The 526,579-nt window shown below is 39.5% G+C and overlaps 6 protein-coding genes and 1 long non-coding RNA gene across 7 annotated transcripts; 3 read left to right on the top strand and 4 right to left on the bottom strand.

Annotated features, from left to right (window-relative positions):
* Window positions 1–9,077: 9,077 nt before the first annotated feature.
* LOC124776619 (endonuclease III-like protein 1) lies at window positions 9,078–48,243 on the top strand. Its single transcript, XM_047251707.1, has 4 exons — window positions 9,078–9,700; window positions 9,768–9,938; window positions 18,987–19,146; window positions 47,668–48,243. The coding sequence occupies exons 1-4, from the start codon at window positions 9,290–9,292 to the stop codon at window positions 47,910–47,912; spliced, it is 987 nt and encodes a 328-aa protein (XP_047107663.1). The 5' UTR covers window positions 9,078–9,289; the 3' UTR covers window positions 47,913–48,243.
* Window positions 42,926–44,850, bottom strand: LOC124776620. The gene is made up of 3 exons (XR_007015638.1): window positions 44,746–44,850; window positions 43,170–43,229; window positions 42,926–42,952 (listed from the first exon to the last, which is right to left on the bottom strand). It is a non-coding gene; the product is annotated as an uncharacterized LOC124776620 (long non-coding RNA).
* A 49,335-nt stretch (window positions 48,244–97,578) lies between the features above and the next one.
* LOC124775608 (general transcription factor II-I repeat domain-containing protein 2B-like) lies at window positions 97,579–98,119 on the bottom strand. The gene is made up of 2 exons (XM_047250437.1): window positions 98,039–98,119; window positions 97,579–97,920 (listed from the first exon to the last, which is right to left on the bottom strand). The coding sequence occupies exons 1-2, from the start codon at window positions 98,117–98,119 to the stop codon at window positions 97,579–97,581; spliced, it is 423 nt and encodes a 140-aa protein (XP_047106393.1).
* Window positions 98,120–113,809: 15,690 nt separating this feature from the next.
* LOC124777783 (ribosomal RNA-processing protein 17) lies at window positions 113,810–162,073 on the bottom strand. Its single transcript, XM_047253294.1, has 4 exons — window positions 161,593–162,073; window positions 148,177–148,282; window positions 147,264–147,425; window positions 113,810–114,168 (listed from the first exon to the last, which is right to left on the bottom strand). The coding sequence occupies exons 1-4, from the start codon at window positions 161,688–161,690 to the stop codon at window positions 113,884–113,886; spliced, it is 651 nt and encodes a 216-aa protein (XP_047109250.1). The 5' UTR covers window positions 161,691–162,073; the 3' UTR covers window positions 113,810–113,883.
* A 223-nt stretch (window positions 162,074–162,296) lies between these two features.
* Window positions 162,297–469,708, top strand: LOC124774960 (TATA-binding protein-associated factor 172). Its single transcript, XM_047249684.1, has 36 exons — window positions 162,297–162,423; window positions 162,767–162,818; window positions 163,210–163,451; window positions 181,837–181,977; window positions 189,391–189,557; window positions 204,526–204,813; window positions 208,548–208,706; window positions 208,799–208,934; window positions 213,631–213,767; window positions 219,478–219,746; window positions 234,151–234,379; window positions 236,026–236,175; window positions 236,536–236,716; window positions 247,129–247,302; window positions 252,819–252,991; window positions 257,207–257,373; window positions 283,870–283,987; window positions 284,232–284,363; window positions 293,695–293,817; window positions 293,926–294,036; window positions 303,885–304,038; window positions 350,218–350,324; window positions 354,507–354,774; window positions 361,979–362,214; window positions 364,862–364,999; window positions 369,583–369,734; window positions 370,111–370,252; window positions 374,699–374,906; window positions 378,995–379,095; window positions 395,659–395,799; window positions 398,028–398,176; window positions 408,693–408,827; window positions 416,924–417,086; window positions 448,844–448,980; window positions 461,484–461,565; window positions 467,931–469,708. The coding sequence occupies exons 2-36, from the start codon at window positions 162,808–162,810 to the stop codon at window positions 468,114–468,116; spliced, it is 5,607 nt and encodes a 1,868-aa protein (XP_047105640.1). The 5' UTR covers window positions 162,297–162,423; window positions 162,767–162,807; the 3' UTR covers window positions 468,117–469,708.
* A 29,285-nt stretch (window positions 469,709–498,993) lies between these two features.
* LOC124775030 (ruvB-like helicase 1) lies at window positions 498,994–501,307 on the bottom strand. Its single transcript, XM_047249798.1, has one exon. It carries the CDS (start codon window positions 501,181–501,183, stop codon window positions 499,813–499,815), a length of 1,371 nt encoding a protein of 456 aa, XP_047105754.1. The 5' UTR covers window positions 501,184–501,307; the 3' UTR covers window positions 498,994–499,812.
* A 253-nt stretch (window positions 501,308–501,560) lies between these two features.
* LOC124774977 (peptidyl-tRNA hydrolase ICT1, mitochondrial) lies at window positions 501,561–514,800 on the top strand. The gene is made up of 5 exons (XM_047249718.1): window positions 501,561–501,825; window positions 501,923–501,962; window positions 506,334–506,476; window positions 513,614–513,783; window positions 514,533–514,800. Exons 1-5 carry the CDS (start codon window positions 501,673–501,675, stop codon window positions 514,621–514,623), a joined length of 597 nt encoding a protein of 198 aa, XP_047105674.1. The 5' UTR covers window positions 501,561–501,672; the 3' UTR covers window positions 514,624–514,800.
* The last annotated feature ends 11,779 nt before the right edge of the window (window positions 514,801–526,579 follow it).

Here is a 526,579-nt window from a genome sequence, read left to right as displayed (position 1 = left end):
CATTCCTATTCGTGCACTTCTTGGTGATTTGGAATTGTCATGGTATGAGGTCGTGATGGCAGAGGTCACTGCCTCTGCTACCTCCTCAAACTCTACTGGATTCGTTATTGAAGTACTGACTTCTGATAGGCTTGAGTCGAGGTCCCTCCTATATGCCGCCCACTCCATTTTTCTGGGATTCCTATAGGACATGGTCTGTCTAATGCCCATTTCTACCTCAAACTTAATACACATGTGGTCTGATGAGGATGGCTCTAAGGTCACATGTTATTGTTTGACATAACTGTCCATCAAAGTAGAACTGAACGTTATGTCAATTACCTCCTCCCTTATTATATTCCTAAATGTAGGTTCCCTGCCCCTTTTGAGAATCTCTAAGTTATTAGCTAGAAGAAATCCTAGAAGGTAGTCACCTCTACTGTTGGTGTTGGTGCTGCCCCACACTAAGTTGTGGGCATTAGCATTGCATGGTACCAATAGTTGGTCGCCCTGTTGTGCACAGGTTTCTGTCAATCTCCTCACCTCCTAGAAGAAGGAGTACTGTCATTTACATTTATGAGATAGCTAGAGCACATATGCAGAAATACATCAAACATTATTTGTAATGGAATAAATAGAGCCTGCTTACCTTATCCATTACGTTGGTTTTTCCCCTTCCACAGTTAATAACCTGATAAACAACTGTATTTTTCTCCTTCATTAGAGCTGACTTTCACTTAAAATGTTATTTGATGAAAACTGCTTCATCAACTTTATTTCTAATTTATTCACACTATGGACAATAGCTTCGGTCTGATTTTATATATATATATATATATATATATATATATATATCCTACACAATAATCAACGCGCATGCACTGACTAATGACTACAACAGGAAAAACCCGGGCGAAATTGATGACTTCTGGACGACAATGGAAGAAACTATCAGAAAAACTCTTGCACATAGAGTCAAAATAATACTGGGAGACTTCAACGCTAAACTCGGAAAAGAAAAGATATACAGACATATCACAAGAAAACAAACTCCACACAAGGACACCAACCAAAACGGAAAACATCTGATACACTTTTGCAAAAGCCACGACCTCGCCATTATGTCAACAAAATTCAAGAAACCAACATGAAAACTTACCACATGGAAATTCCTCAGCGGAAAGCAAGTACTACAAATCGACCACGTAATAGTCCAGAAAGACTCACAAAAAGAAATTTTGAACATAGACACCCGTAAAGGCTACTTCGACTCAGACCACCACCTACAACAGATCGGGATTCGTCTTTGGCCCAAGAAAAAGCTCCAGAAGAACAAAATTGTTAGACCAGATCCAGAATACGTTACTTTAAACCAGACACAAATATTACACAAAATTAAAATGGAGAAAACGACAGACTGGACACAACTTTCACGAAGAATCCGAGAGGCCATGAAACTAGTACAAGCACCACGCGACGTGAAGTCGTGGCCCAAGAACTTTTCTGCTCCTTACGTTTCGTCCAGGACTGCACTGGACTTCCTCAGAGGCGCTGCTCTGCTGAGTCTTGCCGACTGACTGGTCGGGTGTCTGAGAGCGACTTATATATTGTGAGAAAGGGGGGTGTGGTTCAGGTGACACGTGATGAGCAGTGATAATCCATAGCAAAGATAAGGTTGACTATCGATTACCACCTTGTCAAAGATAAAAATTGTTAGCAATTTTGTAGAGCCACTGTCCATATATCGCTAAGTTTCATAGCCTCCTGTTTCCTATTAAAATTATCGTGATGTTTATAAATTTCGATAGCTTCTCTATATAGCTATGGATAGTAATTTAACGTTGTAGATAAAACTTCGGTATCCGAAAACTTCACTTGGTGGTTGCCTGGTTGAAGAGCATGTTCCGCTGCAGCTGACTTTTCTATTTTTCCAAGTCGACAAAGACTTTTATGCTCTTTCAGTCGCGTGTTTACGCTTCTTTTGGTAGTACCAATGTAAACTTTACCACAGGTACATGGAATTTTATACACACCACATGTCGACAGGGGAGGGCGTTTATCCTTCACAGATCGTAGTACTTGACTTATTTTCTTTGTTGGTTTAAAGATCGGTTTTATGTCATGTTTTCGTAAAATCTTACCAATCCGATCTGTTACTTTTTTAATAAAAGGGAGAACTACTGTATTTTCCCATCGTTGTGATTCATTCTTATCTTTTGGGTTTCTGTTCCTTGGATGCAAAAATCTATTCATCTCTTTTCTTGAATAGCCGTTTTTTTCAAAAGCCTGCTTCAGATGTTTCACTTCAGCATCCAAATGTTCAGGTGTACATATCCGTTCCGCTCGATCGACAAGACGTTTTATGACACCTCTTTTTTGTTGAGGATGATGATTAGAATTTTTATGTAAATATCTGTCTGTATGTGTTGCCTTCCGAAAAACTTTATATTCCAAGCTTCTATCGGACCATCTCATAACTAAGACATCCAAGGAAGATATTCTGTTATCCTTTTCTATTTCCATGGTAAACTGTATTTTTGGGTGAATTTTATTTGGATAATCAAAGAAATCGTCCAAGGCCTTTCTGCCATGGGACCAAACCACAAATGTGTCATCTACATATCGATACCAACGAGATGGTTTGTTATTAGCTTTGTCTAGGGCTGATTGTTCAAATTTCTCCATATAAAGATTGGCAATCGCAGGGCTTAATGGATTACCCATTGCTACTCCATCAAGTTGTCCATAAAATTCATTATCCCACTGGAACTGACTTGATGTAAGACAATGTCTGAAAAGAACAGTCAAATCTTCTGGAAAAATATCCGCTATGAAAATCATAACTTTGTTAACAGGAATCATTGTGAATAAGGACACAATGTCAAAACTTACAAGAATATCTTCAGGGGCCATAGTTAGTCCCTCTAGTTTTTCAATAAAATGACGCAAGTCTTTTATATATGAGTCAGTTTCTCCCACTTATGAAATAGCAAGATATTTAACAACTTGTTTACAGCCATTTATTTTTCAATAAAATGACGCGAGTCTTTTATATATGAGTCAGTTTCTCCCACTTATGAAATAGCAAGATATTTAACAACTTGTTTACAGCCATTTATTGGAAAAACTGACTCATATATAAAAGACTCGTGTCATTTTATTGAAAAATTAGAGGGACTAACTCTGGCCCCTGAAGATATTCTTGTAAGTTTTGACATTGTGTCCTTATTCACAATGATTCCTGTTAACGAAGCTATGATTTTCATAGCGGATATTTTTCCAGAAGATTTGACTGTTCTTTTCAGACATTGTCTTACATCAAGTCAGTTCCAGTGGGATAATGAATTTTATGAACAACTTGATGGAGTAGCAATGGGTAATCCATTAAGCCCTGCGATTGCCAATCTTTATATGGAGAAATTTGAACAGTTAGCCCTAGACAAAGCTAATAACAAACCATCTCGCTGGTATCGATATGTAGATGACACATTTGTGGTTTGGTCCCATGGCAGAAAGGCCTTGGACGATTTCTTTGATTATCTAAATAAAATTCTCCCAAAAATACAGTTTACCATGGAAATAGAAAAGGATAACAGAATATCTTTCTTGGATGTCTTGGTTATGAGATGGTCCGATAGAAGCTTGGAATATAAAGTTTTTCGGAAGGCAACACATACGGACAGATATTTACATAAAAATTCTAATCATCATCCTCAACAAGAAAGAGGTGTCATAAAACGTCTTGTCGATCGAGCGGAACGGATATGTACACCTGAACATTTGGATGCTGAAGTGAAACATCTGAAGCAGGCTTTTGAAAAAAAACGGCTATTCAAGAAAAGAGATAAACAGATTTTTGCATCCAAGGAACAGAAACCCAAAAGATAAGAATGAACCACAACGACGGGAAAATACAGTAGTTCTCCCTTTTATTAAAAAAGTAACAGATCGGCTTGGTAAGATTTTACGAAAACATGACATAAAACCGATCTTTAAACCAACAAAGAAAATAAGTCAAGTACTACGATCTGTGAAGGATAAACGCCCTCCCCTGTCGACATGTGGTGTGTATAAAATTCCATGTACCTGTGGTAAAGTTTACATTGGTACTACCAAAAGAAGCGTAAACACGCGACTGAAAGAGCATAAAAGTCTTTGTCGACTTGGAAAAATAGAAAAGTCAGCTGCAGCGGAACATGCTCTTCAACCAGGCAACCACCAAGTGAAGTTTTCGGATACCGAAGTTTTATCCACAACGTTAAATTACTATCCACGGTTATATAGAGAAGCTATCGAAATTTATAAACATCACAATAATTTTAATAGGAAACAGGAGGCTATGAAACTTAGCGATATATGGACAGTGGCTCTACAAAATTGCTAACAATTTTTATCTTTGACAAGGTGGTAATCGATAGTCAACCTTATCTTTGCTATGGATTATCACTGCTCATCACGTGTCACCTGAACCACGCCTCCCTTTCTCACAATATATAAGTCGCTCTCAGACACCCGACGGCTTCCAAGGTCCTGATGTTCAGGAAGCCGGAGAAAGACCACAGCCTCCCACAAAATTACCGACCCATCAGCCTTCTGAGCTCGCTCAGTAAGATTGTTGAGAAGGTGATTCTCAAACGCATCACTAGGCACTGCATAACAAATGACATCCTGAGACCGGAGCAATTCGGTTTCAGGAATCACCACTCCACAACACAACAACTCCTACGGGTCGTTGAACATATAACACATGGCTTCAACATAAACAAAGCTACAGGGGCAGTGTTCCTGGGCATCGAAAAGGCTTTCGACCGTCTATGGCACAACGGCCTCATCCGCAAACTCAGCGACGCGGGATTCCCTGACGGGCTGCTGCGTCTAATACACTCATACCTCACAGACAGGAGTTTCAACACTGACGTGCAGGGAAAACAATCAACACAACACGGTATACACGCGGGAGTACCCCAAGGAAGCATCCTAGGGCCCCTGCTGTTTAACCTCTACATAAACGATCTCCCAACCACACACAACACAATGATGGCAATCTACGCGGATGACACAGCCATCCTTGCGCAAGATTGGAAACCATCAAACATTACGTCATGCCTACAGACTGCACTCAGAGTGGCCGAGCCTTGGTTGGAGAAATGGCATGTTAGAGTAAACGTCGACAAGAGCGAAGCCGTTCTGTTCACTAGAAGACCGAAGCAACTGCGCAAACACCGCTACTGCAGACCAATAACTCTACCTGCACGCCCAATACGTTTCCGTGAGAAAGTCAAATACTTCGGTGTCTGGCTGGACCGGAAATTACTCTGGGGGGACCACATACAACACATGACCAACCGAGCTAGCGCGAGGCTCAAACAGCTCTATCCTATGCTCAACAGGCGAAGCACACTGAACAGAAGGGTGTCGAGGTCCATTTACATGACACTTATCCGACCCCTGATGACGTACGCAGCTCCTGTCTGGGGATACGCTGCGCCTACACGTCTGCGCCGTCTGCAGCTCATACAAAGCAAAGTACTCAAAATCATAAGCAATGCTCCACGATACACACGCATCGCGGACCTTCACCAGGAATACCGACTTGAGACTCTCACGGAGGTAATCCACAAACTCACCACAAGACTATACAGAAACTCCAGACATTCGCAGAACCCGTTTATTCTGAATCTGGGGAACTACGACCACAACCATAGATGGAAACATAAAAGACCAAAAGACATACTTGTAAGGACATAACATCTATGGCCAAGCATACGCAAACATAACGGCACAGGCGAGCCCCTGTTAATCAGACCCATTACTGGATATCCAGCTGGAATACACTGCCGAATAACTGGCACAACACAGGGAAGCCGTACCGTACACTGCATGTGAACAAGCTCCACACATCCCCCACACAGTGAGATGATCTATGGCCGATCTCCCACTACTGAATAACGATCTTGATTGTTCCAGGAATGCAGCAGCAGCAACAACTGGGACACATCGCCATCGCTTGTCATGGTAATGATGCATGATACCTATACTAACTAATCCAACCTTGCATGAACTATCGCAGCTAGTAAGCCACTTCTGCTCTTACTACCCATCCCACTGTCGCAGAGGTTTTTTTTCCCACGGCACGAGCCATGGCACTTTTTTTTCCTCTGCTCTTCAAATCGCTACCCTCACTCGCGTTTCGTCCACTATCTATCACCTGATGGACTGTGTTAATGCGTAGCCTTACCCAGACGCACGGACAACATCACAGCCCAGCATCCTGTGATCCACATACTAGACAACTAACATGTTTACGGAGGTGACAGTAGAACTTTTGGTTTGGTCACCACGTTGGTGCGGGCGTGGAGGGGCCCCATCTCTCCTACCCGACCAGTCAGTCGGCAAGACTCAGCGGAGCAGCGCCCCTGAGGAAGTCCAGCGCAGTCCTGGACGAAACGTAAGGAGCAGAAAAGTTCTTGGACCACGACCTCACATCCCGGAAAGTATATCAACAGCCATGTCACCCGGCCGTGAAAGCCTTCATTCTACGAATTGGATGAACTTCTTGAAAACACAGAAGCAATCAAGCAAGATCATTCGCAGTGAAAAACTACAGTATGACAAATGGCGACTGACAGAGATCGAATCGGACTTCATGAAGAACAATACAAGAAACTTCTACTGAACGTTCAGAGATAATATGACTGGATATCAACCACCCAACTTGTGCTTCAGAAGACCGGATGGAACCCTAGAAACCAATACCACAAACAATTGTGACATTCTGGCAAAGTACTTTGAAAAACTGCTCAACACGGACCCCCCTATGGAAGAAATGATGACAGAAGCGAGCACATACATTCCAGATAGTGAACATCCAACTCTAGAAGAAGTTAAAGAAATAATCAAGTCACTCAATAATCGTAGAGCACCAGGAGAAGATGGCATCATCGTGGAAATCTGGAAGTTACAAGACCTAGAACTCACCAAAGACATCCACAGGATCTTAGAAGACATCTGGAAGACCATGAAAATTCCTGACGACTGGAAAACTGCCCTGATACACCCACTACACAAAAAAGGTGACAAGACTGACCCGAACAACTACAGAGGAATATCCCTACTACCGGTCACATACAAGATCCTCTGTAAAGCTTTACTGAACAGACTAGAATGCCAGACCGACCACTTGATTGGGGAATACCAAGGAGGCTTCCGTAAAGGGCGGGCTTGTGCGGAACAAATTTGGAACCTGAAAATGATTTTACAACACAAACAGAACCTGATCATTACCTTTGTTGACTTCAAAAAGGCGTACGACTCTATCGACCGGAAAACTCTCTTCAAAATTCTAGCAGAATACAAAGTAGACAACAAAACACGGGCTATCATAGAGCAAACTTTAACCAACACGACCTCCAAAGTAAAGTTCTGTGGGGAACTATCAGAGCCCTTTGAAATTCGCACAGGTGTCTGACAAGGCGATGGCCTCTCACCTCTCCTTTCCAATCTGGTGTTAGATAAGGTCATAAAAGAATGGGAAACATCACAACAGGGGATAGCCTTAGGAAACCCACAGATTAAATGCCTGGCTTTTGCAGACGATTTGGCAATTCTCACGAAAGATATAAAGGAAACAAAAGAAGCTATTGAAAAACTGCACGAAATCGCTTCCAAAACTGGACTACAGATCTCTTACGAAAAGACACAGTTTATGAGCACAAAGAAACTCTCGTCTCTGAATACAAAGTATGGCACGATTTACAAAACGGCAAACTTCAAATACCTCGGTGAAACACTACAAATGAGTGGACTAACAGAGACTCAAACGAAGAAAGAAAGACTAAACTGGACAAGACATACAAAGTAGTGTGGAATCATTACAACAAGAAGTTGCCACACACCGTTGGGTGGCTTGCGGAGTATCAATGTAGATGTAGAAGTCTATCTCACAAAAAGCCAAATTACGCCATTACGACACGGTGGTGCTCCCCGAGGCACTATATGCAGCAGAGACCACACTAATCCTAGGGCATACACGTATCAGACAATTAGAAAAAGTAGAACGAAAAATACTTAGGAAAATATTTGGCGCAACTAACAACAATGGAATATGGATCAAGAAACCTACAGAGGAACTGTACAAACATACGGAGACAATCACAGAAAAGATTAGAAAACGCAGACTACAATTCTATGGACACCTACACAGAATGCCATCACACAGGCTGACCAAACAGATCTTTGACTGGGTAACCACTAGAAACAACAAATGGGTAGCAGAGGTAGAAAACGACCTAAACCAACTCAAAATAACAGCAGACACAATAAATGACAGAATAAAATTCAGAAACAACATTAAGAAAAGTAAACTACATGAGATACAATGTGACAAACGAACAGGCATAAAATGGACCGAAGAACGCAAGCAAGATCACAGCCAGAAGATGAAAGAAATATGGGCAACCAAAAAGGCAATCAAGATGAAGCCGAAGACACAAAGCCAACAAGAAACATGGAGAGAGGGCCGGAAACAGAAACACAGCGAGCGAATGAGGGAAGTTTGGGCAGCAAGGAAGGCAGCAAAAGGAACTGGCCATGTAGTTTAGTCCAAATGCGCTCTTTAAGGGCAAAACACCAATAATATATATATGGGAAGGAAGCACGAATTCCACTACTATAAGACGAATGTGCACGTGAAATTAGCCTATCCGATGTTAGTAGACGACACCAGCGACGAAACTTTCTTGCTGAGAAAACCTTCACGTGATGCGGCGATGCCATAACGGCCGATGTGAATGCCACAACTAGACATGCATTGTAGTGTTTTGACGTGATGTGATGCGACGACTGGTGTGAATTGGCCTTACCTCTTTAAAATGTAGCAGTTTACATGCATCTATACGGAGAAGTAGCTGTAGTGTACTCAAGGTGTTCTCGTTTATATAAGTTTGAATATCTGGGTGAAAATAAAACTATAAATGTGTCTTGCACAAGGCCGAATTCTTCTCCAGGTTTCTCAGCAAGTACGGAAATAAGAAGACCTTCCAAATTCACAAGGTGATTAACTTAGAATTATGTAGAGTTTGCCACACTACACACGTAAAGGATTAAAAGACTTGAGGACTTACTGCTGCAGAATGATTTGTAACGGGTTATTTCAATTTTGTGCCGCGGATCTTTGGACTCGAAGTATCAAGGGCACTTAGTAGTATTGTAAGTAAATATGGTGATGTTGTTATGGGTTTGAAAGTGTTGGCGCTAATTGTGATTTCAGACATTCTTCAAAGAGCGCTGCCATTGTTTACTTTCTGGTAGCATGGAAGATAAACAAGAAATGAACAGGGTAAATGAAACAACAAAAGTGGTAATCAGAGGTACGGCTAGGTATACATTACGTTCAAAGAGAGATGACGTTAAAACCGGCAATGTGAAAGAAAATTCGAAGGAAACGAAAGAGCTTAAAAAGCCAGCTGCTGTGAGGAAACGAAGTCATTTGAAAATAAATTATGAGGTAGGAGAAACTTCTCAGTATTTTGATAATACACAGTCAAGTCAAGAAATAGTTGTAACTGATGCACATGATGCAGACCAGGCGAAGAAAGGAAAATGGGAACCCCAAAATTGGCAACAAATATTGGCTAACATACGTGAGATGAGAAAAAACAGAGATGCGCCTGTAGATGACATGGGATGTGACAAGTGTATGGATGAGGAGGCTGCCCCAGAGGTAACATGATCATCATATGGTTTGAAGCTGTAAATTCAGCAGTATTTTAATTATTATACTATTCCAGGTAATGAGGTATCAGTCCCTCATCTCATTGATGTTGTCGAGCCAAACAAAAGATCAGATTACACATGCTGCAATGATGAAGCTACGAAAGCATGGACTGACAGTGTCCAATATATTAGCCACTGATGATAAAGTACTAGGCGAACTGATATATCCTGTTGGGTTTTGGAAGGTAAATGTAATCCTTTTATGGTAAACGATTAAGTTAATCTCATCACCCAACTTATGATTGTATCACAACTGTGTGGAAGTATTGCAGTATACATAGGCCTACTATTTTCAGGTCATTGATTTATTCTAGCTACTGATGCTATTTCTAATACTTTGCTTATTCAGGAATAAAATGTGCACGATTGAATTTGGAAATGCAATTAACATTTTCCCATGCTTTATATTCCTGCACATGGGCAAGTATCATAATTTTCGCAGCCTCATAGACGGATAGCAATGAAGTTTTATATCACATTAACAATTAATATTAACTGAAAGCACTTGACTTAACTCCTTATGGGAAATACCAAAATAGTGATAGTGCGGTGTTGGGTGTGTGCTTTTCGGTGCCTCTTTGTAAGTGTGAATATGAGTACTTTTACTATAGGAAGAACAAGAGCTCTAAAATTAGTGTGAATACTGTTTTCTGTTGCATATTCTTTGCGCCGCATGTCAGTCTGGTATAGGTGAGTTGTTGCCTTTCCTTTATATTGTGTATTTAAGTGATAATTGTTTTACATATTGGCTGACTATGTGATATCAACATTTTAAAACTTGCAGCTGGAATGAACAATGTTTATTTAAGTAATATTGAATTAACTGATAGCTTATTGATTATATTACTACCATTGGAAATAACATTTACTTTTTCTTTTGTGTGTGATCCCCATATCCCATCATCGAAGAAGTACTTCTTTTTTATTACTATATTGTGCAAGCACAGTGGGCAATGTGTGTTCAAAATGGCTTTAATAAGAAACTTGGCAAGGTAGTCTTTAGCAGTTGTCATAGTATAGGGGTTGCAATTTATTCCCATTTGTGTTTATTGTAGTATTCATCCAAAGAAATAAGAGCACATTTCTGCAAAGCCAGTCTTGCAAAGGAACTGCAAGAAGGTGACTAACCTGACTGATGGACAAGTGGTAATTGATGGCAAGCATTATGACAATTACAGATGGGGGTACAGAGGGGATTCCACCCTCAAAAGGGGATGGCCTAGACAAGATTATCTCTCCTCTAAAAGTTAATTGTTGTGTGGAGCCATGTCTTTGTCGAGGTTCCAAATAGCATCATGTGACAAACGGCGATCTTGTAAGTGCTTTGATGGGGCAGCCCACCACAGCTTCCTCTCATGTGCCAACCTTTTGATCTCTGAGTAGTACTTTACACAGCATCCTCAATTATTTGATTGAAGTATTTCAATATTTGTGGTCCGTAACTGTTTTTGCCCCTGTGGCTCCCTCTTTGTACCATTAAAGTTATTCACTGTTGTTTTAACACAAGTCCTAACAGCCTGCCCTTTTGTCTAGTCAGTGTTTCCCACATATCCCTTTCCTCACCAATGCTGTGGAGAACATCCACATTTATTATCAGGCCACTTAATATTCAGGAGCTTCTGTTAGCCAGACCTGGAACATTTTGATTCTCTCCTTTTATAGTTTTCCTGCAGACCACGATTCACTTCTGTGTTATGCCGTTCTCCAAATGTACATTCTTAGAACTTTCCCAGATGAATGCATGTGTATTAATATATTTCTTTTGTCTTGCAAGTCTGTTTCCTGTATATTTCTTGCGTTGTTCTTTAATGCTCTCTTTGGCTTCAAAAATAACTTAATTCCTTCCCTTTGTCATCTATATGGTACCCAATTTCCATGTCAAGTTTATGACTTAGTTCTTTTTCTGCTACTACTCATTACTGTTGATTCACGTTCTGTTCGCATTATACTGTTCATGCAATTCAGCAGGTCCTGTAATTCTTCCTCACCTTCACTGAGGATAGCTGTCATCGAAGAATCGTACCATATATGTTCCGCCACCATGAATTTTAAACTCGCTTCTGAATCCTTCTTTTGTTTGCATCATTGTTTCTTCATTGTGCAGATTGAGCTGCAGGAGAGAAAGTCTGCCATATGTCCTTTTTAATACAAGCATGTCTGTCTTGAGCTTCCAGTCTCGTTGTTACCTTTTGATTCTTGTACCTGGTTTGTATTGCCCAGTTTTCCCCATAGCTTATACTTATTTTTCTGAGAATTCCAAAGTTTTGCATCATTTTACTTTATCAAATGCCTTTTTGAGGTCAGCAAATACTTTTAATGTGTCTTGATTTTACTTCAGTCATGCCCTCATTATCAAACACAATATCAGAACTGCCCCTCTGGCTGCTTTACTATTCCTAAGACCACACTGACCTCAGTTTTCTTTTCCCTTCTTCTGTGTATCATTATTGTCAATGACAGTCCATAAGCTCTTGTGTGATAGTTCTTATATTTATCTGCCCTGTCTGTTGATAATACCCTTCCTCAAGCCCACTGGTATGTCTTTAGTCCCAATTCTATACGCTAACTTGAATAATCATTTGGTTGCAAATTCCCTCAGTGATTTTTTAGAAATTTTTGAGGTATGTTATCTATCTTTTCTGTCTTGTTTCATGGTTAGTCTTTCACAGCTATGATGAGCTTTTAATGATAATACTGGACTCCTTATGTCATTAAAACTAACACTCATTTCTTCATCTATATAAGCAGCTGACAGTTCCTCTCCTTCATAGTGGCCCTCAATATACTCTTTCCGCCTATCTGCTCCCTCCTCTGCATTAAATGTGAAAGTGCTTTGGCACTTTTTAAATAAACACCGTTGCTTTTAATTTTATCAGAAATTGTTCTTGACTTTTCTATACATTGGATCAGTCCTTCCAGTGACCATTTCTCATTAAGATTTCCTCAAGTTTTTCCTGCAGCCATTTGGTTTTAGCTTCACAGCTGATTTCATTCTTAAGTGACTTATGTTGAACATTTTTGTGTTTAATTCTTCAAAGTATTTCTTCTGAAGCCCAAGTTTTCTTTCTTAATTGACTTCCTGGTATCTATGTTTGTCTGTCCAATATCTGTGATTACCATTCCTTTTCAACTCGTATATCTATTGTGGCATTTATTATCACAGTATTTATTACCTCAGAGATTGTCAAACACATATCATCTTTCCTCAGAGCTTCAGTATCCCACTTCTTTACACATTGATCTTTCCAAAAAAACTCTTGAACTTTAGCCTACTAAATTGTAATTTCCGTCCATATCTGCTTTTGCCCCCCCCATGAACCATGGACCTTGCTGTTGGTGGGGAGGCTTGCGTGCCTCAACGATACAGATAGCTGTACCGTAGGTGCAACCACAATGGAGGGGTATCTGTTGAGAGGCCAGACAGATGTGTGGTTCCTGAAGAGGGGCAGCAGCCTTTTCAGTAGTTGCAGGGGCAACAGTCTGGATGATTGACTGATCTGGCCTTGTAACGCTAACCAAAATGGCCTTGCTGTTCTGGTACTGCGAACAGCTGAAAGCAAGGGGAAACTACAGCCGTAATTTTTCCCGAGGGCATGCAGCTTTACTGTATGATTAAATGATGATTGCGTCCTCTTGGGTAAAATATTCCGGAGGTAAAATAGTCCCCCATTCGGATCTCCGGGCGGGAACTACTCAGGAGGACGTCGTTATCAGGAGAAAGAAAACTGGCGTTCTACGGATCGGAGTGTGGAATGTGAGATCCCTTAATCGGGCAGGTAGGTTAGAAAATTTAAAAAGGGAAATGGATAGGTTAAAGTTAGATATAGTGGGAATTAGTGAAGTTCGGTGGCAGGAGGAACAAGACTTTTGGTCGGGTGAATACAGGGTTATGAATACAAAATCAAATAGTGGTAAATCTGGAGTAGGTTTAATAATAAATAGAAAAATAGGAGTGCGGGTAAGCTACTACAAACAGCATAGTGAATGCTTTATTGTGGCCGACGCCAACAACAGTAGTAAAAGTTTATATGCCAACTAGCTCCACAGATGACAAAGAGATTGATGAATTGTACGATGTGATAAAGGAAATTATTGAGATAAGGGAGATGAAAATTTAATAGTCATGGGTGACTGGAATTCGAGAGTAGGAAAAGGGAGAGAAGGAAACATAGTAGGTGAATATGGATTGGGGCTAAGAAATGAAAGAGGAAGCCACCTGGTAGAATTTTGTGCAGAGCTTAACTTAATCATAGCTAACACTTGGTTCAAGAATCATAAAAGAAGGTTGTATACATGGAAGAACCCTGGAGATACTAAAAGGTATCAGATAGATTATATAATGGTAAGACAGAGATTTAGGAACCAGGTTTTAAATTGCAAGACATTTCCAGGGGCAGATGTGGACTCCGACCACAATCTATTGGTTATGAACTGTAGATTACAACTGAAGAAACTGCAAAAAGGTGGGAATTTAAGGAGATGGAACCTGGATAAACTGAAAGAACTAGAGGTTGTACAGAGTTTCAGGGGGAGCATAAGAGAACAATTGACAGGAATGGGGGAAAGAAATACAGTAGAAGAAGAATGGGTAGCTTTGAGGGATGAAATAGTGAAGGCAGCAGAGGATCAAATAGGTAAAAAGACGAGGGCTAGTAGAAACCCTTGGGTAACAGAAGAAATATTGAATTTAATTGATGAAAGGAGAAAATATAAAAATGCAGTAAATGAAGCAGGCAAAAAGGAATACAAACGTCTCAAAAATGAGATTGATAGGAAGTGCAAAATGGCTAAGCAGGGACGGATAGAGGACAAATATAAGGATGTAGAGGCTTATCTCACTAGGGGCAAGATAGATACTGCCTACAGGAAAATTAAAGAGACCTTTGGAGAAAGGAGAACCACTTGCATGAATATCAAGAGCTCAGATGGAACCCAGTTCTAAGCAAAGAAGGGAAAGCAGGAAGGTGAAAGGAGTATATAGAGGGTCTATACAAGGGCGATGTACTGGAATTGGAAGAGGATGTAGATGAAGATGAAATGGGAGATATGATACTGTGTGAAGAGTTTGATAGAGCACTGAAAGACCTGAGTCGAAACAAGGCCCCCGGAGCAGACAACATTCCATTAGAACTACTGACAGCCTTGGGAGGGCCAGTCCTGACAAAACTCTACCATCTGGTGAACAAGATGTATGAGACAGGTGAAATACCCTCAGACTTCAAGAAGAATATAATAATTCCAATCCCAAAGAAAGCAGGTGTTGACAGATGTGAAAATTACCGAACTATCAGTTTAATAAGTCACAGCTGCAAAATACTAATGCGAATTCTTTACAGACAAATGGAAAAACTGATAGAAGCCAACCTCGGGGAAGATTAGTTTGGATTCCGTAGAAATGTTGGAACACGTGAGGCAATACTGACCCTACGACTTATCTTAGAAGAAAGATTAAGGAAAGGCAAACCTATGTTTCTAGCATTTGTAGACATAGAGAAAGCTTTTGACAATGTTGATTGGAATACTCTCTTTCAAATTCTGAAAGTGACGGGTAAAATACAGGGAGTGAAAGGCTATTTACAATTTGTACAGAAAGCAGATGGCAGTTATAACAGTCGAGGGGTATGAAAGGGAATTAGTGGTTGGGAAGGGAGTGAGACAGGGTTGTAGCCTATCCCCAATGTTATTCAATCTGTATATTGAACAAGCAATAAAGGAAACAAAAGAAAAGTTTGGAGTAGGTATTAAAATCCATGGAGAAGAAATAAAAACTTTGAGGTTCACCAATGTCATTGTAATTCGGTCAGAGACAGCAAAGGAGTTGGGAGAGCAGTTGAACGGAATGGACAGTGTCTTGAAAGGAGGGTATAAGATGAACATCAACAAAAGCAAAATGAGAATAATGGAAGGTAGTCGAATTAAATCGGGTGATGCTGAGGGAATTAGATTAGGAAATGAGACACTTAAAGTAGTAAAGGGGTTTTGCTATTCGGGGAGCAAAATAACTGATGATGGTCGAAGTAGAGAGGATATAAAATGTAGGCTGGCAATGGCAAAGAAAGCGTTTCTGAAGTAGAAAAATTTGTTAACATCGAGTATAGATTTAAACGTCAGGAAGTCGTTTCTGAAAGTATTTGTATGGAGTGTAGCCATGTATGGAAGTGAAATGTGGACGATAAATAGTTTAGACAAGAAGAAAATAGAAGCTTTCGAAATGTGGTGCTACAGAAGAATGATGAAGATTAGATGGGTAGATCACATAACTAATGAGGAGGTATTGAATAGAACTGGGGAAAAGAGGAGCTTGTGGCACAACTTGACTAGAAGAAGGAATCGGTTGGTAGGATATGTTCTGAGACATCGAGGGATCACCAATTTAGTATTGGAGGGCAGCGTGGAGGGTAAAAATCGTAGAGGGAGACCAAGAGATGAATACACTACGCAGTTTCAGAAGGATGTAGGCTGCAGTAGGTACTGGGAGATGAAGAAGCTTGCCCAGGATAGAGTAGCATGGAGAGCTGCATCAAACCAGTCTCAGGACTGAAGACCACAACAACAATAATCTGCTTTTGGGTACACCTTACGATCCTAATATCTTACTTGAGAATCTGTCTCACTATTATGATATCTTCCGTTGTCTCCAGGCATTTGCAGACATACCTCCTTCTCTTGTGATTGTTGAACCATACATTTACTATTACTAATTGAAATTTATTGTGATACTGTAGGAGTCTTTCTCCTCTCTCTCCTGCTACCGAGCACATTTTCTTCTGTTAAATCTCTTCTGTTCCCTCTCCCGTTACATACTGAACTACCTGTTCATGTTCGGTGTTCTTAGACACTCCCTCTATTGCATCCTGTTATGCTTATGATGTCGGTAAGTATACTTGAACTACTGTTGTTGACATTAGTTTGGTGTCAGTTCTGATCAGAATAATCTTGTCATTTCATTGTTCATTTTAACTCATTCTTTGTGCTACCTTCCTAATCACAACTAATCCTAGTTCCGATTTACCATATTCTGCTGCTGTTGATATTTCCCTTTATTCATTTTACAAGTAAACCTCATCTTCTGATTAGAAAACCGTATCTTTTTCCCATTTCACTTCACTGACCCCTAACATACCCAAATTGAGCCTTTGCATTTTTCTTCTCTTCTTCCCATTTTACTTCACTGTTTCCTTCTACATTCAAATTGAGCCTCTGCATTTTTATTCAGAGAAATTATAGTTTTTGTGCCACAGCCAGGCTTTTATTGTCCTTGCTCTGAGTTGTATAATGTTACTGTTTCATTGCTTTTTCCCATAGTCCCCTCCTCCTTTCCAGACCCAGATAATTGAATGGGAGGTTAATTCAGTTCACTCCCCCCCTATTACAAAACTTCTTCAGTTGCAGGCCACATGTTCTCTGGATAGGTATTCTGTGTGTGTCTTTAATGCAGCAATTTCCACTGCCTTCTGAGTCTTGTACTGTTGATCCTTACTGATTCTTCAACCTTTAGTGGCAGTTCCCCAACCCAAGGTAAGAGGTTGTCCTGAACCCCTACTTATTCCACTCTTTCACCTTCTCTAGTAAGGTCATTGGCAGAATGAGGGTGACACCCTGTATCAGATTGATGTGGCTACCTTGCTAATGACTTTTTTATTCAGAATTGAAGCAGTAGCTGGGATGGAATCTGGAACATGGCATGTTGATTAGTAGCCAAAGAAACTACCCCTAATCAATGCTTAGGCAGAACTATTGTCAGCATTGTTGAACCTCACAAACGTTTGCCTCAATTTCAAGTGCACTAAACCATACTCGAGAGTAGAAAAATGACAATTTAACTTAGCGGCTTGTAAGACTGACTGAAATAGTTTCTTATAAGATAGGTCAGTTATAGTAAATGTGTAAGTGGCTATCAAATGAAAATGAGGTAGACGGAAAGAAGCAAGTCAAATGTTTGTATTTTCAAAAGTAATCGCCACAACTGTTATTACATTCATCCCACTGTGAGACAAGATGGTCATTGCCTTCATGGAGAAATGTTTGCGGTCACTACAGAGCCATGATAGCATACAGGCATGCACCTCTTCATCGGAAGCAAGTTGATGATCACAAATGTTTTTCTGCAGGGCTCCAAAAATATGGAAACCAGTGGGGAGAGATCAGGACTGTATGGAGGATGTGTAAGGGCTTCCCAGTGAAACTTTTGCAGTGTAATTGAAACAACGTTGGCAACATGTGGGTGAAGGGGTGCACACCTGGGTAGTTGTCGTTCCCTATGGAAACACAAACATTTTTCCATGAAGGCATTGACCATCTTGTTTAACAGTGGGATAAATGTATTAACAGTTATGACAATTAGTTTTGAAATAATAAACAGCTTACTTTTTCCATCTGTCTTGTTTACATTTGACCGCCCGCTTATAACATGTGTTTATGTGTATAACCCTTACCACATCCCCAGTGAATAGTTCTCAGTCATAAAAGGATTCTGTTCACAAACAAATACAGCTTCCTAAGATGATGCTCTGCTTCTTAGTAGATCATTATTAAGTGAACCTCTAACTACTTGTGCTATTAATGCCACAAAATTTAAATTTTTTCTATAACTTGTCTTTTTTGTAATCAAATGTATTGGCAGCTGTCAGTGGTCTACAGTGCTACGTGACTTGTAAGTAATGGTCTGCAGTACTACATCTACCCATGTGCCACTTCCATGTAATTGGTGTTTAATCACCAACTTTGTTTGTATTGTAGTGATTTTGTTTTGTAGACCATTTTGGGAATTCAGCATAGGCTCTGTTAATTTATAAGGCATATAAAATAGATGATTTGGCGCTCATTTTATATTTAAAAATAAAGTGAGAGCTTCTTTAGGTACAGTGCCAATTGTTGGAATTGCTTCATATGCATATGAAGAGGAGGTTCTTTTTTGCAGCAGGGTATTAATGATTAGGAGAATTCAGAAGTATGGGAGGGGGAGGTGGAACGGAACATCATTAATTTATAATGACCTCTTAATGTATAGCTATTTCAATAAAATGAGTTGTTTCAAAGCTAATTTTATACTGCGAAAGATGAATTCTTGGTTGTACTACTTGCTTTTCTGCAGCAGTAGTTAATTTGTGTTGTAGCTTCCAAGTGCTTTTGTAATATTAATCAGTCTACATTAATATATGTTTTATATGAAGTCTGGTGTTGCAATGAGGTTTTTTAATTGTGTTTGTACATGGATTTTTTTGTTGTTACAGAGTAAGGTTAATTACATTAAGAAGACTACACAAATACTAAAAGATGAATTTGGAGGTGACATTCCAAATACTGTTGAAGGTCTTTGCAAACTTCCTGGTGTAGGTCCTAAGATGGCACATCTCTGCATGCAGGTGGCTTGGAATGTAGTAAGCGGAATAGGTGAGTGTTCGTCCCCGTTCTTTTTTACTCATTTCCTTTTTTCATGTTTATTATGTGATGCAACAGTGATTATGTGAGTGAGGTACAGTTGAAATGGCTCAACTTACACAAATACAAGGATGTAACATTTTATAGGTATATGAAATGGAACAATTACATAGTCTCAGTCCTAGGTAAAGCAGGTGACTACTAAAATGCTAGGGAAATGCAGTCAGCCTATGAAGGAGATTGGCTATGAAGCACTTATGTCACATATCTGATTTGCTCAGATGTTGGGGGGGGGGGGGGGCTGTACCACATAGGCCTAACAGGAGTATTGAATGGATACAAAGAAGGGTTGCACAAATGGTCACAGATTTGTCTGTCCAGTGGGAAAGTGTCATAAAGATGATGGAAGAACTGAACTGGCTGACGCTTGAAGATGGATGCATAGTAACCCATGAAAGACTACTTAGAAAGTTTCTCGAACAAACTTTAACCCTGCTGTTCTGTTCGGGTCTATATGACCCGAAACGAATATGAACGTTATTTTACATTATGTAAATACCAATATATATTTATGAAACTTTGTGACTTTGTCTGAAAATGGATGAGCAGCATGTGTTTTAAAAGGTTTTAAAAAAGTTTAAGAAGTTTGGGCTTCAACTGTAATAGTTGCATATGTAATGTTCGGGTCATAATGACCCGACACAAATATGTTTAGTGTAACTCGTATTTATTTCTAAAATCTGGAAATGGCGAAAATTATTTTTGTTGTGTTGTGTGGGAATAGTGACTGCATCATTCCAACTTACTCTCAACAATCACCTAAAGCTCCATGCGTTCACAACAATGGGCTTGTTTGTTGCTTTCCCCAGGAAATAATAATTGGCAGTTCTCAATAATTGGAATGCTTTGTTTCTGCCCAGTTTGACTTGTGACACCATGGCGATGAGACCATTGAATGATCGTGAGTTGGAAGAAATAGTAAATGCCTCACCAGATGAAGGATCACTTTCTGAGTTTGAAGATCACATCAGCAATGCATCTGAAAGCGAGTGTTCCGATGACAGTTACGACAGTCCACAGCCCATACAAAATAGTGTAGAGACTTTTCTTTCTAAAAATGGGAATATAGAATGGCAGTTGCATCCACCAGCACAACATGGTCGCCTACCAGCTTCGAACATCATCAAGAGTACCCCAGGAGTTACCAGGTATGCAGTCAGCAGAATATCTGATGTAAAATGTTCATTTGAAGCAGTATTTCACACAGCGCTTCAAAATGAAATAATAGAGATGACAAATATTGAAGGGCAGCGAGTTTATGGTGAACAGTGGACAGATATTGATGGTTCTGTTTTCCATGCATACTTAGGACTCTTACTCCTAGCGGGTGTATATCGATCTCATGGGGAGTCTACAAAAAGTTTGTGGGATAAAGATACTGGGCGAAACATATTTCGAGCAACCATGTCTCATGAAACATTCTGTAAGATATCACGTGTCCTGCGATTTGACAAGAAATCTACTAGAGAGGAAAGACGACGTACTGACAAACTTGCCGCAATTCGTAGTATTTGGGAGAAGTGGGTAGAGGTCCTTCCTAAACTGTATAATCCAGGAGAAAATGTTACTGTTGACGAGCAGTTAGTAGCATTTAGAGGTCGCTGTCCATTCAAGCAGTATATCCCAAGTAAACCGGCAAAATATGGGATCAAAATATGGACCATGTGTGACAGCAAAACTTCATACGTACTGAAAGCCCAAATTTATACAGGAAAGGTGAGTGGAGCGGCACCAGAAAGAAATCAGGGAATGAGGGTGGTATCTGATCTCACTTCTGAGTTACGTGGTCAGAATATCACGTGTGACAACTTTTTTACGTCGTACAATTTGGGGCAGCTGCTTCTGAAAAGGAAATTGACTATGTTGGGAACTATACGGAAAAATAAGCCGGAGCTTCCACACAAAATGACCAACAAGGAGGTACACAGCTCTTCATTTTACTTCACAAATGACACTACTGTGGTTAATTATATTCCTAAGAGACACAAGAATGTTGTACTTATGAGCACTCTCCACCATGATGCGGAAATCAGTGACAGGGCTGATAAGAAGCCAAAAATGATTTTGGACTATAATTCAACCAAAGGTGCTGTAGACACGCTTGATCAGTTATTAGGTACATATACATGCAAACGAAAAAGTAATAGGTGGCCAATGATAGTTTTCTACAATATTCTTGATGTTTCTGCTTATAATGCATACGTTTTGTGGATTTCGGTTGACCCTAATTGGAATGCAAGCAAATTGACTAGAAGGAGAATATTCTTGGAGGAACTTGGAAAGTCACTGATAAAAGAACATATTGCATCAAGAACGCATTTCCCAAGAACAGAAGATTCTTTGAGAATGGTCACAAGCATCCAAAACCCGAATGATGTGGGTGGTGTGTCAGAATCGGTAACAACAAGAAAATCTACAAAACGTGCACGCTGTAAGTTCTGTCCATCAAGTAATGACAATAAAACAAACATGGTGTGTGGAAAATGTAGTAAACATATTTGCAAGAAACATGTAACCTACTTGTGTCCACAGTGCAAGCAGTAAGAAAAGAACTGTAGTATTTTATAAGATGATTGTATTGAAAATTCTGTTGTTTCAAATTTATGTGAATACTTGTGCCTAAACTACAATCAGTAAGAAGAGAGGATTCTAAAGTTGTAGTGCTTTCTATGTTGGAATGTAATAAAAAAACTGTAGTGTGTTCTGTACTGTAGTGTGCTCTAAGATGAATATCTGTAATGACAACTGTCTGTTGTTAGAAAATGTCAATACTTACGTCTAAACTGTCAACAATAAGAATAGAAGTATGGAAAAACTGTAGTGCTTTCTAAGTTGAATGCCTGTAATGGAAACTGTCTGTTGTTTCAAATTTATGTGCATATTTAAATGAAAAATATCCCTCAATAAAGTTGTATGCATTGTTATTATTATTATTATTACCATTATTATTATTATTATTATTATTATTATTATTACTAACAAGGTACTGGAATAGAACAACAATGTCGATAGCTAAAACTGTACCAAAATTTATGTTTCTAAAGCATTTTGATATGTCGGGTCATATTGACCCGAACAGTATATATGTCAAGTAAAAGTGAACAGAACAGCAGGGTTAAGTGAGGAACCTAGGAGTATAGTAAAATCCCCTACAACCACATCCATAGGAATTACACATATAAGATTAGACTAATTACAGTGTGCACAGAGGTGTTTAAGCAGTCACTGTTCCAGTGTTCCACAAGAGTCTGGAACAGTAAAAAGCTCTAATAACTGGTTCAATAGGAAGTACCCTTCGTCATTCACTTCAGAGTGGTTTACAGAGAGTAGGAGTAGGTGACAAGATACAGAACCAATTGCATTTTTGGTTACAGTATTATACAGTTCCTGGGTATGTCAATTATAATTTTACGATAAAAACTACTATCTAAAATCCTTGATTATAAATTTTCAAAACTGTTACGCATAGTCAAAACAGAGAATAAAGTACAACAATAATATAATGATTAAATTTAGCACATTAATCCACTGCGATTTTGCCTGGTTTCATTGCCTCTGTTAGTTTTTGTGAATCATTCACAGTTTTTTTTTTTTCTTTAAATCATGGTAATCATTCTAGCAATAAAACTGCAGGAATGTGAAATGTACTTAATTAAACTGAGAAACAAATATATCACAGTACTTTATTCTAAATTACCATATGCTTACTGCATGCTGTTGCATGTTTGTGTGTTAAAGTATTATTGCGTGTATTGGTTTATACTAAATAGGTCTAATATTCAGCTTGTGGAGACTACGAATGTGCAAAGTATAGGAGCCAAAGTCAAATAAAAGCACTCCATTGCGTCCTCATTGGAGCCCCCGTATGTTGTTTTAACATTATGGTAAAAACAATTAATTAATTAGTATACTTTGTGTGCATGTGGTGTCCAAAGTACAAGCATCACAAATATGGCATTTACATCTACTGATTAATTAATAATTTTAAGAATAATGATTATGATGGAAATTTGCTGACACTGCTCAAGAAGCGCTACAATAGTGAGTTCGTTCAGGAGAGTGTGTCAGCTAATTTACACACAGTGTCGCACACCTCCAGACAGTCAGACTTATGATTTTTCGTGTACACGGAAAATGTGTAACATATAATATTGGGTTATTGGATGATAGTTCTTCAAGTGTTGAAGTTATTTACCCCCTCTTCTTCATTGAAGACAATGTTACACCCTCCAGCTTGCTCTGCTCAAGTTTCTTGCATCTCCGAAGTATTTCAGACACCAGTAACCCAGGTAGATAGACCAGCTGAAATAAGGAACTAGTAAATGAAGTTGACTTCGTACTATCAGAATTAATGTCTTTCACATTATTGTTGAGCTAAAGAGAAATTCACATTCTCTCTCTGTCATAGATGGGAAAAGAAGGACAGTACAAGATCAATGAAACATGCAATAAGAGTTTTTACAAACGTAAGAAAATTAATGTTCCTCTTTTCTTGCTAGCTCCACAGGCTTGATTGCTGCAGGCTTATCACATTTTAAACTTTGCCATAAACTACTTAGCGAATGAGTGGATAAAAATATACAGAAATACAGGTAAACTATCATAATTTCCAATACAACTGCGCCCCTGCTTTATACAGGCATGGTCCACTATTACTGAATGACAGTATACAGTAGTGGTGCTCTTTCTACATACAATCATAATGTATTAAAATCTGTTTTCAGTTATAACTCTTATTGTATCTTTGGCCTGGCCGGGGTTTATAATACCTTTATTGATGTCCAGTCTTGCTTTAATGTATACACTAGGCATGCCAGTTCTTTTATTTTACAGTTTTATTTACATATTCTGAAAGTTTAATTACCCAGGTCTATATTGCAACAAAGGACATGTTCAAAGATAAGAGTCTGCAGCTCCATTATTGCAGAGTAACTGCTACACGCCTCTTGCAGGGCTTTGCTCACACACATTAAGCAACGTTTGTTGTGCATGCACCTTGTGAGTCCGTTGGTGCAACATGGCTAGGTGGTACTGTTTGTTTTCACAGTTTTTAGATAACAACAAATTTCATGTGATCAAAATGTCATAGAGCTGCTCCATAAGATAGTGTATATAGGCAAGTACATGAGTTACCAATGCTGCAACGCAATGGTCCAACGTTTCCAACCTGTGATACTGAACCCATGCCATGCGTAACATATTTCATTGTCCAAGGCCAGTCTGTACATTCAGCATCATGTTGAGAGCTCACCAAGTTTCAGGTTAAGTCCATAAACATTTTCGCCTTATATGGTCGCTTGTGGCAAAGTCTAGCGTCCCTCGCTGCTACAAAAGAACCGAAAAGTTTGGCTCATAGTAAGCACCTGCACCTTCAGTCACTATAACACATGTAAATATAACCTTTTTAGAGTACATGCCAAACGCCTGGTAATTGAATAATTCCTCTTGATGTCTGTTTTGTCAAAACACATATGGTCTCACATAACATGCACAAAATAAGCATTACAGTTCAGTATCACTTGATTTAAACTAAGCATACATAAGCCTATTTGTACATACAGGGTACAATTTATACATATTCAAGTATACATTCAGTATAACATTTATAACTTGTGCAGAAAACAACATTTCAGTACCACTGTATGTCCTTTAACATTTCGTTTTTGTCGTGAGGATGCATATAACATCATGTTATGACTTTTTAAATAGACAGTACGTGACATTTTCTCCAAGCACTCAAAGGCTTCTTGTCTCGTACAGAATTGTCATGAGCAGGTAACTCTTAATGTCTTGAGTTCATGCAGTAGTATTACGATACACTGAATATTTTTTTTTTTTCCTATTTTAAGGTTGAAAGAACAATATACATATATACAGTTTGATAATATGCATAAATCACTGTCCTCGCATTTCATCCAATTCCTGTGCCTATAAATACAGATTGCTAGTGAAAGAGAAGAAATCTTCAATAAGCGTTAACCAATACAAGCAAATATAGCTACGCTTAGCCCCACCTCTCTCAAGTCTGTTAGGAATGCATGTACTTATCTTCAAGGAATGGTGGCAGGAGGTGGAGAGAAGTCTTTTTTTCTGCTGCTGAAATCCATCGTCTACATACCATGGAATAATTGAGTAAACTCTTTCTATCTTTGTGAAACAACGTACTTCTTGTTTGCCGAACTGATTGCAGAATTCTAAAAGTGCAGTGGTCATAAGTTTTCAATATTACTTGTTTGAAAATACCTGTAGTGAGTGTGATTCAGTGTATTTAACTTATATCCATATTTTCAGGATACCAGTGTTGTGTATATAATATACTTAAATATGTCACTATGAGGACAATACCAAGAAAATATTGTAGAAGAACATTCGGATAAGTCGCGATCCCATGTAAATGTATCGTGAATTCTCATATTTGGTGCTCATATCAGTAGCTTGCACTTTCTAATATGCAGTCTGACCCCTTTCTGCTGTGGTAGTACTAGACCTAAACACAAATTTAACAACATTCTGCATTCTGTAATATCTTCATATACACACATTCATTCACACTGTCACGTTCGTACACATGTTTATATTCATATAATTACTCATATTGCGGTGTGACCCATTTTGTTTTGTACGAACTACCTAAATTCTCCTTTCCGCATTTACCAGGGCATGTCCTCGCATCATTACCTGGAAGACAAACTTAATAACAACTTTATAAACTAAGAACATAATCGCTCCATGAATAACTAATGTATCATTTTTCTCCACACAAACACACATCTTTAAAGTAAAAAGGTACATGTAAATGTGTAACGTCAACTCCTTTTTAGTTCTCAAAACCGATCATTCTGTTATTAGAGCTCAAATACTCATTGTGTGTCTATCATTTTGACTTACCTTTTTCAGTCCTTCCACATGTATACTACAATTACACGTGCAGTTAATAAGTGTTGTTGTAGAGGGGTACAACCTCATTATCTTACGTAGTTTATTCAGAATGTGACCATACTCCTACACATTGTGCTGCTTCCCTACAACATGTTCTTTCTTTTGTTGTGTATAGATACTTTCCTTATAGTGTTTTATTTGTTTGCATGTAACTTCAGTTTACATTTGTATACACTGTAAATAGTAGTGTAGTGTGTAGATATGTTTCTGTACGTAGTCATTCTTTCTTCCTCTGTGAATTTCCTCTTTAAATGTCCATATTGTATTAGTTTTATCCTTATAGTATACACTCCCTCATTTTAATAGTAATTAACTTATATCAAAGCCTCCAGAATAAATCTTATTTTGCAGCTATATGCCAAGTTTGCGTTGCATCCAGCATGCTAAGCGGCATGTTTGACTAAACAGTTTCTTGGATGCACTGAGGGTGCTGACCTGTGTGTTTGCTCCTAGTATGCCTGCACATTTCCCTCTCATAATGTTGCTTCACATGTTTACATCTCAAGTGCATTATCACAGTATATTTGGGAAAAGTACATTTTGTAGAATGAGTCAGCACCATTACGATTGTGTTAGATTTTCAGACTTCGCATAACCTTTTGACATTAAACAGAATCTTAAATTACTATAACTTATTTTGCTTCCATGTAGAAACATATAAATAAAATGAAAATTTTTTTCTTAAAATGAAACAATTGTTACATACATATTATATTGAAATTTTGCACTTGTTCTTGTACAGTGTTTAAAGTGAGATTTGACCTTTGTCCAATCGTTTTAGTGTGCATCTTCTCTTAGGTCCTTGTGTGGATAAAGTCCCATGTGCTTTCCACTGTTAAGGTAGGCTAATCTATATGCACCTGGATGTGGGATTTCTGGAACTACAATTGGCCCAGTGTACAGATGCTGCCATTTCCAATTGAGCTTCCCATATTCTGTAGGTTTAGAGTGCACTTGTAGTAATACATCTCGTGCTACTTCAAATTGTACAGTGTGCCCTAATCTCTTGTCGCATGACTTTTTCCTTTGTTCAGCATTTCCTCCAGATTAATCAAAGCCTGCCGTACTTTTTCTTTGAATGACATCTCTCCCCTGGGTATCTTGGGCAATGGTTTTTCTCACTCATTGACTTCTCTTTTAAACATCAATTCAGTTGATGTAAAACCAGTTGAAGTTTGTGGTAAGTTGTTAATGACTTGTTGAAATGGTGAGACAACTCCACCTGTTTCGTGTGTTTCTGAGGTGCATAGATGCGTTTTGAATATCCTTTCTATTGGGCGCTCTCCTTGGGGTGAAATGTGAATACAAATATATATTTTATCTTGTTTGTATTAGTAAATTCCTTCCATCTATTGCCTACAAAGTATGATGCATTGTCCGTTAACAATATCTGCAGCTTTGCCACTCTCAGGAGATAATCTTCTGTAATCCTCCTGATAATAGAACCTGCACTTACCGACGACACTGCATACAACTTTACATATTTTGTGAAAACTTCATACAAGGCAAAAACATATTTGACACCTCCCGTCCCTTGCGGATATGGTCCGGCAACATTCAAGGACATTAATTTTTAAAGATTCTGTGGGCACTGTACGATGTAGCTCAGTCAAATTGGACTTGTTGACTGCTTCATCTTTTGGAAAGTAATGCACTTCCGAATTACTTGGAGAAATCTTCTTCGCGAGTTGGGAAAATAGTACATATTTATCTTGTTGGTGCATTTAGAAACCCCATGGCAATTCCATACATTGTGAGTGTACAAAATGAAAACACACACACCTGTTCTTGATTCGGTGTATGCTGATGAAACAGGACTCCCATATATAGAATTTCTTAAAATTCTAATCATTATTTTCAGGCAGTTTCAACCTTATCTTTCTCCATCGCAGGTCTTCCTCTTGCAGTTGCTCTAAACTCTTACACATCTCTACATAATATGGTTTTTGTGTTTTCTCCTGCATAAGTAGAACTCTAATTTAGAATTCTGTTTTCTGAATTCTAAGAATTCATCAACCCCTTGAGGTAACATTCAGAAGGAGTCTGCGATTATGTTTTGTTTACCCTTGATGTATATGATTTTAAAACTGCACTCCTGCAAGTACATGCACTGCCTAGATCACCTTCGATATTCTGCAAATCGGTGTAACACCTTTGTCAAAAACCTCACATGTTCTTCCCATGTTGCAGCAGATATTAATAGGTCATCAACATAGAGAGTGACTCTACTGAGAAGTTCTGGTCCCAGAACTTTGTCCAATGCAGAAATGAAAACGCCTGTGTTCACGTTCAATGGCAAAACGCAAAATTCGGAGCTCCTGCCCCCTACTATCTTCATGTAATACTATTTGCCAATACAACGTCTTTAAATCAACTACAGTGAGGTTTTTAACATTATGAAATTTCAGTAACTGTTCTTTAAGGTTGTTAGGGTGTGTCCTGACAGGAACAATGATTCTGTTTATACTTCAGGTGTCAAGTACAAGCCTGATGCTATTGTCATGCTTGGTGACAGCAAAAATAGGGCTACAATATGGGGGTTGTATGATTTTCCAATTTATCATCGTTTCAATTTCTATGCTCACAGCTTCTCTTTTTGCCCAAGTAATTAGATATGAAGAAAAGCAGAATGTTTCATTACCCTGGGGCATCTTCTACATATTTGTGCATGATGAAGTATTACTTCTTGTAACTCGCCTTCTGATCCTTTGACAAACAATCAGATCCACTTATCTTGATTTGGACAGTGTCCAGGTTTGTGTCTTTTCCAGACAGCTGCTCGCCTCTTTGTGTATCAAGAAACAGTACATTTGGGTATGACAGTTGTACTCTGATATCAGCTCTCAGTATGAGTGTATTGTCAGTTGTGCTGGTTTCAAGTAAATTTACTGACAACCTCTGTTCATTCATTATAAAGAACATTTTCCTTGCCCTATGTCAATCTGTACTTTGTATTGTCTAAAGGTATCTATTCCAGTAAGACAGTTTACTACAAGTTTTTCCACTACCAGAAAGGTACACGTTAGAGAAAAATTGCTGATGGTGGTGGATATTCGTGCCTGAAGTTTAAATTCTTTTGACTTGCTCCCCTCTGCAGTCAGAATACGACAGTTCTGCATCTTTGCAGCTCGCTAAGCAGACCTTGTGATATTACATTTGTCAAAGCACCCGTGTCAAGTCCCACAGGTACATCTAGATCACACATCTTGGCATTAATTAAAGCTTGTACTGACTCCTCATTATCCGTGTCTGCACTCACTGGTCATACCGGACTCGAGAGTCCATTACCGCAGCAACGTATTTTCTCCATCTGTTCCTATCTTGGGCTATTTCCTTCCATTCACCTTTAATACCTAGGCTCCTCAAATCAGCCTTCACATTGTCCTCCCATCTACGCCTCGGTCTCCCCACAGGACATTTTCCCTCTAAGCGCCCTACCAGTACTCTGCGCGCTGCCCTGCCCTGCCCTCATCCATTCGAGCTACGTGACCCACCCATCGCAGCGTACGTGATTTAATAATACTGATTATGTCAGGGCTTGAATAGAGTTTGTGAACCTCTTCGTTATGCAGTTTTCGCCACTCTCCGCTAATGTCATCCCTTTTTGCTCCAAAAATTTTCCTCAAAATTTTGTTTTCAAATACTCAAAACGGCTTTTCATTTTGCACAGTGAGAGACCAAGTCTCACACCCATACAGCATAACTGGTAGAATAATAGTTTTGTATATTCTAATCTTTAAATTCCTAGATAATATCCGTGATGAAAGTAATCTATTCAGTGGCAAGTAGCATGCATTTCCCGCCTGTAATCTCATCTTCAGTTCGGATTCAATCTCATTTCTTGAAGTGATGTCCATGCCTAGATACTTAAATCATCATCATCATCATCATCATCATCATCATCATTTAAGACTGATTATGCCTTTCAGCGTTCAGTCTGGAGCATAGTCCCCTTTATAAAATTCCTCCATGATCCCCTATTCTGTGCTAACATTGGTGCCTCTTCTGATGTTAAGCCTATTACTTCAAAATCATTCTTAACCGAATCCAGGTACCTTCTCCTTGGTCTGCCCCGACTCCTCCTACCCTCTACTGCTGAATCCATGAGTCTCTTGGGTAACCTTGCTTCTCCCATGCGTGTAACATGACCCCACCATCTAAGCCTGTTCGCGCTGACTGCTACATCTATAGAGTTCACTCCCAGTTTTTCTTTGATTTCCTCATTGTGGACACCCTCCTGCCATTGTTCCCATCTACTAGTACCTGCAATCATCCTAGCTACTTTCATATCCATTACCTCAACCTTATTGATAAGGTACCCTGAATCCACCCAGCTTTCGCTCCCATACAACAAAGTTGGTCGAAAGATTGAACGGTGCACAGATAACTTAGTCTTGGTACTGACTTCCTTCTTGCAGAAGAGAGTAGATCGTAGCTGAGCACTCACTGCATTAGCTTTGCTACACCTCGCTTCCAGTTCTTTCACTATGTTGCCATCCTGTGAGAATATGCATCCTAAGTACTTGAAACTGTCCACCTGTTCTAACTTTGTTCCTCCTATTTGGCACTCAATCCGTTTATCTCTCTTTCCCACTGACATTACTTTCGTTTTGGAGATGCTAACCTTCATACCATACTCCTTACATTTCTGATCTAGCTCTGAAATATTACTTTGCAAACTTTCAATCGAATCTGCCATCACAACTAAGTCATCCGCATATGCAAGACTGCTTATTTTGTGTTCACACATCTTAATCTCACCCAGCCAGTCTATTGTTTTCAACATATGATCCATATATAATATGAACAACAGTGGAGACAGGTTGCAGCCTTGTCTTACCCCTGAAACTACTCTGAACCATGAACTCAATTTACCATCAACTCTAACTGCTGCCTGACTATCCATGTAAAGACCTTTAATTGCTTGCAAAAGTTTGCCTCCTATTCCATAATCTCGTAGAACAGACAATAACTTCCTCCTAGGAACCTGGTCATATGCCTTTTCTAGATCTATAAAGCATAGATACAATTCCCTGTTCATTCATAACACTTCTCCATTATTTGCCGTAAGCTAAAGATCTGGTCCTGACAACCTCTAAGAGGCCTAAACCCACACTGATTTTCATCCAATTGGTCCTCAACTAATACTCGCATTTTCCTTTCAACAATACCTAAGAAGATTTTACCCACAACGCTGATTAAAGAGATACCTCTGTAGTTGTTACAATCTTTTCTGTTTCCATGTTTAAAGGTTGGTGTGATTACTGCTTTTGTCCAGTCTGATGGAACCTGTCCCGACTCCCAGGCCATTTCAATTATCCTGTGTAGCCATTTAAGACCTGACATTCCACTGTATTTGATGAGTTCCGACTTAATTTCATCCACCCCAGCTGCTTTATTGCACTGCAATCTATTGACCATTTTCACCACTTCCTCAAATGTGATCCTATTTCCATCCTCATTCCTATCCCATTGTACATCAAAATCTGAAACATACTGATCGTATTTTCACCTACATTGAGCAACTCTTCAAAATATTCCCTCCATCTGCCCAAGGCATCCACAGGATTCACCAGCAGTTTTCCTGACCTGTCCAAAATACTTGTCATTTCCTTCTTACCTCCCTTTCGAAGACTGCTAATTACACTCCAGAATGGTTTTTCCAGCAGCTTGACCCACAGTCTCCAACCTGTTTCCAAAGTCTTCCCAAGATTTCTTCTTGGATGCTGCAATTATCTGTTTGGCTTTGTTTCTTTCTTCACCATAACTTTCTCTGTCTACCTGAGTTCTAGTATGTAACCATTTTTGATACGCCTTCTTTTTCCTTTTACAGGCTGCCTTGACTGTGTCATTCCACCAAGCTGTTTGCTTCAGGCTATCTTTACTCACTACTGTTCCAAGACATTCTTTAGCCACTTCTAGTACTGTGTCCCTTTACCTTGTCCATTCCTTTTCCAGACTGTAATTGACTACATTCAAGTAACTGATACCTTTCTGAGGTCATTGTTATGTACTTGTGCCTGATTTCCTTATCCTGAAGTTTCTCCACTCTTATCCTCCTACATATGGACCTGACCTCCTGCACTTTTGGCCTCACAATACCAATTTCGCTGCAGATTAAATAATGATCAGTGTCATCAAAGAATCCCCTGAATACACGTGTGTCCCTTACAGCCTTCCTAAATTCCTGATCTGTTATTATATAGTCAATGACAGATCTGGTTCCCCTGCCTTCCCAAGTATACCGGTGAATGTTCTTATGTTTAAAAAAGGAGTTTGTGATTACTTAAATGTGTTCACTTTTTCAAACTGCATATCTCCAACTCTTAACATTTCCTGATCTACTGCTGTTGGCATTCTTCCAGGAAGTGGACTCAGGCAAAGTTTAACATTTAATTAGTTTGTACAAGAAAGGGCCAGTATTATGAAATGTATGGACCCTAGATAAGAAGCAAAGTTGATTGGCTGAAATGGCTACGGTTTCTAACATCTCCACAGAGGAAATTTACCAGAATATCCACAGTTAAAGGAATTGGACAAAGTAGTTTTATAGCATAGAGAAACAAGTACACATCTACAACAGTAGTACTGCATAATAAGGTGGACAAACGTGGTGTAAGCAATCTCTTTAGTAGACCTGTTGCACCTTTTAAGTGTTCTGCCAATGAATCGCAGTCTTTGGTTTGCTCTACCCACAACACTATCTATGTGATCGTTCCAATTTAGGTTATTTGTAATTGTAATCCCTAAGTATTTAGTTGAATTTAAAGCCTTCAGGTTTGTGTTACTTGCCACGTAATCAAAATTTAGCGGATTCCTTATAGTACTCATGTGAACAACTTCACACTTTTCTTTATTCCAGGTCAATTTCCACTTTTCGCACCATACAGATATCGTATCTAAATGATTTTGCAATTCGTTTTAGTCATCTGATAACTTTATGAGATGGTAAAGACAGCATCATCTGCAAACAATCTAAGAGAGTCTCCTATTTAGTTAATACAGATCAGGAACAACAGAGGGTTATAACACTTCCTTGGAGAATGCCAGATACTACTACAATTTTACTTGATGACTTTCCATCTGTTACAACGAATTGTGACCTTTCTGACAGGAAACCATGAATCCAGTCGCACAACTGAGGTGATACTCCATAGGCACTTAGTTTCGTTAGAAGACGCTTGTGAGGAACGGTGTCGAAAGCCTTCTGGAAATCTAAAAATATGGAGAATCAATTTGACATGCCCTGTTGATAGCACTCATTACGTCGTGAGTATAGAGAGCTAGTTGTGTTCCACAAGAATGTTATTTTCTGAATCCGTGCTGTGTGTCAATAAATAATTTTCTTCGAGGTAATTCATAATGTTCAAACACAGTATATGTTCCAAAACCCTACTGCAAATTGACGTTAGTGATATGGACCTGTAATTCAGCAGATTACTCCTATTTCCCTTTTTGGGTGTTTGTGTGACTTGAGCAATTTTCCAGTCTTTAGGTGCAGATCTATCTGTGTGCAAGCAGTTGTATATAATTGCTAAATATGGAGCTGTTGTATCAGCATACTCTGAAAGGAACCTGACTGGTATACAATCTGGACCGGAGGCATTGCCACTATTAACTGATTTAAGCTGCTTTTCTACACCAAGGATATCTACTTTTGTTTCTCATCTTGGCAGTTGTTCTTGATTGGAATTCAGGAATATTTACTTTGTCTTCTTTGGTGAAGGAGTTTCGGAAAACCGTGTTTAATAACCCTGCTTTTGTGACGCTGTCATCAGTGACTTCACCGTTGTTATCATGCAGTGAAGGTATTGATTGCGTCTTGCCACTGGTGTGCTTTAAGTATGACCAGAATCTCTTTGGGTTTTCTGCCAGATTCTGAGACAGAGTTTTGTTGTGGAAATTAATATAAGCCTCTCTCATTGAAGTACGCGCTATCTTTCGAACTTCTGCAAAACTTTACCAATTTTGGGGATTTTGCTTTCTTTTAAATTTGGCATGCTTTTTTCATTGCTTCTGCAACAGCAATCTGACCCATTGTGTGTACCATGGGGGATCAGTACCATCACTTATAAATTTATGTGGTATATATATCTCTCAATTGCTGTCGATACTATTTCAAATCATTCCACATCTTTTTGTGCTTACATGATCGGAATGGAAGGGGTGGAGACTGTTTCTTAAAAAGGCATTGATAGTATTTTTACTAGCTTTTTTAAATACATGTACTTGGTGTTTCTTTTTGATGATTGAGTGTGTTAAGGTATTCAGCCTAGCAGCAACTGTGTTGTGGTTGCTAATCCCTGTTACCGTCATGATACTCCCTATTTGTCCAGTATTATTTGTTGCTAAGAAGTCAAGTATATTTCGCAACCATTTACGCTTTGAGTGGGCTCATGTGCTAATTGTTCAAAATAATTTTCTGAGAAAGCATTCAGTACAATTTTGGATGATGTTACCACAGACTTTAAACATATAATTTTTCCAGCATATTGAGGGTAGATTGAAGTCACCACCGACTATAATTGTATGATTGGGTTACCTATTTGAAATGAGACTCAAGTTTTCTTTTAACTGTTCAGCAACTATACCTTTTGAGTCTGGAAGGGGGGGGGGGGGTCGGTGAAACACTCTAGCGGTTGGGGGGGGGGGGGGGGTCAGTAATAGTTTAGTCCGATTGGCAGTTTCGCTACAAGGTAAACTACTTCTGACAGCAATAAATACTCCTCCATCGACTGTGTTTAATCTATCCATTCTGAACACTGTTAGATCGTTTGAAAAAATTTCAGCTAAACTTATTTCCGGCTTTAGCCAGCTCTCTGTACCTACAACTATTTGAGCTTCAGTGCTTTCTATTAGGGCTTGGAGCTCTGGTTCTACGACAATTTGCAACTACAATACCAATCGTTTCTACAACTACTTTACTGTGTTTTACCTGCCCTCTTTTAGACGAACCCCCTTTCTGTGGTTTCCTGAGACCCTCTAACCCGAACAACCACCTAGTCCCTTCCACACAGCCCCCACTACCCGTGTAGCCGCTTCCTGTGTTTGGTGGACTCCTGACGTCTTAAGTGGAACCCGGAAACCCACCACCTGATGGCGCAAGTCAAGGAATCTGCAACCTACACAATCACATAACCACCTGATCCTCTGATTCAGACCCTCCACTCAGTTCTGCACCAAAGGACCACAGTCGGTTCTATTGACGATGCTGCAGATGGTGAGCTCTGCCTTAATCTCGCAAGCAAGACAGGCAGTCTTCACCATTTCCCCTAGCCGCCCGAAACCAGAGAGAATCTCCTCCGATCCAAAGTGACACACGTCATTGGTATCAACATGAGCCACCACCTGCAATTGGCTGCTCCGTGTACTCTTCATGGCATCTGGAAGCACCCTTTCCTTATCGGGAACGACTCCTCCAGGTATGCCCACCGAGTTCGCACTGGCTTCCTTCCCCTCCTTGTGAGCCATGTTCCTAAGGGGCCCAATACACTTCTAGTGTTGGAGCTCCCAACTACCAGCAAGCCCATCCTCTGTGAATGCCCAGATCTTGTGGGCTGAGGAGCTTCCTATGGAACAGGGTGGACGACTGCATCCGGCTCAGAGACTTCGTCAGCCACAGATAACGCCAAAAACCTGTACGTCAAGCAAACTGGGGAGGCCCTATGATTGGCCCCTCAGAAAGTCTTTCACTGCCTGCCAAACTTTGGAATGATCTCCCACTCGACCACGGCTGAGGGGTCAACCTCATTGCAGGTAGTACCTGGGGCAGTCACAGCAGTGGACCGATCGGGGGACATGTGGAACATGCTCAACGGCCCTAGCATCCCCACACCCAAACACCCCCCCCCCCCCCCTCCTTCCATGCATTCTATTCAGTGACGAAGCGTCCTTCACCAACAGCAGTAACGTGAACCGGCATAATATGCACTATTGGGCAATGGACAATCCACGATGGCTGCGACAAGTGGAACATCAGCGACCTTGGCAGGTTAATGTATGATGCGGCATTATGGGAAAAGGATAATTGTCCCCCATTTTATCGATGGCAATCTAAATGGTGCAATGTATGCTGATTTCCTACGTAATGTTCTACCGATGTTACTACAAGATGTTTCACTGCATGACAGAATGGCGATGTACTTGCAACATGATGGATGTCCGGCATATAGCTCGCATGCAGTTGAAGCGGTATTGAATAGCATATTTCATGACACATAGATTGGTCATCGAAGCACCATACCATGGCCCGCACGTTCACCAGATCTGACGTCCCCTGATTTCTTTCTGTGGGGAAAGTTGAAGGATACTTGCTATCGTGATCCACCGACAACGCCTGACAACATGCCTCAGCGCACCGTCAGTGCGTGTGTGAACATTACAGAAGGCAAACTACTCACTGTTGAGAGAAATGTCGTTACCCGTATTGCCAAATGCATTGAGGTTGACGGACATCATTTTGAGCATTTATTGCATTAATGTGGTATTTACAGGTGATCACGCTGTAACAGCATGTGTTCTCAGAAATGATAAGTTCACAGAGGTACATGTATCATGTGGGAACGACCAAAATAAAATGTTAGAATGTATCTACATTCTGTATTTTAATTTAAAAAACCTACCTGTTACCAACAGCTCGTCTAAAATTGTGGCCATATGTTTGTGACTATTACAGCACCATCTATCAAAAAGCGAAAAAAGTTATCCAACTAAAACATTCATATTTATTTATGTACTGCACGAATATGTAATAAAAAATGAGGGTTCCTATTTTTAAAAAATGCAGTTGATATCTGTTTGACCTATGGCAGCGCAATCTAGCGGGCCAACCGTAGTGCCATCTGGTTTCCCCCCTTGAAGCTAGACAAGTTTCGTTCTTTGTAGTTTTTTCGTTTGACACTTATTTCGTGAGATATTTGGCCCGGTCACGATCAATGGACCACCCTGTATATATCGCAGCTCTAAACTTTATGCCATGAAGTTACTTTCTCTACACAAGAACTTCTGTCCCATTAATTCTCAATAGTGGCCCCTGGTCGCATGCAATTACATGGCTGAAGGCCACTACTGGAGGAAACAAAACCATTACATAAATCTCAATAGTGTTCTTAAGTATTTAAAACATGCCTGTTTACTTTCACACTCTGAGCAATCAATCCATAGTCACAACTACATATTGGCACATCCTATGCACTCCTGTGAGTGCTTGGTCACATCCTTATATCACTGTTCTCCTATTTACGCAAACTAGTTAATCACACAAAAATTACAAATGGAATTCTTATCCTACTATATACACATGAAATTGAAAGCTGTCTCTTAGTTAAATCTTTAATGTGATCATTTCTTGCTACTTCTACATTGTTTCTGCATTAGGTTCACTCTTAAGACTGAAGATCTTATTAAGGCCATTCCTTATTATACGTCTACAGCTCGTGGTCTCAAGGTCGTGTTTTCGCTTCCCGAGCACGGGATCCCGCGTTCGATTCCCGGCGGGTTCAGGGATTTTCACCTGCCTCGAGATGACTTGGTGTTTGTGTAGTCCTCATCATTTCATCATCATTCATGAAAGTGGCGAGATTGGGCTGAGAAAAGGTTGGGAGTTGAGCACCCCACAAACCAAACATCATCATCCTTATTATACAACTACAAACTATTTTACAACACACGAATATAAAAAGTTTTAATTCACTAAAGTATTTTACTATACAAATTTCAAGAACAAATATTATTTTTAATTATTTATCCTTCCCTATATGTACATTTTCAAACCATGGTGTGGGTATAACCCGTGTATTTTTCCTGATTCTGGATACCCCAGAATATAGCATCCTTCATTCGGAATTCTCATTATTCTGTAAGGTCCTGTATAGGTCATCTGCCATTTCCAGTTTATTTTCTTCCACACATCTTTACGTTTACTCCACGGCACTGAATAGTAAGCACGACAGAACGTCTGGTGTGGATATACCTGCATGTCATGTACATATCCTTGAATTATTCCGGGTTTTTCCGAAAATGTGCTTGCATATGTACTCAATAATTGAGAAAGCTCATGCTGCTATTCCCCCATTAAATATTCTGACTCCTTAACCTTCAATTGAATCTCTTGATGTATTTTAACGATTTCATCATCATACTGTTCATTTATTTCAGAATATGCCTTCAGTGGTACATTATCCTGTATATTAAGTAAAAAGGGTACCACCTCTATGTGTTCAAAACACTGACAATACCTATTGTGCCTCACCAATATTGCCAATGTTTTAATCAATGGTAATTGCAAATTTTTGGCAGGCGTTTGTAGGAAACACAAGCTCTGGCGATGTCGATCATAGCGCTTTCTTCCCTTAGTATGTCCCATCCCATGATGCAAGTTGCAGCTAAATTCTTAACAATAAGGAACCTGCATAATATCGCATCATTTCCTATTTCTATTCATGCCTGCACCTGTGCTTTGACATTTTGTGACTTTCCCTTTATTGCCCCCATAATTTTGCAATTTTGAACCTGCAATATAGGCAGTCTTTTCTTTTCATTAATAACATTGAAGAAACTTTCAGACATCACTGACAGCCGCTCCTGTGTCAATTAAAACTTTTGTGGGTGCGCCATTTACTTTTATGTGTACCGCAGCGTGCACAATCTTGGTTTATGGGTCAGAACATTTATGAGGTTCGGTAAGTAATTCCTTCTGCAAATCCTGTCCATCATTCTACCGCAGCATAGCAATCTGATTATTGTCCTTTTTCTAATTTGCTTTCGCTTCCATTCTGAATTGTTGAGTGCCGAAGGCTTACATCGACCCCCTGTAGTTTGTTAGCTGTTTGTCCCCGTTAACCTATACTATCTGCATATTGTACTGTTTGTTCGTATTATTTTGTGTGGTGCCTGGGTTATTAACCCATGCTAATGTTGAAGTATTCGCCAGCATAGGAATAGCTTCGACATGATTGATCGGGGCTCCCTGTCCCTGTCAGCTTGATAGTGCCGACCAGTTAGCAGCCATATTTTGCCGCCACTGGCTACCTCCTTGTTTCTTACTTTTTGGCTGAATATTACTTCCGTAATTTTCCTCATTCCTCCTTTTCCTATTTCATCATATCGTTATTATTCTTATTGGGAGAGCTATTACCGCTCGACATACCATTCCCCCTATTTCCGTTCCCTCCTTTCTGTCCATTTGGTTTCTCATAATTATAACCACCACATTTGTGTCCCCCAGTTATTATTCCAGTTTTGATTTCCATAACCGTTATTCCTATGTCTGTAGTTATTACTTATTTCCTCACCGTTATTATTTTGTTGTCACTCATCCTCTTGTATCAGATCCAAAGAATCCACAACCGACATGAATGTCTGTAAGTCATTGTCGGGTACATGTACCAGTTATCTACGTATTGCGATAGGCAACTTAGATTTCAATATCATAAGCACGTTGCATGTGGCAATCGGCTCTGACTAGTTTGTATACTTCTCAAAGTATTTTCTGAGGGTTCCTAGCTTGCAGTTGTACATCTCAGGATTGTATACATGTTTCCATCGTCTCTGTTGTATGCTATCTGGCCAAAAAATATTGCTCGAACTCACTGAAGTTCTCGCAACCTCTGATACCCATAATGCGGCATCTCCGGTAGTATATGAGATAACAAACTGTATCTTTTGCCTTTCCTGCCACAATGCAGGTAACACATTTTTAAAACTCTTTATGAATTTTACCAGATGAACAGATCTCCTTTCTTCAGAAAATACTTGAAATTATCTGTGTTTCAACAATGACTCTTCCTGTTTTAGGGTAGCAAGAGTAGGTACTCCATTGCGAACAACCACTAGATTATTTCTACATGTATCCACTGCATATGTACAGGGTTATTACAAATGATTGAAGCGATTTCACAGCTCTACAATAACTTTATTATTTGAGATATTTTCACAATGCTTTGCACACACATACAAAAACTCAAAAAGTTTTATTAGGCATTCACAAATGTTCGATATGTGCCCCTTTAGTGATTCAGCAGACATCAAGCTGATAATCAAGTTCCTTCCACACTCGGCGCAGCATGTCCCCATCAATGAGTTCGAAAGCATCGTTGATGCGAGCTCGCAGTTCTGGCACATTGTGTCTGTTCACTTCACCATTAAGAAAAAAAGGTGCTTCATCACTGAAAACAAGTTTCGCACTGAACGCATCCTTTTCCATGAGCTGTTGCAACCGCGCCGAAAATTCAAAGCGTTTGATTTTGTCATCAAGTGTCAGGGCTTGTAGCAATTGTAAACGGTAAGGCTTCTGCTTTAGCCTTTTCCGTAAGATTTTCCAAACCGTCGGCTGTGGTACGTTTAGCTCCCTGCTTGCTTTATTCGTCGACTTCCGTGGGCTACGCGTGAAACTTGCCTGCACGCGTTCAACCGTTTCTTCACTCACTGCAGGCCGACCCGTTGATTTCCCCTTACAGAGGCATCCAGAAGCTTTAAACTGCGCATACCATCGCCAAATGGAGTGGATCTTTGTTGAACTTTGTCCTGAAGTGTCGTTGCACTGTTATGACTGACTGATGTGAGTGCATTTCAAGCACGACATACGCTTTCTCGGCTCCTGTCGCCATTTTGTCTCACTGCGCTCTCGAGCGCTCTGGCGGCAGAAACCTGAAGTGCGGCTTGAGCCAAACAAAACTTTATGAGTTTTTCTACGTATCTGTAGTGTGTCGTGACCATATGTCAATGAATGGAGCTAAAGTGAATTTATGAAATCGCTTCAATCATTTGTAATAGCCCTGTACTAACGCTCACATTATTTTATGGTGAATTTCTGTACACATCTCGGTTTGACATATTGTTTCCGCCCTGCTGCACATTACGTGAACCACGGCTGCCTGAACTAGGCGTGACACAGTTTGATTCTATTATTGCAGTCACTTAATGGTTATTCTATAATCTTGGGTGATAAAGGTTCGTGATTTATGGTTGTACCTTCATGACTCTTGTGTCTAACTTGGTCAAGCATTACTAATTTCACTTCCACTTCTACCTTTTGTTCAGTATTTAAAGAAATCTCCTCGATACCCTTGGTTAATTGCTTGACCTTGGTATCGAGAGATTCCTGGACCTCTTTGACCTCAGATACCTCTCCAGCCAAATTATTTTGTCGGGTAAATCCTGCAAATTTTTCTTAACTTCAGATACTTCCAACTCTACCTTTTCTAATTCTTTGTTAATATTTTCTAATATATGTTGATCCCTGTCATCTAAAGCATGATTAAGTTTCTGTATTAATGCTTGTTCGCATTTGACTAACATCTTGTCCACTTTGGCGATTATGTTAGTCTCAATCTTTTTAAAAAACCCCATCTGGCGTTGGACATCTTCCTCGCGCTCTATTTTTCTCTGCTGTTCCATTAATTCCAATCTCTGAAACAGAACTGCAAGCATATTGCTTGGATTCGCTAGTTCTACCTGTGTTCATTCACTTTTGTCTGCTCTCTTGCAGCTGAATTTGCTCGTGGGTCTGACCGTCTCTTGTCCTCTCAGTACTTGTAAATTCTGTTGACAAATATCAGTCTGTGATCCTACATTATCCGGTGGGGTCGTGGTTTGTTCAGCCTCAGTAACTACATTTCCTCCCACCAACGATCCAGGAATATTCTCAAACTGTTTGTCACTCTTGTAATTTTCTATGTCTACACGGTAACGTCTAGTGTTTGGTATAACCATGTTGCTAGCTAATGTCAGTCCCATCACACAAAAATCAGATACTAACTGCACAACACTTTCTATACTAATGGTCACAATCGAAATACTACAAGGCCACTATGTTGAAAGTTTGTTATTAATTGCATGTGGTCAGGTGGTACAGACTAACTTCAATTAGAAACCTGTTTGCGTTCATTTGATTCCTTACATCACAGTCTCTTTTGGATGTAGTGAGCAGCATGGGTCTGCGATCACTCATTCAGTTTCTCTGTCAGTTTGTCGTCATTCCCATGCATGTGATACATGTAACGGAAACGTTTTGTTCATTAGTTACAATTCACTATGTGCTTTTGTACATACATTTAATCAGTGACAACAATTAAATTCGGTCAGAGGGTTCTAGTTTCAATTTCGGCCCCATGAGTAAGTGTTCAATGCAATCAGCTGCTGTTGTATGTGCAGCGCACTGTTTGAATGCAAAACATAGGTCCTGTAGTGATGATGATTGTCCCTGAACATTCAGTTACACATAGTGCAGAATACTTACTACCGGAGCCAATGTAATGTAATAAAAATAATAATAGTTGTGAATCTTTTTCTTTACTATCCATGTAATGTAATACAATGAATATGAGCCATGACTTATATAAAAAAGAAACACACATTAATGTAATGGCTCAGCATAAAAACTAAATAACTAATGTAGGAATATTATTAACTGTGTAATATGTTGTTTAATTTAGCCCGACGCGTATAAGCACTCAGTAAACTAGCTCAGTTCTCAGGGGTTATGGAATTGTAAATACTCATTTGTTTAACTATTAAAACACCACAGATATTCCTCAATATATGCCTAGTTAACATCAAGTTAAAAGTCATTTGCTTATAGCACCAGAGAATATTTCACCAGTCTGTTCACTGTACAACAATAAATTCCATAACTCAAAATTGTGGTGTTGTCTTGATTCCCAATATAAGATACCAAGTGTAGCTTTTGCTAATGAAATCTTATACCAGAACTAGAACCCTGTGACCAGGCCTTCCTGCCTTGAATGTTATCTCGCAACTTTGAGAAAATCTGAAAGTGAATCTTATTAAATTATTTGCAGCGGCCCCAGGCTCGTAGAATCTGAAAGAAAGGTTTAGTTTTTTAACTGGCGGCACATCTCGACGATGAGCTAAAAGAAAGTTCTTAATTATTTTTAAGATGGTGCCTAACAATGAAGAATTTCTGTTAAGGCCCATGTCTACTCTAGACAAGCAAGTTTAGGATTACAGATGATTTCAACATGGACATAATTTTTCAGTCACAAACTACTCTATTTTTAGTTTTGTTAATAACTTACATTGGCTGATACAGCTGGATAATCCTTTGTTAAATGCTCCTTACGGTTCACGTCCAGATCCTAAGGCAAGAAGAAGAATAGTAATGGCAAAAGAGATCAGAGTTCAAACACAGAATCTCAATTCCATGGAATAGGCATACATTGTAGCATAATATATTGTTCTTTGATAAAACTCGCAAGTTACTGATACAATACTTATCATAAAAACATGTGATCTATACATTTCACATTCATGTCTACGCAGCAGAAACAGTACAGTGCTCTGAAATGCTTCATTTACCAGATATTCGCCCTGTTTGGCTTTTAAACAAGTATGTCTACCAAAATGAAATCTGGTGTAGTGTTACTTCATCGTAATTGTTACTTTACAAAATATTAAAAAGAATAAACATACATGAAGCTAAAAATGTTAGTATCACAAGCAGTCTGTCTTTCACACTGATGGGTTTTTGCATAATGATGTCTTGCTTGGCAAATTGTGGGTCCAGTTTTAAGGAGTATTTTTTCCATCTCCATCACAGTCATTCTTGTAAAATTATGATATTGTTGTGAATCTTTCATCACAGCCTCTACAGTGAGATTCTTGAGTGCTTCAAAATCATCCCACCGAGTCTAGGAGTAATTATAGGTGAAAAGGTAAATTGGACTGAGCAAGAACTGCAACATGGAAGAAGGAATCAGCAATGCTCCATACCCTACAAAAATATTAAAAGCTCATCCCTCTTCAACTGATAAAGAAACTTATACAAACACTTATACTTGACCATGAAAGGCAAAGGTCCCGAGTTCGAGTCTTAGTCCAGTTAGATTCGTATCTACTCACATTTTGCTGTAGAGTGAAAATTTCATTCTGGACTTGTACTTCCAATTATTGATTGCAGTAGTGTTATCCTAAAAGGCTTCTCAGGAAAGCTCACAGTGCCTGGAAATAGTTATGAATGCCTGTGTTCATTATATCTGCGATGTTCGACTTTTTGATCGCATTTCACCATCATATGCACAGCTATCCTGGTCCTCTGCAGACTAGTGCAGAAATGTCCATACCCTCCGTCTTCTTTACTGTCTTATCAATAAAGACTGCCTCTCATATCTCTGTTTGAAGTTAATGCTCTTGTCTGAACAACATAGCAAAAATATTTACTCCCATTAGAGCAAAATCCTCTCTAAACTACTCAAAATTGTGGTGTTGTCTTGATTCCCAATATAAGATACCAAGTGTAGCTTTTGCAAATGAAATCTTATACCAGAACTAGAACCCTGTGACCAGGCCTTCCTGCCTGGAATGTTATCTCGCAACTTTGAGAAAATCTGAAAGTGAATCTTATTAAATTATTTGCAGCGACCCCAGGCTCGTAGAATCTGAAAGAAAGGTTTAGTTTTTTAACTGGCGGCACATCTCGACGATGAGCTAAAAGAAAGTTCTTAATTATTTTTAAGATGGTGCCTAACAATGAAGAATTTCTGTTAAGGCCCATGTCTACTCTAGACAAGCAAGTTTAGGATTACAGATGATTTCAACATGGACATAATTTTTCAGTCACAAACTACTCTATTTTTAGTTTTGTTAATAACTTACATTGGCTGATACAGCTGGAAAATCCTTTGTTAAATGCTCCTTACGGTTCATGTCCAGATCCTAAGGCAAGAAGAAGAATAGTAATGGCAAGAGAGATCATCCAGCTACTTTCTCCTAGTCCTTCAGCAGTGCGAACCTGACAACGGAACAACCTTCTGCATTACATTAGACAACTAAATAACATCTCCAGCTTCAGAAGACAGTTAATGACATATCTACTAAAGCAGAAATAAAGGATTACCGTTGTCTCTGTATGCACTCATTACCCTTGTAAAGCACTCTCTCCGATCTGATATTCCTCATTTCCCAGGATTCTTAGCCAATGCAGTATCCTTAAATTTCCTTTTCCCAGAGCTGGATGTGTCAGAAATCATCTTAATTTGTGTACCTATGTTTTCTTCTTCTCATATGTGTCATAATAATAATAATAATTATTATTATTATTATTATTATTATTATTATTATTATTATTATTATTATTATTATTGCAACACCAAATCATAAACATGTGGAGACACACATTTGCTGTTACATCTTGCCAATATGCTGAATGACTTCCTTTTGCATCTGTCTGCATATACACCAAACAAAGGCACTCAGAGTGCGAAATTCCACATTTGACAATGGTCTAAACCACATTTTCAGTTTCCACGAACATCTTTTGTTAGCCTAAGTGAGTAAGTGGATCATGGTCGTCCATAGAAATCCAAGTTACACACATTGGCTGTGGAACTGTACGAACAGTTTTTATACCAATAATACCAACGATACCCACAGACTTACCTTTCCTGTTCAAACAGCTCCAGATCCCCATCAAACTCGCCTTTGTTATGATGATTAACAAAGCACAGAGTGAGACACCGGACATTTCTGGAACTGACCGAAGCATGCAGTGTCTTTCACATGGTCAATTTTACATGGGCCTGTCACCTGTGGTATTAAATCATAAAATGTTCATTTTCTCACCTAATCCTGAAAAGGTTATCAGTGTAGTATCCAAAGAAATACTTTAAATACATATAAATATTTTGGTAGGCCACAGTTAAAACATGAATAAGGGCATCTCACAGCAGTTAAATGCAACAAATTTTGTTCTACTCTCTATACAAATATGATCTCTGTTAGAATTTGGAAATAATATTCAGTTACCTTCTCATAACGTCGTTTTCCAATTTTTAATTGTAACTTGATGCTGTGGCCTGTAGAAGAAAATAACGCATCAGACGAGCCATCCAACTGTAGATATTAGCAGTACCCATGTGAAGGCAGGTGGCTCAGTAGTATTTGGTATAATTGTGATACAAATCTTAACATCCTAAATTGTTTACTAAATCTTAACTGTTCTAAATGCTATATTTCCCTTTGAAGTTCAGTTTTTTTCTTCATGATAATATTGATCCTTTGGATAAGGTTGTCGATTGGTGCCTGTAGTGCAGATACCACTGGTCATATTGGCACTTCTGGTTGGTGGAGTTTGGGTGACCCATGTAGATGGAGTCATTTGAAAAATAATCTTACAATCATATTCCTGAAAAAAAAAATTAGAAGACCTATTTAGTAACTCCTTAGCTTGATAATTGTTTCTTTCTGTAGTTTTAGTAGGTGAACTGACTAGAAAATTTCTTCCACTTCATTTATATCATCTGTTTTATTTAACAGCACTAAAGACCATCCTTTATCTGTGTAGTAATGATCACATTATGGCCCTCAGCCCTAATTTTAAGTTTCTTGATGACTATGAACTCATGGTTGTTGTCATTGTGCCTGCTTTATTTCCTCTGTTCGGTGTACATTTGCAGCTATATCTTTCTGAAGGGATGGGTCTAGATCTGCTCTTAGATGATCTAACACTTGGGGTTTTGGTATCATGTCGAGCATATTTTAACTTCTTGATAGTAACTTCTCTTCCTGTTAAGACAGGATAAATTTGATAACATGAGACTCATGTTCAATTGTTTACCTTATTTATATAATATTACACCTTTTGCTTAAGAATGGAATCTTGGTGCCTTCATTCATAAATAGGTAATCATACAAATATAATAGAAGGAAACATTCCACGTGGGAAAAATTATATATAAAAACAAAGATGAGGTGACTTACCGAACGAAAGCGCTGGCAGGTCGATAGACACACAAACATACACACAAAATTCAAGCTTTCGCAACACACTGTTGCCTCATCAGGAAAGAGGGAAGGAGAGGGGAAGACGAAAGGAAGTGGGTTTTAAGGGAGAGGGTAAGGAGTCATTCCAATCCCGGGAGCGGAAAGACTTACCTTTGGGGGAAAAAAGGACAGGTATACACTCGCACACAGTCTGTATGTGTGGATGGATATGTGCGTGTGTGCGAGTGTATACCTGTCCTTTTTTCCCCCAAAGGTAAGTCTTTCCGCTCCCGGGATTGGAATGACTCCTTACCCTCTTTCCTGATGAGGCAAGAGTGTGTTGCGAAAGCTTGAATTTTGTGTGTATGTTTGTGTTTGTTTGTGTGTCTATCGACCTGCCAGCGCTTTCGTTCGGTAAGTCACCTCATCTTTGTTTTTATATATAATCATACAAATACCCATTCTTGTACACATAGCTCTATCCCAATGTATAGTTAAAGTAAATGTTATCTTAATGAATGTCATAAGACTGTAGTAACTGTTCCAAAATAGTCATCAGAGATATTTTTTACAAACTCAAAAAGCAACAGAATAAAATGTTGACACGTGTTCAGTTGTGTAATGAAAAATGAGACAACCCAAAAGCTAGGTTGTGCAAAAATTATAAAGTTTTATGCAACAAGCCAAAAAAGTGTTTTGTTTAGTTAACACAAAATACATTGTTTCTTCAATAACCCACAATTGAATCAGTTAAAATGACCACAATGGTATGTTATGTTGAAGCTGAGTAATGAAATACATCATTTGTTTTGACAGGTGTTGATACACATGTGCACCGGATATCAAATCGCATTGGCTGGGTGAGGAAACCAACAAAAACACCAGAAGAGACTCGTGTTGCTTTGGAATCCTGGCTGCCTCGAGATCTGTGGACAGAAGTTAATCACTTGTTGGTTGGATTTGGACAGCAGATATGTCTACCAGTAAAACCACAGTGTTCCAGCTGTCTAAATCAGCAGTTGTGTCCCTTTGGGCGCACGCAGACCAAAACAAAAAAATGAAACGCACACATCAAAGGTGTGATCTCTGAGTAATCTGTTCAGCATTAGCAATATAATTAAATGTGAAATGTGTGTGAATGGATTTTAAAACACTTTAGAGTGAAAACAGTAATGAAATAGCTGTACTTATTAACATATCTGCATTTCTTATCTCTATTATCACACCGATCGTGTGGGCATTTCTATTGACATTTAATGTGAGAGATGACTTGAGCAGCTTCTTTATTTTTTGAATACTTTTAGATTTGTAGTGACTTTTTTTGTGTCACTTATGGAGAACCCTGTGAGTGTTACAATATTTCAATAAAGCTATATGTTTTTTTATGGAAAACAGTGTCAGTTCATTGTGATTAATAAGATAATCAAAGAAGTTAAAACTGCTGGGCTCACATTACATGGTGCCTAAGATACAAAACTAAAGAACTATTATAAATTACAATATAAACTTTTGAACAATAAACAAAAATAAGGAATCACTACTATATACCTGCAACTGACTAGTATACAGTACAGAAAAGCAGGCTTTTAGTACAAATCAAAAACTTTCAATTTTGAAGTATGCAACCATTCAGGACAGTAGTGACTGCTCAGACTGATATGTCGAGAAAGGACAGGGTGGAGACGTAGTGTGAGGCAAGAGAGGGAAAGACAGGTGACATCTTGAAAGTATAGAAAAGAGTACTGAATTATCTTACATTCACAAAACTGGAATGGGGGGGGGGGGGGGGGGGTTCGTGAGTACAAGATCTCATGAGAAGAGAGGGCAAAGGGATCAGCAGTGTTCTAATCCAGAAGGATTTCAAGAATAGAAGATATACTGGACGGAGTTCCCACCCTGTACCCTATATATTTCTGGAGTGCTGTGAGAGGGGAGGTGTTAATGGGTATTGAAGTTGTTGTTGGACTCCTTTGTGATGTGAATGCTGTCACACATTATCTACTGTGATAGACTGGGGAATTTTCGTGAGTAGTTTGCAGGAGGATACGATGGGCATGTAACTGACTGTAGAGATCAGATCTTGTAAATGATTTTTGCTTTTGGGAAGTGACCTATTGGATGTAGGCTGTGTGAGTGGCTGAAAACTACTTTGGGTGATACAATATCCTTCATCCCAGGGAACTGAGATTGTTAATGGACCTTCAATGAAAGGTGTTTCCGTTATTATCTAGACCTGTGTGAAAATAGAAGTACTGATCAGTGACTGGTCCCCAGTAACAATGGGTTTGCTGATGTAGCAAATCTGTTCCTCACTAGTTTTGTAAAGCATTTCCAGCCTGTAGCAATGTTATCAACCTTCTTACTGCAGATGCAGTGTCCAGTGGTGATAAGGATACAGGGAAAGAACTTTTCAGCATAGAACAGATCACAGCTGTCAAAACTGATGTTTGATGTGTATGAATGGGCACATTATGTGGAGCAATATGAGAGGTGGACACCAACATTTTGAGATTATTGTAATATTGTATCTGTGCAGTACCTGCACACCAAAGTATAAGTTAATGGAAACTGAACATACACTGTGCTGATAGTGAGTGTGATGAGAGATTGTAGAAGAGTGTAATTAATCAGCAGAGTGAAATGAAATGGAATAACAATAAGTTGGAAAAAATCAGTCCCCTTTATTCTTAAATTGTACTCATTGAATTTTCCTTGATATGTGAAGTGTGTGTTATCCATCTTGTGGTGCAATCATATTTTGTGAATGAAGGCGAGCTAGATTACTTAATATATTAAATAAAGGAAAGCCCAGTATGGTATAATGACAATATTGTGTGAGTTGCAATCCACCCTTTTCATAATGTTGTCACTTAATGTATTTATTTATTTGGTTATAATGTCATTTCTAATACTGCCATCGTCAGGTGAAAACTTCTATAACAACAATGAGTGTCAATTATCAATAAATGTATGCTTAAGTGCAACATCAACTGTTGACATGCTGCTGAGGCATACATTTTATTGATGCTTGACACTGAATATTGTTTTAAAAGTTTTATGAGGTTTGATCTGATGGTAGCATTATCCAAAACAACATTATCAATAAAGAAATATGCAGGATGTCCCAGGAGGAATGGTCAGTATTCAGCAATGTGATAGGAACGATCATTTGAAGCAAAAAGGTCTAGTAAACATGGGACCTAAAATGCATACCTTAAGAGCTGTGAACACTTGTTCAATAGAAGAGATGTTTCACAGTAGCAAAGATGAGTAAGTGCTCACAGCTGTTATGCTATGCACTTTACAGTCTGTTTACTAGACATTTTTTCCTTGTTTTGGATTATATTACCACTTCTCAAAATGTGAAAACCAAAGAGCTTGCAGCAGAAGAGATTTGTTTAACAGTATCGAAGATGACGTGGTGCTCATAGCTCTTAAGGTATGCATTTGAAAGCCCATGTGTACTAGAATTTTTTGCTTTGAATGATTGTTCCTGTCATATCTCTGAATATTGACCATTCCTTCTGGGACACACTGTATTAAGTGATCTAGTCATCTTTATTCACAAAATATCCACCATAATGCAGTGGTTTGTCAGATGTAGGTCTGCATACAGTTCTGGATATCATCAGTATAGAGTGTAGCATGTTCAGATCTTTCAGGAAGAAAAGGAAGATTCATTTAATGGTGAGATGAAGAAAATATACAAAAATCAGCATTCTTAAAATGCTACAAGAAGTCAGTAATTAGTAAGAACCATAACAGCAATTACTCTGCATACCATAGACCTACAACAACAAAAATCTCTTCAAAAGCATGTTCCCATCTAGACATTAACCCATCTTCATTGAAACAAAGGAAAAAGTGAGAAACAGGAAAGAAATTAACACTTATGCTATCAAACAGAAAAACTCTGTGGTTGTCTTACAAAATTTATTTCCTGTTAACTGTGTCCACAGTATCTGATAAATGAGTTGTACACCCTGGACTGATGTTGACAGTAATGGTCCAGATGGAGCGTGATGTTTCTGAAGTGATGGCAGCATATCTAGAGGTGTACTGCACTTGTAACACATGGTAAGGAAGTAATAGCTAGAGCAAAAAGTTCCAACATTTTTGGTACTGGTATTCATATTGACGAGAATTTAAACTAGAAGAAACATTTTGGAATTCTTAAAACAACTTAATTCAGCCATATTGGTACTTCGAAACATTGCAAATCTTGGGGGGACAAATCAGTTAGTTAATATATTTTGTGTATTTTCATTCGATGATGTATGAAAAGCCAGTGTCCTTGCAGCAGTGGTAACACCGGTTCCTGTCATATCACCGAAGTTAAGTACTGTCAGGCTTGGTTAGCACTTAGGTGGATGATTGTCTGGTTCTGCTGAGCACTGTTGGCAAGCGGCATGTACTCAGCGCTTGGGAGGCAAATTGAGGTGCTACTTGATCGGGAAGCAGTGGCTCCGGCCACAAAAACTGACAATGGTCGGGAGAGCACTATGTTTACCACATGCCCCTCTGTATCCACATCTAGTGATGCGTATCAGCTGAGAATGACACAGTGGTTGGTTAGTACCATTGTGTCTCCCAAGCCCTGTTCAGAGTTTAGTTTTGGTTTTCTTAGATGTTGTATGAAGTAGAGTTCCAGTGTAACTCATCTATAAAGAAGAAAGTTTTCAGTGCCCAAAAATGTGGTAATACATTCAATTCTCTTGTAGACATCTTTTCAGAGAGTTAGGCATTTTGGTGCTGCTTTACAGTATATGCATTACCTCATATAGTTTGTTGTAAATAACCCACTGCAATTCAAAAGGAAGAATGACGTACACAAATGAGATATCAGAAAAAAATGCTTTTATTATTCCACAGTAAGGTTGAATTTAACACAAAAATTAGTGCAGTGTGCTGCCACCGAAATTTTTGTTCAGTTGCACAGTGATATAAAACATCTGACAGACAACAAAGTTAAATTTAAAAACAAACTGCTGAGTTTCTCCTTGACAACACCTGTTCTGTAGAAGAATTTCTATTTATGTAATATGTATAATGTGGTAGGTAGAAATTACTAATTCAGATCTGTATTTAAAGAACAGTAACACACACCTTGTAAACAGCCAACATGTTGCCAAATTTAAATATGAATGAAAAACTGCTTGTTCCACATCATTACGGTTAATTGTATAAATGATACATGGAACATGAAACAAAGTAACAAAGCTCCTACAATGCTATGAAAATGAAATGTAAACAATTGAAGAAAACATCTGGAGGAACTCAGTATCTTAGTGGAGGCTACACAGATACACTCTTTCCAATCTCTGGACATCTTTTGTACTATAAAGGTACAGTCTCTAGTCAAAGGGTGACATTTATGGCAAGGAACAGTCTTAGTAGATGTGCTTGTACATGTCAAATACTTACCTACAAAAACCAGATTTGGACATGTAGCCAGATGCGATTGCCTTATCGGCACAATATTCTGATGATGTGTTCTATTGTCGTCATCAGGGGTTACTAAAATGTCAAAATGTTCCTCCTTGCTTGTAAACTCTGTGTGGTGCATTGAATACTCGTTCTACTCACATTCACCCTTGAACACCTGTACTGCGCACTACCACAGCAAGCATTGGGAGACCTGGTGTTCTGTATTTGGTTCATTCACGCTCATTTGCATGTCTGTGACTGGTTCACCCATGTAACTCACGGTGGGCACAATGTGTTTCTCTGTCCACCGTAGAGCTTGTATATGAGGTCTGCTCCAATCGCAAATACTGGGATGGCAGAAGTTCAGATGTCCCCATATGCATCTACATATGTACTCTGCAAGCCACCATACAGTGCGTGGCAGAGGGTGTGTTATACTACTGCTAGTCTTTTCCCTTCCTGTTCCACTTGCAAAAAGAATGAGGGGAAAAAGACTATCTATATGCCTCTGTACGAGCCCTAATGTCTCTTAACTTACCTTTGTGATCTTTACACAGAATGCACATTAGTGCCAGTAGGATCATTCTGCAGTCAGCTTTAAATGCTGGTTCTTTAAATTTTTCCATCAGGATTCCTCAAAGAGAATATCACCTCCCCTCCAGGAATCCTCATTTGGGTTCTCAAGGCATCTCAGCAATACTTGAGTGTTGATTGAATCTACTGGTAACAAATATAGCAGCCCGCCTTTGAACTGCTTCGACGGCATTCTTTAATCTGACCTTGTGGGGTTCCCACGCACTTCAGCAGTACTCAAGAATAGGTTGCACTAGTGTTCTGTATGTGGTCTCCTTTACAGCTGAACCATGCTTTCCTAAAACTCTCCCAATAAACCGAAGTTGACCATTCGCCTTCTCCACTACAGTCTTTACAAACTCGTTCCAGTTCATATCGCTTTGCAGCATTACACCTAGATATTTAAATGACCTGACTGTCACTTAACACCCTACTAATGCTTTAATCAAACATTATAGGATTGTTTCTCCTACTCATCTGCATTCACTTACTTTTTCTGCATTTACAGCTAGCTGCCATTCATCGCACCGACTAGAAATAATGTCAAGTCATCTTGTACCTTCCTACAGTCACTTAATGATGACACCTTCCCGAACACCTCAGCATCATCAACTAACAGCCATAGAATGCTGCTCACCCTGTAACACCATGAGTAGAGAACACAGTGTGGCAGATCTATTAGTGTGATGTGGTCTAAGTTAGCTTTGATTGTTCTTCCACCATTACAGTTGCATTTTAGTTTTGTTCTTGTGGACTGGCCACTCCGTAAGAGGGTTGTGCGTGAACTTATTCCTCTTGACTTCATATCCAGACAGAATGATTCTATAAGGGAGTGTCTCAGTACTTTGAACTATTGAATGACGAACACATCTTCAGGGATAATTTTCTGTACTGTTCCAACAATTTACATCAGTTGTGAAGACAGATCCAAATATCAGTAACTCAAATACTTCGATCAATACATCCGACCTCATTGGACTCGACTTAAGATCTAAGACTTACAATCTTCATTTGCCTTGAGCGTACACCTTGTAGTATGTCTGTTTTTTCTGAGGTGTTCATGACACCTTTGAAGGGCATCACTAAGGCATAAATTCCCATGTTCAGCAAGTGCTGCTGCACTCACCATGCCATGCCTAGCTCCTGCGTATGCACAGTCCACAGATCGGAGTGTGCACAGTGAATTGTTTCCAATACACAAAATGTGAGAGACAGCAATCTTTCACCAGTGTGAGCATCCTCAGTGAAACATAGGTCATTCTCACAAATAACCCTTGTTACACTACAGATTCCCCCACTGAGACTAAATATACACTCCTGGAAATGGAAAAAAGAACACATTGACGCCGGTGTGTCAGACCCACCATACTTGCTCCGGACACTGCGAGAGGGCTGTACAAGCAATGATCACACGCACGGCACAGCGGACACACCAGGAACCGCGGTGTTGGCCGTCGAATGGCGCTAGCTGCGCAGCATTTGTGCACCGCCGCCGTCAGTGTCAGCCAGTTTGCCGTGGCATACGGAGCTCCATCGCAGTCTTTAACACTGGTAGCATGTCGCGACAGCGTGGACGTGAACCGTATGTGCAGTTGACGGACTTCGAGCGAGGGCGTATAGTGGGCATGCGGGAGGCCAGGTGGACGTACCGCCGAATTGCTCAACACGTGGGGCGTGAGGTCTCCACAGTACATCGATGTTGTCGCCAGTGGTCGGCGGAAGGTGCACGTGCCCGTCGACCTGGGACCGGACCGAAGCGACGCACGGATGCACGCCAAGACCGTAGGATCCTACGCAGTGCCGTAGGGGACCGCACCGCCACTTCCCAGCAAATTAGGGACACTGTTGCTCCTGGGGTATCGGCGAGGACCATTCGCAACCGTCTCCATGAAGCTGGGCTACGGTCCCGCATACCGTTAGGCCGTCTTCCGCTCACGCCCCAACATCGTGCAGCCCGCCTCCAGTGGTGTCGCGACAGGCGTGAATGGAGGGACGAATGGAGACGTGTCGTCTTCAGCGATGAGAGTTGCTTCTGCCTTGGTGCCAATGATGGTCGTATGCGTGTTTGGCGCCGTGCAGGTGAGCGCCACAATCAGGACTGCGTACGACCGAGGCACACAGGGCCAACACCCGGCATCATGGTGTGGGGAGCGATCTCCTACACTGGCCGTACACCACTGGTGATCGTCGAGGGGACACTGAATAGTGCACGGTACATCCAAACCGTCATCGAACCCATCGTTCTACCATTCCTAGACCGGCAAGGGAACTTGCTGTTCCAACAGGACAATGCACGTCCGCATGTATCCCGTGCCACCCAACGTGCTCTAGAAGGTGTAAGTCAACTACCCTGGCCAGCAAGATCTCCGGATCTGTCCCCCGTTGAGCATGTTTGGGACTGGATGAAGCGTCGTCTCATGCGGTCTGCACGTCCAGCACGAACGCTGGTCCAACTGAGGCGCCAGGTGGAAATGGCATGGCAAGCCGTTCCACAGGACTACATCCAGCATCTCTACGATTGTCTCCATGGGAGAATAGCAGCCTGCATTGCTGCGAAAGGTGGATATACACTGTACTAGTGCCGACATTGTGCATGCTCTGTTGCCTGTGTCTATGTGCCTGTGGTTCTGTCAGTGTGATCATGTGATGTATCTGACCCCAGGAATGTGTCAATAAAGTTTCCCCTTCCTGGGACAATGAATTCGCGGTGTTCTTATTTCAATTTCCAGGAGTGTATCATGCAATACTCCTTTAACGCACTCATTACAATTAAATGCTGAATATCTGGTATCATATTACAATTTGTTATCTGTTTCATTTATCTTTAATAAATAAATTGAATGTTTTCTTTAAATATTCATGCATGATTATTTATTTGGTCTTGAAGATTTATCATGGTAGATGTCTCTTAGTAATTGAGCATACCATGGTGTTCATACTCAGTCATTACACAATCCATAACATTAACTGCATATACTGTAGTTTCAATAGTTAAGGCTTTCTTTTAACTGGTACTTGTATTACTGTCCATGTTTAACACCCCTTGTAGTTGTCTCATCAAATACTGTTCATATTTTACTTTGCTCATTTATTTAATGAAAACTGTTACACAGCCACTGCTTTGATTATAATGTTAATGTTACAATTAAATACCACCACAATCTCAAACTGTAGGTTCCCTCAAACACCACCATTTTCCTGCAGTTATTTATTTCTGTTTATTGTGTTGATATTGCTTAAGTTCCTTATGTATTCTGTAGTTACATTGATAATTGTCTCTTCTTTTAATTGGTTTGTGTATCACTCCCCATGTTTCATACCTCCTGATGTAGCCTTGTGTAGTACTAATTTTATTTTATTTTATTTTATTAGTTTTGTTTATTAATAGAAACTGTTATGTACACATGCTATTCCTATTTTGTGCTAAAGGTTTTCCTGTCTACTCCGTTGTTATTTATGTACTGTTCAATTTTTACTTTTTCATTGCAAAGATGTTACTTACTGTATGTTTCTACTTCAGTCTAGATATGTTACTTCTCTTCCAATGTTGTTTGCAAACATTTAACTTCTTTGGTGATAATACTCAATAAATGTCTGAAGGTGTTCTTGTAAGCCGAAAATCATTTAACAATAAAAGTAATGTTGTAGAACAAAAGTAAACTGGTGCTTTTCATTTATTATTAACTGCACTCTTAACTTATAAGAGTGTGGAATACATTTTCTTTATTTAAACTGAAATACATTGTTAGATGACACTAGTGGTTTAACATTAGCAGTATACTTAATGTCATCCGTATCCATCCAAATGTCAGATCTGAAAACATATGGAATACAGATTACCACACATTGGTTCCTAGGTAAATTTGTTTTCTCATAACTAGTTTTGATATCTCTTTGACTAAGTGATCAACTGTCACTCAACATGTCTTCTCCAACCTTAATAAATGAGTTCAATCATTACTACAGGCAGATACTGTACAACAATTCTTCCTTTCAGATGAAAGTCCCCTATTCATTCCCTAAACAAAAATGGTTAACCAAAGGACTCGGCCTCTCAATTTGACATACCTATTCTCAGGCTCTTCTATGCAAAATGCGGAATAGGTCATTTAATTGTTTAATCCATTTGATCTCAGGCATACAGCCTCTCTATTAGTCTGCTTACCCATTCCACCACACCAAAAACAGGGTAAATTTCATCACATAAAATCTGTCTGGACAGTACCTCAGTTTCATTTCTCACATCCTAACAGGACTTCAGCGTTTGTGTGTGTGTGTGTGTGTGTGTGTGTGTGTGTGTGTGTGCCCCAGTTTTAAACATACCACACCATACTCATTATACAACATTGCTTTTACCTACATCTTTGTTGCTGTATGAAAGCAGTTCTGCGGTAGTATGTAACTTTGGGTAAAGGGCCTTTTCTCGAGATCATTTAGATCTGCTACTATAATTGTATTTAAAATTATCCAAGCCAACACACACAACTAGATTTATCATTAAAAATTCCACAGGGCATAACAAAGCAAGGACTGAAATTGCCAGTTTCATCCTTTGAATACTCAAAGGAATTTACATTGACGACAGAACCTGCAATGGTATCAAGATGACTCTATGTTCTTTATTCCATTCTCACTTATTTTATTAAACACTTACATCATAATATACATCCAGGTGGTTAATTATCATTTATGTCTTCTCACGCCAATTGAATGTTATGTTACTGACATACAGCCTGATTTTGGTCTCCTACTCCCATCCCTTGTGTAGTGCCTACTCTCTATTTAAAACTGACAAAACAATCTTGTTTTATTGTCACACAATATGTGTATCGCGTTAAAAATTACATCCATTTTTGCCAAGTCATATCATCATGTGTTGCTTTCCTCGGCCATCCTGGGACAAGAAGTTGTGGTAGAAACTTGCGTAAAAGAGAAGGGTTGTCACTGATAGAAACACAAATATGGACAGTGGGGAAGATAGAACTGGTACTCCTGGCAGAGAACGAAGAAAAGAAAAACAAGAATAGATTTGTTAAGGTCAAAGAAAGAAAGGACATAGGCCCGAAAGACAGAATCTCTTACTACCCCCCACGTCCGCTGAAGTTCTTCATTGTGAGGCGGGATGGAGAAAGTATTCGACTCTCCCTACTGGACAGACAGGTCACAACTACATCGTCGCAGACCCAGAAAACTGACCTTAGCAAATCTCTCTCGTTAGCATAAAGAATAAAAACAACAAAATGTGAAAGAAAGAAAAAAAAATAGTAAATCATCAGTCGTCGTCATCACGAGTCAGTCCGTCTATTGTCATCTCTATCAACTACCCATAAAGGATCTCCGTATAAAACCAATTCTGGTGGCTTCCAGCAATTAAAGGAAGCAGTGTGGTGCTGGTGTGCAAGACTCACACGTCCCCTTCATCACTGGACTTACTTGGAGGTGCTTTGCCGATCTTATTTTCAGGATAGCCGGCTGCGCCGATCTTCCCAACTTCTTCTCTGAAGATATGATGCTGTTTGGAGGAATTTTCTCTACTCTTAAAATGATTCCATACACTCAAGATACTTTTAAATCAACCCCACTATATTTTCACTTCCACAAACAGAACACCACATAACAGTTTTCACATAAATGAATCATATTTCATAAGCCGAATGACTCACGATCTGTCAGAAACTATTAAGTAGTTTTACAGTAAATACAGTTCCAGAAATCTCTCAAAGTTCTCACAAGTCCACCATCAGCATCTCAAGAGAGTAAGTAAGTAATTAAGTGTCTTGTTCTTTTCTTATAACATAATTCAACTGTTTACAATAATGACTGACATAGCACAGTCACGGAGTAAGGCACGCTTGCTCCTTGTGCTGGGCATGTAGCTTCTGTGGCGAGTGTAGCAACCACGTGCCCGTGTCGATCAACCATCCACATCGTAGCATTCTATTGATACATGTCCACATCCACCCTGCGCACACAGAAAACCAGTGCGAGGTAGACACTCTCCCGTCTCTCTCGTACATGAAATATCGGGTGTTCGAGATGGTGGAAAGCCGAGGGTCTCTAGAATTTGCATCGAAATTCTCGAGGCACTACATATTCCTCCCCTTAGCTCGAACACTAGATATTTTATACATATTCAATATATACATTGAAATCATACTTAATGACAATTCACCTCTCTAAGATATTCATTTAGTCCATAATTCTAGATATATATGTATTTTTCATAAATTCTTGAACTTCACAGGGTAAGCTCCCTTTATTTGTCTTCCCACTGACTCTTTACTCTATTTTGGTAGCTTTGAAGAATATAAACCTTTATTTACTACTTCAGTCCGCATTACTCTTACTTCTGTATTTTGAGGACTCTCCTTTCAATTCCACTCATAAATTCCAGGTGTCATGGACCCTTAAACCTTTTATCCTTTACCCTTAATCCTTTATGCTACTCCTTCCTTTGTTCGTAGGGACTAGTACTATCCTATACAGCTTTATGTAGTCTGGAGGAACTCTGGAGAAAATTCATGAGCATGTTCTTTCCAACATCCATAAATCTTGATAACATTACAGGTATTAAGAATTCAAACTTACCAGAATAATTCCTACTAAATATGTGATTTCTATCACTATACTGCCCTTTTCCCCCTTAGGAACAGTACTTATCCCTTACCTATGGGCTGATCCTATGGGTAACCTTCCTCCTGCTGTTCTGGTAGGTACGCCCCTTTCTTCTTCCTATATTCTATGGTACAGGTCAGTCCCCTTCTTGGTGTCCCTGCCCGCACAGTGTAGGTCAGCCTCTCTTTGGTCTGCTTGTCTGCTCTTTTTTCCATTCACTAAAAGCTGGGTGCCCCCCCCCCCCTCCCCCTCCCTTTTGTGAGTAGGCCCCACAATTCATCACCCTAGTGTACATCTTCATGTATACTGTCACTAAATATTATCCAGTAAAATTAAAAGATCTGTTACAATCTCCAGCATTGCTCATTAATACTTCATTTTGTATCCTAGAGTCCTCCTTTAGTTTTCAACCTCACTACCATACCTCTATATACCATTCGTTACTTATTATATATACTTAGGTTATCAAAGGGTATATCATCTTTATTTAGGTTATATGAGAGTGTCCACTATTCAACAAGTTGTCAAGTCATTCTTATTTATATACACATATATATTTTTAGAATTAGTCGATTTAGAACCATCACCTGTAATACCATGTGCTCATGTTTTACCATGTGCACGTACTTCCCCTACAACACTTGATGGTTCTTACAAGCTATTGCCCTGTATTCTTATTTATTGTTCGTGTTTCCGTCTTTGATTGGATGTATGTGGGAGTGTATTAGTGTAGCCTGATTCTTCAGCCTACTTATGTAAAATAAGTTGAAGGTTATAGGAAACCACGCAAAGTAAGAAGGACTTTCAGCAATAGAAGGGTATGCATATGGAAAGAGGGAAAGACAGACCGATACTCAGATGAGAAGTAAGAAAGGAAAAAATAGAAACGGTTGCTAACATTGAAGAAGCAAGAGAAGATAGCCCCAAAGACGAGAAACCCTTCCCACTCCCCTTCCCCAGGCTCCCTACTTTGTCGGTACTTGAGTGAGAAGCCAGAAGAGGTATGGTGTTAAACATCTCCTGCAGAACGGACATTCTCACCTTCACCTTTGAAGTCCCCAAAAAAAGATCTTAGCAACTCCTATGGAACAGCAAATGGTGAAGAATCGGTTACACTTGTCTGTGAGGGTCGTTTTAAAGGTCTGTGGGTGTGTGTGTGTGTGTGTGTGTGTGTGTGTGTGTGTGTGTGTGTGTGTAGTGTTAGTCATGTTTTTACCTACACTACCCACACCTTTCAAAATCGATATAAACCCTCCCCGTCTACATCATCTCTCGTAAAAGGTATAAAATATTCTATACTAAATAGACAATTATACACTATAATCAAATAGTTATTTCCTCAGTCCCTTCATATTATATTATTCTTAAATATAATACTCTTTTCTGTTCATTCCAACTTGGTGTCACTCTGTTTACATAATACCATCATATGAGACCTTCTACTAGAATATTATTCTGTGTGTTTCATTTTATGTCTAGAGATCACTGTTTATTCGAGATTCTCTTAAATTAGTCACAATCTTTTAGTCATATTCGGTCACTTAAATACTAACATGATAGGATAGTTTAAGAGGTTATGAATAGATTACAGAATAGATGAAGATTTGAAGGTAATTCGGCGTAGGAAAACTAATGTGGAAGTAACACTAAAAACAACTCGGGAACCGACGGTCATCACTCTGCCCGTTAACACAGAATGTTAAAGTCCCTAGGGGATATATGTGACCCCGCCCGGATCCCATGGATCTGAAATTAACTTCACTTGAGCAAGCGCAGACCAGTACTTCTCGTTAAATTTTGTGTGAAAGTTTCCCCACGGCAAAACAATCACCGCTTTACTAGGTAACACAACATCAGGTAAAGTTATTCTGTTTTCTACTCTATCCTGCATAAATTTGAATCCTTTCCACAAATTATCTATACCTCTCCTAGCATCATTCAGTTCAGAAAACAAATTTGGAGACGCATTGTCGGAGGTTACTCTCGCGGCCACTTTTCGGTCTATCATTTCCTCTACCTGTTCCTCCAGGTGTCTGAAGTTGCCAGTTTTTCCTTAAAATTTCTCTCTATGTCATCGACTCGAGTGTTGATGCCTGCAATTTGCGATTGGACAATAAGGATCAGCTTATCCTGTCTTTCTGCACTATCATTTAAGGTATGTATTCCTTGTTTCACTGTGTCGAACGTAACATTGCATACATTCTGAAATGATCCAATTTTTTCATTAAACTCTGATTCTACATTGTTGTACTTATCTTCAATGTCAAATTCTAATTTCTTACTTATATCTTTAAATTGCACCTCCTGTCTCTGTTTAAATTCAGTAAATAGTTGATTAACGTGAGTATTTAAAGAACTGGATAGTTCACTCTTTAAATCTACCTTCAGATTCTCGACTTTATTATTCAGAGCGTCAAATTCAGTCTTTAACAGACTTATGTTTGTTGCTTGACTGTTTAAGATTTCATTTTGGCTACTTAAAACCTCACTCTGAATATGAGTTGTCTTCAGTGTTACTTCCACATTAGTTTTCCTACACCGAATTACCTTCAAATCTTCATCTATTCTGTAATCTATTCATAACCTCTTAAACTATCTGATCATGTTAGTATTTAAGAGAATCTCGAATAAACAGTGATCTCTAGACATAAAATGAAACAAACAGAATAATATTCTAGTAGAAGGTCTCATATGATGGTATTATGTAAACAGAGTGTCATCAAGTTGGAATGAACAGAAAAGAGTATTATATTTAAGAATAATATAATATGAAGGGACTGAGGAAATAACTATTCGATTATAGTGTATAATTGTCTATTTAGTATAGAATATTTTATACCTTTTTTTATCTAGTTTGATGTTCAATTGTGTATTTACTGAATGTAACTTAAGACTTTGAGCACGTAAAATTTCATTCAGTTCCTTTCTTAAAGAAACGCTCACTCAGGTCCTGTCTTAGCGAAGCATTTTGAGCATTTAGTTCTTGTCTTACAGAAGCTGAATCTGCTCTCTGAGTGTCTAACTTAATATTTAGTTCTTTTCTTGAAGAAGAAGTTTGATCACTTAGTTCCTTCCATAAAGCTGCTCTCTGGGCTTTAAGTAAATTCAGTACTTCAGTCCAGTCTGGCGCCTCTTTAGTCACTGTCATAGCCATGGCTGGGTCTGGAGTTTCCCCTGTTTTCTGAATGCTATGCATATCCCAATTGATTTTCGACCTAGTGTTCATCTAAAACAACTTCACCTCTAACTGTACTAGCTACAGTACTATAGTCTTTGAACAGTTTTTTTTTTTTTTTTTTTTTTTTTTTTTTTCGCTCACCTGATGTAAAGTTTTAGACTGCGTCAGTGAGCAGGTGTAGAATCGGCACCGGTGAATAGCACAGGCACTGGCAACGTCAAACATTGGTTGCGACGTTGGCAAGCGGACACGAAGTCAGCAACGGTGAACGGCAGCTGTTGCAGTCAGCAATGGTGGGGGGTTACTGCGCCGGTGTCGTCAACTGGTTACTGCTTTGACGTCGGTGGCAGGTTATTGTGTGTGTCAGAATTGCTTCCTCCCCACACACAAATCTTCTTATCCGAAGTATTTTCTTCATCTTCTTTTGTGTAGTATTTATTAAATCATTCACCCCTTTTTCTGTTTGGACTGCATCCAATTCTGCGGAACAATTTCTCAGTCTCGTTACTATTGGTTGCTATGGCAACTCCCAATATCTTCTTGTCTCAGTTTACTTAAAAAATCCCTCCTTTTCAAGTCCTGATCACGTCGGTCGCCATGTTCTTGCAGTTTCCGGGGATTAGAGGAAGCAGTGTGATGCTCGTGTGCAAGACTCGCACATCCCCTTCATCACTGGACTTACTTGGAAGTGCTTCGCTGATCTTTTCAGGATAGCCGGCTGCATCAATCTCCCCAACTTCTTCTCCGAAGATATGATGCTGTTTGGAGGAATTTTCTCTATTCTTAAAATGATTCCGTACACTCAAGATACTTTTAAATCAACCTCACTATATTTTCACTTCCACAAACAGAACACCACATAACAGTTTTCACATAAATGAATCATATTTCATAAGCCCAATGACTCATGGTCCGTCAGAAGCTATTCTACATCTACATCTACATTTACATTTATACTCCGCAAGCCACCCAACAGTGTGTGGCGGAGGGCACTTTACGTGCCACTGTCATTACCTCCCTTTCCGGTTCCAGTCACGTATGGTTCGCCGGAAGAACGACTGCCGGAAAGCCTCCGTGCGCTCTCGAATCTCTCTAGTTTTACATTCGTGATCTCCTCGGGAGGTATAAGTAGGAGCTGGGTTTCCAGAAATGACATGATATGCCAGCAAAAAACATGTTCTAAAATTCTACAACAGATCAATGTTAGAGATATAGGCCTATAGTTTTGCGCATCTGCTCGACGACCCTTCTTGGAAACTGGAACTACCTGTGCTCTTTTCCAGTCATTTGGAACCTTCCGTTCCTCTAGAGACTTGCGGTACACGGCTGTTAGAAGGGGGGCAAGTTCTTGTGTAGAATCGAATTGGTATCCTATTAGGTCCAGTGGACTTTCCTCTGTTGAGTTATTTCAGTTGCTTTTCTATTCCTTGGACACTTATTTCGATGTCAGCCATTTTTTCATTCGTGCGAGGATTTAGAGAAGGAACTGCAGTGTGGTCTTCCTCTGTGAAACAGCTTTGGAAAAAGGTGTTCTTACTTTGTTTATCAGGCGACAGTGCGGAACTGTATCGAACGCCTTCTGGAAGTCAAGGAAAATGGCATCTACCTGGGAGCCTGTATCTAATATTTTCTGGTTCTCATGAACAAATAAAGCGAGTTAGGTCTCACACGGTCGCTGTTTCCGGAATCCATGTTGATTCCTACAGAGTATTAAGTACTTTTACAATAAATACAGTTCCAGAAATCTCCCAAAGTTCTCACAAGTCCACCATCAGCATCTCAACAGAGTGAGTTAGAAAGTGTCTTTTTCTTTTCTTATAACATAATTCAGCTGTTCACAATAATGACCGATGTAGCACCATCACGGAGTAAGGCGTGCTTGCTCCTTGTACTGGGCATGCAGCTCCTGTGGCGAGTGCAGCAACCACTTGCCCACATCGATCAACCGTCCACATCATAGCATTCTCTTGATACACATCCACACTGCGCACACAGAAAACCGGCGCAATGTAGACACTATCTCATCTCTCTCCCTCTCTCGTATGTAAAATATTGGGTGTTGGAGATGGTGGAAAGCCGAGGGTCTCTAGAATTTGCATTGAAAACTTCGAAATTCTCAAGGCACTACACAACAGAAACCCTATCATTTTGAATTGTTCCTCTTAAAAACTTTAAAAGCCCAATTATACATAGATAAGATACATATGTATCTTTTTTTGTAAGAAACATACTACATATTATTAATACTTTAAAACAAAGGATAATTTTAGTTATCTGCAAAGCAACTTTCAATGCTATGTTTTTGCTTTTACAAACAAGGATACAATTTAGTTGTTAAATAAGATAGAGTAGTAAGAGGTACAGAATATAGAATAGTGTAAGACAAGGGAATGGCTTTGAAGAAACGAAAGAAGAAATACCAAAGCCATTAACTTGGACCTCCAGTGGGCATTATTCTGCCCAATTTGCAAGTATGAACACTGTATAGACCCTTTTTCTGGCCTGTATCTGGATCAATCAGGAACAATGCCTTAGGATGTGGTATTCCCTCCACCTTAAAAAGGTGGAGGGCATCTTTCTTCCTGTTGGAAATGTGCTGGACATCTTTTACAAATACTAAGTCATCTACACTACCTATAGGCACATCTGCTGTATTGTTAAACTTACGTAGTCTACTCTGGGATGACTTGTGTAACTTGCTTCTTATCTTACTGTCTATTACTGCTGCCTCATTTTTTTCTTTGAAGGAGACTGTCTAAAGAATTTTAATAATGGCTTTCCTATAAATTTCTTGTGCATTATCCCTACTGGTTATAACCCAGTGGGTGGATGGGGTAACTCATTCAGTATCACCCGGAATTTTAGTATTGTTTGGTCATGTGGTATGTATGTGGGAGCAATATTTTCTGGATAATCAGCCAATTCTTCCATTACTCTCTCACATGGATTGCATTGCAGGTGACACTCTCAGAAAAAACTTGCAACACCAAAAAGGAGTTGTGAAACACAAACGGAAAGTTGGTATGTGTTTCTATATCTGAAAGACAATGTCTATTCAAATTTCACACCATTCCCATAAGACTTGCACTAGTAGCGCCACTATGAGGATGCTTTAAGTACGCACTGTAACAGTCATGAGCATTAGTTACCTTTGAGATTGCATGTGGTGAGTTGATGTTAGGCAAGAATGCATTTAAGGTAGCAGAGATGTCATTATCAACACCTCACTGAGTTTGAACGAGATCGTGTAATAGAGCTATGAGAAACTGGATGTTTCTTTTGCAATATTGCGTGAAGACTTGGCAGAAATGTAACCACTGAACATGATTGTTTGCAATGGTGGTCACAAGAATGTATAGCCACCAGAAGTCCAGGCTCCAGATGGCATGTGGCACTACCAAGAGGTAAGTGTTTGGCATATGGCTCTGGCACATCTTGCTGCATCTGCAGCAGCACTCGGCACAACAGTGACACAATGAACTGTTACAAATCAGTTACTTCAAGGACAGCTCCAAGCCAGATGCTCTGTAGTGTGCAGTCCACTGACCACAAGCCACCACCATTTGTGATGTCAGTGGTATGAAGTGAGAGCACATTGAAGGGCAGGATGGATGTCTGTGGCGTTTTCTGATGAAAGCTGGTTCTGCCTCAGTGCCAGCGTTGGCCATGTGTTGCTTAGGAGGAGGCCAGTTGAGGGCCTGCAACCAACCTGCCTGCATGTTAGACACACTGGATGTACACCTGGAGTTATGGACTGAGGTGTGAGTAGGAGCACTCTTGTTATCTCACACAACCTGATTGCAAACCTGTATGTCAGTTTGTTGATTCAACTCATTGTGCTGCCATTCATGAACAGCATTCCAGTGGGTGTTATCCAACTGCATAATGCTTACCCACATACTGCTATTGTAACCCCACATGCTCTACAGGATGTCAACATGTTGCCTGGGCCTGCTCAATCACGAGGTCTGTCTTCAATCGAGCACATATGGGACATCATCGGACAACAGCTCCAGCGTCATCCACGAACAGCATTAACCATTGCTGTACTGATCTTAAGAGCTAATACCCTAGAAATTTATTGTGAATATCACCCCAGGGCCCTTAGTACATTTCATACCATCCATATCTAATGGTAGTCTACATAATGGATCGGGAAGGTGCTTCTCCACTCATTTTATATAGTTAATCTCTAGTGAAGTTGCTGTAAAAGAGAACCCACCTCATCAAGCGATCACATAGCAGGCTGCTCTCGATGAGAAAGGTGACACTTGAATAGTCCTATATATAAATTTTTCAGCCCTATATCAAAGTTTGAAATTTCTTTATGCTCCAGACTATGGCAGTTGATTCCTTCTCTCTTGCTGTATAATTCATCTTGTTTTTACTTAAATTACGAATTGCCAATGCAATTCCCATTCTCCTTTGAATAATTCTGTGGCTACACCATATTCTGAGGCAACTGTTGCTAATTTTATAGGTTCATGCATCACAAGATGCTTCACAATAGGTGCATTCGTAAGTGAATGTCTGATATTACCGAATTCTTCCGCTGTACCTTCATTTCATATCCTTTAGCCCTTATCCTACTGAGGTCTGGCATTATACCATTTACCCCTACCAAATGTCCCAAAAACATAAGCTTTTTCCTACCAAAATGAGATTTTGCTAGCTTAATTGTAACACCTTTTTCATAAAACTTCTGTAGTTAACAGCACACAATGTTCTTCCCACATTTTCAACAGCAACTTCCCATCAACATATACAAGTAGTCCCTGTGGTCATTCTCTTACTAATGCATGACCCAGAGCTAAAAAAAAACTGACAGAGAGAGATTCAAACCAGAAAGTAAGATGAGAAAATGATAAGCTTTTCCATGAAATAAAGTGTATATTTCTTGGAGTTTTTACATAGCCTTGACTGCCAGAACCCAGGAAGTTAAATTTGAGCTAAAATAGTGGGCCTGCTGAGATTTGGCTCACACTTTGTGATACAAGTCTGTCCCTTTCCATTTCTGTGTGTTCATTAAGAGTACAGGCATTTAAACCTAAACACACACCTGTGGCTTTTTTAACCTCTAACAGTGGGTTATCATAAACACTATTACTCTATTCAATCGCCTGATTACCAACTATCTTGTTAATTTTGTCTTCCACCACCGATCTTAAACTTGAAGGCACCGGATAATGGCTGCAAGAGAATAGGTTACTATTCTTGATCTTAAATTAGCACATATAATCTCCTATGATTTCTGGCTCATATGAGGACACAGATTTGTAATATGATAGAATATGATACAATGCCATTTTCTGATTGCCCATTAACAGCTTAGACTCATAAGCTTTAATATATATATCATCACCACTCAGATTTTGTGCCAGTGTATTTGATTCATCCTCTTTTAGTACTTTTAGATTTGTGATTAACCAAATACTCAGTATGATCATATTATGAGTAATAACTTCATGATTTAAACAGTGGAAAATCTGGATGGAATGTAACAGTATAATGAAAAGGATGCTTGCTCCTCACCATATAGCGGAGATGCTGAGTCGCAGAAAGGCACAGCAAAAAGACACACAATTAGCTTTCAGCCAATAAGGCCTTTGTCAAAATTAAATGCGCACCCTCACGTAAACGCAACTCACACACACATGACCACAGTCTCTGGCAGCTGGTGCCAGACTGTGAGCAGCAGGACATTATGGGAGAGGCAAGTGGGTGGGGGTAAGGAAGAGGCTGGGGCAGGGAGGAGGAGGGATAGCAGGGTAGGGGTGGGAGATGGTAAATTGATGCTGGGAGCGTGCAGGGACGAAGTGGAGAGTGAGGCAGCTAGCTGCAGTGGGGATGTTAGACAGTGGGCGGGAGGGGGGAGGGGGGAGGCAGGGGTAGTGGGAAAGGGGAGAAGTAAAAGACCTGGGTGGATTGGTGGAATAGAGGTCTGTGTAGTGCTGGAATGGGAACAGGGAGGGGATAGATGGGTAAGAAAAATGACTAACGGAGGTTGAGACCAGGAGCATTAGGGAACATAGGATATATTGCAGGGAGAGTTCCCACCTGCACATTTTAGGAAAGTTGGTGTTGATGGGAAGGATCCATATGGCACAGGCTGTGAAGCAGTCATTGAAATGAAGGACTTTTTACTTCTGCCCTTTTCTGCTAACTCCCCCTCCCCTCCCCCTCTCTCCTCCATCCCTGTGTCTAATCTCTAAACTGCACCTAGCTGCCCCATTCTCCACTGTCCCTGCATGCTCCCAGCAGCACTTTACCATCCCCCACCTGCTATCCCTTCCCCTTCCCACCGCAGCCACATCCTTACCCCCACTCAGATGCCTCTTCCATAATGCCCTGCTGCTCGCAGTCTGGCTTCAGCTGCCAGAGATTATGGCCATGTGTGTGTGTGAGTTGCATTTGCATGGGTGAGTGTATGTTATCTAATTTTGACAAAGACCTTGTTGCCCGAAAGCTAATTGTGTGACAGCCTTTTTGTTGTGCCTTTCTGCGACTCAGCATCTTTGCTATGTGGTGAGTAGCAACTATCCTTCTCATTAACTTCATACATTGAAACTGGCCCAGTTTTGTAGAGGCTTTCATTTCAGACTTAACTGACTTACCTTTCCTTCAGGTAACAAATACAATATACGAGGGGGGACCCAAAAGAAACCGGATTGTTGTCATAAAAATTTATTGATGAACCTTTTTACAAAATTACTTCAGTCACTTTCAAAATACTCACCATTACATGTGATGCACTTGTCAAGTCTCTTTTCCCACTGTTGGAAGCATGTTTGAAACTCTTCAAGTTTGATATTGTCCAGTGCCCTTTGCAAAGCTGTTTTTACCGCCTCCACATTGTCATAACGCTCCCCTTTTAGTGGTTTTTTCATTCTTGGAAATAGGAAAAAGTCGCATGGGGCTAGGTCCGGCGAATACAGAGCGTGGGGAATGACAGACCACCTCTGAGATGCCAAATAGTGGGTCACTCGTAATGCCATGTGTGCTGGAGCGTTGTCGTGATGCAGAAACCAGTTACCTGATCGTCAAAGTTCCGGGCGTTTCTCCTCACATCCTCTCGCAGATGTCTTAAAACATCCAAGTAAAAGTGCTGGTTAACAGTCTGGCCAGGGGGTACGAATTCCCGATGCATAATTCCACGAACATCAAAAAAGACAATGATCATTGTCTTCACATTTTACCTCACTTGACTTGCTTTTTTTGGTCTGGGAGAGTTGGGAGTCCTCCACTGGCGTGACGCTTGCTTGGTTTCTGGGTCATACCCATAACACCACCTCTCATCCCTTGTAATGACTTCGTTCAAGAAGTTTGGATCACGTGCAATCTCTGTTTTCAAGTCCTGACACACATTCATGCAGATGGTTTTTTGCTCCTGTGTGAGAAGGCGTGGAACAAATTTAGCAGCAACACCTCTCATGTGCAAATCCTCAGGCACGAGCTCCAACTGATTCCTGTCTCTGCTGAAATTTGGTCGATCGTTTGGCGATGATCCTCGTTGATCTTTTGGTGGACCTTTTCAATGTTCCCCTCATTTCACGATTTTGAAGGGTGTCCAGAACGAGCTTGGTCTTCAACACACATCTCACCACGTTTAAAGTGCCCAAACCACTCGAAAACCTGTGTGCGACTCATAGCATCCTCCTGGAAAGCTTCCTGAAGCATTTGGTGTGTCTCCATTGCAGTTTTTTTTAAGCAGGAAACAAAATTTCACACACACTCTTTGTTCTTTTAAAGTTGCCATAACGACTTCGCAGAGGTAACCCACCAACAGTCAGACAAACACAATACCACACTTGCACGTTCAGCTCTACACTGACACCGTCTGCACAGCTGTTTCATGAAGGTCTCTACTAACACCATCTAGTGTGAGAATCCTGCACTACGTCTACGAGTGGCGGCGCCCTCGGAGTCCGGTTTCTTTTGGGTCCCCCCTCGTACACTACAGTAACTGGTAGTACAGGAACCAATTGTTTCTGTTTTGTAGTTTGTAATAAGTCTTCAAGTATCAATGGCACTTCACTACTTGAATTGATGTATATATCTACCTTATGGTCATGTACCTCTCCTAAGGCAATACATTTTGGTGGTATACCCTCAGTTCCACCTTCATCCGCCTCTAGTAACCAGTCTTTACTGGAATTGTATGGGTGTAGGCCACTAATTTTTGTATACACTAATCGGACAGAACATTGTGACCAACTAGTTAATAGCCAGTATTTCCATGTTTGACAAGAATAACAGTGGCGATTACCAGGATACAGGTTGGCTGGCAGCTTTTCTAGGAGCTCTTTGCGGTGTGGGGGAGTAGCCATGTATGTGAAAAACGGCATCCCATTTGAGTCAATTGATGCTTTAAAGTACTGCACTGAAAAGGGGTTTGAATGTTGTGCAGGTGTGGTTAAATTTAGTGGAGCTAAACTTCTAACTGTTATTTATAGATCCCCAGACTCTGATTTCACAACATTTTTGCTAAAGCTAGAGGAGGTTCTTGGTTCACTTTATAGGAAATACAAAAAGTTAGTTATATGTGGTGACTTCAATGTTAATTTTATAAGTGACTGGATAAGGAAAAGGATGCTGTTAGACCTCCTTAATTCATATAATCTTTGTTGTTGTTGTTGTTGTTGTTGTTGTTGTGGACTTCAGTCGAGAGACTGGTTTGATGCAGCTCTCCATGCTACTCTATCCTGTGCAAGCTTCTTCATCTCCCAGTACCTACTGCAACCTACATCCTTCTGAATCTGCTTAGTGTATTCATCTCTTGGAATCCCTCCATAATTTTTACCCTTGACACTGCCCCCTAATACCAAATAAGTGATCCCTTGATGCCTCAGAATGTGTCCTACCAACCAATCCCTTCTTCTAGTCAAGTTGTGCCACAAATTTCTCTTCTCCTCAATTCTGTTCAGTACCTCCTCATTAGTTGTGTGATCTACCAATCTAATATTCAGCATTCTTCTGTAGCACCACATTTCGAAAGCTTCTATTCTCTTCTTGTCTAAACTATTTATTGTCCATGTTTCACTTCCATACATGGCTACACTCCATACAAATACTTTCATAAACGACTTCCTGACACTTAAATCTGTACTCGATGTTAACAAATTTCTCTTCTTCAGAAACACTTTCCTTGCCATTGCCAGTCTACATTTTATACCCTCTCTACTTCGACCATCATCAGTTATTTTGCTCCCCAAATAGCAAAACTCCTTTACTACTTTAAGTGTCTCATTTCCTAATCTAATTCCCTCAGCATCACGTGACTTAATTCGACTACATTCCATTATCCTCTTTTTGCTTTTGTTGATGTTCATCTTATACCCTCCTTTCAAGACACTGTCCATTCCGTTCAACTGCTCTACCAGGTCCTTTGTTGTCTCTGACAGAATTACAATGTCATCGGGAAAACTCAAAGTTTTTATTTCTTCTCCATGGATTTTAATTCCTACTCCGAATTTTTCTTTTGTTTCCTTTACTGCTTGCTCAATATACAGATTGAATAACGTTGGGGATAGGCTACAACCCTCTCTCACTCCCTTCCCAACCACTGCTTCCCTTTCATACCCCTTGGCACTTATAACTGCCATCTGGTTTCTGTACAAATTCTAAATATCCTTTCGCTCCCTGTATTTGACCCCTGCCACCTTCAGTCAACATTGTCGAAAGCTTTCTCTAAGTCTACAAATGCTAGAAATGTAGGTTTGCCTTTCCTTAATCTATCTTCTAAGATAAGTCATAGGGTCAGTATTGCCTCACGTGTTCCAACATTGTTACGGAATCCAAACTAATCTTCCCCGAGGTGAGCTTCTACCAGTTTTTCCATTCATCTGTAAAGAATTCGTTTCAGTATTTTGTAGCTGTGACTTATTAAACTGATAGTTCAGTAATTTTCACATCTGTTAACACCTGCTTTCTTTGGGATTGGAATTATTATATTCTTCTTGAAGTCTGAGGGTATTTCATCTGTCTTATACATCTTGCTCACCATAGGGAAGAATTTTGTCAAGGCTGGCTCTCCCAAGGCTGTCAGTAGGTCTAATGGAATGTTGTCTACTCCCGGGCCATGTTTCAACTTAGGTCTTTCAGTGCTCTGTCAAACTCTTCACACAGTATCATATCTTCCATTTCATCTTCATCTACGTCCTCAGCCATTTCCATAATATTGTCATCAAGTACATCGCCCTTGTATAGACCCTCTATATACTCCTTCCACCTTTCTGCTTTCCCTTCTTTGCTTAAAACTGGGTTTCCATCCGAGCTCTTGATATTCATACAAGTGGCTCTCTTTTCTCCAAAGGTCTCTTTAATTTTCCTGTAGGCAGTATCTATCTTACCCCTAGTGATATATGCCTCTACATCCTTACATTTGTCCTCTAGCCATCCCTGCTTAGCCATTTTGCACTTCCTGTCGGTCTCATTTTTGAGACGTTTGTATTCCTTTTTGCCTGCTTCATTTACTGCACTTTCATATTTTCTCCTTTCTTCAATTAAATTCAATATTTTTCTTCTGTTGCCCAAGGATTTCTACTAATCCTCGTCTTTTTACCAACTTGATCCTCTTCTGCCTTCACTATTTCATCTCTTCTTCTACTGTATTTCTTTCCCCTGTTCTTGTCAGTCGTTCCCTAATGCTCTCCCTGAAACTCTCTACAACCTCTGGTTTCTTCAGTTTATCAATGTCTCATCTCCTTAAATTTCCAACTTTTTGCAGTTTCTTCTGTTTTAATCTACAGTTCATAACCAATAGATGGTGGTCAGAGGCCACATCTGCCCCTGGAAATGTCTTACAATTTAAAACCTGGTTCCTAAATCTCTGTCTTGCCATTATATAATCTATTCAAACCTTCCGGTGTCTCCAGGCCTCTTCCATGTATACAACCTTCTTTCATTATGCTTGAACCAAGTGTTAGCTATGATTAAGTTATGCTCTGTGCAAAATTCTACCAGGCAGCTTCCTCTTTCATTTCTTAGCCCCAATCCATATTCACCCTGTCCACATTCCCTCAGAACCTCAACACCTTCTCCCCAATTTGCTTCACCTGGTACCACATGACCCAACAAGCTACCTTCCTCCATGTTGACATCCACCTCAAAGATGACTGCATCAATATCTCCGTCCATGTCAAGCCTACCAACCACCCACAATACCTCCACTTCCACAGCTGCCACCCATTCAATACCAAGAAGTCCTTTCCATATAGCCAAGTCACCTGTGGCCATTGCACGTGTAGTCCCTCTCAAAATATACCAACAGTCTCACTGAGGCCTTCACAGACTGTAATTACCCTCACAACCTTGTACAGAAACAGAAATCCCCTGCTTTATCTCTCTGGACACCCACCACCTCCCAAAGTCCCACTGTCCAGCCACAGAGGAGCACTTCCCCTGTGACTCAGTACCACCCAGAACTGGAGCAACTGAAATCACATTCTCTGTGAAGGTTTTAACTACCTCTCCTCATGCCCCGAAATGAGGAACATCCTACCCACTACCCTCACCACCCCTCCCACGGTGGTATTCTGCTACCCACTGAACTTGTACAATATTCTTGTCCATCCCTACTACACAACCCCTGCTCCCAAACCATTGTCTTATGGTTCATTTCCCTGCAAAAGACCTCTCCCATACATTCTCCCACCGCCACCTATTCCAGCCTGGTCACAAGCATCACCTATCTCATCAAAGGCAGAGCTACATGTGGAAACAGTCATGTGATCTACAAGCTAAGCTGCAGCAACTGTGCTGTATTCTATGTGGCCCTGACAACCCACAAGCTGTCTGTCCGCATGACTGGCCACCGACAAACTGTGGCCAAGAAACAGCTGAACCACCCAGCTGCTGAGTACACTGACTGACACACCATTCTTCATTTTAATGGCTGCTTCATGGCCTGTGAGATCTGCATCCTTCCCACCAGCACCAGCTTTTATGACTTGCACAGGTGGGAATCTCATTGCAATATACCCTACATTCCCATAACCCTCCTGGCCTTAACCTTTGTTAGTCATTGTTATTCATCTACCTATTCCTTTCCCTGTCCCACTCCAGCACTACACAGCCCTCTACTCCACCAATGTACCCACAGCTTTTTTACTTGTCTCCTTTCCTGTTTCCCACCAACCCCCTCCCCACCCTCCCCCCCCTACCCCCACCCCCTACCCTATCAACCTCCGTTCAACTTCCCAACTGCAACTACCTGTCCTACCCCCTCTCCATTTCGTTCCTGTATGCTCTCAGAAGCAGCACTTTACTGTACCCCACCTCTATCTTGCTATCCCACCCCTCCCCCACCTCACCCCATCATCCTCCTTACCCCACCATCCAGACTGCTTGTCCCATCATGTGCAGCTGCTTGCAGTCTGGCCTTGGCAGTGGTCATGTGTGTGTGAGTTGCATTTATGCGAATGTGTGTGTGTATGTTGTTTATATTATTTCCTTTATATTTGAAAATCTCTTCATACATATTCTAATCTATTATCTGAAAGCTTCAATTGTCATCAGCAAAGTGTCTTTACTGTTCCAGGAGTCAACAACTTATGTTTTCTGAACAAACACAAGTTATTAAATACCTGTTGTAAAAATCTATATTTAATAATTACCCAATAAAATATATTTTACAAAATGTGCTAAGCTTTAAATAATTATTTCTACGTAGATTTCATTCCAGTTAAACTCTATCGATGTTAATGAAAGTATGTGATCTGTTGAAATTTAACATCTGTCTTTGCTTTATGTGACTCTCTGAAGATTATTTGTGGGGGGTAGGAATCATAATGTGACAGTGGAGTCAAAAAGAGGTCTGTTTTGAGTGTTGATGGTGGATGGACATAGGGAGGCAATACTGTAACTTGTCTCCATTGCATCCATGCGACATGTGCAAGAAATATCATCTATGTACAAAAGGTGTGAGCAATCAATATGTGTTTTATCAGGTGTGTGCTTTCAAAAGTGTTTTATTGAATGGTATTTCAGGTTTACCCATTTACATCATTTTGGTAACTCAACAGTCCATCATTGATCAAACTGTTTGATGAAAGAATTATGCCAGAACAATGATACCAGGCAGAGAGATGAATGTTGTTCCCAAGTATGATAAAACCTGGCGTGTTGCACCAAGATCACACCTCATTTATTTTCAAGACAATGAAGCAACATCAATTACAACAACATCAAGATAACTAAGATGAGTATGACTTTTTTAGTATTGATTTCATCGATAATGTAAGTACTGTTGTTCTACTACCTATGCCCCACAAAGTGAATAAATCATTTCTATGTATATTTCCCTTACACACATATGTTAGTTTAATTTTACTTATGCTTTAAATTGTGTATATTATTATTATTATTATTATTATTATTATTATTATTATTATTTCCTTTTACGGCCTCATTGGACCACTTTAGTCAATCATTTCTTGGTCCTCTTCTTCAGTAAGCACATGTTTCATTCTTTCTTAACTGCCCAGTATCTTTTCGTTCATTCTGATCTTTCCTGCTTTCCTCATCCGTAAATACCCCTTTTCATTGTGTGTCATTTGTCTATTTTTAGTTTAAATCTTACTTTCTTGCCTTTCAGTTTCTTGAGATTTTCTGTCTTGTTCTGAATATCATCCAAAGTTATATATAGTTCTCCCATATCCTCTTTAATTTCCTTGATCCATCCCAACTGCTTCAGATTCCACAGTTTCTGCATAATTTTTCATGTTAGTCTGGTATCTGGTGTCTTCATTATGTGGCCAAAGGAAGAAATCCTCTTTTTACATATAGTATCCATGATGGGCTCCAGTTCTCTGTACACTACTTCATTCGGCACTATCTGCCATTGTCCTTCCTTCTGGTATTTTTTATTTTTGCATGTTCTAGCTATTCTTCTATCTGCATTTAGTATTTTGTCGACTCTGTTTCTCTGAGTGACTTTAAAAAGAGTCTTGCTTGTGTATGTTACCTCTGGCTGAACCAGCATCTTGTAGCATTTTAGTTTTGTTTGAACTGATAGACATTTCTTATTGTATGTAGACCACATTAGTTTTTGAGCTTTTATCATTTTATTGGTTCTCTCTTGCCAAGCAGGATTTTCATCCAAGTTGTGTGTTATAATCTCTCCAAGATATTTAATTTGCTTCACTATCTTAATTTTCCTGTTGTCTACTGTTATGTGGTCTATTACTAGGAGGTCTGTTACCATCATCTCAGTCTTTTCAAAAGATATCTGGAGTCCTACTTTTTGCACTATATTTTGCAGGCTCATTATTTGATTTCTAGCTTCTTGTACATTATTAGCTAGTAATGCCAAGTCATCTGCGAATCCCAAACAATTTAGGTTTATATCATCTTTCTTGGTTCCACCTGTTATGTTTTTAGTATTCTCTTTGTACCATTCTCTCATCAAGTATTGAAGAGCACAGTTGAAGAGCTGTGGTAATAGACTATCTCCTTGTCTTAACCCTCTTTTAATTGTAAATGGCTCAGATAGTTCTCCTCTGAATTTTACTTTGGACTTGGTGTTTGTAAGGGTTAATTTTATCATTTTTATTAATTTGGGATGAAGTTCAAAATTCCTTAGTATGTCCAGCATAGAAGATCTGTGGATGCAATCATAAGCTTTTTTAAAGTCTACAAAGGTTATGACTAGTTGCTTCTGTCTCCTCCTGTTGGCACCCATTATTAATTTTAATGTGATGATCTGTTCTGAGCAGCTTCTCCAGGATCTAAATCCTCCTTGATATTCTCCTAGCTCCTTTTCAAGTTGATCATTACAGAGATTGTAGAGAATTCGTGACAATATTTTACATGTGCAATCCAATTGGGAAATCCCTCTGTAGTAGTCCGGATTTGATTTTTCTCCTTTTTTGTGTAATGGGTGTATGATAGCTGTGGTCCAATGTTCTGGTAGCTCTTCTCCGATCCAGATTTTAACTGTGCATTGATGTAATGATATCTTCATGGGTTCTGCTGCATATTTCCAGAGTTCTGCAAATTTGTGATCTTCTCTATTTGCTTTGTAGTTATTGAGCTCACCAAAGCTTTGTAGACTTCCTGAAGTGTTGGTGAGTTTATATTTTCTGGTGGGATTTTTATATGTGTTTCTGTGTTTATTTCAAGAAGCTCAGGAGGATCCTCGCAATTTAGTAGTTCATTAAATGTTTCTGCTAAAATTTTTTAATTTCTTTTATCACTATGGACCATCTTTCTGTTTTTATCTTTTAGCATTAGTCTTGGGGTATCATATCTTTGGAGTTGTCCACTAAATTTTTTGTAGTAATCTTGTGAGTTTGTTTTCTTACTATTTGTTTCTACCATAGAAAGTATATCTTTTTGATATTGATGTTTAACTCCCATTAATGCTTTTTGAGTCATCTTTCTTTGTTTTGTGAGTTCCAAGTAAGATTCTTCTGTTTTATTGGGGCTACTTGTTCAGCTATTTGTTTCAGTTGGGGACTTATTTCATCCAGATCATCTGTTATTTTTATATTTCTAGTTTGTTCTTCATATTCCTTGTTCTTTATCAATTTATGAGGGTCATAGGTTCTTTTCTTTTTTGGGTGGGATTTTTTCTTTCTCAGTGGGGTGAATTTAATTTTTATTTTTATCTAGTAATGATCTGATCTGGTGTCAGTTCCTCTCAGGACTTTCACATTGTAGATTTCCTTAAGGTAGTTCTTATCCATGCAGACATGATCCAACTGCCATTCTCCTTTTGTCCAGTCTGGGTGTTTCCAAGTTTTAAGTTTATTTGGTCTTCTCATGAAGTATATTGATTTTGAGACCATGTCATGGTTTCTATGGAATTCCACCAATCTTGTGCCATTCTGGTTTCTTCGTCGTTGTGCTGGCCATTTCCCAATTACATCTCTGTATCTCTTTTCCCCTCCTAATTGGGCATTACAGTCTCCAATTAAATTTTTTGTGTGATTTTTGTTGATGTTTGTTGCTGTTTGATCAAAAAGCTCCCAAAAATTCATCCACACCTTCTCTGTAGCCTTTTCTATTATTTTTGTCATTAGTGGGAACCTGGGCATTTATTATTGTGTATGTTCTAGTTGCTGCTTTTATAGTTAATGTTAAGAGCCTAGGTGATTGTGCTTTGAATTCTATTATGGAATCCATCATTTAGAGATTGACCACAAATCCTGTTCCGAATTGCGGGCATTGCTTCATTGCTCTTTTCCCTGGTATTCCCTTGTAAATTCTATATCCTTGTGATTCCATTGGTTCTTGATCAGTGTTTCTCTTTTCTTGAAGCCCAGTTATCAGAATCCCCTGTTGATCTATTTCGTCTGTCAGAATTTTGAGTTTACCTGGTTGAATGAGAGAATTTATATTGTGCGTCACTATGTTACTTATCTGTCCTGTCTTGAATCTAAGTTACTGTCTGCCGTCAGTCTTGGGTATTTTCAGATGCTCCAATTCATCTCAGTTATCTTTTAAGAGACTGTCCACCGTATCTGAATGCAGTCTTTCCTGGCTGTTGCCAGGCTGTGGAATTCTCCTTAAAAGATTTCCTTCCATGGTCTTCCTGCCAATATATTAAAGGAAATATTGCAATGAAAAGGTGACAAAATTACTGGATCCAGATGTGAAATGTGTGGATAATAATATCTTTAAGAATTAAGAAACCAACAAATGATTATTAAAAGGATGGAGGACTAACACATAACAAACCAAGAATGGAGACAAGTACAAGCCTAAAATTACGTTTTTCCTCTTTCTTTTTTTGGTTTGAATTTTATAATTACATCAGCAATTATGATTATAACTGAAGATATGAAGCAGACATAGGGGGGAGGGGCATCGCACACAAATCAATCTGATGTGAGTGAAAACTTAGATGATTCAAAATTTGGGAAAAAAGTGGACCTGAGTGAACTGATAAGATCAGTGTTAGCACAAATGGGGAATCTAGCTTCTCAAAGTGGGAAGATGCAAATATTAATGATAACCAACAATGATCAGATTAACTCCAAATTATAAAACATGGACTCAGTTATAAAAACCAGCAGCGTCCAGTTAGGTTCCAGAATAGAAAACGGAACCAATTATAAAATCCAATAATGATATTTTGAAACCAGAATTGTCAGTGTTAAAAAATTGACTGGTAGAAGGCATGAAAGATGCTAACTGCAGAGCAGACTTAGTTGAGAATAAAGTTATAATTCTAGAAAATGAGTTGGTCAAAGTAAGTTCACATCAAGGTCACGGAGGAATTAAAATCTCTACAATAAGCAGTAGAGAAAAAAGTTGTTAAGTTCTGCCACAGAGGGTAAATTAATTAAACAATGGAAACTCCAGGTAGGAATATGAGCAATGTAGGAAAAGATAAGTTGCTACTTACTGTAAGATAAGATGCTAAGTTGCAGACAGAAAAGAAAAAGGGAAACGCACACCATTCATTCACACAAGCAAGCACACCTCTCGCACACATAACCGCTAACTCTGGCAGCTTGGGCCAGAATGCAACTATCACGTGCGATGATAGCAGCAATCTGGAGGGGGCAGGGAAGGAAAAGGGACAACACTGTATGGGTGGGAGAAAAGAAAAGTGCTGTCTGGCAGAGTGTGCAGCAACTAGGCTGCCAACAGGCACAGCCCCTGATAAGACTGAGCCATCTGTAAAGGCAGACATGTCATTTACCATCTCTGCTGCAATCATTGCACACCTTTTTTATATTGTTATTGCTACTAGCCAGCTGTTTACCAGCCTGAATGGCCACCACCAAACTGTGGCTAAGAGCAAAGCAGACCATCCTGTGGCACAATAGCTGAACTTAACATGCTTGATTTCAATGACTGCTTCTGTCCCCGAGCCATCTGGATCCTACCCTCCACCACTAGTTGTTTTTTTGAACTGTACAGATGTGAGTCATCCTTATAACACATTCTCCACCTCTGTAACCATCCCGACGCCAACCTACAGAAGCATACTGTCCCCATGCACTCAACCCAACAGTTTCCACTCCCTCTGTCCTATCACCTCCTCCCCATTCCCATCTGCTACAATCTTTGTCTGCTGATCTCTGCCAACGTGCACACCCATATTTCCTCACTCCTCTCCTTCTTTGCTCCATTTCCCTCAACAACCTGCCTCACAAACTCCTGACACTGTGCCTGTTGGCATTCTAGTTCCAGCACACACTGCCAGATAGCGCCCCTCCCATCTCCCACCCATACACTGCTATCCCTTCCCCTTCCCTGCCCCCTTGGGAAGTACTGCTACCATCCCATGTGACAGTTGCATTCTGGCCCGAGTTACTGGTGTTGGCGGTAATGTGTGTGTAAGGTGTACTTACTTATGTGAATAAATGGTGTGTGTTTTTCTTTTTCCAACAAAGGCTGTGGCCAAAAGCTTACGTGTAAGTGTTTTTTAATTGTGCCTGTCTGCAACTTAGCATGTTAGCTTTATGGTAAGTGGAAAATTAATTAAGTTAGATTCAAAAGTACATGAGATACATGAAACTGCAACAAATAATCTAAATGTATTAGACAAAAAAGGTAATGGAATTCAGGAAAATTTGGTATCAAGAAATACGTTCATGAATAGTAGCACTATTTGGTGTAGTGTACCTGAGACAAATGTTCCTTGTGATAATTTACACAGTGTTGATTTCTTGTAGCATTGCAAAGGTAATTTCATACTTGGTATGTCAAATGCTTTAGAAGTAAAATTTGTAAAAGATTTTTTTAAGGAAAGGCGCTGTCTTGAGTCAACCAATACTTTGATCAATGGGAAACCTTCAGTGATTTTAAGTGAAGTTTTTTAAATAAGTTTTGTTCTAAGTCTGAACAAGGTAGAATCACGAGTGGATTCTTAAATGGGCCCTTTTCCAGATGTAGGAATGGTACAATGAAAGACTTTTGTAAAAACCAAATGAAGAAATCAATACTCTTGGACAATACCTTTGATGAAATTACTCAAACAGTTGCTCTTAAGAGAAGGTTGCCAGAAAGATCACAGTGGTATATAGTTCAAGGGCCTGACAATTCACTTGATCAGTTTCTAAAATATGTGGACACATCAAGATAGAGCTATGGAAAGGAACATTTCACACAACTTTGGTAATGAACTTCATCATAATGGTGTTGTAATTCTTGTTATTATGGGAAGAATTTTAGAAGAAGAGATAATGGGAACTTCAGACAAGAAAATCAGGACAACAGGGTATGAGAGTATAATGGTAATGGACGAGAAGGCTGGGTAAAGAATGGTGATAATAGAAATGGAAGATAATATCGAGGGAACAGAATGCAAACTAATTGGAGGCACGAGAAAAAGGGAAACCATCCAGAAAAATCCAGACTGCCTTACTGAGGGTCTACAGCTTTGGGACAAACAGATCAAATCATAACAGGTCCTCTAACTTATACTGAAAACCATACTGGCAAAATAATTACATAAAACAGAATCTGATTAAGCATGGCGAGCATCAGGTAAATCGTATAGGTAAGTTTTAATAAAAATGTGTGGGATACCCTGAGGAACAGCAGTCCTTCACAGAATAAGTGTATTGAAAAACAAGCAGAAAATCCAGATTTGCACGTAGAGGGCACTTTCACAACTGGGCTGAAAGTAAGGTACAAAATAAACATAAATATTTTAATGAGTACACTGGTTCTGAACGGGAGGGGAGGGGGGTGTTTGGAACAGAGGATGATGATAACTTGGTTAATGTTAGTACTGAGCCACAAGAAACTGTAGTCTGTAATGATGATGCAAATGGAAACGAGGTGACAGTAGTGATGTTACAGATGACTTTTGAGAAAGCAAAGATGTTAAAGATATTATTGTGGAGAAGACACGTTGAGGAGTCTAAAGGTGACTAATGCATTTTTACTGAAATAAATGATAACAAAATGTTGAAACCAAGTGATGACAATATTGTTTTAGTGAACTCAAGAATGGTGTAGTAACTGATGAAGTTGCATCAGAAAACCAGCTGTTACCTGCCCATACTGATCAATCCATAGTAACTGAAGCACGTTGTGGTAGAAATAGAAACAACAAGTGTAATTTTTATAGGTTAATTTGGTACCAATTAGCAAAAATTAAAGCTCACGTCATGGAAGAAGGCGGCTCAATTTTCAGCCATTCAGCACATCCCCCTCCACTAGCCATTTTCAGCCAATAACACTCATTCTCTTTCTGAGCGACAAGCAGGGAATTACACCTAGGGAGCATGAATCTCGCTCCTAAATGCTGCACTGTTGCCGGACGTCGCGACAACCAAATCATTCATTCAACTATCAATTTTTTTTGTTTCATTTTTTTCTTGCGGCAGTATAGCTGTGAATGTGTATCCGTGGCCCCATACACGCCACTGCATGCTCCTGCATGCTTGACAATCACGCTTGCGCAAGCATGCTTGCTCAAGTTGCACAAATTCCTCGCGCCTCCACACGACTCATGTACGCACGTACAAGCATCAGTTTGTTTACATTGGAAAATGTCGAGCACAGACGAAGATGCGCTTGCTGTTGCAGCCTTTTTGCTTGTTTTACAGACAAAACAATAGAGGAAACGTGATATCTGGAGTAAAGCGTGGCTTAAAAAACGAATATCGTATTTTCATATAAACAGTTATGCATGTAATTTCTAAGACTTTCCCGGCGATTTGTTGTAATCTCGTAGACTCGGGTGTACTGCCGGTGGTCCGCGTCTTCCCAACACGATATTTCGACGATGACAAATATGCATGTGTCATGGCGACACGGAAGGGTAGTGAGAAAGATCGTGTCCCGATTTCGTTACTATGTGACAGTTCCGTATGCAAAATATGCTCGAAAAAGGTCGCAAGAGGCATTCTGTGCATGGAGTGTATGTGTTGGTATCACGATAAGTGCGTCAAAATTAATGTGAAATTCATAAACGATGAAGATCAGTGGCAATGCCGTACATGTGTCGAACGTTTAGCAGAAAACAATTTAAAAGTCTCCCTAACCCTTCAAGAAAAGGAAATTACCGCATTAAAAGAAGAACTAGCTGCAATACACTCTGAACACAAGGATCTCTTGAACAAACTCAAAATACTGAAGAAGAAACTGTCTGTCGAGTACATAATAGTGAGCTATCTCGAGGTTATGTTGGCGTCCCAGGAAGGGAAAAACGATGCTTTAAGAACTGGCTGCTGCACACTCGGAACATGAAGAAGTAAAGAAGAAAATGGCTACAGTGGAAAGTGATCAACAAAATACTCGTGTATTGTGTTCGTGTAACTCACGTGTGACCGGGAATACCGGAAATAACAAGTTTGTTATTGGAAATAAGGAATGTGATTTTAGTGCTACAATCAATCGCTCCAGTAATGATGCACATAGCACCATAACTCAAAAGGTAAAGAGCAACCATGTCTAATGTCAGGTAAGACAATCATACATCATAAAAGGCCGCAAACACATCTTACAAACTCATGTTTACCCACCAATGATCCGCAAAACAAAGTGGAAATGGTTACGAAATTCCGTGAAAAACAAAAAAGGAGTGAACAAAAGTTTAAGGCAATCATCTTGGGCGACAGCCAAGGCCGTAATATATCGAAATTTCTAAATGAAAGTGACCACATTCAAATTTTGGTTACGTCTGTCCCAAAGCAAATGAAAGTGTTGTCCTAAAAAACATTGATCAAAACTCTCTAAAAACTTTCATATCTGATATTGTTGTAATCGCAGCAGGAACAAACGATGTCGTCTGCAATAACAGCCAGAATCTGCTAAAAACACTAAGAAACAAAACCCCGTGCATTTCATCAAAGAAATTATAGTGACCTATTTCTGACAATCGATCCCTACAAGTGTACAGTGCTTCATAAACATTCCGTGAAGTGTTAATTTACGTGCAGTGATGTAGTTATTCTTTGACTTAGCTTTTGTTAGTTATTCCGTGCTGTTCATGTTTACACAATTCATTCATGTGTGTAGTGTTAAGTTATTGCTAAATATATGTGGGAATAAAAGAATTGTTTTCTCCAACACCCACATTTGGTGACCCCGACGAACTACGTTAACATCCGCGTCGGCTTCAGCGTTTAACGAAGTTCTGCCACGTTCACGTTTGTAACTTCATCGCCAGCCGCGTCACGCTCGTTTCAGCACGATAATGACCGATTCGCCAGTCTCAATTCAACCTGAAACCAGCAGTGCAAGTAACAGGGTGACGATAAAATCTCCACCATTCTGGTTACATAATCCTCTATTGTGGTTTGCCCAGTTAGAAAGCCAGTTCGTCCTCCACAAATATCGGCGGACGAAACTAAGTACAGCTATGTGGTTGCAGCGCTTACAGAAGATCTAGCAGCAGAAGTACAAGGTATCCTAGACGCACCACCGGATACCGATCGCTATGCATCCATTAAAAACGCATTAATAACGCGTTTGTCACAATCAGAGACAAAACGGCTAGAGAAGCTAGTGCGCACTGAAGAACTCGGAGATCGCACTCCATCACAACTCTTACGACGTTTGCGCACACTGGCAAGTAACACTGTAACTGATGATGTGCTACGAAATATATGGTCGTCTCGCTTGCCATCAGATACTCAAAAAATTCACACGGTATGTGCGGGCGATTTAAACGCACTGCCACAAACGGCCGACAGGTTAATTGAAATGTATCCCACGTCAAGTGTCTCAACATTAACGCCACAACAAGAAAATTCGCCCACAGTGACGCTAGTCTCCCTACAATCACAACTGGCAGAGTTGACCGCACAGGGAGCTGCATTACAAACAACACACAACCGCCAACGGCCACGCCGCCGACGGTCACGAAGTCGCAATCGATCACCATCACTACAGAACATATGCTGGTACCACAAGACATTTGGTAATGATGCACGAAAGTGTACGCCACCTTGCAAGTGGAAACATGAAGCAGACACCGTAGCAACGCTAACTTCCAGTGCAAACACTCGCCGACTTTTTGTGACAGACCGCGAAACAAAACTACAGTTTCTCGTCGATAGAGGCGCAGAAGTGTCCGTATATGCAGCAAACCGCCTATCACGCCGTAGCTGCGACGACTGTTATCTATTCGCCGCCAATGACTCCAAAATTAGAACATACGGTCGAGTAACATTATTCCTTAACTTGGGACTACGCCGTATGTTTGAATGGCAATTTACGGTGGCAGATATATCACAGCCTATTATCGGAGCAGATTTTTTGTCCTTCTACGACTTACTGCCAGATCTGCGACGTCAGCGACTAATAGATTTGACTACTAGTCTGCATACAACAGGAAAAGTCTGTTGTATCACACTTTAATATTTTTTTGTGGGATCTTTCCTAATTTAAAAAACCTCTCTCACACCGGCCTGATTTAGCTTCACTGACCAGGATAGTAAAAAACGTGTATATTAAGGGAATTTTCATTCACAAAGCAGGCTTATCACATTCACACAGTTCAATACTGTTCTATCCTGATTAAATTGGGCTTAACTTAAATTCCATAATGCAGTGAAGCAATTTCGAAGTCTCGGTGCGACGAAAATCGTCAGTCGATCTCCTAAAAACATTTGTAATAATTATTAACTTTCGGTGATCACATGGGGAAGACTGGAGATCTGCTGGTAAGACCGTGTTAGCCTATTTATTTGAAGTAATAAACTGGATATCTTGAGCATACAAAACGGCAGGCTCGTCCAGTGTAAATCAGACATTCCCCACTGATCCCGTGCAACACGGCGTAGTAAGCAGACACTGTCAATAATAATCAGTTAAGTAATACACGAACACACTTACTTTTAGTTTAGTTCATGTATTAAATTCCTTCTCATACAGAATCTCATCAAGATGGCGACTAATTCAACAATACATATATATACATCCTCCTCCTTTTTACGGCTAATCGGCAAGATCTCCCTCATTCTTTTCATAAGAGAAAACAGATAGCAGATAAGCTATTCCATGGAGTAAATGGACGCTCCAAGGAATAATAGGGCTTGAAACTACTTTGCATTGATAATCATCGTATATTAAAGTTTAGGAATCGATAAGATAAGAAGAGATATTTCGAGATATGTACTGAGTTATACAATTTATAAAATTTCTGAAAATATCGCGGAGAGACCGCTGCAAGAGACATTACAACACCACTAGAGGTACGCAGTCACAGGCGACACACCATATATATGATTACTGAAAGGATTCCCCGAGATCACACAGCAATCGCCTACTCTCCCACCAGTCAAACATACAACTGTCCACCACATTTTCACCACGCCAGGGCCGCCAACTCACACTCGGCCTAGACATTTAACGGCCAAAAAGCTAAAAGTGGTAAAGCAGGAATTTCGCAGTATGCTGTCACAAGGTATCTGCAGAGTTTCTAGCAGCAGTTGGGCATCCCCAATTCACATCATGCCTAAAAAGAAGAATGGATGGCGCCCCTGCGGTGACTATCGCCAACGCAATGCAACGACCATTCCAGACCGGTACCCAGTTCCACATATAGAAGATTTTTCTGCAAATGTTCACGGTAAGACTATATTTTCTACCATTGATCTAGTTCGAGCTTACTATCAGATCACTATAGCTGCAGAAGACATTCCTAAAACAGCGGTGACGCCATGCGGTCTATTTGAATTCACTCGAATGACACTTGGACTATGTAATGCCGCCCAGACCTTTCAACGTTTTATGGATGAGGTTACAAGAGATTTAGATTTTTGCTTTGTGTATATACACTCCTGGAAATTGAAATAAGAACACCGTGAATTCATTGTCCCAGGAAGGGGAAACTTTATTGACACATTCCTGGGGTCAGATACATCACATGATCACACTGACAGAACCACAGGCACATAGACACAGGCAACAGAGCATGCACAATGTCGGCACTAGTACAGTGTATATCCACCTTTCGCAGCAATGCAGGCTGCTATTCTCCCATGGAGACGATCGTAGAGATGCTGGATGTAGTCCTGTGGAACGGCTTGCCATGCCATTTCCACCTGGCGCCTCAGTTGGACCAGCGTTCGTGCTGGACGTGCAGGCCGCGTGAGACGACGCTTCATCCAGTCCCAAACATGCTCAATGGGGGACAGATCCAGAGATCTTGCTGGCCAGGGTAGTTGACTTACACCTTCTAGAGCACATTGGGTGGCACGGGATACATGCGGACGTGCATTGTCCTGTTGGAACAGCAAGTTCCCTTGCCGGTCTAGGAATGGTAGAACGATGGGTTCGATGACGGTTTCGATGTACCGTGCACTATTCAGTGTCCCCTCGACGATCACCAGTGGTGTACGGCCAGTGTAGGAGATCGCTCCCCACACCATGATGCCGGGTATTGGCCCTGTGTGCCTCGGTCGTATGCAGTCCTGATTGTGGCGCTCACCTGCACGGCGCCAAACACGCATACGACCATCATTGGCACCAAGGCAGAAGCAACTCTCATCGCTGAAGACGACACGTCTCCATTCGTCCCTCCATTCACGCCTGTCGCGACACCACTGGAGGCGGGCTGCACGATGTTGGGGCGTGAGCGGAAGACGGCCTAACGGTGTGCGGGACCGTAGCCCAGCTTCATGGAGACGGTTGCGAATGGTCCTCGCCGATACCCCAGGAGCAACAGTGTCCCTAATTTGCTGGGAAGTGGCGGTGCGGTCCCCTACGGCACTGCGTAGGATCCTACGGTCTTGGCGTGCATCCGTGCGTCGCTGCGGTCCGGTCCCAGGTCGACGGGCACGTGCACCTTCCGCCGACCACTGGCGACAACATCGATGTACTGTGGAGACCTCACGCCCCACGTGTTGAGCAATTCGGCGGTACGTCCACCCGGCGTCCCGCATGCCCACTATACGCCCTCGCTCAAAGTCCGTCAACTGCACATACGGTTCACGTCCACGCTGTCGCGGCATGCTACCAGTGTTAAAGACTGCGATGGAGCTCCGTATGCCACGGCAAACTGGCTGACACTGATGGCGGCGGTGCACAAATGCTGCGCAGCTAGCGCCATTCGACGGCCAACACCGCGGTTCCTGGTGTGTCCGCTGTGCCGTGCGTGTGATCATTGCTTGTACAGCCCTCTCGCAGTGTCCGGAGCAAGTATGGTGGGTCTGACACACCGGTGTCAATGTGTTCTTTTTTCCATTTCCAGGAGTGTAGATGATTTACTGGTGATGTCTGCATCAGAAGAGGAGCACTTACAGCATTTGGCACAAGTGTTTGACTGCCTAGGCACACATGGACTAGTAATTAATCCTGCCAAGTGTGTATTTGGTGAGAAAGAGGTCCACTTTCTAGGACATTTGGTGAATGCACAGGGTATTCGACCGCCACACAGTAAAGTATAGGCCATAAACAAATACCCCCACCCTGTTACAGTGAGAGAATTACGACGATTCATTGGAGTAGTGAATTTCTACCAACGCTGCATTCGCAATCATGCACTGATAACTGCGCCATTGAATGAACTACTTAAAGGCGCACCTAAACCTAACCACAGTGTGTATTGGACTATCGAGGCGGACACCGTATTTCACGCTATAAAAAAAGCTATAGCAGAAGCTGCACAATTAGTACACCTGGTTGCGCATGCTCCACTCACTCTCATGGTTGATGCTTCGTCCACTCCCATTGGTGCCGTATTTCAGCAACAAATTGATCAGTTATGGCAGCCCATTGCATTCTATAGTCGTAAGTTGTCACCATCTCAGCAACACTGGGCAACATATGACCGTGAGCTGTACGCCGCTTATGCGGCAATAAAAAAATTCAGACACGCACTAGAAGGGCGAAAGTTCACGATTTACACAGATAATAAACCGCTTACCTATGCCTTTAAGGTAAAGCTAGAGAAAGCATCGCCCAGGCAGCTGCGACACTTAGATTATATCAGCCAGTTCGCGACCAGCATTGTGTATGTGGAAGGGAAGCTAAATGTTCCAGCTGATGCACTTTCTTGCATAGAAGCAGTGTCCACAGTAGCAGATGACATCGCACAGGTGGAAGCAGTGACAAAGGCTATTGATTACGACGTCCTCGCGCATGCGTAACAATGAGATAGTGAGTTGCGTGATCTATTGCAACAAGAGAGAGGACTGAAGCTATAGCTTGTGACATTTCCTGAAGCAAGCATTGAGTTGTACTGTGACGTAGTAAGAGGAAAGATACGTCCATTTGTGCCACAGCAATTCAGAACACAGGCAATTGCATCAATGCACAATCTGTCACACCCAGGAGTAAGAGCCACACTCAGATTGGTCAAACAAAAATTTGTATGGCCATGTATGCAGATTGTAAAACATTTGTGTAGCAATGCTTGGTGTGCCAGAGGAATAAAATCACACAGGACGTCAGGGCACCATTAGGCACATTTCTTCCACCAAATCAGCGTTTTGACCATGCGCATGTTGACATCATACGGCCCACTCTCGACATCGGAAGGCTACAGTTATTGCCTCACTGTGATTGACAGATTTACTAGGTGGCCTGAGGCATTTCTAATGAAGGACATCACTGCAGAAACCATAGCTCAAACATTTTTTCGTGGTTGGGTTGCCCAGTTTGGAGTTCCACTGAGAATTACAACTGATCAAGGACGATAATTTGAAGCCTACGTTTTCAAAGCATTGGCTACATTATTAGGTACGAAACGCATACACACCATGGCATACCACCCCGCATCAAATGGCATGGTTGAGCGTCTTCATCGATAGTTAAAGGCAGCACTGAGATGTCACGAAACACCGAATTGGACAGAGACACTACCTATCGTACTTTTGGGTCTACGAACGTCATTCAAAAGTGATCTGAAAGCAACAGTAGCAGAACTGGTATATGGAAAAACGTTACGCCTACCTGGAGAATTTTTGCACAGCATGGCAGATGATACAATCACAGCCTCAGAATTCGCCACAAGATTAAGAGAGCATATACGCCAATTGAGACCAACAATGCCTAGAAACCAGCTTCGAAGACACTCGTTCGTTTTTGCAGAGCTAGACAAGTGCACGCATATATTCTTACGCAATGATACTGTGCGTAAACCACTGCAGCCACCATATGACGGACCATATCTGGTAGTCAGTAGGGATACAAACATAACAATCAAGGACATATCGAAACATACTACTCTGACTATTGCAATATTACACAAGGCATGCCCCCAAGGCTCAATACTTGGACCAGTGATTTTCCTTGTGTATGTAAATGACCTACTGTCAAACATCAATGCCAGCACCAGTACACTCTTCCCAGATGACACCAGTATCCTCATAACAAGCAAAAATGAACATGAACTCCAAGAGGCCATAAATGGAAATACAGACGAACTTGGTGATTGGTTTGAGAAAAACAAGCTCATAGTTAACTCAAAGAAAACCACTTACCTAAACTTCCACCTAAGAACAAATACAATTATGCCTGATATGGAATTACATAGTTCCCAAATATCCTCAAATACAGAAACAAGATTTCTTGGCCTATGGATTCAGGATAATCTAAAATGGCAATCACACATTAATAAAACTAATAGTAAGCTAAACAAAGTGTGCTATGCCCTATGAAACCTTGCATACTGCACAAGCCCAGAAATTGTTCACACACCCTACTATGCACAATTCCACAGTGTAATGCAGTATGGTATCATATTCTAGGGAGACTATACACACATCCCAAACATTCTCCTCACCCAAAAGAGAGCTATAAGAATAATGAATAAGGCAAAGCAGCACCTGCAGACCCCTCTTCCAAAAGTTGTTCATCCTACCCATTGGCAGCCCGTATATACTAGAACTATGCAAATTTGTAAAAAGTAATATTACAAAATTTAATAAAGTTCTAAATGTCCATGACTATGGTACTAGGGAGAAAATAAACTCCATATTAAAGAAATGCGCACCTCTCCCTTCAACAAAGGCATTAAAATATACAATAGCCTGCCATAAGAACTAAAAAACAGCAAGTCCCTGACTGCATTTAATAAAAAATTAAAATCATTCCTACTTGATCAATGTTTCTACAGTGCAAGTTAATTTCTGCTCCACATGGGTGGAAAGAAACATGAAAGAAATTGCAGCAAAGAATTTTGTAAAAGAGTTAAACATTAATGCAAGTATGTGCAAAAATCTTGCATCTATATCATCTGCAACTAAGAAAATTTAGTGCAGAAAGAATATCCAACCAGGTACTGTTGTGTATATGTGTGAGAGAAATTACAACACTAAAATACAAATGTGTAACTGAGTATATAATTTATGTGTTCATAAATTTGCGTGTCCATAACTTCTCAGGGAATATGTATGTAAACTCATGAATTTGTGTGTTCATAGCTTCTCAGAAAATATGTATGTAAACTCTTGTTTGAGTAAAGTTTAGGCATATTACTTCACGCCAGCAAATTCTCATATTATCCAACATCAAATGTATGTATGTGCATCACCTTGTGCATGTCATGTGCAGTATTGATTCAGAGGACAATAAATAAATAAATTTACTGAGTGAATTGAAGATATATCGTCGTGATTTGCATAATAACCTCAGGATGAATGAGGAAACGTATCTGAATCTTTTGTCCCTCGTGACGCCTTTCATTAAGAAGCAGGATACAGTCATGAGGGAGGCTATAACACCACACGAAAGGCTAACAGTAACATTATGATTTTTCATAACAGGAAGGAGTTGTGAAGACTGCAAATACACTTCTGTAATTTCACCACAGGCACTAAGTATCATAGTGCCTGAAACCTGCCATGCTATTTATTTAATTTACATCCTGAATCTTTGAGGTATATATACTATACTCTATATGTTGGACAAAATGACATTTTATTAATATAATACTGTTACATTGATTATATACATTACATTTATAAATTGTTACATTGTTATATTGCTACATTGTTACATTACATTTTTATATTGTTACAACAGAAATTAACTTATTTTCCAAGATACTGTGTTACTGAGTAAATCAGTTTTCCAAGACATATGAAGTTACAGATTTTTTAAAGCTATAGATTTTGTTTATGGCCTTTAAATTACTTGGCAGCTAATTAAACAAATGTGAACCTGAGTGATATACACCTTTCTTGCACAGTGTGGTATAACAATGATGTCTGTGTATGTCACTATTTGCCCTTGTATGGTGTTCATGTACATATTTATTTTGAATAAATACATTTCCATTTTTTTAGCATGCTTTTTTTCAGGTACATGACAACTTCTAGTATATAGATACATGGTAGAGGTAGAATCCCCAGTTCTTTAAAGAATGGTTTGCATGATTTTCGGCTGTTAGCTTTTTTCATTATCCTCATAATCTTTTTTTTGTTTCTAGAATGTTGTTATGCTATGAGGAGAATTTACACAGAATATGATGCCATATCTCAATAGGGAGTGTATGCAAGCATAATACACGGCTCTAACTGTTTCAGGACTTGTGTTGTTCCATATAACCCTCAACGCATAAGTCATTTTCGATACTTTAGAATTTAATGATGTGATGTAGGAATTCCATTTAAGATCGTCTTATAAGTACATGCTAAGAAATTTTGTTTCAGTGACACTGTTAATTCTTTGGTTTTCCATGGACATGTTTGGTTTTAATGGGTTTTCATTTTGTTGCATATGGAAGTGTAAGACAACTATTTTTTGAGGGTTTATCAGTAATTTAGTCCCCATAAACCACTCTGCGACATTTTTATTTGTGAGTTTAGCATTTAAACTTAGAGCCATTTCGTTTTCACCTTCAATTAATATGCTCATGTCATTTGCAAATAGCACTGGTTCGGAGTGTTGAATGTGTAGGAGGAAGTCGTTTATGAAAATTGGCAAGAGAAAGGGACCTAAAATTGACCCTTGTGGTACACCGTGGGTTAATGTGGGAGGTTTCGATTGATAAGCTTGGAGTTCGGTGGTTTTCAATGTTACCAGTCAATGTTATTGGTCAGCATTCCCTGGAGTTATTCGCAGACGATGGTTATTTGTTTGCTTCTTCAATAGATTATAAATGCGGTCTGTCACTTTAATGTCAAACATGTTAGTTTACACTCATAATGCTCGTTAACAGCGAAAAATAGAACAAGTTACTGACCATTTTTATGAGAGTCTTTTACATTAGTTTTTTCTTCCACTAACTCTTTTTCACATGCAGTGATTACACATAACTATATTCAGACACACACACACACACACACACACACACACACACACACACACACCATACACATTTTTAAAAATTCTATTTAGTAGAAGCAGTTGGAAAGCAAAAACAATGGTTTTTGTTTGTGGCTGAAGTTAATTTCGTTGTGTATTTTACTTTTGCTTATGTTGTTGTTGTGATCTTCAGTCCTGAGACTGGTTTGATGCAGCTCTCCATGCTACTCTATCCTGTGCAAGCTTCTTCATCTCCCAGTACTTGCTGCAACCTATGTCCTTCTGAATCTGCTTCGTGTATTCATTTCTTGGTCTCCCTCTACGATTTTTACCCTCCACGCTGCCCTCCAATGCTAAATTTGAGATCCCTTGATGCCTCAGAACATGTCCTACCAACCGGTTCCTGCTTCTAGTCAAGTTGTGCCACAAACTCCTCTCTCCCCAATTCTATTTAATACCTCTTCATTAGTTATGTGGTCTACACATATAATCTTCAGCAGTCTTCTGTAACACCACAATTCGAAAGCTTCTATTCTCTTCTTGTCCAAACTATTTATCGTCCATGTTTCACTTCCATACATGGCTACACTCCATACAAATACTTTCATAAACGACTTCCTGACACTTAAATCTATAATTGATGTTAACAAATTTCTCTTCTTCAGAAACGCTTTCCTTACCATTGCCAGTCTACATTTTATATCTTCTCTACTTCGACCATCATCAGTTATTTTGCTCCCCAAACAGCAAAACTCCTTTACTACTTTAAGTGACTCATTTCCTAATCTAATCCCCTCAGCATCACCCAACTTAATTCGACTACATTCCATTATCCTCGTTTTGCTTTTGTTTATGTTCATCTTATATCCTCCTTTCAAGACACTGTCCATTCCTTTCAACTGCTCTTCCAAGTCCTTTCTGGGTACGTAATTGTAAACTATCAACTACGACAAGGAGATATTCATGTGACCCGCTATTTTATTTACGTGTCCCGATGCCGGGTCGCGACCCTCCAGTTGAGGAATTCTGTCTTAAAGAATTTTTCCACGACTTGGTCCTTCTTCGCAAATTGGGCAAAAAACCACGAGATAAATGATAAAAGGCGATTAACACTAGCGTCATTTAACAAATAAACAGACGTACACAATTCTGAGCTGAACTTTCCACTCTTTATGCCAACTGCGAGATAATTCGCAGGCTCTGTTTTCTCATCAATAATTGTTTTTAAAAAAAATCGGAAACAGGTGGACTACAACTGAGATGACAAGTCAAACTGTATGAACCGTTTAATGTGGATTCTGGGAGCAGTTCGCTCACTTTGGCCATGGCTATCAATGTGTTTAAATTAAAGTCTTCAAGAATGTATGTTTATCTTATACATCTGACCAACGATGATAATTTCTGTCTTTGGAAGTTGCTCATGTCAGCACTTACAGAGCAGAAAAAAAACAGGAAATCATAAACATGTATATTCATCAGAACAATTGTTTTACATAAAAAATAAATAAATAAAAAGGTGGTCTGATAGACCCCTACGTAGTAATTGTGTTCCTCTAGACATCCATAGATAGTAGAAATCAAATTTAAGCGAACAAACACTCATACACTGTCATTTATTTACATTTGATACAGGTATCCATTCATACTAAAAGGATGGAGAACAGTCCACGATGACTGTTGCATGAAATGTGGAGGAGATTTTTCTGTTTCTCATGGAGGGATGTATCACTAGAAAATGACCAAACACAAGTCATCAGATACCAGTGCCACATCTTCGAGAAGTTGAACAAACGTCTTTCGGCAAAATGTTCCAAGTGACGACAAACTTAAACTAGCTGCAGTGGAAGGAACATAGGTCTTCCATTTAGTACAAGAGAACCATAGCTTTCGTTCAAGTGACTGTACGTCTAAACTCATCCAAAGTGCTTCGAGTCTAAGTACACTTGTGGCTGTGATGAATTGCAACGAGAAATGTGCAAAGTGTACTTCATTACTATTCTTTCTGATGCATCTATTCATGGAAACACAAAGCTCTTCCCTGTTCTTGTTCGGTATTTCTTGTCTCTTGAAGTCATGTGTGTGAAAATTCTACAGTTAAAAGAGCAGCATGGTGAAACTGCAGGTATTGTTGGAAATTATCTATGTGATACCATCATAGAATATAATTTGAATGGTAAGGTTGTAGCATCCTGGGGGGACAATGCCAACATAAACTTTGGTGGATGGTCTCGAATAGGGGCAAACAATATTTTCCACAAGTTAAAGAGTAGGCTTGGTTGTGACATCATTGGTGTAGGATGTGCAGCGTACATAGTGCATAATGCTATAAAGACAGCTATAGATTGTTTACCAGTCTATTTAGACTGTGTCATTCACAAGATTTATTATTACTTCAACATATATATGCTGTGTGTGTAGAAAGCCTAAAAGAATTTTGTTCATTTTTATACATGAAGTACAAACAATTACTTCCATACAGCAGTTTTGGTTGGTTGGCCTTGATATCAGCCATTCAGCGAGTTTTACAGCTCTATGGACCACTAAAATAGGATATTTTGAGTGACGAAAAATGTCCAATAACACTAAAGATTTTTTTTGAAAACCATACTCTGAAGTCCTCCTTATGTTTTTACATAATAAAGCGTAAATTTTCATGCAGCAGTATGGATGATAGAAGGCCAGCATGTTGCATATGGAGAGGGTGGAGAAGCTCTTCATGATTTAAAAGTGAATATGACAGAAAAACGAAAAACCAGATTCGTGCCACATGTTATAAGAAGTGCTTTAAGCAAACTTGAATCTGTGGGGGGCATAAACGTTATTAAGTTCACTGAAACCATCTGTGAATTTTATTATAGCAGTGCACAATACATTGAGAAGTGGACAGATCATTTTAATGCCTTTTCGGACTTCAAACGGGTTCTTTTAAACAAATATGGACTGAGGTCCAAAAATACCACTAATCTCTCATAAACGTATTGCCAAACTATAACATCAGCGACTATGAATTATTTCAAGAGTGTCTTAATATGCAGCAGTTTGTCACCCCTAAGAAATTAGACGAATGGAACACAGAAAAAAATGACACTGATATGCATTGGGTACAGATGTTTCAGCACTTCATAACGAAACAAATTCCTTATGAGAATATTTCAAGAATTGTGGAATTTGAGTTGTGTCTTCCCGGTCAAATGCAGAGGTCGAGTGTGTCTTTTCTTTGACGAATAAGATATGGACGTCTGGGAAAACTCAAATGAAAATAGAGACTTTGAAATGAATTCTGACATTAAAATTAATCTGAAATACAGTTGTTCAGAATACTATGATTTTCTAAACTTAAAATTGTTAAATAAAATTCATTCATCACAGAAATATGGGACATGAGCAACTGAATAGTTGTATATAGTTATATAAGCAAATGTTTGATTAATTTTTAATATTTTGCTGCATCTGTGAATGTGTCTTATGTTTATATTACATTTGTTATATTGTCATTTGATGCTTGTTTCTTATTTCGGTGTAAACATTAATAAAGTCCAACAATGATACAATGCTGTTGTATTCTGAGTAGTGAGTAGTTACTACAAAAAATTGGCCCCCAAGAACGCCCATTTCATAGTTTGCAGGGCGAGCTTAACTTTTTAATAAATTTCTTGAACTAAATTCATGTGACTGCAGCATATTTTTTTCGTTTCCCTGAAATCTGGGGGGCACGGCCTCCCTTGCACTCCTGTATGGGCATCCATGTTGGTCCCAGCTTCGGCTTCCAAAAATATGGTCATCTTAATACAGTGGTTTGTTGATTTTAAACAATATTCAACAGCAGATTAATGTGAGCTCCGAGTTTGAATTTTTAGCACAAGGTTGTTGATATCTGGATTTATATCACCTATACTGAGTCTTAACGTATTTTCCGGGTTGTTGTCTGTTAACCTTGTACATATGTTGCATTTATTTGTTTTCATAAGAGAAAAAAGTTGTTCACACTTGTATGTGCTTCCAAAAAGGCAAATTTCCCTTCTTGCAAATGATCTCAGTTGCAGATATTTCTCTTCGGTCAAATAAGTTTTATAACATTCGACCAGGTTTATTTCTTCAGATTTACATTTTACCGACAAATCTTCCTGAAGTTCAATAAGTACCTTTTGAAGGTTACCTGGGGACCTTTTCTACATCAGATGTTATTGGGTTAGCAAATATAGCAAACATACTGTCTGCATTCCTGAAATCAGAAAAACTTGTGGTAAATTGCAGTAATAATTATTTCAGCTCGTCAGCTTAAGTAACATAATCAACATTTTCATGAGTTGGCAGTGTGGGAAAGTGGTAACAGTTTTCAGTTCTCATCTTCATTTCCCAAAAGCGCATCTTTGTCTGAAAAAGCTTCTAAATGGCTGTATAATTCGTGAATTAACTGCCCTTGTTTCTGGAGTTTGTAATTTAAGTCATTAAATGGGATGTGCGTCAACCACAAATGATGGCCATAAAATTTGCTATTGCTTGTCAAAGATCACAAAAACGTTTTAGCATTTTGCCCCATCTTCGCAATGGTAGGCTAAATCTTCATGTTCGGAGCATAGGTAGTCCAAATACTGTTCGAATTGGTGCAGATTTATACCCTGATCATCATAAGAATAAACCTGATGTAAGCTTTACACCATGTATTCTTCCACTTTTGCTTGAATCTCATTGGATTTCGTTTCACGAAGAGTGAAAGACAAGCTGTGACCAGTACAGTAAAGTGCGATCATAAGGATATGTTTTATGCTGTGTTACACGCACATATACTGAGCAATAATGCGGGACAACAGCTTACCGGCCCATTACACTTGGTTAGCACTGGCCAGCCAGCAGTCCAACTAACCTGCAATGATGTGAGCAGTTGCAGTTCAGACGTAAAAGAGACGAGCAAAGAAACAATATGGCTTGGAAGGTCATTTATTTTTTAAAGAGAATGAAATAATATTTGGAGAAACTCCAGAACTACAGTGCGTTTCTTAGGTGACCAGACGGAAAGCATAAAATGCACTCGTTCTCACCTGATATAGTATTCTAATTACAAACAAAAGTGAAGAAAATTTCTAACTTAAACATAGGGTAATTTTTCTGTGTGAGTTGTGTGCAATGCAAAAGCATACTGTAGGGACTTCACCGCACTGTTGGATGGTGAAGCAATTGAAGGTATTAATTACAATCAGTTGTCTGGTAATCTCTTAGCTCCTTCCTTCCTTATCCGAATCTGAGAGATACAGTTCAGTTCGGGAAGGGTCACCTGCTACGTTGATAACGAGCCTATCAACAACAGAATCCACGGAGCCAACCAGGCACCGCATTTTCTCTTCTTCTTCTTCTTCTGTGACGAGCCGTTCTCTATCCCGCAAGCGTTCGGCAGTGACGTGTGAAAAAGCTGCGTGCGTTAGTTATAGTATGTCTAGCAGCCTAACAGTCTTGTAGCCAAATCCCATAACTTGGTTCCAGATCAATTCTGTTGGGTTCATATTGTAATGGGACAGTAGGAAATGTAAAAATTCAGCACTTATACCAGGTGCGTGATGCTGTGAAAATGATTGTTTTTCATGTTTCTACGATACTTATCTACCTCTGTAGTATAAAACGAGGAGGACTTAGTCCAAATAGAGAGGATTTGGTTTTTCATTTTTGCCTTAAAAATTAAATTTTTATTTTTTCTTAATTTAAGCAACTTTTATGAACAGTCTTTCAGAAAAAATTGATAATTAATAATTTGTATTTGAAATTAAAACAGGAATGTGGCGTCCAATATGTAATTAGATAGGCCTACCGTACAAGGAGAGGTGCATCATTAATACAAGATTATGATGAGCTTTATGATTACGAGACGTAGGTATTTCAAATTGAACGAGGAAAAACGAACCATTAACTGTATTATGGTTAACATTCAATTATGCTACCAGTTGCCCTACACATACAATGTAGGATTGTATATCAACTGTATTACGTACAGTGGCTGGGAAAACTTCAAAGCCAATTAGCTCCGTAAATTTATGAAAAGCATTAAGAACAGCCCATTTCTCGGCACTTTTTAACCATATTCCACATGTGTGTTTCACTACGGAACAAAAAGCAGCCTCAGCCATTTTCATACTGCGCATTAACAGCTCGACAATCTGAGCGCAACGCTGCAGAGGCTGTGACTGTACATTACTACATAGCTAAAACGTGATTAAGAAAAACGTTTATGGCTGTTAATACATTTTAATATCTTTAAGTTTCATTTAAGTTAGTAATAATACGTCTAATATATAAGTAGGAGCTACTTCCAAGAACGTAACAACACCAGTGTACATGTGCTACAGCTTCTGACCAATCATCACATTTGTGTTTACATTAGGTTTATTCTTATGATGAATGGGTTATAGTGCATGGGTCTTAATGAAACTGATGCTCATGGTAACCTCGTCCATGATATGTTTTGCTTTAATTGATTTAGCACACAAATTTTGTTGGTGAATAATGATGTGAAGAATTGTTAAATTTTCGTTGTCAATATTTAAGACAGAAGGATTTTCATTTAATATGCAATAAAACATTTTCGTGAACCGACCATCCCAGGTGCTCCATCAGAACAAACTCCATCAAGTTGACTCCACTGCAGGGTGAAGGTTTCGATGATTTTTTCCATCTTCGTGAAAAACATCACCATCAGTAGCGGATCCTTTTAATAGCTGTAATGCTAGTAATTCTTCCATTATTTTGAAGTCCACATTTATGTCACGAATAAAAATCGCTAATTAAGCTGTCCCTGACAAATCAATCCTCTCATCTAAAGCACTGGAAATGCTTCGAATGTGACAGCATGATCACACAAACTTTAATGTCACCAGCCATCATCTCAATTTGTCAAACAACTGTTCATCGTGACAAACTTGTTTGTTCGAATACTTTTTTTAAATCAAGACATAGTATGTCTGCAATGTCCAAGAAGCACGTTGTCACGAATTCCCTTTCAGAAAAAGGCTTCCATCACTTGACAATATTTCTGATTACTATAAAAGTAGCTTTAACCAAATTGTCGCACTGCGTCCTCAGTTTGGCAAGCATTTGCTGCTGCTTGTCCAAATTGGAAATTAATAACTTAATTTTGTCTTTTCGCAGTTGCCCTGTAAGCTGTTGTTGGGCAGAGTCTTTTTATGTTACATTCTTTCACAACAGATGATGATTCACTACACAGCAACCAAACAAGTTTATTGTTGTACACTGAAGAAGTAATCCTCAGTCCATTTCTCCTGGAATTGACAACATTCAGCATCTACTTTCCTCTTCTTAACTCCACACATTTTGTGAGTAAACTCGACGCACACAGACATTTACTCGAAATTAACACTCTGATGCTGACACTGGATCGCACAGATCCACTAGGTAGTGTTTCTGTGTCTACGTCTCAACATCTGAGGTGTTATTTAACCCCTCTCGTCTATCCCCCTGACTCGGACATTCACAACACGCAGTAGTGTGTTCACTACCGCCAGACCAACACCTTAGCTACAGAGGAGCGACGGATTGCACAGATACCAAGCCAGCATCGCCATAAGTATTCATAGTTCATTGAATTTTTTTCAGTGTAATGTCTCTTTGTGTTTTACATTCAAGCATTCTACGTGTCAAGTGGAAATTATTGTTGTGCACTTATGTAATAGAAACTGGTACTGGATCTCTTCGAGCCAGCGCCAGCATTTACCTTCTGGTCTTCCCGTTCCTTTACAACAGTATCAACTACTCTTTTTATTTTGTGTTGCAACTATAGAATGTTAACATTGTTTACAGGTCTGTTGTTTGTCTGGACATGGGCTCAAATGAAATTCGGGATACACACAATCCAGAAGTTACAGATTTCAGACAAATTTTGTTTGATGGCAGCAATGATGAGAGCGAACATGCTGCACACAGGGCTCCTATTCTCGATCTGGGAGACGAAGAGATCGATACTGATGCCTCAGAAAGCATAGAAGGAAGAGACGACTCAGAGACCGAACAGAGTGACACAGACGTAAGTTGGAGGATGCTAAGTTCACCGGACTTGGATACGATGTGACGTCATTATGACGTATACACGCCACATCGAAAACGATAGAAACCGTATATCGACTATACGACTTTTGTGAACTTTCGAGAGATTGTGACAGGGGGGCGCTGTGCTCTGCGCCATTCGTTTAAATGTGTTTTGCGTTCCTTGCGTTTAAATCGTGTATTGTACTGTGTTTGTGTCCTGTGCGTTGTTTTTCGTTTGCTCGTCTCTAATTACGTGTTCAGCATTCGAGAGACTAATGAGAGAAAAGCTTACCACCATGGAATGCTTTGACACTATCATACCACCATGGAATGCTTTGACACTGCATTCAATAATTTCATACGTCAATCAGTGCTAGACACTAACCTTTGGTTAAGATTACATTGAGAAATCCACTTCCCCGCGAATTACATCTCCGGTCGACGATTTTTCTTCAACAATGCTTCATATTTTTCTTTTTAAGTTCGAAATTCAATTATTCTACACATCAGTCATTACTGGACACTAAGGTACCTGTCTCTGCGGTCCGAGTGTAAAATTACTTGGAATTTTGGTTGATAAAAGACTATCTTGGGATGGACATATAAATTACTTAGCTAACAAACTCTTTCAGCTATATAAATTAAGAAAAAAAAGTCAGCAAGAGTATACTGCTACAATCTAATACGTACTGACAAGACCAATTGTATGAAATCATACTAAAATGTTGATAATAAATAAATATTATTTTCGGCGTAAGCATTCAATACAACAATCACACAATCTAATCTGGTGGGGACATAAGAAGACTTCACTTTTTTACGTGGCGTTTTCAAGGCCACGGTCAGGAATATTTCTATTAATATCCAGCTCTTTTACTTTTATTTTGGCGAAATACATATACGCTACCACACTGAGCTGTTTTCAGAATCGCACGTGTCAAAACAAACCACTAGCTGACGACAGTTTAGAATCTCGAACGTTCGTAAAAAAGTCGATAGGTGTGTTAATCGACTAAAGCGTATATACGTCATAATGACGTCACATCATATAAAGGTTGGGTGAACTTAGCATCATCCACGTAAGTTCAGGTGAGGAAGATGGCGACATGTAGCATTGTTATAGGAAGAGAGGAAAGAAAAAAATCGAATCATTCGATTGGAAAAAGACACCATACATAAACCGCAGGAAAACCCAAAAACACAATATTCTCTGCATAAGACTTCCAGTTGTCACTGGGAAAGCAAAAAATATTGAAGGAATTTCTAAAACGGGGGAATATATATTTGACCAGAAAATGCTGGAAATGATTGTAAAGTACACGAACCTATACACTGAAATTATCCGAAGCAATTACCAGCGACAACGAAACACTCACCCAACGGACATAGTCGAGATAGAAGCCTTCATTGGACTTCTATACATAGCTGGAATGCACAAGGCGAGAACGAAAATTCTTCAAGATTTGTGGGATTCCCAGGGGTTCAGAGTCGAGATATTTCGGTTGACCATGTGTGAGTATAGGTTTCGTTTTCTGCTACAAGCTCTGCGATTTGATGATAAGACAATCACGTAGTGGACGCATAGTAGTGGACCGCCTGGCGGAAATTCGAGATTTATTTCAAAAGTTTGTGAAGAACTGCCAATCTTGTTACGTTGTAGGCCAAAACGTCACCATTGACGAGACAGATGAGGCCTTCAGAGGACGTTGCTCTTTTATCCAATACATACCGCCGAAACAAAATATGAAATAAAAATATTTGCTGCAGTTGATTCCAAACTGTTTTACACCTGCAACGTGGAGATCTATACTGGCAGACAGCTCTTTTCAGCTTAACAAGAAAAGCAATGACGTGGTTGAATGTTTGGTTGCCAATCTCACTAATTCAGGACGCAATGTCTGTGCTGACACCTCGTTGAGCGATGTGAATCTGCTCCGTGACTTGTCAGAGAAGACCCGGCTGCCATAATTCGGGGAAAAAAAAGCAGATCTCGAAAGAAATGAAGGACGTGAAAACCAGGGCTGCAAATTCTAGCATATTTTCGTAGAGAAAAGAAGGTATGATCGTTTCTTACGTACACAAAATAATAAAAAAAAATGTTTTATTGATCTCAAGTATGCATTATGACACTGACGAAAACACAGGAGATAAAAGAAAACCTATTATGATAACATATTATAACACACATGAAATTTGAGTTAATATGGTTGACAAACTGTCTACAACGTTCAGAGGGGTACATGACAATGGCCCATGGTTGTATTTTATTCGATACTGAATGTTGCTGGTATAAATTCCAGATAATTTATATGGGAAATGGCAACGAAGTCCCCGCAGACAGGCAGAACAAAAGAACTGTCAAACAAGTAAGCTTTCGGTTAAAAGGCCGTCTTCCGAATTAGAAAAAATCACACACACACAAACCAACCACAACTTTCACACACGTGACCACTGTCTATGGATGCTGAGGCCAGCCAGAAACAGAGGTCGCGTATGTGTGTGCGTGTGTGTGTGTGTGTGTGTGTGCTGTTTCATTCAGAAGAAGGCCTTTGGCTGAAAGCTCACTTGTTTGACAGTCTTTTCGTTGAGCCTATCTGCAACTAAGCATCCCCACTATATGGTGAATAGCAATCTAAACTTTTCATATTGTTGTCAGAAATTCATTTGTTTTATCTTGAAACAAATTTGTGTTATACTGTCTGTATAAACCTATCTTGTATTAGGTAAGAACATCCAAACACTTTTGATCATTTAATTGCATTTAGTTTTAGAAATTGCTGGAATTCACAGCTCACCCTAAGCCTTTCTTCTAACATGAACAATTATCTATTTGTAATGTCATACCTAGTACAAAAGTAATCTTAAGATGGACGTACCATATATTTCCAAATCCTTAACAAAGATTTACCCCTGAAGTTTCATGCCAAGAAGTAGGAGGTCTTCTTGCTTTTGTGGCATATACTGTGGGGTTTTTCTTTCCTTGAACAAATAGAACCTCGAGTTTCCATTAATCTGTAACTCTACTCTCAGCCATACCTACCACTTTACCCTTGAATATACACTTGCATTTTCGAGCATGAGGTGTTTGTTGAGGGAAATTTTTTTTCAGTTGTTGTTTGATTTCAAGATCCCACTTCTAAACTCTGTAGTAAAGTGTGTAATGGATCATGGTGTGGAACAAATCAACGGGATGCAGGTGTTATTAGGATGCAAATTTCAAAATCATCATTATTTGGCACGCAGAAGCAACAATTTCACAACTTCAAGGAAGTATGGAGTCAAAGAGCCAATGTTCAGAAGTGGCAAAAGAATAAAGGATGTATAAAAATGCAAAGTTGCCTAGGAAAGCTTTCAGTAGCACACAGAGTGGAAGATTCAAAAATATGCCACTAGCATTTGTGCGGAGAAACATATAGAAGGAATGGCAATTTCCCATGAAGTCATACGAAACAAAGCAAGTGAACTGGCACAGGAACACACTGTCATATTTAAAGCCAGCTCTGGGTGGTGTAAAAGGATGATGCAACACAATGGATTTGTGCTGCAGCATCGAACATCCCTACCTCAGCATTGTATGTGAAGAAGTTGATCGAGTAACAGCTAAACGTTGTAAGACTGAGAAAGGAACGTAACAGGACTCCTGTTTACTTCAACATGCCATGCAGTACAACAGTAGAAAAGAAAGATGCCAAAAGTGGATTGCTTCACATTATGAGCAATGAGAAATCACAAATCACCATGCTGAGTCTTCTGTGGAACAAAAATGGGACCCTACGTCATCCTCTATTGTAAAACAATGCCAAAAGAAAACATGCTGCCTTGTGTCGTATTTTGTGGCAACAGAAAACGACGGATAAACAATGAGTTGATTACAGACTGGCACCATACAATCTGGAGCAGGAGACCAAGTGCTCTTCTAAATAATTTTGGTATATTGATCCTTGATGTTTTCAAGGGACATCTGATGTCTGCAGTGAAGGCAGAAATCTTCAAATTAAACACATATTTTTACGTCATTCCAGGAGGAAAGATTTCACAATTAACACCTTTAGATATGGTGAACAGGCCATTTGAAGACCACCTGAAGCAACTGTACAGCAAGTAGTTATTTTACAGTGGTCAGGCCTGACCCTTACCAGGAAGTTGATGAAGTCTTCAGTATCTCTACTTGCGGAGTGGATCCAGATTGCTTGGACATGCATATCCAGTGCATTGGTTGTTTACAGCTTTAAGAATTTCCATGTAACCTTTAGATGAGAGTAAGGACAAGCGACTAAGGGAAGAAATCCAAGAAAACCATGACTGTGGCAGCAGGGGAGACATCTTGCATTCGAAGATATACGATATTTTTAAAAATCTATGTTTGACTGGGCTGTAATGATGAAACTGCTAAAAAGGTCATATTGAGGGCAATCCAAATGATGGTACAAGTAAGGAACACAAAAGTGAATGAAGTGAATAATTGACAGTGCTTTGGATACCAAGTGGACTAGAAAGGATATGAGTAAATAATAAGAATTTTATACTTAGTACAAATATGACCTATAATAAGTTGGTCATTGGAATCCAGATCTTGTAATCTTGTACTGTATATTTTATTTGTGCTAGTTCAACTGTATAAACAATGATGAGAAGTGAAAAAAAAAACATAATTTTTAATACAAATCAGTTACACATATTATGCATTCTCATTGTCTGTGTTTTGGGGAAAGTCAAGTGTAAACTTCACATTCTTGTAAACTATCCTGACATAAAGAGTAGGAATATCAGTAAAAGATTTTTGTGATAACTTTGTACATATGCTATTATACTACTGTCAAGCTAGCAAGAATCATATAATCTGAAGTCATGCCAAAATCTGTTTACAAATTTTGAAATTGGGGTCAGTATAAAAGAAGAAATTAAAGTCCATAGTATATTCATTGTTATTAAAATATACTTATGTTCCATAGAGTCACACAATCCCATACATCTTTGTGCATAGTGTGTGTATTTAGGGGAGTGGTACTGCAATGAGCCTACACCTTTATAATTCCTGTGGACAGTGATACAGATGTGTCTAATGTACATCTCAACACACTTCTTGTTCTTACTGTATTTCTTGGCTGTTGCAAAACACATTTTCTCTGTGTGACCTTACAGATCTATTTTGATGTTTGAGGACCTATACCGGATATTTCATTTATTATTTTATATCATTTCCTTTATATTTGAAAATCTCTACATACATATTCTCACTTGTTATCTGAAAGCTTTAACTGCTTCAGGCAAACTGTCTTTAGTTACCAAATACCAATAGCTGGTCTTATTCAGAACAATCACAAATTATTAAAAATCTGATTTAAAAAGCTATATTCAATAATTATGTACAAATTATATTTTACAAAATGTGCTCATGATTATATAATTTCTACATAAATGTCATTATAGTTAAACTATCTATATTAATGAAAGTCTGTGCTCTCTTCAAATATAACATCTCTGTCTTTGCTTTATGTGACACTCTGGTTTGTATGTAGCACTAGCAGTCATAATATGCAGTGGAGTCAAAAAGAGATCTGCTTTGAGCATTGATGGCGGGCAGATATGGGAAGGCTAGACTGTAACTTGTCTCCATTGTACCCATGTCAGATGTATGTAAAAAGTATCATCAATGTATGAAAAGTGTGCACAATCGACATATGCTTTATCAAGTGTATCAAAAATACACTGAAGCACCGAAGAAACTGATATAGGCATGCATATTCAAATACAGAGATACGTAAATGGGCAGAATATGGCGCTGCAGTCAGCAATGCCTACATAAGACAATAGTCTGGCGTAGTTGTTAGATCAATTATTGCTGGTATAATGGCAGGTTATCAAGATTTATGAGTTTGAACGGCACAAGAGTGATGGGACACAGCACCTTCGAGGTAGCGATGAAACGGGAATTTTCCCATACGACCATTTCACAAGTGTACCATGAATATTAGGAATCTGGAAAACATCAAATCTCCAACATCACTGAGGCTGGAGAAATATCCTGCACAAACAGGGCCAACGACAACTAAAGAGAATCATTCAATGTGACAGAAAAGCAACACTTCCGCAAATTGCTGCAGATTTCAATGCTGGGGCCATCAACAAGTGTCAGCGTACGAATCATTCAGCGAAACATCATCAATATGGGCTTTCGGAGACTAAGGCCCAATTGTGTACCATTGATGACTGAACAACACAAAACTTTATGCCTCGCCTGGGCCCGTCAACACCGACATTGGACTGTTGATGACTGGAAACATGTTGCCTGGTCAGATGAGTCTCATTTCAAATTGTAACAAGCTGATGGATGTGTACAGATATGGAGAAAACCTCGTGAATCCATGGACCCTGCATGTCAGCAGGGGAGGCTCTCTAATGGTGTCAGGTGTGTGCAATTGGAGTGATACGGGACTCCTGATATGTCTAGATATGACTCTGACAGGTGACATGTATGCAAGCATCCTGCCTGATCACCCGCATCCATTCATGTCCATTGTGCATTCCGACAGATGAGGGCAGTTTCAGCAGGAGAATGTGACACCCCAAATGTCCAGTATTGTTACAGAGTGGCTCCAGGACCACTATTCTGCATTTAAACACTTCCGCTGGTCATCAATCTCCCCAGACATAAACATTATTGAGCTTATCTGGGATGCCTTGCAATGTGCTATTCAGAAGAGATCTCCACCCCCTTGTACTCTTATGGATTTATGGACAACTCTGCAGGATTCATGGTGTCAATTCCCTCCAGCACTACTTCAGACATTAATTGACTCCATGCCACATCGTGTTGTGGCACTTCTGCATGCTCGCGGGGGCCCTACACGATATTAGGCACATGTACCAGTTTCTTTGGTTCTTCAGTGTATAACAATGGTGCTTTAAAAGGTGTTTTATTGAAAAGTGTTTCAAGTTTACCCATTTACATTATTTTGGGAGCTCGACAATACTTCATTATTGATCAAACTGCTCTATGAAAGGATTACACCAGAACACTGATGCCAGGAAGAGATATGAATATTGTTCTTAAATGTCATAAAATCTCATTTCTTGCACTGAGATCATACCCCATTTATTTTCAGGACAATGAACAACAACAATTATGACAACATCAAGATAATTAAGGGGAGTATAAATTTTTAAATATTGACTTCATCAATAAACAGTGTAGGTGATGCAGTTCTAGACCCTACGACCCACAAACAGAATAAATCAGTTCTGTGTCTATTTCTCTTAGACAGAAATGTTAGTGAACCTTATTTTTCTCATTTAATCAACAATATTTTTAGTTAGACAGTGGGACTGGGTTTTTTAGAACATGTTACGATTAACATTTCTTCAGGTCTGTCAACTTACAGAACATCAATACTCACATCTGCAACATAACACCCATCCACATCGGTGGTTTCATTTATGGACACCAGACTTTTTGACCAGCAACACCAATTCCTATATTGTTGAGCACCTCCTTGAAGCACACAAGTAAACAGTTCGTTCTTGATGTAGATTCATCTGGAAGTGGCACTTCTCCAGGAACGGTCTGAAGCGTGGATTCTTGAGCTTCCCCAATGGGATGTTGCAAGACACCATCATCTGACACAAGTCATTGAAGAATGATTGCATAGCTGAAGAAGGACCTGTCTGCTCAAATAACAGTGCCTGTCTGCTGTTATTTTCTGCACCTCTCTCCACAAATCTGTTGTCTGGTGGTATTACAGTGCTGTTGCATGTTAAAGCACTTTTCTGCACTAAGTTTAACTTCACACAGTTTATACAATATTATTTCCCCTCAGTGCTAAAGAACTTCTCTCCAAAATCACAAACAAAACCTCACAAATTCATGCTGTTGGAGCACTTAGTCAGACCAAGTTTGTATCCAAAAACGGAAGGATGGAAGATTGGGCTTTATGTCTCACTGACATTGAGGTCATTAGAGACAGTTTGCATTCAAACTGAGTAGTGTGACCACATGTCCAATGTTTATTACGTCAGAAGCCACTTTTGTTGGCTTTGACAGGGTTTTGTCCACCCTGCACAACAATGTATTACGTCAATGAACAAATTAGCGTGTTATGCTGCTTGTCTATCACAGTGCTGATAAATGAAGCTTTGTACTTACTGTTGTATTTAGGTATGACAATATCATCTGAAACAGTCATGTGTGAGCAACATTTTCATGTTTTTATTCTAATGTACTTAAAGATATACCAAATATATGCATTTTTTGGCAAAAGGTGGCCAAAATATGACCTATTACTAAAAGAGATGTAAATATGACTTTACAAGCACAATAAAAATAATTTTTGCTACACTACAATGTCAGGATGCATGCATAAATTATTGTAAAATTCACACGCAGGGAAAAAAATGACTTGTCATTAAAATCCGGGCCCTATCAGTGACATATTTTTAATTTTCTACTCCATTCATAAGAGTTCTATATTTTGTGTTTCAGCCAACTGGAGTCTTCCTGGAGGTCCTAGCAACAACATGCAGAACTGCACCTGTTAATAAGGATGTTAATAATGGTGTGAAGTCTTCATGGAAATTACTTTTATCTTGTATTGTGGAAATGTAAGTCATAAACAAACAAATTTTCATTCCTTGCTACAAACACTATTAAAGATTAAATGAACTGGCAACAAAGTGTGAGAATTCCAAGATTTTCAAAGAGGCACAGTTATCTACTTTAAACAGAACTCTTCATGATCCTTCAGGTTTTTGGAGTTTGAAGCCAAATTGTTTTCCATTTCCATGATATTTTGACAACTTACCTACCTGCCGGAGGTTACCCTGTACCACTCCTGGTCATTTCCTTTCCTGTTCCACTCGCAAATAGAGCAAGAGAGAAATGACAGTCTATATCCCTCCATATGAGCCCCAATTTCTCGTAGCTTACCTTCGTGGTCCTTACACACAATGAATGTTGGTGACAGTAGAATCATTCATCAGTCAGCTTCAAATGCCGATTCTCTAAATTTTCTCAAGAGCATTTCTCGAAAAGAACATTGCCTTCCCCCCAGAGATACCCATTTGAGTTCCTGAAGCATCTCTGTAACACTTTTGTGTTGTTTACACCTACTGGTAACAAACATAGCAGCCAATCTCTGAATTGCTTCAATGTGTTTCTTCAATCCAACCAGCTATGGATCCTAGACACTGAAGCAGTACTCAAGAATATGTTGCAACAGAGTCCTATATGCGGTCTTCTTTACAGGTGAACCACTCTTTCCTAAAATTCTCCCAATAAATCAAAGTTGACCATTCGCCTTTCCTACCACAGTTGTCACATGCTTGTTGCATGTCATATCACTTTGCAACGTTACGTCCAGATATTTAGATGAGTTGACTGTGTGAAGCAGGACACTAGTAACACTGAATCCAAACGTTACAGGTATGCTCTTCCTACTCATCCGCATTAACCTACATTTTTCCACATTTAGAGCTAGCTACCATTCATCACACCAACTGGAAGTTGTATAGTATCTTCCTACAGTCACTCAACTTCGACACCTTACCGTGCACAATGGCATTATCAGCAAACAACTGCAGATTACTGCCCACACCATCCCCCAAATCATTTATGTATATAGAGAACAGCAGTAGTTCTATCACAATTCCTTGGGGCACTCCTGATGGTACCCTTTTCTGTGTTGAACACTCGCTGTCGAGGACAACATAGTGGGTTCTATTGCTTAAGAAGTCTTTGAGCCACTTTAACATACCTGTGAACTTATTCCATATGCTTGTACCTTCATTAACAGCCTGCAATGGGGCACTGTGCCAAATGCTTTCCAGAAATCTAGAAATATGGAATCCGCCTGTTGCCCTTCATCCATAGTTCACAGTCTATCTTGTGAGAAATAGGTAAGTTGAGTTTCGTGCAAGTGATGCCTTCTAAAACTGTGTACATAAACTTCTCAGTCTCAAGAAAGTTTATTATATTCAGACTGAGAATATGTTCAAGGATTCTGCAGCAAACAGAAGTTAAGGATATTGGTATGTAATTTTGCAGGACTGTTCTTTTACCCTTCTTATATACCCTCTTATATACCTGTGCCTTTTTCCAGTTGCTTGGGACTTTGTGCTGGACAGAAGATTCACAACAAATGCAAGCTAGGTAAGGGGCCAGTGCTGTAGGTGATTTCTTTGCTTTCGAATCTTCCAGTTGTTTCTTTACACTAAGGATGCTTAATACTACATCGTCCATACAGGAGTCTGTCAATGGTCGAACGACAATATGTTTGTATGGTTCTACTTTGTGAACAATTTCTTGAAAGTGAAATTTAAAACTTTGGCTTTCATTTTGCTGTCTTCAACTGCCACACAAGATTGCTCAACAAGGGACTGAATGGAAGCCTTAGACCTGCTTAGCGATTTTACATAAGACCAGAATTTCCTCGGGTTCTCTGCCAGATCTATTGCTAAGGTGTGACGGGGTAGTAGTTGTACACTTCATGCATAGATCTTTTCACAGACGCACAAACCCTAACCTCCGCTTGTCGTCGTCTGGGTGCTCCCTTTTGAACCAACATAGCAATAGCCTCTGCTTCCCCTCTGAATTTCGTTATTAAATCATGGTGGTCTATTCCATCCTTTATCCACTTACTAGGCTCATAACCCTCCAGACCATGATTTACAATCTGCTCAAACTTTGCCCATAATTCCTTTACATCCATCTTACTGGAACTAAGTGATGCCAATTTACTGTCTAAGTGAGATACTAATAACTGGTCTATCTAGTAGGGACACTCTCCTAGCCTTCTTGACTGATTTATTAACTTTCATAATTATAGTAGTTATAATGACATCATAATCACTAATACCGGTTTCTATACTGATGTTGTCAATAAGATCCGGCCTATTTGTAGCTACAAGGTCTAAGATATTTACATTACGTGTGGGCTGCCTAGGTAGCTGCTCGAAACAGCTTTCAGAAAATGTGTTCAAAAGTATTTCACATGACAGTCTGTACCTCCCACAATGAATCCATAGATATCCCAGTCTATACTCGGTAGGTTAAAGTCGCTCCAACTAGTATAGCATGATCTGGGTATTTACGTGCTACGGTCTACGCTCATGTAGACTTTCTTTGAATGGCTCTGAAACTGTCACAGCAGAATCACATGGTCGGTAAAAACATCCAACAATTAACTTGGTTTCACCTACACCTATTATACGTGACCAGATAACTTCACTGTCACACCAACTTCGACCTCACTAGAGACAATATTTTTGTCAACTGCAATGAACACTCCTCCTCCTATGGCCTCTAATCTATCTTTCTGATATATGTTTCATGCCTCGGAAAATATCTCAGAGCTCCTCACTTTGAGTTTCAGCCAGCTCTCAGTACCAAGAATAATTTGGGCATAAGAACTTTCCTGGAGGGCAATAAATTCGGGAACTCCAACCAAACAGCAAGGAACAAAACCTGCTGTCGACACCCACAGGGAGGTTGAAGATATATCATATAAAGAGTATTATTACTGCTTGACAAGGTACTAGCTTTCTTAATGTAGCTGCAATGTCTCAGAATATAATCCATCAGACAACAGGGAGTGCAAGTATTTGAAATAAGCCAACTTCTTGGTCTTCGAGTCAACGCAACAACTCTGTAATTGACCTGTTGGATCATTACTGAAAGAGCTGAAGCTATGTGGCTTAAAATGTAAGTCCACACATTACGTACCAGTCCATATAACTTGCTCTCCCTAAAAAAGCTAAACAAAATGTGCTTGCATGAGGCATGAGCTATCTGATATACAATACCAAAAGGCACTGTGATGGGAAATCCAAAAATAGAAGAAATACTGGTATAAAACTTAATGATCCTTCTTGAGCCAGAGCTGCACTCACAGTGTACATTTATACTGTCAATACAAATAAGTCTGTTGTGATTAACTAAATGAAGAGTTACAAAGATATTAGTGCCTTGAAAACTGTTGTGAAATGGTGCATCACAAGGAATGTCAATCACATTCATTAAACTTCTAAGTCTGATCCTTTATCTCATGTAAATCATTTATTAACACAAAGTGTATTGGCATCAATATAAATAACATATTGCATACAAATAATCATCTTTGTTTATGCTGTTGCTTATGCTTATTTTTTTTACTACGGTTCTGCAATTTTAGCCTACGTTTCTTTTCTTGAAGTGATTTTCTCTTGTTTTTAAATCGCTCGATCTTACTTTTTACCTGAAAAGCTTTACTTTTTTTCACTTGTTTTGTAGCTTGTTTCTTGATAGCCTTTTTAATCTCTTTCTTGGTCTTCATCTGCATCCCAGGAATATCATCAACTGTTTTATTATTCACACCATCCTCATCCTCTTCCTCATCTTCTTCATTGTCATACTCAACCTGTATAAGAGATTTAAAAAAGTCAACTGATCTGTTATATAATTTACCCATCCCCAAATAATATACAAATACAGTGATACTGCAACACTACTGGCAAAAATCAATGCAAAAGCAGTAGTAGTGTGTGAGATCTCAAGGCATCACCACTTGTCACCAGCAACATTACTTGCAGTGCTTCTGGACACAAGCAGCAACTGATTTTTGACTGCTTAATTCTTTTAAATTCCTTACCTATTTCTGCCTTTACACAAGGTCTGTTCTCATGCAGACAGAAAGATATGGCTAAGGATTGAGACCAGCACAGAATCCTTGTGGAGTAATTGACAGCTGTTAGTGAACAGCAAGTTGCTTTGCCACCTGTGAATTGTGCTTGTTGTTTTAAACACACGACAAATCTTGCCAATTACATTTCTAGCCAACATAGTCCACAGAGAACCTTGATATAACACCAAAGTGGTGGAGGAGGATCAGGATGGTTCGAGTGTTTATTAACCTTGTTGCAGCTTACTATGACTTCAAGGATAGTTGCCACGGCAGCAGGTATGTAGAACCAGGTAGTTGACTGTCATGGAACCATAGAGGCATTGAAAAATAACAATAAGTTTATTGATCACAATTTGTATAGCGGTCGAAGGTGTTTTCTTGCTGTGGTCCACGCAAAGCATTGCAGGCTGGTCCTGGTTGGTTGTGCTTGCTTATCTCACCAAGAGGCGGCCAGTGCACAGAATCACAAGGCTGGACTACTGTTTGCTGGGTTCGCTTATCTTCCCACTTCAACTTCAACGCTTATCTTCTAATATTGTTTGATTGAATCTGAAACATGTCTGTACAAAATTTTGTTGAGACTGAAGCTCTGTAACCCATGTCAACTTCAGCACAAATGTGCATGAGGAACATGATCTTCCACACTGTTTACAGATGTTTTGCTGACGTCATCTCAGCTTATCAATAAGTGCACTTGCAGTACAGTCAGTTTTTTTTAATTAGTTATGAATTGTGTTGCACATATTTTCCAGTCATTATCTAAGATGTCATGTCAATTACAGAGTGCCAAGGAATGTGAGCTTTTACTGGAGATATAAAATACCAAATAACTGGACACAAATTACTATCAAATCGACAAGTGTTGGAAGTTTCATTTTATAACATATGGGGAGTAAAATTAACCACTAGTGAAAGTGCTAATCTTGCAGTTCACAAGCTCATTATATTTTGGGAGAAAGCACAATTCCACCTTGGTCACTAAACTTATTTACTTGCATTCGGAGTGAAGAAATTGCAAAAAAACAAAATGCAAAAAGTGTCAAGATGTGTTTAAGTGCCATGAAGAGAAGTTTATAAATAATCTGGACAATTTATTTGCTCTCCACTCTACAAACAACGAAGTTGGAAAAAGGGAGGATGTTTTTACTCTGACAGAGAGAGCCTGAGCATAAAGGCAGCCTTGCGGGAGTACACCAAGTACTTACGCATAAAGAAAAAAAAGGGCATGGCTGAGAAAACTGGAAGAAGAGAAAAGGCAAGAGAAACAAATGTGCACAGCATCCACTTCTACGCCTTCTCTTGTACTTCCTTCATCATCATCTGAAGAATCATATTTGGCATTTTCAAGTTCAGATGAAATTAATACTGGTGATGGTGAGCATTTAGAATGCACTTCTGAGACAGTTCATTGGAGACTGCTGCAATCCAAGGTACCAATGATTTTATTACTGAAGAAATAAAATACAATAAATTAATATAAAATAGCAGCTGGCTTGGATTAATACCAGCTGAGTGTACATACAGAAGAAGAGAAGACAACAGCCTGAAATAATAAAATCAGCTTCTGAGAATGGTATTCCTCCAGTTCTTACTGTTCACTGGAATGGTAAACTGCTGCCACCTTTAAATGACAGGGCCCCAAGAGAAGACACACTCCCAATCATTGTTACATTTGGGGACAGTGAAGAGCTCACTGGCATTCCAAAATTACAGAATAGTTCTGTAAAGAGCAAGCTAATGGTACTTGGAGAGCATTAACCTATACGGATATTGAGACAAAGTACAAATTCTCTGCAGCCACCTAACTGTCTCAAACACCATCATCAAATATATGAACTTACTTTAAAAAGTGTAGTTTGAATGGAAAGTACATGGTGTAACAAGCAGGCCTAACTTACCAGTTTTTAAACATTTAAGAGAAAACTAGAAAAGTATGAATGCCAGCAATTTTAATACTGGCAGCAAGGTGCTGCTGGGGCATATCGTGGTGTAAAACCCAAGTCAGTGTCTTGGCGGGCACATAGAGCTGCATTAGCCAGAGCAGGGAACAGGCCCACCAAGACAGCAAACCTCGAAGTAAACTGGCCACCCAGTTTGGTGCAAATACCAGACCAGCTGACAGTCTGTTTTGGACCCAGATCAGGAGGCACCAGAGCACAACTGCAAACCAAGGACCCCCAACACAGGATGTGACATTAGCAACCTACAGACAAAAGCCTGCAGTAGCAGAGCGCATACATGCAGGGCAGGCTGCAGCAAGCCCAGTGTGGGTGGTGCCCGAGCACACATTGCAATCATGCATCTTCAGCTAGGCGCTCTGATGTTGGTTCACATGAGAAATGACCTTTAACGGTCAGAACATAGTGGTTACCCACTGGTGTCTCACTACAAGTGCTTGTCTCACTAAAAGGTTGTAATCAGTCTACCCTGATTATTTCAGAATGTTTACTAGCTTCTGGCAACCTCTATACCAGCACACATTGATGGCTCAACTCCATTCATTATGCACATGCCATACAGTTTTTAAGATACTGCTCTATGTCTTGTCTGTGTGTTCTCCAACTGTAACATTTGGCTACTCTTCTGTCTGTAGTTCTATATTCTCCATGGCCATATACCATGTGCTTGTTTCCATTATTTCTTCTCACAGCATGACAGGAACTACTACATGAAGCACAAACCTTCTCGTCTTCCACAATACACCGCCATGAATGGCAAACTGTGGTTGTGTTGCAAATACTTTGCAACCTGCAACACCAGCTTATGCTGTTTTTAATTTTTTATTAATTTTACACGTCTAGTTCCATAGGACCAAATTGAGGAGCAAATTCCAAGGTCATGGAACATGTTAGTACATGAAATTACAACATAAAAGTAATAACAGATAAAATAAAATGTTTATGAACGCAAAGAAAGACAAGCCATGTAAATGCAATCAACAATATAACAAAGAAATTAGCTTAATTTTTAAAGGAACTCCTCGACAGAATAAAAGGTGTTACCCATGAGGAAATTCTTCAGTTTCAATTTGAAAGCACATGTATTACTGCTACGAGTTTTGAATTTTTGTGGGAGCTTATTGAAAATGGATACACCAGCAAGCTGATATTGTTAACAAGAAATGACAGTAAAGAATATATATATATTGAGAGTCCAATGTCAGAATATTCAGACTAATGAACAGTGGTTGACAAGAGGTTAGCAAACTTACACCACTTATTGCCTGAACTCCCCATTTCTGAGCCAAAAATATCCTTTGAGAAAGGGGAAGAGTTACCCCAAAATATAATACCATATGTCATAAGTGAATGAAAGTAAGCAAAGTAGACTATTTTTTGTGTTGAACTATCACTTGCTTCAGATACTGTTTGAATAGTAAAAATGGCAGCATTAAGTCTTTGAACAAGATCCTGAATGTGGGCCCCAACAGTTTACCATTCATCTGAACACCTAGAAATTTGAACTGTTAAGTTTCATTAATCATACGTCCATTCTACAAAATTAAAATGTTGGGGTTTGTTGAATTGTATGTTGGAAACTATAAAAACTGAGTCTTACTGTGATTTAGCATTAGTTTATTTTCTACAAGTCATGAGCTTATGTCACGAATTGCACTATTTAAATTCCAATATTGCACTCAGCATTATTTACTACCAAGACAGTGTCATCAGCAAATAGAAATATTTTAGAATCACCTATAATACTAGAGGGCACATCATTTACATAAATAAGGAACAAGGGTGGTCCCGGCACTGATTCCTGGGGCACCCCCTATTTAACTGTGCTCCACTACTCAAGACCCCAATAATAGCCATTCTCAGCACTGTTTACAATGACCTTTTGCTGTCTGTTATTAAAGTAAGAGGTGAACCAATTGTGAGCTACTCCCCATATGCCATAATGGTCCAACTTCTGGAGCAATGTTTTGTGAACAACACAATCAAATGCCTTAGTTAAATAAAAAAAAAAAAAGGCCTAGCATTTGAAACCTTTTGTTTAATCCATCCTGTACATCTGAGAGAAAAGAGAATATAGCCTTTTCAGTTGTTAAAGCACTTCTAAAACCAAACTATACATTTGACAGGAAATTATGTGAAATATAATGATCAATTACCCTTACATACACAGCCTTTTCAATAACTTTAGCAAACACTGATGGCATAGAAATAGGTCTAAAATTGTCTACATTATTCCTTTCTCCTTTTTTATAAAGCGGTTTGACTATTGAATACTTTAATCGTTCCACTGACTCAATCTCCCCCTTGTCAGTATCACAGAAGAGTATTTCAGACATCAGTATCGGAAAGACATTTTCTAAAAGTTATATAATTACCTTTATAAACTAAGAGAAGTACAAGCCGAACTGCATATGGCCTTTATTCATATTGATAAGGCATGTGACAGAGTGCCGAGGCAAGAGATATGGGGATGTCTGAGAAGTAAATGCCTGCCAGAAAAATATATCAGGGTGGTAGAAGACATGTATGAAGGCGCAATGACAGAAGTCAGGAGCAGTGCAGGTGCAACAAAGGCATTTCCAGTGAGAGTAGGACTACATCAGGGATCTGCTCTCAGCCCCTCTTTGGCTTTGTCATGGATGTACTAGTCAAAGATGTGAAAAGAGAGGCACCTTGGAGCGTGATGTTTGCCGATGATGTTGTAATCTGTGAACCCACCTAGGAGGCACTTCAAGGCAAGCTTGAACAGTGAAGAAAAGCTCTAGAGGAAAGGGGAATGAGAATTACCAGGGTGAAAACAGAATATGTGTGCACAAAGGATGCCAAAGATCTATATATTAACCTGCAAGGAGAAGAACTAATGCTGGTCAAGAAATTTAACTACCTAGGCTCTTACATGCAAAGTGATGGAGGACTGGAGGCTGAAATACAGCACAGGATAAATAGTGGATACATGAACTGGAGGAAACTGGGCGGAGTACTGTGTAATAAGAAGGTTAGCTGCAGAATGAAAGGAAAGCTTTACAAGTCTGTGGTGAGGCCTGCAATGCTGTATAGTGCAGAAACTTGGCCAATTACAAAAGCCCAAGAGAAAAAGATGGAAGTGGCAGAAATTAGAATGTTAAGGTGGAAGAGTGGGGTGACACGAAAGAGTAGGCTAAGGAATGAGTACATGAGGGGAACAGTGAAAGTAGGGAACATAGGGAAGAAGATATAAGAAACTAGGCTAAGATGGTATGGACATGTGCAGAGAAGAGGGGAATACTACGTGGGGAGAAGAGTTGAAGACCTAGCAATTGAAGGATCAAGGAGAAGAGGAAGACCAAAATTGAGAGAGAAAGACAAGGTAGCAGGGGACCTTTGGGAGAAAGGATGGCTCAGAGAATTAGTACCGGATAGGCATGTATGGAAGAGAACGATCCAGCAAAGCAATGCCGACCCCACATGATGTGGGAAAAGACTGAGATGGTGCTGGTGCTGCTGCTGCTGCTGATGATGATGATAAACTAAGTTTTTATTTAATTCACCAGTAATGCTCAGAAAGTGACTGTTAAATACTGTACATATATATGACTTATCAGTATTTTTACTATGAACTGACTTTATATTGCCAATCTTGTGCTGCTGATCAGACACTTCCTTCATGACTGACCACACAGTTTTAATTTTATCCTATGTGTTAGCTATTCTATATGCATACCACATAATCTTTGCCTTCTCAATAACATTTTTAAGCACCTTACAATACCCCTTAGGGGTCCACCAGCTCTTTCTAGGGGGTCTGCAGCCACCTCTCATCAAATCACGTAAAATAACGAGTAAAATTATTGAATAAAAATGTGAAAATCAAATTCATCACTATTTTTTTTTGTGTGTGAAAAACATGGTTGTATTCCCAAGCAGCCTTTGCGGTTCCCAAGTGAGAATGCATACACAGTTTAGTGCTGGAGGCATACACAGTTTAGTGCTGGAGAATGCGGCTTCTCTGATTGACTGTTAAGCAACAATACAGGGGTCGTTTGTGCGCTGGCTCATGGCGCTAGATGCACTGAAATCTTTTACGCATGTGCGGAGCAAGCTTTATCGCACAATCACAGAGGTCGCTGGCATGTATGCGGCCGCAGGCATCATTAAATGTTAAACTTGCTTTGTCAGTGCACTGCCTATTTCGTAAGTCAATTTTTTACCAGTTTATTACTTCTAACATGGATCGGTGGCTGAAGTCAGGATCATTGAAGAAGGGTGCAGTTTCTCCATCGCCTGCACAACAAGCGAAGTTTCCAGTTGAAATGAATGAGGAGGGAGGACGACCAAAGGAAGAACAATCACAAGAAGCCCCACAGCCAGATTTATTATGTGAAAACGCTGCAAGTACTCCACTGGTTGCAACATCCTGTGAAAGTGGAATAAACAAGAAGCGTAAGTACAAAGCTATTTAGAAATGGGCTTTATGGAGAAAAAGGAGGATAAAGCTCAGTGTGTAATTTGTGTGCGCCCTTCTGAACAGTTCAATGGTTCCAGTTAAATTGCACCGTCATTTTGAAGGTACTCACCCGGATTTCCAGGCTAAAGACACCGATTTTTTCAAAAGTAAGAGTGCTGAACTATCTGCTTCTCAACATTGCATGAAAACTCATGCAAAAACAATAGATGAAAATTCACTGAAAGCTTCTTTCTTGGTTAGTTATCGAGTGGCAAAAACAGGCAAAGCTCATACCATTGCAGAAAATCTCATAAAGCCATGTGTTAATGATATTGTTTCTTGCATGCTAGACGAAAAGGCAGTAAAGCCTGTATCTTCGGTGCCATTGTCAAACAATACTGGCAAGAGACGCACTGTTGACAAGTCAAATGATGTGAAAGACACTCTTGTTTCTCACATCCACCACAATTCATTTTCTCTGCAGATGGATGAATCCATTGATGTTGCAGGATTAGCGATTTTATTGGCTTTTGTCCATTATGAATATTCTGGATGTTTTGAGGAGGACTTCTTATTGTGCAGACCACTACCTGCCAACACAACAGGTGCTGAAATATTCCGTCTATTGGATGATTTTTTAAGGACTAACGAAGTTTCATGGTCTAATTGCATAGAAGTGTGCACAGATAGTGCAAAAGCTATGACGGGTCCTACAGTCGGAGCAATAACGAAAATAAAAGAAAATGCCAAGAATTGCAGCAGTAGTCATTGTCTCTCCACAGATACCCTCCTTGTTGAAAAGGCAAAACATGTACTTCTTCCGTGTGCCACAACACACATGTGAATCTGGATTCTTGATCTATAGTGTCCACAAAACTAAGTACCGAAGCTGTCTAGATGCGGAACCAGACATCCATCTCCAGTTGTCAAGAACTGAACCCAACTTTTCAAAATTGTGTCAGCAGAAGCACCCTCAACCATCACATTAGGATTCCATTATTATTCCTACAGACTCATCTATAGTAAAGAAGTAAGTATTTTTCTTCGTAGATGCTCAGTGAACGTACCTGAACTGTAACTCTGTAGGAATTTTGTTTCTGTCTTCTATCATTTAAAAAATAATTATTAATTGAATTCTGTTGGCATTGATATTTTTGTTACAAAAATTAAAATGATCTCTAAAGCTAATTTCTTTTCTTTATAATATATTCCATCCTCTCAGTTAAAAATATAGCCTGCCTATACTTCAATTACAATTACTTGCTATTATTCTGACACTATATTGTGGCAACTGACTGCGAGCGTAAACAAATGAGTACTTTTCACGTGCCACCTTGTAAAAGGTAAACCTCCTCTGCCAGAATTTGTTTCCTTTGAGAAAAAAAGTCTTACATTCTGTGAAATGCTTTGTCTTCTTATATAGAAATAAGAGAGTCGGTTTGTTTGTTTGCCTAATTTGTTTACAGTCAAGGCTCACTGCCACAATATAGTGTCCAAGTAGTAGTTGAAGTTGTCAGCTGTAGCTAAATTGTTGCCACGTCGCCTGCTAGCTGCTGGCTATGGACTGACAGCTGCCGTTCAGTAGATACGCAAAGACGTAAAAATAGCTAGACTTTCCGAGCTGTCTACATGGACACGAAAATCGATTGTGGAACTGGAAAACAGTTTTATAAAAGCAGATTTCTAGAATCGATTTAGAAGTGTTTACCTGACCAACCAAAAGTGGAACTGGGATATCAGCTTACGAAATACGGTTTTGGAAACGCATGTAAACTGGGTGAATGTATTCCCACACATTGCACAACAGATGTCACAGTAGTCCTTTAAAGGCAATTCCTTGGCCTCTTTTCTTTCGTGATGTGTTTGTATCCTGAATCATGGGTCTGCCTCTTTTCTTCACAGCCGCACGGAATGGCTGCGCAGTCTACGCCACCATGTCGTCGTGGATTGCGCGGCCGCTCTCACCGGAGGTTCGAGTCCTCCCTCGAGAATGTGTGTGTGTGTGTGTGTTGTCCTTAGCGGAAGTTAAACTTAGGTTAATAGTGTGCAAGACTAGGGACTGATGACCTCAGCAGTTAAGTCCCATAGACTTTCGATACATTTGAACATTTTTCTTCGGATTTCACAAAAAACCACACACACACACACACACACACACACACACACACACGACTGTTACGAAATATGTATGCTCCTTATATAACAGTAGCCAAACAGTGGAAGTGAACACCGAACAGTTTGGACATGATGATGATTGCTCTTGGAGGAAGGCAGCTCCAAAGTGTGAAATGTCAATTACCACGTAATTTTAATCAGGCTATAGTGTGTTGAACAAAGGAAGTAAATCCACTAGCAAGTGTCTGGATACAGTGGGAATTCAAATTGGATTGTTAATTTTAAGATGTTTTCATTCATCTCTAAACCAAAGACTATTGATACCGTGTGTGTGTGTGTGGGGGGGGGGGGCTGGAGGGGGGGGGGGGAGGTCATTGAGAACATGGTACTTGCATTAAGAAGCTTTCAGTTTCCATGTGTTTTGCTCTGAAATTTAAAGTTACTGTGCTCTTGACTGACTAGGGGCTGCCATGGATTTTCGACTGAAGAAGGGGTCTGCCAGCTGAAAAGGTTGGGAAGTCCTGTTCTAATGGAAAGCAACTTTCAAAGAGCAAAAGAAATGTGTTACAGAAAGCATTACATTTGTCCTCAATGTTATTGGCACTATAAAAATGCTGCCACTCTTGTTCCTTAATGAGGTTGAAAAAATCCTCTATTGCATCTGAATTAGCTTTTCTACATAGCATGTAGTTATATATAACATTTGTTTGACTGCAAAAAGCTTTTACTGTTAAAATTTGTGCATCATGGTCTGAAAGGCCATTTACCCTTTTACAAATGGAATGTGCATCTAGTAATAAAGAATGAATAAAAATATTATCTATGGCTGTGCTACTGTTGCCCTGCACCCTGGTTAGAAAAAACAGTCTGCATCAGATCATATGAATTTAGGAGATCTTCCAACATCCTTTTTCTTGCACTACCACATACAAAATGAATATTGAAGTCACCACATTAAACTAATCTTTGATACTTCCTATAAAATGAATCAAGAAGCCTCTTTAGCTTGAGAAAGAAAGCTCTGAATTCAGAGTTAGGGGGCCTATAAACAACAATAATTAGAAGTTTAGTTTCATTAAATTCAACTGTCCTTGCAAAACATTCAAATAGCTCTTCAGTGCAGTACAATGCGGAATCAAGTGGAGTACTGTTTTTTCATATACATGGCAACTCCCCCACTACACGAAGAACTCCTTGAGAAACTGCCAGCTAATCTGTATTCTGATAAAGGAAGCCCCTAAATAGTCAAATTATTTAAGTGGTGCCCCAATATACCAATAATGTCAGAGTCAATGTCTATAAGCAGTTCACTAACTTTATCTCTAGTACCTCTCATATTCTGATGAAATACACTAATTCCTTCACTACTTGGATACCTGACCTCCCTTGAAAGTGATTCCTTTGTTAGAGAGACTTCTTTAAGCAGGGATACCTATCAGCTGACTTCAACCTAAAAAAGGTGCAGTTCTAACACCACCTACTACAGCAATTTTCCCATGACTGATCCCACCACCACCCACTTAACTGTCATTTATAAGCTTTGCCAGCCTCCTCTTCCCCTACCTATTGAGGTGCAGGCCATGCCTAGTGAAACCCAATCTATTGATGGATTCAACTGGCACCACTGTAATGTGAGCACACTCTCCGCCATTAGTGCCGTCTCCAGCCCCATGTTAACATGCTTAACAGCAGCATTAAGATGAGGCCGATTGTGATGCTAAAACAGTTGCATGAAGTGCACAGTTGTGCCATCAGTTTGAGTCACTACCTTTACCAGGTCACCGCCTACATCATACGCCCCGTCCCTATCAAGACTATTCCCACCTCCACCCACAATCATTACCTGATCCTTTTTCATAAAATTCCTACATAACAGTCAACTGAGGCAACTCTGCACTAGGCTTTACAACGCTGGTGACCTGGTACTCACTTCCCAACACTTCCTGCAACTGCTGGTCCACACCTCTGCCATACCAACAGCCTAACAGCAGAACCTCCTCCTTTCTGTTAGAACTTGCAACTAACTTAGGCTCCCTAACTGCTGAGGATTGCTGCATGTTTCCTACACTTACAGTTACAAGAGACTCCTCTCCCCTAAACTCTGATAGATGGTCAAATATATTGGTTGCACACAAAGTAAATTTGTCTGAATATCTCCTCTGCCTAGCTGCCTTCTTACCGTCAGTTCCCATTCCTCTAGCTCCTCCTTTGTGTTTTAAAATTGCAGCAGAAGGGCACAGAACTTACACTCCTCCACTTCCTCCTCCTCTATCAACTTATTTCTGCTAAAAAATCTGCATTTCCAGGAGAGGATCTCTCTACAATGCCCGCTGGCTTCCCCACTGCATTCTCCTTAATGAAACCCATTACTCATAAACCCATGACAAAGCACACACTTCTCACACATGGTAAAATGTTAACAGTTTCTGGAAAAAAAAAACTAAATATCTACCTTACCTGAGTCCAATTACTACATTAGTACTATTTAAAAGAACTAACAATAGTGATCTTGAATTTCACTCTCTACTATGAGAGCAACTACATTTATTAATACTACTAAACCACAACTAATGCCAATACCACAAAAACTTCACACAATTTCTTAACTAAAACAAAAAATTCAAGCCACTGGAACACACAAAATTAAACACACTGAACAGAAGTTTTACTGAAATATTGCACTACAAACATTAAGAAATGTCAGCTGAAAACTACAGTACTAAACTTAATAAATGACTATAACACATAAACAACTCTATACAACACAGTGGGCAAAATTTTACGAAAGTTTATTACATCGTTATTTCACCAGAAACATCACAAGACTATTGAATTTAGTAACCAAATAGCAGCACACAAACAACTTTGTCGTACTTAAGAACCCTACAGCTGCAACTGCACACCACAAAATGTAAACACACTGTTAATATTTGGAAGAACTATTGAAAATTACTAAATTTAATATTCACATGCAGTACACAAACAACTTTGTCAATACTTAGCTTTAAAACCATCACAGCTGCAACTACATGCCACAAAATGTAAACACACTGCTGGGTCTTCAATGAACAATATAAGTGTACTCACAAATAACAGACCACGCAAATCAGTAACACAAAAAGAAAGTTTGAGATGAATGATAATCCACAAATAAATTGCTTTTAAAGCAAATATAATATCTGAAGTCTAAAATTTTATAAAACATTGCCAAGCAATTTGAACAGCAGACCAGCACATTACTCTGCAATACTATGACCTACTGCCTGTACCAGAACAACTTTTCTGCTAAGACCACTTACATTTCCGTGCTTCTTATTGGGTTGATGAGCTACTTCAAAATCGAACTCACTAAATTTTAATGCCTGACAAGTAAGTATATTCGACAGATCCTTTAATCCCAATAATCACTTCAAAACTGCTTAATTTGTTAACACCTTAATTTTTCCCATACAAATAGCAGTGGAAGTATGTCATGCCTCGTATCAAGGTCAATATTGTCATTTCTATATATACGAAGACAGTAACTGTTCTCGAAAGAACAGAATACTGTTGATGACCGTACAGCTTTTCCCTGGAATAAATGATGACTAACTGAAACCCTCAGCTGCCGACAGGTGTTGTTGATATACCTCGATGTGGACAGCTGAAAATGTGTGCCCCGACCGGGACTCGAACCTGGAATCTCCTGCTTACATGGCAGACACTCTATCCACCTGAGCCACCGAGGACACAGATGAATAGCGCGACTGCAGGGACTTATCCCTTGCACGCTTCCCGTGACACTCACATTCCCAACTGTCCACAATTCTACATATGTAATGTACCTTATAGACATTTGCCCATCCACTCATTACTTGCGCATGCTTTTGCGGTTCCCGTAAGAGTTTGGGCAACCTGTGTGCATTCGCACAGACGTAGGTCAATGGCTGGGTAGCCTTTAACTATATATATGAAGACAGTAACTGTTCTCGAAAGAACAGAATACTGTTGATGACCGTGCAGCTTTTCCCTTATATATCAACAACACCTGTCCGCAGCTGAGGGTTTCAGTAGTCACCATTTATTCCAGGGAAAAGCAGCACGGTCATCAAAAGTATTCTGTTCTTTCGAGAACAGTTACTGCCTTCATATATATAGTTAAAGGCTACCCAGCCATTGACCTTTGTCTGTGCGAATGCGCACAGGTTGCCCAAACTCTTACGGGAATCGCCAAAGCGTGCGCGAGTAATGAGTGAATGGGCAAATGTCTATAAGGTACATTACATATGTAGAATTGTGGACAGTTGGGAATGTGAGTCTCACAGGAAGCGTGTAAGGGATAAGTCCCTGCAGTCACGCTATTCATCTGTGTCCTCGGTGACTCAGGTGGATAGAGCGTCTGCCATGTAAGCAGGAGATCCCAGGTTCGAGTCCCGGTCGGGGCACACATTTTCAGCTGTCCACATCGAGGTATATCAACACCACCTGTCGGCAGCTGAGGGTTTCAGTTAGTCATCATTACCATTTCTGTTGCAGAATAGTTGCGCTCTGTTCTGTTCAATAGCTGTGACACATAAGCAACTGGACACTCCTTATCCTGTACCTCTTGGCTTAGAACGTGACTTACTCCATTACTGCTAGCATCATATGATAAAATGAACTCTTTCTTGTAATCTAGAAAGACCAGTAATAGACTAGCAATTAGTAACTTCTTTAATTTTTCAAGCACACTTTCACACTTCAGTGTTAAATGGCGTTTAACGTTGCAAACCCTGGGACAAGTTTCCTTTAGCAACTTGCTGACCCTAAAAATGACTAATTCCATGCCTGTGTAAGAAGCTGGAAAACTCTGTAGAGCATTCCAATAATCTTGGGTCTGTTCTTACTCCATCTTGTATAATTACATGTCCCAAGCAATTCAATTATCGTAGTACAAAATGACACTTTATTATGCCAAAGGTTTGGCATGCTGTGGTGCTCCTAAAAAATGTTAACTATTGTACATGCTCTTTCATACACCACACAAACAATATCATCATCTATATACACCATAAACTGTTTCAGCTTTACTCCCTTCACGACTACATCCAACAACGATTGAAATGTGAGCGGCACATTTTTCAAACAAAATGGCATTAGATGGTATTGATAGTGACCACAAGGAACTATAAATGCAGTTTTTGGTTGGTCCTCTGGTACTATTTCCAATTGACAATACCGACTTCATAGATCTGTATGAAGGAATACCTACACTGTCCCAAGTTAATAAGGGTTCGCATTACATTCTATACTAGGTATGCATTTGTAATCATATGGTTATTGAGGTATCTATAGTTGCAGCAGAACTGATAGAACTTTGTTATGTCCAAATTTTCTTTGGTACTATTATCATGGGTGCATCCCACAAACTGGTACTTCCTTCCTGACACGAATGCATAACTGTTGGTTAATGAATCCTTCCATTAGTGGTTGTAGGTCATGAAGCACCCTATAAGGCTTACTGCATAATTGTTGGTTAATGAATTCGTCCATTAGAGTTGTAGTTTATGGAGCACCCAATACGGCTTACAGTACACATGTGATTGATTCCCAGTTGGGATCCCATGCTGCATCATCGGGTAACAGGCCATGAAGATTAAATAGGACCTCAAGTTTTATTACTAACTTCCAAGTGTTTTCTCTATTCCTTCTAAATGTTTCATTTTTTATGTACTGTAGTTATACTTGGACCTTATTCATGGCTACCATCTGAATCTGTTCTCCCTAGATCGTCTTCGTCTAGAATATCTAAATTGGTAACCAATAATCCCTTAGATAAACTGACACCTTTGGTTCCATCAATGGCAAAGGGCACTAATTGTTCACCATCTGTCTCCCGTACACATATAATAACACTTCAGTTCACAAAGCACCATGTTTTGTTTCCTTCCAGTGGTTCCATCACACATAATAGTTTTGCTGGTAGTTCCATTCCGATGTTCATCTAAAGTAGTTTCTCTGTTTCTTGTGCACTGCTTTATCATGTGAATTGCTCTTTAATAGTTTAATCAAATCATCTCTCATAAGAGATGAATCTTGCAACAGTGTCATTGATAACAGTTTTCCCCACACAGAAAAGGCTCAGTTCTGCCATATGTTGTCTATAGTCAATTTATAGCAAACAGGCATTCTAGTCCTAGGATGAAGCAGTACCCTTCACCTACATGGGGTGAAACTTCCTGCAATTGCTTTGCTTCCACCTGAAAACTTAACATTAATGAAGCTACTGACTGCACATAATTATCCCATACAGTGGATGGTTTAACCACAGTCTAACATAACAGTCACGACACTCACTGCTGTAAAAGTTGTTGCCGTTTGACAGATGGAGTGACACTAGCGCTCCAAGCGGCAGGTAAGGTGAACGTCAGACGCGTCGTAAGCATGAGGTTTGTTTGCATCCATCTCCTACATAATTTCCGAATTATTTGAGTTATTTTCTTGCCTCCAAGGGTTTGTGTAGTATCAGAAGGCATATATGTTTCTAAAAATGATGCTGAAATAAGCGCAAGTATGGACAAAAACCATGAACAGAGTGGCAAGCTACAACACATTCGTGAAACACTTGTGACATTGGACATAATTGCAGCTTACCACATTGATATCAAAAGAATATAAACACACAGATTCACATGTAAGAAGCACAGACATGCACCTCTACATGCAAAAACGATTGACAGCTCATTTATCGTTCTGTAGGGCTACTGCGTTTGTCATTGTCGCCTGTTACCACAAGTACGACCTTCACCTTTATATTATTCTAAGTGGGACAAGCAACTGCCAGATAGTAGGAGAAATATGCTGAAAACATTATAATGAGCTGATTACATTACATTTCATGAAAAACCAAATATTTGAATAATTTTCAAACAATCTGTCAATGAACAAGGTGCTGACAAAATAATGTCATCACATGAAAGAAGCAAGGAAAATTAAGTGTCTAACAACAGAAGTGAATGAAATACATACCAAAGAAATCAGCAGCCCAAATGAGTCAACTTCTTCAGTTTCCTATAGTCTTGATTCCAATATTTGAGTCGGTAAACGAGTCTCACTTTAACAAATATCTTGATCAACAGCAGTTTAGTTTCTTCACAACATCCAAGGGGAAAACTTGGGATAGCCATCAACAAGTCCACATATAATTCACCACAGTTTTTCTTGTGAAAATGTTCATCAAAAACTGAAGCCATCTGATTTTCACAATCCCTCAAAAATAAACAAACATTTTCACTGCAAAAAACCAAGCTTCCAAAATTGTCTTCATAACTTTTGAAATGGCAATAAAATTTGTCATTTGCATCTAAGTCCTGGCTGTTGTCTACAAGTAGATTCCTGCACTTGACACCATTATGTAAAGAAAAAAGTTTCTTCAAGATGTAACCAAACACATATCTCATACTGTTTTGTTCTCCAAAGTCTGCTGGAACTTCCACATTTAGTAGCTTTGTTGTACAACTTGTACCACTACTGCATAACAACAGTGAGACCTTTAATGTTTGAGCATATTTGATGTCCAGTATTGCCTGACGCCAGTCAATTCCTTCACAATTACTGTTTGCCACATTAGAAGAGTTTATCAGTTTGCTTAGTGTACAGTTGTTAAATGCAGCACAAAACTGCCTTGGAGATGGGTTGCTGCAAAAACCACCTCTCTGCCTTACAGTTGAAAAAAAGTTTTCCAATGTGTCTTGTTAATTTTACGTGAGAATAAGTACAATTTTGTTCCAGTCAGTACCTTGGCAGCAAGCATTTCCAAAGCTCATATATTGCTTGGAAGCTCCTTTACACATTTTATCCTCAGGGAGTAATCTTTCCCATCACAGCCTACAAATTTCCAAGAGTGAATCCATGGCCTCATCACATGTAGAACATCCAGATGCTCTGAATCACTTCTTATACAGTTCCTTAGCTGCACAGGCCCTTTCACACTGTATGTATTAAAGAATCCAAAAATGTCATTAACTTTCTGACAAAAGTCTGAAGTGCCAATTGCAGATAATGGCATACTTCCACAAAATACAAGTGTGTCAATACCAGCTGCCACTGTGTGGCTTAACACACGAACTGCAGTACCCACTTTCATTTTTGAAAAAGCTGGCAGTTAGACAGCTTTTTTTGTCAGCTTGGGAGCTAACTTGTATTTTCTGTGCAAGTCATTTGAATAGAGCTGAGAAATGTCCTTCCAAGAAGCAGTACAAACCAAACCATCATTTGATGTATGAATTATGTCATACCTAAACAGGTTGATTCCGATTCTCTTAAACAAATGTGGGTGTCACAGAAGAAATAGATCTTCTGCTCCTCATATATAGTCTGTCTGTAAACTCAAGAGCGAGCAGCGCTTTTGGTGGGGGAACTGGCCTTTCCCGAAAGAACCCTGCCACCGGCCTACAGGGGCACCCAAAATCAGTTGCCCCTTACCTGTCTAGTGGCGTAGATCGGCGTGCTACCACTGTCAGTCAGTCAGTTAACTTTGTATACTCGCTCATATACTTCGGTATCCAGACGTGATGATAATCGCCCAGCATTGCAAGAAAATGTGCAGAATATGGAGAAGAGGAGGTATTTGCGGAGTAACGAGCGTTCAATCGTCTCTAATGTTATTAGAACGTGTGTTAAAGAGGCGACACAAAAAAAAACTATTGGCTGATACTACCAATCCAAATCAAGCGGCTGCAGTTTTATGCAGGGGTCAGCCTCGCACAATAGGACGCATAAGGAAGGAACGCGAAAATAAGCTGCGTCGTTTACTGGAACCGTCACGAAAGAAAACTAATAATTTTGGAAGAAACTCATCGTTATAGACACTTTCACAATCACGTAAAACCTTTGATGCTTGTGGAACAGCAGCATTTAAATGTACTTTGTCGCTAAATCTCTATCTCGGTTACTTCTCACCTAAGACATATTGCTTTAAACATGTGTGCATTAGCTGCTCTAAACACAGCTGAAATTTCCTTCGAAACGTGTACACCGATTCTGGATATCTAAGTAAGAGGATTGACATACGAGTTGCGTTCACACATTAATTTTTATTTTTTGGTAAGAACTTTGTCAATCTACATCAATGTTGTCCTCTTCAAAATATTCCCCATTACATACTATACACTTATGCCAGTGCTTTTTCCAATTCCCGAAACACTTTAGGAACTGTTTCCTCGAGATAGTTTATAAGTCTCTTAACTGTGCATTTTTAATCTCATCCACGCTTGTAAAATCACTGTCCTTTGAGGCCTACATTGAAATGTTTATACCACTTGTATGCCCTTGGTTTACTCATAACAGACTTACCAAAAGTAATATTTCAAAATGGTTCAAATGGCTCTGAGCACTATGGGACTCAACATCTAAGTCATAAGTCCCCTAGAACTTAGAACTACTTAAACCTAACTAACCTAAGGACATCACACACACCCATGCCCGAGGCAGGATTCGAACCTGCGACCGTAGCAGTCCCGCGGTTCCGGACTGCAGCGCCAGAACCGCACGGCCACCGCGGCAGGCAAAAGTAATATTTAATATTTCTAAAATTTTCATACATTTTATTCCATTCTTATAAAAAAATTAATGCAGATTCTCTAACCTGTTTTTTACAGAACAAATAATCGTTGATGCTACCAAAACACAAGTAACCTTTTCGACAGCTGACAAAAGAGTAAATACCAAATATGCATAACATTGTGCACATACTTTCCAGACATGTTTACGAAGACAGTGACAAAAAGTAGTGCAAATCGAACTAATACAACAGACAAAATTATAAATTCCTGGCACTTTTTAAACAATCTTCGTGTTGTAAGAAGTGTTAAGTTTCAATGCAGCTCTTCAAAGAAAACTTCTACCTTTTAGTAGAAACACAAAGTAAGAACAATCCTTAAATTCTACAGATTGCTTGCATTATGTGGGGTTCTTTTTGCGAATAGCAATAGACGAACATACATTCACATAAACAGGCATTCGGTTCTATGTTTGTAGTAGAGTCCTGACTTCCGTTCTTATCTTTATATTATTTACTCGTAAGAAGCTATCGTCTTTTATATTCCTTATGGTCTTAACTCATTTGTCTAAAAATAAACGCAACCAGGACGTATCTGTACACGGCGTCGCCACAGATTTAAAGAGCGCGCCGTGGCAGGGCCGGTACTACGTTGTGAAACAGCCTGTAGAAGCGCCCTGTGACGTAGCCGGGTAGGCAGAGTGGGGACTCGCTCGCTCGCTCTTCAGTTTACCGACAGACTATACTAAACTTGGATTGTCTTGTGTAATTCCCAGTCTCTTTCTCCAGTCCACAAAATTTGAACCCTGATCGGTCACACAAGTCTACACAACCAAGCGAATTTCCTTAAGTCTTTTGACTACTTCATAAAATATAGCAGTCAAATGCATAGCTCTCACTGTTCCTTTACAAAAACAGTACAGCAATGGTTGTTTGAAACATGAAAAAATGGCATTAATCATTATCACCAACACACTGTTGGCAATTTTAGATGTGCGTGTAAACCCCAAGTCCTCAAAACCAATAACACTGTCAGAAGTGCTGTCATATGTCAAATTTGCCATTAGAGACATTTCATCCAATGACATATTCACAAGTTTATCAGTATCAGAGAAATGCTGCACCTTTTGCTTTAAAAGATGGAATATATTGTTACTTATCCCACATTTTATTTGTATGCCTTCCACATACCTTTGTAATGTATGCACTGATGGAAGCATAAAACATTCTGACAAAAAAAGCCTGTATGCCTGAGTGCTGTAATATAATAAATTTAGAGCAAACAGCTTATTTTCGTCTTTCCATCTTTCAGCACGTTTCTGTTTCAATGGCATGCTAATCTGGCTTAACAACTAGTCAAGGGCATCTTTTTTTAAATATCGGGATCTTATAGTCTTCAACATTTGTTTGTCCTTGTTCACTTGATCCTTCTGATACAGTTTCTGTCGCTGTCTGTAGGAACTTTCCTTGTCCCGTAATACGAGGGCCGTTCAGAAAGTAACCTCTGGTTGATTTAAAAAAATACACCAAGTTAAATAAAAATATTTTAATATATACATCTTACAACTACATCTTTGCACTATTTTTCTACATAGTCTCCATAGCGATTGAGGCACTTATCGTATCTCTTCACAAGCTTTGAAATTCCTTCTGCATAAAAATCACCCGCTTGTGCCTGGAGCCAGCCTGTGACCGCATCTTTGAGCTCTTCGTCGTCATCAAACCGCTGTGACCCGAGCCATTTCTTCAAATGCATGAAGAGGTGATAATCACTTGGCGCCAGGTCTGGGCTGTAAGGTGGATGGTTGATAACGTCCCACTTGAAGGACTCAAGAAGGGCCGTTGTTCTGCGAGCAGAGTGAGGACGGGCGTTATCGTGCAAAAAAACGATACCGGAAGTCAGCATACCACGGCGTTTGTTCTGTATAGCCCGTCGTAACTTTTTTATTGTTTCACAGTACACGTCTTGATTAATGGTCGTACCACGTTCCATGAATTCAACCAACAACACCCCTTTGGTATCCCAAAACACCGTTGCCATCAGTTTTCTGGCAGAAAAATCTTGCGAGGCTTTTCTTGGTTTGGTAGGCGAATTTGAATGTGCCCACATCTTTGATTGTTCTTTTGTCTCAGGGTTCACGTACTTAATCCAGGTTTCGTCACCGGTCACGATTCTGTTTAACAATGGTTCTCCTTCGTCCTCATAAGGTGACAGAAAGTCTAATGCAGAGGCCATTCTTTGAGTTTTGTGGTGGTCGGTAAGAATTTTGGGCACCCATCGTGCACAGAACTTACGGTAACCCAATCTTGCTGTCACTATCTCGTACAAGAGAGTCTTAGAAATCTGTGGAAAACCAGTAGACAACTCCGACATTGAGAAACGTCGATTTTCACGAACTTTTGCATCAACTGTCTGAACGAGTTCGTCAGTCGCCAATGATGGTCTACCACTCCTCTCTTCATCATGAACGTTTTCTCGTCCACTTTTAAATAAACGTACCCATTCACGGACAACTCCTTCACTCATTACTCTTGGTCCGTACACGGCACAAAGCTCACGATGAATAGCGGCTGCAGAATATCCTTTGGCTGTAAAAAACCTTATGAGAGCACGCACTTCACATTTGGCGGGGTTTTCTATTGCAGCACACATTTCAAACTGCCACAAAAACTAAACTAGCGCAGGTACGACGTTCACTCGACCACGCCTTGATGCCGACTGACCTGTTGAGTGCGTGAACGCACAGATGGCGTCGCTACTCCCCCCACAACCCGCACTGTGACCAATCGGAGGTTACTTTCTGAACCGCCCTCGTAGTTTCGCTCGAAGTCTAGCGATCTGCACATTCTGAAACTTCACACGCTTTTGTAAGACATGAACAGCTGCACTTAATCTAACTACTTCATCGTCAAAGCAGGTCTGTGTTGATGATTCACACGAATCTGGCACTGATACATGGTGAGTTGAACTGCCTGCTTCTGTGTCATAGGACTGTTTTACTGCTTTAGATTGACTGTCGAATCTTTGTGGCAGTTTCCTCTTCATTGTCAGTTGAGGTGACTTATTTGGAATGTCAAACAGTGTGGGTACTGCATTCCACACGAGTTTGTTGTTGTCTGCGTTCATGAACTGGTTTTGTTCGAAATGAAGCGAACAAAACCTAATATTATTATACAGCTAAACTGGGTCTTTCTTCATAAGGTTTTCTCATCTGCTATTAACTAGCCATTTTCTGCTCCTAAAACGAAACATTCATCATTTATACACATATAGTTTGCAAGGGAATCCTGACGATACAGTTTAGTAACGTGATGGTATATACCTCTTAGGATCCTTACGAAACCTAAAAAAAAGACAGCTGTAGTGTCTTCTTCCTGTTGTTGCTGCAATTTATTGCGCTACAAACGCTCCCACCTGTGAAAACCATTGTATAAATCAAAATAAACAATCACTATTTGCTTTCACGATCATGCCGAACTCACGGTGTAATCTACCGGCCGCTTGGGGTGCTGCTGGCACTGTAGGCAACAAAATCGAGGCAAAGTGTCACACTGTTATGTTAGACGGTGGTTTAACTGACTCTCCCCCATGAGATCCAATGAGCACCCTTGCCCTACAATATTCCATGTTCCCTGCCTTTCACTATGCCAATCAAGAACCATTCTACTTCATACGTTTTTGCAGCCTTAAAATTCACCATTTGTGCAGCCTTAAAATTCACCAGGAGTGCTGCTTGGTGGACTTGGGAGCTCCTGTTGTCTATTTAACATCTGATTATTCCTATTCTGTTCTTCCCCATTATGCCGTTTTCTTCTCATGGGTGTCCAGGAAGTAAGGATGAATTTGAATTTTGCACCATTTTGTCATATGATGGTTGGCAGCCATGGTTTTTTCAGGTTTGTTATCTTCGATCTTTCCCATTAGTAGCTTGATAGCTTTTGTGTGGTGAGCATTGTTGTTTGATGTTTATTTTCATCATGGAGCAGATGACAACTGAGCAACGTATCCAAGCGATAAAAAGTTGTTACAAAAACAGTGAAAGTCTCATGGAAAACATTCATTAATTGCATCTGGCACTCGGACATAATCCTGCTCCAACTGAATCCTCAGCTCAGAAGTTGATTCAGAAGTTTGAGACCACAGGTTCTGTTTCAAACATTAAGAAAACAGGGAGCCCACATTCTGTTTGAACATAAGAAAACAGTTCTGTGACAGTAAGCCCCAGAAAATCGGTTTACCAACAAGCTCAACAATAGAATTTATCAACAAGTTCACTGCATGAAATCCTTTCACAAGATCTGAAAATGCATGCGTACAAGATTTAACTTAAACAAGAGTTGAAGCCGCCAGATCATGGAAAGAGACATTGATTTGCCTAATGGGTCTTGGCTCGACAAGCAGAGAACGAGAACTTAACAAAATGAATAATTTTCTCAGCTATGAGAAAATGATACACACCTCAGTGGGTACACCAGTAAGCAGAACAGCAGAATTTGAGGTAACAAAAATTCTCAAGTCACTGTGGAAGATGAGATGTGTCCTCAACACACAATTTTGTGGCATGGGTTCTGGGCAGGAGGAGCGATCGGCCTGTATTTTCCAAAAATGTTGAGAAAGCTGTTGTCACCATGAGCGGCGAACGTTACTGAAACATGCTTTCCGATTAATTTTCCCCTCTTATTGGTGAAAATGAATTTTTTGGTTTCAACGAGATGTGACATGTCACACATCCTGTGAAATGATTGCTCTGCTGAATGAAAAGTTTCCTCAAAAAGTTATCTCTTTGTGTGGCAACCAGGAATGGCCTGCCACCTTGTGACTTTTTTTGTGGAGATTTGTGAAATCAAAAGTGTGCGTGAACAAGCCACACACAATACACCAACTGAGGGATGAAATTAAAAGGGTTATTTAGGGCATCCCACCAGATGTTTGTGAACGTACCATTGAGAACTTCAATGAATGCATTGCTCATTGCTGCACAGCCTTCGGTGGCCATATGGACGATATAATTTTTCATACAAAAATGGGAGAAGTTACTTAATGTGTTTTTTTTCTTTTTAAATACATTTTCAATAAATTTTGTATGTTCTATAGCACTTTAATATTTGTTCGTACTTCCTGGACATCCTCTACAATCACACTCTGGTGTCTAACCCTGACGCATCTGTTACATTGCGAATCGCTACAGTATCTTCACATGTGGTCCAAATGTCCACAACGGCAACACATCATGTTGGTAGAAGAGAAATTTCTCCTATCACAAACTCTAGTTACTGCATCTATTTCTTCCAGAGCCATTCTAACCCTATTACATCAGGTAAGACCTTCGGAAATTCTGTGCACAACTCATAATACACAGCGTGGCAATCACCGTAGAAAGGCATCTAACACTTCCTGTTCTTCTCCCAGCAAAATAACCTTATTTGTTTCATTCCTATCTGTCAACTGATGGGTATTAATATCAACTTTTCGCATCCTATCTAGATAACTCTTGACAGATTCATTTTGCTCCCACAACATCCCATTTAACTGTTTGGAATAGTTTCTACAGCTATTCTGTCTCCTATATCACCGTACCAAACCTCTTCTTAGTTCACTGAATGATTGACCATTTCTTACTTACTCATGAGATACAAGTCTTCACATCTCCTGTCAAACCTAACTAGGTCATCTGCAGCAACTGTCTGTCAGCTTTGCAGCTGTCAACATCTGATCTACAAATACTAATATGTCTTTTCCTGTCTTGCCTGAGAAAGGATAAAAAGGCTAGGAGTAGCTGATTCTTGCATGAAAACAGTTAAATAGGATGACACTGTGTCCTCTCTCACAGCATGTAACTGCCAATGCAGGTCTGCAGTATCATCTCTACATTGAGCGACCTGATACACTAAAGATTACACTGCTTACTGAGTGGTAACCACCTGTGTTTAGTCTCAAGACGTTATGAAGCCTTCATTTAATTCATCCAGAAAAAATAGGAGAAATAAAATGGGATGATGAGAAGGATACTTAAATCTAGTATTACTGTAATATCAACCAGGCACATTTGTCGCACTGCCTAACATAATCCCCATGTCTACAATATGTGAAGCATGTTACTGTGGCTGACACCACACACAATAAATTATACTGTGTTGCCTAACCAGGCACACATCAACACTATCTTCCTTTACATGTCCCTTGAAGTGATTCACACTGATAGTCTAAACAGTTCTAAGAAACTTCTCTTTTAAATTCATCCCTCAATCCAATGGACCTGCCATTGAACTTGAAGAAATCACAAGCAGGAAATAGTTTTTTCACTCACTCCGCTGTGATGCTGTACATCGTGGGCAAGGGCATTGCTCAAATCCGATGGCTGCTTCTGAAGCCAGCAGTAGTTGTGTCAGGACGGCTTGAATGTTTACTGACCTCACTGCAATTACGGAGATGACAAAGAATTGTTGCCAGAGCACCAGGTATGTAAAACCACGTGGTTGGCCACTGGGGAATCAGAGATAGAGAGAAATAACAAGTTTATGATTAAAATTTGTACAGCAGTCCAAAGCTTTGTCTTGCCGTGATCACCACCCAGTGGCGCAGGCTGACCCTGGATAGTGGTGCTTACTTAGTTCAGCATGTGGCAGCAAGAGGTGTACAGTGCACAAAGTCACAAAACCTGACTGGCATGCCGCAGTGTAGAAACCAAGTCAATTCCTCAGTGGGCACATAGAGTTGTGTCAGTTTACAGGCAACAGGCACACCGCAGAAGTAAACTCCGAAGTAAGCTGGTCATATTATTTGGCGCAAACGCGAGATCAGCTAACACCTTGTGGTGGGCCCAGTTCAGGAGGCACCAGAGTACAGCTGCGGACTGAGAACTCTCAGGAGCATCAGTGGCTCACAGATGTTGGCCTGTAGTAACAGTGTGTGTACTGGCAGGGCAGGTAACAGCAGCAAGTAATGTGTGAATGGCACCAGAACATGAGCTGCGAACCATGGATCCTCTGGTAAGTGCCTTGAAGTCAGCCAGCAGTCTGCCCCAGCTGGAAAGCACCAGTTCAGCTCCCAGCAGTATAAGGGCTAGGTGCATCACTAGCAGAGGTAGCATCTAGTAGTAGTTAGGATGACCCACATCAGGTCAACAACTGGTGTGGAGAACTTCTCAGAGCTAGCTGGAACTGTCAGTATTTCTGGGCACTTGACCCGCCATGACACTGATGATGGAAATAATGCAATGCCAGGCTCTGTGTTTTCTTTCCTTTTATTATTATTATTATTATTTTTTTTTTTAATCTGGGTCACCACTGTGGTGCTCTGGGTCCTTGTACTACGTACTACGCTGCAGTGGCAATGTTCCAGGCCCGGCAACAAGCTGTGGGGCTAATCATGTGGCAACAAACTCGCTTTAGTTCCAAGGAGGAGACTTTATCATTTCAACTCAGCCTCTTTCAGCTTCTGGGCAAGAAATGAGGTGACAGCTTTCTGCTCACTTGGTCACGGGTTATGGATATAAATCTGAAACGTGCAGCAGTAGTTACTTGCTAGCAGATGGTGAGTTCAGCTATGATCTATATCATTTTTATAGGAAATAAGTTCTATGCGACAAATGGGTGAAAGGGTTCTGAAGAATAGGTTTTGAGGCACTGTTGTCCACAGGTAATGAGGCAGAGGCAGCGGGCCTTGCTTCTCCTTTACTGAGTAGCCAAGGAGGGGAAATCATTGGTTATTAGTTTTAGGGAGCTTGACAGTTAGGTGCAGGATGAGCCCTCTTGCAGATGTAACAGCATGAGAGGGAAAGGAATCTTGTGTACAGAATCATACATCAGCTGGAAGAGACCTTTCTTGAAGCAGCTGAGAGCATACATTGCAGACTCTTCTTATTTCCTTCTAGAGGCAGGTGGAAGTGATTAAGTCAGCTAGTCTCATTTCTAGGGCCTTGTTGAGGACTGATGGCTGCCCTCTCATCTGTAGATGAATGGAGTGTCTATATCAGGGAATCCATTGGTCCTAGGTCATTTTTTGAAAAATTTCTGTCAACAGCTAATTACTAAACTGAACAACGGAGCAATGTCTTTTATCTCCTGGTAACTAACAGATCCATCCTTTTCAATTCAGAGGATGGAATCGGTGACAATAAGGGTGTTATACTATCCAAGATTCAGATTGCTTATTATCTGACTAATTAACATCAAGCATTTGTTCGAGAAACATACGGAGTACAAACAGAGCAAATTTAAGAATACTGTACAATATACTTTTACACATGTATGTGCTAACCACTGTTGTGAGAAGTGAGAAGGACATGTCTATGTTTAATAACTGAATTAAAAAGTTTCTACAAAAGCAAAGAGAACTGCCTCACAGGTTTCCATAAAGTCAAAGCCTTGTTGATGAACAAAAGCTGAAGGAAGCCAAAATGAATGAAAGGAAAGCATTGCAAGATAAAATCAATGTCTGCATCTGCATGATCAATCTGTTCACACTAAGTGCCTGACAGAAGTTTCATTGAACCACCCTCAGACTATTTCCCTACCGTATCACTTATACACAGTAAATTGAATGTTTAAGTTTTTTCTGTGCAAGCTCTGATTTCTCTTGTTACAATGATCTTTGTCTCTATGTTGGTGGGTGCTAATAAAATATTAAGGAGAAAGCTGAAGACTGAAATTTTGTGAAAAGCTTTCGCCACAACAAAAAATGGCTTTCTTTTAATGACTGCCATCCCAACTAATGTATCATATGTGTTACTCTCTCCCTCCTATTTAACAATAATACATAATGAGCTGTCTTTCTTTAAACTTTTCCAATGTCCTCTGTCAATTTTATCTGATAAGAATCTCATACAGCACACCAGTACTCTAGAAGAGGCCAGAAAAGTCTGGTGCAGACACGCTCTTTAGTAAATCAGTCTAATCTTCTAAATGTACTGTCAATGAAACCCCATCTTTGGTTCTCCCCGGCCACAACATTATCTATGTGATCATTCCAATTTAAGTTTTTCACGGCTGTAATCCCAAGGTATTTAGCTGAATAAATAACCTTCAGATTTGTGCAATTTATTGTATAATTGAAATCTAGTTGATTCCTTTTAGCACTCATGCAGATAACCTCAGACATTTCATTTTTGGAGTCAATTTTCACTTTTTGCACCTTACAGATACCTTGTCTAACTCATTTTGCAGTTGGTTTTGATCTTCTGATAACTTTACTAGGTGGTAAATGGTGGCATCATATGCAAACAATCTAAGTAAGTTGCTCAGACTGTCCCTTAAATCATTTATACAGGTTAGGAACAGAGGGCCTACAAATACTGCCTTGGGGAAAGCCAGACATCACTTCTGTTTCACTCGATCACTTTCCATCAATTACTATGATCTGTGACCTATGTGACATGAAATCATGAACCCACTCACAACACTGAAACAATACTCCACAGACATGCAATCTGATTTGAAGCTGCTTGTGATGAATGTATCAAAGGCCTTCTGGAAATCTAGAAATTTGGACCCAATTTGATATCCCCTGTTGATAGCACTCATTACTTCAAACAAATAAAGATCAGTTGTGCTTCAGAAGAATAGTATTTTCTGAATCTGTGCTGTTTGTCCATAAACTGTTTTCCTTGGAGGTAACTCATACTGTTCAAATACAGTATATGTTCCAAAATCTTACTGCAAATCAATTTCAGTGATAGGGATCTGTAATTCAGCAGATTATTCCTATTTCCTTACTTGAATATTGGTGTGAACCACCTATCTTCCCAGTCTTTAGGCACGGAGCATGGATCTTTCACCGAGCGAGAGATCCAAAGTAAAATTCTGGCTGCTAATCTGAAAAAGCAGGAGGGGGACGGAGGAGGGGGGAAGAGAAAAAGAAAGGGAGGGAGGGAGAGGGAGAGTGAGAGTGAGAGTGAGAGTGAGAGTGAGAGAGAGAGAGAGAGAGAGAGAGATTATTTTGGTTCCCTGCAACATTAGTAAACATATCAAGTTGGAACACGAATCAAATTGATCTATGTAGTCCTCTGTGGTCATACTGGCACCAAAACAAAAGAGAACACAGAGAAGGCCAAAATACTAAAATTCGGTGTTTTGAATTTGTTTCATTGTAAAAGATCATAAAAGATTCTTTCTCATAATGACCAAATGATAGATACCGAGACATGTCATTATGGATTAGAGAAATAAAAGTGTTCAACACTGAAGAAACAACTTTATCCACTGGGATATCTAAATTACTTTATATAAACTATCCAACGGAAATTGCTCCTCTCCTAGTAGCAATGAGAAGCTGAAACCAATTGGGGAAAACACACAGGCGAAGTTTTGTTGTTACACATATAATCTTCATAGTGTTACATGTTTTATGAGCAATAATAATGCTGTGAAAAGAAGTGAGATTGACCACTACACATTTCTCTGTGGGGTAATTAATTTCCAGCTAAGTGAAGACATGCTTGATTTCTGTATTTTTGCAGCAACTTGAATGTACTTAAAGAGGAATTTCTATTGTTGAACAAAACTAGCACTGATCTATGTTGTGCAATAACATGATAAAATTTGATCACAATTTCACCTATTTTTTGGAGCTAAATACTTCTGAATCCAAATGTTTATTTTTATTGTCTTATGAACAAAGTTTTTCTTATTATTGTTTTTTGGTTATCTTAGTAGTTCTCACTGTTACCTACGAAATGCTACAGTATTTGAGGTGGAACCTCAAGTATCTAATGTGGCGAGACTCATCACATGTTACACAATCCAAATACAAAAATGCATACATATGTAGTATGTATAAATTAAAATGAGAATCTTGCTAGTGTCCCCTCCTGTATTGAGTTCAACTGCGATGTGATCAAACATCAGTGACGATTCTGGAAAATCACTTGTGATCAGCAGATGTATTATAAAGTTCTGTGAAAAGATTTGCTGTCACTCCAAGTCCGGAACAAATACAATTACTTGTAGGTCAGCTGCCGACAACTTGCTTCCTCCCTAGGTGATACACCAAGCTGGGCATATTCTGAAGCTCTGGGTAGAAAATGGCCACAAAGCCCAACCCTGCTGCAACAAACCACACTATGCTGCTGGGACTCTTACAAAGTCGTACTTCACACAGACTTATTTGGTAACACTTACGGATTGCGTATTTGGTAATTTTTGTTTTCTGGGGATTAGGCCTTGATCCAAGGCATATTTCTCTGCCTAATGTTTCATCTTCCATGGTGGATAAATCATCAGAGGCTATAATTACACAGAATGCAGTTACAACTGAAATAAGCTCAGCAAGCTGAACTGTTTGTATGTGCACACACAACAGTCAGTTTATGACATCACCAGACCACTGCTTAAGATTGTCGAGTCACACTGACATGTTGCGAAACTTTAATGGGTAAGAGTTGGCAATGTTTGATTTATTTAGAACTAAGGCTAATCACTTGTACAATATCAACCTTTCTTATTTCCTGTTGATGTTGCTTTTGTGTTTTTTAACTTCTATGCCTTCTCTGCACATCCTAGCATAGTAATGATGGGTCTCGATACAACCGTTGTATTGGAGAAATGAAACTGTTGTCTTCCTGGTTCCAGTGCAAGACCTGCTACTGTTGATTAATCCATTCTGCCCATACTGCATGTGCTCCTGTGTTCCTTAAGGAGAGTGTTAATATTGTTTTTTGTACTTCCTATGTACACTTGACTGCATATGCAAGGGATTTTATACACTCCTGCTGTGGCAATCAGCACACTTAGGTCCTTTGCCATGTTCAAATGTTCATGCACCTTTCTTTTTGTTTAAACACTGTGTCAATACCGTGTCTTCAGGGTACTCTAATGATCCAATATGTGATTGTTTCTACAAATGGGAAGAAAATGTTCCCTTTAGTTGTTTTTCCCCCCCACCAGAAGCTCCAGTTCTTTTAGGGTATAGTGCCCTATTTACCCCTTTGTCGGAGTAGCCATTTCTTCTGAAGGCAGTTCTTAAACGACCGAGCTCATTCCCCAAGTACCGTAGTTCACAGATTCTTTTAGACCGGTCCAATAACACTTTGATCACTCCTGCTTTTTGAAGGTATCTAATTTTAAGGAAAGGCAAATCTATATTTATGGCATCTGTAGATTTTAGATAAAGCTTTTGACATTGTTGACTGGAATACTCTCATTCAAATTCTGAATTGCAGGGGTAAAATACAGGGAGAAAATGGTATTTACAATTTGTACAGAAACCAGATGGCAGTTATAACATTGAGGGCACCAAAGGGAAGCAGTGGTTGAGAAGGGAGTGAGACAGGGTTGTGACATATCCCTGATGTTATTCAATCTGTAACATGAGCAAGCAGTAATGGAAATAAAGGAAAAATTTCGAGCAGTAATTAAAATCTAGAGAGAAGAAATAAAAACATTGAAGTTCGCTGATGACATTGTAATTCTGTCAGAAACAGCAAAGAATTTGGAAGAACAGTTGAATGGAATGAACAGTGTCTTGAAAGGAGGATATAAGATGAACATCAACAAAAGCAAAACGATGACAATGGTCTAATTAAATCAAGTGATGGTGAGGAAATTAGATTAGGAAATGAAACACTTAAAGTAGTAGATAAGTTTTGCTGTTGGGGCAGCAAAATAACTGGTGATGGTCAAAGTAGAGAGGATATAAAATGTAGACTGGTGTTAGCAAGGTAAGCCTTTCTGAAGAGGAGAAAATTGTTAACACTGAGTATAGATTTAAGCAGCAGATGTCTTTTCTGAAATTATTTGTGTGGAGTGTAACCATGTATAGAAGTGAAACATGGACAATAAACAGTCTAGACAAGAAGAGAATAGCTCTTGAAATGTGGTGATACAGAAGAATGCTGAACGTTAGATAGGTAGATTACGTAACTAATGAGGAGGTACTGAACAGAATGGAGGAGAAGAGGAATATGTGGCACAATTTGACTAGAAGAAGGGATTGGTTGGTAGGACACATTCTGAGGCATCAAGAGATCACCAATTTAGTATTGGAGGGACGTACAGAGGGTAAACGCCATAGAGGGAGACCAAGACATGAATACACTAAGCAGATTCAGAAGAATGTAGCAGCTACTCTGAGATAAAGAAGCTAGCACAGGATATAGTAGCATGTAGAGCTGCATCAAATCAGTCTGTTTCCCTTTCATGCTGCTCGCGACTCTGTAACTGCAGTCTGGTTTCTGTACAGAGTAGTAAATAATGTTTTGTTCCCTGTATTTCACCACTGCTCCCTTCACAGTCTCAAAGGGAGTATTTACAGTCAACACTGTCAAAAACTTTCTCTACGTTGCAACCATGATTAGTTAAACTGATAGTTTGGTAATTTCTTGAAGTAGCCAAGTGTGTGGCAATCCCGTAGGTTGGACAGTCAATAGTGCAAACAGAAAGGAAGCTGTGCAGAAATTAGACAAGTTATAGATCTTAGTGCTAAATAAAGCATTAAGTGCCAACTTTTCCCAACTACAAGCTTTGGAATGCGCACTGGCACAGCTCCATATCTTAGGTAACGGTTAGATGGTGTCACAAACTGACCACTGCGTGGATACACATAAACAGTTCAACTTACTGAGCTTGTCTGACATTGTAACTGCTTTCCAAGTCGTTAAAGCCTCTGATGATGTCTCCAACCTTGGAAGACTAAATGTTAGGCAGACAAATATGCCTTGGAACACGGCCTAATGATCATGAAACAAATACCAGCCGTGAAACAAATACCTGCACTGTACGATTTACGGACAGGTTTGAAGGATATTTTGTCCCACATGCTTAGCATCTGAAGGATATTACTGTTATTCTTGGAGACAACACACAATTTCACTTCAGTCCATAGGTTCTCAGGCTCTAGTGGTCATGGTATAAAATTTATTTGTATGACACCAAGTGCAACAAAAGTTGCTTTCTTCAGGCCTAGTAGATATATGCACACTGAAGAGTCTGAGGTGGATGAGGTATCAGCCAGTGTGAGTAAATATGATGCGCAGCCCTGAAGAATGAAGTATTGACAATTTAAAGAAAGGTTCATTTGCACTTGTGAAATTCTAGGGAAGGCTCTAGAAAAAAGCTGTAGACTACTGATTTGTGTGCATAGCATTGGACATTCAGGAAGGTCAGGAAATAAAAGGTACTGGAAATGAGATAAATTGGAGATTCTCACAAAGTGTGCAGAATGGAAGAAACTGATATCTCAATAGGGCTTATGAAGGAAATTTTATTTATCTTACTAATAACTTCTATTGAAGGATTTGACTGGTGCTCTTTCTTCAACACAATTAAAATAACAAATCTACAGTGATTTCTTGTCCCAATAAATCACATCCTACTTAAGGTTATTTCACAAATGGCTGTATTGAAATTTCTGAGATTTTCGGGAATAATTTCAGATTGCTAGCACACAGTACACACGACAAAAAATAGATTTAATCAATCTCAATCAAATATGATGTTGATCACTTATGTTTAATTTTTTTTTCTGGTCCTCTGATAAGGCGGAAAAAGTATTGTAACACATTTTTCTGAAGTCTTTCAACTGTGCTCTTTCACTCTCTCCAAATGCTAAATTTTAACTGACTGTAGTTAAGCATAATTTGTGTCTGAGGGTAAAAATCTTTAAAAGATCAGTAAGTGATAGGAACTGCACAGTTTGCAGTTAAATGATGAGGGTAATTTCTTACAGCACACTGCTGAGTTTGCGCGCACATATTCATTGTTCCATTCTATTAGCAAATGTTAGCATTCTTTCACTCCACAAGTTTATTTTTGATTGTTCCCTCATGATGTTGCTGTTTTCACAAATGTGGGTGTAATTAACAATAGCTACAGCACTTCATACCTTGTTAACACCAATCCAATTGTTCTTCTTTGCCAGATCCGAAGCTGATAGTTCAACTACATTGACACAATGATTTTCCACTTCATAATGTTTTTCCAGAAGGTTTTCCAATTCTGGTATTGTCCGATGTGAAGCAACAAGCTTTTTGTAGGATTCTTTAGCCTGAGGAAAAAAACATTATTATCAAAGGGAGAAACACAATTTACTAATTCTTCATATTTTTTTGAGCGTGGTTTATTAGAGAGAGGTACATGGAAGAGAAGGGAACCAGGCAACTAAAGAACCTAAAAAAGCACACCTGTGCTTCGTTTTTCTCTCAGAGCAATAATATACTTACAATTAGCTTGCATGCATAAAATTACTTAAATATATTGTGCAAAATGATGACTTATCCCTCAGAACACTAAAATGCACCACTACAATACAACAGACAACTACCAATAATGAAACTTCCTGGCAGAGTAAGACTGTGTGCCAGACCGAGACTTGAACTCGGGACCTTTGCCTTTCGCGGGCCAAGTGCTCTACCAACTGAGCTATCCAAGCACGACTCACGCCCCGTCCTCACAGTTTTACTTCTGCCAGTACCTCGTCTCCTACCTTCCAAACTTAACAGAAGCTCTCCTGCGAACCTTGCAGGACTAGCATTCCTGAAAGAAAGGATATTGCGGAGACATGGCTTAGCCACAGCCTGGGGGATATTTCCAGAACTCTGGGAACTACCAACAATAATTGAACTAATGTCACTCCAGTCTCACATCATCATTTGTTTGCAAAGTATAGCAATATCCAAAGCACATAGTGGTCCATTTGACAGCACACTTCAAACCTCTGCTAATTTTAACCTAAGGAATGCTGAAGTAAAGAAACATGAACAAATAGTGCAGTCTTATAACAATTTCAGTAATGGTACCTCTTGTTTCAAGGTTTTCCTTTCTTCCTTCAACATCTGCTGCAGCTCCTCTTGAGCCTGTTTCTGGCGCTGCAGCTTTCTTTTATGGAACCCAGTCAGAAATTCCCTGGAAAAAAATCAAAATGTTATGCAAATATTCTCTGCAGGATTCCAGATATTTTACATTTGCACACAAAATCTATTGCACAAAATCAGTTTCAAGCACTGTATTAGCTTTATAAAATACCTGATTGTTCAAAATCTAATATGAAATACTTCTCCATATAAGATGTTTTGCAGCTGTATTCAATCAAGAATCTACTCTCAATTTTAAGTGTACAGAATACCCTACATTTTATAAAGCTTTACATGAAGAGAAGTAATGTATTCATAATTTCAAATTACTTGTCAAAAACTGTTTAGTTTCAAGAGTGCTGATACTAATAAAGTTTGCTCAGAGCAGCTCGTGCAGCAGAAGTAGTATTTCACAATAAGTCCTTCATAATAATAAGTACATACAGAGCGCCTTCAGGAAACTAACCTGCTCATAAAAAATCTGGAAGCTCTGTTGTCCCATCTCTCACTGGAAAAAAAAAACATCCACCCACACCCACACAAGGAAATAGTGGCTGCTGAATTTAACTGGACAGATGTTTACAATACATCTAACACAAATGGCATTCATTAATGAAGTTATTTCCTCATTTGAAAATTGTTTTCCCTAAAGGTAACTTAAACCATGGATTACATAAGGAATAAAGGTATCATGTGGGACAAAAAGGAAACTGTATCTACTATCTAGGAACAACTCTGATGTTAGCACTGTAATGCATTACAAAGAATGCTGCAAAATATTGAAGCGGGTAAACCAGAAATCAAAGTAGTTTTATTATGAGAAAAAAGATAGTTACATCAGGCAACAAAGTGAAAACTGTATGGGATATAGCGAAGACAGATACAGTTGAAATGGAAATGACACTCACTTCTCCCAAAGAAGAGGCATCCATCATAAAATCCTTAAAATCAAAGTACTCTACTGGTTATGATAATATATCAACAAAGTTTAACCAAAGAGTGTTCATTTGAGCTGAATTCTATCTTAAGTTATTTGTGTAATTAATCTCTTATAAGCAGAACATTTCCAGACTTGCAAAAATATGCTGAAGTTAAGCCTCTTTACAAGAAGGGGGATAAATAGATACTGTCAAACTGTCGACCAATTTCACTTTTGCTAGCTTTTTCAAAAATATCCTGAAAAGGTTATGTTTGAACACAACAAAAATTGTGTTTGAACACAACAGCCTTCTTAAGCATCAGACTGCAAATAACATGTGAAATGTAAAATTTTCCCGGCGAACTAAATATTCAAAAAGATTTTGGGCTTGCAGCCAGTCGTCGTTAGCTTCCATCCATGATATTTTCACTGGACAACTGCCAGTCATCCTCAGGTGAGCCATTGAAGACTGACCAAGACGCCCTCCGTTCCACAATATATAGCTGCAGTTGTCCTGTCGAAATATCACGGATGGAAGCTAACGACAACCGGCTGCAAGCCAGAAATCTTTTTGAATGCAAATAACATATTGTCCATGTCACAGTTTGGTTTCCTTAAGAGTTCCGATATAGTGAAGGCAATTTAAATGTACAGTGAGAATGTGCTTAATTCATTAGGTAACAGATTAGAGGTTACTAGCATTTTCTGTGACTCATCAAAAGCCTTTGAGCATGTGAATCACAATGTTCTCATAAGTAAATTAGAATGGTTTGAATCTTACCTAACCAACAGGGTTCTGATATAGATAAAACTATTTACACTTACAGTGAGAATGTACTTGATTCATTAAGATAATAAATTAGAGGCTACTGGCATTTTCTGTGACCTGTCAAAAGCCTTTGACTGTGTGAACGACAGCATTCTCTTAAGTAAATTAGAATTATGGTGTCACTGGCAATGCTGCAAAATGGTTTGGATCTTATCTGTCTAACAGGAAACAAAGGGTGTTGTTGCGAAATACCTGTCGAGTAAGCAATCAGTCTTCATCTGACTGGAAATTAATTACATGTGGTGTTCCTCAAGGTTCCATCTTTGGTCTGTTGCTTTTTCTTGTGTACATTACCTTGTGTACATTAATAATCTCTCATCTGTTACATTGCCAGATGCTAATTCTGTTTTGTTTGTAGATAATACAAACATTGCAATAAGTGGCAAGTCAAGTACAGATTTAGAAATAGCTGCTAATCAAATTTTCACTGACATCAATAAGTGGTTTAAAGCTAATTCACTGTCATTAAACTTAGGAAAGACTCACTACATGCAGTTCAGAATCTGTGACAGATTTTCTTCCAGCATGTGTATAACATATGTAGACATGCAGATAGAAGAGGTTCACAGTGTTAAATATCTCGAATTACAACTCCATAGTAAATTCAGTTGGGAAGGGCATACCACAGAATTGTTGAAGTGCCTAAACAAGTCTGTATTAGCAATGCGAATGATGTAAGATGTAGGAGATACAAATATTAAACAAGCTTAATCATAGCTAACACGTGGATTAAGAATCATGAGAGAAGGTTGTAAACATGGAAGAGACCTGGAGATACTGTAAGGTTTCACATTGATTATACAATGGTAAAACAAAGATTTCAGAACCAGGTTTTAAATTGTAAGATATTTGCAGGGGCAGATGTGGACTCTGGGCACAAGTTACTGGTTATGAACTGCAGATTAAAATTGAAGAAACTGCAAAAATGCAGGAATTTAAGGAGGTGGGACCTGGATAAACTAAAAGAACCACAGGTTGCAGAGAGTTTCAGAGGGAGCATTAGGGACTGATTGGCAAGAACAGGGGAAAGGAATCTAGTAGAAGAAAAATGGATAGCTTTGAGATATGAAATAGTGAAGGCAGCAGAGGACAAGTAGCTAAAAAGACGAGGACTAGTAGAAATCCTTGGGTAACACAAGATATATTTAATTTAATTGAAAGAAGGAAAAAATATAAAAATGCAAGCAGGAGAATGGGAATTCAAACATCTAAAAAATGAAATCAACTAGACGTGCAAAATGGCTAAGCAGGAAAGGCTAGAGGACAATGTAAGGATGTAGAAGAATCTATCACTAAGGGTAAGATAGGTGATACCTACAGGAAAATGAAAGAGACCTTTGGAGAAAAGAGAACCACTTGTATGAATATCAAGAGCTCAGATGGAAAACCAGTTCTAAGCAAAGGAGGAAAAGCAGAAAGATGGAAGGAGTATATGGAGGGTCTATACAAGGGAGACGTACTTGAGGGCAATATTATGGAAATGGAAGGGCATGTAGATGAAGATGAAATGGAAGATATGATACTGCATGAAGAATTTGACAGAGCACTGAAAGATCTAAGTTGAAACATTTGAAACATGGCCCTGGGAGTAGACAACATTCTCTTAGACCTACTGATAGCCTTGGGAGAGCCTGCCGTGACAAAACTCTTCCATCTGATGAGCAAGATGTGTGAAACAGACAAAATACCCTCAGACTTCAAGAAGAATATAATAATTCCAATTCCAAAGAAAGCAAGTGTTAACAGGTGTGAAAATTACTGAACTGTCAGTTTAATACATCATAGTTGCAAAATACTAACATGAATGCTTTACAGAAGAATGGAAAAATTTGTAGAAGCCAACCTCAGTCGGGGAAGATCAGTTTGGATTCTGGAGAAATGTAGGAATACACAAGATAATACTGATCCTACAACTTCTCACGGAAGATAGGTCAAGGAAAAGCAAACCTACACTTATAGCACTGACAACATTGACTGGAATACTCTCTTTCAAATACTAAACATGGCAGGGGTAAAACACAGGGAGAAAACGGCTATTTACAATTTGTACAGAAACCAGATGGCTGGTACACGAGTCAAGGGGAACAAAAGTGCAGCAGGGGTTGGGAATGGAGTGAGAAAGAGTTGTAGCCTGCACCTGATGTTATTCAATCTGTATGTTCAGCGAGCAGTAAAGGAAACAAAAGAAAAAATTGGAGGAATTAAAATTCAGGGAGAAGAAATAAAAAAAATAAAAACATTGAGGGCTGCCGATGACATTGTAATTATATCAGAGACAGCAAAGGACTTGGAAGAGCACTTGAAAGGAATGGACAGTGTCTTGGAAGGAGGAACATCAGCAAAAGCAAAAACAGAATAATGGAACACAGTGGAGTTAAATCAGGCGATGCTCAGGGAATCAGATTAGGAACTGAGATACTTAAAGGAGCAGATGAGTTCTGCTATTTTGGCAGCAAATGATGGCAGAAGTAGGGAGGATATAAAATGTAGATTGGTGATAGCAAGAAAAGTGCTTCTGAAGAAGAGAAATTTGTTAACATCAAGTATAGAGTTAAGTGCCAAGAAGTCCTTTCTGAATGTATTTGTATGGGGTGAAGTGAAACACAGACGATAAACAGTTTAGAAAAGAAGAGAATAGAAGCTTTTGAAATGTGGTGCTACAGAAGAATACTTAAGATTAGATGGGTAGATAATGTAACTAATGAGGAGATACTGAACATAACTGGAGAGAAGAGAAATTTGTGATACAACCTGACTAGAAGAAGGAATCAGTTGGTGGGACATATTCTGAGGCATCCAGGGATCACCAATTTAGCACTGGATGGAAGTCTCTGGGGTAAAACTTGCAGAGGGAGACCAAGAGATGAATATAGTAAGCAGTTTCAGAAGGATGTAGGGTGCAGTAGTTACTCACTCAGAGATGAAGAGGCTTGCACAGGATAGAGCATCATGTACAGCTGCATCAAACTAGTGCTTACTAAATGTGCAAAACCTGCCTGACTATGAGCATATGCATATAAATAAGAACAACAATTATTTTTCCCATATACATACAGACATGCACAGCAAACACACTAATTGCATAAAAAAACTAACTATCCTACAAAAAAGGAATTAGTGAAGTCAGTACTAAAAAATATAGGAAGGAATATATATGTGTATGAAGATCGATTGATATGCAAAAAATAGAAGAGGTAGTGAGCGGTAAACAGGTGTGCAGAAAACACACAGCATCATTTTCTTTCATATAAACAGAGCTAACAACCATAAACACACAGCCATCCCCCCCTCCCAATTGCAGCATGAATGCGGTGACTAAGGATTACAGCTGGTGTGGTTGGTATGGAAGATATATGAAGAGAGGAGCAGGATGGGAATGGATTAGGACAGGCCGTGATGTGATGAAACATGTAGATATATCTAAAGGAAAGTTATGGGACTACTAAGAGAAATGTTGAGAGAGAAAATACTAGTAAAAGGTGGAGGAAGGAAAACAACTAGTTATGACCAACAGATTTATATTTCAGGTAAGTTTGACATCAACAAAACATTCTCTGCTGATAGCTACATGAAAAGAATGACCCAGGGTACACTATTCTTCTGCAAATTTGGGGAGCTGGAGTGTGCTCCAAGTCTAACCCCGAACAATTAATTATACAAGTAGTTTTAGATAAATGTCAGTAAGGTGTCACAAAATCCTACACCATGGAGTATGGTCAAGATATTGTGGCACAAGGTAGTGGTGTCATAGGCATTACATAAATTGAAGAAAATTGCAATAAGATTGTGGCATTCAGTAGATGCTAGTCTTATTGTCATTTCCAATCTGACCTTGTGATTGGTTGTGGATGAGCCCTCCCAGAAACTACACTGGTCAATGGATGAAAGACCTTGGAACTCAAGAACCTAGTAGAATGAATAGGTCACTATCCTCTCAAGCCATTTACACTGCCCACAAGGTCGATTGGTTGGAATGGAAGTTGGGTCCTCAACAGGCTTAAAGATCGAGATAATGATACCATTCTGAAACCGTGGGGAGAATTCTTCAGTAAGCCAGATATATTTAAAAACTTTGAGCATATAATTTTTATGATCCTCATTCAGGTGTCGCATAATTTCATTACAGATCAAGGCATGGTCTGGAGCCATCTCATATGACATGTCAAGGCCACAAAGAAGTGCTTATTCTGTAAATGGCTCATTATATGGCTCTGAGCAGTGTGCTGTCCTTCGCTTACATGCATGGAAGGCGGGAGGGTAAGAGGCATTCACTGACAGCACTACAAAAAGTGGATCACATGTTGCGCAACAACAGGTGGATCAGCGAAAATACCACCATGCAATTGAAGGCTGGGAATAGTTGGTGGCTACTAATGGCCAAGTAATCTGCAAAGCTTGACCCACACCTGAGAGAAGGTGAAATGCATTCCCAGGTAGCTGATGTACTGTTCCCAGCAATCTTTCCTGCTTGGAGCCGTTTGAAAATTATACGGGGTGTCATTTGAATCTTTGAAGAACTTGCTGGCAGCTTGGATTGTCACTGCAGTTTCCTTAGTCCACCACGTAACAGACGCTTGATGGTATGGGCCCTTGGAGAACATCAGTGGTACTGGTAATTACAGTTGTTATACATAGAAAAGCATTGTTGATAGGTCCAGATGGGGCAAAAATAAATGTGACACTCACATTGTAAACCTGTTGGTTTGCCATCTGGAATGACCGACAAGTCAGTCAGTTTGGAGGACAGTAGAACTGGAGTGTCAGAACCAGAGGGAAGATGTCACTGTCCCGCAGATCATTATGTACAGCCTACTGTAATTAGGCAGTGAAGTTGGGCACACGAAGTGTTAAGTCAATGGCCTAGATCGAGCCATGTGCTGCACTGACACAGATAGCATATCTGCCACAGAGATAAAATAATTCAAAATCATTAAGTAACTGTTTGATGAGGAGACCACTACCATATTTTCTGGAACTTCTCTACATGGTGTTATGCACCTGAAAAACCACAACACAGGGGAGGGGGGGGGGGGGGGGAGAGGGAGAGAGGGGCAGGGGATAGTTGCTGTAACACATTAAGCAACTCAGCATCAGCTAAATATTGTAAAAAATGATATCAACGTTTGTTTGAACCCACACAGTCACAACCTCCAATTGTGTGAGGAGAGGCATCCTGTCATTTTAGACATTTCAGTGAATGAACATCCAGAAACCCATGGATGTTCCTGGTTGGCATAGTTCCTACAGAAAGCATAATAGAAATTGAGCTCAGGATAGTGATTACCAGATAGAAGCATTTCAGCATGGCGACACAGGCAGGGTGATATAGACATGGCTACAGAGTTCAGAATAGAATGATAGTAGTTGTCATTGTTCAGGCAAGTGGCAGTAATACCCATTACAATTCTCCTGTACAATACCCCAGGAGCAACAGGCAGTGAAGAGGCTGGAGTAGTCAATCATGCTCCAATGGCTCCACTCACCACCATCTGCACTGGTGCAATGTCCAAGAACATAGGTTATGTATTAGGTAGAGTATGAAAAACCTTTTAGTATCTCCAGGGTTCTTCCATGTATACAACCTTCTTTCATGATTCTTAAACCAAGTGTTAGTTATGATTATGTTGTGCTCTGTGCAAAATTCGACCAGGCGGCTTCCTCTTTCATTTCTGTCCCCCAATCCATATTCACCTACTATGTTTCCTTCTCTCCCTTTTCCTACACTCGAATTCCAGTCACCCATGACTATTAAATTTTCGTCTCCCTTCACAATCTGAATAATTTCTTTTATTTCATCATACATTTCTTCAATTTCTTCGTCATCTGCAGAGCTAGTTGGCATATAAACTTGTACTACTGTAGTAGGCGTGGGCTTCGTATCTATCTTGGCCACAATAATGCGTTCACTATGCTGTTTGTAGTAGCTTACCCGCATTCCTATTTTCCTATTCATTATTAAACCTACTCCTGCATTACCCCTATTTGATTTTGTGTTTATAACCCTGTAGTCACCTGACCAGAAGTCTTGTTCCTCCTGCCACCGAACTTCACTAATTCCCACTATATCTAACTTCAACCTATCCATTTCCCTTTTTAAATTTTCTAACCTACCTGCCCGATTAAGGGATCTGACATTCCACGCTCCGATCCGTAGAACGCCAGTTTTCTTTCTCCTGATAACGACATCCTCTTGAGTAGTCCCTGCCCGGAGATCCGAATGGGGGACTATTTTACCTCCGGAATATTTTACCCAAGAGGACGCCATCATCATGTAATCATACAGTAAAGCTGCATGCCCTCGGGAAAAATTACGGCTGTAGTTTTCCCTTGCTTTCAGCCGTTCGCAGTACCAGCACAGCAAGGCCGTTTTGGTTATTGTTACAAGGCCAGATCAGTCAATCATCCAGACTGTTGCCCTTGCAACTACTGAAAAGGCTGCTGCCCCTCTTCAGGAACCACACGTTTGTCTGGCCTCTCAACAGATACCCCTCCGTTGTGGTTGCACCTACGGTACGGCTATCTGTATCGCTGAGGCACGCAAGCCTCCCCACCAACGGCAAGGTCCATGGTTCATGGGGGGGGAACCTGAGTAGGGATCAAAAGAAATTAAAAATGGGAGGAGATGATGTAAGGGTCCATTATGATAAGCCAAGGTAAGACCTAAGTGAAAGCCAAATTTTTGACAGTGTGCAAAGATATGGTGAGCAGGGAAATAAAGATGAAGGGGGAAGAAACTGCAGTAAAGAAAAGAAGGTATTTTTGGGGGAAGAAAGGGTGGGGGGTGGCTGTCTGGTGCCACTCACAACATCTGCATGCAACCTCTTCCAAAAGACGAAAAACAAACTTCGGAAACAGTCTTTCACTGTTGTGTTAGCACGTTAAGGTCTGAAGCAGATTTGCTAGCCCACTTAAATACGGTGTCTGAAAATAGCTGATCCAGTATCTGACTCAGTCAATACAATCGTTATTTTTCATCATTTAAATATTACAGGTAGATAGCTTCATCCTCAGTCTAATACTTCTGCTTCTCCTTCACTGCACAATAAGTCCATATTTTGAAAACAAGATGAATTTGACAACCCAAGCTCATTTTAAAACCAGTTGCATTTACATGGGAGTGAAAATCAGTTGTGAAACTGGCATCTAGAAGCAGATTTCCGGAATCAATTTTGAAGTGTGTACATGACTACCCGAAAGCGGTATTGAGAAACTGGTTTACGAGATCTGGCTTTGAGAGCCCCATGTAAATGGTGACTGAGGCTGCCAAATCCATCCTAAATTGTTGTTTTCTTGTTGTCTTTTTTCTTTATTTGTATTCTGATTCTGGTTCGGGGATACTCAAGTGTGTATCTGGAAAGGAGGATGAGTGAACTACTCTGTGGCCTACAGCCCATGTATCGATCAACAACTGGCCGACACTGAGCTGTGAGCAGAGGTAGTCTGCTATGTAGACCCAGAGGAAGGGACTTCTGTTAGGAAGTGCCAGATGAGTGTAACTCTTTTCTAATTGGAGTCTGGGAACTGAAGTCATTGCTGCTATAGTGGGAACTGAGGGGAGAGGATCCTGTTGACTAGGGGAAAGACATATTCAGAGAGTCAGTAGGGCCTTCAAGATGGGAGATGTGGACCTCTTCTCCTTGCTATATACATCTGCTCAGATATCATGTTTGCAAAGCTTATTGTCTGGAGAGATAGCATTCATATTTTCAAAATGTAAAAGAGTCGTAGGTTTTGTGTTCCTTCATCTTCCTTTTCTTCTTGAAACTGGTGCAATCCGAAACAAAAAGGCACTGTCACTCTCTGCAGCTGATAACTATTAGCAGTTAGTCCCAAGGACAGTTCTCACGTAGCATAGCATCAGTACAATGTCTTCAAGATGCCATAATTTGTGAAGTGTGAAGATGTCAGCCCAAAAATGCAAACATTTAGAGCACTGTATGGGAAGCGGAGTGCACAACTTTACATTGCAGACATGTATCACTCCTTTTCCTCTTCAGGTAATATTTTGTCTATGAAAGACACAATAACAGTACCAGTAGTCACTCTTATCTTTTGGTCCCAGTTGGATATAGCAGACATTATGGACACCGTGTTATTCCAGGTTTGCACACAATTCTCAGTCTGTCTGCAGTGTAATGTCATGATGGACAATCACAGCCTGACCCTTGTTAAGAATCTTGTGAACAGTGATGGTGACAGAAATGTCACTAAGATTCTCACAGAAGAGCTATGACTTTGACTGAATATAAAACCCAGCTACAGTGCACTTATGGTGCTTGTGGCACCATATCCTGATGAGAATTGGCGAATCTAATTTCTTTTGGCAGAATATTTGTTTTTGATAGGATAGTGGGAAGAAAACTAGATGTGCTAACAGACTTCATTGGAATGTGAATGGAAAAAAACTAGATGTGATGACAGATGGACCTGTATCAAACTCTAAGCCTAGGTTTGGTAGGAATGTTACAATTTGGTTGACAAATCTCAACATGAAAATGTGATTGCTGTAATAGATTGATGTGTAGCGTAGCCCAATTTATATGTGTGTCATTGCAATAATCTTATTTCTGAATTTACTGACAATTCTATTCATGCGGGTAAATTGTAACCTAACACAACAAAATACAACCTAATTTTAATCACGAACCATAGGAAATTACAAACAAGCATTCTGACTGATTACTGACAACCTACATGTTTGTTCGTATTCAGTTCCCATAGTTCATTCACGAGTGGTTACCAACATAGGCACACAAGGCAATAGCGACATACACTGTAAGTGCACTTTCACCGGGGTGTCTGTTTTAATCGGGAGAGAATCACTGCACACTTTGCTAGTTGATGTTACTCTGTCTTGCAGTTTGATGTAAATCAGTCACTGGTGGAGACCTGGACTGTGGGCCACAGAATACTTCGTTCATCCTCCTTTCCAGATCCACAGATCAATATCTGTTCTGGTACAGACTAGGTACTGGGGGCAGGGGTCAACATAAAGCGTCCAATTCCACCCGTCTGCTTTGACAGATGACGTAAGGGTATTGTGGCGTGTGACGTCATTACAGCACGGAGTTTGAGTTGTTTGTTTGTGTGTGTGTTGGCCGGCCAAAATTTGTTGATGGTAAGTAATTGTTTTTTTGGGTCTATTTTTTTCTAGTAGTAATGTTTTGTGTATTTGTTGTGTATTGAATGTGTTGTAATTTATGTAGGGATGTTTGAGTTTTTAATTTTTGAGGTGTTGTGGTTTTGGTTTTGTTTTTTTGTAGATGTAGGTGTTGGTTTTTTCATATCAGTAGTTACTGTTGACCTATATAGGCCAAGGGAATTGACCAATTCCTATTTTTGTATTTTTATATGTAGGTATAGGTGTTTTGGTACCATCAGCTGTGGTCAACGGAAATGTAGATGTTGGTGTTTTGGTATCGTCAGCTGCCATTGACCTATACAGGTGAAGAGATGTGTCCGATATCTGTAGATTTTTCTAGCCTAATTTTTTTTTTTGTTCATCATCTTCTGTGTTTTGGGACTGTGGTTTTTTTTTTACTGTTATATTTAGCTTATCCCCTCCCTAAAACCCCCAATTTCCTGTGGTTGTCCTGTTAGAATTTTTGGAGGGAGATGTTATTGTCTTATTTATACATATTTTCATGTTTTGTATGTAGTGATATAATAGGAGCCATATTCGAGACGCTTAGAATAGCCATTTCCGCCATATTGGAGATGTCATGGGTCAAAACAGATGGGTAGAATCAGACACTTCCATATTTCCTTGGGGGGGGGGGGGGGGGGGGAGGGGTATTCCTGAGACCAAGGCAGAGAAAATGTGCTGCTGTATAGGAAAGGAAGGGCTACAGAAATGGCTCAAGGCTTTATGCTTGTCACATACTCACAAAAGAATTGTGGGGGACAAAAGTTGTTTTGCAGATGGCTTCTCCTTTGATGAAATATATTTTGCCCAGTATAGAGTTGGTGTAACTAATGGTAGGATAATGCATATGACAAGTCTCACTGCAGAAGTTGTCACAGGGATAGGACCCATACGCCAAGGCTCGGGGCAAATGACAATCAATTCCATGTCATGTGGGAGGAATATTACACCACGCAAATTCAGAATCATAGCCATGCTGAGGCAGTTGGTTAGGGTATTCAAGAAGGATCAGTACTAGGTACCTAAAAAAAGCACTAGGGGGACCTATTCCTTTGTTGTCAATGAGAATCAAGAGCTGCAGACAAGGTTGCAAAATTTCACCGATATAGTGGATTTAGAGTTACCTACAATTGGTTTAAGTCCTATCTCTTTGGCAGAAAGGAGAAGTTAAAAGCATTTCACAAAGATATAAATACTTTTCAATATATAAAAAGTTAATTGAAGAGAGAGAGAGAGAGAGAGAGAGAGAGAGAGATCATGAGGCATAATCGGCCAGGAAACCCCATCTGGGGCAGTTCAGCCACCTAGTGCAAGTCATTCTATTTGATTCCACTTGCGAGTGCTGTCCATCAAAGTTACTGGTATTAGCCCCCATTATTCTTGATTTTTCATATAAAGCTCATCATTTGCAGTGATATAAAAAAATCAATCACATTAGAAATGTAACTCTCACTTAACTGTTTTCATTGAAAAGATGCAAAAGCTGTTTTCCTCCCCCACCCACCTCTCCCCCCTTCTTCTTCTTTTTTTTTTTTTAAAAAGGGTCTGTGGCTATGGTAGTCAACCTGGACCCTACTGCCCATCAGTGGGCATTCCAGCTTTCTTTGTGGGCATGATATGAGGCAGGTGTTCTAAAAATACTTTCAATACGTTTTCATAAAATTTTGACAAATTATTTGGTAGGTAATTAATTATTTATATACTCTTTAAGTTGCTATAATTCTGCTTCATAGATTTCTTAAAGTTAAGTACTTACTGGTACCTACTTTATAAATGCTATGGAAAAGTTCGTTGGTCCAAAAATTTTAATACTATCAGACACACAAAAGTGGGTGGTAGGCAGAAAAACGTTGAATACCCCTGTGCAACGGAAGTAGCAAGGAGGCAGTTTAGAGAGTGTTAAGAGGTTGTAAATGAAAATAAAAAGTGTGAATGATTTGCAGAAACATACAAACAAAAGCTAGAGATAACAGAATACTAGAATTAAAAAGATGCAGCGCTGAGCACACATAGTACACAAAAAAATATGGTAATTATAAGAAGTGAGCTGGGGAACACTCGTGAAATGATAAAATTAACGACTGACTGATGTGGTTAGATTTTTTTAAGAAAGTTGGGCTATTTTGGAGAAATCGTGGTTTGTATTATATTAATCGTACTTAATAACTAGACAATAAGAATAAGAAAAGAAGTTACGAACTGTGAATCACGTACGGACATTTTTAAAAAAGATAACACTACGACTATTCAAGTATTATGTGCATATGTTCTAAAATTGTATAACATTTTCTGCAGTGTACGGAAACTTTCATAACTATACAACAACAAAGAGCAGAAACTTTCATAACTATACAACAACAAAGGGCAACAATTTAATATAGTAACGATTTATAGTTAAGATATAAAAACCTTGAAATTACATATTTGAAAAAATAACACAACGAGTTTCTTCAGATTTAATTTACTCACCTTCTTGCCTTAGGATCGAAAACTATGTTCACTTTTGTTTTTCTGTTGATTGGTTTTCTCGGATGAAATACAGTGGGTACCAAATCGTAATCATCCATCCTTTCAGCTCGAGCTTACAAGATTTAATCGGAATATACACTGTTCCTTGAAACGCCTGCTATCACAAATTCAACACGAACGCCTTGCACTGTTTTTTAATACGTATCACCTAATATTACGTGCTCCTCCCGATCTTTGCTGACCAACTAATTTTCGTCACATCTAACACTTGTCCACAATAGTGAAATTTCGTTCGACAGGCACTTCCCGTACCATTTAAACATGCGTGCAATGCAATGTAACGTGGATGTCACAACAAATTAATTTTGTATACAAGTTATCTTTATTCACTTTTATTACTCGCACACATAATCAGAAACTGCAAGCACCTAAATTACTAATGATACTAAACATACCATCGATGTGATCTGCTGTGCAGAATACTAACCCTTAAGATAAATACCACACGATGTTTTCATTTCTAACATGAGTTGTTTACGAAACAGGCGGGGGTGTGGTGAAGCTGTTTCAATTTTGATTGGTTACAACCACCAAAATTTTTTAAATGCCTGGTTAGTTTTCGGCCAATCAGAGAGCAAGACTGGCATAAATTCGGACTCATCAGCAATATGGCTGTCAGTATAAATTTGAGTGTTGTAGGATGCCTTTCTCTCCGAGTAAAATATTTGTTATTGTCTGTTTGTTTGTTTATTTTTATAAAAAACATTCAAGATTCAAGTGAAATGCCAGGATGAGTGTGTCACATACGATTTGAGGGTTAATAACGACAACGTAAGTACTTTAGATGAATTGTGGTGCAGCAGTAGTGTTCTGCATTAAGATACTTGGTATGGATTTTGTTATGTCTTTATTGACAGATGATATGAACCATTCAGTATAAATAAAATGATATGTAGAGCTCGCTATAAATAAAAGCAACGACATTTCAGTAGAAATGGAATATCGTAATAAATGTCAAATTAACCTATTTACGATCTTAACCCCTCCATATGGGAGTGCACATTAGTTTCTAACACATTGATATCGCCTGGCCTAAAATCTTCAGCTTTGCAAGAGAAATTGTCCTGTGTGTTTTGTTAATCTAATTTGATTAATGACGTCTTTTAATTTGTAGGTGAATACTGTACCTGCTGTATCAAAACAAATTCCTGAAAGATGACTTCGAGGTACGTGTTAGTGGCCAAGCCGCCTTCTGAGTTATATATAAAGAAACGTGTACGATTACGATGTGGAAAGTACTCGATGGTAAAGTTAAAAGTGCCTAACATACGCCGATGGACGGAGCCTGCGTTTGCTATTTTTTAAAATTAATGGCGCTTAAAGAAATGTAACAGTAGCAATGCCTATTGTGGATACAAGAGCTTTGTTGCCTCCATGTCCAACCAATAATCCTAATTTTTTTCTAAAGAAAAGAAAAGAATAAAAGTTGTTTTCTGTCTGCAGTCTTAATATATAATTAAGTGTAGGTGCCTCATATTGTTCCATTTATAATATATTGTGGTTTTTATTGTATTTTAATGATAGCTGTATTCGTAAGACTTTTCTCGCAATTTTTAGGCTGGATCGGCTGTTTGTGCTGTTGGAGACTGGATCATCTCCGGTGACACGCCGTGCTGCAGCTCGGCAGCTGGGTGAAGTCCAGCGGCTTCACCCCCATGAGCTGCATCATTTGTTAGCACGTATTGCCAGTTACTTGCATAGTTCTGCATGGGAAACAAGAATTGCAGCTGCTCAGGCTGTGGAGGCTGTTATATCAAATGTCCCTCAGTGGGATCCACCAGCTCTCTCTAAAAGAACAGGTGATTCATATTTGAGATATCATTAATGAACTGTTTTTGTCGTTATAATTTATAAGTGCCATATCGTCCTGTGTACATGTTATTGTTGTACTTTAGAAACCAATGACATTTTCCTATATCTTCTCATTTGCGAGACTGTTGCTTAAAATCCACATGTGGCCGGTTAGGTTGTTGTTGTCGAAGTCTGTTACAGTCATACTATTGTTGCCTCACTTCATAGTTTTAGTTGCTTAAGGGATGAGTTGTAGTATTTGTTATATAGGAATGAATCCTTTTTATTAATCGTAGAATGCCATGAAGGATGGAAATGACAACAAATAGTGTCAGTAGTTATTCTGAGGAGACAGGATTTTGGGGAAAAGGAAACTGGCCTTCTGAATGTGAAGTGTGAGTGGTCATACAGTATTTTAAATATCAGAGAGAGGCTTCAGTGTTTTCTATGTTAACAAAAATAAAAATTATGATTTTCACAAAGCGTGGTTGTATAAGAAATAGAGGCAGAAGAAATGTAATTAGTTGTTCAGTATTGTTAGAGGCTTTGGATAGAATTTTCACACTGTGGACTTTTGTTGTTTCTTTATGTGTGAGGTGATACAAAACATTTTCTCTATTGCTTGCTTTTTTACGTTAGCATATCATCATATATTGAAATGTTTGCGTTGTAATCTTCTCCATGGCCTCTGTAAGGGATACGACTTGTAATGTCAGCATGATGTGTTAGATTTATTTCTCATGTTTTCTGAAGAATTTAAATCTTGTACTTTTTCAGTAAAGAAGGGAAAATTTCATGTGCCCATTGAAGTACTAAAGACATACAGCATTTTATTAAATGTTTGAACTTGGTAGCAAGTCTTTTTTGGAGAACATAATTGTAATGGGAAGCTGTGTTATTTACATTTCATTACGCACAAAATAGTTTCATTTAAATACAGTGGCTGGAAACAGCCAGGAAGTGCACAAGGTGTAAGCAAAGCTGTGTCAGGAGGCAAAGGCTATGTGAGTTTGTCTTATCCACAACCTCAAGGGTTTCGCTGAGATTTGAATTCTATTACTCTGAGAAGTAAACATTGTATTGGTTGTACATTAATTGAAACAGTGTCCCAGACTAGGACTTAGGCTGCTGTCACAGTAGTACCAGTATTAGTGGATTCCAATGACAGCTTATCTTTCCAAATCAGTTTGCTTCTACATCCGCGATCACAATGTAGCCGATCTCATCAGCCGAACATACATATTGAGATGACAGTCGGTGAAATTCAATTCAAATTCAATTGTTTGGTCATACTGGCCGACACAAAACAAAACGTGAATTGTGAGAAACTGGTAAGTTTACTCAAAGGAGTAGTTTATGGTGTTATAAGGATGAAAAATATCATCAGGATATAGTTCGGAGTCTGTAGACCAAAATCTCAGGTTTGTTGGAAACCACAAGCAGGCAAAATCTTTATCGGAAATTTTAGTTGTAATTTATGAATTCAAAAAATAGTTTGTTCGAGGGAGGAGGATGGCATATTTTATGATTAGAGAGAGTCTCTAGTGGATGTTTTTTGGGTTGTGCTTGGTGGACATTAGTTGTCTTACAAATTGCTATTACTGCTTACTGGCATTTTCATGCCAGTAGGGTGGTGATTCTGTTACGTGAAATGATTTACAAATGCAGTGTGTGTGTTTCCACATTTCAGTGCTTAGGGTGCTCAGAGCTTCTTATTCAAAACTTTCAGTTTGTCTTTTGTGTGTATGTTGGATGACAGTCATTAATGGTTAATTGACATATGTCGGCACAACTTCAAATAAAATCACAAATTGTAGTGTTTGTAAACTTGATTTTCAAGGTCACTACAAATCATCTTGTGGCACGTAAAGCCAAAAACCCACAGGTGAAAAGTTCTTTTGGTTAATGAAAGCTAATTTCAAGTATTGTAGAGGTGTGATTTGAGCTCAGTTAAAAAAAATTGATACTTACATTAAAAATGAAGTCACTAGAAGTGTCACTTTGATAGTTGACATCTGGCAATTACATCTTTCCAATATTTAGGCCTCTACCGTGTTATGAAAAGTACAATTTTGAAGTTTTTGTGTGATGTGTTAGAAACTATTTATGATACCCAAAGGACTAATTTGAAAGTTAATATTTTCAGTCTTGCTCCTCGAATACTAATTTATTGTATACCGAATTTTGCAGCTATGCTTCATGTAAGTGCAGTCAAAGGCTCTGTATGTAGTTGATTCCTTTATTAAGAGCTACACTCAATCTGAAATAATACTGCCACCAAAACCATTCTTACTCCCTTTCTCAAATCCAATGATCAGATGTTTAAAGGGTATTGAAGTTTCTGATTATCTGACTGTACTACCAGTATTGCATTAATTTTCATCGTTTTGTATATAATTAAGTGAGCTTCTGTGAACCCATAAATCTGACTTCCATTAATTAAATAATTCTTTCTTATTCACATACACATTTTATCCATGCAGCATATAATATAAACAATATATACTTTGGCTATGTAAATTATCCATTATGTGCTGATAACCTCATTGGCAGAAACTTTATACAGCAAAGTTGCATATCCTACCACTGTAGCATGATAAACTGTACTTGGAACTATGTGGTTTACAGAGATCCATAATGAGTTGTATCATTGAAACTACATACTTTTGTAACATGTATAAATATGAAAAACATAAACTACAGCATGTTAGCTTCGAAGGTGGCAGCCCCTTCTGGCACTAATTGGTGGTGGGAGAAGTAAAGTAGCACCACAAATTTATAGCGTTTTAAACTTTTGTTGCGTGGTGTTTTATCCTTCATCTCATATATTTATAAAACTTGATTGGTAATTCCAGTAACTGAGGACTAAGTGCACAGTACTTACCACACATTCTTTTCGAGACAGATACAGCTCATTTACATGCATTTGACATATTTATAATAACAAACGCCACATTACAGCTCTCGCCTCCATGCACAGAAGTGTTGTGGTATCCATCCAACCCTTTGAGGTCAAAATCTAACACAATTCGTACAAATAATAGATTCTAACCTAACCTCCTTGACCCCACCAAAAACTGATGGAGGAGATCAGATGCACTATGATCAGGCTGTCAGCCGAAGTTATCAGGTGACCTCTGGCTGTGGTGTCTGACAACCATCGTTGGTGCCACTGCGAATGCAGCCGTAACTCTGGAAGCTTGGAATCAGGCTGCGTAATATGCTTGGGTAGTGGATGTAGGCACGCACTGGTCACAGAAGACAGAGATCCGCGTGCTGATCAAGCTCGCAGTTATAACTTGTCAAATTCAATCACATATGGTAAATGATTATGTTGGTTATTGGAGTAAGAGTATATGACTTGTTTAGTTAAGTGTCACAGTAGCACAACAAAGTATTCAGTTCTGATAATTGTTGTCTGTCTGTCCCTTTTTTCTAGTATTTTATTAACATTCTGTTAAACTGTGGCCACCCTTGAATGTATGAGTGTCCGAATTGGGTTTTGGTCCCATTTACAAACTGAACTATGAATTCCTAGGTTACTGGCCAACATACTTGCGCATCAGATTAAACGTCCCTGTCCTTCGATACTGCTGCAAGGAGGCTTGTGTACACTTACCTGTAAATGAACTTTGTCAGCTTCAGTTCTCCTTATTTTTGATCCGGGAGGGATGAGTGGCAGGTATATTGGGCTAGGCAATTGTGCACAATTTTAGGGGCTTGTGGGGAGTCGGACATGCTGAAGGTGACATGCCAATGTGAAATGAAAGGTGGTGAAAACACAGAGGGAGGGGAAACTGTTGGATGGAGGGTGTCGGAACGGTTGGTTACCTGGGACTGAATCCAGGATGATTACACGGGAAGAGAGGAAGTACTGTAGAGGTAACCCCATCTGTGTAGTTCAGACAAGTTGGCTGTGTGGGGAAGTATCTGGACGTCCTGGGTTGTGAAGTAGCCACTGAAATTTAGTATGTTGTACTCTGCTGCATATTATATCACCACTGTTCTTGGCAACAGTTTGGTGGTGGCCTTTCGTGGTGGACAGCTGATTGTTAGTCATACCGACATAAAAAAAACTGCACAGTGTTTGCAGCAGAGTTGGTATGACATGCCTGCTTTCACAGGTGGCCCAGCTTCTGGTGGGGGTAGGCTAAGTCCTTGGCAGGAGAGGAAAAGGAAGTGATGGGTAGATGGATGGTTTGTGGACTTAAAGTGGACACAGGTGTAGATGGAGCCATCAGAGAAGCAGAGGAATGTGAGAAGTTGGTTGAGGAGGACCATATGGAGTAGACAGGAGAGAAAATGTTGAGGAATTGAAGGAATGAGGATAGGGTGTCTTGGCCCTGAGTCCAGATCATGAAGATATTGATGAACCTGAAGCAGGTAAGGTTTGGGAGTTTTGGGAGGCTAGGAAGGTTTCCTTTGGATGACCCATTAACAGGTTGGCATAGGATGGAGACATATATGCAGATTTGCCGAAGTCTTTATTTGCATGTTCAGTCACGTGATATGTACGGTAGGCGATAATGTCTCTATCGACGAAACTCTCCAGGCCACCAACAGATGGAACACCAGTGCCACCTCTTACAATGGCTACAGTTAACCATCCGTTGCCATGTGTAGAGGAATCATTAATGTCGATGCTGAGGTTCAGTCTACATCCACGAAACACACATGGTTCGTCAACAAGTGCAGTAGCAGCAATGTTCTTCACTGTATTCTTCTTCTTGTCATGGCTGTACCATGGCTTTGTTTGTATACCTTCCAGTCAAAGGAAAAGTAGTTGTGAGCCAGGATATAGTTGGTAATGGGTATAAAGTATGGGGTGGTGTTTTTGGAGTCTGATGTACATTGGAAGAGGTAGTGTTAGATAGTGGCAAGGCTACAGGCATGAAGGATGTTGGTGTATAGGAAAGGGGCATCAAATGTTACGAGTAGGGATCCAAGAGGTAAATAGGTGGGCATGATGGAGTGTCCGTGAAAGAAGTGGTTGGTATCTTTGAAATCAGTGGCTAGATTTTGAGAAATATGTTGAAGGTGTCGGTCAGTGAGGGCCTAAATTCTGTCGGTGGAGTCACAATAACCAACTACATTGGGGCATCCAGGATTTTTTTTGGTTTGTCGATGTTGGAGAGCAAGTAGAAGGTAGCTGCACAGCTACGGCATCTTGTAGAGTGAGCAGCGGTGGTTTTGGGGTACCTGTCCTGTAGAGATGTGCTTTTAAATGATTAATGGAAAATCTCATATAAAGATGTGAAACAAATTCTAACAAAGAGATAGAGGGGCTGGCCAGTACTTACCTCAGCTCAGTACAGCCGATAGATACACAAAAAACAGAACCAAAAATTTACGTTCCTAGCTTTCGGAACAAATGTTCCTTCATCAGGGAGGAGACAGGGGGAAGAAGGGAAAGTAGATTCAGTTACTCACAACCCAGGTTATGAAGCAACAGGGAAAGGAAAACAGGGAGGGTAGCAAGGTTGGAGGCATGGTTGTCAGAGGGAAGCCAAAGATACTCTACTGTAAGTACTGTGCCACCTTTAAACCAAATAGGATGCATACAGAAGTAAAGAGGTATATAGTATAAAGATAAACACAACTATGTAGGATGAAAAGATGCGTGAATGGCTAAAGAGGAAAGGGAAAGAGGAGAAGACTGAAGAGTAAATGGGAGTGAGGTGGTTTAACGTAGGTTCAGTCCAGGGGGATGGCGGGATGAAAGGATGTGTTGGAGTGCAAGTTCCCATCTCCGCAGTTCAGAGGGACTGGTGTTGGGTGGGAGAAGCCAAATGGCACATACAGTGTAGCAGGTTCCTAGGTCCCTAGAATTATGCTGGAGGGCATGCTCCACTACTGGGTATTGGACATCTCCTAGGCGGACAGTTCGTCTGTGTCCGTTCATGCGCTCAGCTAGTTTAGTTGTTGTCATACCGATGTAAAAGGCTGTGCAGTGCAGGCATGTCAGTTGATAAATGACATGTGTAGTTTCACATGTGGCCCTGCCTTGAATTGTGTATGTTTTACCAGTAGCGGGGCTGGAGTAGGTGGTTGTGGGGGGGATGCATGGGGCAGGTTTTGCAGCGGGGTCGGTTACAGGGGTAGGAACCGCTGGGTAGAGAAGGTAGTCTGGGAATATTGTAGGGTTTAACAAGGATATTACGGAGGTTAGGGGGGCGGCGAAAGGCAACTCTGGGTGGTGTGGGGAGAATTTTGTCAAGGGATGATCTCATTGCAGGGGTTGACTTGAGAAAGTCATATCCCTGGCGGAGTAATTTGTTGAAGTTTTCGAGGCCAGGGTAATATTGGGTGACAAGGGGGATGCTTCTGTGTGGTCTGGGGATAGGAACATGGAACATTGTTGTTGGACAGGGAGGAATGTATTGCTCGGGAGATCTGTTTGTGGACAAGGTCTGCAGGATAGTTGCGGGAGAGGAAAGCACTGGTTAGGTTATTGGTGTAATTGTTGAGGGATTCGTCACTGGAGCAGATACGTTTGCCACGAATACCTAGGCCGTAGGGAAGGAAGCGTTTGATGTGGGATGGATGGCAGCTATCAAAGTGAAGGTACTGTTGTTTGTTTGTGGGTTTGATATGGACAGAGGTGTGGATGTGAGCTTCAACAAGATGAAGGTCAACATCCAGGAAGGTGGCTTGGGTTTTGGAGAAGGACCAGGTGAAATTCAGGTTCGAAAAGGAGTTGAGGTTATGGAGGAAGTTAAGGAGTGTTTCTTCACCATGAGTCCAGACCACAAAGATGTCATCTATAAACCTATACCAGGCCAGGGGAAGCACCTGTTGGGTCTTCAGGAAAGCCTCCTCCATGCGGCCCATGAAGAGGTTGGCATAGGACGGAGCCATCCTGGTTCCCATGGCCGTTCCCCTGATTTGTTTGTAGGTCTGGCCTTCAAAAGTGAAGTAATTATGGGTGAGGATGAAGTTGGTAAGTGTGATAAGGAACGAGGTTTTTGGAAGATCTTCGGGTGGGCGTTGGGAGAGGTAGTGCTCAAGGGCAGAGAGACCATGGGTATGTGGGATGTTTGTGTAAAGGGATGTAGCATCTATGGTGACAAGAAAGGTTTCAGGTGGGAGAGGAGTGGGAATGGATTTGAGGCATTCTAGGAAGTGGTTTGTGTCTTTGATGTAGGATGGGAGTCTGCGGGTAATAGGTTGGATGTGTGCTAGTTTCATCTTCCTCCTATTATCTTGTTCCGTTTATAGTCCACTTCTCTTTTTTTTGTTTATTGATTTATTTATTTAACATTCCATAGTTTTACCGTTCGTTATTCGCTGTTTTCCAGCCAACAATCACTGCCAACAATATCTTCCACACCTACCAGTATCATCCATTTCTGTCGATTTTGTGTTGCTGGCAATATTTTTGTGCCATTGGCTATCTTTCTCTGCCACAGGAAAATTTTTTTGGGACATTTCTGCGGCACGCGCGATCTTTTTTGCGGCACTCGCGATCTTTTTTGCGGCACTCGCGATCTTTTTTTCGCCACTCGCTATCTCTGTTTTTGAGCAACGTGTGTTCTTTTCCCCTGATCTGTATATACTTGCTTGGTCTGGTCAACTTTTCCGTATTTTTCTTATTTAGTGGTCTTCCTTTGGTATTGAACATTACCAGCACAATTTCTTTCTTTCTCGTCCTTCCCTCCGTGTTTTATTCCTTCTTATGATTACTATTTTAACTTTAGTTATTTAATTTCCCTACCCACCAGTTACTCACTATGTACCCTAATCCTATACCACAATATTTACATTCATTCCGGAAACATGCATTCACCGTAGCCAAACTGCAATCCCACATACTTTTCCTCCGGTCCTGCTTAACCTTTGAAATTACCCCTAAAGGACTTACCTTAAAAGTTCCCATCTCTGGGTGCAATTCCTCCTTCCACCAGTCTCTCCTGGACTTCCAGAACCTTCAATCCTTAGCCCTTACCCAACTTGTCCTGAATCTCTACACTACTTCATGTAACCACCACTCCCAACAGCTCCTATCTCTCTTCAAAGTCCTCCACCTCTCAAACCCTTCCATGGAGAACACACTCAGGAACATCATCCTAGAAGCCAGCTGCAAACTTGAGTTCCATGCCACACACCACCTGAAAAAACTATCCACAGTGCTAGTGCAACACCTAAGAAGTGGGGTCCCTCTCCCTATCCCTCACAAACCCCAACCACAACAGAACCTTCAACAAACCTAGCCACCCTACTCAATCTCCCCATCCCAGCACGTACCCCACACAGACCAAATCTCAACTATAACCACAGTCAAATGCCACATATCGCCAGTCCCAATTCAGTTCTAAACCTCTCGTCCAGATCCCTCTCTCCTCCAGAGACATCTGTTCTATCAAAAGGCTTAACCTTTAGCCCCACGCCTAAATTCAACCACACTGCCCTGGTTAAAGATCTCCTCTCATTCACCCGGAACCTCAACTGGAAATATCACTTCACTACCCAAACACAGCCCCCAAATACTAGACCCAGTGTTGAACCCTGTCTAGAACAGTTCCGACCGCCTTCTCAAAGGGATCCTCCTCCCCTCCCCCAAAACCATCCCTTGCAGACATTTCAGGAATTCCTCACATCCAGTGTTGCCTCCCAGTCCTTCTTGAAGAACATCCCAACAACCCCCAACATCACCCCAGCTGAATCCCGTGCCATTAAGGAGCTGAAAATAGACCGCTCTATTGTCATCCTCCCGGCAGATAAAGGCTCCACAACTGTCGTACTTGACCGTGTGGAATATGGGGCAGAAGGACTGCGTCAACTCTCCGACACCTCAACCTACAAAGCTGTTACTCAGGATCCCGTTCCCTCCATCCAGACTGAGCTGCAGGAAATCCTAAAAATCCAAGGTCCCTCACAAGGCCTCACAACGGCTTCCATAGACTTACTCACTCCACCTGAGCCACGTACCCCTACCTTCTACCTATTACCCAAAATCCACAAAGAGAACCATCCTGGGCGTCCCATTGTGGCAGGCTTCAAAGCCCCAACAGAACGTATCTGAGCTCTGGTAGACCAACACCTCAAACCTATCACCCACAGACTCCCATCCTACATCAAAGACACAAACCACTTCCTAGAATGCCTCAAATCCATTCCCACTCCTCTCCCACCTGAAACCTTTCTTGTCACCATAGATGCTACATCCCTTTACACAAACATCCCACATACCCATGGTCTCTCTGCCCTTGAGCACTACCTCTCCCAACGCCCACCCGAAGATCTTCCAAAAACCTCGTTCCTTATCACACTTACCAACTTCATCCTCACCCATAATTACTTCACTTTTGAAGGCCAGACCTACAAACAAATCAGGGGAACGGCCATGGGAACCAGGATGGCTCCGTGCTATGCCAACCTCTTCATGGGCCGCATGGAGGAGGCTTTCCTGAAGACCCAACAGGTGCTTCCCCTGGCCTGGTATAGGTTTATAGATGACATCTTTGTGGTCTGGACTCATGGTGAAGAAACACTCCTTAACTTCCTCCATAACCTCAACTCCTTTTCGAATCTGAATTTCACCTGGTCCTTCTCCAAAACCCAAGCCACCTTCCTGGATGTTGACCTTCATCTTGTTGAAGCTCACATCCACACCTCTGTCCATATCAAACCCACAAACAAAAAACAGTACCTTCACTTTGATAGCTGCCATCCATTCCACATCAAACGCTCCCTTCCCTACAGCCTAGGTATTCGTGGCAAACGTATCTGCTCCAGTGACGAATCCCTCAACAATTACACCAATAACCTAACCAGTGCTTTCCTCTCCCGCAACTATCCTGCAGACCTTGTCCACAAACAGATCTCCCGAGCAATACATTCCTCCCTGTCCAACAACAATGTTCCTATCCCCAGACCACACAGAAGCATCCCCCTTGTCACCCAATATTATCCTGGCCTCGAAAACTTCAACAAATTACTCTGCCAGGGATATGACTTTCTCAAGTCAACCCCTGCAATGAGATCATCCCTTGACAAAATTCTCCCCACACCACCCAGAGCTGCCTTTCGTCGCCCCCCTAACCTCCGTAATATCCTTGTTAAACCCTACAATATTCCCAGACTACCTTCTCTACCCAGCGGTTCCTACCCCTGTAACCGACCCCGCTGCAAAACCTGCCCCATGCATCCCCCCCACAACCACCTACTCCAGCCCCGCTACTGGTAAAACATACACAATTCAAGGCAGAGCCACATTTGAAACTACACATGTCATTTATCAACTGACATGCCTGCACTGCACAGCCTTTTACATCGGCATGACAACAACCAAACTGGCTGAGCGAATGAACGGACACAGACGAACTGTCCGCCTAGGAGATGTCCAATACCCAGTAGTGGAGCATGCCCTCCAGCATAATTCTAGGGACCTAGGAACCTGCTACACTGTATGTGCCATTTGGCTTCTCCCACCCAACACCAGTCCCTCTGAACTGCGGAGATGGGAACTTGCACTCCAACACATCCTTTCATCCTGCCATCCCCCTGGACTGAACCTACATTAAACCACCTCACTCCCATTTACTCTTCAGTCTTCTCCTCTTTCCCTTTCCTCTTTAGCCATTCACGCATCTTTTCATCCTACATAGTTGTGTTTATCTTTATACTATATACCTCTTTACTTCTGTATGCATCCTCTTTGGTTTGAAGGTGGCACAGTACTTGCAGTAGAGTATCTTTGGCTTCCCTGACAACCATGCCTCTATCCTTGCTACCCTCCCTGTTTTCCTTTCCCTGTTGCTTCATAACCTGGGTTGTGAGTAACTGAATCTACTTTCCCTTCTTCCCCCTGTCTCCTCCCTGATGAAGGAACATTTGTTCCGAAAGCTAGGAACGTAAATTTTTGGTTCTGTTTTTTGTGTATCTATCGGCTGTACTGAGCTGAGGTAAGTATGGCCAGCCCCTCTATCTCTTTGTTAGAGATGTGCTTTTGTACTACCAGATTTATGAGGGACAGGGACTGGCAGAATTTGAAAAGGTGAAAGTCATTGTGGAAGGAGGGATGGGATCCAGAGAAAGAACTGCGTTTTAGTCATTGAGAGGGGTACTTTTCTTTTCAGAACAGTACCCATTTTCCTGGCTAAAACCCAGTGTAACATGCTGCCCAAACCATGGAATCCCCCCCCCCCCCCCCCCCACACACACACCAACCTAACATAAAAATTCCTTTCACTGAATCCCATTTCTCCTTTCACAGTGACCTTCACCTTTTTAGATTCTGTCGGTCCCTCCACACAGTGCAGATAGCAAAGGAAGCCCAGTAGAAATTTGGAGAAGAAATTGAAATTCAGGGAGTGTAAATAAAAACTTTTAATGTTTGCTCATGACACTTCTGTCAGAAGTGGGAAATATCTTGGAAGATCAGCTGAAGGGAATGGATTGTGTCTTGGAAAGAAGTTATCAGATGGGTATCAGTAAAAGGAAAACATGGTTTGTGGGGTGTTGTCAGATTAACTCAGGCTTGCTGAGGGAAGTGGAGGGAGAAATGATACACTGAAAGCAGTAGACAATTCAGCTGTTGAAATTGTTAAGGAAGCACTGTGGTGGGTGTAAGGAAGGTATTGAAACCCAGAGTGACAACCTCAAGAATACCTTTCCTGAAAAATTAAATATATTAACTTTGAATATAAATTTATGACTTAAGAGGTCTTTCTGGAAGTATTTGTTTTGAGTGCAGCCTATATGGAAGTGAAATAGGGATGATAAACAAGACGATGCACTTTAATAAATTTCAGATGTGTTGAACACACTTTTATTATTTCCAAAATCACTTTATTTGTTTTGACATTCCATCATTTTCAAATGCTTTAAAATACAACACAAAACTGGTATCTAAGATTTGAAAATATGTTACATTTCACCATTGATTAGAGACATAGTATAATGAGTAGAACATGGTTTTGTAGTTTATATGTGTTATATCAATCATATAAAATTGTTCAAAAACAAAGATGATGTGACTTACCATACGAAAGCGCTGGCAGGTCGATAGATACACAAACAAACACATACATACACACAAAATTCAAGCTTTCGCAACCAAGGGTTGCTTCGTCAGGAAAGAGGGAAGGAGATGGAAAGATGAAAGGATGTGGGTTTTGAGGGAGAGGGTAAGGAGTCATTCCAATCCCGGGAGCGGAAAGACTTACCTTAGGGGGGGGGGGGAAAAGGACAGGTATACACTCATGCGCGCGCACGCGCGGGCGCACACACACACACACACACACACACACACACACACACACACACACACACACACACACATATCCATCCGCACATACACAGACACAAGCGGACATTTAATTGTTCAGTAGATACAGTGTATCTTGTCAACATTCTCTGTCACGAGATAAGTGCAAACTGCTACCAAGGAGCAAATTGGAAACCAAGTGGACTAAACAGCTAAATGGTGCTGCCTATGTGGTATGTACTGCATTTGTTTCTTCATGACTACATTTTCACCATTACATTGTTTAAAACAGTTCCGTCAGTAAACAATGCATAGAAATCACTGTACATTGTTTTACAAAAAGATATTTCCAAAGCAACATGTAACAGATCTTTTGAATGGTTGAAAATAATACATTGGAAGAGCCTGCTGAGTGGTGCTAGGGTACACGAGGCAAATTGTCTGTTGACAAACAGTTTTTGACAATATACAGCATATGAATTACTAGCATCAGTAAAAGTTCATAAAATCATTGTATAAGAACTAAAAAGTATAGAAATACCAGTTGACACATGTAACACCCACTCACATAGTACTCGTGCATTGCCATTTCTGCCAGTGGGAGCAAATGCACAAGTACCACACAGGAAAGTCAAACAATTTGAGCAGGTGCTATTTTGGCATGCCAACCATTAGTTCCGTCAATAGTGTACTGCTGTATCTAATTGGAACTCCTTAACCCAAAAATCTTAGTCTAAGTAAAGCACCACCCAAAATACACTCATTTAAATCCCAGTGCAATATTATTGCTAATGGTACATTGGCAATTTTGCAATCTTACATAACATGTTGTCTTTTACCTACATTACATTTCCCTTTTACTTCTATTGTGTGTTACAATCTTTTTCTAGGGATCAAAGATAACTCTTACAGAAATAGGTATATATAACAAACCACAAGCTGTAATTACACATATGCCAAAGATAAAAACAATAAAAATTAAGATTGTGGTAGAAAGTCCTAGCTGTGGGGAAACAGGTTATTGGGCACAGTAGCTGAGATTTTCATGGATCACTTGGAAAACACTTTCATTACCAACTACGCAGAACTCTGGAGTGAAATTGTCACTTATAATAGATATGTGGATGGTGGCTTTATAGTAGTAAAAGGCAGTGATGAAATGATCAAAGAAGTGGCTGTGAAATTTAACAGTAAGGCCGGTATTACACTATCAAATTTCTTTGTCAAAAATCTTTGTCAAAGATATTTGATGGTGTAATAGGAACTTTGTCAAATGTCGTCCAATATTTGATCAAATCTAGGGCCTCGCTGTAGATTTGATCAAAGAAATCGCTTGTCTTCTGTTCACTTCATTGCAATGTGACATGTTACCACATGGAACACTAGCATCGCTGCAGCGTTCTGTCATCTGTAGTGTTTTTATAAACATTGGCGGTAAATACAATTGGTGTGTGCCGACAACTACAAAATTAATAGAGATGAATGAAGCTGATGGGGCGCTTTACAACGTGAGGCACCCTGAATACAAAAATAGCTTAAGAAGATTGGAGACCTGACCTGACCTGACCTAACCTAACCTAACCTAACCTAACCTAACATAACATAACCCTCTCCTGTAGCAAGGAATCGGAGTGTTACAGTGAGCCTGTCTTCTGAAGGTGTAGCAGTTCTTAAGTGAATATTGTGCTTTGTGATATGAGGATACACTTCACTGAGCACATACAGAAATGCATGCTCATCCATTCTTAAGTAATTGATGTACGACTTGACGCCATCCACTGTAAGCTCATGTAACAAGTTTTGTTGAATGCTTTTATCGTGTCGTTGTAAAACCCACGGCTTTACCCAGATTAGATTAGTTTTTCGTTCCATAGATCCGTGCTGAGGAGATCCTCGTGGACGGGGAACATGTCAATTTTTTTGAAGCGGAAATAACAATACTAATAGTATGAATAAATACATCATTTGTTTCTATTAAAAATTTCGTCAATGGAGTAGAAGGAGTTGGCCACTAGTAAGTCTTTCAGGCTCCTTTTAAACTGATCTTTATTTATAATTAAATTTTTTATGTTTGCTGTCAAATTATTGAAGATGAGTGTTCCTGAGTAGTGGACCCCCTTTTGAACTAGAGTAAGTGCCTTTAAGTCCTTGTGCAGATCATTTTTGTTCGTGGTATTGTATATATGAACTGAGTTGTTTGTTGGAAAAGGAGATATATTATTTAGGGCAAATTTCATTAAGGAGTAAATATACTGAGAGGCAGTAGTTAGTATACCCAGTTCTTTGAAGAGGTTTCTGTAGGACATCCGTGAATTTACTCCACAAATAATACGTATTACACACTTGGACTCTGAAAACTTTTGTCTGACTCAAAGAGTTACCCCAAAATATTATACCATATGACATTATGGAATGAAAGTAGGCAAAGTATGCAAGCTTTTTCATTTTTATGTTGCCTATGTCTGCCAACACTCGAATTGCAAATACAGATTTGTTAAAGCGTTTCTGCAGTTCTGTGGTGTGCTCCTCCCAACTGAATTTATTATCAAGTTACAATCCCAGGAATTTAAGACTGTCAACCTCGTATGTATGGTTCCTTTTTTTTTTCTCCCACTTCTTTTCCGCGTGTGCACACAATGCAATTGCGGTACGTGCAACTGCTGAGGTTAATAACAAGTTGTTGTCAGCCGTCTTGAACTTTGACGAAAAATTTGATGACAGTGTAATACCCCTTCTAGCGCTACGTCAAAGATCTTCGTTAAATATATTTGACGGAATATTTGATCACTTCTTCGATCAAATCTTTGAGAAAGAAATTTGATAGTGGAATACCGGCCTAAGCACCCCACGTAAAATTTACAGCTGAATATAAAGTTGGACAAGCTATAAATTTTCTTGGTGTAACTATAAACAGGTCCACTGACATTTGGCATTTTTAGGAAGTCAACATTTGCAGGCGCCATTTTACCAGCGACTCATGCCACCCAAAATTGCACAAATTTGCCTGTTTGCGGGCTATGCTAAGTATGTTAATCTAGCTGCCCTTAAATGAGGATGACATCAAGAAAGAATAGAACATTTTAGAATGAGTAGCAAGGTAGAAGGTTATAACAGTAAAGAAGTTAAGTCTCCGTACAGTAGGCTTATAAATAGCAGAAACACCCTACAGTCAAAAAAACAACGGATTGGGATGAGTATGATGTATAAAGGAACATTCACTTTACAGTTAGTAAACAGATTCAGAAAGCATTATATCAGTTTGCAGCTAAACAGTAACAGTATATTAGTGAACAAATTACGACACTTGGTTGAGGGCAAGCATGACAAGTATGAGGACATGGGAATATACAGGATTAAGTAGCAGACTGCAAAAAATTTTATATAGGACAGACTGGTAAGCCCTTCAAAAGATGTTTCAAGGAGCATACGTATGAGAGCAATGAAAGCTGCATAAAAATACAGCTTTTACCAAACAACCGCACATTAGATAAAATTTTAACTGATATAGAGTATTCATAAGTTATTACTCGGTGCTTGACGCTGCATAACACAAACTGAGAACCCTGTTCAACAGTGCTGCTACAGCTGTTCCACAACACTTTCACTTTGTTTTATAATGTCATTTTATAGAACAGTACTAGTCTTGGAACTACAAATGATTTTAAAGGATTTTTCAGTATGTCAAGATTAATCTTGTTTGCTCTTTACACACCCCCCCTCCCCCCCCTCCTCCCTTCCCATTTAATTGCTTCGTGGGTTTTTACAATCCTTGTTATTTACAGAACACAATTTTACGGTTGTAGAACCACAGAACATCTTATGTACTTTATTTTCAGTGTGCCAATTTTAAACCTATTTCTTCTCCACCCTTTTCTAATCCCTATAATTTTAATTTTTTTATCAGTTGACATGTGTATAATTACCGCTTATGATTTGTTACATAGTTATACCAACCTACTTCTGTAAGAGTTATCTTTGATCCCTAGAAAAAATTGTAACATGTAATATAAGTAAAAAGGAACAAATTACGTAGGGTAGCACAATTGCCAATACACCATTAGCAGTAATACTGCACTGGTTTTTACATGATCATATTGTGGATAGTGCTTTAGTTGGGGGATTCAGAAGGTATGGCAGTCTGCGATGGTTGCCATATACTATTGATGAGTCATATCCATGAATTGTTTGCTGATGAAATAGTTTTATACACTTTAATGATGAAAATGTAGGTATGAACAAACAAATGCAGTGTGTACCACATATCCAGCACTGCCTAGCAGTTTAGTCCACTTGGTTTCCAATTTGTTCTTTGCTGGCAGTTTGCACTAGTCTCCTGATAGAGAATGTTGACAGGATACAAAGTATCTATTGAACAATTTTGTATGGTTGACATATAGGGTGACAATTGTTGAACTATATGAAATAAAATCGCCATAACTTCTGAATGGTTTGCATTACGATGGTCAAACTGCACGATTCGACACAGGGCATGATGGGAAGTAGTATGTACTATATGGTTTGGTTTAGCGACAAAGCCCACTTTAATTTGGATGGGTTTGTCAATAAGCAAAATTGGCACATTTGGAGGACTGAGAGTCCACATTTCGCGATTGAGAAGGCTCTTCACCCTCAATGGGTGACTGTGTGGTGTGCAATGTCCAGTCACGGAATAATTGGTGCAATATTCCTTGATGGCATGGTGACTACAGAACACTATGTGAAGGTTTTGCAAGATGATTTCATCCCTATTATCCAAAATGATCCTGATTTCGACAAGATGTGGTTCATGAAAGACGGAGCTCGACTCGTTCGAAGTAGGGGAGTGTTTTGATGTCCTGGGGGAGCACTTTGGGGACTGCATACCCGGAGGCTACTGACATGGGCCCCTGTTGGCCACCATATTTTTCGGATCTAAGCACGTGCAACTCCTTTTTGTGGGACTATATTAAAGACAAAGGTGTACAGCAACAGCCCCAAAACCTTTGCTGAGTTGAAAACAGCCATTCAGGAGGTCATCAATAGCATCAATGTTGCAACACTTCAGCAGGTCATGCAGAATTTCACTATTCGTCTGTGCCGCATAATCGCCAATGGTGGCAGGTGTATCGAACATGTCATCACCTAAATCCAAATATCTGTAGTGCCGTTTACATGTTGATTTGTGTGCATGCCGTAGTTTGTAACTAAGTTCTTTTTTGTATAGTTCAAGAATTGTCATCCTTGGTTAGCTAGGAAACCATACTAAACTCATTATATTGTGTCTTTAATTAGTGGTGAAATGTAAAATATTTTCAAACCTCATAATACCAGTTTTGTGTTGTATTTTATAGTGTTTGAAAATGTCAGAATGTTGAAACACACAAGGCAATTTTGAAAATAATAAAAAGTATGGTCAAGACATCTGAAAGTTATTAAAGTTCATGCAGAAAGCTGGTTCGTTTCATAGTATTTTCATGCAGATTGCAATCAATAAGATAGCAGAAACGTTTGAAATGTGGCATTACAGAAGAAAGCGGTTCTAGGCGCTTCAGTCTGGAACCACGTGACCGCTACGGTCGCAGGTTTGAATCCTGCCTCGGGCATGGATGTGTGTGATGTCCGTAGGTTAGTTAGGTTTAAGTAGTTCTAAGTTCTAGGGGACCGATGACCACAGATGTTAAGTCCCATAGTGCTCAGAGCCATTTAGAAGAAAGCTGAATGATGAGAGCGTAGATTGAGTAACTAATGAAAAGGTACTGAATTGAAGAGGGGAGAAAAGTTTTGTGGCACAATGTGACTAAGATAAGTAATAAGTTAACAGGATGCATCTTGAGGTATGAAGGAATAGTTCATTTCATAATGGAGGAAAATCAGGAGTAATAAAATTGTAGAGGAGACAAACTCAAGAATACAGTTAACTGGTTCCAATGGATGTATGTTGAAGTAGATATGAGAACATTTGGATTGGATAGACTATTGTGGAGAGCTGCAATAACACAATCTTAGGGCTGATAAATACAAGAATAACAACAGCAGTTTTCGATTGTTTTGGTTTTCATACTCTACAATTTTGTTTGTAGTTTTGAAACTTTTTCAAAAAGTCTGCAATAAGTGACTAACATTTGTGGTCCCCAGCAGTTTGTTTGGTGGTATTAACATGCAAAACTGTAGATCTAGCTCTTTAATGTAATTTTTTTGTTATTCAGTTGACAGAGATGGTGCTGCTGTGTTGGCAAGGACTGGTCGAATGACTTTTGAAAAATTTGATATGTGCAAAGTTTTGACAAATGGAGGTCATTTAATGGCTTCAGAAGGAAAGGAATTTGATCAAGATGAGGATTTATCAGGTAAGTGTTGATTTTGTACGGAAATCCTTTTTGTAATTTGTAGTTGTATTACTTGTGCTCCAAAACATTTTATCATGTATGAAAAACTGAAGTAACGGATGTCCTTATTTCATCAGGGTGGTTGTCATTCAAGCTTTGAGGGATGATGGGGGAGGGGGGGGGCAAAAGATAAATAAACCTATTTGTAAACAAAAAGTAAGTTTATGAAATGTGTTGTGGGTTAGCTGCCAATGGAAGATAAGAACCTATCAGTCATTTTTTGTTTGATATAATAAATTTCTTTATTTTGCACGCATTTGCTATATTGTGTGATCCTTCGGAAGGCATCCCCATGTCAGTGTTCTTTGCATCCAACTCTACTTATCACTGGCAGCCAATGAAATTTAGACTCTGTGTGATTGCCTTGCTGAAGCACTGGATGTTGATGACTGCTGTCCTCCAGACTAAGATGTGGCCTTACTGCTGTGGTGATGCTTTTTCATTCATTGTGTTTCATCTACACTTCACAATATGGAAGGTTTATGCTCCTTCTCTGCCACCATACATTTGCAAACCTCATCCCCTCCAGGCTTCCTGAATTTGTTTCTATTGTTCGTTCTCTCTCTCTCTCTCTCTCTCTCTCTCTCTCTCTCTCTCTCTCTCTCTTGCTCTGCACGTCTCTGTTGTCTTCTGACATTAGGATATGTGAATTATAGTATTGTAGGACAGGCAAACCCAACTGACCATCAGGCGTATATCCTAAGGAGTGGTGGGAGGAAACTCTACTAATGCAAGGCAGATACTGTGATTTGTAATATGACATGACTGTTGCTGGTGCAAATGTCAGAGAGGCTGCAGTCAGTGTGTACACTTGACTAGGTTTGGCGAAATGATGTTAAATACAGTTAAGTAAGTGGCAGTCACTATCGTCTTGTTGGGACAAGCAAATAGAAACTGTAGGGGATGACAGTTTGGATCAAGCCAAGTATTTATATAACCAGGGCCATATTGAGGTTGTGGCAAGAAGGGCCACTGGCAAGGATGCAGGCACACGTAAGTTGCAAAAACTGACCCAACTCCATGCCAAGAGAAAATGAGGGGAATGAAACTGTAAACATGCACTGTAGTCAATGTCATTTCAGCCCAGTAGCATCGTAAAGAAACCACTATTACCAAAGAGATGTCACATGGATTGTGTGTCAACTTTGTGCTTTGTTTATACAGCTGCCACCTACACAGCTAGCTCATGTCCGTCAGTGGAGTTTTTGCTGCTGCTTCGCTATGGTATGGTAGGGTTTTAAAGGTTGGCCAGCAAGTACTGAAGCAAATGTGCTGTTTAACTGAAGGCTTATGACTTTTGGCCCTCTCTGCCAACCAAGGACTGGAGTGAAAATGTTTAAGCTAGATGAGATAATAGGTAAAATGGTAAACAGGTCTCACGTATAACACACCATATCATCTCACTTTAATTTCTCGTCAGGACTGCATTAAATGAGAGCTGTGTATGTGCTCTGACATACATGCAGCAGCTTTTGGTGCCTAATGTAGCACAAATACCAATACAACTGAGCTAGCCAACAGAATAACAGCTTTCAAATTATATGGAAATATCCAGGAGGTTTCTTATTCAAAAATCAAATTTGAATTTTTTTAATGAACATATTGTGGTGAGCCTTGTTGAAGGAGGAGGAACATCTACTAGTAGCTTTTGTAATTTAACTTCTGCAGGATCGTGACATACAATACGGCTTCCTGGCAGAGGTCTTGCATAGTAAGAAGACTTGAGTTACCAGCCGGTTGCAATGAGGCCCAGCAGTCCCTTCAGACAGCTGTGACTGATTAGTTATTATGACCTCAAGAACTGCCCCCCTTTCCCATGTCACGTGAGGACAGTAAAATCAAGTGGGCTGCAGAAACTTATTCTCCTCAGCTCCGTAATTTCCCAGGGACTGGTGGATTGTTCTGTTGGTCTGAATCTCAGGACTGTCATGCAGATGTGGAATTGATGGGTTCATGAGAGCCATATTCAGTGGCATTCAGAATCTCAAAAGCACTCCCACCTCCCTTCTCCATGCGCACACAGGCATGCATGCATGCATGCACGTGCCACCCCCCCCCCCCTCCTTCCCCCTTGCGCGTGCGCATTCTCTCTCTCTCTCTCTCTCTCTCTCTCTCTCTCTCTCTCACTTGCGATTACATAACAAGCAATGACAAGCACGGGGTGTTGAGCTGTTGCAGTAATACTGCGCTACAGTCTTACTATCTGATTATATTGTTTCTCAGATTTGGTCTGTAAAACAGACTCCTAGTTGACAACCTGGCTTGCTTGTAGGACATCAGTTATCATTTTTCCTCACTTCATTTATTTCTTATTTTCAAAATATTATTTTACTTTAGTCATTTTGGTTTACTCATGCCTGGTCCTGACATCTTGTTTGATTTCCACTTTTCTAAATTTTTTACAGGAGTGCAGGTCATGTGTCATAGTACCCAGCCCATATGGGGTTTGTCAGGTATCCGCACAGTAGTAACACCCTGACTACACAGGGATCACATTGTAGATGCCCCAACTGTTACCTCCCTGTGCATGCTGAGGAATAGGTGCCTGTCCTTTGGGAGCACTGGGACTCTGGGCAGTGGCCATCAAGCCAGATAACCCTTGCATGGAGCAGACGGCTTCCTGGCAGAGGTCTTGCATAGTAAGAAGACTCGAGTTACCAGCTGGTTGCAATGAGGCCCAGCAGTCCCTTCAGACAGCTGTGATTGATTAGTTGTTATGACCTCAAGAACTGCCCCTCTTTCCCATGTCATGTGAGGACAGTAGAATCAAGTGGGCTGCAGAAACTTATTCTCCTCAGCTCTGTAATTGCCCAGGGACTGGTGGATTGTTCTTTCTAATTGTTAAGCCTATGTTCTTTGTAGGTAATATCAAAAATGCATGTGCAGAAATCTCTTTCCTAAGTAAACTATGAAGAGGTTCTGTCTTAATGAAAGTAGCAACTCCTACCCGGCTTCAAGTGATAGTTTTGTTGTAAGAAACTTGACTACATATGTCACCAGTCTGCTCAATGCTTTATGCATGTAAGCTCCTGTTGTAAGAACAATCCCATTCTTACTCCCAGAGTAACCATGGGACCTGCAGATCTCTCTACTAGTTTGACTTCCAAGCTTCAGATGTTTCAGGGTAGCAACAGTTTGACCAGGAAAGGAGGATTCAGTTTTTGAATTGTGGAAATTTGGAATAATCCAGAGAACTGTAGTGTATCTGGTTAATTAATGGAGTTTGTGTTCATAATGTAGAAACACCTCGGTAATAAAAGGTTATCAACAGTCTTGATGTAGGTTCAGGAGACAAAAAAACTTAGTTATTCTCTCTTAATGTGGGTAGTACTGGATATGCTTTGCATAGGAGAGGCTTGATGCATTGATAACCTTGTATAGGTAGTCTCTTTAGTAAAGAGATGGGATAAGTCTTAAAATTTACAATATTGGTAAAACAATAGGAAAAAAACGTTCAAAGAATCTTATCCCTGGTATGTTGTTGTATTATGCCTTGTTTGCCAATTTCACGGTATTTGATCATTAGTGAGCTTCCATTAAATTTCAGTTACTGAATATGAAAATAAAATAAAGAAGAAATGATCACAAAATGCACTGTATGGTTACTTCCTACACAGACTAGGTCGCATCTTTGTCAGTTAAGAGATGTGAAAATGGAATATCATTCACTAAGTGGGGAAAGTTGTGTTTACACATTTGATAATCATTGGCATGCAGTCAATTAATATCCTAAGGAATATACTCTTCTGATATACAGAGTGTTTATAAATTATTTATACAAAAGTTACCTCTAATTGTGAAAAGGATAAATAAATTGCAGAAGTCTTTGAAACAGCATTGAATGCAATATCTTCAAGTTTTATTCCCACCTAACACGTTTAGTTTATGGCATTCCCACTAGGTGGCATGTACCAAATAGTTATTCCAACAGTCATCATGGAGTTGTATAATGGTGCAGACCATGCACAGTGTTATTTATGGTTTCATGAATCCATACCTGTGGTAAAATCATACCTGTATATGCTTGAATGTTATCTAATACCTCAATCACAGCTTGATATGGACGCACAATTTACTTTCCAGTAAGATGGTGCGCCACCACATTATCATCATGAAGTTTTCACTTATCTCTGTAGGAATGTTCTGATGACTTGGATTGGACATGGTGGAACAATATTCAGATCACTATGATCACCTGATTTAACTCCAGTTGACTTCTGTTACATTAAACATAGAGTGTTGATCCTATACTTCTGGGAAACCTTGTTGAGCTGCAACTACGAATATTGCACACAGTTGCAACCGTACATTAATACATCCTTTATAGAATTTGACAGGAAACTGATTACAAATGGTACGTTTGTTGTGTTATAAAAGTTAGCCACATTGAACATTTGTAAATAAAAGTTGAAGATATACTGCATTCACTGCTGTATCAAATATTTCTGTAATTTATTTACCTTTTTCACAGTTAAAGGTTATTTTTGTATAACTAATTTATAAACACCCTGTATTGTTAGAAATTTGTACTTTCACATGCTTATTTTTCACATTGCCATATTGATAATCATTAGTTCTTTGTTTTTTATTGTAGTATCAAGCATATCTGGAAGGATGTTCAACTCTATTTCACAATTCAACCCCCCCCCCCCCCCCCCCAATCAAATAAATATATATATAAATAAAGAAATCACAAACTTGCTAGTAATATATAAGATTACCCAATTTACCTTCCCAAATAAGGATAATAGGACCTTCAACAGCCAATTTCATATGCATTGTTCCAAACACTGCCTTCAAGTTATATGAAAGAATTCATACTCTCCATGCAGCCTTTAAGAAGAGTTGAATTGGTTTCACTAAATTTACAGTGGGCATGTTCCTGCATTTTATGAAAGAAACAAAGAACTACATTCACAAACACTTTATGGCATCCAAGTTATTCTGAGATATTTATATAGGTGTTCCCAGAACTTAGAACAATGTTAGGTGAGTTTTCAACAAGAATAAGTTCATGTATAGCATGTTTTATCAGAGGTACTCAAACAGAAATGACATTTTCAGTTTCCAGCAATATAACAGTTCTTGCATATATTTTTGGCTCCACATGCATTCTTAATCCAGTAATACGCCTAAACTGTGCATTGAGTCATGTAAAAATCTGTTTCTTTGACCCCTTCATTGATGAGAAATCAGTTAATAATGTGACATAGACCGTATTTTGAAACTGTGAATACACAGATGATGCCACATGCAAGTTAACAGCTATTTTGGAATGCCCTTCACTTGCCTCTTTGAACTTACACCTAACTGTTGTAGATGGCCCAGTCCACTCATTTCTTTTTTCAGGATAATTGCTTTAAAGTGAATATTTTGGTTAAATCCTTCATGTCTTTCAAATTGCAGTTATACATAAGATTTTTGTAATATATGAAGTGTCTCAAACATTGCAACAGGTGATAATGGGTCCACCATCAGTTGTATTGAGACAGGAAACCAGTGGTTGGAAATCCATATTTATTGTGTTATGGGCATACTCAGCATACACTTCATAAAGACAAGGTAGCTCATAGTAAGTGTTCAAAGTGATGACCATCAGTTTCAGTGCATGTATTGCAATGGCACATTCACTTGTGCCACACTTGCGCAAAGATCCCCTGTGTCTGTTGTAGACAGGAACAAGCAGTGGGTGATGAACAATGTACATCCCTGACCATCACACACATTGTACACAGCTTATCTCGTAGCATGTGTCACATGGACAAGCAGGTGCATTGCACTGGTGCATTAACCTGTATCTCGTGCACTCCACTATCCCTGGTGGCAGTTGTCCATTGCATCAGGCAGCTTGTGATGCGTCCATTGCAAGATGTGTTCCTGTGTACAGTGCGTGACACTTGATCAAAGATAGAATGTTATTCACGATGAGGGTTGGTAGACTTGCATTTAAAGTATGGTGTGTCAGGATGTAGAGCCCGTAAAGCAACACAAATGTACAGAAAACACTTTCCCAGTAGGCATCATCCTAATGGAAAGAAGTTCATCGCCATGGATACCAACTTACTAGAGAAGGAGCCATTCACTTTATAGAGAGCTGCCCAAGGTTCCCACCAAGGACATGTTGGAACAACAGATTTCGAGGAGAGGTGTTGGATTGTGTAGCCAACCATCCAGCAATAATCTCCTGTCAGCTTGCCTCTGAAATTCACTCTTCTTAGGGTACAATATGGAGAGTACTGCTGGAGTAGGTATTACACCGCTGTCGTAAATAATGTGTGTAAGCAGTGAGAGCAACGAAGTTCGAGCCTTGCCTTCATTGCTGTCAGAGGATTATCCACAGTAGTGCTGAACTTCGTACAGTTTATGTTGTTCGTGGATGAGACCTCATTCACCTGTGACTGTTTTCAACAGTTACCACACTCGCACATCAGTGGCCACCAGCAGTGATTCTGTCAACATAGGGGTGGGCATCATCCAAGATCAACTAATAGGACCTTATCTGCTGTCTCCTTATTTGACTGGTCCATGTTACCTGGTGTTCCTGTGAAATGTGCTGCCATAGTTCTTGGAAACTATGTCCCTTGTTGTCTGCACAGTGAACTGGTTTCAACACAACTGTGCACCAGCCCACTTTGATGTTAATGTTCGTGAGCTCCTGAACAATACGTACCATCATCATTGGATTGGAAGGGGAGGTCCTGTCCCATGGCCTGTGTGATCGCCAGATCTCACAGATCTGGACAGTTTTCCTACTGGGTCAAGACGTTGGTGTATGAAACCTCCATAGAAACAAATGAAGACAGGCTTGCTAGGCTCCTAGCGGCCTGACTCCCTGTACAACAGACACAAGGGATCTTAGAGATAATGCAGCAGAAGTCATGCACCCTAGTTATGCATTCATTGAGACTGGTGGTTGTCACTTTGAACAATTACTATGAGCTACATTGTTGTTATGCAGTGTACACTGTGTATGTCCGTAACAAGATAAATTTGCATTGTAAATAATAGATTTCACCTATCAGTCATCCTTGTTAAATTTTATTGGCAGATCTCGATTTCTGCTAGAAACTAGCCATTCTCAATGCAGTATCATTTTTGATCAATGCATGTAATGCCTGTTAGTCGGGCTTCATTCATAGTTCGTTGAATAGTATTCAATGAACTGTGGATTTGTTGAATAGTATTCAATGAACTGTGGATGAAGCCCGACCAACAGGCATTACATGCATTTATCAAAAATGATATTGCATTCTGAAAACTTGCTCTGCGATATCAGTGTACTGGCACTGTCATCTTTGCCAGGATTTGTAATATATTTTGATGTAATTCTGTTACTGACTTTTTAATTTCTATTTATTTCTTTTCATTACTTAGCATCAGCTATGCGGGAAAGAATGGCAAAGCAACGACAGTTGCTTAATGCGCGTCTTGGTTTAGATGTATCAAGTCGTCTTGGCATAGATATGGAAGACCTAATATCTGCTGAAGATTTTAGCACTTCAGTTACTGATGGATCTGTTTCCTTTCTTGGTTCATGTGGTGTAAGTATTATATGAGGGGCAACTCTAGATAGATTGTTGCTTAACATTGTTGACAGTGTGTGATATCTGTCTAGTGCAAGTGAAGTAATTATACTAAATCTTAAGTAATACCTAACTGTTCCTTACGCTGTCATTTGCATATTAATGGGAAATTTTACTTTCTTTCTGGTAAAGCATGCTTAAAGCAATCAAATGTTGATTTATATTTGAAATTAAACTGCTAGAACACCTTTAAAGAGTGATGTATCTAGTGACATTATTAATAATTATTTTGGCTCTAACAGAAAATTTAAGATGATCTTTGTACACCATAGTTTTGCACAAAATATGAGTAAAAAACACTAAGCACTACCAATAGATTTATTTCATACTGTGGCAGTATATTTTTGAACAATTATTTTTCTTATGTCTAATATATACTATAGGAATATCAACAATGTAGGAAAAAGACAGATTGCTATTTACCATAAAGAAGACATGTCAGGTTGCAGACAGGCACAACTAAGACACATGAAGTTTTCAGCCACAGCCTTCATCAGTAAAAAACACACACACATGCACGAGCAAGCACACCTCATGCACACACGACCGCCAGCTCCAACATCTTGGGCTGGAGTGCAACTATCACATGGGGTGCAAGCAGCAGTATGGAGGGGGTGGGGAAGGGGAAGGGATAGCAGTGTGCAGGTGGGGAGAGAGACGTATGCTGTCTGGTGGAGTGTGCAGGGCCTAGACTGCCAACAGGCACAGCATCAGGTGGTTGTGGGGCAGGGAGGTGGGGAAGAAAGGAAAGGAAAGGAAAGGAGAGGAGTGAGGAAAGATGGGCAGATGCTTTGGCAGAGGGTGGCAAATAAACCTGGTGAGAGATGAGAATGGGTAGGTTGGCATATGAGGATGCCCTGAGAGTGCCCATGGCTGTGCCGCAGATTTGTTTATATACCTTCCCTTCAAATGTAAAGTAGTTGTGGGTTAGAATAAAGTTAGTTACTATAGGAATATACTAAAACACCCCGTGTATCACTCACATCAGTGTTGTTTGATAAGATTAGAATGATTACAGCACACACACACACACACACACACACACACACACACACACACACACACACACACACACACACACACAGGCATTCAAACAATAATTCTTCCTGCACTGTATACGTGAATGGAATGGGAAGAAATCCTAGTAACTGGTACAGCGCGACATACCCTTTGCCATGAGCTTCATAGTGATTTGCAGAGTATGGATATAGATGTAGATGTTTTTATCAATTTGTCTATGTGATAAACACTTTCCCTCTTATTTGTTACTAATTCGGCCTGAAGACTGACCTATTGGTTTTTGAGGATGTAGATTATATCAGGTATTTATTCTGTTGTGGCTGCAGATGGCCAGGCTGTGTGCGAGGGATTTTTTGGTTTGGATTTAATTTGGACAGAAGTGTGAATGGAGCCATCAAAGAGGAGGAGATCAACATCTAGGAAGGTAGCTTGCTGAGTTGAGGAGGACCATGTGAAGTGGATGGGAGAGAAGGTGTTGAGGTTTTGAAGAAAGGAAGAAAGGGTATCGTGGCCTCGAGTCCAGATCGTGAAGATATCATCAGTGAACCTGAACAAATACAAAATTGTTTGCTTATTTTCTTTCTTTGTCGAGCTAGTATGTTTGTTACTCCTTCACACTGAAGTGGCTGGATGGATTTGGATGAACATTGGACTGGGAGATAGCCTTCATCCTGAATAAACACCTAGACTATGGTACCTTTTATTCTTGGTGGCGGTGGGGTCACTGTTCCCATGGGATGGGCAGCATAACTACTGGATTGGGAGCCAAAAGGAGACAGTTTTGACACCACGAACTAGAATCATCCCAACAAATTTGCTTCTGTTGCTTTGTATGTTCTCTAACACAATGTTTATTATCAGGCTCGTAATCATTGTAGTTGTCTGTGTTACCAAAAATGTCACTTTTACAGCTTGGTAAGCTCTCTTGCATAGCGTCATTCACTAGCTGCTAAAGTTCTTCAAAATTTTGTCTTCTTTTGGCCATAATAACAAACTAGGAAACTAATCAAAGATTCAAACGTAACCTCAACTAGCACACAAGACCAGTCAGCAAAACTAACAATTGCTGAGTCATCTTTAAGTATATTTCTGACATTTGCAGTTAAGAATCACAATGGCTACCAACTGCAAAAATATTGAGTGTTATGAACATGAGTGTGTTCAGTGGAGCCACCACTTTTAAACCCATAGTTGAAATGCACTATCTGTGAGTACTATGAGGCTTCTAAACACAACTCTGCATGTGAGCCAGTTATGGCTCACATGGCCCACAGTACAATGTATACGTGAACCAAATATGGCTCGTGGCGTCACAACCCATGTAACTGTGAGCCAACATTGGCTGGAGTTGTCATCTGATTGTGTCCTATATGTGCTTGATGGAAGACAGATTTGTTGATCGAGCAGGCCAAGGCGACATGCTGAAACACTGTAGAGCTTGTTGGGTTTTAGCAGCTGTATGTGGGTGACTCTTATCCTGCTAGAAAACACTCCCTGGAATGCTGTTCATTAATGGCAGCAAAACAGGTCAAATCACCAGATTGACACACAAATTTGCAGTCAGGGTGCATGAGATAACCATGAGAGTGCTCCTGCCGTCACGCAAAATTGCACCCCAGACCCATAACTCCACGCATAGGTCCAGTGCGTGTCATTTGCAATCAATTTGGTTGCATGCCCTCAACTGCCCTCCTCCTAACCAACACAAGGCCATCATCGGTACCAAGGCAGAACCAGCTTTCACCAGAAAACACAACAGACCTCTGTCCTGCCCTCTAGCGACCTCTCACTTGACGCCACTGAAATTGCAAATGGCGGTGGTATGGAGTCAATGGAGTGCTTGCTACCGTCCATGAAATAACTGATTTGTAACAGTTCATTGCATGATTTTGTTGCCAATTGCTGCTCAGATATCTGCTGCAGGTGCAGGATGATGCACCAGAGCGATACACTGAACACAATGTCTTCCGTCTTGGTAGTGCCACCTGGATGCCCGGAGCCCTGTCATTTTGCGACCGTACATTCTCGTGACCACCTGTGCCACTAGTTATGTACAGAGTATACATTATTACCAAGTCTATCTGCAGTATTGCAGAAGGAATATTCGGTTTCTCATTGTGGTATTACATGACCTCATTCAAAACCTGATTTGCATCATAGTGCCATGCTTATGCGACTGCCACAAAATTGCAATAGACAACAACTTTCAGATGTGGAAACACATGATTTATGTTGCACAACACCTTGGTGTTGCAATATTTTTTAATTTTTTATTTGTTTATTCCACCCCCCCCCCCCAATCAGTCCATTCAAACACGCATGCCTCATACAAGCACATTTAGCGAGAGCGGCTGACCAGTTTGGAGTCAGTACCATAACAGCGACTTGCTACTGCTGTGCTACACCAAGCGTGTACATTACATGTCTACCACAATTTCAGAAAGCATTGTCAGTAGGCAAAACTTGTTCTTAGATGCGGGACATTGCTAAACCAGCGGTAGCTGCAGTAATATAACACGTACTCTATGGTAACACTAAGCAATAAACTTACAAAATGTCTCAAAATGTAATAAATATACCAACATGAGAGGATATAGGACCCTTTCACATCCCTGGCCCTCAAAAAATAAATTTAACCTGGAAATTAATGGCAAAATGTTCAGTGAGAAAGTAACAAGTAACAAAGGGGCCCAGTAGATAGGAAACAAACAATAGCTAAATATTAAATGATGCTAAATTAGCAGGCATGTGAATTATACACACTGTGAAATGTTACAGCTTGAGAACATAATTTAAGAAAACAAGTACAAAATTGTTTGCTTATTTTCTTTCTTCGTCGAGTTAGTATGTTTGTTACTCCTTCACACTGAAGTGGCTGGATGGATTTGGATGAACATTGGACTGGGAGATAGCCTTCATCCTGAATAAACACATAGGCTATGGTACCTTTTATTCTGAGGGGGGGTCACTGTTCCCGTGGGATGGGCAACATAACTACTGGATTTGGAGCCAACGGAGACAATTTTGACACCACAAATTCCTATCATCCCAACAAATTTGCCTTTCTAATTCAAACTTTAGCAGTTCTCTTTGAAAGTGGCTATCTCAATCACTATAAATAAATAGTTGAGGAAAACATTAAAAGTGGCAGGTATTCATCTGGGCACACCATGTTTTTTGCACAGACAGATGTACGTTGGCTGCTTGCATGTGTTGAGAGCCAGCAACCTCTACATATATACAGAAAATAAGAAGTATTAGTACATTGTTTACAGAGATGTATTATAGTAGATTTCTGGCCCTCTGCACACACGAAGACAATTATGATCTTTTCTGTGCTCGATACATCGCAAATAGCAATGAAGTAATTTACTTCCTTTCCTGGCACATTTTGTAATTCACTACTTAGTTGTGTAATTTTTTTCTGTTAAATAAACGAATGAGTTGTGAGCAATGTATTCTGTCAACTTCTTGCATCATCTCTCTCTCTCTCTCTCTCTCTCTCTCTCTCTCTCTCATTGTGTGTGTGTGTGTGTGTGTGTGTCATGCACTTTACTGGCCCATGTGTGGCTTGCATCTCAATATCTCCAAGAGATAACTTTTTCGATGGTGCATATGTGTGTATAGTTAGTTTCTGCATTAAAATTTCTTTGTAAATAACTTTTTAGCTGTGGATAACACCATAGGGCACATCTAGTGATGGATAAAAAACAACCCCCTTGCTATTATTTTGATGCCTATTATGTACATATATCAAACTAACTATGAAAATGCAAGATGGGGTATCACATATGTTACTTTTACTGTTTAAAAAGTTATTGCCCATATTTTACATTTTACTTTGTTTTACACTATTCTTTAAAGCTGCTTGATAATCGTAAAAGTGGGGTTCTGCTGTAATTCCACTAAATGAGCTCCGTGAGAAGTTTCCGCGAGATTTAGGAAGCAGTCAAAAAACATCGAAAGCAATGACTTAGCCTGTTTGTGGGAGAATATTGTTCATTTATCCTTTATATTGTGTTGTAGACACCTTGGTACGCTTACATAAATCACATTCTTTTGTATCTCTTCGTACTAGCCAAGACACGGTATTAAAGGTCACCTGTTCTTGAAGACATTGCTTTGTTCCGAGACAAACAGCAAATTTACCCTGTTTGCTGATGATACCACAATTCTAATTGACGATTTGATAGATCACGATCTTGAACAAACTACAAATACTATTTTTAATGACATCTTAAATTGGTTCTCCTCAAATGGTCTCTCACTCAATGCAGATAAAACTCATTGTAAGAGGTTCCATACATCACAAATTAATCTTGATGTAATTAACATAAAATGTAGAGATCAACCAATACAGAAGGTTGAAGATACAAAATTCCTGGGTGCTTACATAGACAGCAAATGTAATTGGTCAGTTCATATTCTTCATCTATGTAAAAAACTTAGCTCGGCAACATTTGCATTACGGGTAATTTCTTCAGTGGCTGAAGTTGACACCATTAAGGTTGCCTACTTTGGCTACTTCCACTCATTGATGTCATATGCTATCATATTCTGGGGGAACCAATCACTTGCAAAAAAAGTTTTCACCTTCCAAAAAAAAGCAATCGGAATAATGTGTGGAATCCATCAAAGACATTCTTGCAGGCACTTGTTTCGGAAGATAGGCATCCTAACAATTGCCTCGCAGTATATTTTTTCCTTGCTGACCTTTGTGTGCAAAAATTATTCTATCTACCAAGACAACAGTAAATTCCAGGGCTATAACACCAGAAACAAAAACAATCTACATTTCGAAATGAAACGTCTCACTCTGGAACAAAAAGGAGTTTACTACTCCAGCATTAAGCTGTTCAATGCTCTACCACTAAATATCAAATGTGTTCATACAGAACTGTCAAAATTTAAGCAAGTTCTCAAAGATTGCCTGACAGAGAAATCTTTTTATACTGTGGATGAATATCTGAAAGAAAATGTATACCATCACTAAACTTATTGTGTCTAGAAGTAGTTCAATTGATTTTATTGTGCATTTGAGCATTAGCACACTTTTTGTAACAACAAATTGGCTGTACCTGTATTTACTCTTGTAGGCCTAATATCTGATTTAACTTTGTGCTCTTATCTTTTACCTTTATTTGAAACTGCGTTTTCTGTTAAATGGTTGTTATGTTATCTAGCTGACATTGTATCTATTACTGTGCTTATAGTATGTCTTATGCAAACTATGTACAATTTGGCATTGAATTGCCCTTGTATTTATTGTAAGTTTAAATTGAAACCTGTACAATTTGACATGTTCCATATCCTTGTGATTGACTCACTAACTGGATCTACGGAACATGAAATAAATAAATAAATAAATAAAAGTAAGCATTTCTTCAGACCAAAATGTGGAAAACTCTGTGTATATATTTATATATTTAATCAAATCATCAGTATTATATTTTGGCATGCAAAGCCATCGCAATTTTGACTTGGGCATTTCTGCGGTATAAGATGTCATCATGAATTAGGTTGCCAAATTTTCTTGATACATTACGATGATCATTTTTAAAATTACATCTGCCACCTGCTGTGCCTTGGTGTAATGTAGGAACTTATGGATTTTTGACACACTGTTCACACCTCTTATAAAATTGGTCTTGATTTCTTTGAAGTGTTGGTGAAAATATGTTTTAAATTTGGCAGATGCTGTGATAAAGCATCAGGTACCACATTTGTTTCAGTAGAAATATATTGGATTTCAAAGTCAAATTCCTGTAAAGCAAGGGTCCATCTAGCAAGCTGATTACGTAATGAATGTGCACTGAGGTGAGAAGAATAATGTTAGATGATCTCTCCATACAATGATGTGCTGTACATGCAGAAAATAATGGAACTGGTCCAAGCCCTCCACAATCGCGAACGCTTCATGCGCTGTCGTACTCCATTTCCTGTCTCAAGCTGACAAAACTCAGCTTGAAAACACTATCATGTGATGTTCCTAATGATTATTTCATATAAATGGATGCAGTGCCGAACCAAATTCACTCATGTCTGTTCCAAGGTAAAATGTTTTTAAGAGCTGGCATCTGCAGTAGTGGATCACTTACGAGTTGCTTCTTGATCTCATCAAGCACCTTCCTCTTGATCAATACTCCACGTTCAGAAACTCTGTCCGAACAAGCCTCAGAAGACCTAGTGGTACCAGTTGACTACCTTGTCATCCTCAGCCAATAGGTGTCACTGATGCAGATATGGAGGGGCGTGGGGTCAACACACCGCTCTTCCAGCTTTTCTCAGTTTTCGTGACCAGAGTTGTCACTACTTCTCAAACAAGTAGCTCCTCAGTTGGCTTCACGAGGGGAGAGTGCACCCCACTTGTCAACAGTGCTCTATAGACCCAGACGGTCACCCATCCAAGTGCTAGTCAAGCCCAACAGTTCTTAGCATTGGTGATCTGACGGAAACAAGTGTTACCACTGTGACAAGGCTATCTGTCATGTCCAGGAAAAATTCTTTTTAATTTATTACAGTGTTATTTAATAAAATATTAGTTGTATTCACAGAAGCAGAGATATGATTGAAGTTGTTTTTTTTACAGATTGGTAACAGAAAATTTCAAATTGCTTCTAATTTCTTCAGGTCTGGTTCAGTTCTTGCTGATGATATGGCATTCTTTAAACATTGTATCTTCTTCATGAATTCCAGTTTTAGCCGACTGGAGGTGAGTCCAGCCGATTTTAGTGTAATCTGAACTATCCAGCCTGTCTCTGTGTTTTTCCCATGGAGTAGATACAACCAAATTATCATCTCCATAGTGTATTACATTCTACAAAAGCTTCTCCGTAGAATCACATCCAGAGTTCAAACAAATGCTGCACTTGAAATGTTTAAACTGAACAGCCTCCATTTGATGTAATACCAAAGTCCATTATATTACTCTGTGTATAGGATTGCAATATTCACAGTCTGTCTCTCAATTACATCGTTTTCTATTATAAACTTGATTTTATTTTCTACAGCTTCTTTTATAGCTAGTAGATCAGATAATATTTTGTTCTGAACAGTTCCTGTGGTCAAGCTATATTTTGACATTGACGTTCTTTCATCAGTCCATGTTTAAGTTTTTTTGTCTATTCAGTTATAGTATATTTTCAAAAATAGATTATTTTATTTAATAGTATCGGGTTTGCTGGATACTCTCTCTGCATGCTTGCATGCAATTTTTCTCTCTAGAACATTTGCAAATTGCTCAACCTGTCAATTTTTCCCTAATTTTTCACATGAACTCCTGATTTTTCTCTCCTCTCACCATGGACGTATAATCCTACATGTAAACTGCTGCTTCTATCCCATGATCTATTTTCTTCTTAATAATTCTAACTTCTAAACCTGCAGAAACTACTTCTTCTCTGATGAAGCTAATGAAATCGACTTCCAATTCCTCATTCTTATCAGAAACACTAAAACTGTTTGTATAAATTGCTAGATATTGTGGTAGCATCACTTTCAGGGTCTAAGGCAGCTGTAATTTTATGACTATTTACACAAAGTTCAATCACTGAAATTAAAGTGTCATTGCAGTTTGTACTTTGTCCATTACTAGTTCACCTTCACCAACACCAGCTTTTCTGAATTGCGCAGGTGGGAACTTTTCCTGCAATACATAACTACGCTCCCGTAACCCCCCTGGCCTCAACCTTTGTTAGTCACTGTCCTCACTCATCCAGCCCCCTCCCTGTTCCTATTCCAGCACTACACAGCCATCATTTCACCGTCACACCCAGTCTTTTAATTTCTTTTATTTTTATTTCTCTCCTTTCCGCTACTTACCCCCTGCCCCCTCCGCACCTTCTCTCCTACCCTCTGTCTAAACTGCAACACTTCACTGTCCGTCACTCCCACCATACTATTCCTCTCCCTCCCTGCCCCAGCCTCCTCCTTACCCCCACTCAGTCGCCACTCCCATCATGCACTGGTGCTGCTGCTCGCAGTGTAGTTTCAGCTCTCTGAGACTGTAGATGTGTGTGCTATTTGCACTTGCGTGAGTGCGTGTTTGTATGTGTGTCTATTGCTGACAAAGGCTATGATGGCCGAAAGCTGTGTTTGTGTGAATCTTTTTATTGTGCCTATCGCGGCTCAGCATCTCCGCTATATAGTGAATAGCAACTTTCCTTCTCTTGTATTGTTATATTCCATCCTGGATTTTCCATTGTTTTATGTTTTACTAGTTCACCTTTAATATTTTCAGTATCACATCTAATCATTTGTACTGTTGGAGACAACACATTAAATTGTTAACATGTGCCGGAGTGGTTCTCATCTGAAACTACATTCAGTTTACTGGTGTTCGCTCATTTTATCAGTATCTGTTATCCATGTCTCAAGAGTTCATTGAGCCCGAAATCTTCTCTTTTGCACTGCTCTTTGGTTCTGCCTTTCAAAATCATTTTACCTCTTTCATCATTTCTAAAACAATCATCATTCTGCGCATAACTCTGCGAAAGGTCATCTGTTCGTTCATAATTGTATCTTGTTTAATTATTGTTTTGCTGACTCCATGACAGGTGCTCAAATTTATCTTGCCATGGTGCTTTGTATAATTGAAAGTATTGATTGCGTTTGATGTGTCTTCTAAAGGGTCAATGACTCGTAATACCTCGCAGAAATCATTGAATGTTACATGATGCCCACTGCCTTCGTACTTTCCACAGCAAATACTTTATCAAAATTATAATCAGATAATCATCGCTGATGGGATGTTCTGTATAACCATTCGATTTTCAGTATTTTTGAAGGAAGATGCACATTGACCCTTTGCCACAATTAAAGTTGTGCATCGAAAATAATTTTTCTTTTTATGCTTCACAGTTTCTCTTGTAACCAATCCTTGTGGAGAAACACATTTTCAAAGCAAACAAATATAGTATATTGATCACACACACACACACACACACAGTTTCCCCATGTTCTAGTACATGCACTCATGTTGTTCCCAAATATTTTTTTCTGACTTGTTCTGAATTCACATGAATGCAACTCTAAATTGTATCATGAAATTAGTTGGATGTAATTGTTTGTGTGTGCCCGATTCCTTAAATTCTCTTTGAATGAGCAGATTATTGACAATAATAATTGTACAATAGCCCGCACCGTGATTTTCTCGCATTAACTTGTTGGCGAATTATGTTCGTATCAGCTCACAAGTTGCAGATTTTTACATCTTTCAGTGTTCTTTTCCAGCTCATGTGCTTTCGATTCTAAATTTGAATATGATTATTGCACACCTGATACTACAGTAATCAAATAATTTTTATTTTGTTTGCACTTATTTTCACATGAACTACTTCACTATTCCCTTACTATACTGCCCATTAGATCTAGTTTAACAATTTCCTATTGTGAGTTTACTTGGGCTTGTATTTTGGTCCCGTGCGCTTCTGTCTGCTTAGCAATGTGTCTTAACCTCATGCTGGAATTCAGATTGTTGTGCATCGACTCAAAACATTCATTCTTAAATTATTGAACTTATCCTGAATCTCATGATTATCTACACTACTGGCCATTCAAATTGCTACACCACGAAGATGACATGCTAAAGACGCAAAATTTAACTGACAGGAAGAAGATGCTGTCATATGCAAATGATTAGTGTTTCAGAGCATTCACACAAGGTTGGCGCCAGTGGCGCCACCTACAACTTGCTGACAGGAGGAAAATTTCCAACCGATTTCTCATACACAAACAGCAGTTGACCGGCATTGCCCGATGAAACGTTGTTGTGATGCCTCGTGTAAGGAGGAGAAATGGGTACCATTACGTTTCCGACTTTGATAAAGGTCGGATTGTAGCCTACCGCGATTGCGGTTTATCGTATCGCGACATCGCTGCTTGCGTTGGTAGAGATCCAATGACTGTTAGCAGAATATGGACTCGGTTGGTTCAGGAGGGTAATACGGAACGCCGTGCTGGATCCCAATGGCCTCGTATCACTAGCAGTCAAGATGACAGGCATCTTATCCGCATGGCTGTAACGGATCGTGCAGCCACGTCTCGATCCCTGAGTACCCAGATGGGGACGTTTGCAAGACAACAACCATCTGCACGAACGGTTCGACGATGTTTGCAGCCGCATGGACTATCAGCTCGGAGACAGTGGCTGCGGTTACCCTTGACTCTGCATCATAGACAGGAGCGCCTGCAATGGTGTACTCAACTGGGTGCACGAATGGCAAAATGTCATTTTTTTCGGATGAATCCAGGTTCTGTTTACAACATCGTGGTGAACGCACATTGGAAGCGTGTATTCGTCGTCGCCATACTGGCGTATCACCCGGCATGATGGTATGGGGTGCCATCCGTTACACGTGTCGGTCACCTCCCGTTGGCATTGACGGCACTTTGAACAGTGGACGTTACATTCCAGATGTGTTACGACCTGTGGCTCTACCCTTCATTCGATCCCTGCGAAACCCTACATGTCAGCAGGATAATGCACAACCGCATGTTGCAGGTCCTGTAGGGGCAGGGGCCTTTCTGGATACAGAAAATGTTAGAGTGCTGCCCTGGCCAGCACATTCTCCAGATCTCTCACCAATTGAAAACATCTGGTCAATGGTGGCCAAGCAACTGGCTCGTCACAATACGCCAGTCACTACTCTTGATAAACTGTGGTATCGTGTTGAAGCTGCATGAGCAGCTGTACCTGTACATGTCATCCAAGCTCTGTTTGACTCAATGCCCAGGCGTACCAAGGCCGTTATTACGGCCAGAGGTGGTTGTTCTGGGTACTGATTTCTCAGGATCTATGCACCCAAATTGCGTGAAAATGTAATCACATGTCAGTTCTAGTATAATATATTTGTCCCATGAATACCCGTTTATCATCTGCATTTCTTCTTGGTGTAGCAATTTTAATGGCCAGTAGTGTATTTTGTTAAAATTTACTCCCAATTTTAGATTACTTGCCTTCGTTTGTTGATTCGACCTTTTGTTATCAGCCATCAAACATCTCACCATTTTCTCATTATCATCTAGTTCTTTGTTCAAATCTGCACTCAATTTTTTATTATCTGCCATAGTTTATTATAATAATAATAATAATTATTATTATTATTGTTGTTGTTGTTGTTGTTTTACCACATCTTCCCTTCCTACGTTATCATCACAATTGTTGGCTACTCCTGCCTCTCTCAATTCAATGTGTCTGTTCAAGTTTGAACTTTCATTTTCAGTTTCCTCTACAGTATGATTTCTGCTGATGCTACTGACCTATTAAGAACTTTCATGTTAAAATTAACTTGGTTGACATTGCCTTCCTTGTCAAATACATGACAGTTCTAACTTTGACTAGCTTATATGGGCGCGCGCGCCCACACACACACACACACACACACACACACACACACACACACACACACACACACACACACAGGCACACACACACACACAGAGTTATAATTCAGATAGTAATTCATTGTCTGTGTCGTTTTTCCTGTCCAAAATTGTTTGAAAAATCAAAGTGCCACTGTAAATTCCAAATTCAGTCACTACACATTGACATTGGTGATTGGGCTCCGGATCTGCAGATTGTTGTATGATGCAACATCTTTGACACCAGTCTCTATGTATAACACAACTGGTTGCATTACTCGTTGCCACTCAGATGGCCAATTATCAACTTTCTGTTGCTGGTAATTTTGTTTTAGGAAAGGAACAATGAAATGTTCGATCGATAAATTACTGACAGAATGGACTAATGATTTATTATGATGGTATTACTCATTTCAAACCAGTTCAACTACACTCAGTTTAGCAAAATCCTTTATGCCACAGTACAACGTTAATTGTTTCACACTGGAACTTTAAAACCTTCAGAAAGCAGCACAAGTAATTAACCTGAATTCATTACTTCCAAACATGTGTATTTCATACGAGTGCAGCCAATCAGTAATAGTGACACTAACACATCCTACTGTGACTGTGATCAGTAACATGGGAACACAGTTTGAATAATTATCCCAAGTATATTATTTGAAGAACGTCTATTGTGAACACATCTGCGAGAGCAGCCAACTGCAACTGCCCACTCAGTACTACCATCCTACACTGTGTGGTCAAAAGTATCCGGACACCCCCCAAAGCACACATTTTTCATATTAGGTGCATTTTGCTGCCACCTACTGCCAGGTACTCCAAATCAGTGACCTCAGTGGTCATTAGACAACTTGAGAGAGCAGAATGGGGCACTCCGTGGAACTCATGGACTTCGAACATGGTCGTTTGATTGGGTGTCACATGTCATAAGACTGTATGCAAGATTTCCGCACTCCTAAACATCCCTAGGTCCACTGTTTCCTGTGTGATAGTGAAGTGGAAACTTAAGGGACACGTACAGCACAAAAGCGTACAGGCTGACTTCGTCTGTTGACTGACAGAGACTGCCAGCAGTTGGAGAGGGTCATAATGTGTAATAGAGAGACATCTATCCAGACCATCACACAGGAATTCCAAACTGCATCAGGATCCACTGCAAGTATGACAGTTAGGCGGGAGGTGAGAAAACTTGGATTTCATAGTAGAGCGGCTGCTCATAAGCCACACATAATGCCTGTAAATGTCATCGATGCCTCGCTTGGTGTAAGGAGCGTAAATATTGGATGATTGAACAGTGGAAGAAGTCTGGATTGATGAATAATGGTGCACAATGTGGCGATCCGACGGCAGGGTGTGGGTATGGCAAATGCCCGGTGAACGTCATTTGCCAGCATGTGTAGTGCCAATAGTAAAATTCGGAGGTGGTGGTGTTATGGTGTGGTCGTGTTTTTGTGGAGGGGTGCTTGTTTTGTGTGGCACTATCACAGCACAGGCCTACATTGGTGTTTTAACCACCTTCTTGCTTCCCACTGTTGAAGAACAATTTGGGGTTGGCTATTGCTTCTTTCAACATGTTCGAGCACCTGTTCATGATGCACGACCTGTGGTGCAGTGGTTACGTGACAGTACCATCCCTGTAATGGACTGGTATGCACAGAGTCCTGACCTGAATCTTATAGAACACCTTTGGGATGTTTTGGCACACTGACTTCATGCCAGGCCTCACCGACCGACATCAGTACCTCTCCTCTGTGTAGCACTCCGTGAAGAATGGGCTGCCCTTCCCCAAGAAACCTTCCAGCACCTGACTGAACGTGTGCCTGTGAGAGTGGAAGCTGTCATGAAGGCTAAGGATGGACCAACACCGTATTGAATTCCAGCATTACCGATGGAGGGCACCACAAACTTATAAGTTATTTTCACCTAAGTGTCCAGATACTATTGATCACATAGTGTATGCCCTAAACAACAATCACAATTTCAGAAAGCAAAGCCTGCTCATAAATGCTTTACATGGCTGAACCTGTGGTAGCTGCAGTAATATAACACACACCCTGTGTGATGCTAAGCGATAAACTTAAATTTTTTTTCACAAAATACAACTGACATATTGAAAGAGGAAGGAGTAGGGCCGTCATATACTCTGTCTCTTATAATATCAGTGGCAGTTTACACTCCAACCATTTAATTTCTCTTTTAATTGATTGTTTTCTACTTAGAGCGAGAGGTTATCTTACCACATGCTGTCATTTTATTATTCACCCAGTATTTTAGTTGTTATATTTCCTTATTTCTGAGTGTAATGCTTTTCTACAATATATATGTATTTTATGCATCTCACGCCTATGATTGTTGAAGTTTTCAGTTAATAATTAGTTGTGGTCTCCTGCCTTAATGACCCCGTGTTTCACACAATTATTGTCATTACCGTAATATTGGCAATGGTTATATTCAATTTGCTTTTACAGTCATAATGCATATAAAGGTCTGATTTTTATTTTTCTGTGGTTGTTTTGTTATAAGAAGACAATTTTTTTTCCAGAAATCTGTTGGAGAAGTAGTGCAACAAGAGCTTTCACAGGTAGAAGGAATGAGTTCCCGTGAAATGAATCGTGCTCGCCGCCTGGCCCGTCAGCAAATGACCAAGCAAAGGTCACGTGATACTAGTACACAGAGTCAAGAAGAAACGAGTACAGTTAGCATTTCTGTAGAAGAACCAGAAAGAAAAAAGATTAAAATAGAAGACACAGGTCAAGATGATATATTGTCGGTGACCTCTCACAACCACGTGGAAAGTACTCCAGATGGAGCAGGTGGTTGGGGAGTTGATGTGAGTGTAACTTATGAAGTTTTTTTTGTTGGAGAAATGTTGCTCAGTTTCATTACGCTCTTCAAGCATGATTAATGTCTCTTAGAACTTCGTGGCACTTTTGTGTTTTACTACATGTTTTGGTAAAGCTGAAGGAATATTATGAGAAGTAGAGATAGGGACTAACAAATTAAAGACTGTGTAATATAAAGACTGTCTAACAAATCTTCATGAGAATCAGACAATGCGCGCGCACGCATGTGTGCGTGCGTGCGCGCGCGCGCGCTGTCAGGGTCTCTGACTGCTGAGACAACACTGCAAGCAGCAGTATGTGGTGGGAGAAGTGATCTGGGTGGTGGGGGTAAGGAGGAGGCTGAGGTGGGGAAGGGAGGGGTAGCAGGGTAGGGGTGGTGGACAGCAAAATGCTGCATGTGGAAGCATGCAGGGATAAGGTGGAAAGAGTGTAGGCAGCTAGGTGCAGTGAGGTGGTTGGATAGCAGGAGGGGGAGGGGGAGGAGGAGCGGACAGTGGAAGGAGAGAAATTAAAAGTCTGTAGGTGTGTTCATGGAATATAAAGTTGTGCAGTGTTGGAGTGGAAACAGGGAAGGGGATAGGTGGATGTAGGACAGTATGAAGGTTGAGGCCAGGAGGGTTATGGGAACAAAGGATATACTGAATGGAGAGTTCCCACCTGCACAGTTCAGAAAAGCTGGTGTTGGTAGGAAGGATCCAGATCTCACAGTGTGTAAAGCAATCATTAAGATGAAAAAATTTTTATTGATCAGCATGCTTGGCAACTGGATAGTTCAGCTATTTCTTTGCTACAGTTTGTCAGTGGCCATTCATGTGGACAGACAGCTTGTTGGTTGTTGAGCCTGTGTAGAATGCAGCACAGAATGGTTTCACAAGTAGCCTTGCCTATGATGGGAGGGGTGATGCATGCAACCAGACTGAAGTGGGTGGGAATATATATGGGACAGTTCTTGCATCTAGATCTATTACAGAGATATGAGCCATGAAAGAAGGGATTGGGAGCAGGAGTTGTGTAAGGATAGAGAGAATGTAGTGTAAAGTCAATTGACAGCAGAATACTACTGCAGGAGAAGTGGGAAGGATAGTAGGTAGAACATTCCCCATTTCGGGGCACAACAAAAGTTAGTTGGGAGATGGGGTGACTGGAGAGATAAGGCACAGGAGAGTTTCTGTATAAGGTTGGGAAGGTAATTACAATCTGTGAAGGCCTCTGTGAGACCCTTGGTATATTCCGAGAGGGACTGCTCATCTCTACAGATGCAACAGCCATGGGTGGCTAAGCTGTATGGAAGGAAATTCTTGATATTCTATGAGTGGCAGCTGTGGAAGTGGAGGTAATGCTGGTGGTAGGTAGGCTTGATGTGGACGGAGGTATTGTAGCTGTCTTTGAGGTGTAGGTGAATATTAAGAAAGTTGGCTTGTGGGATCGTGGAGTACCAGGTGAAGCAAATGGGGGAGAAGGTGTTGAGGTTCTGGATGAATGTGGACAGGGTGTTCTCACCCTCAAGTCCAGATCAGAAAGACGTCATCAGTGAACCTGAACCAGGTGAGGGGTTCGGGATTCTGGGTAGTTAGAAAGGATTCCTGTGGATGGCCTAAAAATAGGCTAGCATAGGAGGTGTCGTGGGGTGCCATTGCCGTACTCCCGATTTGTTTGTAGGTGATGCCTTCAAAGGAGAAGTAAATTGGGTGGGAGGATATAGTTGGTCATGGCAACTAGGAAGGAGGTTGTAGGTTTGGAAATCATTGGGCTGTCAGCCTACTCCCTCAGGTTTCATCTAGTTTCTTCACACTTCATCTGTTTCACCCTTCACATGATTTTTTCCACATATTTTGGTGTATTATGCATTTTTTTGCACATAGTTCATCATTTTCTATGTATATTTATGCATTTCTCTCCTCCACCATGCATCCTTGCTCCTCATATCTGCGTCAGAACAGTTTCCTTGTCCCTAGCCACAACGTGGCCCCATATACTGTTCCTGCTTTGCTACTTGGCCCATCGAATCTCTTCAGATGGTCTTACCGTCAAATTACCCTTCTCTGGCTGCGGTTCCCCCCTTCCACACTGAGCCCATCTGTTAAGATTCCTCCAGTCCTTAACCCTCACCAATGTAGTCCTGCAAAACCATGTCAATCAGGATCAGATCTTGCAACACTTCCTTCCCATCTGTAAAATTCTGCTGTGCAATCCCAAGTGCCTGGATCCCATATCACATATAGAAACTCTTGCCCTCCAGGAACTAGAGCAGCATGCACAACACTGCCTCAAAAAACTCTCCAACTCTACAACAATCTCCAAACTGCCCCCTCACCTCCTCATAACTGACAAACCCTGCCCCACAGAAGTATCAGTCCTTTCCAAAGGCCTCATCTTCTGTCCCACTCACAAATTCAATCATGCAGGACTTCTTAAAGATCTCTCCTTCTCCAGGTCCCTACAGTGGAAACACTTTTTCACCATGAACCCTACTAGATGGACACAACCAAAGACAAATGTTGAACCCTGCCTGACTCAGTTCACACCTCCCTCCAACCATGATCCCCCCATCCCCCCTTGCTCCTACCCCTACTCCTTAATCACCCCCTGTTGGAACTTTCCAGAATTTCTAAACCTCAAACTTTGCCTCACCTTCATTCCCCAAATCTCTCAACATGCAAGCTAACCTTACATCTGCAGAAAGAACCACAAGCCACCAACTAAAAACCGACCCTGGACTTATAATCATACCTGCTGACAAAGACTCCACCTCCATAGTGACCCCATTCCAGAAATCCAGAGGGATCTCCAGTCTCCTCAAATCTTTAGGCTTGTCTAAGAACCTCTTCCCAGAGTCCATCTCTCTCCTCACCTCTACCACACCCCGCTCTCCAACCTTCTACATTGCTTCCTAAAGTCCATAAACCCAACCATCCAGGATGCCCCACAGTGGCCAAGAAACAGCTGGACCAACCAGTTACTGACCATGCAACATTCTTCATTTTAATGAAAGCTTCGCTGCAATATTATATTCCACATCCTACATTCTTGTACCTTTCCTGGCCTCAACCTTCACTAGTCTTTAGCCTATACCCACCTATCCCCTTCTCTGTGCTCACTCCAGCACTACACAGCCCTCTATTCCACCAATGTACCCACAGTCTTTTTACTCCTCTCCTTCCACTGTCTCCCCACCCCCCTTATCATCCCCATCCTGAGCACACCCCTCCACCCCCTTGTAACCTCCTCACTTTACTAGTGCCCTACCCTCTCTCCACCTTTACCCTGTATGCTCACACAAGCTGCACTTCACTGTCCCCCATCCATGCCATGCTCTACCCCCCCCTCTCCCTGCCCCATCATCCTGCTTATCCTCACTGCCCAGTCTGCATCATGCGCAGCTGCTGACAGTGTGGCCTTGACAGCCAGAGACTGTGATCGCGCGCGTGTGTGATTTTTATATATATATATATATATATATATATTTTTTTTTCCAATGAAGGCCTTTTTCTGAAAGTTACTTGTTCGACAGTCTTTTTATTGTCTCTTTTTTTTTAATTTTTTAATTTTTTTCTTGTGCCTATCTGCGTGCGACTCATTATTTCCACTAGATGACTAGAATACAATTATGCACAATTCAAAGTTAATGAATACTCACTAAAACTGCGTGTTCCTATAAACTTGATCTTAATTGACTTTGTGATACTAAACTGTCTTTACATCGTGATCATCTTCATTTCAGGCAGTTGACTGGCCATTTGAAGGTTTTTGTGACCGTTTGTGTCATGACTTATTCAGTCCTTCCTGGGAGGTGCGGCATGGTGCTGCAACTACGTTGAGAGAAGTTATACGCATACATGGTAGAAGTGCTGGGAAGGCAACCTACATGTCTCATTCTGAAGTTAGTAGAAATTTTAAACACCATTGTATTTTGTTCATTAGTGTAGAATAATTTCTGGTATTTTTTCATTCTGTGCCTGTTTTGCTTTGCAGCAAGAGGAATATCATGAAATGTGGCTGGAAGATATGGCTCTGAGATTGCTTTGTGTCCTCGCACTTGATCGATTTGGTGACTTTGTTTCTGACCAAGTTGTAGCACCTGTAAGAGAAACCTGTGCTCAAACCTTAGGTAATTTTGTTTTTGTTAATTGCCTTCTTTTATGTCTGTTAGTTTGTTCTTTACAATTTTTGTAGTTGATTTTAAACTAACTTGCCAATGAACTAGAGACTTGAAACTTCAAACATAGCCCAGAATTGGATGCAATATTGACTCACTCTCTTGTCTTTTAGTTCTATTGTCATTTCCCCCACTTTCCTTGTTCAAGTCACAAATGGTTTGCAAGAAGAGAAATTTCTAATAAGTCTCCATGTGAGCTTGAATCTCTCTAACTTTTACCTCCTGGTCTTCTCTTGAGATTTAGGTGGGAGGAAGCAATATTGTGGTTGACGCAGGTGAAGAGAAGTGAAATAAATCTGAAATTTACTTGAAGTATCTGTTGAAATCCCATGAAAATGTTTGAAATCAATTTTAAAAAATTCACACACGAGACTAAAAAGTAGAAAATAATGACTTGTATAAAAATGAACTTTTAAAATATGACATTTTTAAATCAGACTAAAAAGTATAAAATAATTTCTTCTAACCACATCCAGATACCTAATTGCATGCAGGTAGTCTTGAAAATTTGTGATTGTGAATTTTTAATAAGCATGAAAATACTTTTAAGATTTATAACTAAAAATGTGGGGCACATGCAATACATATTTGTTTTGTGAACTGTTCATCTTCATGTGCCCCTCATTTTTCCTTTTAAATCTTAAAAATATTTTCATACTTATTAAAAATTCACAGTCACAAATTTTCAGGACTATCTGTTTGGCTTTAGGAAACTGTGTGGGGCGAGGAGAAATTATGTTATTCTCTTTAGTCCAATTTGAAAACATGGTACATTAAAAATGATTATTATTTAAATAATTGTTTATTATTTGTTGTGCAAAGTGGATTTAGCAAAATGTATTAGAGATAGATACAGTGTGCTTGTTTTAACTGCGAACAGCATATTATGTGGGGGGGGGGGGGGGGGGATTTGTGGCACATAAAGTGTTTTGAGCAATGTATTAAAATATTGTTCAGGTTTGCATACACGAGTAATGACATTCCAAAGAGACATTCTTGCTTACACTCTGACATAATTTCGACAAAGTGCAGGCGTTTCAAAGTTTGTGTGTTTTATCGTTGTTGTTGTTGTTGTTGTTGTTGTGGTCTTCAGTCCTGAGACTGGTTTGATGCAGCTCTCCATGCTACTCTATCCTGTGCAAGCTTCTTCATCTCCCAGTACCTACTGTAACCTACATCCTTCTGAATCTGCTTAGTGTATTCATCTCTTGGTCTCCCTCTATGATTTTTATCCTCCACGCTGCCCTCCAATACTAAATTGGTGATCCCTTGAAGCCTCAGCACATGTCCTACCAACCAATCCCTTCTTCTAGTCAAGTTGTGCCACAAAATTCTCTACTCCCCAATCCTATTCAATACTTCCTCATTAGTTATGTGATCTACCCATCTAATCTTCAGCATTCTTCTGTAGCACCACATTTCAGAAGCTTCTATTCTCTTCTTGTCCAAACTATTTATCGTCAATGTTTCACTTCCGTACATGGCAACACTCCATACAAATACTTTCAGAGATGACTTCCTGACACTTAAATCTATACTCGATGTCAACAAACTCCTCTTCTTCAGAAATGCTTTCCTTGCCATTGCCAGTCTACATTTTATATCCTCTCTACTTCGACCATCATCAGTTATTTTGCTCCCCAAATAGCAAAATCCCTTTACTACTTTAAGTGTCTCATTTCCTAATCTAATTCCCTCAGCATCACCTGACTTAATTCGACTACATTCCATTATCCTCGTTTTGCTTTTGTTGATGTTCATCTTATACCCTCCTTTCTACTGCTCTTCCAAGTTCTTTGCTGTCTCTGACAGAGTTACAATGTCATTGGCGATCCTCAAAGTTTTTATTTCTTCACCACGGATTTTAATACCTATTCCGAATTTTTCTTTTGTTTCTGTCACGGCTTGCTCAATATACAGATTGAATAACACCAACCACTGCTTCCCTTTCATGTCCCTCGACTCTTATAACTGCCATCTGGTTTCTGTACAAATTGTAAATACCCTGCGCTCCCTGTATTTTACCCCTGCCATCTTCAGAATTTGAAAGAGCGTATTCCAGTCAACATTGTCAAAAGCTTTCTCTAAGTCTACAAATGCTAGAAACGTAGGTTTGCCTTTCCTTAATCTAGCTTCTAAGATAAGTCGTAGGCTCAGTATTGCCTCACGTGTTCCATCATTTCTACGGAATCCAAACTGATCTTCCCGAGGTTGGCTTCTACTAGTTTTTCCATTCGTCTGTAAAGAATCCGCGTTAGTATTTTGCAGCTGTGACTTATTAAACTGATAGTTCGGTAATTTTCACATTTGTCACCACCTGCTTTCTTTGGGATTGGAATTATTATATTCTTCTTGAAGTCTGAGGGTATTTCGCCTGTTTCACTTGCTCACCAGATGGTAGAGTTTCATCAGGACTGGCTCTCCCAAGGCTGTCAGTAGTTCTAATGGAATGTTGTCTACTCCCAGGGCCTTGTTTCGACTCAGGTCTTTCAGTGCTCTGTCAAACTTTTCACGCAGTATTATATCTCCCATTTCATCTTCATCTACATCCTCTTCCATTTCCATAATATTGTCCTCAAGTACATCACCCTTGTATAGACCCTCTATATACTCCTTCCACCTTTCTGCTTTCCCTTCTTTGCTTAGCACTGGGTTTCCATCTGAGCTTTTGATATTCATACAAATGGTTCTCTTTTCTCTGAAGGTCTCTTTAATTTTCCAGTAGGCTGTATCTATCGTACCCCTATTGAGATAAGCCTCTACATCCTTACATTTGTCCTCTAGCCATGCCTGCTTAGCCATTTTGCACTTCCTGTCAATCTCATTTTTGAGACGTTTGTATTCCTTTTTGCCTGCTTCATTTACTGCATTTTTATATTTTCTCCTTTCATCAATTAAATTCAGTATTTCTTTTGTCGCCCAAGGTTTTCTACTAGCCCTCGTATTTTTACCTACTTGATCCTCTGCTGCCTTCACTACTTCATCCCTCAAAGCTACCCATTCTTCTTCTACTGTATTTCTTTCCCCCATCTGTGACAATTGTTCCCTTATGCTCTCCCTGAAACTCTACAACCTCTGGTTTAGTCAGTTTATCCAGGTCCCATCTCCTTAAATTCCCACCTTTTTGCAGTTTCTTCAGTTTTAATCTACACGTCATAACCAATAGATTGTGGTCAAAATCCACATCTGCCCCTGGAAATGTCTTACAATTTAAAGCCTGATTCCTAAATCTCTGTCCTACCATTATGTAATCTATTTGATACCTTTTAGTATCTCCAGGGTTCTTCCATGTATACAACCTTCTTTCATGATTCTTGAACCAAGTGTTAGCTATGATTAAGTTGTGCTCTGTGCAAAAGTCTACCAGGCGGCTTCCTCTTTCATTTCTTAGCCCCAATCCATATTCACCTACTATGTTTCCTTCTCTCCCTTTTCCTACTGCCGAATTCCAGTCACCCATGACTATTAAATTTTCGTCTCCCTTCACAATCTGATTCTTTTATTTCATCATACGTTTCTTCAATTTCTTCGGCATCTGCAGAGCTAGTTGGCTTATAAACTTGTACTACTGTAATAAGTGTGGGCTTCGTATCCACCTTGGCTACAATAATGCTTTCACTATGCTGTTTGTAGTAGCTTACCCGCATTTCTATTTTCCTATTCATTATTAAACCTACTCCTGCATTACCCCTATTTGATTTTGTGTTTATAACCCTGTAGTCACCTGACCAAAAGTGTTGTTCCTCCTTCCACCAAACTTCACTAATTCCCATTATATCTAACTTTAACCTATCCATTACCCTTTTTAAATTTTCTAACCTACCTACCCGATTAAGGGATCTGACATTCCACGCACCGATCCGTAGAACGCCAGTTTTCTTTCTCCTGATAATGACATCCTCTTGAGTAGTCCCTGCCAGGAGATACGAATGGGAGATTATTTTACCTGCGGAATATTTTAACCAAGAGGATGCCATCATCATTTAACCACACAGTAAAGCTGCATGCCCTCGGGAAAAATTACGGCCGTAGTTTCCCCTTGCTTTCAGCCGTTCACAGTACCAGCACAGCAAGGCCGTTTTGGTTAGCGTTACAAGGCGAGATCAGTCAATCATCCAGACTGTTGCCCTTGCAACTACTGAAAAGGCTGCCCCTCTTTCTCCTAGTGTTGCCTAACATTGAAGACATGTACTGCAATTGAATTTCAGGAATGACATTTTTGTTGTATTTCACAAAAGTTCTCTAATGTGCTGTAGTTCTTGTAAGAGAGGGTATTACATGAGTATTAATAGATTTTAAATCCCCCTCATGTTAGTCACTTTAGAGCTCCCAAATTTCTTAAAGATTTAATGTAATCACATATTCCGTGATTGTGGAGCAGTTCCAGTAACAGGTGCATAGGATTTGGAATATAAGATTCCATGAACTATTAATACCAAACATTATGATGTACCCAATTCTGATTTGGATGTGGCACTTCTTCACGTATTCAAACATTATTTTGGTTGTAATATTATGTTTTCCTGTCATGATCATGTATTGTTCTACTTGATTTTTTTGTTTGATGGCCATAGCCAGTTGTGCATTTGTGTGATATTGTTTGTATGAAATGGAATAAATAATTATTTATTAAAATCATTTCTTTTAGGATCTGTTCTACATCTTATGACAAATGATGGTGTCAGAGGGGTTTTGACAATTTTGCTGCAGTTGCTAAAGCAGAATGACTGGGAAGCAAGACATGGAGGCTTGCTGGGACTGAAGTACCTGTTAGCAGTACGCATGGTAATACTGTGCGCCATTCTCATTTTGTTAATTTTAGAGTACTAGTAGGAATAGTTTGGATTTAAACAGGATGGCTGGAGGTATTTGCTAATTTTTACAGTAACACATAAGTTAATGTTTCAAACTTTGAATTAAGTAACTGTGTTAATATAATCAAAAGTGTCTCATCTTTTTATCTTTGATTTTGACTTTTGAATTGTTTTCTTGATGGCACCTCTGTACTTCAGTTTCTTCATGTCTTCTTTTCTAATTGCTAAGGGTCCATAAAAAATTGAAAAATGCACTAGATTCATTCATTTTTCACTTAAGTGGTATTACAGACAATACCGAATTGAATTGAATTGAACTGAATTTTATTTGATCCTGTAGGACTACATGATTACGGTGACCAGGTGTCCGGATTAATCCGGACATGTCCTCCTTTTTAGCTCTTTGTCGGGGTCCGGGCGGATTTTTACAGTATCTGGCTTTTTCGCAAAGTTGAGCGTGATACAGTTAAATTTACAATTCGTCCCATTCTATTGCTCTTTTCTTAAATACTTTAACTATTGGCACAGCCTTCGTGATAAACACGCATGAAGGTGGTGTTAGTAGGTGGCACCAGGATCGTCGATCGTTGCTGCATATGCAAATATCTATTATTTAAAATTCTCGTTTCGTATTTACACTTTGTATTGGCTTGGCGTCCTGTAGTACACGTGTGATTTGTGAGTATAATTTTTAACCGAATGAGTTACGTAAAATGTTTGGCTATGCCTAAATGAAAGTGTACATTTTCTAATGTCCTTTCCTGCAAATGTCTGGCATTAAGAAAGGGAGAAATGAATTTGAAGTGGAATGTAAGATATGTGGAGCTGGAACGTACGTCTCAATGGCCAATAAAGGTAAGAAATAACTCGACAGATTAACTGTCATGGTTTTATTTCATTGTTTCATAGTCATTTCTATTTATTTGTATTCGGAAGGTTAAAGTGCAGTTTACATGTCGTCAGCTGCTGCTTGAATTGAAGATGTTGGTAGTGGTGCGTCGAATGAAGGGAGGTGAATGGTCTTATGTTTTTCGCTTTGTAAACAATTCTGTTTTGTTGACATAACAAAACAATTGACGCCACACTGTCACCACAATCAATGTTTTTAATTTTTTTTATATTGCTCAGTTAACCACCACCTGACCATCAGTAACAATTAACTACTAGTTTTACCGGTAATTCCCGGCAGTCACATGACTTGTCCAAAGCTGATGGGTGGTATCCTCATCTGCAGTTGACTCGTTTGATGTGTCCTCTTTTTTCTTCCTTTATCCTCCTTTTTGAAGCTGTTTGTCCTCCTTTTTAAACAATTGCATCTGGTCACCCTATACATGATGTACGGTAAATGTACGTATAATAATAGGACATGTAAATAACAGAAAGTGTTAATTATCACATACTTCCTAACCATTCTTCTTACATTCTAACAGCATTGGTTATAAGTAAGTACTCTTCAATGCAGTAAATTTCCTTTTCCACCAGATAGTCTTTGAGGTTCTGTGTAAAGTTAGCAAGCTGTTAAGCAAGCTTTTAGGTGAGCTTCTTAGTAATTTGGTACCTGAATATTGAGGTCTTTTTTCAAGCATTGTCAGTCAGTGGGGTATGCTTTGTATGTCATCCTTCCTCTGTTTGTTGTGGGTGTACACACTATCATTTGTACTCCACTCTGCATTATCTTTTGTGATTTGTATTATTGTTTTATGTAGGTACAAAGATGTAAACATTAAGTTGCTTAGATTTTTGAAGTAGTTTCAGAAGTATTTCTTGTAAATATGATCTCAATTGATCTTTCTTGTTATGTGAACACTATTTTGGTGTCTTGAATCTGAACTTCCCCACACTATCGCTCCCAACTGCAGGGACGGTTCAAAGAGTCCATGGTTTACTGTGCACAGAAGCTGTTTGTCTGCACATTGAGATACGTGCTTCATTATGAATATGATGGAGCTGAAGGTTTATAACCAGTCCACTTTACAAGAGTCTTTGTGCTGTGATGTTTGCAGAAATGTATGTTCTTCTCTCAACGTGTTCCACAGTTTGGTCACTGTTCATTATTCTCATAATGGCCCTGTTACTGATCCTTGCCCCACTCCATAGTTAATGGCTTTGTTTTCTTTCCTTTTTTTTATATTGATTGATTTAATGCCCCAACATCTTTGAAGTGTTCATCCCCATCTCCCCTCCTCAGTTGTGCTGCAGACAAGTATTAGAAAAGTTTTAGAGTTACCCAAACATCTTCAATTTAGTCATGTATTCTAAATGTATATTAACGTGAGACTGCTGAAAGCATTAGCTGTGCAACATTGCTAAGAATTTGAATTAGTTTTATAGTTTAGCATATGTTCCAAATTCCTGTACATAATTTTCTTGTTTTTTTTTTCTTTTTAATTATTATCTATTGAATTATTTAGGAATAAAGAGAAGACTCACCAAAAGGTGGAAGCACTGCTGTCATGGAAAGGTACACAAACAAAATGCTTTGCTAGCTTTTGGAATGAAGAAAGGGGAGAGGTGAGGGGAGGGTCGGAGAGAGGCATGAGGCAGGGAGGGGGTTTGAGGGGGGGGGGGAGTCTAGTGGCTCATGGGAAAGTGGGAAGCAGTCTGTGGGCTAGCTAGGGGTGCAGGTAGAGGAAGCAGGTGGCAGATGGCTAGGCACACAGTTTCACAGATTGAGATGTGAGCACAGATCTAATTGACACGCATTGAGCTGGGGTACTGGGACGGGGGATGGTGTGTGTGTACATACGTGCACGCGCGCGCCCACACACACACACACACACACACACACACACACACACACACACACACACACAAATGGGTGGGTGGTTGGGGAGGGGGGGGGCAGTGACTAGGTTTAGGCAAGGGAGGTTACGGGAGCGAAGGCTGTGCTGTAACGATAGCTCCCATCTGTGCAGCTCAGAAAAGCTGTTGGTGGTGGGGAAGATCCAGATAGCACGGGTTGTGAAGCAGCCATTGAAATCTCGCATGTTGTGTTCTGCTGCATGGTGCGCCTCTGGGTGGCCCACCTCGCTTTTGGTGACAGTTTGACAGTGGCCATTCATTCTGGTAGACAGCTGATTGGTTGTCATACCAATGTAAAACACTGTGCATTGGTTGCAGCAAAGCTGGCATGTAATGTGGCTGCATTCACAGGTGGCCAGGCCTCTGGTGGGGTAGGATAAGCATGTGACGGGACTCGAGTAGGAGGTGCTGGGTAGATGATAGGGCAGGTCTTGCATCTGGGTCTTCCACAAGGCAGGGAAGTGCTTCTTTCTGGTTGGTTCTTGGTGTGTATGTGAGGGTCAGGTGTTGGGGAGCGATATGACACCGTAGATCTATTTGTGTATTAAGTGTGGGGGATATTGCCTGTCTGCGAAGGCCTTTGTGAGGCCTTCAGTATACTGGGCAAGGGAGGTCTTATCACTGCAGATGTGTCTGCCATGGGTGGCCAGGCTGCATGGGAGGGATTTTTTGGTGTGGAAGGGATGGCAGCTGTCAAATTGCAGGTGCTGTTGGTGATTGGTGGGTTTGATGTGGACTGAGGTGTGGATGGAGCCATCTGAGAGGAGGAGATCAACATCTAGGTAGGTGACATGATGAGTGGAGGAGGACCAGATGAAGTGGATTGGAGATAAGGTGTTGAGAGTGTGGAGGAACGAGGATAATGTTTTCTGGCCCTGAGTCCAGATTATCAAGATGTCGTCAGTAAACCTGAACTAGACAAGCGATTGGGGTTTTTGGAAGCTAGGAATGTCTCCTCTAGATGGTCCATGAAGAGGTTGGCATAGGAGGATGCCACGCTGGTGCCCATGTCTGTGCCACGAATTTGTTTGTATATCTCCTCTTCAAAGGTGAAGTAGTTATGGGTTAGGATGTAGTTGGTTAGGTGTACGAGGAATGAAGTGGTTGGTCTGGAATCTGCTGGGCTTTGGGAGAGGTGGTGTTCAATCACAGCAAGGCCATGGGCACGAGGAATGTTGGTGTATAAGGAGGTTACATCTACAGTAATGAGTAGGGACCTGGGAGGTAAGGGTGTGGGGATGGTGGAAAGCCAGTGCAGGAAGTGGTTGGTATCTTTAATATGGGAGATGTTAGTCAGCAAGGGCTGAGATTCTTTTGCTAGGGGCATTGTAACCAGCCACAATGGGGTGCACAGGATTGTTAAGTAAGTGGATTTTACGGAGCACATAGAAGGTGGTTGTGGATTCAGGGGAGAGGTTCTGGGAAAGGCCAAAGGATTTCAGCAGGGATTGGTTATGTTGGACTTCTGGAATGTATCTTGATCTTTCTTGAACTGAGAGTCTCTAAATTCATCTAAATTTATAATGCAAGTCAAGAACAAAGTAATAACTATTATAATTGTGATATTATTACAGAAGAGTCTTGTAGAGAAACCAGTCTTTATCTTCTTCATTATCACTTATGAATTTATAAATGCAGTTGGTGAGAAAACTGTTGCACCTTTAAACCAGCATAATTTCATTTTATAGCAGAAGACACAGACATCACTGTCCCTATTTAATATGTTGAATCATCTGTTAAAATACAGATAGCCTTGCTTCCAACCCTCTTCTCTGGATTTCAGAAATAGAGGTGATAATCAATGGTATTTGGGATGCTGGAAGTAAATTTGTTGTAACCTTCTGCCTCTTCTCCCCATCCCTCTCCTTCCCATCCCCTTCCTACCCCTAGCTCTTTATGGTGGTTCGTTGCCAGAATATGATTCACCATTTGAACCATTTGAGTGGTCACGAATACTGATTCGATGTGTGATGTAAGTGACATTTTCTAGGTCATTCTTAATAAAGTACTCATAAATTATTGAAACTATTTCTGTGACATACTATGTAGGATTTCACAGCCAGTATTTACATCGTAGATGTTTTGTTTTATGGGCTTTAGACTGTGATCCAAGGTATGCTTATAAATTTAAATAGCCACATTGGAGGAGTCATCGAATGACTTGGATCTCTTTGCGTGACATAGTCAGAAGCAAATGTGTGCTGGAACTGGAGGAAAAATTCTAATTGTGGACTTAATAGCCCAAGAAATATAATGAAACCTCTGCATGTTTCTTTCAGTTTCCTTTAAGTGCAACAGAGTAGTGCTGACAGCAGAGCTCATCAGGGTAATGAGTTGTCTTAATTGATTTTATAGAGTGGCAGCTTTATCGTCATCCAATCAAAAATAATAAAAATGTAAATAATATTGCTGAAATAGAATAAATGGTGAATAGTGAGGACAGTTTAGAGCAACATCATAGTGAAAATCATAGTGAAACTGAAGTAGTGAAAAATTCAGTATGGAATAATGACAGTATTAAAAAAAGAGTACATTGCAACTCACCATATAATGGAGATGTTCAGTCACAGACATGCACAACAAAAAAACTGCTAAACAAGTAAGCTTTTGGCCAAAATCATACTTGTTTAGCAGTCATTTGTTATGCCTGTCTGCGACTCAACATCTCCACTATATAGTGAGTAGCAATCTATCCTTCCCTTAATATTGAAAGTAAAATAGGATATTCAACAAGTATACCCCATAACTTTTCTTCAGATTTGTTAGAAACAAGCAATTTATTCCTTGTGCTAATTTTAAATAATTTATTTTTCAGCATTCAAAATTTATGTTGGAAATTATTTAACAGTTATTTATTGTTGTACAACTTGTTTCTGTAGGATATGGTCAAGGAACTTTTGGCAGTGGCTTTCCCCCTTGTGCTCGGTGGACTGAGTGACCCTGTTGATGATGTTGGTGCTGTAGCAGCTTCGGCACTAATTCCAGTTGCAAGCAATATAGTGGAACAGTTACCTCATCAAGTTGAAACCATTGTGAATCGTCTGTGGGACCTTCTATTAGAACAAGATGAGTTGGCTGCAGCCTGCAACAGCTTCATGGGATTGTTAGCAGCATTATTAAGCTTGCCAGAAACACACAAACATTTAAGGTAAAAGAACGAAATGAATGACTCAGTTAACTTTATGTCTGTATGGTCCATATTCTAAGAGACTTTGACTTCATAATCTCCCTCACAGCTGTCACTTGTTTTATGTATCCCAATGTGAATGTGTAAACTGTGAACAAAGGCATGTTTGGCATGAGCTGAACACCAAACAAATACCAGTAATGTTAACCAGAAAGTCAAAGTCCACCACAGGGTCAGTAATGTAAGTAAGTATTAAATAAGACTGAGTCACAGCTGCTTGCCTTGCCCATTGCTGAGAGTGGTGGGAGCACCGATTGCAACTGCAGGCACAGCCAAAGCTGATTAGGATGGAGGGTCGAGCGAACATGCCTTCTAACAGCTGAATGTCCTGTGGCCTAAGACAATACTTTGGCTCCACCTTGGATGCTGCCACCCAAATGTGAGTTCTCAGACACAGGCACCTGCCATGTAAGGAGGCCCGTATGCAGGTTGGGCGTACTGCACAGTACGCAGGAGACCTAAAATGTAGTGATAAAAGTGCCCATGTGGTATTTCAATCTGACTGATCCTGTCGAGCAGTAGACGTATATTTTGCGAGGGAGCTGTAGAGGGTATCCTTAGTAGGTGAAACCTGCAAGGCCTCCCCCATCTGAGTATTGAATGTCTGCAGCCACTGCTCAGCCCTCTGCGTTGGAGGCAGGCTGAAAGGGGGTGCAGTAGTCGGCTGTTCGATACTGTTATGGTGACAGATGGCCTGGAACTGCATCAGCATAAATTGAGGTCTGTTGTCAACACCAGGATGCAATGCACCCTCTCAGTGTCAAAAATCCTGCACAAATGGTAACGTAGATGGCAGGTGCCATTTGTCTCATATACAAGAAGTCTGAAGCGGCAGATGTGACAGGCACGTTCAGTGTTGGCACCAATGCCAGGTCATTAAATGTGTTGCCAGGTCCATCATCCCTAAAGTGAAATGTGAAATGGGGGGGGGGAACACCATAACTTGATTTTGGAATGTGTGCATAGTGTACATGATGTCTGTCAGGGGGAATCCTTGTCGCATCTAGAAGTAAACTTTCCTTCAGGCAAAAGAGGACTGGGCTATACGAGCTGAGCGGAGTAAAGACGAATGATTGAATGCCAATCGCTGTCTGATTATGCCGTTGTTTGGATTTGCAAATGATCAGTGTTGTTATAATTACTAGGGAAATCCATAGATTCAAACTACCAGAGTGGAAATAAATGACTAACAGGAATAACAGGTAAGAAGATTACGTATTATATTCTCGGTGTATCCCGAGAAATGAAATTTTGTCAGAAAATTTTTGGACAGATCCCTACACTAGTAAGGGCAAGTTGTACAGCCCCTGTCTAGCAGCCGCTTAAGTTCTATTCTGGAAATAGTGCGGAAAATGATTTGTACGAACATAACAACGCCTAACCAGAGAATAATCAAGGATAACTAAACTGGTGATTCTGGCAGGGTTAGTGAAGTTAACAGGCGAATAAGTTTTGACAAAGGCAGGAATAGTTCCAGAATTAGTCGTGACAAGATTGTTTGTTAGGGGGAGGAAGGAGAAGAAACGGGGACACCACACAAATTAGGGAAGAATATGACTATTCCAAATTTATATAAAACTCTCGTACTACTACTTTTCGATCTCATGCTTGAGAAACTTGTGTGTATGAATGAAATGTGATACTTTTTTCTAACATAAAGCTTTTTGCTTGTAGTAGGCCTAATAGGCATTTTATGTTGGCCTTCATGAATTATATTCTGTCAAATTATAAAAATGACCATTTGTGCCAAAACAGTCTCATTTATTTGGTTTGTGTTACAATTTCTGCAGTGTTAGAAAGGCCTGTTTTGTTTTGTGTAGCAGACAGTGACAAAATAGACATAATCTGATAGAGAAACCACACCAGTGTTGGGTACTATTCGTATTAACAGCTTACGCAGTGCTAGACAGCGATATTTCGATTTTTCATGTAGCAAAACGTTTGCCGAACTTTGAAGTAATAGATTCTGTCGTAGAAAGGAAAGCACACCATGTAAAGCTGTAGCAAGATTAGAGAGAAAGCAATGCTAGAAGCTAAGGATTGAATAAATTTGTACTGTATTGTTTGTCTCTTGTCTTTACTCATTTTATGTATCGAATATTTAATTTTATGTCACCCAAAACAAAGTTATTAGCTAACAGGCAACAAAGAGTGCAAATTTTCTGAAGTGTTCTTGTTCTTCTGATTGCAAATAATACAATCCAGTATTAATTGAGAGGCCTTTTTTTTAATTTATTTATTTACTTTTTATTTTTATTTTTTTAAAAAAAGAGGGGCAGGATGTCAAACTGGGCGACTGGGAGCAGGAGAAGCACCACAGAACATTGTAATTTCCACTATCCTGAATATAGTTTGATGGCATCCAGTACAAAATATACACATTTCAGTTCCACGGAGCGAAATACAGTGACATGCGATAGGAGAATGCTGTGTGAAGCGGGGTGTCACTGCACTCTGGCACACTTAAGACCAAATAACATGCCTTACCTATCTTCGAACATACATGTTTTATGTATCAGACTCTTCAGAAAGATGTGCGCTACAAAATGAACATATTGTTGAAAATTCGATTTTTTCAGATTTTTGGCACCGTATCTCAAACGCTCAATGGAGGGGAGCTGAGAGGGGGGGGCACCACTATCTTAGTATTGCCCCAGTTCACAAATATCGTAGATCTGAGGCTGATGCGCAAAGCAGTCTGAGTTATAGTGGGGAAGTGTGTAGTCTCCCCATGACCTGTGTTTACACTTAATGATTTTGCTGTTTCCTCTTCATTTACTGCTCTCACGTCAAATGAAAACAAAATGCATTTCTGTGGCCGGGAGCTATCAAGTGAATTAAAATACATTCACATAATTACGGAAGGCTAATATACGATATTAGTTTCAGATTTTAATTCCACTTTTCTGACAGCCATGCATTAATCGCCTTGTTGAACAATGAAGTTTTTTTTGTCGGTTTGCTAAATAGATTTGGTATTCATTAATCTTTTACTCCGAGTCAGTCAATGTGTTTGAAACAAAGTGTTTAGTTCCACACTATCGGCTAATTTCAATTGCTCGCTGCATTTCAAGTGCACATTTTCATCTTCTAGCACTTGTGGCATTATGCCATAATAAAGAATCAAAAATGAGTTAATACAGTACTGGCACTCAAAGAAAATTTACATCCCGAAACCCAACTGAAAAACTTGATATCAGGTCGAGGCCTGCTTCATTAGGAATCTGGACATATGAATGTGCTCTTTAAGTATGCACTTTAAATGTGCCATTTTAGTATGCTTCACGAATTTCCGGTGCTCTTGGAGTATCTTCTGATGTCTTTTTTCTTGTATGACATAATGTAAAATCTTCTGAGGTTTTACACGTATGAACATACGGGCTTCCTGAGTCATAGCAGCTGCTGAAGTGCGGTGGCGCCTGTTATCTGGCGCTCTGATGACTGCTGAAACGAGCCTATTTCTAACAGGTCGCAGGAAAATATTGCCAATGGTGGTTTGAAAAGCGTTATTTCGAAGTAAATTTCCTTTTACGCAAGTTGAACTATGTGCGAGAATGTACGAGGAATTTTTTAAATCACAGAGCATTTGATGACGAGCCATTTAGAAGTATTTAGAGCCCAAAAGATCATTCATGTCGTTATTATGAACAAATTGATGTAGTGCTATGGGAAGCTCTCTCTCCTCTGCTGTAGCTAATTTATTTGTGGAAAACTTTGAGGACAAGTCACTGGACGCGGCTAAAAATTTTACTGGCACATTTGTGTGATGTATCTTAAAGAGTAACATGCACAAAATTATCAACATTATATGTGAAAGCTTAGCTTCTGTTGCAGCTTATTAACCTTAGAGACCAATGTTATATGTGAAAGCTTTGCTTTTCGTGTAGCATTACTATGTATATTCATTTAAAGCATTAACTTTTCGTGTTTGTGTATCCGAACTACTTAACAGTGGTGTTGCTATTAGCTGACTACATCACATGTCCTGTGGTCCGAATATCCGCTGTCATCGGCTGGTGGGATCACGTGGCATGAATTATGACTGGATTACAAAAGCGCAGCGCAATCTCGATTACAATGGTTCAGAAAGTAACATGCGGTGTTTGGTGGAATTCGAATTTACACTTTCGTAATACGAAAATATGCAGCATACCTGTTGCTGCACATCAAAAATCTTTCCAAAAGGAGTTTTCTTCCCTGAGTTTCGTTTTCTAAATGCCGGGAAATTCTACGCCCGTGTATAAAAACCTAACCATTCAAAGGATTGATAAGTTTTACAGTTCCGAGGGAAAATATACCAGCACTAAATAACACAGAAAAAGTGTGTTTTCATCCGAGAGAAAGTGTATTTTTAACCGGGAAATCCAGGAAAAATCCAAGAATTTTTTTTTCCTTGTCCATGTATACACCCTGATAAAATTAGCTGCAGTTAGAGGAGTCAGATCATAGATAGTAACTAATAAACACCTGCTGAAAGCTATGACTTCTATGCAGAATGGCACTCTACCCCATATTTCTACACTTGTGAAAGACCTCTTGCTCCCATAATTTGTTGAGTATCGCATGCTGATCCATCACATCCATTAAGCTTGGCCCCTCAGGTCCCCAAACCTCAATCAGTTGGATTATTAGTTCTGGGGATACCTGAAGTCACAAGTCTACTCTGATTATCCGGCCTTAGTAGGGATGCTAAAAGACGACTTCCAAAGACAATTTCTTACCATACCTTCTGATATTTCATACAGTGCTGTTCACAACATTGTCCCTAGACTGCAGATATTGTTGATGAATGGCGGCCTACCTGTTGAGCATTTATTATAAAGAACATTGTCGTTGCTAAAAATCAGTTCTTCTGCTAATAACTGCTTTTATATAGTATCTGTTGGTCATTTTGTACGCCTTATTGTTTCAAGAAAACCCCATGTCATTTCAAGTATGTGTGTCGATTTTTACCTCTCTACATATATTATTCCATGAAGTATTGAATTTTCAAATGTTATCAGACTTTTGGGTCATCCTGTATCAGGCAAAGCACTGCCTTGAGGCTGTCTTTAAGGTGCTGAGCCTGTTGACAGGTGACCAACCACACAAATTTGACATCCTTCTAGCACAGCTGATTTAGGGCTGGTTTGTGCCACTTTGGGAATATGTTTGGTATAATATGTGATTTTTGTCCAGCTGCAACTGTTTAAGGTTTGTAAGGGCTGGTATGTTTACAACGATTGCAACAATATTCCCCAATTGGGCACATGCAATGCCCAGCAACTCACGTGTGACTGTCCATCTTGCTGCACCAGTACTCTATGGTAGCAGTGGATTAGCAGAAGTACTGCAATTATAAGCGAAGGATGTAAGTAGCAGTATGTGTAATATCTTGTGAGGTCCGTTTTTCCCATATTTCCTGATCTTACATCTGTCTCCTTTTTTGATTTCTGTGTAGAAAATGTTGGGGATTTAAACAGTTGTATGTTAGGAGGTTCATGCGAGTGTAAGTAGGAGATGAACGTGTAAATAGTGAACAAGTGTAGATGTAATTTAATGTTATCATCTAAGTTATAATTTTACGAGTTCTCAAAGCACCTTCACGAATAGATATGTTGTTTGATGTCCACAAAATGCTTGAGTAGTTGTGCAGAGCTTTTATTTTCTTTTCCCTTTCTTTGCACACACATCTTGCTTATTGTATTTTCTAGCAAATTAGTTGTAAACTGTGGGACAGCGCCGACAAAGTGAAATGTAGATTAGTGTCGCAACAGTATCTTATGGTTTGGGTTTTTTTTTCTCTTTGAATCGCGTGGCACTTACTCAAAGCAGCAATAAACTGAAGACACCACATGAGTGTGTGACAAATCATTGGCACTGACTTCATCAGTAAGACTGCTCCAGGTTTGTCCAGAAAAAGTGAGCATGGTGGCAAGAAATCCACCTAGGATGACTGTCGGAATTGGTGTAAGGGAGAATGTATCGTGTGCTAGGAATTCTTATGGAATATCATAGTTTACTAAGAAACCCGATCTGTAACAGGGAAAGCACCTATGGCTAAATTAAATCAGTTATCTCGATAACCTCATGCAGTGCAGTATACTGGACTGGTCTCTGAGGTGATTGTGAGTTGAGACATTGAGCTTTATTATGAATTATTGAGGATTTATAGTGAAGATGATTTATTATGAAGCTGTGACAATGAAGGATTGTGGTGTATTGTTGAGTGATGCAGGTTCTAGCAAGGAAAATGCCTTAAGTCTTGGAGGACAGTGCACTGGACAGGTCTCTCAGGGGTTACAGATACAGTTTAAGGTTTGAGTGATGGTTCTCCAGTTCTTATGAGCATTATAAAGCTTCTGTAGTGACTCTACTACAGATTACTTACTTTTTGTGAATAGATTTAAGTTCTTGGTGCCAAATTCTTATACTTGTACATGAACTAGCTGCCTTCACATTGTAGTGGTAACACATAAATTGTTAAAAACGTGCTGCATATAGTGAAACTTAATGTGTTTAGTCTGGTAGGGAATCAGTGTTATGTATTGCAACACATTGATCATTTTGCGAAGTGTGATGACTAGTTTAAAGAGGATAAGTGATAGTTTTAAGGCTAAGTACAAGTGTCAAGTCGGACAACACATGAGGAAGAAGAGGTGCATAATTTCATAATGCGATAGGGTGCATCCCAGATCCCTACACTTCTGTCTTGACGAGAGGTTTCGACACTGCTGCTGAATGGACAACTGGGTTGCGGTCTGTACATGGTTAATGCACTGGTTTTGCTTAGAAGTGCAGGGAGACAGCTTAGGAAATTTTGCAGGAAGCAATGGGTGGCCTCTAAGAAGTGGACCAAAGTGTGAATGATACGGACAAGAGTAACCAGTGGAGTTAAGTGTAGTAATTTGTATCAGATACACTATGTGATCAAAAGTATCCGGACACCTGGCTGAAAATGACTTACAAGTTTGTGGTGCCCGCCATCAGTAATGCTGGAATACAATATGGTGTTGACCCACTCTTAGCCTTGAGGACAGCTTCCACCCTCGCAGGCATATGTTCAGTCAGGTGCTGGAAGGTTTCTTGGGGAATGGCAGCCCATTCTTCACAGAGTTCTACACTGAGGAGAGGTATCGATGTCAGTCAGTGAGGCCTGGCACGAAGTCGGCGTTCCAAAACATCCCAGTGGTGTTATGTGGGATTCAGGTCAGGACTCTGTACATACCAGTCCATTACAGGGATGATATTTTCATGTAATCACTTCACCACAGGCCATGCATTATGAACATGTGCTCGATGGTGTTGAAAGGTGGAATTGCCATCCCCGAATTGCTCTTCAACAGTGGGATGCAAGAAGGTGCTTAAAACATCAATGTAGGCGAGTGCTGTGATAGTGCCACCTAAAACAATAAGGGATGCATGCCCCCTCCATGAAAAACACTTCCACACTATAACACCACCACCTCCAAATTTTACTGTTGGCACTACATGTGCTGGCAGGTGATGTTCACTGGGCATTCGCCACACCCAGAACCTGCCACCGGGTCACCACATTGTGTACCATGGTTCGTCAATCCAAACGTTCTTCCACTGTTCAGCTGTCCAATGTTTACGCTCCTTACACCAAGCGAGGCATCGTTTGGCATTTACCGGCGTGATGTGTGACTTATGAGCAGCCGCTCGACCATGAAATCCAAATTTTCTCACCTCCCGCCTAACTGTCATAGTACTTGCAGTGGATGCTGATGCAGTTTGGAATTCCTGTGTTACGGTCTGGATAGGTGTCTGCCTATTACACATTATGACCCTCTTCAACTGTCAGCAGTCTGTATCAGTCAACAGATGAGGTTGGCCTGAATGCTTTGGTGCTGTACATGTCGTTTCATGTTTCCACTTCACTATCACATCAGAAACAGTGCACTTAGGGATGTGAAAATCACACGTACAGACGTATGACACAAGTGACACCCAATCACCTCCCCACATTCGAAGTCCATGAGTTCCGTGGAGCACCCCATATGGTTCTCTCATGATGTCTAATGACTACTGAGGTCGTTAATATGGAGTACCTGGCAACACAATGCACCTAATATGAAAAATGTATGTTTTTGGAGATGTCCGGATACTTTTGATCACAAAGTGTCTACTGATTTCCATGTCACAGAACTTGTGCACAGCTTGCAGAGCTGGACAGTCAGAAGAACTATATGAATTATAGATATACTTGTCATTCAAAATGTGTCTGAGCCTAAGAAGATGGAACAGTGAAAATAGTGCAATTATAAACAGGGGGATGAAGAGTACACACATGCCGTAGCTAACTTAGAACTTGAACTCCAGACTAGTATTGTGTGAAATATGAGCTGTAGGAACAGTTCCTTTTTTATTGTAGCCATACTTTAGTCACTCAAGAGGTCAGTGGGTTAAATTACTCCCCCCCCCCCCCCCCCTCCCCTCCCCTTCCCTTTTCCACACACGGATCACACAAGGGAAAAACGACTGAATGCCTCAGTACAAGCTCAGATTTCCCTTATCTTCGAGTGGTGATCATTGCGTGATTTGAAAAGTTGGCGGTAATAATATATGCTCTACATCCTTGGTGAAGATCGGATTTCAGAATTTAGTGAGCAGACCCTTCCATTTAGTGCGTCGTCTGTCTCTAAGTGTATCCCACTTCAAACTTTCTATGAGATTTGTAACACTCGCACGACGGCTAAATGTACCAGTCACGAATCATGCTGCTCTTCTTTGGACCTTCTCAGTTTCTTGAATGAGACCTGACTGGTAAGGGTCCCATAAAGATGAAAAATACTCTTAAGACTGGACGTATTGTAAGCAATTTCCTTTGTTGAAGGACTGCATCGCTTCAGGATTCTACCAATAAACCACAATCTAGAGTTTGCCTTGCCTGTTGCTTGTGTAATCTGATCATTCCATTTGAGATCATTTCGAATAGTCACACCCAGATACTTGATGGATGTTACAGTTTCCAAAGACTGGGCATTTATTTTGTACTCGTACATTAATGGGGATTTTCACCTTGTTATATACAGTAGGTTACACTTACTAATATTGAGAGATAACAGCCAGTCATTGCACCACACATTTATAATAACCAAAAACTGCTTCAAAGTGGCATGAATGTTTTTCAAAGACACTTCATCTACCGGTATCTTCACTTCATGATCTGACTCATTTTTGTCTGTTGCATGCAAAATAAATACTGCTTGGTGAATGTATCAATTTATACATTTACAAGCACATAACACAATGATTAGTGCACTGAGAAATGCAGCATGTTACATGATTGAATGCTATGGTGAATTGTCATAACATGTGCTATAACTTGAGACTATGAACTCGTGTTGGTTTTCAAAGTATTCACTAGTTTTGTGTACATTTCTTTCATTCCATGAACTCGTGTTGATTTTTGAAGTATTCAAATAGCCATTAGTTTTGTGTTTTTCTTTCATTCCATTCCTTTCAATCCTCCTTATGAGGGTAGTGAGATAATATCTGTTCTGAAACCTGGAAAACCCAGCAACAGGGTAGAAAACTATTGCCCCATTTCCCTACTCAGCTGCTGCTACAAGCTTTTTGAAAGGCTAATATATAACAGAATAAGTAGCGCTATCTTAGAGAACGTTCCAATTGATCAGGCAGGCTTCAGACCAGGGCGTAGCTGCTGCGACCAAGTATTGTCTCTCACATCCTTCATAGAGTCAGGATACCAAATTAAGCAGAAAACATCTGTGGCATTTGTTGATCTAACTGCCGCCTTCGACACTGTGTGGAGGGAAGGCCTTATCTACAAATTTCTCCGCATCATACCCTGCAGAACAATGGCTCGACTGATTAACAGCATGCTAAGTGATCGGAAGTTCCAGGTAATCACTGGAAGCAACATAAGTAAGGAGAGGAAGCTGAACAACGGATTGCCTCAAGGATCAGTTCTCTCACCCTTACTGTTCAACCTATATCTATCTGATCTACCTGACACTTCGTCCAGAAAATACTGCTATGCCGATGACCTGGCTCTAGCCATCAAACACCAGGAAATAGACAACAGAAGAGATTTTAGCCAATGACCTGTCTGCATTAGACAAATACTTCAAAATCTGGAGACTCCAACCCAGTGTGAGTAAAACAGAAGTGTGTTGCTTCCATCTAAATAACCAGTTGGCGAACGTGAAACTGGAGCTAAGTTTCAGAGGCAGAATTCTTCGTCACAACTGTAACCTAAAATATCTTGGTGTCATCCTGGATCGTACACTATGCTTCAAACAACACCTTCTTAACTTAGCTCAAAAGCTGAGGACTTGAAACAACATCCTCCATAAGCTATGCGGAACTATCTGGGGATCTTCAGCAACCACCCTGCGAACTTCAGCTGTGGGCTTGGTATACTCAAGTGCTGAGTACTGTGCACCTGTTTGAATGAATAGTCATCATACAAGGCTTGTTGATACACAGCTGAATACGACAATGCGCATAATATATGGCACAATCAGATCTACTCCAGTTTATTGGCTTCCACTGTTAACCGGTATAATGCCTCCTGATCTACGCAGATGTACTGCCCTTATGAGAGAATTCCACAAGATCTCCAGGAATTCTAACCTACCCGTGCATAGCGACCTGCCACTTTTAAATCGCAAGAGACTGAAATCATGTCATCCAACTCTGTGTGATGCTGCTGACATGGTTGCTAAGAATTTCAAACCTCTTGAAGAATGGAAAGGTCGGTGGGAAGCAGTGACAGATGTGCACCTGCATAACATCTTCTCAGGTGCTGAACTTCCAAGTGGATTCAACTTACCACGCAAGACGTGGTCTACTCTCAACAGAATCCGTACCAGCCATGGGCGATGCAGGGATGCTCTCTTTAAGTGGAAGAAGCTGCCTGATCCAGCTTGTGACTGCGGGGCTCCAAACCAGACTGTTCACCACATTGTCAGTGAATGCAGGATTCGAGCCTATCACGGCGCCAAAGAGGACTTCCTGCTAGCAACTCCAGATGCAGTGCGCTGGATTGAAGGACTGGATATTCAGTTGTAAAGACAAACTTAAGTTTCTTGTGTGTCAATATGTACATATGTATATGTAATTTCATGATATGTCTGTATTAGCCATACGCTAAATAAATATCAGAGTAGCCTTTGGTTCACATAAAATCTTCCTTTACAGGCATGGGTTGTCAATGGGTTCGCAGTTTGAACAGATTGTCTTCTGTAAATTTACGTATACAAAGATTGTTGTATTCAATTTGTTTACTACATTAATGGCGAAGTTGTATAATGGTAACATTTTTACACACAATGATAGTGATTCTAGGCATTTTCTGCATTATAGCCAAGTCCGTTAACTGTCTAAACTGCATGATCCTCAAGAAACTGAGCTAGAATGTGCCTATTAAAAATATGCTAACTTCTGTCTCTCTGTCTTCATTGGCTCCAGTACTTGCAGACTGTGGGCAAAATTGTGCAAACTTCAAACAGAGATAAACAATAAGCCAAAATTAGAAATCAAACTGTTAAAAGAGGATCGATAGTCATAGGAAAGGAGCATTTTTGTGACTAGAGAGCAGCATTTGCCCAGTTCAGTGATTTCCAGTGTGTGTAACATGCCATGTTGTGAGGTAAAAATTTTCAAAAACAAGCTCACAAATTAACTGTGAAAATAAGTGAAACAACTGCTAACAAAGTGAAACCATATGTCACATATAAAATGAGGGATGTAAATGAACAGATTTCAGTATACTTCTGTAAACTCTAAGAATAAAAGTAAACAACTTCTGCTTCATTCCCTGATCACAAGTTGTGAATGTCTGTGCACATAGAGATGTGCATACGAAACGATACTCACTGTGTTTTATTGCAATTAAAAGTTAGACTGTTAATAGTGAATCAAGAATTTATCATCTGAGACACATGATTTTTTATAATACTCAGTATCTGACCTGATTGTGTAAATATTATGCTTGTATCACCCATAAGCATAACTACTGTGAACTTAGCTAAACATTTTAAGGCATATCATTAATGTCAGGAAAAGTACTGGTCCCAGTGCGGAATGCTGTGTTGCAGTAGCAGAGTCAGATGCTAGTTCATTTCTGTCTATGTTAAACTGCAAAGCAGTCTTCTGCATCAAGCTTCTTAGATAATACAGAAACCAACTCCACTGTGTTCCAAAAGTTTTCTGCAATATAGGGTGTGTTAAAAAAGAAGCTGGACTTTAGAAATAATGCACCAACCAGCAGTGGAAGCATACTGCGACAACTAAGCGAACATAGCAGCAGGTTTAGACAAACTGCTATGTACTGCATTTCACTCTGACTCGTAGTAAGCGGGCTACAGCCATTGAAGTGAGCGCATACACAAGCTGCTCGAGTGAAAATGAAGTAGCATGAACAACAGTGTGTGTGTGTGTGTGTGTGTGTGTGTGTGTGTGTGTGTGTGTTATGCAGGGCTGTGAGTGGTTTAAGCATTTTCAAAACGGTAGAACGTCGGTCACTGACGATCCCTAGTCTGTATGACCTTCCAAATCGACAGATGATGACAATATTGAGTGTGTTCATGGTGTGATTTGCAGAAATTGTCGTTCGAGAAGTTGCTGACAAAGTGGGCATTGGCATAGGCAGAATTTTGGGAGATCCAGACATGGATGTTGCATCCAGACCATGTGCGTCACTCTTTGTCTGCAGCTGTCCAGCAAATCACCACATTCCCATTATGCCCCATCCACCATATTCTCTGGACCTAGCACCAGCTGACTACTTCATGTTTCTCAAACTTAAAACCACGTTGAAGGGACATCATTTCTAAATCATAAGGGAGACTCAGGAGAATGTGACAAGAGACATATGTGCTATCCCAGAAAATGCATTCCAGGAGGCTTTCCAAAAGTGGAAGAAACGATGGGAACAGTAGTGCCAGTAGAGGGGAATATTTTAAGGGGGACAGCGCTTAAAATGTTGTACAGTAAACAATAGAGGTTTAATAGCGGAAGTTCAGTTCCTTTTTGAACACATCTCTTAAACCATGGCCTGTCAAATTCCTTTTGTTATGTTACAGAAGACACTCAGTAGCTATAGTCTTCTGTCGGTACCTACCACTGTCTGTTTAAAGAAAGAATCTGTTACCTAGGAAATTGACGTATCATTTCCGAAACCGTCCTACAAATCTATCAAAAATATATGCTTACAGAAATAGAAAACTACCCTCTTGCACCATGACTTATTGGATTTCTTAGAACAGTTGTAACAGTGTATCAATATGATCTTTTGCTCTTTCATTATGTAAATAGTTTCTGTTTATTTTTAATTACTGTTTTGATAATGACATTTATTGATGTGTTATGTAAAGTTTCTCTATTGCTTGCAATGTTTTTGTAATTAGTGTATGGCAATGGGTAATTCAGAAAGTACAGTTAGTTTTTTAATAGTGTGAAAGAAGCCAACCCTCACCTACATATATTACTAAGGCAAAGAATCTTTGATTGTGACGCTGGTGCCCATCACCTTTGATATGAACCATACATCCATACAGCCTGTATACAGGTGTGTGTGTGTGTGTGTGTGTGTGTGTGTGTGTGTGTGTGTGTGTGTGTGTGTGTGTGTGGTTTGTTTGTTTGTTTGTTTTCTATGCAGTTCTGAGACTACACATTCTGTAAACTTTAATGTAATACTCTTGTATCTCTTATTGTAATACTCTTGTATCTCTTATTGTAATACTCTTGTATCTCTTATTGTAATACTCTTGTATCTCTTATTAGGTTATCATCATCCTACATTCACAAAACTCATGTCCTTCTAGTATAAAATAAACAATAATACTTCCGTGTCAGTGTGTCTGTAATATCGGCAGTTAGAACCCATTTTTAAAGTGACAGCCATGTTATTCACTCTTAACCTCTTTTCCATACAGTTGTACAACACTAGGCCACTTCCTGTGGTAACATTTTAATGCAAGCTGTGGCTAATTGGCTCTTGATCTGACATTTCCTTTCACTGACATGACCAAATATTCTGTGCCTTGGTAATATATTGAGTTATAGGTTTGGCCTCTTTCACGGTAATCTCTCTTGTGGACGTTAGTCAGCTGTCACCTGATGATCACCTAATAAGCTGCAAACCAGTTCACATTAAAGAAATATTACTGAAACAAAAATCCAGTTTGTTTGCTTTCCAGCCTTGAAGTATGAAATTATTCTACCAAAAACTGAAGGAAGAATCCATTAATACAAGATTAGTTTACATGTAGATGTTAAAGTGATTTTACTGTCATGGTTGTGTTTTTACACTTTCCAAAATACTGCAGTCTCTGTAGTTTTTGTACAGTTTCATTTATTTTACTTCTCACATTTTGAAATTTTTTCATGTTAGGCCACAACCTCTACAAAACGTAGTACCACGTTTGTGGCCCTTTCTCAGCCATAGCACATCGTCAGTTCGTCGAGCCACATTACAGACTTTACGAACATTAACAAGTGTATCGCTACATTGTGATAATGGTCTACAATGGACATCAGGGCTTTTACAAGATGCTTTGAGGCATATCTTCCAAAGAGTTCTGGTTGAACCAGTTGCAGAAATACAAGATTTAGCAGAACAGGTTTGTCACTGATATTATATGATTAATCTTGACCATAACTTATTTTTACTCTCTGTGCCACCTTTAGTGTGACTATAATTTTATGCAGTAGTTAACGAGTTATTTATTTTCAGTATTTGTTGGCTTCTTGCGTTTTCAGCATTTCTGTCTTCATTTCAGCTGTGTTCATAACAGGTTATACTTCTACCAGAACATAATTACAATGAATTGTAAATCTGGGGTAGATATATACAATCAACCACAACATTTCAAGCTTTCAGAAATGGAAGATTCTTCATCCAACAGATGTGATGAAACAATTGGGTAAAATGAGACTAACGTGGGATTAATTTGGGAAGTTGTCCAGGACCACAGGGGAAGCTACATACAGTGAGACAGGCTGATGGGGAAAATAAGTACATCCAGAAATTTAAAAGAAGAGATGCAAAAATAACATGACACTGATTCACACTTTTTGGTGGTGTAACATCAGTAACTGAATTGTTCATTTATTTCCTATTGGTGAATATACTTGGACCAGTGAGGTACTTGTCCTCATATCTCTTCATCATATGAATGAACAGTATTCCATTTGACTTGAAATTCTGTCTTAACAGGTTTCTATACTGCATTTCGTGATTTTTTTTGCACAGGATATGGACTTATTTTGCAACCACCGGTTTAGTATTTGTGCTTACGTATAACCATTTTTTTTGTTGTCAAAAATTTTGTTTTTATATTCTCTGGTTTCCTTTCTACTTTTGTATCTCAGTTTTCCGTTTTATTGTACTGCTCATTTTTCATAATAAGGTAATTACATCCTTTGTTGTAGATTTTTTTTTTAGCTTATACACTAATGATTTATTAGTTTAATTGTTCCCTGTAATAAGACAGTTTTATACTGTGTGCTAGGTTACCTTGTCTCCATTCTCTTTTAAGATAGCCAGCCCATTGTTTCACAGTAATTCTTGCTGAGATGTGATATCAGAATATCTGCATACCGCAAATATGTGGACCATAGTTTCACACATGTAGATTTGAGCAATGAGTCTGTAGCTGGAAAAAATTCTGTCGCGCTCTGAAGTTTCCCTGCCATTGGTCTCCTTCAGCTTTTTCTGTAACAGACTTTTTCTTGCAGTGAAGAAGCAAAAGTTGTTTTCTACAGCTATACAAGTCATTTATGACTTCATGAAAAGTTCTTATTTGTATTTTGACTTCAATATTTTTGTTGTAAAGTTCTTCATTTATACTTTGGATCATAGAATCCTTTCCTGCTGGTAATAGCTGCATGTGTTCAAGGTTTTGTAAATAATTTGAAAAGATAGTGATTGTGATCTGCTGTGTGGTATAGTTATCCTAAAGATTACTACATAAATAAAAATATAAGCTATAACAAATAAGTTGATAAGAGAATCAGTTGAGTGAAACATGTTCTCTAGTTGAATCTATTTACTCATTAACCTTCGTGACAGGATTAAGGCTGGGTGTTGGACAAGTCTTCAAACCTGCTCTGTCATGTATGGATGACGGGTCATAGTGCAAACCTGTGTTCAGCACACAGTTTTAGCTTATCATGAAGGTATTTTGTTACTATGGCTGGCTGTAAATCTTTGTGTCTTAAATATTACTACTAAAAAACTTGAATTAAAAATTTTACATGTCCATAGGTCTGGGGGAACTTAATACGTAACAGTCAGTTAACTGTTCTTCTGAATGCAGCTTGCCCATATTTTAGCACATGGCTGTGTTTGACCATGCAGCCTGCTAAAATTCCTTTTGACCCATCAGTACTGATACACAGCAAAACTTCTATTAGAGTGAGTATATGCAAATAATTGATGTTGGTCATATTGTTACAATTCTAGATAATTAGAATGACAGTGTACAAATTTTAAAAGGAAAAGTAACCAGAATTTTGTTCTTATAACATCTGTGTGCACATGCTGTATCCCAACATTACTTTACTAACAAAAAATCTTTTATTAACATTGAAAAATACACTTGCTTTTTCATTTGTACCTGTGTGCACATCACATTGCGCACCACGTTACATTAAAATTCCGTGTAATAAGCAATTTTGTTTTTGGGCTAGTGTATGTGACATACTATTCTAATTAATTATTCAAACTTAATTAAGATTTTATGTTTTATAGTTGTATATGTTTTGTAATTATCAGGATAGCGGAAGTGATAAAGTCAACAAAAGGCTGAGAGTTTCATCTTTGGAGAATGTTGCAGGCACTGCAATAGTTCCAAAGTCCGAACAGAAACTTTTTGTGGGTGGAACAGAAACTACACCTTTAGCAACACGAGAAGGGAATGTAATGAAAGCTCGGTGCATGGCCAGCCGTATGTTAGGTGAGTATTCAGTTACAACATGAATACAAAATTTTATAACCAGAAAATGTTTACAAAAACTAAGTACTAACTTAGCCCACTTTTTCATTATTGTCAGGATAATCCATTGCATTTATTTTTTTACATTGTGCCATAAATCTACATATAAAAAATCTTACTACCAACTGGCTGTGGCCCTTTCCAGCCTCAGTCCACAGTTATGCCTTTAAGCATGTTACACTTCCTTACTTCATCCATATTTGTTGCTATGGAGCTCAATTCTTTTCTTAGCTTCCCTACCTGAAACTTATTTTAAAAACCATCTGATTTGTTTTGATGTAGGTAGCATGAAATTCTCCAGAAGTAGCATGTGATCACTGTCTAGCCATTTCACAGCTTATGATAAAGTTGTTCATTGGTTTTTGTCCTGTTTGTTGTGAAGTACTTTAGTTGAATACAGGGCCATCAACTATTGTAAGAGAACATTTGTAATTGATGAATGGACAGTTTTCAGAATATAGGTGCCATGACCATCAAAGTGATCTAAGATTCCCTGTGATCTCTCAGGTTTCCTCATTGTCATTAATTTCTGAAGCTTACAATGCTGAATGATGTGACATAGTGGTTGAAGAATGTAGTTCAAATTGTTAATGCATGGAATGGTTTCCATAAATTATAAGATGAATGTTAGGTCAGATCTTTCATCAAGAACGTGGCTGATTTCCTTCCCCAGGTTTTTCCTCATTCTGCTCTTCATAATTCTCATTGTAACCACTTAAAGCCAAAAATATATGTACTTAAGGCTTCTATATCTAGATAGGAAATTGATCCAGAAAAGGGCAGAGCTCAAGAAAGTTGGACTAGGAGGAAAATTTAGATGAGACACTGACGTGAGAAACTAACAAATGGGAAATATTGGGGGGGGGGGGGGGCTGAAAATTAAAAACAAGGCATGTGGAAAACACTTAAATAGATAAAATGCACGAAAAAGTGAATGGATGGGGAAAAGTATAAGTGAGAAGGGGGTGGAAAGGTTACAGGAGCATAGGAAAATGTGTGTGGTGTAGCTATGCCGACAAGAAGAAAATTGTATTAGATGTGAACAGAGAACATAAATGTCAATCTAGTTCAATCAAGAGATGAGAACCATAAGTGTTCTATAGAATAGTTTTGCTGTGTTCCATTTGTCATATAGTGGTCCTGGAAATAATAGCTGAGATAATCTACATGATGAAGGAAGTTCTGAAATCATATTGTTGTATTGCAGGATATTTTGCATTAACAGAATAAACTGCCTGTCTTGCCACTCAGTCTTACTAACTCATTTGTGGTCACTATATTAGTAGTACAGTAAACTGGACAGTTGTGCATTAAGTTAGTATGTAAATGTGTTTTCTGATTCGAGACTCTCCCACTGAAGGAATGTCCTGCTCCCAGACATTCACTAGTGTGATAGAAAGCTGCAACAGATGTTTAGTGGTAGGCTGGCTTATGGTAATAGGTAGATTGCACTTGAATGTTACAAAGTTTGTAAAGATGAAAGTGAATCTACCTTTGCTAACTCTCCATTTATAAGTAAAGGTCACTGTAGGAAGTACTCTTTGTAAGCTGCCATCGGTAGATCTGAACAGCCTATTAATTAGAGGTTTCAGGAATATTGTTCTGGCCCAGATAATAAAGAAAGAAATAAGTATATAATACTCCTGCTATAATAATCAGGTGCTTAGCATCAGTCTGTTCATAAATTTTGATCCCAGTAATATGAAAACTGATATCCAGACCAGATGTTAATACCATGTAGCTTTCATTATCCGGAAGTTAACAATCTTGTGATGTCATTTATGGAGAACAAGCATAAGTGGACTGCACACAACCTAGTTGAATACATTACAAATCACACTCAAGTCTGAACTAAATTACAATGTTATCTTAAGGCTCTACTGGCAAATTATCCTAGGCTCCAAGACTTGAAATACAGTAGCTTGGATGTATCCCATTGTAAGCATACCTCTCATTAACCATTGAGCGAGAGTGCCGATTTTTATAACACAAGTGGATGTGCAGCATACATTGTACACATGTAAGGAATAGCTGTTTTTATGGTACCAAGGTGAACTAATGTGAACAAAATCACAGTTTAATCTTAGTTAAATTGAACGATGATAAAATAATCTTAATTGTATGAGCTAGATCACTGTTTAATTAAACAATAATAAAATAAACTTTCATTGTATCACACTGTTACTGCTTACAAGTATTACCCAGTAATTACCCCCTCGGAGCATTAAACTGTGCTGGTGCATCATATCCATCCAAATGATTATTCCATTACTAATTACATCATAGACAACTGCCACATTCTGGGATTGTGCTGCTAACTCGGGGTATTTTCTTGCATGGATCGTAAATTTTTTTTTTCACCGTAGCTCACTGTTTATTATATGTTACTGCTGCCCAGTTGGATGTATGACATCACAACTTATCACTGTGTTAGCTGAAGCAGTAATGGAGTATTAGGTATGAACTGGCAATTGTAAAACAGCAATGGAATGGTACAAGATAATATTGTTTGTGGTTGGCACACTTTGTACATTGGTGCACTCACTCAAGAGTGGCTGTGGCCTTGAGAGTTTGCATTTGAGGTCTGTGTCGTCATTTCTGTATGAATGTTTGTGCTGTTGCTGTAAAAAGAGCTAGTGCTCAAAAGCTAGCGTGAATGCTGTTTCCTGCTATATGTTTCTGTGCTCTATAGATCAATCCACTATAAGTGACTGGTTGACTTTTCTTATTTTACATATTGCTCCATCCAGTAATTTCCATTATTTTTATACTCTCCCTAAGTTAAACTCTGCTGATGTATCTTGCCAAGCTTTTATACCAAGGGAGGCTAGTGAACTGTGGGTAAGGTTGTCAAATGCCCTAATGCCAGATGCAAATTCAGGTGATGTTGGTATTCTGGTCTCACTGAAAAAATATTGGTAGTAATTTACAGGGAACTGTGAGACGGACACAGCCACTTCTGCATCCATACCGTGCTACACAGTAGAATTTAACATGACTGTAGAGACACAAATTTTCTCATTCTTGTTATTTAGGGATAATACACAAGGTGTCACTGAGGAAATGGATCACTCCATGATATTTGGATTGGACCTGCCAGTCATCTTCAGGTGAGCCATGAAGATTGATGAAGTCCACTCTGCCTTATATGGCATGTTGGTAATATTGCAATGTGTGTGTCAGAGTCACGGTGACAGAAGGACCACACCCCTCAGTGGCAGCACCCTCACTGCTGGAACTGCAAGGATCAGCTGCCTTCAGCGTTGCCACTCATCACAGTCATCATAATATTCTGGCATCTTGTCTGGAGCAAATATCGGAGATCGTGGGATTCCATGCGTTATCCAGCTGGTAGCCACTGTCATGGTTAATTAGATTTTCCACAATGTGCATTTCAAAGGATTCTTTTATCGTGGAGGTCCAAAAAGATGTTGCTATATCCAAAATTAATGTTTTGTCATACTCCATCAAATGTCTGTTGTACATACAATGTTTCGCAATTGCAGACTTGTTTGGTTGGAGAAGGCGAGTGCAATGTTCATGTTCTGTGCAACATTCTTCCACTGTGCATGTTGTTTGTCCTGTATAGGCCATACCACATTGGTAAGGTATTTTGTAAATCCCCACCTCCTGCAGTAACAAGTTATCCTTCACTGATATCCCAGCAGGTCCAAAATCTGAGATGGTGGGCGGGAAATCACTTTCACCTTGCTAAGGATTCTTGCTGTTTTGATGGAAATATTTCCAATGAAGGGAAGAAAAGCTAGGGACTTTGCTGGTGCGTTCTCCTCTTTATCCACTTCCTGGTTCTTGGTTGTAGCTGAAGTGCCCTGTTACTTTGCCAGATCCAAGTATCCATTGTCTCCGAACACACTCTTTAAATGTGCAAGCTCTTTTGGTAAACTATCTGCATCCGACACTGCATGGGCCCTGTGTAAAAGCGTTTGAAGCACACTCATGGTTTGGGATGGGTGATGGCAACTTAAAGAGTGCAAGTACAAATCAGTGTGAGTGGGCTTACGATAAACAGAATGCCCCAGAGAGATGTCACTCTTCCATATAACCAAAACATCCAGGAATGGGAGACAATCATCTTTCTCCAATTCAATAGTACATCAAATATTCTCATGAATGGAGTTAAGATGATTGGAAAAACTCCATTAACTCATCTTCTCCATAGAGACATGCTATGAAAGTATTGCCCACGTACCTCCAAAAAAACAGTTGGTTTAAGAATCGTTGATTCCAGTGTCTTTCCTCAAAATCCTCCATAAAAGAGTTAGCCACGAGGGGAGACAAGTGGCTGCCCATGGTGACACTGTCAGTCTGTTCAAAATATTCTTGGTTAAACATAAAATAGATTGAGCAAAGAGTATGTTGAAACAAAACAGTGGAGCCTGACTGAAACTGCTTACCAATTAATGCCAAGGAATCAGCAAGACATACATTTGTAAAAAGAGATACTACATCAAAACTCACTAAAAGATCTGAACTACTTAGGTAGAGAGCCCCCAGTCTCTTGATAAAATCGGCTAAGTTCTGTATATGATGTAGACTTTTGCCAACCAGTGGTCTCAGCTAGAAAGCAAGATGTTTGGCTAAATCATATGTGAGGGCATCACTGTCACTCACTATAGGCTGTAAAGGAAGACCTTATTTGTGCGTGGTCTTAACCACTTGATGGTTTCTGGAGGTAACGAGGAAGAATTGAGGAGTGTACACGTCTTCTGTTGCACACCTGCTATGGGGTCGTGATCAATCTTCCTTACATATTATCACTAAGTAGGCCATACATCTTCTCCAAATACAAACCACACGGTAACAAAACAGTTGAGTTATCTTTATCAGGCTTCAGCACCACTACGTCAGGATCCTCTTGGAGATTTTGTAATGCACCCTTTCTGTAGAGATTTTACTACTGCGTTGAGGGGGAGCTTTCAAAAGTGCATGGCAAGTTTCCCTTCTTAATTCTTCAGTAGCATCCATAGGATGGCCTTGTCCAGCTTCTTCAACACCACTCACAAAACTTATCAAAGGTATAGCACTTGATGTAAGTGCAAAATTGAGTCCTTTACCCAGAACAGAGAGCATTGCATGGACCAAATTCTTCTCCGTGAAGGTAACAATGTTACGTTGTGCAGTTATTCCCTGTGGCACTGTTGTGGCATGAAACGATTAAATTTTGGCATCTGCTGAGAACTTGCATCCTTAAATATCCAATCAAACTTGGCTTAAGTCACTCCCTCAACCCAATGCCATGATACAGGAGAAACAAGTGCCACAATCTTCAGATGTAGGTGGAACATTTCTCCTGAAATGGCATCCAACCTTCATCTCGTATAACAAATTCTCTCCTCAACAATAGTGTGACTGGCCTTCTTCATCATCTTCTGTGCAGTGGCAGTCTTAATAAAATGTGTCACTCTGGCAAATTTTGGTGTTATGCTATGGTCTCGATATATCATAAACAATTTAAAGAACTTAAAAGTTTTTCTCTCTTACCACGTAGCTTGTCGAAACTTCTTACGTGTGAGGCCATCTCCTCCCCATAAAGACATTTAATATGAAATTTAAAATTTTCCTGGTGAATCAAATGTTTGAAGAGATTTTGGGATTGCAGCTGGTAATTGTCAACTTCACTCTACTATATTTATACTGGACACGTGCCAGTCATCTTCAGGTGAGCCATCTAAGACTGAAGATATGTTCACCACTCCATCTTATACAGCGTGCTGATAGTATTAACTCACATGCAGGAGAGTCACGGTGACAGAAGGACCATATCACCTGAGGGGCAGTGCCCTCACTGGTGGAACTGCAAGGACCAGTTGTCTTCGACGTTGCTGCTTGCTGCAGTCGTCAGAGTATTCTGGCATCTTTGTCTTAAACAAATCTCGGAGATGACGGGATTCCACACTGTCGTGGTTCATTAGATTTTCCACAATGTGTGTTGCAACAGATTCTTTTATAATGGAGTCCCAAAAAGATGTTGCTGTGGCCAAAATTAATGTTTTGTAATACTTCATTGAATGCCCATTGGATATACAGTGTTCCACAATTGCAGAATTGCCTGGTTGCTAAAGGCAAGTGAAGTTGAAATAATTAGATAAAAATGAAGAATTATCACAAAATGTCATCTAATTTTCATCATATATTGTACAAAACTGGAACTTGCATTATGCTTAACTTTTTAAAAAATACATCACTCAGATGCTGTCCATTTTTCCACACTTCCTGAATGTAAGTCATTAGTGAAGGGTTTGCATAATGCAGCACAAGGAGTCACCACCTTGGGGGTTCAGTTTGTGTCTTCAGCTTAGCTAAGGTTCTTGGTCCAGTATGCCACATAACACTCTCTGGTTGCTACATAAAAGGAAATCACTGACTGGAAGGTCAAGTAATGTTAGCATTTCTTGAAATTATTCAACAAATAAACCAATGTTTTACCACTGCCATTTGTATGAAGTAGCTTAATGCCAAGGTTTGGAAATGTGTGGAACCATGCATCAAGAAACGCCTCAGATATGTTGACGTAATGTTTGGATGTAACAATAACAGAAGCACATCATTCATCCTCAAAACAATGTGTACCCATCACCCTGGTGAAATGAGCAGGATTTCTGTGAGCCCAGTAACAGATGGTCTGCTTATTACGTAACTATTAAGTGACAAAGAGCTTCATCAAAAAATCCAAAGGCTTTGAAAGAAGTTTGCAACTTCCTCACTCAGTGGCATTAGCCAAAAGTTATTCTCAAGTCTGAGATTTTGTTGTTACACAATCTGAAGTTTGTAAGGATAAAACTGAAGCTGAAAGCATATTCTTTGAATGCTCTAATGTCTGAACAGCCCTGGCGAGGTAATTCTTCGTTCCAAATGACAAGGACTCATTTCAATGGCAACTTGATTGGCATCAGTGTTTCCAGAGCTATCTACTGACCATACAAGTGGACTAAGCTTTTTCTTAAAAACTGAACTAGTCTCATCAAAATTCTGAACCTATGTTTCTTGAAATTCCTCTCTTGCCATTTACTTATACATTTTTCATTAACTTTGGTAGTTCATCCTTTGACATTCACTGGACATATCCAAATCACTTCAACTGTTGTGTTTGGATAGTCTCCTTCAGATGCTTTGCATTTAATTTTTGTGAATGTCGTTTTTTTGAATCCTGTCTCTGACAGGCACATTTTTGAAAGTGAAAACATCACCTAGCTTTCTGGCAATCTTTTCCCCTGAAGAGGTAAACACACACACACACACACACACACACACACACACACAAAACTACTAAATTGTGCTGATGCTGCAGCTTTCCATGAAGATGGCTCATTATCCAGCTCCAACAGTTGTGGTTGTTTAGATCACTGTTGATATGTAGTGCATACTCATTATCCCTTGATATCTCACTGTTCCCTTTCAAAATGAATTTTTATCATGTTATCAGTCTATTCTTAGTTGTTTCTGGTTCAGTGGGTGTTACACAGTCCAGACGCCATTATTGTGACCACCACCTATGTTCAGTGTCAACAAGCAATAACCACTCAGTCTGCATATGGAAGCACTAGCAATAGCGGGTGTATAAAGTGTGTCACAAGCACGCTTAAAACAGTGTAGTAATTATTGTAATGCAGAAACGGAGCGATTCATCTGACATCCAAAAGCACATGACCATTGAATTTTGGCTGAAGGGTGAAGCATTTCCGAAACGGCTTACTTTGTAAACTCCTTCATGTGCCACTGTGATGAAAGTATACCGTGCATGGCAAAATTTCACTATCCAAAACTGTCACCAAGGCAACTGCAGTGTACCGTGGGGCGTAAATGACAGGGGTGGAGACAGCTGTGGTAAGGACAAATAGATGTGCAACTGTTCAGCAACTGACTGCTAAATGAACCAAGGGGCTACCAACAGTGTGTCCCAGTGACTGTTCAGTGAATGGTGCTCCATGTGGGCCTCCACAGCAGGCACCTGCTGGTGGTCTGCTGTCCAACAGCAATGAAGGTTGGAATTTGCACACCAATACCACAGCTAGTCTTTCACTGAATGGCAACAGGTGGCCTGGTGAATCACATTTTATGCTCCATCTGACAGATGACCCTTAGCGTGTACAGCATGAAACATCTGAAAGCAAACACCATGCAACAATTTTCAAAAGGGTCCAGGCTAGAGGAAATGAGCATTATTATCTAGGGAATGTTTCCGTTGCATTCCCAGTGTGATGTAATTCTGAAAACTGCAGTGACTCAACACCAGTATGCATCTGTTCTTGGCACAATGGCATCTACTGGCAGGACAATGCAACGTGTCACATAACTCACAGTGTACATGGATGATGTGTAGAGCACCAGGATGAATTTACGAGACTCCCCTGGAAACAGACTCCCTGACTACCCTGATTGGGTTGTTCGTGCCAACCTCAAACTTAGCACAGCTGGCCATGGCTCTGGATTTAGCATGGCTCCACATCCTTGTCAGTATCTTCAAGAACACCATTGACTCTCTTCCTGTATGTCTCATGTCAGTCCATTCTCTAGAAGATGCTTATTCAGGCTTTTGACAGATGGTCACATTATATTTCACCTGTAAACAGACTCAGTGGGGGAAAAAAGTCATCATTTGATTCTGGCTACAGAAATGTCTAAATGACCTCAGAGGAGGTGTAAGGTTTGTGTGGAACAAAGCAAGACAAGATTTGGGAAAGTGGCAGGAAAAGATACCAGGTCCTTCTGCGAAGAATGTGACATAAGTCGTCATTTGCCAAAATGCCTCAAAATTTTTTGTACTGAGATAAATGTAACTAAGTAATTTTCAGTAAAAAAACGTTTTGAAATACTTGTGTTTCAGTAACAATAAGTTGTATCTCTGTTTAGGAAATGGAAGACAAAAAAGTTGTTATTGTTGTGAAAACAACACATTTTCATTTCAGCATAATGTGTGTGTATCATAGGAAAAAGACCCATCTCTCAAATGCAGTAAAGAGAATAAGTTCTGTTTAATAGAACCTGTCACACTCTAGTTGCCCATTCCTCAAAGTGTTGACTGAAATTTGTTTATTCGTTTTGTAACTATAGGCAGAATTAATGTTTCACATATCATGAATCAACTCAATACATTGAGGCATTGGGTTGTTGGCAGAGAAAAAGAAGATTGTATGAAAACTTAATGACAATTTTAAAGTCATCCCTCAAATCCAGCCACTCTTGAGATGAGCCGCACAAAAAGGTTTTTACCCAGTTGCGGGTGCCAAAAGGTGGCGGCTGCTGCTGCTGCTGCTGCTGATGATGATAAAGAAGAATAGTCTGTGAAGGTGCTGGAATTAGGTCTTGTGAACTGGGTATGAGATTTTGGTGATAGATAAAAAAATTCTGTGGGCAGTGGAGACAGTATACAATTTTAGTCTATTCAAGTCCAGATGCTGTCACTCTACCTATCATTCCCTACTGTTGAATTCTGTTGCAATATATTACTCATGCATGTAGGACATACTATAGTGGTCAATATTGAGAATAGTGACATGTCATTTAGCAGTGACAATGCTTTGATCTTTTTTGCTGGTCGTTTGTGGGGAAAGTGTACATATAGGTCTTGAGGATTTGTGGTCTAGGTTCAAGCGGTGAATTAGAACTTTGGGATGAAATGGGAGTCAAACAGTGTATACTGCAGAATTTATTGTGCAAAGGCCACTTTGTACAGAAAGTGCTGTTTTCAGCTGATCGTGCTTGGAGTTGGAAGTTGTTGGTAGGATATAGGTAGCTATGAGTTTATACTCAAGAAGTTAAATGGTGATATGCGGGCATCAGTATAATTGGTCATATTATTTATTCCATTCATTCCTTCATGCATGCATAAGAAAATAATGAGAAATGGAATTAAGATACCTAAGCAATTGAAGAGAAACGCTTACACTTTAGCAGCCTATGTGCACAGCTTAAATCTCTTGAGAGTCTTTCATAAAGCTGTGAATAGTATATACTGAAAATTTGTGAAGAACTTCTAATTTCACTCTCCCCAGTCATGGTGTTTTCATAAAATGTTACTTATTTGACAAACTTCTGATGTATCCCTCTGTCCTTTTACTGCATTTTATCACAGTTGTTTAAGTATCCTGAAGCTAAGCTGTTACCAGTACTGTACTTGTTGTTTCTGTTTAAACCAAAACTCCAGTACAAGTACATATGTAAGTACTTCAAAAATTTGGTTCTTGTCATACTGTCTGCATCTTAAGAGTAGTTTTAAATGCTCAAAGAAGTATGAATTGGAGATGAAAAGAAATGCGAACATTATTTATTCAAGACGCACTTTAAGATAATGACAGTTTATTGTGCAGCTATCATGCATAAAAATGTTGAAAGTTAATATTTCTCATTTACAGGTTTGTTGTCGTGTTTTGTGATAAAACATGATCCTGCAGTAGTGTACACTCCAGATATGGAAACTCCTGTTGACTGCTATGTGAGATTGTTGTTGGCAAATCTTAACTCGAAATCAGCTTTGCAGCGCATGGTTGTGGGACTTGTAGTTGCAGAATGGGCAAGACTTGATCCAGGTTAGTACACAGCAAACATTTTAAATTTTATTCTCTTAAGTGAATTATAGAAATGAGTTCAAAAACACACAAAGCATGAGTTGCATTCTGGAACCAAATATAAACCAGTGCTTCACACATCAGTTTTGCATCTGCACTATTAACACAGTCTAAATTAGTGATGCATGAAATGACTTGATACCTTACAGAGCCTGTAGCACAGCAAGCTGAAGTTCACATGTTACAGAGAAATGAGCTACGTGGCACACAGTACACATGTTCAGGACAGCAGTTGAAATCCCCATCCCGCTATCCTCATTTCAATTTTCTGTGGTTTCCCTAAATTGTTTGAAGCAATTGCTAGGATGGTTCCTTCGAAAGGTTGTAGCCAGTTTCCTTCCACAACCAAATTTTGTGCTCTTGTCTCCAGTGACATCGTTGTCAATAGGGTGCTGAACCCTAATCTTCCTTTCTTTTTTCTTCATGAAGAGGAACAAAATTAATATCTTCCAAATTGGGTGGAGTCAAAACATTTGGAAAATTATGTTCTTAAATTTCACCAGCAGATTTGTTAGGACACAAGAATATATTTAATTTTTCTTAAAATGCTCACACTATACAGCTATTGAACACTAAAATGTTCAAATTCCTAATCATTTTGCTATACTGATAGTTCAAAAATTCTTGATAAAAAATTTTGTCTTCAGTTTTTCTGACATGAAGTAAACTGTTGTACTTCAAAAATTTCAATGTTTTGAAGTTTTACTTCTACAGTAATATGGTGTAAATGATTGAATGAAGTGAAATTTCTGCTTTATTGTCTCATAATTAAATAATTTCTCTTCCCACCAAAAATTGTGGTTACAGAAAGGATGTCTGTGTGAGAATTAAGGTTAATTAATTCTTACCTGCATTGTGTAAGTTTATTATTCTTGTGTATTTGCTAATGAAAATACTCCTGGAGTATACAGAAAACCCCAGAATTGTCAAATAAATAACTTTTAATAACGAAAAATGGTGTGCTCATGAAATGAAATGAATTTGACAGGACAAAGTTTGTGGAGTGCTTCCTCTGTATTTGAATTGGAAGTAGTAAACTATGTATGTCACTGTTGATAATTTTGTATCTGGCCAGAAATTATTGCTTTTGTGACTGGAGAAGTGTTGACTGGAGGGCTGACAGTAACATTCTGTTGTGATCTGAGACAGTGAATACCAATTGTTAAATGAAATGTTTGTGTGGCTCATTTGTTTGTTTTAAAACACTAATGGTCATTATCAATTTTAGTTAAATTGAAATATTACTATCGAACTAATGTGCTTGTAAATACTGATTGTTTAAGAAAGAATGTAACTCGGTGTGTGAAACAGAAAGTTTACAATCAGTGTTTCAAATCTGGTCCCAAACAAGCACAATAACAAGACCAAAATCATCACTAAGTTTTTAGATAATCTCCTCCCTTGCAGTAGGAGTCTCCGCCCCCCCTCTCTCTCCCCCCCTCTCCCTCCCCTCTCCCTCTCCCCTCCCCCTCTCCCCCTCCCCCCTCCCCTCTCCCTCCCTCCCTCCACACACACACACACACACACACACACACACACACACACACACACACACACACAGAGAGAGAGAGAGAGAGAGAGAGAGAGAGAGAGAGAGAGAGAGAGAGAGAGAGAGAGGGGGGGGGGGGGGGCTGCAGCTTTGTATGGAGATGGTTCATTACCCAGATATCCATCTAGCCCTAGCTGCTACTGTTTAGTTGCGTTTCAGATTGTACAAATTCCTGTAGTAAACAATATCATGGTTATAGAAGTTGTCCTTCCTGTTGTAATGCTGCAAATATAGACTAATATTGACAAGAATAGTTATCCATATATTGTTAGGAAAGAAGGATGTTGAATTTGCTGTAGAGTTAGGTGGTGCATTGGTTAAGACTCCGGACTCTTATTTGACACTGCTGTATTCTGTGATGACACAGCATCCAATCATACAGTAGCGTATAGCGGGTTACAGCAGACCTGCCCTGTGAACTACACTTCCTCTGAAGCGCATAAGAAAACAGTCTGCAGCAACACAAATACGAGGGCTACACTGAAAGTTTTTAGCAGAATGTGTGAAAAAAAATTATTTGAAAAAAAAAAAGTTTACAACTTTTCAAAATACTCTCCATTAGCATGTATACATTTTTATCCATTCTCTGAAACCACTTAGAAAATGTGTCAGTCGAAGCTTCTTTTGGGATGTCACTTAGTGCACTCTCGTATGCTGCAATGGCCTCTTCATCTGATGAAAACCGCTGCCCTCGAATTTTTTCCTTTGTCTTAGGGAACAGAAAGAAGTCACAGGGGACCAGGTCAGGTGAATAGGGGGGGATGAGGTAACACTCGCACTTTTTCCTTCTCCAGAAAGTCCATCATTCTGGCGGCCCTGTGTGCAGATGCATTGTCATGATGCAGCAGAAGGTGCCCACTCTTGGACTTTGGATACTGTGATTTCCATGTGGCGATGACTTTAGGAAGACAATCATTCACGTACCATTCAGCATTGACGTGTGTCCAAGGTCACAGAGGTGAGATACCCAATCTTTGTGAAAAAAGTTGCCACCATCTTTTTTCCAGAGCTCCGACTTTGTCGAACTTTTGTGGGTGGTTCCTTCCCTGGAAAGCACCATACAGAAGACTCTCTCTTCATTTCAGGGTGATAATGGTAGATCCATGTTTCGTCACCTGTGACGATATTGTAGGTGTCTTGGGACTTCCCTCCATTGAATTTTTCGAGCATGAAATGACACCAGTCCACTCGCCTCCTTTTGGCTTTCTGTCAGGGAATGTGGCACCCAACGGGCACATCTCTTAGTAAGGCCTAAGTGACTATGAACGATGGTCTGTGCTGCTGTTGATCCAATATTTAGGGTCCCTTCAGTGTCGCAAAATGTAAGATGTGGATCTTCTTTGATCATTTTCCTCACAGCATCAATGTTTTCAGGAGTCACAGCTGTTGCTAGCTGACCGGAACAAGGTTCATCTTCAGTTGACTGCCGACCCCTCGAAAACTCGCAAAACCAATTTCCAACTGTGGCCCTAGAAGGGGAAGCTTCACCAAAAACACGCAGCATAGAAGAATAGCATTCTTCGGCACTTAAATCCTTTTTATAATCGTAAAAAATCGTGGCGTGAAAGTCGCGGCGCGACAGCTCCATCCTGCACCGTCTCTGACTCAGCACTGCCTGTGCTTTCTTACCACGCTGTGGGGGGATCACCGCTAGCCAGGGGCTGCGCGCACATGTCCCAAGGTCGAAAAACATTGCTCTTTCAAATGAAAACAACCCCATTGTCCTCTACCTTACAGTTTACGGGCTGCTAAAAACTTTCGGCATAGCCCTTGTATGCTAAGTTGTTTACAACTGAATCTCCAGCAGGTACTGCGTGGAGCCAGCATTACCACAAACAGCGTTTACATCACTGCACTACCTTGCCTCTGTGAGTTATGTGCCTCCGCCAGTATCCTTCTGCTGGACAGATATTTTGGGCACCACCCAATTGATCTGCAGTCAGTCCACACTCAGTGTGTAATACAGAATGTGCCTAGCGGTTCCTCAGTCGGTGTTCTTTTGCTGTGCATATTACACTCTCCGGGCTCTATGCCAGTCCTGCCTATGGTGCATAGGCAGACTCCACTGCAGCTCACCACTTCAAGGACTTCGTCTCGACTAGTCTCCAAGCTTATCCCGTCTCGGGACACAACCACCATGGACTTCGTCCACATATGATCATTCCTGTGCATTGCCAGTGAATACTCACTAGGACACTACAGTACAACATGAGTGCTTACCCGCTAGGACATTCCAGTGCTTCAGTGATTGACTGTCAGACTGAACCAAGTTTGCCAACTCATCATTCTAGGAAACTGATATGTTTTGTTTATTCGACTTGATGAAGTTCCATTGTTGCTGGCTCACTGGGCACATCAATCATAGTGTGTTGTTCCCCTTGGCCACAAACATTACAGAGGAGATAACAGTTCAAATTCCTGTACAGCTTTAGATGGTTTCATTCAGTTTTAGCTTGCAATGATATAAAACTTATTTCTTTTCCTAATATTTTGACCACATTCCTTCCAGCCATCTTCCAGAGTGAGCCGATAGGTTGTAAGTACTACATGAACTCTGTCATTTTAAACCTGCAGACTGAGTCATTGTGCATGGTACCGTAGATACACAAGCACCAGAAACGTCACATTGCTGGCAAAGGAAGATGCATAAATGAATCTGTGGTTAAACGGTCAATTTATGCTTTGATATAGATTTATCATTATGAGATGCAGTGTAGCAACATCTTTGTGAGTCTGTTGAAGAGAGTACTGGATACTTCAATTGTCCTGGCTGAATCTGCTATCTCTGTTAACTAATTTCTTTGACAAATGATTTTCTACTGTTTTTTTTTTTTTTTTTTTTTTTCACCAGAGTCCCAAAAACATAAGACAACACTACAGTTTTGACATTTTCATGCTGTGTAGAGTGAGCTCCACCACAGCCAGTCTACTGGGCTGCAACAGGTGGGTGCACTTACAGTATTCTGTGCTTAATTCATGGACTGTACAAGTTGTCTGCCTTACATACAAAAGGCCACGCCTACAGTGGATCTTGTAAACCCTGACCTTGCAGAGTATCAGGTCATCATTGATGGAACCCAAAAGAACAGCTGTCTTCAGTAGAGGGTGATAAACGCTTTAACTTTGTTCTTGATGAAGATCTGACTTATTTGTAATGTATGTCTTGTGGAGAGTGCCCACCTGCTTCAGAAACTCCCTATGAGTGTAGAAGTTTGTGCTGCAGACTGCTCTCATCAGCAATGGTATGTGCTCTGTGAACCATTGCTCTGAGGACCATTGCTCTGAGGACACTCACTGATTGGGAAGGATGGTGGCACCTATTTGCATGTAAATATAAGTCCATATCAATAGGCTTTGGATGAACTCTTGTCCCAAGGTGCTATATCATTTTTGCAACAAATCAAAACATCCAAATTGGAAAGCATTTTTTGATTTCCACTGTAAACTGAATTTTTCCTGTATAGAATTTAGATTGTTTAAAAATCCCTGTAATTTATCATTACCATGGGGCTGCACTCCAAACTTGTCATCACCGTATCTCCAAAATACTGTGGGTTTGAAATAAACAGATTCCAGTAGCTTTTTCTCAAAGTACTCCATAAACAAACTGGCCATCAAGGAATGAAGTAGTACTACCCATGGAGACACATCAGTATGTTCAAAAATTAATCCATAGATATCCCAACATGAATTTACTGCATAACCACAGATTCAGATCCATATTTCCTTCTCTCTCTCTCTCTCTCTCTCTCTCTCTCTCTCTCTCTCTCTCTCTCTCTCTCTCGTCCACCATTCCAAACAATTGTATTTGTAGAGTTTTAACATTCTCTCTTCCTGTTAATCGTATGACATTGATTGTAAAAGTTAATAACTTTGTGTTAAAAGTATATGAATAACATATACTCAGGATTTTTTTCTCTCCCTTTAGGTTCTAGACCATGTCCAGAGGCACTTCGTGCGAAATTACTGCAGTGCATATCTGAAGTAGTGTACTTTGATGAAATTGCACTTTCCTTTACACGACTTTTACAAGAAACACGCGACTTCATTGCAATGCTGAAGCACTATAAGCTTCCAATTGATGTTGATGCCTATGGAAAGGTAAGCATAGTTGGCCTCAGTTGTGTTTGATATAAGTGTACTACCTATTGAACAATGGAAAGTCCATGTTGGAATACCAACAATGTCATGAAAAAAAGGAGACATTGCCAGATGGAAAGTCCATGTTGGAATACCAACAATGTCATGAAAAAAAAGGAGACATTGCTATGTGCTGTGAAGATAACATGTTGAGTTGCATACAGACACAATGAGGCCTGATGAAAGACTGTTACAAGCTTTTGGCCAAAGCGTTCTTCAGAAAAGAGAAGCGCACATATTCATACAAGCAGGCATGTGTCACATACACGACCGCTACTAGGGTTGCCAACTTTTTACTGGGAAAAGAAGGGATCGAGAAGGAAGGCTACGACTATGCATTTTGAATTCGATTTTTCATATGTAAAGCATTCTATACAGATGAAATAAAAATTCACTGCTATTTTCAGTTCTGCTTTTATAAGCTCGGGGGTGCATTTGTTGTGTAATTCGGTCTATTTATGGTTCATTAGGGGAAAAAATACTTTTTGCCTCATCATTTGAACTAGGAATAATTCTTAGTACAAACCAACTACTTTTAGCAAATTTAGAACGTGAACATGTGTTGCTCTCAAGGTACAGAAAACATTAAGCCACCATCTGCTTGCATTCTCGTCTGTGGACAACCCTTGATTCAAAATAATCTTCTGTGTTGCAATGTTCATCATGCAGACAATCTTCAATGATATCATCTAACCGAAATGAGTCAGTTACTTCTTGAAAATGCTTAAATTTTAGCTTGGACCATAGACAAAGAGGCATCTAAGATTGTACTGCCATTGGCAAATGATCTTCAAATTTGAAATTCTTGACTAAACATGTTTTCAATTAGACTTAAAAGTCCATAAGATTATCTTCAAGTCGTTTTCTGAAACAGTTAACTTATTAAAAACTTTTTTTGCTCCACTACCAGAATATCTCATTCTTTGCTCAGTTTTACTAAACAGAGTCTAGGTTGCATCAAAAGTTTACATTATAGTAACATCAGGCTGTTCTAAAAAATTGGAACATTCTAGAACAACTGCACCAATCTGGAAAAAATGTTGAATAAATGTCCAAGGTTAACTGTCTTTCAGTGTCATCAGAATCCCATAAAAATAACTTCAGAGCTTTGGGACGACCATCATACATCTCATGTAACTTTTAATGGGTTCCCAATTTGTAATGATTCTGACAACTGCTCATATTAAAGAAAGTGCATCTATTTGGTAAATGTAGATGAATTTCACTTCCCCCTACATCTACAAATTCAAAAAATGACATTAAAAAGTACCTTCACTTCGCATCAATGGAGAAGTGACCATACAGTTCTAGGAAGGGATTACTTGTTCACCATAAGGTTAGAGAGAATAGGAAAAGCCGTGGCGTGTCACGCAAAATAAATTGTTTTAACGACCAATGCAAAAGTTGGAAAAATACAGGATGAATTCAAAATGATACAAAAAAAAGCTAAAATACAGGATTTCCCGGGAAATACAACTCTAATAACTATTGACTGCCCAAAGTGGACTGAGGTAGCCATCGTGTGTGTGTGAAGTGTGTTTGCAGAGAAATGCACACAAATTCACACAAACAAGCACGTCACACACACATGACCACTGCCATATGGCCAAAGTGGCCTGAGAGGATTGTTGTACGTGTGAGGTGTACTTGCTAGTGTGAATGTGTGTGTATTTCTCTTTTCTGAAGAAGGCTTTGGCTGAAAGCTAATATGTAACAGTCTTTTCATCATGGCTGTCTGCAGTTCAATGTGCCATCTTTACAGTAACTAGCAATCTATCCTTTTCATAATATTATTGTAGTACCTATTGGTAACATATGAAAATCTGTACACAAAAGAATTACAGACACATATGTGTCTAATATGAAAATATGTGCCAGACTGAGACTCAAACCTAGATTTCCCACTTATCACGAGCAGTCACCTGAACGCCTTTGGGACCAACTCGAACTTCCATATGTTACACAGAGTATATCCCTATTTATGTCCCTATGACATAGTCTCCTACATTGATCACTAAATACTTGCAGTTATACAGTACTTTGTATTCCCGCACTAGTGAGAATGAGATTGTGACAAATTGAGACCTGTGATTTTATTGTCTTTTGCCCACCTTGGCATGTAATATTTACTTGCAGGTAAAGTAAATATTACAGGCTGAGGTGGAGGAAACACAATAAAGTCACAGGTCTCAATTTGTCATAGTCTCATTCTCACTTGTATGGGAATACAGAGAATATCTGCAAGCATTTATTTATGAATGTAGGAGACTGTGGCATTGAGATGTAGATTGGATCACATGTGGAAATTCAGGTCATTCCGGCATGCATGCACAGATTGCCTAACGGTTAGGGCGACCACTTGCGATAAGCATGAAATCCAGATTTGAATCCCTTTCTGCCACAAATTTTCACATGTTATCAATAGGTAGTATGCACATCTGTACCTAACACAGCTGAAGCCAAGTTATTCACCACTACCAAATTCTATTCTGATATTCAGTAAAATATTGTTTACATAAATGTATGTCATGAGTATGATTGTCAGATGTTGAGTGGTTCAATTTCCAACAGTTTTGGACTATTTGAAACAGATAAGAACCAGTTGAACTTCATTTTCCAGTTATTGAAAGGATTCAAATCAGTGATAATGCTTCAGATTCTAGAGGGTCTTAATTTGGGTTAATTTCCCCAATTTTAACTTTCTGCTTCCAGTCCTGCTGGCTTAGAAGAACATTACATATAATTGTAGAAATGATCTTTAGAAAAATAATGTGAGAAAGAAAGACGCTGTAATTATGTTCACTGGCTACAATAAATCTATGTAGTAAGTGCAACCTGACTAATCAGACTTAAATGGATTTGTCTCACCACTTGCACTTTTGTAATGAATTGTAAACGCTAACAAGAATTAGGCAAATGTTTTCTTTATAATTATTGTTTAGTAGTCCTCCTAGGTGGATGTACAGTAGCCCTCAACTACTTCATTTGGTACTAAGAATGGAAAATCCAGGATGGAATGTAACAATATAATGAAAAGGATAGTTGCTACTCGCCAGTTAGCGGAGATGCTAAGTCGCAGAAAGACATAACAAAAAGACTGTTGGAAAGTTAGCTTTTGGCCAACAAGGTCTTTCTCAAAAGTAGACAACATACACACAATCCAGACTAGCACCAGCTGACGGAGTGTGGTCATGTGTGTGTGAGTTGCATTTGCGTGAGTGTGTGCGTGTGTGTATGTTGTGTACTTTTGACTAAGTCCTTGTTGGCCGAAACCTAACTTTTCGACAGTCTTCTTGTTGTGCCTTTCTGCAACCCAGCATCTTTGCTATTGGTGAGTAGAAACTATCCTTTTCATTATATTGTTACATTTAATTTGGTACTAAGTTGCACTGAGCTATAGCTCACTGCTCTCTGCGAAGTGTACTCCCCCCTATGGAAAACTTAAAAAAAATATTGAAGCTACGTTAGTAAGTGAAATAAAGAAAATAGTTACCTTGGGAATCAGTGTAAATGCTGATTTATGGCAACACTTACCTTTCAAAACTAGTTGTTTAAAACAGTGTAATTTCATAGCTCAAGAGGATTCCATTCCTTTACAATGATTATACAAGCCAAAATGTTTTAAGATTTAGATCATTGTAATTATGGGTGTGTGTTCTTAAACTTCTTGACCTCGTTATACTTTTATGGTAATGGAGAGACGTTGGTGAAAAATATATAATAGAAGGAGTGAGTTGTAACAACTCACCATATAGTTGACATGTTGAGTCGTCATTAAATGCGTAAACAAGACTGAGAATTTGCAGGTGAATCCCCCTTCAGAGGCAGGAGAATACATATACACACACACATACATCTGCATAGCTACAGTCAACTGGAGTACTGTAGCCACAAAGATTGTGTGTGTGTGTGTGTGTGTGTGTGTGTGTGTGTGTGTGTGTGTGTGTGTGTGTGTGTGTTTTCTATTAACTCTGAAAAAGGCGCCATACAAACTCTGTCTTGTTATTGCATTTATCAATGATTTGATGCCCCAACTAAATGGGACACTGTTATTTTTAATCCTTCCTTATACTATTGATCATTTAAATAACATAATATACATTATAGAAACCATAAGTATATCGTCAATGCATTGAAAATTTGGTGAAGTTACTTGACATGTTACTGACTGTGCAGGTACTGATTTTGGAGCAGATTCAGCAACTCAGTGGACCAGTATCACAGCAACTGCTGTCTTCCCACAAGCTTAAGCCAAAGGTTGCAGAAAGTCTAGAGGAACGCCGAAGAGCCATACAAGCAGCTGTTTCTCAGACAAGCTCCGATCAAACACTGCTAAGTACCTCGTGAGTGCTATATAGTTTCTTGCTCCCCTATACTTGTTACGGAAAACACGTTTCATTTAGTTCTGTGAAATGAGTGATTCTTTGAACTGTTTTGTGTTTAGCATTGTAGAGACGATAAACACACAATTTCTAGAGATGATAGACACGTAATTTCTTTAATGTGTTGTAGATGTAAAAACTACGAAGTGCTGGCTAACAGAGAAGGAAGTATTTAAGACATTTTGTGGATTATAATCGGTGTGGTTTAATACAGTTGTTCAAAAAGGATTTGCACATCATGTAAAGATATAAACATTGGACATACCAGTTTAAGTGGAATTTGCTTAATATACTTTTTCATAAATTTGTTTTATTTGGTCTTTGATGCTTTTCAAGAGCAACTGCCAGTCTAACTTGTTTCAACCAAATTTGCTCAGTCAGGTTCTCTTTAAACATTTTCTTTAAACATTTGTGTTGTTAGAGGCTCACTCGGGGAGTCATTAACCAATTCTGTTTTTTAAATAGAGAACAAATTGTTGATAAATTAATTAATATTTATTTTTTCTACCAGTAGTGGAAAAAGTAGCTATATGAATTTTTTCATGCTTACTATCACTTTGATTCAGCCTCATTCATATAAAATGTTCCGATTTTGAAGCAAGTCATCTTTACCATTTCAGTTCTCATGTTAATACACTGTAGTACCAAAGAAGCTGGCATAGGCATCCATGTTCAAATACAGAGATACGTAAACAGGCAGAATACGAGGCTGAGGTCGGCAACGCCTTTATAAGACAACAAATGACTGGTGCAGTTGTTAGATCGGTTACTGCTGCTACAATGGCAGGTTATCAAGATTTAAGCGAGTTTGAACGTAGTATTATAGTTGGCGCATGAGCAATGGAACACAGCATCTCTGACATAGCAATGAAGTAGGGATTTTCCCACGCGACCATTTCACAAATGTACTGCGAATGTCAGGAATCCAGTAAAATGTCAAATCTGTGACATCACTGTGGATGGAAAAGGACCAACAATGACTGAAGAGGATCATTCAACGTGACACAAGTGCAACCTTCCCACAAATTGCCGCAGATTTCAATGCTAGGCCATCAACAAGTGTCAGCGTGCGAACCATTCAACAAAACATCATCAATATCGGCTTTTGGAGTTGGAAGCCCACTCATGTACCCTTGATGACTGCACAACACAAAGCTTTATGCTTCATTTGGGCCCGTCAACGTCAACAATGGACTGTTGATGACTGGAAACATGTTACCTAGTCGGAAGAGTCTCGTTTCCGATTGTATAAAGCGGATGGACATGTACGAGTATGGAGATGACCTCTTGAATCCATGGTCCCTACGTTTCAGCAGGGGACTGTTCAAACTGGTGGAGGCTCTGTAATGGTGTGGGGGATATACAGTTGGAGTGATATGGGACCCCTGAAACGTCTAGATATGACTCTGTGACAGGTAATACGTACATAAGCATCCTGTCTTATCACCTGTATCCATTCATGTCCATTGTGAATAGCCATGGAATTTACAGCAGGTCAATGTGACACCCCCACACGTCCAGAATTGCTACAGAGTGGCTCCAGGAACACCCTGGCTCCAGGAACACCCTTCTGAGTTTAAACGCTTCCACTGGCCACCAAACTCCCCAGACATGACCATTATTGGGCATATCTGGGGTGCCTTGCAATGTACTGTTCAGAAGAGATCTCTACCCCCTCGTACTCTTAAAGATTTATGCACTGCCCTGCAGGATTCATGGTCTCAGTTCCCTCCAGCACTACTTCAGACATTAATAGAGTCCATGCAATGACATGTTGCAGCACTTTTGCGTGCTTTCAGGGGCCCTACACTATATTAGGCAGGTGTACCAGTTTCTTTGGCTCTTCAGTGTATATTCACTTTCTTTTTACTTATTACAAATATTTATCTAATTTAGCATTTTATACTCTGAGACTGAAAGTTCTCAAACATATCATTGAGTATTTCCAGTTCTTGCAGATCATTCTAGATCATATTTCAAAAGCATCAGAGTTCCAATTCTAAAATATCAAAAAAAAAAAAAAAAATAATAATAATAAAAAATAAATAAATTACAAACATTCCTATAACATTTAAGAAATGCAAGAACCTCCTTAGATTAATTTCCAGAACATTTGGAAACAGTATATGTATTTTCTGAAATTTACATATTTTCAAATAGTTCTTCACTTCAGTATTTTTACATAAAAAAAATACATGCTCACCTTTTAAATCGTGTAAGAGTGGAAGGGAGAACTTTGATTTTTAACTACTTCTCACCCTCACAACTTACCCAACATCCAAATACTACTTTATTATTAGATATATCAACTGAATACAACATGAAAACATAAAAGTTAACTGATACATAGATACATTGCCTGACAAAAATGTCAAGCATGCGGAAGACATGGTTGAATGTGTGTGAAACTTTGTACACATCCACACCATCAGTGGGTATGTATATGACGAGTTGCAGTTCTCTGTAACAGGTAGAAATAACCGCAAGAGTGCTCTAGTGTTGTACATCACAACTCAGACGGCAGTGTTTGGTATGGTGCCCTCCTCAGGGGCTCAGCATTCATTTGCTGAGTACGGGCTTGGTGACCCTGGGGTTCCTGAGCTGGGGACTGGTCAGTGCCACCAGTCTCCTGTCACCGTAATCTCTGGGCATGCTTCAGCGACCACTGTGAGGCATGGCAGTGGAACATTGTGTGTCTCAGGGAACGGGGATCTTGGCTTGACCGCGTGTGGCTGTTGAGGTGGAACAGTCATCAGTGGGCAACTTCTGGAGAACCTGCTGCAGCTCAGTTGTATAAGGCTTACTTGGGCACGTGGGGCTCTGTCTTAAGTGGACCCTTATTTCCCTAGCTGCTCGTGGGACCGAAGTGGATCCTCTGAAATCTTCTTTTCCTCCTCCCAGTGGAATGGTTAGGCCGCTGGAAGGTACTAACACCCCAATTAATAAGAGGGCTTAGCCAGCCCTGCGATGCGAGAGTAAGGCAGCACACAGCAGTAAAGAGTAACAGAACACAGGCTAGTAATCAGAATGTGTTATTAATAATAAAAAGGAAAGAAGGTAGTTTCAAGGTCTTGCCTTTTTACATCTAGAAGGGCTTAGAAGGAATTGCCGGGACTTTACAATCTGTAAAGCGGTTACAAAATGGGACGCTGTTGGTTTAAACATATGGTTCCCAACAAGCTGTTAACCTACAGAGTGCTAAGTGCCTGCGCAAATATGCCATCAATTCAGAGCTCCACAGCTCTGAACTTCAGCAAAGGTGTTAAATCATTTAGGGACCTCATTGATGAACCACTCGAAGAACTGAAGAGTGAGTGCGCTCCAGAGGGAATTGCGGATGTTCAGAACATTATGAAAATGGTGGATGGAAATCTGGTGAAATCTGACTCCTCCGTTCTTACCTTCAACACCCACAAACTCTCAGATCACGTCAAGCAGGCTTTCTTCGCCTAAACATACGGCCATATGTCCCAAACCCAATGGGCTGTTTTAAATGCCAGCTTTTTTTGCGTACAGCCCTCGGGTGTAAAGGAGAAGTGACATGTGGCAACTATGGTAAGGCCACTCATGAAGGAGTTGGTTGCATGTTTCCAGCTAATTGTATCAATTGCTCTGGACAAACTCTGTTTGGAGTAGGGATTGCAGTATCTTTCTAGAGGAATGCAAGGTACAGGAAATAAAAACAACTAAGTGTATCTCCTGTGGTGAGGCCAAAAACATTTAAAAGTCCATACAGCCTTTCATGTTTGCTATGTCTTTTGCGACCATTCTTCAGAAGCCTATTCGGAAATCTGATGCCTCTATGCAAACGGAGGTGGTGAGTGATGGCACACACTTGCACATGTCATTGCACTTGCTAGGCAGCAAATGTTCCAACACCTGTAGCCCCCCCCCCCCTCCCCCCAACAACAGCACAACAGCAGACAAAGGTGCAGTGGCCAACTCGAGTGAGCCCCAGGCACTACCTGAGCCTGTTCAGTAGCCCAGGACAGCCATTACCACTCCTCCTCCGGCTCAAGCAAAGCCCACAAAACTGCGAAAAGCTACTGTAAAGCAGCAGCAGCAAGTGAAGTCAAGTGGTAAACCATCCAACCATGTCGATCTGATTCTACAAGATGCTTCATCTGACTCTTCCCCAGAGCTGATGGAATTTGAGGGATGTGTGGGGCAATCTCGACCCAAACTGCCCCTCCACCTGCTCCAGTTTCCACACCCCAGTGGAGAGACAGGATGAACATGCTACCCCCGTGATAGTGGGTTCCCATACTTCAATGGAATTTGCAGGGGTTCAGGACGCATGTGGAGAAACTTTGTCTACTATCTCAGGGTAGACCACTGTGTCTGTCTCTCCAGGACACTCTTTTTCATCAGTCATACACCCCTGAGCTTTGGGGCTATGTCCTCCACAAGAGGACGACCTGAGTGGAAGAGAGAGAGAGAGAGAGAGAGACCACGAAATTACAAGCAGTTGCCATATCAGTGCACTTGCGTCATCTATTGACAATATGTTGCCTTTATATGCTGCCACGTGATGGGCTTGACAAAGAGGCTCTCAATGACCATCTTACTTACACAGCTCCCCCACCCCGTCATCCTCTGGGGTGATTTAAATGCACACAATGTACTCTGGGGCTCTGCAACTACCTGTCCCCGAGGGAGAGCAGTTGAGAGGCTTCTTACATCATCATGTGCGAATCTGCTAAATAGGGGACAGAGCACGCACTTTTACACTGCAACTGGGTCATTCTCTGCCATTGATCTCTTGCTTTGCTCAACAGCGCCCCCACCCCCTGCGGGCCTGGGGGTTAGTATGGTCCTCTGCAGGGTTTGACCTCCATCAATCAAAATTTTCCTGAAGAGCAAGCCAGTTGGGGAAGGGTGCCTTACATGGTGCATCAGGTCCATTTTGCATTGAGATCTTTACCTCACTTTTTCGTCGAGGCATTGCGGTCTCACTCATCCTCCATCTCTTGGACGAGGGCACTTTCCTGGGTGCGTTTTCCTCTACCCACTATGCAGTATCGTTTTCTGCACAGACAATGACCATGGAATTCTTTGCACCTCATATCCAGCATGGTAGTCAGTCCGTTGTGGTGGGGCCGCCATGTACCCTGTTGGTTGTAGCCCCCTGACTACACAGGGATCACTCTGCTGATGCCTGCACCATTAACTCCCCATGTATGCCAAGGAGTAGATGCCCATTGCCCTGGGGCATTGGAACTAGCGACAGTGGCCATCCTGCCAGGTGGCCTTTGCTGCAGCTGGATGGTGCCCGTGGAGAGGGCTCCTGGTCAGGATGGTGCCTGTGGAGAGGGCTCCTGGTCAGAGTGGGTAGCATCAGCCAGATGATGCGTGATGAAGCTTACCATGTCATCACTTGCTGGTGATCAAATTCCAGTAGTCTCTAAGTGTTCCAGGCCTCAGTACAGTGCAAGGAAGTATGATCCTAAATTGTTCCCCTCCCTGGCCACACCATGGGAGGAACGCCAGGCTAAGGATGGCACCGAACCTTATTCGCCCCGGTACCTTGTATGTGTGAGAGCTGCTGGGGACTCCTTTGTCTCAATGAAGCCTCAGTTTTTTTGTAGAGCATTTAGAGGACAAGTAGTATGCGCAGTGTGAATATCTGGTCAGTTGTTGACCTATTTCTTCAAAAGCCACTCTGATAGTCTCCAACTCTCTTTTCCACATATGGAGTAAGACTGCTGGTTGGAATCTTGGAGAAAACTTTATATGTAGTATTTAGTAGGGAGATTCCTCCATAGTTCTGGCAGTTTAATTTATCTCCTTTTTTATGTATGGGGGACATTATAGCTGTTTTCCACTCATTAGGCATTCCGTCCTCTTGCCAGATATTCAGTATTATTTTATGAATTGTTTTCCACAGCGTTTCCCCACCATATTTGAGAAGTTTGGCCTGGATCTGATCTTATTGTTTTTTAAGGTCCTAATGGCTTGCATCACTTCATCCAGTGTAAATTCTGGTGTTAAGACCTCTGGTCCATAGTAAGTTAGTTCCACCAGTTCCTCTCATTCTAACCCTTCTACTTCTGGGTTCAGTAACTCTTGGAAGTATTCTGCCCACCTGTCAAATATTTTATTACTCTCCCCTATAAAATCGCCTTCTTTGTTCCTACACATATTTGTCCTGGCTTGGAACCCAGTCTTTCCTTCTTTAATCTTTTGGTACATTTCGCGACTTTGCTTCTCTTCTAGCTGTTCAATTTCTTCCAGTTTTTTCTTTTCTAGTGCTCTTTTCTTCTGTCTGCAGACCCTCTTCACTTCACGCCACTTTTTATTATATTCATTCAGATTTGCTCGAGTTCTTCTCTGCAATAATTTCATTCGTGCTATATTACATTCCTTAATTCTTCTCATACATTCTTCGTCAAACCTATCTTCCTTCCTTTGAGCCTGTTCATGTCCTAAAACCTCTCCAGCTGCCTCTAGGATTGCAGTCTTACATCGTTTCCACATTACTTCTACATATTCATTTGATGTGTCAGTCTCATTCTTAATGCTCTCTTCTGTTTTCGTCTGGTATGCTCTCCGTATTTCTTCTAACTTCAGTTTCTTAATGTCAAACCTCTTTTGTTTGTGGTCTTTTTGTATACTCAATAGTGAGATCCTTTGCCTATATTTAATTCCCACTAGATGGTGGTCTGAATTGCAGTCAGCTCCACGTCGGGTCCTAACATTCATTATGTCCGATCAATCAATATATGGTCTGTCTGATTTCTGGTTTGTCCATCTGGTGAAAAATGTTACGAACATCAAATTAACATACACCAGCTTTATATCGACTTTAAACAAGCCTATGATAGCATCTCAAGAGTGGCATTGAGGAATGTAATGGAAGAGGCTGGAGTACCCAAGAAGCTCATTAAACTTCCTATGATGAATCTCAGCGAAACCAACTGTAAAGTAAAAATACAGGGCAAAATCTCCAGAGAAGTGGAAGTGAAGAAGGGACTTAGATAGGTTGACAATATCTCCTCATTACTATTCAACCTATGCCTCGAAAAAGTCTTAAGTCAGATGGAGTTAAATAAAGGAGGAACCTTCGTAACCTACGCTGACAATGTGGCATTACTTGCACGAAACACTGCTGTGCTAGGCAAAGCCTATCAACAATTGGAGAAAGGTGCAAGGGAACATGGCCTGACAGTCAATGTCGAAAAGACCAAGTATATGGCAATGACCAACCAACAAAACCTACCAAATCTCAGGATAGCTGACAGGGAGTTTGAAAGGGTGAGAGACTTAAAGTACCTTGGGTCAACTATCACTGAGACAAATGACATTGGCAGTGAGGTCAAAGCCAGAATAGCAGAAGGTAACAGATGCTACTTTGCCGCATTACCCATGCTTAGGAGTTTGCTTTTATCATGAAAATCCAAAATACTCATTAACAAAACAATTATAAGACCAGTTGTTATGTACGGTGCCGAAACGTGGACCATGACTGTAAATGAGGAAAGGATCCTTAGCATATGGGAGAGAAAGGTGCTACGTACAATATATGGCCCAATATATGATCAAGAAGGTTGGCGCATTTGTACGAATGCAGAACTACAACACCTTTTTGAAGAACCTGACATTGTCACTACCATTAAAATAAGAAGACTGCGGTGGGCAGGGCACATGGTCAAAATGGAAGAAGACAGAGCATGTAAGAGGATTTTTGATGGCAAGGCTGGAGGCAGGTGGCGGAGGAGATGCCCCAGAAAGAGATGGGTGGATGGAGTTGAAGAAGGCATGAAAAAGCTGGGTGTCAGAGGATGGAGATGGAAAGCCATGGATTGGATAGAATGGCAGGATATTGTGATGCAGGCCAAGGCCCTTCAAGGGCTGTAGAGCTGAGGAGTAAGTAAGTAAGTATTTAGATGACAAGTATGGGGAGTTGGAGGGCTTGTCCAAAATGCGGTCAGAGTCAGTCTTGATAAAAATGGCATCCTCTGCCTAGTCACTGGCATTACTTGCTTGTGGCAAGTCTTATGCAGTCCGATGATGAGCTGTGCATCATTACATCCAGCGCGTCCGTTGGGGTCCGAGGGATAATCAGGTTGCCACTGGTGCCTTCTTCTTGGCCTTTGAGCGTGACACATTACACGAGAAGGTTAAGGTGATCATCTACCGCTGTGATGTCAAGCCATATATCCCTCCCCCAAGTGCTTCAAGTGCTGGAAATTCGGCCATATGTCTTCCCACTGTACCTCCTGCATCACATGTCAATATTGTGGACGTCCATCCCATCCCAATACTCCATGTGCCCCGCCTTCCATCTGTGTCAACTGCGGAGAGCATCATTCCCCTTGCTCACCAGACTGCAGGATTTTACAGCGAGAAAGGAAAATTATGGAATACAAGACCCTGGACCGACTGACCTACACTGAGGCTAAGAGGAAATTTGAGCGCCTACATCCTGTGGCTATGACCTCCTCTTATGCCGCCACTACGAGAACAGTTCCACGAGTTCCAGTCGGCTCTCGAAGCCGGAAGACTACACCTGCCCCCTTGATGGTGGGGGGCACTTCCCTCCCTGTTGCTCCCTCACCACCTATCTTGGGAGCACTGTCCCCCCAACCATCTGGGATACCAGTCCCCACTTCTCTGCCGGAGCAGTGTATGTCTTCTTCGGCTCCTCTCACCAGGAACAGGTCCGTTGGATCACTCCCTTCCCAGGTTTCTGCTAGTGGGAAAGATGACACACACCAGTGGCTGAAGTGCCCAAAAGCAGCTGGTCATAGGGCTTAACGATTGTCCTCTGTCCTGGAGACGGAATCAGCGACGCCCTCCCAGCCAGAGAAACCCAAGGATCAGCAAGAGAAATCCAGAAAGAAGACCCCCCCAAAACCAATGGAATTGTGGTGGCACCCTCACCACCGCTGCCTACAAGCTCTGCGTCCGAGGATGAGGTGAAGATCGTGGCATCTGCTGAGGACCTAGATCTCACCAGACCCTCAGACACAATGGATGTAGCCTGTTCAGGAAATAAGTCGGTGGCAGCAGGTGACCCTGAGGTGTAGACTGCCTCATTGAGTGTTTCATGCCTTCCCAGTCTGACGATCACGTCATCCTCCAGTGGAATTGCGGCGGTTTTTTCCACCACCTGGCTGAGCTATGGCTTTACACCTGCTTTCTGCATTGCCCTCCAGGAAACCTGTTTCCTGGCAATGCGGACACCGGTCCTTCGCAGCTACAGGGGATATTACAATAACTGTAGCGATTGTAATAGCGTCAGGTGGAGTTTGCGTTTATGTTCTGAACTCTGTATGTAGTGAACTTGTGCCCCTTCAAACTCTTCTTGAAGCTGTGGCTGTCAGGATATGGACGATGCAGGAAATAACTGTCTGCAACGTATATCTCCCTCCAGATGGTGCGGTACCCCTGAATGCATTGGCTGCACTGATACATCAACTCCCTAAACCCTTCCTACTTTTGGGAGGTTTTAATGCCCATAACCCCATGTGGGGTAGCACCATGCTTACTGGCCGTGGCAGAGATGTCGAAAATTTACTGTCACAGCTCGACCTCTGCCTCTTAAATACTGGGGCCGCCACACATTTCATTGTGGCTTATGGTAGTTACACAGCCATTGATTTATCAATTTGCAGGCCAGGACTTCTCCCATCTATCCAGTGGAGAGCACATGATGGCCTGTGTGGTAGTGACCACTTCCCCATCTTCCTGTCACACCTCTGGCGTCGTGCCCACAGATGCCTACTCAGATGGGCTTTAAACAAGGCAGACTGAGTAGCCTTCACCTCTGCTGTCACCGTTGAACCTCCCCCACATGGTGTCAATGATGTTGTGATTGAGCGGGTAACTACAACAATCGTTTCTGTGGCGAAAAATGCGATTCCTCGTTCTCTAGGGTGCTCCCAGCAAAAGACAGTCCCATGGTGGTTGCCGGAAGTCACTGAGGCAATTAAAGAGTGTTGGGAGAGGTATGTGTCGACTACCTTCCAAAGGGTGGACGAAGATCAGACGTCCTTTTGGGTACCAGACTTCAACGGGTGTCCCTGGCGTTAACATCAATGGCATGCTCTCTACAAATGCAGGCACGATTGCCAAGCACTTCACTGAGCACTATGCTCGAGCCTGTGTGTCAGAGAACTACCCCCCAGCCGTTCGCACCCTCAAACGGCAGATGGAAAGGAAAGTCCTCTTGTTCACTACATACCATAGTGAACCCTATAATGCCCCCTTTACAGAGTGAGGGCTCCTTAACACCCTTGCACATTACCCCAGCACTGCTCCTCGGCCGGATCAGATCCACAGTCAGATGATTCAACATCTCTCATCTGACTATAAGCGATATCTCCTCATCATCTTCAACTGGTCTCGTGCGATGGTGTCTTTCCATCACAATGGCGAGGAGCACCATCATGCCGGTGCTAAAACCCAGTAAAAATCCACTTGATGTGAATAGCTATCAGCCCATCAGCCTCACCAACTTTCTCTATAAGCTGCTGGAACATTTGGTGTGTCAGCAGTTGGGTTGGGTTCTGGAGTCACTTGGCCTACTGGCTTCATGTCAGGGTAGCCTCTGCCAGGGTCGATCTACCACTGATAATCTTATGTCCCTCAAGTCTGCCATCCGAATAGCCTTTTCCAGATGCCAACACCTGGTTGCCGTCTTTTTTGACTTATGTAAAGCACATGACATGACTTGGCGACATCGTATCCTTGTTACATTGTATGAGTGGGATCTCTGGGGCCCACTCCCGATTTTTATCTGAAACTTCCTGTTTTTCCGTACTTTCCGTGTCCAAGTTGGTGCCTCCCATAGTTCCACCCGTATTCAGGAGAATGGTGTTCCGCAGGGCTCTGTATTGAGTGTATCTCTATTTTTAGTGGCCATCAACAGCCTAGCAGCAGCTGTAGGGCCGTCAGTCTCCCCTTCTCTGTATGCGGATGACTTCTTCATTTTGTATTGCTCCTCCGGTACTGGTGTTGCTGAGCGGCACCTACAGGGAGCCATTCACAGGGCTTCCAGTTTTCAGCTGCAAAGTTAGGTGTGTCATCCACTTCTGTCGGCATCGTACCATTCATCCGGAAACATAACTTTATCTTAATGACGATCCACTCTATGTAGTGGAGACATTGATTCGTAGGACTAGTTTTTGACGCCCGGTTGACTTGGTTGCCTCACCTTCGTCAGCTTAAGCGGAAGTGCTGGCGGCACCTCAGTGCCCTCCGCTGCCTGAGCAACACCAACTGGGGTGCAGATCGCTCGACACTGCTGCAGCTCTACAGAGCCCTCGTTCAATCTTAGCCTTGACTATGGGAGTCTAGTTTACGGTTCATCGGCACCCTCAACGTTTCGTTTACAGTTCGGCGGCACCCTCAGCGTTGCATTTACTTGACCCACTGCACCACTGTGGCATTCACCTAGCGATGGGATCTTTTAGAATGAGTCTGGTGACCAGTGCCCTGGAGGAGACCAGAGTCCCTCCATTGCCGATCCGACATGCACAACTGCTAGCCAGGTTGTAGCCAGGTATGCTGCACACATTCTTAGTTCTCCTGAGCATCGGAATTAACGTCTCCTTTTCCCACTTGTGGCAGTTCATCTCCCGCATCAGGGCTGATGATTGCAGTTTGCGTGGGATCCCTTCTCTCCGAACTGGAGTCCTCTTTACCACCTCTACTTGAGGTCCATTCATGTACACCTCCATCGAAGCTTTGTTTGGATCTTTTGCATGGCCCTAAGGACTCTGTTAACCCCACTGCTTTCCGCTGTCACTTCCTCTCGATTCTTGACATGTTCCGGGGCCCTGAAGTTGTTTACACAGATGGCCCGATGGCTGATAGTAATGTTGGCTTCTTCTACGTCCACAGAGGCCCTGTTGAACTGCATTCCTTGCAAGATGTCGGCAGTGTTTTCACTGCAGAGCTGGCGCCCATATCTCGTGCTCTTGAGCACATCCGCTCATGCCCTGGCGAGTCATTTCTCCTGTGTACTGACTCCTTGAGGAGCCTACAAGCTATCGACCAGTGCTACCCTCGCCATCCTCCGGTAGCGTCCATTCAGGAGCCCATCTATGCTCTGGAATGGTCCTGTCATTCAGTGGTGTTTGTGTGGTCCTCAGAATACATCAGGATCCCGGGCAATGAGTTTACTGACAGGCTGGCCAAACAGGCTACATGGAAATCACTCCTGGAGATCGGCATCTCTGAAACTGACCTGCCTTCTGTCTTATGCCGCATGGTTTTTCAGCTTTGGGAGGCGGAGTGGCATAACAGCATGCACAACAAACTGTGTGTCATTAAGGAGACAGCGGATGTGTGGAAGTCTTCCCTGCAGGCTTCTCGCAGCTAGCCCAGTGTCGCTGTGGCTCCCAAATGACAGTCATACACCTCTTCCTGGACTGCCAACTTTTAGCCACTTTGCGGCAGACTTTTAACTTTCCCAGCACCCTAACTTTGGTGTTGGACGATAGTGCCTCAACGGCAGCTTTAGTTTTACGTTTTATTCGTGGGGATGGGTTTTTTCATTTGATCTGAGTTTTAGCGCATGTCCTTTGTCCCTCTGTATCCTCTGCCCTAGGACTTTTAGGATGGAGGTTTTAATGTGTTGCAGAGTGGCTGGCTTTTTTTATTCTCATGGTCAGCCAGCCATGGTAATCTGCTTTCTTGCTTTTAATCTCCTCTTCCTGCTTCTTGCGTCTCTGTGGCTTTCTTGTCCTGTCTTGTCCATTGTAGTGTTTGTTGTCCTCCTGTCATTCTTCTGGTTCTTTCTTTCTCCTGTTACTGTGCTGTGGGTCTTCTTTGTTTTCTTCTTTCCCTTGAGTAATTGTTCTACTGGGAACAAGGGACCGATGACATTGCAGCTTGGTCCCTTCCCCCTTCCCCCCTTTAAATCATCCAACCAACCAGCCCTTGCTCACATGGCTCAGTGGTAAGTGGTCGCTGACTTGCATGGCAGTGATCACTTCCCCATCTGGATTCACTTGCCAGGTGGGGTGGAACCCAACAGGAAGCCACTGCGATGGGTATTCCGTAGAGCAGATTGGACACTTTACAGGCAGCTAGCCCAGTTTGAACACTGTGCTGATGTTGAGGAATGGGTGGATCATATTACCAAAATGATCCATCACGCTGCTGCAGCATCCATTCCACAGTCCATGGGATAACAGGAGAGGCACCTTGTCCCTTGGTGAAGTGACAAATCTCACCCTGCCCTGCAATCAGGACTAGGTGTGCAGCTCTGCGTAGGTTCAAGTGTTGGCCAGCTGCGGAGAATATTGCAGCCATACGTGTGGCGAGGGCAAAGTGTCACCGGATTATTTGAGAGAGCAAGAAGAGGTCATGGCAACAGTTCCTGAACACCATTACTCGTTCCACAAAGAGTTCTGTTGTATGGGAGGCCATCAGGCGAATTTCAAGGAGACGTGGGGGGTGCCCCATGGCTACTGTAATCGGAAACGGAACTCTCCAAACCAGTCCAGAAGACATTGCCCAGATGATCGCAGCCTATTTTGCCACAGTTACTGCAACCGACAATCAGGATCAAGCTTTCTAGCATCATAGAGCAGTTACTGAAAGGAGCAGTTTGGATTTCCGGTCCGCCTCTGACAAAGATTACAACTGCCCATTCTCCATGTGGGAGCTGGATTCAGCATTGTCTGTGGCTCGTGGCACATCCCCTGGTCACAACAAAATCCATTATATTATGCTGTGACACCTCGCCAACCGAAACAGAGAGACCCTCCTTGCACTTTGTAATGCCATTTGGGCATCAGGTCACTATCCTGATTCGTGGGGTGAGGCCATTATGATTCCTCTTTTAAAACCTGGATAAGGACCATACGCGCCTGAGTAGTTATCGCAGTGTTGCCCTCACAAGCTGCCTGGGAAAGACCTTTGAGCAGATGGTCAACTGCCGCCTGGTCTGGATGTTAGAATTCAGGCAACTCCTTAGTTGCTTTCAGTGTGGGTTCAGGAGGTATCGCTCCACCTTTTATAATCTGGCCCTTCTGGAGGTGGCTATACAACAGGATTTCCTGCACCAGCATCACCTTTTAGGTATATTTTTTGACATTGAGAAGGCCTACGGTACTACTTGGAGGCATCTTATCCTCGAGCAGCATCACGACTGGGGTTTTTGTGATTGTCTTCCCATTTTTATTCAGTTCTTTCTCTCGCCACGGTATTTTTGATACTGCATTGGTTACGTCCTATCTGATCGCTTTTAACAGAAGAATAGTGTCCCTCAAGTTAGTGTTTTAAGTGTGACTGTCTTTGCTATAGCTATTACTAGTATTATGTCAGCAGTGCAAAGTCCTGTCCAGTGTTCTTTGTTTGTGGATGACTTCTCTGTGTTTTTATCCTCTTCCAGCCTTGCCACGACAACACATCAGTTGCAACTAACTTTTTGATGTTTGGATGAATGGGTGCAGAAGAGTGGTTTTAAGTTTTCAACCGAGGAGTCTGTGTGTGTTCTCTTTAACTGTTGTTGTTCCATTTTAAACTTTCTCGAGTTGAGGATGAGGGACACTGTTTTTAATTTTACAGACACAGTAAGGTTTCTGGGCCTCATATTTGACAGCAAACGTACATGTTTTCCACATCTCGAGGACCTGAAGAAATGCTCACTTAAGGCTGTCAGTATTTTAAAATGTTTTAATGACACTACATGGGGAGCAGACAGGACGACAGGACTTGTCTGCTTCAGTTTTATAGGCCATTTGTGCGATCTCAATTCGATAATGGGTGCACGTTGTATGGGTCTGCCAGACCTTCTTATTTGAAAATGTTGGACGTGGTGCATCATGAAGGCATTCGGCTGGCCACTGGGGCGTTCAGAACAAGTTCCATACCAAGCCTCTGTGCAGAGGCTGGTGAACCGCCACTTCACATCAGGGGACGACTTCTTCTGGTGCGTGAGATATATAAAACCCTGTCCACACCATACACACCTGCGTACCATACCGTTGCTCGGCTTCCACTAGCATGGCTTTTTCATACCCGGCAACGTGCAGTGAGGCCCTATGGGATTCATGCACAGGATTGCCTTTTAGAGATGGACATGGCTAGTCATAATGTTTTACCTGGTCTTAATGTTTTACGTCGAGGTTGAAGCAGATTTCCACCTTGGCTCCTCCGGAGACCCAGACTTATTTTAGATCTAACTAATTTTAAGAAGGATAGTACACCAGATTTTACCTACCAATCTCTGTTTTTTAACATTTTAAATATGCATCACGATTTCACGGTCATGTATACTGATGGCTTCAAACAAGGGGATTCCCTAGGCTGCCCTGTAGTGTTCTCAGACCATGTCACCAAGATTCGCCTTCCTGCCCAGTGTACCGTTTTTGCAGCAGAGCTCCACACGATCCTGAAGGCACTGGAGCAGATGCGTCATCTTCCGGGCAAATGTTTTCTCATCTGCTCCGATTCTCTTAGTGCCTTACAATCATTGCAGAACCTGTACCCAGCTGAGGAGTTGGTCCGGCCCACATTTGACCAACTGTACTTGCTCCACAGGTGGAGTAAGTAGGTGTCATTCTGATGGGTGCTTGGTCATGTAGGGATATGGGGAAACGAACAGACCAATTGGGCTGTCAAGGAGCCCTGCATAGGACAGGATGTGACACAGTGTCCTATTCCCTCGCAATATGGTTTCTGTCCTACACAGGAAGTGCATGCAGTTGCGGGAGGAGGAATGGCTGGCAGTGACAGTCAATAAGCTGCAGTTGGTGAAGTCAACAACCTGGCCACGGCGTTCCTTCTGCCAGTTGCTCAGGTGGGATGAAGTCATACTCACTCGTCTTAGAATTGGACACTGTCCTTTCACACAAACCTTTCTATTACGGGATCCCCCCTTTTGTGATGCCTGTGGTGTGTACATCTCTGTTCGCCACATTTTAACAGAGTGCATTTTATACCGTGATGCATGGGCAGCAGCAAAAATTGGTGGGGGGTCTGCCCTCTATTTTGGCTGATGATGAGATGAGTGTAATTAAGGTTTTAAAGTTTTGCGATGTGTCTGGATTCTGGCCTAAATTTTTAGGCTGGAGGTCTTAGTGTGTTGCACAGTGGCTGGTGCCTCCTTTTTTTCCTTGCGGTCCGCCAGCCACATCCAACTGCTCTATTGTTTATCTCGTTCTACCACTTTCCTCCTGTGCCATTCATGTTTTACTACCGATGCCATACTTCATCCCCTGCTTTGGTTTGGGTCCGCATAGTTTTCCACCCTTTGTTATATGTGTTTTACTTGTGGTTTTATCTTTGTGTACTGGGTATTTTACTGACACTCGTCTCAATCCTTTTTTGCGCGGGCGCTAAAGACCTTGCTGTCAGGCGCCCTTAATACCATCTCGATCCATCCATCCATCCACTGGTGTGGTACCAGGCCCAAGAAGCGTAGACTGCTGATCAATGGCATTATACTGTGTCCAACAACGAAACAAACTTGTGCACTACCCGAACGTCGATCGTCACTGCGTATGGTGGCGCCCTGGGGGGAGATTCCATTCTTGCATTATACTGGAGAGGCACAGCAACTTCATGGTGTGGGGAGCCGTTATGTATGATTTCAAGTCATTGAGGTAACTCTTGATGGCACAACATTACATCACTGATGTCCTGCGAACTGACATGTTACGTTGCATATTATGGTATATCTACTACACTCATTTCACCCTATTCTTAATACATAAATGGTTATCACAGTTGTGGAATAGGTTTGTATAACCAGCATTTTGTTTCCAGAGAAATTCTTTGTAACCCTTAGTTGTGACAACAATATTCAAGGAAGAAATCGTCAGTGAATTCACTGTTCATATAATAGTGTGAATTGAGGCATTGTCATGTAGTTAAAGATCATTATCTCATAGATTTCAGCACCTGAAATGTCCACATAAATCGTGGCCATAATTGATCTTCGGAAAGTGAACATAGAAACAATAGAAAACCATGAAACTCATTCAATGTTACAAGGTCATCTCCATGTTCCATAGAATAAAGTCTGAGACTCAAGTTTCTTCAAACATTATGCACTTATCATTAGTATTTGGTACTACACATAACTGAGATTTAGCTATTTTCCTCACTTCTGCTGATGATGTGTTATTTGCAGGAGTCTAATTGCCATGAGTTATGTTTGCTGACACCATCTTGTACAGTGTGACTTGTGATGATGGACCTCATTAAGTTAAAGTCTGATGATGACCTTGTAAGCTGAAAACCAATTAACTGAGTAACACTGTAGAACATTGTCAACATAGTGCTTTTCACTTAGAACTTCTTGTCCTTGAACTGCTTCAACAGCCAAATCATGTGACCATTGGGTTATAACCTGCTCTCCAGTTTTCAGGGTCTACCATACATCAGGTATTTGGCACAAACCAGTCACCAACTGGAGTTGGCATTGCCTTATTTTTTTACTTTCTTAATTAAAGTTGCAAAAAATGCTGCATTTATGCTGCCTTAAAGACATTACTTTTATGTTAGCTCATTCTTACGTATCTTCTTGGTGGAACAACTTGCTGTTGCTTTTACACCATATGGTGCATGGCAATGGTACCTTGTACCATTACTAGTCATTTCCTTTCCTTTTCCAGTAGCAAAAAAAATAAAATAAAATAAAATAATAATAATAATTCTCTTATCTTCCTGAACCTTACACAAAATGTATGTTGGCAGAAGTAGAAACATTCTGCTGTCTGCTTCAAATGTCAGTTCTCTCAATTTTCTCAGTAGTGTTCCTTGGAAAGAATGTTTCCTTCCCTCATTCCAGAGATTCCTATTGAAATTCCTGAAGCATGTCTGTAATACAGTGTAACCCTGATTTTACATTCCTAGAATTAACATTTCTCCCCCACTTATGGCATTTTTTATCACTTCCGTCAACTTTCCTGTGTTCACAGTGTTAATTCGCACCCGATTTTGTGTTAACATATTTTTTTGTAATTTCCTGCGATTTACACTTTATGAATAAATGTTCATGGAGAAAATAACTGATGTAATTGACATGAAATGATGCTGGTATGCCATTGGCCATGAAGTACTGTTTACAAAATTATGTGCTTAAATTTCTTGACACTAGGGCACTGTACTCACTCTACTCAGTAGATCTGAATCGGTAAACGGGTAAAAGTTGCAGCAATTCGTGCCGCATGTCCTGCCGCTACCAAGCTCTACTCGACATGGTGGCAGATGGGAGCAACTAGGTTCATTTGAATAAAGATATGAGCAATCACAATCATTTCCAAACTGTTCGTACTGCACATGTGTGGCTTTGTGATTGGTGGGATCATAATGACATCTTTGTCAAATCATATTTAGCATGTTTCATCATTTGGCCACTTGTAGCACTAGTTGACACCTTCACTAATTTTGCGTTACTCAATGTTTTTGTTGTAAATACAGACGCAGTTATGTATTTTTTCATGCTTAGCAAGACTTGTTTTGAGAATTTATTCTCATTCCCACGTGCAATATTTATGCATGTATTCTTTGTGATGTTTCACAGACATACAATGCGAGTGATAGTTTTCATATGTACGGTTTTTCTACTTATTTGAGGAGGCACAGTACCTCATAACCTCAGAAGGATGACTACATTGCAAGAGATGCAGAACTACACATATGCAAACACCACGCAGAATACTTACATAAATATGTGTACTAGACAACAAGAAAAAATTCTCGAAATGCATTGTGCTAAGAATGAGAGTGAAAAATTATGTAACTGGTTCAGTGTTTCAATATTTAAATAATGAATGACAGTTGCAGACATTCCAAAAGTATTGATTGTTATATACGAAATTAAGTTGAACATTTCTACTTCCCAGACAGTTACCAGTTCCAGATACACCAGCGGTTTTTATTAGTTAATAAACATGTATTAGATAATATACAATTCTCTGACAAGTATTTCGATGTCTTTTACATATAAATATCTTACATAAAGTGCAAAAATGAAAAGGGGGATCCGATATGTAACTTTCATTGCTTAAAATGTTGTATCCCACATTTTATATTTTCTCAAATTTTATGCCATTTCTTTTAAAGTCCCTTGAAAAGTGTAGAAGAGGGGTTTCATTGCTTTTTCTCTGTTGATGGAACCTGGCAGTAACAAATCTAGCAGCCTGCTTTTGAACTACATTGACGTCTTTCTTTAATCCAACCCTGTGGGGTTCCCAAACATTCGATCAGTATTCAAAAATGGGTCGCAATAGTGTTCTGTATGTGGTCTCCTTTACAGATGGATTACACTTTCCTAAAATTCTCTCAATAAACCAAAGCCAACCATATACCATCCCTACTACAAGTTTTACATGATCATTCCATTTCGTATCATTTTGCAACGTTATATTTAGATATTCAATTAACTAGACTGTATCAAGCAGTCCACTACTTATGCTGTATTCAAATGTTATGGGTTTTTCTTTCCTACTTATCTTCATTAATGAACCTTTGTCTTCATTTAGAGCTAGCTGCCATTCATCACTCCAACTAGAAATTTTGTTCAGGTCATCTTGTATCCTCCCGCAGTTGCTCAACGATGACACCTTCCCATGCACCACAGCATCATCAGCAAACGGACATAGATTGCTGCTCACGCTGTCTGTCCGATGATGTATGTATGTAGAGAATAATTAGTCATATCACACTTCCCTGGGTCACTCCTGCATGTGCTCTACTCTGTTGAACACTTGCTGTTGAGGGTGACATACAGGATTCTATTAGTTAAAAAGATTTCAAGCCACTCACATACCTGGGAACTTATTCCGTATGCTTCTACCTTCATTAACAGTCTGCAGTGGAGCACTGTGTCAAACGATTTTCAGAAATCAAGGAACATGGAGTCTGCCTGTTGCCCTTTACCCATGGTTTGGAAGATGATACGTGAGAAAAGGGCAAGCTGAGTTTCACAGGAGGAACACTTTCTAAAATCATACTGATTTGTGGACAGAAACTTTTCTATGCCAAGGAAATTTATTATATTCAAAATGAGAATATGTTCAAGAATTTTGCAGCAAAGTGTTGTTAAGGATACTGGTCTGTAATATTCTTACATACAGGGGTCACCTGCAGTTTTTTCCAGTCAGTTGGAACTCTGTGCTGGATGAGAAATTTGAAATAAATGCAAATTAAGTAAGAAGCCAGTGCTGTAGAGTACTCTTTGTAAAATGGAATTGGAGTTCCATCAACAGCTGATGGCTTATTTGTTTTCAACTCTTTCAGGTGCTTTTCTACATCAGAGATGCATGTTTACTGTGTTGTCCATACAGGGGTCTGTGTGATGGTAAAACAGCAGCATTTAGTGCAGTCCTCCTGCGTGAACAGTTGCTGAAACTTGAAATTTAAAACTTCAGCTTTCCTTTTGCTGTCTTCTATTGCCACACCAGAATGGCCAACAAGTGACTAGATAAAAGCCTTCAGGCCACTTATTGATTTTATGTACGTCCAGAGTTTCCTTGGGTTCTTGGAAAGATCTTTCGCAAAGTTATGTCATGGTTGTATGAGTGAAGCATACAGACACAATATCTCCACTAACCTTTGCCTGCCATCATTTGCGCGTTCTCTTTTGAACCGAAAATGCAACTGTCTTCGCCTCCTCAGAATTTTCCAAATGTTGTTTTTAACGCTACAGTGGGTCTTTTCTGTCCTTAATCAGTACGTGTTTGTCAAGACTGTGATGTACAGCCTGTATAAATTTTGTCCCTAATTCTCTCGTACTGGAACTAAATGATGTCCATTCATTGTGTAAGTGGGTTGCTAACGAATGCTTATCTCTAGCAAAATACTCTCCCAGGCCTCTTGATTGATTTATTAACTTTGGTAACTTTGGTCACTATGATGGCACCATCACTAGCTCATAAGGACTGGACAGTGTAGCATCTATTTTTGGCAAAATTTGCATTTTTATTTTATTTTGATTTTATTTTTGTTGTAATTTGCATCTATTTTTTATCTGTAAATGATTAGAGACACAAATTTAAAATGTCACACTACATGAGGTAGGGCAAAGCTTTAGTGCTTGGAAATTAACTGTTAAAAAAAGTGACGATTGGGACGTTTTTTGTCTGGAATATTTGCTTTTCCTAAAACTTCAACAGTTTTTTTCTTTAATGACCTTGGTTTTCTTTTTAGGCTGTATTTAAGCTTTCGACAAATGACTGTTCTGTTGCAAAGCAGTAGCATTTTATCACTAGGAAACTGAACATATCTCTGATTTAAGGTGTTTCTTGACATTATTTGTCGTTTCCCACCCAATTCCCTGATCACAAATTTAATTTTGACCTTTCATGGGTATTCATCACCATGTGACACATGTTTGACAATACTACAGATAGAACCAACATGGCATTTAATTTAGAAGTAGAACCAAAGGTAACTATTCAAACATTAATGGAAGAATTTTGACTCTATTGAAATACATGACAAGTTTTGTTTTTCAACTGCAAAGTGCAGACACTATGTAGTGGTAGAGGTCTGTGAACACAAACAAACTAGCATTTCACCTGCAAGAGGGGACACGAGCGGTCCAGGGAAACAAGCCCTGCCTCTCTCGTATGGTAGCAACCTACACCCTTGTTCTGCAAAAGCAGAACTAACACATTGTCACAGGGATTGGCAGTCTCTTCTGGTGTTAGGGTTGTAATTGAAATCCATGATGGGCCATGAATAGTCACTTCACTCATTCCAGAAGAAGAAAAGAAAGCAGCGAGGAACACACAATACAAAGTATTTGCAAAAAGCTAATTTAGAATTGCTTCTTGAGGTTGGAGAATATTGTTAATGAGGTAGTTCAGGCCCATCCTCTTTTGGTGTTTGACGCAATCACAGTTCAAAACATCGAAAACCTAAAACTGCCATGTTAAAAGCATCTACATAGCAACAAATTTTGAACTTCTGATAACAAACAAAGTTGTGTGTTTCTTTGTTCATAAATGCTAGGTGCCATGGCTGAGTCGGCTGAGTACTACATTGCATTATGCTGAGTGTATCTTAAACAGACCATTCAAATGCACAAAGTTGGCGTGGCACCATAACATCGAGCACACTGATACATCATTGCATTTCTGCACTTTTTATTTAGCAAACACTTTCTTATGTACATTATCTTTCCAAACTGGGCTTTGTCAGATGATATATACCAGTAACCAAAAATTGGTTACATTTTCAACTTTTATATGTGGGGAAAAAAAGCTATTTCAAACTATCTCTAATAAAATAGTTCATCAGGATACAATCTGTTATGAAGTACCGGGTAGTGTCTATTAGGTAATTTCACATTTTCCTATTTTGAGGCAGGATTTGCATCTATATTTGCATTTATCACAAAACGTGAATTTTTCCGGTCCCTACTAATCCATATTTCTATAATGACACCATCGATAATTTCAGGCCTATTTGTAGCTACCAGGTCTAAAATATTTCTATTGCATGTGGGCTCTCGTACTAGCTGCTCAAGGCATTTTGCAGAAAATTGTTCAGAAGTACAACTGTCCATAACCCCCACATCTACATCTACATCCATACTCCGCAAACCACCTGACAGTGTGTGACAGAGGGTACCTTGAGTACCTCTATCGGTTCTCCCTTCTATTCCAGTCTCGTATTGTTCGTCGAAAGGAGGATTGTCGGTATGCCTCTGTGTGGGCTCTGATTTTATCCTCATGGTCTCTTCGCGAGATATACTTAGGAGGGGCAATATACTGCTTGACTCCTTGGTGAAGGTATGTTCTCGAAACTTCAACAAAAGCCCGTACTGAGCTACTGAGCATCTCTCCTGCAGAGTCTTCCACTGGAGTTTATCTATCATCTCCGTAATGCTTTCGCGATTACTAAATGATCCTGTAACGAAGCATGCTGCTCTCCGTTGGATCTTCTCTCTCTCTTCTATCAACCCTATCTGGTACGGATCCCACATTGCTGAGCAGTATTCGAGCAGTGGGCAAACAAGTGTACTGTAACCTACTTCCTTTAATTTTGGATTGCATTTCCTTAGGATTCTTCCAATGAATCTGTCTGGCATCTGCTTTACCGACGATCAACTTATATGATCATTCCATTTTAAATCACTCCTAATGCGTACTCCCAGATAATTTATGGAATTAACTGCTTCCAGTTGCTGACCTGCTATATTGTAGCTAAATTATATGGGATCGTTCTTTCTATGTATTCGCAGCACATTACACTTGTCTACATTGAGATTCAATTGCCATTCCCTGCACCATGCGTCAATTCGCTGTAGATCCACCTGCATTTTAGTACAATTTTCCATTGTTACATCCTCTTGACATACCGCAGCATCTTCCGCAAAAAGCCTCAGTGAACTTACGATGTCATCCACAAGGTCATTTATGTATATTGTGAACAGCAACGGTCCTACGACACTCCCCTGCGGCACACCTGAAATCACTCTTACTTTGGAAGACTTCTCTCCATTGAGAATGACATGCTGCATTCGAAATGCCCCTAACCTCTGCAATGAATCCATTGACATCCCAGTCTACACTCAGTAGGTTAAAGTCACCTCCAACTAGTATTGCATAATCTGTGTATTTGTGCACTACTGAGCATAGTCTTTCTCTGAAGGACAAGGCACAGTCAGGTGACCGGTAAAACAATCCAGGAATTAACTTGTTTTCACCTAGACTTGTCGTACATGTTCCGATAACTTCTCAGTCACACTCAGATTTGCCCTCAATAGAGAAAATATTTTTGTGAACTGCAATGAACACTCCCTCTCCTATGGTTCTAACATGTCTTTCCAATAAACGTTCCATGACTCACTAAATATTTCAGAGCTTTCTACTTCCAGTTTCAGCCAGCTCTCAGTCCCGAGAATAATTTGAGCGAGACAATTCTTCTGAAGAGCAGTAAATTCAGGGAATTTGTTCTGAATACTTCAACAATTTATTGCTAAAATTTTGACATTTGATGTGCATCTACTCTGAATGCAGTCTGATTTCGTTATTTGCATATTGACTGGCAAGTGTTCATAAGAGTACCTCAAACTACCACCTAGTGCACTCCACAAGTACTGCTACCTCACCAAGTAGCTACTTCCTGTATATAGTGCACCCCCCTGACCTATTGAGGAGAGTCTTGCATTTCTCTACGACATGACACGCGTCCAGAAATCTGAAGAAAAGACTATCACTTTCTGAGATTTGGCTAACATATCTTCAGGTTTGGATGACTATTAGCTAACATATCTTCAGGTGTCTATCTTGTGAGCTCAGCGGACTCTCTGATGCCATGAAATGACAATGCTTGGTGCCAGATAACGTTTTGGCGCATAAGGCATCCCCTGAGATCAAAACTGCAACAAGAGGAGAAATCCTCTCAGCCTTGTGACTGTCAAATTTTCCTGGATACAACATATTCTATTTGTCACGAACTGGATAGACTTTCATATGGTCTCCAACTAGGGAACTTAATACCATCTACCTCTGCTGCAGAAACCAGTGATGTCAGAATACAGATGAACAGTGTTACTACCTCACAAAGATGCTGTGCATGTTGCCATTATACACTAAGCTGACAAAAGTCATGGGATAGCAACACACAGCGATACACAGATGACGATAGTATCATTAGGGAATTCAATATTCTGATATCCACAGTGTCGAGAGTGTGCCAAGAATACCAAATTTCAGGCAGTACCTCTCACCACAGGCAACACAGTGGCCAACAGTCTTCACTTAAGAATCATGAGCAGCAGCAATTTGCATAGAGCTGTCAGTACTAATAGACAAGCGACAGTGTTTGAAATAGCCACAGAAGTCAATGTGGGACATATGACAAATGTTCCCATTATGACAATGTGGCAAAATTTGGCATTAATGATCTATGGCAGCAGATGACCGGCACTTGTGGAAATAGTTATTACTTGGATACAAAAACTCTCGCTACAAGTAGGAGATATTTTCAGTTTTCAGATAGCCAAGAAGTAGTAGTTAAAGAAGACGAAGGGGGAGGAGTGGTAGACTTTTGGTGAAGGTAAAATGGAATCCTACCCTCAAAACTGAAATTAACTCATTTTTCTTCCAAAATGAGATTTTTTGATGGAAAACAAAGAAATATCAACAGCGTAAACTCTTTATTTCACAACATAACTTGTCTTAATCAAAAGAAGAAAAGATAATTTACTGTTTGTGCACAACGAGTTTCATTTGCAGTAGACACAACCATATTGTGGGATACCTGCATCGCTACATTCACTGTGAGCCCCGTACATGCAGATCATACATTGGACCCACAGTTCACCGAGTCTGGAATCGGTGACTGCCTGTTCATGTTGCATCCTCCTGCACATGACCTCCTTCCTCTGCAGGTACATCAAAATCAAGAGTGCCTCTTAAACATTTTGAATATTTTCATCAGATGAGGATTAACTGTGGGGTGAGGCTTTCGTTTTCTTCAGTTTTGTCATGATTTCTCTTCAGGTTTTGAGAGAGTCTGCTGATGTTAATGAAGTGTTATTTGTGTTGTCAGCAGTTGGCTCTTCGTACATTTGAGGAAGTGGTGTAGCTAAATCCTGTGTGAAAGGGTGACTTTGTTTGTTGTGGTTAGTAATTTGGAAAGCCATTCGACAAATATCCAACCTTTTAAAGCTATAGAATTGTGCCCCCACTGAAAAAAGATAATCCATCAACTCTTTCTCCAAATCATCTTTGAGATCAGAATATCACCCAGTTTCCTTCTTAACTGCAGGTGCATCTTTATCATAAGCCAGCTATCTGAGAGTAATTTTTTTTGGTGATCTAAAGTTTATTCAGGCTCATTTTCTTTTTGCAGATGGCCAACTCCATTTTACTTTTGTCCCGCTCTTAACTCTTTTTTATTTATTTCTTTTTGGACAGTGCTGCTCTCAGCATTCAGCAACAAAAGATTCAAAATAAATACCTAGAAATTAAGAGCAGAAACATAAATAAATAAATTATTTTATATTTAAGTAAAGTAAATTTTACTGTGAATCAAGCTGAAAGTGGTTGATAGTATGGAACCATATGTAGAAGGGATTCCGTTTTATGTTTTCAAAAGATTCTTTATAATCAACACTAACATTTTGGAAAAAATGTTGTTGCCTTTGGTTGAAAGAGAAGATAAACAAAATTGGCTTCATGGAAAATATAGTTGAATTTTTTCATAATATTTACACACTATGAAAATTTTGTTAGCTAAACTACACATTTCAGTGTAATTAGCACAAACTATTCGTCAATAAATTTTGAAAACCAGAAGACAATCTCGGACACCTCCCATGTGAACAAGTGAAACGCAGAGGTGGGTAGGTGGCTAATTTTTTGGATTTGGGGGGAGGGGGGTGTCTAGTTACAGTTCTCCCAACCACCGCACGGGTGCTGCACCTTCCAGCCAGAATAATGGGGCATTCCATATAAAATGTTGATTCCATATTATCACATTCTTGTATGCATTCCTATATATCAGGATAGGTAATATGAATTTCTCTTTATGCAGAACTCAGGCTGCTCTTGCTGGGGCTGTAACAATGCTGCAGTGTCTGCCAGAGAAGCTTAGCCCCGTTGTAAAACCATTGATGGAAGCCATCAAGAAGGAGGAAAATGAACAGTTGCAGGTGAGATACTCCTCTGTTTCTAATAACACACCTTCTTCTGTAAATTGTGTATAAAAAAATGTTCATCAAGTTGTATTATAATGCTGCTGCTTCAAGTGACAGCCGCTTGACATTAAATTTATAGATACAGAAATAGAAGATAGCTTTTCCCTGTATTATTACAATATTCTTTAAGAATATGATTAGTATTTCAAATTTAATTAATGTGATTCTCTTTAATTATTGTTGTCTGACTTTGTTGCAGAGCCTGGCTGCAGAACACTTATCTCGTTTGGTCGAATTGTGTGTAAACAGAATTCCTTGTCCAAATGCTAAAATTATTACAAATCTATGCACATTTCTTCGCTCAGATACAGAATTTTCTCCACGCATACAGGTGAGCTATGTGGGTTATAAGGATTTCTCGTGTACACATGTAAGATTTTTCGCTAAGGCAATGTAGAGTGTTTATCTCCTTGATTTAAAAACAAGAAGAATAATATAGAGTTTTCTGAGTGCTGTGTAAATTAAACTGCGACTGTGTGTCCATGAGATTGGAGATTGTTTACGTACATAGGGTGTCCCAGGTGGAATGGTCAGTATTCAGGGAAATGATTGGAACAATTATTTGAAGCAAAAATATCTAGTACATTTGAATTCTAAAATATGTGCCTTAAGAGCTACGAGCACTTGTTCAGAAGAAGAGATTTGTTTAACAGTAACAAAGATGAACAAGCACTCGTAGCTCCTCAAGCACTCATAGCTCCTGCAATAGGCACTTGAAGTCAATGTTTCATACACTTCTTTGACAAGTTTCTTGTGGTGGCTGTTTTCATGAAAGTTGTGTATTAATTGCAGCAGTTTGAAAGAAAAATACGTTTTGCATGCTATGCATTAAGTTTTTAATTTAACTTGTGCAAAACTTAATGTGCAGCAGAAAACTTTAGACTTCTTTTGCTTTGAATTATAGTTTCTGTCATATCCCTGAGTATTGACCAGTCCTTCTGGAACACACCCTGTATTTGATATGGTGTTTTATAGGTCCTTTCTACTTCCTGTGCAATGGGTGTATTTTAAATATGAAGTTTCATTTGTAACATGGAGATGACAATCTTCAATCTGGATTATCAATATTTACTTGATGTCTTGTTCTTTTACTGTCTAATATGATCTAATGGTGTAAAATTTCTTGGAATAATCCCTGTCGTGATATAATCACTATCCCACAAGTGCACCCCCCTTTTTATTATTCTGCCCTTTCTCAAATGGTGACAAGTCGTAATATCTCTTTGTCATGATAATGAAAGACTATCCAAAGATAAATATTTGTTCTTTTGATTGTCAGTTTGAAATGTCATCTGTTACAGCTGTCAAAGATGTTTTATTTTGAGTAAGCCTGGAAAATATTTTGGTGTCAAGCAAGAAGTTTCGTTTAAACTTGTGCAGTTTTGATCATAATGTGAAAAATATTTCAAATTTGGGTATATTTATTGTTTTTGTGGAGTGGATTGGATTTCAGAATTTGAAAACTTAGTAATGACATGTGAATTTTTCTTAAGCATGAAGTACACCAAGAAATGCTAAAGAAAAAGTGTAAAATGCAGCTTCAAGTACCGACAGATTTGGGAAATTAAGGGTTTTGTTGTAGAACAAGGTTGTATCCTAGATATACTGAATAACACTTGTATTACAGTGTATTAAGTTTTCGGTTCTTTATTTGTGTGGTTTAGAACAAACTAATTTGTAATATGTGTATGCACTCTACTAAAGTTACAATAATTAAGTAACTATAACATAGAAATTAATAGCAATTAATTTAAGTTCTGCATTTCTGGAACTAATAAACATGTGAAACTGGAGAGGTATTCAGTTGACAGGAGATATATTAACAGGAAAAGAGACAAAACTAATATTTTGGAGAATCTTTTTTTTTTTTTTTTTTTTAAAAAAAAAAAAAGAATCTCATTATACTGGAATCTTCGAGATTTGTAGTGAGTTCACAAGCCTTAGAACCACAGTTCTCAAAAGAAATGTCCAGCTTTTTCAAAGACTATAATTAGAAATTAATTTTTGTTTAAATATATAAAGCTAGTTGCTTGCAAGCAACCAACTATCATTCCTTCGAAAGGTGTATCAGTGCAATGGCCATATTAGCTCCCAGCATTCTACTGCAGTGTAAGACTTGAGACACAAACCAAATTTCGTTGTTCATGTACAGTCTGCCATTAATATATCGGATACATGTTATCTGAAACAGCTATTTACTCACCAGTCTCTGCAGTTCAGGGCCATCTCATCTGATACTCCTACTTGGTAGTGATTGAACTACAGCTCACTGCCAAGATCTTTAGCATAAAATCATCCGTGCAGTAATAAGAAACAAATTCAAATTACGTGATGCTCACAAGTAAGTGTCCCACTAAGTGTGCCTGAAAAAGGGGCCACTGGAATTGGATTCATGGTTCGGTATGTATTTATGGTGAGTAGGAAGGGTCACAAATAAATGTTTGTACTGAAGGGGACTGATGCAGCAAGGTTCCTGACAAATCCACCATGATTGAACTGATTGCTCAAGTTAGAGAGGGCATTTGTAAGTAATTTTATTATGAATATAATGGAAGGAAACATTCCACGTGGGAAAAATTATATATAAAAACAAAGATGAGGTGACTTACCGAACAAAAGTGCTGGCAGGTCGATAGACACACAAACAAACACAAACATACACACAAAATTCAAGCTTTCGCAACAAACTGTTGCCTCATCAGGAAAGAGGGAAGGAGAGGGGAAGACGAAAGGAAGTGGGTTTTAAGGGAGAGGGTAAGGAGTCATTCCAATCCCGGGAGCGGAAAGACTTACCTTAGGGGGAAAAAAGGACAGGTATACACTCGCACACACGCACATATCCATCCACACATGAGTGGATGGATATGTGCGTGTGTGCGAGTGTATACTTGTCCTTTTTTCCCCCTAAGGTAAGTCTTTCCGCTCCCGGGATTGGAATGACTCCTTACCCTCTCCCTTAAAACCCACTTCCTTTCGTCTTCCCCTCTCCTTCCCTCTTTCCTGATGAGGCAACAGTTTGTTGCGAAAGCTTGAATTTTGTGTGTATGTTTGTGTTTGTTTGTGTGTCTATCGACCTGCCAGCGCTTTTGTTCGGTAAGTCACCTCATCTTTGTTTTTATATATAATTTTATTATGAGGTATAAAAGAAATTTCTGAGGATGTGGGAATCAAAGTAGTGTAAGGTAGTGTCTGGAAGCTATGAGGAATTGGTAGGATCTTTGCTTGTTAGTGGTACTGCTAAGTTGGACTAATATGTAAATAGTACAGGAAGATTTCTGAGATGGTGATGAAAGTTTTAATTTGACTGTTGGAGTGCGGGGTCCTATGTCTCACAGATGACATGCAGGAAAATAATGTTTAAGTAAGGATTTTGGGAAACCAGAAAAGGTGATTCTGGAAGGTCTGGTCTTTGGTAGTATTATCAAGACCAGTGGCGGAGGGTTAGGAACTGGTGCATTTAGAAATGGTGGAGAAATAGTGGCATCCAGAGATGGTGATTTTTATGATTGGTCTGTTGGTAGATATACAACAACTTGACAGGATTTCAGGATGAGCTTTCGTGGCTGGACTTTGGTTATAGCAAAGGCATATTTTCAGAACTGGTAAAGATCGAATGAGCAAGAGATCTAAGCAGCAACAATGAGGATCAAAAATGGAGGAAAAGGCGTTAAAAAATATGTTTTGAAAGAAGTTATCGTTGTGCGAATACTATATGGAGATGAGTTTCATGTTATTACTGAAGTAGAGAGAACAGTGTGGTACGTGGTGCTAAAGGATAGGTAAATAATTATAAGAAAGGACATGCAAACAAAGAACTGCATATATGATCGTAAGTAAATCTTCACAAGCTCCATTTTGCTGTAGAGTGTGATTCGGCAGGTAAAGATGAAATCTAATAGAATAAATTGTGAAGCAGAAGCACAATGCTTAGTGAAATCGATCTCGTAGCCAGGAGAAAATGGTGGTATCACACAGTAGTCCATTACAGTGTTGATGCAATAATTTTCAGTAATGAATTTCATGAGTTCTTTAAAAAAATCACAGGTGTGTGACAGCAAGTAAAAACTTGTGAAAAAAATTGAACTTGATATCTGGGCACAAGTAATCAAGCTATTTTATGACGTGCTACAGCCACAATTTATACATCAAAATGTGTGTTTTTGTGAAATCTTTCCTTTGTGCTCACCCAGAAAAAGCAAAAGTAGATGAACGTGGTGGATTAAGCCAAAAACTGTTAAATAGGGTGGAATCTTAACATGTGGGGGAGTGCATTTTCCTTCCGTAGTCAATGGCAATGCATTGCACTCTGCTGACACGAGTACAATGACCTCTAGTCAACTTCTCCTTGTTCATTGCATTGAGCAGTTGAAGTGGAACGTTCTGCAGTATTGCCAACTACACCGCTTACACTTCAAACTTGTCACGTGCTATAGTGTAAACAAAGCAGGTTTTGTGAAATCACGTATATATATACACACACACACACAAGTTTTGCTTCACATGTGGAACTTATTTATACCAATGAATATGAAATAAAGTTAAGCCTGCTGTGATTTCAGTGTTTCTTTCTCCCAGCAGTCCGTTACATTTATAACAATCTGTCTGCCATCACAATGCATTGAACACCGTTGAGGATTGAAACAAAGATGAACAAGCCATTACACAACTGTTCACTGAACATGTCCTGTTAATTATGGTGCCACCCATAGCAGATGGAGGAGCCTACATTGGCTGCAGTTGGTAGAGGCACAATAACTTCCGGATTCTGTTGACAGGCTCCGAGCAGAACTACTGTAAGTAAAATTAATGCACAGTAGTGAGGGTGACAAGGTGTAACTATATACATTAAACCTAAGTGGAAGCCGTGGTCATTCCATTTGCTGTACTGACATACACTGGTCACCTCAGCTGTACTGTGGAACAAGCCGCCAAGTAATCTTGGTGAGAAGCCTCTGCTTTAGCATGATGTCACCATGCTATACAGCTATTGACTGCAGGTGGTAAACAAATAACCAAGATGTAACAAACATCCAGTGTTGTAATCCAGCAGTTTTCACAGTAGTTCACACCTTTCAGATTATTTCACCATGTGCGCTATAAATTTTTGCTAGTTTTGAGGTGAACGTAGAATGAAAGAACCCTCAAAACTGCCTGTTTTAAGATATAATTTGTGGCAGTAGTATTACTGGTGGCAAAATCCACTTTTTTTTATAATAGGTCTATTATATGACATACCATTTTGAAATTTCTTTCTTATTTGTTTCTGGATTTGTGAACTGCTTATGTCAGTTGCCATTATGAATGTTGTTAAAATTGCTACCTAGGAGGAGGAGAATGAAATTTTGTACAGATTTTGATTTGCAGCTTTTGTGTATGTTTATAGTTTGTAATCCAGTACATTAGGAATTTTTAATGTTTCATAGGTTAAGGTATGTAAACTTACTATGTAGTGATCCATACAAAGTGGTTTTGGCCACTACAGAATGGGGGTAGCGATAAGCATTGAGGGGATGGGAAAAAGAATCTCATGCAGGGCGAAAAACATATTTCTCTTGCAGAACAGCTCATGTGCACTGTTGTACCAAAGACTATAAATTACACAAAATGTCAGCACTCAGAGATGGAAATTTTGAAAGTACTTGTTCACTCTACAGACTGCAATGTAAAAGAAAAATAAAATGCAATACGAAGTTTTCTGGACAGCAATGATGAATAATTCAAACTTAATGTGGTGGACTTGCCACGATCTGCCAACAGCCACTAAGCTCTAATAGGAAAAGTGACACAAGATGAGGACTTCCTTGCACATAAAATACAAAAGAAAAGTCATTTGACTCAACATCCACAAATTAGGCTATTAAACTGGATTGTTGATAGTCAATATATGAAATATAAAACAGATTTGAGCTATAAGTTTTATTTACAGATTAATTATTTAGTAATTACAATACAGTATTCCTAATTACAATACAGTATTCTTAACCCAGTCCAAAATATTAATTTGTTTGGATTTTTCATGCTGCTTAAGTAAATAGTATTTGTGTCCAAAACTTGATAACATTGCTAGCATATTGGCTTTCACATGAAATTGCTGCCCTGTAGTGCCTGAAAGAAACTCACTTTTTCGGGAATTTCTTCATTAGATTCCTCCCTCCTCCTCCTCCTCCTCCTCTTCTTCTTCTTCTCCTCCTCCTCCTCCTCCTCCTCCTCCAGCACCACAATTAAGTCTGATACGCTGTTTCACTATGTGGCCAATAGAGTCTATTTCGCATACACTTGAATTTGCATCACATGAAACAAACTTGCTGAAATCTAAGTCTGCTGGTCACACTACACCCCAGTCTTTCCCTTCTTCTTCATCCAGAACATTAGGCATGTCGATGTAGTCTCCCTCATGTGTCGGAAAATGACATTTTCTAAAGCAGTTTTGTATTGTGTTGAGGCTTATCCTATTCCACACCTCCGGAATAAAGTTAAGAGCATCGAGGAGATCTACCTTCAGTGTGGATGCAGCTTCAAGTAATCCTCCGTCAATCATTGCAATTGCTTTCTGCACTAACTGCTTCTAGTAATTAAATTTAAAAGCATGGATAATCGCCAAATCTAGAGGCTGCAAGTAGCTAGTGGAGTTTCGAGTGGGAGGGGGATATTACTTTAACATTTCTCAGCATATAAAAACTTTTCAGATGTGCAGCACATTGATGAATAGAACTATTTTTTTATTTTTTGCCCCCATTTGATCATTTAACTGGATGAGGAAGTCTTCAAAAATTTTCAGACATCAAGGAATTTGAATTTGCTGTGTGCTTTGTGAGCAACTTTTTAATATTTTTGAGTAGCGTGGTTTTTTAAACTTCACAAATTACAAGAGCGGAAGCTCCTACAGGCCATCTACATTGCAGCACAGCAAAACTGTGACACTCTGTTTCGACATAGTGCCACCATGACAGATGTTTTCATCATATGGCAAAGTTTTATTTGACTGCAGATTATAGAACAGTTCTGTTAAGTCTGCGTTGAAAACATCTTTCACTTCATAGCCTCCAGTCAGTCCCATCTCAACTCACTTTTCCAGTCACAAAACATTTTTTTTGATAACAGTAGCACTTTCAGTGCATAATGTTTTGTAAACTAGATTGTTGCAGTTTTTACATCAGTCTATCCATCCATTGGATGCTCAGAAATGGTCAATTCCCAACTGGGCAGCAATATATAGGGCCTTTTCTTTCAAGAGAGTTCCATCTATGGCAACATTTGCTGTGCATGCTTGCTTGAACCACGTTGCAAGAATTGATTCCAATTAAGTGGCAATGACTTCATCGATCTGTTCTTCTTAGAAGAAGATCTGCGACAGTAGAAGTTCCTGTCTTCACGTTTCTTCACAATAGTATTTAAAGATGTCACTGAAATTCCAAGAAATGCTGTGAACTGTGCAAGAGTCACTATACTAGAGTCAACTTGTTTTTATATCTCCATCTTTTCTTCTAGTGAAGACACTTGGTGTTTTTTGTTGAAATTACTGTTTATGTCTGATGATTTTTCACTTGCACAACTCACAAACACATGGAACAGATGTAGCTACCACAATGAACATGCAATAATTCTTATTCTATTGTTCACTATCTGTGGTTTGTTTGCATCAGGGTAGCCTTTTTTTTATTAATTTTGGATTTTTAAAATTTTTTTTCTACTGAGAAAAAAATTAATGAAAGTATCACACATCGTAGTTTTCCGTTGCAAAAACACAAGACTCAAATAGAAGAGGATTGTATGTAGTCCATCAGAGGTTCATTATAGTCATGCGGCCCCCTCATTAACAGATACCACGTACCACATCATTATCGGAAAAAAATAAGAAAAGTAGGTGTGTCAAAAATGTAATGCTTTAATTGTGAACATTTCTGTCTGTTGGGTTAAAAATTGTACTTGCAAAATAAATTTAGCTTTAAAGTGAGTGGTGGTTTTACGTTTCTGCAGATCCTATTGAGATTTAATGGTTAGCCAATTTTAAGTTCATGATTCAAACTTTCCAAAGCTTAACAGTATAAATGTTGGGTACTATTTGTCAAAGAATGAAAGTTTACACATTTGATGGGTTCTGTTTAAATAAGAAAATTACTATAAATGCTATGCGATGGAGCGTACTTCGGTGAAAAGAAATCGACCTGAACAAACAAATTTTCAGCAGCTACAAGCTAAAGTGCCTTAGTTTAGCAAAATAACTTAGGAAACACAGTATTTTTTATTAGATGCGTTGTAAGTGACTGAAATAAAGTAGCAAAGAAAATATTTTATCACAGCAGCTAAGTGGTTAAACCATAAGCATAAACGTGGACATCTGCTTGATGACATACTTTGTCACCATTTTGTTATTGTTTAACATTTCTCTTATGAGCTGCACTTCATATGCTCACCACACTTCATATTCTCTACCCTGTCAAAGTGTGAGAGAGAAATAGACACATAAAAAAAATGAATTTATTTCGTCAATTGATGTTACACTATTAGAAATTGGCTCAATGAATTTCTGTGCACTATGTAAAATGCAAATTTAAAAGAAAGCCCAGGCGCTACAGTTTCGCTTCATGCATTCTATCGCTGCTACCAATCTTGACAATCTACAGTGTGTGGTGCAAAGTATATACCTTATGAGAGTTGTATATATAGTTGTTGCAACTGTATTGTGTCAGATTTAAACACGAAAGTCTTTAAAATGTGCTATCACATACCCTTGTTCTATTTCCATGTGACATCTCTGCCATAGCACGTGATCTCCATGAAAAGTATATTTGAGCACTTAACAAAATGCTTTGACTCTTAACTGCACTCCCATCATTGAAGGACCACTCCCCCTCTCCACAAATCCAGCAGGCAAGCTCATTTTACGTGTGTTAGTGTGGCGTGGTGGCTACGCTGGCTGTTGAGTGATGTAACAAGTTGTCAGCCAATAAGAGCTCCCTACCTGGAAATGGCCAATGTTTCCTTGATTCTGACCGAGCATATTCTTCGAGACTCGGGGTTTGAATTTAAAGGGTTGATATTGTTGCTGAATACAGCACATCAGAAATACATGTAAAAAGTACATCAGAAATACATGCAAAAAGACAAGGCTGAGCTATAAGCTGCACAAGAAAATGTGGCAGTTGGGCCTCTTCATCACATATTGGCGTGGTCCAAAACACTTCGCACCAAGAGCCATGCTTTTACATTGCTGACACAATGTAGCAGTAGTTGTATCATTATTTTGTGGTGATGCTAAACATTGCAGCTTTTGTTGGCAATGCCGATCATGAATGTCAGCATTTCCTCTTTTAAGTCTCCCCTCCCTGCTGTGGCCTAAAATATTCCCTTAACTCTGCCCCATGTATCTTTTATGCTACTTATAACTCGTTGAGTCACATCAAATGGCGATACGAAGAAAACAGGACAAAGCCAAGTGAGACGTTGGGTAAGAATGTAGAATCAAGGTAAATACTACTAGGAAGAAATGTAAAATCAGGTAATTTGTAGCATTAATGTAATCGGCTTTTCACAGAGACTACATATTTATGTTCTAGAATTGCATAAAACATAAAATTGAAGTTCCACTTTAGTGTTTCTGACCAAGTGATGTGATGCAGAACTTGAGACACTGAACTAACTGCTGTCTTTTTCATTTTCAGGCTACTGAAGGGACAAGTAATGACAGTGGTACTGAGAGCTTGGGGGAAGGTTCTGGCACTGGCACACCTACTAGCTTTGCTAATAATTATGTTGGCATCCTCACACTTCTGAATCAGCAAAGGGTATCTATGATCTTGTCTTTGAGGAACAAAGAAAATGAAATACATATTTTGGTAATGTTGGACACGTCTCTCTGGTTTTCAGATTGTTTATATTCTTTTTCTTTACAGTCAGCTGAAAGAGCAGCATTTCGGAGATCAAACTCTGTTGGCAACCGTGGTCCTGGTAGACCACCCGTAACAGATATTCCCCTAGAAGAACTCTTCGCAACTGAGGATGCTGTATGTGTTACATTATTATCAGAACTTTCTTTAACTTTTTATTAAGAGAGCGCAACACAGTTCTTACACCAGTATTATTACACCTAGAAACTAATGTGGTGCCGAGTACGTCTCGAATTATTATCTTTATTGATGTGAATGTTGTAATCCTTAATTCGTCTTCAGTAACAACAAGCTAATTAATAAGTTTTCTGTCACTTTTCATTTAAGACCACATCGATAATGTTTTGTATATATTTTGACTGTCATTCTTCAAAAAACTGCCACCAGGCTGTATTAGATAATGAATTTTTCACATAAGTAAACTAGTCAGAATTTTTTTTTCACTTCATTAACGTGTATGGGCTTAAGGGAATAAGAAAAGAAAATAATAAGTTATATGAAAAAAAAAGAAGAAGAAAGAACTTTACTATAGAGGGACATACTGTAATTAAAACAGAGCCAGTTTGTTTGGAAGTGCCCATCTGTGAAATATAAATCTGTTGACAGTCAACATTCAATACTGTGTTGCTGTACTGTGTTCTTAGTAATATATTTGGATCCTACATGGCTAACTGTCCACAAGGTTGTTGAGACATTGGTGCTCAAGTCTCTTAAGGATACAGGGTACCTATAAATCGTGGAAAAATCTAAGTTTTTTATGACTTTATTAAATTCTAAAGTCTTTCATGATTACATTGATAGATACATTGTAGGGTTTCAAATGAAAAATGACCTATATATAGCAAATTTTAAAGTTACGGTCATGTATGTCGCCACACGCCCTTTATTTCTGTTACAGAAACCAGTATAATTTCGAAAAGAACTGTGAACTTTCTGTTTCCAGTGATTATATATATGATACATTGTATCTGTTGATAACCATGCACGTTTCTAGTGTCTGTAAATGATTGTCTTTGCTAGTATTTACTTTTGTTTCACTGAAGCAGCTTGTTCATGTGTTACTGGATGTTTGTTGCCCAAGTGCTACATATATTTGTGGAAGTACATATCCTTTAATGTGCAATAAGTACAAACTATGCCACGCATCAAGAAATTCAATAAAAGGAAATTCCGTGGTAACCAGTTCACAAACAAAGCAAGCCATGCTGTGTAAAGTAACCTATGTTATCAGTTCTTCAGGGAAGAAACTCCCACATGGTATGCCTCCTGATGATTCAAATTTTTGTGTTAACAATGACGCTGTTTGTAGTGGATTTGTTCTTGTTGATGTGGGAATCTTATCTTCTTCAGTACAGGAAGTGGAGAAATGTAAACAATATGATGATGTAGGCTGCCTGGAAATAACTGAACAACAAAGTAGCAGGAAGGGCTTAATGCCAAAATTAGTTGTTCTGTGTAGATCCTGCAATAAATTTACCCCGAAAATGACTTAGAACATTGTACATAATTCATATGATGTGAATTTGAAGTTAGTATATGTAGTGCGTACAATAGGAAAAGGAAAAATGGCTGCTCAAACGTTTTGTGGTTTGATGGACCTTCCTCCTTCTCCCAGTAGGTTCAGCAAGTACATAAAAATACTTTTAGGTGCCTTGATGATTATGTCCAAACCATCTAGTTGAAGAAACAGGGACGTTGCTGTTGCACTTGACGGGACATGGGAACATCGAAGACATCTTTCCTTGAATGATGTTGTAAGTGCTACTTCTCTGGAGAATGGAAAAGTTGTTGATGTCGAGTCCTTGTCTTAAGTACTGCCACACCTGCCATGGTAACGCTGAAGGACATATCGAACATCAGTATTCTAAGAATTATGATTGTTACAATGGAAGTATGGAGTGTAATGGAGCTCTTTAACATATTTCAGAGGTCGGTGCCCATTTATGACATTAGATATATGGAGTACCTAGGCGATGCGGACTCGAAAGCTTTCAATAAAATTAATAAGTTCAATGTTTATGGTGATACCTTGATAACAAAACTGGAGTGTTGTGGACATGTGCAAAAGAGGATAGGTGCTAGATTGAGAAAGCTATGAGAGAAATGAAAGGATAGTTGCTATCTGATGGAAACTCTCTGTCTGGCTGAGGCAGATTGTCAGAAACTGAAATAGACCTGCTTCAGAGTTATTATGGATTGGCCATTAGACAAACTGCACCTCTGAATGATGTCACAGCAATGAGAAAAGCTGTATGGGCCACCTACTTTCTTAAGTTGTCCACAGATGACCATCCTGTTCACAAACTTTGCCCTAAAGGAGCAGATTCTTGGTGTGGTTACCAAAAAGCAAAAGAAAGTGGTCAAATGTACCATCATAAGCATTCTCTTCCTGAGCCTGTTACGAATGAAATAAAACCAATTTTTAGAGACCTGAGTGATCCTGTTTTGCTTAGTAAATATCTTCATGGGAGGACTTAGAATACAAATGAAAGTTTCAGCCATTGCATATGGGAAAGATTACCCAAGAATGTTTTTGTAGGACTAAATACATTAAAAGTTGGTGTAATAGATGCAGTGATATGTTTCAATGATGGTGTAATAGGAAGGTTGGAAGTCCTGAGAAATTTAGACATAAAATGTGGCTCTAATATGGAAGATAAATTGCTTGCATGTGACATACAACAGATGCATGAAGCTGAAAGATTTGCTCTTCAAGTTACCAAAGAAGCAAGAAGTGCTACAAGGAATGCCAAGACGAAGCTTGAAAATGAAGAAATGCTGCAGGATCAAGACTTTGCTTCAGGAATGTTCTGAGGCACAGTTTAAATTTGAAAACTTAATAAACCATGGAATAATGTAGATAGAGAGGTAAAAATTGACACACATGCTTGAAATGACATGTGGGTTTTATTAGAACAAAAACAAAATGTCCAACAGATGGCGTTGGACAGCAAAACGTCAGCGACTGCGCATGACAATCGTGTATAAAAGGAGCTGTAATGAGAGAGAGAATCAGATGCGCCAGCAGTTGCAGCATGTTGACGTTACCTGAAAAGGCACTTTTAGTGAAGCTGTATTATCAGAATGGTGAATGTGCTAGTTCAGCGTTACAATACTCTCACCATAGGAAGGGGAGTCTAACGGGTAAAGGTCTGTTGACAAATGCAGCTGTGGTGGGTTGTTGAGACGATAGACCCCCATAGTGGCTGACAGAGCACAAGGCCTAATGCTGCTGAGACAGTTCAGGAAGAAATGGAGACTGTAGCGGGTTCGTCTATGCACAGGGAAGTCAGCGCTCATGCAGTCGCACGTCGCATCAGCATTCGATACACTACTGTTTGGTTGGCACTGAGGCGTACCCTCCGATGCTATCCGTACAAAATCCATCAGCATCATCAACTGTTACCTGGTGATTTAGTGAAGCGGAGGGCATTTGCGGTGTGGGCGTTTCAAAAGGTGGCAGAAGATGATGATTGGTTGAGTAACGTGTTGTGGACCAACAAAGCTCATTTCACGCTCCGAGGGTCTGTCAACGCCCACAACTGCAGAATTTGGGCTACCGAAAATCCTAGAACTGTCGTGGAAACTCCATTGCATGACGAGAAAGTCACGGTATGGGTTGGATTTACCACATCTACTATTATTGGGCCTTTTTCTTCGAGGAAATGCGTGTAGTGCAGGCAGTTCCATTCGTTTGATTCTTGTCTCCTGAAGAAAGAAGTTCATGAATGGATGAGGTGTGCTGAAGCATTTTTGTCTTCAGAGACGAATCCAATTGCTAAAATGGTGATTGTGGGGCTAGACAGTGGTTTGGAGGATTCTGTTCCTATACTGCACAACCCTCACATTACCCTCAATAGTGTAAGAACTGTCTGAAGTCTGTAAATGATACAAGCCAAAAACGAGAATGACCCAACTCCCTGAAAAATCCGGAAACTGCATGCTCAAGGCATGCATTGGTACTTGGCCTCCTCCAGACTGCCCTGCAATGTTTGCCAGAATTCAGAAAGGTGCTGAACCTAGTAAAGAGATCCGGATGCCATCGATCAAGGTGGGGAGGGGGGTTGGGGGTTGTACTGTTGTTTGCAATGGGTGCCTGTAACACACATTGATTGTGTGGATACAGTTGCATACCATCTGTATTGACCCAGCTCCCTCAGTTTCCTGCAAAAAGGCAGCACTTAGTTTTTGAGTTATGTATAAGCCATAATTTATTTGTAGTCGTCAGCTGATCAGATCTAGAATGTTTTGAGTCTTATGATAGTGGTTGAATGTTCATTTGGTGTTGCTATTTGTGTATATTACTTTGACAGACAACTTCCTGTTCTAATATCCTTCCTTGCCATACCTGGTCTAAGCTTCAAATGACCCTTCGAGATATGTTGGCAGGCTGTACAGTGTACACGAGCTACATTGACATGTCAACAGCTGGAGACAAAGTGCACTCTGTTGAATTAATGTTGCAGGTTTACTTGCACCTCCTTTACACAATTTCTTATGGTCAAAAGAGAACTGACATGGATAATGGTGCAAAATTCTCTTTGAGCAGTCAATAATTTTTTTCATAAAAATTCTTGTTTGTGGCTCATAATGTATCTCACATTTGTTTCTCTGCTACCAGATCAATTTATGTGAATGTGGTTAGTTCATCTTGGTGGTAATGATGATCATAATCATAATTACAGTTGTGGCTGAACACATTGTGTAGCCTCTTCAGTTTCATCATCATCGGATTTAACTGCATTCTGGTAACAAGAACCTTATTCTAGCCACCTTAATTTGTGGTTGATCCAAATTGTGTGCGTGAAATGAGGAATAACTGGAGATGATGATAAAACTTATAAAATAATAGAGTTGTATAAGAGGGCATAAAATTGTGTCAGCAGACCTTCAGTATTGAAAATCTTGATAGATGTAGGACTCATTCAAAATTACTGAAATTTGTTGAACTTAACGTTAGCCAACACAGTGTAAAAATTGAATTCAGAGGAGAAACATGGCTTAAGACAGGAAGATGGCATTTAATCAGTGCTGTTCAACTGTGGGTTGGAATATGTGCTGAGAGAAAGATAGGAATATCTAATGAAAGGAAGGTACCACAGTAACCGCGCACCACCACCACCCCCAAAAAAAGGTCAAAATTGTAAGATCCAAAGACAAAATAAATTTTAACTGCTTGGGATTCACTGAGGAGCTAGCTCTGTTGTCCAATGACATTCAGGAACTTGACAATGAGTTAAATCGGGAAATACGAGATGGAAATATCCTTCAAGAAAACAAATTACGTTAATGACCCACCACTTTTAAAAACAAATCATAACATGAAATTGATATCACAGTCTAAATTAAAAAAATAGGAGTAATCATAGACTATATTCTCAATGAAAAGCCAATGTTGCATAATAAAAGAAACAATGTACCAAGGCCCAGTATATCAGCAAGTAGCCCACAGCAGTAAAGGCCTCTCAATTGCCACAAAATTGAAATATTATAAAACAGTTACAGAATCACGAATAACATGAAAGTGAAACTATTACCAAAACAATGTACACTGCATAAACAGATAGAAAGAACACTAATCAGAATGTGTATAGTCAAAAATAGCAAGCAAACAGATACTAGTGATTAGCTTCCTATGTGCAAGAAAATGGAACCAGTAATGAGGATTGTTGGGAACAAATTCTTTACTTTCCTTAGACGTCTAATCAGAATAACAGAAAATGTAATCATTAGGAGAATGATAGATGTCATGGAAAAGTAAAAACTGCGTTAGATGGGTCACAGAAATCAAGGAAGTTATGTTATCAGGTAACTACAAATTACCGTAGAAGATTTAAAAAACAAGACAGTCAAAATAAAAATAAAAATAAAATAAAACTCTGAGATGAACAAACCAGTCAGCAAACTAAGGTCAGCAACAGATAATGAGAAGTGTGATTTCAGACAGAGAAAGAAAGTTGAGATCTGAGAGAGAGAAATAGTGTTGTGGGTTGGCAGGAGAGCCAACACCGGGTACTAGAGGAAGCCGAAAGGCACGCGTTTTAGCTCACGCAGGCTGGCGTGAGGTCTGGAACAGGACAAGGAAATTAAACTTTAGAAAAACGGACATAGCTGGTGGAATACTTAACTTTAATCCATTAATGATGAGTGTTGCTCTTGACGGTACATGATTACAGTATCAATAGTAACTGGTACTGGCACCTTGCTAGGTCGTAGCAAGTGACGTAGCTGAAGGCTAGGCTAACTATCGTCTCGGCAAATGAGAGCATATTTTGTCAGTGAACCATCGCTAGCAAAGTCGGTTGTACAACTGGGGCGAGTGCTAGGAAGTCTCTCTAGACCTGCCGTGTGGCGGCGCTCGGTCTGCAATCACTGATAGTGGTGACACGCGGGTCCGACGTATACTATCGGACCGCGGCCGATTTAAAGGCTACCACCTAGCAAGTGTGGTGTCTGGCGGTGACACCACATTCCTCCCCCGCAAATCGGCGCACGGTTGTGGCATAAGGCTTCCGCCCGCCGTGGGGAGGACCCCATGTTGACATTTGCGACGAGGTGGGGATCCTAACAACAGGCGAGGCTGTGCCACCCGCCCCATGCCATTCGGACCGCGGGGAGCTAGGAAACGCCTGAAATCCTGCTCCAGGGTGCACGCCAACATGCGGTGTATGCGCCCGCAGAGAGACAGGAGGGGCCGAAGGGTCGACCTCCATCGGACTGGGGCACCCGACGGGCGAAGACGACATATGCTCCGGAGCGGACAAGAGTTCCATGTCGGAAAACAACTGGTCACAGGAAGCGATCAGCGGTGCCTGACCCAGGGAGGCGCCCGGTGGTTGCAGCGACGCGTCAACTGCGGGCGTCGCCAGCGGGAGAACAGGCGGCGGTGGTGGCGGCGTCGCGTCGCCATGGGGCAAAATGGAAGGCAGCGTCGGTAACACCTGGGGCTGAGGCGAGCCAGTAGATGGGTCCCCAGGGCGCTGACCGGACGGCACCATCGCTGAAAGCAGACGGGGAGCGGCAGATCCCGTGCGACGACAGAGGCGCAGCTGATTGAGATGCCGACGCACCTCACCAGAGGCCCCCAAAACCAGATACATAGCGCAGCCAAGGCAGCGAAGAATGCACCCTTTGAGCGAACGCCGTGAACCTCGATAGTTGCGGTAGTAGACAACGTCGCCTGGAGCAAAAGCAGGTGTCTGCCACTGCACAGGAACCTGATGCGGCGGATGTAGCAAAGACATCAAGGTTCGATGAGGGCGACCGTGGAGCAACTCAGCCGGCGAGCGACCATCTCGGGGCTGAGAGCGATACGAGGACAGAAAGAGCAATAACGCGTTCTCCCGAGAATGCGACACTTTCAACTTCAACATCTGTGACTTGACGGCAGTTCCTGCGATGTCGACGCACACTATTTGTGGGACGAACACAGTCACCGTTGGAGAGAGTGGCACTGAGCGGAACGGAATTGACTATATGAATTTCCATGGGCGAAGTTTTACGAGCCTGAGTATCCTTGGTTCGATTCCATTTCTGGCGCGAAGCAAAGGGCCTGGAATGATGTTGAGTTTCTGATCTGAGCTTTTTCTGGCAAACACTTTGAACATGTCCTTTTTTATTACAGTAAAAGCAAATAGCTTGGCGTGACGGGTAATTCTCACGCGAATGTCTAGTAGCACACCACGGGCATGATTTTAGCACTGCATTTGCTTGCCGGCGCGGTACACGTGGCTGAGAGACTGGTGGCAGCGGCGCGGTCGGGCGCAAGGACTGTTTACTGTTCCGTGCAGCTCACCCGGCAGGCCGGTTAACCTGACACACGGGTGGCGAAGTTTCAAATGATTCCTGAGCAAAGTCAAGTGTGTCCTACCGATCCAATATGTCCATCACTTGTTGAAGGGAGGGATTTACTAGTTTCAAAATCTGTTTCCTTATATGAACATCAGAAACATTCTGTGCAATTGCATCACGTACCATAGCACAATCCCCTGTAAGGCCTTGCAAGGTTGCAACTCACTCCCGATTAGTCTGACCTGCCGTACGTTTTGTACGAAAGAAGGTATACCGTTTGGCAACTACGTTGACTGATTCTTTGAAATATGCATCTAATGCAGACAAAATTTTGTCATAGGACAGAGTTGCTACGTCGCGTCGGGGAAATAATTTGACTATCACACGGTACATGTGTGCCCCTACGGAGGACAATAAAAAAGGCTGCCGCTCGTTACCTTGAATTCTGTAGGCGGCGAGATGGAATCCAAATTGGCGTGACCACTCCGTCCAGCTTTCCAGGGCAGCATCAAAAGGACGAAAAGTTGGTGCAACTGCGTGTTGTGGCTGCGTTAGCAGTGGAGCGGCGGCTGCCGCATCGTTTTGCATTGCACGTTGACCCTGGACGAGCTGTCCAAGGGCATCCAGTAAAGCCTGCGTCTGCTGATTCTGTAAGTGATAAAATTCGGACAGTACATCTGGAGATGGTGGCGAAGCCATTACACAAGTAAATCAGGGCAGTGTAGTTACGAACGCGGTGTTGCCTCGTCGCCAATGTTGTGGGTTGGCAGGAGAGCCAACACCGGGTACTAGAGGAAGCCGAAAGGCACACGTTTTACCTCACGCAGGCTGACATGAGGTCTGGAACAGGACAAGGAAATTAAGACTTTAGAAAAACGGACGTAGCAGGTGGAATACTTAACTTTAATCCATTAATGATGAGTGTCACTCTTGCCAGTACATGATTACAGTATCAATAGTAACTGGTACTGGCGCCTTGCTAGGTCGTAGCAAATGACGTAGCTGAAGGCTAGGCTAACTATCATCTCGGCAAATGAGAGCGTATTTTGTCAGTGAACCATCGCTAGCAAAGTCGGTTGTACAACTGGGGTGAGTGCTAGGAAGTCTCTCTAGACCTGCCGTGTGGTGGCGCTCGGTCTGCAATCACTGATAGTGGTGACACGTGGGTCCGACGTATACTATTGGACCGCGGCTGATTTAAAGGCTACTGCCTAGCAAGTGTCGTGTCTGGCGGAGACACCACAAATAGTACTGAGGCCAACAGAAAACTGAAAAATCCATTTTATGAAATTGCCTTAACTGGTCCAGTAAAGGCCATTCAACGTCAATATTAAGTAAATAAATAAAAGTTATGTATGCCTCAAAATTTTTTATTATTATTAATATTGTTGTTAAAATTGTTATAGTTTCTTCAGCTTCCATCATTAAAATAATATTATTGTAGTTAAATGTTTTCTGCATGTGGTTTCTCATAAGATTAAAAATTATGGAGTAGCTGAAACAATTCTGGGAGATAAACTGCAGCCACATTCCAATGAAGAAACAGTTTGCCAGAGAGTTTGCAGACTATGAGTGACTGAATGATCCAGAAAACTAAGCAAAATTTAGTAGGAAAATGTATCAGGCTCAGTGGCTAAATGTCGGATTACAAATCCCACAAACCAAAAAATCTTCTTACCATTATATTTCACCTTTGGCAATGACTTGTACATGTGAAAAATGGTAGGTTGCAATGCGTTTCAGATTCTATGTTAAACTGGCTGGGCAAGTCTGTCCAAAGGTCAGAGGGAGACACATGCCTCCTCCAATCAGATGGTGACTAACAAAGTGCTGCAATGTTCAAACCAATATTTGTGTTGATGACAGATTTATCTTAATGCTGCATGCCTTTTTGCATACTCAGTAAATAATTTTCATCTAAAGTATTTTTGAGGGGGGGTGGGGGGGAGGAGCTGAGAGGACTGCTATTAAGGGGACAAGGACTCATGTCTGGGGCACGAGTGACACCTTTAACAAAACTGACCAAGATGGTGAAAACTCCAAGATGACAGTCATGCATTATCAAAGTAATTGTTGATGTGTGTACATATTAACTGTATAAGGTTTCAGATAACATTTGTAAATGTAAGTTCATCAACAGAATATTCAGTAACTGTGATTCATTTCTTCAACAGACTCAAAAACAAAATAAAATACAGCGACGTGGTGCATCGTATGCTTTGACATCCATAGCATCCTATTTTGGCAAAGATCTCCCTTCCAAGCTTCCTAAGTTGTGGGAATACATTGTGGGAAAGCTGATGGAGGTGATAAATCCAAATCACTTTGGTAAGGACCTCACTTAAACTTTCATACATTGTTTAAATTTATTTTTAATTGTCTGACTTTCTAAGCAAACAAAGAGCACTGAATTATGGCAGATTTTATTGTGTTTTGATGTTAAAGGATCATACTCCTCTTGCATTATTTAAATAGTATTTATTTCAAATTCTGCAAGCACATAAGTAAGAAATGTGGAAACTATAGCCAGGAAGAAAAATCTTTATGGCTACAAAAGATGGTGTCATAAGTACTTATTATCAGACAGTGTTAGTGGTAAAGCAGCTAGCTGACAGATGTTGAGCATTCAGATGCTACCTTGTGAATCTAGTACAATGTACAATCTGGCAGATGTGAAATGGGACAGTTCCTGTATTGTAGTAACCTTCATCATTGGACTCTTTAAATCACTTAAAAACCCAAATCTTGGGTTTGGATTGACAGTTCTGCAAATGAAATGATAAACAGGGTGCTTATATTTTTATTTATATTGCTATTACCAGTATATGTAGTGTTATTAACTTATTTCTTATATCTGAACACAAGTAATCTGCACAGCTTCATTTATCTGTTTTGGCCAAGGCTAGGAAGCTTTTGTGATGATGTGTTTTATTGAGATACTGTAAAAATCATATCAGTTTTGTATTCCCATATTCAAAATTATAGAAGACTGACTTTTTGGATATGGAAATACGGAACTTACACAATTATAGTAGTATCTCGTCAAAATACTGAGGCACAAAAACTTATTATTGGTCATATTCCATGGCTGTGTATCACAACGGAAGGACCACGATTCTTTCATTATGCAAGAAAATGTTAACATTCACCCAAAAAAGTAGTTTTTATTGCAAAATGAGGAATGATCATCCCACAGATGAGATCCGTAGAATTTTCGTTGTTAATTGGTAGACATGGATAACAGAAGAAATCAACTGTTACTTTGATTTATTTATTATACTGGTATACATCTTGAGTCCCTTACTTTAAGGAATGTAAAATCATTATGGACAGTCCGCCCCCCCCCTCCCCCTCCCCCTCCTCTCCCCCGGTAGTTGAGTGGTCAGTGCAACAGAATGTCGATTCCCAGCTGGGTTGGAGATTTTCTCCGCACAGGGACTGGTTGTTGTGTTGTCCCAATCATCATCATTTCATCCCCATCGACACGCAAGTTGCCGAAGTGGCATCAAATCGAAAGACTTTCACCCATTGAACGGTGTGCCTGACGGGAGGCCCTAGTCACACGACATTTATTTATTTATTATGGACAAATACATACTTCAACCTGATCTCCAGAATATGAGACCAGTGATTTATCCATTGCTCTGTCGAGATCAAGTGAGTGCAGAAAACTTGGAAGGTCCACAACATGATTTTCAGTGCCTTCGTTCATGAATAAAAGGTAGGTTGCCTTTAACCAACTGTTCATGAACGTAGGAAAGTCCAGGTTGGAATATCAACAGTTATGAAAAGGATATACTGCTGCTCACCATAAAGATGACATGTTGAGTTGCAGACAGGAACAATCAAAAGATTGTTATATATATCAACCTTACAGCCAGAGCCTTTTTTAGAAAGGAAAACACTTGCACATTTACACAAACAAGCACACCTTAGGCACAGAAGACCTCCAACCAGAATGTGTCAGAGACATTGTGCTTGCTTGTGTGAATGCAAGTGCATTTTCCTTTCTCAAGAAGGCTTTGGCTGAAAGCTGTTAAGTCTTTTCGTTGTGACTGTATGCAGCTCAACGTGTCATCTTTATGGTGAGTAGCAATCTTTCCTTTCCATAATTGTTGTTGTTCATGAACACAGATCTTTCTCAAACTTTAAAATTTAAATGAAAAATTTGTTTATTATTCTTTCACAGATTCTAAAAATTCTCTGTGTTTGGTAAGAAGTGTATGAATAAATAAATAGTGTCATTTTTATTTCCAAGGTGCTCCACAACATCCTTGGAAGCAACTGTTGTTAGAACTTAGGTCAGTTAGCATGAGCAGTCTATAAATCTAATATTGTCCTTCCCATTACTATTTGGTGGTCACTAAAAGAAATGTGACCATGGTGGCTGGGACATATCTGGGCGAACATGTAACCATAGACCTATAATTTTAGCATAGATGGTGTTGGCATATTGCGCTTCCAGGTACGACCTTCCAATTTCTGAAAAATCATCACTGGAAATAGGAAAGATATTTTTTTTATCTAAATTTGCAAACAATGTGATAATGGTGCAAGAGATTCAGAATATATTAGCAGTCAGTATCTACAAGGCAGCCGAAGAAATTCAGAGACTACAAAGGAAGCCGCAGTTCAACCAGATAACATGATTTACAGAATTTGTGGGCCACAAAATCAGTAACTTCATTCTACATCAAATGCTGTTTTATGTATGTGTTTCTGTTGTGAATTGCTAGACACTTCATCACAGTCACAACTGTTATATCACTGTGATTTATTGTGATCAATTATATGTGATATTAGCAAAAAATATTAGAAATGACATTGTGTACAATGGTAAGCTGCTTTTTCAAATTAAGTTAGAGAAACATTATTAGTTTTCAATATTCAGAATGTACTTGTGAACAAAAATCATATTCTCAATACTTTCCATATTCTCAGTCCACTTCATTAACTTCTGTTGTGAGGACGGGGTGGTTTCTTTGTTACTATTTTGCCTGTGTACTCGCGTATTAGCCACATTCTGCAGCATCTGCAGCTTGAACCAGCATGTCTTGTGCATCAATTACATGAGCATCATGGAATTTCTACCTGAAGATGAGAATATAGATAAAAAAAAACCCTTAGTGGCTAAAATGAAACTCCCCTTATTAGAAATAAGCTTCAGTTTTTAGCAGCAGTAGTTAAAATGCTTTGACAGTATAAACCATTGTAGATGCAGCTAAATTTTCTAAAATCATGAGGCAGATTTTTGGCCAGTTCACGAGGCGAAATTTTAGTACTGCCAATAAACACTTGTAAAAGTATGTACTAATAATTCCTTTTTTTACCTTCCCCAGTCCATCCCTTTCTCATCCATAATGGTGGAACTATTAATTCTGAAAACTAGAATAGTGTATGTACTTCTATATGTACCTGTTGACAGCACTGAAATATGTCTCCTCTGTGTAATTACTGGCCAGCAGTTCTGTCCCATAATTTGATATATTTCTCACAAGGAGATCACACAGCAATCAGATTAAGCAGTTAGACGCAGCTCCCAAAAATTATTTTCAAGCTTGTTTAACATGCTAAAGTAAAATCCGTTTTTCAACCGGCTGTGTGGCTCTTCGGTAGAATGCTCGCTTACCACGTGGATGCCCTATGTTTGATTCCAGGGTGGGGCAAATTTTTAACAAATATTAAAGTTCTATGAACATGTCTGTGAAGTGTAAAATACATCAAAATGAAAAAAAAAAAATGTTTATTTTGCAATTTTTTAAAATTTAAGCAACCTTCCTTAACAAATTTTTTATAAAAGATTGGTAATTAAGAATTTGTACTAGCAATGAAAGCTGGATTTTTGTAATTGATATATAATTAGAAATAAGAAGACATTCCTTTTTCATAAAAATGGCAATTAGATATGTATTAATCAGCATATATTTGATGAATATTATATTTAAATGATGTAAGAATTCGATAAATAGTAGCCGAAATGAGACTAGGTCCAGTAATTACCAGACTGTAGCACTACAGATTTTTTTCCACTTGTGTGTATTCTATAACAATGAAAATAATCAGTTTTTTACAATATAATATAATTGGATAGATTAAAAAACCTATACACATGCTGTGGCAGGAAAACACGGATATAAAGGTTTTACAGATGCAAGATTTTGGAGCCAATGGCTCTTTCTTCCGTCAGAAGGGTTGAAGAGGAAGGAAGAAGGGTGAAGGAAAAAGACTGGAAAGGGGTAGGAAAAGATGTAGAGTTTGTAAAACCCATTGGCTCTGAAAGCTTGCATAAATAAGACTATTCTCCTGCTGCCACTTGGCGAGTAGATTTTTTATCTATTACATTATATGTATATTTTATGCTTCACGGAAGTGCTCATAAAACATGCACCATTGTTTAAAAATTTGTATCGGACAGGAATCTAACCAAGGCTGCCCATGTCGCGGGTGAGCAATCTACCTGCCTGTCAAAATCTGTACGTTACTTTAGGTTGTTAAACACATTCAGAGTACTTCAAAGTTGATTTTCTCAGGAGTTTTTGAGAGTTGCATTTAACTGCTTTCACGATGGATATTTAAGATCTGAATTTCACATACCATAAATATTAAAAAATTACAAAAATCCAATTGCCGCGAAGTCTTCTTGTCAGATGAATTATCTTTTTGAAAAAATTGACTATATTTTATGAAATTTTATGTTAGCTTTCACCAGCCATTGAGATCTATCTACAGGGTCTTATAAAATACACAGACAAATGTCTATATGTCTATTACTTGAGCTTAATATTTGCACATGACAACAATAAACATTTGAAGGTGATTGTTGTTAAGATGATAGAGAGGAGTGGTCCAAAATTGAAAAGCTGATCATCAGTGACAAAAGGGGGGGGGGGGGGGGGGAGAGAGAGAGAGAGAGACTGTTGTGTTCCTTATTTTTAACAACAACCACAACAGCAGCAATAATGTTAAAGAGACTACATTGTGATATCTTCCGTTGGATTAGATTTGTTTGGAAATATTTCATGAGCTTCGATCAAATAGAAAGACTGCAGCAACCACTTTTTTTTTTTTTTTTTTTACTGTCTGTACCTTGAATGTTTGCAGTATGCTGTATGAACGGGCACCGTTTTGCATTTCATCATAACGGGCTGCATCTAAATAAATAAAAACTTCTGGAAATGGGCCTTTTTTTGTAATTGAAGAGATTTCATGTTCTAATGATGGAGTTGAGCAGCATCTTATAATTATTATAGCAGTTACTTTAATATTGTTTGATGTGACACAAAACGTCTAGAGTAAACTATTCTGTAAGAAAGTTACATTACACATCCAGAACACGCACGTTTTTCCACTCTACCTTTTTTCATATTTCTTACTTAATTTGTTTTTATTCTTTTGTAATTATACATCAGTGTTCCAGTATGAAAAAACAGCACCAAATATTCCAAATTATTGGATTTAAATTATGTGGGAAAAAGTGTGTGTTTTCTGAAAGTAATTTTTGTAGATATTGATTGTGAGAGTTGACTGACACAATTTCTGAGTTAGTAGAAAGCCTCAACAATGCTCAACAAAAACAATATGAAACACATGTAACAGGTTGTGTGAAGTTGTTACTGCAATCAGCCCACCACAGTCACTGGTTGATTGCTCACTGATGTAGAAATTGAACCTTGAGTATTGCTTGAAACAAATGCTGACATCACTTTTTCGTCTAGAAAGATGGCAGGGGTGCTATTATGAGTAATGGAGAGGATTGTATTATAAAGTGCATTGATGAAAAATTTAGAATAGTTGCATTGCCTGATAGCCAGAAATAGAACAGCTATTGGCAACAACTAAGTACTTCCACAAGAAACAAGTTGAAAGCTGATTCAGGTGAATCATGATGTCACTTGGCATTAAACTGCTTCAGGATTAGGAATTTCAAATGAACATGTAAGTCACATTATTTTGGTTATGAGACTGAAGGTGTGCATACTACGCTCACAAAAGAATCGTCACAGCAAAACAGATTTAAATCCAAGTCAGTCATTAGAAAACCTTTTACAGAAGCAAGGACAGTTTGAACTTGTAATGACACAAAAGTGTTGACATTTCTGTTAGTAATCCTGATTTTGGTGCAATCACGAGTAATGCCTAATTTCACTGTGCATTTAATGGATTATTAATTATTTAATGTTTTTAATTTTTTTCAAAAGAATTCGATTCTGGTTGGTTTTTATATATGAACATCGCAGCTAACTGGGGTTCATCTGCCACATAGTATAGACTGGGTGCTGCGGCACCTGCCCTACAGACCAGAAATGTTCAGGGGACAAGCTTCATGATGCCTTGTTCTTTTTTTAAATGTAGTTAAGTACTCTGGACTGTTTTTTGAGAGTGACTGGAAAACTTATCACAGAAGTAATAAGTCTTTTACATTAGCTCAGTTGAGCAAAAAATGTAATATAAATGGTAAAAATGTGTTACATATCAGCAAAGATAACTGGGCTGCAGAATACATCGTAGTGACAAGGAAAAGAATTGTAATTATTTTTCCTTTTTCAAGTTAATTGCCTTTTCTCAAACTGAGTCCACTGTTTGAAAGAAAATCTCTAGCAAGAGAACCATTATATCTGGTGACCATGAAAGGCCTAAGGGAAAAAAGTTGTCAAAAAAAGAAACAAGGAGTCAAGACCAGTGATGTTTCATAAGTAATAGCCTCCAATCATATTACCCAAAAGAAGAATGATTGGAGCCGATTATTTAAAACAGCAGTGGGTGCTGAGAAAATCTCGCATCCTTTCCCATATAATTTTTGTAACACTTATGAGGTCGATAAACACCATGGTTGTCACCAGCTGATGCATTACTGCGTGTGCCAGGACCCCAGCTACCAACTGCTGTCACCAGAGGGAACACAGTTTTTCGGTGTGCAGTAGCAGATTGATGCAGCCAACATCACTGCTACGGTAGCAGACAATACTGACGCTGACCATGAACAGAGGAAGATGATTGTAAAAGTGAACAAGGTCAAATTGAACTACCAGAGAGTGCGTTTGTGAAACTTTGCGTGAAATAACAACAAGAAGAAAGAAAATTAACTTTCTTTGTTAAAAGCTACTAGCTTCAATAAGATTATACACTACCAGTAATGAATCAGATTAAATTAAAGAAGTGGTAGTGGATTTAAACAAAGAATTATGCGTACAGATATCAGATCAAAGTAAAGAGTTAAATACCAAAACAGACAGTATTGAAATAAAGAGGTAGGTAGTCAAACTAAAAAATAGAGAACTTGTCAATTGTATTTTTAGCTTCTAACCAACATAATACAGACAGATTTGCTGAATTAAATGATGGTATGACATAACTTGACAAGTGATTGCAAGTTCGTACTGCATAGTTGAGAGTAGAAAAAAAAAAAGACAGTTAAAATTAGATTTGAATACAATTGACAATCAGTTAAACAGTTAAAAACTTACATTACAAGAAGAATTGGTTAAAAATAACTTGTTTGAAAGATAACAATTAAAAATATTAAGTTTTTGACAGTATACTGTAATCTGATAGATAATAATCTAATCACCAAATGGTGGCAGAAAGACACACATTTAAAAGGAGGTTATACTTACGGAACCTCTCAGATCCAGTGGGCGGCCGGTGTGGCCGAGCGGTTCTAGGCGCTTCAGTCTGGAACCGCGCGACCACTACATTTACACCCCCCTGCGGGTCCGGGGGTTAGAATAGGCCCGAGGTATTCCTGCCTGTTGTAAGAGGCGACTAAAAGGAGCCCATCCCCCTCAAGGGGGTAGTTAGCGCCTGCGTCCGGAGACGGACGGTTCCACGACCTATATTTGTGGTCTTTTTGGTTTTTCATTTCTCGTTTCTTCCTTCTTTTGGTTGGTTCCTTTCTTTGTTCTTCTCCATCTCAGTCTTCCTTACTCTTTCCCTTGCCTACTTCTCCTTGCCTTCTTCTCCTTGCCTTCTTCTCCTTGCCTTCTTCTCCTTGCCTTCTTCTCCTTGCCTTCTTCTCCTTGCCTTCTTCTCCTTGCCTTCTTCTCCTTGCCTTCTTCTCCTTGCCTTCTCTGGTCTCCGCCTCGGCGTTTGAGACAGTCTGTCCTCTCTCTCTTCCTTTTCCTCTTCTTCCTTCCTCCCTGTGCACGCCTGAAGGCCGACCCACGCGTTCGCACGCGTAGCCGGTGATGGGGTAACACGTAATTCCCCGCCCTGGGTAGACAAGTAAGGCACGCACGTACCCCCTGGTAAAGGCCAGGCCCGGGGAGGGGTGATTGCCTGAGCTGATACCTTCTGACCGTGCCGATTGGTCCCTCCGTCCGTTTCTCGGGAAGTGTGACCTGAGGTGTAAACATTCACCTAAGGCGGGAGTGCCCTCTGAGAGGGTCCCCATAAGGAAGGAGCGCGCCATCGGAGATGCTGGCAATCATGGGGAATTCCTCCGCAATGGATTTCTCTTCTTCTCTCTCGACTTCTGCCCACAAATGGAAACATGACCAGCCACCAGTGACGAAAGTACTACCGCCTGCCCCACAGTTCCTCATCGTTTCTCGATCTGAGGACGGAAAGGATTTCTCCTCTGTCAACCCTTTCGTTATCCAGAAGGGCGTAGATGCCATAGCCGGATCTGTCAAGTCGTGTACCAGGTTGCGTAATGGTACCTTGTTACTAGAAACTGAGAACGCCTTTCAGGCACAGAAACTGCTTCGAGCCACACTCCTGTACACGTTCCCTGTCCGGGTGGAGGCTCACCGAACTTTGAATTCGTCTCGTGGTGTAGTCTACACTAAATCCCTAGACGGATTGACTGACGAGGAGATGCAGTCTTTCCTCGCTGAGCAGGGCGTGACGGCTGTCCACAGGGTCATGAAAAAGGTCAACAATGACCTTGTACTGACCCGGACACTTTTCTTGACCTTCGATAGTGTTCAGCTGCCATCGCGCATCAAAGCGAGCTACGAGGTTATTTCTGTTCGCCCCTATGTCCCGACACCTACGCGCTGCTACCAGTGTCAGCGTTTTAATCACACTCGCCAGTCTTGTTCCAATGCGGCTAAATGTGTCACTTGTGGTAGGGATGCCCATGAGAGTGACTGTCCACCTCCGTCTCCTCATTGTGTGAACTGTCAGGGTGACCATGCAGCGTCCTCCCGCGACTGTCCCATCTATAAGGAAGAACGCTGTATCCAAGAAATTCGGGTCAAAGAGAAAGTGTCCCAGTACTGTCCTCGCCTCTCCTCGGACTACCAGGGAAGTGGCAACCCAGACATGCGATCTGACCTTCAGCACCACGGTCGTCCGTTCGGCCAGTGCTAAGATCGCGCGGTCGACGTCCCCTCTTGCTCCCATCAGCCCACAGACACAAGCCCCTTCATCAGCTTCTGCTAAGACGAAGACCCAGAAGTCAGATGCACAGGCCTTCAAGAAGGAACCGTCCCGTGCAGACTTCCTACGTACCTCGACCTCCCAGCCATCGACCAGTACTTCCACCAAACGACCTTCCAAGAAGGCTCATAGGAAGCACAGTTCTCCTTCTCCGCCACGGCGCATTTCTTCTCCTGCGCCACCCAGCGGTTGCCACCCCAGGCCGTCATCCGTTTCGCCTGGCCGCACTGCTGGTAGCCGAACATCTGGCTGTTCACCGGCGGAGGAAGCTCCCCCTCCCGGCCATCTTACCAAGATGGCCGATGAACCTATAGAACCAATGGACGATGACTGTCCGCCTACTGATAGCGGCGGCAGTGCTCGCTCGAAGCCAGGCCCTCAGCAGCCTTCGAGGTGACCCCTTCTTTCATCTTCCTTTTCTTCTTCTGATGGCACTTATTCACTGGAATATTCGCAGCATTCGCTCCAACCGAGAGGACTTGAAGTTGCTGCTCCGCTTGCACTGTCCGCTCATCGTAGCCCTCGCTCGAAGCCAGGCCCTCAGCGGCCTTCGAGGTGACCCCTTCTTTCATCTTCCTTTTCTTCTTACGATGGCACTTATTCACTGGAATATTCACAGCATTCGCTCCAACCGAGAGGACTTGAAGTTGCTGCTCCGCTTGCACTATCCGCTCGTCGTAGCCCTCCAGGAAACAAAGCTACGCCCATGCGATCAAATTGCCTTGGCACACTACACCTCTGTGCGTTTTGACCTACCCCCTGTGGTAGGTATTCCGGCTCATGGAGGGGTTATGTTGCTGGTCCGGGATGATATTTACTACGATCCCATCACATTGCACACCGGCCTGCAGGCAGTTGCCATCCGAATTACTCTCCCCACTTTTACATTTTCCATTTGTACCGTTTACACTCCATCGTCGTCTGCCGTTACCAGGGCAGACATAATGCAACTTATTGCTCAGCTACCTGCACCATTTTTGTTAACTGGAGACTTCAATGCCCACCATCCCCTTTGGGGCTCTCCAGCATCCTGGCCGAGGGGCTCCCTGTTAGCAGACCTTTTCAACCAGCTCAATCTTGTCTGCCTCAATACTGGTGCCCCTACTTTTCTTTCGGACACATCTCACACCTATTCCCATTTAGACCTCTCTCTATGTACTACCCAACTTGCACGCCGGTTTGAGTGGTATGCACTTTCTGATACATATTCGAGCGACCACTTCCCGCGTGTTATCCATCTCCTGTAGCATACCCCCTCTCCGTGCTCACCTAGTTGGACCATCTCCAAAGCAGACTGGGGGCTCTTCTCTTCCAGGGCGACCTTTCAGGATCAAATCTTCACAAGCTGCGATCGTCAGGTCGCACACCTCGCGGAAGTCATTCTCACTGCTGCTGAATATTCCATCCCTCACCCTACTTCTTCTCCACGTCGCATACCGGTCCCCTGGTGGACCGCAGCATGTAGAGACGCTTTACGTGCTCGTCAACGTGCTTTACGCACCTTTAAACGCCACCCTACAGCGGCGAATTGTATCACTTATAAACGATTACGTGCACAGTGTCGTCGTATTATTAAAGAAAGCAAGAAAGCCAGATGGGCTGCTTTCACAAGCACCTTCAACAGTTTTACTCCTTCTTCTGTTGTCTGGGGTAGCCTGCGCCGGCTATCTGGCACTAAGGTCCTCTCACCAGTTTCTGGCTTGACGGTCGTGAATGATGTCCTTGTGGCCCCTGAGGATGTCTCCAATGCCTTAGGCCGCTTTTTCGCAGCGGTTTCAAGCTCCGCTCATTACCACCCTGCCTTCCTCCCCCGCAAACAGGCAGAGGAGGCTAGGCCACCTAACTTCCGCTCCTCGAATCGTGAAAGTTATAATGCCCCATTCACCATGCGGGAACTCGAAAACGCACTTGCCCGGTCACGGTCCTCCGCTCCAGGGCCTGATTCTATTCATAGTCAAATGCTGAAGAACCTTTCTCCTGCGGGTAAAGGTTTTCTTCTTCGTACTTACAATCGCATCTGGATTGAGGGGCATGTTCCCGCATGCTGGCGCGAGTCTATTGTTGTCTCGATTCCTAAGCCGGGGAAGGACAAGCACTTGCCTTCCAGTTATCGACCCATCTCGCTTACCAGCTGTGTCTGTAAAGTGATGGAGCGAATGGTTAACTCTCGTTTGGTTTGGCTGCTCGAGTCTCGACACCTACTTACCAATGTACAATGTGGATTTCGTAGGCGCCGCTCTGCTGTTGACCATCTGGTTACCTTGTCGACCTTCATTGTGAATAACGTCTTGCGGAAGCGCCCGACCGCGGCTGTGTTCTTTGATTTGGAGAAGGCTTACGACACCTGTTGGAGGGCGGGCATTCTCCGCACCATGCATACATGGGGCCTTCATGGTCGCCTCCCTCTTTTTATTCGTTCCTTTTTAATGGATCGACAGTTCAGGGTACGTGTGGGTTCTGTCCTGTCGGACACCTTTCGCCAGGAGAATGGGGTGCCACAGGGCTCAGTTTTGAGCGTCGCTCTCTTCGCCATAGCGATCAATCCAATAATGGATTGCCTCCCAGCTGATGTATCAGGCTCCCTTTTCGTGGACGATTTTACCATCTATTGCAGCGCGCAGCGTACATGTTTCCTGGAGCGCTGTCTTCAGCGTTCTCTGGACCGTCTTTACTCCTGGAGTGTCGCCAATGGCTTCTGTTTTTCTGCCGAGAAGACGGTCTGTATTAACTTCTGGCGCTACAAAGAGTTTCTCCCACCGTCCTTACGACTCGGTCCTGTTGCTCTCCCATTCGTGGAGACAACAAAATTTTTAGGTCTTACATTTGACAGGAAACTTAGCTGGTCTCCACATGTGTCATATTTGGCTGCCCGTTGTACCCGTTCTCTAAATCTCCTCCGTGTTCTCAGTGGTATGTCATGGGGGGCGGATTGAACCGTCCTACTTCGTCTATATCGGTCAATCGTCCGCTCCAAGCTGGATTATGGGAGCTTCGTATACTCCTCTTCACGGCCATCCATCTTACGCCGCCTCAACTCCATACACCATCGGGGTTTACGTCGTGCGATCGCAGCGTTTTATACTAGTCCCGTCGAGAGTCTTCATGCTGACGCCGGTGAATTGCCACTCACCTACCGGCACGATATACTGCTTTGTCGGTATGCCTGTCGGCTACTGTCAATGCCCGACCACCCGTCTTATCGTTCCTTTTTTGACGACTCTCTCGACCGTCAATACGGGTTGTATGTCTCTGCCCTGCTACCCCCTGGAGTTCGCTTTCATCACCTCCTTCAGCACCTTGATTTTTCACTTCCTGCAACCTTTAGAGTGGGCGAGAGCCACACGCCACCTTGGCTCCAGGCTCAGGTTCGCGTTCACCTTGACCTCAGCTCGCTCCCAAAGGAGGTTACCCCGGTTCGGTCTACCACTCCCGTTTTGTCGAACTTCGTTCGAAGTTCATTAATTTGACCTTCATTTATACAGATGGCTCAAAGACCAATGACGGAGTCGGGTGTTCTTTTATCGTCGGGGCACAAAGTTTCAAATACCGGCTCCATGGCCATTGTTCGGTCTTCACAGCTGAGCTCTTTGCCCTTTACCAGGCTGTTCTTTACATCTGCCGCCACCGACATTCTGCTTATGTCATCTGCTCCGATTCCATGAGCGCTATCCAGAGCCTAAGTGATCCGTATCCGGTTCACCCTTTCGTGCACCGGATCCAACGCTCTCTTCAGCAGCTGGTGGACGTCGGTTCTCCGGTTAGCTTTATGTGGGTTCCTGGCCATGTTGGTATCCCTGGGGACGAAGCTGCAGATGCCGCGGCCAAGGCTGCGGTCCTCCAGCCTCGGACAGCTTCTTGTTGTCCCCCTTCGTCAGATTGTAGCAGGGTAATTTGTCGGCGCATTTTATCGCTGTGGCATGCCGATTGGGCTGCACTTACAGACAACAAGCTTCGGGCCTTGAAACCTCTTCCCGCGGCTTGGACGTCCTCCTCCCGCCCTTCTCGGCGGGAGGAGGTTGTTTTGGCCCGGTTACGAATTGGACACTGCCGGTTCAGCCATCGCCATCTGCTGACGGCTGCGCCGGCGCCGTTCTGCCCATGTGGGCAATTGCTGACGGTCTGCCACATTTTAATGTCCTGTCCGGATTTTAACACACTGCGTCTTGATCTTGGCCTGCCATGTACTCTAGATGCCATTTTAGCGGATGACCCACGAGCAGCTGCTCGCGTTCTTCGGTTTATCAACTTGACAAACCTCTCTAAGGACATTTGATTATGCCGTTTTTTTTTAATCCTATGCCTGTCAGTCTGTCTTTTATCGTGTTTTCCCTTTTAGTTACTGTTTTAAACTTGTGCCTCGCAGTGCGCAGTGCATTCCTAACGTAGTCTGGGCGCTAATGACCATTGGGGGGGGGGGGGGGGGGGAAACTACATTTACAGGTTCGAATCCTGCCTTGGGCATGGATGTGTGTGATGTCCTTAGGTTTAAGTAGTTCTAAGTTCTAGGGGACTGATGACCTCAGATGTTAAGTCCCATAGTGCTCAGAGCCATTTGAACCATTTGGATCCAGTGGCTCCTTCTTCTGGCAGAAGAGTTGAAGGGGAAGGAAGACAGGTGAAGGAAAAGACTGTAGTGGTTTAGGAAAAAGGGGTAGATTTAGGAAAAGTCGCTCAGAACTGCAGATCAGGGGTCACCGCTGACTTCCTTCTCATCCCGTCTGGTAAATCTCCCCTGACCCACGGTTCTGGGTCACTTTTCCAAAATCTACGCCTTTTCCTAAACCTCTCCAGTCCTTTTCCTTCATCCCTCTTCCTTCCCCTTCAACCCATCTGCTGGAAGGAGAAGCCACTGACTCCAAAAGCTTGCATAAGTATAACCATCTTTTATTTGTGTCTTTTGCTGCCACCACTTGGTGAGTAGATTTTTATCTATCTGATTTCATGTTTGAAAGAGGTATTCAACAACAATTAAGAAGTACTCTATACTAAAGCAGAAAGTGTCTATTGATGTAAATGCTCAAAGAAAATTACAGTAAAAAGGTTTCTTGGATGTTGCAACTGAGTTAAGGGAAAATAGACAGGAAGTCAAAGCTTTAAAGAAACAGGTGAACTGTAACATCTGCTTGATTAGTGAATCAAAAGAAACATTCCAATAGGAGGATTGTTAGTAAGGAAAGCTTAAATAGAGATTGTAGGACCCACACTATTGATTTTAAATGAAATCTGAGGACTCTGAAAACCAGGGAGAATTAAAAGGGAGTATTATGCCTTCACCCAGAATGAGGTGAATGCAGACAAGTGGTGGGAGGAATTTTGTCTGGATAATGGAATTCGTCTATCCAACAAGTTTCCATGTTTTAAGTCTGAAGCAGAAATAAATCCTATTTTCTTTGTACGAACATTTAAAATAGCCTTTCCCATCAATGCTGGGATAATCAATTTGGATGCAAAGTATCTGAAGGCTGAAGCTGTGTGGAGGTGCCACACAAATTTGTTTTAGTGATAGTGCATTGAACTGTAACTGTGGAAAGGATAGATTGCTACTCACCATATAGAGGAGGCATTAAATCAGACAGGCACAATGAAAAAACTACTAAAATATTATGCTTTTGGACAGTCCTTCCTAAATAAAGAATGTGCACTCATCCACACAAACTCAGCTCCACACACATGGCTACCATCTCCAGGCACTGGAGCCCCAACTGCGACTGCATATGAAATGAGCAGCAATCTGCCAGGGTGTGTGGTGTAGGGGTAAGGAAGAGGCATTGGGTGGAGAGGGGAAGAGATTGCAGGATACTGGTGAGAGAGGTTGTTGTGCTGCCTGTGGGAGTGTGCAAGGACACGATGGGGACAGGATAAGGCTGCGAAGTGCAGTGTTGGAAGGCATGCTTAGAAAGAGGAAAGGGGAGTTCTCTCTCTCTCTCTCTCTCTCTCTCTCTCTCTCTCTCCCTCCCTCCCTCCCTCCCTCCCTCCCTCTGTGTGTGTGTCTGCATGTCAAGACCTCTTGTACATGGTGAGTAGCACTATATCATTTCCATGTTGTTGTTGTTCAGGGTAATATGTAGAGATAGCTTTGTAGATGATTTCCTTAGGAAGACGACACAACATATTGAGGGAATAGTCTGCTCCATATGACGTTTTCTAATTGGTGAGACATGAGCTACAAATTTGTCTATTAGAGTTGTTAAAAAATTGATGAAACAGTTGGTAAAGAAATGTTTTTGCTGTCTGTGGTCCAGCTAATAAGGCTTCTGAGGATTACAAACCCCAGTATACTTACACTGATGTGCCAAAACACTATGACCTCCTGCATAATACCTTGTTTGTCCATCTTTGGAATAAAATACATCACTGATTCTGCATATCTGGGATCCAACACTCTGTTGACTGCTTTGTGGAGGTATGTTGCGTTAGATGTCTATGCACAGGTCATGTAATTCACATAAATAGCCGCTGATTTACATATGCAGTGAAGGTACCCAATAGCAATCCAGGTGGGTTCTACAGGCTTTACACGAGGTAAATTTGGGCTCTGGGACATTGACAGTTATACTGCTAAAAGATGAAATCGCCATTGGAAAAGGCATCATGCATGCAGGTTTTTTTTTGGCAGGTTTCGGAGGACTAAATTTGAGGAGTAAATCTCAAAGTTCATGGAACATGCAAGTACATGAAATTACAACATAAAAGTAATAACAGATAAACATAAATTGCTTATGAACCCAAAAAAACAGTCAAGCCATAAGTTTTTCAGTTTCGATTTGAAAGTGCGTGGATTACTGCAAAGATTTTTGAATTCTTGTGGTATCTTATTGAAAATAGATGCAGAAGTATACTGTACACCTTTCTGCACAAGAGTTGGATTTCTGCTGACTATTAACTGATGCTGCTTATTCTTGGGAATAAGCTGATATTGTTATCAAGAAATGACAGTAAAGAATATGTATATTGAGAGGTTAGTGTCAAAGTACCCAGACTAGTGAACAGTGGCCGACAAGAGGTTCAAGAACTTATACCACTTATTGCCCGAACCACCTGTTTCTGAGCCTTTTAGAATGGGGAGAGTTACCCCAAAATAAAATACAATAACGACATAAGCGAATGAAAATAAGCAAAGTAGACTAATTTTTGTGTTGAACAATCACTTCAGATACTGTTCAGATAGTAAAAATGGCAGCATTAAGTCTTTAAACAAGATCCTGAACATGGGATTTCCACAACAGATTACTACCTATTTGAACACCTAGAAATTTGAAATGTTCAGTTTCACTAATCATGTGCTCATTCTGTGAAATTAAAAAGTTGGGTTTTGTTGAATTGTGTGTTAGAAACTGTAAAAACTGAGTCTTACTGTGATTTAGTGTTAGTTAATTTTCTGCAACCCATGAACTTCTGTCACAAATTGCACTATTTGAAACAGAGCCAATGTGGCACACAATGTCCTTCACTACCAAGCTAGTGTCATCAGCAAACAGAAATATTTTAGAGTTACCTGTAATACTAGAGGGCATATCATTTATATAAAATTTATATAAATAAGGAACAAGAGTGGCCCCAACACTGATCCCTGGGGCACCCCTCATTTGATCGTACCCAAACAGACCCCATGTCACAGCAATTCTCAACATTGTGAATAATAACCTGTTGCTTTCTGTTGTTAAAGTAAGAGGTGAACCAATTATGAGCTACTTCCCTTATTCCGTAATGGTCCAACTTCTGGAGCAATATTTTGTGGTCAACACAATCAGACGCCTTAGTTAAATCAAAAAAATATGCCAAGCATTCGAAACCTTTTGTTTAACCCATCCAGTACCTTGCAGAGAAAAGAGAATATAGCATTTTAACTTGTTAAATGACTTCTAAAGCTGAACTGTACATTTGATAGCAAATTATGCGATATAAAATGATCAATTATACTTACATACACACTCTTTTCAATAACTTTAGCAAAACACTGATGGCATAGAAATAGGTCTAACATTGTCTACATTATATCTTTCTCCTTTTTTTGCTACTGAGTGCTTTAATCGTTCAGGAAACTGACCATGCCTCAAGGAAAAATTAAATAAATGGCTAAGTACAGGGCTAACGTGTGCAGCACAGTACTTTAATATTCTGCTAGGCAGTCCATCATATCCATGAGAGTCCTTAGTCTTCAGTGATATAATTATTAACTGAATCTTGAAAAGGCATTTGCCAAGAGAGTTATATGATTCCCTGTAGAAACTAATTCATTTTAATGTAATTCACCAGTGATGCTCAGAAAATGATTGTTAAATACTGTACATATATCTGATTTATCAGTAACAGAAATATTTTTAATATGAACTGAGTTTATGTTGTTGACCTTGTGCTGCTGACCAGACACTTCCTTCACAACTGACCATATGGTTTTAATTTTATCCTGTGAATTACCTATTCTATTTGCATACCACATACTCTTTGCCTTCCTAATAACTTTTTTAAGCACCTTACACTACTGTTTGTGACTACTTCTAACATTTTTATATAATTCCCACTTTGTTCTACATGATACCCTTATCCCATTAGTCAGCCACCCAGGCTGCCTTTTACTGCTAGTACTCCATTTAGAATGTTCTAATGGAAAGCAACTCTCGAAGAGAATGAGAAATGTGTTAAGGAAAGCATTATATTTGTCATCTATGTTATCGGCGCTATAAACATGCTGCCACTCTTGTTCCTTGATGAGGCTTAAAAAAACTCTCTATCACCTAAATTATATGTGACATTTGTTTGAATGCAAAAGCCTTTAGTGTTAAAATTTGTGCATCGTGGCCTGAAAGGCCATTCACCCTTTTAATAACAGGATGGCCATATAGTAATGAAGAATGGATAAAAATATTGTCTATGGCTGTTCTATTGTTGCCCTGCAGTGTAGTTGGAAGAAACGCAGTCTGCATCAGATCATATGAATTTAGGAGATTTACCAACATCCTTTTTCTTGCACAGTCATATACAAAATTAATATTGAAGTTACCACATATAACTAATTTCTCGTACTTCCTATAAAGTGAATCAAGAACCCTCTCTAGCTTGAGCAGAAATGCTCTGACGTCAGAGTTTAGGGGACCTATAAACAGCAACTTTTAGAAGTTTAGTTTCACTAAATTCAACTGCTCCTGCACATCATTCAAATGTCTGTTCAGTGCAGTGCGGTGATAGGTCTTAGGACTCAAACGGAATACTGTTTTTCATGTACATGACCACTCCCCCCACTCCACGAGGAACTCCTTGAAAAACAGCCAGCTAATCTGTATCCTGGTAGAGGAAGCCTCTGAATTTTCAAATTATTTAAGTGGTGCTCCGATATACCAGTAACTTTTGTCTCTAATACCTCTCATATTTTGATGAAATATGCTAATTCCTTCTCTACTTGGAAACATGATGTCCTCTGAAGGTGATTCCTTAGTTAGAGGGACTTCCTTTAAGCAGGTATATCTATCAGCTGACTTCAATCTAAAAAATGTGCAGCCTTAACACCAACTACTACAGGAATTTTTTTATAAGTGACCCCACCACCACCCACTACACTGTCACCTATAAGCTTTTCCAGCCTCCCCTTCCCATACCTACTGAGGTGCAGACCACGTCTGTCAGCATGTCTTCAATTACCACCTCAGGTCCTTTGCAACCGCAGGAGAATATCTTCCGTAGTGTAATACTGCTCCCACCAACCTGCATTCGTGGTGTGCTGCACATTTTGAGCCGCCTTTCACCTTGATGGCAGTGTTTGTGGAGACAACCATCAAACTAGTGTAGTAAAAATGTGATTCACCCTAAGAGTTGAATCCTGATGGTCCCATCCCAAATGCAGTCGTAATTGACGATGTTGATGGGTCAACGTGTGACCACATAGGGGTGGTCTGCTGCAGACCTCCATGTTCAACACTTTACGAGGAACAGCGTGCTCTGAAACACTTGTGTGTGAACCAGCATTGTGCTCTTTTGGCAGAGATGGCACTGACCACCACCTATCCTACTTATCAGAGCAGCCAACTCTCCAAACCCCATGTTCTGTGAAGAGTCATGGACGTCCAACCATTTAGTGCCTAGTGGTAGTTTCACTGTCCTCCACCTTTTTCCGTAGAGGCTCATGACAATTGCACTTGAACATTTGACCAGATTCGCTATTTTCGAGATACTCAGTCACAGGCTCTGACAGTAATAATTTACGTTATGTCAGAGTTGCTTATTTCAATGGATTTCCCCATTTGCAGCCCATATCTTCACTAGTGTGATCCTCCATCCATGTCTGATCCACTTACATACTTTTGCTACTGCATCACATGCCCGCAGCACCACCAGGTGGCATCCAACATCTTAGTGGGCTGTGGTCATGATGTTTTGGCTGTTTAGTGCATAAGCCTTGTGTGTCAACAATGTGCTCAAACTGAATATGAATTAAAATGGAAAAAATAATATAATTGGTTTTTACTCACCAAGTTACAGTAAGAGAAAACGCACACTAAAGTTATGGACAAGTGCAAGCTTTCGGAGCCATTGGGCACTTTTGGTAGAAGGTTTGAATGGAAAGGAAGAGGGATGAAGGAAAAGGACTGGCGATGTTTAGGAAACGGAGCGTTACAGAGAATTCACCCAGGACCCTGGGTGACGGATGTCTTACTGGGCAGGGTGACAAGGGGCACTGGGTGAAACACGAGAACCCGAGAATTGAAATGTGAAACAGTGGGCAGTGAGCAAGACAGAGGTTACTTGCAAAACATGCAAGAATTAATAAGATTAGAAAGCTAAAATACAGTATACATGGTAAACTGGTGGTTTGGGGGGGGGGGGGGGGGAGGTGAATAATAGGCAAGTCAGAAAATCAAAGAAATGGAAAACTTAATGGGAGTGGAGAAGAAGAATAGTTGCTGAAAAGTTATGATGAGACCAAGGAAATTAATGTAAAATTAGGCCAGGTTTTTGGCAAGAACCAAAGGTATGCTGGAACCCCAGTTCCCACTTGTGGGGTTTCTCTAAACTGGTGTCATGGGAAAGAATCCAGGTGGCATATGTGGCGAAGCAGGCACCAAGGTAATGACTCTCATGTTGTAGAGCATGCTCTGCAATAGGATATTGTGTGTTGCCAGTATAGACCCTTTGCCTAACTGATAACTTGGTGCTAGTCATATCAATGTAGAAGGCCAAATAGTGTTCACGTAACAGCTGGTACACTGTGTCATATTCACTGGTGGCTCTCCCTTTGATAGTATTTGCTTTGCCAGGCAGGTATAGAAGATGGTAGGAGGGTGTTTAGTGTAAGCCATATGGTGGGGACAGTCACAGGGGTAGAAGGCTTGGGAAATGGGTGCAAGATCAGCATAGGGTCCGCCCAAGATGATGTGGAGATTGGGGGTCGGTGAAAATCTGTTCTAGGTGGTTAGGTAAGATGTATATAATCAGAAGGAAAGTTGCTACTCACCATATAGCAGGAGATGCATAGTCACAGATAGGCACAACAAAAAGATTTTCACACTTAAAGCTTTTGGCCAATGGCCTTTTTCAACAAACTTTGTGCATATGTGTGGCTATTGTTGACAAAGGCCATTGGCTGAAAATTTTAAGTGTGAAAATCTTTTTGTTGTGCCTATCTGCGACTCAGCATCTCTGCTGTATGGTGAGTAGCAACTTTCCTTCTCATAATATTGTTGCATTCCATCCTGGATTTTCCACTGTTTGATAAGATGTATGTAATATTGTCACAGTCAAAGTCAGTTCAACTATTTCTTTTAATTATGTGAAATATTAATTAATTCCTTTCAAACTTATAATGGGCAACGGTGAAAGTGTAGTCTATATTTGAAAACCTGATTTATTGCAATAATGAATGACACCTGTGTGCTACAAAAAAAGGCGCTGGGGGAATGTAGCTAGTTGGGTAAAGTGTTGCTTACGAACTACTAGAATTATGAAATATAAGATTAACTTTTTCTGTATGTGAAAACACTGTATAAATGCAAGACTTTGGATTTACTTTTCATTTATGTGTTGATGAATGCTAATCAATCATGTACTGAATTGGTAAAATGGAGAAAAAAGAAATAGTGTGCCCATAGATTGAAATTTTGACTACAGGAATGTAAACAAGGGCTGATATATCATGTGAGAACGTCAGGTAGTGATCTTACATGCATCAGAGGCTATCGCATAAATATATTTATCTTATAAATAAACTGTAAAAAACAGGACTCATATGCCTGTAAAGACATCTCAGTAATATTGCTAAACTCAACAGCTGGAGCCCTGAGTCCCAAATGACACAAATTCCCAGTTGCGTATTTTTTTATGGAGAATAAATAATTCCCTCTTCTCTTGATGCTCACTGCTACATGTAAGTGTCTCGTTACATCTCAAACAACCATACCTTTCGATGCATATGTGTGCCAAGTAGCCAGCAAATTATGTTACTGAACAGTGTTCAGAGGAAAGGTCATGCTGCGAGGAAGACAAATACTCGTCGACCTCGATGGTACTCCCTTCTTCATCCGTAGAGGAACCAGGGGTGTTTGGAATTTCGTTTCCAGAGCTCTCCACCAGCTGAGATTCACCACCTTCTTTTTGTAACACACAGTTGTTCAGTAACAGCATCTTGTCAGAGTCATTCTCACAATTTGAAGCATCAGAAGGCTTCATTAGTGAGTTAACAGTGATTGTTCAGAACAAGCACCTTAGTGTTCTAACTGTTGGATTACGGTTGTAGCCTCCTTTCTGACGGTACACAGAAAATAAATTTTCAAGAGCATCTTGACTCAATCTGCTGGTCAGTAAAAATTTAATGCCGACAGTTTGTTCCTCAAGAAAAAACTGAGCAATAGCATTCAGAGTCTGGATTAAACCCGTAATGCATGGTGGTGTCGTTGTTTTATCTGTCCTTTTTTTTTCAATTTTATTTATGGTACTTAATACATTCTTTGCATTCTGTAGCGTTTCCATTACTATTGGGCATTGTTCTGATAATGCACACTTATATGGATTAGAGGAAAATGCTGTCCTGCTGTTCAAAACGTCAAACAAATTGTTCATAAATTCTATAAAAGTAGCTGTGCTCTCTGCTGTATCACTCTGCAATTCTTTAGTCGCTACAAAAGTTCTGATAGCTGCAGCAACAGAGTGGCTGAGGATGTGGACTGCCATTTTTACATTCATTTTCTGGAATGAATCAGGTTGCAAATGACTGTCAGCGAGTTTTACCAACATTCTGCTTCTTTTTTGTTCTTCTTATCAATGTCATATGTTTTCCTGACATCTTCGAATGAAACAGCAGCAGTGTTGAAAATGAAGTCGCCACTAAGCAGATTGTTTCATATGCTTTTGAATAAATGCGGGACATCATAAATATAAAACAATTTCTGTCCATTTACAATAAAATAGGGTTTTCAGGCGTAACATGTAAATGCTTCACAACGTTTCGATTACTAGCTCCCTGATCACAAACGACTAATTTTGGCTCTAGGTTTGTATTTTGCAATTAAATAATTAGTTCCTGTAAGAGTCCTGCTAAATCCGCATGTTTTACTCCAGAAGTAGACAAAAAATATGGAACAGGCAATTTCCAGTTACTGTAGATGCCTCTAATCATAAAAACAAGTGCATAATTTGCTGGAAGTGGCTTCCTTCCCCTATCACCCAAATCTTTTAGACCTTCTACTAAATCGAGATCTTTTGCATATTCCAGATGACGCATTATCGACATCTCATCAAAAGATACTACACATGTCTTTTTTAAATAAGTTTGTGCCTCAAATTTCTTGCTAAGTTGACTAAAAAGGTTTTTGTTAAGCCCTGGTAGAAATTTTGTGATGCCAATCCATTGTCTAATTGTGGACAGTCCAGGTAATATGATACCCAGTTTTCGCAAAAATTTATATGCTGCAGGAGATTTGTAAAACAACGTCAGACAGAGATTTTTCTCAGTATAAGACCATGGATTTTTTTTGCTCTTGCACTGCATTGCAGCCAGTGCCATGGAGTAATCAGATGGGAAACAGAAACTGCTGAACACATGGGTAATATTATTTGAGCTCCTACAATGCAATAATCTACTCTTAACTTTTGACAAGTAGGAAGTTTTGTTTTTCAGTGATCTGCTCATATTATGTATTTTCTGTTTCAGTTTTTGCTTTCTAGGAGTATCCTCATCAGCATCAAGTAGCATACAGAGTTTTCTTTTAACTTGTCTCGCAGGCATTTCTATGATTTCTTTCAGGTCTGGAAATGGTTCACACTTTTGTGGTGTTGTATTTGTTTCTGCCAGGAGGTGACTAGCTGCACTGTATGTTCACTTTCAGTTCAGGTGATGACAAACTAGTCTTATCACTAGTTCCCTCACATACTGCTGAAGAACCAGTGTCAGATGTGAATATTACAGGAACTGCTGTGTGTATAAGCCGTTGTTTCGTACTGATCATGGATGATTTTCATCAAAATGGACATCACACAGGAGTCTATTGTGCAGTTTTTCTGGATCCATATCCAGCAGTTTGACATTTCCTGTAACTATAACTATCTATCAGAAAAATACGATATATGTATATCCCATTAATACATTTAGTAACTCAGTCTACATTAGCATGATAGAAAGGAATCTTTCATTAAATATTTGCTAAGAGAGCTCTTTGTTTGCAACCTTTTTTGGACGTTAAATATTATGATTAATTCTGGGAATGTGGTCCTACGGTGTTTTAAGCCTGGTCAACACTGAGCGAACTAAATCAGGAAAAACTGCATTCTCATATGTGTAAACGAATTTGAGCAAATGACAATCAGTCGTGTTTGGTTCGTAAACTTTACTCGGTGCCCACAGTGCCTCTCAAGTTCCTGCAAAAGTTAAGGAACACGTGATTTCTAATCTCTTCTGCGCGACATTACTTGCTTCGTAATTAAAACAAACATTGCCTATAATGTTGTTTCCCCTTTGGTGCTTATCTTTTTCACAGTGAGAAACAATTAAGTAGCGAAAGCATAATATCAATGTTTGCGTGATGAAATGCTGATTCTGTAGTGTTCAATTCCATTCACCACTGCGAGACAATAACATCAGTCTTTTTCGGTATGCATTCGGTAGTGTTCGTTAGCGTTCAGCTGGTTGTTGGTTTTTGAGCAAAGCATCAAAAAAAGTTTGCATCGTCTCCCCTTTGGCGTTATCAGCACGGAGAGTACTCGTCTTCTAGCGAACTGCTTTATGTTGCTGCTAGTAAATTTCCTCATCAGGTGTAATGAGGAGCCAACGAAAGGTGTCAACCGACATATGTGCAAAATTTTGGAATAAATCTAAAAAAGGCTGGAGCTGCAATTCAGTGTTAAGTGCACTGGCACTACTTCCAAGCGTTTCACATCTACGTAAGAAATTAAACCACCAACATATTTATTTTCCTACGCCACTTTGTTTGCTTTGTCAAAACCAGCGGGCAAAATAATCTTATCTCAATATCAAAGATTTACATTGTAGCTGTAACTAGAAGTCTGGGCGGACAGGAAAAATGCCGCCGTCCGTATGTGCACCGCATCCACATCTGCCGAGTTGCTTATCCGCATTCTCAGATATTAACGTTTTGTAAAGCAGTTTAACCCACCACTGCTCTGAAAAGAGACTTGTGCCTGCCTGAATTTTGGTCTGCTGATGTCCGCACTCAGTTATGATGCAAATTAAGGCTGGACATATTTCAGTGACAGTCATTTCAAATTTAAATTCTTTTACCTTGCATGTAACTTATCGTAAATGATGTAAGAGTGGCACAAAACGATGAATTTTGGATTGTTGTTGAAAGGGGGCTGCACGTTATATCAGAATATAAGATTGACAAAATTTGGATAGGATCGAATGCTTAGGGCTCTTAATTAATTCTTACTCATAACTAATTTATTGATTTACCTGAATTTAAAATCCACTTCCGTAACCTTTCTTTATCTTTGACGGGAAATCTGAACATTTTTAGTTCAGGATTTGTCCGTCTACTCCTTCCACAGTTGATATACTCGCAGGCACTTGGCATGACAACTCGATCCACTACCACCGGTATGTCAGAAACAGCTGTACTTCACAGACGCCAAACAGTGGAAAGCTGCACGTGTTGCCACATATTTCACAGAACGGAGTGCCATCTAGGGCTTGGTGCCACAAGTAAGGGTGTGACGCTGTCACTGCCTGGTGGCCGTTCCCTGACTAGGGTTGCCTGCTAGACCAAGCAGTCGAGCAATCTGTTTCTTGCGTGACCTGGGGTGCTGATGAAAGACTTACAGTTGCATTGAGGGGTGTGCAACTGGGAGAAGCTATGGTTGATTGCTGAATTTGATGTACAAAGAAGGAACAGACATCAGTGTCTTGTGAAAGATCTTCATTATGTTTTCCTTTAACTTTTATTTGTGACAACAAATTTTTTTATGATGTACAGAAAATTTACAAAAATTTATTTCATCATGACATTACCAAATTATTGACATGCAGGTAGCATTTTTATTATTCAATTGAGGTTAAATTAGACACAGTGTCTTAAGAATACTTATTTCCATCTGTCCAAGCCAGAACTCTACAGGAGGCCTCTAACAATAGATGATGTGAGTTAAATGTGATGGAAGATACTATGCTAGCAGGTCAAAATGTCAGCGGTTGCCTGTTTTTGTTCCATTGACAGAAAATGTGTACTAGGTTTATAATTGTAGTCAGACTTGCTACTTAGTTGTAACATGACAAAAATTATTACCGTGTGATTAAGACTGAACATTCAGACTCAGTTACTGACAACAGCCTTTTTGTTAATAGTCAAATCTTACCAATATATGTTTGCTGTGAATATACTTAAACCACAACCACCAAACTTCAGCTGAATATACCTGTGCAACTTTTCTGTGATGACAATGAACAAACTCTACTGAATTACCCTCATCACTACCAGATGCAGTGGAAGTGACACTGTCAGCATCGTTATTTAATGATGTGTCAGTTCCAATAACAATATAGTCAAGATGTGCTTCCAGTCTTAAGAGGTAACTTTCATAACAGCTTTTCATTGCCAAGTGCCCCAACTGACAACAGCTTAATTATTATTTTTTGATATTGCTAAGAATGTAACATTTAATTGAGATCTGTGTCAATTCTATTAGGTTGAAATGGCAATGACAAGATGAGAGCGTAATGACTAGGAAATTGAAAATGTGGCATCAGTTTTTATAGAAATTAGCATATATCTTTTGTACTGCTAAAACTTACAAATTTAGAAAGTTCCCATGCTATGTGCCAGAAGATAAAGACTTTGTGCTTTGAAATTTGTTGTAAAAAAAATAGAAATATTTGAGATAAAATGGTAATGAAGGAGAATGATAGCTTTTAGCTTTTATGCTCTGTAATAACTTTTTGCCTGGCATGTTCGCCTTTGCAAGAGCTTCAGTAGCTTTTTTCTGAAATGCTTTAGCTTCTTTTTTCTTCTGGCTCTATTCAAGCTTTCAACAAATGATGACACCATTTTTTTCCTGAAGACTAGGATGCTTCTTTGATTTAAAGTGTTTCTTGGCGTTATTTTCTTTCCCTACCCAGTTCGATAATTACTGAGGCATGACATTGATTTCATATCTGTTACATATATGCCCTGATTAGCATATACCTTCTCAAGGGTATTAATAGCTGCATTACCCAAAATTGACAACACTACCAATAGACTTCTGAGAGTAGAAGTAGAGATGACAAGACTCTATTTGGGCTTTACAGGAAGACTCTTCGTGTGGTTAAAATGCATTGAGCTTTCTTGTATGTTGGTCAGTATAAGTGCAGACACTATAAAATGGCAGCTGGTCACGAGCATAAACAAATGGGAACTGAACACCATGCGATGGTTGGGGAACAGTGCGAGGCGACAAGCCTCACCTTCCTGCTGCAGGGCAGCCAGCCTGCAGCGGATTTCTATGTTTCTGCAGAAGCAGAACTGACACATTTTTATAGAGATTGCCAGTCCCTTCTGGCATTGTAAGAGTGACATTGGAACCCCTGATTGACCAGAAGTCTCTTCACTCACTTCAAAATAAGAAAAGAAAACAAATTGCAACACACCACTTAATACAAAGCAGAGAGCACAACACATTTGGTAACGGCTACTGCGCAATTGCTTACTGATGTTGGCAGCTTTATAAATGAGATCGTTCAGGCCCAACCTTTACTGGTATCTTACACAACGATAATAATTAAAAGTATCCCCACCTAAATCTGCCAAGTTAGTGTGCACAAAATACCCACCTCAGCTAAGATAAATGTATGCAAGTCTTTGTTCTGTGATGCCATATATGGCCCACAACTGCAAACATTTCCATGTGCAGTGTGTGTCATATAGAGACCATTCAACTACCCACAGTTTACCTGGCACAGGAGTACAACTGATGAGCACACTTATACACAGTTCCATTTTTGTACAGTTTTGTTCTTTATTTTGCAAACACTTTCTTATGTACATTTCCTTTTGAAATAGGGCTTTGCCAGATGTGCAGTTCCTAGCAACTGAAAATTGGTTACGTTTTTGATATTTATATGGAGAAAATAAAGCTGTTTCAAACTATCTGTGATAAAATAATTCATACAGATGCAATTCATTATGAAATAACTCTTACAAGATAATTTTGCATTTTCAGGCACAATTCTCATTGACAGAGTGACTCCATGTTGTTGTTGTTAACTTTCAGGGATGATGGAGAAGGGTAAATGCATCAGTTTGAGGTATAGAACCACAGTGCAGAAACAACAGAGTCGAAAGTTATAACTGAAGGTCATTCTGCAACCACTGACAGTGGAGTACACATACCAGTACTGCTGTTGCTAAGACTGTATGTTAGGCAGCTTTCAGTATGGTAGCCTGGACCAAAAAAAAAAGAAAAAGATGTCTGTCAAACATGTTGTTGAAAAAGCGTATCTTAAGAGCAGTAAGCACTTTTTCATCTTGGCCACTATGGAGCATGTGTCTTCTCCTGAACAAGTGCCCATTTACTGGACTTTTTGGGTTTGGGTCCATACTACCTCATCAAAAAATATGGAAACCAAAGAGTTTGCAGAAGAACAGATGAGTTTCACAGTATCAAAGATAAACAGATATTCGTAGCTCCTTAGGTACGTATTTTAGAACCCTTGTTTAACAGACTTTTTTTCTTGTTTTGGTCCATCCTACATCCTACAGTCTTAGCAACAAGAGCACCATTACATGTGTTCCACTGTCATTGTTACATAACACAGAAACCATTTCCCTCAACTGACGTGCAACAATCCCCCTACAGTCTCATAGAAATTTTGTCCTGAGTAACACTTTATGGACTTTCTTCTGACAATGTTCAGTATCATATTACACACAACGACAATACTAATTACAGATAAAATTTTAACCCTGTGACTGTAAGAAATAAAAACAAACACAATCTCAGTGCAAAATAAATTGGTTTTACTATTGTATACATATATTTCTCTTTTGTTTAAAAAAATTAAGTTACCTATACCCTCAAAAGAATTACAAATCGGTCAGTGTCCCTAAGATGTTTTGAGTTGTATTACATATGTTTGTTTATATTTGTGAACTGTACGTAAACTATGAATTCTGTGAAGCTTTATTAATTTATCTACAGTCCATACAAACACCACCTATTTGGAGTACTGCACCTTCCTTAATTTCACAAACTCAAAAAAAGAATACTGTGCATTAACAACACCACCAGATTTCACAAGATAATTATAATTAACATAAATTGTATAACTCACCATGTTTCTTAAATTCTATGATGTTTATGATGCTATTCACAAAATTATAATTGAGCCAAGGGAGTAAAACTGTCAGTGAATTATGAACAATTCCAAATTATTGGGATTAAATTATGCAAAAACAATAAGGTATTTTTAATTACATAACAGTAGGTGTTATGATTTTAACATGAGTGACTGATAAGTAATGAGTACGTAAGTTGAATGTCTTGACGACGTCGACGACGACAAAACAACACAGTACCACAAACACACTTATTATTTAAAGCATCGTTATGTTGTAGGGGGAGTCATCAACAAACATAGAAGTAACTTCACATGTGTGCTAGGGAAGTGTGCCTGGACCATTGCTGTTCAAGTTCTGTATTAATAACCAATGATATGTTTATCTATACTGAAGTAGTGTCTGAGAAAAACTGCATAAATATTCAGTCAAGCCTTGATAAGATATAAAAGTGATGCAAAGATTGGATACTTACCCTAAATGTTCACAAATATGAAATTATGCAGTTCACAGATCTCAAAACACTGTATCGTGTAACTATAATATCTGTGAGTCAGAATGGAATTGGTCAACTCATTATAAATGCCTGGGTGTAACAGTATTTTGCAATATGAAATGGGCAATCACAGAGGCTTAGTTGTAGGTAAAGCAGATGGCAGACTTCGATTCTGGGTAGAATACTGGGAAAATGCAATCAATCAACAGAGGAAATCACTTACATAATACTTGTATGAATCATCCAGTATTGTTGAACAAATGTTCACAGATGTAATACATTGCTGGAGGTGTAACAGTTTGTAGGAATAGAGAATGGAATGATCATGTAGGCTCAGTCATAGGTAGAGCAACTGGCAGATTTCAGTTTAGTGATAGTATACTAGGGAAATGCAATCAGTCTACAAAGGAGATAGCTTGCAAATCACTCATGCACCCCATTGTAGAATATTGCTTATGTGTGGAACAGATACCATAGAAGACTGACATGGGATATTAAATGCATTTGAAGAAGAGCGGAACGAACAGCCGCAGCTTGGTTTAAGCCCTGGAAAAGTGCCACACCAATACTGAAGAAATTGAACTGGTAAATGCTTGTAGATAGAAGTAAGCTATCCCAAGAAAACCAATTTAAAAAGTCTTAAGAACCATCTTCAGATGGTGACACTGGGAATATACTGCAATCTCCTGTGTATCACTCCCATAGGGATTGTGAGGACAAGATTAGATTGATTACAGAGTTCTTCCTACACTCCATATGTGAATAGAAAGGGAAGAACATATAACAACTGGTATGATGGGAAGTTTGCAGAATATGACTGCAGATATAGATGAAAATGTACAGAGTGGTGCACATAAAACCGGCCTGAACCGGACTGCGAACACGCGTGAGTCACATTACTAGCTTGTCAGTTTCTTTGCCACCTTCCAAAAGTAGTAGCGTGTGAGTAGTTCATACAGAAAGTAGTAATTATAAATTGTGTACTTCATTGTCATGCCTTACTCCATTGAAGAACGTGTGTTCATTGTTGAAGAATGTGTGCAGTCTGAATCCATTAAAGTTGTTCGTGTCACTTTTCATGAAAAGTTTCCTGAAAGCAATATTCCTGCAAAATCAACGATTCAGGATCTAGTGAGAAAGTGGCATTTGACAGGCAGTGTTGTTAATTCAAAGAGAAATAAGGCGTCGACTGTACATACACCTGAAGTTGTGGCAAACATGACGGCACACATTGAAAGAAGTCCCTACAAGTCAACACGACAATTATCATAGCAATGGGGAATATCTTGCAGGTCATGTCAACACATCCTTCATGGTTTAAAAATGAAACCTTACCGTGTGAGTGTTGTTCACCAAATAAAAGAAGCGGACAAGGGTAATCCTACACATTACTGTAATTGGTTGCTGGAAAATGTCGCTGGGGGACATCTTGATCCGTTCCTCATTTATTCGACAGATGAAGCATGGTTTCATCTGCCAGGTTACATTAATTCACAAAACACAAGACACTGGGCTACAGAGAATCCCCATGGCATGCTGCAAAAGCTGTTACACGATTTAAAAATTGGTGAATGGTGCGCTGTATCTAGTAACAGAATTATCGGGCCATTGTTCTTCAACTAAACTTCAACACACATGTTTACTTGCAACTCTACAATGAATTTTCAGCTCTGTTAACTCCAAACAAAAAATGTTGTGCATATTTCCAGCAAGATGGGGCAACTTCTGATAAGTCGGATTCATCCTTAGCTCGAGGATCATTAGTAAGGGCTTGTGGCCACCCCGCTCTCCCAACTTGTCACCAGGCAACTTTTACCTCTGGGGATTTCTGAAGGCTAGAGTCTACCGCAACAATCCTAGAACACTTGACACATTGAAAAACAACATATGTGAAAAAATTTTGAACATTCCTCAAAGAGTACTGAGAAGTGTTTTCCTTAACACGCTTCGACATGCACAACTTTCCTTGGATGTTGGCAGAGAACATTTTGAACAAATTCCCTTCTAAAATATGCTTATTAAACTATTAAAGGAAAATCTGGTACTTAAACTGTTAATTACTTAGCTAATAATGAAACTGTACAATAAAAATATAAGAAAGCGATGATGTATGTTGAGTTTCTTCATTCATATTACTTTCAGCGCAGGGGCCGGTTTTATGTGTGTCACTCTGCATAATATATGTTTTGGTCATCGGTACACACAAGTGGAAAATTTTGGTCAGACCACATTAGCGAAGGTAGCAGTAATAATACATTTATATAACATCTTCTGAAGGATTTTTAAATTCCTAAATTAAATTTCTTACCTGTATATTTAAGATACTGAACTACCATTAGAATTACATTAATTTTTAACAAAAACAGTACACCATGCTAGATAGTAAAAACTGACACAGGAATGCTAACCAGAAAGTTCAAAATGATAACTTAAAAAAACATTAGCATGCCCAGCATAATTAACATTTCAAAACCCCAAGATGACTTACAATTTAGAATCATAGTAAGGAAAAAAATATAAATAACACACAAAAAACTCTCCCTTAAAATGAAAGCTTGTAAAGGGGTCTATTAACATACAGTATCCATGCCTACAACTAGAGCCCTTAACTAAGATTAACTAAGTTCATAGCGGGTATAACTCATAAGCAATATGAACACAGCCACTTACAAGTGGTGAATGTACAACTCGCATGTTGCATACACTGACAACATAGCAACTGACAATCAATGCATATGCTAGCTGCGGTAAAATGTTGTGTATGCAACACCAAAAGGGTTTTTGTTTTTACTTGCCACAGCTGCTGGGCATGGAAGAGGCAAATTACCCTTGGTAACCTTAAATTAAAATGTGATCATTTTAAGGGAACTTTAATTAACCAGGTGTGTCACCCACCTGGATCACTCTGATATGCCAGAATCCAAATGCATGGCCACAGACTTCCTTCAACACAACTAATAAATCTCAATCTGAATTATATGGCAAAAAAAATTGAGGGTTAGAACACAGCACTAAACTTCTTACATAGTAGTTCCTACAAACAAGATAAATTACTTGGCAAGAGGTGACAGTCAAATTTACGGTCTTACTATTAGAAAGCACATAGGTAGTGAGCAAAGAACATATCATTTCAATTCACGAAGTTGTTGAGTGAATTGCATCTCTCCTCATAAAAGTTCCCTCTGCATTTACTCTCCTGCAGGTGTACCCAAATTTTGTTGACAACACCTCAGCCTAGTACTTCCGCAGTGCACTGTGCAATACATGAGTTATAGGACAGCTGATGATAACGTTGCATTGTGAGTACTAACATGATGAATATGGCATACTACCTGTGTCACTACAATACACAGCCTGTCTTTCTTTGCAGTACAGTGACACTCTCAGTGTTTTCGCACTGTAGCCACTTGCCGAACTGTGTCCCTTCTCCATAAGAACCACCTTCCTGTCTGGATGCAAACACAAGGCACACTAGTATGCTGCTTCACCAAGCCATCTGAGCTTCAGCACAGAGGGCAACACCAGGCTCAGAACCAAGGATCGTCTTTGTGGAAGTCAGTCGAACCATGCCTGTTGTGACTTAAAAAGCAATGTCATTTATAACTGCAGCTTTTGATAAAGAATGTGTTGCCTAGCTGAACGTGATTAATGATAATCTACTCTCACCATAGATTCTGGAAATTTCTGCCATATGGAAGGTGCTCCCTGTGGAGTAGTGTTCAAAATTCAGTGGTCTAAAACCACATGAGCAGGCATATTCTCAACTTGGTTTTCATGTATTCAGATTTTACAATCGTCGTCATTTCAAGATGCTGAATGCAGACCTGTACTAGAATGTATGCAGTAAATGAACTTTGGAAGTGTTCTTGAATATAGCTAGGTGGAAAAAAAGAATGCTTAAATACTTACTTTGCCATTTATTTAAAAATTTATTCCTTTTGAAACATATTTCTCTTTTTTTCTTGCAAGAATAGACTTTTGATTAAGTAAATATCTATTAACTGATGTGTATCTACAGTCATTTGCCATAAATAATAAGTTATTTCTTGTTTTAATTTTGTTATTGTACTGGAAAAAAGGATAATATACCTTGAACCTTTTACCAAATCAGATTTATGTATCAGCACCTGGTGAATCTGATATCGCTTCACAGAGATATGACAATTTCTGTTCAGCAGTTCTGAATAAACATGTTGTACAAATGAACTAACTTTCGACTTTACAGATCTGTCAGTGCCGGTAAGATGGTATTTTCTTGACCTGTGTTGTTTTAAACCCAAAGTTAAAAATACAGCCTCATTATCTAGAACAGAGTTTGCACATTAAGTAAAATGAGACAAATTAAAAATGCTCACAGTAATTGCAGTATTATAGTCTTATGATTTTAATTGGAAAATGTAGCCGAAATTTGAAAATGTTGTCAAAACTTCTTTCTTCATAAAACGGTAGAGATCTGATAGCTGTAACAGCACAGTTGTCATATGTAGGCCATATTTCACTTAAGATGGTGATCAAAATATATTTCAGTTCAACACTTATTTGAGAGAGAACATGAATATATAGGATATTGACGCAGTTGAAGCAAATAATGTAATCTCTAAGGAGAATGCAAAAGTAGTGCAAGATGGAAAAAGGAAGAATTAAGTTTAGAAAGCAATAATCACTTAAGAAAACTGAATTTCACTCTTCAAATTATTTCAGTTACTGCGACTTTGAAACAATTGTTTAGCCATGAAATAATTTTCAGTGTGTTTAAGTTGTAATGTTAGTTAATGATATAGTCAAAAAAATATATATTTTTCACATTCTGAATAACATGTTTTTACATAAAAAAAAATCAAGAACAGGAAAGGACAGAGAAAATAGTTACATGTGGCGGAATTAAAAGGTAGGTAGGAAACTATAATTGAATCCCAGTTGGAGCTTTATTACATGATACTTGATCCTGATCATGTTGAGCATCCCAGCTGAGACTAATGTTAATTATTAATGAAAACCATCACAACTCTATTATTACACATTAATTGTGTTATGAGCAGTTTCATTTGTTGAACATCTTCAGGCTGATGAATTGTCATGACTAGCACAACTCGGCAACCTGAAATGTTCAACACGCGAAACCTATAGTAACGCAATTAATGTCTGATAATACAGGTGAGATGGTTTTCATTAATGATTGATATCTGATCTACTGCATGAGCAGTTTTTACACACTAATTTTGGTCTCTTCTGCATCAACACCTTATGGAAACAGTCCAGTAACCTTCCAGAATTGGACCTAGTCACTGTTTCAGCATTTTATAAATAGATTAAATGGTACCCTGAAAGTCCAAAATAACAGTTGACAGTACTTATCCAAACAATGAAATAATTTTCACTTTTACCATGCATTTTCATTGATGTCAACGCACCTTTTGACCATTGTTTGTCCTTGGGGAAACACTCAGGCAACAAAATGAAAAAGTGTGGTGCAGTGAAGAAGCAGACTAATGGAATCAGAAAAGAGGAGGAACAGGTGTCAAAGGGTAAAGAACATATTGCTAACAGATGCTTACCAAGTTAATGAGTAATGTATGTACGTAACTGATAGTCTGGGGTTATGAAGTTCAACAAATAATGCATACTGCATTTACGAATTTTCATTTACATGTATATGTACATTTGCATGACTACTCTGCAATTCACAGTTAAGTGCCTGGCAGGGGTTCATCGAACCACCTTCAAGCTATTTCTGTCCGTTCCGCTGTCGAAGAGTGCACGAGAAAAACACACACTTAAATCTTTCTGGGCAAGCTCTGATTTCTCTTATTTTAGTATGACAATCATTTTTTCCTATGTAGGTGGGTGCCAACAATATACACTCCTGGAAATGGAAAAAAGAACACATTGACACCGGTGTGTCAGACCCACCATACTTGCTCCGGACACTGCGAGAGGGCTGTACAAGCAATGATCACACGCACGGCACAGCGGACACACCAGGAACCGCGGTGTTGGCCGTCGAATGGCGCTAGCTGCGCAGCATTTGTGCACCGCCGCCGTCAGTGTCAGCCAGTTTGCCGTGGCATACGGAGCTCCATCGCAGTCTTTAACACTGGTAGCATGCCGCGACAGCGTGGACGTGAACCGTATGTGCAGTTGACGGACTTTGAGCGAGAGCGTATAGTGGGCATGCGGGAGGCCGGGTGGACGTACCGCCGAATTGCTCAACACGTGGGGCGTGAGGTCTCCACAGTACATCGATGTTGTCGCCAATGGTCGGCGGAAGGTGCACGTCCTCGTCGACCTGGGACCAGACCGCAGCAACGCACGGATGCACGCCAAGACCGTAGGATCCTACGCAGTGCCGTAGGGGACCGCACCGCCACTTCCCAGCAAATTAGGGACACTGTTGCTCCTGGGGTATCGGCGAGGACCATTCGCAACCGTCTCCATGAAGCTGGGCTACGGTCCCGCACACCGTTAGGCCGTCTTCCGCTCACGCCCCAACATCGTGCAGCCCGCCTCCAGTGGTGTCGCGACAGGCGTGAATGGAGGGACGAATGGAGACGTGTCATCTTCAGCGTTGAGAGTCGCTTCTGTCTTGGTGCCAATGATGGTCGTATGCGTGTTTGGCGCCGTGCAGGTGAGCGCCACAATCAGGACTGCATATGACCGAGGCACACAGGGCCAACACCCGGCATCATGGTGTGGGGAGCGATCTCCTACACTGGCCGTACACCACTGGTGATCGTCGAGGGGACACTGAATAGTGCACGGTACATCCAAACCGTCATCGAACCCATCGTTCTACCATTCCTAGACCGGCAAGGGAACTTGCTGTTCCAACAGGACAATGCACGTCCGCATGTATCCCGTGCCACCCAACGTGCTCTAGAAGGTGTAAGTCAACTACCCTGGCCAGCAAGATCTCCGGATCTGTCCCCCATTGAGCATGTTTTGGACTGGATGAAGCGTCGTCTCACGCGGTCTGCACGTCCAGCACGAACGCTGGTCCAACTGAGGCGCCAGGTGGAAATGGCATGGCAAGCCGTTCCACAGGACTACATCCAGCATCTCTACGATCGTCTCCATGGGAGAATAGCAGCCTGCATTGCTGCGAAAGGTGGATATACACTGTACTAGTGCCGACATTGTGCATGCCCTGTTGCCTGTGTCTATGTGCCTGTGGTTCTGTCAGTGTGAACGTGTGATGTATCTGACCCCAGGAATGTGTCAATAAAGTTTCCCCTTCCTGGGACAATGAATTCACGGTGTTCTTATTTCAATTTCCAGGAGTGTATTTTCACACTCTGAGCAGAAAGCTGGTGATAAAAATTTCATGAGAACTGATACAACGAAAAATGCCTTTGTTTTAATCATTGCCACCCCAATTCATGTATCGTATCCTTGGCACGCTCCCCCTTATTTTGCAATAGTACAAAACCGTTTGCTCGTCTTTGAACTTTTTTGGTGTCCTCCGTCGATCCTATCTGATGCTGATCGCACACTGCACAGCAGTACTCCAAAAAAGGACAAGTGTAGTGTCTCTTCAGTGGACCTGTTGCATTTTCTCAGTCTTCTGCCAATAAATTGTTGTCTTCGGTTTGCTTTGCTCACAGTATTATCTTTGATCATTCCAACTTAAGCTATTCGTAATTAAAACCCCAGAGTATTTAGTTGTATTTAAAGCCTTTAGATTTGTGTGATTTATCATGTAACCAAAATTTAGCTGACTCCTTTTGGTACTCATGTGGGAGACTTCACATTTTTCGTAATTTAGGTTCAGTTGGCACTTTTCACATCATACAGGTATCTTGTCTAAACTGTTTTGCAGTTTGTTTTGATCATCTGATGACTTTATAAAATGGTAAATGACAGCATCATCTACAAACAATCTAAGAGTGTTTCTCAAATTGTTTCCTAAATCAGCACAGGGCCTATAACAGGGTTGCCACAGATTCTGGAAATCAGGGAATTTCAAATGAGTCAGGGAAACATCAGGTAAATTTGGGGGAAAAAACCAGTGGAAAAATCTCATTTTTGTTTCAGTGGATGAAATGGTTTGTTTACTGAGATGTCATGCATCAACACGTTGGGTGCAGGTGAGCACATGCACCACTTCCCTACTCCCTCATTAGTACTGCTTCTCCTCTTCCTATCACTACCCTCAGCTTGCAGTCAGTGCTGCCACCACTTGTCGCCACTAGCCGAGCACCTGCAGATGAGAGGCAGGGAGGTGTGAGGAGTGGTTTATTTGGATCTGATTCTCAGAGATGCAGTAGCTGGATGCAGTGGTCATTTATGTGTGAATTGTGTCTGAGTGATTGCGTGAATGTGTGTGTACGCTCGCTTTCTGACAAAGGCTATGGCCAAAAATTTAGCTGAGAGTGTGTGATTGTCTTTTTCTCTGTGCCCGTCTGTGGCTCAATGGACATCTTTATGGTGAGTTGCTACCTATCCTCACTATTATTGATTCTCAGAGTATTTGTACAAGTTATCTGTTGCACAGATCGATTACTGTGATCCTGTTTCATCGACATGCTGTCTGTGACCCCTACGTAGCTGGCAACACTAGTGGATTTCTGCGACAGGTCAAAAACGTAGGCCATTTCTGTGAGTATCTGTAACAGATCGTGCCTGCTGACCTGAAGCCCTACGTTTCCCGCTAATGTGCACGTCCTGCCCTTCGTATCTAGTTTCACCGACCTCCCCACAGGCTGGGCTGTATTTGTGTGTGGCATAATGCAGTGAATTTTTGTGGTTTATCCGTAGACCCAAGACTGCGGTCCTCCTCAGAGGCCAGATGCCACGGGCAATGGAATTTTGACTGTCTCACTTCAAGAACATTGCAAGGTGTGGCATTTTATAGACATTTTACTTATTTTGGTTCCTTTTGGCAATTCAAAAGTAGTTATTATATTAGAAAGTATGGACAATAAGGAGAAGAAAATTACGGCAGTCACTGGCGGTTTGTATGCTATGTACTCAAATATTTCTCAAAAGAAAAATCACATAATACCTTTAAAATAATTGATGCAACACAGTGGCTAATAACCGACAGTAATGAACGTAGTAGAACCAACATTTTATTGAAGGTCCCCTATGTTGTTGGTTTACTTATTGTCGATACTTTCTAATATATAAACTACTTTTGAAATGCCAAAATGTACTAGAATAAATTAAATGTCTATAAAACGCCACACCTTGCAACGTACTTGTGGTGAGACAGCCGAAATTCCTGAAATCTGCCTTATAGCTTCTTTCTGAGGTTATTTCTGAAATCAATGATGGTATTTTAAATCTGACTTCTGACTCCAAGGAAATGCATATTTTTGTCACCAAATGTCTTTTATTTCGTTGAACTGAAATAACGTCAGTGGTGTTGATGATACATGTGTACCATTTGGCTTGCTTTCTCCATGTAAAAACAGTTCATCGCAAGAGATGTTGATGTGAGTACTTAAGATTTTGGCTCACATTGGAAAATGCCATCTGCTTGCAAGTTTTACTTAGATATTTCCTTGTTTGGCACTATTGTTTCTTGTACTGTAGCTGCAAAGACAGATTGTCAACTAACACCTTTAGTTATCCTTGCGATTGCAAAATTTGCCAGGGAAAATGCTAAAACTTGTCTGAAAATCAAGGAAATATCAGGGAATTTCACTTGGGGATACTTGTGGCAACCCTGATAACACTTCCTTGGGGAACGCCTGATATTACCTTTGTTTTACTCAATTACTTTCCGTTGATTACTGCTAACTATAACCTTTCTGACTGGAAGTCACGAGTCCAGTCTCACAACTGAGACGATAGTCCACAGGCACGCAATTTGATTCGAAGTCACTTGTGAGGTACGGTGTCAAAAGTCTTCTGGAAATCTAAAAGTGTGGAATTAATTTGACATCCCCTGTCACTAGCACTCACTATGTTGTGAGAATAAAGAGCTAGTTGTGTTTCACAACAAAGATATCTTCCAAATCTGTGTTGGTTGCTTGTCAATAAATCATTTTCTTCGACATAACTCATTATGTTCAAACACAGTATTTGTTCCAGAATCCTACTGCAAATCGACAGTCGTGATATGGGGCTGTAATTATGTGAATTACTTCCATTTTCTTTCTTTGATATTGGTGTGACTTGTGCAACTTTTCAGTCTTTAGCTACAGATCTTTCAATTAGCGATCGGTTGTATATATTGCTAAATATGGAGCTGCTGTGTCAGCATACTCTGAGAGGAACCTGACTGGCATACAACCAGGACCAGAGACCTTGCTCGTATTAAGAGTTTTAAGCTGCTATGCTGTGCTGAGGATACCTGCTTCTAAGTTACTTGTGTTGGCAATTGTTCGTGGTTTGGATTCTGAAGTATTTACTTCATCTTCTTTGGTGAAGGAATTTTTGGTAGTTGGTGGACAAGTGGATGGATAAAATATCAAGTCATGTTGATTTTAGGACTTGGCTGCAAACCTGAGGAAGTTACCAAGAATTGTTGCACTGAGAAAACATATGTAGTTGCATCATGTACAAGTTACATGAGTAATACAAGCTTGCCAGGAAAAAATATCAAGTATGAAATTGTGAGAATATAATGTTAATCATAAAATATCAACGAAGTTAATTGATGAGTTTCAGATTAGTAATATCTTTCATTTTTATGTAACCAGGAATTGCAACCAGAACATTTCTTGTTTGATTGAAATATAAAGTGAAACCTCAGTACAAGAAAACTGATTAAAAAAACACAGTGAATGTCTGACAAATTTCACTTTTTCTAGCATTCTCCAAAATTTTTTAAAATTATGTGTAAAGATTACTTAGCTATCTGATGCCAAATAATATATTGAGCGGTTACAGTTTGGATTTCTGAATGGTTGTGATACTGAAATATTTGACTGTGGAATTTGCAACATGTTTGTGTAGACACAGAAGAAGGCCACTGTTACAGAAATGTTGGTTTCTTCAGTACGGTTTTTTACATTATGGCGCAGTACGATGCCCAGAAAACCTTTATGTCAACTGACTCTGGTTTTGAAAGCCTAAACAGTTATATCTTTGCAAATAAATTGGCAGGTGTGTGTGTGTGTGTGTGTGTGTGTGTGTGTGTGTGTGTGTCATGCGCGTTTTAGTGTTTGTTTGTTTGTTTTGTGCTGAAAACATGGTTATTGACAATATAATGTAAATGGATAGCTAAAAAATCTACTCACCAAGTGGCGGCAGGAGAACACACACACACACACACACACACACACACACACACACACACAAGTTTTTTTTTTTTCAACCTTTTGGAGCCAGTGGCTCCTTCTTCTAGCAAAAGAGTTGAAGGGGAAGGAAAGAGGAGTGAAGAAAAAGGATTGGAGAGGCATAGGAAAAGGGGTACAGTTCAGAAAAGCCACCTAGAAAACCATGTCAGATGAGATTTACCAGATGGGATGAGAAGGAAAGAACCCTGACCTGGGGATTCTGACTGACTTTTCTGAACCTTGCAAAAGTCACAATTTCTAAGCTATAAATACAGGGAATAGGAAGTATCTTCCTGAAAATAGGCTTAATGGTGGAGGTACACGGGGACACCTGCTTCATTATCTTTTGAGGATTTTTTATGCATCACAAAAGTTATACTATGCTTTGACACTCAAAATGGGATTTCATAAGAGAGAATTGAGTGTACTAAAGCAAAATAAACTATTTTTAGAGTTGAGATATCACAATACTGGCAAAGAATTGGAAAAGCATAGCCTAGGCTGCTCAGTTTCTGTAGCAGCGTTTCTCTGTGAGTATTCCATTGACGTTATTGTCTCTTTATTGTATTTACATTACATTTAAGTCTCAGGAAGTCGTTTCTGAAAGTATTTGTATGGAGTGTAGCCATGTATGGAAGTGAAACATGGACGATAAATAGTTTGGACAAGAAGAGAATAGAAGCTTTTGAAATGTGGTGCTACAGAAGAATGCTGAAGATTAGATGGGTAGATCACGTAACTAATGAGGAGGTATTGAATAGAATTGGGGAGAAGAGGAGTTTGTGGCACAACTTGACTAGAAGAAGGGACCTGTTGGTAGGACATGTTCTGAGGCATCAAGGGATCACAAATTTAGCATTGGAGGGCAGCGTGTTGGGTAAAAATTGTAGAGGGAGACCAAGAGATGAATACACTAGGCAGATTCAGAAGGATGTAGGTTGCAGTAAGTACTGGGAGATGAAGAAGCTTGCACAGGATAGAGTATCATGGAGAGCTGCATCAAACCAGTCTCAGGACTGAAGACGACAACAACAACAACAACATTATATTTACATGAAAGGCACTTCATAGCCATCATATTTGATACTCTATGACTTACTGCAGCAATTACTGTTTCATTTCACTTTCCATCACTTGTTAGTTTTTGTTTAACAATGTCCTATTTAGATCTTTGCAGAATTGTTTGCTGAGTCTACTGTTGTCCATTTTACCCACTGTTTTGCATTGAGGCTTCAAAAATAATTACCATTTCTTTGTTATGCTCCAATAAATAGGCTAAAACTTTTAACTCCCCTTTCCCCTTTTAAGAAATGTTTGTAATTGATTCATGAAAAATCCGGGATTAAATAGCAGATATTTATTTGAGAGTGGGTCACTACCTATCAAATGGAATGACATAGAACAGTAGGTAGGCATGCTGAGAAGATGAAATATTATAACTGGTTGAGATTGTAGAAGAAAATTTGTGTATTATAGCCTGAAAATTGTAAACTATCAGATGAATCACTATTAAATGCACAATTTCCATGCCATATTTAGAATGAAATGCTGTTGTGTTAGAACACACAGAGATTATCACCATTCATCATCTGTGCATATTTTTGTATCTCTTTAATTGTTCTAAATACAGTGCCCTCATATATTATTAGCAGATCAGCAGCATTAGAAACCAAACTGCACTGAAGTTTAGAAAATATAGTACATTTTCTGTCAGCAAAAGTAATGAATGGAAGATAATGAGCGAACTTCCACAGCTGTGTTATTGGTGCATAATCTTTCTTGTCTAAGAGAGCACATTGATCTTTTAATAGACTCCTTGCATTATTTTTTAATTGCATTTGATTGGAAGACAGATGGAATACCTGTAATTTTTTTATCATTATGTAACTGCATGAAAAATTTAAAGGACTTTATCAATTTGAACCAAACCTTTTGGTTTCTGAACCTGGAGAAAACACAGAGTGGCAGTTCAGACAAATATGGATCAAGTTCAAGAATGGGACAGACTGTAAAAATCAGACAATGAGTAGTAATATGTAGCATTTAAATTCGTGTCCAATTGGTGCACTGCCATTGTGTACAGTACATTTTAAAAAATGCAAATTGTGTCATATGTAAAAGGTTAATGTAGTGAGTAGAAATGATATTTATGGAATTAACATAAAAATACTTTGTAGACAAAGAAAGGAAGGATATGATCTGATGACAACACATTACATCTACAAATGGCCAAATGTTGTATGGGCCTTGTTTGTGATGTGTAGAATAGCTGCTGGTCCCACCATTTATGTGGTAGTGAGATGGCTTATATACGGTCCACTCAAATTAATGTGACCACAGCTAATATTCTATGCAACATACCACAGCCACTTATCGGAGGCAGATGGCAGCACTAGCAGTGGATGGGGGACGTGGAAAACAGTGCAGTAGTTGTAATATGAAAAGGGAGTGATTTACCTGTTGTGAAGAAGGGCATGATCACTGCTTTTTGCCCATGTGTGGAAGCATTTAAAAATGGCTGAAGCTGTAAAATGTTCATGTGCTGCTGCTGTTAAAGTATAACGTGGATGGTGCAATGATGCTATTGAAAAGCATTATCTCCTCAGTAACTGTTAAGTGAGCTTTGCTGTTTATGGGCCTTCACAGTAGGTGCCTGGTTCATGCACCAAAGCAGACTGCTGTTCACAAAATGCTTTTCGGATGTTGACGAACACAACTTTAATTTAATACTGCTATTTACTGACTGCTGCATAAAGAGAATGAGCTATTTTTCACAAGATCACTGTGTTGATCCTTATGGATGAGATGTCATACAACGCATGTTTTATATTATACAATACATTGGTTTTAAAATGTGGTCCTCCTGTTGTACACATGTCCAATAACTCTTCTTGAAAACAGTAATGACCTATGCCTTTTTTCCAGTGACTAGCACTAGATTACTCCATGACCTTTAATAAAGTTATATTTGAAGGCAAGCAGTTTTTTCACATATTCTATATAGAACAGTACAGTTACTCAGGTTCTCTTTTCAACAATTTTACTTGATTTCTGTTCTGTGGTCACTTACTTTGATGCCCATCTCTTTGGTATTTGTGTGACAATTAAAAGGAGGAACCATGGTTGATTTGCTATAATGTAATGATTTTGGATGACTGAATTTTTTATTTAAGCCTCTCTGTGTTATTTATTTTGCTACTGCCATAATCACTGAACAACTGTAGAGTTGACATTGATCAATTTGTTGGCTTTACATAAGACCACAAATTAAGTTTTTTGTGAGGTTATCTGATAAGATTTCACTCTTGAATTCATTGAATGAATGCTTTTTAAATTGTTGTACATGTGATCAATTTTATCTTCATTCAGGTTTTGTTAGCTTTGTTTAAATCTGTAGTGAAGCCCTCTCTGTTTTAGTAAAAACTTCCAACTATGGTTACTGAATCACAGCAGATCTTTCATGTTATCCAAAACATTGCATGGCACATCTATTTTATTTAGAGACTATGCCAGAAGCGGGCATCAGTTGCAGATTGCTGTTCTAATGGCTTCCAGGGGCATCAATAATTTGCATTTCATTGCTTTACAGAATTATTGACCGAATTTAAAAATTTTAAATGCTGCCGTAATCTACTCATTAAGAGGTATAATCCTTAAAAGTTTAACACAGACAAGTATTACAGAATGCCAGACCTTCACAAAACTTTCTAATTGCACCTCGCACCCCCCCCCCCCCCTCCCCTCCTCTCCCCACATGCATGTGAATGTGCACACACACACACACACACACACACACACACACACACACACACACACATTGAAAGGAAAAAAAATGTATATCAGTTGCTATATATTCACTGTTCATGCAGTAAAATTTCAGCATAAAACATGACTTTTTCTGAATTACTACTGACTACTCACAGCACAGGTCTCAAACAGGATTCACATACACCACTGAATGTATCTGCAAAATTATATCACTGTGTGACTTATAGTTCAGGAGAGATTTCGTCATAGAGATTCATGAAAAACTTGCTTTTGTTTAAAATGGGAAATGTATTACTCAGACTGTATTCATCCAGTGTTTCATAATAGAGCACTGAGCAATTTCCAACAAACTTGAAGCATAATTTCAAACTTTTTCTATTCTTTTTCTTGCTTATGTGCTTAATGTAAAATATTTAACACATTAACTCATTTGTAAAGTAATCAGACATTTGAAGCAGTTTTATACATAGAGTTTGAGTCTTAAAAGAATGTGGTATTTACTGGTACATGTCTAAAACACATTTTTCAATACTCTTCTATTCTATCCATTCATACTACATAATTTGATTCCCAGAGCTGAATGATTGATGTCAACTGTTCAGATACTCTGTCAACAGTTTCTTACTATGCAGAATTTTGTTTTTAATGACATTTGTGGGTAAAAATAAAAATCAACTTCCGAAGAGTTGTGATTCATACAAGTTATTACAAGACACCCAAATAATTTCCATGTAGGTTTTAGCTCTTTGTGTTGTGTTCTGCATTCTGTTATGAAGGTCTTAAACAAGCTGCTGCTAATGTCAGTACATTCATGTATACAGGATGAGCCCAAATTTCATTGACAACGTTTTGGAGTTTATTCAGGGATATTTCCTGAGTGTTTCAGTATAAGGTACGGGTGACCTACAGTGATACACTGCAGAGTAATAATGTAGTTCTGATTTGTTTGGTTTGTCACTCCACTACCTACGCTTGTGTGAAAATACCTTCATAACGGTGAAAAAGCCTAGAACATTGAATCATGAAAGCATACAACATGAAACAGAGAGTATTCATCAACACCCAGCTGCAGATGTACTGTGATTTGGTTGCTGCCACTGTGGGAACAGCTCACTATAGTATCACTGTGTCACTCGTCCATTTGCATTCAGTGAACCCATATGCAAAGTACATATTGACCAACTCTTTGTGTAAGCAGCAAACACCGTGAGTGAATGATGCTAGTTTGTTTCCAAAAGATGCGCAGTCCTGACTGTCAACATTTCCACTGTTGTACAGATATTTCAGTGCAATCCACATACAAAGATAAATGGAGTATGAAATCAAATCAAATGCAGTTACTCTTTTATGAACCACCAGAGATGAGAAGTCCATTATACCAAAATAGTCAGAAAATGTGTCTTGAAGGGCCTCCGAAATTTTGTTGGTGGAATTCAGGTTCATTCTGTATATTAAATAACTTCTTGTAGGTAGTAAATGGTACTCGGCATAACTGCGGAAGCAGCAACATTTTTCAAAATTGATGATTTCCTATTCATTTTATCTTTCTCATTTATAGCAAGTAAAGTTATAAATAGAGAGTTATTTGTTATTACAATTACTTGCTTTGTTGGTGTCAGGTGATTCTCTGTATTAATACATAGCGTGACACATTCTGTATTTATAAGGCTCTCCTGCATGATGACATCTACAAAATATGATGAATGGATAATCATAAGAAGGTAGCTAAGTTACGGCAAAAACTCATTTGACACTATAATGTGGGCTTCCAGAAAATGTTATTAGAACTAAACTTTAGTGTGATCAATTTAGTAAAGTTACTATCTACCATTTTTGTTTCAAATCTCAGGCTGTTTTCTTCTATAATCAATAAATTTGTTCACAGACACTGCAGCAGTTTTAAATTCTGATGCAGCTGCTGAAGATTTGGTATCAACGTTACTGGTGTTGGAAATAACATGTCCAGCACTTGACAGAGACCTCCTTGCACAGGTATAAAAAGTTACTTCTTTACACTGATATTAAAGGTGAGCTATATTAGCTGTTGATGGCTTCAGAGTAAATGTGATCCACGAGCAGATTTGTTTACTGAAAATAGGCAAATATATTTTGACATGGCTTGAAGTTGACATATCCATAATTTTATTTAGAACTCATTGTTGTGAATAAGTGTTTGCTTCTCACTGATAAGTTGGCAAAATGAGAAAAAGTTAATTATAGCACTGTTTTTTATAGCTATAATTTATTGCCTACTTTGTGAAATTATACATTAATTGGTTGAACATCAGTACTTCAGTGTTGAGCGATTAATGTTTCATTATGGACTAAGCAATTTCAAAAAAAATTTTCAGGCATTTTACAAATTTTAGGTGTAACAAGTATTGTTGTAATCATAGTAAGGGATATTCTTTTAAATATGCTGCATTACATTGAGTTGTTGGTGTCTTCAATTCCGATACTAATTTGACATAGCTCTCTCCATTAGTCCATTTTGTGCAAACCTCAACATCTCTGCATAATTATTGCAACCGACATCCATTTGGACCTGTTACTTTGAAGCTTTGCCCCCCCCCCCCCTCCCACACACACACACACACACACACACACACACACACACACACACACACACACATACACACAAAATTCCTTCCATTACCAATTTGACAGTGCTTTGGTGCCTCAGGATGTGTCCTGTTTACTGACTGATTCTTTTAGTGAAGTTGTACTTTTTCCCCCCCAATTCATTTCAGTACCTCTTCATAAGTTATTCACTCCACCAATACAATCTTCAGCAGTTTTCTGTAGCAACACATTTCAAAGATTTTTTTGTCTTTTTGTCTGAACTGTTTATCAAGAAAAATGCTTTTGGAAAAGACTTCAAAACATTTCAGTTTATATTCAATGTTAACATGTTTTTCCATTTTGTAAACATTTTCTTGCTATTGGCAGCCTGCATTTTATATCTTCTGTTCTACTTGCGAGATTTATGTGGATGGAAGTAACATTTGCTCCTACTCCTCGCAGAAAGCGCTGTCTTGAAATTTCAATAGTGAAAGCCTCCATGATGCACAACACGTCTCTTGTAATGTGAACCACTGGAGTTTGTTGAACGTCTCTGTAATACTATTGTGCCAACTAAAAGATCTCGTGACAAAACTTTACATTCTTTGTTGGATCTTCTATATTTCTTCTATCAGTTCCACTAGTGTCTCATTTCTAATCCAATTTCATCAGATCGCCCACTTTAATTTTACCGTATTCCAGTACCCTAATTTTACTGTTGTTCATTGCATCTCATTACATCTTTTCGAAACATAATCCATTCTCAGTCCTTTACTATCTCTTTAAATTGGTATGAATGTTGATTCACGATTCACTTAGGAATATTTTGTTGTAAGGTGATCCTACATTTTACCTTTCATGTGCTATAATGTTTGGTTTGGTGTTCGAAGTATCCTCATACTAGCTGAATGTACTTGTCCTGTGCCTGCATTTCTAGAGTCAGTCTGTAGATTTGAGTTATTCTTCCTTGCTTCATATTATGAGCATAGAGCTGAAGTGGATGGCAACTTTACATTAAGCGTCTGTTTTCATAACTGGACAGTGCTAATAATAACAAAAGAGCTGGAGAGAAGTTAGTAAAAAACTGAATATTGGATTCACATTGTTCGTAATAGAAATGGTTCCTATACAGAATTGAAATGTGCTGTGTAATTATTTGACATTTTCTTGAATTTTGTATACTTTTGTTTGAACATTAAGTGGTTTGTTTACTAAGTGTTAAATACAGATTTTGTGTCATTCAGAGGTAGAATTTTTTTGTAACAGGATACAGTAAAGATATAAATATTAATTGTTGGGATGCAAAGGTATTTCAAAAGCAGTCACTGGAATAGACACATGGAAAGAAATTGAACATTGTCCTCTTGAAAAAGATATGTTGGTTTGGCAAACAAAGATTAAAGAAGATAGGTTACAACAGCTGAACAAATATTTAAGTTTAGCTTCTTTGAAATAAAGTGTCAACGTCTAAACACAGTGCCCTTGTGCTTGCTAATCTGAAAGAATTTTTTTAAACTTAGAATGCAAATAGCACAAATGGGTTAAAACATTAATTATCATATAGAAACACAAAGAAAGAACGAATATTCATGTTGATGTTTTTCATTGCTGTAGCTCTAACCAGTAGTTGGCAAAAAGGTGAAAGTCGACTCGTACTCATATCAGTTATTGTTCACTACTTATGTAGGTGTAATATAAATGTAATATTACTTTCTTATGTGTGTTTCTGTGGCAATGTGATTGTATTATACACAGCTGAAGTGGATTTAATTTGAAATAATACATAAACAATGTTTGGAAAATGTTTAAATTAAAAATTAGAATTTTGCCTTAATTGTTTTTATATTAAGGTCAATTGGTCAAAAAATTCATCTGTAAACTAGTCACTTCTTACTTCTGTAGCACTTGGTGTTTGTTTATTTCTGTTTTACTTAATATCATGATGTGTAGCTGTCAGTAGACTGTTTGTACTTTCTTGAAGGATTTTAAATTGATCATTTTAGCACTGGGTACGTGATGTCTTTAATGAATACAAGAATTTTAATGTAGAATGTAATACCTTCTATGTACGAGGGGTGTTCAGTAAGTAGTGCAACACTTTGTTTTGAAACCATGTTGGTTTTAGTCAGGATTCCAATACACCATGCTATTCCCCATTCTTTTGGCTACAAAACCATATTTTTCAACATAATCTTAGTTCAATATGATGGCTTGGCCCCATTTTACTGGGAGAACATTGGAACCTATGTCTTCCTGCATCAATAACCTCCACGTCATCCATGTACTGCTTCCCACCGAGTGCATCCTTCATTGGGCTAAACAGATGGAAGTCAGAAGGTACGAGATCCAGTCTGTAGGGTGTGTGAGGAAGAATAGTCCAGTGAATTGTTGTGATCTCCACTCAGGTGTGCAGACTTGCGTGAGGCCTTGTTTTTTCACGGTGAAGGAGAAGTTCATTTGTGGCAACAAACATGCTGAAGCCATTTCTTCAGTTTCCTGAGGGTAGCACAATACACTTCTGAGTAGATCACTGCATCATGAGGGAGGGTACCAAACAGAATAACCTCTACAGAGTCCCAAGAGACTGTCGCCATTACTTAACCAGGTCAGGATGTGGCTTTGAACGACTTCCTCCACTCCATGGTTGCCAAATGTTCAATTGTGTGTGAAATCTTATGGGACTTAACTGGTAAGGTCATCAGCCCCTAAGCTTACACACTATTTAACCTAAATTATCCTAAGGACAAACACACACACCCATGCCCGAGGGAGGACTCGAACCTCCGCCAGGACCAGCCACACAGTCCATGACTGCAGCGTCTTAGACCGCTCGGCTAATCCCGCACAGCCCATGGTTGCCATTTTGTTTCTAGTTTGAAGTGATGAACCCATGTTTCACAGCCTGTGATGATGTTCTACAAAAAATTTTCACGATGAGCCTCATATCACATAAGCAATTCTTTGCAGATGGTCCTTTCTTGCTGCTTATGGTCTTCTATTAGGTAGTGAGGACACACACCTTTGAATACCCCTACTGGTGATCGTGTGTGGCAGCAGTACCACCAGAGACATCCAACAAGGTCTTTGTTGTGATCCATTGACCATGTCAAATAATAGGGTCCACACATTCCAACATTATACGAATCACAGCTGTACGTGGCTGGGCAAGAGATTGGACACGTTACCACAACCTTGTTGTGATGATGACAGATGCCTTGCTCAGTGACTCACTGTGCTTTTGTTCACTGCCAGGTCTCCATAAACATTCTGCAAGCATCTATGAATATCTGTGATGTCTTGTTTTCCACAGAAAGAAACTCAGTGACAGCTCTCCGCTTGGAATTCACCTCCATTACAGAAGCCATTTTGAAGGCTTTGTACACCACCAACACCTATCGGAACTTCATGAAATTATAGGGGCTGAAATGGGAATATTCCTCAAAGTCCCACAACAAATTACACATGTTTTCAATTGAAATTGCCCAAGGGGAAAAAAATGTGTGTTGCATTACTTATTGAACACCCCTCTTAGTTAGGTCAATTTCACATTGAGTGAATTTATTCACCAAACTAACCTCCATATTTGCTATTGGCACATTCTTATTTTCTTAGGTGCTAGAGTGCTTGCCACGACTATGCCTGCTGTTGACACATCCATATTGTGCAGTGCGTCACATGGCTGCCCGCAGCTTGGGTGCACTGGCATCTTTGGCTTCAGTTCCTGTTATGACACATGTTGTTTCTGCTGTCCTGCCTTTGTTGGATGCCATGACTGCAGATACAAGACGGCAAGGTGCTGTGGAGTGCTTGGCATGTATAGTCGACAGGCTACAAGAGAACATTGTTCCTTACATAGTCCTGCTGGTGGTTCCATTGCTAGGTATGTATTTACATATCAGTGAATATAATGAGTTCATTGTGAGTGATTCAATTTTTCATGTAATAATATTATCTCTTATGTATTTGCAAGAATGTTTACTTGTGTTTCTGGTGTGTGCATGTTGCAAAATGACTGTATGTCCTTTACAAACAGAGAGAATAACAGATGTTTTGAAAAAATCATAGATAATAATCATTAACAGGACCAATGATTCACTCATATAGTCTTATGAAAACTGCATTGAAGTGATGGAAGGTAGGTCAGTAGTGGCTGAGAATGGCAAAGCCTTGTGTGTGGAAATAGTACTGTTGCATCTCGCATTGCTCTGTAAATATGCCATGTGCATCTACTGTCATTTTTTAATGTAGCAAAATATTGGTTGTCACAGCAAGAATGCAACTTGCTTGGTTGTACTTGAGTACACAAAATGCTTACATATTGACACTCGAGTAAGTCTTAGAATGTGATCATGTTAGTTATGTAAATGTTACTAAAGTAAACATTTTGTTTAGTGTACCACCTTCATAGTTGAAGTTGTTAATATGCAGCAGTGCAGTAGTGAAACAAGAAGAAATATACTTGACAGAATATCACTATATTAGGAGGCAATGAGAAAAACACATATAGAAGATGACAAGGAAGCGTAGGAAGATAGAAGTTGATGGTGACAGATGTGTGGAATACAGCAAGAGAAGAAGAACCCTGCAGGAAAGAAGAAAGCCACTATCTTACATAGTCACAGTAACTGCTGTGTTGAAATCTGCCCATAACTCTAGTGTGTCAAATTTATTTATTGAGACAGCAAAACTTTCAGTCAGTCAGGAGGGGAGAAGAAACCCTCTCATTATTGAATTGAATGATACCCAAAACATGCTGTGATGTAAGGGAAATTAATGTGGAAGATTTATGGAGAATGTGGAATATAATTGAAGTAAATAATATTTGGAAAATATATGGAGAGTGAGATTAGACTTCCACTATCATGTGGATCTCTATCAATGCAGTTACTTGAGCACATAAGTAATGATTTTATCTGCATAAAGGTGCAGTGTTGCTTAATATGTGAAGGGTTTACCCCCTTTGCTTCAGAGAGTAAGGTGAAAAGTTCCTGGTTGTGTTGTTTTTGGTTAAAAATGTACATTCTTCCATGTGGTCCAATTTTAAGCCAGTGGAATTAGCCCAACAGTTTTCCAGTTAGTAAATTTCTTCCCTCCAAAAACCTATGTATGATTACCATTATCACTTTGTTGTAGTTAAAACATTTTTAGCCATAACATTCTACAGTTGTGTGACTACTTGGAAATCAGAGGGTGGTAATAGTAGTGAATTTAGTAGATTTTCCAACCATTTGTAATTCACATCCCCCAGTTTTCTTGTTGCCAAAGAACCATTCTGGTCATCCACATTGCCCTGATGGTCCAAAAAACTTGCACAGTATAATCAATTACTGTTTTACCATTTGTAAGGTAATCAGTAGTAAGAATTTCATTTGTATCCCGAAAAACGTGGCCATAAACTTACCAACACTGGAAATTAATTTCGCCCTCACCTTCCCCTTATTGTGTTTCTTGCTTTTGCAAATATCCGATGAAGTAGCAGACCTGTATTTCTTGCACAGTGACAGATCAGCATACAGAATCAAATTGATTGTTCTTAAAATGTTCCATAAATTGTTGAAAGGCTATTTTAACATAAATACATCAGGTCAGTATTATGAAAAAGACAGATTGCTACTCACCACAGAGGAGACATTGAGTCACTGCTACTCACCACATAGGGGAGTCATTGAGTCACAGACAGGCACAACAAAAAGATGCCCATACATTTTAACTTTCGGCCAAAAGACCTCCTCCTGATGTAAACACCCCCCCCCCCCCCCCCCCACACACACACACACACACACACACACACAAAAACACACACACAGGCACACAAGCACAACTCACACACACATGACTGCTGTCTCTTGCCACTGTGTTCAGCCACTGTAGCCAGAGACAGTGTAGTTATGGGCATAAGGGAAGGGCAATGAGAATATTTACAGAGTTGCAAGCTCTTGACAATTTGAGGTAGTTGTCTAGAAATACTAACTTAACTGGCTGAAATGGAGTAAGGAAGGAAGATTAATGTTTGATGTCCTGTCAACAAGTACGTCATTAGAGGCAGAGCACAGGCTCAGATTGAGGAAGGATGGGAAGAGAAATTGGCCATTCCCTTTTCAAAAGAACCACTCAACGATTGTATTAAGCAGTTTGGGAAAATTACTGAAAACCTAAATCTGGATGGCTTTGCTATGTTTAGAAGTTATGAGTGGTAAATTTTTTAGTGACATAGAAGCATATCTTTTGTCAATAACATAAATTGAAATTGTGGGGTATTTGTTAGTAATATTTATTTATTTTTGTTAGTAATATTTATTTATATGTGACATTGCATATTACTTTAAAATGTCTGAAGTTGTAATTTTAAAATTTGAAGTACTAGAATGAACTCCTAAAGTTGAAAAGATGTATTGATTTTGATTTGATTTATTTAATTTCATTGCCCAGTATAACAAATTTTTTTATTTGAAAAATTCCGTTGAAGAATATTGAGTTATGATTAAAAATCAGACTTGACTTCAGGAAATGACTTCCTTTTTACTTTCCAACCTTTTCTCTGCTTCTTAGTTAATATCACATTAATTAACAATAGAAATTTCATTTGTGTGTGTGTGTGTGTGTGTGTGTGTGTGTGTGTGTGTGTGTGTGTGGCGCGTGCGCCTACTCTCACTACCACAATTTACCATGATTCACTAATCTGCTGGTACATAGTGTTTAATTTTTTTTCATTTTTTGTTAGTAATTTAAAGCAGTTAATTTTTAGTGTGGTTACTTCTGTAACACTCTGCTTGGAACACAATGAACAAAGAAAAAGTTGAAACATGGATTTATACGCAAGGATACTCTACAATATATCTGTTGGATTTATACGCAAGGATACTCTACAATAGGTCTGTTGAGAAGGCTGCTAAGTGAGCACAAGTGCTTGGGGTTGTTCGCCGCATTTGAAGTGAGCACTCACAGTAAAGCGGGGTGTCCAGCTGTCATTATGTAGCACAGGGAAATACAAACTGCACTGTCTTCAAGGGAATGACGAAGTGTTAGGGTCATTGTAGCCTGAGACACAGGTGCACATACTTACCTTGAAGTGCTTAAAATGGAGAGTGGCTCATTTTAAATCAATGAAAAGCATCATGATGACCTTGATGCACATCAGTGCAGGATTTCTAGGCATAGTTAGAAGTTATACACGTACAGTGTGACAGGCAGTTGCGTGATAAGTTTCATAATAACACAAATCTCATGTTGTTGTTTTTGTTGTTGTTGTTGTTGTTGTCGTTGTCTTCAGTCCTGAGACTGGTTTGATGCAGCTCTCCATGCTATTCTATCCTGTGCAAGCTTCATCATCTACCACCAGATTTGTATAAAAATTGTCCTCACATAAATTTCCAGGACTTTACAAATTTGCAGCAATGATTATGTTGACGTTTGGACATACACTATGTGGTCAAAAGTTTATGGACACCTGGCTGAAAATGACTTACAAGTTCCTGGTGCCGCCATTGGTAATGCTGGAATTCAATATGGTGTTGGCCCACCCTTAGCCTTGATGACAGCTTCCACCCTCGCAGGCATACATTCAATCAGGTGCTGGAAGGTTTCTTGGGGAATGGCAGCCCATTCTTCATGGAGTGTTGCACTGAGGAGAGGTATCGATGTCAGTCAGTGAGGCCTGGCACAAAGTTGGTGTTCCAAAACATCCCAAAGGTGTTCTATAGCATTCCGGTCAGGACTCTGTGCAGGCCAGTCCATTACAGGGATGTTATTGTCATGTAACCACTCCACCACAGGTTGTGCATTACAGAATGCCAGACCTTCACAAAACTTTCTAATTGCACCTCGCACCCCCCCCCCCCCCCTCCCATCCTCTCCCCACATGCATGTGAACGTGCACACACACACACACACATGTTAATGTGCGCGCACACACACACACACACACACACACACACACACACACACACACACACAATGAAAAGAAAAAAAATGTATATCACTTGCTTTATATTCACTGTTCATGCAGTAAAATTTCAGCATCAAACATGACTTTTTCTAAATTACTACTGACTACTCACAGCACAGGTCTCAAACAGGATTCACATACACCACTGAATGTATCTGCAAAATTATATCACTGTGTGACTTATAGTTGAGGAGAGATTTCGTCATAGAGATTCATGAAAAACTTGCTTTTGCTTAAAATGGAAAATGTATTACTCAGACTGTATTCATCCAGTGTTTCATAATAGAGCACTGAGCAATTTCCAACAAACTTGAAGCATAATTTCAAAGTTTTTCTATTCTTTTTCTTGCTTATGTGCTTAATGTAAAATATTGAACACATTAACTCATTTGTAAAGTAATCAGACATTTGAAGCACAGGCTGTGCATTATGAACAGGTGCTCGATGGTGTTGAAAGATCCAATCACCATCCCCGAATTGCTCTTCAACCATGGAAAGCAAGAAGATGCTTAAAACATCAATGAAGGCATCTGCTGTGATAGAGCCACACAAAACAGTAAGGGGTGTAAGCCCCCTCCACAAAAACACGACCACAACATAACACCCCCGCCTCAGAATTTTACTGTTGGCACTACACGGTTTCCCAGATGAAGTTTACCAGACATTTGCCATACGCACACCCTGACATTGGATTGCCACATTGTGTACCGTGATTCGTCACTCCATGCAATGTTTTTCCACTATTCAATCGTCCAGTGTTTATGCTCATTACGCTGCTCAACCGTGAAATCCAAGTTTTCTTACCTCCTGCCTAACTATCACAGTACTTGCAGTGGGTCTGGATCCTGATGCAGCTTGGAATTCCTGTGTGATGGTCTGGATAGATGTCTGCCTATTACACATTATGACCCTCTCCAACTGTCGGTGGTCTCTGTCAGTAAACAGATGAGGTCGTCCTGTATGCTTTTGTGCTGTAAGTGTCCCTTCATGTTTCCACTTCACTATCACATCGGGAACAGTGGACCTAGTGATGTTTAGGAGTGTGGAAATCTTGCATACAGATGGATGACACAAGTGACACCCAATCACCTGACGACCACATTCGAATTCTGTGAGTTCCGCGTAGTGCCCCAGTCAGCTCTCTCACAATGTCTAATGACTACTGAGGTCGCTGATATGGAGTACCTGGCAGTAGGTGGCAGCATAATGCACCTCATATGAAAAACATATGTTTTGGGGGTGTCCAGATACTTGTGGGAACATTATTATCTGCAATGAAGAGAACAAAACCTACACGGAGAAGCTCACTGACAGACTCCACCTTAAAGCTTGTCTTCAAATCTGCAGTGCACAGAAAGTGCTACCAGGTATTGTCGCTTTAGTAAAATCAAAATAAGAAGTATTCATTGACATTAAGTGGTTTTATGTTTCCAAAACTGACATTCATCATAAGGCTCAATCTCTTGTAATAAGTCTCATGTCTCGTACCTGCCCTATGTTCTTCACTTCATCAGTTGGAAGACATGTAAGTTCCATGTCATTGTCATTTCCCATTAATGGAACAGTATAAGAAAATAAACTTCCCACATAAGGCATACATAAATCAGCCACTGTAAAGCAGTACACTTCTTTAGTACTTACATTGACGACCATTGAAAACAGTCATTGGCAACAGTTTTTCGTGTAGAACTACCTTGTTCTGGTTCCTCCTTCACCTTCCCTTGCCTCCCCCCACTCCCCTCCCCTCCCTTCCGCACCTGTTCTCCCGTCCTTATTTGCCGTGAGCCAGCTAGTTGCTCACTGGGATGGCATGATTGCAAGCCAGCTTGCAAGAGCAGATCGATGAACAGGTCTACCCTACAACAAACATGTTTAACTCTGTAATCAGCTTTTTCTTGTTGGGAACTGGGAATAGGGAGAAAAATAATATCTTGAAAAGGCTATAGTAATGAGACTTGTGTTGTCTTCTGTCCTATGAATATTTCTAAGTTAATATTCTGTGTCCTAGGTGAATTTTAATTTAAGGGCATTACACCATGGTCCAAAGCATATGTCTGTGTCTTAACATTCCTTCTAGTAATCCTCGATTCATCATCAGAGGCTGTAGACCCAACTAGCATATTCAAACTTGAGCCCAGTAAGCCTGACTGTTTGCCAGTCAGGTTGTGACAACATCTGAAGACTGCCTTAGATCACAAAGTCGCATAGATGTCTTATAGAGCTCTTAGTGGGGAAGAATGGGCACTGTTTACCTTATTTGTCACTAAGACTGACAATTTGTTTGATTTCAACTGTTCTTCTTTTCTGTTGAAGCTGTTTATGCTTTTTAATTTCAGTGACCTCTCTGTACGCTCAATGGTTTGCCTTGATAAAACCACCAAAACGAATTTTAGTGGTTCTCTGGTCCCATTGTATTATCTGCTGCTGCCGGGAATCCATCTTTACACAAATGACAGTTGCTCTTGTGTTCCTTAATCCTAGTGTTAATGCTTCTTTTTGTATCTCCCAGACACCCTTGGCCTTACTTCATATACAGTGGATTTTATATACTGCTCCAATGACAAGCAGTAGGCATTTGTCCTTTGCAGTGTGTTTAAACACTGTTCTTAGCAGTCTGTTGATGTAATCTATAACCGTTTCTACAAATATAGTTCCTACACGATGAAGCTCTTTCTCCAGGTACTATTGTAAATAGTTTCTTTTAGCACAATCCACCTACATTCTGATCATTTTTCTTTTCTACTTGGGATGGTGATTAGAATTTTTGTGAAGGTCTGTTTAAGTGATTGAGCTTTCTGTAGCTTTTGCACCCGAAACTTTCATCATTCTGATAAGGTTGTGATCCAACCATTGAGAATACACATAAACAGTTCAGCTTGCTGAGTTTGTTAGAGTTTGAAACTGCTGTTTGAATCTTTATAGCTTCTGATGATGCCTCCATCATTAAGAGATGAAACATTAGGCACAGAAATGTGCCATGAATCATGCCAAATACTTACAAGACAAAATTTACCAAGGACCCAAAATGCCAGCTGTTGAAAGTTTGCATTGTTTGATTAGTATTCTAAATTTATGTTCATGATATATAAGTTACAATGAAAGTACTTGCCTTAATATGCACATTTATGATTTCTTACAGGGCGAATGAGTGATCCCAATCAGCCTGTTCGTCTCATGGCAACACATTGCTTTGCAACACTGATACAACTGATGCCACTTGATGGAGGCATTCCAGATCCTCCCAGTCTCACACCTAAGTTGGCAGAGCAGAAGGAGAGAGAACGCATTTTCCTTGAGCAGTTATTTAATCCAAAGTCCATACAGGATTACAAGATACCAGTGCCCATAAAAGCAGACTTGCGTTCATACCAGCAGGTAGTAAATTTGTGTCAAGTGTGTAAGTTCACTGAACCTCTATGTACAGGGGGATTATACTTAAAGTTCCAGTTTCAAAACACTTTAAAAAAATAACCAATGCTGAGAATTGTGTAAAATTAGAATGGAATATTAGTGAATAAGTGGGAAATGTTATGGAAATATAAAAACTTCAATGAAAATTTTGCCGCTAGATGGTGGGGTAAGCATTGTAAGTGGGTTTGGCTACAAGTGATGGATGAATCACAATATGGTGGCTATGGTGTGAATTGCACATTGAGCCAACCATACTGTGCTGTGTGCATAATTGCACAAGTTTGGCATTCAACAGTTGTGGCACTATTACGAGGGAAACTCCCCATCACACCCCGTCAGATTTAGTGGTAATAGGGACCATTGGACAACCTGTCAAAAACTGAACACAAATCAAGCAGAAAAACAGGAAGGTGTACTGTACTGTGAAAAAAAGTGAAATTTAATGATAATAAGCAAAAATAAAGCTTATAAGTGTTCAGCATGTACCCATATTTAAAAATTAATTTGCAATGTGAATGTAAAATAACTCATTCCGCACCATTGTGATTTATTGTGCAAATAATCCATGGAACATTAAACTAACTGACATCTGAAATGAGATGAATATTCCTCAGGAAACAAAGAAATCTTATCCACTGTTCAAAACACACACACACACACACACACACACACACACACACACACACTCACTCACTCACAGAGCCACTGTACCCTGATGCAATTGCTGGCTTGTGTAAGTAGTGGTCTTGGCTGTGGTAACTCATGAAAATGAACTGTGGTAGGGGGAGTAACAATGGAAGACAGGTTTAGGAAAATTCATGGTGGTGTGGAACATGTTCATGTGAGCTGGAGAGGTGGATGACATTTAAGCAAAATGACAGATTAGGAAGCTACTAAGAGAGACACAGAGGAAATAGTAAAGGTGGCAGATGTAGACTCCAAATTAAAAGAAGAGGATAAGGAAAGGAAGGTACAAGTGAACGAGAATGAAGCAGAATAGTGTTGAGTAGTGTGAAGATAGTCTGTGGCCATGAAGATGAAATGGGATGGGAATTGGAGAAGAGCAAAAACAGTGTCGTGAAGATGTTTCAGTTGAGTGTTTAGCGAAGTTTCACAGCAACAAAGCTGATTTTTTGTGTCGTTTCATAACCATGGATGAAACATGGGTCCACCTCTTCACTCCAGAGACAAAAGAACAATCAAAACAATGGACACAAATTGGAGAACCAACTCCAAAGAAGGCGAAGACTTTTTCATCTCCAGGCAAGGTCATACCGTCGGTTTTTTGGGATGCGCGGGGGATAATTTTCATTAACTACCTTGAAAAAGGAAAAACTATCAACTGTGAGTATTATACGAACTAATTGAAACATTTAGGAGAAGAAATCAAGTAAAAACAGCCGCATTTGGCCCAGAACTGTTGTTTCTTCAGGACAATGCAGCAGCTCACAAGTTCATTATTGCAATGGCCAAAATTAATGAACTGAAGTTTGAATTGCTACCTCATGCACCCTGTTCGCCAGATTTAGCCCCCTCAGATTATTTTATGTTTCCAAACTTGAAAAAATGGCTCGGTGGTCAAAGATTTTCAACAAATGAAGATGTGATGTTGGCAATTAATGGCTATTTTGAAGAGTTAGACTGTTCTCATTATAAAAAGGATATCGAACTTATTGAACATCGCTGGGAAAAGTGTATAGAGCCGAAAGGAGATTATGTTGAAAAATAAATACATTTTTTTTACAAAATTTTTGTGTTTTTTATGGGTGAGGTACTTATGGGACCATCCTCTTATATGCATTATTTTTTGTTTGAAGAAAAAAGCCTAACAATCATCACTACTTTTTATGTGCCTAATCACTTTATGGTGTGACATTAATAAGCAGTATTACTGATGTAGAATGTTTGTTTCATCCAAAATATGGTTTGTTTCCTCTTTGGAAAATATTGAATTATCGTTCATTTACAGATTTAGCCAATGAGAACATTAACTGTAGATTTTGTAGAGTATTTATCTTATAGTCACTTTTCAACTTACAAGACCATTGCCAAACAATAAGTGATTACAGCATCAAAGACTATATTGTATAAACATCGTCTGTGCATTATTCATATTTGTGTAAACCTGTTAAATATTTTATATCTTATCACAGTGCATAATTTCATTGTTTCAAATTTCAAATAATTTGCAACATGGTTTATGTACAATCTAATCTGTGTCAACTTGTGCAAATCCATCACACACACACAAACCACAACCTACCCATATTTCCTTAACTTTTACTCGATGTTTGGTTTTAGTGTTCTCTGCAACATATCTTTTGACTGTAATGTGTTTTTCCAAAGCTATTTTATGTGCAACTTACCTCTGCAGTAATCTTCCTTGTTAGTAAATCATATGGAAGCTATGATTGTTTGAAATCACTTTTTAAAATATGCTGACATTTTTACCCAGTGTGTTTATAAAAAACCAGTGCAAGACAAACTGTGGTATTTTTTTTGTAAACTCATATTAACTCTGCTGTTAAGTGGCAACTTCATAATTACACTTTTTCTCCAGATATTCAGTATTTCACTAACACTTTATATTTATAATTTTTTGTTCTTTTAGTCTGGAGTCAACTGGTTGGCATTCTTAAACAAATACAAGTTGCATGGAATTTTGTGTGATGATATGGGTCTCGGGAAGACTCTCCAGTCAATATGCATCCTTGCTGGCGATCACTATTTCAGAAGCCAACGATATAAGGTATTTTACCCATATTGCTGTTAATTGCTGCCTTGCGTGATTTATAGAGCAACTGTATCCAATTGTGCGTAGCACGATACACATCAGTTAATTGAGATGTGATGTAAAAACATGTTTAACTTATGTATATTTTTAATGTACAGTAAAGAACTGTTTGCATTATGTTTTGGGCTATTAATTGTAAAATATGTGGCTCAAAAGAAAACCTTTTTAACATGTCACTTGAGAAAGCCTAAAGGTATATAAACAAACTAAAACAAAAAAAAAGAGTGTGTTATAAAGTTTTAGCTTGTGCCTGCTTTATTTCTTATAACTAATTTTTGAGATTTTTGCTCATATTCTTCATGATTTATTAGCTCCCTATGAATGAATCCACGCAACGGTTCTAGCCCATCACTTCTCTTTGATTGCCTTCTAGCTCATAGCTCATGCCTACACCTGCTTTTATCCACCCGCCTTCGAAAAAGGTCACACATTAACTAGGAAATTTGCAAGTATAGTTTGAGACTGTAGCTGCTATGAGGGGCATTTGAAAACAATTTATTATTGCATTATTTTACAAGTACTAAGTCCTCTCATAGGATGATTAACTGTTTCTAAAGTGCGCGTCATTTATGTTGGCGGCCGAGTTTAGGTTCGTTCTGCGCATCTGACGTCACAAAACACAGTCAGCCAATGAACAGAGAACGACGTTGCCACATCTCGACTGCAGTGCAGAGCATGGACGAGTGTCTTCAGTTTTAGAAACGTTCAGTCATAAACAAAGTAATAGAACAAAAGCAATGTCTTGATAGCAGACATTCGTTTATAGAAAGTTTGGAAAAAACATTCTTTATACCAGTTGCTTCATATTCTATTAATTAATTAAACCAAACAAGCAATAAGACTCCTAATTCAGGCGATAGCAAGGAAAGGTGTTTGTATCACTCTCACGAACCGCTTTTTCGCAATAAAGAACAGCGGTAATTGTTTATTTCCTGTTGTACTTCGACGAAGCGTGAGTAATTCATAGTCATACCAACAGTGTTTGTCAGTACTTTGCGTGATGTGTTATAGTCCTCATGGCATAATGTAGTCAGACGAGGTGCGTTAGCGTAACGGTTCAGGTGTTGGGCTGCTACGCGAAAGGTTATGAGTTCAAACCTTGTGCGGTGCTTAATATTTTCATTATTTAAAAACAATATCGAAGTGCCTTACTTCACGAATTATATTCGTTTGAATGCAATTTTTTGAAATTTCTAGTGCTTTGTCTCTTCATTAACCCTTTCGCTGCTGCAGACACGTGCTCGCCGCATTCCGTGCTGTGCGCGATTTTGTCATCACTGCACTGCTCGCCTGTGCAGACACATGGTGTTCCCACTGCTTTGACACACTTATCATTCGATTTCACAAAAAGTATTTGGCCCAAAAATTTGATTTTTACATGTCTTCTTGACTGATACCTTCCCCCCATAAATGACTTAATTTTGTTTCGATGTTCAACGCAGTTATTATGCAGCATTAAATGTAGTAAACCATTGCACGAAATTTTGAAGAGTTTGCAGAGGTAGAAGTCCATAGCGTATACTTTCCGTATGGTCGATTTTAGTTGCCACAATGTTGAGAATGAAATGTGGACAAGATACCTAAATTTCATATATAATTTACTGTATAACAATATCTCATTTAATTTAAGTACGACGTAGGTGTCGAATGTAATATTGAGAAATATTCTGTCTTTCGCGACTGTAATAAAAGTATTATTTACACCGGACGCGTTTGGCTTTATTTTAAAGCACTTCAATCATGGAAAGGTATGGCACATACACAATGGTACTCATGTTCTCTTTCTTGTTTTTGTTCCACAGTCACAGTTTTACCAATGGTACTGAAATATATTCCTCTTCTGCAACTGTAATAAGGGGCCTATTTAGACCAAACGCGTTTCTCTCTTTTGAAGCATCTTCAGTGGACAGTATTTTGTCTCCTCCATTGCCAAGTCACCTTTCGTAGTTTTGTGCTGCGGTAACACAATATTCAACGTTTGTGTTGGCAGATCAGTGTTTTAGCAAATAAATGATGTTTGTGTGTGCCACACACAAAAATTATATTTGACATAGCTCAGAGCACTTCACTGATAGGCGGTATATTCAAGTCCTAATGTTTTTGTAAGTCCACAGTTTTGTTTAATGTATTTTGTCTACTTCCTTTTGATTGATTGAAGTGCTTTTTAAATAAAGCCAAACGTGCTCAGTGTAAATAAAACTTTTGTTACAGTCGCGAAAGACAGAATATTTCTCAATATTACATACGACACCTATGTGGTACTTAAATGAGCTCTTGTTATACAGTAAATTTTATATAAAATTTAGGTATCTTGTCCACATTTCATTCTCAACATTGTGGCAACTAAAATCGACCATACGGGAAGTATACTCTACGGACTTTTACCTCTGCAAATTCTTCAACATTTCGTGCAATGGTTTACTATATTTAATGCTGCACAATAACTGCGTTGAACATTGAAACAAAATTAAGTCATTTATGGGGGGAAGGTATCAGTCAAGAAGATGTGTAAAAATCTAATTTTTGGGCCAAATAGTTTTTGTGGAATCGATTGATAAGAGTGTCAAAGCAGTCGGAACACGATGTGTCTGCACAGGCAAGCAGTGCAGTGACAAAATCGCACACAGCGCGGAATGCAGGGAGCACGTCTTTGTAGCAGCGAAAGGGTTAATGCAGCCGTGGTGGCTTTACTTCATGAACTGCGCGCTCCCCCCTAAACGTAAGCTTGCGAACTATGCTATAGTATGGCGCTGCTTCTATTGGCGCGTGCGTCGTGTGCAACTGGCAACGCAGCAATCTCCCACGTCTGGGCGGGCATGCGCGAGCCGCCAAGATAAAAGAATTGAACTCTAGTACGCTGCACAGATGCTAGATGGCAGTTGTGTCCAGTAAGTGGAAGGACTGTGTTTGGCTGTTGTTTGGTAGAGATAGTTGTGGACAAAATGGAAGGTGGCTATTATGGACAAAGATAGACCATATGGGTTTTGTGGAAAGGGGGAGTCAAAACAAGGTTCAGCAAAGGCAACAGGGAAAGTGATCGAAAGAAATGACCCTGCAGTACAATCATGCACATCCCCACACCAATAGTGCCATGACTGCAAAGTTTGGTGGTATTTGTTGTGCACAACCACCATATTCAGTGGATCTTGTTCCATGTGATAATGCTTTATTTTGTTATATTGAAGACAGGCTGTGAGGTAAGAGGTTCAGCAACAACAAAGAATTGCAGACAGCTTTCCACGAGTGGATGCATAGTTCCCCCAAACAATAGTTCCGTGACGCAATAATGAAGTTGCCAGGAGGATGGCAGTGGTGTATTGACATTCCTGGGGAGTGTATTGAGAGATTTCATGTACACTGACTCTTAGAGATTTCATGTACACTGACTCTTGTTCATTAATAGACAAAGTGCAAAAAATTTCAGCCGTAAATCATTTCCAAGCATCAATCATATAAATAGTGATAAAACATTGCAATGTTGCTTATATGCTCTCAATGAAATCGATTCATTGCAGTTATTCAGTTCATGTTTCTGTTCTCATCATTATAGAATAATGCCTATGCATAAATTATGCTAACTTGGAGGTTAGTTCTTAACTTTTTAGTGATTGTATTAAGCATGAAATATGTTTGCAGTTTCAAATACAACCAACCATCAGTTGTATATGGAAATGACAATTACAAAAGTGCCAGACTGAAGTCACCAGGATTTTTCAATTTTTGTGAGCAGTTGCCTTAACTGCTTTGGCTATCCATGAATGTCTCATGGCCAGATCCAAACTTTCATATGTCATTGTTCCTGTGTCACACTCTGTACTCATACACGCATTATGTTATTTCCGTACAGGGGAGAACATTTTAATTGAAAGTCACTGCCTGGTATTGGCAGATAAATATGATATTGCAGTGCCTGTGTTGCTAAGAAGAATGATGCAATGTTCCTTCGGACATGCATGCATGCACTAAATCATCATGATTATGAAAATTTTTTTCCATTCATACCTCCTTCATTGTGATGAATTTAGTCATAATCTCTTATTGCTTTAGTTGCTGTGTTCGCTGTGGTGTGTAGTTGACAACCAAATTTATTTATAGGGTGATAAATATAGAAGCAGCCAGTCGTATTTAGCATGTTCTCTTACCTCATACTGGCAGTACTGGAGTATGTGTCATACAAAATAGGAACCATCCTTATCTGTCATGTAGTAATTTATCATATCTCATTCTCAATCACAAAAAGTGTGATGGGCATACTTTCTAGCATGCTGCAATTCACAGACTGCGGGAATTGTTTGACAAAATAAAATATGCAAGTTGTGCTATTATTTTACTCATTTCAGTTTGTGAAAGAAATATTTATTTCTAAAATTTTGTACCAGCTGACAGATCTCCTGAAAATCATTTTCCTGGATAGAAATTAGTAAATGAACCAGTTATTATTAAAACATCATAAGAAGAAATTTGTATTATTTCTGTGAATGAAGTACCTTTTCAATTTGTAAATTTCCCTTTTGAATAATTTACAATTGTGTTTACAGTTGACAATGAGTCCTGATTGTGCTCCTCTTCCATCACTTGTCATATGCCCACCAACGCTGACCGGGCATTGGGTATATGAGGTAGAAAAATTTCTTACAAAAGACTTTTTGAATCCATTACAATACACTGGACCACCAGCAGAACGGGAAAGGTGAGCTATTATTTTCTCTTCTCAGAGCTTATAAGCTTTATAAAATTTTAGTTTCAATATTAAATAGAAATTCGACAGGTTCCTGTTTTTAAATTTTTTATTTAGTCATCACATTAAATGTCATCACGTATTAGAATAGAATTGCACTTAGCCCAACAACATCTAATCTATCATGTTTTTGTAGTGTTTTTCAGTTATGCTAATATAACTACTTCATAAATACTTCCTTGTTGTTAAATGAAGTGTTTATATCTTCAAACACAGGTATTAATAAGCAGCTGTATGGCATGGTTTTTATCATAGGCATTCCTGTTTACAATATGCTGTTGTGGTTTTTAAAAACATAACTTCCTCCCCTCCTTTAATTGTATTACAGATTACGCAGCAAAGTGAAGACACACAACCTTATAGTGGCATCATATGACATTGTACGGAAGGACATTGATTTCTTCAGTTCTATCAAGTGGAATTATTGTATTCTAGATGAAGGGCATATAATAAAAAATGGAAAAACAAAGGTAAAACAGTATTATTGATGCAGAAATGTTTTTAAAGCTACAACTATGAAATGCACTTATAGAACTTGTGACACAAGATATAAAATTTAACTAGAAAGTAAATATGGTAATGGAAAGTCCCTGGTGGAATATAAATAATGGAAGGAGCAAAGATAACAAATCATCAAATAGTTCAGGTGTTCAGTCATCTATATGAGCATAAACAAGACTGAGAACCTCTGAGGTCCTTCCCATTGTACCATTTATTAGTTATTCTTCCTATCTTATTCCCATATGCTGTACCGGAAGAATAATTGCTTAAGAGCCTTTGTACATGTAGTAATTAGCCTAGTCTTGTTTTAGCAATACATGAAGTAGTGACACACAGCGGGTTGTAATACATTTATAGATTACTCACTTGAAATTTGGTCTTGACACTCTGTAAGTTGCTTCCATGGATAGTTTGGTCTGTCTTCAAGCATCAGCTAGTTCAGTTTTCCCAGCATCTCCAAGATGCTATCCCATGGATCAAACAAAGCTTTGCCATTCACGCTGGCATTCTTTGTATCGTTCAGTATCCCTTACAGTCCTATTTGGTAAGGATCCCACACACTTGAGCAATAATCTATGCTGTGTCTCACAAGGGTTTGTAAGCAAGATTGAATTTTCCTATTTCCCTACCAGTGATCTGAACTCTGCCACCCACTTTACCTACGATGTCATGCATGTGCGCTTGCGTGCGTGTGCGCTCGCACACACACAACACACACACACACACACACACACACACACACACACACACACACACTCCTCTGTATGGCTATGTTATCCTGGCTTACTACCTAGTACTGGCACGACAGCTTGATGGGGGCGAGCAATTATGTAGCAGCAAGGGGGGTTGGGAAAAGATGGCTGATGAGAGGGAGGGAAAGCCAGTAGACACGCAAGACAGGAATATGGCACCAATGGTCTCACTTTGGTCACATCCAGGGGGAATTGTGCAGAATGGCAAGGAACAGCAGATTGGGAGGGGGAGATAGAACAGATGGTAAGGAAGATTGCTGAGAAGGTAATTTGTATACAGAATGAGGTAAGTTAGGGTCATGGGGCAGGGGTGAAGATGGGTGTGAGACAGGGGATATCCAAGTTCGAGACACAGAGGATTACAGAATTGATTGGTGTGTTGCAAGGACCATTACCAACTGCATAATTCAGAGAAGCTGGTATTGGGAGGGTACATCTGGGTATAGTCTACTCTTGGGCACAGTTGGCATTGGCCATTTATTTGGATGGGCAACTGGTTGTGGTAATACCCTCATGTAGGTTTTGCAAACAAGTACAACAAAGCTGGTATATAATATGATTGCTTTCACATGTTATCTTGTCTCTGATAGGATATGATGTGCATATGACAGGACTGGAGTAGCGTATGTGTATCTAGACAGGTCTTGCACCTGTGCCTCCCACAGTTGTATGAATCAAATGGCAAGGGCTTGGTAGTGTGCGTCTTATAAGGATTGACTAAGATATTTATAAGATTGAATGGGTGGAGGAATAACATATTGGGAAGGATTGTGAGGAGGATGCTCCTTATTTCTGAGCACAATGGCAAGCAGTCCAAGCCCTGGGAAGGGTGTTGTTCCGTTCTAGTCCAGGATGACATTGAACGATGAGGAAGTGGGTGCTCCATTGCAGCTGGTTCCTGGGATTGATCAGAGGATTAGGGGCTTGTGTGAATATGGCATGGGAAAGCTGTTAAGGAACGATCTTGGGATAGTAATGCCTGTTTGTGAAGTCCTTAATAAGACCTTCAGCATACTGGGCAAGAGGTGGCCTGTCATTGCAGATGTTCTGTCCACGGGTGGCCTGACCAGATGGAACTGACCGTTCCATGTTGAAGGGATGGCAGATAAAATGCAAGTACTCTTCCATGTGTTAGTCAACGGGCAGTGTCTAAAACTCTCCATGTCTGCCTTTATAGCAAGCTCACTGGTGGCACGTTTATATTCTGTGTCCCTTCTGCCTCTCCCTCCCATCCATCAGCCACTCTTTCCCAACCCTCCCCCATTCTCTTTTCTTCCTTTCTACCATTGCCTACTATACTGGACACAACCTGTTATCCCAGTTAAGTTACAGTACCAGCAAAATGTTGTCAGCCGGGACAGTGTAACAATGCAAGTGGTTTTTGTGTGTGTGTGTGTGTGTGTGTGTGTGTGTGTGTACTCTATAGCTCTGTAGAAGGAAGAGTCCGAAAGCTAGCAGTATTCTCAGTAGTGTTTTATGTGTGTATCGATGACTGAACAATTCAATTATTCAGTGAGTTGCTTACTTTAGCCTTTCCAACATCTTTCAGAAAACAAGTAGTTATGGAAAATCATCACACTACCTACTTACTTCATAGAGTGCCTGTATCCATGACACTTGTGCATCAATGCATTTTGCTTCTTGTCCTAACATTAGCGTTCATCATGTTACATGCATCTGCAGACACAGGTAAGGAGATGGATCTTATTGTTAAGGTAAGCATATAGTTAGGAATTTGGGAAACCTAGTGGAGGCAGAAACTAGTAAGATCAAATACAAAAAGTAAAAGCTGCCCCTTTTGTAAAATCTGTATTTTTTGAATAGAAACATCACATTTAATTTATCATTTATCATGCTGAATATTAGATTTTGAGAGAGAAATAAAATTTATGTTTGTTGGCTCTAGCTTCCAGAGACTGTGTGTGTGTGTGTGTGTGTGTGTGTGTGTGTGTGTGTGTGTGTGAACGAGTTGTGTTTGCATGAGTGTGTGCATGTGTTGTCTACTTTTGACAAAGGCCTGTATGGCCGAAAGCTAACTTTCCAAGAGTCTTTTTGGTGTGCCATTTTGCGATTCAGTGTCTCCTCTGTATGGCGAGTAGCAAGCATCCTTTTCACTATATTGTTAAAATAAGTTAGATTTATTACTCCACTGCCTCAAACATTTCCATGCATATCACATAATGCTAATGCCTCCAGTGCCACAGGAGAAAGGCAACCATAGAGATCACATTCAATAATAATATCTTGATAGTGAAGAAATGTATCTGATGTTTTTTAACCACTGTTTCTTCAGTGCTGTTCACAAGATGACTGTCATTGAGTAGAAGTTACAATAATTATCTTACATTTCTCCCTAAAATGGCAGATGTATTCTTTCCTTGTAAGTGCAGTTTTATAATTGTTATTTTGTCACAGATAGGAAATGAAGAGCGTTTTTGTCCACATTAGGATAACTAAGTGTAATATTTTAGCATTCGTACTGTGGATATAGATAATAAAAAATAAAGTCTTAGCTAGGATTGGTGGAATAACTCCTGAGTGTCTAATGGTGGCACTAGTGTACTATGGAGGTGTGCACAACATGTCAGATTCACAAAGGAAAAAATGAAGAAAACATAGTATTTCAACACCGAATAGGAAACATAGTATTTCAACACCGAATATTTGTAGCAGATTAAATCCATGTTTTGAACTTGAGTGTCCACCTGAAACCCTCTTTTTTTTACCTACAAGAGCACAGGAAGGTGTTTTATACACTGACCTCTGATTACCTCTGCTGCATGTCCAGTCTCCACATAGGTTCTCCAGTTAATCAGGCAGTATAACCATTTGTAGGGAAAAGGACATTGCAGAAGGATTGACTTAATCACAGCCATATCACAAAGCGGAAATTTCCTAACTGCTTTTTTTTGTTGTGTTCACTGAGTTGAATATTTACAGCTGCTTGGAACACTGTGTAGATTAAGACTTAAACATGAAATCTTTTCCTTAATTTTCTCTTTGAACTCTCAGATTAGCTGGAAAGCTGATTGACAACTTCATTTAGCGCATGTTGCGTGCTTGACTGGATCAGTGATGAAGCACTAACTCAAGATGGATGAATTTTTGTGTCATTGTACACCTGGCAAGTAGTTTTAACCTGCCACAAATGTTCATCTTTGTGAATAAACAGGTTATATGTGTTTTTCAAAAATAGAAGTCATCTTTTGTTATTCTCTCAACAGTACAATAGAGAACAGTGTGTGAATGTTAATGCCTGCTACAGGACAGAAACTGAAGACTTGAATTATTAAATGACTATAGAATTAGCATTGTCAGTAGTTAAGTCTTATTTTTCATATAAATGATTAAGAGTAATTCAGTTTTTGTATTACTGAGGCTTTTAATAAAATTTTAGTTTTTTGCAAGTCTAACAGAAAAACTCTATACAGTGTAATTAATTATTACGTAAAAATTTTAAAAAATGCAATTCAATATGAATGTAGCTCTTCATGAATTCCTTACAAATCATACGATTTGGATGGGGGGAGGGAGGGGGGGGGGGGGCAGTATCCACAGTTTTAAGAACCACTAAAGGCTGAGTCACCACCTGATAACTGGAATCTGAACAAGTACCAAGAAAGTTTCTCCATTTTGTAACTTATTTGTTCTCTTTCTCTACAGGCATCCAAAGCAGTCAAGCAGCTTGTAGCAAATCACAGACTGATACTGTCAGGGACACCAATACAGAACAATGTTTTGGAGTTGTGGTCCTTGTTTGACTTCCTTATGCCAGGATTCCTTGGGACAGAGAAGCAGTTTACAGCTCGTTACAGCAAGCCAATTCTGGCCAGCCGTGACCCAAAGAGTTCACCTAAGGAACAAGAAGCAGGTAATATGTCTTTCATTGTAACAGAAATTGAGACTGTTATTGGATCAATCAAAACTTTAGTGTACCCTCCCCCCTCTCGCGTAGTAGCGTAACCAACTTCTGGTTTACTCTGTTATTGTTTTCAAGTACCATATCCTTTAACTCATCAACATTATTTTAAAAAAAGGTACAAATTTCAAATTCATTCTTCATTTTAATTTCCTGGGGCTGTATTTCTTGAGTGTTCTTTTTTCCTTCCATTACCTGCTCAAATGCCTTTATTGATATGAAATTGGTGGGCTGATCTTCATTTACTGCAGTAGGGCACTCAATGTTATTTTAGTATTTGCAGAAGATGTGACAAATGTTGCTACTCAACATCTAACGCTTTAGATGACAAGAAGTGATGTGGAGCTGGTTTGCAAACTTCCCACCTCTCTCCCATAGATTGACTTACTTGGTATGCACAGCCGATCTTCTTCTCTGAATAGCTGGCCATGTCGATCTCCAAAAACGTCTTCTCTGAAGAATAAAGCTGGTTTAGGGAATTTATCAGATCCTCTCTCTACTCTTGAAATAATTTGGTACTCGAAGAATACATTTAGTTCAGTCATGGTATATTTCAACTTCCACAAAAAACAAATTCACCACTTCTCATATAAATATTCAAACTCCTGCGAGTCAACCAAGTTGTCAAACATTAGACTCTATTAAGATACATTTATGACAGAGTTGGTTTAATAACCACCAGAAAATATGAACATGTCTTGCTTCTAGAAAGTCCAACACATGAATTAACTTGAAAGTCTAATCTCATTTCTTCATCTGTCCTTAACAATCATCACAGTCACTAAACCAGCAAAGTATAGCACAGGCTCTTCTTACACATACACTGAAACTTTATGGATCATACAGCCGGTACTTGTTGGCCGCCACGTCCACATTTTGCTCGTGACTGTTTTTAGACCTGCACACACAAACATACAATGCACAGTAGGTCAGATTCGTCTCTCTCACGATACATTGCCCTAGTATACATCTTTATGTACACTATAATTAAATATTTCCTGGTAAAAATAAAATATATTTTACACTTCACTCTCACTTCTTAGCACCTCCTCTAATACCATAGAGCCCTCTTCCACTTCTCAACTTCTATAATCTTAGTAGATACTATGCCTACACATATTATTCAACTCATGGTAGATACTATGTCTACCTGTATTAACCAACTCTTAGTAGATACTGTGTCTACACACAATGATCTAATCCCACTACTCTGTGACTCATCACTTCATCAGAGTGTTTGCTATCCTGACTTTTGTATGTGTATACGGGGGGGGAAGTGTGCCTTTTTCCAGATGTACACATATCCATTTCCCCTACAACCCTTGGCGGTTCTTACATCCTTTTAATCTGTAACTTCATTGTTTGCGCATTCGTATTTCTGTGTGTGTATGCAGAAATGTTTTGGTGTAGTCTGATTCCTCGGCCTTCTTATCTGAAGATAAGTTTTAGGTTATTGGAAACCACGGAAACTAGGATGGACTTCTGCGAAAGAAGTAGATGAATATGGAAAGAGGGAAAAATAGATAGGTCCTCAAACAAGAAGTAAGAAAGGTATAAAGGTAGGTGTGGTTGCTAAGATTGAAGAAGAGAAAGAAGACAGCCCCAAAGACAGGAAACCCTTACTTGAGTGAGAAGTCGGAGGAGGTATGGTGTTAAATTGTTTCCTACAGAACGGACATTCCCACCTTCACCCTTGAGGTCCCCGAGGAAAATATTAGCAACCCTATGGAAACGGCAAATGGCAAAGAATCAGGCATACTTGTTTGCGAGGGTCATTTGAAAGGTGTGATGTGTGTTTTTGTTAGTCATGATTTATCTGTTAGTGGAATCATGCTTTTATGTACGCTGCCCACCCCCTTTCGACATTGAAACAAACCCTCCCATCTATGTCACATCTCGTAAAAGGTATAAAATATTCTGTACCAAGTATAAAATTATGTATTCCATTATCACAATCATTTAATTAGTCACACAATATTATGTTTTCCACAAATATAATATTCCATTCAGTTTACTAAGAAAAATATGCTTCAATGACTTTAACTCAATTATCTTACATTCAGTGTGAGAATGGTATTCTCACAAATTCAGAAATTATTTTGAAAGTTATGTGCCAGGTATGGTTCTCCCTACTTACTTAGAACTATGTGACAAAAAAAGGATTTCCAAGCAGCTTTCAAGAAAACCATTTTTGGAATCATTTTAATTATGATTCATATTAATAGAATATACAAATTTAAGGACATTGATTTCACCCAGACTTCTGCCCACAGATTTGCACAGGAAACTGGTCTAGAGATTAATTACAAGCACTAATTCAGGCAAAAATAAAACCTAACAATACGTGGAGACCACGTCGGACACTGGTGACCTTACAATCGAAACCGCTGAAGAGAATGGCTGGCTAGGCAGATTTAATCTATCTTGTTTCAGAGATAACAATATAATAGAAGGAAACATTCCACGTGGGAAAAATTATATATAAAATCAAAGATGAGGTGACTTACCGAACGAAAGCGCTGGCAGGTCGATAGACACACAAACAAACACAAACATACACACAAAATTCAAGCTTTCGCAACAAACTGTTGCCTCATCAGGAAAGAGGGAAGGAGAGGGGAAGACGAAAGGAAGTGGGTTTTAAGGGAGAGGGTAAGGAGTCATTCCAATCCCGGGAGCGGAAAGACTTACCTTAGGGGGAAAAAAGGACAGGTATACACTCGCACACACGCACATATCCATCCACACATACGGACACAAGCAGCTATTTTTACATTTACAAACACATCATTTGGCTCTTGATCCCAAACCCACGGTACTCTCTTTCTTAATAAATATGAAATTCTTGGGGCATTCAGTCCTTGACCTCGTATATATCGTCTGTAGTATCCATCCATTCCTGTAAATCCCTTCAACTCTCTTATGTTTCTAGGGGGGTGAACATTATTTAATAGCTTTTGTACTCTAAGGATGCAGTCCAATCCCCTGCACCCCTCTTGTTACGCACAGTGCGATTTAGATAATTTCGTTGTAATACCTTTTTCTTTAAATTTTTTCACGGTCTTACTCAAGGTTAGACAATGTTCTTCCCAGGTAGTAAGATTATGAGGATATCATCTACATATATTATTAAATCCTTCAATAAATCTTTTCCTAATGCCTCATCCAGAGCACATATCAATACGGATACTGTGATATTTAGTCCAAACGGTAACACATTGAAATGATAACGATATACCATCAAACAGAAACGCTGTGTACTTCTTTGATTCAGGATGTAGCCTTATTTGCCAATATCTCGCCGTAAGGTTCATCATGCTAAAAAACCTTGCTTTTTCAAATTTGGATAATAATTCATCGATGTTAATTGGTCTGTCTTGTTCTGTCTCTATATGCTTATTCAATGTACATGCGTCTAGCACTAATCGCACACCTCCTGTAACCTTTTTTACCACTACTAAAGGGTTATTAATGATGCTAGAACTATATTCTATTATATTGTTGTCAATCATTTTGTCAATTTCCTCCTTAACTGCTTCTTTCAAACTTACTGGTATTGGATATGGCTTACAGAAAAATGGAATGTCATCTTTGATTTTAAACTTACATATATAATCACTGATATTACTGGGATGATCAGAAAATACTACTTCATATTCCATTAGAATTCTTACTTACTATAATAATTCCAGTTAAATTCATGGAAATTCTGCTTTCTTGTTGATCATTGTCTATGAACATACTGAATGGTACTAACCAAAGATCAGAGATACATTTTTATACGAACTTTGCTGTTTTGTTCTGTGTTATTTTAAGTTAACTGACTACTAGAAACGATCAAGTAAACAACCATCACTAACTCGTTGATTCCTTGCAGTCACTTTTGTAGAGATAGTTACAATTTTCAGAATCCACCAATATTGTTACACAGCATATGTTCAGGCTTTTAACCTTTCTCTATTTCCAGCTGTCAATAAAAATCACTTATATAAGTCAGTGTTAAATGTAAGTTATTAAGATTGTGAACTAATTCTTTGTAGGAGCCTTAGCAATGGAAGCTCTGCATCGCCAGGTTCTTCCTTTCCTTCTGCGCCGAATGAAAGAAGATGTTCTGCAAGACCTTCCTCCGAAGATCACACAGGTACACATATTTCACATAATGTTTTAAGACTTGTCTAGCTACATAATGTGAAAAATGCATCACCAATTTCAAACTTGGATTATGCAGGATTTGGTGTCCTTCTTTTATGACATGTTGAATGTGGGAATGCTTCTAGATTAAGTACTGATAATAGAAAACTGTAAGTAAATGTTATCTCCACCTGTCTGTACTCATCACTAAAGTTTCTCTGTAGTTTTTGGAAGCAGTAACAAAGAGTAACAGTTCAAGAAGTGAGTAAGTTAGTTAATTAGTTAGTTACTTACATGCCCCATGGATCATTTTGCACACTAGACTCTAATGATATGAAATGAATCACTTTACGTCCACATCGCATATTAATTTGTACATATGGTTACAGTCTGAACTTTTCTAAGTTTTATTATTATTACAAAGCACAACACATGCAGTGTGTTTGAAATTTGTTGTAAAGTTTATTGGAACTTAATTAATTATGACCAAGAGGTGGTGACAAAACTGTATCCTCACCCAGAATTACTTCTCTTCTAAACGCATCTGCTACAAACAACTCAGGGGTACAGCAGTAGGCATCCTCATAACACCATCCTAAGCTAACCTATTCATGGGTCATGTAGAGGAATCCTTCTTAACCACCCAGAATCCCAAAACTATCACCTGGTTGAGATTCGTTGGTGACATCTTCTTGATCTGTACCTATGGTTAATACAGCCTGTCCATATTGTTCCAGGCCCTCAACACCATCTCTCCCATTTTCTTCACCTAGCTCAACAAGCCACCTTCTTCAATGTCAACCACCACATCAAGGGTAGCTACATCTATACCTCTGTCCACATCAAACCTACCAACCACCAACAATACCTCCACTTTGATAGCTGTCACTCATTCCACACCAAGAAGTGTCTTCCAAACATCCTAGCCACCTGTGGTTATTACATCTTTTAGTGATGAACAGTCTTTCTCCAAATATATCAAGGGTCTCACTGAGGCCTTCACAGACCGAAATTACCTACCCAGCCTCATCCAGAAACAGCTGTCTCTCATGTCTTGTCTTACCAGTCACCTACCAGCCCCCACATACCCACTGTACGGCCACAAAGGAGTGCTCCTCTTCTGGCTCTCTACCACCCAGGACTGCAGCAACTGAGTCACATTCTCCTTCAGGATTTTGACTACCTATAATAAGAAATACCCTCCCCACTACCCTCCTCTCCCCTCCCACAGTGGTATTCCACCACCCACACAACCTATGCGGTGTCGCTGTCACAGTCATCTCCTGTCCCATCAAAAACAGGCCCACCTGTGAAAGTGACCATGTGATCTAGCTTAGCTGCCAACCACTGTGTCACATTCTATTTGGGAAAAATAAATAACAAACTGTTTGTCTGCTCTAATGACCACTACCAAACTAAGGCCAAGAGAAAACTGTTTCACCCAGTTGCCGAACGTGCTTCACTTTAATGACTGCTTCACAGCATGTGCCATCTCCCACCAACACTAGCTTTTCTGAATTCTGCAGGTGGGACTTGTTCCTTCAACATATCCTTCGTACCCATAGACTCGTCTACGCTATGCCCTGTCCTCCACCTGCGTATCCTCTTCTCTGGTCCTACTGCAGTACCATACTACACATGCCTTATATCCCAGCAATGCACCTACCTTGTCCTCTCTAACCCCCACCCCCTCCCCCAACTCACATACACACACACACACACACATACACACACACACACACACACACACACACACACACACACACGCACCTTCCCTCAGCACAGCCTCCCAGTGTTTCGCTTAACAGCCCTATCATTTCTCTACCACTTCCATGTACACTCCCACAGACAGCACTAGCATCTCCCCCCACCCCTACCCTGCCATCCCACCCACTCCCACTCCCATTCCTCTTCTTTACTCCCACTTTGATTGCTGGTCACGTCCAGCATAGTCGCATTTGGGCCTTTGTGCACAGAGACAACAGTAGCCATGTATGTGTGAGCTGTGCTTGTGTGAATATTTGTGAGTTTTCTACTTTTGAGGAAGAACATGTCCAAAAGCTGAAATATTACTAGCATTCTTTTTCGTTGTTTTTTGTCTGCGGCTCAGCACTCCTTCACATTGTGAGTAGCAGTCTGCCCCTCCACTGATTATTTGTATGTTGCATGAATCATATGCACGATATCTCACTTTGATGTGGTTCTTGTAAGTTGATTTACTAATATAATACATTGTCACAATGGAAATATGGTTGCATGCTGACCATTTTCTTGATCACATTTTACATTAATCTTAATATACATTTAAAATTATTGTCCAGGTGTATTCAGAAATTTGTTTGTGTAGTAGATGGAATGGTTAAACAAAAATTATTTGTGTTCATTTTTTAAAACTGTTTCCATTGAAGGCATGGAAGTAGATATTTTTATGCATACACCCTTATTCCTACCCTGTAAGAATGAGACTATTTATGAATGCTGGAGATAACAGCAGTTACAGTGAAACCTTGATTTAACACATTTTAGTGTACTTTAAAAATTGTAAAGGTGGGAGAGAACTTTTTAAGCAGTAAATGTTACATATTCACCCACGGCCTTGTGTTTTCGTAGTCTATGTGTAATATATGGACACAATGTACACCAAAATACTCAACAGATACTTCTTTATTACCTAATAAAGGTTTTCTAAATTTGATACTATGTTTAGCCACCAACATAATATTTCCTGACACTTTAACATAGTAAATCACACCAGAAATGATGTGTTTTGGAGAGAGACAAATAGTAAGATACTGAGCAGCTGCCACATTGATTTAGCAAAGCTTAAAGCGGCGTTTTTATTATTTTACATATTTACTCATGCATACTACAACAATGTGCAGTTGTAGTTAAACGTCTGTCCAAAATGTGTTATGATTAGCACAGTTTTCCCTGCTAGAATATTGGGAAAAGTGGTGTAGATAGCTGAACCTAGTACCCGGAACATATCTAGCCATTTTAGATTTTACAAAAAAGATCAGCCTTTTTGGCACACACATTAGAAAACATTAATAATCTGTTTTATTTGTTCAGTGACCTTTAATTTTTATGTAAAAGTGATGTAATGAACAAATAGATACAGTAGTTCACACTTTGATAAAAAGTCCAAAATTATATATTATTTTAATTTTTTGGTGAATTTTTAATATGGTTTTCCCAGTTCTTAAACACAGCGGAAAGCTTTGAAGACTACAGCTACAGCAGAAATGTACTTTTTACTATCGTCATTGCTGCATCTCCATCTGTCGTAGAAGGTACCTCACTGTCATCATTCTCGTATACAAGAAAGTCAGTCATACCTTCAACAGCTATACTTTCCAACAGTGACAGCATGTTGCTGCTTTTCAGAAGTAGTTGGTGACAGTGGACTCCTTAATGTCTGTTCATGCCTTGGGAGTATTCTGCAAAGAATCTGAAATAGACATGTTAAAGTGGACTGGATTTTTCTAGCTTCCATCGAACTTAATGCCTACTACACAGTGGCTTTGAAAGCAGGGTTAGTACCCAAACCCAAGGCCTACAGTTTTCTTGTGCAGTTTTGTGTAAGAAACTCTTAACTGCACAGTATATGGTGCACCAACAATCCACAAACATAAGAATTTTCTTGTTACAGGTTCCCGTCCTTGCATCAAGACTATACACCTGCTTCTCGTATAGGTCCAGTGTCATCCATGATTTGTTATTGGCAGTATTGTTCATGGGCAGTGTTTTTACATTTTTAAAGCAAGATACTTTCCTTTTTTTCCAGTCACAAAAGCTTTAATTTTTTCAGACCTGTCAGTGTTCGTGCCTAACCTTACTGTAAGGTGAACTTAACAGTGTTTCTCTTCATAGAAATCTTCACATATGAAGGTCAATGTTTTCTTTTGAATGACACTAAAAAGAAATCAGTTTCAGCTATGTTTAAAATGTCTGTTGATTACACCACTTTATAATTTCTTGTGATCTACAACTCTGCCGTTCACTTACAGTTTCTATGTTTGCACTGTTTCTTTAATCATTTACTGTTTTATACATATCATTGTACTGCATCTTGAACCCATTGATTCACCCATTAGATGCAGACAAATCCTCAGTTCTGCATATTAGTCACTGTCAGTGCCTTGTAATACATCATCACGTCATTCACAGGGCTGTTGGAAGCACATGCTGTCGAAAAGAAGTTCTTTATAATTTCTTATAGCAGCACATATTTCAAGTAATTGGCATATTTCATCTTTTTTCTTGTAATATTTTCCATCCTAAAGCTGTGACAGAAAACATTAAATTTCTACTTGTAAGGAACAGCTAACAACACTACTCTTGGATCACCTATGCAATGGCACCAACAGTGCTACATGATACAGACGATTAATAACTCTTGGCACTGTGGTTGACGGGAGTAACTGTATCAGTTAAAATTGACTTGCTGTGGTCTGTAGAGACAGATTTGCTAGTACAGCCAAAGCAGACTACAAAGTGTTTAGTAGTGCATATGTGAACCATAAATGAAACTATTTTATTAGTTACAAATACTGGGAAATGGATGTCCTGTACATAATGATCATAATCCCAGAACTAATTTAACACTGAAACAGTATTTTTACAATATTATCAGTATATTACTTTTTATGCTGCATACAGATTTGAAAGCTAAGCTTAGTAGTGACAAAAACAAGTGAATGTTTGTCATAAGTCACACCTTCTTCCAATTTGTATTGAAACAGTTGTTCCCATCGGCCACCAAACTGAGTAGAGCTTGGTAGCAACACTATCATGACAAATTGTTCAAACTTATGTTAATTCACAAAATGTTAATTTGCATTTACTGAATAGATTGCCCTGGGCTCAAGAAAATGAACGCTTAATGCTTGCACTACTTGATGGCCAATGCCTTGCTATGTCAATGTATGCCAAATACTTCAGTCCCCCCTTCCCAGAGTATTGTTTCATAAAATGTAAATTGTGGAATAATTATAAGCAAGTTAATGCAAAAAGAGAACTGAATTAACATTGTGATCATAGGAAACTTGATGAGGATGATAAAATGTTGGAATTTGTGGGCAAACATTAATGCTGGGAACATGAAAGTTAGGTTGCACTGTAGTTCTGTTATTACTACAGAAGAGTAAAACTTAAGAAGGCAGTTTTATTCCTTGTCATTTTTGCTATTTGTTCGTGTGCAATTCATCTGAGTCTTCGGTTGAACATCATAACAAACAGAGATAAATAAATAAATGAAGTCTCATCTGCAGCTGAATGTCATATACCAGTGTAGCTCTCTGAACCTTTCTCCATGGGATCATATCTATGTGTGTGTGTAATAAAGCAATCAGACTACTTCCTTTTTTGAGTAGTTGTAATGATTTGTTAATTATAATTTATAGTGTTTCAAATAATCCAGTAGCAAGTCTGTGTTTACATAATACCTCTTTGTTTTACATTCTTAGATAGCAGTAATGTTTCTATTGCTTCTATACATTGTCTTTGATAGTGAAGTTTGTTAGCTACTTTATTTAACTGAAATGAGCAATGTGGAATAACCGGTAACACATATGATTTGCACTTAAGAGGAACTGGTTTCAAATCCCATCCAACTGTCCAACTTTAAGGTTTCCTCTGTTTCCCTAAATCAGTTAAAGCAAATGCTTATATGGTCCCTTTAAAAAGGATACAGGGGATTTCTTTCCTCATCATTTTCCTGACAGAGCTTGGGCTTTGTCTCTAGTGGTCTGGTTAGTGATAGGACATTAAATCCCAAATGCCCTTCGTTCTCATCTAATATCCTAAGTAACGTACTATCTGGTGAACGATCTCAGTTTTCATTGTGTGGTGACTTAATAGTGTGCTCATTTGGCAGCTTTTAATATTCTCGTGTTGTATCATAACATTACTCAATTAATGTTTTAAAGAATAGTAAAAAGTGTGGCTCAGTGCTAAAGTGCCAGGTCTTGGGTTTGATCCTCAGTTTTAAGATTTTTATCTGTCACTTATTATTTCATCTCTCAATATGAATGCCAAATTGCACTGTGTTTCAGAGTGCACATTAAACTGTCAGTCCCCTATAACTAGCTGGGGAAGTCAGTTCAAAGGTCAGAGCAAGGCAACAACATATGATCTCCAATAGGACATTGCCTAGTAAGGCATTGTGGTGTTCAAACAAACCTTCGGGTTGATGACACCTTTAAGTGTTTTTGAGGAAGACAGTGTAATTTGTGCATTACGTAACTATCAAGAACATTACAGGATTTACCTCTGTTATTATTTAGACATATCATACACAACAGCTTGGATAATTTTGAATGTTGACTTGAAATATACCTAACAATCCCATTTGGCACAAGTGACCTACATCCATAACAATAAGATTTGAATGATAACTGACAGCAGCAAATATTTTGTTAACATAAATGAATCATGGTTGGTCTTCCTTTAAGTTATTAGGGTTTATTATTCAAAGTGTTTTACTGTAATTCCTAATAATTTTATGTAAATAAATCACCACCAGCTCCATCAGTCATTTGACACCTGCTGCTGGATAAAGGATTCGTCCAGACGTTGCCGCTCATAATGGTGTTCAGTGATATGGATTCATTGTGTTCCTATAGGTTTCCTAATACTATTTACCCACTGTACATTATGTTATTGTCCTGGTCTTTTTTTTATTTCTTGGAATGTAGCAAAGAACTTTCTTGGCCCATTGACCATCTAGTCTCCTGGATACAAGTCCTGTGCTCATTTATTTTATTTTTATTACATTGATAATTGGCTGCAATAATTGTGCAGTGAAGAAAAGCCTTGTCCAGGATAAACTAGCTTTGATGCTTGCATCAAATCAGTCTTTTGGCTGAAGACTGCAGCAACAACATCAGTTATGTCTTCTGTTTCAGTTTGTTCCCTGACCTCAAGGGCCCCTTTTCTGTCTCAGTAATCCCGGAAATGTTTCTTTCAGATTGTGTTCTGAGCAGTCCTGAGATTTCGAATGTTTTTAGCTGTTTGCGCTTCAGTGGTGTAAGTGAAAACTTGTGATATGCACTGATTATAAACTCTGTGTTCCAGACACAATGTAAACTTCATTCCGAAAACTGTGTAGATCTCCAAAAGCACTCCATGTTATTTCTACACTTATATTTATTTGTTATGCAGTGCATCCTGTCTTCAGATGTCCTAGAAACAAAAACTTATCAACTGGTTTTATTGCTTCATTGTCAATGTGTACTCTTTTGTTTTTGGTGCATAATTGTACATTATTCTAGTCTTACTGTAACTGATTTACAGGCCTGCTTTCAGACTTGGTCTGTTAAGTTGTTCCAGTTATTTATCTGCAGTAGAGACAAACAATACAATGTCATCATCAAAATGAAGGTAGTTGAGGTTTTCCAACTTTAGGTGCCTGAAAACTTCATCTAGTGCTGCTAAAAATAGTTTTGACGGTGTTGAATCTTCTTTCCTGAATCCTAATTGAATCCTCAATTTCCCATTATACTGTTGAAGTGTAATGGAAGCTGTGCGCTGCTGTACACATTCTTCAAAATACTAGGACAGGCTGAATTAATGACTTGGTTCTCAAGGGATATTAGTAGTAATATTGTTATAATCAAGTTGAAAACTTCCTAAAAATCTCTGAACTCCAGACAAAGTGAAAATCCTCTTTCTATAATTTTGTTTGTGACTAGTAAGCAACCATTTACAACTTCAGTGGCCAGGTTATTACTTCACTTAATTAAAATCTGATGGTTTTTCTATGGAATGTACATTAGGGAGAGAGAGATGATATATGTAGAATTTTTGTTTCAGTTTTAGAAGATGGTCTTTATTTCTAAACATTTTGTAAACAATATTGCAAGTTCATTTTGCATTAAGAATGAAAACACACGCAGCACTGGTGTACTATTCTACAGTATTTATTATCTTTTGCGTCATCTCATTGTTGCTGTAGGCTTATACCATGGGAAGCAAGGTGGAGGATGTTGTTCGGTGGTCAGTATCCTCTTTCTGTAAGACAACAACACACATGTATTAATAGGGTTTCTTATTCATAAGAATATGAAGTTACTTATCTTTAAGCTAGTTGTTGTGGTACAAGCTCTTCTGCAATAGTCCGTGTTAGCCTCACTGCTGGTGAAGTACACTTCCCACTATGCACACTACTCTGGTCGCTGTGTACTGCCTGAGACTGAGACTCTGATTGATACTGCTACTGTCTGCAACTGCTAGTGACTGGGCTGTGACTCGGTGACTCACTGGATGGCTGACTGGGCCTTACGCTCCACAGCAGCAATCTAAATACTGGCGGTCGAGAGGGCATTTGGTGGCGCGTTTCTAGTCTTTTTCCTGAAAGGCTCACCTGCTCCGGTGCCTACTATCCATCTCCTCGCAGCCTCTTTGCTGATTGGAGTGCTGGCGACAACGAATGCCAGCAAATTCCTCCCCACTGAAATGCTGCGCTGGTGTCATGTAGTGAGGCTGCAAACGACAACAGGGAGGGAGGCAGGACGCAGCGAGCTGTAACTGTGTAGGATGGCATACTCCCGACCATACCCCATCATCTGGCTTGCAAGGTAACAGGGACGTCCTCTGGAAATCTGCTGCCAGGGCACATGTCCAGGCTTGAGGGCATGTCCTTGAACGCTGAAGTTGATGGAGATGGCAGATTCAGGTCTATGGGGTTAGCAAGCGGGGATGGTGGAGGCGAGGCCACATCATCTATCTGCTCCTCCTGGATTGCCCTGGTGGCACTAGCATGTGGCCGCGCAGTCCCGTGAAGCAGTGAATCTTGGGGAAGAAAAGAAGCAGGATCATAGGGCAAATGACACATACGAATTTGGTTGTGGTGGCAGTGCTTCAAACCATCAGGACCTGCAGTCAAATACATATAAGAGTCAATGTGTTCCTGGATCACGCCTCTTTCCCAGCACCTATGGTTGCCATAAACTCTGAAAAGAACAACATTGCACGGCGCAAAGTGATACTTGCAGACCATTGGCCATGCCAGATGCTGATGTGGGTGTAGCAAGTGTGGCAGTGGCCGATGACGGCGGTCATGCAGAAGTTCCACTGGAGACAGTCCGCCTCCTGGGTGGGAGCGGTAGGAGGCGAGAAAGAGTTGCACCAGCTGTTCCTGTGTGTGGGCAGTGAAGCTTGGCCATCTGCTGTTTGAAAGTACGTATGAAGTGTTTAGATTCTCTGTTGAGTTGCAGGTGAAACTGAGCACTTGTTAGATGACAAATGCAAACCTGCTATGCAAAATATGGAGGACTACACTTCAATGATACTATGTGATGTGGAAGAAGCCATAGGCACCGCAAATGGGAACTTTCTAAAAGAGTCTACCACTATGAGCCAACAAGTGTTCCAAAATGGTCCTGCATAGGCAATGTGCACTCGTTGCCATGGCAGTTGCATCTTAGGCCAAGCTGAGAATGTCTGTGGTGGAGCGGATCGGTTCTCCATGCATGCATGACACTGTGATTTCATCTGTTCAGTGTGGGGGTCCATGCCGTGCCAAGTACAGTGCCGGCGTCCTAACTGTTTAGTGTGAACAATTCCCCAATGTCCTTGGTGGAACAATCGCAAAACATCCTTTTACAACACTTTGGGAATAAGCACACATGATTGTCCACTGTCATTTTGAACTAGAATCACACCTTGTACCGAAAGTTTACGCCAATGTGTAAAATATTGGCACACAACTGAGTTATGGATATTGTTCAATAAACTAGGCCAAGACGTGCGAATGTAGTGCAACAGAATCTTGAAGTCTGGGTCTGCTTCCATGGCCTGTTCTTTTCTGTAGTGTGAGGGAAAAGATTCCACTAATTCAGAGTCCTGCACATTGATTTGGCAACAAAATGCGGCAGATGCATCAGAATCAGAGTCTGGGCCAATCAGAAGGTGAGATAGGGCATCTGCATTGCCATGATTTGCTGTAGGTATACACAATTTCGTACTGATACTGCGAAAGCAACGAAGCCTAACATTCCAATTTTTGAGCATTGCATGTAGGAACCGTCTTTGACAAATGAAACAAGGAGTGCTTGTGATCTGTCACTAAATAGAACTTGCGACCCTAAAAATACTGATGGAATTTTAGCACACCATACACAACAGCGAGAGTGTCTTTTTCTGTCTGAGAATAATTGCACTGAGTTTGAGTCAACAACTTTGAGGCAAAAGCAATTGGTCTGTCTTGTGAACCAATTCTGTGCGAAAGCATTGTGCCAATTCCGTAGGAAGAAGTGTCAGCTTGGAAAACTACTGGCTTACACTAAATATCTGTCACTAAGAAAAGCATTTTTGAGTTTCTGAAACCCGTCGTGACAGTCTTTAGTCCACACAAAAGGCACATTTTTGCGACACAAGCGATGCAATGGAGCTGCGAACTGAGTGGCATTAGGTATGAACCGAATGTAGTACGTCATCTTGCATAGTACTGTCTCCAGTTCAGACACATTGTGAGGATCTGGCAAGTCATAGATTGCAAGCAAATGAGATTGCAGGGGGTGCATGTCCTGACTGTTTATCACATGACCTAAGTACTGTAGTTCAATTTGAAAAAAAGTCACACTTTTCAAGATGACATTTGAATCTTGCTTCTGACAACAATGGAAACAGAGCACAGAAATTGGCAAGGTGTTCCTCTGGTGCACAACCTGAGACAACAATAACATCAAGGTAGTTTGAACAAAATGACGCTTTAGCAGTCAGCTTTTCCAAGTAACTTTGAAAAATGACTGTACAGAAAAACTGCCAAAGGGCAAATGCAAATACTTGAACAATCCAACATGTGTATTTATGACAAATACTTTCTGTCGTGCTTCATCCAATGGAATTTGCAAGTAGGCATCATGCAAATCTTAGAAAATTAACGTCCTGCACCAAGCATGTCCGTGAGTTCCTCAGGGTGAGGTAACAGATAAGTGTCAACCACTGTCTGTGGGTTGACTGTAGACTTGAAGTCAACACAAATGTGAATGCGACCAGAAGTCTTAGGCAATGATACGAGAGGACTTGCGCATTGACTAGCTTGAATGGGAGCAATTACACCATTGTCTTGTAATTGTTTCAAGTCACTGGCTACTTTGTCTCTTTCAGCAATTGGAATGGGGTGGGCTCAGAAAAACTTAGGCTGTGCATTGTCTTTCAATGTAACATGTGCTACAAACATACTAGCTTTTCCAATTCCTTCTGAAAATAGTTCAGGAAATTCTTTAAGCTAGCTAGCAACATTGTCTTCTGGTGCAAAAGCTGATATGGAAAGTACATTTTGGTGGATGCTAAGTCCAAACAAGTCAAAGGTATCTAAATCGAAAATGTTCTCACTGTCTCTTGATTTCAGCACAGTAAAATTCACTGTCCTCGTGCGAGATTTGTAAGTTGGCAGGCAAGCTACTCTGTCCAAGCACTGTAATTTCCTGTTCATTGTAAGCAGTGAGGTGCTTGCTAGATTTAGGAAGGCGTAATAAGCCTAATTATTCGTACGTGGCACAATTAAGCAAAGTTACTGAGGCGCCTGTGTCTAAGTAAATGTTCACATGACGGCCAGCGATTCGAAATAAGACAAATAGTTTGTTACAACGTCGTTGTACAACCTTAATCTTACATTTGTCAGAATCTGTTGTAGGTTTGGAAAACACAGTGTTTACTGCATTTGCGTGAGCCTGTTTTTTCTGAGAGTGAGCAAAATTGGCAGTTTGTGCCATTTGCAAACAAGCTGCTTGGACATGGCCCCCTTCTTTTCCACACATGTAACACATTGCTATATATGAAGGGCAATCCTGTCTTTATGGTGATCAAAACATCTAGGGCAAGATGTCACAAAGTTCACAGGTCTGTTTACCTGTCTACATGACTGTCCGCACGGCTGTGTACCACTCATTGTTGTGGCTGCTTGGGGCAGTCACGAACAAGGGGCGACTCAACCCGACCAGTCGGGGCCTGGTCAAACTTATCAGCCGTTATGGCACCCGAATCATAATGCTCTAAGATTTGCAATACTTGGGGAAGTGATGGATCAGAGTATTTTAAGATCTGTTCCCGTATTCTACTATATGGGACATTGAATGTTGTAGCATCTCTTATCATTAAATCACTGTAAAAGTTGTCACAACTACACTTAAATTTATACTTCCTAGTCATGCCCGTTAGATCTGTGTACCACTGATGGTACGTCTGTTCCGGCTTTATCTGTAAGCAAAAGAACTGATATCCGACTGCAGATACATGGACTTGCTGGTCATAGTACTTGATTAATGCAGTGATTACTTGGTCATAACCGAGTTTGTCGGGAGATGCAGTTGGGAATAGTTTTTGTATTAACCTGAACACTGGGGATCCCGCAGTCGAAATAAAGTATTGCAGCTTTACAGTATCTTGAACTCGATGAACTTCACAATGTGCTGGGAACTGTGTCAGGTATTCGAACCATTCCTCTTCTGTGCCATTAAATTCCTGGAACGTGGGTACACTGGTCGGCGGCAGTTGTTGGACTTGTCGGTTTGTCTGTTGGGTGGCCGACGCAGCTTGTGCAGCCAGTAGTTGTCCTTTCATTAATAGGGCAGCAATTTGTTTGTTCTGAAACTGAAAAGCTTGTGTTAGATCCATCACATTGTTAGCCATGGTTTACACAAATACGTTGTAGCAAAAAGCAAGCAAAGCCTCTGAAAATATAAATTTGGTTAGTTCTGTGGCTCCCCTCCTGTAATACCTGCAAGAACACAACAACACATTAGCAAATAGAAATGAGCACCCCTGCAAGCGAAAACACAAGGGAAGCAAGCAAAATCTGCACTCAGTTATACTTGTCACCAGTTTTTGTGTCGTCTCATTGTCACTTTAGGCTTGTACCATGGGAAGCAAAGAGGAGGATGTTGTTTGGTGACCAGTATCCTCTTCATGTAACACAACAGCACGCATGTATTAACAGGGTTCTTTATTCATAAGAATAAGAAATTACTTATCTTCAAGCTAATTGTTTTGGTACAAGCTTTTCCATAATAGTCCACTTAAGCCTCACTGCTGGTGAAGTACATGTCCCACTATGCACTCTACTCTGGTCGCTATGTGCTGCCTGAGACTGAGACTCTGATTGCGACTGCTACTGTCAGCAACTGCAAGCAACTGGACTGTGACTTAGTGACTCACTGGATGACTGACTGGGCCCTCCAGTCTGTGAGAGCAATATAAATACTGGCGGCCGAGAGGGCATTGGCGGCGCGTTTCTAGCCTTTTTCCTGACAGGCTCACTTCCGCTGGTGTCTACTGTCGATCTCCTCTTTGGCAGTTGAAGTACTGGTGACAGCTTCCACCAGCACATTATTTATTTCACAAACTGGTTTTCAGCCATTACACCATTGTCAGGTACAAAGATAAGTGTATTCTGCAGTGAAGTTTTGTTGGATCAAAAATTTTAAACTAGTGAATCCAAAGTGTGTCTCCCTTCCCAGAGATGAAAGATGTTAATGTTAGATTCACAAATAAAACAAAAGTGATTATTTCAGTGTAAATGTGATGTAAGATTATTTACCTAAAATAAAATGATACATTAGTTACTGAACTATATACAAATTACAATTGGTCTTCATGGGAGAAAAATCAGTGAACAATAAACTTTGATGACATGTTTCAAAGATGTAGCTAAACAAAATAGTCTTGTCTTTAATTGGTCCTATATTACAAACAGGTAAGATGTACCAGTGATATCAAAGCAAGTAAATGGAGCAGCTGTGATTATACAAAGTAAAACTTTTTAATACAACAAGGGAAATTATAGTAACTGAAATAAAGAAAAATGTGGCATGGTAGTAAGAGAGGTAATTTACAAATGGCCTGCATGGGATTGTGAGCAGTAACTGTAGTTAGAGGTGGTGAGTAAGGGAACTGTTTCTGGCCATTCAGTACTAAACTTGGGCTGATGAACATATGTTTATTAATTTCCATTATTTTGAGATAGTTCATCCTCCTTCCTTTATGGATGTGATGTAAAACTTCATGTTTCACCTTGTAACAATGGCCTTCTTAAAGCAGGTGGTCAGCAAAAGTAGAGTCTCCTTTTCTAAGTTTCCATCTTCTGTGGTGTCCCTTCAAGTAGATACATATTACACTGCTGGACTGACATATATAGAATCTGCCACAATTACAAGTAATTTTATATTCCATTCTTCTTGAGAGCTGGAGTACTGTTGGACAAACAGTGACCAACAGTGTTCTGCACATAAAATGGTGTTTTTATGTTCCTGGATTTAAACTTTCTGGTTACATCCCATAACTAGACTTTCCAATTGTTTGTACATCCTGTCTTTTCAATGGAAATAATTCTGCATTAGGCAGGTTTGTGTAGCTAACCTTACGTCATCTGTAATAACCGGTTACCTCTGATTTGACTAGTAAGTCTGTGAGAAGGTTTAGTGAATAAGTTGCTAACATCATCTAATATTAATCCCATGTGTGAAGATAACCTCCAAATGGAATTAAATACAATCAGACAAATAGCATCAAATAATAGCTACCCCCGTACCTAGATGGGTTCCATATTGCACAAAAAACAGAACCAACAGGTGTATTCTCTTCTTTACCATGTTCTTGACCCACCACCCAAGAACAGAATAAATGGTGCACAATTTCACGTCTAGGAAAAATCTCACTGGATGTAGCCAGAAAGTTGCACACTTTTCATCCAGTGGTAAAGACAGCACTCCAGCTCTCAAGAAGAGTGGAAATTATAAAATTACTTGTAATAGTGACAGATTCTATATAGGTCAGTCTAGTGGGGTAATATGTACCTACTTGAAGGAACACCACAGAAGTTGGAAACTTAGAAAAGGGACTGATGACCATAGATGTTAAGTCCCATAGTGCTCAGAGCCAAACTTATGACAGCCAACTTAGAAAAGGGGACTCTACTTTTGCTGACTACTTGCTTAAAGAAGGCCATAGTTACAAGATCAAACATGAAGTATTACATCACATGCATAAAAGAAGGTAGATGAACAATCTTGAATAATGGAATTCAATAAAAATATGTCCATCAGCCCAAGCTTAATAAGTTTGTTCCCTTACTCACCACTTCTAAATGCAGATACTACTCTTACTCACATGCCACATCTTCCTTTATTTCAATTACTATAATTTCCCTTGCTGGTCTAAAAAAATTTACTTTGTATGATAACAGTTGCTTCGCTTACATGTATATCTTATCTGTTTCTAATTTAGGAACTATTAAAGGTAGATTTTTTGTTCAGCCACACATTTGGAACTTGTTACCAAAGTTTATTGTTCAATTTATTTTTTTCTATGAATGACTGAATACTGCTGTTTGTTAATGTGGCACATTTTTTATCATAGTTAAATAATCTTAGATCACATTTATACTGAAATAATCCCTCTTTTTTTATTCCTTATATGTATGTACATATGTATGTATGTATTTATTGAACCGGGGACCTAGAAAGGACGGAGAGGCTTTGTCCCCACTGTAGCCTTCAGTGGTACACAACCCCACAACAGGCTACAGCACTCCACTCACCCCACCACCACCCCACACCGAACCCAGGGTTATTGTGTGGTTCAGCCGCCAGTGGAATTTCCTGGGAACATCTCATTCCAGACAAGTGTAACCCCAATGTTTGCGTGGTAGAGTAATTATGGTGTACGCGTAAGTGGAGACAGTGTTTGCGCAGCAATCGCCAACATAGTGTAACTGAAGCGAAATAAGGAGAATCAGCTTGCATTCACCAAGGCAGATGGAAAACCGCCTTAAAAACCATCCACAGGCTTACCAGCACACTAATCCGCCGGGAGGATTCATGCCGGGGACCGGCACGCCTTCCCGCTCGGGAAGCAGTATGTTACCGGGTGGGCTGTTTTATCCCTTACTCTTACTTTAACATCTTTCATCTCTGGAAATGGAAATACTCTGTAGATGCCTTAATTTAAAATCATTGGTCCAACAAAATTTCACTGCAGAACATACTTATCATTGTACCTGATGATGTTGTAACAGCCGAGAACCTGTTTGTGAAATAAATAATAAATATTTTAGACTATTACACCACTGTTGTGTGCATGTTTTCATTCACAATGTATAAAATGTTCTACTAAGAACCAATGAACAGTCAATCAGTGAAATTCCTTTTGTATTTCTTTGTTTATAGCTTTAACCATCCACAGGGAAACATTGCCATCTGTAATCCCTGTTATCGTCACTAATATGTTAGTAAGGAACCTCAGTCAGTCTTCTCAGAGTTATGTTTTGTAAATTCACCACGTTTAGCAGAAATTCTTCTTAATCAGTAATTTAATTGCTATCTTGATTCAGTGTAGCACACTTTATTATAATGAATTAGTACATAAAAATGTTTTGTATAAGAGAACCTATGACTTTACAGTTGAAATTCATAAATGCTAGAGAAGTTTAATCATCCATGATTGCTAATGCCCTGATTAGCCATTTGCTTGTTATTCAGTTGTGACAAGTTCGTCATTTTCCCTTAATTTTCGTTACCTTGTATACAGTGACTTTTTGTATGGGAAATTAATTCTCTGATATTATTTTTAGGATTATTACTGCGATCTCAGTCCCTTGCAGCAAGAACTCTATGAAGATTTTGCTCGATCAAAAGCTTTACAATCTCTCCAGGATACATTGTCCCAGGGACAATCTGCAGCCTCAGTGCAAGGAAACACCCACATCTTTCAGGTACTTGTCATTTTCTTTATTTTATTTTTGTACTGTAAATTGAGTAAGTGCTGTATCATGACTTACGCTGCTATACAAGTGACCACACATAATAGCAGTTCATTGATTTAGATGATGATTTTGAACCAGAATATACCTGGTGTTGTAAGTAGTGAGTCATCTAATGGTTAACCTGATTATCATTTTAGCAGAAAGTAATCTGATGATGGAAACATCATTGATTAGTGTGCACCAGTTTCATAATGTGTCTTTACTCTCTCATTTTATAAAAGCCAACTTTTCATGCTGGAACAAAGTACTTTGACCACATGTTGAATGAGCAGTGCAAACATTCCAAATCTGCTTTGAATGTAATTTCATTCTAGGCATCCCCCCCCTTTCCTTTGTAGCAGTTGTATAATAAAGACCATTTGTGGTAACAAGACCTGATATAACAGCTGCCAGAAAGGATAATTTGGAGCAAGGATCTGGAATACCAACTGAAATTATAGGATTGAGTTTATGACACATCCTGCAGTAAATTTTAACTTGAGTTACTGATGATAAAATGATATATGGGATGAAATCAGATTGGTTGATTATGGAAGTATGTTAAATAAAATAGTATAAAAGTGACATGACCTCTGATTGGCAATTAAGGAAAAGGAAGAAGAAATTTACTCCTACTGTTATGGTATATGATTTAAAGATGTTACATGAGTTTCACCGTGTAGAAGACTGCAATTTTTATGTAGTATTCCTTGTAAATGGGACCAGGAGAAGCATAATGCCTAGCATTTGGGAAGCATTTCTTAAGCTTCATTTCCCTGTGTGCAGTGCAAACTACAATAGGCAGAAATGGTTTTGACAGAGTATGACTTTATGACTGCAGGTTTATAAACAGGGAGCCCACCACTGTAATAATGCAGCCAGAAAACATAAGTGGCATTTAGATCTTGATAGCTTCTCTTTATCACATAGTTTGAATGTGTGTGCACACACTGTGCAGAATGATAAGAAAAGTAATATTCACTTAGTGTAAAGACATATCAGTGAAAACATGAACAAATTCTAGACACCTTTTTATGTTCAAAAACTCTTTTGTTCACTTGTGAAGGTACAAATGGAAAAGAACTATGTCGAAAACTACTTCACACTTGTTTTTAATTTCTGCTCATATTGATTGTTGGGTGGGGGAAAAAAAAGAAAAAAAAATTGGAAAAACTTATTGCAAAGAGACACGATATTGCAGTGAGCAATGTAGTTTTGCTTAATGGAACTGTCTCATGACCAACCCGAAGAAACAAAAATTCTGTGTCATAACTGTTGTGAATCAAATCATGAATATATTGAATTGCCATCCTTGGAATAATACATTTTCTGAGAATTTTTCCTAGTGTATGATTTTTTTCAAAATTAGTGCCTTGAATTATGTGATTATTGTTGACATTTGTTTATGGCACCATAATTCTTTCAGCAGAAGGTAATAATTGGAAGAAAATGATACTAAAACAGTGGATGATTTGTTGAGATTAGTTAACAAATAAAAATTAGCAGTTAACAGAATGTTGATAAATTGACTGTTTGTAGTATAACACTTGGAAAATGTCCTGATACTGAATGTGTTTCACCAGTGTTAATATTCTTGTTATAAATCTTTTGCTATTTTTAAAATGTCAGTAAATTTACTAAATTCTCCTACGTGACTATTGTTATGCTTAAAATGTTAACTGGTAACTGTACACTCTAGAGATTGTGTATATGGATGAAAACTGGAAATGATTTGTTGAATATTCTGTCCAGGATGTACTTTACTTTTATAGCCTTTGTAGCTGCAGTAATTTAGTAGGATAGTTTTGTAATGTTATATCACCAACCTAATCAGTGGGAAATAGCATTGTTATACAACAAGAAGTGAAATGTTTTAGTAGATTGTCGATTTGCATACCATGTGATTATAAACAAAGCAGAGCAATGGAGGAAGAGTGCCATTTTATTTAGCTATTCTTTATGGTAACACACTCCTATAATTTCTATAAAAGAGAATTGTTTCAAAAAATGTGTTAAAATAGTGTAAATTCAGGAGAAATGTTGTGTTGGTGCATATCGCAGAGAAAAGCATCAAAGACGTCATTTTAATACCAAGGGAAAATATAAACTACTTTTACACAAAATATAGGGTGTCACATCATGATTGCATATATCCTTTCACTCATGATTTTATTTTGGTATAACATGTACAATTTCAGGCTCTTCGGTATCTGCAGAATGTTTGTAATCATCCCAAGCTGGTACTCACATCTCAGCATCCACAATTTGAGAAAATAAGCAGTCGTCTGAAACAGAACAACACAAATATGGCTGACATACAACATGCTTGTAAACTTCCTGCTCTAAAGTAAGTTGGTTGTTCTGATTTTGTTTAGTTTGAAATGTTTTTGTGTAACATACTTGTCAAAAAAATTATATAAAAGAAATTCTAATACTAGTTCCTTAAAATTTTGCGCTTTGGACATTGTCATTGAAATTTATTTATTTTATTTTTGTAAGCTGAGATTTTAAATCTTGCTCAGATGGTAGTTTTACCAAGTCCCCTAATGTGTGCAGAACAGTGAAATAACCATTCACTCAAGAGCTCACATAATGGCCATCATATGAGATAGAAACCAGGTATATTTATTTCTCAAGTCAGAAGCACGTATATAGAAAGCACGGACAGTACAGCATAATATATTAATGAAGTAATACTTTATTACAAAAATATATAAACTGACTTGGAATCATATTTTTCCTGAACTGTGTTTCACCACAGTAAGTGCATTGGCCATTTTGTTGGCATATATGTAGGTGCTCATTTTCAGCATACTGTCTGTTTAACACAGTGGTTGCACATTGAATCTGTGTAATTTCATCTTTGCAAGATGAATGTGCACTGTGTGACACAACATTCTAGAGCATTAAGTTACTTTCAAGCAGCCTGGTCTTATTTGTGGGCTAGTGGTAGTCTTTCCTCTGGTACTGGGCAGTCTTTAGAGTACTCACTCGTGACGTGCCAATCCTTTAATCTTGCTCACTTAACTGATCGTATTAACACCTCAATTGCTCTCCTTGACTTCAGTTGTTGTTATGCTGGACAATGTCTGAATAGAGGATGAGCTGTAGATGATAGAGCTTAGGCCTTTTCTTTACATGTGCGCGCACGCACTCTATTCTGGCAAGGCAGTACAGTTTCTTCGGACATGGGTTCAAGATAACCCCTAACATATTTCATTAAGTCCTACATGTATAATTGAAGAGTGTCAGTCTGATACATGATGCAAGTATATTCTGCCTTGAGGTAGCATAGTGCTAATTCAGAAGTTTTTACTGTGTATATTTGCATTCCTAAAATTGTTGCTGTAGTATTCTATACTATCTTGCTTTTTACATCCACTTTCTGTTTGGTTTTGACACAAAGTTTTATTAAAGGTTAGCACTAGGTACAAAGTGACACCAAGCCACGTGAGAGCTGTGCAGTGTCTCAGGTAATCTGCAAGCTCTTTGTCATCTTCTTGTTCTTGTGTCCTTGAAAGGTTTCAACTGTTGTTTCCCCCCCCCTATAGCAGGCAAAACACGAATCTAGTGATTTTGGCAGTTCTCACTCAGTACTTCTGCGTCCTGTAATAAGAGTCATTTGATAAAATTAAATTTTGGGTTTCTTCAGGTAGAGACTGTATTTGTATTCTGTACAATTGGTACTAGCACATTGCATTTCCCAGGAGAAACACCCACTGTCCCCCCCCTCCCCCCTCCATGTGCTCCTTTGTTGTAGAACCCTACAAGAGTATTTTTGTCTTGAGAAGTTTCGTTAGTGGTCTCTCGATCGAAGCCCTGTGTGATGTCGTAGACCTATGTCAGTAGAATGCAATGATTCAGTGTAATATAAGCAGCTGAGATATCCTTTAGTCTTCCTTCACTGTAATCCATTTTCTACGTGATAAGTCATGTAGTGTCTTGAAGGTACAGCTCTTTTCTTTTTTGAAACCAACTTCTTGCTGGTGATAAGAAATGGGTGGTTCTTCATCAGTATCTGTAGTTATAACCTGTACAAGAATTTTGAAAATACATGACACAACAGGGAAGTCAGGCTGTGTAGTTTTAGGTCCCTTATGTCTTGTCTGGCCTCGGAGTAGCTATGAGCTTGGATTTCTCATACATTTAGGATATTCTGGAAGTATCAACAGAGTTGTTCAGCTGGAGAAGCCAGCTCTTGACAACCAGTTCCATTCTTAGCTCATTATGGTTAGATGTTTTTCCCACCTTACACTTGCACAGGAATAACACAAATAATTAATTTCATGGGCACAGTGCTTAATCATTTCTTCTGTATTTTGATAGTTATAGTTACTTTACTTTTGACAAGAACTGATAAGCAGTCCACTTATTCTCAAAGTTAGACTATGAATTTGTTTGGGAAAAATCATGGCTGAGGTCTCACAACCTCCATGCTTGCTCACTACTCATAATCATGTCCAATTCTGTCATCAGTAGTACCCTTTTCTTCTTCACAAAGGAGGAGAAAGAATGAATACTTAGTGCAACCCAGAATATTCTTCAGAAATTTGTTCAACTGCACTGACCTTCTCTTTTAATGAAGTAGCAAATGTCAACTAGTCTGCTGTCCTAAAATTGTATCTTCATGTGAAAAGAACCTCCTATGCCAGATAAAGCTGACAATCATCAGTCAGTACTGTTTGTTTGGAAAATGCATGCATTCCACTTTTGTACAGTACTGCGCCAGTCAGAGACTCATAGACAGAATTTCTTGGGTAAATCCACATTACCACCACTTAGTATCATAGGAAGTAGGAAGCTCTGTAATCTGAATGAGAGGCAGTTCATTAACTATGATCTAATAGAATTCTCCTTTTTTGCCATCTTGAGCATAACCCTAAATGTGATTATGACTGTTGAAATCAGCTATCAAAATTAACAATTTCCTTTTTTGAAAGTTGTTGGATGGCATGAGGGAAAGCTCGTCATTTGATGATTTATGCTCGGAAGCTACTGGATGATGCAGAATTCTGTGAAGATAATCTCAGCACCATCTTAATTGATGATCCGTGTGCATAGTTAATCACATTTGTTGCTTTTGCACAAATTATGCGGGTTATTTTTGGCTGACAACAATCATTCCATGTATACTGAAATGACCATTAGGTTAGACTATGAAGAGTGCCTTTTGGCTAATCCTGATGAAAACTTGTAGAGTGGAAGGATTGGCTGGTGTTAACAGTGTCACCCGGAGACGTCCAAATATTGTAGTAACGTTGTACTTGTGTATTCTCCATGTCCCCAAAAATGTATTTAAAGTTGCAAACTTTTGGAGCCAGTGTCTCCTTCTTCTGGCAGAAGTGCTGAAAAGGAATGAAGACGGTTGAAGGAAAAGGACTAGTGAGGTTTAGGGAATGGGGAGAGTTCAGGTAAGTCACCCAGAACCCCAGAGCAGGGGAGACTAACTGGACGGGATGAGAAGGAAAGATTCACAGAACCCTGGGTCAGAGTAAGTCTCCCCTGACCCATGGTTCGGGATGACTTTTCCGAACTTCCCCATTCCCTAAGCCTCACCAGTCCGCTTCCTTCACCCCTCTTCCTTCCCCTTCAAACCTTCTGTCAGAAGAAGGTGTCACTGGTTCCGAAAGCTTGTAAATTTAATTACCTTTATATTTGTGTTCTCCTGCCACCACTTGGTGACTAATTTTTTGGCCATCCAATTATGTTATATGTGAACGAGTGCATCACTTAGTAAAAAACATGATTTGCATCAAATTTAAAATTCAATTGAGAAAACTGTAATATACAAGTACACTCAGTGGTTAACCAGTACTTTCCTTGAGGTGGTGAAATTCCTAGTACAAGCCAGAAGAAATATTTAAAAGTTGAGAAACCCAACATCCCACATACATACGATCTTTCAACCCTTGAACACATTTCTCCCAAGCCCATCAGAAAATCTCTCTAAAACCTTGTTTGTTTTCCACTCTAGCCCTGAAATGAGAATATCTCTCGATATTCTTCCCACGCTGTGCACTGTTATCTTCCTTGCCTTCCTAGTCTCCGTAACATACTTGTGAAATTGTGAGATTCTCAGATCATTGTTCACTACACTAAAGTCCTTACCCCTGCAATAATTCCCACTGTAAAACCTGTCACATGTACCAACCCACCACCACTTACTCCAGCCCCACCACTAATAAACTGTACAATGTAAAAGGCAGAGTAACATACAAAACCACATGTTGTTTACCATCTATCACGTGGGGTCCAAGTGCCTTACCTCTCCCTTCTGACATTCCCCAATGTATGTCTCTCTTCCCCTAACAAAAGATCATAAAGTTCTGAAAGCAAGGTATAATTTGTTTCTACTGTTAACTATTTGTTTAGGCAAATACTTGAAAATATGATGTTACAAAGTCTGAAAGTGCTTTTTGGTGCAAATGAGACAAGTAATCATAAAGGATGATGGGTAACATTCTGAACTTGTGTGACATGTTATGTCCAGGAAGCTCTAATTACAGTAAAAGCTGCCCTTTTTGGGTATCATATCATCATATTATTACTACTAGTGATAGATCGCTGGAGCAGAAAGCTATTTGTGCCATATGTGTCTGAGACCTACTGTCACATATAATATTTGACTTAATTTTATTATTCTCCACTTTTGTTGTACATGTATTAATTACATAGGAACAAACTGGCTTTAGGCACATACTAAATTGTCAGAGAAATTTATCAGATTTCTTTTATGAAGTTAGAGCTCAGTCCTAACTTTTATAAAATATTTGTTGAAGAGCTTTGACAGTATAATATGGGTCTTAGACATGTTCATGTGCATGACAGTCAAACACTTGCGAGTGATGAGCAGAGCTGATATAGAACTAGCTAATGATTTTGAATTTTCACTTTGCTTGTGATTACTCAACTGTCTTAATATTTTTTGACTATGTTCTGACAAAATCTGTACTAACAGCTGTGAAGAGATAAGAAACTGATTCATTCAGTGTTAGTGTTGTGAAGAAATTAGTCTTCATCAGGACAGTGAGGAATACACAATTGAAATGAGTGTTGGACAAAAGGATTCTGTATAACCAAAATTGTACTTTGCCACCCTAGAGAAACTTCAAATCCTCAGACTGGAAAGATGTATCCAGAATGCATGTTAATGGCACAAAGACAGTTTTTATTTACTGATTCCTTCTATTTGTACTTCCTGATTTCTTCCAAGTTGCTCACTTCCTGCAAAGATCTTAACAGTGTGTTAGCACAGACATCCCTACAATTAGCTGATAACACCCTGTTGCCTTTTGCCAACAGATGGTAGAGCAGTACACTTTTACCTGCAAAACTGCAACTGGCAAGTATGTTGTTGGTCTCCTGGCTTGAGATAACAATAGAGTTGGTGTAAAAGTGGGGCTGAAAACCCTACTTATAACTAAAACACTGAAGAGAATTCTCCCTCCCCCCCCTCTCCCCGAAGATGACAACAAGACGACAAAGGATACAAATAGAAGAGTAAAAATGGCCTGGAGTGGTGATATTTTTTTTTTTTTTTTTTTTTTTTTTTTTTTTTTTTTTTTTTTTTTTTTTTTTTTTTAAACTAAATATGATCTTCAGAATAGAACCTTCCATGTGTCTGAAAAAGGTGTGTCTCGCCGTCTTTGACTTAGTATAGCGAGACATTGATTTGTAAATGCAAAAACAGCTTCAATAATTGAGTGTTCCATAATGAGCAATGGAGTGATGCATGTTGTGAATTGCTAGGAACGGCAGGAAAACAAACAGTTCAATCAGGTAACCCATTGGACTGCAAAAAGTAATTATGATCATAGTGAAAATGAAATGGAGGTTGGAGGGCGGGGGATGTTATTGAATTATTAATTGCTTAATACAACTTTGTGATTACCCTGCTTACCAAATACATACATTAACATCCCATGTACTTGTTGCCTACCCCTTTATCTACGAGGGGTGTTCAATAAGTAATACAACACTTTTTTTTTCAGAAAGCAGGTTGGTTTTATTCAGAAGCCCAATACACCATATTATTTCCAACAATTTTGGCTACAAAACTATTTTTCATCATAATCTCCATTCAGTGCAACAGCCTTATGCCATCTTGAAGGAAGTGCCTGTTCAACATCAGAGCCATCTTGCTGCATCAGTAACCTCCCCATCTTCCATGCACTGCTTGTTGCAGAGTCCATCCTTCAGTGGGCCAGACAGATGGAAGTTGAAAGGTGCAAGATCTGGGATGTAGGGTGAATGAGGGAGAACAGTTCAGTGTAGTTTTGTGATCTCCTCTCGGGTGCACAGACTTGTGTGGGGCCTTCCATTGTTTTGGAGAAGGAGAAGTTCTTTTGAATTTGTTGTGGCAAACACACTGAAGTTGTTTCTGCACTTTTCCTGAGGGTAGCACAATACGCTTCAGAGTTGATTGTTGCACCATGATGGAGGACATCAAACAGAATAACCCCTTCAGACTTCCAGAAGACCATCACCTTGTCTTAACTGAGTGAGGATGTACCTTTGAACTTTTTCTTCGGAAGAGGAGTGGTGTGGTACCAGTCTGTGGATTGCCATTCTGTTTTCAGTTGAAGTGATAAACCCATGTTTTATCACCTGTGACAATGTTGTCTGACAAAAAATTGTCACAATCAGTCTCACGCAAGCATTTCCACGCAGATGGTCCTTCATTGCTCTCTATGGTGTTCTGTTAGGCAGCAAGGAAAGCAGCAGGCACTCATCTTTTAGTACCTCAACTGGTGGATGAATGTGTCAGCACTACCAACAGAGATGTCAGTTGAGCAGTGAGGTGTTTGATTGTTGTTGTAACTGCGACTGGGACAGTCGCGGGGTTGAAAAGACAGAGAGCGCAGCGGGACCCACGGAGTGGCCCACTAATAACAACACATTGGGAGAGGACAGTCACGACCAACGAAGGACAGAATGAACAACAACAAGACCGAACAATGGAGTCACAAGGCAAACTAACAAACACGTCCACTCGTACACAGAACAAGTAAGTAAGCGGTCTAACGCGAGGTGATGTGTCAACAGACGTACGCGAGATTAGATTAGCTGGCTGAGCGAGAGGTAGGTGCTTAAGTATGCTGTTGGGGGTGCTGCTATTGGCCACTGGTACCACGTGTTCTACTGTGGTGCCCTCTAAAAGCAGGAGGCACGCGCCGCCACGTCTTATGGGTCGATGGTGGAGAGACCTCTAGGAGTCTTCGACATCCATGACGTCTGGCGCGGATTCAAATTCTGCGGCGCGCAGTACCAGAATTGTGATCTGTCGAACTTGAATGAATGTGTCTGCACGCTCCAACACTGCAAGAGTCACAGTTGTGTGCAACCGGCTTACGGCATATCAGACAGGTTTGCACAACATTGTTTCAATGATGACAGACATCTCGTCCAATGACTCACTGTGCTTTTGTTCAGTGCAGGGTCCCTGTAGATAATCTGCAGGTGCCTGTGACTCTCTGTGATGCTATGGTTTTCTGCCAAAAAAATTCAACCACAGCTCTCTGCTTGGAACGCCACTTCCGTTACAGGCTACATTTTGATTGCATATAACACTGTCACCTATCAGAACCTCTTGAAACTATAGAGGCTGAAAAGGAAATATTCCACAATGTCCCACATAAATTCCTCATTTATCTCAAGTGTAATTGGCAGAAGAAAAAAAAGTGTTGCATTACTTATTGAATGCCTCTTGTACTAGGTTTGTGCACCATGTGTTTGCTTAAAACTAAAGTAAATGATATATTCCCATAAAGAACTGTTATTGCAGTTGTTCTGTCTTTTTGTTAATAGGATATTAAAGTATTATATCTATTGAGCTAAATTCTTCATATGCCATAAGTAAGGCCTGGATTAATATCAAATACATATTTTCCTTTCAGTAGAATTTTTTTATTCTTTTTGTAGTTTTCTACATAAAACATGACATTTGGAGTCTGAAAATGTAACTTTCACTTTCCAAATTTCAATGTTTATTATATTTTTTCCCATATTTCAAAGTTTAGTCCAGATTTTTATATCAAAATTGCATAAATCCATATTTTCAATACATGTTGTATAAAACTGATCTTTTTCAAGTGTAACAGCATTAAAAAATTCATTAAACAGCACTTCAAAGTGTGATTCCTGGCCTCAGAATGGACAAGCTGAAAACACAGATAGCACCATCTGAAGCAGCCTAGTCTTTCATATGGCCTGCAAGCCTCTTAGTGTTGCTTCCCAGGGATTATGGGAAGAAGGAAAGAAGCAAAATCTCTGCCAGGGAGTGGAGTATTGAAATGATGTCTTCGGAATCGTGAGGAGGGGGGAGCAGTTTTTGACATGCGGTCCACTGCTGTCAGCATAATCCTTGCCTACCAGTTATCTCCTGTAGTGAAAACGTCTTTCCAAAGTTACAAGCGTTCATGAAAGCACGTTCATGAACGTGCTATTATCAAATGTGGTACTTGTTTGTAGTGATAAACATGATATTAAATTAAGGCAGCTAAAATGCAATTTCTTTTGATGGCAAAGGCTGTCGGTACCTTCGACGTTCATGAAATCTACCAGTCGAAACTGAGATGCAAGGGCTCTCTAAGAAGTTTACAGACAGTACCTCATTATGCCACCTTCATCGTAGATATGTTACATGATGTCTGTTCCTCCACATTTTCTTTTTCGTCATTGAGTTGTGTTTCGCGTGGAAGGCAAGACAATTAGTCCTTACAGTCAAGTAAGCTGATTCATGCCAATGATGAGAACAATAAAACTGCAGCATTAAACGTTTCCTCATTGTTATACTCGAGTGTTTTGTTCAGTGTACCTTATGGACACCTTCATAAGTAGTGCACTAGCTGTATGTGTAACATCACACCTGTGTCATTCACTGTTGATAATTACGAGGTTTGCACTATATGTCATTGTGTTATTTACTCATCTGTGTTCTTTCAAGTATAAAAGTTGTGTTTCTCAGTGTGTGTGTGTGTGTGTGTGTGTGTGTGTGTGTGTGTGTGTGTGTGGTTTTTTATATATACATAAAAATGAAGAAGGATAAGCAGCTCTTGTGTTTCTAATTGCAAAAATATATTGAAGATTTCCCAAACCAATTTTTCCTTGAGTGCAGATGGTAAAGTACTGTTTTGTAGCACTTATGGAAAATTTGTGTTGACTGAGCAATGGTTTCTAATATCACAGTACATATCTACCACAAAACATAAGACAAATATTACAAGGAAGAATAAATTCGAACAACAATTTTTTTTTCTGCTGTAACAACCAGTGACTCCCAAAGTTCTACCGTGTTGAAAGATTTGTGTTAAGCCATGATTTGCACAGATATACCTTCATGGACATTAAATAACGCACTGTTTAAAGGCTTCCTGGAGACATATTCAGGCAAGCATGTTCCTTACAAATCTATACGTAGAAAAAATATGTCAGCAGCGTTTACGAGGATTATTTGGCGGCGATTCGAGATGTAATTCAGGATGGTCCTATATGGGTCGCCATCAGCGGGACTTCAGGATGGTCCTATATGGTTCGCCATCAGCGGGACAATGGACACCCAATGGCAGTGCACTGGCAGTATGGTAATTGGAGGACTATTTGAAGATAAATTGACCAAATCCTTTCTGTTGGCTTGTGAAGAACTTCCTAAATGCAACCACCAAACATCAACAGATTTCTTTAATGATGCTGTGAGTGTTTTATGGCCTAATGGCATAAAATAGGGACAGGTTTTTCTTGTTAGTAACTGATGATGCTCCTTATATGGTAAAAGTTGCAGATGTCCTGAAATTTTTATATACTAAACTGATCCCAGTAACATGCTTGACACACAGAATAAATAGATTAGCTGAATGCATAAGGGTAAATTATACAGATGTTGAAGTTTAATATCAAACATTAAAAAGAACATTCTTGAAATCTCCCAGTAGGATCACAAATTTTCAAGAGATGTATCCGGATATTATTTTGCCACTGGAACCAATTCTGATACGTCAAGGTACATGGCTAGAAGTGGCTGAATATTGCATTAAGCATTTCAGTGACATTAAAACAACTATTTTTCAATTTGAAGAGGGGTCTGCTAGTATTTTGAGTGCAAAAAAACCTTTTGAAAATGATACTCTACAGAGTGATGTGGTGCACCAAAAGCAATTATTGTTTTTTAACACAGATTAAGGCACTTGGAAACCCTTCATCATCATTGAAAGACAATGTAAAGATTATCAAAGGCACAAAAATAAAAATTAGTGAAGCAGAAGAATCCATTGCTGAGATGCTAAAGCAAAATTTGAGTTATGTACTTCAGAAAAATAAAGGTTTTAATCTGCTGATAAAAATTTAACAGTGTGCTGTGCAGAAGAATAGATGATGTACTTGAGTCCCACACGCACTTCCAGAATTTTGCAAATTTAAGTTTGCGCCAATCGCATCCTGCGATATTGAGAGTTCTTTCAATCAGTACAAAGCAGTGTTCCGTTTAAACAGAAATAGTTTAAATTTTGAAAATTTAAAAAGCATGTGATTGTGTATTGTAACAATACAAATAATGCCAGTGAGACCGAAGAAGTATAAAATTGTTTGTTTTTGGAATAATAAAGTGTGGTTTATTTGAAAATAGAAGTTTTTCATCTCCATATTGTATATTCTTAGTCCCATATTCCATGCACATATTTTGTAATTTTTAATACATATTTATCCGAACCCTAGTCATAAGCTAAAATTTTATCTCTTATTGTTAAATTTACTACGTGCAATATAGTATAAAAGCAGACATAATGTGAAACAACAAATTGTTTACAACAATAAAGTATTGACTATCATATTTAAAGAAATGTGTGACAGTTAAAAAAACATGTTTGCAGGCAATTGTTGTTGGACTGTGGAATAGGATTGGCACCAGGTGGACCAGCCACAGATCTTGTGGTTAATCAACATCGTGCACTTATTTTCTGTCAGCTGAAAGCTATGCTGGATATCTTGGAAAATGACTTGTTTACGTAAGTTACAAAATAATGTTCTTTACCAAATTTATTTTTGTTGCCAGCTAAAGAGAAGAAAATATCTTATTAATTTTTGTTGCCAGAATGTTCGCTAAAGAAAAGAACAGTATTTTGCTGTCACAGTACCAAGTAACTGACAACTGAATTAGAGATTAAGTTTCTCACTCTGAGATATGTCTCTCAGAGTGTGGACCAACCAAGAATGTGGGGCATTATTGTGGGATATACAAGTTTTGTTTGATCTCTCTCACCTGCCAACCCCTTTACTTCTGTTGAATTTCATATGATTTCATGGTATACAGTTATAAAACCACCACAAGAATTGACAGAAACTCCCAACCATAGTCTAGTAACTCCTGAGTTTCCTCCTGTTTCTGTGACCATTAATCAATTATTTCATTTGTGCCACTTGTTTTGAATGACATACTTTCGTCCAGAGCTGTCTTAATACCAGCTATTGTAAGTGAGGTATCGACTTGAAAGGGGGAAACATAATACATTAAAAGTACAAACAATGAACTCATTTTATAACTTACACTTATGTTCTTCAGCTGTGTGACTCTGCGAATCCACACTGCTGCTACACATTTTCTAACACCAACTACCCACCTTCCATTTGGCCATCATCACACACAGCACAAGGTTTTCGGTATTCTCTCACTCTCTTCGTGCAAATTATTACTCCTAGAGAAAAAATTAATGTGGTCTTTTTTGTATGAAATTTAATGTAGTCCAATTTTGTACTGGGATACACTTTCACTAGAGGTCACTGTTTTAGAGTTTTTATATATATAAAGTGACCATCAAATGCATCCCCCACCCCATACTCATTTGCCACGAGTCAGGATTTTTAATATGTTGTTCATGCCACTCCCTCCAACCACTGTACAAAAATTTATGGCTACATGAATTATTCCCCCTATTCAACCTCTTTTGGTCTTCATTGGTTGGACCCTTGCACCACCGGCTTGGTCGTGCAGTTACAGCTTGAACAACTGATGGTTGTAAAAATTTTACCCCACAGTTCTGTGAATTTTAACAGCACAGAGTTATTGATTAAATTGATTTGTTTGTCTGGCCTTCCTGCAACAAAACTACTGTGTTTGTAAGGGTTAAGTTCAGATTGAATTGTACACGTAATTAGTTTTTGCGTAACATTTGCAAAAGTCATTTTTTCTCCCATTGTCCTCACAGGAAAGTTTAAATTGATAATGTTAATGAAATAGCTGACTAATCCAGTGACCTAATAGTCCAGTCGATTATGGGAAATAATTTGTGTAGTCACAAATGTTTGTACAGTGATAATAAGGAGTGTCATGACTAACGTACTAAAAATTGTGGCTGGTAGGGCTGAATGACAGGAGGAATTGCATCGTGTACCTATGAGTTGCATTTGTATGTTGTCTATCTTCAAAGTAGGCTTTGTTGGCTGAAAGCTCACTTTCTGAGAGCCTTTTTTGTTTTGCCTATCTGCAGCTCAGCATCTCCCTGTACGGTGAGTAGCAACTATTGTTTTCTTAATACTGTTCTAATAGTGCTTTGTTGTAAGAAATTTCTTCATTGTATTCTCTTAAGAAATCCTCACAAATTCAAGCCACTATGCTAAAGCATCCTCCGGTACGTTCATTGCACAAATTACACAGAATCAATTCATTTGCTTCATTGAATCCTTTTGCTTTATTTAAACATGTATGCCATTCATTGTCATTTTAAGCAATACAGTGAGCATGATGTGCTTGAGTAAATGTGTTGTAATCAGTTCCATTATAAGTTCTGACATCTTCAAATGATTTAGGACCACAAACATGAAATGATACCAAATGTAAATGAAAAAGTTCTACAACCCTTTGAGACACTACATACTTGCATGTAATAATGTTATTGCCACATATACACTCATCTTCCTTTATTATTATTATTATTATTATTATTAAGGTGGACATTCACCTATGGATCAGTTTTATTTAATGCAAAGAATGTTGATAATTTTTTTCTCCATGTTTTCAACTGCATCTCATTCTTGTCTTATTCTGAAATAAACATATCGCGTCTGTGTTAAATGAATAACATAATAATGTGCAACTGAAAATGGATTGGAAAGTCACATTTGATCCGACACAATGGCCATTCACAAAACTGCTCGCTTCATCAATATGAACTACTTCATTCCCATGTTTTCCTTCATTGCCTACTTCTATAGTTGCACTTTTGTATCCTTTATAAATGTATTTAACATTTTTAACTGTAATGCAAACTTCAACATTCACACTGCAATCAAATTTAGCTAGTAAATATAGTACAATGCAATGATTGTCAAGTGATTGTCCTCAAACATTAACACCAATACCATTATCATGCTATCCATACAATGGATCTCCTTTAACTGATTCTCATGTGATTTTACAAAAATAAAATTTAAAGTTTCGCTGAGTGTGCCTAAATATTTAGAGGTTGAAAGGTGGAGGATTTTGAACTGAAACAGGAGTTATTGGATGTGACAGCTTACAGCAGAAATGTATAGCCAAGAAGGTGGGTAAGGGCGAAGTACTGATCAGTTTGAAATTTAATAAGCAACTGGTGAAAAGATGGGACTGAACTGACAGAGGAAATGTATAGTCAGGAAGGTGGGTAAGAGCTAAGTATTCATCAGTTTGAAACTTAATAAGTGATGGTTGGAAAGATGGGACTGCAGCCTCAAGATACCAGAGTGGCTACTATACCATATAGGCCACCCAGAACTAGTTTCCTCAAATTTCCACTGCTGACATCATAATCGACCTAGCAGTTGTCACATTTAGCTGCCTAGTATGTGAGTATTACTGCAAATGAACCATGTAAACATGAACCTCCCTAGAATGTGATTTTGCAGATTTTGTTACTTTCATGTGTCATTTCTACCATAGCACCTGATAAGTATGCAAGGTGGAAGTTGGTAATACTTCCATTTTCGATGTTAACATATTGGAGATTTGAATGGTGTTAGAGAAGGTATCATCAGAGGTATGAATACGAAAGCATCTACTTCCTTTTACCACTCGTAATGGTTACATACGCACAATTTTTGTACACATTAATGACAATGTACCTTTCGAATTATAGAAATTTCATTGGACTCCTTGTATAATTAATATTAACAATCGATGCTTCAATAATCAAATAAATTTAATCATTATAGGGAAAGGATTGGCTGTGTTAGTTGATGTTAATTCCAGGAGTGTGGCAGAATGTCGGAGAGCAAGTTCCTATCTCTTGTGTTTGAGGAAACTAGTTCTGGGTGGCCTATGTGGTATAGCAGCCACTCTGGTATCTTGAGGCTGCAGTCCCATCTTTCCAACCATCACTTATTAAGTTTCAAACTGATGAATACTTAGCTCTTACCCACCTTCTTGACTATACATTTCCTCTGTCAGTTCAGTCCCATCTTTTCACCAGTTGCTTATTAAATTTCAAACTGATCAGTACTTCACCCTTACCCACCTTCTTGGTTATACATTTCTGCTGTAAGCTGTCACATCCAGTGACTCCTTTTTCAGTCCAAAATCCTCCACCTTTCAACCTCTAAATATTTAGGCACACTCAGCGAAACTTTAAATTTTATTTTTGTGGGGTTCATGGCCTCAACGTGTTTTGAGAATGAAGACATGGTCCAAGTAGGCTGTATTCTTTTTGTTATCTGTGCAATCAGTTAGTTTCAACCTTGTGTCATTTTCAAGCATAAATTTTAAGCTTCCAGCTTCATTCTGCATTCAAATACATTGCTGGTAGATGTGGACACTTTTTGTGCCACATATGAAGTAAGATGTATTCCTGTCCACATGTACAAGCAATGTAAAATGATGCTGGAAGCTTAAGTTACATGCTTGAAAATGACCCAAGGTTGAAACTGGCCGATCACACAGATAGTAATAAGAATACAGCCTATTTGGACCATGTTTCTCAGTACAATTCTCACTGAAGCCATCTGGAATCTTGAACAAACCAACCTCATACCTCCTGAGGAAGCTATAAACAACATTGTTTAACTTCGTTCCTTCCCAAAGAGTTTAACTAATATAAAGTTTTTGGGTTTTCAGCTGTTTCTTCTGCAATGATGATGGGAGTGACCCACATTGAAATGTCTTTCTATTTCAACAAACTCACGCAGTTAGAAATGCAGAACTTTGTTACCTCAGTAGTGATGGTACTCTCACCACTTCCTGCACCATCATTCAAATAATCCCCCAACAGCTCCCTTCTGAGCCAACAAACCCAGCTTTCACCATCTTTTTGAACCTTCCACGTCCAACACATCTCTAGCCCAAGTCCAACCAGAGTTTAAATCACATACACCCAGCCACCATTCAGTCTTAAACCTCTCATCCAGATCTCTTCTATCCAGAGACATCCTGTCAGTTGAAAGGCCTGATCCTCGTTCACCGAGCAGGGTAGCTCAATGGTTACCACAAGGGACTCGCATTCGTGAAGACAGCTCTTCAAAACATGCATCTGGCCATCCTGATATAGGTTTCCTGTGATTTTCGTAAATCACTTTAGCAAATGCTGGGATGGTTCCTTCGAAAGGGGACAGCCACTTTCCTTCCCCAATCTGAGCTTGTGCTCCATCTCTAATGACCTTGTTGTCAACAGGACATTAAACACCAATCTCCTCCTCCTTCATTCCCCCACCTGTACTCAATAAATCTGCCATAGGTAAGGATTTCCTCTGATCTGCTTATATCCTTAAACAGAAATAGAACTTCATCACCCAGTTCCAACCCACAGCCAACAGAATGAGCCGTGAACTCCGCTGATCACTTCTGAACTAAAAACTTCCAACAAAACCATTCTCTGAAGACATTCCAAGAACTCAACAATTCCTTTACCTCCTCTCAGTCAATGGAAAAGATCACCGAAATGTGAGATGTTTCTGCAGGTGAGTCCCAAGGTGTCCAATATCTAAAGACAGACTGTTCAGTCTCACTACACTACTGTGATACTAGAGTGTGGAGAGTATGTGACAGAATGGCTGTGCCAGCTTTCAGATATCTAAACATTCAATATTCTTCCTTTTGACTACATTTCTTCATGAGCTGCAGAAAATCCTAAAAACCATAAGCTTCTCACAAGATTTCAATATCACCTCCATAGAACTCCTTACATGTCTTGAAACTCATGTCCCTACCCACTACCTACATCCAAAAACATAGTGAATAGTGCAGCCACTTTTGAGTTTAGTAAAGCAATCCATCTGTAGTCTGGGAGATGAGTTTTTGGCACTGACAACTCAATAGCATCATTCCGTTGTGTAGTGACAACAAGAAGCCAGCTAGTAACATACTGTACTTGAGCAGGTAGTATGAGCCGTGTTGCCGCCCTGATATATGCACATATCTGAAATGTACCAGTAAGTGTCTCAAGTGTAACTGGTGCTGATGTTTCATTTTTTATCTAAATAGAAGTTCAGTTCGTAATTTATTTCATTTTTGTTGTAGTGTTTATTCTCTTCTGTTTCATTTCAAACTATTTCTAGTGTGATGAGTTGTGCCAGCCCAAACCATGGAGTGAAATGGAGGAGGAAGAGGTTGTTACACAGCTAGGCTGGTGAATTTGTGTTTTTGGTGAGGGACTGCTTTGAGAAAGAAAAAGGTGAACCTTTATTTCCTGTTGCTCAGGTTGTTAAGAAGGAAAGTACAGTATCGATTGTGATAAGAGTGGCACAGCAAGGCTCCACACTCCAGGATAAAAGCAGCCAAGGAGAAAGCAAGTGACAGCTTTGGATGAATTCTAGAAAGATGCTATTCATTGTCATATATATAGCCATTATAAGAGAAGGGAACCCCCACACTATTTGAGTCACTCATGTCTCTTCAGAAAACCGATCCTTTTAAAGAGAGCAGATTTTCATTATGTGCAGTGCTGAAAGATGTAGGCTTCAGATATTAACTGTTTGACGAATGCAGAATATTAGTGGAAAGGACAGATGTTATTGCCTGGTGGTGCAGATTTCTGCGGAGTACCAGGGGTGTGACATTCGAAAATATAGTGTGGTTAGATGATTCGTGCCTGCTGTCATTATGTAGATGGTGAAGTGATGGAAAGCCCAATGGGTTTGTTGGAAAAGGAGGGTGCTTCAGACCATTTTGTGCCAAACTGCATGTTATTGTTTTGTTCCAAAAAGAGAGGTGATTTCCACAAAAAGATGAACAGTATAGTTTTTCAAAAGTAGCTTGAGGCATCTGTTATGACAAATCCTGCAAGGCCATCCGTGATCATTATTGGCAGTGCCCCATATCATTCTGCTCTTCATGATAAGACACCAACTTTGGCAATAGAAACAGACAATATTATTCAGTGGCTGAAAAGTGGGTCTCGGAGAAGATTTGAGAAATGCTGAATTGCTTGCAAGTGTGACACAAAAAGACCACTATTTCCAACATAGGTAATTGAAGAGATTGCTGAAATGTATGGGCATAAAATCATTCAGCTTCCATACCATTGAAGAGGTGTGGGCAGAAATAATCTAACTATATTGCTGCAAAAGAAGGAGTGAGAGAGAGTGAGAGTGTGTGTGTCACTATCTCCTTGAAATTTAAAATCTTGTTGAAGCTGTCAGACAAATGATAAGCAAGACCTGGATGTAAATTGTGAACAGCACTGCAAGTGTCATCAGACAGGCAGCCAAAAACAAAGGTGTTGTGGAAGAATGCATCAAAAATTTAATTATATGTGTCGGAGGGAGCAATTATAGTTGGAGCAATGCTGAACAAGTTTATTCTAAATCAGATTCTGACATCTATATGAGTGGTGTTTTCCATTAGTGTAACTACAACACACTTGGGAATTTAAAATGGAGCATGTCATCAATCTATTATCACATTATGAGTACTTTCATCAGATTATAACTGTTGATATATTGATAAATTATTCTGTCATTCATCATGGAACTGATTAATAACGAAACAATCTTTAACAACAAAACCAAAAACTGTGAATATTTGTTGATTTGTGAAAATAGTTTTCATTTCCATTGTGAAGAATAACAAATAACTTTATGACATTTCAGGATATTAGGTTTCAAATAGATCTTTTCAATTTTTCAAGTTCATGTGTTACAAGTAGTAACTGTAAATAAATTCAGACATATAACCACAACCTGCCTGTTGTCAAGTTAGCAGTGACTGGGTGTAGTGTGCCATAAGCCAAGCCTGGTAACATTGCCATCTGCCCTGTAAAGTGTCAGCTACAATCATTCGTCTTACAGACAGTAGATTGTTACCTAATAGGTGGACAGCTTCATCATTTGATTTATCATTGGAATCTGTGCAGTGCTGTGGTTCATTCTGTTAATCTGCACTAAGATTTAATGACGGATTCCCCACCCTCTACCCACTCCCACCCCCATTGTTTAGTCAAATTAGCTAGCGTCTACAGGCGAGTTAACATATACTGTTCCATTCATATGTTTTACGGTCAATGTAGTTACCACACATTTTCAACTTTATGTATTATATTTAAATAATTTTTAAATAATCTCTTGTAACAGGAGCTGTTTGTGCTGCCTGTTGCGAAAGAAGATGCTAATTCATAATGTTTAACAAATGTGCTGTATTGTTGGTCCCATTTTCTAGTAGTATCTCCTATTACTATTTGCCTACTTTAAAAGTTAGAAAATACTTAAGCTGTCCCTTTTTATCAATCATTGCTTAGGCAACAGAATATTTTCATGGCTTTGTTGATTTAGTTTCAGTATGAGCTATGTTAAGTCCATGTGTGACTTATGGAAACATTGCATTTATATTTTTACATTTTCCTTCTTCAGAGAGAGAAAAGATGTAAAAGTTAAGGTTGAAAGGAAAGGGTGATGGGTGGAGGCATATCTCTTGGCTGCATTGTTAAGAGAGGCCTATGAATTAAAAAACGAAAGATATACAAAGGTGGAGGGAAAAGCATTAGGGAGATTCGAGATAGTAATCAGAAATACCCTTTTAAAAATTTATGAATGTTTGGGCCAGAACACCTTGGAAGAAGCACAGTACTCATGAGGTAATAACTAGTAATATAATAATGTCTCTTATAAACACTGAATTAATTATGTCATTGTTGTTTCTTTACAGGGCAAACATGCCAAATGTATCATATCTACGATTGGATGGTAGTATACCTCCAGGAATGAGGCATTCTGTAGTAACACGATTTAACAATGATCCATCCATTGATGTGTTGCTCCTGACAACACAAGTTGGTGGTCTGGGTCTTAATCTCACTGGTGCTGACACAGTAAGTTATCCATCTTAGTTACAAAAGTCTCTTTCGAACAGCATTTTCTTATGTTGAAAATTTGAGTGTGTGTGTGTGTGTGTGTGTGTGTGTGTGTGTGTGTGTGTAGGCAGAAATGATTAGCAAATTCATCCGTTCAGGTATTATGTTGTTGTTCTTTACGAGCCAAATTGTAAACAAATCATTAAAATGGGAGAATCTAAAAGGGGAATTTGACAATATGCATGGACACATTCACTTTAGTACTTGCATGAGATAGCAGTTTTTTCCATCAGTATAAAATATGTCACATTTGTGAAACTCTGATCCCACAATTGTAAGGGCATTGGCTATTCTGTCCCAGCATTGTGATTAATACTTCCTGTCTAACATTATAGTTAGACGCAATCAGCAGCATGGCCACTATGAACAAAAGTTTATTGATCCACATTCAAGTAAATGACAATATAGAAACAGTATAGTATGCAGTAGAACAAAATTTGAGGGGGATCAGCGGCTGCTCTGTCTCTATGTAGAGGAGCCTTCTTGTAGGTTGTGCGGTAGATGTCATGCTGTGTGCACTAGTCTTGCGACCCACTGCAGATGGCCTCTGGTAACCAACCCACGCAGCTGCTGTTGGCAGAATATTTGAAGAGTAGCGCACTGGCAGCCTGGTACCACATCGCTTATCGAGGTGATACTTGCAGGGTTATAACACACTGCCCCTCTAGGGAAAGGGCACTCCTCTGATGCAACCATCGGGGAAAGTGATGACACGTCCAAGGCCTCTGCAGAGGGCAACGCAGCTGGTGATGATTGCGGTGGAAGGAGATTCCGAGCCAGAACTTGTGAATAGACATGGAAATGGTGCCTCCGCGGACACACGAGGTGCATATCCTCTCCCCCTATCACCCCTTCCTTGAAGTACCATAAGGGACGACCAGTGCGGGCTGCATCTCAACATCTGGGTTCTCGATATGGTGGAACTGCACGGACAGTGAAGCTGCCAGCCACTCGGTGGGGGTGCTGTGATGCCGGTGGTGAAGCACCAACAATGCCCGCCCAGCCAGTGGAGGACACAGCTAATATCGGTAGTGCACCACCAGCCCCTCTCTGGTAGACACCATACAGAGGGGTGGGGCCAGCAGCTGTGACCATGGAAGAGTCTGTGACATACTTCTTCATTTGAACTTCAAACATGCTGATGAGCTGTTCTGCCTCACTGTTAGACTGGGGGTGGAAAGGAGGAGTCATCACATTGTGAATGCCTTGGCGGGTGCAGAATTGTGAGACACAAAGTTTAGACTTTTATCTGTAACAAGCATAAAGGCAATACTTCAATAGAAGAAATATTGTGAGTGCCCGAAATGTAGCCACAGACGAGGTTGAAGGATGCAGATAACATATGGAAAGTTAGAGAAAGCATCAGCAACAAGTAAGAATTGAGGAACGGTCCCGCAAAATCAACATGGACGTGTCCTCACAGTCACTGCATTGTAGATCATGGAGAGAGCTTCACCTGTAGCACCACATGTTGCCTAGTACACTGAGAGCAAGCTACGTCAAGATGCACAATGTCACTATCACTGGGCCCAAACATGTGTCAACAGGCAAATGACTTGGTACAAGAGACACCCCAATATCCCTAGGCATAGGAGCTAAAGTACAACCTGCCTTAGAGCAGCTATGATCACTGCTTTGGGTGACAGCCCGTCCATTGCTAAGAGAACAACACCATCAATCACCGAAAGGCAGTGACGGAAGGCAAAATAGATATGTAAAGGATCAGAAGCCCTGCCCAGAGACCTGTCCACCCAGCCACGCTGAACAAGGTGAAGGGCTTAGTGCAAATCTGGATCAGCAGAAACAGTTGCTGTGACCCGGCAGCTTGGGAATATTTTCTTGGTCTTTCTTTCCCTAATGTGGGTGTTGAAACAGTCAGTAGTTGATCTGTAACTTCTGTAATCTTGCTAGATTTCTTGCTTCTTGTACTTTTTCTCATGTCCACCATACAATACCAATGCTGCAAGGGTCCTGCTATTCAGTACCCTTGAGCCATGACAGCTTCTCCCCTCGTGGACTTTGATCTGTTGTGTCGAAGATGCTGAAATAGACTTTTCTTGTTCCAGTGGAATAACACACTCAGAGAAGTTGAACTCAGTGTGTTTCTTACAACATACGACTCTTAACTCTTAATGAATTGACTGCTCAGCCGTTACATTCCAGCTATATGTTGTCATGCGTCCATCTCACACGAGGCTCAGAACAGTAATACAGTAAATTCTGAACACCAATGCTGTAATGATTTCTTTGGCATTATGGAGGTCATGTGCAGTGCATGTGTTTCTCTCATGGTCCCACATGCCCAGCACGTAGAAGCACCAGTCCGCAGCCCACATCACTGATAGCATTGGTACAATTCCGATCTGCAGAAACCATAAAAAAATATATATCTACGTTACACCTCAAGCCTGTGATTGAAAACCATTCCACTGTGTGCACTGTGTGTTGCACCTCATCATATAAGTGCAACCAAGGAGCACATGGTAATGAAAAGTAGCATCGGGCTCCATCAGAAGCCAGGACAGCGCATTGACATTGGCATGCTGCGAGACAGAAACCAGGCCCAACACGGGAAGCGATGTGCTGTTTTGTTGGGCAATGAAGCAATGGCATTAGACTGTTTGCCGATGATGCTGTAGTCTACAGGAAAGTAGTATCACACGAAAGTTGTGAACAAATCAATGAGGATTTGCAGAAAATAAATGTGTGGTCTAATGACTGGCAGTTATATCTCAATATTAGGAAGTGTAACCTACTGCGTATAACAGTGTGAAAATCCCCATTAATGTATGAGTTCAAAATAAATTCCCAGTCTTTGGAAGCAGTAACATCCGTCAAGTATCAGGGTGTGACTATTCGAAATGATCTCAAATGGAATGATCAGATTACACAAGTAACGGGCAAGACAAACTCTATATTGCAGTTTATTGGTTGAATCCTTAAGCGATGCAGTCCTTCAACAAAGGAAATTGCTTACAATACATCAGTTTGTCCAGTCTTAGAGTATTGTTTGTCTGTATGGGACCCTTACCAGTTGGGCCTGACTCAAGAGACTGAGAAGGTCCAAAGGAGAGTGACAAGATTCGTGACTGGTACATTTAGCCATTGTGAGAGTGTTACAAATCTCATAGAAAGTTTGAAGTGGGAGACACTTGCGTATAGACGCACTAAACAGAAGGGGCTGCTCACTAAATTCCGAAATTTGATCTTCGCCATGGATGTAGAACATATATTATTACCACCAACTTTCAGATCGCGCAATGATCACCACTCGAAGATAAGGGAAATTAGAGCTTGTACTGAGGCGTTCAGACAGTCGTTTTTCCCTTGCACGATCCGTGAGTGGAACAGAATGGGGGAAATATGACTTTGGCACGAATTGTGCCCCCGCCACTCACCGCTTGGTGGCTAGTGGAGTATATATGTAGATGTAGGAGGATTAAACAATGAAACCAAGAGCTTGTGGTCTGTAATGATGTGAAGCTTTGACCCAGATAAGAATACTTGAAACTTCTTAAGGGTATAGACAATAACAAGCACTTCCTTTTCAACTTGAGAATAGCACTGCTGAACAGATCTGAGCCTTTTTGATGTGTAAAGTATTGGATGTTCAGAACAATAACGAGGCTATATTGGGAGTTATCTGTAGCGAAGACCAGGTAGTGGCCAAAATGGAAGGTGGCCAAACAAGAAGCAGAGTCAGGGTGTATAAGCTGCAGGACAACTGGGAAATCCACCAAAAACGTGGGAGTGTTTTCGTCTGGAAGAAAACCGAGGAAAAGTGGGAATTTTTTAAAATTCCAGGAATTTTTCATCATTTTTGCTTTGAGTTAAATATTTATAATTTTAACCTGTAAGAACTGATACTCTAACAAGGATATTACTGTTTCCTGCTTCTGCAGAATAATACTGCAGCAATAAAACATAAACAAGAGAAAAAGATGTAAAACTTAAGGTGCAAAGGAATAGGCCATTTACAATGACAAAACACATTGCACACACAAGTGTCTGCCAACAGCAAAATGTGTCAAAAGCTTTAGGACAAAGAAATATGAAATAACAACAAAGTGCTTCCGATGAGTGTGACATAACAACTATTTACTTTAGGTTTGTCTGAACGGTTGCCTGTTACCAGCAGGTTCATGCGCATGCGCGGTTGAGTTGCATATGAGTGGTACCTTCTCCTACTTCTGGCTACTTGAAATGTGGCTGTTACATTATTGGCAGTAGCAGCAAGCAGCCACATGCTTCCTGAAAACATTTTTCTGGCGCACCCAAGTTGCCAGACTCATGCACGCACAGAGTAGTCTGGGTTGTAGTCGATAAATATTTGACCCCTATTTACATTTAGTGATTTTGATGTTTCCTCTTTGTTTACAGATCTCACATCAAATGAAAACAAAATAGATATCTGTGGCCAGGAACCATCACATGAATTGAAATACACTCAACATAATTACAGAAGGGTGAAACATGTTACTAATTTTAGTTTTATAATTTTATTTCCACATTTTTGGCAGTCAGGCATTAATCACTTTGCTGAATAATGAAGTCATTTCTGTTGGTCTGATAAAGAAATTTGGCTTTTATTAATGTTTTCCACTGAGGCTCCCAATTTGTTTGAAATGAAATATTTCATCACACCACTGGCTGCTTTCAACTGTTTGCTGAATTTCAAGTGCACATTTCCATCTTCTGGCATGTATGGCATTGTAACATAATAAAGAAACAAATATGAGATAATACAGTACTGGTACTCCAAGAAAATTTACATCTCGAAAACCACACTGAAATACTTAATATCAGGTTGGGAACTACTTCATTATAAATCTGGAATATGAATGTGCACTTAAGCCATATTATGCATTATAGTATGTTTTACGAAATTCCAATGCTCTCGGAATTCCTTTATGACGTAATGTATGATCTCTTAATGTTTTATATGTACAGACATACGTGTTTTCTACAGCATTGTCTGCGCACGTGCAGTACGCCTATTTTCTGGCTCTCTCTAGCAATTTCTGAAACGACCCTACAGTGTGACAATTATTGAAATATATGAAATACAAGGGTGGTTTGAAAATTTCTCAGAACATAATAGAAAAAAAGTACTTACATCACTGACACTTTTTTTATTTTTCAATGCAGTCTCCTTGTTGATTAATGCACTTGTCCAGTAATGTTCCAGCACCTTGATCCTATCTCAAAAATGAGTTTCCTCCAGGCATGCAAAATAGTTGTCAACTCCGGCTATCAATTCTTTGTTTGAAGTGAATCTTCATCCACCAAGAAAAATTTTCAGTTTTGGGAAGAGAGGGAAGTCTGACGGAGCCATATCAAGTGAAGAAGGTGTGTGTGACAACAATTCATACCTTAGCTCGTGTAATTTTGACATTGTGATGGCACATGTGTGCGGGTGCACATTGTCTTGATGGAAGATTACTTTCTTCCTTGCTAAACCTGGCATTTTTACACGTATCGTTTGTTGCAATTTGGTCAGGAGGTTAGCGTAGTATTCTCCAGTAAATGTTTGCCCAGTGGAGAGATAATCTACTAACAGAATCCCCTTTGCACCCCAAAACATTGATACCATGATATTTCCCTCTGTAGGAATTGCCTTTGCTTTCTTTGGTGGTGGAGAATCAGCATGTTTCCACTGCTTTGACTGTTGTTTTGTCTCTGGGATATAGCAGTGCACCCAACTTTCATCTGCGGTCACAAACCGGTGCAAAAAATCTGGTTCGTGTCTTCTAAAACGGGCCAAACATTGTTCCAATATGTCCATTCTCATGTGTTTTTGATCCAGCGTCAAGAGTCATGGCAGCCATTATGCAGATAATTTTTTCATTTCTAATTCTTCAGTTAAAATTTGACATACCCTTTCAGATGACATCTGGCAGTTGTGAGCAATTTCAAAAATCTTTGCAATGATTTCTGGAGTAGTGACACATATTGGCTGACCACTGCGCATATCATCAGCTAAGCTCTCCCAACCACATTTAAATTCATTTGTGCACTTGGCAACAGTTGAATATGAAGGAACAGTGTCCCCCAGTGTATTTTGGAAATCAGCATGAATTCCTTTGCTTTATAGCTTTCTTTACAAAATCTTAATTTTTTTCCATGTTCAGAAATCACTAGGGGAGAACAACAACAGAGCCATGGCACCGCCACAGTTCTCTTCAAAGAGCACTGACGTGGCACATGTTTACAGGCAACAGTCCAATGTATTCACATGAACATCTCATGGTGATTCCAAAAACTTTTCAGACCACCCTCGTAATATCATCATAACTTCTGAACTGTTAGTGTTGGGATGTTCAAACAGCACGGTTGGCCTCGGGGCATGATGGAAATTAATATGTGCTGTATGGTTTGGTTTAACGACGGAGCCCACTTTCATTTGGATGCATTTGTCAATAAGCAGAACTGGCACATTTAGGGGACTGAGAATCCCCATTTTATGATCTAGAAGTCTCTCTTCACCCTCAACTGGTGACTGTGTGGTTTGCAGAGTCCAGTCACGGAATAGTTGGTGCAATAATCTTTAATGGCACAGTGACTACTGAATGGTATGTGAAGGTTTTGGAAGATGATTTCACCCTATTATATGAAGTGACCCTGATTTCGACAAGATGTGATACGTGCAACTCAGAGCTCGACTGCATTGATGGAGGAGATTGTTTGAGGTTCTGGAAGAGCTCTTTGGGGACCGCATTCTGGCTCTGGGTTACCCAGAGACCACTGGCATGGGTCTCAATTGGCTGCCATATTCTCCAGTTCTGAACACATGCTACTCCTTTTTGTGGAGCTATTTAAAGACAAGGTGTGTAGCAATAACTCCAAAACCATTGCTGAGCTGAAAGCAGCTATTCAGGAGGTCATTGACAGCATTGACGTTCCGAGACTTCAGTGGGTCATCAGAATTTCGCTATTTGTCTGCATCACAATATCGCCAGTGATGGCAGACATGTCGAACATGTCATAACGTAATTCCAAATATCTGTAGTGACATTTACATGTCGCATAAAGTGTGTGCATGCTGTTGTTTCAAACTATTTTTTCCCCTCCCTATAGTTCAGTAGTTGTCTCCCTATTATATTTCTAACAGGTCACAGGAAAATATTGCGAATGGTGGTTTGAAAAGCATTACTTTCAAATCCTTTTGCACAAGATCAATTATGTTATGTGTGAGAATTTGAGATGACTTTCTTAAACCGCAGTGTGTTTGATTCTCATTTAAATCTTAACTCTTTGAGGACCAGATGGCACATGTGGTGAAATAGGCACCAAGGTCACGATAGTCATGTCATGGAGCATGCTATGCAACAGGATATTGAGTGTTGATGGTTTACACCCTCTGCTTGACGGTGTACACCCTCTGCCTATGCCCATTCATCCTAACTGATAACATGGCAGTAGTCATGCCAGTGTAAACAGCCAAACAATGTTTCCATAGCAGCTGGTATGTGACACTTCTTTTTGCAGGCAGCTCTCCCTTTAATGGTATGTTTTGCTAGTTACAAGGCTGATATAGGTGGTGGTAGAAAGGTGCATAGGTCAGATTTTGCCGCGGGGACACCCAGAGGGGTAGAAGCCATAGGGTAGGGAGATGGGTGCAGAAGGAGCATAAGGTCTGAGAAGGATATTGTGGAGATTGAGAGGGTGACGAAAAGCTATTCTAGATGTGGTGGGCAAAATCTCAGACAGAATGGACTTCATTTCATTTCATCGAACAAAAGTGATGCGTGTTATTGGAGTGGAGCAACCTGTCACAGCAACTGGTAAATCCAAGAAAGGAACAAAGTCTTACACATGTTTTTATAAGTGATACCAAAAGCAAGAAAGTCTTGCTACCAAAAGCAAGAAAGTCTTGCTGAAGCTGCTTCTTGTAAGCCTCCAGGAGAGATTTGTGCACTGCCTCAATGGACATGAGAACTGACAAAATAACAAAACAGATTTAACACAAGGAAGTGAACCCTGTATTTGTCGCCAATTGTATCATAACACTAGATACAACCAATAGTGGGGTCACTAGAACAAAAGTTTATTGATCCACTTTCAAGTAAATGACAAACATAGAAAAGTAAAATAAGTAGTAGAACACAATCTGAGGAGTGCCAGCTGTGCTGTCTTTTTATAGAGGACGGCTCTGCTACACCACAGAAGATGCTGTGCCATGCGCACTTGTCTTGTGACCCACTGCAGGCAGCCTACAGTTGCCGGCCCATGCAGCCCCCATTGTTGCTGACTATTTGAATTGTAGTGTGCCGGCAGCCTGGTGCCACAGCGCATATCTGGGTATTGCGTACAGGGTTATAGCACTTTCTTTGTTTTTCCCTTAAGCAGTGCTGATATATATTAGAGTAGAGTTAGATGTGTAAATTACCAGTCTGTTATTAAAAAAATAAAGTTTAATGCTCAAAAAATAAAATTCTCCAAGAATAATGTGAAAACTATGTGGAACATTATTAAACATGAAAGAAGATAGATAGTGAGCCAAATGAAACTGAACACCCAGAAAATAGCTCTTGAGGAATTGTAGTACTGTCAAATCATTAGCCTCTAAATTTACTAATTACTGCCTCACAGTGACATCAAACATTGCACCCCTTAATAAGCAACAAAACAGCTACATTAGACTTATTTGTGCAGACACCACCTACAACATCAACAGACATTAATTTCAAAAATACAGCTCCTAAGGAGCTTACAAAATTCTCTCTCTCTCTCTCTCTCTCTCTCTCTCTCTCTCTCTCTCTCTCCCCCCCCCCCCCCCCTTCTCTATTCGTTTAGTCGGTCCCGACTCTTCGTGACCCCATGAACCAAATCACGCCACTTCTTCCTGTCTTGCACTTTCTCCCGTAGACCTTTCAGGTTGGAACACATTGTTTCTGTGATGCCATCGATCCATCTCATCCTCTGACACCCTCTTCTTCTAGTTCCTTCCATCTTCCTCAGCATTAATGTTTTTTCCAGCGAGGCATGCCTTCGCATTGTGTGTCCAAAGTAGGTCAGCTTTTGTTTTAACATTAGACCTTCCAGGGAGAAATCTGGTTTTATTTGCTCCAACATTGATCTGTTGGTTCTCTTTGCAGTCCATGGAACTCTAAGAAGTTTCCTCCAACACCACAATTCGAAGGAGTCAATTCTTCGCCGTTCAGCATTTCTAATGGTCCAGGTCTCACATCCACGCATCACAACTGGAAAGACCGTAGCCTTCACAATATGGATCTTTGTTGCTAATGTTATATCTCTGGATCTTATAACCTTGTCAAAGTTTGACATCGCCTATCTACCGAGCAACAGGTGTCTCCGGATTTCATGGCTGCAGTCGCCATCAGCAGAGATCTGGGAACCGAGATAACTGAATGTGGTCACTACCGCCATGGTTTCTCCTGCTATATCCCATGAATTGGTAGATGTAATTGCCATAATTTTCGTTTTCTTCGCATACAGCCTAAGACCGGCCTTTTCACTTTCGTCTTTCACCTTCAGCAAGAGTGTTCTCAATTCTTCTTCACTTTCTCCCAACAGGATCATATCATCCGTGTACCTGAGGTTGTTTACATTTATCCCAGCTATTTTAATTCGTGTTTCTCCTTCATCTAGCCTCGCATTCCTCATAACTTGTTTCGGAAATGATTCCAACCTTGGCCCAAAATCCAATGATCATGCCCTTTTAGACGTCAGGTAAGTCGCTCCGCTTCCGTATTAGAACAGCAGTTGCACTGTTGTCCACAACCCCAGACACTCTGTATTTACCCTCCACTGCTAGTGCTGCCACTTGCTGGTCTTTGTTTGGTTATTGTAGGTTGACGTCGAACAGAGTTGGTGGTCACATTAATGTGACTCGACCGTATATTAAAAAGGATACAGATTGAATAAGTACGGTGACAGTATGCAGACTTGCCGGATCCCTCTCTGAATCTTTATCCATTTCGTTGTTCCATACATAGTTCTCTCCGTGGCTTCCTGGCCAATGTATAAACTCCATATCAGATGAATGAGGTGATAGGTGATCTGGTACACCCATGGCTTTCAGTACGTTCCATAATTTGTTGTGATTGACGCAGTCAAAGACTTTGGTGTCGTCAATAAAGCAGAGGTACACATCTCTCTGGAATTCTCTTGCTTTTTCCATAATCCACCAAATGTTAGCAATTTGATCTCTAGTTCCTCTTCCTTTCCTAAATCTGGCTTGTTCTTCTGGTAGCTCTCGCTCTAGATATTGGCGAAGTCTATTTTGATTTTCAACATGACTTTGCTAGCATGTGAGATAAGTGCGATTGTTCGGTAATCTGAGCATTCTTTAGAACTTCTCTTCTTTGGAATGGGGATGAATACTGATCTTTTCCAGTCTTCTGGCCACTGCTGCGTGATCCATACTAAATTAACATTAACATCAGCAGTAGGAGCCCTCTCATTATGCAGTTCTTTCTTGTATAGGTCTCCTACATATTCTGCCCATCTTTCTTTAACATCCTCTGCTTCACTCAAATCTTTCCCGTTTCTATCTTTTATCATTCCAATTTTTGCCTGGAATTTTCCTTTAATTTCTCTAATTTTCTTATAAAGTTCTGTTGTCTTCCGCATTCCATTACTATCTTCAACTTCCTTGAACTGTTCATTAAAGAATATATTTTTATCTCTTCTAGCTAATTTCTGAAAATCTTTATTTCATTCAAACATAGCTGATCTATCTCCCTTGATTTTTGCTTTCCCTCGTTCTTCTACAACTTGCAGTGCCTCAACTGGTAGCCATCTAGCCTTCTTGCTGTTCCTTTTCTTGTGTTTCTCTGCAGCCACCTCGACAGTATTAGCTACTTCTGTCCACATCTCTTGTGAGCTTTTGTCCTCCAGCTCTAATACATTAAATCTGTTTTGCACCTGTACAGTGTAGTCGGAGGGTGTAGAGTTAAGGTCGTATCTGCAAGTTGGGATACTTTTTGCTACATTCTGAAGTTTCAGCCGAAATTTTGCAATCAGCAGCTCATGATCTGATCCGCAGTCAGCCCCAGGTCTTGTTGTAGCTGACTGAACCACGCTCTTCCACCTCTGATTACAAAGTATGTAATCAATTTGGTTCCGGTGTTGGCCATCTGGTGAAGTCCAGGTATATAGGCGTCATTTTGGTGGTTGAAACAGTGTATTAGTAATTATCAATTAATTTTCTTGGCAGAATTCTAGGAGAGTCTGTCCTGCTTCATTTGTTGTACCAAGACCATGTTTCCCTGTTTATACTTTCTACAGCTTGATTTCCCGCTTTTGCACTTTAATCTCCAACTATGAAGATGATATCCTTTTTTGGTGTTGACAGTAGTAATTCTTGTAAATCTCCATAGAACTGGTCAATAATTTCCTTTTCAGCATCAGTTGTTGGCGCATAAACTTGAATTACTGTGATGTTGAGGGGCTGACCTTGAAGTCTGATGGACATCATTCTGTCATTTTTATATATGCATCCCATTACAACTTTTCTCACTTTATCACTATCTATGAAGGCTACTCCATTACTTCTGTTGTTATTGTGCCCAGAATAATACACCATATGACCATTCGAAGCAAATTTTCCCATGCCAGTCCACCTCATTTAACTTTATTCCCAACATGTCAATGTTAATTTTCTCCATTTCTCTTTTCACTATGTTTAGTTTTCCTTGCTACATGGATCTTACATTCCATGTTCCTATGCAGTGCTTCTCTTTGCACCATCTTACTCTTCGTGAAGCTCCTCTCAACCTGATTCCCCCCCGGAGATCCGATTGGGGAACTTGAAACTCCGCAACATTCTGAGCTGAGCGAAGCCATGGGGTTTTCTTAGGATAGTTCAGTGGTGGTTTCCCGTTGCCTTCCACTGTCCTCCAACTCCTATATGCTGCTGAGTTCTTGTAATCATGTATCGCTCCCATTTTATGCCAGAGTCTCATGGTGTCTGCAGACACCTCCTCCCACCCCCACCCCACTCCCACCCCCACCCCCACCCCCAACCCCCAGGTCATTTCCTGGGCCCTTACAAAATTCATTCAGTTAGGAACACCATATAGCCAGCCAGCAGAACAACTACCTTTTAGTGACCTGGTAAATTTTTTACAAAATTCATCTGGTCACTAAAAGGTAGTTGTTCTGCTGGCCATATGGTGTTCCTAACTGAATACTACAGTGTTCTGTTGACTTACTAGACAGGATTATCCTTAAGTTATCTTTGTTGTCAGTTGATGGCCTGGGGCATTTTTCCTGATGGACTTACATGTGCTGTAGTACAACCTGTCTATAAAACTGGGGATAGACACACCAGCTCTAATTATGGAACTATTTCATTCCTTCCATTTGTTTCAAAAGTGTTTGAGAAAGTGGCCTGTGATGGAATACCAATACATTTGACTGAGCATAACTTGTTAACAGTCACTCAGTTCGGCTTTTGTTAAGGAATCTCCTTGGAGAAATCAAACAGCGGAAAATCTAGGAGGGGATAACAATAAAATACGTAAAACTCATCCATTTATAACCAATTCAGAATCTGCAGTGCCTCATATGAGTATTAATAACTATGAAGCAAAGTCTGGCCACAGGGATATTAGATCACGTCAATTATCTCACAGTGTTTTTCTGTTGATTTTGCTTTCTAGAAGCTGCACATGAATTGTTTTCAGCTGCTTTCTTCTCATTCATGCACTCCAATTGAGATTGCGCATGTAACATTTCACTGCCCCAAAGTTTCCAGTTTTGCTCATCAGTGTTAATGACACCACTTCACATAAGGTAAGTTTTAATATGTCCAAAACTGCAAATCACCACTGTATGGGTGTTCTCAAAATGAAAATATAAGGGAAGAAGTTTTATGGTGTGAAGTCAGGTGATAATGGTCACTACCAAAATTGGACCATCTCATCCAAACCACATATCTGGAAATCTTTCATCCAGAAATTTACAGACATTTAGGGAACAGTAAGTTGGTGTCCAGTGCCGCTGGAATTTGATGCCACATTTCAGGTGTTCAGCTTGTAGGACACCATACCCTTGTAACATATACAGATAAACTTCATGTTTGACAGTGGATTTGCTGAACAAAAAGGACAAATGATACAATTTGGCATCACTGCTCGCTACATATTGATCTTGTGAATGTATCTTTCCATTTCACATGTAACATGAGGTTACAAGCTGGTTACATGGAAAGCTGACTTGTTGCAGAAACAAATCATTTCCAAAAAGGTACTGTTTGCATCAGTCTTGGTTAGCATATCCACTGCAAACTGTTTGCACTGAGGTTTCTCTGTTGAATTTAGTGCCTGAAGCAGATGCACCTTGTAGGCACAGCTGTAAACTTTTATACAAGAGTATGTGCACTGTTGATTGTGACGTTTCCAATTCTCTGACCACTGCATGCCCTGATTTTGTCTGATTCCTTGGAAGTATCTGCCATGAGTTGTCTGTGTTGGCATCTGAAACACATGGGAGACCTACCCTTTGTTTGTAGAGAACTCTAAGTGTTTCCATAAATTACTTGTGCCAAGCCTGAATACTTGGCCAAAATGGTGCTTCCCTTCCATGCTGTGTCTGAAAGTTTCTTTTCACTTTGGAATCACATTTTGTCTCTTTGACCCAGACTACATTCTGAACTTTCTCCAGTGCTATCCACAATTTTCGTCAAATCTGTGGCACCTGGAAAATAAAAAAATTAACAGTTTTCTGTCTCATTTTGAAAACCAGTTTTTATTATTCAGTGGAGTTTTAAAGTAGTTTATGAACACCATGAATTTCTCTTTTTCAGGTAAGAATTTCTTGCTATTGTCAGTCTCCATTTTACATGGTGTTGGTAGTTATTTTGCAACCCAAATAGCAAATCTATTTATAAAATGTAGAGTCTCATTTCCTGATAATTCGTGCAGCATCGCCTAACTTAATTCAGATACAACCCTATACTCATGTTTTTCTTTTTATTGATGTTTGTCTTTTAACTCATTTTAGAGATGGTATCTAATTCACTTAACTGATCTTGCCAGACCTTAGCTGTCACTAACAGACTTATAATGCATTCAACAGACCTTAAAGTTTCTATTTGATCTCTTTGAACTTTAATTTCTTTTCAAAATTCCTCCTTAACTACTTTTTCTGCAAACATGGAGTATAGGCTACAACACTGTCTCCCTCCCTTTTCAAATAGTACGTCTTTTTCATGTTCTTCAACCTTAAAACTCTAGTTTGGTTGTTGTACGTAAACATATTCTTCACTTCATGTAACTTCACACTTGTAAGTTCTTCCTCTCGTGCTATCTCCTAATATAAATCTTGGAGACGGTGTTACCCCACATGTTCCAACATTTATCCTGAAACTAAAATGGCTTTCTTCCAGGTAGGCTTCTGCCAGTTGTTCCAATCTTCTGTGGATATTGTATGTTACTATTTTACTACCATGACTTATGAAACTAATGGTTTGGTAATATTCAGACCTATTAGCACCTGTCATCTTTGGTATTTGGATTATTACATAGCCCTTGAAGTATGAGGGTATTTTACTGTCTCATATATCCTGCCTACTGGGTGGAACAGTTCCCTAATTTTTTGTTCTGGCAGGGATATTAGTAATTCTGAGAACATCTGAGCTACTCCAGGTGCCTTACTTTTTCGTATGTTGTGGGGCGGCGGATGGAAAATTTTTCTATTGTTGCCATTCTCAACACAGGCTCTCTAACTACAATGTTGGCAACCAGAAAGTGGGTAGCAAAAACGTGATGCCTGTAATTAAAGTTCACTGTGCCTACTCTGATGGAGAAATAAAGTTATTGATCATTGAAGTTCATTACACTGAGGATTTAGGATGATGATTGGGATTCATATAAAATGCAATTTACTATAACAATTTTCACTATATTCTGAAAACGATAAAGCGTAAAGTTTCAGACAAATGTTTACCCAAGCAATGCTATATCAGCTATTGTAATATCAGAGTTGTTCAGTTTCTATTGTGCAGATCCTGTTATCCTTAGATAACAACTCTGTTCAGTAATCGTTATTGATGTAAATTTTCAAAGTGAATGCTCGCCAAAATTTGATGTTGAGTACTCATCAAATGCCACGCTAGTAATGGTAGAAGGTCTGTCCTGCGACAGCACGTGAAATACGACATACACAAACTGAGAATAAATCACTGAAGTTGTTCCGCAATTAACACTTTACCACAAAGCGAACTCATTGTTACGTGCATACCGAGTTACATAATATGGCATCCAAGGCTGTTCCTTGCAACTGCACAGACACAACTCGGCTTCCAACACAGAGTGCACACTGATATGAATCTAGAAGAGAACTGGGGCCTGACTCTAGCTCGCAGCGCTCTTATTTATATAGCCGCGGTGCGGACCGCCGAAGGTGCAGCCGACAACATTTGCCTTCCTGACTAGCCGCTGGGGCTAACAGAACACCACTTCAACTTACTAAATAATTAATTGCTTCATTCGCTGAAGGCCAATGAAGCTCTCAATTTAATTGTGCTGTCAGCACACAGTTAAATATCTGTAATAAAATTCTGATGTGGCTAGGTTAAATACTTTTGGCGAGAGAATTATTTTAGTTGCACTGCGCGCAATAGATGAGCTCTGAACTTGCCCTTTGGAGAGACACTACAGCTATAGTTTTATAGCTACCTGTTGGAAACTTCTCACATCTTTGTTATTATAGCGTATCTCCAGTCTACCTAAATCTAAACATCCTAGCTTTATCTAATCACGTACTTAATCTATCTTGCTTTTAGGACACAAAAACAGAAAATCATGAATTTCATCTAAAATATTACTTTGTGAGATCCAGCATGCTGTTTCCATTAAATTACAAGAAAAAGATATCCAAATATAAATTTTGAAGTTTCTAGCTCCTTCCTGTTGTGCCGATGATTTTTATGTAAAAGTCAAAATTTAGAATACTGTTAAAGCTACGAAACTGAAACTTAACACATTATTATTTTAACATCACTCCTGACATGGTATTAACTTTTCAGATTATTTACTTTACTTTTAAGGTATTGTGCAACATTCGTGATGTCATAGCTAGTTACAGTGGACTAGGCTGGTACACAATGGAAAGCACATGAATTCTATATGGCGTGAGTAGGCTGCTTCCCTACAAGGTCTTTCACTGTTCTGAGAAATTTGCCTCACAGTATTGCATCGCCCATTGCATCTTGCTCTTCAACAATATTGTCCTCAAGTTCCTTTCCTATATGTAATCTTTCTATACACAGTATGTTGTGGTGCAGTTTTAATTGGTCACAGAAAAGCAGTGAATCAAGCTAGAAATGTGAAACGAGATGAAAGTTGGAAAAAAACTCTCCAAGTGTGCATATGTGTTCAGCGCAATTCAGTGTGGCCTCCATTTGCTGCATTACACACATTTAAATGATATTCTAGTTCTTCCCACACACTTTTAAGGACATCTGGTGTAACGGAGTGAATAACATCTGTGAATCACTGTTTTTAATGACTGGTGGTGTTACACTGCCAGATGCTAGTGTTTTTTGCAGATAATACAAACATTGCAATAAATAGAAAGTCAGGTGCAGATTTAGGAATGGCTGCTAATCAAAATTTCAATGACATTAATAAACGGTTTAAACTAGTTCATTGTCACTTCAGAATCTGTGACAGATTTTCTTCCACCATGTGTGTAGCATATGTAGACGTGCAGATAGAAGAGGTTGACATTGTTAAATATCTTGGATTAAAACTCAATTTACTATTGAGTTGGGAAGGGCATACCACTGAATTGCTGAAACGCCTTAACAAGTCTGTATCTGCAGTGTGAATGATGGGCGCATGAGATACAAATATTTATTTAAGAAAAGAATAGAAAAACCTTGGTTAAGTTGCTTGCTTTCAGTCTATTGTGTAAATTCAAGAACATCATGTAGAAACCAGTCCAAGGAATTGGGTATTGTAACCACTGCTTCTCAGTATATTTATTCCTTAATTAAATTTTTTGCTAATAGTATGTCTCCTTTTCTAACCAGTAGCTCAAAATGTAGTACCAATACTAGGAATAAGAACAATCTACATAAAGACATAAAATCACTTACCTTGCTTCAAAAAGGGGTCCAGTATTCAGGAACATACATTTTCTATAAACTGGCAGCAACCATTAAAAACTTGGTTTCAGATAAAGCGAAGTTCAAACAGAATTTGAAAGACTTTTTGGTAGGCAACTCCTACTCTATAGATGATTATCTTAACAGGGACTGTTAGACCAGCATAAGTAAAAATGTGTCAGATTTCAGTTTGGACAGCACTTGGTCACAGCAATAATGATTAAGTATTTTGTGTTTGATAATTTTATTAAAATTGCATAACTGTTTTTCATTCTGACAGTGTATTAATTCTGTAAATATTGGCATTCCAGTTCACTGTAAAGTATTCACTTATCTTCACAATATCCTGAAAAACTATCAGGGAAGTGAGTATTATATTCACATGTTCTATTGTATTCAGATGGTCTATGTTTTTTTATTTTATGTCTTTTGACATGTTCCACTCCCACAAGAATTATCTCATTTTTGGGTCTATGGAATGAAAACTGAATCTAACCGAATCCAATACATTGGTTGTACCCATGTTGCTCACATAACACCAAAAGTAAAAGTCTAGTGGCATTAGGTCTGAGGATCGTGGTGGCCATCTCTTAAAATCTTCCCTTCCTCTACACCAACGGGGAAATTTTGTATCGAGAAACTTATGAATATTGTTGGCGTAGTGTGGAGGAGCGCCATCTTGTTGAAAGATGACACCTTCTGCCAGTTGTGGCATGGCATACAACTGCAACACATCAGAGCAGTTGTTTGATGTCACAGTCTGCTCTGCAAAGAAAAATGGGCCAATTACTTTATACATGAGGGCACACCACATGTTCACCTCAGGTGTGTTACATTCATACTGACTGTAGACACAAGGATGTTCAGAAGCTCACATTCAGGCATTATAGCAATGTATATGACCTCAGACACGGAATGTGACCTCATCACTAAACATCATGAGCAATCTCGTTAAGTATATCTGTAACACACTTGAATCTTTTGAGTCTATAAATCAGTTTGATAGTGTGCAAAAACTGCAATTTGTAACTATATAAATGGAGACTTCCTTTAAAAGCTTTTTTAGGCCTAATCCTTGAGCACATGCATGCACCACTTTTTTGGGGCTCTTTAGGTAGCTATCCCATACAGCTTCTACAGACTCGTCACTTACTGAAGGCCTATCAGAACAGAGTCTTTCCAGCAAACTGACAGTATCCTTTCAACTTCTTATCTCACCAGTTGATGCTATTTCTATATGTTGCTGTTGTTGTTGTTTTCAGTCCTGAGACTGGTTTGATGCAGCTCTCCATGCTACTCTATCCTGTGCAAGCTTCTTCATCTCCCATTACCTACTGCAACCTACATCCTACTGAATCTGCTTAGTGTATTCATCTCTTGGTCTCCCTCTACGAGTTTTACCCTCCACGCTGCCCTCCAATACTAAATTGGTGATCCCTTGATGCCTCAGAACATGTCCTACCAACCGATCCCTTCTTCTGGTCAAGTTGTGCCACAAACTCCTCTTCTCCCCAATCCTATTCAATACTTCCTCATTAGTTATGTGATCTACCCATCTAATCTTCAGCATTCTTCTGTAGCGCCAAATTTCGAAAGCTTCTATTCTCTTCTTGTCCAAACTATTTATCGTCCATGTTTCACTTCCATACATGGCTACACTCCATACAAATACTTTCAGAAATGACTTCCTGACACTTAAATCTATACTCGATGTTAACAAATTTCTCTTCTTCAGAAACACTTTCCTTGCCATTGCCAGTCTACATTTTATATCCTCTCTACCTCGACCATCATCAGTTATTTTGCTCCCCAAATAGCAAAACTCCTTTACTACTTTTTTCTATATGGTGGCTCTTAATTTTATGCGCAAAGAAGCTCAAATGTTCGGTGTTCAAATTCAGGAAGCCACAGAACACGCTAAACTTTCGTCTGTACTGTCTAGAGCTCAGCTGATGTGGCCTGATTCACTGCTGCTACACAGTTAATTTCGTTGTGTCATCACCTGCACGTGCACACCATTAAACATCATACTACAGAAACTCTTTGCTATTTTATTTCATTTCTGTTAGCCACAACAAGCATTCATAACTGCTCCATGACTTAACGGATGCACTGTATTACTTCTACTTTTCAGCCTTCTCTTTTTTACTTAGTATTGGCTTACTTTCAGAGCTCTTGAAGTTCACACAGCTGCTTCAGGTTTTTGATTCTCACAAAGTTGTATGAACCCTTCTTCAGTCATACAGGCTTTACAGTGTTGAATTTTTGCTGTAGCCATTTATGCTTTGCCAGTTGAAACTGTGTAGCTTAGGCCTTTAATGTATATTCCGTTTTGCTGCATTTTTATGAATCTATCCTATTTCATTGAAGTTGCTATGTGTGTACTGTTATTAAGTAAAAGACATCACACTTCTGATACTGAGGGGAGTGGCAACTTCTTGTTGGTGGAGGGATCAGGGCCATGTTTACAACATCCTGCAGGGTATGCATTCAACTATTTTTGTGATTAGAGTATTATCTGCAGTTAACTTCAATGATACTCTAAAACTTGTTAATGCCTCATTTGTCTTTTCGTTGATCTCATATGGAGAAATATTTTTCGTAACTTGTGTTGGACAAAAAGAAAAAGCAAGTCATAGGAGCCACACATAGTATCCAGGTAGTTGTATATTTCATGAACAGGGAATTATTTCTTTGATACTGCAGTACAAGTACATGCTTATGAAATTTGTTGTTGCCAACATCAACGAGGGTAGAAGGAGTATCAGCATCCACCTGTGAACACAAGGCAGAGAAATATTTTTTAAGCTGTGTGAGCATCCCTAAACAATGTTCAAAAAATTTGATCAGCATTCTGCAACATACATTTTCAGTAGGTTTCCACAAGAGATGAAGCTCCAGTTGTCTTATGGGAATCTGATTTGCTGAAATGAATGGAACAGCAGTATTATTCTTATATCAGAGAGTACAAAAGCTGTTGGCATAATTAGAATACTTGGTTGAGTCCTTTATCCAGCAATACTGATTTGAGTCTTACATGTTTTACTCATATTGTTATGTGGGGTGATTGCTGTTAATAGGCTGTGGTTTCCGTTCTCGTAGGATTTGTGTAATGAACCACATTCTTATGTTTATTATTGTTGTTGTGTACACAGCTTGTTTCATTCTGGAGTTTCATGGTATATTGTTCCAGTTTTTTACAAATAAAACCTGGATATGTTAAGACATATTGTGTGACCTTGTCTCATTGCTGTAAGAGATACACTTTAACAAATAATATAAGAAGTGCTTAATTGAGATTGATTCATTACTCAGAAAATGTAATAGTCATTCATATGTGGTGCCTGTTCTCTGTCACATTATGGAGATTGCTTTAGATAACTGTGACTTTTGACAATGGTGTCAGTGAATATTTATTCCCTAATGAAGTTTGATCTCAGCAATCGTTCACAATTCAATGGTGGCTCTTCATTGTATGTGCTACAATGTTCACATTGAACATTGGACATGTGTTCAAATTTAGGAAGCCACAGAACACACTAAACTTTCCTCTGTACCATCTAGAACTCTACTGACGTGGCCTCATCTCTTATCTTATTCCCCTTCTTCTTCTCAATTTATCATAATCATTAGATAAACAGCCCAAGGTACAACTATTTGAAGGTTCAACAGGTACATATTCAATGATAATTTAGCTATATCAGTGGGCAGACATATTTCTTGGCGTTGTTAATCGTCAAGCATATAGTTCATATAACACAACTAACTGAACTGGCCACCACATGGGCATCTTCTGAATGTGGCTTGTTCGGTACTACCATTGATTCATCTCATAAAAGTTGCTCAGTAGTTAAACAGAAGGCTCTCGTTTGCCTTACCTGCATTACATTACTTTGTAAGTTTATTTTGTAGGCTTTCATAAATTGTCTAAACCGTTGAACTCATCCCAGTGATAAACTGTTGTTACGGTAGCCCAGCCTTTCCAACTTTCCGTAGTTTCTTGTTCAATGAATGTTTAATGCAATAGTAACATTTAATGTACCTTGATTCTATTAGTGATAATGGACAACTATAAGTGATCATTTCTTACTCAAAGTGCTCTGGTTGCAGTAGAAATTTTTTCAGGCTAATATTTTGGTATACATAAGTGCTGGATAATGTGAACGTTAGAACCAGTGTCACCTGAAGATCAAAATAAGATGTGCTCAAGGTTACATCTCTGTTTAGTAATATGTTAAGTAATGTTTAATGTAATAGTAATGTGTAATGTATTAGTATTGTAGAAACTAGTAATGTATTTAGTAATCAACTGCTGTGTGTGCCTGTCGGTTTTCTTGGAAACCGTGTGGTTATTTATTGGTAACCTACTTTGTTTGCTGGTTAACAGTGAGGCTCTTCAAAGGTTCCAGAAATACAGAAGCCAGCAGCTACTGTATTAACCTGGCCTGTCCCTTCCTAGGATATACAAAGGCTAAGTGGAAAGTTCTCACTTTGCCACAAAAAATTGCACTGATATAAATAAAATTTTGTTTTTCTTACTCTGGCACTTGCTACACAATAACGTAAGACAAGTTTCAATTTGATACACAGTGTAGTTTTGTGTAAACGGATTTTTAAAATAAATGTAAAGTCTTTGATATGATATAAATGGAGGGACTGCAGGTAACAACTTACTGTACAGCTGAAGTGTTGTGCAGTACATAGGTACACGTAAACAAGAGTGATATCTTCCTCCAGAGGTAAATTGCAAATAATTCACATACATATACATCGGCACAGCTAGAATGGCCCAGAATAAGCTGAGACAATGTGGCCTTGAAGTTGTGTGTATGAATACAGGGTGAACCAGAACTCCACACACAACAAAACCTCAGAGACTGTTCAGGGATATTTTCACAGTATTTTGGCATAAGGGACCCATGGTCTCCAGTGACTCATTATAGAGTAATTGCAGTTTGTTTTGTTTCTTACACCTGTCTACCTATTATTTGTACTGCCCTGAAAACATACACACAACAGCACAAATGCCGAGCGTTTGTGGTCTGTGTCTTGTTTGGAGATGTGTGGAAACGAACGTATGTTCCACTCACCCACGGTGCTTGCTGTTGACAACAGTAATGCTTTCATTCAGTACCACTATTTTCTTTTTTTGTTCTGTTTTACAGCAATTTTATTTAAATGTTAACAGTGAACCACAGCAGAATGGACAGTTTTACGGGTAAGGAGGTTGGCTGATGTGCACCTTGTGTGAGGATTCACTGAAAGCAATTGAAGAGCAACATGACAATGCCATGCTGAGCTGTTCTCACAGAGACGGCAACTGCGTCACAGTACTTTTGCATTTGCAGATTACTCTGTGTTTTGTGTTTTACATTTTGATGATTGCATATTACAGACTTTTTCACTTTCACAGTATTTTCACATGTAATTACATTGTTATTCTGTATTGAGCCACTGAAGACCACGAGTCTCTTATTTCAAAACCCTCACAAAATATCGCTGAACAGCCTTTGAAATTTTGTCGTTGGAATTCTGGTATTGTGTATGAGGTGGTCACAATCCAATGGCTTAGCAGCATTTTCAGTCTTGTTTATGTGCCTATCACCCAACAGTGTCTCGCCTATGCCATGAATTTACTCCTCCAATTTCTGAAGTTTAAAGTAATTGTGTTATGTGTGGGTGTTTCATTGGACAAAGTATATTAGCATAAAAAGGGGGTTACATTGAAAATAAGTTAACTTTTATGTCGAGAACACTCTTTCACTGTCTGCTTGAACAGTTGTTTTGTTGATGTCTGAGCAGGAAAGTGAGTGCATAGAACTAAAACAGGACTAGAATTAAAAAGTAACCTAAATCTGAAACTTCATTCTAGTTAGAACAATTCTTTCCTATTCTAATTGTAAAAAATGAATTAGTGTCCTGTCTTTCATAATTCAAATACTGACCAGATATTCTCCCAATAGAAAAACAAAAGAGAACTTACACATGAAATAAGAAAAGACAACCACTCACATATAACAGACTGATATGAAGCGCATACCACACACATAAAAAAGTGTCACTAGTTTTTGAGCTCTGGCTCTTTTTCTAGTAGATAGTACACACAACCACACAGACCTGCCAAACACACACTACTACAGCTACAACAACACTGAAGATTGATAGTCGATTATTGAAAGCATTTACCTGGGCTGATGGATGCGGGGATGGGAGGGGATAGCAGGGGAGTGTGAGGCAAGGTGGGAAAGGCAGTGATCAGCATTTGCACAAGAGTAAAGGAATTCTGAAGGGTAGGGCATGTGAAAGGTATAGAAGAGGGAGAGGAAGATGGGTGGGAAGTGGGGTGGATAGAGAGAGAGAACTAAAAGTTATTTGATTAAAAACTAGCAGGAATTTTTGTTTTTCTTAAAGAATCTTTATTTATTCATCAACGTCAACTTTGTCCTCTTCAGAGTAATCCCACACAGGTATAATATTCTTGTACCAGCACTTTTTCAATCCTGGAAGCACTTCTGGAACTCATTTTTTGTTATGGAGTTCAGCTCTTCAGCAATTCCGTTTTTATCTCATCATTGGCTTAGTCAACACAAATTTTTCATAAGTGCTACAAAACAGCTGTTGGTTAAGAATTTTCAACAATCAGCAGAAATTTCAACTCTACCCAATTTTAACTCAGCCAATGTGAAATGTCAGCTACCTTTATTGCACCAAAATGTTAGAGGAATGAGAAATAAAATTAATGAATTAATTTTCTGCATAGTCCTCAGACCCAGCTGACATAATCTGCCTCTCTGAACATCATGTGACCAATGATATAGAACATTTAAGTGTTACAGGAAAGGGTAGCATCTCACTTTTGTCGAGCAGAAATGGAGAAAGGAGGAGTTGCCACATTCATCAGGAACTGTCATAAATATAAGAACATAGACATTCATAAATTTTGCTTACAACAGCATATGGAAGCATGTGCAACAGAAGTAGAATTTCATAAGAAAATCATTCATAATATTAAAAGTATATTGAGCACCTCCAAGTAACTTTAATCTGTTCATAAACCACCTTAAAGCTGTACTGGCCCATTTAACAACCAAAAACAAAGAAATAGTGGTTGCTGGTGACTTCAATGTAAATTTCCTTAAAGACTCTTCCAATAACAACTTATTTGAGTTAGTAACATTGTCATTCAACTTAATCCCCACTGTAAAGTTCCCAACTAGGGTAGCCAGTTGCTCACAAACAGCCATTGATAATATCTTTATAGAAAAGTCCAATGAACAAAATTATGTAACAAAACTAATAGTCAATGGCCTCTCAGAACATGACTTGCAGTTACTTCTGTTAAATGTTAATACAGAATAGGGTATAAAATATGTTAAATCTGAACTCAAGAAGGTAATCAATAAGCCAAAAATTGATTATTTTAGGACACTCCTCAGAGACATTCACTGGACTGATGTTTACAGTGCTCATGACATGAATGAAAAATATAACATTTTTGCTAATAAAGTGCCTACCCTATTTGAACACTGTTTTCCCCCAAAACTAACCAAGGTTAGTGCAAAGTCTACAAAGAAGCCATGGATTACTCAAGGAATAGAGGTATCATGTAAAACAAAAAGAAAACTGTACCTGTCAATCCGAAACAGTGCTGATGTTGATGCTATAGCACATTACAAGAAATACTGCAAAATATTAAAGACTCTAATACGGACATCAAAGCAAATATATTACAAGGAAAAGATAGTCATATCAGATAACAAAATAAAGACAATATGGGATATAGTGAAGGAGGACACCAGTAGAACCAGACATGAGGAGGGGCAACTAGCATTAAGAGTAAATGATACATTGGTGATGGATGTGTATAGTGTTGCAGAACTTTTTAACAAACATTTTATAACTGTTACTGAAAAGATGGGGTTCTCAGGTTCTGTAGATGCTGCCATGGGATACCACAAACCAGACATTTCAAGTAACTTCCATAATATGAATTTGATCCTCACTACCCCAGCAGAAGTAATGTCCATCATAAAATCTTTAAAATCAAAACCACCTAGTGATTATGATGAAATATCAACAAAATTAATTAAAGAATGTGATTCTGAGTTAAGTAACATATTAAGCTATCTTTGTAACCAGTCATTTATCAGTGGAATATTTCCTGAATGGTTGAAATGTGCTGAAGTTAAGCCACTGTTTAAGAAAATAGATAAAGAAATAGCATCAGATTTCCATCCAATTTCACTTTTCCCAGCATTCTCAAAAATTTTAGAAAATGTAATGTACAATCAGCTTTATAACCATCTTATCACAAATAACGTCAAAGTCGCAGTTCAGATTTCTAAAGGGTTCTGATATTGAGAGGGCTATCTACTCATACAGTGAAAATGTACTTAATTCATTAGACAAAAAATTGCAGGCAACTGGTATATTTTGTGATCTGTCAAAAGCATTTGACTGTGTAAATCACAATATCCTTTTAAGTAAATTAGAATATTATGGTGTAACAGAAAATGCTGCAAAATGGTTCAAATCTTCTATCTCTGGCAGGAAACAAAGGGTGTTATTAGTAAAGAGACATGTATTAAGCTATCAGGCATCATCCAACTGGGAACTAATTGCATGTGGGGTCCCACAAGGTTGCATCTCAGGGCCCTTACTTTTTCTTGTGTATATCAATGACCTTTCAACAGTAATGTTACCAGATGCCAAGTTTGCTTTGTTTGCCGATGATACAAACAATGCAATAAATAGAAAATCAAGTGCAGTCTTAGAAAGACGGTACATTAGCTTATTTGTTTTAGTTGTAAGTATTTGTCATGTATTATTGTTTTTCTGACATGTTCTACATCCTGGAGGACCTCCTCACTATGTATCAATTGGAATGAAAGTAAATCTAATCTAATCAGATACATAAAGCCAGCAAAATTAAAAAAATGCTCAATCAGTCTGCTACTGTGGCTGCCCTGGCTACTGCCTGCACTGTGGTTGGCCCCTCCTCTATGGTCAAGTGGGAGGTTGTTCCAAGCTGTGGCATACAGCAAAAGACTTTCTGAGGGGCTGATTAGAGGGCCCCCTGGTTCATCTGACAAACAGGTTTCTTTTGCTGTCTGCGGCTGACAAAGTCCCTGAGTCAGAGGGAGCCTCACAACTCTGATGGTTTGGGTATTCACAGAGGGTGGGTTTACAGGTAGTTAGGAGCTCAAACATGAGGTACATAATGGGACTGCTTAGGGACATGGCTGCCAAGGAGGGCATGGAATCCAATGTGCACTCTGTGTGCATACTGGAAGGAGTTATTCCACATGTGGAAATTGTGCTTTTGGGTGTCGTAAATAGCACAGGGTGCAGCCAGCTGCAGGTGGTGGCTCATGTTGGTACCAATAATGTGTGTCGCTTTGGATCGGAAGAGATTCTCTCTGGTTTTCTGCAACCGTGTAGGCGGCAGACTCTTCAACTTTCACCATTGGGTGGTGAGTTTCCAGATTCCACTTAATAAGTCAGAGGTCCTCAACACACAGGAATCAACTACACAGATACTAGGGGCTGTGTGGAGGGGACTGGTAAGTTTTTGAGGTTAAGAGGTATCTGGGAAACTAGGAACAAACACAGAAAGGTAGACCTAGAAACAGTCACTATAATAATTGTAAATTGTATTAGCTATGATGGGAAAGAAGAAGAGCTCCAAGCTCAGGCACAGAAAGCTGTCTAAAACCAGAATAAGTTCAGCCAAAATTTTACAAAAGACCGAAGTAGTTTACCTTGTAATGAAACTGCAGTAGGTAATTCATGTAAATTAGTATGGATAGAGGTTGTGCTTGACCGGAATAAATTAATAATTGGTTCGTTTTTACTGACCCACTGGCTCATGTGGTACAGTTGCTGAGCAGTTCAAAGAAAACTTGAGTGTTGTATCAAATAGGTACCCCCACTCATACAATTATAGTTGGTGGTAACTTCAATCTAACCTCAATGTTGTTGTTGTTGTGGTCTTCAGTCCAGAGATTGGTTTGACGCAGCTCTCCGTGCTACTCTATACTGCGCAAGCTTCTTCATCCCCAAGTAACTACTGCAACCTACATCCTTCTGTATCTGCTTAATATATTCATGTCTTGGTCTCCCTCTATGGTTTTTACCCTCTATGCTACCGCCCAATACTAAATTGCTGATCCCTTGGTACCTCAGAACATGTCCTACCAACTGATCCCTTCTTCTAGTCAGGTTGTGCCACAAATTCCTAATCTCCCCAATTCTGTTCAGTACAACCTCATTAGTTATGTTATCTACCCATCTAATCTTCAGCATTCTGCTGTAGCACTACATTCTGAAAGCTTCTATTCTCTTCCTGTATAAACTAGTTATCATCCATTTTTCAGTTCCATACATGGCTACACTCCATACAAATACTTTCAGAAATTATTTTCTGACACTTAAATCTATACTCGATGTTAGCAAATTTCTCTTCTTCAGGAACACTTCTCTTGCCATTGCCAGAGTACATTTTATATCCTCTCTACTTCGACCATCATCAGTTATTTTGCTCCCCAAATAGCAAAACTCATCTACTACTTTAAGTGCCTCATTTCCTAATCTAATTCCCTTAACATCATCTGGTTTACTTCAACTACATTCCATTATCCTCATTTTGCTTTGGTTGAAGTTCATCTTATATCCTCCTTTCAAGACACTGTACATTCCATTCAACTGCTCTTCCAGTTCCTTTGCTGTCTGACAGAATTACAATGTCATCGGCAATCCTCAAAGTTTTTATTTCTTCTCCATGGATTTTAATTCCAACTCCAAATTTTTCTTTCGTTTCCTTTACTGCTTATTCAATGTACAGATTGAATAACATCGGGAATAGTCTACAACCCTGCCTCACTCCCTTCCCAACCACTGCTTCCCTTTCATGCCCCTCGACTCTTATAACTGCCATCTGGTTTCTGTACAAATTGTAAATAGCCTTTCGTTTCCTGTATTTGACCCCTGGCACCTTCAGAATTTGAAAGAGAATATTCCAGACAACATTGTCAAAAGCTTTCTCTCAGTCTAGACATGTAAGAAATGTAGGTTTGACTTTCCTTAATCTATCTTCTAAGATAAGTCCTAGGGTCCATATTGCCTCACGTGTTCCAACATTTCTACAGAATCCAAACTAATCCTCCCCAAGGTCGGCTTCTACCAGTTTTTCGATTCGTCTGTAAAGAATTCGTGTTAGTATTTTGAAGCTGTGACTTATTAAGTTATCAGTAAACTATCGGTAATTTTCACATCTGTCAACACCTGCTTTCGTTGAGACTGGAATTATTACATTATTCTTGAAGTCTGAGGGTATTTTGTCTGTCTCACACATCTCGCTAGCCAAATGAAAGAGTTTTGTAATGGCTGGCTCACCCAAGGCTATCAGTAGTTCTAATGAGTTGTTGTCTACCCCGAGGCTTCGTTTTGATTTAGGTCTTCCAGTGCTCTGTCAAATACTTCATGCAATACCATATCTCCCATTTCATCTTCATCTACATCCTCTTCCATTTCCATAATATTGTCCGCAAGTACATTGCCCTCGTATAGACCCTCTATATACTCCTTCCATCTTTCTGCTTATCCTTCTTTGCTTAGAACTGGTTTTCCATCTGAGCTCTTGATATTTATACAGGTGGTTCTCTTTTCTCCAAAGGTCTCTTTAATTTTCCCCCTAGTGTTATATGCCTGTACATCCTTATATTTGTCCTCTAACCATCCCTGCTTAGCCATTCTGCACTTCCTGTCGATCTGATTTTTGAGACATTTGTATTCCTTTTTCCTTTCATCAATTAAATTCAATATTTCTTCTGTTACCCAAGGATTTCTACTAGCCATCGTATTTTTACCTACTTGATCCTCTGCTGCCTTCACTACTTCATCCCTCAGAGCTACCCATTCCTCTTCTACTGTATCTCTTTCCCCCACTCTTGAGAATTGTTCCCTAATGCTCTGTATGAAACTCTCTACAACTTCTGGTTCTTTCCGTTTATCCAGGGCCCATCTCCTTAAATTCCTACCTTTTTGCAGTTTCTTTAGTTTTAGTCTACAGTTCATAACCAATAGATTGTGGCCAGACTTCGCATCTGCCCTGGAAATGTCTTACAATTTAAAACCTGGTTCCTGAATCTCTGTCTTACCATTATATAATCTGTCTGAAACCTTCCAGTGGCTTCAGGCATCTTCCAGACGTATATGCTACATAAATTACTAAGTGATGGTACTGATCCCCCCTTGTACACAAAATGAGTTGGACCACTGTTGAGGAAGCAAGGAAAAAAGCATGTGAAATTTAAAAGAATACAGAATCCTCAAGATTGGCGAAGTTTTACAGAAACTTGAAATTTAGTGCAAATGTCAATGTGTGATAATTTTAATAGTTTCCACAAAAAAACTCGACATTTGACAGAAAACCCAAAGAGATTGTGGTGACATGTAAAGTATACCAGCAGCAAGACGCATTCGATACTTTCCCTGCACAATAAAAATGGCGATATCACTGATGAGAGTGCCACTAAAGCTTAGTTATTAAATATGGTTTTCCAAAACTCCTTTACCAAAGAAGATGAAGTAAATTTCCTGAATTCAAACCTAGAACAACTGCAACATGAGGAACTTGAAGTAGATATCCTTGATGTAGTGAAGCAACTTAAATCAGTTAATAAAGGCAAAGCCTCCTGTCCAGATTGTGTAACAGTCAGGTTCCTTTCAGAGTATGCTGAAATGGTAACTCCATACTTAACAATAATATAGAATTGTTCGCTCATCAAAAGTTTTGTACCTAAAGACTGGAAATTTGCATATATCATATCAAAACCCAATAAAGGAAATAGGGATAATCTGCTGAATGACAGGCCCATATCACTAACTTTGATTTGTAGTCAGGTTTTGGAACATATACTGTGTTCTAACATTATGAATTATCTCGAAGAAAATGATTTATTGACAAATAGTCAGAACAGATCAAGAAAATATCATTCTTGTGAGACACAGCTAGCTATTTATTGTGATGAGGTAATGAGTGCTGTTGACAGAGGATGTCAAATTGATCCCATTTTTAAATTTCCAGAATGCTTTTGACACAATTGCTCACAAGCACCTTTTAATCAATGTGCATACCTATGGAGTATCATCTCAGTTGTGGTACAGGATTCGTGAGTTCCTGTCAGAAAGATTACAGTTCAGAGTAACTGGAAGGAAAAAAAAAAAAAAAAAAAAAAAAAAAGACATTGAGTAAAACAGAGTAATACCTGGTGTTCCCCAAGGCAATGTTATGGGCCCTGAGCAGCCTTCTTAGGTTGTTTGCAGGTGATGCAGTCATTTACCGTCTTGTAAAGTCATCACATCAAAACCAGTTGCTAAATGATTTAAACTTGATATTTGTGTGAAAAATGGCAATTGACTCTAAATAACGAAAAGTGTGAGTACTAAAAGAAATCCACTGGATTTCGGTTAGACAATAAGTCATACAAATGTAAAGGCTGTAGATTCAACTATCAACTTAGGGGTTACAGTTACAAATAACTTAAATTGGAAAGATGACATAGATAATGTTGTGGGTGGACCAAACCAAAGACTGTGAGTTATTGGAAGGATGCTTAGAAAGTGCAACAGGTCTATGAAAGAGACTGCTTACATCATGCTTAACTGCCCTCTTCTGGAGTACTGCTATGCAGTGTGAGATCGTCATCAGATGGGTCTGACAAAGGACATCAAAAAAGTTCAAAGAAGGGCAGCTCATTTTGTATTAATGCAAAATAGGAAGGGAATGCCATGGATATGATATGTGATTTGTGGTGGCATTCATTAAAACAAAGGTGTTTGTCATTGCAGCAGGATCTTCTCATGAAATTTCAGTCTCCAACTTTCTTCACCAGTGGTGAAACTACTCTGTTGGGGCTCACCTGCACAGGGAGAAATGATCATCATGATAAAATAGGAGAAATCAGAGTTCGCACAGTAAGTTTTAAGTGCTTGTTTTTCCCACGTGCCATTAGAGAGTGGAACAGAAGAGAAATAGCTTGAAGGTGGTTCAGTGAACCCTCTGCCAGGCAGATGCAAATATGCTTCAATGTCATATGCTGCATTCCTAGCACATTAGGTTTAAGTAAACATCCATTGTAAACCATGAAACTGAAGTGCTGTGTTATTTGTAGCCACTATACTGAAAATTTTGTGTGTGTGTGTGTGTGTGTGTGTGTGTGTGTGTGTGTGTGTGTGTGTCATAACGCCAGGCTCATTTGAACACACAAGTTTTCAATAGAATAGTGAAAAAGTTCTGTAGCAAGTTACTCTGTGTTAAAAATGTAGCAGTACGAGTTTAAGGGAAGTAATTATTAAGCACACCAGGTCCAGGTAGCTTGGAACAATTCCTGCCTCTTTGATAATCAATTGAAAGGCACTTCTTTTCATATGTGCTGTGTTGCACACATGAACAGTAATCCCCAGTTCTTTGAAGAATTTCAGTAACAAATACATAAACTTGTGCCTATGATAAACTAATGCAGATATCTTGGCATGTAAAAATAGTGCTCATGTCTGTCGTTTATCTCAAAAGTGAAGTACATCTGTACCAAACAATAAAAAAAAGTTGTTAAAAATGTAATTTACTTTACAGGTTATTTTTGTGGAGCATGACTGGAACCCAATGAAAGATCTGCAGGCAATGGACAGAGCTCATAGGATTGGGCAGAAAAAGGTGGTCAATGTCTACAGGCTTATCACAAGAGGAACTCTTGAAGAAAAAATCATGGGGTACATGTTAAACTTTAATTATGTTTATACCTCCAATTTTAAGCACTGTAATTAAGATAACAAACTAAACACAGCTGATTAACTTACTAACTTGACCTCTAAAAAATTGGGACAGTTCAGCTGTCCACAAAGGTGCAAATGTTAGCTCTACTAATAACTGGAAGTTAAGCCCTTAACACCTTCTTAGTGATGATGGAGACAGTAAGGTAGATCCCAGTGTGTACTGCAGACTACTTTTAATACCCATAGCATAATGTAAACAGTCTTTGCTAAGTTCAGCATTGTTTATGTGCCTAGCCAAATTTTTTGGGCCCTGGTAGGCTACTGTACCATGTATAGGGTTGCAGGAGGTACTGCTGCCACATGGAAGTTTTTGAGACATCAGTATTCCAGCCCAGCTGAAAGAATAGTGTAATTGGTCTGTGGCTTTAGGCCTGGGATATACCAAGGTAGTTCTGCATCTACATGGTGCTACAAAAAATGTGGCTCTCAGAAACAAAGCTACTCCTACTACTTTTTGTTCAAGGATCTGAAAAAGTTTTGGTACCAGTGGAAGAGGAGTTAAATAACAACAAAAGAGAGGAAATAGATTTAAAATCAGACCATGTGTTTTATTCCACATGAAAGGAGCAGATATAATAGGACTTTTTCCAAAAATAAACAAAGGTTTTCATATGAATAGCATTCAAGTCTCTGCACCAGTATGCTTACATTTTCATGAGGGGATAGGAGACTTCTGTGCGGTGTCAAAGAAACTGATAAACCACTAAAACAAGATGATGATTTCAATTTTTTCAGTCTGAAATTAGGACAAAACTAAAGATAGATTCTTCAGTAGGAAACAGCAAGTTAATCCTTAACACGTTCTCTGAAGAAAACAATAATGGAAATTACTTGGCAAGAACTAAATGGAATTAAAAGTGAAAATCATTATTAACAAAAAATAATAATGAGTATGTTGGTCTTGAATTTAAATTACTCATGTACTAGTAATAAACAGAGTAAAAACAGACAAAAAGTTAGAAAAACTAATTTTACAGGGAATTGGAAGTGCTGATTATGAGATTTTATTTAAAATTATGGAGGTATACCAGGTCAAATTAAGCAACAAGTACATCTCATAAAACGAGACATATGCTGGCATAAATGAAGGGGGCATATATTTAACAAAGATATCTATGCAAACCACAAAAGATGTTTAAAGCATTAAGAAGTCAAAAGGAGATATCAAATGGAGCAAGGCAACTGTTCAGGTGAAGGCAGAAAGAGAGCATGGTAATTGTCAAAGAGAAGGTGGGTGTTCTAAACAAACAATAATTGTAACATGATAGCGAATGCTGAAATAAACAATAATATTAAAACATGTCTTAGGGGTGATAAGAGGTGTCACAGCAAAAATTTGCTAAGAAGAACAATTGAAAATATTGACACTGTGATGGAAACTAAACAAAAATGTGTTAAGCTAATGCTAGAGAAAGCAAGGGGAAACTACAGCCGTAATTTTTCCCGAGGGCATGCAGCTTTACTGTGTGGTTAAATGATGATGGCGTCCTCTTGGGTAAAATATTCTGGAGGTAAAATAGTCCCCCATTCGGATCTCCAGGCGGGGACTACTCAAGAGGACGTCGTTATCAGGAGAAAGAAAACTGGCATTCTACGGATCAGTGTGTGGAATGTCAGATCCCTTAATCGGGCAGGTAGGTTAGAAAATTTAAAAAGGGAAATGGATAGGTTAAAGTTAGATATAGTGGGAATTAGTGAAGTTCAGCGGCAGGAGGAACAAGACTTTTGGTCAGGTGAATACAGGGTTATAAATACAAAATCAGATAGAGGTAATGCAGGAGTAGGTTTAATAATGAATAAAAAAATAGGAGTGCGGGTAAGCTACTATAAACAGCATAGTGAACGCATTATTGTGGCTAAGATAGACATGAAGTCCATGTCTACTACAGTAGTACAAGTTTATATGCCAACTAGCTCTGCAGAGGATGAAGAAATTGATGAAATGTATGATGAGATAAAAGAAATTATTCAGGTAGTGAAGGGAGACGAAAATTTAATAGTCATGGTTGACTGGAATTCGAGAGTAGGAAAAGGGAGAGAAGGAAACATAGTAGGTGAATATGGATTGGGGTTAAGAAATGAAAGAGGAAGCCATTTGGTAGAATTTTGCACAGAGCATAACTTAATCATAGCTAACACTTCGTTCTAGAATCTTGAAAGAAGGTTGTATACATGGAAGAATCCTGGAGATACTAAAAGGTTTCAGATAGATTATATAATGGTAAGAGAGAGATTTAGGAACCAGGTTTTAAATTGTAAGACATTTCCAAGGGCAGATGTGAACTCTGACCACAATCTATTGGTTATGAATTGTAGATTAAAACTGAAGAAACTGCAAAAAGTTGAGAATTTAAGGAGATGGGACCAGGATAAACTGACTAAACCAGAGGTTGTACAGAGTTTCAGGAAGAGCATAAGGGAACAATTGACAGGAATGGGGGAAAGAAATACAGTAGAAGAAATTCTTCTGGGGTAGCTCTGAGGGATGAAGTAGTGAAGGCAGCAGAGGATCAAGTAGGTAAAAATACGACGGCTAGTAGAAATCCTTGGGTAACAGAAGAAATATTGAATTTAATTGATGAAAGGAGAAAATATAAAAATGCAGCAAATGAAGCAGGCAAAAAGGAATACAAATGTCACAAAAAATGAGATCTACAGGAAGTGCAGAATGGATAAGCAGGGATGGCTAGAGGACAAATGTAAAGATGTAGAGGCTTATCTCACTAGGGGCAAGATAGATACTGCCAACAGGAAAATTAAAGAGACCTTTGGAGAAAAGAGAGCCACTTGTATGAATATCAAGAGCTCATATGGAAACCCAGTTCTAAGCAAAGAAGGGAAAGCAGAAAGGTGGAAGCAGTGTATAGAGGGTCTGTACAGGGGCGATGTTCTTGAGGACAATATTATAGAAATGGAAGAGGATGCAGATGAAGATGAAATGGGAGATATGATACTGCGTGAAGAGTTTGACAGAGCACCGAAAGACCTGAGTCGAAACAAGGCCCCGGGAGTAGACAACATTCCATTAGAACTACTGACAGCCTTGGGAGAGCCAGTCCTGACAATACTCTACCGTCTGGTGAGCAAGATGTATGAGACAGGCGAAATACCCTCAGACTTCAAGAAGAATATAATAATTCCAATCCCAAAGAAAGCAGGTGTTGGCAGATATGAAAATTACCAAACTATCAGTTTAATAAGTCACAGCTGCAAAATACTAATGCGAATTCTTTACAAACGAATGGAAAAACTGGTAGAAGCCAACCTCAGGGAAGATCAGTTTGGATTCTGTAGAAATGTTGGAACACGTGAGGCAATACTGACCTTATGACTTACCTTAGAAGAAAGATTAAAGAAAGGCAAACCTACATTTCTAGCATTTGTAGACTAGGAGAAAGCTTTTGACAATGTTGACTGGAATACTCTCTTTCAAATTCTAAAGGTGGCAGGGGTAAAATACAGGGAGCGAAAGGCTATTTACAATTTGTACAGAAATCAGATGGCAGTTATAAGAGTCGAGGGACATGAAAGGGGAGAAGTGGTTGGGAAGGGAGTGAGGTAGGGTTGTAGCCTATCCCCAATGTTATTCAATCTGTATATTGAGCAAGCAGTAAAGGAAACAAAAGAAAAGTTCGGAGTAGGCATTAAAATCCATGGGGAAGAAATAAAAACTTTGAGGTTCGCCGATGACATTGTAATTCTGTCAGCGACAGCAAAGGACTTTGAAGAGCAGTTGAACGGAATGGACAGTGTTTTGAAAGGAGGATATAAGATGAACATCAACAAAAGCAAAACGAGGATAATGGAATGTAGTCGAATTAAGTCTGGTGACGCTGAGGGAATTAGATTAGGAAATGAGACACTTAAAGTAGTAACTGAGTTTTGCTATTTGGGGAGCAAAATAACTGATGATGTCGGAGTAGAGAGGATATAAAATGTAGACTGGCAATGGCAAGGAAATTGTTTCTGAAGAAGAGAAACTTGTTAACATCGAGTATAGATTTAAGTGTCAGGAAGACGTTTCTGAAAGTATTTGTATGGAGTGTAGCCATGTAGGGAGGTGAAACATGGACGATAAATAGTTTGGACAAGAAGAGAATAGAATCTTTTGAAATGTGGTGCTAAAGAAGAATGCTGAAGATTAGATGGGTAGATCACGTAACTAATGAGGAGTTATTGAATAGAATTGGGGAGAAGAGCAGTTTGTGGCACAACTTGACTAGAAGAAGGGATTGGTTGGTAGGACATGTTCTGAGGCATCAGGGGATCACAAATTTGGCATTGGTGGGCAATGTGGAGGGTAAAAATTGTAGAGGGAGACCAAGAGATGAATACACTTAGCGGATTCAGAAGGATGTAGGTTGCAGTAAGTACTGGGAGGTGAAGAAGCTTGCACAGGATAGAGTAGCATGGAGAGCTGCATCAAACCAGTCTCAGGACTGAAGACCACAACAACAACAACAATGCTAGAGTTAAGATGGCTCAGTAATTGTAATATCCAAAAAAAGTTTTGTACCATTTGTGTATCTGCAAGCTTATATGGCCCTGTGTTCAATTGGAGTAGGGAATTGTAGAATAAGCTTTATGAAACTAAAAAAAATAAGCTTACTGTTCAATAAAAACAAAACAGTCACCAAATTAAAGGCAATAAGTTTATTGGCAGTTCACATCCTTTAAATTATAACCTTCAGCTGGTAGCATTAAATACTGTGTTGCTACACCCCGCATACTGTAACATGCTTGGATACTCCTTGGAATGTAGTTCACAAGGTGATAGAGAGTGGCCCTCCTGAAGTCATTCAGTGTTTGAGGAAGATTCCTGTGATGATGCAGAGTGTTAGTTTCAATTGTTCTAAAGCATTTTCAGTTGGATGAATGTCAGCAGATACCACAGGCAATTCCATTTGGATGATTCCTGTTTCTTTGAGGAAAGTGTTCACAAGATGGGAGAAGTGTGCTCTTGCATTTTGGTCCGGAAAGATTGTTCATAATGGTCACATAGAGGTCAAATTGATTGTGCAGAGATGGTGCGTACTGTCTAGGTCAACAAAGTGTGCTCCCATTTGAGTAATATGCACGTCAGTCTTGTAGATTCTATTTGATTTAGAGATAGCAGGAAATTCAGGGAAAGAGTCAGGCAAAATGAAGATTCCTCTGTATCTGAACCAGAATGTTTGCAATGTGTACTATGAGCTTTAACTTATAGTGATGAAACAGAGACTTGTAATTCTAAAATCGCTCAAGTGGAAGTTGTTACCACAACAAGAAAAACATTGTGTACACATAATGTGCTAATACATTTTGGAATGTTAGTCTTCGATTGCTCACTGAGGATGACTGGCAGGTGCTCAGTAGTAGTAATGTGAAGTGTACTTAATGATGACCGACTACAAGCCCAAAATTTCTCGGAACACTCAACTAAATTTTCCTGGAAAATTTTAAATCTGACATTAGACAGCAGAGATACATGTAGGTAGAGTTGGTCTTTATTCAGTAGCGGCTTTCAAGTGCCTCTTGGTGGTGGTGATAATGCTTTGGATCAAAATCTTCACATTTTGAAGTTAACTGGTTTTATATTGATTGTGATAATAGTCAGAATTCAAGGACAACAAAGCTTACAACCAACAGGTCACCAATTTTGTTCCTCATTTGCACAATTGTACATATTTGGGTATAGCAGCTCTAGTATGACGTTCGACTGTTGCATTTTTGAGAAATAAAGGTTCAAAGTGTTATGAACCTGTTGAATGCCATATGAGAGCACCAGCTGTTAAACAGTAAGGTTAATGCAACTGGTTAAGGTGCAAACCTAGAAGTCTACTTGTACTGCGTTCAAGTCTGCTTATTTTTATTTCGTTTCATCAAACAGTTTTATCTAAAAAAAAAATCATGTTTCTTTAGAAAGGAGCGATAATAATAATAATAATAATAGTAATGATCAAATCATGTTTCTCCAAAAAGGTATAATGATAATAATAACTATTATTATTATTATGTTTGTGTAGGATTAGAAAATAAAAATAAGGGGACTTGAAGTATAGGCAGACCTCTAGATTGGCACCTTAACCAGTTACATTAACGCTGCTGTTTGACAACTGGTGTTGGTGTATTGTATTCAACAGACTTGTAACGCTTTAAACCCTTATTTCTCAAAAATTATGAGGAAGGCATTCTACTTGAGCTGCATTTGCTGCATGTAGGTATGTACCAGAACTGTGCAAAAGATGAGCAAAATTGGAGACTTGGTGGGTGGATGTTGTAAACAGTAGTTAATGTTTTTCTAAATCACTTTATAGAGCAGTTGTAAATTTTTCATTGATTTTTAAGGTAAAAAGAATGTATTACGTTACTATATTGTACTAATAAGTTTGTTCAGTTTTTAGGCTGACTTGTCTAATTAACAGAATGTAACATGATCTTGGTTTCTGCTATAGTGGCAGTTATACCATGTACAGGAATCATCGCGTTTCTTGGGAAAGTATTCAGTAAAATTCTGATTAAATGAGAGTGCCAGAGTTGCACAAGATGACTGGACTGCAATCAAGTCTGCTGGCTTTAATCTAGATGTTCCCAGCAGCTTCACCGCTCTGGAGACTGTGAATAAAAGTTTGCAGACAACCTGAGGATTTCTGGGAAACTTATAGGTGGGGGGGGGGGGGGGGGAGGGGGGAGGGGCGCTACTAGAAGATTACTGCTTTTTTAAATGATATGATGATTTCTGTGGTCCATCTAACAAATGATCAAAATTGAGGTCTGATGGAGTAGTATACATTGCCTATCTAAGTAAATCTGATATATCTGCTTTTGATGGACTATTTTTTTGTCTCTCCTGTTACGATAAATTCATGGAATTTTAGTAACCTGTTATTTTATTCTTCTCTCTAACTGCTACTGCCATGTGGGTGTGGAATGACATGTGATGAACATTCCTCCACTAGACATCAGTTTTGCCAAATCATCTGTTAGAGAGATCACAAAAAAGTCACTAGGTCACTAATGACTAAGATGGTATATCAGCCAAAGTAAGATAGTCGTGTAGAAGTTAAGTTTTCCTACAGAAAAGAAAACATAGTTGCATGAATAGGCTAGTTTCCTGTGCTAAAAATATAGTTTGGATTGTTTTTATTCAGAGTTGTTATAGCATTCAAATCATGATTGTTTTTATTCAGAGTTGTTATAGCATTCAAATCACATTTATGATCAATATTCTCATAAAACATCTGTTATTTTTATGTAATTAAAGCTTAAAACTGAATAAATATCAAGATTTGGTCATGTGATCAAAAACACCATGTTATTGGCTGAAGCTCCAGTAGCATCACAGGCTAGGAAGAGTAAGACTGAGCTGTGCATGTGTTATGGGAGTGTTAGCTGAAGTTACTAGGTTTTTATGTACTTTTTCTGCAAATAGTTTAGCTATTTAGTGATGGAAAATGCATTTACAACTTTTAAGTGACAATAGAAAAGAATTTTGTGAATGCTGATAGTGGAAACCTTTTCCCTACTCCCTGCAACATATTGAAACCCACTCAAAACTAGGGATTGTAGAACTTTTGCAAGTTGGCCCATATCTTATATCTAAATTTTTGACTGTCAGTCATGAAATACGACCCAAACCAAGAAGATACTCAGCAGAGCTAGCTCCCGCTCGTAGCATGCACTCTGTGGCACAGTGGATAGCGTTAAGTGACTGCGATTAAGAAGATCACAAGTTCGAATCCTGGAAGGCTCATAAATTTTTAAAAGGTTTATACAATAACCTAAATATTGGCACCCTTAATATATTAACCCTCAATGGAAAAATGGAAAAAATAGCAGATATACTACCAGAGAGAAAGTTAGATATTTTGGGATTAAGCGAAACGAAGCGGAAGGGAAAAGGTGAGAAGAACTTGAGAGGAGGAGGAAAACTGCACTGGAGTGGGAATAACAGGTTTGGAAGAAATGATGTGGCAGTGATGGTGAATAAGAATGTACAAAGCTCTTTTGAAAGTGTGACATATGTATCAGACAGGATCATAATTTTAAACCTCAGATTCCAAAAGGAAACACTAAAAATTATCCAGATTTATGCACCTCAAGTGGAATGTAGCGAAGAAGAGAAGATGGACTTTGAAAATGAGTTAGAGAACCGTATATAGAGTGCCAATATAGTGATGGGGGATTTAATGCACAGGTAGGCAAAGACAGAAAGGAATTTGAGCAAGTGTTGGGATGTCTTGGATATGGAGACAGAAATGAAGAAGGGGAAAGACTCCTGGATTTATGCCAGAGGAATGGAATGAAAATAGAAAACAGCTGGTTTATAAAGAGAGAAAGTCATGTTATCACCAGATACAGTTGGGAAGGGAGAACCAAGAGTGTAATTGATTATATTCTAGTAGATGGGGAATGGGGAGAGAAAGTAACAAATGTGAAGGTAATTCCAAGTGTGAGTGCAGATGGAGACCATAGATTACTGGTGGGACAATGGAAAATGAATCATTGTGTGAAAAATAGAAAACAGAAGAAAGTGATGATGATATGGGATTGGAAACTGAAGGAGAGTGAAAGTGCTGAGATGTATAGAGAATTAGTCTCACACAAATTTCCAAAAGACGTTTTCTGCGATGTAGGAAAAGAATGGAGTTTATTCAAAGACACTTTAGTCGAAGCAGCACAAAAAGAACGTAGTAGAACATCTCGAAAGGAAAAAGTAAGACAAGTTGGTGGGATGATACCACAATCCAAGCAGTTAGCATGGAGAAAGTGGTGGAAAACTAAAAATGACATGGACCATAAAAGATATATAGAGGAAAAGAAGTGCAAAGAAATAGTGGAAACAGCAAAGAAAAAGGCATGGGAAGAGTTTACAAAAAAACTTTAAGAAGATGTGAAGAGCAATAAGAAAATGTTCTATAAAATGATGAAAAATAAAAAGGAAGGCTTCTGAAGTACCAGTAGAGATGGAAACAGAGGATGGTATGGTGATTGAAGACCCAAGGAATATAAAAGATCTCTGGAAAGAACATTTTAAGAAACCGTTAAACGCTGAGGAGCAGGTACACAAGGAAATAACAAATAATGGAGAAATTGAGAGAAGTTGGGAAGCAGAATTAGGACAAATTACATGGGAAGAAATGGAAATAGCTGTGAAGAAGATGAATGGGGGAGAAGCCGCAGGACCTGATGAAGTATCAGTGGACATAAGAGCTGCAGGTCCAGTGGGAATGCAGTGGAGAAATATTACAATACCTGACGATTGGAGAAGAGGAGACATTGTTCCCATCTTAAAAAAAGGCACTAAAAGACTTTGTAAAAACTACAGAGGAATAACCCTTATGAGTCATACAGCCAAGATTTTTGAAAGAATTTTACTAAACCGAATAAGTGAAAATATAGAAAAGGAGCTGAGTGAAGAACAGCCTGGGTTTAGGAAAGGAATAAGCACAATCAACCTGATATTTTCTATCCGTCAACTGATGGGAAAAAGTTGGGAGTATAACAAAAGCGTGATAATGGTTTTTATAGACATAGAAAAGGCATTTGACTCAGTTAACAGGGAAAGACTCTGGGAAGAAATGAAGAAAATAGATACAGATGATGGATACATTAATGTAATAAACACAATGTACAAAGGACACAATTGTAGAATTAGAACATCGTTGGGGAACTCTGAATACTTCGAAATAAGATAAGGACTTAAACAAGGAAGTATTCTATCTCCTGCACTTTTTAATGTAGTGATGGAGGGAATGAATATGGCAGTTAAAAATATAGTAAAGGAAAAAGACAAAAAGATGATTTTTGCAGATGATATGGTAATATGGGGTGATAAAGAGGATGTACAGTTACAACTTGATGCGTGGAAGGAAATAATGAAAAGGCATGGATTAAAAATAAAAAAAGATAAGAGTGAAGTAATGGTATTTGGAATAGAGAAAGGGATCAACGGAAATATTACTTTGAATGAAGAACCCCTCAAAGTGGTAGACAGTTTCACTTATTTAGGGAGTGAAATATCTAGTGATGGAAGAATAACCAACGAAATTAATAGGAGGCTACAAAAGGGAGGCAATTTCTACCAAACAATAAAACATCTGATTTGGAATAAGGAAGTTTCAGAAAAAGCAAAACTCCTTATGTATAAGAGTTATTACTTCCCTATTGTCATCTATGGAGGAGAAACATGGACAATGACAGAAAGGGACTGGAGCAGACTGCAAGCAGGGGAAATGAAATTTCTTAGAGCAGTTTAAGGAAAAACAAGAATGGGCAGAGTAAGGAACGTAGATATCAGAAAGGACCTTAAACAAGAAAGTATGAGAGAAGAAATTGAAAAAAAGAGATTAAGATGGTACGGGCATGTTAAGAGGATGTGTGGGCAGAGACTCCCCAAAATTATGGAAGAACTAAAGATGGATGGAAAAAGACCTAGAGGGCACCCAAGAACACGGTGGAAAACAGGAGTGAGAATATCTGTGGAAAGGAGAGGTGTGACCTGGCAGCAAGTCAAGGAAGAAAAGTGGTGGGAGGACCGAGCCAAATGGAGAGGACTCTTCAGCACCCAGAATGGGATCCGGATATACGAAATATGAAAATAGTGTAGCAAGGACTCATTGTAGCAGTTCTTTTGATGGTGAGATGTATAGTGTATAGCTTCACATTAATCTTAGTCTGAGAAATGGGCTACTGGGGATGAAGTTATCACCGCACTGCCACAGTACAACAAGGTGTAGGACAATGAGGTTTTGTATGCAGAGAGATATAAACCACATACAATGTGCAGATAACACAAATATATAATTTTGGACATGATGCGTGTGAACAGCCGTTGCAAATTTAAGTGCATGTAAACACCAAGGAAAACACAATAATGCTCTGTATGTGATGTGATGAAGTTTTGTAGTTGTGATTTGATTTTCATATGAAAGGACTGTTGAGTTGTTTTATAAGTAAGGTAAAGTATTGTCACATGCTAGATTTGAACCAGTGACCGATGGACGTCATCTTATAAAATTTCGACAGTCCACTGTTCTACCAACCGAGCTGTCAGTGATGTACGACTAAGTGTGTAAAACTAATTTTTACTAACGGTTTAATTTTGTCGATTGATGCCATCCTTCTTTGTACAGTGGGAAAGTGTATCTCGGAGACAAATTGATGTTAACTTGAGAGTGCAAGACATTTAATTAAGCAAGGGAATTCGGACATTGACACGGTGGCATTTTGCCGGTACAGTGCAACCAATTTTCACATACCTCAATCTTTGCCACACTCAAAAACACTTTTTCAATTTTTATGGCTGTATTTGTACAGTGTGGTACTACAGATCATTTGTAACCCATTTTCCAAAATGTAAATCCCAAAACAGGATATCACTATGTATTAGCTTTATGACAATAGGAGCAGTGAGCTAGGCAGTGATGTCATAGGCATCACATGACTCAAATTGAGTGTTTTGCATGCTTTCAAATTATTTGAATTTCAATTCCGTTTTTATAAAAGGATACTGAAAGTCAAGAAGGAAAAAAGCATGTTATGAGCATAAAATGACACTTAACCATTGAAGGTGATTTACAGAAAATAGTCAAATACCCTATTGGCAACAGATACAGCAATGTTAGAACTATTTTTTGAGATAATGACAAACAGAATAGCTTGTCCCTCAATTCTCTTTTGTGTACAGCTTTTATGACACCGGTGTTGTGTGTGCAGGACATATTTAAGACACATGATAATAAAAAATTAGTAACTTCATAATTGTATGGTGGACTCCATTAACACTATCATGATTTAAATTTTCTGCAGTCCCCATATTTGCTCCACATCTTCTTTTTTCTCAACCCAGCCAAACTTGAAACACTGGGCTATAAAGGGATCGTTTTATTACTTAAACTAAAAGGAAAAAAAGGCCACAAACAGATATGTTTTGGAAAAACTCATAGTACTGCATTTTATAGAGATTAGAACATTCACATTTTCAAGTTACTTATGTCTGACTTGATTCATTTGGTATGACTGTCAAAAAGTTTGGTTGATGTTAAATCATACTGTTATAGATAATCCACTAATGAACTTTTATTGCACTTAGAAAGATTGCTTTTAGCAATGACTCTGGCACTTCATTCATAAACAGTGTTCTTATAGAAAAAAAAAATCACATATGTTACTGCCCAGAGAAATTTGATTATCTTTTTCACAGTATAGACAGACTAACGAAGGATGATGAGGTGTAATAAATTTATAATCTCGAACCATGAGGCAACATTTGTTACAAATAGAAGCAACTAATCATTATCAGGATATTTTGTGTTTTTGTTTTAAATCAACTCATTTTCTTGTGTACCATAAAAGTGATTGTGATGCTAATTTTGTACTGATGATGTTACTAGTATTTACACTAAAACATGGTTGTGTTACTGAAATAGAATAACGCATTGAATGAATGTAATTTACAGGCTTCAAAAATTCAAGCTCTTGACTGCAAATACAGTAATTAGCAGTGAGAATGCAAGCATGGAAACAATGGGAACAGAACAGGTAAACTGTAGTTAAAATTAATATTAACTTGTGCCAGGGTGTGGATGTTGATTTTATAGACATATATTTGATAAACAGTAGGAGCATAATGCAAACCATAACAAATATGAAATGTGTTCATTACAGTTTACTATTATTATTAATTATTATCCGAGCGGTTTAAGGCGCTGCAGTCATGGACTGTGCGGCTGGTCCCGGCGGAGGTTCGAGTCCTCCCTCGGGCATGGGTGTGTGTGTTTGTCCTTAGGATAATTTAGGTTAAGTAGTGTGTAAGCTTAGGGACTCATGACCTTAGCAGTTAAGTCCCACAAGATTTCACACACATTTGAACATTTTTGAACTCATGATAACCTTTAACCACTTAGCCTATGGCTTTTCAAAAGTTTAGTTGGCTAACCCTGTTAGCAATCTGTGATTACTGCCCTGTCCTCTTAAAGTGTGATTGTGACCAAGTGCCACCATGCAGCATGGAACATTCACACCATTCCTTAGCCCCAGTCCTTGCTCTCCCTTCATTTTTACTGGATGATCATTGTTAGAGGTGATCCAAATGCTAACTACTTAATTTTTAAAAAAAATTCCTGACACTATGCTGCCTATATAATGTTATTTTATTTTGTTACCAGTTTCAGTTCTGAACCATCATCAAAGGCAGGAAAATTATCACAGATGTATCACATATCATACATGCTTTAACATAAGTTACCACAGGAAACCATAATTGCCTAGCCAATATAAAATCAAAAATTGTAAAAATATAAAAATATGATGCCACATTGACACAAGGACCCTATCATTGATGATGGTTCAGAACCGAAACCTGTAGCAAAATAAAATAACATTTATTTTTTTGGCTAGGTAATATTTAACTTATTATAGATATTTTTGGCTGTAAGTTACCGACCCAATACCAAGTGTGTTATGCACACTGAATGGTCTTCAGGTACAGCGGCAGCCAACTCACTCACGCTGAAACCATATCCCATATTCTCGTTAATAGTGACTGTTGATGGGTACCAAATACTACTATCTTGTAGGGGGTGTCTTCTGTACGTGAATTCATTGTTGATGTAGTGCATAAAAATAGTGATGACTAATTACAGTGACTGCAGTTGATCAAAAGATGTTTGACACTGGTATGTGCTTTCATTTTTAAATATGGTTTTTGTGCAATCTTACATTACTGACAAGCATTTCACAATCTCTAGTACTGTTGGAATAGTGTTGATTCACTTGCAAAGCCTGTGTTCATCAATTTTATATGACAGAGATTTATAACAATTTTTCAGCCAAATTCGTACAGTCAATCATTGTTTTGTATAACTCAGTGGTAAATTAGATGGGTCTCAGTAGCAGCCATTACTTAATAAAGATCGGAAATTTTCTTCATCACGAAATTAACAGTGTTTACATGCACTACATTTGATTTACTACAGTAAAACACCTTTTTACTTTTAAATAGTAAGCAGTGTGTTTTACCAGTTGAGGATATAGGAGCTTACTTTCCCTAAAAGTCTGTCACAAAAATCTTTTTGTTGGCTGTATTTCAACTCTTTCACTCATAAGAAGTGCATGAATTGAGTACACACCACATAGACAGTTATAGAGCATAACTGTGTGTACACTGCCCCATTTCATACCACTCATAAAACTTTATTATACATTCAGATGAACATCACAATTCACAGTTGATTCACCATTAATCACTGTCCAGTTGTCATCCATGTTGATATGGTACACATCATTTTTAGCATTTTAACAGCATCATGGCACTCAAAAGCAACAATTAGCCGTACTGTCATTATCTTGTACCCACTTCTTCACTATCAGTACTTCGTTCTCAACTCCTGTACAAGCTCTCATAATAAAGGTCTCCTACTAATACATTAAAACTCTATATAGTCTAACAGATGCAGTTACAATGAGGTTAACAACCAGACACTATAAAATAATACAAATATTACTTACATAGGCTCACAAGAGCTACAACATTACTCACTCTCTCAACACTGTGGCCCAACTGGAGATTTACATTAGCTCACCTACTTTTTAGTATTGGGTATCGTATTTGTACAGTTTACTTCCATAAAATGCTATGCACAGATGGACACTGAAATCACTGTCCAAAGAAATTCTGTACATCTTCAGCCTTATTTAAAGAATCATCACAAGGTGATGCTGACACCCTTGTGTGCTTGAATATACCAATTCTCATCAGATAATTGAAGTTAAGCAATGTTGGGCTAGCTAGTACTTGAAACTGCATGGATATGCACGTGCAGTTGGCTGCTTTCGCTTTGTCTTTACAGCAAAGAGCAGGAGGGTAGTGGATAAAATCCCAATCAGCAGTCTGTGCACCAATGTCCTGTATTAAATTCCAAACCTCTCCATATTGTCTCATGAAGTGAGGGCACATAATGCTGTTGATGGTGATCCATCCGTCGGATGGGGACATTAAGCTTGGCACCCGTTACAGTCACCTGTAGTTGACACATACACTTAAAACATGCAAATCCCACACTTCACGAAAGAAAGTTGACTGTGTGTGAATGACAGAAAAACATTTAGAATAAGGTAGCTGAAACTGCTGTTCAGGGTGTCCTAGCTAACAGTGTCATACGAGGGTGGTTTGAAAAGTTCTCGGAGTGGAATAGAAAAAAGGTACTTACATCACTGAAACATTTTTTTATTTTTCAATGTAGTCTCCTTGCATTAGCAATTGGTCCAGTGATGTTCCAGTACCTTGATCCCATCTCAAAAATGAGCTTCCTCCAGGCCTACAAAATAGTTGTCAACTCCGGCTATCAGTTCTTCATTTGAAGTGAATCTTCGCCCAACAAGAAAAAATTTCAGTTTTGGGAAAAGATGGAAGTCTGACGGAGCCATGTCAGGTGAATAAGGTGGGAGTGGCAACAGTTCATACCTTAGTTCATGTAATTTTGCCATGGTGACGGCACATGTGTGCGGGCGCACATTGTGTTGTCGCGGCACCCATCTTGCAGATAACTTTTTTCATTTCTAATTCTTCAGTTAAAATGTGATATACACTTTCAGATGATATCTGGCAAGTGTAATCCTACATGACCATTTTGTGCCTTTTACAATGATTTCTGAAGTAGTGACACATCTTTGCCGACCAATGTGCGGATCATCATCTAAGCTCTCCCGACCAAATTTAAATTCATTTGTCCACTTGGCAACAGTTTAATATGAAGGAGCAGAGTCCCCAGGGTATTCTGGAAATCGGCATGAATGTCCTTTGCTTTCATACCTTTGTTTACGAAGTACTTAATCACTGCTCGAATCTCGATTTTTTTCCATCTTTGCAAATCACTACATGAGAAGAAAAACAGAGCCACATCACCACCATAGCTCTCTTCCAAGAGCACTGACATGGCATGTGTTTACAGACAACACTCCTATAAATATCGTGTGAACAACTCACGCTAGCACTGTCCTCTCGTGATGATTCCGAGAAATTTTCAAACCACCCTCGTACTACTTTTTTTTTTTTTTCTGTTTACATATGTGGTAACATTATTGATTAATTTTATGTGGGAAGTGGGGCTCAAATAACCAAAATTATGATTGTCCACAGTTTCTTTAAATCACTTCAGGTGAATTCCAGGATGATTTCTTTGAACAGACCGTGGCTACTTTCCTGCCCCGTCCTTGTTCAGTTCAGGCTTGTCTTTTATGTGTAAAAACCACATCATTGACAAGGGAGGAAATCCTAATGTTTTTCAGTAGCGCATCGAGTTGACTCCTGTAGATATACAAGCACTGCAGTGAACTGTGCTGCATCATAAAGGTTGCAAATTGTATTATGAGATACTTTCCTCTATGGAACAGCTGTTGTGCAGATTTATTATGCAGCCAGCATACCAGACTCACTCTGTATGGACATTTACATTATTTTGAATATTTCTTGGGTATTCAGCCACAATATTTCGGCAAGCTGATTTCCTCCATCTTCAGGCATTCCTAGCTGAATACCAGAGAAAAATTCAAAATTTTCTGATACTGTGAAAACCTGAAATCATACATTTACAGTAGCCATTGTTGTTAAATATAGCTCTAATAGAGTTTTAACAGTAATTAGCTCCTGGCAGGTGTAGTGGTTACCATGATCTTTGGTACAAAAATAAATTTCAGCAGATAATTCCACGGACACAAAAATAGTAGAAAAGAAAAATATAATGAACAGGATTGGATATGATTGAGGAAAAGTACAGTAAGTAATTGAGTAATAGTAAGCAGCATTTTTTACAGTTCATTAAATTATAGCATAAAGGAATATATTTGTAGAAACAAGGATAACAATAAAATGTCACTGAGCAGAATGTCAGATTAAAAAAATTATATACGCTTCATATTAAAAAATACACAAAAGAGCACTAAGTGCAGTTACAACTTCCAGGCTGGGAGGCCGTCTTCAGAATGTAAAACTATTCCCTAATGTTTCATTCCTATTGCAGAAGATATTTACGGAGGTAAAACAGCAGCTCAAAAGAGTTCACCTGCTGTCAGAGGTGAAATGTCAGGGAACAGTTTTACATACGAGGATTGGATCTTTAATAGTAGCAACTATTTATTTACAGCTCATACAAAATAGATACCTGTTTCAATGTTTTACTGACCTTCAAAGTAGTCACCAGCATGGTGTACAACCCTTTGCCAGCGATGTGGAAGTCATAGGGTACTCTTAGCTGTGCCAGCTGTGTTGACAGTTCGAGCAGCATGGTCTATAGCTTGACGAATTTGTAGCAGTTCTGAAGCGAATGGGATGAAGTGTTTCTTTCAGTTTAGAAATAGAGTTAAACTCACGAGGCCTTAAGTCAGGACAGTAGAGTAGGTGGTATAGCACTTAGCAGCCCCATCAGTCAAACAAATCAGTAACAGTGTGCACTTTAAGTTCTTGAGTATTGTCCTGCAAAATGATGGTCAGGTCCCGCAGAAAGTGTCATCATTTCTGTTTCTGTGCTGTTCATTTTTGGAGCACAACCTACGACCAGCTTTCTGCAGGACCTGACCATCATTTTGCAGGACAGTGCTCAAGCACGTACAGTGCAAGCTGTTACTGATTTGTTTGATTGATGGGGCTGCTAAGTGCGATACCACCTACTGCAATCCCTTGACTTAAGCCCTTGTGAGTTCAACTCGGTTTCTAAACTGAAGGAAACACTTCATGGCATTCACTTCAGAACTGTTATAAACTCGTCAGGCTATAGACCATGCTGCTTGAACTGTCAACACAACTGGCACTGCTAAGAGTGTCCTATGACTTCCACATCACTGGCAATGGGTTATACACAATGCTGATGACTACTTTGAAGGTCAGTAAAGCTTTGAATCATGTTTCTTTTTGGTACGAGCTGTAAATAAATAGTTGTCACTATTAAAGTTCCAACCCTTGTATAAACCATGGCCTCCCAGCCTAGAGATTTGAAATGGGCCTCCCAGCCTAGAGATTTGAAATGCGATGGACACAAGCTGTGAAAGCATACACTTTGTGATTAAAGACTGCAGAATTTTTTTCTAAGCGCACAGCTATTTTTGGAACATCTTTATAAATTTGTCAGTAATGAACAGAACCTAGGTTAAAAAGATACAATCAGTTAAGCAAAAGCATGGTCAGTATTACACATAGTGGTAAAAGATATGACCTTACTACTTTCACAGCCCAAAAGAAGGAACCTTTGTGTTTCATGCAGTGCTCATAAGCATTAGTTTGTTTTGAATTCATGGCTGAGATACACTTGAGTGCAACTTACATGTCGCGTTCTGAGGTTGTGTTTCTGTGTAGACGTCCCAAAAGTCCGAAATTGAGTAGTACCACACTTCTAAATATACAGGGAAATCAAAGCCATTTGTACAAAAGTGGGTAACATGTTATAAATTGGTTAAAAATGTGAATGACTTTAAGGGACATGGTTAGCTGACAAAGTGACCTAAAAGCGGAAAAAATTGATTATTACACTTTTTTCCCACTCTTAACACTGTGTCAAATGCAAGCAAAATTCACTTTGAAACAACTGTCAATGCAAATTTTATGCATATTGTACGTCTCTTATACGTGAACATGCAGAAAATTTGGTTTCAAGCATATGTGACTGGATGTATTACTGATTGCATTTTTCTTTTGTTCATATATGATGCATTTGTATGTTTTAGTTTTTGTCAAATTCATTTTACGTGACAGACTGTAGATATCTCTCTCTCTCTCTCTCTCACCCCCCCCCCCCCCCTCTCTCCCTCTCTCTCTCTCTCTCTCTCTCTCTCTCTCTCACCCCCCCCCCTTCCTCCAATCTCTCTTGCTCCCCTCTATATAATAATATAATACAGTATATTCTTTATATTTGCAGCTACTTGATTTATTTTCTCTGGATGACAAGAGGAAGGATATTGCCCATTCTTCTAGCTCCCATTCACAGCTTAGTGGAGTTAGCATGAAAACTGTTTTAGAAACTCTGCCCGATTTGTGGGAGGACAAACAGTATGAAGAAGAGTATGACCTTTCAACCTTCATGCAATCTCTTAAGAAAGAGTGATATGTGTTTTTATGTAATGTCTCTCTGTGTGTGTGTGTGTGTGTGTGTGTGTGTGTGTGTGTGTGCGCGCGCGCGCGTTTGTTTATAGAGTGAGAGAGATCCAATAATGGATAGTAGGAACTGCATATGTACAGTTATTTTTATACATTTCAATTTTTTAAAGAAGACAGGAAGAGAGATAGAACTGACTCATTAGCGTCTTCGTTTTGGATATCTGTATCATCACAAATATCGCCTAAAATAAGAATGTCACTGATTGTGTTATTCTTAGCTGAATGTGAACTGACCACTTCCAAGATTTTAGGAATTTAATGAAGTAGCTTCAAAAGCAAATTATTTCCATTGTCATTTATTACAAGTGACTTTCAGTGACCTGTGGATTTGCTTATTGTAAGATAATTGGTGTTACCATTTACTTATTTTGTTATGTGCATATGTGATGTACATATGAAAGGTGCTTTTGGTGCAAAAAGCTATGTCACATGTACACATATAAATTAGCTATGGTTAACTAAGTAAATATTGAACTGTAACTTTTCAATAAATGTTTGCACCCAGTCCGTAAGTCTGACAGACGGTGCTCATTTTAAACTAAGGGTAATTATCTGTGAAATTTTAGAAATTTCATGAAAGGTGGCTGTGTTATTTACCTCAGAATTCAATTATGACAGCAGTTTACTTTTACAAATCACAGAATGAGGTAACAATAATGACAGTATCTTAAGTACAAATTTGATTAAAGCTATTTTATGTTTTTAATTTTAAGTGATTTGTAGCTTATTGGTAACAAGCAATAAAAGGACATGTCTACTCATTTAAGAAAGAATTTTCATGATTTTGAATTTTCTCTTTTCTGAAAAATCATATTTTACGTAGTTCTTTGAATGTGATGATGGAGTATATATGAGCAGGAAACAATTTAAAAAGTTTTTAGATGGTGTTTTTTTATTGCTTGTGCTGTAGTGAGTGTTAGAACATCACACATAAGTAAACTGGTACAAATTTTAATGTAATATCAGATGCTCTTTTCTCAGTTTGAAGAATTCTTTTTGCCTTGTTAGACTGCCAATAATTTAATTTGGAAGTAGACATTGTACACTGAAATAGACTGATAATATGTGCTGAGATTAATTCAGAATTTGTTTAGTGTGTATGTCTTTTGGAAGCAAATTGCACAACTAATGTTTAATTTTAGGCTCGATAAATTATGTATACATGTCTCTTGTCATCTTACAACTATATCGAATCTCTCTGACTCGCTTGAAGGAATAAGGCACACACTATGAAGTCACACTTCAACACACTGAGAGAAAGAAAATTGTGTGTTGAAGATCTGTACTGAGCAAGACTCATTAAAATGTAGATATTAATGATCCCCTCTTCTTCCCTGCTGCTTCATAGGTTATTGAATAGGTAATTGAACAGAGGTAGGTCTTTATGGCCTTCATTCAGTTGACATCATTATTTACTTATATTTTTTGCATCCTGTAGGTTAAGTTACAAAGTACCTATAGCTTCATGAATGTTTTATGGATTCAGAATTTCAAACATTGTGTTCATTTCTGTCACCAGTGGAAACAAAACAGTGCAAAGAGGAACTGCTAACAAACAATACTTTCTTGTTTTGATCCTTTCTGTATTCAGTTTACCTCAACAAACTTTATATGATTGAAGTGCACCATATATGAAGGAAAAATTGAAAGGGGATGCTGAGGGGTCAATGCAGAGAGGAGCATATTTACCAGCTGAATGCCTCATAAAGGCCACATAATGCAAAGCAAACAAATAATTTGACATATAAATGTCCTCTATCACATCCTAAAAAAATGTGGTAGCAGAATATTTATTTACACAATATGAGATCAGTAAATTAAATTCATATTATTTTTCCACTATCAACAAACAAGTTATTAAGCGTAATCTATCTTGTATGACAATATAGCATAATATGGCCAGTTGGCATCCAGTTTTCCTACAGGTGAAATTGTTTTCACTTTCCCTTTTGCCCTCTCTGAGCCATAAATTGCAGTATTCTCATCTTGTAATTTTGTATTGCATGCGACATAAGTACAGAACATTAGGACTATTGTGTAATTATTTAAGGACTTTTTCTCATTATTGTATGTGCATTTATATTTGTGCAGTGATAATAAAACTTTGATCATTCACTTTTATATGAAAAGAAGGAGTAACCTGTGTATATCTTAATTCCTGCTTTGCTTGGACCACAAAGAGTGGCATTAACTTGTCTCACATCAGCATTATTTTTAGAAACTGGACAAATATCTACAGTCCACTGTAATACAGAGTTTTCATATAAAGGGAAAATTTAAGTTAGCTATACATTTATGTTATATTGTAGCTAAATCCATTTTTTATGCAGTGATCTTGACAAAATACCCACAACAAAAGAAAGAACCACTGCTGTATGTGCCTGTTTGTGTGGGTTGACTTACGAAAAGGTGCAGGAGGATTTCACCTCTAAATTTGGAAAGCCAGGTGCCACAAGAGTCAAGAACAAATTCAAACCTATAGGTAATGTTGGTGAGGAGGAATATTAGGGAGGCTGTTCTTAGCACAAGAAATGGTGGGGGGAAGGGGGGGTAGAGGATCTGATCACACGAAGTTCCTTTGCATTTGCCAGGATATTGAGCAGGGAGCTTGGTGTTCCACAATCCACAGTCTGATAAACATTGCAATAAACGTTACAGAAATGTATGCACCATGTCCAGATTTTGCATAAGCTTGAAGCTGAGAATTGTCCAGTCCAACAGGCGCATGTTATGATCTGTTACTGGTTACGTGTTCGGTGAAGAAGAAACATAACAGTGTGGGCATGTGAATAGACCTAATTGCGAAATTTGGGCGAATGAACAACCATACACACTTCAGTAATAGCAATGAAACAACCCCAGTGTGTATGCTAGGAATAACAAGGACTACCTTTCGTGGGCTCTCGTGTTTGCAGAGAAAAAGAGTTACCAGACACCTATACCTTATTATGTTGGAAATCTTCCTGGAAAGGGATGCCCCTCCAGTTTTGCTTTGTTGTCCGTAATTACCTTGCTGCAGTTTTTCCTTGTATATGGATTGAATGTAGTTGTCACAGCCTTTTGGCTCCCCACTCTCCAGACCTGATTTCCTTAGATTTCTGTGCATAGAGGTTTATCAATGATAAAGTTTTCCCAGTGAAGATTTATGGCATAGCACCTAGATTTCTTGGCATAGAGGCTAATCAATATTAAAGTGTACCAGGTGAAAGTTAACAGTGTAGCACACTAGAAAAAATGAATGAGAGACACACTATCAAGTCTTATCTGCTATGTTGAATAGAATGTTTTGGTCTGTGGCTGAGCACTGGCCGCCATGTAAGGACTTGGAGAATAGGAGAGCAGTCACATTGAAATGTACTGATTTGTGTTCCTTTATAATACATGTTGCATTAGATATCACATATGTTTGATATATTTGTGTTTTCACACAAATACGAGGCTTGGAACTTTAATAATGGCAACTATTTATTTACAGCTCGTACAAAATAGATACCTGTTTCAAAATTTTACTGACCTTCGAAGTAGTCACCAGCATTGTGTATAACCCGTTGCCAGCGATGTGGAGGTCATAGGATAGTCTTAGGAGTGCCAGTTGTGTTTGACAGTTCGAGCGACGCAGTCTGTTGCCTGACGAATTTGTAACAGTTCTGAAGCGAATGCCATGAAGTGTTTTCTTCAGCTTAGAAATTGAGTTGAACTTAAGAGGCCTTAAGTCAGGGGAGTGCAGTAGTTGGTATAGCACTTAGCAGCCCCATCAGTTGAACAAATCAGTAACAGCTTGCACTGTACGTGCTTGAGTATTGTCCTGCAAAATGATGGTCAAGTCCTGCAGAAATTGTCATGACTTCTGTCTCAGTGCTATTCATTTTTGGAACACAACCTATGACCAGCTTAGAGACAGAAGTGATGACATTTTCTGCAGGACCTGACCATCATTTTGTAGGACAATGCTCAAGCACATACAGAGCAAGCGCTCAAGCACATACAGAGCAAGCTGTTACTGATTTGTTTGACTTATGGGGCTGCTAAGTGCTATACCCCCCCCCCCCCCCCTGCACACCCCTGACTTAAGCCCTCATAAGCTCAACTCTGTTTATAAACTGAAGGAAACACTTCATGGCATTCACTTCAGAACTACTACAAATTCGTCGGGCAATAGACTGTGCCGCTCGAACAGTCAACACAACTGGCAGTGCTAAGAGTACCCTACGACTTCCACATCACTGGCAATGGGTTATACACAATGCTGGTGACTATTTTAAAGGTCAGTAAAACTTTGAAACAGGTATCTATTTTGTACGAGCTGTAAATAAATAGTTGCCACTATTAAAGTTCCAACCCTCGTATATAGGGACTGTTCACCCTGTATTATAATGTGGTCATTGGAAAGTAGTATACAATTTTGTGTGTGTGTGGAGTAACTGACAGTAATGGTTACAACACCTCTGTGACAGTGAGAAACTTGATTCAGTACTTACAGGATTGTTTTGTGTATCCCATTTGCTCCTCTTCCTCCCTGTTCTCTGAAAATGCACCTTCAAGAGTTATTTAGAATAAGATATAACTCTCTTAATTTCCAGAAAAAATTTGGAGAGCTTCAGATCAATTGAAATTTATTTATTCAAAAGACAAATTTCATACTCTAGTTTACAGTGATATAGTTCACCTGGCCCACAAAATAATAATATTATAATTAATAACTTTGGGTTACTTTTAGTACCTCTTTTGAGTTCTTTGCTATCTACTTCTCACTTCTGCCAGCACATAATACACACATCTATAATAATGTAGTGCATCAAAAGGAACATTTACTTGTAAAAATTATAAAATTACAGAGAAACATGATGGCTGGTGGGAAGGATCCCTATGGTTCAGGCTGGGAAGCAGTCATTGAAATGAAGGATGTCGGGTTGGGCAGTGTGCTCAGCAATAGAGTGGTCCACTTATTTCTTGGCCACAGTTTGTCAGTGGCCATTCATGTGGACAGACAGCTTGTTGGTTGTCATGTCCACATAGAATGCAGCACAGTGGTTGCAGTTGTTTGGCATTTACCGGTGTGATGTGTGGCTTATGAGCAGTCGCTCGACCATGAAATCCAAGTTTTCTCACCTCTAACTGTCATAGTACTTACAGTGGATCGTGATGCAGTTTGGAATCCCTGTGTGATAGTCTGGATAGATGTCTGCCTATTACACATTACGGCCCTCGCCAACTGTCGGCGGTCTCTGTCAGTCAACAGAAGAGTTTGGCCTGTACGCTTTTGTACTGTACGCATCCCTTCAAGTATCCACATCACTATCATATCGGAAACAGTGGACCTAGGGATATTTAGGAGTGTGGAAATCTCATGCACAGATGTGACACAAGTGACACCCAATCACATGACCACGTTCGAAGTCCATGAGTTCACCATGTTCGAGGTCCGTGAGTTCCGCGGTGTACCCCATTCTGCTTTGTCACAATGTCTAATGACTACTGAGGTTGCTGATATGGAGTACCTGATAGTAGGTGGCACAACAATTCATCTAATATGAAAAATGTATGTTTTTGGGGGTATCCGGATACTTTCGATTACATAGTGTATGTAGCACAAACATGCAAAGTGAGTCCACAGAAAACCTCGTCACCAATTGATGTGGTGCATGCCAGTTTTGATGTAGAGAAACTAAAGTCCAAGTAGACAGTGAAAAGTGAGTTTACTAGAATGAACAAAAAACTTCAACTCTCCTCTTTCAGATAATAATTACAAAACACAAGAAATAGTTCACAGTTAGGCCTCTGTCTTTGAAATGAGAGGGGAAAAAATGTAAGTCCAGTGGACTGTCTGCCACAGAAAATTGAATCACAATTACTATAGGCAACCTACTGGTTCACAAGGAACTGCATGTCTAAGTACCTGACACTGTATCAGGCCAAATATAAAGTCCAGGGATTCATACTGTGGAGGTCAAGTCTCAGAGTAGCATGAGGATGAATGCCGGCAGGTCCATGTTGAGCCAGAGACAAGTATTCTTGGTTGGTGGTCAACACAACACAGGATGAGTCCAGGAGAGCTTCTGATCGAGAAATGCCCAGTGTAGTAGCAACTTTTGACACTGAATGTAACAGCAACACCAGATGTAGTGAGAAGAGGTAGAAGGCACCGTATTAAAACTCATCCGAGCTTTCCAAGTGATTTCTTGTTTCCAACTACAGTACCGCGTTCCCCTCATTCTGCGTCACTGGGTCCCGCAATGCCGACGACACCACCTCAGCGACCTGTCAAGCGCTCTGCTAATGTGTCGGCCTTATACAGCCGCGGTGATATGACGAAGTGGGGGCTGTGCCGGCAGCCTTTGTCCTGCGCTGCCTCAGTGCTGCCCGCCGGCAACTGCAAGGTGGCCTGCGATGCCCATCCCTGACGGCGTGGCTTGGGTTGCGGCGACAACAAGCGTCCACAATCCGGCAGCTGAATCTGCAGCCCTCACTCTGGATGTCTTCCGTGTGTGTTGGGAGCCAAGACGACTCCCCACGGTAGTGAGCCTTGGAGTGGCATGCTGCTGGCTAGCTACGTACCCCGCATTGGCCTCAGAGGGTCAAACCAGCCATGGACTGGAACACTGGCACCCCATCTGCTGCTGTGTGTAGCCGGTGGTGTGACACGCCCCGCCGTCCAGGATAGCTGCCATACATCAGTGCTTTGTTAGTGAACCGGCACCTGTTTATATGCAGCTGTGCGCCTCTGTTTTGCTAAACGCACTGCTCTGCGTCATGTACTCATAACACTTAGGTTGCCCAGTGCCCTTGTGCCTGTGATGTGCGCCATGCAAACCACTGCATGTACTTTTCCCGGCACTTCTACACCCCTGTGACCTCTATTTTACTTCGCAACTGCTGGTGAGCGTAACTCACTGTAAACAGGTCCATGCCAGGCTGTAACTTGTGCGGTCAGAAATATTGCACCAAAACTGACTTTTCCTATCCCAAGCAGTAGTGCCGTTACATTATTGCCCCCTTCAGAAAGACCCGGTCCCCGAGCTGACCTTTAACTAACTCTTAACTTGTTTGGGTCGGCACCTATGACATATTTCCTTACTTTTAGAAAACTTAAATGTGGTGTAGTGCCCCGTGAAACACAACATGAAACAAAACGTAAAAATTCCTTACTGGACGACCACTGCTCGATCATCCCTTACCTTCTCGTCTCACGCCCTCGATACCCAGTCCACTGGGACCTGGACTACCCTTGGTTCCCTCTTCGACTTGTCTCTCCGCCTGATCAGAATGAAAACAACACATAACAAAGTTAAGGCTGTGAAGACACTTGGCATAGAGGTGCTCAAAATGATCGTTATTTGCTGTTGCCTTTCCCTATACTGAGAGACATGTTGCAAAAGCTGTTCAGCAGATATACGCCCCTCTTGCTCTAAAATGAACTGGTTTATGAATCTCAACAGACCTGGCTCCAGAGTTAGATTTAACATCATCAGATTCTATCTTGGCAAAAACTCTAGAGTGGCTTCTAGCCAGTACAGCTGTGGCTGCGCAACATTCAATTGCGTGACTCCTGAAATTGTTCTGGCAGATGGTAGGTTGGTCCTATTATGTCACACTCAGTTACATTGAGTAAGATCCACTTCCCTCAAGCTCTATACATTTCGCTTCTGCAAATACTCCCCTCTCAAAACAACTAGCTATCACTACCAAGTTCTCGTAGGTGGAGAAGATCCAATGCATCCCGACGTATTGCAAGCTCAATTTTGGCTCCACAACATCCCTTCGACAGTCTATTTCTTCCCTACTGGTTAAAAATAGCTGCACCATGCGCGTGTCCAGATTGGTGCTTATCACTCTGGCTGGACATACCGTTACCTTCCCTCTATGGCAGCTCTGTAATTCCTCCCTTGTCATCTCGGCATACCAGCTGTTAGCTGCCGAGATCAGCAATACCTCCTCAGTTTTCACCACAAACTTACTCAACGATCCCCTTTTCAGTGACCTGAGGACAGTGATCACCATCACCCTTCCTCCCTCTTCAAAAAGAAAACTGCTGTCCCTAGCAGGCTTACAATACTCGAAAACACATACAACATATGAAAATACAATGTGTAATTAATCTACGCAAACCCAATGATACAAAGCAAGAAAACAAAAAAATACTACAAATACTCCACTACTTCCTGGATCACGAAGCATACGGTACTTCACGCTGTACTCTATCTTCCTGGTTTTTCCTGTGCTTAGCACCTCTCTTCACTCTTTCTTTCTTCCTCTTTCCTTCCTGTGAGATGCCTGGAATCACATCCGGGCAACCCTCAAATGGCCGTAACCGCCCAATGTGTACTATCGTTGTTCTCGTTGGCAGCTGAAGCTTAACATTAATGGGAGATGTGGTTTCAACAACTTGGTATGACCCTTAGTATCTCGTGAGGTACTTTTTCGTTTTCCCTTTTTGCGTATAGGGGCTGGACAGCATTACCCATTGCCCCACTCTATACTGCAGTAAACTTCCTTTCCACTTCACTGCGTCTTCCTGCCTTTGCAAAGCCTTCATATTCGCCTTTTGTACCCATTTCCAAACATCCCAAATTGTTCTCGCGAATTGACATACAGATTCACCTGCCCTTCCATTCTGTAGCCTCACCAAACCAAACAGTGTCAGCATTTTTCACCCGTACACTACCCCATATAGAGACAAACTGGTATTTGTATGCATTTTTGCATTATATGCGCATACTGATCATGTTGAGAATCCACATAAAACTCAACATCTTCCCGATTGTTCTGTGTTCCCATTCTATCCTTCCGTTGGCCTGTGGATGCAATGCACATCCTCAACTTCTTTACATTCAACAATTTACACAGTTTCTTCATTAAATCTGACATGAAGTTGGTCCCTTGGTCAGTAATTATTGTCTCCGGTACACCAAACTACAAAATCCAGTTGTTTACTAACACTTGCATGACCATTGCTGCATGTTGATTTGGCATAGCCACCATATCCACATACCTTGAAAAAATGGTTTATTATTGTCAGAATGAATCTGTTCCCTGATGGTGTTCGCCTGAAAGGTCCTAAGACATCATCCCCAACATAGAGAATGGACGTGTCGCTTCAGGTAATCGTTGTAGCTGTATCTGTTTCCAACTCAAATCTGCTCTCTGCGCACATAGTATACAATTCTTGACATACTGATCCACATCTACTTTCCTACCTCTCCTATTTGTCGCTCTACATCCTCCAAGACCAGGTAACACGTGATTATGTGCTTCCTTTAAAACCTCATCTCTCAGCTTCGCTGGCGCTACTGCCCTTGGTCCTAACTTCGTTTCCCTGCACAGAAAACCGTCGTACATGTTAAATTGTGGCTGTGTCCGATACAATTTACAATCATTGCCAGCATCCTGTAATTCTTGCCAAACTGATAGGTCACAACCCATGGCTTCTACTTTTGCCACGTTCCTACTTAGTGCATCCGCATTACCGTGCTTCTTCCCAGGCTTGTGCACCACCTCGTAGTCGAATTCACTAAGCCTCACACCCTCACACAGATCCTTCAACCTCAACAACCATTTCAACGCAGCATGATTTGTCACTACCCTAAATCTTCTCCCATATAAATAGCATTTAAAATATGTGATTCCATAGATTATGCTAAGCATCTCCCTCTCTGTTGTTGAGTAATTCCTCTCCACTGCATTCAACTGCCTAGATGCATAGGCTGCAGGATGTTTCTTCCCATCAATTTCCTGACTAAAAACACACCCTAATGCTTGATTCGATGCATCACATGCTAGGATAAACTCCTTCTCAAAATCTGGAAACACAAGAACCGGACTTGATGTTAACACTTCTTTCAGTTTGTCAAGCGCTTTCTGACACTCTTCTCTCCACTCAAATTTCACACCCTTCCTAACAATCGCGTCAACGGCTGTGCTAAATCTGCAAAACCCTTCACAAACTTTCGACAGAAAGTGAAAATTCCAATGAATGATTGCACTTCCTTAACTGTTTTCGGTTCCTGAAAATCCCTGACAGCCTGTACCAACCTCGGATCTGTTCGTACTCCATCCTTACTGCTAATATTACCCAAATATTTTACTTCTTCTAATGCGAAATGTCACTTCTCCAGGCTCAACATCAAACAGGCTGCTCTTAATCTCATGAAGACTCCCCTTAACCGCTGTCTACGTTGCTCCATACTACTTGAAAACACTATAACGTCATCCAAATAGACAAGATACTGCCGTTGTTTCAAACCCCTCAAGACACTGTCTAGCAACCTCTAAAATGTTGCCGGAGCATTTTTTAAACTGAATGGCATCCTGATGTACTGGTAATGGCCTCCAGGAGTAGAGAAGCAGTTTTTGGACGATCCTGTGGAGCAACCTCTAACTGATGATAACTTCTTGTCAAATCCATTGTAGATGAGTACTGGCACTGTCCTAAGTGATTCAAAGTCTCTGATATGTCTGGAATGGGGTATGCGTCCATTACTGTCTTTTTATTGAGGTATCGGTAGTCACAACAGAACCTGTTTTTCTTGATTCCATCCATAGATTTTTTAGGCGCAACGACAATGCTCGATCACCAGTAACTATTACTATGCTCTTATAATACCATCCGCAAGCTGCTGATCAATGAAATCCTCCACAGTCGCCTGCAAATACTCGGTATTCTGTATGGTTTACAGTAAACAGGTGCTTCATCCCCTGTTGGTATCTTATGTTGAACTAATGGAGTTGCCGGCAACGGCCCTTGCGGAAAAAACAAATCCTTAAATTTCTGCAATAATTGTTCCATATACTCTCTTTCTCCTCCTCTCAAATGCGTAATTTTGTCACGCAATGCAGTCCTATTGGCAGTTAGTGGTTGATCATTTCTCCTACCTCTTGAACAACAGTCTTCGTCATTTGGCACATCCAAATTTGCTACTAAAACTCCTTTTCTCAAATTCGCGTCAACAGCACTAAAATTAACCACGTTCATAGGAAATACTCGCCTGTCATTCCCCTCCTGTACGCATACAATACTATGTTTCATAAAACAACCCAATCGACCCAAAACTTCATTATCCTCCAATGGTTCAACAACACATAACGTACCCACAGGTAGATTCGACTCCACACTTACCCAAAGCAACTTCCCAGTGCCACCAAACACACACTCATGCGAATTAAGCCTTAAAGCTAATGTATGCGGTTCAGTTGGTTTGTTCATTGTGTTGAATGTCCCTTGCAACAGCTCTGCATCGACAACAGTTTCCCCTAGCTGAAATAACATTCCACCAAGTTCCACAGTCCGTTGTCCAAGGTCAATTTTGGCATGATATTGATGCAAGAAATCTACTCCTATGATCATGTCGTAGCCCTCACTTACCCATAGTGATACCTCCATGCATGCATCAAATCGGACTTTCCCTATGCAAAAGTCGACTGTCACTGACCCCAAAGGTGTGACCTCCTTATCCCCCACACCACGCAGCCTATAATGTGGTGGGTCTTCCTTCGTCCCATTATATTCCTAGTAGCCCCTGACACTTGCACCCCTGTGTCCAACAAAATCTTAAACGTTTTAGTTTCTATGGATCCTACAACTGGACATTCCACCTCTGCATACGTATTTGTAGCATTGAAATTAAACGGGAGCTCCCTTAGGTGGATCTTGGGGCCCCTCTGCCATTTAATGATTGTCCACCTCTACTAACTCCACTTCTCCACCCACCATGCTGCTGATTTCCACCCCTTCCTCTATTCCTCGGTGACTGAGTACATTGCCTCTGCACATGTCCTGTATGACCACACTTATAACATTTTATACCCGCTGTAAACACTGTTTGTCTATGACGTACACCCACTGCCACATCTATTTCCTCACATTGGATTGCCAGCTGAATGGCCGAATACAAATCTTTCAGTGTCCCTTCACACACATCCACGATATATGCATCCATAACCCCCTCAAAAATACATGAAGTGCCCTTTGCTCGGCCTCCTGCAACAGAACACCATTCACCTCATCACTCTGACCCAACTCGTAAGTATACTCATTAATTTTGCTTATCCTGTCTGCAAATTTCTCTACCATCTCCCCCTGTCTTTTCATCATTGTACTCATCCTCTCCCTAAGTACCGAGCACTATTCTGGTTCTTGTACCTTTGTAAAAGCCCCTCCTTCAACTGCTTAAACAGTCCTGCCTTCCTTAAGGCCTCAGAACACCTTACATATGTCTTCACTTCACCCGTTAATCTAATCTTGGCTACATGTAACAACTGTTCATCCGACCAACCATTCATCACAGCTGAATTTTCCAAGTCCTCCACAAATGAACGCACATCCTCAGATGCCTTGCCAAAAAACAGAACAATCAAACTCGTGGCAGCTGGATAAGTCTCCTCCTGCGGCATCCTAGGCAACAATGACTGATACAATGCTGTTTCCCGATCGCTTGTAGATGTTAATTCACTCCTCAACTGCGTATTGTCTGCTGTCAACTGTGCTACCTTTTCCAACAAAATCCGTACCGCTTCTGGTTCCGACACAACTCGCGTTCCTGACTCTGCCACTGTGTTGCTTTTGTTCCCTGTTAATCACGAAACAAAACAATTAAGTACAAAAATAACCCAACTCCCTACACTTCAGTATCATCGTACTCAAACCAATACAAAAGTAATTAAATGCCAAGAAAAAAAAAATTATAATCTTACCGCACAAATACACTAACACTTACTCTGACAACAAAAAATACTATGCCCACGCAAAACATCTACAATGGCCTGCCATGAGCCACACTCAAAAACACAAAAAAGAAAGAAAACATCCAACACTCAAAGGAAAACTGGTCAAAACTCACCATATCTTGTGACTCTAATGCAGGCGGTGGGCTCGAATGTCGTACTGTACAGAGAATGTCCGCTATTCTGACACTAAATGTAGTGGCAACTTCTGACACCAAATGTAACAGCAACACCAAATGTAGCAGGAAGAGGTAGAAGGCACCGTATTAAGACTCATTTGAGCTTTCCAAGTGATTTATTGTTTCCAACTACAGTGCCACGTTCCCCTCGGTCTGCGTCACCGGGTCCCGCAATGCTGAGGAAGCCACCTTAGCGACCCGTGACGCCCTCCGCTAATGTGTCAGCCTTGTACGGCTGCGGTGATATGAAGACATAGGGGCTGCACTGGCAGCCGCCTCAGCAGCCTTCGTCCTGCGCTGCCTCAGTGCCGCCTGATGACAACTGCAAGGTGGCCTGCGCCGTGCATCCCCGCCGACACAGCTTGGGTCGCGGCGGCAACAAGCGCCCACAATCCGGCAGCTGAATCTGCACCCCTCACTCGGGATGTCTCCGGGTCTCCAGTGCATGTTGGGATCCAAGATGACTGCCCGCGGTAGCGAGCCATGGATTGGCCCGCCACTGGCTAGCTACGGACCCCACATCGGCCTCAGAGGGTCGAACCAGTGACACACCGTGGACTGGAACGCTGGCGCCCCATCTGCTGCTGTGTGTAGCCAGTGGTGTGACATGCCCCGCCGTCCAGGAGGGCTGCCATACTTCAATGCTTTGTTAGAGAACCAGCACCTGTTTATATGCAGCTGTGCACCTCTGTTTTGCTAAACGCACTGCTCCGCGTCATGTACTCATAACTCTTAGGTTGACCAGTGGGCCTTCTGCCTGTGACTTGCACCATGCAAACCGCTGCATGTACTTATCCTGGTTGTTCTTACCCCTATGGCCTCTATTTTAATTCGCAACTGCTGGTGAGCGTATCTCACTGTAAACAGGTCTGCGACTGGCTGCAACTTGCGCGCTCAGACATATTGCACCAAAAGTGACTTTTCCTATCCCAAACAGTAGTGCCACTACACCAGAGAGCTCATGCATGGAGAAATAGCTAGTCATAGCAATGCACTGGCTCTAAATAATGTTGAGGTGCAGGATACAGTGAGAGTACATGACCCTGCTGAAGCAAGTTGGTGTGTGCCAATGCGTAGTGATGCCCCAGCCAGCGAGGAATGTACTTGGAATTGCAGTGGCACTAGACCCTGTGACTTGTGCTGCCTGATTGCTTTGACATTTCATGCATGCCATTACTGTGTATCCTGTACTAGTGTTGAAGCCTCTCCATAAGATGTGTTAGTGAGCCAACCGTACGGTGAACCCAGTGACCTAGTAGATAAGTGTCAGAAGTTGCATGTGGTTTTTCGCGAATGATGCTGTAGTATACAGAGAAATTGCAGCATTAGAAAATTGCATCGAAATGCAGGAAGATCTGCAGCAGATAGGCACTCGGTGCAGGGAGTGGCAACTGACCCTTAACATAAACAAATGTAATGTATTGCGAATACATAGAAAGAAGGATCCTGTATTGTATGAGTATATGATAGCGGAAAAAACACTGGTATCAGTTACTTCTGTAAAATATCTGGGAGTAAGCATACAGAATGTTTTGAAGTGGAATGATCATATAAAATTAATTGTTGGTAAGGCGGGTGCCAGGTTGAGATTCATTGGGAGAGCCCTTAGAAAATGTAGTCCATCAACAAAGGAGGTGGCTTACAAAACTCTTGTTCGACCTATATTTGAGTATTGCTCATCAGTGTGGGATCCATACCAGGTCGGGTTGATAGAGGAGTAGAGAAGATCCAAAGACGAGCGGCATGTTACGTTTCAGGGTTATTTGGTAAGTGTGATAGCATTACGGAGATGTTCAGCAAAATCAAGTGGCAGACTCTGCAAGAGAGGCGCTCTGCATAGTGGTGTAGCTTGCTGTCCAGGTTTCGAGAGGGTGCGTTTCTGGATTGAATACAAGGTGCTACAAAAAGGTATGGCCAAACTTTCAGGAAACATTCCTCACACACAAAGAAAGAAAATATATTATGTGGACATGTGTCCGGAAACGCTTACTTTCCATGTTAGAGCTCATTTTATTACTTCTCTTCAAATCACATTAATCATGGAATGGAAACACACAGCAACAGAATGTACCAGCGAGACTTCAAACACTTTGTTACAGGAAATGTTCAAAATGTCCTCCGTTAGCGAGGATACATGCATCCACCCTCCGTCGCATGGAATCCCTGATGCGCTGATGCAGCCCTGGAGAATGGCGTATTGTATCACAGCCATTCACAATACGAGCACGAAGAGTCTCTACATTTGGTACCGGGGTTGCGTAGACAAGAGCTTTCAAATGCCCTCATAAATGAAATTCAAGAGGGTTGAGGTCAGGAGAGCATGGAGGCCATGGAATTGATCCGCCTCTACCAATCCATCGGTCACCGAATCTGTTGTTGAGAAGTGTACGAACACTTCGACTGAAATGTGCAGGAGCTCCATCGTGCATGAACCACATGTTGTGTCGTACTTGTAAATGCACAAATTCTAGCAGCACAGGTAGAGTACCCCGTATGAAATCATGATAACGTGCTCCATTGAGCGTAGGTGGAAGAACAAACTAAAATGAGCTCTAACATGGAAATTAAGCATTTCTGGACACATGCTCACATAACATCTTTTCTTTATTTGTGTGCTAGGAAAGTTTCCTGAAAGTTTGGCAGTACCTTTTTGTAACACCCTGTATATTGCTTCCCCCTACTTATACTTCCTGAGGAGATCATGAATGTAAAATTAGAGATTTGAGTGCTCATGGAGGCTTTCCGGCAGGCGTTCTTCCTGCGAACCATACGCGACTGGAACAGGAAAGAGAGGTAGGCACATAAAGTGCCCTCTGCCACACACCGTTGGGTGGCTTGCAGAGTATAAATGTAAATGTAGATGACCTTTGTGAAGTAATATCAAGATACAGCGTTGGAGTGCTTGCCGTATGACCACATTGATGTGCCCATTATCTCCTTGGAGCAAGAGGACACGTTTGAGAGTGGACAGGTCATGTCAGCAATACCAATAGCCCTGAACTTCGAAATATTCAAGATTCTTGCAGTCCACGGGCCAGTGATTCTTCTCTAATCACATGACTTTCCAGAGGACTGGGTCCTCTGACAGCTGATGACTGTGGCATCAACAGGCAGGCTGACCACTGGTGCCTCAGCATTGGCACCACTATGAAAGCAGAATTCAAGAGCCACATCAAACTTTGGGTCTTGTCCTAGTGGGAGACATGATAGGATGAGTGTGCAAGCATGTAGCTCTGTGGACCATTGCTGGGTATCCTGGTGGTATCACAAAAGGAGCAGTGTCCATCACTGCAGACAGTGAGCAGTTCTTGTCGGAATATTAGTAGGGAGTTCAACTGTGATAATGAGAGGCTTATTGTCTGTTAAAAAGATAAATCTCCGTCCATACACAAAATCATAAAACTTCTCCAACACAAAGATGATAACTAAGGCTTCTTTTTCAATTTGACTGTAATTTCAACACGCTTGTGTCAACATATTGAAAACAAATGCAGTCTGGCATTCAAGTCCATGGACTTTCCCCCCCATCCATAGTTGAACACATTTGCTGCCACTTCAGGACCTTGGAAGGGTTGTATGCCAGGAAGCCCTTTGAACAGAGTAGAGCTCGTTCGAGATCTCGAAAAGTCGTCACAATTGGATGACATTGCTGCTTATCATTCTACCAAAGTAGCTGATCAAGTGGTTCGGCAATATCTGCCATCTACTTTTATATATGCAAGCACTGTGAAGTGCATGACAGAGTGTACATCCCACTTTACCAATTATTAGGATTGCTTCCCATTCCACATAGGTGTGGAGCGTAGGAAGAATGATTGTTTGAATGCCTTTTTGCTTGCTGTAATTATTCTGATCTTATCCTCACAACCCCTACGTGAGCAATACGTAGTGGGTTGTAATGTATTCATAGCGTCACAATTTAAAGCCAGTTTCTTGAAATTTTGTTAGTAGACTTTCTTAGCATAGCTTACGCCTATCTTCAAGTCTGCCAGTTCAGTTTCTTCAGGATCTTGTGATGAAGCAAGCTGATATCTCTTTACTTTCTCTTTTGTTTTGCCATCTGCCTCCTTACTTTTTTTTTTTTTTTTTTTTTTTTTTTTTTTTCCATATATGAGTATAATCTGCATTTTCATGAAAGAGAAAGGTTGGCCCTCTTTCTTAAGAAATATAGCACCAGATCTAATTTTGTGCTTCGTTTTGTGTATGCAATCAATTTCCTAATTTATTTTGAATATTCCCAGTTAATATGTTTTGTTATAGGGTGAAATCAGTAATTGTTTTGTGACTTGATAACTTATAAACAAATATAAATTCTGCACTAATTATAAACATTTGGAAGAAGAACTACAAGGATTCTTTAAGTATTTATGTGGCTCTATTCAAAAACATATTAGCAAAGCCAGCCCTTTTAATTCTAAAATAATTACCAGAGTTGTCTAAAGCATTGTTAGCATAAATATATCTTAATTTCATTACTTAAACAAATAATTTGGCCTAACCTTTGTGATAGAAGGAACTGTTAAAGAGGAAGAATTTTTTTATATTTTCAGTTAATTGAATGAGTGATGTTTTAATTGTAATTTCTGTATATTAAACATCAAACAATGTATAGTTTCAGTACCTATGATTGTGAGTATATATAAAGGCCCGATATTTGGTCCCGAGTCAGTCAGTCTACAGCCGATTATCAGACGAGAAACCTGTATTGATTAGATCAACAACAATGCATCAACTTAACTGTGAAATAAGTGTAACACAAATAGGCCATGTGTTAAAACAATGACAGTGCCTGTTCAGTAGTGTCACACATACCGTATTACTCTGAAAGAGCTGTGTGGTTAGGTTTTTACTGCTCATAGATGTTCAACGGTAAACTATTGTAGCAGTAGGCTGACATTTGGGTGCAAGCTATGAGTGAGACCTATCAAAAGTTAACCAATAGTGAAATGGCCATATATGAGGTGGAATCCAAAATTTTTGGGACTGGTGCTGCCACCTGGGAAGTAGGAGTAGTAGATCTTTGCACCACTAGGTGGTGAGAGCTGTATATCTGATGAATCGGTGTGCGGAGTGGCATTCAGCTGGGAGGACTTGTTGCATGTCCACAGTGATTTTACAATGGATCTGTGAACAGAACGTACCTTCATCAGACAGCATCTGACGATCCAACCTTCTTGTGATGGGTTATGAACGGTGACGAGAGCTGGATTTATGGTTATGACCCAGAGACAAAGCAACGATTATCCCAGTGGAAGAGCCCGGGCTCTCCCAAGACCCAAAAAAGTGAGACAGGTGAAGAGCAAAGTGAAGAGCATTATCATTGTTTTCTTTGATACCAAGGGAATTGTGCACAAAGAATTTGTCCCACCCAACCAAACAGTGAATTCCACATGCTACTGTGACGTATTGCAACGGCTCCATGAGAACATGCAGCGACGACAGCCCGAACTTCGGTGTCAAGGAAACTGGCTGCATCACAACAACGCACCCTGTCACACGTCCTTGCCCACCAGAACCTTTCTGGCAAAAAAATAATATGGCGGCTGTACCAAACTCACCACACTTGCAGATTTGGCACCTTGCGACTTCGCGCTATTCCCAAAACTGAAACTCAAGCTGAAAGGCTGTCGGTTCGACACTCTAGAGAGGATTCAAGAACCATTGCTGGCAGTGATAAACACCCTCAAAGAACAGGACTTCCAGAAAACGTTTGACCAGTTGCAGAAGCGCTGTGACTGGTGTGTACGTGCAGATGGGAACTACATCGAGGGTAATGGTGACCATTAGTCCAAAGGTAAGGTTTTCAACAGGTGGCAGCACCAGTCCCGAAAATTTTGGATAGCACCTCGTAACTGTGTAATATTGTGGGGCTGTGAACAGTGAAAGAAAAGAACTGTGAAAAGCAACTGTCGGCTACATCATATACAGTAGTCATTGTTGAACTTGCACCCCCCCCCCCCCATTTTTCAGCCAGTATAACAATGCAGTACGTCGACACCGAGGACTATCAACGAAGAATTAGAGCAGGTGAATGTCACAATCTCTCCCATTGATCAAACAAACCTGTGACCATTCGTGCTGCCTTTCTCAGCATACGTTCACTATCCCCTCTTACTCCTATTTGGTATGGGTTCCACACTCCAGAAACAGTTACACGGATGATTTGTAAGCAATCTCTGTAGTAGACTGATTGCACTTCCCCAGTATTCTATCAATATACCGAAGTCTTGCATCTGTCTTAGCATTTTTACCCATGACTGAGCTTATGTGATCATTCCATTTCATATCCCTACAAAGTGTTATATCCAGGTATTTGTATGAGTTGGCTGGTTCCAACTTGGGAGTCATTGATATAGGATACTATGTTTTCGTTTTTTTTTTTTTTTTTTTTTCGTGAAGTGCACGACTTTACATTTTTGAACACTCAAAAGAGGTTGCTAATATTTGCACCACTTTGAAATTTTATCAAGATCTGACTGAATATTTATGCAGCTTCTTTCAGACAGTCCATTATAGATAGTTCCATCATCTGCAAAAAGCCTGATTTTACTATTAATATTGTCTGCAAGGTCATTAATGTCCAACATGAATAGCATGGGTCCAACACATTTCCCTGGCGCACACTCAAAAGTTACTTCTACATCTGACGATGATACTCCATCCAAGATAACGTGCTGTGTCCTCCCTACCTAAAGTCCACAATCAAGTCACAAATTTCATTTGATATGCCATATGATCAAACTTTTGACAATAAGCGTAGGTGTGATACTGAGTCAACTGCTTTTCAGAAATCAAGAAATACTGTGTTTATCTGCCTACCTTGATCCCATGCTTTCAGTATGTCATGTGAGAAAAGTGCAGGTTGGATATTACATGATCGATGTTTTCATGGCATGGAGGAGGGCATTCTGTTTGAGCTCAGATTATGTTCTAAGATTCTGCAACAAATCTATGACAAGGGTATTGGGCAGTAGTTTTGTGGATCACTTCTTGTAGATGGACGTGACCTGTACCTTTTTCCAAGAACTGGGCATGGTTTCTTGTTTGAAGGATCTACCGTAGATTATAGTGAGAAGAGGGGCTAACTCAGCTGTAAATTCAGTATAGAATCTGACAGGGATTCTACCAGACACTGGAGCTCTGTTCAGTTTTATGGATTTCACCTGTTTCTCAACACCACTGACACTAATAATTATTTCATTCATCTTTTCAGTGGTATAAAGTGTTTACATTCTGGTAATTCTCCAGGGTTTTTCTTCGTAAAGGAACATTTGAAAACAGAGCTAAGCATTCCAGCTTTTGCTTTGCTAGCCTCAATTTCAGTTCCTGTCTCATTCACTAGGGACTGAACACTAACTTTGGTGCCACTTCAGGCAGGGGGTTACATTCATAGTCTTGGATGTTATTGAATTTAGCATATGGTAAAATTCAGAAGTAAATAAGAAATATGTTTTTTTTTTCTCCAAAAAAAAAAAAAATTCCTGCCCCGAGATACAGGCCTCCAAAGATGACACTGCAAACACCATTTTGAATGTGCAAATTTTGGAAAAAAATTTTAAAATGCTGTATATCTGTAATAGTTCTAGATATTTTGTTAGTTTTTTTTTTATTTGAAAGATAATTGCTTTATGATTACAACAGTATCCTCCATTTGGATATATCTGTCAGAGTCCTTTTACTGTCGCCTTTTGAATTTTTTTATAATTTACAGAACTTTTTTGTTTTTTCAAAAATGCCAATCTAGAAAAGGTAGACTTTTTTCTGTTGATTAGTACCATGTAGTACTATATTTTGTTCAAAGGAGAACTCCCACTTTTAAGTTGGACAGGTTTTATTGTAAAAAATCTTTTTTTTTTAACTTTCAAGGGTAATGTATGTCTTCAGTGAAGTTGTTTCTTACTAATTTCTTTGTTACAATGTTTATTTCTATTGTCTTTGTTGCAGTTATTTCTTATCACATTCTTTGTTGCAATAATTTCTTTTTGCTTTTATTGTTGCAGATATTTCTTACATTTTGTTGAAGTTTCTTGTCGTGGTCGTTCATTGTCGGTTTCTTTATTGTAGTTGTCCAGTGCTAATTTGCTTACTGAAGAGGCTTCTAAGAAATCTGAGACCATTCATTGAGTTCTGTGTTTTCATGAGGAATTTGCCAGTTGACATAGTTGCAGTGTGTTTCGGGAAAAGGACTGTTTGAAATGTCTTATGACTGGGGCCACAGGAGAGTGAAGTGTGCTGACTATTTACATATCCATAAAAGAGTGATATATAAGACAAACAAAAAAACAGACTTTGTTCACATTGGGAAAAAGTGTTCCCCATGAAGACTTTCAAAGTGAAGACGTTTCCAGTGATGACTTTTTAGTATCTGAACAAAGTGAAACCTCCCATGGTGCAGTTGATGCAGATTTTGCATCAATAGAGGAAGAATTAAATACCCTGAATCAGTCAACTACAGAGGTAGGTGTTAGTCCTGTTAAGAAACTGTGGCCAGTGAAGTTGAGTCATGAGCTCTATGCCTCAAGAAAGCACAAAGAAATTACTAAAGCTGTGGATGAATACACTACAGCAAAACTGACCACACCCTTCAAAGTAGAAATTACATCTTCAGAAGAAAATGAACCAAAGCACTGTTGCACCTCTTGCCAGGAATTTTTCACAAATAGCAATTCAGCTGTTGAATACTGTGCATCCTACAGTGAAAAGGTGCAAGTTTTAATTATTATTCTAGATACATTTTCAAAGAAAACAATTCTGAACCCCGTTCCATCAGTATTGAAGTACGTGGTAGGCAAATCAAGAAATGTGGGGCGTGTAAAAGGAGTCTTTGGAAGACCAGATCCCTATTATGGTCATCCTGTAGAAGCAGCTCAAGTTCAGATAGTGCAGTCATTTATCTGGAAGATAAATGGGACTATTTTCACCTGAGTGCCAACAAAAATGACACTATAACTGCAACAGTTTAGCATCAAAAAGTTGTGAAAGTGAAGAGGTACATGACTCACAATATTAAAGTAACTTTTGCAATTTATAAGAGCAACTATACAACTTCACACATTGGAAGAACAAAATTTCATGCACTACGACCTAAGTGGCCAGATCCACACCCACCTAGAGATGTCTATTTATGTGTGTAATGCGCGAATTTTGTATTTTGTGTGGTAACTTTGAAGAACTTACTGGAGCACGTGACATGTGACACCTTGGTTGGGTGTGTGAAGTCATTAGTAGTCTGTGATGTAAAGCAAGAGAATTGTTTGTTTCAAGAATGTGGTGACTGCCCTGGAAAGAGAGGACTGTCTTTACAGACAGAAATTACATATGCGACATGGGAGAAAAATAAACTAATTAAGAAAACTGTTGCCTTTGACAGTTTCATTGATGAACTAGGTAAATGGTCAATGAAAGCAGTAACACACCAGCATCTGAAGAGATTTCAACAAAAAAAACATTGCAGAAGTGAAAGGGTGTGTACAGGCTGAAGAACATGTTTAGTGCTGCACTGTGATTTTGCTGAGAACTGGTCTTTACTTCTCCCACAAGAAGTACAAGGGTATAATTGGAGTAATGACCAGATTTCAATTTTTACAGGGTTGACATATTTTCAAAACAAGTGTTGCAGTTACAAGTGATAACACAGGACATGACTCAGCACATGCTTTGGTGCCTACGTGCAAAATTCTTCAACTGCAAACAGGGGTTGAGAAGATCATCATTATTTCTGATGGTGTTCCTAGTCATTTTAAAAATCGTTACCAGCTGTTTGAATTGAGTAAGTCACTTGTGCCAACTGTCTGAGTATACAGTGCTACTGGTCATGGGAAGGGACCTTGTTATTGTGTAGGAGGCCTGCTGAAGCACCATGCTACAAAACATAATCTTTCCAGACCAAATACAGCTGTGATTCAGAATGTTGAGGATTTTACGAGAGTCATGAAATCTTACACATCCACAGCCCATGTTCTTTTGTCCAAAGATGATTCGAAGAATTCTGTGAGCAGGAAAAAGAAGAATGGTTCAAACAAAGCACTCCTGTGAAAGGAATTCAGAAGACACGCTTTTGGACTCAAAGTGATGAGCGAACTCATATTGCACATACTTTAAAGAGCTAGAAGAAATTTTGTTCGTTCGACCAATACCTCAGAAACAGCAGGATAATATTCAGATTCACAACCTGAGGACCAGCTGCTGGATATAGGTTTCCAGCTGAAGGCCAGCAACAACGCCATCAGTGCTCACTTCTTGTTCACAATGCTTTGAAGATTGTAAGTGCTCTAGTTCCTATTGGTTCAACAGGAAGGCATCACTCCACATCAACGGAAGGTACTGAAGCAGTGGAACACATTTTTAGTTCATTGCCTGGCTAATTTCAGTACAAAACAGAGTGCACAGAAGCTGTATAAATTGAAACTTTTAAGTCTTTGGACCTTCCACATACATTTTGGCACTATTTAAAATGCTTGAAAAATGTGTTTCTTTCAAAACTAAAATTATGTTAAATAATGCTAGGTTTTGATTTTTGTAAGCCTGCTATGTGATACTGTGGTAATAAAACAGGCTTTATGTATAGCAAAAATTTCAGTTGTTTATAAAACCTGTTCAACCTAAAAGTGGAAGCTCTCCTTTTCAGGGAATGTAGAACTACGTGGTACTAACCAACAGAAAAAAAATCAAAATTTTATGGATTGGCATTTTTGAAAAAAAGATTTTTTCCATAAATTATAGAAAAGTTCAGAATGCTGTAGTAAATGAACTTTGACTTAAGTCCAAATGGAGGCTTTCTTTGTAATCATAAAGGAATTATCTTTCAAATAAAAAAATATGTGTTCCTTACTTAGTCCTTCAGTTTAACATATGCTAAAGTCAATAACATCTGAAACTATGATGTTAAGATTTTTTCCTATCCTGCCTGAATTGATATGGACTATGCCTGTACTGAACTTGCGGCTAAGTTAGCCCCTCTTCTCACTATAATCTGTGTAGATCCTTCAAACTAAAAACCATTTCCAGTTCTTAGAAAAAGGCACAGGTCACACCCATCTACAAGAAGAAGTGATCCACAAAACTATCATCCAATATCCTTGTCACTGATTTGTTGCAGAATCTTAGGAGGTATCTCAAACAGAATGCCCTCCTCCACGCCATGAAAACATTAATCATGTGATACCCAACTTGCACTTTTCTTACATGACATACTGAAAGCTTGGGATCAAGACAACTAGGTAGATGCAGTGTTTCTTGCCCGTTTCTGAAAAGCATTTGACTCAGTACCACACCTACACTTATTGTGAAAAGTACAATCATATGGGATATCAAGTGAAATTTGTGGCTGGATGGAGAAATTTTGGGTAGGGAAGACACAGCATGTTATCTTATACGGAGAGTTATCATCAGATGGAGAAGTAACTTCAGGTGCGTCCCAGGGAAGCGCGTTGGGACCCTTGCTATTTATGTTGTATATTAATGACCTTGAAGACAATATTGATAGTAAAATAGGCTCTTTGCAGATGATGCAGTTATCTATAATGAAGTATTCAGTCTGATTTTGATTAGAGTTCAACATGGTGCAGAAATTGGCAGCTAACTCTAAATGTACCGAAATGTAAAATTTTGCACTTCAGAAAAAAAAAAAAAAAAAAATCGATGAATTACTGTTGGAATCAGCCAACTCATACAGATAACTGGGTGTAACGCTCTGTAGGGGTGTGAAATGGAATGTTCACATAGGTTCAGTCATGGGTAAAGCAGGTGGTAGACCTCAGTTTATTGGTAGAATACTGGGGAAATGCAATCAGTTTATTGTATGTGGGACCCGTACCAGATAGGATTGAACAGGGATATTGATGTATACAAAGAAGGACAGCATAAATGTTCACAAGTTTGTTTCATCTGTTGGAGAGTGTCAGAGATACTAAAGGAATTGAAATGGCAGAAACTTGAAAACAGACAGAAACAAAGTTTCAAGAACCAGCTTTAAATGATTACTCTAGGATACACTGCAACCCCCTACGTATCACTCGATTGTGAGGATAAGATTACAATAATTACTGCTTTCAAACAATCATTCTTCCCACACTCCGTTTGAAAATGTAAAAAAATGTCTTATGAACAAAAACATGTAACACTGGAAGACTGAAGCAGTCTCAAAGGAATCCCAGAAGACATGAAATGACTTAACAAGCATATCAAAATCACCCATATTAAGACATGGTTCCTTCATTACAACATACGACACACCCCTTAAAGAAGAGTGCTGAAATTTAGAGACAATAGAATTTGTGGTTCCTGAGAACACTCCCTAAAAATTATTGCAGAATATTTACATGCAATAGATGTTACAGGCCTTGAGGACACTCACTATATATCTAATCTAACACCAAGTTACATCACCTTGTTCCCAAAAGTGGAAGATGCAGCTGAAATTACAAAATTTCACTGTAGTGCAAAGGCATGGCTGGTAGCAGGAGATGCTTGGAAAAAACAGTTCCTAAAGGTGAGGAGATACTTTAAGTACAGTAAGGACCCTCTGTACCTATTATTGGAATTAAAACCAACATTTAGAAATAACAGTCTTCCTCCTTCTACATAATAATACCTTCAATGTCCTTGTCAGAATGCAAGAACAGTCTTTCTCTTTCTACATAATAATTCCTTCAATATCCTTGCCAGAATGCAAGGCAGAGGACCTAGCCGAAATTGATCCACTCTGAGACCACAAAAATATGGACATTGTAGTTAAGTACTGTTCTTGTTGCATCTCGTAGACATCTTTGGTTGCAATGTATCATGACAAAACTATTCCATCTGGTGTGCAAGATATACATGAGACAGGCAAAATGTCCCCATATAAAGTAATAATCTCAGCCGCAAAGAAGGCACATGTTGATAGGTGTGAATATTAGTGCACCACAGATTAATAAGTCAGCATTGGAAAACACTAATGAGAATTATTGTCACAACAATAGAAAGACAGGCAGAATCTGACCCGGGGAAAGAACAATTGCGTTCCATATATATATATATATAATGGAAGGAAACATTCCACGTGGGAAAAATTATGTATAAAAACAAAGATGAGGTGACTTACCGAACAAAAGCGCTGGCAGGTCGATAGACACACAAACAAACACAAACATACACACAAAATTCAAGCTTTCGCAACAGACTGTTGCGTCATCAGGAATCTGTATGTGTGGATGGATATGTGCGTGTGTGCGAGTGTATACCTGTCCTTTTTTCCCCCTAAGGTAAGTCTTTTCGCTCCCGGGATTGGAATGACTCCTTACCCTCTCCCTTAAAACCCACTTCCTTTCGTCTTCCCCTCTCCTTCCCTCTTTCCTGATGAGGCAACAGTCTGTTGCGAAAGCTTGAATTTTGTGTGTATGTTTGTGTTTGTTTGTGTGTCTATCGACCTGCCAGCGCTTTTGTTCGGTAAGTCACCTCATCTTTATATAATGTTTTTGACAGTATTTCAAAGTCTTAAAATTGCTGCAAAACAGCAACTGTGGAAATCTGAAGAAGTTGAAAAATCAGCCAACCAGTTGCAAACAAAGCTTTATTAGCCCTTGACCTAGCTTTCGATATATGTAAAAATTTCTTCTTCAGAAAGAGTGGGCCTTCTCTTCTTTTTTTCCAACTGGTTGGCTGATTTTTCAGCTTTGACAGTGTTGGTTGGAATTATGAAAGGTTTTTTACAGCGTGTACAGAAACCAGACTAGTTACAAAGGACATGGCAGGGAGGCAGTAGTTGAGAAAGGAGTTAGACAGGGTTGTAACCTATCCCCAGTGTTATTCCATCTGTTTCTTAAGCAAGCTGGAAAGGGAGTGAGACTGTAGTTCTGTTAGAGACTTCAAATGACTTGGACCAGCAGTTGAACAGCATGTTTAGTGTCTTGAAAAAGAGGTAGTAAAATGAAAGTTAACAAAAGTAGAACAACAGCAATGGAATGTAGATATATTAAATCAGTCGGTGCTGAGGAAATGCTCGCTGATAGTAACAGAAGTGTTTTGATTTTTGAGAAGAAAAATAAATGACAATGGAAGAAGTAGAGACAGTAGAAAATGTAGATGGACTATAGCAAGGAAAGCTTTTCTGTAGAGAGAGGGAAAAAAGTAAAGAGAGCTACATCAAAACCATTTCAAACTGACAATTGCCACTACTACAGGGACGCAATAAAAGATGCACCGTGTCTTGCAAAATTGTATGTTGGGGCTCCATAGTCACTGACAATGTGTTTATGCACAACTAGTGCTTATTTACAAATTATTTTAAGCTCATGCTGTTCCACTTCACAGGTTTGGAGAAAACTGGAACTCACATATAGTATTCTGGTCCATCAGGTCTTTACTGAGTAGTGATATACAGTGTGCAGCTTTGGTCGGTCTTCTCGTAGTGGTCTCTCATCTGTGTGGTGAGAATTCTGAAACATTTGTCACCTCTCCTCATTGGCTGATAACATGTTTAAAATTTACATAAAATTTGCATTTTGTCCATCCGAGTGTCATAGCAGCAACACTAAATCAGTTTATAATTCAGATGAGTAAGCTACATGATTTCAAAGGCTTTTCAGAGCCAAGCAATCTAGGACCTGGTATGAAGACCACATTGGTTTTCACAAGATCAGTGATCGGGAAGTTCATGTACGGTACCATGGATAAGACAGGTATTCAAATTATTTGGATTACATACTAATATCCTGCTGCAAAGAGTTGTTAGATATAAAATAGTACTCTTGGAGACAATATATTATCTGTGATTGTTAGTCATTCTGATAGTGATGTTCAAATTGATAAAATGAGGTCACATATCTCATTATATTACATAAATGAGACAGAATGAAATAAAAAGTTAACACCATCAGAATACAATAGAAAGAAATTACGAGGGAAGATTAGCAGAATGTGAAATAGAGGGAAAGAAGATGGAAAAAAAAAGTTTGAATTTCTGATCAAGCTACAGTTAAAGATGGGAATTGTGAAAGGAAACTTTTCTGTGTAAAAAGAAAAGTTGTGAGTCATGTACAATTACGGATTTCAGATACAGCTTGCAAATGCAGATATGGCATGTCATAATGACATAGAAATAAGTCTGGAAAGAGGACTAAGAATATGGAAACTGGAGAACAATGAAAGAGAAATATGAGAACAAAAATTCCGAGGGGAAAAAAAATTCAAAACACAGCTGTAATATGAAGGGCAGAGGAAGTATTGAATGATGTTGGAATACTGGTGCAAAGAGGCCACATTGGGAAGTTTCAAGTTACTTGGTTGACAGGAAGAAGAAATGGAAGTAGTGAGTATTTCTTAAGATATTACAGCTCGATTCACTGATTGGAAGAGAAACAAGAATGAATTAGTGCCAGATGATTAAAAAGTGGCAAGGAAAACATACAGAACTCATATAACTGTTGATAAGGACAGAACAGTGGTACAGTATCATCTTGAAATTTAAATAATTCCGGAATAATTGCCCTCTTATAATAATGACTGAATTCCAAAGCACACAATAAGTCAGCATGGAATTCTACAAAACAGCAAGAATGCAAAAGGGGTGGAGGCAAGGATGTAAAAAATTTGGAGAAAATGCACTTGGTTTATATGCACAGAGCCATTTTGTCATTAACATTACAACATGGTAAAAAGGCAATATGTAGACTGAATACTGTATTAGAAAACACATGGTAGAGATGCTTCACCAAATTTTGCTCCGTGTGAAATTACTAATATAGACACCATAAACTTTATTTATGAGGGACATTTATTTCTGTTACTGCCACAAAAAATAATATTCTGGGCAAATTCCATAATCATTAATGAAAGGTATCCACTGAAAATTAGACATGTTGTACACTGCATTCTAATTACAGCCAAGCAGTTTCTTCATTCTTTTGTGTCAGTTGTTAGTAAGTAGTAGAACTTCTGAATATAACAACATAAAACTTGACTGTCACACAAAAGAGATCTCTTTATATGACCATAAAAATGTGTGACTACTAACCCAGTGATTTGAAGACATTCCCAGACAATGAAAATCATTCAAATCATCTTTACTGAACAGTTCCTTCTACTACATATAGGAATTTCTTAATGATATTGTTTGTTTCAGTTTAGTGGTTCAAATAAATATAAAGTTTAATGTAAACATACATACAAAGTACTCATGCAAATAACCAGCCATATATTCACTAAGTAAATGTGTTATTTTCCTAAATCTGTTGACAGGTTACACATTTTAAAGAGTGTAGCCTATAGAACTTATTAACTAACACATCCTTAGTTATTTATGGCAAGTTCTGTTATATTCCATCAATGAATTGGAAGTAATATATTCACAAGATTACAAATACAGCAAAATTTAAAAAATATTTATTAATTCCTATAGAAGAGCTAAATACAGCATCAGAATAATGTTTACGGTTATGAACTGTAACGAATCAAGGTGGTTTTATTTGCATACTTATATCATTAAGATTCTATCGCAGAGTCCTGTGAGGCACTGCATTTCAGGCACACACTAAAATTTACTCTTTGATGATATTTCTCATTGTTACCATACAGCTATCCAAAGAAATTGCTATAGTTGTGCAGTAAAGCTAAGGCACGAATAATGTGCTTCAACTTCAACCCTCCTGATAATATACTTCTACAGAATTTAACGGCAGTGATAACGTAACTGTTTGATCAAAGCCATGGTCGACTTCATAAAATACAGACAATATCAAGCTGATGACTTGTTGATATACTTCCACATGTGAGAAACTGTACAACCAGTCTCTAACTGGAAAGACCCAAAGCAAACAAAACATGCAAAAATAATAAAATGAACATTTGAAACACAAATGTCAACAAATATTAAAAGAGGAAATACCTATATGCACACATTTTCTCTACTATCTGGGATTCTAGCTAAGTACCGTGGGAAAGAAAAGGGCTTCAGAAAAAATACTGTATCCACTTCATCTCCAAGAAATACTGTAACATGGAAACAACTGAAATGTCAATACTGACCACTATATTTTGGTACCAAAATGAGTAATAGTAGTTCCTGGTAAGCTTACCACCCTCCAAAGAAAAAATGCAAGTTGAACTTGCTGAATGTTCAAGCTGCTGTTTTAACAATTCTAGTTACTGTGTATGAAACACAAGAACAGATCCCAATTTGGGAGATAATTCAAATCTGCCATGAAACAATGGTTGTATTGATCGAAACTCGCTGGATTTAGTTAGTACTAAATGGTCTTAGAAACAAACAGAATACCAACAAAAACATCAATAAAAAGCACATTTATTACAGGCAAGGGACATGCAAGAATAACAATAATGTACTACCACCCTTAAGTCATAAATACAACATTGGCTGTATCAAAATATGTTCTTTTCACCCAAATTTCTATTCTGAAACCACATTGTGTTGATTGATAGCCAAACAAATTTAATTAATGTTGGTGTTACAATCAATAAAGTGTGGAATATTCCTACCACACTTTACTTCATCACACTTCTGCATTAAAGAAAGACCTTAAATTATCATGCCATCTTTTTCTGCCCACTATCAAAGTGTATATTTCTTAGTCAATTACATGTTTCCAGAAATTAGCAAATAATTTTTTTTTTTTGGTCTCCATTTGTATTTTTATTTTGCATCCGTTTACTTTATTTTCAGTGAATCAGCAAAGAAGGAAAATACATAGTATAACTGTTTCCCACTGGTAAAGTTAATTTAGCAATATTAGACAGCAATACAAACAGCTAATAGTTCAATTTATTTGTGCAGTCTTGAAATATACATTTGTTTTGTTTGTGAAACTAAAATGGTAACATAAAAATCAAGCAGAAGTAGTATGAATAGCAGGCCTAATGCCCGTTAGTGAATGTCTTGAAATGTTGACCACCCTCCAGATGCAGCAGCAGCAACAACAACAACAACTTGAAAAGAATAAAAACATTTTTTTTATTTTTCAAAATATTCATTAGACTTCTTGGTACACAACTTGCAGACAGAGATAATAATGTATCTTTTACATATTTGCAAAGTAAAGGGGGGGAACATATTTCAAACAATATAGGCCTACATCTGTGTTTAACAATATACTACAAAATTTTAAAGAAAGGGGACAATCCAAGTAATGGACATTTCTGGTGTGCTAATGTCATAATACAAACATAGTCCTGAAATTAATATGTTACATCAACTACTATGCTTAATTAAACAAACAGTTAAATCATCCACACATTTGCTGCTTCTCTTCCGACAAGTACTTACAGTACAGCCAAGCTACTGCAGATGATGTTAGTGACATACAGATACAACAGCAAACTGTGAGCTTGGTATTTCCTCAGTAAAGTGTTTCTAACTGAAACTAACATTTTACCACATCTAGTTTAAATACACAAGCAACATAAAAATGAACACACATTACAGCAATTACACAAATATCTGATTAGCAGTGTACTATGTGAAAATTTCCATTTGTCCACCCTCATCCAACCATTTATTGGAAATGTGGCATTGCAGCAGAACATTTACATTAGGTATATTCAACTGCAGACAGAACACAGTCCACTTCAAACCAATGTGATTGAAGCTGCAAGAGATTTCAGTCACTTTCTTCTTTATTCATTCACAAAAGATCAAATTTCATATACACAACAGCACAGCATTATAGCTACAGTACTGTCCTGACAACAGATCTTTTTGTGTATTCTTTCTCTTTCTACTTACAGCTGTGCAGTGTATGGCATTTCTAAAATCTACTGCATGTACTTTTCTTTATTTTGGCTAAGAATTCTTGCCGAAGACTTTGCATCCAGAAATAACTCAGCCACTTCCTGAACATCATCCTTTGTTAAAGTTGAGCGACCATTGACTTTTGCAGTCAGAGCTGCTGGAGTGAGGAGCTGAACAGCATATCTCAATGTAGTGCGAGTACCCACATCGCCAAGAAGAGACAACGCCTCCTCTTCAATCTGGAGTCCTTCAGTTGACGCCCTTAACTTCAATATTTGTACCATATCATCTCTTGAGTATGGAAGTGTCCTTATAATTAACAATCTATCAAGCAGATCCAATGGAATACCATGTGGTGATATAATGTCCTCTGTACCTCTAATCACACACCGACCACGATTTGTAGCAAATATAACTATAGGGGCTATTGCACTTTCAAGAGCTCTATGCAAATATGTAAAAGTTTCTATATCAAGCATATGAACTTCGTCAATAAACAACACACCTGGCACAAGTTCAGCTACACCTTGATCTATATATTTGTTGACGACTTTGTTGATTTCTTTTCTCAGTTTATCAGTAATTTCTGTTTTTTTGGGCTTCATTAGCTGCCCCATCATAGACAAAATATCTTGTCCACCTTGTGGCTTGGCGTTTGCTACATCCAAGTCATGAAGAGTAACGTCCTGGATTACCTCTTTCTTTTTGAGAACGTCACCTTTTGGCAATGGAACATATTCCTCAGCTTCTAGATCAAATTCGGTTGCGTAAGTGTCACTACGGCCCTGCCTCTTGACAGCACCGCTATTAGCTTCAATATATATTACATCGCCTGTTTCAACTTTGCCTTTCTGCAATGATTCGTATATCGAAGGGTCCAGTTTAAGCTGTTTTGTTCCTTTGGCAGTCTTAAGCCCGATTATGACATGGCTAATAGTTTTCCCGTAACCACCCAATGGGTTTTCAGTTTCAACAGGTGTAAGCTCTGTCACTTCACCTTCATATACTTCTTTCGTTTCCTTTATCCGTAATCCAATCGCTCTCCTGAAATTCTCCATTAACACTTCCGTTTTCTTAATTTCCGAACTAAACACTTCAGATCCTACCATTGGGCAGAATGGCACCTTACTTCCCAACTCTTGTGCTATAGCAAGCGCTATTGCAGTTTTTCCAGTTCCTGGCGGCCCAGCTAAAAGGCAAGCTCGCCCGGCCATTTTCTTCGACCTAATCATATCTACGACAATACCAGCAGCTTCCCGTGCCATTTCTTGGCCAACTAATCCAGCAGCCATTGGAATTGCTTCACCATTTTCATTTAACCCGAGGCCTTTAATATGACTGTGTGCGGATATGCGCTGAGTTTTTGCGGTACTTTTCACCTCTTCTATCTTCATGTTGATAATATCGTTTAAAACAAAGCGAGAAAGAAGCTAGCACATGGACACTAAACTCTCATGTTTCCATAACAACACATTCAAAACCGACACTACACTCGCATGCGATACCTGATATCGAGAGTACGCTGTTACCGGCAGTGCTACCAATGTATGAAACACTCTACATACAATATTTTGTGTGAGCGTTAGTTTTCATTATTTAAACCTGCTGTGAAATTGAAATTTATATGCCACAGCAGAAAATAATAAGAAAATTGTTGTATTTAAATAAAAAAGTCATTTGTAAGCAACAAATTACTATAGAAATGTATCACCTATAAATGTATTATCTAGAGGCGGCAAGGCAGCTGTGTCTTTAACATCCTTGACATGACTCTGCGACATAGGCAGTCGCAGTGTATACAAATTACAAATCGGAGTTGGTGTAGAGTGTGTTGTTGTTGTTGTGTTGACATGTGAAGTTGTTGGCTAAGTTTACTGTAAAGAATGTTGTCCACGTTTTGTGGCAGAAATGCCACACGCGTACTGGCGAACGGTTTACTGTTTGGAAGTATTGCAGAATTGAGTACTTACCGGAGTAAAATTGCCCTCGATACTCTATACCCCACGAGCCGGTTAACAGTAACCACTCCAAAAAAGGTTTTTCCTGCTAACATGTTTTTTTTGTAGTTATTTAATGGTGCGCAAGTTATTTGTTTACGTATTGTTCGTCTTATGTGGTTTTTCCCGTTAACAGATACCAGAGGATAATGTCTTCTCCGGATACATACCAATAGGTAATGATTTCCCCTTTTTTTTTCCTACTACAGAAAGTTCCATTAATAATGATGAAATAAATACTTCGAGATGTAAAAGTTATGCATACATCATAAGTTTATTGTATGAAGCTATAATAGTTTTCACTATGGCAGTGGCGTCCAGGAGAAGATGTTTCCTCCTCCCCCCCCCCCCCCCCCCCCCCCCGGTCTCGAAGTCTGAAGTGCACAGTTTTTATTCATTGCAGAACTGTCATACCTTTCTAGAATTCTCTGGCATATCATAATATTTTATATCGTCTAAAATATTTAGCGTTATTGGGATGACGTATCTCAAACTGACCAGCCTATTTATATAAAAAATTGGCAGTATGGACTCTTGCCTCCCCCCCCCCGATAATTTTAAGCGAACGTGCATGATTCTCACGATGCCTCGACCCCCTCCCCCTCCTTTCCTCTTCCCCCTTCCCCCCCCCCCCCCCCTCCCACCAATCTGCTGCTGGGTATCAGACCCCCTTGAATTCTTGGTTTATGTTATAATTTTGCTAATCAACAGTCCGAACGATGCGTCTGTTGTGTCTGAACGACCATTATTGGGAATTGGATGTGGTGTAGATTGTAGTTCAAACCCCTATTCTCTTTCACTTTGGAGAAGCAGACGGAGGAAAGTTGTAGTAGATTGTATCATCCTGTGTCATACACAGCACATTTGAAGACTTTGGTATGGTTATAAAGATTGCAAACAATGTGAATAATCTTTTGCCATTTTTGAATAACACAATATATTGAAGATAATTTGAAATGGCAAAATAATCTGAGTCTGTTGCTGTAGTTTGAACTGTTGGAACTAAGAGCACATTTATCAGAAAGAGCAGTACCAGTTCACGGCAAAATATATCCATGTTGAGTCCCATGGGCAGATGAAATCTTCCAGGTTGTAGAAACAGGTTAAGGAAATCTTCCACCACAGTCAGCAAATGTCGTAAAAGGCAGATCAAGGGAAAAACCAAAAAATATATGCCAATGAAAGAGTGGCTCCAAAAGAGAAATAGGGCTATAGCATAAAAGATTATCTGGCATGAGAAACAATTAAAATCATATACGGAAGCGCATGACCATAGGGAACATGTTTGCTAAAAATCTGCTGTATTGTGCTGATGTTCACTTCTAGTCAGTTGCTATGGAAGCCAAATGACACCAGTGAAGACAAGCTTGAAGACTGGCACTTGAGCATGTGTAATAGTAGTAATAGAAGCTACAGACTGGATTGGTTTCTTAATATTTCTTTAACTTGTGTATAGTGGCAGAATGTATGTGGGCCTAATGCAAGAAAAACAATCACTGGCACTCTATTTACATCATAAATGTTTACTTCAGTCTACCTTCAATTTCATTCAGTTTCATAACTATTTTTGGCAGCATCGCATTTGTAACAGTAAGTACATTCTTGCCACATTTTAAAGCATTGTTGTCTCAATCATACAAAATTTTGAAGTGAGTGTCACCTCTGTGCATGTCTTATGCTTTGGTTTCTACACACAAATACAATTTCCTTACATTGCCATTTGCAGTGAGTGAAGTAATGCTTGCTGTATCTGTGGACATGATAAGACACATGTCCCCCGGGGTCTTGCCTCAGCTTTCATCATAGAACAAGTGGATTTGAACCTGGAGTTCCTTATCTTGTGCTGTTGAGCCCTGCCAGTTCTTTTCTTACTAAGCTGTAAATATGATTCAATGGCCATTGTGGTTGTGGAATGTTGTCTGTTGCAGGGAAAGGGGATCTAGGCATAATTGCTTGGATTGCAACAGTCATGTAAGCCTCTACAAGAAAAGGTCAAGCTCAAGGTTTGCTATGGGATGATGGCTGTTGAGACAAACCACTTTTTAGCAGAGAACCACTTGGGTATCTGCCACACACTTGTTCTCTAACACTTTATTTCCCCTAATTGTTTGCAAAACACCAATGGATCCTACATCAACTACAAACACTCCTAGCCATTTGGATGGTCTTTTAGGCAGTAACCACATCTAAATAAACAAGAGATTTTGGGCAGCAAATCCACCATATGTCTTCAAAAACTAGTGTCAATAATATAAGAAAAGAACAGATCCAGTCATAACTAATGTGTTTATTGTAATTAAATGAGAGGAAAAAAATTTGAGAAACGGTCATTTTCCTGCATCAGTAAAGTACTAGAATGATTTGGAGGTTCTATTCATCGTTATGGGACTGTTTGAAAATAGAGCTGCAAGAAAAATGCTGGCAATTGGACTGCAAAAAAAGCCCTTTTCCATCACAACAATGCACCAGCACACAGCTCAGCAGTTGTGGTCACAAAATTAATGAAAATAGGATTCCAACTCGTTTCACATCCCCCTTATTCTCCAGACTTGACTCCCTCGGACTACTATTTGTTCTCCAACCTGAAGAAATGGCTGGCGGGACAAAGATTTTATTCAAACGAGGAGGTGATTGCAGCAACTAATAGCCATTTTGCAGACTTGGACAATTCCTATTATTAGGACGGGATCAACAAATTAGAACAGTGTCACATGAAATGTATAAGTCTAAAAGGAGACTATGTCGAAATATAAAAAAGGTTTACCCCAAACACGTAAGTAGTTTTTATTTTTGCACAAACTTTTCAAATGCCTCTCATATATGAAGATTATAAAAGCCAGTGGTTTTAATAATTCACAGTGTTAACAGCATCATAGCAATGTTCACCATTTCAGAGAGTGATGATGATGATGACCCCCCCCCCCCCCCCCCCGCCCAACACAGAGAGAGAGAGAGAGAGAGAGAGACACGGAGTTGTTTCCTAATTTTGGAGGCTGTCTGTATCATTCCTTTGTTCAGTGCTCCTTGTAGAAAAATTTGTAGAAACATGATCAATTCTCATTGGCACATTACATGGGATTCGACAGAATGAATAGTATCAACCGAGTCACGTAGTACAGCATTTCTGTTGTGCTGTACAGCATCGCTGTTGTGCGTGTGCATAATAAGTATGAATGCACAATGTTGAGGAAGAACGGGCATGTGCGATTATGGCCTTATGGAGTTCACAGCTTAGAGCATTGACCATCAAGGAATATTCAAAAAATAATAAGTCTCCATATCAGCGACTCTTTTGTCGCTGTTTTAAGTTGAAATGATGTGATTAAATCTCAGATCATCAGCTGATTGTTTGGTGGGTGCCACAGTGGAGGACAACTGTGTCTTGTGCAAAGAGGCAATGAAGGACACAACAGACTCGGAGCAAGTGGAGGAGGCGTGTCTGAAGACCTCATTTTTCTGCTGCCAGACATGCCTTGGCTCTAACAATGTCAGATTGTTCCTTAATGACCTGCACTTCCACACACACAAGTTGCAATTCATACGGAAACCAAATGTTTAAGATAAAGTTGCCCAACGAACCTGCAACTTGCACTTCCGAGAAATTTTATCAGCTAAACTGAATATGAGAGACTACATACTGATGTTGGATGAGGCCAGTTTTCATCTAGATGTTGTTGTAAGTACATAGAATTATGGTTACTGGGCACCAGGTAAACAACGTAATGCTCATCAGCTGCATGAGAAACCCCATCACTGTGACTGTGTAGTGTTGTGTGGTTTTGTTTGGCATCATTGATCCATATTTTTTGAAGATCTCCATGTTCATGCAGTAACAGTTAATAGTAATTGCTGTATCCAAATGTTTAATGTTGTTCTCCTTTTGAGATTGAACATTGATATACAGCTCCAACAGGAGGGACAACAGCTCATGCAACCTAATAGTGCGTGAATGTCTTGCAGCATCACTTTCCTGGTTGGTTGGTGTCTAGATTTGAAGACATTGAGCGCAATCACCAAGTGATGAGGCTGGCAACACTGTACAAGAACTAACAACTCTGATACCTCTTCATTCACAGGGCTGTTAGGTTGGATTATGTCCTTAGTGCAGTACCAGATTAATTTGACTGCCTCTGATTTCTTGTGGGTATACTTGAAGAGTCAAGTGTATGCTACACATTCTCACACAGTAGCAGAAGCCAAGAAAAGGATACTTACAGCGGTTGAGGGGATCCCATTGAACATGCTGAATCAGGTGATGGAAGTATTCGTTTGCTGCATAGAGGAAGGCACAGAACATGATGGCATCATATTGATACATTCAAAATAAAGTACAGGGCATATATAATATGTAAAGACATACACTTTTCTTTGTTTTCAGTGTGTTCCAATAAATGTGTCAGTTTGTTTTGACATTATGTCCTTTTTATGTCCTGCTATTCTGCCAGACCCTGTATTTGATTTTATATTTTCATAATGCTATACTTTTCTGCAGTTTTTACCCCTGAAAGTAAACTTATCCTTATATATTTTTTTTCCCTTTCAATCAGAGAAATTGGATATAACTTACAGCCGAAGCTCTGGACCTGGGGGACAGAATGTGAACATGGTGAATACCAAAGTAGATCTCAGATTTCATATTGAGACTGCTGACTGGATTAATGATGACATTAAAACCAGACTGTTTAAAGAGGTAAATGAAACTGAAGTATTTAATTTTCATTGACACTTCATTTGCAGGAATATCATTCTTGTACAGTAGAGTCAGTTGTGGTGTATAACCTGATTAATTAAAGGTGTCATCATATTTTAAATGGAGTAATTAAGTGAAATATAAATCACACATTTTAGTCATTAGTGTGCTTTTATTAAATATAATATCAGTTATTTCTGCTCATTAGAATTCTCATTATTTGTTTGTAATACTATCTTCTCCTGTGTTGTTTGCATTACAATGACTGCAGCTCCACTGTGGCTATCGACTTAATCATCAAACTTGTTTCTGATGTCACACGGCTACTCAGGTACTTAGATGTGTCCATGGATTTGAGTTTTTTGATGGCAATAGTGTCCTGATATTCAGAAGCAATATCATTATTTCAGTTTGTAACATGTTGATTTTGTGTCTAACCCTACTGCATAATTTGAGGAATCTGGCGTCCCCTTCCAGTATATGCATCTATGATCACATCATAACAACACAACAGTAAATTTATTTCTTAAAGTTGGGTTTCGTACAACATTGACCCCTGTACAAATTTAAGTTTTCCTGCCAGGTTAAGTAAACACCATCAGCATGTTTTACATCATTTATGAGGTATGTTAAAAAAGTAATGAGACTGGCAACACTGTACAAGGACCAACAACTCTGATGCCTTTTCATTCACAGGGCTGTTAGGTTGGATTATGTCCTTAGTGCAGTACCAGATTAAACTTGCTGCAGTTGCTACACAAGTGTTGAGAACGTCAGAAGTCCGAACTGGCAAAAGTCTGAGCAATGCTGTTACATCAGATTTTATGGAAAGTGTGTTGTAATAGATACTGTGACTTAGGAAAAGTCATAAAGGGCTTTTGGAGAATGTTCTGTATTCAAAGACCAAGTGTTCAGATAGCATGAATCCTTTTTCGCAGGCTGAGATGAAGAGGGAGATGAATTATATGTGGGAAGACCTTCAACCTCAAGGATGGATGACAGTGTGGAAAGTGTGAAGCGTCTTCTGAGGTCAGATCATCAGTTGACGGTGATGATGATCAGCAGTAACTTAAACTGGAATGTGTTTAGGATTCCATCAACTTCTAGTACAAGTTTTGGGCACACAAAAAGTGTGTATAAAGATAGTTGCAACAAATTAGCAGAAAAATAATTGAAAGACTGTGTGTCTTGAGCTTCTGGAACTACTACAGAGGGATTTGGAGTTCTTCAGTCATTTTATCACAAGTGAAGTGTCTTAGATTTTTAATGCTATCCTGAGATAGAATTCCCATGTTGGGAATAACACAATGTGAATATTCCCCATACAGAAAAAACAACTGTAAGTAAATCCAAATCAAATGAGTGTTAATTTTTTTAATTTTATTTATTTTTTGTCAGTTGGGAGCTCATCTGCAAACAATTTACACCTCTGGGACAAACCATCAATCAGACTTTTTACCAGGAAGTAGGAACAGGATGAATTGTCTGCACCCAACATTGCACACCCTTGGATGCCTTGTCATATGGCAGTCCTCAACAAAAAATTCTTGGCAATAAATAGCATTCCTATGATACTGCAGCCCTTCCCCCCACGTAATCCCCATATCACAGTACATGTGACCTTTTCCCCCAGCTCAAAAACTGCTTGAAACAGTGTCACTCTGGTATTTTGGATACCATCTGGTAGAGCATAACTGGCTAATTTGAAAGCCAGTTCTGCAGAAGCCTTCCAGAACTACAAAAAAGTGGAAACATAACCTCTGTCACTGTGTATCTGCCTGAGGGAGCTATTTTGTAAGGGACAGCATTCATGTGTGTATGTACAAATAAATAAATAAAAATAAAATCTAATTATTTCCAAAAAATTGCCTCATTATTATTCTTGCACCTCTCAAATACCAACAGCAAAATAGAGGGCATAAAGGTCTCAGGAAAAGAACATAACACATCTTTTCATGAAAGTCTCATATCATTATGGGTCATTCCATCTCAAATTAACTAAGAGTCTGAACATTGATATCTCAGATTTGGATGATTTTTTTTTTAGGTAATGTACCCACTAACACTAGTTTAAATTTGAAATTTCAGATTTTTCCGACCTTTGGCTTTTGAGTTTCAATGGTTTAAAAATAAAACAAACCTCCGTTTTTGATCAGTCGATGATTGTTTTAAAATGCTGTAGCTCAAAAACTATACAACCTAGAGAGCTCAAACTTGCACCATTGTTTTCCTCTATAAATTCCCTTCAATTTGATATGTAACATGACTATGCTACCTAAAACTGAAAATTTTAAACTATTCCAAAAAAACATTTTTTGAAATTTCCAAAATACGTACCCTCGGATTTTTTTATAAAAATTGTATGTGTTGTCCAGTCTAACTGACTACATGCATGCAAAACTTCCAGATGGGATCTCAATGGGTTCTTGTATAAAATAATATTTTATTACCGCAATACATACTAGTGAGGTGAAAAGCAGACTATTCTACGTTATTAATACTGAGGTAGGCCTATGTAATTCTAACAAACTTAAATTATTATGTTAGCCTTTTTATGCAACATTACCCTCTTACTGTTTATTAATTCATTAAATGATATTTTAATGCGAGAATAAAATATATAAAAAATAATAACCTAAGAATCTTACGATTTTGTACGACATTCACTTTTTATTATAAAAAAACGTGAGATTTTCATATAGGGTCAAGGCTCTAGTTTTGGCCACTACCTTACTAACGGCCACCGTGATGTAATGGGGAAGCTACACTGCATCCTTTCATCATATATTATAAATAGGAGGGAAAACTAAAACATCTGCAGTATGTCTTCATATCAGATTGCCTGAAACATAATGCAGTCGCTTTCTATGTATTCCAGAAAAAACTGCTAGAAATCGTAAAGCAAAACTTGCCTTTTGCACTTAAAAAGATTACTTACTTTTCTGATGGCAGTGCTGCACAATATAAAAATAACAAAAACTTCCTTAATTTGTGTTTGCATAAAACTGATTTTGAAGTTGAGGCAACATCCCATGGCAAGAGTGCATGCGATGGCCTTGGCGGAACTGTTAAGCGGCTAGCTACTAAAGCCAGCTTACAAAGGCCATATAACCAACAAATCTTAACACCCAAATCACTTTATGTATTTGCCATGGAAGACATAAAAAACATTGACTTTGAATGTTGCACAACAGAGGACTATGAACTGACCAAAGGATACCTACTTCCTCGGTTTAGTGATTCAATAGCGATTGTGGGAACATAGAAGTTTCACTCATATAAACCCTGCACAGAGAGTCAAATTACTGTCAAGCCTTATCATTTTAGTCTGGATGAGTCTCTTGAATATGTGACAACACTGAACCAAATAACACCATCACATGTGATTAATATTACTGCTGGTTTTGTGACAGTAGCATATGACGACTCTTGGTGGCTAGGATGCATTGAAGAAAAATACAATGACATGTACTGAATAATTTTTTTACACCCAAAGGGTCCAGCGCAGTCTTTTTACTATCCACAGCCAAGAGATGTATTAGATGTACCAGGAAATGCTCTTTTACAAACAGCGAGTCCAACAACAGCTACGGGAAGAACCTACACTTTAAGTGCTAAAGAAATGAAGTTGTCTTCTCTTGCTTTGGAAAAATATCTTAAAAGATCATAAAAGAACCACGTTTAAATTATGCTACACCTACCCTCACTAAACACTAAGTTGTATAAATACCATATGTGTTAACTTTGTTAATACCAATTGGTATTAGGAATACAGTTCTATCCATGCAGATATCAACAAGTTAATCTTTTTCCCCATGTGAAATTACTTATATGCCAATTTCTGATATAAGGAACTTGTTGTAAATGATTACAAATAACACTGGAAAACCAAGAAAAAGGTAATATCTGCCATATACAACTAAGGATGAAGGTGAGTGGCTTTATTCAAAATTTTAACTTGTAGCATGTATATTACCAATTAAAATGTGTTCACTTCCTTATGGTGCATAGTTAAAAGAATCATGAATATTAAATTAAAACAACACTATATCATTTAATGAATTAACAAACAATAAGAGGGTAATGTTGCATAAAAAGGCTAACATAATCATTTAAGTTTGTTAGAATTACATAGACCTACCTTAGTATTCATAGCCTACAAATAGTCTGCTTTTCACCTCACTAGTGTGTATTGCGGTAGTAAAATATTATTTTATACAAGAACCCATTGAGATCCCATCTTGAAATTTTGTATGCATGTAGTCAGTCAGACTGGACAACACATATAATTTTTATAAAGAAATCCCAGGGTACGTGTTTTGGAAATTTCGAAAAATGATTTTTTGGAATAGTTTAAAATTATCAGATTTAGGTAGCATAGTCATGTTACATATCAAATTGAAGGGAATTTTTAGAGGAAAATAATGGTGCAAGTTTGAGCTCTCTAGGTAGTATAGTTTTTGAGCTACAGCATTTTAAAACAATCATCGATTGATCAAAAACAGAGGTTTTTTTCATTTTTAAACCCTTGAAACTCAAAAACCAAAGATCAGAAAAATTTGAAATCTCAAATTTAAACTAGTGTTAGTGGGAACATTACCTGAAAAAAAATTCATCCAAATCTGAGAGGTCATGGTTCAAATCGTGTAGTACAATTGGTTGATTTGAAATGGAATGACCCTGATACAAATGTTGAACGACTACCAATCTTAAGTGATACTTTCCAAATTTCATCATATAGCACGCTATCAAAAGCCTTTTCAAAATCAGTAAAGCAAATATATAGGTCATGCTGTTGTTGAATACTTTTTTCATGAATTTTCTGCAATGAGAACTTTGTTTTAGCAGTACCACAGTCTATTTCTGCGCGTGGTCTTTCAGATGAATGTCTATAATGGTTTTGTACCCTTCTTTAAACATGATATTTCTAGGTGTTGTTATTTATATCTTTATTTTATTATTATTTATTCTTTCACCCAGACAACTATTGATGGAACATATGCAATAGAATGTCAGATAATATCAAGTTGTTGATAGAATAAGAAAAAGCATACTTCTGACTGCCGAGAAATATTCATAGAGAAGCTATGTTAGAGATCCCACATTTATAGTACTGTTTTGTGAGCCATGGTGCTATGTGGGAGTGGTAAAGAACTGTACTAGCATGTCAACCTGTTAATCAGTTAATATTTAAACAGGGTACAATAGGATGAAATCTGTGCTGTGCAGTTGAGTATGCTCTGATATGAAACTTCCTGGCACAGTAAAACTGTGTGCCAGATCAAGAATCAACCTCGGGACCTTTGCCTTTCAAGGGCAAGTGCTCCACTGACTGAGCTACTGAAACACAACTGATCACCTGTCCTCGCAGCTTTACTTCCACCAATACCTCGTCTTCTACCTTCTAATCTTCACAAGTTCTCCAACAAAACTTGCAAGATTGTAAGGATGGATCATGAGTCACACTTGGGTAGCTCAGTTGGTAGAGCACTTGCCCAGGAGAGGCAATTGAGTACGAATCTCAATCCAGCACACAGTCTTAATCAGCCAGAAAGTTTTGTATCAGTGCTAAGCCATGTCTCTACAATATCATTTCTTTCAGGAGAGCTAGTCTTGCAAGTTTTGCAGCAGTATTTCTGTGATGTTTGGAAGATACAAGGCGAGGTACTGGCAGAAGTAAAGCTGTGAGGATGGGTCGTGAGTCGTCTTTTCATAACTCAGTCGATAAAGCACTTTCATGTGAAAGGCAAAGGTCCCAAGTTTGAGTCTCGGGCCTGGCACACAGTTTTCATCTGCCGGAAAGTTTCAGGGTATGACAGGTTTACTACCAGATTTCAAAATGAAGTTGCGCATCTGTGTCAAGAACAGACATACAGTTTAAAATTTCAGTGTGAAAAGTTGTGGTGTCTCATGGTGCGACAGTCAGTTGGGATTTATTGTGAATGTTTATGGGGCACTTCGTGATAATCATCCATTATCCAAGTCATGAAACAGACACTGATTCAACTTGGAGGAATAGGAGGTGGAATATTAATGGAGTGCAGATGACGTTGTAATTGGTTAAGTAGCACTCCAACAAAAACTTCCTTGTACATAAGTAGCAGAGATATTCCTTTATAAGAATTATAGTCCAAACCATTGCCTTTCTTTTTGTTAATGCTTGACATATGCTGCTATGAAGTTCACCCTTGCCATAATTATGGCTTGCCATAATTATGGCTTTGTACAGGTATTCCATATTCTCCATTCTCATTTAAGCCTGCAGTTGTTCTGAAATGCAGAAAATAATTTTATGATGGAGTGTTTCCAGTGGTGGTCTTCTCACTCACTCACACAGCACAAATATTTTGAACTGCCTCTACTGTCAATACCCTTGTGTTAAACACAATGTAAAACTTATGTCACCAATGTTAAGACTGTTTTCCACCTGTCGTTCCATTTTTAACACTTAATACATAACCATAAGAAAATACTGGAATTTAAAATTAAAAAATGATACTTCAGAAATATGCTTATGCACTAACCTAATATTTTCTGGTAAATTTGAACTTTGATGGCTGTTTAATCATATACTTCAGTATTCCTTATGTTGTATGCTGCACGAATAGTCGTCGCACCGCTATTGTTACTGCTCAGTGTCCCCTAGATTTATCTAATATATTTTGTGCAAGAGCTCGCATTCTAATGAATAATTCCCAGGGTAGTCCATCTCCTATTTAGGCACCCAAGGATAGCTAACTGGGTACCGAAAGGTGCAGTACAGCGGTGGACTCATGGTTGTAGTCAATAACATATGGACTATAAAAGAAAAGTTTCTCCATTTGTCCATGTTTCTACAATTTCTGTTGAGTATATTCATTTTTATTGATAAAGTGCTGCCCTTTATGATATGCTACAGAATTTTGCGTGACACTAAATAAGGAAGTAAATAACACAGTGTTAACATGAGCAGTCAGATTTTTCACCGCATTTCATTATGGAAGGATTTAAAATCACAGTCTGCATGTCCAAACTGAGAGTGATAGTAAAGTATCAGTTGCTGAAAATCGTATTTTAAGGAGGCAGATGCAGAAGAGTGTGGGAAATGTTGTGCATGTATTTAAAATCATAACATCATTAAATATTTTTTTGTTTCAGCATAGAACAAAAATCAACAAGGAAGGCTACTTAGTAATTCGGTCAGACAAGACTCGGTCACAACAGTTAAATTTGGCTGATGCTATGGAAAGATTGCGATCCATGATTAGAGAATTAATTGAACCAAAGGAAGAAATTTCTGAAGAAACTTTGGAGAAACACAGGCGAAGGTAATTTTTTGGCAATATTGATTTAAAACTTTTTGCTTTCCCTTTTTTGACCTCATGCATGTGGGTGATTATCGACAACTAATAGGTAGCTGGAGTCGGCCCAAATAAATATTGCTCATCACTTCTTTCACCCAACAAAAAGTGTTGGCGGAAAGCATTGGTTTGTTTCCCATTACAAACTAAATTATTTTTAAAGGGGAATTTTACATTCCTATTCAATAGACAGTCCCAAATTAGCCTAGTGTGATATTTGTTTTATTGATATTTATTAACAGGACACTAAAACACAAAGAATAATCAGTACTCCAGCAGTGACTGAGCAGTGCTGCTGCGTGATGGTAGCAATCCGCATTAGGCCAGGGGTGTTGCTCAGCCGTTGGTGGAGTATTGGTTGTTTTTAAAATTTTTAGTGTCTCTATTAATACATATTGACAAAATGAATATTGAAATAAACTAATATTGGGCTGCTTCACCAAATGAACACGTAAAATTCTGCTTTAAAAATAATTTTGTATGTGACAGGAAAAATGCTTTCAATCAAAATCAGTCATCACATAAAATATGTGACTGACTCCAGCTACACATTGCAAAAATGAAAATGCACCTGTTGACTCTTATGAGGGACTTCCTATGTGTGTCTGAAAAGAAAATATTTTTTAAGCAAGGCAGTACTACTAATTTTCAGTAATGTGTTTTCCCCACTAGCCTGTAGTTTTTTTTTAATTGTAGTATCAATTTTATAATTTCAGGAAAGAAAAAGCCGTGCGTGAGAGACTGTTCGAAAAACGACACAGATCACAAGTGAAGCTCGATCGGCAAGCACCTGCTGTTGATTTGTAGGAGATTTTAGACTTGGCCATCTCTTTTTGTATTCAGAAATTCTCTGGTATCAGCTGGCGTCTAGCCATATTCACCCAAGTTGAGTGACAAAAACTTGGACTTTATAGTATGCTGTGAGAGGCATTTGTACCTGTAACAAAACACAATTTGTGAAATAAACTCTTAAGGAAACACTTACTAGCTGGATATACACATGGAATACTTATAAATATAATTCAAACAGTATTATGTGTACATAATCAGAGATTGTTAAGGAGGCATTACCAAACATCCTGTAGGGAAATAATCGACATAAATTTTGAATTGCGCTCAGAGTTGTTCTGAAGATCATTTTTGCAGGTGGAGGAATGTGTTTTACTGCCACATATGGGAACATGCATGATGTGGTAGGTAGGCTGCTAAGTGCTACATCGGGAGAGCTTTTCTGGAGCATGGCAGAAGGAGAGGGAGAAGCAGAGAAAAAGAAAGGATTGTGCAGATCATCTGGGGGAACAGGAGGCCTGTGTGAGGCTGGTGTGGGAGCAGGGAAGGTGTAGACACAGTGACTATTGAAGATTGAGACTAGAACTTGGGATTGGCAACTTTGTGCCCATATGAATGGCAAAGAGACTGCTTGACCAAGCAGTTGTGAAGAATACAGTGTACATGACTTTGGTGAGCCCATGCCCTCTGGATCCCACCATCAACACCAACTTTTCTGAATTGTGCACGTGGAAACTCCCCCTGCAACAGGTCTTTAGCTCCCATGACATTCCAGACCTTGTTTGTCTCTGTCCTCCACTTGCCTGCTCCCACTCCAGCCTCAGACGTGCATTTTATCCTCCCAGCTCACCTTCATAGTTCTTTCCCATTCTCTGCTTCTCCTCCTCCTCTCCCACCTCACCCCACCTCAACACAGCATCTCATGATGATGCACATAGGAGTCCACTATCTGCTTGTCAAATGTTTTTGTGAGTTACTCCATCTGATGAATGACTTTGTCGAGTAGCTAAATCTCTGATAGTTCATTTTTAAATGTGCCTGTCTGTTATTCATTGTCATCTCTATGTGGTGGGTAGCACTCTATTCTTTTAATTCATGTTGTTATTCATATTAGCTTTTAATACTGCTTGTGCAACTAAAGGCGCATTTAAAAAAAAAAGTTATATGTGCTACCAGTTTATAATAAATATTCAACAGTGGAATAGGAGTAATTGCCTAGAAGAAAGGCATGTAGGCTAAATTTGCATTAATTGTGCAGAGGAGCAGTTAGGTCAACAGTGATTAACGAAGAAATATTCACCATATTATCTTGCTTCAGAACTGACCACAGATGTTCCAGAATGTTGAAACTGAATGACTGTGCTCTCCAAGGGAAATGAAATTCGTCTACATGTCTTCAAACCACATTGTGAACTGGAGCAGTTTTGGTTTGGAAGACTTAGCAAACATGTGGACCTTAGGACGCAGTTAAGTGCCATTTGCAATCCATTTAGTTCATTTGTATTGGACTTCGTAATACAAGAAAATTCCCAAAGAAACAAAATTGTGCGAAGATATTGAAATAAAAGTAATGTAAATATAAATTTATAAACACTTAGCTGACACTGCTCAGCTGGGAAAGACATCAGTGTTACCATCAATATTATTTTGTAACCTATCTGCGTGATGTAGTTCCTTAGGATGGGTACTTTGAATTTTGTTGCAAGTCAGTTACTGCGTCATACTGGACAAATGAATCTAATTACATTATCTTCAAAGCAATGCACTATTCCTTGTTATTTGACAGCTATGGCAGAAAGTTAGTTACAGGTTTATCATACAATTTTAAGAGTTACAATGAAAATGAAAATATAGGTACATGAAAATAGGAACGAAAGTATACTTTTCTTAAACTTAATTATTTAAGTATGCATCTACAATGTGCTCAGTTTCTGTTTCATGTTTTCACCCTGGGATAGTATGTTTGTATTTCATTGACTGCTGATACGTTCAAATAAGTATCTTGCCATTGACAATTATAATTGGTGCATCTTTGCTTTTACTTGGGCATCATTTACATACAAAACTGACATAACCATTAATTACATGCTTGTGATTCAAGAAATTGTTTCTCTCCATCTCTCAGAAATAGAATACCATTTTTACTTTTCAGAGTTTCCTATTTGAAAGTCAGTCAGACTCATTCTGCTGCTATAGGAAAAATGCTAGATGTTCACAATACAAGATGAACCAAATTCTTTGTTCTGTAACATCCTCTTGCTAAATCCAGGTATCAGTGTTTTCACTGTGGTGTAACTGGGATTCTTCAGAATAATTTGTTCCACTCTTATCCTCTTAGGCTGACGAAAGATGTTCGTGAGAAATGAAAATATGTTTTAGGTAGTTATTAAGTGTAGAACGTCCTATTGTGCACGCTCTCGGAGGGCATACACAAGAATATAAGTGAGAAAAAGCAACTGAAAAATAATTAAAAGGATTTTCATTTGTTTAGTTGCTAATTTCAAGGCAAGACACTTCTATGTTGTAATTGTTAGTGATGAGCTACAATTTCTGTTCACTCATCATTGTAATTGAAGTTGTATACAAAAAACATTGGGTGTAAAATACAGAGGAGTTGTTTTTAATCTGTTTATGTCATTCAGTAGCTTGGACAGATGGAGCTCTCTTCCATCACCCACACATTGCTACAAGGTGAAGATGTCCAATGGAATGGTCACACGACACTGCATAGCAGAACAACAAAAGTAATTAACTCTGAGAAAACTGAAACCGCAAAGTATTTACAAGGTAAAGTTGACACACACATGCATTAAGGTGACAGATCATACATGAAGTTACAAATTCAACAAGTAACACTCAAATGTATACATTTATTAGAGAATCAAGCAGTAGACAGTTGATTCATCTGACAATCGGTACCGGTAATAACATTTAAAGGGCAAACATTGTTGGCAAAAATCTCAAAAAAGATCTTGGCCAATTTAATCAGTTTTTTACATTTTACTCTAACAAACATTTGAATGTACACAGGCATATTTCTTAAAAACAACAATGTAAGGTTTTCTGTTAAAACTAAACTGTGAGAAAGAAATGCTGTGCTGGGCTGTACCGTGAAAATGTGTGGCTTTGTTTGTTTTCTCGCAATGGTTTTAACTATGATGGTAGGGCATATACACCATTAGACAAACTATTTCTCACACATGTGTTGTAATATGCTGTTGCTTTCTTCCTTGGAGTTTGTTTTAATAGAAAACCTACATGTTAGGAAAGCTGTATTTATGGCTTATCAGTTTTTGATTAGAATACTACTAATTAATCTGAATTGTCCAAAACTTTGTAATGCTACTCATTTGCATATTAATACTATGCAAAATAATGTCACTGAAACTATTATCCTCACATATCCAGCGGCTGGAGAGGTCTCTTTCATATCCTGTATATTGGTGATCCCCATACCCATTCAGTTTAAGTGAATCAAGGTTTTGTTTGCAGTAACAATGAGGAAGGCTCAAGGTTGGACATTCAGATATTTTTGAATAAATTTACCCACTCATTTTAAGTGACTAATTCCCAATAAAGGTTTTGTTTGCATTAACAATGAACAGTGCTTAAGGTCGGACATTCAGATACTTTAGAACTGATTTACAATCAGAACGTTTTTCACGTGGTCAGTTGTATCTTACCCCTTCGCAAACTGGTGGTTCAGAAAACCAGTTCATACTCTTACTGCACAGTATCCAAAAAGATGTCATAATTTCTGAAGTTTTGTAATTGTATTGAGTACAAAAAAAATTTTTTAAATTTAAAACAATAAAAGCAAAAAACAAAAACGAGTGAGTGTTCTTCATTCATATTTTATTTGGTTTATTATAGCTTCAAATCTTGTTCCTTCAGAGAGGGCAATGAGGAGCCAGAATTTGCATCCGGACACCATTTGTAGAGATACCCCTGATTAGGATATACATATCCAATCCACATGCATATTTAGCAATTGTGAAACATTGCTGTGTTGGCTAGTAGTCACATAAGTTCAACATTGGTACTATATAAATTATCACTCCAGCCATAAATGAAAGATACTTTATTTCCTTATTGGCGAGAACATTCCTTAGACACACTTTTGAACTCATAGCATTTGTTTGCAACAATATGCTACTAAAATGGTGTTTTGCCACCTATAAGAACTGCAGTACACCCACTCAGTATTTCAATAAAACAAAATCTATGGCATTCAATAGCTGTTTGCCTTTATAGGCACTTGTCATGCTATTGTGGTTACCTCACGTAAGTATCAGCTGTTTCTATAGTGAATTACACGAAAGTTGCTTTTTTTTACAGGTTCACTACAAACTTAGTGAAGTAATACAACATTAGTGAAGTATCATTGACTCCTATGTTTATTTACAACAACATACCCTTTATGGAGCAGCACCAGCCCCTCTAACGAATTGCTCCAGTCACCACTTCCGAGTCACAAGCCACACAAGTACCATCAAACAGCGTGCTTTTGGACCCTTTTTTCCCACTGTAATTGCATAGGTTTTGTGAGATTGCGTTGTTCATTACTGTGGTGGTGGAGTATATGTATAACAAATAAAATATCCTAAAAATAGAGAGCCTATGTGTACCTGAGACAGACGAAAAGTGTCAAAATCACTCCATGAATTGGGGTGAGTCCAGACACGTATGTTTTTTAAAGCTCTGTCTGAAGTTTCAAAGTATATGGGAGTATTCGAACAAAAACTGAACATTTTTTTATTTATTTATTTTTAGATCTGCATACTTCCTGTTTGATGTTAGAGACTTTTAACACATTTAAGGTTGTCCATCATTATGATTAAGTAATAAGGATTGAGGTAAAGATCAGTTATTATTTTGTAACAAATTAAATTATAAATCTTTAAAGTTCTAAACTGAAATATTAGAAACAGAAACAAAACAAATAACTTCTACTAAAAAGTCAAAATCAGTTTTCTTACTCAAAAGCAAAATTAAGTTGCAAACGCTTCAAACATTGTCTATAAAGATACAATGACCTACAAGTCTAAAGTTCATTTTCTTTAGAAACAAACAACCCTCTGCTCTCAACTGGTGTTGGAAGTACTCGTGAAACTTGGTATTTTTGTGATGAATCTTCATCAGGAACATTAGGAAACACACATACATTTCTCCTGTTCTTACGCGGCACAAAAATTTCACACATACATTGCTTGCACCAACATTTGTGGCCACTCCAGCATAATGCCTTGTCTTCTTCTCATTTTCGGATGTGTTTATAGTCCATGGAAAAAAATGCCTCTTCTTTCAGCAGTAAAACTTCATTGAATGATGGGTTGTCTTCAGTTTCATCACTGCTAGAAGCACTGTCACTTGTTCCCACACTGTTTTTTTATTATTATTGTTATTTTTTTTTCTGGAAGTCACAGCTCATAAGTGATATCTGCATCTACATGGATACTCTGTGTAAGTCACAGAGGGTTCATTGAACCACTTTCACATTAATACTCCATTATTCCATTCAAACAACGTACTGAAAAAAATGAACACTTATATCTTTCCATGCGAGCTCTGATTTCCCTTATTTTATTATGAGGATCATTTCTCCCTCAGTAGGTCGGCGTCAACAAAGTATTTTCACATGTGGAGGAGAAAGTTGGTGATTGAAATTTCCTAAGAAGATCCTGCTGCATCAAGAAACACCTTTGTTTTAATGATGTCCACCCCAAATTCTGTATCATGTCCATGACACTCTCTCACCTATTTCTCGATAATACAAAATGTGCTGCTCTTCTTAGAACTTCCTAGGATTTAGTTGAATTTACAACATTTAGATTTGACAGATTTACTGTGTAACCGAAGTTTAAGGGGATTCCTTTTAGCACTTGTGGATGACCTCACACTTACAAGAACCTCACAGTTACAAGAATGATGTTTTCTAAATCCTTGTTGACTGTGTGTCAATAGACTGTTCGCTTTGAGGTAATTCATAATGTTCGAACACAATATTTATTCCAAAATCCTGCTGCTTATTGATGTTACTAATATGGGCCTGTAATTTAGTGGATTACTCCTATTAATTTTCTTGAATACTGATGTGACCTGTGCAGTTGTCCAGTCTTTGGGTAGGATCTTTTGTCAAGTGAGGGGTTGTATGTGATTTTTAAGTATGGAGCCATTGCCTCAGCATACTCTCGAAAGGAAGGTATACAGTCTGGACTACTTCAAGGATATGTACTTCTAAGATGCTTGTGTTGGCAACTGTTTTTGATTCAAATTCTGGAATATTTCTTTATTGCTTTTGGTGAAGGAATTTTAGAAGGCTGTGTTTAGTAACTCTGCTTTAGGAGCACTGTCACCATTGGTACTGTACAAAAAAGGCATTGACTGTGTCTTGCCACTATCATACTGCACATACAACCAGAATCTTTTTGGATTTCATGCCAGGTTTTGAAACAAGCTTTCATTGTGAAAACTATCATAAGGATCTCCCATTGGAGTCCGTGCTAAATTATGAATTCTTCGAAACTGGAAGTTCATGCTTCTGTGTTGTTTTGCCAGCCCTCCTTGTTACCAGGCAATTTGTGTGAGACAGTATTCAGTTAATACAGCTCACCATGCTGCAGCACTTGGTCTGAAGAAACTTACATCCAGCAACTGGAGGAGATGAATGCTATTAGGTGGAAGGAGAACAAATGTAATATTGTTCAGCTTACACTCTTCGATAATGTATAAAGAAACATGACTGGATATGTTGTCCCCAATTCCCACTGTTGGCCCATTTTGCTTCTTGTGATACAGAAAAGTGATTGCAAAGAACCAGTCTTCGAATATTGGTAGATCAAACCATCCACTCTTATTGAAATGAGTTCCCTGTGGAACACCTTCTTGCCATGTGTCCCACAAATGCTCAGATTTATAAAGGACATATGAAGGAAGCAGTTTACCATCTGCACTTGCTGCCATCACTATCGATGAATCCATAAATTTCAGCCTGCTTACTCACTCATTTTGTAACTATTCGCTGCTTGCCCAGATCATATGACATGTTTGTTTCATCATAGTTGATTATCTTGGTAGGTGGGAGATTTTTCAGCATTGGCTTTATATTGGAGAAATACATCATAACTCTCTCTTTGTTCACGTCCACACAAGCTCTTTTAGTATTTGACTTAAGCGAATGGAGAGATCTTCTAAATGCCGCTCCTCTCCTGGTAAATTGTTAGAAAATTAGTTTTCATTTTAGCGAGATTTATCAACATAGCCTTTCATTAAATATCTAATCTCCAACTTACCGAAAGGAAATCCCCAATGTATAGCCCTCAAGATACCGTTTCCTCTTGTCCCTCATTTAGTACTGTCTGTCCTACCTTTTTTTTATCAACAAAAATAATCAATTTTTGGAAGTGTAATGTAATTGGACAAATAAAAAATCTATTCATCAAGCGACGGCAGGAGAACACACATATGAAAGGTGTCATATATGAAAGCTTTCGGAGCCAGTGGCTCCATCTCCTGGGAGGAGGATTGAAAGGGAAGGAAGAGAGGTGAAGAAAAAGTCTCCCCTGATCTGGGGTTCTGGATGACTTTCTCGGACTCTACTCCTTTACCTCAACCTCACCAGTCCTTTTCCTTGACTCCTCTCCTTTTCTGTTTAACCCTTCTGCCAGAAGAAGGAGCTCCGAAAGCTTGCATATGTAATACTTTTTATGTGTGTGCTCTCCCACCACTGCTTGGTGAGCAGATTTTTTATCATCAAATTTCTTTGGCTGTATTAACCACACTTTATTTTGTAGGATCCATCAAGCTATACCATACAAATCACACGCTTTTCTACCAATGACCAACTCAGAACCTTGTATATGTCAGCTACAAATTCACAATGTTAACTCCCCAAGGTAAAATTTCATATCTCTGATACAAGGATTAACTTAATAAGTCCCTATGCATCACTTAATCATTCACTGAAAAACAGTTGGCTAAAATGTACTTAATTCAGTGAAAAATCTCCTACCACAGCACAAAAATGGCGAATATGCCCTGGGCATAGTTATGGGTGTAAAAGAAGGGAACTAGCTTTTTGACTTATGTAGCCACTTCAAAGACATTTAAATCAAAACATCTTGACATATTCACACTTTTTTACTTGTTAGTATTCACACCCGTGTCATGTAATACGGTATATGGTATATGATGTCATGTCATATAACTTTGCATATGCCATCACAACGTGGCATTTGTCATGTCATGCAATATGACACAATGTGTCATTAAAGTTTAGGATGCATTCTTCCCCACTCTAGGATACTTCCTATTATAGATGCATCCCCATTCTTGGATATTTTCTATTTTAGATGCATCAGACTCTCTGAAAGCACATGAAATTGTATCTATTGTTCTTGGACCTGTCACTAGACAAGGGATTGGATCTAAGAGAGCTTAATGCACTGGGGAAGTAGGGTTAAGTCATAAAAAAGCATGAATATGTCGTGATGTTTTGATTTAAATATCTGAGGCTGACGAATAAGCCAAAAAGCTAGTTCCCTTCTTTCATATCTCTAACTCTGCCTGGTACATTCACCTTTTTTGTGTAACTATAGGAGCAGTTTTCATGCTGGTACCCAGCTCTTACTTTACCATAATTCGGCCATTAGACCACAATAGATTGTCAACCAATGTGGATTTTTGTTGACTGGCACAACTGATCCAATGTAGGTTTTTTATTTTCTTTCAACCATGTTGCCTGTATCATAGCAGCGAATAAAGCTCTCATAACACAACATGAGACCATTAATTACATATATTTTTCTGCCTTCTTACAATAATCCGCACAAGTCTGAAACACAGAAGCAGTGTGTGTGTGTGTGTGGGGGGGGGGGGGTTACCCTCACAAAACTTTTTTCCGCATGTAAAATCGGAATGAATCTACATTTAAGAAAACGAGTTTTCAGTTTCATTGTAAGAACACATTTTTTGAGCATTCGATTTACTTTAAACAAGTGGTCGTCAAACTACACCTGTGGGCCGCATGCAGCCCGAATAAAGTATTTGTGCCGCCTGCAGTTCTCAGCCATATTTTATCATAATAGGGGTGACCAGGGTACGTTTATGCACAGGGCATGTTTATGCAGAGCACTTTTTCTGGGATCCATACTTGCTAGAACACTACTGACAATGGAATATCAGTACTGTCATCTACTGAGGGCTCTCACAAACTTCTTGCACTACTTGAGCGAACGCCTTTTTGTTTACTGTAGAACATATACTGTCCACTCACATTAATGTGACCACCTGTCAAAAGCCTGAATAACCACCTTTCACAGTGCAGACTCCTGTGAGACATGCAGAAAGAAAGTCAGTGAGGCTCTGGAAGGTAGGGACATGGAGCCTTGCTAACTCCAGTGTTGTGGCCAGCTGCACTAGGTATCTCGTTTGAGGATCCACAGAGCAAGTAGTCTGATCAAGGTGGTATCACAGATTCTCGATTGTGTTTAAATCCGACGATTTTGGTGGGCAGGGGAGTATAGGAAACTCATCCTGGTGCTCTTCGAACCATGCATGTACACTGCAAGCTGTGTGACATGTTGATTTGTCCTCATGATACATGCTACCATGCCAAGGAAAACCAAACTGCATGTGGGAGTGGACATAGTCCCCAAGGATATATGGATACTTGTGTTGATCCACTGAGCCTTTCAGAATGGGACGGTGTGAAAATTCCAGCTTTCCTCCCTGATAAAAAGCGTTGAGGCCCATATGCGGCAGTGTTCAGCATGGCAATGATGCCTGTTTGTGCAGTTGTGTTGGGGCATATGCACTATTTTGCACTGCCAACCTAACTGATATCCCAGTCAAGGAAACTAAGACAGCAGCACCTGGAAACACAATCAAAAAGCCAAAGGAAAATGAAATGTAGAAATTGCTAAAAATGCCACCTGAACCTAATCAATCTCGAGCACAAAATATTAATTCTATGTGAATATGGACGGATAAGGGCAACAAATTTCTAAAAGCAAGAATGAGGAAAAATGTGGATAGGCCTCCTCCTCATATCATCTCTAGCAATCTGGCCAAAGACAGATATTTTCTCTTGTAACTCTCTATGCCCTAATCTTCTGCCATCTTGTTGTCCGCATACTTTTTGCTGCCCTTCGTTTCATCTATCATCTTATTTTTCCTCTTTCTTCTTTATCTCCTGTTACACATTAATCCTTCAAAGGCATCTTTTAGCAAACACTCCTCTCTAATGAGGGTCCCATCCAGTTCTTCTTTTCTCGTATAACCTGCAGCAGTTAGATGAAGAGGGTGAAAACTGCATTTTTGTTTACTGTAGAAATGGTACAACCAGTCAAAAATAAACCAGGGGTGCAGTGCCTTGGATGTAAAAGATGGACTTATGACAATAGTGCTACAGGAGACACATTATTTTTTGTGTGGGTAAGCTGCAACTTGGCAATGATGATGAATAGACCTTTAATTAACAGTCAAATTTCCTTATAGACCATATTAAGCTACCAAGTGCAAGTTCAGCAAAAAATTTTATTACTGGCAGTAAAATTTTGTTTTATCATGTTAATTGGTGTAAGTTAGACTATAATTTTGTTTACTACAATAAAACATATTTTGAAAAGTTTTGTAGTGTGTTTTTTTACTCATTATTGTGTTCCATGATATGCGTAAATGGGAAATACTGAAAAGAAATCCATGTAAATGTGCTCTGGTCTCCTCTACGGATCTAGAAACTAACGGCTGAATCCAAAAACATCAACTAACATTAAGAGCTTCTTAAGAGTATAGTTTTCCTGTTCAATAACAAACAAAGTTCATACAGATACAATGTTTTAAGATAGCTTAATTTTTATTGATGTTGGGGAATTTGGCTGTGAATACATTGACAAGGCTATCTCATAATCCTTGTTTTTAAAATCTTCAGCATGAGATGCATTCCAGTTGGTTGTTTTTTTTTCTGTAAACGGTTAATAACAAATTATATTATCCTTTTATGTTCCCAAGAAATGAGCACAATGTATCCAAGAATGTACATGGGTTTAAACTAAAAGACTACGACTTTTCATCCTAAGTTTCACGTACCAGTTTCAAGTATCCTGAGTAGGAATTGTGTCAGCTTTTTTATATTCTTGGATTATACTTCATTCCTTGGTAAGCATTTACTTTACTTTGTAGTTCCCTAAATATTTTACTCTGTGCTTCATGCTGCAGTGCAAGAGCAATGGATGTTGCCCCCACTTTTAGATGCAGTTTCAGGTTGTTCTCCCCACAACCTGCCTGAAATGACAATGTGTGCTCACTCCTCCAAAAATTCTGAACTTGAACAGTAAACAGAATTCCTGTTTTTGCAAGGATTTTTCACCAGCCACTAAAACTGCTGCATATTCATCTTCCCTTGACAGTTGATTTTATTTTTTTTTTTTTTATTTTTTTTTTTTTTTTTGTGTTCTGCTCTCTCTATCATCATTCTGTACTAGGTAGACAAGATGCAATTTTCCTCTGGTTTTTAGTTATTGGTTAACATGTACCAGGCTTGAAACCTCCAGGCAGATTAAAACTGTGTGCCTGACCGAGACTCAAACTCAAGCCTCTTGCCATTCAAAGGTGCTGTATCAGCTGAGCTACCCTGGCAAGACTAATGACCCACCCTCACAACTTTATTTCTGCCCTGCCAGTACCTCGTCTCCTACCTTCCCACTGGCAGAAGTAAAGCTGCAAGGATGGGTCATGACTTGTGCTTAGGTAGCTCACTTGCAATTGAAAGGCAAAGAACCTGTGTTTGAGTCTCAGCCCAGCACACAGTTTTAGTCTACCTGGAAGTTTCACACCAGTGCACACTCTGCTGTAACGTAAAAATTTCATTCTGCATCAGGCTTCATAACAATACGAGAAAATTCCACGTGAAATAGTAAAGCATCTAAATGGTGTGAATGTATTGCAATAAAACTTAAGTAAAAACATTGAAATA

This window comes from Schistocerca piceifrons, chromosome 2, assembly GCF_021461385.2.
Source record: "Schistocerca piceifrons isolate TAMUIC-IGC-003096 chromosome 2, iqSchPice1.1, whole genome shotgun sequence".
NCBI lineage: Eukaryota > Metazoa > Arthropoda > Insecta > Orthoptera > Acrididae > Schistocerca > Schistocerca piceifrons.
Note: the sequence above shows the minus strand (reverse complement) of the source record. Positions and strands in the feature narration are given on the sequence as shown.

Bases quoted from the DNA above. Each gene is read 5' to 3' on its own strand.
- LOC124774960 (XM_047249684.1), top strand. The intron at 236,176-236,535 runs GTGAGTATATGC...TGTAATTATCAG, and splicing joins ACAGCAAAACTTCTATTAGA to GATAGCGGAAGTGATAAAGT. The intron at 284,364-293,694 runs GTGAGCTATGTG...TTTCATTTTCAG, and splicing joins AATTTTCTCCACGCATACAG to GCTACTGAAGGGACAAGTAA.
- LOC124774977 (XM_047249718.1), top strand. From the start codon at position 501,673: ATGTTGTCCACGTTTTGTGGCAGAAATGCCACACGCGTACTGGCGAAC. The intron at 501,826-501,922 runs GTTTTTCCTGCT...TCCCGTTAACAG, and splicing joins CAGTAACCACTCCAAAAAAG to ATACCAGAGGATAATGTCTT. The intron at 506,477-513,613 runs GTAAATGAAACT...TTTTTGTTTCAG, and splicing joins AAACCAGACTGTTTAAAGAG to CATAGAACAAAAATCAACAA.
- LOC124776619 (XM_047251707.1), top strand. From the start codon at position 9,290: ATGGAAGATAAACAAGAAATGAACAGGGTAAATGAAACAACAAAAGTG. The intron at 9,701-9,767 runs GTAACATGATCA...ATACTATTCCAG, and splicing joins ATGAGGAGGCTGCCCCAGAG to GTAATGAGGTATCAGTCCCT. The intron at 9,939-18,986 runs GTAAATGTAATC...TTGTTGTTACAG, and splicing joins ATCCTGTTGGGTTTTGGAAG to AGTAAGGTTAATTACATTAA.
- LOC124777783 (XM_047253294.1), bottom strand. From the start codon at position 161,690: ATGGATGATTACGATTTGGTACCCACTGTATTTCATCCGAGAAAACCA. The intron at 147,426-148,176 runs GTACCATTACTG...TTTTTTCCTCAG, and splicing joins GGAAAACCTTGAAACAAGAG to GCTAAAGAATCCTACAAAAA. The intron at 114,169-147,263 runs GTATGAAGTGCT...TCTCTTATACAG, and splicing joins ATTGGATTGGTGTTAACAAG to GTTGAGTATGACAATGAAGA.
- LOC124775030 (XM_047249798.1), bottom strand. From the start codon at position 501,183: ATGAAGATAGAAGAGGTGAAAAGTACCGCAAAAACTCAGCGCATATCC.
- LOC124775608 (XM_047250437.1), bottom strand. From the start codon at position 98,119: ATGCGCTTTTGGGAAATGAAGATGAGAACTGAAAACTGTTACCACTTT. The intron at 97,921-98,038 runs GTTACTTAAGCT...CATCTGATGTAG, and splicing joins CTCATGAAAATGTTGATTAT to AAAAGGTCCCCAGGTAACCT.